The 430,850-nt window shown below is 42.9% G+C and overlaps 4 protein-coding genes and 2 pseudogenes across 9 annotated transcripts; 2 read left to right on the forward strand and 4 right to left on the reverse strand.

Moving 5' to 3' along the window:
• Nucleotides 1-38,677: 38,677 nt before the first annotated feature.
• Nucleotides 38,678-57,938, reverse strand: NOL11 (nucleolar protein 11). 2 transcript variants are annotated; one of them, XM_067716602.1, is made up of 18 exons: nucleotides 57,751-57,938; nucleotides 55,372-55,485; nucleotides 55,199-55,255; nucleotides 53,516-53,664; nucleotides 52,315-52,372; nucleotides 51,854-51,998; nucleotides 50,290-50,478; nucleotides 46,775-46,851; nucleotides 45,486-45,609; nucleotides 44,904-44,992; nucleotides 44,010-44,084; nucleotides 43,372-43,556; nucleotides 43,077-43,202; nucleotides 42,692-42,922; nucleotides 42,168-42,246; nucleotides 41,555-41,647; nucleotides 39,299-39,406; nucleotides 38,678-39,139 (listed from the first exon to the last, which is right to left on the reverse strand). In XM_067716602.1, exons 1-18 carry the CDS (start codon nucleotides 57,889-57,891, stop codon nucleotides 39,023-39,025), a joined length of 2,157 nt encoding a protein of 718 aa, XP_067572703.1. In that variant the 5' UTR covers nucleotides 57,892-57,938; the 3' UTR covers nucleotides 38,678-39,022. The 2 variants fall into 2 exon arrangements, with proteins under 2 accessions (XP_067572703.1, XP_067572705.1); XM_067716604.1 differs by lacking the exon at nucleotides 41,555-41,647.
• Nucleotides 57,939-74,460: 16,522 nt separating this feature from the next.
• Nucleotides 74,461-339,915, reverse strand: PITPNC1 (phosphatidylinositol transfer protein cytoplasmic 1). Of its 5 annotated transcripts, XM_067715277.1 has the most exons (10): nucleotides 329,600-330,506; nucleotides 203,174-203,322; nucleotides 189,459-189,547; nucleotides 188,422-188,429; nucleotides 166,635-166,706; nucleotides 119,362-119,457; nucleotides 95,123-95,278; nucleotides 92,268-92,331; nucleotides 83,074-83,192; nucleotides 78,935-79,078 (listed from the first exon to the last, which is right to left on the reverse strand). In XM_067715277.1, the coding sequence occupies exons 1-10, from the start codon at nucleotides 329,645-329,647 to the stop codon at nucleotides 79,073-79,075; spliced, it is 807 nt and encodes a 268-aa protein (XP_067571378.1). In that variant the 5' UTR covers nucleotides 329,648-330,506; the 3' UTR covers nucleotides 78,935-79,072. The 5 variants fall into 5 exon arrangements, with proteins under 5 accessions (XP_067571376.1, XP_067571377.1, XP_067571374.1 ...); XM_067715275.1 differs by lacking the exons at nucleotides 83,074-83,192; nucleotides 188,422-188,429; nucleotides 329,600-330,506 and adding an exon at nucleotides 339,834-339,915 and having other exon boundaries at nucleotides 74,461-79,078; XM_067715276.1 differs by lacking the exons at nucleotides 83,074-83,192; nucleotides 188,422-188,429; nucleotides 329,600-330,506 and adding an exon at nucleotides 339,199-339,222 and having other exon boundaries at nucleotides 74,461-79,078.
• Nucleotides 278,233-280,072, reverse strand: LOC137212544 (RNA-binding protein 4B-like; annotated as a pseudogene).
• LOC137213667 (5S ribosomal RNA) lies at nucleotides 307,911-308,028 on the forward strand (annotated as a pseudogene).
• On the forward strand, nucleotides 339,352-366,205 carry PSMD12 (proteasome 26S subunit, non-ATPase 12). The gene is made up of 11 exons (XM_067715272.1): nucleotides 339,352-339,559; nucleotides 348,368-348,427; nucleotides 348,516-348,644; nucleotides 352,490-352,597; nucleotides 354,159-354,263; nucleotides 358,160-358,309; nucleotides 358,397-358,531; nucleotides 359,544-359,656; nucleotides 360,667-360,841; nucleotides 362,670-362,747; nucleotides 363,735-366,205. Exons 1-11 carry the CDS (start codon nucleotides 339,452-339,454, stop codon nucleotides 363,942-363,944), a joined length of 1,371 nt encoding a protein of 456 aa, XP_067571373.1. The 5' UTR covers nucleotides 339,352-339,451; the 3' UTR covers nucleotides 363,945-366,205.
• Nucleotides 366,206-392,389: 26,184 nt separating this feature from the next.
• On the reverse strand, nucleotides 392,390-430,539 carry LOC137212545 (zinc finger protein 135-like; the record flags this gene model as incomplete). The annotated part of the gene is given in 4 exon segments (XM_067716043.1): nucleotides 392,390-399,366; nucleotides 400,992-401,296; nucleotides 429,166-430,173; nucleotides 430,175-430,539. Coding segments are annotated over 2 exon segments (822 nt in total), but the record flags the coding sequence as incomplete, so codon positions are not given.
• Nucleotides 430,540-430,850: the final 311 nt, after the last annotated feature.

Below are 430,850 nucleotides of genomic sequence, written 5' to 3' on the forward strand. Positions count from 1 at the left end.
CAGGGAAGCCCCCAAATTCGTCTCCCTCCTGCCTCCTTGGGGAAACTGATGCTGAAAGAGCCAGAGAGGGTGTCGGGCAGGGGGGGGAAGACTCCAGCGACCGAGGGGGCAGGGCAGCGCCAGCAACGGAGGGAAATTACCTGAGGGCGGGGAGACGAGCCCCCAGAAATGTGAAACTCCGAAGGCTGGGCTCTAGAGAGTCCTGAAATTGATCCCAGTGACAACTACTCGGGGGCTGTGCCAGAAGCCACGCCCAAAGCTGCCAGAACCCGAGCGAGGGTCGCTCTGAGACTCTTCGGATAAAATTCCCACCCAAAAAGCCTTCGATAAACTTCAGAGTGCAACTGCATTCCAGTCTCCTCCACCTTTTCCAGGGTCCCAGCTAGAAACTTGACCACCTCTGAAAGAACTTTTTTATTTGCTGTGGAAAGGGTAACTTCCCACCTCATACCTACTTTAAAATGTTGTATGTTTGTGTTATCGGGAAATAATTTTAATCTCTTTACCTGACAAGTAACCAAGTCTCGGCTAAACCCAGGGAACGAATCATAACGATGAAATTTTAGGCATCCCCAGACCAACGCAGGGAGACTCAACTCGCAGTGGTCTGGGGCTAAGAGCAAGGTTTTATAAACATATTAATATTTATTGAAGCACGTGACCACCAAAAAGTTATTTAAGGAAAAATAGTTAACAGGATTCTGTCCACCAAGTGGCTTATTATAATGGAGTTAGAAGGATAGAACGCGTATGTGAAATGAAAATGAACGTACAAGCATTAACTGCCAAATTCATTTATTCAATATAGTTCCATTGAGCAGCAAGCGTGGCAAACTTACATGCCTTCAGGGACCAGGTGACTAGTGAAAGTAAATCAAGTGAGCAAGGTGAGGACTTTGGCGGATGGAAATGCCTGTTTTGTTTAAAGAGCGCAACTTTGGGAATGTGGGCCTAAAATGGCCAGACCTTCGAATTTTTCAAGAGAAGGTGGAAATGTGCATTTCACATGAAATCTCTTGATTTTTAAATGTTGGCAACTGTCAGTTTAAAAAAAAAAAACACTTCAGATTGATCAAAATGAATGCAGTTCAGATATAGCTGAGAATCTACAAGTGTGCAACCTGTATCCTGCACTATATAAAGTACAACCCTATGTACTTAAATAGAAAGATATTAAAAATGGTGACAGCCTTCAGAGTTTACAATCTCATAACGGAAGAAACCTACTTTAAAATAGGTTCTCGGGACTTCCCTGGTGGTGCAGTGGTTAAGAATCTGCCTGCCAATGCAGGGGACACCGGTTTGATCCCTGGCCCGGGAAGATCCCACATGCCACGGAGCAGCTAAGCCCGTGCGCCACAACTACTGAGCCTGCCCTCTAGGGTCCGCGAGTCACAAATCCTGAGCCCACGCGCCTAGAGCCCGTGCTCTACAACAAGAGAAGCCACCGTAATGAGAAGCCCGCGCACCGCAACGAAGAGTAGACCCCGCTCGCAGCAACTAGAGAAAGCCCACACGCAGCAATGAAGACCCAGTGCAGCCAAAAAATATAAAATAAATTAAAAATAAACAAATAAAATAGGTTCTCATTAGGTATTATAAGTGATCTAGAGATGATTTAAAGTATATGGGAGAATGTGTGTAGGTTATGTGCAAATACTATGCCATTTTATATAAGGGACTTGAGCAAGCTTGGATTTTGGTATCTGGGGGTGGGAGGGTATAGGAAGAGCTGTCCTGGACCAATTCCCCGAGGATACCCAGGGACCATTGTAAATAGAATCCAAGCTCTCAAGCTCTTGTCTTCCAGCTGGCTCAGTAGGCGTGAATTCCCTGGGTCATTCCACTATTCCTTAAAGCCAGCTGCTTCTGGTTGTCGGGGTCCACAACACAGGGCTAGTGAATCTGATAGGACAGCCAGTTTCTTTACTTATTTCACTGTAAAGTTAGTTCCTTGGTCAGATGCTGTTATGGACTAAATGTTTCTGTTGCTACAAAATTCGTAAGATGAAATCCTCCCCCCAATGTGATGTATTAGGAGATGGGGCCTTTGAGAGTTAATTAGGATTAGGTGAGATCATGAGGGTAGAGCCCGCATGAATGAGATACGTGCCTTTATAAGATTATGAGAGAGACTGCTTCCCATCTCTGCTCTCTGGGTGAGGATATAATAAGTCGGCAGTCTGCAACCCGGAAGAGGGCTCTCACTAGAACCCAACCACACTGGCATCCTGATCTCAGACTTCCAGCTTGTGAGAAATAAATTTCTGTTGTTTATAAGCCCCACAGGCTATGGTAATTTGTGATAACAGCCTGAACTAAGACATACACCATGATGTATAAGATACCATGATGGTGAATAAGGTATTTGGTAAACCCATTTAGGATAAGGATGGTAAAGGCGTGGCTGGTAGGAAAGGAAATCCAAATTCAGTATAAACCTCCTCCCAATGAAGTTGACTCACTTAACCACCATGACAGAAATAATACATGATAATGATTCCTTCTAAAACGGGCATTCTGCAGTGGCAACAGATTAGCCTTGCTGAGGAGAATCCTGTGAGGAGCTCATGACCCCAGTGAGCAGGCACTGGGTTGACTAGGAAAAGGGCTTCACCCACCTGTCCAGTCATCTTGTTCACTAATTTTTTTTTTTTTTTTTTGCGGTACACGGGCCTCTCACTGTTGTGGCCTCTCCCGTTGTGGAGCATAGGCTCCGGAAGTGCAGGCTCAGCGGCCATGGCTCACGGGCCCAGCCACTCCGCAGCATGTGGGATCTTCCCGGACCGGGTCACGAACCCACGTCCCCTGCATCGGCAGGCGGACTCTCTGCGCCACCAGGGAAGCCCTTGTTCACTAATTTATTAAAGCTTCTTTAGCAGTGGGGACTTTTTTTTTTTTTTTTTTTATGTTTGCCTGCGTCGGGTCTTCATTGTGGCATGCAGGGTCTTCGTTGCAGTGTGCAGGCTTCCCTCTAGTTGTGGCCTTTGTGCTCAGTAGTCGTGGTGCACGGGCTCAGTTGCCCCGCAGCATGTGGGATCTTAATTCCCCGACCAGGGATTGAACCTGCATCCCCTGTATTGGAAAGCAGATTCTTAACCACTGGGCCACCAGGGAAGTCCCAGCAGTGGGGACATTTTGATAAATATTCATATAGGATACAAGTACTCTCACTTTCTAGGTCTGTTCTGAGGTTCATCTACAGCTACATCCTCTCTCCCAAACCTCCTTGTCACCAGCCTAAGTCCTTACCCAGCTGGCCCATGAATTGGTGTAGAGTCTTTCTCAAGGCAAAGAGAACCACAAAAGTACAACTCAAAGCTCTGCCCACTGGGAAGACTTCCTTTTGCCACTTCCAAGACCATTTTCAAGACCATCTCCAAGTGTAGCTAGAACACCTTAGCAGTCCACTGCCAGCTGATACCATCTGTTAAACCAAGCTCAAATGTCTTCCTTAGTCACCTAGTCACAGGAGTTTTCCATGAGACCAAGGTGTGAATTGAGGGAGGAGTGGCAGCAAAATGGAAATAAACATACAGGCATACCTCATTTTATCATGCTTCACTTTACTGCGCTTTGCAGATACTGTGTTTTTTTACAAATTGGAGGCCAACGTGGCAAGCAGCTGGCTGTCAGCTCCCATAAAGTGGAGTATTCCTTCAATGTGAGAGGGAATGTAGGTTGGGTGAGATACGACAGAGAGGGAAGTGAACATGAGTTGACTTGGATGTGGGTAACTTGGAGAATGATGTATCACAGACCTACAGGTAAGACTCAGAAAGTCAGCACAGGAGCTGGTTTAGGAAGGAAGTGATTAGCTCTGTGACCTTAGATGAGTCACCCTGATTGGGCCCCAGTTTCCTCATAAATAAGTTAAGGTGCTGGGTTAGATCTGTACTTTCCAACTGTTTCACATTATAGCATCCAATGAAAACTAGAGGAGCTTATTGAATGTGATAAAATGTTTTCTTTATAGAATATGATTATAATAAAAATTAAATATATAGCATTAGAGAAGATATTAAATTGTGAATTTGTTAACACTTTTCAAAAAGTCATTTTTATTACATGAGAAACTTGAACTTGAATCCTAGTACCTAATTTTATATTCTCAGCTTTGTGTTTTAAATAGCTCGTTCCTGACTGAGACTCTTGAACAGTGATCTCTTTAAATGACAAGAAACTGTATAGCAGTAGGTGACCCAAAGAAATTTAAACCATCTTTGATAACCGTTCAAACATTTACAACAGTAGAAATTATATTTAAGTTATATTTAAGGCTCTTCCTCTTCTTTCATTGACAAATGTGCTTATAAAATTTCTTGTGGATTTTTGATCCAATCAGACTTTATCATAGCTAGTATTTCAAAACAATGATTGAAGCCCTAGTTTACAGAACACAGACACTATTAGAATAGTCAGTTCACAGTTTAGACATCTTTGTGGCACATCTGCCACAAACAGACAAAATTATCCAACATCAAAGTTTGTGAAGATGGAGTTTCTGAGCTGCCTGCACAGAACCCCCGCCACACATATGCACTCATTCACAACTTCCTGCCCACTGGTTGCTCCTTGCATTCCTTGGGCACCTGGGACACAAACTCCTCCAGCATCTCTACGTAGGCAACGATGTGCCGTGCATCTGGCTGCCAGTGGTGGCCTCTTGCTCACTCTCAGACCCCGCCCCCCTTTCTGAAGGTCATCAGAGGATGAGGCTGTAGTGAACAGAGGTGACTGGTCCAGAGGCTCCAGCCACGCTGGGGGCTGGGAGGATGAACATCTCCGCCCGCCCATACCTCATTCACTGTGCACTAGTGCGTGTCATAGCTCCCTGGTTCGGCAGGTCTAGATTAGATCATCTCTATGGTTCCTTCCAATGTGCTTATGATCCTGCGATGCTTCTTATCTAGGTAGGCTGGATTTGGCTTACTGATGGGAAAATGAGGTGGAAATGTCTAGGAGACAGTTTGAAATGTGGACCGAAGCTCTAGCGAGATTAAAACTAGAGGTATGATTTGGGAGCCAGCCTCATTGAGATGAAAGCGGCAGCCACGTGGATAAGTTAAACTACTATGAGCGGAAGTGCAGAGAGAGAAGAGCACCTCATATAGACCTTGGAGAATCATTTACATTTCAGAGATGAAAGAACAGGAAGAGAAGTCTATTCCATGATGTAGAGAATGATCAGTCAGGGAATTCCCTGGCGGTCCAGTGGTTAGGACTCCGCACTTCCACTGCAGGGGGCACGACTTCGATCCCTGGTGGGGGAACTAAGATCCCACATGGGGAACTAAGATCCCACATGCCGCACTGCATGGCCAAAAAAAAAAAAACCAGAGAGAGAGAGAATGATTAGTCAGTATCAACACTAGCTTTGGGGGCCTTCCCTGGTGGCACAGTGGGTAAGAGTCTGCCTGCCAATGCAGGGGACACGGGTTTGAGCCCTGGTCCGGGAAGATCCCACATGCGGCAGAGTAACTAAGCCCGAGAGCGCCACAACTACTGAAGCCTGCGCACCTAGAGCCCGTGCTCCGCAACAAGAGAAGCCACCGCAATGAGAAGCCCACGCACTGCAATGAAGAGTAGCCCCGCTCGCCGCAACTAGAAAAAGCCCACACACAGCAACAAACACCCAATGCAGCCAAAAATAAATAAATAATTTTAAAAAACAAAACAACAACAATAACAAAAACACTGGCTTTGGGGTAAGGCATAACCAAATGGAAAACAAGGGCTGATTGAGGAAACTGTACCCCAGACCTGTGAACCTCTAATCCTACTTTTCCTCTGATCTCTTTGACAACTCCCCTCAGTTTCTTTTGTGGACTCATCTCCCTCCACCTACTGGCTCCAATGTCATCATAGTCACACTTCTGTCCTACTTACACATTGCCTGGACCCTCTCGCCCACACCCGTGACTTCTGTTGCCACCCAATGAGCTCATGTTTCCCAAACGAGCATCTCTTGTCCAGACCTGTGCTCTGATCACCTGTTTCTCAAGCAATCATTTGATTAGTTTTCTCACTTCCCTGGTACCAGAAGTAAAAGCCCTCTGAATTTAAACACAAATATTCTGCTCACCCATCAGTCCTTATTTAGGGAGGAACACAGCCTGGCTCCAGCTGAGAAAACAAACACCATCTGGGGACCTAAATTGTTTGCATCTTTGGAAGTATTCCGTGCAGTGAAATAGGGTCACCAACTTAACCTGATCTGCCAAGGACTTTCCCAGTTTTAGCCTGAGTCTTGCATCCCAGGAAACCTCTTGGTTCCAGGTGAACCCGGTGGTTGGTCACCTTCCACGGAGGTGTCCACTGTGAAGTACTAGCAAGGGCAAAGTTCTGGAAAGAGTGGCTGTGTCTGTAAGTACAGCCATTTTATGAATATTGGGGTGGCAGGGGAAAGCAGATATGCTCTAGCTATTCCCTAGGGCACCCAGAACATTTGCAAAAGTCTGCAGGAGCAGGTGGGGGCAATGAAGCAGAGAAATTTGGGTACAAGGTAAATATGGCCTCATTTAAACCCACAGGCTGGAGAGGCCCGGGGACTTTTGGAATATAATTACATAGCCAAGATGACACCACACACACAGTTTTGTCTAGGGCTTTTGTATCTGTAATTCTACAATACAGACTTACAATTTAATGGCTGTGTAATACTCCAGGAGGATTTTGAGTTTGTTTCAATGTTTTTCCTATTACAAATAACACTTCATGAATATCTTTGTGCTAAAAGGTTTTTTCTGTATTAAAATGTTTTTCAGTAGTAATTTACAATTATCATTGATGGCACGTATACATTTTGAGATATTATCTCATTTAATCCTCTATATTAAAGCACCACTCTGGAGCAGGTATTATCTTCCTTAGATAGAAACTGGAGCCCCGAGGCCATGTCATTTGCCCATAAGCTGGAGCATGATGGAGCCAGGACTCGAAACCAGCACCACTATACACCTTTTAAAATATGCTGATGAATTTTGATTAGTTCAGGGCCGCATTGTCACTTGCCTGGGTTTGCTCTACTGATCCTCCCTGAGCCTTGCATATGCATCTCTTTATTTCTGGCTATATGTGTTGCCCAATTCATCACATGTATTTATCTTTTGCATTTCTCCCACTGTGTTGTATTTGCTTGTTTACACATCTGTTCCACCTGCAGGTGGGGAGAGCCCACCGAGGGTAGAAATGCATCTTATTCATCTCCTCCCAACATACCTAGCAGAATGGAGTAGAGACAAGCGGTTTGTTGTTGCATGTGCAAAAGGAGAACCAACTGGTAACTTAAGAGTGAAGGATGATGGGACTTCCCTGGCGGTCCAGTGGTTAAGACTTCGCCTTCCAATGCAGGGGGTGTGAGTTTGATCCCTGGTCTGGGAGCTAAGATCTCACATGCTTTGCAGCCAAAAAACCAAAACATAAAACAGAAGCAATATTGTAACAAATTCAATGAAGACTTTAAAAATGGTATGCATTAAAAAAAAATTCTTAAAAAAATAAAGAGCAAAGGATTATTACAGGATTGAAGGGACTGGAACAACTTGATGGCTGAGGCCTGATGGTCTTGTATGTGCCCAGAGAAAGTGACATCATCAGGGACCAGTGGGGAGGGGAGGAAGGTCTTGATCCAGGCAGACAAGCTATTCTGGACTGTGGGAATGGAGGAAGCAAATTTAGGGCGGTGGGAATGTCCATGGATGCCTTCACTTACTCACTCACTGGACCCAGCATGTTTGGGCAACAGTAAGAAGCCTAAATGGGGATTTCCCTGGCTGTCCAGTGGTTAAGACTCTGTGCTTCCACTGCAAGGGGCATGGGTTTGATCCCTGGTCGGGTAACTAAGATCCCACATGCCACGCAGTATGGCAAAAAAAAAAAAAAGACTAAATGTGTTGGGGCAACTCTGTAATCCGGGGCAGGTTTCTTGACCTCTATTTTGTCATATGTAAAACGGGGATGATGACCACTGTACCCATCTCATAGGGTTGTTATGCATATTAAATAAAAGAATGCACATGAGGAGCCCAGTACAGTGCCTGAAACTCAGCAAACACTGAATAAAGTTAGGGATAATAGGGGCTTCCCTGGTGGTGCAGTGGTTAAGAATCCGCCTGCCAATGCAGGGAACACAGGTTCGAGACCTGGTCCAGGAAGATCCCACATGCCACGGAGCAACTAAGCCCGTGCATCACAACTACTGAGCCTGCTCTCTAGAGCCCGCGAGCCATAACTACTGAGCCCGTACGCCACAACTACTGAAGCCCACGTGCCTAGAGCCCATGCTCCCAACAAGAGAAGCCACCACAATGAGAAGCCTGCGCACCACAATGAAGAGCAGCCCCGCTCACTACAACCAGAGAGAGATAAGCCCGTGTGCAGCAAAGAAGACCCAATGCAGCCAAAAATAAAATAAATAAAATAAAATAAATAAATTTATTTTTAAAAAGTTAGGAATAATAATAATTATTATGATTCTATAATTATTATTTTATTAATAGGAGAACACTGAGAAGTGTGTGTACAGTGACATGGAATTGTCCAATGTTAATACTCAGGAATCAGGTCTGGATTCAGCCCTGGGGCTACCACATAATAGCATGATTTGCATAATTCTATAACCTCTCTAAGTCCTAGTTTTCCCAGCTGTTAAAAATAAAGAATAGTACTTATTGCTTAGGATTGTTTTAAGGACTAACTGAAAAAAATTCACATAAAGCATTTAACACAGAGCCTGGTAACGTGGGAAGTTCTCAAAAAGTTTGTGTTTTGATTATTATCTTTTAAGTTAAATCTCTTAACTTAAGAGATTTAAATGGAGGTTAAATCTGGAGGTTAAATCTCTACCATCCCATCGTCTCCCTGGGAAGAACACTGCAGTTCACAACAGCCCTGAGCCCTTCTCTGACTTACCCTTAAACTCTGTTAGCTAAGTGAATAATTTATTTGCAGTGACAGCACCTTAGATATGTTTTGTCCTTTACATTTGATGCACTTCTTTTGTAAAATAATTATTTTACTAGTTATACAAGAAAAGAATTAATATATTCTCCTGATTTAAACAATTAAAATATTATAAATTCAAACCTAAGCCAAAATGAGATCCACTAGGATGGCTGTAATTTTTTTAAAAAGGAAAATAACAAGTGTTGGTGGATGTGGAGAAATTAGAACCCTTATATGTTGTTGGTGAGAGTGTAAAATGGGGCAGCACTGTGGAAAATACGTTGGCAGCTCCTCAAAAGGTTAAACATGAGTTGCCATATGACCCAGCAATGCTACTCCTAGGTATACAGCCAAGAGAATTGAAAACATGTTCATGCAAAAACTTGTACACAGATGTTTATAGTAGCATCATTCGTAATTGCCAAAAAGTGAAAACCCAATGTCCATCAACTGATGAATGGATATATCCATACAGTGGAACATTATTCAATCTTTTATTTATTTATTGGCCGCACCCCGCAGCATGTGGGATCTTAATTCCCCAACCAGGGATCCAATCTGGGCTCCCTGCAGTGAAAGCATGGAGTATTAACCGCTGGACGGCCAGGGAAGTCCCCTATTCAATCTTTTAAAGGAAGGAAATTCTGACATATGCTTCGACAAGGTTGAACCTTGAAGACGTGCCAAGTGAAATAAGCCAGACACAAAAGGATAAATACTATACAATTCCACTTATATGAGGTCCCTAGAATAGTTAAATTCATAGAGACAGAAAGCAGGATGTAGTGGCCAGGGGCTGTGAGAGGAGGGAAATGGGGAGTTACTGTTTAATGGGTACAGAGTTTCAGTTTGGGATGTTGATAAAGTTCTGGAGAGGGATAGGGATGATGACTGCACAACAGTGTGAATGTACTTAATGCCACTGAACTAGACAGTTTAAAATGGTTAAAATGGTAAATGGATTTTATGCTTATTTTTCCACAATTAAAAAAATATGGGTAGAGCAGAAACTAACACACCATTGTGGAGCAATTATACCCCAATAAAGATGTTTATATATATAGGGCTTCGCTGGTGGCGCAGTGGTTGAGAGTCCGCCTGCCAATGCAGGGGACGCGGGTTCGTGCCCCGGTCCGGGAAGATCCCACATGCCGCGGAGCGGCTGGGCCCGTGAGCCATGGCCGCTGAGCCTGCGCGTCCAGAGCCTGTGTTTCGCAACGGGAGAGGCCACGACACTGAGAGGCCCGCGTACCGCAAACAAACAAAAAAAAGATCTAACAAGCTTTATGTCGATCATAGTTAAAAAATTCTTTTTTTATTTTTGGATAATGCAATCACAAAAATGTTACTTGACCAGTAAAAGAAAACGCTTCTGAATAAAAATATATGCCAGCAGGCTTACCTGATGATAAAGATAAAGATGATTGCAGCTGAAAGCTTCATCTGCCAGACAATGGTTTTAGATTTTCTGTGCTCCCTGAAAGCCGGCGAAAATGTATCGCCCGGCATCTTGATAAAGAAATCAATTACCTACCTCGTTCTGAATGAAGAGAATGAGAGGATTAAAAAAAGTAATAACAACAAAAACGGCAAGAATAAAACAAACTGGGAAGAGACATACGTTTCAAGCTAGTATTGCATTGCCTGAAAATAGCCTTTATTCGTTCAAATATTCAGGGTGATTTTTTATTCCTTCATTCCTGAGTCCTCCAAACTCATGGGGAACATTTATCCTAGAAGCAGCCAGCCGCCAGCTTTCAACCACGCCCGATGTCATTTTTCTTAGCTTGTCAGGACAGTTACCCAGAGTGGCCTCTGCCTCTCCCTACCACAGGCATCTCATTCAAGAATTCACAGCCCCTGCTGGTCTGGCTGTAGAAAATGAATTTAGTTTGCAGGAGGAAGCTACACATGATCTTTTTTCCTAAACTGGGTTTCCATCGTGATGGAGTTACTTCTTTTGCCCTTCACTTCTCTCTTAACAGCCCTGGCAAATAGGAAGTGAAGGAGGTACAGGTTTTTCAAAGCCCCATTTAGTCTTCCTACCATGTCATTTTCACTGAGCAACACAGGGATGGAATAGTTTTCTTTCCTGATCAATTACAAGCTACCCTCAGTAACTTCAGCCACTTCATTATCTTCTCGCCCTCACAAATGCCGTCTTCTCAGCCAGGAAGCTATAAAGCCAACGTCTTAGGAGGTTTAGAATTTTATTAAACATTTATTTGCTTTACTCAAAAGTGAATGTATGTTAGCTTGATCATAAAACGAATGACCTTTTTTTTTAGGGGAAGGAACGTGGCAAATGAAACATGGGACTCATCTGCCAGCTGATGCTGAGGGGATAATATAAATAAGAGGCTGGGCGTGGGGAAGCTTCCCACACCTTGGCTGGGATAGCGTATCCATGGATTGAGGCTGGAAGGAAAGGATCTGCTGCTCTGGGACCACACACACGCGTGCGCGCGCGCGCGCGCACACACACACACACAGTGGATTGACCTCGAGAGCCACCATGGCCAGGCTGAACCTAATTTCAGAGGCTCTGCCCTCAGCCAGGGCTACTGTAGTCTTAAAGCTGTCACTACCCAGGACTGCACCTTGCTTTGCTGATTCTCTACCTTCTATCATGTTTAGAAAACTAGACCCAGATCACAGAGGCACGGAATGAAAGGTAGTCTTGCAGACGTGCCTCAGCCTGTTTGTATAGACGGAATCCCCTGGCCAGAGCTGTGGCCCAGAAATGAATGAACAGAGTCCCAAATCTAGCAAGGGGCCTCAGACCTCCTGCAGCTCGGTCTTCTACCTGATCCCTCCACTAGGGGACCTGGGGCTCAACATCACTGAGGGGGGCTAGCCAGGAGGCAGGGCATGGGGTGACAAAAGTATTACTGGCTCCTTCATCTAGCCCCACTTGCATTACTTTCCTTAAAGAGGTCAGATGTATCTTTGCCCTGTAAACCCTCGGAGTGCATTTTGATCAGAAGAATGTTTAAGTTGTGTCATGGAAGGATTCGTGGTAAGGCTAGATTCGAAACGGTTTACCAAGAAACTGGGGTATAGTACTTAAAATCTGGATCACTCTGGATTTGAGGGAATGGGAGTTAGAAACAGATTTCAATATAAGTCTTGAGAAGCTGGAAGACACGGCAGTGCTCTTAGGCTTGGGCAATGCTCCCGCTCTCTCCAGGGGCTGATGAAAAGGTCCAGCCAAGCCTTCCGGGGCATCGTCTTCCACAGGTGACATCCTAATCCTTCTGCCAGACCTGGCTAAGCCTTGGTCCAGCAGTTCCAGATCAACGACAGGCACGCCACCTCCAGGCCAATCCCCAGAACTGTAATTTTGTGAGCTAGACTGACATTCTGGGTCTCGTTCATTCTGGGCAGTGTATCCTTGAGACGCAGGGCAAAGAATCCAGTCTTCTGGGATGGGGACACCCTCCCCTATGCAATTCTGGAATATCGGGTTTCTTGGGGCTCAAGAATCTGGGTGGTCCATCCCCTAATTTGCCAACCTGTTTCCCCTGAGTGACCTCAAAAAGAAATGGGATTCCTCTGGTACCAGCCTCGCTGTGTGTTTTGTGTCAGGGATAAACAACTCTTTCTTTTTAACTTGACCTTGGCCTCCCCCAAATCAGCCCGGCCTGACATCCTCAAAGCCAGCCCTTCCGGCCTGTTTCAAGAAGTCCCCAGCCTAAGTGACTTCCTCCCCTGCGACTCCATGTCAAGAAACCTAAGATGGCTAAAGTTGACCTTGTGGGGAAGACAGACTTGCTAGGGAACAAGGTGGCCTTCAAGAAGGGGTGTCCTTCACCTGACAGCCAGGCGTGCCCGTGACACACTCAGCTCATCTCATGCCTCATCACAGTCTTCAAAGACTGGGATTCTCACATTTGCCAGCTGAGCAAAACTGTTTAGCAGATATCGTGTCACAAAAGCTGGGGATGGCAGGGAAGTCCCACCTCCAAAGCCCCATGGCCTGAGAACTTTGCAGCCATGCTAGGTTTGTTGCTGCTGGTCTAAACAACTCTGCAAGACTATCATCCAGTTAGCTGAAATCCAAGCTTCCCCAAAGGTAAGGTAAGGAATGCACAGGATCCTCTTCCACCTGAAGCATCAATGCCTGGGCAGCTGGAACCTGCACAGCAGTGCAGGGATAAGATAAGACACTACTTGGCATGTCACTAACGATCAATCATTCAAAACCCTTAAAAGAACTTTTGGTGGCCCTGCGGCCACCAAACTGTCCCTAAAATCCATGAGTCCTTGAATCACAGGTACTCTGGCTAAGAATAGACCGCAACGGTCCTAAGGGCTCATATACCCTCTCCAGGCCCTCATGATGCCCACAGGCATCACATCATTATGGTTGGGGAAGGGATACCCTGACTAAGCGGGTGACTCTACCCTCTATACTGGACCTTTCTTCTGGGTTCCTGATGGAATACATCAAACTATAGAGAACTCTCTCTGCTCCCTGCCCACCAGGAAACATGGCTTCACCACCCACCTTAACTGTAAAATCTGCTAACACAGATTTTACAGCACATTCCCATGTCCAAAATACACTGACACACACTTACCATGGCTTCCATTTCTTTTTTTTGTTTTTTTTTGCGGTACGCGGGCCTCTCACTGTTGTGGCCTCTCCCGTTGCGGATCACAGGCTCCGGACGCGCAGGCTCAGCGGCCATGGCTCACGGGCCCAGCCGCTCCGTGGTATGTAGGATCTTCCCGGACCAGGGCACAAACCCGTGTCCCCTGCATTGGCAGGTGGACTCTAAACCACTGCACCACCAGGGAAGTCCAGCTTCCATTTCTTGAACGTTCTAAATCACCAACCACCTTACCAGCAAATGGTTAGGACCTCAAGGGCTTGCACCTAGGGGTGTACATCAGAGTCACCGGAAGAGCTTTTAAAAAACAGAATTCCTGCCATAAATAGATATTTATGAGGTCATTTGATTTTCAACAAAAGTATCAAAGAAATCCTGTGGGGAAAGGAAAATGTTTCCAACAAAGGTTGCTGGAAAACTGGATACCCATACCAGGTGAAAAAACAAATGAACCCTGACCCCTTACCTGGCACCATACACAAAAATTAATTCAAGAAGAACCCTAGACTTAAATATGAAAGCTGAAACTATAAAGCTTCTAGAAGGAAACAGGAGAATATCTTCATCACTTGGGTGTAGACTAAGGTTTCTTAGGACACAGAAGGCAATAACCATAAAAGAAACATTGATACATTAGACATCACAATTTAAAACTTTTGCTCATTAAAAGACATCATTAAGAAAAGGAATAGATGAGGCACAGACTGAGTGAAAATATTCTTTTCTTTTATAATTTTTAAAAATAAATTTTATTTTTTGGCTGCATTGGGTCTTTGTTGCAGTGCGTGGGCTTCTCACTGCGGTGGCTTCTCTTGTTGCGGAGCACGGGCCTTGTTGCAGAGCACGGGCTCTAGAGTGCAGGCTCAGTAGTTGTGGCGCACGGGCTTAGTTGCTCTGCGTCATGTGGGATCTTCCCCGGACCAGGGCTTGAACCCATATCCCCTGCATTGGCAGGCGGACTCTTACCCACTGTGCCACCAGGGAAGTCCCAAGTATTCTCAAAATATATATTTCACAAAGGAGAGATATCCTGGACATAAAAAGAACTCTTAAAACTCAATAATAAAAGCAATTCAATCTTTAAGATAGGCAAAGGATTTAAAAAGGCATTCCACAAGGGAAAACATATGAATGGCCAATATATACATGAAAAAGTGCTCTCCAGCATTTAGTCATCTGAGAAATGCAAGCTAAAATCACAATGAGATACTTCTATACTCCCACCGAAATGGCTAAAATTCAAGACTGAAAATAGCAAATGTTGAAGAGGGTAGTAGAGTAACCAGAGCTCCCGTATATTTTTGGTGGGAGTTAAACATAGCACAACAACATTGGGAAAATGTGTGACAGTTCCCCATAAAATTAAACATACACCCTACCTTATAACCCAGCAAACCTATTCCTATGTATTTACCCAAGAGAAATAAAAACACGTGACCACACGCAGACTCACAGTTGTACAAAAACGTTTATGGAAGCTTTAATTGTAATAGCCCCAAACTGAAAATAGTTCAAGTGTCCAGGAGAATGGCTTAAAAAAAAACCCTGGTATTTCATACAATGGATTACTATTTACAGTAAAAAGGGACAACTACTGATACATGTAACAACATAAACAAATCCCCAAAACATTACGTTAAGTAAAGGAAGCCAGACACAAAAGAAGATATACCATTTCACTCTATTTTTGTAAAGTTCTAGAACAGGTAAATCTATGGTGGAAAAGAAATCACAATAGATTGTTACGTCTGGGGAGGTGGAGGAGGGATTGAATGGAAAAGAGTACGGGGTGATATTCTGCATCTCCAGAGGGGTTTGGGTTATACGGATGCATGCATTTGTTAAATACATCAAAGGGTATATTTAATATCCGTGCATTCCCTTGTATATAAGTCTGACCTAAACAAAAAAAATTTTTTTTTGGCTGCGTTGTGTCTTCGTTGCTGCACACAAGGCTTTCTCTAGATGCGTTGAGCGGGGGCTATTCTTCGTTGCGGTGCACAGGCTTCTCATCGCAGTGGCTTCTCTTGTTGGGGAGCACAGGCTCTAGGCGTGCAGGCTTCAGTAGTTGCAGCACATGGGCTCTAGGGGGCTTCAGTAGTTGTGGTGCACGGGCTTAGTTGCTCCGTGCGGCATGTGGGATCTTCCCGGACCAGGGCTCGAACCCTTGTCCCCTGAACTGGCAGGCGGATTCTTAACCACTGTGCCACAAGGGAAGTCCTCTAAACAAAATTTAAAACTCATAAACAAACACATGATATGTATGATGAAGTATACTGATGTTTGTAACTTACTTTGACATGCATAAAAATTAAGACGGGTTGAGCTTCCCCGGTGGCGCAGTGGTTGAGAGTCCGCCTGCCGATGCAGGGGACGCGGGTTCGTGCCCCGGTCTGGGAAGGTCCCACATGCCGCGGAGCGGCTGGGCCCGTGAGCCATGGCCGCTGAGCCTGCGCGTCCGGAGTCTGTGCTCCGCGACGGGAGAGGCCACAGCAGTGAGAGGTCCACGTATCGCAAAAATAAATAAATAAATAAATAAGATGGGTTGATGGATGACTAGACAGGTGGGAAATGGATAGATGTATGATCAAACAAATAGTAAAATATAAATTATAGAATCTTATCTTGGGTATATTGGTAATTATTGCACAATTTTTTTCAGTTTTTTGGGGGGGTGGTAGGAACGCTAAGCTGTATTGGTGATTTTTGTTTCTTAAGTGGTAAATATACAGGGATGTTTGTTCGACTTTTGTCATATTTTTGTTCTCAAAATAGTCCATAATAAATTAATTAATTAACAAACACATAAATAAGAGTTACCAGGTGATTCTGACACCCACTCCTGGGTGGGAAAAAACCCACTGTTGGGCTCTGAGAGCTCAGAGATCTCCTTGTGCAGCATGCTGAGGAGCTACATGACGCTTATCCTGGGGGGAAAGAGATGAGTTTCCTATTGCTGCTGCAACACCACAAATTTAATGGTTTAAAACAACACAAATTGGGCTTCCCTGGTGGCGCAGTGGTTAAGAATCTGCCTGCCAATGCAGGGAACACGGGTTCGAGCCCTGGTCTGGGAAGACCCCACATGCCACAGAGCAACTAAGCCCGTACGCCACAACTACTGAGCCTGTGCTCTAGAGCCCGTGAGCCACAACTACTGAAGCCCGTGTGCCTAGAGCCCGTGCTCCACAACAAGAGAAACCACCGCAATGAGAAGCCCGCGCACCGCGACGAAGAGTAGCCCCCACTTGCTGCAACTAGAGAAAGCCCATGCGCAGCAACGAAGACCCAACGCAGCCAAAAATAAATAAATAAATAATTTTTTTAAAAAAACAACACAAATTTACTGGGAATTCCCTGGTGGTCCAGTGGTTAGGACTCCACGCTTTCACTGCCCTGGTCGGGAAACTAAGATCCCAGCACAAGCTGCGTGGCCAAACCAAACCAAACCACAAAACAAATTATTTATTTATTTGTTTGTTTGTTTGTTTGTTTGCAGTACGTGGGCCTCTCACTGTTGTGGCCTCTCCTGTTGCGGAGCACAGGCTCCGGACGCGCATGCTCAGCGGCCATGGCTCACGGGCCCAGCCACTCTGCGGCATGTGGGATCTTCCCGGACCGGGGCACGAACCCGTGTCCCCTACATCGGCAGGCGGACTCTCAACCACTGCGCCACCAGGGAAGCCCCAACACAAATTATTATCTTATAGTCCTGGAGATCAGAGGTTGGAAATGGGTCTCAAGGTGCTGGCAGAACTGTGTTCCCTCTGGAGGCTCTAGAGCAGAATCCATTTCCTTGTCTTTTCCAGCTTTTAGAGGCCAGCTTCTGCATTCCTGGGCTCACAGCCACTTCCTCTATCTTCAAGGTCGTCAGCATAGCATCTTAAATTTCTCTCCCTGACTCTGACTTTTCTGCCCACCTTTTCCACATTTAAAGGACCCTTGTGATTCCACGGAGCCCACCCAGATAACCCAGTATAATTTCTCTTGTTTTAAGGTTACCTCTTTAGCAACCTTAATTCCATTTGCAACCTTAATACCCCCTTGCCATGTAACAAACATATTTACAGGACATGGACATCTTTGGGGAGTCATTATTCTGCCTACCACAGGGCTCTGCCCACCTGATTCCTGCCATATACGTGCCACCTGGCCTTGAAGATGGAAATGCCACTTCTTGCAGAGCCGTGGCATTGCTCTCCATCCATGCAGATCCATTCTGTCCTCAACTACTCTCTTCTACCCCAGACCACCCTCCATACCCACACTAGCAGTCCAGACAAGTCAAGAGGGGCAAGTGTGACATGTGGTGCAGGAAATACTGACCCCCAACTGCCTCAGGACCAGCTCCAACGTTTGGTGCTAACGAAAGGGTATGAGCTGGCAGAAGGATTATGGCCCCCATCTCCCCTTCAAGCACTGCTCTGGAAAGACTAAGACATTCTGCTGGGTGAGTGAAGGGATGCCCTGCCCTGCCCTATCAAGGGGACTTAGAAGACTGGGCAAGCCCAGCCACCCCCAAAAGTCAGCCCTAAACACCATCTGACAGCACGGCACCCCTGATGCCCTCAGGATGCTTGCTTCCCCTCCTTCCCCAGTTTGATCCTCATCTGCTCAAACTTTTCTCTCCTCTCTCTGGTTCTGAACCTTGATCCCATGTCCCTTCTGGAGGCTCTTCCCATGAATGTGAGCCCCAGGGCTCCTGTACAATTTCTGGCTCAGCCTCCTCCTTCAGATTCAGGGAGGACTCCCTGATTTAGACCCCTGGTTCTGAGGATTCAATTCCTCCATTCAGCTGCCAGGGGAGTCTGAGCCGCAGCACCCTTGCAAGGAATAAGGAGAGAACTCAATCCTTTTGTTCTTGGCTTTGTTTAACATTATTTCCTATAACGGTTCCATGTATCAATGGGATCCAGTATACTGACAGACCACATTTTGCTTTGTTGCTTCCAGGTTTTTAGCTCTGGGGACATGGCCAATCTGATGCTATTATAAATAGCTCCGCAGGGAATTCCCTGGTGGTCCAGTGGTTAGGACTCAGTACTTTCACTGCCAGGGTCTGGGTTCAATCCCTAGTTGGGGAACTAAGATCTCGCAAGTCGCGTGGCCAAAAAAAAAAAAAAAAAAGCTCTGCAATAAACATTTTCTTTTTCCAAAATTACTTTAGTTTCCTCTTGGATTATTTCCTTGGGATGAATCCTCAAACTTGAGATAATTGGGTTGAGGTGTTCATCTATTCCTTTTTTGTCTGACACGCATCCCTTTCCATTGGGAACACCCTCTCCTCCACTTTATGGTTCTTATGTGCTTTTAAGTAGAAGTCCCCACCTGTCCTGTCTCAGGGGTGGGCGTTTGAGCCAACTTGTTCATAGTAGATTGGTAACAAGAAGCCACAAATTTCAGTGGTTTAACACAGTCTGAGTTTTTTTCTTGGTGATATCATAGCTTGATGAGGGTTTTGGAAGGCAGAGGGGGTGGAACATGGGAGGCTCTTCTATAAGCAGAAATTCAGAAATACAAGTGCCTTCCTTTTAGTGTCTTCAATGTTCTGTAGGGCTTCTTTGGAGCCCTTGGTTAGCCCTGTGCATGCATCCACCATTGATGAGCACGGGAAGGGGGTACATTTTAGGAGTTAACTCATAAGTTGTATGTCTCTCTTCAGCCACATTTCATTGGCTAGAATTGGTACATGCTTCCTGTAGTTATGAGGGCACCTGGGAAATGTAGTCTCCTCCTGTGTCTGGGAAGAAACAAACCAGTCTGGTCACCACATAGATTGTCTTTGCCAGTTAGAGTACCCCATATCTGAACATGAGGCTTCTCAGTGATGGGCATAGGACCTAGGCAGATCTATCAGAGTCCTTCTGGGGAACTGTTGTGGATTCTGAGAGTCCATCTAAGGACTAGAGTTCTGCAGCTCTTGTTAGCATGGCACTGGCAGGGCTTCTTCCCCAGCAGAGCGAGGGAGGAAGGCTGCCAGAGAACAAAGCCAGAGTCAGGGATTGCTGAGGAGCTCAGACCCCTGGGGTCCTGCTTTGAGCTCCTGGATCCAGAATCAGCTCGTTTGGATAAACTCCTTTTGTTTGAGCCAGTCTGTATTGGATTTCCGTCACTTGCAACCAAAGGAGTCCTGACCAATAATGCATAGGCCAAGGGATAAAAAGATTTACTAGTGTTTGAAACATTTTTCTAGATTACTCTCTAAAATAACTTAGACATCGTGTAAGGCATTTTTGTTTTCCCAATTTTTGTTTTCATAACTTATATGTATTTCTTTCTTCCCAGTTCTTATGTATCTTACTTTTCCTTCTTAGAATATTATGGCAAGCACTTCTACTATGGTATGCACCAAATTAAATTGTTAATTAAATTAATCAAACCACACTATGTTAGGGCATCTTGGTTTTACACTTTACAAAAATTCAATATACAAAAAGAATCTAAAAAAGAGTGGATATATGTATAACAGATTCATTTTGCTGGACACCTGAAACTAACGCAACATTGTAAACCAACTATACTCCAATAAAAAAAAATTCAGTATATGTACAGGTTTTAAAATTCAAAGGTTACAGATAAAAGCTAAGTGAAAAGTAAAATCTTTCTTCCCTACCACCTATCCCTCTCCCTAAAGGCAAACAGCTTCTTGGGCTTTCTTCCAGAAAAAAACAATAATTGTATATGCAAGAATGTGATTAATGTGCGTGTTTTTTGTGTGTGTGTTTTCACAAGCTCTTAATTATACATCTTTTTATACCTGTTTTTAGGTGTAATGATTCTAATGCTTCTCCATTAAGTGAAGATTCCAGGTGTGAGAGGCACTCCTTAACCCCTTAAGCCACGAAGCAGATGGGAGAGAATGCATTCACCTTACCTGGAGAGAGGCAGGGTGCACAGGGTGGGGCTGGGGCACCTCCCAGGAGGAGCCCTGCCTGAGAGTTGGGCAGGAGGACATTTTAACGGGTCAAACCATTGATTCATTGTTATTTTGCAAGAATTCTGCTCTTTCTTTGCAGCCGCTGTGTTGGTTTTAGGTCCTCTTTAGCATTTGCCATTTTGTCACGAAATTCTGTCAACAAATTCTGGATTGTTGCATAGCCCTTCTTATTGTCATTATTATTTCTTTTCTGATTAAAAATACTCATTGGCTAATGCTTTTTCACAAGTCTTCCTTTTTCTGTGATATTTTCATTTGGAGTTCCTTTTCAGCTTCCCCTCCCCTTTGGGGTGGGCGCCCCTGGGGTCCTGGAATGCAGGCACGCCAGGGCGTGCAGCCCTGGAGTCTAGTCGCCTGCAGAACGAGTTATTTCCTGGGAAAGAATGCATCCTAGGGGAAGATGGCTTCAGGCAGGCAAACCTGGCACCTGAATGAGCTTCAGGTGATAGAGTGTAGAGGTGGTTCTTGTCACTCTTACCTGTGTGGTCCCTGACCCAGCCACCTGGAACCCAGCGTCCTCGGTCTGAACTGTCTCAGTTTCTAGGCTATATATGAACAAAATCTGGAAGAGCTGTTTCCAGCACGAAGTCTATAAGACATAGGACCAGGAGCAATCATGTTCCCTTTCACTTTGTCCATGTGACAAAGTATTTTGGTAAAGTAGGGAGAGTGGCCTCGCTCCCCACGTCTACATGGATTTATCATGGCAGACAGCACGCTTCAGCCTGCTGAGTTTGCCAGAGAACACTAATGCAACTTTGGCCTCCTGCGCACTGACGTGGGTGGTATTCACGCGTGACAGTTTCACATATCAACCTGGCTAAGCTATCGGACCCAGTTATTCAGTCTAACACTCACCTAAGTGTTGCTGGTGTTTTGTAGATGTGATTATTGACACCTACCATCAACTGAGTTTAACTAAAGGAGATTATCCTTGATAATCTGGGTGGGCCTCATTTAATCGGTTGAAAGGCCTTAATAACTGAGATTTCCCTGAGGAAGAAGAAATGTGGCTGTGGACTGTAGCATCAGCTCCTGCCCAGGAGTTTCCAGCCTGGCTTGCCCTACAGATTTCAGACTTGTCAGCCCCCACGACCACGTGAGCCAATTCCTTGCAACAGATTTCTTTATATAGACACCTTTTCTACTGGTTGTGCTTCTCTGGTAGAAACCCGATGGATATACCATGGGAGCGACCGCATCCAAGGGAGGCCGCAGCGGAGCATCTTGTGAAGACGGCAGGGCCTGTGTGACACTTTCTTGACTGTGGGTATCAGACAAAATGGCAAGAGGAGATCCCACACCTTCTTCACAGGCAGCAGGTATCACTGAAAGCAGCCAAGGTGGAGGAAACAGCAGACGCCTCGAGAAGAAGGCAGAGCTTGCTGGCGAGCATGTGTGCACACTGTCTGGGGGATGCTCGGAAAGATCCCACTGAAACTTTGAGGCAGCTGGAGGTCCTTTCCCAACAGCAGGCATAAGTGGGAACCCACACAATACAGTTAATCTTCACGTGACCCTGTCTGCAGCTTGAGAACGGTGTGGTGGTAAAAAACACGGTGCTTGAGTTCTAGCTGGAAACAGGTGGCATGCTTAAACTAGGACCAGGCAAGGAGGTTTGAAAAATGGACTATCTACCCAAGGCTGGGCATGGCGTCGGGATACCTCGAGGGGCAGCCCAGTACTCCTGGGGCTGGTAACAGTCCAACTGTTACTTCCTCCGGGCTGAAGGGACAGGAGGAGGGAAAGATTCCCAGAAGCTGGAAGCAGAGCTGTGTGCAGAAAGTTGTCTTGTAAGGCACCTTCCATGGAGGGACAGCCAAAGCAAGGTAAGCTCTTAGGGAGGAAGCCGAGGGAATAAGTGACTCTGATCTTACTCTTTTTCTTCCCCGATCTCTATTTTTAAATTATTATTATTTTTATTTTAAAAATTTTTGACTGCATTGGGTCTTCATTGCTGCATACAGGCTTTCTTTAGTTATGGCAAGTGGGGGCTACTCTTCGTTGCAGTGCACGGGCTTCTCATTGCGGTGGCTTCTCTTGTTGCGGAGCACAGGCTCTAGGCACACAGGCTTCAGTAGTTGTGGCTCACGGGGTCTAGAGCGCAGGCTCAGTAGTTGTGGTGCACGGGCTTAGTTGCTCCACGGCATGTGGACCAGGACTCAAACCTGTGTCCCGTGTTGGCAAGCAGATTCTTAACCACTGCGTCACCAGGGAAGTCCAACAAAGTGATTTTAATGGCTGCATAGAATGTCTTTTTATGAATTATTACTGCTCTATAGCTGGCTATTTAGCTTGTTTATGCTTTTTTGCTACTGTAAAGTCACACTATGATGAACATCCTCTTCACATACATCTTTGTACCCATCTCTGATAAATTCCTAGAAATACAATTGTTGTATTAAAAGATATGCAAATTTTAAGGTTTTTGATGCATATTGATAAACTATCCTCCAGAAAGACTATACAACAACAGCGTATGAAAATGCCAACACTAAATCACATAGGGTCTCCCTGAAGAAATCTGTCCATTATATTCTGAGAGTCTTGTTAAAAATGCAGATTCTGAGCCTGTACACAGATCAGGAGTGAAGCAGTTCTCGATTTCCAGCTCCCTAGGGGATACTGCCACTGCTGATCTGCTGCCATGCTTTGAGCAGTAAGGATTTTGAGGACTTCCAAATCACACAAGAAGATTAAATGAAAAGTGGTCTCTTAATACTAGCAGATTCCAATCAACAGGCACTTGAATGGCTTATCCAGCTGAATAGAAGACAGGTAAGGCCCCAAGGAGACTATCGCCAGGTGAAGATGGTGGAGAAATCCTGGATCCATTTGTGCTTTTGATGTAATTTACCTTCTACGATTCCTTCTTTCTTGCATCTGACTCCACTTTGGTCCTGACCTCTACACCTAGGCCAGTTCCCTGGTTTTCAACCACAAGCTCCAATGAACACAAAATTGTGTCTTCCTTATGGAATCGCAATGGTCTTAACCTCATTCCTGTCCCAGCCCTTGGCCCAGCTCAGCACCCTCACATTGGGTGTCCTCTGAGCATCTATCCTGGACCTGCCCTAAGTCCTTACTTGCATCAGCAACACCTGTAGGTTCTCTCTCCTGGCCCAACCTCCAGCTTTTCCAAACTCAGTGAGAGTCAGAAGGAAAACTGTTGGCAATGAGGGGGAAACGTATTCCTATGAGAAGCGCAATTCCAGAAAAGATATTTACAGCCTGAAGCCTCTCAGAGATTCCTCTATATGTGTTCTATGACTCCTTCCAGACTAAGGGTCTGGGGATGAATGCCCTCTGGGAGAGTCCTCCATGCAGAACACTTTGGGACCATTTGACCCTCAGTCCCTCCAGCAGTTCACTCCTTGGTGAATTCAGAGAGGGCCTGTAGCATGAAGGTGGGCACCCCTAGGGCACCGCAGCACAGATGACCCCTTTGTGACAAAGTTGACACCATTTTTGACATTGCCAATCACCCTCTGCATCCCGCCAACAGCAGGAATGACACCCAGCATAATTCCAAGGACAATCCTATTCCAATGATGTTCCAAGGACATCCTGAGGACAGTGGTTCAAGGGACCAGTGCTCTCTCTTAACCCTGGAAACCTCTGAGATGTGGCTATCTTGTATTTTACTTCTAACCTGCCCACTATCCACATGGGGGGAGGGAGCCTGTTTTCAAGATGAAGGATTCTTCTCAAACCAAGTCCCTTCCAAATATTGGAACTAGGGGTATCCATCAGTCTGCCTAATGTGGCCCTGCCCCCATGCAACTTCCTTTGCCCTGATTCTGACACCCTCTACTTGTCCCAACTCTTTCATGGAGCTCCCTGGCCATCTCACCTTCCCAGGAGCCAACAGGTAGCCCTCTGCAGTGCAGGGTGAGGTGAGATGTGCTCTCCCATCACTGAAGTAGGAATGGGGCCTGCATTTTCCCACAGAACTGTGAAGACGAAGACAAGCTGATAGTCCTATACTATCAACACTCTATTTCAGGTGCTCTTGTGGGCTAATCTCTAGTCTGTAAGCTCTGTGGGAGCCACGACCCATGTTTATTTAATTCAATCGTTGTATCCCGAACACCCAGAATTATGCCTAGCACGAGTAGGCACTCACTTAATATGTGCTAAAGGAGAAATAGCCTGGGATCAAAACCACTTGTTTGAAACACTGGCTGTAAAACAGTCTGAATCCCAAACACCTAATCACATTCAGATGCCAGCCAGCAATCACACAGAGCCTACAGCGCCCCAGGCGCTTATTCACTGCAGAGAGCATCAAAGCAACCTGCAAGGCAAATCTTGTTATCCCATTTCCAGATGTGGAAACTGAGTCTTAGAGTTTAAGTGACTTGCCTCAAGTTCCATAACGACTAAGAACTGGGGTTTGCAAAGAAGGGCTAAGGCATCCCATAATACCTTTCTGTTAACACATGCTGCCCTGGAAGACAACTTGGTCCAGTTCCTACAGATACATCCTTTTTTTTCCCCCTTGTGATGAGAACTCTTAGGATTTGCTCCCTTAACAGCTTTCATAGATAACACACAGCAGTGTTCATTATGTTAATCATGGTGTACATTACAGACACAGTACTTATTTATCTTATAACAGGAAGTTTGTACCTTCTGACCACCTTCATCTAACACCTCCCCACCCCAGCCCCTGCCCGCCTCTGGTAACCACAAATCTGATCTCTTTTTCTGTATGTTTTTGAAGTATAATTGGCCTATAACACTATGTTAGTTCCTTGCACACAACATAGCGATTCAACGTTTCTACTAGCGATTATGTTTCTACTAGCGATTCAATGTTTCTACCCTGCCCGCCTCTGGTAACCACAAATCTGATCTCTTTTTCTGTTTGTTTTTGAAGTATAATTGGCCTACAACACTATGTTAGTTCCTTGGGCACAACACAGCAATTCAATGTTTCTACACATTACAAAACAATCATCGCCCTACAGATACATTCTTTTACCAATGGTTTACTCCATTCTCTCAGTCCCCTCTCACTGGGTGGGCCCCATGGAGGCAGCCAGGCCCAGTGCACCCCTGGAGTTGGGTTGGTTACCCTGCACAGGTCACTCAGTTCATCCTGTTTGCTTCTTCGTTGAATTTTTAGTGTCCACATTCCTCAAAGGGTTATGGTGAACAAAAAGGGGGGGGGGGAGAAAAGATTAAATTAAAGCACTATTTATAGTGAAGTTTTATATACTCATAAAAATTAGAAATTCAGGTGTGATTCATTCACTTAAAAATACAAAATAAATAGCTCTCAAGACTTGACCTCTAATCAGGATTTCATTAGGTCCCAACCTCTCTGCTGTGGGCAGGACCAATTGGCCATTTCAACACAGTTTTTACAAACAGACTAGAATAAGCCAGAAAAACCCTATCTTTAGAAAGTATTTTGTATTGACTGAATGTGTGTGTATATTTAATTTCTTCTTTAAATCATTATGGGAAATTAATTTCAAATGTAGAGAGACTAGTATAACGAATTCCCACGAACCCATCTGTAGCTTCAACAATCATCAAACTCATGGCCAAGTATGTTTCATCCAACACCCCCCACTTTCCCCTCTCCCATATTATTTTGAGACAAATACTAGAAATCATATAATTTCTTACATAAATATTTTAGTATATATAGCTCTAAAAGACAGGAACTTCCCTTCTGAAAACATAAAGCACCTAAAACAAAATCAAGAATAAGTCCTTTTATCATCAAGTATCTCTAATCAGAGACCAACCTTCTCTTTGTTTTATATATGTCATACGTTGTCTAGGTTTGTTTAAATTGACATATCTTTTATGTCTCTAAGTTTATAGGTTACCCTTCCCCCTCTCTATTACACCCTTGCAATGTATTTTGTAGTGAAAGCCTAAATTATATTTTAAAATTCTAAATTAAAATTATCTTGAGATCATACGTTGGTCTTAAAGCAAAACAGTATCAATTTGGAGGGGGCAATCATCCATACTTTCCACCCACTTTTGTAGTTAAACACTGATTCATTTACAAGGGAATAATCAATAAGAAGATAGCACTACATTTTAATATTAAGGTGCACAGGAGTACCTCTTTAAAACACTTTTTAAATTTTATAAACCAGTTTTTAAGCAATCAAAACGCTACAGAATTACTCCCTTCATTGGAGATTTCTAAAGGTAAAAATAAAATTGCTGAGCTCAGGCTTCCCTGGTGGCACAGTGGTTAAGAATCCGCCTGCCAATGCAGGGGATATGGATTCGAGCCCTGCTCCGGGAAGTTCCCACATGCCGCACAGCAACTAAGCCCATGAGCCACAACTACTGAGCCTGCGCTCTAGAGCCCGCGAGCCACAACTACTTAGCCTGTGTGCTACAACTACTGAAGCCCGCGCACCTAGAGCCTGTGCGGCACAAGAGAAGCCACCGCAATAAGAAGCCCGCGCACAGCAACGAAGAGTAGCCCCTGCTCGCCGCAACTAGAGAAAGCCCGCGCGCAGCAACAAAGACCCAATGCAGCCAAAAATAAATTAAAAAAAAAACCCAAAAAACTGCTGAGTTCATTTTATGTGAAACAACAGGGTATATGGTCACCGCAAAGGGCAACACCCAGGGCATAGGGCGGAGAGTGCTCTGCATGGGTAAGAGCGTGAACGTGCATAAAGCTTAGCTGCTCTTTATTAAGGGGCTCAAGGCTTCAAAAAACATGAAAGTTTAAAGATACCTGGTTGCCATGGCTGCACAAAGTAGAGAACAGAGACAACCCTCATTCACCTAAAATGTGAAGGAGGGTTTGAAGAACTACTTTTATCTCCAGAATTGCTTTAATTTTCCATTATCCATTGCGGGGATGGGGTGAGCAGAGCTTCTGCCTCCTAACAGCCTTGGCTAAAGTGTTGTGGTCCCAGAGGATCGGCCTGAGGGAGGTTGTGGTGGAGGGGAGAGGGCCTTCTTTCCTTCTCTCTTCTCTGGGCCCTTTCACCCCCTGCCCTCTGAGTCTTGCTAATATACACTCTGCCCCGAGAGAGGATGGTTCTGGGAGAAGAGCCAAGCGGCTGGAGGGTTGGTCAGAGGTGACTGGGTGTGGACTCTGGTCTGGATGACACCAGGGATGCCTGGCCCTGGGAATGGAGCCAGGCTGAATTAGTTTTCTGCCTATTGCAGGTCTCAGTATACATTCCTTTCTCCTGTCCAATCTGGAAATTCCATCGCACTGAGCATCTGTGTGTGTGAGCACGTGTGTGGTATGAAGAGCACGTAAGGAGAGGCTGGAAGGACCCATGTTTGTGGCTTTCTTGGCCCTTGGATCCCAGTGCTCAGCTCCAGTGGCCAGGTCTCTGGTCTTTCAGGAAACCTGGATGTAGAGCAGACAGAAGGGGACCTCAGTCCCCTCCAGGCCACCTTGGAAGGGCAGTGTCAACCTGACATTAAATGGAGAAAAATCATAATAATAGCAAACCTGATTAAAGGCTTATGACCATAGCCAGGCATTTTCTATGCATTAATTATTTCATTTAATTTGCACTGCAATCCCCCAGGTAGATAGGATAAGATTGGAGCAAAGCAAGAAAAGGGAGCTTAGTAAGGCTGAGTAACTCGCTCAAAGTTAAACAGAGTGTGAAGACATTTGGCTCTAGTGCTTCAGCTAAGCCGCGACTCTAGGCCAAGTCATCTGGTCTCTCTGAGCCTTAGCTTCCTCATCTGCAAAGTGGAAATAATGGGAATACTCACCTGGAGAAGTTAATTAAAAGAAAAAATGAGCTAGTGCATGGAAGGTCATAGGATGAACTAAAGCCAATCCAAAAATAAGGTAAGAAGGTTAGAAAGCTGCTTGCTCAGTGCAGACCCAATTGCTTTCCTGGTAACAGGGCACAATTTTCTTTGATTAGATTCTTCTAGTCAATAAACTAGGTTATCTCATTGTAAGAATATCTGGTCTCTTTTCATAGCATTCAGTAAAGCTCATGTCATCTTGACTGAGAGGAAAAAAAAATGAAGCCTGTAAACACTTGTATTTTTCCTGAATTAGCATTTGTGCTAAAAGAGGGCTCGCTGTTGAAGAAGTTGTGCATTCCTCAGAGGCAGGCCAAGTTTTACATTCTGTCACCAGCAGCTTTTAGCCAAGTCCTGAGCACCAATTAGTCTCCTGAGAAACACCTGCTTGACATACAAACACTTTCTCCAATTCCTGCCCATAAGACCTCATGTAGGTAGTATGTGTGTTTTTCCCTATTACAAAGTTCAAAGAAAGGGTCCTGTATTCTTAACATTCGAAGCTTCATTCATTCATTTACTCCACACTCAAAAAATAGGTTTTTTTCCCATTCATTCTGTGAATTTCTAGACTGCAGTAACCAGGCGCTGTCTAGATTCTGGAAATACAGGACAGACTTGGTCCTGCCCTCATGAACTCATGTAGTTTAATGGGGGGTAACAGAAAACCCAAGCAAACAAGTAGGTAACATGATCAGTGCAAGGAGGAAGCAAAGAGCTGATGCAGAGGTAGAATGGGCAGGAAAGGCTTCTCAAACGTAGAGACCCAAAGGCTAAGAAGGAGCCTGCCCTGTGGTGGGGCTGGAGACACAACAGCAGGTGGGGGGCCAGCATGAACAGAGGGCTGGAGGCAGGCGGGGCAGGGCTGCTCAGAGCAGGCCTGTGGGCCAGGCTCACAGTGTAAGGAATGGGCCAGGGGCCACCGTGCTGGGCTTTGCGGATTATGGTAAGGAGTCCGAGTTTAAAGGCTGCAATAAGAAGCCATTGGAGCTTTTTTTTTAAAAAAAAAACTGGGTAGAATTCACATAACATAGAATTCACCGTTGTAATGTGAATTCCTATTCCTCCCTCCTCCCTCCACCCGCCCACCCACAGCCTCTGGCCGCCACTAATCTGCTTTCTGTCTCCATGGATTTGACTATTCTGGACATTTCATATAAATGGAATCATACATTAAATAACCTTTTGTGACTGGCTTCTTTCACTTAGCATAACGTTTTCTAGGTTCATCCACAGTGTAGCATTTATCAGTACATCAGTAAAAGCTTTTTAAAGGGCAGTGTGCAGCAATCTGACTTACGTTTTGGGATCACTTTCACTGCCCTGGAGAGAACGGATAGGAGAAAAGGCAGAGGGCAAGTGAGCAGATGAGTCAGGGGCTGCTGCAGTGGGGAGGGTGAGAGATGACGGAGATGCGGAAAGACGGCTGCAGTGGACACGGAGGCAAGGCGCGCTGACATATTTTATAGGGAAGGTTGAGGGCACTTGCTGACGGATGGGAAGTGTGGTTCCAAGTCCCCAGAAGCCCAGGCAGGAGGAAACAGATGTGGGGGGAAATGAAGAGTTCCATTTTGGCTATGTTAAACTTGAGATATCTAATCTGAGATGTTAATTAGGCGATGGAAATGCGAATCTGGGAATTAGTGGGAAAGTCAGAGCTGGAGATAAAAATTTGAGGGTCGTCAGCCAGAAGACTGAGGCTAAATCCAGGGGAATATGTGTTAAATTATGTGCATTATAACAGAGTGATTTCCGCCCCCAAGGGTGACCAAGAATAAGAGGTCTGTAAATCTAATACTTCTCAGCTCCTAGCTAAAGTGGAATATTCTGCATTTGAATGAGTGCTCAGCATTTACAAAGACAGAAGCTGGCGTCCTCTGGTCTGTATTCAGAGTCACCAGCCTCACTGAGCGGACCTGTTTGCATTTCTATCACCACTGCACCCAGTCAGCACCAACAACTGGTAACTCCCACTAAGGGTGTTAAGTGAAAGGATGCTTGCCTTTCAATGAGAACCCCAGCCAAGTGTGATCAGGGTCTTAGCTCAGGTTAAAAATGAATGCTTTGAGCATTGAGGTCACTTAAATTGAAGAAACCAAACTTATTCTTAACCTTCTCTGGACAACCTGTACTCCTAGGTGGGTGATTCTCCTAACTGCTAACAAAAACTCTGGGAGAAGTCCTGGAACCAAACCAAGGACTGGGCCACTTTTGCTCAAATAGCAGTGACTGGGCCCCATTCCCGCCTTTGGGTGGTCAGCAGTGGGGAGGGATGGAAGATGTAAACTTCCAACAATTGCCCTTCCTTTGTTGCCCACACCTGTTTATTTTCATGACTGTAAAACACAGATGCCCTATGACTGTTGGCACAGGTTTGAAGTGAACTGAGAAAAATTAGGACAACATACGAGTACTTCTTATAAGTTAATTAGCAGAAAAACTTGGCAACCTTATGTCAGATCCCAAAATCTTCTGGACATTTTACTGATTCATGAAGCCTAAAGCTTGGGAAGCACTGCTGTAGATTTCTTGAATAGAACTCCAGAAGCACTGCTCCTTGGTGACACTCACGTGGCGTGCAAAGGGGAACTTGTATTGCTATTTGCTTTTGCTTTGAGGTCTCCTCTGCCAGATAGTAAGCACATAAAAGGCAGAAATTTTTCTCCCACTTTTTGTACTCCCCTTAGCAGGTGCTCAATAAATATTTATGGAGACAATAAAAGCAATACCTCTCCCCACTTTTCTGACTAAAAAACCCCCCCAAAACAAAAAACCTTCTGCTTTTTATGTTTACTAATTCCCTAATAGTGTTATGAGTTGCGGGTTTGCAATACAGTCCATTTGCTGATGACGCCTGTGGGGAAAGGAGATGGGCTGAGCATCTCCTTTGGATGGAAGTTCGTTTTCTCACTGGCAGAGGGGTCAGGTGAGGAATCTCCTCTCTTAGGTGAAGTTCCTTATCTTTCCCCCCCTGACTTTATGCTTGTGTCTAACCAATACCTTGGTTCCTTACTTAGCTTCTGGTTTGTGGGAACTTTTCTTTCATCATGTAGTTATTTCCCACTCAAGCTGTCTTCTCCAATCACTCAGTAATTATTTAATGAACATGTCCTCTGTGTCATCTTCCTATTCATCTGCTAACAGCTCCTAACACAGGTTGATCCCTTGCCTCTTCCTGAACATAATCCAATTTGCCCTGGCACGGGGGGCTCAGCAAGAAAGGCCTAAGCCTTTTAACCAAACACCTAAGGTCCTAATTGATGTTTCCCTCAGGGTCTCAGTATATTTGCACAAAACCTAAAATATTAATATTGATTCTTTAAAAGATCTAAAAGTTCCCCGTGGCCTTCTCTGTCATACTATATAAAGGAAAACTACAGAATTAGAAGAAAAAAAGGCAGACGTTTGAAGCAGAAGTGGCTATAAAATCTATAATAGAGACCAGGTAAGAAAACTGACCCTTCAGACATTTCCAGAGACATTCCACCCTATAGCAAATGCAGTCAGGCATTGCCAACAGAAGTATGTCAGAGAAATACACAGCATCACGACTACAACAGGGGGCTTCCCTGGTGGTGCAGTGGTTAAGAATCTGCCAGCAAATGCAGGGGACACGGGTTCGAGCCTGGGTCCGGGAAGATCCCACATGCCGCGGAGCAACTAAGCCCGTGTGCCACAACTACTGAGCCTGTGCTCTGGAGCCCTCGAGCCACAACTACTGAAGCCCACGAGCCTAGAGCCGCGCACCGCAACAAAGAGTAGCCCCCGCTTGCTGCAACTAGAGAAAGCCCGCGCACAGCAATGAAGACCCAACGCAGCCAAAAATAAATAAATAAAATAAATAAATTAAAAAAAAAAAGACTACAACAGCAAACAGTACGACCTATTAAAGGTGTAGGTATAGACAAAACTTCCTTTGAAATCCTAGGGAATAAACATATAGTTTTTGAAACATGATCAATTTAAACACACACTTACCCATCATATAAGTAAACATTAATTTATACTTACTTACGGTATCGTGAAATGGTTCAGTAGCTTATTTAAAATTGTACTCTGCAGTCCAAAGGAACCAGCATCTCATAAAATTTGTACATCCAAATATCAATTTAGAGGAAATATGAACTCAGAAGAATGTGAAAAATGATACTATGAGGAAATAACCAGCATAACCCAGACAGGAAATTCTACAGGACAAATGACCTAATTTCACAAAAAAGAAAAAAACAAGAGATGGGAAGAAAACCTATAGACTGAAAGTCATGAGACTTATCAGTCACAAATACGTGAACTTCACTTTCTTGATTCAAATAACTTGTAAAAATATATGACTGACTGAAATATTCAGGGATGAAAATATCTGATGTCTGGGAAGTAAGTGGAGGTATAGATGAAACAGGATTGGGAAAATACTGATAAATGTTGAATCTGGGTGATCAATGCATGGGATTCATTATACTCAGAATCTGTCTACTGTATGTTTGAAATTCTCCACAATACAAAGAAAAAAAAGAAAAAAAGAGGAGGAACCTATAAAATAAAAGTTTAAAATATATAATCAGGTAGAGTCTTTGTGAACTTAAATTAAAAGTTTCTTGACTTTTGCAGTTGCCATATGTTGTAGCCACCTTTCCTGGGCCTAATTTTCCATTTCTATTATATCCTCTTAATGGTACATTTCTCTTTGAGAGGCAACGTATAAATAAATTAAAAGCTTTACACCAAAGGTTACAGAAGACTTAAGCTTCCTAATTTTCTTAAGGGAATCATGCACCAATCAAACTGATGAAAATGGTACAAATTTCATTTTGTGGAGTGTATGCTATTGCACATTACATGCTACTGTCCAACCTAGTAATGATACAGGATAGTGCATGTGTTCTGTGCAAATCCAAGAGCCTTTCTTCAAGTATGTACCTGAAGTACTCGGTATCCAAGTTCACTGTAAAGTAAAATGAAACATCTAACTACACCTTATCTGATGTACAATGTAAAATATAAGACATTTAACAATGAGGCAATAAAATATCCAAATAAACCAGAATAAATAAATGTTGTAAGCCCTGTGGTCTGAATATATCATAATAATGAATAACAAATTTGGCACTGACAACCCAAATCAAACAAATTCATCCAGAAATGAAAAGTAGCCAAGGATAATTAGGTTAACGTGAAATTACAGTTTTAGAGAAGAATTTCAATTTGTTAATTTATAAGGATTATAGGAAACTATAATTACCTCATCACCTCTCATACCAAGGTATTTATGTTTCTGGGAAAACAAATCAGTGTGAATTCCTCGGTGAGTACAGAATTAAAGAGGAAAAATAATTTAAAAATTTCTTTTTGGCAACAATGTGCACCTCTCACAGACTCCCATCTGTCCCTCCAGAGCAGCATAGTTTTTGGTTTCCCACTTAACAAGTTGTCCATGTTCTCTAACTTTTGCTGCATAAACACCACTACATTTTTTTCTCTCTCTGATTCAAAGCATTCTTTCATCCTCAGACTAATGGAAGGTTACCATTAGTCTAAACTGAGGTCTGTGTGTCAATTTCCTCAACAGTAAATCTTACTTTACAGGATTGATAAGCAGACTTAAGAGTATTAAATCAATTAATATTTCTAAAGCATTTAGAACAATGGTTGGCACAGAGTAAGTGCTATGTAATCAACTATATAGTAGCTTATATATCATAAACATATTATGAGCTTAAATGGTAAGTATACAAATGTACACGTTTTACTAGTTAAAATACAATTAAAAAACTATTTGATATTCTAAGTCTAAAAATGAGCTAGAATATCACAGCAACTGGGATCTGACATGTACTATACATTAAACATCTAACACACAAAAAGCACAATTCCACCTAATTACTGGCTATGTTAATCTAGGTAATAGTATGTGATCTAAAACTAAAAGTGGAACCTTGAGAGACATCTATTTAAAACCCCTTTAATAACAGTACACTGCTTTCTTAGAGATGAAAAGGCTCTGGGGAAGTTATTTTAAATAATGCCAGTCTCTTCAAAAAAGTTGTCCAGAATTTTGAGTAGTTTTTTCCTTGAGAAATTTGTCTGAAGCAAACAAAAGCACTCCAAAAATTCCACTGATGTGGGTATGTTTTCAAAAGCATCCCCAAATTATAATGATGATGATTAAAGGAAGTGGAAGAGTATAATCTAAAATCACATTTCAGCTTTGCTAAAATAAAGCTGTGGGAACAGGATAAGACACTTGACATTTATGAATAAATTATTGGTAAGCCTTCTCAGCATTGTTTTCTGAGTCTGAAACTTTTAAGAACCAAAACATGTTAACTATGTAAAAACATGGTTTTATGAAAATATTAAGTGAAAAAAGTAGACCACACATTGTATGCTCAGTGTGATTATAACTGTTCAAATCTGTGAAATACCTCCATCCATTTATCTGCTCATCCATCTATAGATTAGAAAGCAGACTTAAGAGATGAGAATGGCGGCTACATGGCACACAGCATTCCATTTTAAAGTGAGATTTGGGGGCTTCCCTGGTGGCGCAGTGGTTAAGAATCTGCCTGCCAATGCAGTGGACATGGGTTCGAGCCCTGGTCCGGGAAGATCCCACATGCCGCGGAGCAACTAAGCCCATGCACCACAACTACTGAGCCTGCGCTCTAGAGCCTGTGAGCCACAAATGCTGAAGCCTGTGCACCTAGAGCCCATGCTCCGCAACAAGAGAAGCCACCGCAATGAGAAGCTCACGCACCGCAACAAAGAGTAGCCCCTGCTCGCCGCAACTAGAGAAAGCCGGCGCACAGCAACGAAGACCCAACACAGCCAAAAATAAATAAATAAAATAAATAAATTTATAAAAAAATAAAAAATAGAGATTTATACCAAAACAATTTTTACATTTGCAACCATAACTGTCACCAAAGCAATAACCGATTCATGCAAAAATTACCAATGGGTTCACTGTTAGGGAAGAATAATATTCCAGAATAGGATATTCACACAGTCTCAAAGATAAATAATAAATACATAGGTTACTTATGAAGTACAAAGGGAAAAAGGTACCTTTAGAGTGAGGCAATCTGGTAAATCCTACCTTAACTAAGTGATCCAATTTAGCATCACCAATGATAGGACAACTCACAGCAATGCCTCCTGATGCTGTGCCTTCTCTGTAGTATTCTCGTCAGAAATGTTTAATCTGAATCTAATCATGTGGAAACGAGACAAATGCAAACTGAGGGACATTCTGCAAAATAACTGGCCTAGATTCTTCAGAAATGCAATTTTCTAGGGAACTGTTCTACATTAAAGGAAATTAAAGAAACATGAAACCTAAATGCAATGCATGATGCTTGAATGGATTTTAGGAAGGAGGAAGTCCAATTATAACAGACATTACTGGGACAACTGTGGAAATCTGAATAAGGACTGTAATCATTCTAAATAGCACTGTATTAACATTAATTTCCTGAATTTGATAATTGCATTGTGATCATGTGAAATTAATGCCCTTGTTTTACAGGATTAAACGTAAGTATTTATTGGATTAAACTGAATTATGAGATTAATCTGAATGTTTGTAAATAACTCTCTAATGATTCAGGAAAAAAGAAAAAATATATAGTGTAAAACTAACATGGCAAGATGTTAGGAACAGATAAATTTAGGCTAAGGATACAGGGGTATTCATTGTTTTTTCTTGCAATTACTTTAGGATTAAAATATTTTTAAAAGAGCTAGGGCAAAAAATCCATCTTTGTTTTAAAATTCTACATGATCCAGAATGGACTCCACTATAGTTAGAGTCACCAAATATTTACAAATAAGACTAAAGAGGCAAAAAGAAAACATCTACTTTTAAGTAGCAATGATAACCTGTTAGTCCACATTTCCCTCAAAAACCATTTAAGGTCACAGCAAGAAACCATTTCCTAGATGGAGAACTTAAGAAGTTTAAAGAATTCTTGGGAATTCCCTGGTAGTCCAGTGGTTAGGACTCAGTGCTTTCACTGCCAGGGCAGGGGCTCAATCCCTTGTCAGAGAACTAAGATCCTACAAGCCATGAGGTGTGGCAAAGAAAAAGAAAAGAATTCTTTTATTATTATATAGATGTAGTATATATAATCAGAAACAAACCTGAGTTATAATTAAGTTATAAAAAATAAAAGTCCAGAGGCAGAAGATACACTGCCTATATGTGGTGAACAGAGGATTTACTTGCCAGAAAAAGTAACTGTTGCAAACCCTCAGAATTATTGCTCTATAATTGGGCAGATAAGATCTACTATTCAGTAACTTTATTCAATAACCATTACTGAACACTGATTATGTGCCAGTGGTCCTGTACTTAGAGTGCATAAAGGGTAAGACAAAGTCCTTGCCTTGAAGAACTCAGCCTATAAAAGTCTCTTATCAATTATAACTTAATTAAAAAATAATCCTCTATATGTCCTTATAAAATCCTTATTTAATTTCTAAATTTAGTCTAACTTAGTCTGTAGGCAACCTAGAGATCATTTGCAACTAGTATTTAAAAGCAATTACACTTTTCTACTTATTTTAAAAATCAGTAATTTGCTTCCATAATATTTACAGGACGAATTATTAAACTTTATAATAAAGACTTTATTAGGACCCTACACAGAAGTTCCTTCCAAACAGACAAAAGTTGGAGGGAACAGGGAATCTTCCTCTGGCCTCTCCTCAGTCAAAGGCCTCTGCTAGTTTGAACCCTGACCGGGCAAGTTTCACTGAAGAAGCTGTCTTCAAGTACAATTAAATCAGGAGTCGTGAAGAGCTTATTGTCAATCTATGAATTTCGTCTGCTTGTTTGCTCTGGCTGAAAGAATTCATCAATCAATCTGAGATTCGTCTCTTATTATGGGTTCTTATAAATTAAATCATAAATAACTCAGAATCTAAAAACTGTGACAATCCTGAATAATCTTAACCCCCGTAAAAGGATCTGTAAATCATAAAGGATATGCTAAAGTTCGAAGTTTTTTTGTTTGGTTTGTTGTTAATTAATTAATTTATTTATTTTTGGCTGCGTTGGGTCTTCGCTGCTGTGCACTGGCTTTCTCTAGTTGTGGCGAGTGGGGGCTACTCTTCGTTGTGGTGCGTGGGCTTCTCATTGCAGTGGCTTCTCTTGTTGCGGAGCACGGGCTCTAGGTGCACAGGCTTCAGTAGCTGTGGCACGTGGGCTCAGCAGTCGTGGCTCACAGGCTCTAGAGCACAGGCTCAGTAGTTATGGCACACAGGCTTAGATGCTCCCTGGCATGTGGGATCTTCCTGGACCAGGGCTCAAACCTGTGTCCCCTGCTTTGGCAGGCGGATTCTCAACCACTGTACCACCAGGGAAGCCCCATAACGTTCAAAGTTTTAAGAAAAGCTTAGGAACACACAATTTTATGTCTGGGTGCCTGTAAGTAATTCTTAAATGGTTCACAAAAAAGATAAAAAGACGATAAACATCGTGGAGACTCCTATTTTTCATTTCTGCTGAGAAGTACTGTATCACTTAGTTTAAATTGTCTGAGCAAAAGGTCCCACTTAAAGTGAGCATAACTGTTAATATATGCCGATATCTTTGGTATTTCTTTTCTCTCAGATTAAAGAGAGATTAAGAATGACTAAGGAATTAACACAACATTGTAAATCAACTATACTTCAATTAAAAAAAAAAAAAAAAGAATAACAAGGGAGAACCTCTTTGTTAACTGCAACAGTTGTAACTAAACTTTACAGAGTGCCTGACCTAAATGAAGCCCTTCTCTAACGCAAATTAAGTTGAGCCATCAGGATTCTGTATAACATGGGCTCTAGAACCACACTTGAACTTATATTATGCGCTAGAATTTACTGGAATTTAAAAAATATATATATTGTGACCTTTCAGGTTAAAAGAGGTTTCAAAATGATTTATTCAACAGAGACTTTCACAGCTCATAAATGTTTCAAGTTACTCTTGGGAAACTTAGTTCATCACCTGAAAAAGTGATTTCACTTTTAACAAAAATAAATTTGAGTTTATTTTTAAGAAACAAAAGCATCCATTTCTTCTACATAAAGCCTTTCGTTTGTCCTAAACCCGAGTTAAAACAGGAAATTCTACGGTCAAAAGAGACTTTTTTTTTTTTACTATCTAGAAATATATTTCTGTAACTGAAATTAACATCCTAATCACAGAGGTAATCTGAGGGATAATGTTCAAGCCCTGGGTATGTAAGAAGGTAGTGCAAGGAGGTAAAGAACCGGAGAGGATGGCAGGAGATAAGCACAGGCGTGTACAAGGCCCCTTCCCACCCTGCCTGTGGAAACGCCCTCTTCTGTTCCCCATGAACACAGATGAGCTGGGACAGCTTCCGACTGTGATAAAACCATGTTTTTCCTAGAATCACTGTTTCTTCAATGGTGGTTTTTTATTAAAAGAAGAACTATTCAAATGGATGGTAAGAAATTCAGCTTGTATCAATACACAAATAAGTTTACTTAAAAACACCTCCGTTACATATTTTTAAAAGTTTCAGAATCTCTCCCCACCAGTGTCCATAAGCTAGAATAGCTTCACGTGAAACCTGCAGTCTGACCTAGGAGAATCAATAAGTGATGGTCTAGGTACTTGCTCAGACATTTCTCTTGTCACCGAAGAGACAGTCACAAACAAAACACATCTCTTGCCTGGTTGAGTAGGAAGAATCCACATAAAAGAGCTTCATAAAACGTCTATGAAGGAGAACTGGTAGTATCAGAAGAGTTCCAGCACTTCAATTGAATATAATTCTCTATTAGTCTTTTCTTGATTTAATTTCTGTAGCTCACGAAAACTTACTTCAATCTTGTTGAGCTCAGAACAAATGCTTATCTAAAGAAAAAAGTTCCAAAATAACTTTTACCATAACTTGTACATATGGATAAATCCTCCACAATTACTTAGGGCTATTCCAAGAAAAATTTTAATAAATTATAATTTTGGTGCTTCTTGGTTACAAACAGAATTCAGTATAATCAAATAATTACATACCTGGGATTTCACAAACTTGTAAAGACTTAACAGTAGCCTTTTTGCTTCTGGTATCATTACCACAACAGTAAAATTAGCATCTAGAAGTAGACATATCCAATCCATAATCTGAAGATAAACAGGAAAAGGAGTTAAGATTTTAAATTTAATTTTAGGTTAATTCACTTTACAAAGTCCATAATAGTATCAAACAGTTATAAGAAAAAATAAGTCTTCTTTACAGAAGTCTGAACATTTTAGAGATGAAGGAATTTCTAAGCAATCGAAAAAGCCTCTTTTCTGCTTTTCTACTTGTCATTTTACAAGCATAATTGGATCTTTTCCATCAGATTAATCAGTAAAAAGAAAGCCACAGTGATATTTAATCCAAGGGAGAGCTAGCACTTTTTATTTTAAAAAATTCTTGATAACTACTCGCAGCTACAAAAAAAAGAACCCACTCATCTCCTATTCTGAAATATACACTATGACCCAAGAATAAGGTGTCATGTATTATAGATAAGGTACCAAGAACTAAAATAAAATTATTACTATACATTTATTAAAGTATCCTATGTAGTATACACCTTCAAATGGTGTTAACATGCAAATATCAGTGTCATGAAAAAGCATTAAGGAAACCAACTATCCATTTGCAGGGAGGGGGGAAAGCTGATACCTATGTAACTCTCTACACCAAAATAAACTTTATATGTATCAAAGAGTTAAACAAAGAAAAGGAAAAGAAATGTACTAGGGGAAGACAGGATGGCTATTTTTACACTCTTAGAGTGGGAAGGGCCTTAAGCATGGCGTACCCAAAAAGAAGCAGTAAAGGAAAAGCCTAATAATTTTGACAGCATGAAAATTAAAAACCCATCTATGGCAAAAATTACACTAAAGCAAGTAAAAAAGAGTGATGGGAAAAAAGTATTTGTAATACACTTCATAGAAACAGACTAATTTCTCTTAATATATGAAGAATAATTTATAAGGCAAAATGATAAAGACAGGAAATGCAATAGAAAAATTGGACAAAGAACCTGATTAAGCAGTACACAAAAAGGAATATAAATTGGCAAGAAATGATGGTCCACCTTTCTTATTATCAAAGAAATGCAAATTAAAATAAAACACTTACTTGTTACCTACTTGACTAGCAGAGAGTAAGGTCTCAGATCTTGGTGGCCATAGTACCTCTTGTCACAACCCTTTGGAAAGGTAGCCTGGCATTTTTTTTTTTTTTTTTTTTTTTAGCCTGGCATTTTTGAAACTAAAAATGCATGCACCCTTTATCCAGTAATTTCACTAATGGGAATTTACCCAAGAGGTGTTCTCTCATAATATGCAAGAATATTTCTATAAAGATGCTCACTGAAAGTTTGTTTACAATAGCAAAAAACTGTAAGCAATTTAAATGCCAATCAATAGGGGACTAACAAATTAAGATTTTCTATAAAATCAAATAGTATGCAGTGGTTAAAAAGAATGTGGCAGATGTATATAGCCTGATTCAGAAAATGTGTAAAGGGCTTCCCTGGTGGCGCAGCGGTTGAGAGTCCGCCTGCCAATGCAGGGGACACAGGTTCGTGCCCCGGTCTGGGAAGATCCCACATGCTGCGGAGCGGCTGGGCCCATGAGCCATGGCCGCTGAGCCTGCGCGTCCGGAGCCTGTGCTCTGTAACGGGAGAGGCCACAACAGTGAGAGGCCCGCGTACCGCAAAAAAAAAAAAAAAGAAAATGTGTAAAATGTAGCAATGAGTGAAAAAAAGACAAGCTGCAGAATAGCATGCACGTGATCTAATTTGCATTATGAAGACAAGAGAAAGATAAGTTAAGGTACAGAAAGCAAATTTCTAGACATAAATGCAACTCTTAGTATTGGTTATCTCTAAGAGGGACTTGGGATTATTAGGTTATTAGGAGGACACTTATTATCACTCTCTCCCAATGAAGCTGAGGAAATTCTTGAAAAGGGTCACAATAAAGAATCAGGAATTTAAGATGAATTTAAGTTCCTTAGTATAGAATTATGGCTCTAAAAAATCCATCTACCAAATTGAGTGATCCACTCCAGTGGTTTGTGTACTGGTGAGGGAGGAGGGTCGTAGGAACCATGAGACAGCGAGAAATCAGTTCCTGGATTCCAGATTCTGATACTATATATACATACATACATACATACATATATATATATATATATATATAAATAAAACACCTTTTTTTAATTTAACATATTTTTCCCAGCATCAGATCAAAATAAAAAGATTACCTCACCTGGTTCAGGGTTGGAGGGTGTATTCCAGGAAGAGTCATAGTAGCATTTTCACTACACTTCAGATAAAGGAAATACAAATACTGGAGAAATAGCTAGGTGTTGGGGGGGAAAAAGAACAATCACTTTGATAGGAAAATTTTCTCTATGTGAAGCTAACAAAGAGACTGGAAAGAATTTTAAGAGGCTACTGAATTTAACTGTACATCAAACAGATATGCTAGATATCAGGGGACACATGAATCAAGTGCACTCCCTGCCATCAAAGGAGAGTTCATTTGGTTTGGGAGGGGTGGGTGAGGAGTTTATTTTGTTTGTAAATAATAAGTAGAGAAGAGAGAATCCTTCTCTGGGCAATTCTTTTTTAGTTCCTACTCGTTTCTAACTTAGATGGATGAACCCGGCCTTCGGGTCTGGCACCAGGAACACGTCAAGCTCTGCCTCCTCCAGGTCACTCTAGTCTCCCAGGCACGATTTTTCACCTTGAGGGCTGGGAAATCTCTTACTCAGATGAAAGAACTTTATAACCTTTCGAATGCCCTAGAAGCTGCGTAGAGATAAGGAGCAACACTTAACCCAGAAATAAAATCCTGTAGGATTCGTAAGAACACTCACAGTGATGTGTTGTGCTGGGATGTCCTTCAAATGAGGCAGAAGAAACGTCTCGCTATATGCTGAATGAAGAATTGCATTTCTACTTGGGAATAAAGGAAAATCTCATTTCAACCAATAAAGACTTTTCTTCTGAAATAATGAGTAATTCCCTTCCCCAGTAACATTTTTCTAAATTTATACAAAAGTTCTACTTTTCTAGAAGAGTGTTATCACTGAACATTCTCCTCGTCACTAGAGATCATATGGAATATTTTGCTATTATAGATAATTGGTGTTTATTCAGTATACTAATTTTTAGAAGTGACAGAGCTTCTATCTTAGTACAGCTTCTTAAATAAGGTTTAAGTAAGTTGTTTGAACACAGCATTGAATGTAATCCATTTTCAAGCAGAAACTGAAAAAAATTGAAAAAAAGAAAAGGAAAAAACCACCTTAAATTATCTAATTACCCCTTAGTTTTTGCTTGGCATTGGACTACATCCCTGGGAAAGAGACAATACAAGGGAAATGGTTTCAAAGGATACAGTAGCGCTGCTCTTTTCCCTGTAACAGGGCATGAAGTGCTCTCCTCTGTTGCAGCCTGAGGCTTCTCAATCAACTCCTGAGCACAATTCTCACAGTTATCTTCTTCAGGATTGAAACCATTTTGAAGAATTTCAGTTTGTTGTTCTATTTCCCCATCTTGTATAGCAGCAGTATAGTCAGAAACTGACTCCATATTGATATCTGTTTCTTGAAGACTGTCATCACCAATGCTATCATGTTAATTGAAAGCAGGAAATAATTCTTACAAGTAGTTGAACTTACTGGAAAATTTTTCATTTTCTAAGACTTTAAAGTTTTAGAAATAAAATAAAACAATAGATTAAAAATGCAGTGAAAGTAAAGTACCATCAGCTTCTAACTTACCTCAAGAAAATTTTTAAGCAAGCGCAGGTGACTGACTCAGGGATGTCAGGGAACTGCTGTAGGCAGATCTGTAGGATCTGCACATCCGTCTTTTCTAAGGCAGACTCCATTAAGCCAGGGCACAAGCTAAGACCAAAAACATGAATCATTTATACATATTAAGAAACTCTCAATTGCAAATAATTCATAAGGCTTTTACAGAGTATAAAAATCAGAACTGCAAAAAACAAGGTCAAAAGAGTTATGTGTATAAAGTTTGGTGTACAGAAACATTTACCTGTATAGAAACATTTACCTGTAAGAAAGCACACGCGTTTGGATAAGCTGCATCAGACAGTTCCGAGGATAAAACGATGGTTCTGCTTTATATCTTCCCAGAATTCCTATTACTACATCCCCAATAATAGTATGAAAGTCCGGGGTCCGCTTAACAGCCAAAAATTTACGTAGTTCTACTTCAATATGTTTTTCTGAATCTTTCTGAAAGGGCAGAAGTAAAGAGTTCAGTGTGGTACATTAATAAATGTCGCTCTGCACTTAAAAGTTCCTAGCTTAACATTGTCTTAAATCACTAACAGCATTCATGCATTCCTGTGAAACTGGAGTTGATACTACAATTTACTGGACAAAGACAAAATACAAAGAAGAAAAAAAAAACTCAAGGATTTAGAAATCAAAATTTCTAAGAAGCTAAATTACAAACATTCAATGCAAAGGTGAATGAGATATGAGGCCACCACCATCACACTGATCTCACAAAATGCTTAGTGAGAGTCAAATAAGCCAAAGCATCACTCTGACAACCTCAATATACTATACAAATGTTAGCCATAGCTCTAAAAATGATCACAAGAGGAAGACAGAATAAAAAGTACATAGGATTTCTTTTAACCATGAGTTGATTTTTCGTATTTCTAATATTTTAAACTTTACCTGTACGGCTGCTAAGAGTTGTGTGGATGGTGGGACCTCCGGCTGTACACTCACTTCAATTTTCCTTCTCCTTAACTGGAATTCAGTAAATTGATTAGGATCTCAAAACAACACAAAAGATGCAATAGACATTTAGAAGAATATAAAATGTCCCAAAGAGACTGGCACACTTTTGCTCTAATCACAAACTTTTTTTTTTTTAATTTATTTATTTTTGGCTGCTTTAGGTCTTCGTTGCTGCATGTGGGCTTTCTCTAGTTGTGGCGAGTGGGGGCTACTCTTCATTGCGGTGCGCGGGCTTCTCATTGCAGTGGCTTCTCTTGTTGCGGAGCACGGGCTCTAGGAATGTGGGCTTCAGTAGTTGTGGCACGTGGGCTCAGTAGCTGTGGCTTGCGGGCTCTAGAGCACAGGCTCAGTAGTTGTGGCACAGGGGCTTAGCTGCTCCGGGGCATGTGGGAACAGACCAGGACTCGAACCCGTGTCCCCTGCATTGGCAGGTGGGGAATCTTAACCACTGCGCCACCAGGGAAGTCCATTCACAAGCTTTTTTAGGGTTTGGTTTTCTTATAGTGAAAAGTGGGTCTATTTCAACTTTTAACTTAAATATCTTTAAGGTTTTCATTTTTCATAAATAAAATCTCTATACTCTATTATTACTAATTGCAAACTGGTCCATTTTTACACCTGGGTCTTACACACATGCCCATAAAAACTACTAGACGACATGTATCACTTTCGGATAAGGGCTGTCAGGTTACTGGGTTCAAGCTTCAAATCACCCCATCATTAAGAGCAAGTTGTAAGAGTCGTACAAATATGAATTATTAAAATAATTCAGCCTTTTCTGTTTTTTAACATCTGTAGTAACATTTCTATTTCAACTACCAAACTTACGATTCTCTTTGACTGCTCTGAGTTCTGAGATCCAAGTCCATATCCCTGTGATGTTTCCCAGTTTACAAAATGAGTCATGGCATGAATGTCTAAGAAAACACAGAACACACAATTTCTGGAATTTTTTGACCTATTGGTATTTACCCAGCCAATCAATCAAACAAAGAACAATAAAACAACAACCACTCACGCACAATTCAAAAGCGGCTTTAAAGTCCATTTCATTCTACCAATAACCTCAGATCAGTAAATCATAATATCCTAAAAGGCTATGTGCCCAACAGATGAGGCCACTGGTAAACCAAGGAGGGAAAAAGCATTTCTGATTTTGTCTGCAGGACTTTCCCGTTGCCCCTAAAGTCAGAACACTGGCGTTCAAAATGCAGCGTAGCTCTTTAAGCTGCAGCAGTATCTGCAATGTGGACTGTTCCCAAGGTAGCTTCCTGACCAATAAAATCTGAATGAACACTGGCAAATTTCAACACTAAGAACAGGTTATGCAAACCAATAGCTGTGAAAATCTACATATCAAACTAGAAGTTTATAAATTGGTTTTTAGTAATAAAACATTTAAGTTCCTACCTGGATCTTGACCATGCTTGAGTTTTCCAAGAGCACCTGCTAATGATGACACCTCACACTTGTATGGGATTACAGTTAGAAATTTTCCATGTAGCATAAACAAATTTTCCCCATGATACCAGAGCTACAAAAAAGTTATCAAAAATGTAAGCAATCCTTTTTCTCTTCTAATATCTGATTCAACAAAGCCATATAACTTATAACAATAACTTGTGGTGGAAGTAATCTTAATATAACAGAAAAGGATAAGGTGAAGTTAAGCAACTTTCCAGAATAATCTCATATGTTCAATTTATTAATTGAGGTAGGTTTACAAAGCTCTTATTTTTGCCCATGTCTGAATAAAGCATAATTTAAAGATAATTTCTTTTGACTCATAAAAATTTGATCAACACATATATTTAAAATAAATGAATTGTTTAAAATAAATATTGTCAGTATTACACATCTATTAACGTGATACTCACAAAGGCTACTGTAACACAGGCAAACTGTTTTGATGTACGAAATGAAAAAAGCAGAATTTAACAGTTTCTGTCTCATGATCTCAATTATAAAATTGTAAAACTGAGACAGGTATATGAACAAAAAGCTCAAAGGAACACGGAAATCAAAAGTGAAGTTTGTTAGAGCAGTGGAATTGTGAACGGCTAATCTTGTGAAAATTACTTGTTTAAATATAAATTAGAATTCTATGCTAAGAAACATAGTCTCCTTATCCTCTAAAGTACAATGATCAACAACATCCCATATCTTGATTTATTTATATCTTATATTCACTAAACAACCAGTACTTACTGAGTACCTTTGTTAAGCACTGAAGATATGATGGAGAACAAAAAAGACAAGGTCCCTTGCCTCAGGAAGTTTACAGTCTGGTCACCTTAAATTTTAATTCTTTAAGTATTCTTATGTAATTCCATGATAACATTTAACATATAACCTAAAAGACTAATTTATTAGGCAAAGTAACAGCCCTTGGATATAGTTCAAAATACAAAAGTAAAAAGATAAAACCAAAGTGAGATTAAAAAGTTTTGTTAACTAGCTAACTGTTCTCTCCTGATCTATAATTAGCTTATAATTTAGTCTTTTGAAAGTGACAAACATAAAGAAACTATAAAAATAACCAAATTAAATATAATCTCGCAGGTAGAAAATATTTCTTAATTTATTTTAATCAAAACTGATAAAATATTTAGATCCGAAGAGGTCTCTTCCCTTACAGTCTATTCGTCAGACACAAAAATAAGTACATTTGAAAAAAACCCCAAAGTGCAAAAACTTACTTGACCGCTGGTCCCTTGTGGTAACTCTTTTGAAGTCTGTAGTGTTTGAAATTTTGTATTCCATATGGAGAGGCATTCTATAAAATAAGACATACAAATTCAGAAGTTGGGACTTCCCTGGAGGTCCAGTGGTTAAGACTCCGCGCTTCCACTGCAGGGGGTGCGGGTCTGACCCCTGGTGGGGGAACTAAAGATCCCGCATGCCTCGTGGTGCAGCCAAAAAATTAAAAAAAAAAAAAAAAAAAGTCCCAAGTTCAGAAGTCAGCCAAATATAAATATATGGTGCTGGGGGTGAGGAGAAGGGAGGGAGGGAGGAGGGAAGTCATAGTTAAACACATAGGTCTTGCTTTATTAAGAAGAAAAATGAGTAATGAAGACAGAAATTCACAGATATGCGATATCATGACAAGAAGTGGACACATATGCAGGCAGGGGGCATATGGGAATCTGTGTACCTTCCCCTCGATTTTGCTGTGAACCTCAAACTTCTCTAAAAAAATAAAGCATTTTTTTAAAAAATTAATGAATTTTCTATTGAAGTACAGTTGCTGCACAATATTACATAAATTACAGTTGTACAATATAGTGATTCACAATTTATAGTTATTATAAAATACTGGCTTATTCTCCATGTTGTACACATATGCTTGTAGCTTATTTTATACATAATAGTTTGTACCTCTTACTCCACTACCCCTATCTTGCCCCTCCTCCCTTCCCTCTCCCCACTGGTAACTAGTTTGTCCTCTGTATCTCTGAGTCTGCTCCTTTTGTTTTATTCACTAGTTTGTTGTACTTTTTAGAGTCCACATATAAGTGATGTCATACAGTATTTGCCTTTCTCTGTCTGACTTATTTCACTTCGCATGTCCTCCAAGTTCATCCATGTTGCTGCAATGGCAAAATTTCATTCTTTTTAATGGCTGTGTAGCAGTCCATTATATATATATATATATGTACACACACACACACACAAATATATATACACACATACATATCTACACACCCACACCACTTCTTTACCCACTCATCTGTTGATGGACACTTAGGATGCTTTCCTATCTTGGCAACTGTAAATAATGCTGCTATGAACATTGGGGTCCAGGTATCTTTCTGAATTAGTTTGTTTTTTCAGATATATACCCAGGAGTGAAACTGCTGGGTCATACGGTAGTTCTACTTTTAGTTTTTTGAGAAACCTCCATACTGTTTTCCACAGTGGCTGCACCAATTTACATTCCCAGCAACAGAGTACGAGGCTTCCCTTTTCTCCACATCCTCGCCAACACCTATTATTTGTGTTCTTTGTGATGACAGCCACTCTGAGAGGTGTGAGGTGATAGCTCATTGTGGTTTTGGTTTGCATTCCCCTGATGATTAGCGATGTTGAGCATCTCTTCATGTGTGTGTTGGCCATCTGCATTTCCTCTTTGAAAAAATGTCTATCCAGTTCTTCTGCCCATTTTTCAATTGGGTTGTTTTTTTGACTTTGAGTTGTATGAGCTGTTTATATATGTTGGATATTAATCCCTTATCAGTCATATCATTTGCAAATATTTTCTCCCATTCAGTAGGCTGTCTGTTCGATTTGTCAATGTTTCTTTTGCTGTGCAAAAGCTTTTAAAATTTAATTAGGCCCCAATTGTTTATTTTTGTTTTTATTTCCCTTCTGTTAGCAGACAGATGCAAAAAACTATTGCTGTGATTTATGTCGGAATGTTCTGCCTATATTTTCCTCTTAAAAAAATAAAGTCGGGCTTCCCTGGTGGCACAGTGGTTGAGAATCCGCCGGCCAATGCAGTGGACACGGGTTCGATCCCTGGTCTGGGAAGATCCCACATGCCGCGGAGCAACTAAGCTTGTGTGCCACAACTACTGAGCCCACGTGCTGCAACTACTGAAGTCCGCACGCCTGGAGTCTGTGCTCCACAATGAGAGAAGCCACTGCAATGAAAAGCCCACACACCGCAACGAAGAGTAGCCCCCGCTCGCCGCAACTAGAGAAAGCCCGCGTGCAGCAATGAAGACCCAACACAGCCAAAAATAAATAAATAAAATTTTAAAAAGAAAAAAGAAGTCAATACAGATGCTGCTATGGAAGGCTCTCTATGATATCTCAGGTAAGTGGATAAATTAAGGTATACAACAGAGGATAAGGTATGCTACCATTTGTGTAAAAAGAGGAAGAAAAATAAGTAGTAGTATTTGCATATATTTTAAAAAACTCTGGAAAGAGACATGGGAAACTTTACTGAGGTTACTGAGTTTTTTTGGGGTTAGACCAGGAACTAGAGAGGGAGGATGGGGGTTGAGAGAGGAGAAGCACAGCTTGGTAAAGTGGCTAAAAGCCAGGACTTAAGAATGGTAAGATATATGGCGTAAGAGTCAACCTACTTGGGTTGAACCCTAGTTCCACTACTTAGTTACCTAACATCTCAGTTTCTCATTTGTAAAATAAGGGTGATAATAACTAGACTTTCTCTCATAGGGTTGTTGGAGGATTAAATGACACAGATAATGAAATAATACAAGTAAAACACCTGGCACAGGACAGTATACCATAAGTGGTAGCTCCTATCTTAAAAAGAAGAAACAAAACAAAATACACAAGGATGGCCATATCAAGTTTGTAGTCAATAGGGAGCCTGGCCTGAACAAAGCAGAGAGTTCTTGCTTTGAAATTGGGAGAAGAGACTGGAAAACGTGGACAGGGTCTAGACTGTGGCGAGAGTTGAATGCTAAACCATAGATTTGGAGTTTTATAGTGTAGGCTGGGAGACCCCAATCTTGCACTAGCCAGGAACAACTGTGTCCTTCATGATAGACTACAATTGTCTGTGTGGAGGGGTGTTTGGGGGTGAGGAGGTGAGGTGATGATGAAAATCCTGCTCTGAAGTCACAGAGACAAAAGGCACACTAGGGCTTCCCTGGTGGCGCAGTGGTTGAGAGTCCCCCTGCCGATGCAGGGGACACGGGTTTGTGCCCCAGTCGGGGAAGATCCCACATACCGCGGAGCGGCTAGGCCCGTGAGCCATGGCCACTGAGCCTGCGCATCCGGAGCCTGTGCTCCGCAACGGGAGAGGCCACAACAGTGAGAGGCCCGCGTACCGCAAAAAAAAAAAAAAAAAAAAAAAAAGGCACACTAGTAGTCCCCAAATTTCAAGCTGTCTAAGACTAATGAATTTATATTCTGCTAAAATGTCACCAAGGTATGAATTCAATCCTCTACTGCAAGTCTTACCAATGTTTCCAATGCCTACAGGCTGGCACAGATATTTGCAGTTTTTATTTAAGACACTGGTGACAAGCAAGGTAGTGAGTGATATAGGAAATGTTTTAGAGAAACTGATCAAGGCAAGATGAAATCAAAGACCTATTCAAGAATTAGGAAGCTACAGTGAAAAAGAGAATGAATTAGGGTGGTAATAAATAAATGAAAAAGAAAGAGGAGACTTAAAAGTACACTTTGATGGAAAAAATCCAAAGGACTTCTTAACTGATTGGATTTTAGTTACCCTTAGAAGCTGATAGTGGTGGTCCCAGGACTGCTACGTGATCTTGATCCAGGATGGTGAGTGCAACACCACTTCGAGCATTGCCAGACACCACGGACTTGAGCAACAGTGATGGAACTACCCTCTGATTTTTTTCTGGGTCACTTGGATGTACTGGTATCAAGGTTTCATATACACATCCATCAGAGCCTGTTGGAAACAAGTATTTATTGTTCCTTATTGGATAAATGATAGTTCTATATCGGTTATAATTAAATGTACTAAGTTGTTAATAAGATTTTACCAATTTGATAGAGAATCCAACCAGAAAAATAAACAAATGTAATAATCACATCACTCTATGCTTTCCCATAAAGAATATACTACAAACCTAAAGTTGATGGAGGAAAAATATTAATAAAAATCTCAGTAAGAAATGTCATGATAACCATGAAATAAAAATTGTAAATATCTGTAATAACTTAAAATATGAGGGGACTGCCAGGAATACAGACAATTCAATCAGTGAAAGGCTGTATCTCTTATTAGAAATTAATTAGCATTCTGGTCTAAATATTACATTTCTTGTTACTCCAGCACCCTAAAACCTTATTAAATTGCTGGGTTTTGTAGGTCAATTGTATTTTTGGCAATTTCATGTGGTTCTAGCTATGTTACATGAAGATTTTATGACCCTTTGGTTCAGATTCCCTTACTTCAATGTTCAAAAGCTAAAACATAACTCACAAACTTCTGTGTAACAATTAATATGTCCTATAGGTTAAACTTTAAGAAAACCAGTCCCTCTTAAGCAAAGATATTAAGCGGATTCCAATGACACTCTAGACATGATGAACGAAGGGAGCCTTTTTCTTAACAGCCACTGCAAACGTTTGCACACTGAAAAACTTCACAAAGATTTTAAACTGTGATAACATGAAAATGTTTCCTAAATACTGCTCTGTTTCTTCCTCCCTTAACCTTCCCAAAACAACTTCAAAAGAAGCCATAAAGGGCTGGGGGGAGAGAAGACCACAAAGGCATTTTTTCCCCCAGATGCATAAGACTGGGATTAAACCTCAGAACATTAAGTAGAGGTAAACTCCAAGGAATTAAAAAATAATCTGTAAAATGGTGGCTAGTAAGAGTCCAAGACTGCTCTGTTAGTGTCCTTTTACCCACCTGTCTCTGTCACTGCTCAAAAGAATGGCAAACTATAGGTTGGAAAAGAGGAATGGGGAGGCCATGCAGTACCAACCTTAGGTATTTCATGGTTCACTAATACAATATCAAAAAAACTGGACTTATCATAATAAAGAGTGATTTTTCCTTTTTTACTGGTATTATATTATTTACTGCTTATGATAAAATTTTAAGACATAAAATTTACCTGCAGAGAATTACTGACCTGTTGCGTGACTAGACATGGCAAAATGCAAAAAGTGAAGGTATAAATGCTTGTAAGGAAGCATGGAAAGGGAAATACTACAACAGAAAACTGTAAAAACTGAAGACTCGAACTTAAAACACTATCCTGTAATACCCCTTTATTTATAAACTCTGAAAGTTTAAAAAAAATACTTACTTAATGACATCAGAGAGATGAATTTCCGATGCACAGATGTACTAAAACTCTGTGTAACCGATTTTTCTTCTTGTCCAAGTAAAAGTGTGTATTTGCTTAGGATACGTGAGTTAAACTTTTGTACATAAGCAAAGTAATTTCCATGCTGGAAAATAAAAAGTTATTTTATTTTAAAAATATTCCCATTTCCACCAACTATATTTAAATGTTGAGACCAGCTGTTGCCCCACTGTAATTACTTTAATGAGTGCTTAAAAACCTCTTGTCCAATTAAATTTAAAAAGTTATAAAATATATTTAATTCAGGCATAGAAATAATTATAACTAATAGATTTTTCAGTATTTTAAAAATATATTAAAATTTTCTGAAAGAAATACCAAAGTCCAATTTTAGTTTTAAAAATCATACAGATGACTCTGAAATGTCACAAAATGGGCCAGGAATTAAAGATATCGCTTACTTTTTCAGTAATAAAAATCAGCACAGGATGCCTAAATACCATAAAAAACTTTGTCCACCTAAAAAAAGAAAAAGGAAAATTATAAAATGCAAAATCACTAGTTGAAACACACCATCAATCTAAATTTAAGAGATTACCTTTTATTAAATATTTTTTAGAGCCAGAGAGGTAGCAGAGAACACTTAATTCAATGTTTCAAAATATCTACCACAGGGACCTAGAAGGCATTCCTCCGTCAAATGCATCTCTGGATTAAATGCAAGTTGCTGAGCTTCCCAGAACTTTAAAGACAATAACGTGAACTATAAAGTACCAAGGGCATGTAAGACAAGATGCGGTGTTCCCCAAACTTAATTGACCCACCCCTCCTTTTTTCAGAGTCATTTTGGGGCCTAGTGTTCTCAGGAAAACATTAGCGTCTCACCTGCCTTCTTCAAGTGACAGCGGGAACTGAGGCATAGGGAGGGTAAAGGGCCTGTAACCAAGGCTGCACAGCCATTTTCTGGCAAAGTGGGGATTAGAACCCAGATTCTCTACCTATATCTTTTTGCGTAAAGATTTCCTCCAAATACAGTTGCTCACACTTTAGAGGCATTCATTGGGTCTAAGATATAACTGGTCACTGTCCACATTGTTGAGTGACTACGTACAAGTCTTTGCTTGGACCTTTAAAGATTTAGTTTACACCAGGTGGGCCGGGAGGGGCAGCAAGTTAACCAAACAGGAAATGGGATGAAAGAATAGGGATTGGATAGATGTAAAACTGTGAGATTTCCTTCTATCATTTGTGCGAGTCATTTCCCAAGTTTTATTCCAGAATCTGGGAAAGAAGGGGTCTCAAAGCATTATCCTGATTCCACTAACAAGCTGCATATTTCTTCAGGCGAAAGGGTTCTGATCTTGGCAGTCAGGGCTATATGACAGAAGATTCCGGTCTTGTGGGATTACTCACTTAATTTTCAAATAACTGACTATCCAGTTCTGTTATTAGGACAGGACTCATTTGGCCCCAGTTTCCTCAATCACTTATCACGCCAGAGGCTTTTGAGGGATGTGATTTTGGCTACTTGTCTTTTAGATGGTTTTCAATCAGCTTACTTTTATCATGTTTATAATCAAAATACTTTTGAACAAGGCAAAGAATATAAAAAACACAGAGTGCATTTTCTTTTTGGTAAAAATTACAAGTATTAGAACTTACTTAATCACTTCTTCATCAGAGATAACAGTTTCAATTTTCTGCTGGGGCTCTGCAAGCAAGGCCTCTAAACCACGAATGGCACCTTCCTTGAACAGCACCAAGGGTTCTGTTCCCTGTATTGAATGTATCCTATATACCTCAGCGGACAACTAGAAGAATATAAAAACATTTAAATTTTTATTCTAAAGGAACTGCCACCTAATAGAATCAGGACATTTATAGAAGGCTTATCTTTTTTTTTTTTTTTAAATAAACTTATTTGTTTATTTTTGGCTGTATTGGGTCTTCATTGCCGCGCGCGGGCTCTCTCTAGCTGCAGCCAGCAGGGGATACTCCTCGCTGCAGTGCGCGGGCCTCTCATTGCGGTGGCCTCTCTTGCTGCGGAGCACGGGCTCTAGAGCGCAGGCTCAGTAGTTGTGGCTCACGGGCTTAGCTGCTCCACGGCATGTGGGATCTTCCCGGACCAGGGCTCGAACCCGTGTCCCCTGCATTGGCAGGCGGATTCCCAACCACTGCACCACCAGGGAAGTCCCGGAGAAGGCTTATCTTTAAGGGACTGATTTGCTTTCATTTTTACTCAATTTTGTTTCATAATTATGTATGGTTCCAAAGTTAAATCTAACATAAAATACATTCAGAAGTCTAACTTTTGATCCTATTCTCTATCCTCTCCCCTGCTCACCCCCATATGTAATCACTTTTATTCATTTTTGGTTTATCTTTCCACTGTAAATACTGGAGGTTAGGCTATAACCTGGGTCTCTCAAAACTGGAGGTGAGGAGAGGTACAAACAAAGGCACTAATGCAGAGTTATAAGCGGTTCTGGTATTAGAAAAAGAAAGATGCCATATATGAATACATGAGCCACACACACATATATATATGTTTGTGTGTGTGTGTATTTATGTATGTATGTATACATAGCCTGCAAGCCCAGAAAAAGAAGTTAACACCATATGTAGGATTAAAAAAACAACAAAAAAAAACCATTGTGTAAAATTCAGGATCGTGTTACTTCAGGGTAAACAAAATGACTGGAGCCAGGTGGCAGCACAGGTAGCTGGCTAGAGGTTTCAAGGGTCCGGGTGACAACTGCGGTTGTATGTGAATCAGCTCTGTTGTGAACCAATTCTAAAATATGCCAATTGTATTTAGAGTTAGACATTTAGAGCCATAAAGAACTTTCAAGATTAACCTAGTTAGAGATCTTCATTTTATAAGACAAAGTTAATTAACATACTTTAGGTCATTAGGAGAAAAGGCACAGTTAGTCATGGTTCTTTTTCACTGCAGTATGTGCCACTTTTAAAATGTATAATGCATAAAACTTGCAGGGTCTGTTCTACCTATTTTAAGAAAGAGAACAATGAAGTTCATTTGCTCTTGCAAGGGACACACCACAAACATTTAAACTCATGGAAATAACTATCAATGTATCATTCATGAATTATTTAAATCCTCAACCTCATATGAAAATAACATATCGTGTAACATTTTATAACATATTAACTCATAAGTTGAGACATTTTACCAAGACATACTGTAGGATAGCTAGAATGAAAAACTGGTTATAACCTTTATGTCATGTTCACAGACACTTTAAGATAAATAACTGCTACATTACAAATTATTCCATCTCACCAACAAACTAAATAAATGTGTTGGAAAATCCAAAGACTTACTGTCGCTTTAAATACTTTATCCAGGTTTACGTCTTCATTATTCCATATTCTCAAGACCTGAAATAAAAACATACAAGTTAAAAAAGCATTCCAATTTCCATTTACATACAACATGAACAGTTAATAAAATTTGATTTGTTTTGTATATATTATATAAAAGTTTTAAAACTCACCTTATTATCATGTACAACAATATACTCTCCAGTTTGAAAGTTGCACACAGCTGGACATGTTATAATTTGACCTTGTTTCACTGACCAGCTCCCCAAGGGTTTCTGATCAGAAACCTAATGAAATGAACATACAATATTCAAAAAGTCAGTTTCAGACATTAAAGCGATTAAATTTACATTCGGAAGAAATCATTAAAACGATAGCATTTAACAAATCTCCTAAATTAAAACAATAGCTAGTCACAAAAAGACAAATACTATGTGGATTCCACTGAAGACAGAAAGTAGAATGGTGGTTGCCTGGGGTTGGGGAAATTGGGAGTTATTATTTAATGAGTACAGAGTTTCAGTTTTACCAGATGAAAAGAGTTCTGGAGATGGATGGTGGTGATGACTGCACAACAATGTGAATATATGTACTTAATACCCTGAACTGTACACTTATAGTCATTAAGATAGTAAATTTTGTTATGTGTACTTTACTACAATTAAAAAAAAAACTTTAAAAGAGTAGTTAAAATGAAAATATAAGTTCCTAAAGTGAAAATAAGTAAATTAGTATCGGCACTTTGATAATGAACAATATTAGTATATTTAAAAAACTGATGCAGTTGTGCCCTTGAACAGGGGCATGAGAAACAGAATAAGGATAGCCGGCATCATGCCAATTCTAATCAGCCACTCTATTCCTATGCAGGAACTGCAAAAAGTCCACTTGACAGCCAGGTAAAAACCAATGGTGTCTTCAGAAGCATCAAAACAAGCAAACAGTATAGTGTACTGTTGGCAACCTGTTCCCCAAACTTCAAAGCAGACAGCTAGCTTTTTTTTTAATTGAAGTATAGTTGTTGCACAATATTATATAAGTTACAGGTGTACCATCTAGTGATTCAGTTTTAAAGGCTATACTCCACTTATAGTTATTATAAAATATTGGCTATATTCCCCCTGTTGTACAATATATCCTCGTAGCTTATTTTATACATAACTGTTTATACCTCTTACTCCTGTATCCCTATTTTGCCCCTCCCCCCTTCCCTGTCACCACTGGTAACCACTAGTTTGTTCTCTATATCTGTGAGTCTGCTTCTTTTTTTGTTATAATCACTAGTTTGTTGTAGTTTTTAGATTCCATACATAAGTGCTATCACAGTATTCGTCTTTCTCTGACTCTCTTCACTTAGCATAATGCCCTCCATGTTGCTGCAAACGGCAAAATTTCATTATTTTTTTAATGGCTGAGTAGTATTCCATTGTATAGATGTACACCACTTCTTCATCCATTCATCTATTGATGCACGCTTAGGTTGCTTCCATATCTTGGAATGGAAGATAATAAATAATAATAAATCATGCTGCTATGAACACTGGGTGCATGTATCTTTTCGAATTAGTGTTTTTGTTTTTTGGGGTTTTTTTTGGATATATACCCAGGAGTGAAACTGCTGGGTCACATGGTTGCTCTATTTTTAGTTTTTTGAGAAATCACCATACTGTCTTCCATAGTGACTGCACCACTTTACATTCCCACCAACAGGGTACAAGGCTTCTCTTTTCTCCATGTCCTCACCAACATTTTTTTGTGTTCTTTTTGATGACAGCCATTCTGACAGGTGTGAGGTGATAATGTGGTTTTGGTTTTCATTTCCCTGATGATTACCGACGTTGAGATACCCAACTTCTTAAAGACACAGAAAACTGTTCAGCAGCTCACATAGAAAGAATTACTTTCTATGGAACCACTAAAAGCAAAGTTTAGAAAATGTGCTAAAGCAGTCCTTAGGCTAAATGGGGGGCGGGGTGTGTAGAGTTCAAGGGACGCAAATCCAGGATTCACAGGGTGAACCATAGCTGGAAACAGGTCACTCGGAATCAAGATGCCTACTAAACTGCCAAGAAAGCAAAAAGCCAAAACAAAACACCGACAAAACTTTCCCTCCTAATGAGTGAGTAAGAAGCGTACGGACACAAGGTTAAAGCACTGTTTCTGGCAGTGACACCTTCTCCCACCCCACCAATCTCCGTTCAACCCTTCTGCGGGCAGCTGGGGTGACAGAGACCCCAGAAGGGGATCTTAGCAAGGATATCTCCGGGAGATATGAAGCGAAAGCACAGGTTTCCTCTCCTTTCCTTTCCTTTCCGAATCTAGCCCACGTGCACTTTGACGCTCTGCCACCTGCAATTCGGAAATATGCCTCTCCGGGAAAACAACCGAGTCAGATTCTAGACCTCATTCAGCGTCCCCAAAAGGCCACAACGGCTCTCCGCTAAGCCCGCTGCAAGACCTCTTTCCAAAGCTGTGAGAAACCTGAGGTTCCGGCTCCGAACTCAGAAAGGGGCGAGACAGCAGCGGGGGCGCTCCGATCCTATTGCTCTCACCTTATAGAGAATGACGGTCCTGCCGCTGTCCGTCACTAGAAACTGGTCTGTTTTGTCGCTCTGCTCCACTCCAAGGGGTCCGTCAGGCCCGGAACCCAGCGGTACCGCAGTCAACGTGAAGCCTTCCTCCAAGGCTGCCATTTTGGTCCAACTTACGGAAAGCCGCGCGTCCGTCCCGGCAGGCTTCGCGCTTTCTCTCGTGAGAACTGGATTAGTTCTCGTCGACTGGATTAGTCACTCGCTAACTGAGATACCTGCTCGTTGAGCCTGCGACCTCTGGCGGGTAGAGATAGCTAGCGGCGCCGCGGACGGCGTCGGGTAGGCGGGGCCTGGAGTTTGCGTCTAGACTCCGCTTCCCAGGCCACACCGCCGAGTCCCGGTGTACTGCTCTAGACGGGAAAGAATGGGCGGGCGGGGGAGATCTTACCTGTTAGGTACTGCATCCGCTGCCCCTTATTCAGCTACGGACTTGAGAGGCTGAAGGATGAGCGTGGCAAGTGGCCCAATATAAATAAACTAGATTTTTTAATTTGAAGCGAACTCTGGGAATTACTAACATGGCTTCATAGAACAGTGTCCCAAAGGAAAAATATTTCTCTCTTCAGATTAACTCTTCATAACGTGCTGTACCTAACTGAAATGCCTAATACCCCCTGCTTCTCAGAACCCGCCACAAAGGTCTAGTCTGCAGCCTTTTGGGCCTCCCAGGTTGTCTGTCCCCCCTGGCTCTCCGAGCACCCGCGGGGAAATATCTCCAGGTTACAGGAAATTCAGACTTGTCTGATGAAGCAGGTGACGTTCAAGATCCCTCTGGACAATTTTTGGCAAGACCATTTCTGGGAGAGATTTTTAAGATAAACATGACTGATTCCATCAATAATAGAAAAACTAAAAAAAGATAAATTATGCATGTTCTTAGGGCGAAACCACGTAAACAGGCAATTGTTAACAGATATGTACTATGTGCTACATCACAAAGCAAAATGCCTCCACATCAGTTTAGATTAAGCATCCACACGGATCACCTTGTGTGTGTTTGCTCGTGGCCACAGCATTATAACACAGGAGATAGGAGATTATGCAGCTATTATGAAAGAATCAAATGCCTACAGTAAATTCTTTTTTTTTTTGGCCTCACCATGCAGCATGTGGGATCTTAATTCCCCGAACAGGGATGGAACCTGTACCCCCTGCAGTGGAGGCATGGAGTGCTAAACACTGGACCGCCAGGGAATTCCCTACTGTAAATTCTTAATAAGGCTAATAGGTTTTTTTTTTTTTTTAATTTTTTTTTTGGCTGCGTTGGGTCTTTGTTGCTGTGCGCGGGTTTTTCTCTAGTTGCGGCGAGCGGGGGCTACTCTTCGTCACGGTTTGCGGTCTTCTCATTGCGGTGGCTTCTCTTGTTGCAGAGAGTGGGCTCTAGGCACACGGGCTTCAGCAGTTGTGGCTCACAGGCTCTAGAGCGCAGGCTTAGTAGTTGTGGTGCACGGGCTTAGTTGCTCCGTGGCATGTGGGATCTTCCTGGACCAGGGCTCGAACCCGTATGCCCTGCAATGGCAGGCAGATTCTTAACCACTACGCCACCAAGGAAGCCCTAATAGGTCTTTTTTTTTCAAAGTGCCTAAGGAGGTTGACTTTGAATTTGTGGCCCCTTTGTTATTTGGAAAAGAAATTCAGCCTAGACATCCTGGCCTCTGTGAAACCTTTCTTCTTCTCTCAGCACAGTCTCTACTGAACCGTGTTTTGCACCTACTGCCCATGTTTGAGATGCCGGGCTAGGCACCTCCTCCTCCAGGAAGTCTTCCCTGACTGAGACTGAATTAAATGTCTGATTCAGGGCACCTGTGTTATTGGTACATCCAGTACTGGAATAGCCCAGTTACTCATGTATTTCCCCCATTACGTTTATTTCTTTGAAGGGACTGGATTTATCACTAGTATCTCGCATAGTGCCTGTCCCATTAATATTTGGGGGACTAATGAATAAAGAGTGAAAGTTCACTCATAATTCTGCACGTGTGCTTTCACTCTTCTTCAGCTTGAAGATTTTAAAACAGGGGTTCTCAAACTTTGTGATTTTAGGATTCCTTTACACTCTTAAAAATTATTGATGACTGCAAAAAGCTTCTGTTTTTATGAGGTATATCTATTGGTATTAGCTGTATTAGAAATTAAAAGTGGGGAGTTGAGAAATATGTATTTATTCATTTGAAAATAATAAATGTAAACACGTTAACATAAGTAATAGGACTTCCCTGGTGGCGCAGTGGTTAAGAATCCGCCTGCCAATGTAGGGGACACAGGTTCAAGCCCTGGTCCAGGAAGATCACACATGCCGTGAAGCAACTAAGCCCATGTACCATAATTACTGAGTCTGAGGTCTAGAGCCCCTGCTCCGCAACAAGAGAAGCCACTGCAATGACAAGCCCACACACCGCAACAAAGACCGAACACAGTCAAAAAAATAAATAAATAACTTCATATAAACATAAATAACATTTTTATAAAAAATAATTTGAGAAACAATTTAGTGAGAAGAGTGGCATTGTTTTACATTTTTGCAAATCTCTTTAATGTCTGGCTTAATAAAAGGTAACCAGATTCTCATATCTGCTTCTGCAATCAGTCCATTGTGGTATCACATGTCATACCATACCAAAAGAGCTCCGTAGTACTCCCCAAAAGGAAAATAACATCTGAAGAGTTTGTCTTCATGGACTCTCTGAAAGGGCCTCAGGACTGCCAAGGGTTGTACTCAGACTTGCACTTGAAGAGCAAGTATAGGGATCAAGTTTACCTGCCTGGGAAGGGTGAGATCAAAGTTCCTTTTTCCAGAAAAGAGAGATGGAGCAACCTTTCCTGAGTTCTGGAGTCTGGACTAGGTGTAAAGACCCTGAGGGAGTCAAAATAGGAAGAAAACGTGGGAGGGCTTTCACCTTGGAAGTGAAAACTAAGCCCCACCTTCCTGGTACCCAAGAGACCTTAGGGCAAGGAAAAGAACAGCTGTTCTAGGAAGGCTACTGAACTTCTTACAGACGCTAATTGGAACAATCCTGACTCTTATTTTTAGCCCTAGAAAAGATTATGCGACTGGAGATAGATCTTTACATTTTCTTTGTTTCTTTCTCTTTTTGGATTAGTGTTATGAACTAAATTGTGTCCATCCTCCCACCCCACCCCCCAACTCAATTTACCTGTTTCCTTTTCATCACAGTTTTAAACTATTTTATCTATTTATTTGCTCATTACCTAGGCTCCCCCACTGTATCATAAGCTTCTTGAGGGTAGCCGGTCCCTATCTGTCCTACTTGCCTATGCATCCTCATTTCCAAGCACTTCGTAGGCACTCAGTAAAAAATGTGCCATTTGATTGAACGAATCACTTTACATCTTTGTATTCATGGCACCAGCAGTTGTATCTGATCCATATAGAGTTTAATACATGCTTGTTGAATAAATCACCCTTATATGGCAAGCCATTGTAATAAACGGGAAGCGCACTTGACCCATTAGGATAAAGTAAGACTTAACAGATTGAGAAACCCAGAACTGCACTGGCATGTTTGTCCATAAATTTGAGTCTAAGAAGATCGCAGTCCTTTTTGGAAGGACACCAGTTGTAATGAGGGCACTAGGAGTCTTCTGCAACCTAGCCTAAGATAAGAACGGGTCAAAGTGTTCCACTTCCAAGATGAATCGATGCAAGAGCAAGGCCTGGCTATCCATCACTGGTTAGAGACGTTTAAGGGCTGGTCTTCAAAGGCAGCTGTGACCCTGTACATTTTAATGTGAGCTGTGGATGTTCATTCTATCTGGATTGTTTGTCATGTTTATGCCACTTGGCTGCCTAGCTATGAAGGCTGGGGGAAGATACTGCCTCTCACATTCAATTCCTAGAATAGAATCAGGTGATAAATATACAATGAATAAGCCTAATTATATAGTAGGGATGCCTGCCCATATTCAAAAGGGAGAATGTTACCCATTATAGATTCTTCATGGAAGGTTGCCAGTTGATGACTTGTGCATTGCTTGAATGGGATATAGTAAATTCTTTGCCAAAGGAACATTTCTAGAAGCACCATTCTGAGAACAGGATGGATGGTAGATATAAATATTCTGCCAAATCTGCACATTATACGGAAGTTTTCTTTTCTTTTTTTTTTTTTTTTTGCGGTACGCGGGCCTCTTACTGTTGTGGCCTCTCCCGTTGCGGAGCACAGGCTCCGGATGCGCAGGCTCAGCGGCCACGGCTCACGGTCCCAGCCGCTCCGCGGCATGTGGGATCTTCCCAGACCGGGGCACGAACCCGCGTCCCCTGCATCGGCAGGTGGACTCTCAACCACTGCGCCACCAGGGAAGCCCTGTATGGAAGTTTTAATGGTGCTTAAATAAAGGTTTAAGTTACTCTGAGTTATGTTTTCCAGTTTTAGAATCTCAAAATGCCTTTGAGGCCACAGAAATGAACTGGACAATATTACTGGCACTCAGGCAGACACCTCTGAAGATGTTTCCCACAGCAAATATCAGAGATAAAGGAAGAATCTAAGCTCTTTTTTCATAATCTGTATACATTTCAGTCTAATGCTAGTGCCCTCCCACTGAATGCCAAAACCCAATGGCTGTGTTTGGAATTTGAGGTCAAGCAAGCATTTGTAGTTTAATTGTAATAGGATGATAGGGAAATGGGAGAAAAGACCTGGGTTGAGGGGTTTTAGATGGGTGGGCAGAGTCAAATGCTCACAGAACCCAACAATCTTCAGGAAGAGTTTGGGCTGGGCAACTTGTCATCACCAGGGGTCCAAGTTGAAGTCAGAGGAGCCCTGAACAGTGACCAGAGCTCTGGAAAAGGGAGTGCTGGCAGGTGAATGAATAAACACCCTGAGAAAGGTCTGGCCACCGGAAGTAGTTTCCAGTCACTGGACTGAGGATCAGGGTGAAGCAAGAGCAGGACAGGGCTTCAGATCTGGTTGGAAAACCCTGAAACTTCTCCCTTGTCTCCCAGAGCCAAACTGTACCAATGCATTTGTTCATTTCCCAAATACTGAAAAGGGCCTAGGAGCTGTGAACTCCGCAGCGAAGGAGACAGGGGAAGCTCCTCATCTCAGAGAGCTCGCAATCCAGTGGTGGGAGACAATCTGCTCAAGAAAAGTCTCCCTAAAGATGAGACCTTTCCACTGAGATTTGATGGACAAGAAGGGGTCAGGTGAGGGGGAGATTAGATGATGATGAGACTGAGGCAGGCAGGGACCTTAATTTTGTAGGGCTCTCTGTAAGCTGGCTGAGGAGTTGGCATATTCTAAATGCAATAAGAAGTCATTGAAGGGTTTTAAGCTAAGGTCTGACTTCTGTTTCGAAAAGATCATCCTTTCTCCCAAGTGGAGAATGGTTCAGAGGTGAATAAAAGTAGAAATAGATATACCAGTCTCGAGGCTCTGGCATTCTTCTAGATGCAACAGATGGTGGTTTGTGGTAGGTGCTAATAGTGGAGATAGAAAAAAAAATGCACCAATTCAGGGTGGGCAGGGTCAACAGGATGGCGGATGGATTGATTGTGGCAGTGAGAGGAAGAGAGGAATTAAGGGCATGTTTTGCCTTGAGGGACCAGGTGGGTTGGGATGTTCTTTACTGACACGGGGAAGGAGATGATTTCTCAGGGAGTGGTTTGAGGAGGTAGACCCAGAGTTCTATTTTGACTGTGTTCAGTTTGAGATGCCAAATAAGTGGGTAGCTCATCGGATCCTGGCATTCCTGGCAGAGGCTCAGGTTGGAGATGTAGGTTTGGGCCTCATCGGCACATGGAAGGTGTCTAAAGCAATGGGACCCGAGTAGATCCCAAGTGCTGTTGATTTTATCTTTTAAAATTCGCTCCAGTGGCTCACCTCTCTCCTTCTCTACTGCCACCCCTCAAGTTCAAGCCCCTCTTACTTGGCCACTGTAATTGCTTCCCCGTCTCCCTGCTTCTCCACTTGCCCCCTTCCAATCTGTAGCCAGTATGATCTATTTAGAGTTCTAATCAGATTATGCCACCTCTGCTTAAAATACTTTAATACCTTGGTCTCAGGAGGAACAAGATCAAATCCTTACCTGACCCACAAGTAGGGCTGACAAACAAAACACAGGATGCCCAGTTGAATCTGAATTTCAGATAACACATAATTGTTTAGTATAAATATATCCTATGCAATTATTCATTGCATATCCGAAATTAAATTCAACCTGGCATCCTGTTTTTTTGGCCATGCCATGCGGTACTCAGGATCTTAGTTCCCCGAACAGGGATCGAACACACGCCCCCTGCAGTGGAAATGCAGTCTTAACCACTGGACCACCAAGGAAGTCCCCATCCTGTATTTTTATTTGGTAAATCTGGCAACCTTTTCCACAAGGGCTTTGCAAGATCGACCCCTATTACTCTTTCCTGCCTCATCTCTCATCAAATATCCCTTGTTTCCTGACTCAAGCTATATTGTTTTGGAATAGGCTATGCCCTCTCCCACCTCAGGGCCTTTGTACACGCTATTTCCTTTGCTGGGAATGCTTTTAGCTTCTCCTAAATCAACTAACTGCCGCATACTTTTCACATCTCAGTCTCCACTGAATAGCCCTCTTTTCCTTGTGTTCTATGCTCTCCTAGTATGATGTAACTTTCCTTCACTGACCCTGTATCAAGTAGCAGTTACACATTTATTTGTGTGATTATGTAAGTATTATATATCTTTTCCATTAAACAATAAGGTGAGAGACCAGATTTATTTTTGCTCACTTCTCTGTCCCCTGTGCTCTCCTAGTGTCTGCTACATAACAGGCACCATGAAAGGAAAAAAGGAAGGAAGGAAGGAAAGGAAAAAGAAAAAAAGGATGAAAGACTGTACTAGATTATAGAATAAACTATATCAGGACCAGAATGAGGAATGAGGACCAAAGCAGAGATTGGCCCTGTGACCCAGTTCACAAGGAGGGCCAAGAGGGGATGCAGGCTGAAGATAAAGCACCCAGGTCAGCCTAGGAGGAGGTTAACTTAATAGTTTTTCTCAGTGTTTTGGGGATGGGGCTAAAGAAGAGGTTTGAGGCTGATTAAACTCTTTCTACCCCTAAACTCTATTTGGTCTGGCAAATGGGGCAGCCTGAGGGTGGGGTACTGATGGGCTTATTTGTGGAATTGCTGCTAAGGGAAAGGTCAAGTGGGTCTGGGCTAGGCCCCTGTTCAACTCTCTGGGAACTGTTTCCCACCACTCCCATGTCCCATGAGTCAGTATGAGGGTGTGTATGGATTAAAGACAAGCAATGCAACTAAGCCCCTCCTTCTCAACCAGCCCTCCAAAATAATTTCATTCTATTCTTAGCCTAAACTTTTAGTTGACTACCTTTTTTTGTATAAATACAGATTTATAAATTGCTTACGTTTTCTCTTAGTAATGAAGTCAGTAGGAAAGGAGCAAGAGGGTTGGTGCTTTTGACACAAACATTTCCACTTTTCTGCTAAACATTTTTTTGGGAGGCTGTCTTCATGGCAAATGTTAGCTATACCTAGTTTTTTTTCTCATCTAAAGTTTAATGTTTGGAAATAGAGTGGCCACTTATGCTTAGAATTTTGCAGTTTATGTAGTTTTCGTATCAATAAATTATTTTTTATGGAACTAAATTAGATTTAATTCCAGTAAAATTAAATTCATTATCTCAAAAAACAGATGACTTCTTCCCTGAATTACATTTAATTAGTATCTATAAGTGTTATTAAAAATATGCACACACACAAGGAATCCCCAAACTCTAGAAGAGCTATGTTCCCAAAGCTAGTTTGAGAGTCAGTTGTTTTGAACTCAGTCCAAATTTCCTCACGCTCTTTAGGGAAACCAGGCAAACCTCAGTGCAGCTGAAGGACCATGAGTATCACCTTTATGTTAGCGTTCAAAACCCCAGAGAGCATGGTTCAATAGCAAAATGTTTTCTAGAGTTTGGGATGTCAGAAAGACATCTTTTCTTTCTTTCTTTTTTTTTTTTGGCACGTGGGCTCAGTAGTTGTGGCTCTCAGGCTCTAGAGCACAGGCTCAGTAGTTGTGGCACATGGGCTTAGTTGCTCCACAGCATGTGGGATCCTCCCGGACCAGGGCTCAAACCCATGTCCCCTGCATTGGCAGGCAGACTCCCAACCACTGGGCCACCAGGGAAGTCCCAGAAAGACATCTTTATCTGCTAGAATCTAGACAAGGGTGGTGGCTTCCATTGTCTCAGTGGGGGTAGGCGATGGGGTGGTGGATTTGAGGGAAGGTCTTGGAGACCCAGTGGCAGGCATTACGGAGGCTGGGACTAGGGTTAGAGAGCCATTATGTATACAGCCATTTTGAATAACCCAGATGTTTGAGCTGGAGACCACCTTTTAGAGGAAAGTAAAATAGCAAATACCTCCAAATAGGAGGGAAGAGAATACCACGTGACATCTTAGGGGTCCCCTTTATAGGTTCCAACGGCCCCTCTGAGAAGAAAGACTCTCAGATTGTCCCCTCGGAAGATTTTGAGGTATTCTACTTTTTAATCCACCTTTCCTTGGTTTTCACTTGAAGAATCAAGGAAGATGCAGTGAGGAGGGGAAGGAAAGGAACTCACCCAAAACAATGAAAATAACTGATTCATATTTGGATCCAGATTTGAAGTGGCTAATGTTCAAGCTATGGATGCTTCTTTGGGTACATTTGGTTTAATTTTATTTAAAAGGAATCAATGAAGAGTTTCAGCTGAGGTGCTGGTATTACTTAGCAAAACAAATTAACAAAGTTTTGGCCTTTCTCTTAAACTTTTCTATGTATTAATCAGATCTGATTCAAAAGCTATTCATCAGGTTGGGGAGGGTACCTTATTATGCTAAAAAGCTTTTTCATCTAGATGTAAATTAGACCTAGCATATCAGAAAAAAGGGAACTTTTTGACATCTTTATATTCTGACAATAACATCATATTTCTCAAGAATATAACACACTATTGACCCACCAGATAAACTGAATTAGTCAGTTTGTTGTTGTTGTTTTAAAAATCGAAGCACCCTCATTTAATTCTCTTTACTGGAGTAAAACATAATTATTTTACAACTTGCATGCATGGAAACGAAGCAGGTTTTGCATGTCTGGATTCATCTGTACCATTCTTTTCGAGCAGAAACGTCTTTCACCTTATTCTTGAAACACCATTCGTTTTACTTGAGGTGTTGTTAATGTTTGTTTAAGTCCTAGAAAAGGAATACAAATTTGCACTTCTTACGTATGTTTCCTTTGGAAAACTTTTTTCTAGAAATGACATTTCAACCTACTTCCCAACTGCTTTTAGCTACCTCGTGTGGTTAAAAGGAAGAGACTCACTCAAAATAGACTCAAGATGAAAGGAGCTTCACATAATGATGGAGCTCTAGGGAGCAGCCATCCTCTCTTCCTCATGAGCTACCTGCTCTTTCTTTTTTTAAGTTCTTAAATTTTATTTATTTATTTATTTTTGGCTGCATTGGGTCTTCCTTGCAGTGCGTGGGCTTCTCATTGCGATGGCTTTTGTTGCGGAGCACGGGCTCTTTGTGCGCAGGCTTCAGTAGCTGCAGCACATGGGCTCAGTGGTTGTGGTGCACGGGCTCAGTAGTTGCGGTACACAGGCTCTAGGCACACGGGCTTCAGTAGTTGTTGAGCGTGGGCTTAGTTGCTCCACGGCATGTGGGATCTTCCTGGACTAGGGCTTGAACCCGTGTCTCCTGCATTGGCAGGTGGATTCTTAACCACTGCACCACCAGGGAAGTCCCTACCTGCTCTTTATCATGGAGCTTTTGTCTGAATTTGCCTGTACCCTCTCTTCTTCTCATGATTCTTCAGCAGCAGCTTCTGCTACCAAGTGGCAATCTTATTTTTACATACCTGCCATTAAGATATAAAATATGCCACTTACTGTTACACTTGAAGAAATGAACGCTCAGAAAGATGAAGTGATTTGCCAACATCACACAGCTTTAGAACACTTCTGTTAAAAAATGCAATACACAGGAAAGTATGTTTACCGGCTTATCAGATATTTTTCCCCCACAAAACAATCCTTTAAAATGTTTGATACAGGCTATAAAATGAACGAAACTTGAAAACATTATGCAAAGTGACATAAGCTAGATACACAAGGACAAATATTGTATGACTCCATTTATAGAAAATATCCATAACAGGCAAATTTATAGAGACAGAAAGTAGAACAGAGGCTATTGGGGGCTAGAGGGAGGGAAGGATAGGGAGTTATTGTTTATTGGGTAGTTTCTGTTTGGGATGATGAAAAATTTATGGAAATGAGTGGTGATGATTGCACAGCATTGTGAATATACTTAATGCCACTGAATTGTACACTTACAGTTAAAATGGTAAATTTTATGCTTTGTATATTTTACTGCAATTTAAAAATAGCCAATAAAAAATGTTTGAGAGCTGTAGTATGTTTTAGTAGACAGAAAAACGGATACGGCCTCAATGATATATTTTCTTTGTTTTTATTTATTTAATAAATTTATTTATTTTTGGCTGTGTTGGATCTTCGTCACTGCACGCGGGCTTTCTTTAGTTGAGGCGAGCGGGGGCTACTCTTCGCTGTGGTGCTCAGGCTTCTCATTGCAGTGGCTTCTCTTGTTGTGGAGCACAGGCTCTAGGCGCGCGGGCTTTAGTAGTCAGTAGTTGTGGCACATGGGCTTAGTTGCTCTGCAGCATGTGGGATCTTCTCAGACCAGGGCTCGAACCCGTGTACCCCTGCATTGGCAGACGGGTTCTTAACCACTGTGCCAACAGGGAAGCCCTTTGTTTGTTTTTAAAAGTAAAGGTTTTGTGGGGCAAGGTGAGGGGGGTGGGGTGAGGGGGCTTGGCTATAAAGGGACAGTATTCGAGAGTTCTGCAGTGATAGAATAGTTCCGTGTATTGAATGTGGCAGTAGTTACATGAAGCTAAACAGGTGATAAAATTGCATAGAACCAAACACATATACACTTGCACACACACAAATGGGTGCATGTAAAACTGGTGAAATCTGAATAAGCTTTATGGATTGTACCCATGTCAGTTTCTTGGTTGTGATATTGTATGGTAGTTATACAAGCTGTTATCATTGGGGGAGGCTGGGTTAAGGGTGTATAGGACATCCATGTACATTTCTTTGTAACTTCCTTTGCAGCTATAATTATTTCAAAATAGAAAGTTGACATCAGCACACAAACTGGGACTTCCCTGGTGGTCCAGTGGTAAAGAATCTGCCTTCCAATGCAGGGGACGCAGGTTTGATCCCTGGTCGGGGAAATAAGATCCCACACACTGCGGGGCAACTAAGCCCGCTCTCCACAACTACTGAGCCCACGTGCCTCAACTACAGAGCCCACGAGCTCTGGACCCTGCGTGCCACAATTAGAGAGAGAAAATCCGCACGCCACAACTAGAGAGAAGCCCGCGCCACAGTGAGAGATCTCACATGCCTCAATGAAGATCCCGCATGCTGCAACTAAGACCCGACACAGCCAAAAAAATAAATAAAATAAATAAACATTAAACACACACACACAACACTGACAACAAAAAAGTAAAGACTGCAGTCAGATTCTGAACTAACTTGCAGGTAAATCTGATACCTTGTCCTTATTATGAGTGAGAAACGGCCATTCTCCCTGAGAAAAATTCTCTATTCCCCAGGAATGACTCTCATGTGGCTCAGGAGGGGATGACACACAGACTGTTACCTTCCTTTTTCGGAGCATGTGTGCAATCCATCATCGCATTCTTTCCAAGAAGTTAAATGGAAAGACTTTGAAAGGACTCTGCTCTGTTCTTACCAAGGTTCTATTAGAACCAGGAAATCACTGATTCTAAACTAAAATTCTCGAGTTTTTACTTTGATTCTCTCTTGGTTAAAAAAAACAAGCAAAAAAACCAACCAAACAAAACTTGTTGGCACATATATGGTAGTTTTCAGGAAATACTCAAGTAAAAATGCATTAAATGTTTGTTATCAATGAAAGCTTGAAAACAAAATCACTTAAAATTGATATTTGTTCAGAAACAGACTCTGGAAACAAACTTATGGTTACCAAAGGGGAAAGGCTGTGGGGAGGGATAAATTAGGAGGTTGGGATTAACATATACACACTAGAATATGTAAAATAGATAATCAACAAGGACCTACTGTATAGCATAGGGAACTCTACTTAATGTTCTGTAATAACCTGTATGGGAAAAGAACCTGAAAAAGAATGGATATATGCATATGTATAACTGAACCACTTTGCTGTACACCTGAAACTAACACAACATTGTAAATCAACTATACCCCTACATAAAATAAAAATTAAATTTAAAAAATTGATGTTTGTTTATTCAATAAAATGCAATTCCTTATGCTTTTCTTTCTGTAGTAGCCAGTCAACATTTCTAAGCTAGGGAAGGCATGGAACATTTAAATAAATCAGAGAACTTCTTTGTCTAGACTTGCCCTTCATCATATGAACACCCCAAAAGAGAATATTAAGACATTAAACAAACAAAGGACTTAACGTGGGAAGTGGATGCTAGCCATTGCTTAATAACTTGAGAATAGTGAACTTTTAAAACTACAAATACTTGTTTAAAAAGACAAATGTTCTAGGGGCTTCCCTGGTGGCGCAGTGGTTGAGAGTCCGCCTGCCGATGCAGGGGACACAGATTCGTGCCCCGGTCCGGGAAGATCCCACATGCCGCGGAGCAGCTGGGCCTGTGAGCCATGGCCGCTGAGCCTGCGCGTCCGGAGCCTGTGCTCTGCAACGGGAGAGGCCACAACAGTGAGAGTCCCGCGTACCGCAAAAAAAAAAAAAAAAGACAAATGTTCTTATTCATACACTCTCAGTGGAATTGTAAATTGGTACAATTTTCTATGGAAGAGATATTGTCAGTAAACACTCAAAGTCATAAAAATATTTATATCCTTTCCACCTTAATGAGAGGCCTGCGCACCGCAACGAAGAGTAGCCCCTGCTCACTGCAACTAAAAAGAAAACCTGAGCACAGCAACTAAGACCTAATGAAGCCAAAAATAAATAAATTTATATATATAAAATATATATATATATATATATTTATATCCTTTGACCTAGTAATTCAATTTCTGGGAATTTATCCAAAACAAATAATTAGAAAGAAGACATAGGGACTTCCCTGGTGGTCCAGTGGTTAAGACATTGCCTTCCAATGCAGGGGGTGCGAGTTCGATCCCTGGTCGGGGAGCTAAGATCCCACATGCCATGTGGCCAGAAAACCAAAACATAAAACAGAAGCAACATTGTAACAAATTCAATAAAGACTTTAAAAAATGGTCCACATCAAAAAAATCTTAAAAAAAGACATAAACTATATTACAAAGATGTTCCTAACAACCCTATATATGATAACAAAATCCAGAAAATAACCTATATGCCAAATACTAAAGCAATGTTTAAGTAAATGATAGATTTCCAACCCAATGGAATATTACACAGCTATGAAAATGATGGCCATGTTATGTACCAAATGTAAAGGTGTATATAAAATAATTCAAGATCCTTGAAGTGTTTTGTAGAAAGGTATGCATCTATGAGTTACCTTCCACAGAAGAAAGAGCAAATTCCAAAGTACTTAATGAAGGTGAAAAGAAAATTCACGATCTTGGGTCCGTATAATAGATTTTAACAAGATGCAAAGAAATGCAATAACCCTAAGATAAGAGTGGGAAAATTCAAACTCGTAGACATGTTTCTAAATTTCCAAGTTGTGTTCTGGGAAGAGGTATAGCACACGTTAATACTGATGACTGTCTTTAACAGCAGACTGCACATGGAGAGCAGCAAGCTATCTTTGGACTGCTCTGAATATAATCACTTGTGTGCTGAAGATCACAGAGTGAGTCCCAAGTGTTGCTAAACAGCAGTAAACTGTCAGCATCTTGCATGCATGCAGAATCCCTTGGGAGCAGGAAAGTTGTTTTGGAATACGATTTTTTAAAAAAAATCACAAAGGTCCAGATTTGTCTGCCCTCAAACACCCTTGAGTAACAGACGGCCAAATCTCCTTTCTATAAGTTAAAGGAGGGGGAAATGATGATTCCCAGTCCTTAGTGTCTGCCTTTAGTGAAGACAGCTGGTACTTCTAGTTAAACATAATTATCCCCTAAATTCCAGGTGTTTAATTCAGCTGTTTAATGTTGCTGTACCGAATGGCTGGATTCAGAAGGACCTGAGGCCATATCCAGTTTCTTTGGCTACTTATTAGCTCAAGTCCTCCATGCTGGGACCGGGCAAGAATATTAAGGCAAAGTTAGTTCCAGGCCATTTCCAATTTTCCCAAGTGAAGGAGAAGTAGTTAAATGTTTGGACTTGAATGAGATATCCTACTAGATTAGATGCTGTAGAAAAGGGAGAATTTATGGAGGTGTGGAATACTAGAGGGCTAAAAATTAAGCAGAGAAGGTCAATAAACTGGTAAACAGGGCTTGTCTGGATCAGCCACACAAGTTACAGGCTCACACACACACACCACACACACACACACATGCACGCACATGCACATGAATGTACACGTACACATAGGTTGATAGTTGTTCCAAAGCCATCAAAGCTTCAGGCTTGAGACTAACATTTTCATTTAGGGATATTTCAGAGCAGGGCTAGGAGAAATGATACATGACTGATCTTAAACCTGAGAGGCCAAGGTACAGTTGGAAGCTGGAGGCAAAAAATCCCAAGTGAGGGGCTTCCCTGGTGGTGCAGTGGTTGAGAGTCCGCCTGCCGATGCAGGGGACATGGGTCATGCCCCAGTCCGGGAAGATCCCACATGCCGCGGAGCGGTTGGGCCCGTGAGCCATGGCTGCTGAGCCTGTGCGTCCGGAGTGAGGGGCCGCGTACCGCAAAAAAAAAAAAAAAAAAAAAAAAATCCCAAGTGAATATAGTGAAGGAAACAGGAAGTTTTAGAAAAGAACGTGGGTGTGCAGAAATCTAAGAGTAACACTCAAATGAGATAACATCATGATTAAAAGCTGTACAGGGAAACTGGTGATGTGATAAATATCTATACATTTAACATCAGGCAACCTATATAGTTTGGCCCCAGGAAGAAACAGCCAGCCTGGCTGTACCGAGTTCGCTTTCAGTCAGCAACTACGTGTGGGAAGTTCGTGTGTTTTGAAGAACAAATGAAAAGGTACACGTGCCACAACTGCTGAAGCCTGCGCCACAGCAACGAAGACCCAATGCAGCCATAAATGAATAAATAAATATTTTTAAAAATGGCAGGGCAGGAGTGGTAATGGTGAATTTGCAGCTCGAAACTCAAGCATGTTTTGATTAACTGAATTAGTGTACGTAATCTGGCGACCATCTTCAGTGTGTTATGGTGCACTGTCAGAGGAAGCTGTGGCCTGGCGCAATCAGAGATTGAGGCACACAATGTGGATGCTCCTCGGCGTATACCTGGACAAAACTCTAATTCGAAAAGATACACGCACCCCTATGTTCACAGCAGCACTATTCACAACAGCCAAGACATGGAAGCAACCTAAATGTCCATCGACAGAGGAATGGATAAAGAAGATGTGGTACATATATACAACAGAATATTACTCGGCCATCAGAAAGAATGAAATAATGCCATTTGCAGCAACATGGATGGGCCTAGAGTTGATCATACTAAGTAAGTCGTACAGAGAAAGACAAATACCGTATGATATCACTTATATGTGGAATCTAAAAAATAATACAAATGCACGTATCTACAAATCAGAAACAGACTCACAGACATAGAGAATAGACTTGTGGTTGCCAAGGGGGATGGGGGGTGGGGGAGGGAGGATTGGGAGTTGGGGATTAGCAGATGCAAACTATTATATATAGAATGGATAAACAACAAAGTCATATTGCATAGCACAGGGAACTATGTTCAGTATCCTGTGATAAACCATAAGGGAAAAGAATATGAAAAAGAATGTACAGATGTATAACTGAATCACTTTGCTGTACAGCAGAAAGTAACACAACATTGTAAATCAACTGTACTTCAATAAAAAGAATAATAATATGGATACTGACACGCGTTACAGGATTGAATAGGAGGGAGAGGTGTGTCTCTGCTTAAGCTCCGAGGAGACTATTGAAAGATGGGTGCTAAAGCATTTCTGTGCTCCTCCTCCCGTCCCCAGAGGACGCTTTTGTGAACAACAGGAGCTACTTGAGATGGAGAAACCACCGTCAGGTCAGAGCCATTTCAGCGCAGCTTACCTGGCTTGCCCTGCGGTGGAGAGGATCTGGTGTCCCCCCTAAGGTGGTGTTCCTACAGATTCCCTGGGGGATGCTTTACCTTGGTTACCACTCAAGACTCTTGCCTCACATTTGATGAGGGGTAACCAAGCACCTGATGGGTGGATGGATGAGTCTGCATGTGTATCCCACCGGGTTATATTCACTTTGGGTATTTTTTGGCTGGAGAGTTAGAGCTGGCACCCAGGCATTTCTTACCAAGGGCCCAGCCCTGAAGACACCATACGCCTATTAGCAGACCAGGCTTCTTTGCACACAAGTCCCCTAGAACTGGGTCTAAGTTCTGGCCTTTGGCTTGTTCTTTCTCCCTTGATAGCTTCTTTCCCATCAACCCCCAAGTTCCCAATAGTTAACATTCCCTTGGGAAGATCTGAGAAAGACAGAGAGGAAGCTACACTTGGAAAGAAGATTGCTTTGTACTTTATTTACAACAGAATGTAAGAAAAAGTAAGTTATTATCAATAATAAATAACTGGGAAAAAAACCACAAAACAGCCATAAAATGACACAGGAGGATGGCGTGTGTGAGGATCAATTTTGTTTGCTTTGCTTGCTGTCTATAACACTGTGCAGCCCAAAACTTGGTCCCTCAGCTGTGGCAGTGGTATATTGACTCATTTAATCAAGATCTCAGCTCGAAATGTAAACGCTAAAAATTACACTTGAAGCTACATACAAGTGGCACAGGTATAACATCAACTCAAAGAACCTCTCCTTGGTGACACACACAAACTGAAGGGAGACTTGCAATTCAACAGACAGGCTTTCGATTTTAAGCAAAAACATTGAGAGGCTTACCCTAAGGCATCTGTTAACTTAACGACAAAATAACAATAACAGCATCTGGAAAGGTCTCAACATATTCACATTCTCTTATTGCACTAACTCCTAAAAAGCTTAAACACTTACATTTCAAATGAAACAGATTGTTTTGAAGGTAGAACACAGAAGAATCTGGTATGTGTTGCCTCTGTATGCCATTGCCATGCTCTTGTGTAACACTCGGTTTCGGCAGGAAAGAATAGTTTTAAATGATTTATGATCAAGTGCAGTCACTGGTTTTTTTTTTAATTTCAAGAATTATGGCTTAGATGGCATATCGTCACCCAGCCTACTGAATCAGATGATCAGAAAGGGACTAAAACTATTTAAACAATCTTTCCCATTGGATTATCTGAGTACGTATTACACGTGGAGTAAATTATTCTCTGGCCCTTCTGAAAAGTAAAATTGTTGTTGACCTATGCCAGCCAGTGACGTGTCGTCTCTGAGCCATTGAAAAGATGCTAAGGCGAGTAGAATTTTAAAATACGCATAAATCCATTAGCCTTGAAATTTTCATGGAAAAATGATTTCTTGAGTAGTGTCAGAATCTATTCTCTTAGGTCACTGTTTATTACAGTGTCTTGGAAGAAAACCACATAACTTTTGGGGGTCTTTTTGTGTTTTTTGAGTGTCTACATTAGACACACACAATTGTGCTATTTAGATTTATTTTCACAACCAAAAACATGGCTAATAAATACCTCCAAATAACTTAAAGCCATTTTCCCTCACACAAATGCAAGACCAAAACAGAAGGGTTTATAAATTCGTTCACCAGTGAACTCATACTGTTTTGGTTATCATGTAGTAACAAAAATGTCACGGACTCCTTTGTCGTTATGCTTCCTCTTTGCTTTGTCTTATTCCAGCCCAAAAGTAGGAAAATGAAATGGTCTTCAGAGCTGACTTCTGACAAAGTTTATGCAGTAAAAACACCAAGGGCTTCTTATCCTGGGAAAGCACAGCTAAAGCAACAGTGCTGTACTATGGCCAACGAAAAGCACAAGGGCATTTCGTAATTTGAAGTCCATTCAAAGTAATGAAATCTATGGTCATTTTGATGGTCTCCACTAACATGAGAGACAAAGATCGGGTGAACATACGTGTTATTCTGTGGATTATTTATTTTAATTTGGCTACCAAAGACTTAAAACTGGTGGTGTCAGATTCACTATATTTATATATATACAGGTATAGTACAATTTTGGTGAACAAGGTTGAAGGTTTCCACATTGCAGACAGAGGCACTGAGTTAAGATTCTATTCTTCCCCTAAACATGCTTAATGAATTCAAGTTTCTGCTTTTCTTTTCTTCTAAATTTCCATCATGCAGCCACTTAGTTTCCAGCCTTATAGGAATTAATAATGTTCTATATACACATTCATCGCAGGCTTGTACCCCACAATAAACAAATTCATGTATGGAGACTGTGAAATGACACTTGACAATCAAGACAAATAAAATACTGAAGTCATTTATGCCCTGTGATGACTGGACTAAATATTCAAAGCAGCTAAAGGAATATCTGCACCCGTCTCCCCCCCCCCATTAAAATGCACACAAACCACATGTAGACAGAAAAACTGAACATACTTTAAGAGCACACATATTTGTTGGCTAAGAATTACACTATCAGTGGTAGTTTTGCAAGTAATGTCTGTGGTATTGTACTGGCTATAAGAGAAAGAAAACTCACAGTAGGAAACCAGAAATTAGCTTTCTAAAGCATATAGAATTGCTGACCTGGATAGCAGAAGCTACTTTACAAAAATGGAAAATTAGCAATGGCATCAACAGAAAAACTAGGTCTAGATGTGTGAACAGCACGCACAAAATAAATTCATTCCATGCAAAAATCACGATCCCACCCCATCCTGATTTCAGCTTGCAAATGGTAAGCAAATATACACACCATGTCACTGTCTTCTGAAAGGAGAATTTTACTTCCAAAGGGAAACATTCTTGTTAAGTGCTACTGTGTCGAAAGAGAGCCATTGAGAAGTCCAAGGGGTCTTGATAAAAGATTGAGTTTTCCCACAAGCAAAAATCATGCTACCATACCATGCAAAGGCGGTGTCTTACTATGGTGCTATCATTCTTAGGGAAGAGATGCACTGTTGATCTAAGCTATTTGCAATGGGTTCCCTTTGAGTTCTGGGTTTATTTATTTATTAAGCTAAATGTCAACCTATAGATAAAGAAATGATCTTGACAATCTGACATATGACTTAGAACACTTGGTGCTGGGCTCATGGGGCCAGCACCTGCACCTTGGGAGAGTCTGTTAACTGGAAGGACACTAGGCAGAGTGCTGTGCTCTGAGAAAGAGAAGCAGGCAGGGTCCACTGGCTGAGAGGCTGTGTAAGAGGAGGAGGATACCCTCCTTGGTCTATGTAGTGTCCTTTGGAATCTGTGTTTGGGGAAGGTCCCTTTCCTGAGGTTGGAGGTTATGGTCAGGAAGGCTAGCTGGGGCCTTGGAGTTGCCCAATTACCTTGTTCTCTTCCTCTCTTGGAGGACAAAAGGAAATGCCAGATTCTGTTTGCTCTTCTTCCTGTGTTTAAAGGCAGTGAGGTGCGAAGGTGGCAGTCTTCTCTTTAGATCAAAGGAGAGTTCTCTCTCTGCCACTTTGGTGAGTGATCTTGTCTCCCATCAACCTTGAGTCTAATCTTGCATTACCAATACTCTCAGAAAAGAAAGCTAGACAGAGGGGCATCTTTTATCACTTTTCCTTGTTACTCTACAGATAGGAGTCAGCCATTCTGCTCATTTTCTCCTCCCACTCGACTGTATTCACTCGACTTTTGTGACATTCCCAATATTTGGATTTCAAGTAAGGAGCAAGAGAATGACAATCTTTTCTAAGGTCTAGTGATGGGCAATCCATTCAGGGAGGTCTAGATGTTATTAAGAGTAAAATGAGGAAGGGGATGGGAGACAACTCTGACAGTGTTAAAGTCCAGGTAGTTTACTCTATCCTTGAACTTCTTTGAATGGGTAAAGAGTCAATGAATTCTACTCAATTAATTGCAAATTCTGAGAATCTTAAAGGATGACGGAAGGTGATAGGTCAAGGTTCGTTGGTACCTGTAGAAAAAAAAAGACGTTTGCCTCACCTGGGCCTCTTGGTTCCTAAACCAAACCATCCCCAAATCAGACAGTTATGGTCACATTCATCCATGTAATTCTTAAAAGATTTCTGAGGCCACAAGGGCACGAAGGGGAAAGTTATTAAAAGACAGAAACAAGTGGAATCTTTATTAAATTCTGTGAAAGGTATAAATAAGTTACTGTTAATTGCACTTGGAGCCTCTACATGTTGATAATTAAAATTTCCAAAAAATTTAAAGAGTTAATTAGGCCCCAAATCCTGAGTCAGACTAACGCAAATAGGAATCTCAGTAACTACTGGTATTCAAGTATTGGTAAGGAGCAGTTCAAAATTTAACAATTAGGTATATTATGCCTGAGAATATTTTTGAGAATTTCAGGTTTGATGGGAGGAAACTGACTTCACTATTTCACTACACCTTGTAACACAGTGGTGCAAAGTTTTCATTTATTTACCCTTGAAGTCCATGCCAACCTCATCAAATGCCCAATAAACAAGGCTTCCTCCCTGGCATCCAGCTGTGGCTACAGAAGACCCCTTCTGTCCTTTGCAAGTCTTACATCTTACATCTAATATGACGCTGTGTGGCATACTTAAGGAATCATATGTGAAATTACTTAACTACATGCACACTCAAAAGATCAAAGGGACATGTTTGAGTGACAAAGCAGTCTTTTTCTATACCAGATTTTTAAAAAAAAAACAACAAACAAAAAAAAACAAGACCCCAAACCGAAAATATAAAACCCCATGAAATATTCTTATGAAGTTACTCTGCTTTAGGCCGACATGGCTTATCTGAAGAATGTATGCCAGGTAAATTCAGGGTGGCTTTTTTCTCAGGGTCTGGAAGCGTGAGAGTTTCTGGGGCAGACTTTTTCCGGGGCCGATCTTTGGGAACCGACAGAAATTCTGGCGCATCTGTGGAGAGAGGAGTGGATGGAGCGCTGGAAGGGGCGCTGCGGACTGAGGACGGCAGCAGGGGAATGCTGGAGATAGAAACGGCAGGGGGGAAAACGCCAATTTTCTTGTTGGTGGCTTCCTGAGTGGCTCGTTCAAATTCTCGGACTTCATCCATTGTCATGTCTTAAAGGAAAAAAACAGAAAGAAGAAAAAAATGAGCAGGTATTTAGAAGAGATGCAAATGGATTCATCTCTCTGCCTGTTTTTAAAGGACCCATCAGAACTCTATGATAAGGGGATCTCTCCAGATTATAAACCCAAATTATCATCGAAATGCTAAGCCCTGAATTTTTTTCTTTTTACTGAGGCAGACCTCTGAAAAAAAAAAATTCCTTTATGAGTAACCATCCAAGGTTGTCCAAAGCACTTTTCAGTGAGTACTTTAAGTATTCTGAAAAAAGAACTTATCAGGAGAGTACAGAAGCACACCGGAGCTGTGTGTGTCTGTGTGTTGTGCGTATGGTATGGTATGCAGAGCTATTATTAGACCTGGCCATCTTTTCTATAAAGGGAAGATTATTAAAGCAATCAATGGCCCCAAAATGATACATACTATTATCCACTTTAGATCGTGAAAATATAAGTTCACCTTTATAGGGTAAATAGGCAGATCATCAGAATTTTTCAACATGCTATCCTCTTATTCAATGAATATACTTTATGTATTCTAGGGGTTACTTGTTTCCTGACTGTGTATCCACCCTGAGATTTTTCAGACGCTGTGTTTTAATTATTTCTTCTTAAAAAATAAGTAAGATATGACAACAACAACAACAAACTCTGCTAACTATCCCCAAACCAAAAAAACGAAACCATTTCTCAAGGAAACATAAAAAGAAAAAGAGCAGAGAACAAAAGGATAGTATCACATAATGGGTGAGAATTTTATTTAAAAGAAAAAAGAGCATTATTTGGCATTCAAGAAATAAATTCAGCGACGCCTCATTTAACAGGCATTGTCAGATGGTGTAGACTTTCCAAATACCTGAAATGTTATTACGTGAGAAAGTAAAAAAGAAAAATTCCTTTAAATGTAAATCCTTCCCTAATGTAACTACAGTGAATAACGTATTATATACACTTACTACATTTTAGACATAATACACTGAAGGAATATCACTGTGTTACAATACAGTGATGCCTTCTTTCTTAGGGCCGGTTTGCTTTATATAGTTTAGTATCTCTTCTCTCATTCTTAGAAACTCTATTATTATTACTACTACTATTATGGTTATTATTAATTACTCTCAGTCTGGCTATCCCTGGTATCTTTTGCCAATTTTATTACTGGTAACAGGGAAAACAGATAACTGGGCATATTAGAAAAAGCTCAGTGAAGGCCTAAAAGCTTGTAAAATGTGAAATCTGCTGCCCATGGATTTCTACATCTGTTTTAGCTTCCAGAGACCCATTTTTCATTTGTGGCCTCTCCCATGAACTTAGTAGGTGATACCACATTAGATGATACCACATAAAATAGTATGAAACATAGAGCCCCTTTGGAAATACTAACTATGGAGTTAATATAGTATTAATCATTAGGATATATATATAGAGAGAGAGAGAGAGAAAGAGAGAGAGACGAGAGACAGAGAGACAGAGAGAGACAGAGAGACAGAGAGTCATATAACATATGAGCAAACCAGGAATATTGCGCAAAAAACAAAATCCTTAAGAGGATTTCCTAGGAACAATTATTAAAATTTTCTGAAAGGAAAAAGTTCTTACAAAGGAAATAAAAAATTATGCCTGTGTTGACAGAATATGAAATTCAGAATATAGCAAGAACTGTACCTGTAAACTTACCACTTTAAAAAAATACTAAGACTATTAAACAAGCTCAGAAATAAGATTAAGTTCTTTAAAAGGAGGTATTTCAAAACAAAATTGAGAAGCAGTCGCATAGCACAGGGAGATCAGCTCGTGCTTTGTGACCACCAGAGGGGTGGGATAGGGAGGGTGGGAGGGAGGGAGACGCAAGAGGGAAGAGATATGGGGATATATGTATATGTATATGTATATCTGATTCACTTTGTTATAAAGCAGAAACTAACACACCATTGTAAAGCAATTATACTCCAATAAATATGTTTAAAAAAAGTATAAGAAAAATAAAAACAAATTGAGACTCAGAAAAATTTCAGTGAACGTCAGCAAAATCTCAGCAGTATGTTTCTGCTATAATAAATGATATCATCTTTGAAAAATCAGGTTTTCTATACAAGTGGCTGAATATAGTGCTCCACTCCACACATCCAGCAGGGGGCAGAAATCATCCAAAGTACAGAAGTTTGATTTTACACTCCCGTTCAGAGTCTCTTAGAAGTTCTCTTCCTTGAAAGTATTGAACCTACTCAATTGAATAGGAGACTGTTATTTTCCTTTTTGCCCGTGGCCATGGATGTTCATTTTGCCTAATTTCAATCTAGTTTGTCTCTACTCAGGTCAATGATTTAAATTTACTGAGCACCCATGCAGTTTTTATTCCTGATGGACAGCAGCCCCTTGATTTCAACTTTTTCATTATGATAGAGAAGAAAAATATAGAAAAATAAATGACCCCCAATTTGATGGAATTCAAAGAATAAGGGAAATGGTGGTAAGCATTTAAAGGTAACCACGTTGGGACTTCCCTGGTGGTCCAGTGGTTAAGACTTCGCCTTCCAATGCAGGGGGTGAGGGTTCCATCCCTGGCCGGGGAACTAAGATCTCACATGCCTCCAGGCCAAAAAACCAAAACATAAAACAGAAGCAATATTGTAACAAATTCAATAAGGTGTAAGAACTTAGAATGAGGAAAGCACTGTTTAGTATCCTTTGGCTACCTGGCATCTTCCCCTTTCCTCTGGCTTCCTTTGTCTTGTGGTGCTTATATATAGTGAGTGGCTTTCAGAGAGCAGCTGAGAGGGAACAGGTGTCTAACGTTCCTAAAGAAAAGGTAATTGAAAGTGATAGAAATTCAAGGACAGTTTCCTTAATGAGCACTTCTAACTTTAGAACAGGGAGAGAGGAAAGGGGAAGTCCTATAGGAACTGGTCGGTGCCTACAGAGGAACACCTCCTGATCCAAAGAGCTTTCTGCAAATCCAATCACTGCATCCAAAATGGGGAGGAAGTCCATTTCAACCTCAAGGGCAGTCACATGCATCCAATAGCAGCACATAGGTTTTACAGGGCACATTCCAAAGACATGCCCTCAAAAGTTCACTAGAAATTTCCAAAGTGCAACCAAAGGTCTTTGCATATCTAAAGCATTTACAACAATAGCCATCTGTCAATTTTCTGTAACTACGCTGTCAATTTCTTAAATATCTAACGTGTATTACTGTGGGGCTAACAGACATGTGGGCTCAAGCTGGCACCCAAAGAGATCACAGCTCTGGCCAAAGATACATTTAAATGACTTGGCGATTACATTTTTCTTTGTTATCTGTCACGCCTCTTCATTAGCACGAATGATTGAGATAGAACTATATTTAAGATGCTGGCATACACCGTACGGTCAGCTCTCAATCACCAATGTGCCATTAAATAACCTCAGGTTCTCTGATGCTTAAGTCCCGGGCTAGATCTAGCTTACCACACCTTCGCTGCTCAGCCAGTATGTATGCACAGATGGCAGCCCCATCTGGACATGAACCTAAGTAAAAAGGAAGTGATTGGGTCAGATAGCCATAAAGAGCCCTAGAAAGCATTTCAAAGCAAATGTAAAGAAACCTAAAATACTAGATGAGCCAGAATGAACGACTTAAATGAATGAGTGTTAACTATGTCTTTAAAAGTTACTGGCATTGATGGTCTAGCTTTCTTAGGACGTCTGTTTTCACCCCTCTGTTCTTTTGTGGTGCAGGCCACACAATGTTTCCACTCTACATGCTCTTGGTTTTATGACCGAAATAACCCCCCCGAGTCAAGCAGCGTTAAAAGAATGGAAATGTCTGGAAGCAAGAGGTAACACTGTCCAATTAAGACCCAGCTCAGGTTCTTCACCAACAGCCTCTGGGTGATGACGCTTTTTTGTGGAAGTTTGAGAACTGATGCATTTGAAGTCTTTTCAAAGATCAGTTTATGTGTATGTTTGGTAAAGGGTGGGCAACATGTTTTAAAAATTCTACATACACTTGTTTGGGCCTGGCTCTCTATGTCATCCACAGTGGAGGAATGCTGATTGCAAACTTTTATGTTGGTTTGTTCATGCATGTTTTTCTCGTATTCCCGAACATCATCCATTGTCATATCTGAAAGAAGGTCAAGATGTTGGCAACTTCCGTTATTAAATCCAAACTTTCAATGGGGGAGACTTCAGGGGAAGATGGCAGCTTAGCAGAAGCCAGAGAGAGGAGTAAAAAGCAGGGAACTCACTAACTTTATGAAGAGTCAATCATAAAGTTAGGCAAACCAGCCAAAGGGAGAGTGAATACAAGGAAGTTAAGTCAAAATAGTCTTAGAACTGAAAAGAGTGGAAATTATTTAGGGGTGATTCTTGTAAAATGAGCTAGGTGGGTAGAAAGTATTAGCTCGTGGATAGGGCTGTAGCCTGAGATCTCCTAAAAGCATGGTTAGAAGATCCCTTTAAGGGACAGGGTCAGGTCTGTGTGGTCTAATACTTACCTTCCATATACCTTTCAAAATAGATTTGGAGATTCTTTACAACAATGCATTCAACAGAAAGAACACTTTCATTGCTATTGTAAGAGACATGACGTAGAGGGCAGAGAAATGATGCTCACTGCTACCAGTGAGATTTGGTGCAATGCTCACACAGAGAGGTATTTTTGCACAGAATACATGGTGTCAGAGAGTACAGGTCTGCACTGAACTTCAAGTCTAGCATAATAGCACAAAGATGGGTGGCACTACTTCCACCCACACTGATCTCTAAATAAAATGGCACATGACATGATGATGTTTGGCCTGAGTCTTCACTTTTTCAGTATTTCAGAATGCTAATTTCTTAATCCAGTGGTTCTCAACAGGGGACAGTTTTGTGACATTTTTGGTTGTCACAACTGGGGTGGAGGTGCTACTGGCATGTAGTGGGTAGAGGCCAGGGATGCTGTGGCACATCCTACAGTGCACAGTCCTCCCCGCCTCCCCAGCAAAGAATGATTTGGTCCAAAATGTCAGTGGTGCCAAGGTTGAGAAGCCTTGTCTAAATCCAACTGATAAAAAACTTCAACAAAGAACCTGTTATCTTCAATAGGTGAAACATAAAAATAACAATTAGTCTCACATTAAATACTTCTGTTGCTTTATCCTCCACTCCCCACTCCACTCCTTGGTTGCTTTACAACATTTTATTTGCAATTTCCCCAGATGGGCATTCTTCTGAGACTCTCACAGCAGAATTTAACTTCATGACTCTTTACAATGAATGGTACATGCACAACAATTGGTTAATCAAGCTACTGCCTTGGTCACTAGTTAGCTTGGTGGGGACGTAGAGCGGGTTATGTGCAGCTGGAATTTTTCCTTAAGTCGTTTCTGCATGATGTGGTCCGGTGTCTTTTTATATCAATCCATGTGTGTCATGTGAGAGTCTCTTCAATTCTAAAGGGTAGACTTGCCAGAAGTTGATGAATTAATTCAGGGTAGTCTTGCGGCCAAGATGGAGGGCAGCTCTAAATCCACACCTGGGCTATTTTATTTAGCTGATGGTCCCCCTCCACACCCCGAAACCGTTAATCAAAAATGCTGTCCATAAGCAATGTAAGTATCAAGAAAGCCAAGCAACAGTCTGGCCAAGCAAAGAGCATGCTTTTCTTTTAGAAAATCAAGGCAAATGGAAAGCAGTAAAGAGATGCTGCTTTGTGATTAGAACAAATGCGTCTTAGTTAACAATAATAACATCCTTTCAATACAATCACTTTAATTTCAATGGCTGGTGATCAAAATTCTTAAACACAAATACACCTGGAATGAATACTTAGGTCATTTTAAGTTAAAAGTTTAAAATTTCTTCATACATATGTTCATTAGACACTTTATTTCCCCCCTCGCTGGCATGCCAGTAATTTTGAAAACAAAAACAAAGGCGGTTTCATTTCTTTGTTCTAGTGAATCTCAAAGGAAATCATTCTTTATTTTTAATTAGCTCAATGTTAAGAGAGGGGCTTAAACTGTGTGACTATGGGCTTTCAAAGATATCTCAATTTTTATGGATGTGAAGAAAGATTTAATAACAAAGATACTCATTATTATCTTGTTCATAATGGTGAAAAATTAAAAACAACTCAGGGGCCTGATGGTATTACGCAGTGGTTAAAAATGATGCAGAAGGATATTTAACACTATAGAGAAATGTCCTTGGTATATTGTTAAATAAAAAATTGGAGGTAAAAGAAATCATTTTTTTTTTTTACCAGAAAAGCATTATATACACTTAAAAAAGACTTTTGAAAGGGTACACTTCAAAATGTTAAAAGAGTGATTGTTTTGAGGAGTTGGAATTACAGGTAATTTTCATTTTCTCCTTTTTGTTTATCTATATTTTCTAAGTTTTCTATATCAAATATGCATTACTTCTGTAAGAAAGAAAAAGAGAACATTATTTTAAAATCGATTATTTGAGGTCATTAGAAGATGGATACCATCAATTTGCAAATAGGTAAGATATATTTTTTCTAGAATTTTTGCCTATTCTAGAAACATGATTCCTTTTTTCTTAAAATGAAGAGTTAAGAAACCAAGTTGCAGAAAATTTCGTCTAAAAGAAAAAAAAATCTCTCAATTAGACCACATAAGAATGAACATTTCTAGGGAGTTCCCCTGTGGCCTAGTGGTTAGGATTCAGTGCTTTCACTGCCGTGGCCTGGGTTCAATCCCTGGTCAGGAAACAGATCCTGCAAGCCGAGCAGCATGGCCAAAAAACAAAAACAAAAAAACCCAAAGAACATTTCTAGCAGTTCTCTAAAAGCTGATGATAACTTGGTCCCAGCCAATGCTGAAGGAAAATATTGGGCTGGCCTAAAAGTTCATTTGGGTTTTTCCATAAGATGTTATGGAAAAACCCAAATGAACTTTTAGGCCAACCCAGTACTTTTGTCTAAATCCTGAACTATCCCCGCATACCATACACGCTTATGGAAATGATGTCAACATTTTCAATATTCCTCAATAATTTATGGAAAGCCTAATTAAGTGAAAATGTTCCTATTCAGGTTATCTGGTAGAATGCATTATGTCTTGCTTCAGCAAAGTATATTACCTCAAAATCTACACATGAATCAATTTTTTAGTAAAGTCAATTACACACACACAATGACAGATTACACTTTTGGAGATGATTCATCTTCATTACTGATTGATTTTCAATGATCAGAGTGACTTCTCACAGTTTAGGTTCAGATCTCTTTGCTCCCAGCAAACAAATGCTTATGTGTATCAGGGAAACTCAAAGGAATCGTATGTCAATTATTTTGCACATAAACTGATCAATAATCACCCCTTACTTTATAGATTTGAAAGGTCATAATTTACTTTTCTTAAGTAAAGTTTCTTAAATGAAGTGTTCTTAAATAACACTGGCCTAACTCCCTGATTTAAGAGACTATTGGAACTAGTACCAAATTTCTTCTGATAAGGAAGGCATGTCCTAGTATCTTTGACACTTGGCTATCCGAGTGTGACTGATAATCTGGGGGTATAAATGCCCTCTTCATCGCAAGATTTTCTGTCTTTGCCCTCTTGCAAGACCATTTCTGTCCTTCTCTTTCTCGTCCTCCTTCAGGTGAGGAGAGTAAGCAGACCCCAGACTTCTGTCCCAGCATGTAGAGGTCACACTGAATTGGCCTGGGTAGAAAGAACCCTTTTCTCTACCACCAGCTCAGCTTCGTCAAAGAAGCTCTGGATTCAGGGGATTCGTTAATTGAGAAGCTTCTTCAATTTCTTAAACCATGTACTAAGCAAGATATACCTCTGTATGAGTCTTGGTCTGCTTCAACTATTTTCTGCTTTGTTATAAAATGCGGATTTCACTTATTATTTACTCATTGAATCACTCAAGTAATGCATGAATTATTTTCCATAGAAATAATTCAAGTAGCACTGGATTACATAGAGAAAACAGAGTAATTCCTTTTAACTTCCCTTATCAACACTGTTCCTTCTGGAGATAACTGCCAGATTTTTTCCTATGAATTCACGTGTATGTTACTATTACACACAGTCTCACTTAATTTCACATTTATGGAATCATACTATAGTATACCATACGATACATATTATTCTGGCTGACTTTTTCCACTAATGGGAAAAACATATTTCCATACCAGTATGTAGAGAACTACCTTATTCTTTTTAACTGTTACACACAATATTCATAGTATGAGTCTACCGTAGTTTACTTGACCATATTTCTGCTAATGGACATTTACATGGAGACTAGATTTTAGCTCTTATAAACAACACTACACTGAACAGCTTCGTATTTATATTCACGAACATGTGTATTCCTCAAGAACAAATATCTAGAAGTGGAATTACTGGGTCACAGGTTATTTGTACTTATCACTATCACTTTTTATACAGAAACTGTTAGTGTGTTCTCCCACCTATCCAAAACTGGATTATTATCGCTCTTTAAAACTCTGGCTATCAGATGGGCCAATGTCATATCTTCTTGTTGTTCTCATTACGTTTCTTGTGATTGGTAGTGAGGTTATTGGTCATTTGCATTTCTTCTTCCATGGTTTACCTATTTATGTTCTTAACCTTTTTTTTTATTGAGTTGTTGGATTTTTGATTTATATACTGTAGATATTAGTCCTCTGTTGGCTACTCATGTTGCCGATAGCTTCTGTTAGTCTTTCAACTTTGTTTCTGGTGGCAATTTTCATTTTATTAAGGAAGGCAGGTTTATTTCACTGGAAGTGAAGGCAAGACTGTGTATTTGAAAAGTCTTCAGGATAGAAGTCATTTGAACGAACAGAGAAACTGCAAATGACATGGAGCAAAATGTCTGCAAGCAGGGATTCTCCTCCATTGTATTGCACAGCTGCAGTGGCGACAATTTTAATGAAGCATCATATACCCTGATTCAGTGGCCTGTCCAATGGCACATTATAGTTTATTTCCTTCTGCAAATGTTTTCTCTCTATTTCCAGGCTCCTCAGCCTACTGAAGTAATTTTTTTTTTTCTCTGAGTCAAAATGGAAGTCTTAAACAAGTGGTTGGTCAGAGGAAGCTCCAGCAATCATGAATTAGGTTTGATACACCTTTGACTCCAGCAGAATGGTGGCCATGCTTTGGGAAGTGCTTTTTTTCTTTTTTTTAAACCCTTTAAAATGGTTATAAATTCAACAGATGCTTGTTATAAATAGTTTACTTTTTTGTAGTGAAAGTAGCCAATCCTCAAGCCTTGGTGCATACCCTTTCCATGTAATTCAGACCACTAAGATCTAGAATTGTAATCTATAGTTGTGATTTTTTCCCCACAGCTCTTAATTTGGGGAGGTGGAGGCGGGCGCATCACAGATCCCTTTGAAAATGTGATGGAGAGCAATGGGTTCTCTCCCCGGAAAAATGAAGGTAAGCACACTCACATAAAATGTTGCATAAGGGCCACAGCACTCAAGTTCATGTTTCAGGAAACCTGAGGCCATTGGAAAATGCTGGCTTGGTGAACTCAGTCAGCTAATGCCAGTCCCTAAGTTGGCTTCTTTCTCCACCTTGAGCTTGCTTCTCTCGTTGTTAGGCTGCTCTAAAGACTCCAGAATGATTTCTATGTCACTTTCATGAGGGAGTTTCATCTATACTAGCCAGAGCGACCACCTCTACTTTGTTAGAAGGGTCAGGATTCACGAGGTTCCACTCAATCACAACCTCCCTTGGGAAACCCTCTGTGTTCCTCTCTCAAAATACTGTCAGATTTGTGAAGCAAAACCATGCTTTGGTGAAGCAGGGCTGCCTATTTTTATCCACCTCCCCTTTCACCCCACCTTCTGAAATGTGCAGTTGTTTCTTCTGATTAGTGTTGCAGTCATGCAGGAGACACCCAAGGCTCATGGATAAAGACCAATCAAGGCTTTGAAAGACAAACTCAATTCCTCCAGCAGTGGAAATGGTTATATTTTACAATGTACAAGAGCAGAATAATATCTGTTTTAGGAAATAGTTATGTGACAGTCAAATGCTGAAATTCAGAAAAGATACAAAATTAATCCTTGGGCAAGAAATGATCACCATCATCTACAGTGTCTTTTTTTTTTTTTTTTTTTTTACTCTTAATTAAGCACTGGAGGTGGTGAGTCTAATCAGGGAGAAAGAGATCATCCTGGGCTGCCAGTGCATAAGGGTGTCCAGTTTGGGCACTGTAGGAACACACAGCCCAGGAGGTCAATGGAGCTAAAATTCAGCCCTAAGCTGACAGCACCTGCTGAAACTGCCCAGAAGGGGCGCCTTTTTCCTAATGCTTACAAGTCATCAGAGTTTAGCAGTTGGCCCTGAAGACATCTACCACTCTCTAGTATAATTACATTTGGATTGAATTAATTAAACTGTCCCTTCAATCTAATCTGATTTAAAGTCATTCTTAAAATTTTAGCGAGCATCGGATTCATCTGGAGGGCTTGTTAAAACACAGATTGCTGGGCTGTACCCCTTGAGTATCTGATTCAGCAGGTTGGGGTGGGGTCTGAGAATCTGAACTTGTAACAAGTACCCCAAGGACGCTGATGTGGCAGGCCCACTTGCAGAATAAGTGCCATAAGCTACAGGAAAGGATTTCTTTACTTTGAACCTTTTCCATGTTTACTATGAGCGCCTCACTGAGCCTGTAGAGACCAAAGAGAAATAAGCAACTTCAGGTACCCAAAACTGAAGGTCTGTTCTGGTGGGCGGTGACACAGCCATTTACCTGAAAGGCCCGCACTCTGCAGCATTACCTTGAATAAGGGGCTTTGAGCAGGGCTATTTTCATTTATTTGACTGAGTGTCTGCATCTGTGTAACGAAGGAGCTACTGTTTGCCTGGCAAGCAGCTCAGCTGGGGGCAATGATGCCAGTAATTTAAATGAAATTGATGGGGTGGGTCTCAGACCCCTTGCTGAGTGAAAACGCTGCTTGTTTTGGTTGGGGCTAGGATTGTATATATAATGGATGGATGCCTTCTCTGGGGAGTACAAGGTGCCCTGACCATCTATATCTGCTAAACCACACGCTTTTTTTCTGCACTCAGATACAGAAAGGGCTTTTTGTCAGTAGACTCTCTGAGTTAATTCCTGTCTCCACCTCACCCATCTTAAGTAGATGTTCTCATCTTAAAGGTCTTCCTTTGATGCATTATTCTAACTTTGGGCCCCTGTAATAGTCTGAGTTTTGTTTTGTTTTGTTTTGGACTAAAAGTCTTTTAAGTCTCTTCTTGCTTCAGGCTCAGGTGAGATGGAAAAGAATCGGCCCCCATCCTCTGCACTCCAGCCATTCCCTTACTAGACTCCCGCCCACATTTTCTTTTTCTATATCTTGCCTCTACTCAAATACTCTTTTCTGATCAACAGGCTTGCAGTGTTTTGTCCTCTTAATCAGGGTACGGCTACCCTTTTTTTTTTTTTTTTTTGCGGTACGCGGACCTCTCACTGCTGTGGCCTCTCCTGTTGCGCAGCACAGGCTCCGGACGCGCAGGCCCAGCAGCCATGGCTCACGGGCCCAGCTGCTCCACGGTATCCTCCCGGACCGGGGCACGAACCCGTGTCCCTTGCATTGGCAGGCGGACTCTCAACCCCTGCGCCACCAGGGAAGCCCACGGCTACCCTTTTTGATGCTGCCTTTTCCGAAAAGTCCTCTAAGGCATCCTGGCACTCAAGAGAAATCTACTGAAGTGCCCTGTCTCTTGGTCTTCAGTGTGGCAGAGTTTTGGCCCTTCAGGCCTCCGTTCACTTGCCAAACTTCTCAACAGTTTTGAGCCTCTTATTTGAACAACCTTTTGAAATTCCCTTAGTGTCGGTGGCAAGGATGCCAGGAGCGTGGTGGAGTGCAAGTTGGGGGAGACCAGCAGTTCTTAACCTTTGGGGTGTCTGTACTCCCCTTAAGAATCTGAGAAAAGTTCTCCAGAAAAAAAACAACCAGAAAGATTTGTTTAATGATCTGGGGAATTAATCACAGGAGACTCTCCCTCCCTCTGTCTCTCAATAGACAACCACAGATATGTGTTCAGGAGGCGTGACAATATGGCTGCCTGTGAGCAGCGTCCTCGGGGTATGTGATAAGAGAAAGCAAATGATGATCTTTCCAAAGAGTCTCTTCCAGAGGTCTGCATTTGAGCAAACCCAGGAAGATGCAAAGATGCATTTGCTTTTCAAAAGATGTGGATCTGGGAAAATTGTGCAAAAAAAAAAAAAAAAAAAGCACTCCCATAGCCTACAGAACCCTGTCTTTTGAAATGTGGTCAGAAACAGCTAACAACATTAATAACAATCACTGTCTTTGCCCATTCAGTCCAATGTAACTTTTCACTTCAAATTTGATACCTTCTGCTAAGAGGAGGGAAGGGATTGGTGGAACAATGACAGAAAGGCACCCAAATGCAATCTAGGTTACACTGAGAACAAATTCAATGTGACTTAGGAAAAGGCCAAGGAGAAGGGCATTTCATTAGGCAATCAGATATGACCCAAGTCACATTTGTTTCTTTTTATAGTTTGTTTCTTTTTATAGTCAAGGACACTAGCCTCCGATGACTGATTCTGGGAATGTCAAGGATTCATGTGGACAAAATGATAGCACTGGGGATATGGGAAGGGTCCTCCATCCATCATGGGATGAAACAAACCTTGTTTCTTTCCATTTACTGAAAATATACAGAACTTGTTTAATTCTTCCCAAAGCATTTTAAAACAAGTCAGAACAATAGTCTCAGTTAGAAATAAGGTGGTACCAATGTCTTTGTCCTTGAATTCTTACAGAGTCCTTATGTTTTTGGTGAGGGAGTGTTTCCAATAGTCTCTAAATCAAAGGACTGCTTTCACTTGATATGATGCTTCACACGGCACTGATCTTGAAGTTTGGGATAAATCAGGATGGGTTTGAAGCCCATCCAACAGAGAATTATGGAGCCCTGCATTATCAAGTATGTAAGCATCAAACATGCTGAGGTCCTACTTAGTCAATAACTAAGTGTTGTGGTTATTTTAGACCAAGCTTCTATCACTACATTCTTCTTCATTATGTCCCATGGACAGTGCTGTTTCCAATACAGGAAGCAATAGCCCTGCCTTTGTTGTTGTCTTTCTAGGTAGCAGTTGAAGCCAGATGGACTGAAAGCCCAAGCCAACATGTTATGAAGTTGTTCTATGAGTCATTTTGGGGAAGTTGACTTACCATACCACTCATCAACCCATGCAAAAGCCTGTCTATGTCCAATCAGAAGAATATCTCGGACCACCTAAAAAAGCAAAAGAAGGATGTTTGACAGAATACGAGGTTTGATGAAAACTATCTGGAAAAGGGATGGTTCCCAATTCTTGGAATCCTGGCAATTACAAATTTCTCCATCCCTCTGGCCATATGTGATGACAATTAGGGGCTGACATACTTACTCTCAGCCCTTTCCATGGTGTCCATACACTTGCTGTAAATTAATCTCTTTATCTTATTTGAAAGTTGGGCTGGAGGTTGTTCACACTAATGACAACGACTTGGCAGTCACACAGCAGTGACTGGACTGAATCTCTAGGACTGATCACCTTAAGATTTTTCTCTTCATTTATTTTTACCTAAAACAGGTTCTACTTTTCTTTTGTGGAAGGGTGCGTCTCAGTGGTGCCAGGAGGTCATAAATGTTGGAAATCAAGAACATTTGTCCGGGTAGCAAGTCACTTCTAAGCCAAAAGCACTTAAAACTCTCTCTTTTCTAATGAAGTATCCTAAATATTGCTAAATTTTTTTAAAAAATAATTGAAGGTGTGGGATTCAAGAGAAGTAAATATCTTTCTAGGCTTGATTTTCATGTAATAAAAGCGGGGGGGGGAGCAGTTTAGTCAACTATTCTTGAAAGAGATGAAATAAGAGACCTGAACCAGAGTAGAAAGTAATGGGAATAATGAACTTAACTGGAGACAAAAGGAATGAAATTGTTTCTTACGGTGACATATAACGGCAATAGAAGACGAAGAAAAATAATTCTAGAGGGTTTGTGTGTTATATACCATTTATGTGGTTTTATTTCACGGTATTCTTTTTCTCTCTTCTGTAAATATGCCTTTTTACATTTCTTAGATACTCAACGCTCTCCCTCCAACATTCCTTTCTTCCTGCCAAACAAATCTAGCAATTGTCAAAAACCTCTTGCAGAAGGTTCAGGCATGTTTCAATAAATGAAGGATTTTAATTCAGTGAATTTGCAGGAACAAGGGAAGCTTTCATAATGAAGTGTTTATTACTCCAGGCCTCTGGATATCTAGTGAGGCTTTTGTAATTCGGAAGGAGGAAACATGTAATGAAAATAAGAAACAACATGAAGCCATACACACTTGAGTGCTGAGTGTGTCAAATTCATGGAAATCAAAAGAACTGCATTGAGGCATCAGTAAATACACCCTATTGCATTAAGCACAACACAGCTGTCTACTGGAAACAAGAATTCAATAATGTGCTAATGGCTCCCTTTCTAACATTTTTCCCCCTTAACTGTGAATAGATTCTTCAAACACAAAGGTGTTCAGAGAAAGGCATCCCTGGCACTTAAAACCCATGCAAATGCTAGCCTCAGATACTCATTAGTGGCTCATGTGCCACAGCAGGTGTGTTTTGGGGGTGTTGATAACACTTCATTATATTTGGAAATGGGCAATGGGAATGCCTATTACTAGAGCGTAATTCTTGCAAGTATTTTAAAGAAATGGATTCTCAAAACTAGAAAAGAAACGCAGTGAGCCCTGTGGCAATCTAAATATGGCTTTGTGAGAAGAGGAGATAATAAAACATACTATGGTAGTGGCCCTGATAAGAGGAGATCATTTGGGGTTTAAAAAAAAGGTGGGATGTTGTAGGAAGTCAAGAATATATAGCTGGAGCTCGACCCAGAGCTGAGGCTGGAAAATATTTACTCTGAGAGCCCGGACTGTCTTCCTGCTTAATACCTGGGACACAGCAGGTCCCAGAACTTGATTTCTCTGTGTGCCACTTGGCTCCCACCCCGGGCTGGGCAGAATGGATTCTGGAGCTCAGCAGATCAGTACACTTCTCTGCTTCAAATTTGCTCCAGGGTCTGCTATTATCAGGAGCCCAAGTTCAATCTCTTTCTTGGACCCAAATTCAAGATTTACATATTTTATTGTCAACTGCCCCCAAGATCAGTAGATAAATCCATCTAAGTAACAAAAAGCTCAGTGCATTAAGGTTAAATTCCAGTGCCCCCAAAAGAATTTCAGAAAGCTATTCTTTATCAGTTTTTAAGTGGAAAAATAAACAGATATCCAGCCTATCTGGAATGTAGAGACAACTTGGATAGTATTTATTTTCATGAAAATAGGAGTTACAAAGGGCAATGCTCAACATTGTATTTCCCATTAATTTCCATAAGGATAAGAGTTATGTTAGAAGCCCCTAACAAACTTAAATCATCACCCCAAATGGGTTCCTGCTACAACATTAACATGTTTAGTCAAAGTAGGCATACAACTGAAATCTGTGTTTTGAGGTTGTTAATAATTCTTTGGTAGCAGAATTATTAAAAGGGCAGAAATGCTGGGGTACACCATCTAATGGGACCACTGGGATTTCCTGTTCTGTCTCTTGGGGCAACTTCTACCTCAGGTGTCTACATTTGCAGGATCTTTTGAGTGAGATCTGTCCTTGGGGGGACTCTGCACATACAGATAAACCCTGTGCTTCTGTCTGAACCTGAGTACCCAAGGACCAAGTACAAGTACCTCTCTCTGGAACTAGATTAGCCTGATGCCAAAGAGAGAAGTATATTTTGAAAGCCCAACTTCCTGAACATACTCACCCAATAGACATGGAGGTCACAGAATGAGAGATAAAGTGTAAGATATCTATTAGTGGAAGAAAATTAAACAGTAGACAAAATGCATTTTCATGAAAACCGGGTTTTCTAGATGCAGGTACCTCGTGTTGGCTCAGCGCTTATACATCTGTTGGGCATTGGGCACTCCAGCTCACAACAAAGACAATTACTTTGTCCATAGCCCAGGAACTGCTGTCCATTTACTTACCTTGTGTACAAATTGTTCCACTCTGGTCTGAAGCCCCCAGACCTCGAACTTCACGGTCACCAGCTTGTAGGAACACATGATGGGCTGATGACTATCTCTCCAGCCTTCCCTTAACTGGCCCCGTCCTGTCTTCTCTGACTTGAAGTGTTTAGGATCCTGGAGAAAAAAAAAAAAAAATCAAAGAAATGATAACTTAAAAGTTCAACCATCTTTTTACACGAAATAAGTGAATAAGGGAAGCCAAGTGAAAGAAACCAGTCACCCAAAGACACAGTGTCTAATTCCATGTATGTAAAATATCTAGAATAGGCAAATGTACGGAAAACGTAGATAAGTGGCCTAAGGCCGGGGGAGGGAGATAGTATGGGGATCACTGCTATGGGAACGAAGTTATTTTTGAGGTGATGAAAATGCCCTAAAATTACATTTAAGGTGATGGCTCACAACTCTGTAAATATGCTAAAAACCAATGAGCTGAACGCTTTAAATGGATGAACTTTATGGTATATAAATTAGATGCCAATAAAGCTATGAAAATACATAAATGAAATATAAAAAATGCTATCTACTACCTCAGTAGGGTTTTTCAGGGTGTGCACTGGCTCTGGGTTTGCTGATATTCTTTTTTTTTTTGGCCATATCACGCTGCTTGCGGGATCCTACTTTCTCGACCAGGGATTGAACCCGTGCCCTCGGCAGTGAAATTGCAGAGTCCTAACCACTGGACCGCCAGGGAGTTTCCCTGCTGATATTCTTGCATAAAGTAATACTATAATAATCATTATCCTGGGGCTTCCCTGGTGGCGCAGTGGTTGAGAATCCGCCTGCTGATGCAGGGGACACGGGTTCGGGCCCTGGTCTGGGAAGACCCCACGTGCCACGGAGCAACTAAGCCCATGCGCCACAACTACTGAGCCTGTGCTCTAGAGCCCGTGAGCCACAACTACTGAGCCCGCATGCCACAACTACTGAAGCCCACGTGCCTAGAGCCCGTGCTCCGCAACAAGAGAAGCCACTACAATGAGAAGCCCACTCACTGCAATGAAGAGTAGCCCCACTCGCTGCAACTAGAGAAAGCCCACGCGCAGCAACAAAGATCCAATGCAGCCCCCCCAAAAAAAAAATCATTGTCCTAACTGTGTTTACTGAATGCACCCTGTGGGCAGGCACAGAACCAGGTATTACATTATGCTTCCCCTCAACCAGATTTCTTTGCCCTGGGGGTTGTGCGAGGGCACCAGGTGCATGTGTGGTCTGAAAGGTATGGCCTATGTGTGATTGCAGGGCACTTCCCTCCACTCAGAGAATGGACTCAATTCTACCTGGATGATCTCTGTTCCCTGACTTTCCTCCAGGGTCCTTCCTTACTTGTATCAGTGGCAGGAAGATGGTGGGTCTGGGGGTAGACAGGGACCAGAGTGGGACACATATATAATTAATGGAATACAGAATTGACAAAAGGGTTTCTGGAAGGGAGTAAGGAAAGAAGGATGCATAATAACTACCCCAAGGAAATAAGTACTTCTGGGGAGGGAGGGACTTGAGTGTGGGCAGCATTTTTGAATCTTTAGTACCAACTTTGCCAAGCTATATTTTTATCACCTGGACCAACCCAGAAACTGCTACTGAAATTATGTGCATAGGCCTAGAAAGATTATGATAATAACATGATATATGAGAAAGGCATAAGCACAGAGTTTGGCCCATAGCAAGTGCCCAACTGATGTTGGCCATTATTGTACTTCCCAAGGCAGTCAGTGAAGCCTCTGATGCTCAGCCCTAGAGTCCAGGGCAGAGATAGCAATGCCTTTCCAAAGCACCCTGGAATTGCTGGTAAAAGATGTGATGTTTAAGACCATGGGACTAATTCCTGCCTGACCTGTATTCCTACACCACAAAATGTGCAGTGGTTAAGAATCCACCTGCCAATGCAGGGGACACAGGTTTGAGCCCTGGTCCGGGAAGACCCCACATGCTGCGGAGCAACTAGGCCCGTGCGCCACAACTACTGAGGCTGCGCTCTTGAGTCTGCGAGCCACAACTACTGAAGCCCACGTGGCACAACTACTGAAGCCTGCACGCCTAGAGCCTGTGCTCCATAATGAGAGAAGCCACCGCAATGAGAAGCCCGCACACTGCAGCAAAGAGTAGCCCCTGCTCGCCACAACTAGAGAAAGCCCACGTGCAGCAACGAAGACCCAACAGAGACAAAAAAATTAAAAAAAAAGAACAAAGACAGAAGGCCAGTAAATGAAGAGATATATCACCAGGGAGACTATGGGAGATAATCTCCAAAGATGGCCCCCATCAATTCCCTCCCTCACTATGCCTGTAAGAGGTGGAGGCTACTTCCCCTCCCCTTGAATCTAGACTGGTCTGTGACTTGCTTTGACCAAAAGAATGTGGCAGAAGAGACACTGTGTCAGTTCAGGTCTTTAAGAGAAGCTGAAAATGGAAAGTCTGCCACAATGTAAAAAATCTAGCTTGATCACCCTGAGACCACCATGCTGTGAGGAAGCCCAAGCCTGCCATGTGGAGGGCCATGTGGAGAGATGCTCACTCATTCCATCTGAGAAGCCAGCACATGAGCGAAAGAGCCGTCTTTGATGTTTCAGTCCAAGCATATACCACGAGGAACAGAAGATCCTGCCCAGCTAAGCCCAATCGAGATGGCAGAATTGTGAGAACTAATACATTGTTGTTTTAAGCCACTAAATTCTTGGATGCATTGTTACTCAGCAAGAGATAACAAAACAGGAGCATCAAATGGATGCCAAAACAGATGCAATAACTGGATCTCCAAAGATGAAGAGAAGGAATGCTGCTTGCTTTTTTCCCAGAGCTCACCGAGAGTTCATACAATTAGCTACACCCTTGAAAACTATACACAAGGAAATGTACGGCTGCCAAGCAGTTCCGGAAACTTAAAATACAAGAGCTGGAGTTAAACAGGGGAAGCTGGTTTCTTTTCCCACCTGCCCTTTGACTTACCCGCAAGAGGCAAGTGACGAGTATGATTATCAGCACATGGACAACTATCTTGAGGCTCAAAAGACACGACCTCCAGGCTGTGGCCGACCAGAATACACACAGGCAAACCCTCGTGAACCTGAGTGGAGGTTATCCTACTCTGGTTAGCAACTGGGTAAATAAAGGACAGTTGCAGTGCCAGCGAGCAGTTGAAAGCGAGAGGGCAAAGTTCCTGGCAACCCAGACATTTAAGAGACAAAGGACCCAGTCAACAAAGGAAGTGTGGCCGTGGCCCGAGCTGCTTTCACTTGTCTCAGGTCCTGTGCACTGGGCCTGAGAGAAGCCTGAAGATGGAGGCCCCTGGGTCAGCTGGCTGCACCCCACGCTCCCCTCCCCAATGTGAGTCCCTGATTCATGGACTAGCCTCGGCTTGTTCCTTCAGCCAGCCACTGTGGATCTTGACGTGATACCTATCCTAGAATCTTCGTGTAGATTCCAGACATCTCAAGAATGACGTTAAGACCCTGTAATATTAAACGTGGAACACCGGCAGATTGCATTTCCAAAGCAATTAAGAGTTGTGGGGCCTCACAGCAAACTTCACTTCTGAATAAGACCTGAAAAGTACTGCCTGCAAAGTGAAAACTATGCAGACACTTAAATTCACATGTGGCTCCCGATCGAACCACAAAATTATAGAATGATATCAGGCATTCGTGAAACAGAGCTTTGGGAAAAGGCTAGATGGGTATGAGAAGTGTGCTGTATTTTCAAGATGCGGAAAGGGATTTTTAAACTGGAAGTGGTAATTTGACTTCATACCCTCGGTTTTATGGATAAGGATACTGAGGCCTGAGAAAATGAAATGTTTTGTCCCCAAACCATGGGCACTTGGTAACAGAGCTGGGATAAGAATCCCCGCCTCCCCTAATTCTAGCCCAATGTTCTTTCCAGTACATTTACTTTGAATATTAAACAGCGAAAGGGTGTTTTTGTTATAGCCAGATGCCAAAGAAGCAATTAACAATTGGGCTTTTTATGGCAACAGTGTGTTGATTTTTTGCGAGTCTGGTGTCATATCCACAGCTGCTGATTTCATCTAGTAAATCTCATCCATGGCCTATAATTAGGGATTCACTTTCAGAGAGCTGGAGGGAAGTACGGGAGAGGGATTTACCAAAGGACTCCTTTAATCAAAACTCAAGATCAGAAACGAACATCCAGCTGAATACCTTTGAATGACAATGAGCAAAATAAATAGATAAACTAATACAATTTAAAAAATCAAACCACTGGGTCTTATCTGAAGTATTCTGGTCACTACAAACTTTCTGCCTTTTCCCCTCCCCCTCTATTTCTCCTCCCCACCTTCCCCCCAAATACTCATTCTTCTGGAAATTATTATCTTCAACTCTCATTCTCTCACTTGAGTTTATGAACATAAATATCTAAATTGCCCCATTCATACAGCACTCGATCTTTCTTACAACTTTTTTTAAAATTTTTTAATTTTCTAGTTTGTATTTCTTTCTATAGCTGCTATAGTATTTTTTTTATTTTTAATAAATTTATTTATTTATTTTTGGCTGCATTGGGTCTTTGTTGCTGCGTGCGGGCTTTCTCTAGTTGCGGTGAGCGGGGGCTACTCTTTGTTGCGGTGCGCAGTCTTCTCATTGCATTGGTTTCTCTTGTTGCAGAGCACGGGCTCTAGGCGCGTGGGCTTCAGTAGTTGTGGCACACAGGCTCAGTAGTTGTGGCTCGAGGGCTCTAGAGCGCAGGCTTCAGTAGTTGTGGTGCACAGGCTTAGTTGCTCCGCAGCATGTGGGATCTTCCCGGACCAGGGCTCGAACCCGTGTGCCCTGCATTGGCAGGCGGATTCTTAACCACTTGCGCCACCAGGGAAGCCCTGGCCTATTTTAAAAGGACATAAAATTTGACTTTAGTGTGACTGAGAGATTATGCATCTCCAAACTCTTGCTGGATCCCAACCCGGTGCAATCAGAAAACACAGTGAAAGTTCTCTGTAGTGGGTTGGTGACCCCCCCACACCAAAAGATATGTCCAAGTCTTCATCCCTAGTACCTATGAATGAGATCTTCTTTGGGAAAAAAGGTCTTTGCAGATGTAATGAAACTAAGGCTCTAGAGACGAGCTCATCCTAGATTAAGAGGGTGGGCCCTAAATCCAATAACAAGTGTCCTGATAAGGGACAGAAAAGAAGACACAGAAAGGAGGCCATGTGAAGTTGGAGGCAGAGGTTGGAGATATGCAGCCACAAACCACAGAACTCCTGGAGCCGCCAGAAGCCAGAAGAGGCAAGAAAGGATTCTTCCCTAGAGCCTCACCGTCACTAAGAACTTCTGTCCTCCAGAACTGTGAAAGAAACCTCTGGGGGTGAGGAGTACGGTTAAATCCCCAATGCTTCTGATCAAATCAGTCTTGGGTGGGGTCCATGCATCCAGGATTTCAAAAGCGCCCCAGGTGATCCAAACATACAGCCAAGGTTTAACCACTACCGTAAGGTGCAAATGTCATCTCTGTGCTCCACACGAGGAGCCTGAAGCTCAGAGGCGATTGCTGACTTACCCACAGTTCTCCAGGCCTCAAGCTCAGGTCAACCTGACTCCCAGACCTGGGCTCCCTGCTCCTAGACCATGTGGATTCTCATCTGAAATTCTGGCACAATCTGTCAGAAGGGGCTTCAGTCTCCTCATCTGCAGGATGGTGTTAATACTAATTCCCTTGTGGGACTGTTGCAAGGCTTAACTTGCATAATGTCGGTGAAGTCCCCAGCCCAACACCCAACAGGCGATGCATGATATACAGGAGATATCCCAGGGCTTTAAGAAGCACATGATACTGAAACATCCTTAAGAGATTTCAATTTCCTCAAATCTCAGCTCCTCAGAAGAAAGGCAGCAGGAATATCTTAAGTGCTGCAGGATTATCTTTACTTTATTGTTATCCTGTGGTTGAGTGTATAGAAAAATAAGTGCCAAAAAATATGGCTGCCCACCATAATGCTGGTGTTCTTGTGTCAGTGAGAGGCAGGGTGGGCATTTCCATTTTCTGGAAGCTGTCACCTGTCAGTGTCCATTAAGTATGGTGGTGGAAGAAATCCCAAGAAAAGGGTTTTTGCTTATTGGACTCTCATGACTAGGTTCTGGGCCAAGGACAAATGATAGTCTTCAATCTTAGAATCAATTCCTTTCCCTCTTTCTCTTATGTTTCAGGAACACTGTTCCAAGTTGACAAAGCAGAGAGCAAAGCAGATTGCCCTACTGTAGGCTGATCCCTTAAAGGAAGGGATTTTACTGATTTCACCAAGGTTCTGGAACCACATAGGGGCACACAAAGGAGCTGGTCCATCCAAGCTGGGAGCTTCCCTGGCAGGTGGACACACTGGGCAGCTATCTCCCCATGTCAGGATGGGCCAGCCTTGAAACCAGATAACTTCGAGCATCTCAGGCATTATATAAAAGCCTTCCTCCTGAAGAGTTGAGAACGACACAGAGATAAATGCAATCCTTTCCTTCCAGTAATCATCCAAGCTAGGGTGGAGCTTGTTTCCCTAACGGGGAGCCTAGCTGTATAAGTCTGCTAGAGCTATCATAACAAAGTACCACCCACTTAACAGCCACTTTGTGGTAAGCCACCCACAAACTGGGTGGCTTAACAGAAATTTATTGTCTCACGGTTCTGGAGGCTAGAAGTCTCAGATCAAGGTGTCAGCAGAGCAGGTCCCTTCTGGGGCTTGTAAAGGAGAATCTGTTCCATGCCTCTTTGCTAATTCTGGTGGTTTGGTTTGCTGGGAATTCTGGTGTTCCTTGACTTGTAGATGTACACCCCGGTCACATGGCGTCCTCCCCGTGTGTCTTCACGTCGTCTTCCTTCTGTGCATGTCTGTCTCTGTCTCTAAATTTCCCCCTTTCGTAAGGACACAGTCATATTGGATTAGAGAGCACTGAACCTCATTTTCATTTGATTACCTCCGTAAAGACCATATTTCCAAGTAAGGTCACACTCTCAGGTACTGGGGGTCAGGACGTCAACATATCTTTTTGTGGGGAACCAGGCCAACCTCTAACACCAAGTCAGAGAGGTTTTCACAAGGGAAGTCTTCTAGATTACCCTGTAACTCTTCCACAGCTTGTTCACCTACTCGGTCAATGCTCTTGCCTTGAGGGCTCTGCCCAGCAGCTGGCTAGCTGGGAACGCACCAGGCTGCAAGTTCCTCCAGCTGGGGGGCTTCTAAATTCACCCCCAGTGAGAGCTCTGGCTCTGGATCCTATCGGTGCTCCCCAGGCTTGGCAGATGGCAACTTGGACCCTTGTCATTAAAGCCCATCTTTACGGAGGGAGCCGCACTGGTGCCAGGGCTTCTCCCCGGGGCCAGATGGACCTCGCTGGTCACACTTCCTTCCGCGCGGGCGCATCTTCTTTAGAAGGCTTCCTCTTTCCTCTCCCCGGGGTCAGTCACACCTTCAAATTTCATCCATCTCGCACTTGGACAAAGCAGAACAAAGGTGATGCTAAGGGCTTTGATTAGTGCAGCCCATGTGAAACTGTGTCCCTGGGTTTGTCAGGATCAGTCTCACACCTGGGAGGTGCCAGGAGAAACCCGCAGGAGATCTCAACCTGGCTGGAGCGCAGCTTGCATCTCAGAGGCAATATTATTAGCCAACGTTCACTGAGATATAAAGTCTCCGTGATTAATTACGCTTTCAATTTGAACCACAAAGGACTATAGCCAACAGGGGCGTGCCCTGTTAACTGAAATTAGAAGTCTTTGATAAATGTTAAATGAAAAGGGGCTAAGCAGTAACTGGCTAGGAATTACTATATTATGTAACCATAATGCTCAGCCCTCAAATAGAGATGAACTAACCAATCTGAAAAATATCAGATTTTTTCCTGCATTCAGGAACTTTTCCTGATGACTCCAAGGTGGTATTATTCTCATTCCCCTTCAATGAATGGCCGTTTCAACCAGCTAAAATTTAGCCGCAAATTTGGACCAACATTTCTTAAACCTGAATCCTAAAAGGGATACGCATAAAAATTAAAGTGCTTTCAAAGAAGCTAGTCCCAACAGACCACATATTAAAGGATCCCATTCATATGAAGCGTCTAGAACAGGGAAATCTACAGAGATAGGAAGATTAGTGATTGCCTAGGGCTGGGGTGGGATTGAGGATAAAAGAATAGGGGGTGTGATAGCTAAAGCATACAGGGTCTCTGGGACTTCCCTGGTGGCGCAGAGGTTAAGAATCCACCTGCCAATGCAGGGGACACGGGTTTGAGCCCTGGTCCGGGAAGATCCCACATGCCTGTGGAGCAACTAAGCCAGTGCGCCAAAACTACTGAGCCTGCGCTCCAGAGCCCATGAGCCACAACTACTGAGCCCGCTCACTTAGTGCCCGTGATCCGTAACAAGAGAAGCCACTGCAATGAGAAGCCCACGCACCACAACCCTGCTCTCAGCAACTAGAGAAAGCCCGCGCGCAGCAACGGAGACCCAACACAGCCAAAAATAAAAAAAAAAAAAAAAAAAATTCATACAGGGTTTCTTTACTGGGTTGATGAACATGTTTTAAATTTGACTGTGGTGATGGTTACCCACATCTGTGAAAGTACTAAAATCCACTGAATTCTACACTTTAAGTGGGTGAACTGTATGGTATGTGAGGTAGGTCTCATAAAGGTGTTAAAAAAAAAAAAAGCCAACAGCACTAAGGAGCTTTCATCACAGTGCACTTGAGAACTGGCCAAAAACTTTACTTAAAAGGTCACCTGCTATGCATCAGCTTAAAAAAAAAAAAAAAAATCCCAAATGCAAATTGTAGCCAGAAGCAGCCAATTCTTGCTTTGTTAGCAGTTAATACCTAAAGTGCTATTTTTAAAGCATTTGCTCTTGGCACTAGCGTGTACTGCAAACACGGAGTGATCTGTTAGTCCTCTGCAAAGCAACTCTTAAAGGAGCTTGACTCAGAAGGTGTGTGTGACATGTAGAAAGGCAGAGAGAAAGGTGGCTGGGCAGGGGGAGTGTTTTGGTGGGTGTTCTGAGCCCTTCTCGGTTCTAATTCAGGGCCGGGAGAACTCAAAACTCTCTACCTGAAGAAGAGGAAGATTAAAATGGAAAATTTGAGTACAAACCACAAAACCATTGACTAGTCAGCAGCCTCTAGCCCTGAGGGTGACCACTGGTGATGCCTTTTAGGGGGGGGCGGGGAGGAGACGAAGGCAAAAGAGAACCCTGAGAGAGGTGGTCAGGAGAAAGTGGAGGATGGAAGGAGGGGGAAGTCGCCACACTAGCTAATGTTCATCAAATGCTTGCTGGGTACCAGAGCCCGGGTCAAGCACTTCAGATATGCTCTCTCATTTAATCTTTGTGGTATGAGAAATATACGTGAGGTGATTTAGGGTGCAGCCCTTAGATAGCCTCACGATGGGGCCGGTTCCCAGAAAGATCAAGGGCTTAGACCGCTGACCTCTGGGGAAGGGAGAAGAGGGAGGCTGGCGATTGAAATATACAAATTCTTGACAGTGAGATCTGGAGAGCTTCCAGGTTGGTGAACACATCACTGTGCGGGGGCGGGGTGGTGGTGGGTGGTGTGGTGCAGTGGGCATGCCTGGAGAGGACGTGCAACCTTGTACCTCCCTCCCTCATCCTTTGCCCTGTGCATCGTTTCCTTTTGGCTGTTCCTGAATTGCACTCTTTCTAAAAAAACTAGTAAATGTTCGTTTGTTAAACATAAGTCAAGTGGTTTCCTGATTTCTGTGAGCCTTCCCAGCAAATTCTCGAACGTGAGGTTGACTTTGTGGGAAGGAGTTAATACTAGTTAATACTGGTTAATGTGGTGGCCCTGGACTTGTGACTGGCATCTGAAGTGGGAGTGGTCTTGTGGGACTGAGTCCTTGAACTTGTGCTATGTGATGCTAAAGACAGGTAGTGTCAGAACTGAAGTGAATTGTTGACACCGGGTTGGTATCAGAGAACTGGAGAATTTGTGGGTTTCAGGGCAAACACCCTGGAATTCTCCTGACTACAAACCTCTAAAGTAGTACATTATCTTCATTTCGTATAATGTCCAAAGGAACGTCCCCATCCTGTTCCCAGACTCACTCTCCACAGCTCCATCTGAGCCCTTGCCATGGGCTCCTTCCACAAGCCTCCTCCTTCAGAAACCTCCAGATGGGCAGCAGGCATCAATCAATCTCTATGTTCCCCTACGAACTCCTGGGGCCACTTTGCAGCCTCGCCCCAGTCTCCCTGGATGGCGGAGCTGCGTGTGGACCTGCAGGTTCCCAGCTCAGCAAATAGTCAGCCTTTTTTTTTTCTTTTGCAGATGCTCCAGTTTCTGTAATTAATTCTCTTGGAATTCTCCCGTCACATGGCTTTGGGGTTAGGCAATAAGTGTACCCCCAATGATTCTGAGAACTCCCCTCCCCCATCTTCAAATACAGACTAGGAATGGAGGGGAGATGGATGATGGGTGCCATGGCGAAAGGGCCAGCTGGGCCGTCTGGGCCAGCCCTGGGGAGTCCCTGGCCTCAGTGATGAGCAGCTGCCCAGGGAATGTGGCGTTGTAACTCCTCTTTGTCCTCAGCTTTGGGTCTGGTTCCCAATTTCAGAGCAACAAGAGGCGGCTCCCTAATATCCTGTTACATGAAGCTACTCTGTTCCTTTTGGCACAGATATGACTATATTTTCAAGATCACCTCTAATCAAAACCAATAAAGTTATTCAAGGACCCACTGGAGAGAACCCCGCCTTATGTTGTGTGACAGTGAGAGGCTAGGCACCAGCATCCTAATAGCCAGGGAGCCAATCTCTTCCCAGAAAGGAGGGCGGTTAGGACCTGGCTCCGTTGGCAGACTCTGAGCTGGGACTTCGTGTTGTGGACTGTCCCTGCTCACTCTGATCTTAGCTGTGCTGTTTGGACACAGGCTATGAAGCATTAATAACCGTATCATATATCCATACTGAGGATATACAATTTTGCCCACAGATAGTGTAAGTTTCTGAAATCAAAAGCTGATAACAGGGGCTTCCCTGGTGGCGCAGTGGTTAAGAATCCACCTGCCAATGCAGGGGATATGGATTCGAGACCTGTTCCGGGAAGGTCCCACATGCTGCGCAGCAACTAAGCCTGTGCGCCACAACTACTGAGCCTGCGCTCTAGAGCCTGCGAGCCACAACTACGGAAGCCCATGTGCCACAACTACTGAAGCCTGCGCGCCTAGAGCCCATGCTCCGCAACAAGAGAAGCCACTGCAATGAGAAGCCCTTGCATCGCAAAGAAGAGTAGCTCCCCCCCCTCGCGGCAACTAGAGAAAGCCCGTGTGCAGCAACGAAGACCCAATGCAGCCAATCCATCAATCCATCAATCAATTAAAAAAATTTTTTTTAAAAAGCTGATAACAGACTAAGAAATATTCTCGATGAGTTGCAACATGGCAACAGTGATCGGCACTGGATTAACTGTCCCTGAATCTAGTTTGCCCCTCATGTATGGTATTGTTTTGGGAAACTTGGACCTCCAACTTGTTGAACAGAAACTGGGACAGAGATAGTCAATAAGCCAATCACTCTGTATTTGAAGGCAATAAAGGATTTCCATTTTTAAAGCTGGAATAGATTTCAAACTGATCTTAGCTTTAGAACTCATTTTGTTTTCCCAGATATAATTATTATTTGGAATCCCAACATATAAAGAAGGTAAAAATGATGAGTGGATTCCTTGGACTGTTTCAATCTTCATTGTTTGACACAATATATGTCACTGTTTACTGGGCTCAGAAGCACCTCTGTGGGGCCCGAGGTTCTGTGGAGCAGAACTGAGTGGGGGACCAAAAAAGCTTTGCAATGAGACACGCGTGGGTTTGAATTTCTGCTCCAGCGACTACTACCTGTGTGAACCTAGGCAAGTTATTTAACTCCAAGACTGCTGAGGGGATGATAAAAATGAGAAAAGGAATGTTTCCTAAACTGGTGTCTGTGGGTGTATTCTTTGGGGGCTATGACTTTTATTTTTTCTTTAACGGGTTCCTGTATTACTCTGCTGTGGGATGGCCACGTTTTGTTTTTTCCAGACCAGGTTTGTTTTGGCCAACCCACTATTTTCTAGAATGTTCACAAGGAGGAAAACTTTCCTAAAAGATGGGGAGTCGACTTCCATCAGATCATTAAACCTAAGGAGGGTAACCAAGGGACTGGAAAGGCCCTTCCTCTTACTTACTCTGTCTTTCCCTAAGATCCTCCATTCATATGGTCAGTGAGACTCCGGGTTAACGAATTACATTTTAGGAGGAAACAAATTTCCTAGAGTGCTTTATAAAGACAGACAACAGTGTTTGTAACTTCAGCTTTGCCTGAAGGGGCCAGCTTGGTGGGGGAGGAGAAGCACAATCTTTGGGGTTTGAATCAAGGCTTCCTGAAACGTCAGCAAGCTACTTAGACTCTCTGAGCCTCAGTTTCCCTATCTATAAAATGGAAACAATATCTATTCTACTGAATGGTTAGCATTAAATGATATAACTGAATAAAATAACTTAGCAATGACCTTTCTTTTTCTCAAAAGTTAGTTCCTGTCCCTCTAAAGTCAGGTTTAGCAATTCTGTGAGAAATATGTTGAAACGTATAAGGCCCAAGTTAATGAGCTGATAATTCTATGTCTTTCTTTCGGTCCCTTAACAATTAAAAAAAAGATGAAGACAAGCCACTAAATAGCACCTATTCTTTCCTGGATATTTTTGGAGCAGAAGCTGAACAGTTGTACTTGGAGTCTGAAACAATGGAAGTGGAGGAGAGAATCACTAGGTCAGGTCTTATTTCTCAAGAGAAAAAAATATCACTTCCATCATCCCAGAGTCACAGCCCTAGATTCTTAGAGCTAGTTGGGAAAGGGCTTGGGCAAGATCTAGCCAGAGGATCTGACTGACACTGATTACGGTCTTCAATGAAAGAAAATAAATTTGGATGAGGGTCGATCCTAAGTCAGCCCCCAACTCAGCAGCAACTTAGGAGAAAACTGCACAAATGTATATTATAAAAATACTGTTAGTTGGCAAGGAAGGCATTGAGTATGACTCTACAGATGACTCTACAGATGACTCTACAGATGACAGATGACAGTATGACTCTACAGATGACAGATGGCATCAGATTCTCAACAGATGGAATGAAAATCAAAGGTATTGACCCCTCCCTCGGTAGGGGATTGGGCAGTCTTCCAGGCTTACATTGCTGTTTCCTTTCGCCTCTACAAAATTAAGTAACAATAAAATGGTTTTAGAATGTGAACACTGTAAATCGACCTTGCTTAGGCAGAGCTTCCCTACCTTGAATGGATAAACAGGTGTGACAAGGTCCGGGTCCCCTTTGCCCCTGGGTGAGCAGACTGGGCCTCCTGACCCTGGGGGGTGGTCCTCTGTGACCAGGAGCTCCCTGACATGCCAATCAAAACCGATCATTTTCTATGTGCATATCATGGCATGAAAAATGTTGGGAAGCTCTCCTCTGAGGTTTTCCCCCAAACGTGATGCATTCATACACAGATCCTTGGGTCCCACCTTACTGCATCTGGTTTGGTAGGTCCAGAGAGGGTCCCAGGCATCTGCACTTTTTTAAGCTCCTAAGGTGATTCTAATCTGATTTGGGAACTCTGCTCTAAGGGACAGGAAGTCCTGGTGTTTTAATAAGGCAAAAAATAGCAGGGGCTGATGTAGGTGGCAAGCTGTGGATTTAATGCCTGTTTTCTTGAACGTACAGATGGAGGTTCTCCATGAGATGGGACTGAAGAAGAGCTTGGTTATATCTGTTCACTTCTGGCTGAAAGCCTTTCCTTTGGATCCCGCTTCCTTCTTTTAAAGTCTTAACTATTATTCTTCTAAAATACACCTGGTAAAAGGCTTGTGGTAGACAGCTGATAAAATGCCCAAACTGCCTTGGGTAGCATCCTGGGACTCCAGTGCTACAGACTGCCCCAGGTTGGCACAACAAACAGTAAATGCAACCTCTAAGGTTTCTTAGGGGTGAAGTATAAGAGGCACATGCCAGTCTGAATTCAGGTTAAGCAATAACAGAAGTAATACGAACACATTTTTTAAAAGGTCTCAGCAGTACAAATGGCTCCATTTTCTGAAGGATCTTGCAGTACCTGCAGCAAATTCTGTCATCTTGTGGACTGGAGTGATTGAAACCAACCCTGTGCTTCTCTTCTGCATTCATGCCAACAAGTAAAAAGCAATATGCAAACAAACTCCCAGAGCCCCACTCATGGCAGCCACTTTCCAAAGACACTTGGGGGACTTCCCTGGCTTTGGCTTCCAATGCAGGGGATGCAGGTTCGATCCCTGGTCGGGGAGCTAAGATCCCACATGCCTCGTGGCCAAAAAACCAAAACATAAAAAACAGAAGAAATATTGTAACAAATTCAATAAAGACTTAAAAAAAATGGTCCACATCAAAAAAAAAAAAATCTTAAGAAACAAAGACACTTGGTTTCTACTGAGCAACCATCCCAGCGACACATCTGCAGATCTCAATGCCAGTGTCAAAGCAGGGAGAAGGGAACATTTATTAAATGCTAACTGTGTGCCAGTACTGTGCATTTTAATGCTTTGCCTTTCATCACATCATCTCATTGCATCTCATCTCATCTCTCCATATCCATCCACTCATTTGAACGGAGGAAGAGATTCAAGATGGTGAATCATCATTGGTGCTGATGAAGTGCAATGGCTGTGATCACCTGGGAGGCCTCCCAAAGCCTGAGACCCTTAGTACATTAGGGTTGGGCTCCATCTACTCAAGGAAAGCATGGGCTGGGAATCCCCATCCGTGAGTTCTAGAGGTTATCTTTCGCACAGATCCCTCTGCAACAAGCCCAATTGTTTCTCCCTTCAATGGATGTTTTGCTTGGTTGAATCCTCCCTTTTGGGACATGGGGCCATTTCCCCAAAGGCTCTTTCTATTGACTCAATGACCCAGCACCACAATCAGCAACTCCACTCCTGGCAGAGACTTAGAATCTCTGGTTTTGATCTGATATTTAGGAATTCATTTGCCTCAGTTTTGTTTGATTCACATGGTTTGGCATTTCACTACCCAATCCAATTGGTAAGATTTGGAACTGCTATTCTGGGCACCGAGCTCTGGGGAACCTCATTCATGAAAATTATTGCAGCAGTTTAAGTTGGTTATTTTTCCCCTTGAAAAATTAAAAAAACAAAAATCCTTTCTCTAGGGTGGAGTTGGGCACTAACGTTTTCCTAGTACTCCCAATAAAAATTGGCTTTGCTCACACATTGCAGTAGCTCCACGTGATTAGGCCAAAAGAACAGTAGTGGTTTTAAACACCAGCACTAGGTGTGGTATTTCAGTAAGACTTGGGGACCCAGCTTTCTTTTACTTGGAAGAAATGAGAACTGAAAGAGAGTACCTATTTGTTATTGGTCTAAAAATGACGCAGCCAGGGTTGTTGAAGACTGGACTACTGTTTAGTGCCCTGTTATTTCCAAAAGTTTCTTTTCATTAACAAAGTTTTATTGCTGCCAATATGGCTGAAGGTGATTTGTTCACGAAAAGAGGTAGCAGAAGAAGGAGACAAGTAAGTTGATGAGTTACAGGGTTCTAAATCTCTTGGTGTCCAGCGGTCTGCCCTCACCACCGCCCCCCCTCGCCCCCCGAGAAAGTCAGTTTCTCTGGTGTGGTCACAAATTGAGACGCCTTGCAAGGTGGCTGGTGACCCTGCTTTGAAAGTTCTCAGCTACTTGCAGAATAAAAGCCAAATTCCTTGGCTTGACATTGGAGGCTCTTCTTTTCTGCCCCGGTTACTCACTGACCCTTGAACGTGCAGCGGAATTCCCTACCTTTTCACCGCCTTTGCTCTCACTCAGTACACTGCCTTTCCAATCTCACTTCTTCAAAATTCAGTGTGTTCCCACACAAGTGTGGATCAGAGAGTCATTTAATATAGCTTTGGAGTGGGGGGCAATTTGGCTATATCTAAAAAGATTTAAACCCACATGCCCACTGACACAACAATTTCACTTTTAGAACTTATTCTACAGAAATATTAAAACTATGCCAAAAAAATATATAGCATGAGGGTGTTGCCTGAAGTACTATAATAGCAAAAGAATGGAAACACTCTAAATGTCCACCAAATGGAGAATGGCATAATCATACACTGGCACATCATACAGTCATTACGAAGTCTGCTAGAGAGACGTGTACTGCCCCAGAAAGACGGCAAGCTTATATCGTTATTGAGAAAATGCATGTTGCAAAGTTGCATCGTGTGAGCTCATTTTTATAAAATAATGTCATGTATGCGTTATGTTTAATTATAAGCCCCATAAACACCAACTTTAACAACGCCTAAATTGGGACTTCCCTGGTGGTGCAGTGGTTAAGAATCCGCCTGCTGGGCTTCCCTGGTGGCACAGTGGTTGAGAGTCCGCCTGCCGATGCAGGGGACACGGGTTCGTGCCCTGGTCCGGGAAGATCTCACATGCCACAGAGCAACTAAACCCATGTGCCACAACTACTGAGCCCGCGAGCCACAACTACTGAGCCCGCGAGCCACAACTACTGAAGCCCACGCGCCTAGAGCCCATGCTCCTCAACAAAGAGAAGCCACCGCAATGAGAAGCCCGTGCACCACAAAGAAAAGTAGCCCCCCACTCACCGCAACTAGAGAAAGCCCGTGTGCAGCAATGAAGACCCGATGCAGCCAAGAAAAAAAAAAGTTCTTCTTCCAATGGCTTTCCTTCTCATCTATTGCTCCGGCCACTTCCAGAGGCCACCACGTGCTTCCCTCTCTAATAGCACTGGCCTCATGGAGACCCTGTGAAGGGAGAGGCGCAGGGCCCTGCGATGCAGCAGCTACTGGAGACCCTTCCACTGACTATCTCCTTGCAGGCTTTCTGTGCCAGCTTTGGAGGCTATCACTGGGGAGCACTTTGGTGGTGGAGGCTTCGCCCCACACTAGTGGGCGCAGACAGTTCTTATTATCCCAGAGGTGCCCAGCGCCGCCAAATTGGAACCCATCACCAAACAGCTGCGTTATTCTCAGAAAGAAGCAGATGGACGGAGGGAAAAGGGAAAAAAAATGACAATAACAGCACAACAACAAACTGAACTCCACAGTGGACCCCAGCAGGAGGCAGCTGTGTTAAATCTGGCCATTTGGAGATAACTGAAAATTTTTTTTTTTTGATAACTGAAAAATTTGACCACCCTCAACCATCAAGATATAGACCGACATGAAAATATTCTTAATTTGAGGGAACAGAGTGGTTTGGATGAAGCACTTTGTACTGAAGGGTACAGCTGAGTATGACAATATTTACTCATTTCATCTCTCTGTTCCCTTTCTGGGGCCTGTTGTACTTAGCAAACAGCATTTAATCTCTTACCCTTGACAGTTACTGGAAAAGTTAGATGTATCTCTTTGTTCGCTTCTCTCTCCCTTAAGAGAGAATTCAGCAGATATTTAGATCGGGTGTGACCAATGAACTGGCTTGTAAGGATTCCTTAGTTCAGGAAAACTCTATAATCCAGGGGGCCTGGAGGCTGAGTTCCAAAAGAGTCCCCTCGTCACCCAACTCAAAGGGAAAGCTCTAAATCAAATCCTGCCTAAAAACTTGCCTGGTACTCTCCTACCTTCAATCATACCACTTCAGGGGTACTTGCTTCTGAGACAGTCTCACATTCTCCTTCATTGCTACCCAAGTTCAAAACGTTGTAAATTTCCCTGATTTCTCCATTAGAATTATTATGCTTTATTTAACACTGGTAAAATGGAGACCTCTTTTACATCTTGCAAAATGAAGAGAAAGAGGAATTTCCTTTTTTTCTTAAAAAAAAAAGAAAGGATCCAGTTCAAAGGGTAGTGGAGACTAGACACGATTATGGCCTTTGTAGCCCCAGTGCCTAGCACAGAGCCTGGTACACAGTAAGCACTTAATAAATGCAAACGAAAGAAATTAATGAGTCTTGCTTCTAATAGGTTTTCCTGCATTTCCTGTCCTTGGATTGGCCTACAGCAGAGTTTCTCGACTTTGCCGCAGTTGGCATTTCGGGCTGGGTAATTCTCTGCTGTGGGGCTGTCCTGGGCATCGCAGGATGTTTATAGCAGCATTCCTGGTCTCTGCGTACTAGATGCCGTAGCAAACAACCCCTTGCCAGTGGTGACAATCGAAAATACCTCCAGACGTTGCCAGATGACCCCTGGGGAGCAAAACTGGCTTTAGTTGGAAACCACTGGTCTATAAACTCCCCTTTGCTTTATATAAATCAATGAAGATTTTTAAAAAACAAAGCACAACACATCCTCTACTTCTAAACTTCCTCTCCCAGAAAATGACATTTCTTTTTTCTTTTTCCCCCTTTCTACTCAAGGCTGAACATTTAGAAACTGCGTATGACTCCACATTCGTGTCTCTGGGGGGGAGCTGCGGGGACAGATCCCTGGAAGGCCACTAGAGATGCCACTTTTTCTGGTCCCTCTTGATCTTGTAATGGAAGCTGAACCTTAAAAACGACTGCAGTGAATCCAGGAGGAAGAGCACTGGACTTGGGCCAACACCAAAGGCCTCTGAGTTAGAGCTCCCTAAGCCTGACTTTTGGAGACTGTCCAGGCTGGACCAGTCCTGGAGGCTGGGTGTTGAGATTTGTTCCTGCATCGCAAATGGCCAACTCAGCTTTGCAGGTGTGGGCTCACTGCCCGTGTCCTCTGAGGGCATGCTACAACTGATCGGCCTGAGTTCCTCCTTCCTGGGTTGGGATTTTCACCTTGAAATTCTGGCAGAGCATCAGAGGGATGGGCACCTTGGCAGAAGAAAGAACGCACGTATCGACCACATAACAAGTACAACCTGCTCAGACACTGGCTTCTCTTCGTCTTTGCTGCTTGGGTGGTGCTGATGTGACTTGATGCAAAGAGCTTCATGATTCTAATGGGGGCAGGGCCTTGGTGGGGCCCTGTGGAGGTGCACCTGGAGGTGCTCTCTGGGCCCGAGAAATCACACTGTTTTCTTTTTTTTTAAACAATACAGTGCTGCCCTGTGGAGTCCTGCCACAGATAGGAGAGAAAAACTTGAGATTAAGAGGTTCTTGGGAGCTGCAGCTTAGGCCCCTGATGTGGCTGGGAAACAACGGCACCACAAAATGAGAATAAAGAGAGCGCTGGGCTGAGCTACCGGCCGATGCTGAGTCTCCGGAGTCCTTCTGAAACTCTGCTTAGTGGGGGCCCTTGTGCCACCAGGCAGAGGGCACCCAGCGGAAAACTTCCAGCTCTGGTCACCTTAGTGAGAGAGGCATTCTTGCCTCATGTGGCTCGGAGGTTTCCAGGGACAAATGGAAAAAGAAAAGAAATTACTTCAATCCCCTGCTTCGGCCTGGATGGAGGGTGTGTGTGTGTGTGTGTGTGTGTGTGTGTGTGTGTGTGTGTGTGTGTGTGTGTGTGTGTGTGTGTGTGTGTGTGTGTGTGTGTGTGTGTGTGTGTGTGTGTGTGTGTGTGTGTGTGTGTGTGTGTGTGATGGGAGCTGACTGGTGACCCAGATAACCCTGGTCTGCATGCATAAGCCTCAAAGTCTCAGAATAGACTGAGCCCACCAGCATTTCAGCTTTCTCTGCAGAAAATGCGTTCCTATTTACGACGCTGACATAGTCAACTTACAAAGATGGACTGGAAGAAAAAGCTCGTAAAGCTGTAGGCCTCAGATTAAAGGAAAAAAAAAAAATATATATATATATAAGGAACTCTGATTCACTACTGTTAGCTTAATGGCCACAAATGCATTTTCATTGATAGCGCTCGCTCCGAAATTGTCACTGCTAGAAGGAAAAAATAAAGCCCGTGGCTTTCACTCATTCATTCAACAACCGTTTTGTGAGTGGCTGCTATGTGCTGGTTCTGTCCTAGCTGCTGGGGAATGGTGATGAAGACGACAACCCTTGTCTTCGTGGAGCTCAGGGTATAACTGTGAGCTAGCACGAGCCAGCATGATCTAGAAGCCACAGACCAGAATCCTTGCTGCCAGTGGGTAGGGAGTGGGGTGCCCAGGAGAGTCCAAAGAGGAGAAGTCACATTTGAGCTGAACTCTAAAGAGTAATAACTAGAAGCTTCCAAATTGAGAGGAACAGAGGTGGGGAGGGCTGGAGGGGAGAAGGCAGAGGACCATGCTAAGGGGACCAGGCTTTTAAGCAGAAAATGACAAGGTCAGATTTCATTTTAGAAGGAAATTCTTGTGGCAGGGAGGAGGATGTTAATTATTTACAGTGTGCAGAGGAGAAATGTATTTGGAAGTGGTTTGCCTTCTGAATCGGTTGTTTGCCTTATTCTCTGTCCCTGGCTACTGACACACAACCTAAACAGCCTAGGACACTCACTTCTCTCCCTTCTGGTAGGCTCATACTGCAGTGTGGATTCTGGAAGTCCAATGATGGTGGGTTTAGGTCATAAGGGAGTCCCACGGAACATACTTTTCCTATTATTTTATTGCAGGCTCCCAAGTCTGCCTTTTCCTCTGTGGTCTAACTGCCAGGGCGAGTGAGAAAAAATTCTACCTGTAATGTAGGCTGGCGATCGTTTGGGAAGCAGGGCTTGACAGAGTGTGCAGGGCTGAGCCCTCTGGGGCCCCCTTCCTCCACATCCATTAAGTAAGACTCCAGGACAGGCAGGGGTGGCTCTGAGTGTGAGAGCTGAGTCCAGACCTCCATTCATCTCCAACGACCTTTACTTTCAGGGCAGGATTTCCCAGCCTTGGCATACTGACATTTGAGGGTCCATCACTCTTGTTGTGGCGGGCTGTCCTGTTCATTATAGGATGTGGTTAGTGGCTGGTAGCACTCCCAAGTTGTGACAACCAAAAATGTCTCCAAGGACTTCCCTGGTGGTCCAGTGGTAAAGAATCCACCTTACAATGCCGGGGTCGATCCCTGGTCAGGGAACTAAGATCCTACATGCCGCGGGGCAACTAAGCCCGAGCGCCACAACTCCTGAGCTCTACGCCTCAACTAGAGAGCCTGCATGCCACAAACTACAGAGCCCATGTGCTCTGGAACCCGTGCACCACAAGTACAGAGCCCTCACGCCCTGGAGCCTGTGCACCACAACTAGAGAGGAGCCCACACGCCACAACAAAAGATCCCGCGTGCCTCAATGAAGATCCCGCGTGCCACAACTAAGATCTGACACAGCCAAAAATAAATAAATAAATAAATAAAAATCTTAAAAAAAAATGTCTCCAGACATTGTAAGCATCCTTGTGGGGCAAGATCGCCCCCAGTGGAAAACCACTGCTCTTAGAGACAGTTTTCCATTCTCATCTTATTTGATCTCTCACCAGCATTAAGCATAACCAATCCCTCTCCTCTCTTGAAACTTGCATTCCTTGGTGCTCTCTCCTTGTTTTCCTTCTAATTCTCTGGCCAATTCTTTGTAGATCCCTGGGGCCTCCTCATCCTCTTCCTGATCTCCAAATATTGCTGTCCTAAATTTAATGCTCGGACCCGAACCCCTTTCCCATTATACTGTACGCTTGCTCACTCTCATCCATCCTCAGGACTTTAAATTCTTCTATTTCCCAAATACTCTCCAATTTGTCTCCAGCCCAGATCTCTCATTTAAGCTCCAGACCCACTTCTATTTGTTCTAGATGTCTCACTGTCATCACAAAATCCATCCATCTTTCTCCAAAATCCACTCCTCTTCTCACCCCCATCTATCTGTTGCCCAAGCTGTAAACCTTCAGGTCATCCTGACTCTTCCTCTTCTCTCACCTTCACACCCAGTCCACGACCAATCCCTGTCAAGTCTCTCTTTAAAATATACCTCCAAGCCATCTGCTCCCAGCCCTCCACTTCAAGTTGCCATATAACTTCAATAATCAACAAGGTAGACAACTCCGATGACCTCAGTGGTTTCCTGACTTCCACTCTGCTCCCGGCCGGTCCCGTCTCCATCCAGAGCAATCTTTTAAAAGCACAAATCGGATCATATGATGTCCCAGCTTTAATTTCTTCGAAGGCATCCTACTGCATGTAAATAAAATCTAAGCGTCTTAACATGATCCCACCCTCTTTTCCAACCTCCCTTTGTGCCATTCTTCCTTCTGTTTCTGCTGCTGCAACCACACTGGCCTTCTTTTGTTTCCTTATAGGTAACACCTTGGGACTCCCATGCATGCTGTCACCTCCCCCTGGAGCACTGTCCCCCAGCTCTTTTCATCCTGCGGGTCCCAGCAGGCCATTTCTCCCTGAGCATCATTCCTGATCCCATCCTCTTAAATTCAGTTTCCCTATCGTGGTCTCTCCCTGCAAGCTTCCTTATGGCACCTGTGACTTTTACTCCATATGTGCTCATGTAGTTATTTCTTTGTTGTTTGGCTCCCCTGCTAGACACCCTCAGTGTCTCTTCTGTTCATTGCCACGTCCCCATCTAAATATTGTCTGTGACACTCAGTGAGTACTCAGTACATATTTACTGGATGAATGACTATTCCCCTCTCATTTCCTTGGTCAAACTGCATCTAGAAAAGAATATTTTATGACCCAGGAAAATGAATGACTGTGAAACATGAAAAAATGGTCCTTGAACATCTGTGTCAATGAGAAAAAGCTTTCCAGTGGTGGTTCTTGGGAGCACAATGCACAGGGAGATGAGTCAGGTACACGATGACTAGAAATGAGACGTGTTGATTTTGTCATTAGTGTTCCATATCTGTCCTAAGACTTTCCTCCGAATCAGAAGGGAACTCCCTGAGTGCCAGGCAGGACCACACCAAAGCTATCTAAGAGGAAGAGCTGAAATCAGTTCAGAGTTTTCTGGCAACGCTGCCTTTCTAGAAGGCTTGAGCTACCAAAGAGGCCAGGACGTCCAGGTAGGACAGCAGCCCCCCAGGCCCAAGGAGCCACAGAAGCGACGGGGCAACAGCTTCACCCAATGCACTGCATGATGCTTTGCACATCACTGAAGCCCCATAAGTACTGGTGGCCTTGAGATGAAACCACAGAAGTACCTCCTCTAAGACAAGGGGAGGCCAAGCTTCTCCTCTTGAGCAGGTCCACAGTTATACAGAGAGCATTTCATTTTGTTCTTCTGAAAATTCACAAGTGTGGTTGGCTGCAGAGTGTAATGTAAATGGATGACGTTCAAAAGCTCATCCTTGAGTCCCACCAAGAGTAATTCACATCAGCCTCTCCCCGACTTTAAAGAGACAGCAGCTGCAGAGCCCATGCCTGCAATTAAGCAGCTAAGCATTTGCTAACATTGGGTTAGACTCTGATATCCAAACGAATCCCAAAAGGTGGAAGCAAAAAAAATCTGAACCACATTGGGAGCCCAGTGTGTGTCACGGTAGAATTCATTTTTACCGGGTTTATTTATTATGTCTTAAATCAGCCCTAACCAAGCTGAGGGAAGAGTTTCAAGGTCCATGTGTTACAGCTCAAGGACGAGACTGGGGCCCCAACTCCAAACATATTGTGATTGGCTGAATGTTGCTAAACAACAAAAATAGCCCAGCATCTGTTGTCATTGCAGGGCTGGGACGTTATTTCCAAGGGGGTCACCCAAGTTCCGTCAGCAGCCATTAATAAAATACTAACAGGATACAAATGGGGACTTGCACTAACAGTAAAATAGCAAGTTCGCACTGAGGCACACAATGGATTCTGGTAGGTGGGAGTCATACAGACACATATTCTCTTAAATTTATTCTTAGTCAAGATGAAAAAAAGAGAGGGCTGCATGAAGGCACTTCTGGTTTTGAGAGAAAGGTTCTGTGCAGAGATGAGCTGTCCAAGTTTCAATATGCACTCAGGGAGGATTGATGGAGCATTTTCTTTGTGTTAGACCCCAAAGGTACAAATAAAACACAGCTCCTGCAGAGCGGGGGAGACAGGCTGGGCCCAGGCCTGGCCAAACAGGAAGCCAGAGGTGGCTGCTGCATTTTATAGGCCAGTTATCGTTGGGTGGTTCAGCCTTGTGAGTATTTTGCTGCCCAGATTGATGGCAGAGCTGGGGAGATAGGAGACTACATTGAAATTGAGTGGCAGCCGGGGTTAACCACGGGCCCCAAGCAGTAGGGACTTCATTTTGAGACCCGCAGTAAAGAGTCCAGCAAGATGTGAAAGCAAATTGAATCAACACAAAGACAGATGGAAGTGTCCCAGGTCAGTGTGGACTTAATAAATGTTTGTTGAATGAATGATTGAATGACTCTCTTCCACATGTCACCCCATCTATTGCTCACCTCAGATTCTTTGTAGTAACGTTCTGGAATTTCATCGCAGGCAATATCGATAAAGCACACTTCTCTCTCCAGATCTTTGGCTTCATTGTCAAAAATCTGAAAGAGCACAGCAACAGTATCAAAGGTTAGTGACAGTGGGTGAGATCCTCAAGGTGCCTGCAAATTGGCCCAACGGTGCCTGAGGCGGAATAACTCCCCACAGAGCATCTTCACATGGCTCAGTGCCCCCGGGGAGAGCTCTACGCTGCTCCCGAATGTGCAAGAATCACAAAAAGGTTTTATTCATCGCTTACATTTTGTCACATCAGAGGCAGGTGTAGCATCAATCACCACTTGGTTAGGGGAAGAAGAAAAACAGGCTGCTTTTAGTAGTTCAAGAGTGAAGAAATAAATCTCTTCCAAAAAGGAAGTCTGCTGATTTTTGGTAGTTAATCTAAACAGGGGGAGGGAAGAGGCTAAAAAGGTTCTGGGTAGATAGGAGACAAAAAGCAGTAATACAGCCTGAGATTTAGAGAAGAAAAATGTGGGTTTTTTTTTTTCATTACAATGTTTACATATATTTAATATCAGAAATAACACACACTCATTGAAGAAAATACAGATAAACGAAAAAGAAGAAAATAAAGATTGTCCATAATCCCATTACCCACTGTCTTATTCTTGATCATTTAAGAGCATGATTTCCTTGGTACACACAGTGGTAAGAAGATGGAGCTTGAAAAAGTACTGAGATGGCTTCCTGCCAAGCTACGCTTGATTCCACTGGCCCAGAATGTCCAACACTTGCAAAGAAATATGTAAGACAGTGTTTCCCTGGTGGCGCAGTGGTTGAGAGTCTGCCTGCTGATGCAGGGGACGCGGGTTTGTGCCCCGGTCCGGGAAGATCCCACATGCTGCGGAGCGGCTGGGCCCGTGAGCCATGGCCGCTGAGCCTGCGCGTCCGGAGCCTGTGCTCTGCAATGGGAGAGGCCACAACAGTGAGAGGCCCGCGTACCGCAAAAAAAAAAAAAAAAAAAAAAAAAGAAATATGTCAGACAGCCACATATATAGATGTACACTCTAGTGGAAAGATTAAGTTCCTCTACTTTTTCCCATTGCCACTTTTTCTGATCTAAAGGGATACACTTCTGAAGGATAGTAAACAGATTAAGTCTGCAAATCACTTGATCCTTGGAGAAAGTCTTAACTGTAGCCCTACCTCTCTGTTTAGCTAATTCCTACAAGGGAATCATCCACTAACACTAGTTAAATCTGACTCTCTAGAAGAGAATGAAATATTTTGAAAGAACAGAGTGGTTGACGCCGAAGAACATTGTCTTGACACAAATTTGGAGCCTATTAATAACACACTCTCCCGCAGGAGAGCATCTGGAGGGCTCTTTACAAGTTGAAACTCCTAGTCCTTTCCAAATGCTTTCTGAATAATATCTGTGCTGATTATTATCTGCCCAGTCTGCTGTTTGCTCTGTCACCAATTTTCTTCTATAATGATTAGATACTGGACTCTTCAGATTTATTCAAGATTAACTCCCCAGTCTGACTTGAGGAGGCCACTGCATTTTCCATAAAGGCAGAGAAAGACTGGTTCCTGGATCAGCTCTGACTCCTTCCATGGCCAGTTGAAGTCAAGAGCTTGGGGACACTCTCAATGTGTTTGGGAGGGACAGGTTGATTGCTTTGAAATGGAATGGAGAGACGGAAGGAAAGTAAGTTCAAGGTTGAGTGGAGAAATAAGTTGTGAAATGAAACACTGGGTCTCAGGGTGTTTGTGTGTTTCTCTCTCTTCCCATGAATCTCTTTTAAAGTGTGTGCAAGAGAAGACATGTGCCTCATTAAGAAAACAAAACAGAAGGGAACACCCCAGAGGCAAATGAGCTGCTAGAGAGTAAATTACAAGAGAAGTTAGAGAGCTTTGACATTTATTGGTGGTAAAATTTATGGGACTGAAAGAAGGGAAAATGAACAGGGGTTAAGGGAGTTATTGACAGATTAGGTGGCTTTTCCTAATTTAATTCAAATACTTTTGGATCATCCATTATCACATTATTACATTATTGCCCTTCTGCTCCAAGTTCACCCTTAAGTCTCTGCTCTGAGATAACAGACTGGACCCTGTAAGAAGTTCTCCTTGACAGCGAGTAGGACACTAAGTCATTTATTAGGGGGACCCTGCAGGAAGAAGGGTGCTTCTCTTCCTGGTTTGAATCTTATTCCTGCTGCAGAATCTGTTGGGGTGGGGGTGGGGGGGAGGACGGGGGACATGCGGTGCTGCTCTGTCCCAGCTGCATGCCCGGAGTACACAGTTGCCTGGTGACCTCGGAGTCCTGGCCTTCAACATGGCCCTCCTGATTTAGGCACCATGTGTGCCAGGCCTCGCACTGCCAGTGGTGCCCTGACCCCTATACACCTGCCCACCAGTCTCATCTCACCTGAACCCAGAGGGCTGTTTTCTGCTGCCCAGCAACTGTGGACAAGCTCTGGTCCAGGAAACCCAGCAAACTTCTCTGCCATCCAGTGGGCTACAACCACAACTCCTGCAAGGAGGTCTGAACTCCAGCCATGGAGGTGGACCCCTTTCAAGTTTGTTCTTGCTTGCGTCTACTCCCTTAGCCTTTGACTTCTCTTTACATCTTTACGGTTACTCCAATCAAAGTTTAATAATTCCTTATATTACTTACATACTCTTCCTGTTCAAATTACTGTGTGGTTTATGCCTCCCAATTGGGCCCCAACTAATACCTCCACTGCATACAAAACGGCGCCCTTGGCTTTGGGGGCTGCAAAGATAAGAAGGGCTGAGTTCTCTTACCACCAAACCCACCACTTTGCACCAGAAAATATCTCAGATGTAATATGGCAGCCATGACACCATCGCAGATAGGCAGGAATGGTGACACAGATGAAGGCCCACGGAGGTTACACAGTTTGCCCAATGTCACAGAGCAAATCAGCCATGGAAAATCAAATCAAATCCATATCTCCTTCATGTACTCTCTCCATTATATTGCTTTACCTTTCTACTCTGAGTTTTGGGCCCCAAAGCCAATAATTTATGGCATACATTGTCACTGGATACACTGAAAAATGTAGACACACCACATAGAGAGTGGAGTGTTGGAGAGAAACTCAATCTAAAGCCAAAATTAACTGAAGTGTCTCAGAATTTGACATTGCTAGAAGAAACACTGTAAAAAAAAAGAAAGGCTGAGTTCCTGCCCTTAATGAGTTACCATCTAGTGGGAGAGAAAGACTGGGAAGCTACTCCCCAAAATACAAGATGGAAGAAAATATTTGCTACAAAAGAAAGAATATACTGTCAAGCTAGGGAGAGGAGTCATTTATGTTGACTCAACAACTACAAGGTCAGGATAGTATTATTATTTCCAGTTTTCAAATGAGAAAACCAAGGCTCAGAGAAGTAAAAGAGCTGCCTGCAGTCACACAGCCCGTCGGTAGAGAAGCTCTGATTCAGGGCAAGTCTCCAGGCTTCACAACCAGACTCCTCCAGGGATAAAAGGCTGCCTCTTGGCACCCAACCGAGAAGATAAATATCAATCAAGAGTACTTCCTATTTCTTTCCAGAAAGATGAAACTGGACTCTGATTCTCTTCCTGCTACCGAAAAATGTATGTCCTGAGTAGCTATTATTGGGAACTCCCCAACGACTTGGAGCTTTTCTGCTGAGGCTGCAGTAGAATCTACCTAGGTAGCTTTCAGTTCCAACTCTGGACTCCTTCTTCAATATGACACTTAATTCTTGCATCCAAGTCCATGAAATACCAAGCACCTTCACAGTCAACGTTTCAGGGTGAGGACCTGAAAAAAAAGCTACAAAAAAATCAGTTTGAGGACCTCAACATCTTCTTCAGGCTGGAGATGACAAAGAGTCTTAATTTCCAATAAATAATAAATCTCCCAATGATTAAGAGCCTTTAGGAGATGCTCGTAGGTGCTCAACACATGACTGCTGAATTACCGGAAGACATCAGCTTCTACTTTCCAAAGAAGAACCTATGGCACGAATATTGCTTACTGATTGATCTCAGATTCCTTTCATGAACCCAAGTTCTATTTCTTTGCTGGTAAGCACCCTAACTTTCTATAATCCCCAATATAGGGCTCAACATAGAGTGGAAACCTCGTAGTATTGGCTGATGGATCCCACAATGGGAATCAGGACAGCTGAGTTTGAATTCAGTTATCACCTCTGTGTAACCTTGGGCAGGACCCAGCACCTCTTTTGGGTCTCCATATCCTTATCTGCAGAATAAAAGGCGTCATCTAGATGGATGGGTAGCAGGGAGCTGTGAAATATCCTGGAATTGTACCCAACGTTTGAGGAGATGCTTTCTTTCCGGAGAGAGGGTTTGACCACTTTCATCTGATTATCAGGGAGATCTATGGCCCCAGTGTGGCTGAGATCAAGTGACCCACATGACCACTAGAATTCTTTCCAGTTAAAATGTCGGTGATGGTGAGTGACTTGCGGGTCATGTTAGGCTCCTACATCCTGTTCTTTGCCCCTTCACCCACATGCAGCTGACGTGGGTGGTGCACAGAGGGGCTGCAGCAGGGAAACAGGAAGTGGCAGTGGTCACGACGTAGCGTAATCAGAGGCCACAGCGGGGGTAAAACAGCCTCATCTTCATCCTTAGTTTAGGGCATGATCCAGAATTAAGCCAACACTATTACAAACAGAGGATTAGCCAGGCCCCAAAGGAAAACAGCAAGATTAACTATTCATTGGGGCTTCCCCAGTGGCAGCGGCAGCGGCAGCGGCTGCCGGAACTCTGGTCCAACCACCAGCTCTTTGAGGTGGAATGAGATCTGCTGAGATAGTTTAGGATGAGACACATCTTAATGTTGATACATTAAGCCAAAGCTCCACCAGGATCTCACCTGACACAGGTGCTGTGTACCTTCATGCTCTTGGGAGCTTCTTGGGCGGCATTTGTCCCTTTTTGAGATGGGAGTTGGGTTTGGGAGTCAAATATGGTACTTCCCCTATATCCCTTATAATAATGTTCCCATCTGTGGTTATTTATCAGAGACATACCCACCCACGAATCATCTGTAATGGATTTCAGTGCCAATCTGGTTGACTCTTCTGAACTCTACCCCCCAACTACACAATGAACACTCAATAAACAAACTCCTTTTAATATGAACTAAGCAATATTATAATGAGAAGGCAAATCTCCTGAGTAAAAACTATCTTAAAGATTCCAAAATGAAAAGGGAGTAATTTTCCCTTTTTTGTAAAGCACTATGAACATTAAGTATCAAGCATCTTTAAAATCTCCATATACTTTGATCTGGTAAATTTAAGCTTTGAGAATTCATCTTAAGAATATTAAATAAACAAAAAGCTTTATGTACAAAGATTTTCACTGTAACATTAATGTAACAGCAAGAAAAAACAGAGAGAGAGGGGGAAAAAAAAAAAAGCAAACAGTCAAAATATCCCAGTATGGGAGAATGGCCAAGGAAATTATGATAAATCCATTCGATGAACTATTATGTAGCCATTAATAACTCCATTCTTAAAAAAGATTTTCCCAGGAGGGTAAACATGGGCGTGGGTAGGATGGAGAAGGGGACATGCCCCATATTTAATACAGACAGATGCTGAGTCATGTGGTTGTAACTCAGAAGGGAAAGGTACATTGATAAATATGGAATGTGTTTTAATGACGCACTAGATTTCTTCCTTGAACAGGGGTGCCTTTCTAGATTTTATTTAATCTCTCGTTTTGCTTTTAGACGTTTCTGGATTTTGTGATAGCCCAGCCAGGGAGAGCACTGTGTACAGCAGCTTTTCAGAAATCCACAATCCTGGGAATCATGGCTTCTGCAACCCCTTTCTCTATAACAGTAAGTTTGTGGTTTAAGATCCAAGTTTAGATGGGAACTGTCTGTACTTTCTGCGCGATTTTTCCATAAACTCAAAACTGCTCTAAAAAATAAACTCTATTATTAAAAAAAAAAAATGGGGGGGGGGAGGAAGATCCAAGCTTAGTAGCTGTGTGGATTTTATCTTCCTGCCATCTGTCCAAACTACCAAGGATGCAAGGTAGAGGTGGCTGATTAGTAGGGATTTTGAGAAAAGTCTATTAGTCGTCTCATTTTATGCTTCACATATGATTAAGGGGACAAAGAATCCCAGCTAAGCTGCCGTTCTGCTCTAACTTTTTTTCACTGTACTTGGGACGTTTCAGGGGGAGGCAACTGACTAACAAAGAATAGGTTCAGCAAGAAGGAACACTGGAAGCAGAATTATTGTTTTAACAATGCTTTCATTTCAGCGCTCTGGATTTGCAAGGTGGACAACTGATTTGGTGCAGGGCAGGGGATACGGGTCCCTGGTTCATACATTCAGCATATGGGGCTAGAGTCGGTTCATGGTTCTATTGATTATTCTCTAACAGTACCATACCTGGTAGGAGAGCCTGAAAAGCACTTATGGCTGGGAAAAAAAATAGTCCAAGTTATTGACAAAGACAACCATCATTTAATTACCCCATCTCTACTGGTATTCCCACCGAGAACATTTTCACGCCTACACAATACAATCGTGACTGTTTCACAAATATGTAAGCTATATGATCCAATCCAAGAATATGCGACTTGTCTTCTCCATCGCCATTATGATAGAGATAAAAAAGGATGGTCTTCTTTGGTCTCTTGAAAAACATTTCTGCTTCTTTCCCACCCCCATCCGCAGAATAGAGTTGGGTAACTTATTTGTTCTGAAGGTGGACCTACTCAACGACAGTGCTCTGAAGAGAAGACACTAGGCTTACAGCAATCAATAAATCAGCAAATACTTATTAAGCATCTGCTATGTGGTCAACACTGTGCCTCTTAAAATGTGTGAGATAAGCTCCATTTTCAAGGGGCCTTAGGATTTTGTAGAAGACTTGATTCAATGCAAGATTTAATTAACAGCACCATATAAGATATAATCTGTTACTAAAGTAATAAGTACTAGGGCTTCCCTGGTGGCGCAGTGGTTGAGAGTCCGCCTGCCAATGCAGGGGATACGGGTTCGTGCCCCCGTCCGGGAAGATCCCACATGCCGCGGAGCGGCTGGGCCCCTGAGCCATGGTTGCTGAGCCTGCGCGTCCGGAGCCTGTGCTCCGCAACAGGAGAGGCCACAACAGTGAGAGGCCCGCGTACCACAAAAAATAATAATAATAATAATAAAAATAAAAAATAAAATAAAGTAATAAGTACTAAAAGGGATGTATCAGACAAGAAGTACTCCAGTCCAAATTCAGCAAGGAGGAATTACATATATATATATATTCTTTTTCAGATTCTTTTCTATTATAGGTTATTATAAGATAGTGAATACAGTTCCCTGTGCTATATAGTAGGTCCTTGTTGATTATTTTATATATAGTAGTACGTGTATGTTAATCCCAAACTTCTAATTTATCCCTCTCTCCCCTTCCCCTTTGGTAACCATATGTTTGTTTTCTATGAGGAGAGACAAAAGTTTAGAAGTTAACTTTAGGGGCTTCCCTGGTGGTGCACTGGTTAAGAATCCACCTGCCAATGCAGGGGACACGGGTTCAAGCCCTGGTCTGGGAAGATCTCACATGCCACGGAGCAACTAAGCCCGTGCGCCACAACTACTGAGCCTGCACTCTGGAGCCCGCAAGCTACAACTGCTGAGCCTGCGTGCCTAGAGCCCGTGCTCCGCAACAAGAGAAGCCATCACAATGTGAAGCCCGCGCACCGCAATGAAAAGAAGCCCCCTGCTCACTGCAACTAGAGAAAGCTGCGTGCAGCAACGAAGACCCAACGCAGACAAAAAAATAAGTTAAAAAAAAATTAACTTTACACGAAAGCTAGTGCCATCTCGTCATTCACAAAAAATAAAATAACTCAGCACCTTTAGAAAGGTGTTGATCCTTGTTTTTTATTTTGGACTCCCTGCCCCTGAAACAATCTTTTTTAAAATTGATTTTGGGGGGAGTATACAGTTCTATGAATTTTAACACATGTATAGATTCTTGCAACCACAACTACAATTAAGATTCAGAACAGTTTCACCACCCCAAGAAACTAATTTATCATCACAATTTCCCCACACCCCAACCCCTGGCAACCACTCATGCGTCCTCCATTCCTACAGTTTTCGTCTTTTCAAGAACGTCTTACAAATGGAATCATACAGATTTTAACACTTTGAGACTGGCTCTTTTCACTCAGGACCACGCCTTTGAGATTTATCCTGTGGTTGTGCAAATCGAAGCTCATTCCTTTTGCTTACTAAGTAGTATTCCGTTGTATGAATGTACAGCAATTTGTTTATTCCCCCATTAAAGTCTAGGGCAATTACGAAGAGAGCTGCTAAAAGCATTTGTGTGTACACAAATTTTCACTTCTTTAGGGTTCATACCCAGGAGTGGGATGGCTGAGTTATAGGGTATTATGTTGATTCTTCTTTATGAGAAGAGAAATCAATACTCCCATAGTGAATTGACTAGTGCCTCCCCCAAATTCATGCCCACCGGGAACCTCAGAATATGACCTTATTTGGAAATAGGGCCTTTGCATATATAATTAGTTAAGGATTGCTATGGACTGAATGTTTGTATCCCCTGCCCCTGGCCCCCAAATTCGTATGTTGAAAACAAATGCCCAGTGCAACAGTATTAGGAGATGGGGCCTTTGGAAGGTGATTAGGTCATGAGGGTGGAGCCCCCAAGAGTGGGATTAGTACCCTATAAAAAAGACCCCCCCCAAAAAAAGACCCCATAGAGCTCCCTAGACCCTTCTACCATGTGAGGACACAGGGAGAAGTTGGCAGTCTGCAACTCAGAACCCAACCATGCCAGCACCTTGAAGTCAGCCTGTCTTCACCAAGTGTCACGAACAACTTTTTCTTTAACATCAGCCAGTGTTGGAGATTTGTCCTTTTCCTTTCTCCACCCACCTTAAAGCTTGCAGAAAATTCAAAAACAGGCAGGAACCTGATGGTAACAGTAGAGACAGAAGGACAGGAATAATGCAGGGCACTGCTCATCAGTGAAGTTTAAAATAAAAAGCTGCTGATAAACATACCTGGGGCTGAGAACACAGAGAGATATAAGAGGAAAGGATGCCTGGGGAAGGGGCAGGGAGGAGACCTAAGGGTCAAAGGGCATACATAACACAGTAGATATGAATTCACAGTGTGCTCCCTGTGAGGGAAAGAATACTTCTTTCAATTCCCGGATTTGTGTCTAGAAAGAGCGCTGGCAAAAACAGTGGAGGGTTGACAACCATTTCGTGCTGTGACCTGAAGTCCCATGCAGGAAAACAAAGATGAACCCTGATTCATTTGGGTAATCAAAGTGACATGGTGACTGAGGAGAAAAAGATTCGGACTGGCAAAACAGTGTTCTTGTAAGGTGCTCTGATCATGGTAACTAATTAAGAAAGGAACAGAAAAGTACATTAAAACAACCCAGTAGGGTCACAAATGCTATGACTCAATTCATTTACTGAAAAGGCTTTCATGGCACAAAAATGCTTCTAAGTTACGGTTCCCAGGGCAGCTGTAACAAGGCTCTTTTCATAAGCTTGATCTGATTTCAGCACAGAACAGCCTCGATTCAAATTCTTCCTGTGGCCGCAGCCCCCTTTGGACCCATGGGCTGTGTCATGAGATCAAGCCAACATGTCACATGGGTACATGTGGGTACTGGCTCCTTACACCCAAGAATGTGTATAGTTTCCCTGCAGTATGATCAATAATGCTTCCTAAAGTAAGTCTCAGAAGCCGAGCTTAAAATAGTTTCAATTTCTCCTTGTTCCTTCTGATTTCAATTCACAAGGTGGCCTCTGGGAACTAGAACTGCTGGTTTTCCTGCAAGTTGACGAATGGCTATTTCACCTGGAAATGCTCACGGGCTTGCGACGGGCCAGCCCTCAATAGCCTCAGTGTGTGAGGTTTGCTACGTCAAGGCGACGTTGATTCTGTCCTTCTCGAAAACTTCTTTGAGTCCAAACAATGAATCCTTTGCACAAGAAGTAATGTGCCTGACACCTGTCCTTTTCTTTTCCCTGAGAAGCTACTGACTCAGCCTTAAGGGAAGGGACTAAAATGCTGACGTAGGTGGCTTGCTGAGGCCTGTGCCTGGTGGGGCGGCCACACTGGGAAGTCAAAAAACAACGCGGAGAGTCCTGGAAGAAGGCTGCCAGTAGCCTTACTCTCAGAGGCCACAGAGGTTCCTCCTCTGGTTCACCAAACAAGCGGCCTGAGGTGCTTTAGGGCCTTGTGTCTCCTTCTAGCTCATTCCTGGCGTGCCTCTCTGGGCAACACAATGGAATGGACACCGGCCCAAACCCACTTAGGATTCGTGATAGATTGCATCTACTGTCAGAAAAAACAAAATCAAGGAACAAATGGTTACATTTTCCTGGTAGGTTGTGTTTTGTTTGGTTTTTCCTTTTGTGTGGACTGGTTCTAAATACCTCCCAAGGCAAAGTCGGGGAACTAGGCAAGGCTTCTGGCTGAGCTCCATAGACCTGCCCCAGGCAGCCGACCGGAAGGCTCCAGAAGGAGCTCTCCAGGCGTGGGTAAGACAGACATGGGCCAGGAGATGGGAGGGGGCTGCTTCCTGAGTGCTACCCAAGGTCATGGTGTAATTAGGCCCCCGTTTCTGTTTACTTCTTTATTATGTAAAACAGAGTCAGAAAATTGTAGAGAGAGGAAATATAGTGCAGTGGTGATGAGCCCAGACTGCAGAGTCAGCAGACCTGGGCTCTGCTGCTCGGCTGGGTGACCTGGGGTTGCTACTGAGGACAAGTAGACCTCACTTTTCCTCATCTGTAAAGAGCAGTATTAGTTCCTCCCTCATCCGGTAGCAGCGAGGACACGATGACATAAAGCAGTGATGACAAATGGAAATGAAAATGGAGTAATCACAGTTCAGGCGCACAAAAATGAGTCGGGTGGCCATTGAGAATCTGGTCTCAGACACGTCTCTGCACCCTGAAAACTTGAACTTTCTTTGAACTGTACCTGACCCAAGGACACCTCCAGCCATATTCAAAACACCACCTGCCAGCTGCAACCTTATGGTCTCAAGGTCTCCCTTTGTCCCCATGCAACCATTTCAGACCCCAACCAATCCTTACTTAACAAACACCCTTAGTCCTTGCCAGCTCCAATTATAATTCTTGAGGAACAATTCATGTAGCTGACCGTAACCTTGTGTCTTTTTGCCTTCATAAGCCTCCCCCATTTTGTAGTCCAGTGGAACACAATTCAAATGCTTCTTTGAATCTGTGCCTCCCAGGCCACAGTGTTAACAAATATCCAATAAACACCTTTTTATTTCACCTAGGTCTCTGTTTCTGGAATTTTGGTTAATGGAAGGTAAAGCCCACTTCATTTGGACCTGGTTAAAAACTTATGGTTACCAAAGGGAAAACGTTGGGGGGAGGGATAAATCAGGAGCTTGGGATGAACATACACACACTACTATATATGATATTGGTAACCAACAAGGACCTACTGTACAGCACAGGGAACTCTACTCAATATTCTGGGATAACCTATATCAGAAAAGAATCTTAAAAAGAATGGATATATTTATATGTATAACTGAATCACTTTGCTGTACACCTGAAACTAACACAACATTGTAAATCAACTGTATTCCAATGAAATTAAAATTTTTAAAAATCAATGTATTCAAAATTACATTCATCGTCTTCATCGCTACCCCTTTGGGCTCTAAGGTTTGAGCCTACCCTTCCTCTTGTGGTCCAAGGTAGAAACTTGGGTGTCACCCTAGGCTCTTCTTTCTTTTGTATTCTTACATCGGGGCAGGCAGTAAGTCCTATGAATCCCTCTATGTCTACCTCCATACCTCACCAATCCATCTCCCTGACAGACCTTCTATTCTCTATCTCACCTGGACAACTGCAGAATCCTTAATACCCTTTCTCTTGAGATTCTGGTTTCCATCATGCATCCATCTGTCTATCCATCCACCCATTCATCCATCCACCTATATACACCCACCCGTGAGTTTTCTTCCCAATATGCTAGCATGGTTTCTTCACTGCCCCTGGAACATAGTTTATGGTGGAATGGGCCTAGGAGTCAGAATATCTGGGTCTAGGGCTTCCCTGGTGGCGCAGTGGTTGAGAGTCTGCCTGCCGATGCAGGGGACACGGGTTCGTGCCCCGGTCCAGGAAGATCCCACATGCCGCGGAGCAGCGGGGCCCGTGAGCCATGGCCACTGAGCCTGCGCGTCCGGATCCTGTGCTCCGCAATGGAAGAGGCCACAGTGGTGAGAGGCCCGTGTACCTCAAAAAAAAATAAATAAAAATAAAAATAAAAATCTGGGTCTAATCCTGGTTTCATGAGTTGTGTGTGCCTAGAAACTCCTCCATGCCTCCATTTCATCATCCAGAAGTAAGCAGGACCAGTCAGGGCCAGGTGAGATAACCAGGTGTGAAGGGGCTTTGCAAACTCCAAAATGCTACACAAATGCATGGAATTAGTATACCTGCTTCTACCTGTCAACTCACACTGCCTAGAATTCCTCCTTTCTCTCTTCCTTGCTCCAGGCAGGCCCCACTCACCCCTCTGAGCATCAAGCTTCCTAACAACTCACCCTTTCAACTTTCCACACCCTGGCTCTTGCTCATCCCTTTGCCTTAAAGGCTCTTCCCCACCCTATCTGCCTGGCTCACACCAACTCATCTTTCAAGGTCATGCCAAGCTGTGCCAAGCCCTTCTTGATCACCTTTTAGTAAAGCAACAATGTGTATAATTCATTATGTTGGGTAACATTTGGTTATGGTTAAATCCCTGGCCTCCCAGAAATCCCAATGCATATCTCCCTGATGGACTTGCCAGGGGAAACACTACCTATAGTAAGTGGTTTGTCTCAGCTGTTGCTACGTTGGTTAAATTAGAGGCTTATAAGTCATTAACACTCAAGGAAAGGTTGAACAATTATCTTTCAGCTCCAGGCTTTTGAAATCTCTCCAAGTAAAGCCAAATCAAGCAAGTGGCAACAGACTCATTGTGATTTTTGTTTTAAAAACTATCAAACTGGGGAATCCAGAGGAAATGTTCTGGTTTGGATAGCCGTCTGGACATGGAAGATGAAATAAACTTGACAGGTGACAGCAAAAGTCTTTTATTTCACTGAATTCTGCAAATCAGGACTGGTAGCACCCCAAGGGCTCTAGTAAGAGGATGGCCACTGCTTGGGTCCCATTAAGTGCCCCAGTACTATGAGCCCATGTGGTCCCCAAGGTAGTGGGCAAAAGGCTGTAACAAATGTTATCTCATTCATCTGTGTGTTCTTCAATCTTTTAATGTCTCATATATAATCAAAGCTCAACAGTTAATTTTTTTGTTTTCTTATATTTTGCTGTTTTGGAACTGAACTGTTGCACTAAATACCACCAACTTTGAGTTTTGTTTTGTTTATTTTTTTGCGGTACGTGGGCTCTCATTGTTGTGGCCTCTCCCGTTACAGAGCACAGGCTCCGGACGCGCAGGCTTAGCGGCCATGGCCCACGGGCCCAGCCGCTTCGCGGCACGTGGGATCTTCCTGGATCGGGGCACGAACCCGTGTCCCCTGCATCGGCAGGCGGACTCTCAACCACTGCGCCACCAGGGAAGCCCCCAACTTTGAGTTTTAACATTAGCATTTGTTTGCTGGTAGTTGGTTCATTTTGTTGACCGCCAGCAGATGACATCTTGTTAGCCAACAAGTAGTAACAGATGTCAAAGTTTAGAAAAAAAATTGTGCGAGGAAAAAGAAAAATTGAGAAAAATCCCATCCGTGAAATTTCCTTCTTCCTGCAAATTAGGAAAAATAACTGCAAAACTTTAGACGCTGAATCCCTAGGTCAAAGAATAGTTAGAGACTCATGCCTCAAAACCAACGACAGCAAGAGCCTGAGGGGCAACTTAAGAACTTTCCAGCATGTTCTAAATAGCACTTCCTATACTTTAATGTGCACACAAATCACCTGGGGAAACTTGCTAAAATGCAGGTCTGGTTCAGTGGGTCTAGGGTAGGGCCTGAGGTTCTAATAAACCTCCAGGTGATGCTTAAGATTCTATAAACATGTGGTATTTGGGGAATATGTTTGAGGCAGGGAGTATGAAATCAAGAAACTGTAGAGGGAAGTAGTGGTCAGATGGATTCCACCCTGGCAATGGAAGCCACTGTGAAATAATCAAATTTGGGGTCTAAATGGATCCCCTCAGGCAGCTTTGTGGGAGATGGGTTTAGTGAGAGATGGTTCTAGAAAAGAGATAAGCAGTTGAAAAGAAGAAGATAGGATGGACGTGATATTTAGGAGGAAAACCGTCCAAATGGAATTCTCTAGCTCAGCAACTTGGGTACAAAAGGTAAATGGATGGAGGGAATTTGGCCTCTTTTCCCTCAAATCCCATCAGACCCACTTCTGCTCTAAGTGAGTCTGTTAGGGCTCCATCAGCAGTTTGCAGAAGTTAGAGGCCACCTTAGAAGTCCTGCCACTCCTGCTTCGGGATTTTCCCTGTGCTCTCTCCCAGGGGGACTTCAGATCAGGGAGCCACTATTCCTTCTTCAGTCCTAGAACACGTCAGCCTGAACCCTCAGCCCACACAGAGCCCTCACACTGGGCCGCCAACTCCAGCTCTGTGATAAACACAGCTGGGAAAACCAAAGGAGGCCACAGTCTTCTCAAAGGCCAGAAAATAAAACACAGGGAAGACACACATGTTGGGGAAGGGCATTTTGAAAGTCCACCAAGACCCAGTGTCACTTCTATAGAATTTCTACCAAAGATGCCAGTCCGAATCTAATCATGAGAACACAGTTAGGAAATCACAAGAAAAAGGGACATCCCCCAAAATGGCCTGTGCTTTTCAAGATGTCAGTGTCATGAAAGACAGAAAAGTTGAGAAATTGCTTCAGATTAAAGAAGTCCAAAGAAAGTAACAACTAAATGTAACGTATGTGCCTGGATGAAAACACAAATCATGAAGGTTTTTATGGTTGTTCACTATAAAAGACAATTGGCAAAATGTAAATATGACTCTATATCAGATAATAGTATTGTATCAATGTTAAATTTCCAGAATTTAATCACTGCACTGTGGTTACATAAGAGAAGTCCCTGTTCTTAGGACATGCACACTGAAGTCTTTAAGAGTGAAGGGTCATGACGTCTGCAACTTACTCTCAAAGAGTTCTGGAAAAAATAATAATGTGTTAATATTTAGGGAGAGAGACAAAGCAGATGTAGAAAAATGTTAACCATGGGTGAATCTAGAATCGCTGTGTTATTCTTGCAACTTCTCTGTAGGTCTGACATTTTTTTAAGTTAAAAGTTTAAAAAAAAGTCACAACCAATCAATAGTTTCGCTGCTTTGGAGAAAGCAGCTAAAATGCCAGAAGAAACTGTTAACGGGAAAACCGGGTATGGTGTCCAGTCTCAAGAATTACCTGCAACAAAAAACCTCCACCTGTCTGCAGTGGTCCAGCTCTGAGCAGTGCTTGGTGCGTGCCCTGGAATGGGGCTGGCCGGTCCCATGGCTCTCTTAGAAAATGCTACCTCGGCTCTGCGGCATCATGAAATCCCGGGGCTGGCTCCCTCTCCCGAAATCTCAAAAGGCTGCATCCCACAGGGAGCACCTTGTGAGAAAAAAGCTGTCTTGAAAGAGGTCCTACTGGGCCCTATGACTGACGCTCACCCTTCCGGGGAGCCGCTTCCACAAGCTTCCACCCCCTGCACGTTTCTTTCCTAGAGCTCCTAGAGCTCCGTAGGGCAAGAAGGTAGCAAACCCAATTTTTGCTCAAATGGAGCTTCCTCCAACTCCAAGTGAAAAATGGACCTTGCTGGCCACTATTTCCCTGATGCAGATAACATACCCCATTCTGCACAGGGGCCAACCAAGGACAGCCGAGGGGGTGCCGGTTGCAAGGGTTTCTGCCAAGACCATTTTAAGGTCAAACAACTGCCGAATTTTCAGACAGACAGCAGTTTGTTTCTATGCTTATCTGTATTCGCAGGAGAACCACCTGAAAAAGGGTTGCTAAATAAGTTCTCTTGCACCTTTCCTTTTTTTTTTTTTGGTTCTTTCTTTCTTTTTATTCTTTTTTTTTAATGAAAAGAAAAGAAAAGAAAACGTCTCCTGGCTCAGAGCCTAAAATCTCTTACTTGTGATGCTAATCTCTCCTCCCTGGCTCCAAGCCACTTCTGCTGGCTCCGTGCCTGTTTAATATCGTGGCTGCTGAGAGCAGGTTGTGTCAGCGTTTCCATTATGAAGCTCAGCTTCAAAGATGTTTCTGAGATGGATGTACAGTCTTCCAGGCAAAGGGTCCTTATTCTACACCTGGTCATTCAAGCGTGGGCCAGGGGCCCCCAGCCTGCGTTTACATACCTTTCCTCTTCAGGGCCACTTGGCTGAATATAAGGGTGTTCCTTTGAGCTTTTTAGAAAAGGTGGTTGTCAATGCAATGCTTCATTCTCCAAACATCTCTTTGAAGGCATCCGAATTTGGGTTTGGGTAAAAAAAGGGTCACTTGTCTTAGTAATAAAAAAAAAAAGAGAGAGAGAGAGAGAAATACCATGTTGGGTGTTTGAGGAAAGAGTGTTTTCCCCCAAGGCTTGATAAAGAAAACATTTTTATCTGTTACTCTCTTCTCTCATTTCTCTCCATCCCATTTTTCATGACTTATGTAAGACTTGTTTACACATTGAAGACTTGTTCAACCAAACTACTGAATAATTCCCTCATTTATCCCCCACCACCCACTGTTCCATTAATTCAGATAGCCAGTTTAGGCAGAAAGCTTCCATCTGATGCCTTCCCACTGAGGTCCACTCTGGCCACAGGATCTGCTTCTTGGCAGCTGAGGTGGAGTGTGGAAAGAACAAAGAACACACAATCAAAAGACTGAGGACCTCAGTTTTGTCTGTTATTAATTGTGTGGCCTTGGGCAATTTATTTAAACATCTCTCAGCAGCAGTGCCCTCATCTGCAAACTGATTATAACCATATCTACCTTGAGATGTTGTGAATGTTGACTGAGATTAATACACAGCACAATGCTCTCAAGTTGAAATGTTAGGTGTCAGGCTTGAGTGCTGGTACCTAACAGGAGCCCTGTGAATGCCAGCTGAATTCACTAGATTTCCTGGTAACTGCAGGAGCCATTTTCCTGTCTGGCGCTGGAGGGGTTTTCCGACCTGGTTTTAAGAGCTGTCGTCCTGCCCATTACTTATTATTTTATTGTCCATTATGACTCCCAGGCACAGCCCATAACAAATACAGGAGTTTACTGTACTACCTTCACTTACCACTAACATAATTGGGAAGGAATGACAGAAATACATGAGGCCACTAATGCAATTTCTCCTAACTAAAATCTTCATTAAGAAAAGTCTGGGAGGTTTTCAGGATGAATGTGCAAAACAGAGGAAAGTCACAACAAACCCAGTGAAGACTCCCCAGTCTCGAGGACAAGGTCTGTCCCCAGGCTGGAAGGCGGCTGCCAGTTGGTAGGTGGCATATATCCAAGGTCTCGCCCAGACTATGGAAAATCCATAAACAGTTCAGGACAAAGGCTTTTGCAGAGCTCTCTCTCTGCGTGGCGAGATATGCTGAGTAGTTTTGGCTGTGGGTATTTTGAGATGTCCTTTGGCACTGGATCTCAGCTGAGAAAGGCACGTGGGGACTTAAAAGGTAGGGAAAATAAACTGTTCAGACATTGGGCTCTAGGAATAGAGTTCTCGGTTCAACTCTGTTCCTTCAAGGAGCCCTTTGGTTTATCATTGGCCTCAATTTATTTTTAACTTATTTCCTTTGCCTTTATCTCTGAGGACATTCTCTCTTTCCCACCTAGATCTTCTTTTTCTCAGAATCTGATCATTTTTATCCCCTTCTCCGTGTGCCACCAGCATCCCGCTACTGGCTGAACATCCTCACCTTCTAATCCCAAGGTATCTGATTGGAGCCAGACTCAAGATGACCCAGCTCTGTCCCACCACTCATACTGGCAGATATACAAAAACTGAACACATGGTTGGAAAGCAATTTCCCTGACTCTTCCAGTTGATAAACTTTCCTTATAAGGCTCTAAACCTCTGAGAAAATTCCTACTAATAGAGTTTTTTAACAAGCCAAGAGGACAAAGGATATCATTACCATGACAATTCCTTTTAGGAATATTTGCTGCCCTGCAAAACTTCGAAGGAGAAAAGAAAAGTGTTTTTGGACATTGCTTCTATAACATGGGAGGAACTATTTCCCTTTCCTCACTATGAAAATTTAAACCTTCAACCAGGCTTAAAAAACCCAGGCAGCAGATTCCACATACAGTCTTATAACTCTATTTTTAGAGCCAAAGAGAACATATTCGTTATATGAGAGTTGGTGCTTTGAGGCTAAACTAACCCAGAATCAAGTTCCAGGTCTGACACTTGCTAGTTCTGATCATGGGCAGACCACTTGCTCTCGTGAAGCCTAAGTTCTCAGCTGTAAAATGGGGATGATGATAGTTGTGAGAATTTAATACGACCATAGCTACAACAGGTTAGCAGGATGCTGGGCTCATGCTCAGTAAATATTCCGGCAAATAGCCACAGAACTATCATCATCATCGCTAGCCATTATCCACATCACTTTCATGATGATGATGGTGGTGGTGATGATGATTACTATTATCACTATGACCCTCCACTCTTGAAGAAGTTACTTTTGACTCTGATTCTGGACTTTGGAGCCTGGGGAAAAGGTGTGAGAGGACTACTGAATTCTGTGATTACTGCTCAGATTACTGGCTCTGGTTAAGAGGTGGCCCAGGGTCTGTCACGTAGCAAACACCACAGCCCCCGTGGGTTGGCACACATCTGTGATAAGCTGGGCATGAAGCACAAGAGATGTCCTCTCTTAGGATACAGAGCTCAGTATTGAAGAGGCAGCATATTCAGAATCACTAATCAATCCACTTCCAGACAATGCTTGGGAGAAAAGTCAAAAGCCCATTAAAATTCCTAGACGTTAGTGGTCACTTGTAGAATCATTGGCACTTTGGGGGACCCTCTTCCTTTCAGGCTCATGCTTTCTAGCCACATGGTCATGCTGACTGGTGTTAGTTACAGACCAGTGATCTGGACACCCCTGGTGCTTCACTTCCCGGAACACCGTGGACCGCATTCCAGGTTCTGCTTTATCCCAACTCATGTCCACGTCTCTGTGATCTCAGTGTCCATACGGACAGCCCAGGCAATGCCACAGACTCAGCCTCCTAACTCCTTTTTTACTTCTCCTCCAATGACCTTTACCTCCATTTCACCTCCTCCCCACTTCCTCTCCCTCCCCAAACCCCACCCTGGTCTTGAATCTCCTGGAATTAGTCCACTTTTGAAATCTGAAAACTCTAGGTACTTTTTTTCCAACGTCCAACTCAATCCTCTCACTCCTGGTACCGCTTCTCCTTGACCTGGTTGAGCTCTCTGATCCCTGAGAGCCTCCACTGGACTCAAGGCTCACGATGACCTTCACTTTCTCACTCCACTTTTCCATACCCTGCTGAACCCACACTGAAAGCGAATCCTGAATCAATTCCACCGTTTCCTCTTCTGCTCCGACAGGCAGGCTGCAGAGCACAGCTGGGAAAATGACACCAACACATGGTAAGGCTGGTGGCACAACTTATTCAAAATTTCCCAAATCACCAGACTGCCAAAGCTTTCAAGTAACCCTTTTCCCCTTCTGGAGTTGGTTCCTTCATCCATTTCCCATTCAGGTTATCTTTGACCTTGATCCTCTTCTTTAAGCCCTCTTCCCTGTCTCCTTCCCTTTCAGTAGATGACCTTTCTTCTCACATTACTGGAAACTAGAGGCCATCAGGTGTGAGGCCGGTGACTTTCCCTTCCCCATAGACATATCCTTACCTGCCCAGCTCTCTGCCCTCTCTTTTTTTTTTTTTTTTTTTTTTTAAGGGGCTCATGAAGACCACTCACCCCCTGACTTCTGGGAACAGGCCCTTGCTCTTCTACTTCTAAACTCTCACTTGCCTGCTGGCTCCTTCCTCTCGGTACTTCAGTCAAGAGCTGATTTACAATGTTTTATCAATCAGTGGGCCCATGTTTGTTTCTTGTATCGCATGCCTTTCCCTGGGTTCACTTTTTAAATATAGCCCTTCATTAACTTCTTTTTAAAATTTTTTTTAATTTAATTTTTATTTTATACTGGGGTATAGTCACTTTATAATGTTGTGTTAGTTTCAGGTGTACAGCACAGTGATTCCGTTATAGATACACATATATATCCATTCTTTTTCAGATGCTTTTCCCATATAAGTTGTTGCAGAATATTGAGTAGAGTCCCCTGCGCTATATGGTAGGTCCTTGTTGATTACCTACATTTTTACATATAGTAGTGTGTACCTGTTCATTTCAAACTCCTAATTTATTCCCCACCCCCGTTGCGTCTTTGGTAACCATAAGTTTGTTTTCTATGTCTGTGAGTTGTTTCTGTTGTGTAAATAAGTTCATTTGTATCATTTTTAAAGATTCCACATAGAAGTGATATCATATGATAATTTATCTTTTCTGTCTGACTTACTTCATTAGTATAATAATCTCTAAATCCATCCATGTTGCTGCAAATGGAAATACTTCATTTTTCTATGGCTGAATAATATACCATTGTATATATATACCACATCTTCTTTATCCATTCATCTACTGATGGACATTTAGGCTGCTTCCATGTCTTGGCTATTGTAAATAGGGCTGCCAGGAACACTGGGGTGCGTGTATCTCTTCGAATTAGAGTTTTTGTCTTTTATGTATATATGCCCAGGAGTGGGATTGCTGGGTCATATGGTAACTCTATTTTTTGGTTTTTGGGTTTTTTTTGAATTTTATTTTATTTTTTTTATACAGCAGGTTCTTATTAGTTATCTATTTTATACATATTAGTGTATATATGTCAATCCCAATCTCCCAATTCATCCCACCACCACCCCCTTCCCCCCTTGGTGTCCATACATTTGTTCTCTACATCTGTGTCTCTATTTCTGCCTTGCAAACCGGTTCATCTGTACCATTTTTCTAGATTTCCCATATATGCGTTAATATACGATATTTGTTTTTCTCTTTCTGACTTACTTCACTCTGTATGACAGTCTCTAGATCCATCCACGTCTCTACAAATGACCCAATTTTGTTCCTTTTTATGGCTGAGTAATATTCCACTGTATATATGTACCACATCTTCTTTATCCATTCATCTGCTGATGGGCATTTAGGTTGCTTCCATGACCTGGATATTGTAAATAGTGCTGCAATGAACATTGGGGTGCATGTGTCTTTTTAAATTATGGTTTTCTATGGGTATATGCCCAGTAGCTGCGATTGCTGGGTCATATGGTAATTCTATTTTTAGTTTTTTTGGTTTTTTTTTGCGGTACGCGGGCCTCTCACTGTTGTGGCCTCTCCCGTTGCAGAGCACAGGCTCCGGACGTGCAGACTCAGCGGCCATGGCTCATGGGCCCAGCCGCTCCACGGCATGCGGGATCTTCCCGGACCAGGGCACGAACCCATGTCCCCTGCATCGGCAGGCGGACTCTCAACCACTGTGCCACCAGGGAAGCCCTATTTTTAGTTTTTTAAGGAACCTCCATACTGTTCTCCATAGTGGCTGTACTGTTAGCTATTTATTTTTTAAAATTCTTTATGCTTCTGTGCTATAAACTGGGTTGTATTCCTCAATACTGTCTTCCAATTTACTAATTATCTCTTTAGCTGCGTCTAGAGTTTGTCTTATCTATGGAGTCTTTCATTTCAGCAACTGGGTTCCCAAATTTCCAATCGCTTCTTTTTCAAATCCTCAGTCACTTCTTTTTGTTTGTTTTGTTTCTTAATTTCTCATTCTTTTATTTTTATTTTTAACTTTTTTGCCTGTGCCATGTGCAGCTTGCAGGATCTTAGTTCCCCAACCAGGATTGAACTGGGGCTCTTGGTAGTGAAAGTGTGGAGTCCTAACCAAAGGACTGCCAGGGAATTCCTTCATTCTTTTAAAATGGATATTATTTCCTTATTTCCCCCTTCAAGCAGCACAAACATACTATTTAAATCAGATCCATCTATAAATTTTTTAATTTGCATTCAATTTGTGTTTTGATTGTTGATCATACTGGTTGTCTCTTAACAATTGGTTTGGGGGTATTTTTGAGTAGTAAGCTTCTCTTTCTTATTCTTTTTTTTGGTTGGTGCTCTGTTTCTCCGTCTCCAACCCATCCCCCACTCCTTGCATCAGTCTTTAGGTTTTACAGTTGCCTCCAAGAGCAAAACCAGTTCTTTTATGCCGTGGCCCAGGCAACGGTCATAGAAGATGCTTTCAGTTTCCTTTTACCAATGGAGATGCTTTCAGCCTCTTCAAACACTGAACCTGGCTCTGGTCCTTTGTTTTTTTGTGTGTGTGTGTGTGTGGTATGCGGGCCTCTCACTGTTGTGGCCTCTCCCGTTGTGGAGCACAGGCTCCAGATGCGCAGGCTCAGCAGCCATGGCTCACGGGCCCAGCTGCTCCGCGGCATGTGGGATCTTCCCGGACCGGGGCATGAACCTGCGTCCCCTGCATCGGCAGGCGGACTCTCAACCACTGCGCCACCAGGGAAGCCCTGGTCCCTTGTTTTGCATGAAACACTTTTAGTTCCATTGCCTCATAAGACCCACAAACACCTGCCCCCAGACTCACAGACCAGCCACTCCATGCATCCCAATCCTCCTGAGTTTCTGTCCTGTTTCCACAACTCTAGCTATATCATTTTGTTTTCTCTTTTTGTATTTTATCTGTTATTGCTAACTGTTTGGAACAGAGGAGAGGCATTTGAACATGAACTTGTTTTCCACCAAGATGGGAAGTCTTCCATAGGCTTCTCACCTCAACCCTGAGTCCCATTCTGATTCAATTTCTTTTCTTCCTTTCAGAGCCAACCATCTCAAAATTCTTCTTTGGTACAATGCAAGCTGGGTTCCACCACTATCATTTCACTCGTTTTCATAAAGGTCACCAATGACCTCCTTATTGCTCAATCTCACATGACCTTTAAGTTCTATCTTCTTGAACTCTGTTGCTACTGTCACTGGTGACACTTTCTTTCTTGGCATTCTCTCTTTCCTGAGCTTTTGTAACCTCCTAGCTTCCCAATTCTCCTCCTAACCTCTGAAGGATCCCTTTTCTCATCCATCTTTATGGGATGCTCTTCCATTTCCTTCCCCTTAAATGTCAAAACTCCCACAAGCTCCATTCTTACCCCTCTTCTCTCTTTACTCCTCACATATCCTTTGGGTAATATCCTCTATTCCTATGCCTTCAAACTACCTTTGCTTTATGACTTTCAAATCTATATCTCTAGGTCTCAGCTTTGGATTTATAGGTCCAATTTCTTACTGGTTATTTTCACTAAAATTTCCATAAGCACTTCAAACTCAGTTGGACCAAAACTGAACTCATCAACCTCTCCTAAACTACTTAAAACAATTCCTTGTCTTAGTTGGTGGCACTACCACCAATCCATGACAAAACTCTGAATCATCCCAGACCCCTGAGCCAGTCGTCCCAACCCATTCCCAAATCCAATTAGGCACCGATGCTCCTCTCTCTTCCTAATTAATCCTCTCCCATTTCTTCTGTCAGTGCTTTAAATTTTGGGCTGCATTCTCTCTCATCTGATCTACCGCAAGTCTCCTGTTTCCTCAGCTAGTCCCTCCTTGCATGATCACCCTGCCTTTCTTTTCAGTCTTGTCCTCCACCCTGTGTTCTCTGGAATACCTATCACATCGTGCTGCAATGACAGTACTTGCCTCCCCAAACTGACAACTCCTGGTACAAAACAGATGCTCGACAAACATTTCCTGTATAATGAATTAATGCATTATTGAGATCATCCTCTCCTTTCAATGCAAAATAAAGGACTTCTCAGATTCCCACTGGGAAGTTACGACAAAGGGATCAATGAAGAAAATTGGTATTTACTAAACCTCTATTACTGGTAGGAACTGGGATAGGTGGTTTATATCAATTATTTGGTTCAGAACATTATCATTCTAAAACTGATCCAAGGGGGTAAGGAAAATCCAGGGGGAAGAATCTTTAAAACATAAGAATTTACTGCAGCTCTAGGGAATAAGGAACACCCAAGGGAACAGTCTTTAAACCAGAAGACTTTACAGCCTTGTCGGTTTAGAATAATGATTGGGAACAACATGAGTAAATCTAGGTCTGTTGAAAATGGTTACAACTCCATCTCTCAACGCTAGTGCTCACTGCCCTTGAGACACTGTCGGACTCTTCCGACAACTTGGCAGCAGGAGAAACCTGTTAAAGTCCCTGAATCTTTTGACCAAAGAACCACTTTTTGACTTTGTCCAGTGTAACAAACACCTGTTATCTGTAGGGGCACTGGCTTGGTACAAGATAAAGCAAACAGAGTTGGAAAAGTCCTTTACATTGGACATTCCTGTTTGTACATTGAGTAACGATAAGTGTCACCCATTGTACATTCTGTTCCTCAACACCCCATGGTGTAAACTTACAAAGGTGTGCTAGAAGGCAGTTTTCAGGGCAGCTAGACAACAAATCTGGCACAAAAACATAACTCTCAAAAATCTCTACCCAGAGGGAGTAACTAATTTTTATCCTTAATTGTATAAGAAAGAATGTTTTTCCCAATAGTAAGATTTTTTGAATAAAATCTTAGAAATCTTGGGAATTCCCTGGCAGTCCAGTGGTTAGGACTCTGCGCTTTCACTGCTGAGGGCGCGGGTTCAGGCCCTGGTCAGGGAACTAAGATCCCACAAGCCTCGCAGTGCGCCCCCCAAAATATCTCTGTGTGTGTGTGTGTGTGTGTGTGTGTGTGTGTGTGTGTATATATATACATATTTTTATATATATGTATCTTAGAAATCTTAGAAAGAAGAAGCAATGCAATGATACGAACTCTTAGCCAAAGCAGAATATTAAGTCACCCTGGGTATCACATGAAACTACTTTTTATTTTAAAGTAATTTTTTCTATTTCAAACTGTTACAAAAAGTCTCAACAAAGGCATACCATGTGTGCAACTGGTGTAGCTGGTTTAACATCATCTATTTCAAGAGACCCAGATGGTTCTAAGCAAATTTAGCTGGGTGCTGAAAACAAGGCTTCACCCATAGATCAAAATTAAGTTACTAGGGCTTCCCTGGTGGCGCAGTGGTTGAGAGTCCGCCTGCCGATGCAGGGGACAAGGGTTCGTGACCCGGTCCGGGAAGATCCCACATGCCGCGGAGCGGCTGGGCCCGTGAACTATGGCTGCTGGGCCTGTGCCTCCGGAGCCTGTGCTCTGCAACAGGAGAGGCCACAACAGTGGGAGGCCCGCGTACCGCAAAAAAAAAAAAATTAAGTTACTAGAAAAATCATTCTTTCTAGTGTCCTTCATTGCTGAGGTTCTTCCCTAATACGCTTCATATTTTATTTCAATACTTCACTCTGGTTTTGACAAGCCAACCAAGGTGAAGTTGAGTTAATAACAAACTCAAACTCATGACAGATTTCTGATTTCCTTTGAACTTAGGTATGAGTGATAATAAAACTCTTCAGCACCAAAAAGCCAATTATTCGGTTTCACCCCTGAGTATCTACTCCATGACGGCATTTAGCTGATGCTTTTCAACATCTATTTATTAATAATCTGATTGGCATAGCCAAAGAAAATTATTACTCCACATAATGGTCTGCATATTCCAAAGGTATCTATGACTGTCTCCTTAAAGGGCTGGAAACAAGATGAAAGATTTTCAGATGCAGCTCCATGAAGTTTGTATTTACTAAGTTTATGTACCGAAAGGCTGTAAAGCCTGATGGACTAGAAACAGGTTTTCAATAGGTATTAGTGGGGAAATGTGATTTAAATTTGATTTAATAGCTTAGTATCATTCAGACAGAATTACTATCCGTCTCAGAAGATCAAGTACAGAATTTGGTGGGCAACAGCTGACACGCTGCTTGGTTCAAATACAGAGTCTGTGTACAAGCAGAGGAGCAGATGGAAGCAATGCTTTCAGTGCATCAAAAGGAAAAAATTGCTTTGAAACCATGTCCATTGGAAATCATTAACTTCTTTTCTGTAAGGTCAGCTATCATCATCCCCTTGCCTCTCTTTTTTTTTTTTAAAGACTAAAATACTAGTGGAGACTTTTGTCCTTGGAGGTGTTAATCAGATAGATAACACCCAGGGATTTTAGAGAGAAATTCATTTTATAAAGATGAAGGCTCTGAATCTAAGAGTGGGAAGATTCAAGTGATCCTTTTTCGGACCTCTATCAAGTCCTTTGCGTCATTAGGAAGCGGATCAGTGCCCTGGAAAAAGTTAAGCAACCTTCCAGGCCTGGATGACTGAAGAGCTTATTTATTCAATGCCTTTTCTTCAACAGAATCCGGAACAGTGTTCACACTTCATATGCACACAATCTTCTGGGCTTAAGTTCACTATTCAGACGTCTCAACATCCTGTGCAGAAGGAGGTCTCATGCTCAATTCATTGAACCCAAGACACTACCAGTTATACCACCAAAAAAGAAAAATGTTGCCACTGATCACTGCACGATGCCATCGACTAACACACGTTTCATTTTTAGGGCTGTTAAAGATTGAAAACAATGGCCACCTTGGACTTGATGAAATATGGGAACACCAATAACAATAACACGTTGAGTACGACGGGGTGGACCACGCACTGTTCTTAGTGCTTTTCATGATTAACACATTTAATCTTCACAAGTACCTGATAAGTAGGGACTATTATTATATCCATTTACAGGGGTACAAAGAGGTGAATAACATGCTTAACTAGCTGCTAAGTGGCTGACCCAGGAATCAAACCCAATTGGTCTGACTCCAGTGCCTGCAGCCTTCACCTCTTCACCATTCAGCCTCTATGCTGTTGATGACTACTTTGGAGCAGTAGGACAGGTGGCTTGTCACCTCCTGGGGTCAAGATGTGCCAATCAGGATCCCCTCCAGGTGACTGAGAGCTGAGGAAGGATGGGTTCTGAAACCAGAACTTCCAGGCAGGAGGCCAACAGGTCGCAGGTCCAGGGCTCTGGCCAGTGACCACTCCCCTCCTTCACCTTGGAAAAGTGAACTCAAAAACTCCCAGAAACATGTGACTTCCCAACTTATGTCTGAGGATGCCCCTTCCTGGATGGTAGAAAAGGAGTAGGGACTACAGGCTTTGGAAATGTGAGAACTCAGCACCTTAACTCCAAAAGAACTAACCTGATTAATTTCCCCACTTGCAGATCTCGTACTTGCCAAGGGTCTAACTCTGAAGTGGTTTCCACAAAGCATAACTGAAGTTAGAGAGAAGAAAAGAACAATTGTTCTGGAGTATATGACATGCATCCTCTCACTGAATCCTCCCAATCATCCTCTGAGGTGGGCATTGTTTTCCCCTTTTCACTGCTGGGGAAGTTCAGGACAATGAAGTCCCATTATCACTGAGCTCCAGAGCTCTGCTTTGGATCCTGTTTGGTTCAAGGCCAGTGAGTTCTCTGAATCTAGTACATTATCTGCTAAATGGGCCTGGCCAGCTGCGAGCTTTTGGCAGGTTCCTAAAGTGTCCTCATTCAAATGGCTCCAAGACCCAAAGGTTGTCGGTCACCATCTGTTTTAAGCAATCCATTCACTGAGCTACCAACAACTGGGCTCAACAAACATAAACACAAAGCTCTAGGTAAATAAACAGGAAAGCTGTGCCTTTTTTTTTTTTAAGTGAAGTGCACTGTTTTCCCACAGTAATTAGGTCTCTTCTGAGGGGGAAAGAAAAAGCCAAATATTTGGGAAGCAACTGCAAAGTGACAGGAACTGAGGATGGATTTTACAGAAAATAGAAGAGGTTTGAGTCTCATGGAACAGAAGAGTTGGATGAGTATCTTTTTCAAACCTCAAAAGACCGACATCCAGGGAACTATATTCAATACCCTATGATAGAGGTTGGTTCAAGATGGAGGAGTAGAAGGACGTGTGCTCACTCCCTCTTGCAAGAGCACCGGAATCACAACTAACTGCTGAATAATCATCGACAGGAAGACACTGGAACTCACCAAAAAAGATAACCCACATCCAAAGACAGAGAAAAGAGAAGCCACAATGAGATGGTAGGAGGGGTGCAATCACAATAAAGTCAAATACCATAACTGGTGGGTGGGTGACTCACAAACTGGAGAACATTTATACCACAGAAGTCCACCCACTGGAGTGAAGGTTCTGAGCCCCACGTCAGGCTTCCCAACCTGGGGTCCGGCAACGGGAGGAGAAATTCCTAGAGAATCAGATTTTGAAGCTAGTGGGATTTGACTGTAGGACTTCGACAGGACTGGGGGAAACAGAGACTCCACTCTTGGAGGGCACACACAAAGTAGTGTGTGCATCGGGACCCAGGGGAAGGAGCAGTGACCCCATAGGAGACTGAACCGGACCTACCTGCTAGTGTTGGAGGGTCTCCTGCAGAGGCGGGGTGTGGCTGTGGCTCACTGTGGGGACAAGGACACTGGCAGCAGAAGTTCTGGGAAGTACTCCTTGGCTGAGCCCTCCTAGAGTCTGCCATTAGCCCCACCAAAGAGCTTGTAGGCTCCAGTGCTGGGTTGCCTCAGGCCAAACAACCAACAGGGAGGGAACCCAGCCCCACCCATCAGCAGACAAGCAGATTAAAGTGTTACTGAGCTCTGCCCACCAGAGCAACACCCAGCTCTACCCACCACCAGTCCCTCCCATCAGGAAGCTTGCACAAGCCTCTAAGATAGCCTCATCCACCAGAGGGCAGGCAGCAGAAGCATGAAGAATTACAATTCTACAGCCTGTGGAAGGAAAACCACATTCACAGAAAGACAGACAAAATGAAAACGCACAGGACTTTGTACCAGATGAAGGAACAAGATAAAACCCCAGAAAAACAACTAAATGAAGTGGAGATAGGCAATCTTCCAGAAAAAGAATTCAGAATAATGATAGTGAAGATGATCCAGGAACTCGGAAAAAAAATGGAGGCAAAGATCAAGAAGATGCAAGAAATGTATAACAAAGACCTAGAAGAATTAAAGAACAAAGACCTAGAAGAATTAAAGAACAAACAAACAGAGATGAACAATACAATAACTGAAAGAAAAATACACTGGAAGGAATCAATAGCAGAATAACTGAGGCAGAAGAACAGATAAGTGACCTGGAAGACAGAATGGTGGAATTCACTGCTGCAGAACAGAATAAAGAGAAAAGAAGGAAAAGAAATGAAGACAGCCTAAGAGACTTCTGGGACATTAAACACAACAACATTCGCATTACAGGGGTCCCAGAAGGCGAAGCGAGAGAGAAAGGACCAGAGAAAATATTTAAAGAGATTATAGTCGAAAACTTCCCTAACGTGGGAAAGGAAATAGCCACCCAAGTCCAGGAAGCACAGAGAGTCCCAGGTAGGATAAAACCAAGGAGAAACACGCCAAGACACACAGTAATCAAACTGACAAAAATTAAACACAAAGAAAAATTACTGAAAGCAACAAGGGAAAAACAACAAATAACACACAAGGGAACTCCTATAAGGTTAACAGCTGATTTCTCAGCAAAAACTGTGTAAGCCAGAAGGGAGTGGCATGATATTTTTAAAGTGATGAAAGGGAATAAACTACAACCAAGATTACTCTACCTGGCAAGGATCTCATTCAGATTCGACGGAGAAACCAAAAGCTTTACAGACAAGCAAAAGCTAAAAGAAGTCAGCACCACCAAACCAGCTCCACAACAAATGCTAAAGGAACTTCTCTACGTGGGAAACACAAGAGAAGAAAAGGACCTACAAAAACAAACCCCTAACAATTGAGAAAATGGTAATAGGAACATACATATCGATAATTACCTTAAATGTGAATGGATTAAATGCTCTAACCAAAAGACACAGGCTTGCTGAATGGATACAAAAACAAGACCCATATATATGCTATCTACAAGAGACCCACTTCAGACCTAGGGACACATACAGACTGAAAGTGAGGGGATGGAAAAAGATATTCCACGCAAATGGAAATCAAAAGAAAGCTGGATAGCAATACTCATATCAGATAAAATAGACTTTAAAATAAAGAATGTTACAAGAGACAAGGAAAGACACTACATAATGATCAAGGGATCAATCCAAGAAGAAGATATAACAGTTATAAATAATTATGCACCCAACATAGGAGCACCTCAATACATAAGGCGACTGCTAACAGCTATAAAAGAGGAAATCGACAGTAACACAATAATAGTGGGGGACTTTTAACACCTCACTTACACCAATGGACAGATTACCCAAACAAAATTAATAGGGAAACACAAGCTTTAAATGACACAATAGACCAGATAGATTTAATTGATATATATAGGACATTCCATCCAAAAACAGCAGATTACACTTTCTTCTCAAGTGCACATGGAACATTCTCCAAGATAGATCACATCTTGGGTCACAAATCAAGCCTCGGTAAATTTAAGAAAATTGAAATCATATCTAGCATCTTTTCCGACCACAACCTTATGAGATTAGAAATCGATTACAGGGAAAACAAACCCGTAAAAAACACAAACACATGGAGGTTAAACAATAGGTTACTAAATAACCAAGAGATCACTGAAGAAATCAAAGAGGAAATCAAACAATACCTAGAGACAAATTACTACAAAAACACGATGATCCAAAACCTATGGGATGCAGAAAAGCAGTTCTAAGAGGGAAGTTTACAGCACTACAAGCCTACCTCAGGAAATAAGAAAAATCTCAAATAAACCATCTAACCTTACACCTAGAGGAAAAAGAGAAAGAAGAACAAACAAAACCCAAAGTTAGTAAAAGGAAAGAAATCATAAAGGTCAAGAGCAGAAATAAATGAAATAGAAACAAAGAAAAAAATAGCAAAGATCAATAAAACTAAAAGCTGGTTCTTTGAGAAGATAAACAAAATTGATAAACCTTTAGTCAGTCTCAGCAAGAAAAAGAGGGAGAGGACTCAAATCAATAAAATTAGAAATGAAAAAGGGGAAGTTACAACAGACACAGAAGAAATACAAAGCATCCTAAGAGACTACTACAAGCAACTCTATGCCAATAAAATGGACAACCTGGAAGAAATGGACAAATTCTTAGAAAGGTATAACCTTCCAAGACTGAACCAAGAAGAAATAGAAAATATGAACAGACCAATCACAAGTAAGGAAATTGAAACTGTGATTAAAAATCTTCCAACAGGGCTTCCCTGGTGGCGCAGAGGTTGAGAGTCTGCCTGCCAATGCAGGGGACACGGGTTCGTGACCCGGTCTGGGAGGATCCCACATGCCGCAGAGCAGCTGGGCCCGTGAGCCGTGGCCGCTGAGCCTGTGCGTCCGGAGCCTGTGCTCCGCAACGGGAGAGGCCACAGCGGTGAGAGGCCCGCGTACCGCAAAAAAAAAAAAAAAAAAAAAAAATCTTCCAACAAACAAAAGTCCAGGACCAGATGGCTTCACAGGTGAATTCTATCAAACACTTAGAGAAGAGCTAACACCCATCCTTCTCAAACTCTTCCAAAAAATTGCAGAGGAAGGAACACTCCCAAACTCATTCTATGAGGCCATCATCACCCTGATACCAAAACCAGACAAAGGTACTACAAAGAAAGAAAATTACACCAATATCACTGATGAATATAGATGCAAAAATCCTCAACAAATACTAGCAAACAGCATCCAACAACACATTAAAAGGATCATACACCATGATCAAGTGGGATTTATCCCAGGGGTGCAAGTATTCTTCAATATCTGCAAATCAATCAATGTGATACACCATATTAACAAATTGAAGAATAAAAACCATATGATCATCTCAATAGATGCAGAAAAACCTTCTGACAAAATTCAACACCCATTTATGATAAAAACTCTCCAGAAAGTGGGCATAGAGGGAACCTACCTGAACATAATAAAGGCCATATACAACAAACTCACAGCCAACATCATTCTCAATGGTGAAAAACTGAGAACATTTCCTCTAAGATCAGAAACACAGCAAGGATGTCCACTCTTGCCACTATTATTCAACACAAGTTTTGGAAGTCCTAGCCACGGCAATCAGAGAAGAAAAAGAAATAAAAGGAATACAAATCAGAAAAAAAGAAGGAAAACTGTCACTGTTTGCAGACAACATGATACTATACATAGAGAATCCTAAAGATGCCACCAGAAAACTACTAGAGGTCATCAATGAATTTGGTAAGGTTGCAGGATAGAAAATTAATGCATAGAAATCTCTTGCATTCCTACACACTAACAACGAAAGATCAGAAAGAGAAATTAAGGAAACAATCCCATTCACCATTGCAACAAAAAGAATAAAATACCTAGGAATAAATCTACCTAAGGAGGTAAAAGACCTGTACTCCGAAAACTATAAGACACATGAAAGAAATCAAAGGTGACACAAACAGATGGAGAGATATACCATGTTCTTGGATTGGAAGAATAAATAGTGAAAACAACTATACTACTCAAAGCAATCTACAGATTCAATGCAATCCCTATCAAATTACCAGTGGCATTTTTTACAGAACTAGAATAAAAAATCTTAAAATTTGTATGGAGACACAAAAAAACCCAAATAGCCAATGCAGTCTTTTTTTTTTTAATTTTTTATTTATTTTATTTATTTATTTTTGTCTGCATTAGGTCTTCGTTGCTGTGCGTGGGCTTTCTCTAGTTGCAGTGAGTGGGGGCTACTCTTCGTTGCGGTGCACGGGCTTCTCATTGCAGTGTCTTCTCTTGTTGCGGAGCACAGGCTCTAGGTGCGTGGGCTTCCATAGTTGTGGCACGTGGGCTCAGTAGTTGTGGCTCGCAGGCTCTAGAGCTCAGGCTCAGTAGTTGTGGCGTACAGGCTTAGCTGCTCTGCGGCATATCGGATCTTCCCGGACCAGGGCTTGAACCCATGTCCCCTGCATTGGCAGGCAGATTCTTAACCACTGCACCATCAGGGAAGTCCCGCCAAAGCAGTCTTTGGGAAGAAAAAGACTGAGGGAAAAAAATGGAGCTGGAGGAATCAGACTCCCTGACTTCAGACTATACTACAAAGCTACAGTAATCACGACAATATGGTACTGGCACAAAAACAGAAATATAGATCAATGGAACAGGATAGAAAGCCTAGAGATAAACCCATGCACCTATTGTCAACTAATCTATGGCAAAGGAGGCAAGGATACTCAATAGAGACAAGACAGCCCCTTCAATAAGTGGTGCTGGGAAAACTGGACAGCTACATGTGAAAGAATGAAATTAGAACACTCCCTAACACAATACACAAAAATAAACTCAAAATGGATTAGAGACCTAAATGTAAGACCGGACACTACAAAACTCTTAGAGGAAAATATAGGAAGAACACTCTTTGACATAAATCACAGTAAGATCTTTTTTGATCCACCTCCTAGAGTAATGGAAATAAAAACAAAAATAAACAACTGGGACCTGACAAAACTTGAAAGCTTTTGCAAAGCAAAGGAAACTACAAAGAAGACGAAAAGACAACCCTCAGAATGGGAGAAAATATCTGCAAACAAATCAACGGACAAAGGATTAATCTCCAAAATATATAAACAGTTCATGCAGTTCAATATTAAAAAACCAAACAACCCAATCCAAAAATGGGCATAAGACCTAAATAGACATTTCTCCAAAGAAGACATACAATGGCCAAGAAACACATGAAAAGCTGCTCAACATCACTAATTATTAGAGAAATGCAAATCAAAACTACAGTGAGGTATCACCTCACACCAGTTAGAATGGGCATCATCAGAAAATCTACAAACAACAAATGCTGGAGAGGGTGTGGAGAAAAGGGAGCCCTCTTGCACTGTTGGTGGGAATGTAAATTGATACAGCCACTATGGAGAACAGTATGGAGGGCCCTTAAAAAACTAAAAATAGAAGTACCATATGACCCAGAAATCCCACTACTGGGCATATACGCAGAGAAAACCATAATTCAAAAAGACACATGCACCCCAATGTTCATTGCAGCACTATTTACAATAGCCAGGTCATGGAAGCAACCTAAATGCCCATCGACAGATGAATGGATAAACATGTGGTACATATATACAGTGGAATATTACTCAGCCATAAAAAGGAACAAAATTGGGTCATTTGTAGAGACGTGGATGGATCTAGAGACTGTCACACAGAGTGAGGTAAATCAGAAAGAGAAAAACAAATATCGTATATTAACGCATATATGTGGAACCTAGAAGAATGGCACAGATGAACCGGTTTGCAGGGCAGAAATAGAGACACAGATGTAGAGAACATATGGACACCAAAGGGGGAAAGTGGCGGGTGGGGGGGTGGTGGTGTGATGAATTGGGAGATTGGGATCGACATATATACACTAATATGTATAAAATAGATAACTAATAAGAACCTACTGTATAAACAAATAAATAAAATAAAATTCAAAAAAAATTTTAAAAATCCTCTGATAAACCATAATGGAAAAGAACATGAAAAAGAATATATATGTGTATAACTGAATCAATCTGCTCTACAGCAGAAATTAACACAACATTGTAAATCAACTATATTTCAATAAAATTAAAAAAAAAAAAGACCAATGGCCAGAAGAATACCAAGGATCATATAATAAAGAGTCACTACTCACCGCTCAAAATGAACCCATGTAAATGGTTTGCCATATTTGATTCTGCCCCTCCTTTTCTTTCTTTCTTTATTCAAAGAAAGTTTCACATTTATAGTTAAAGTCCCTTTCCTTTCTATTCCATGCTGACAGCTATCATAAATTTGTTGTGAATCTGGTCCATATTTTCATAAACTTTATATTTTGTACAATATGTAAATGTATCCATAAACAATATATTTTTTAAAATTAATTAATTAATTAATATTCGGCTGTGTTGGGTCTTTGTTGCTGTACGCGGGCTTTCTCTAGTTGTGACGAGCGGGGATTATTCTTCATTGCAGTGTGCAGGCTTCTCACTGCGGTGGTTTCTGTTGTTGTGGACCACAGGCCCTAGGTGGGTGGGCTTCAGTAGTCGTGGCTCACGGGCTCTAAAGCACAGGCTCAGCAGTTGTGGCACACAGGCTTAGCTGCACCACGGTATGTGGGATCGTCCCGGACCAGGGCTCGAACCCATGTCCCCTGCATTGGCAGGCGGATTCTTAACCACTGCGCCACCAGGGAAGTCCCAACTATATATATATATATATATATATATATATATATATATATATATATATATATATATATATATATATTTAGCGTTTTATTTATTTATTAACATCTTTATTGGAGTATAATTGTTTTACAATGGTGTGTTAGTTTCTGCTTTATAACAAAGTGAATCAGCTATACATATACATATATCCCCATATCTCTTCCCTCTTACATGTCCCTCCCACCCTCCCTATCTCACCCCTCTAGGTGGTCACAAAGCACCGAGCTGATTTCCCTGTGCTATGTGGCTGCTTCCCACTAGCTATTTTACATTTGGTAGTGTATATATGTCCATGCCACTCTCTCACTTCGTCCCAGCTTACCCTTCCCCCTCCCCGTGTCCTCAAGTCCATTCTCTATTTCCCAACAGTATATTCTTAAATGACTTCCCTCACTCAAGTTTATAAATTCCTTTAGGAGTTTTTTGTTTTTGTTTTTGTTTTTAACATGGCGAGAGGTATGGATCCAATATTTTATTTTTTCCATATGAAATGTCAATTGACCCAATGTCATTTCCTGAGAAATTTATCTTTCCAAGCTGCCTTAATTACTATGTATCAAACTCTCATTACCAGCTTGGGTCTATTTCTATCTTTGTGCCAATACCACACTTAACTATGGTTATGCTATCTGGTATGATGAATCTCCCTCCTTGTTCTTTATTCAAAAATTATACTGGCTGTTTTTGGACTTTTATTCCTCCATATGAATTTTACATTCAATTTTATGACAATCCTGTTGGGGTTTTGATTGGAATTACATTTAATTTGGAGATTCATTTAGGAAATAATTTACTTCTTTATTGTATTTAGTCTTTCCATCCATGAACATGGAGTATTTATCATGTATTCAGGTCTCTGTTATGCCCTTCAACAAAATTTTGTCTATAAAAATTAGATTGTTCCTAGGTGCCTTAAGGCTGTGTTGGTATTAATCATGGTGTCTGCCTTCAGAGAGCTTTGAATGGGTTAGAGAGGCAGTTAAATGAGCAAGGGCTGTACTTGGAGGGATGCAAATAGGGTAGTATACAAATATTTGTAGTATACAAATATCTATGGTGGTACATATCCTGGGCTCTAACCCTTAGGAGGGTTGTACACTTAGAAGTCTAGTCTGAATCATCTCCATCTGCCTTTTCAAAACTTCAAGACACAGCCCAGAGTGTGAAATTACAAGAGAGAACCTAGGGCTTCTGCAATTCAAAAAATCTCCTCTTTGTAAACATCTTTTGGGTGAATAGAATCAGTGTTGATGCTGACAATATTTATGATTAGGCTAATTATTTTGCTGTTTCATTAATGAAATCAGGATATCACCAAAAAGAGAGAGAAGACTGAAAGCTTCTGCTTCGTGACTACAAAAAAAGAAAAACTCACTGTGTAACTTTAAGTTATTTGACATCTCATTGCAACATGTGAATAGTTCCTCTATCTTTATAAGACTTCTTTTTTTTTTTTTCGCGGTATGCGGGCCTCTCACTGTTGTGGCCTCTCCCGTTGCGGAGCACAGGCTCCGGACGCGCAGGCTCAGCGGCCATGGCTCACGGGCCCAGCCGCTCCGTGGAACGTGGGATCTTCCCAGACCCGGGCATGAACCCGTGTCCCCTGCATCGGCAGGCGGACTCTCAGCCACTGCGCCACCAGGGAAGCCCCCAAGACTTTTTTAAAGAAGGAAAAACACACACACATAAATTTTTTTGGCTGAACCATATGAGAGTAAAAGTATGTTGCATGGTACTTCCTTCCTAAATATGTCAGCATGTATTTCTAAGAACAAGGACATTCTGCTATATATCTACAATATAATAATCACAGGCAAGAAATTTAATATTGACTCAATACTATACCACACTATTAGGTAATATAGGGTCCAGATTCATTTCCCAATTGTCTTATAATATCTTTTCTGTGTCCTGCACAAGTCCACCCCTTTTGTTAATCCAGAATCTAATCAAGGATTAGGTGTTAAATTCACTTGTCGAATTCCTTTAGACTCCTTTAATCTAGGGCAGTCCCCCAGGCTTTTGTTTTGTTTTGGTCTTTGGTCTTTGATGACACATTGTGTTTTGAGGATTTTGGGCTAGTTGCTTTGTGGAGTGTCCCTCAGTTTGGATTTGTCTGATTGCTTCCTCCTGATTGGATTCAGGTTAAATATTTTTGGCAAGGATAATCCATATTATGATTTGTGACGTTGTGTCCTCAGTGTGTCACAATGGGAGGCACAGTATGTCATTCTGTCCTATTATTGGCAATGTAAAATTTGCTTACTTGATGGCATCCACTAGATTTCTCCACTGTTCATAATTAATAAATCATCTCTGGGATGATACTTTGAGGCGGTGTAAATTCCTGTTCCCAAATACTGTTTCACTCAATGGTTTTAGCATCCATTGGTGGCTCGTGCTTGAATCAATTAGTACGATGGTAACTGTAAAATGGTCACCTAGACCTTGACACTTGGTATTGCTTCTCTGGCTCTGTCCACTGGTTTCCTAACCATGAATTCAGGCTCGTCCCTTTGATGTTGCTGCTTTTGACCAGTTTGGTTAACTGTCTTCTTAACCCTTAGTACTAACTGGTCAGCACAGTCAGGTCTTTGTTAGATTTACCAGAGCACCAGTGAGCCAGGCCTACACAGAAAGCGAATACTACTTTGAGCTGTATCTATTAACAATAATGATTACTACCAATAATCTCTAGCTTCCCTGAAGGCAGAGATAACCTGCATCGTGATTCTCCTCAATTAGAGAGCTAGTCCTCATGCTGGATAGATGCACTTTTGGCCCACATGTTTGTTTGTTTTTTTAACATCTAGCTCTCAGATGGCAAACTGTACCACAAAGAGCAAAGGCAACATCTTAAGGAATGAAATATAATGTTTTCCATTGTCCTCAAAATGATACTATTAGACACAGACTGAGTAAGGACACTGACTTTTCCACTTCATGTACCAAAATGGATAATAATCCTTCAAAACTGCAAATGGGGGTGTTTTGTGCAAACTTCTTTTCAGCATGTTCTGATGACTTATTAGAGAAAACTGCAGATTTTGTAGGTGGCTGGTTATAATAATCTAAGGTTAAGTTGAAGACATCATGTCTAAAAATAAAGCAAATGCTTTTTCCTTTCTCTAATCCTCAATTAGAAGCCATTTAAGGAAGGCTTGTAAATATGGATTCTACGGTTCTCACGGGCTCCCCTGCTTCACAAATTAATTTTAGTACATTTTGAAATGGGTAAATAAATTATTTTACCCTACATCCATCCACACTGCCCTCTTGATTTTAACATCAATACAAATACTAATACTAATGAAATGAACTTCATGACGACTATTGCAATAACAAATCCTCAATAAATAGAGCTCTCCTTAGATGGTGAAATTCCCTCTTTGTCGGTTGGTAACTTCCAGTGGGAACTATTTGTGGTCAGGAGGAGAACTCTTTTGGCCATCTCTCCAAGGCAATGCAAATTGAGCCAAGTCAAAATATTGAAATGTTTCCTCAATTCATCCAAAGAAGACACCCATCCAGGGGAAGAAACTAGATTTCTCAGGTGGATCTATGTAGTTGACTAAATGAGATAATCTAGCTCCCTAAAATCAAGCACAACTCAGTGACTGAAAATGACTTGGTCTTAACCACGGAGAAAAGAAAATAGTCAGAAGCTGGATTGAAAGCCATGGGAAAGTCCTTCTCAGGGCCAGGGTGCTCTCCACCCTGGAGCAACCAGAACTTTCCTTTTTCTGTCACTCCTCTTCCTAAATAACCTCACTTATTTCTATCTCTGAATCATGACCTTACACCTCCCTCTGAACTCCAGACTCATATATCCAACTCCTTACCTACCATTTCCACTTGGAAGTCTCATTGGTATCTCAAACTGATTGTGTCCCTGCTGGGGCACTTGACTTCCTGCTTCTCCTGCACTGTTCCCTACCACCCACTCAGGGTCCAAAGACAAAGCTAGAAATCCTGAGGTCATCCTTACTTTGCCCCCATCTGATGCATCAACCCCCAAAGAAAGTCAGTCTGTTTCCAAAATACACCTATCTTTATCCACTGCTGTCTCTCCAGCCCAAGCCACCATCATCTTTGGTCTGGATTCTTGCACTTGCTGCCAACTGGAATCCCTGCTTCTATTCCTGTCGTCCTCCCACCACCCTCCACAGAGTGGCCAGAACAAACGTTGAAAGACATAAATCACACACTGTAATTGGGCATCCTAAACTGGATGCTGGAACAGAAAAAGGACATTAGTGGGAAAACTGGTGAAATCTGAATCAAGTCTGCAGTTCTGAAAAATGATTCATGGTTATATAAGATGTTAACATTTAGGGGAAGCTGGGTAAAGGGTATATGAGAACTCTCTGCACCATCTTTGCAACATTAGTGTAAATTTAAGACAATTCCAAACTAAAAAATTTATTAAAAAAAAAAAACCCTAAATATCATGTCTCTCCTTTGTTTAAAATCCCCGCATAACTTCCCACTGCGCTAAAATCCAACCTCTAGCTACGGCCTCATAGGTTTTACACGATCTGGCTTCTGTTACTTCCTCCATCTCATTTCCTACCAGTCTGCTCTCATTCCTAGTGCTCTGGCTGCTGGTTTTCTGACAGTTCCTGGATTATGCCAGGCTGCATCAGGGGCTTGGGCCTTTGCCCTTCTTGTCCCTGTATTAGTGTGCTAGGGTTGCTATAACAAAATACCACAGATGGAGTGGCTTAAACAACGCAATTCCATTTTCTCAGAGTTCTGGAGGCTGGAAGTCCAAGATCAAGGTGTTGGCAGGTTTGGTTTCTTCTGAGACCTCTCTCCTTGGTCTAGTATGGCCAGCTTTCTGCTGTGTCCTCACATGGTCATCCTCATGTGGTCTTTCCTCTGTGCTTGCACTTCCCTGGTTTCGTGTACCCAAGTTTCCTCTTCTTTGAAGGATAACAGTCAGATTGGATTAGGGCCCACCCTAACGGCCTCCTTTTAACTTAATCACCTCTTTAAAAGCCTTATCTTCAAACACAGTTATAGTCTCAGGTACTCCAACATGAATTCTGGGGGGACACAAACTCAGCTTACAACAGTCCCCTTGCCTGGACAACCCTTCAGAGGGTCGGCTCCTTCCCAGCCTCAGGTCTCACATGGATTTGTCACCTCTTCTGAGAGGCGTTTCCTGACCACATGGCTTCTAGCTGAGCTCCCCTCCAACCTATTTATCGCCTTCTTAGCACTTCCTACAACTGGAATCCTTTGTTTACTTGCTTATTATGTGCTTTCCCCCATTCCATGAGTAGTGGAGACCTTGTGTGTCTTATTGCTGTATCCTCATTGCCTCTTACAATGCCTGGCACATAGTAGGTACTCAAAATTTGTTGACAAGAAATGGTCAATTGACAATTCAGACAAAAGCAGAGTCTCATTAGAAAATCATCTGTAACGTAGTTAATCCCAAGGTAGGACCATAACTGAAGCAATACTTAATATTTGTATAGCACTTTACAGTTTATGAAGTGCTTCCAGGTAAATTAACCTGGACGAATCCTCCACACTGTGATGCAAGCATTATTTATTCTATTTTCTCGATGAAGAAGCCAAGACTCCATTGCTTAAGTCATAGAGCTGGGGTTTCAATACATATCTTTTTGTTTCACAAAGAACAACTTTGTGTTTTTTCATTATGACATAGCTGAACTAGAAACTAAATAAATTCCCCAAACTTGGGGACTTCCCTGGTGACGAAGTGGTTAAGAATCTGCCTGCCAATGCAGGGGACACGGGTTCGAGCCCTGGTCCGGGAGGATCCCACATGCCGCGGAGCAACTAAGCCCGTGCGCCACAACTCCTGAAGCCTGCGCACCTAGAGCCCATGCTCCGCAACGAGAGAGGCCACCGCGATGAGAAGCCTGTGCACCGCAACGAAGAGTAGCCCCACTCACCGCAACTAGAGAAAGCCTGCGCGCAGCAAAAAAGACCCAACACAGCCAAAAATAAATAAATAAAATAAATACATTTATATAAAAAAAAAATCCAAAAACTTTTTCTAGGCAATTTCCAAGGACAGCTCTGTGAAGGACAGAGCCTCATGCTTCCAGGAACTAAACTGGACATGCTTTCCATCTGGTCAGAGAAGTTTCACTGCTGAGGAATAATGGCTAATGAGAAGAAATATAGTGCCCCCCGGCCCCTTTATTGTGTGTGTGGGGTGGTGGTGGTTATAAATATGCTTTTTGTAAACTGTTCTGTTTGCAAGGGTATGAAGAAGTGAAGAAATTTGGAGAACCTGATTTCCTAAGTATTCACTGTTGGTTTTAAATAGCACTTAATATTTCGTTTAAATCTGTAGTTCTCAGCCTTGATGGCTCTTAGGTTCCCCTGCGGGAGCTCTACAAATCCCAGTGACTGGACCCCAATCCCAGACAAATGAAATCAGAATCCTGCGGAGTGGGACGGTGGCATCAGCGAGTCTAAAGCTTCCCGCGTCACTTTAATATGCAGCCATGATTGAGAATCATTGGTCTAGATCCTCAGATGGGGTGGGGATGGCATATCCTACGCCCTCCAAAAAGAACATATCAGGTTTGACTGCAGGGTAGACTCTAAAAGGCCATACACACTTCTATGTGGAATCTAGAAAAATGGTACAGATGAACTTCTTGACAAAGCAGAAATAGAGTCACAGATGTAGAGAACAAACTTACGGTTACCAAGGGGGGAAGGAGGAGGTGGGACAAGTTGGGAGATTGGGATTGACATACATACACTACTAAGTATAAGATAGATAACTAATGAGAACCTACTGTTTAGCACAGGGAACCCTACTCAGTGATCTGTGGTGACCTAAATGGGAAGGAAATCCAAAAAAGAGCAGATATATGTATACATATAACTGAATCACTTTGCTGTACAGCAAGAAACAAATACAACATTGTAAAGCAACTATACTCCAATAAAAATTTAAAAAAAAGAATAACCATAAGAGCTTGTTAAATATGCTCATTCCCAATTACTCTGCAGATTACTTATTAATTTCAAAGGAAAAATGTACCTTTGCAATGAAGAGTTCTAAAAGACACCACCTTAAATAAGTGATCAAATTTAGCATCACCAATAACAGGGCAATGGCATATGAACCTCCTGATGTGACGCAATGGGAAGTAAACAACATTACTTCTGTAGTATTCTTGCCAAAGATGTTTATTATGAATCTAATCGCGAGGAAACAATCAGACAAATCCAGAGTGTAAACAAGACAACTGACCTGGACTCTTCAAAAATGTCATTATCATTAAGGAAAAAAAGCCAAAGGTACTATTCTAGAATTTAGATTAAAAGAGACTAAAAAGAAGAGATAATCAAATGAAATCCATGATTCTTGATTGAATCCTGTATCAACACAAATAGCTAGGATGTTTTGGAGATAATTTGAGAAATTTTGATATGGACTCATATTGAATAATATTATTCTATCAATATTACATTTCTTGGATGTGATATGGTATTATTATTATGCAAGAGAACGAGAGAACGCTTTTGTTCATAGGGGATAACGTGCTGAAGTATTTAGGTGCAAAGTGTTATGATACCTGCAATTTAACTTCAAATGTTGTAGCTAAATGCATACGTTTTCACTAAAAAAAAAAAAAAAAAAGTCCACACACTTCCGATTGGAAAATTCTGTGTTCCTAGAGGGACAGCGTCAGAAGCACTGCCCTAGACCAGTCTGCACCCCAGACCAATTAAATCAGGACCCCAGGATGGGTGGAACCCAAGCAGGAGCCATGGTTAAAGCTTCTCAGATGAGTCCAACGTGCAGCCAAGGCTGAGAACCACTGCTTTTAAGTGGTACCTGCTTTGTTTGGAAGAGGAAGTGGACGCAAGGCTGCCCCCCATTAACCACAATGAACAACAGTAACCTGGCAGCAGCTGACACTCGAATGATAAGCACTGACTCTCCCAGATCTAGATTTATGGCCTTGGACAAACAACAGAGCCTTACTTTTTGGCATGGTGCCATCCTCCTCAGCACTAATTAAGGCCTAAAGAATTCTCATCAGTATGTGCATAAAACAAATGGGTCTCGATTTAAGACAACTTCCCCATTGTGTCCTGGTTAATGTAATCACAGTTTACAGGTTTTCTCAATCATAAATATACTAGTTTTATTTTAACAAGGAGGAGAAGATATGTAAATCTAGATATCCCAATTTTTACACTAGATATTGGGTCATGTAAAAAGATGACTTAGGTGGTAATTGATAATAGGATAACAGCATGTACTCTATTCGATCAGTAATCAATATGATTATCACTAGCGTCTTTCAATTTAATTACTGCTTCTTATCGTCATCCATTTCATTAAAGTTTTGGCAGGTAGGGAAGGAAATAGGGTGCAGATAGCAGTATGAAGGAAGGTAGCTGAATGATAAGACTATATACCCAGAAAATGCAAAGAAGTGGCCTGAGTTTATTAAATAATTTGGCAAAGCAGTGAGACGAGAGAAACACCCACCACTGCACTGCTTTCTTTAGCAATTCTGCCTCCCACCAGAAACTCCATACTCATCCCTGGACAGAAAAAGAGCATGCCAGCACACACCATCTGCTTAAGGCTCCAGTTTTGAACCCCTGGACAAAGCTATCTTTTAATGAAGTATTATTACATAAATATATATTTCTCAAGTTCTGATTTGGAAACATTAACAAGTGTGAATGAAAACCAATGGAGTCTTCCTTTTCTGCCTCCAGGGACCAAGCTTGAACCAGCTGGGTAACCAACAGCTGCTGCTGAATATGGAAATTAGAGGAAGACGAATTGGCAAAGAAGAAGTCTAATCAAGCTGGGGCTGGCCTGTCTGGTCCAATAGCTCAGAAGCAAGACCTGGGGATTTATGGATCAGAGCCAGGCAGAGGCTGGACAAACACATGCAGGGCCTCTTCAGTGAACTCGGACTTGGGCAAGTTGGGTGCCATGACAGAGAGATAAGGAGCTGGCTCCCCCGGGCAGCCTCAGAGCCAGCCAGTTGTGGAGGTGGAGGCCACACAGGGTACACTAGCTGGCATTTCTCCCAGAGGAAGCAAATTGTGTTGACATGGACTGCCCACAGGTGCCCTGGGGTTCAGTGCTTCTCCTGCAGGCCAGCCTAAGTCTCAGAGAGAACTGGCCTTTGGCGTGGGTAGAGGGTGCTGACTGTAAGCACGGATCCTGACTTTAGGGTGACTAACCTGGTATTTTAAATTCCTAAGAGAGTAGTGACAAAGCTAAATTCCTAGGAGAGTAGTGAAAAGACCCTAGCACTTGCCAAAAAAGGGGATACAAGACAGTAAATGATAACCATGTGATTTGTTTTTTTTTAGATTAGACCTGAGCTGAGGATAAACCAGAAGATTACGCTGGTCCTGTAAGGATCAAGGCGAGGCCGCACATCCATTCCATACCTCTACAAACGGAGCGGGTTTTAACTATTCATGAAGACAGGACAGAGCGACAGAGGAAAAGAGAAAGCAAGGCGATTTGTCTAGAAAGATTAAAAGATGTTTTAAACCCCTTTGCCTCCCCCGCACCCCGTATTTTTTAAATTGTGACAGGAAAAGCAATTCAGGCATCTCTGATCTCTATCACCCTTTTCCTGATGGTCTACAGCTACATCAAAATGGTCAAGACCACTTCAAGATCCAGTGACTGTCAACTGTTCAAAGAAGTACATTTAAGTAGGGAATGCAGCACAGCTATTAAATATTACTGGGAAGGATACTTCATGACATGGTAAAAACAGGATGTTGTATGAGTTAATTTTAGGGAAATTGGCTGAAAAGTAAATTCATTAACACTTTGCAGGATGAACCAAAATGCTAACAGCAGTTATCTCTGAAGTATGGGATTACTACTGGGTTTGCTTTCTTTGTGTGTGTTTTCCAAGTTTTAAGAACCATGTTAATTTTCCAATCAGAAAAGAAGGGTTCAAGGTACACTGTGCAACACTATTTTAGACAATGAGGCTTTGACGCAGTTGGCCAGCAAAGTACCTCTGATTTCAGGCTGTTGACAAGGACACGGGACTAAACGGCTCTGTTAGGTCACCCACCACCAGGGGACGCTAACCATTGAGGATCCTGAACTTACTGGGGGAAGAGCACCCTTGCAGGTTGCATTCTTCTCTGGAAAGTTTCAGGAACTCTAGAGAAGGCATTCAGCTGGGATGGATCTATCAAGGGGTCAAATTTGGAGATGTGGTGCATGCCATTCTGATCTGAGTCCCTCTGACCAGGGGTTAGCAAACTCTTTTTTCTGTAAAGGGCCATGTAGTAAATATTCTAGGCTTTGCAGACCACATGAGCTCTGTTGTAAGTACTCATTCTGCTGGTGTAGCATGAAAGCAGCTTAGATATCCACAGATGAGTGAATGTAGCTGTGTTCCAAAATAACTTTATTTACAAATAAAGTAGTTTGTCAACCACTGATAATCTTCAGGTTTCCTAACTTAGTTCAAGAAGCTGAAGTGACCGGGCACAAGCCATGGCAGTCCCTGTGAATAGATGGGTCATTATGGAATGTCACTCCTCAAGCGCTTTCCATTCCAAGGGTTGACTAGTGGTGACTCTTCACACCGAAGGAAGGGACGCCCATTAACGCGCTAATGTTTTTAGTCATTTAATATGTTGGTTTGCCCCCAACCTAAACCATGAGTCCCTGGAATTTGAGAAACAGGTCTGAATTTTTAACACCATCCATGCAGCTCACACAGTGACATCTAAATAGAGAGTGCTGGATGTGCTCTTATTGAATACTGAGTGAATGAACCAGTGTCCTCCCTTACCATGCTGGTATGAAATGTAGTTCTTGGGTGACTCCTCTTGGGAACCACTCAAGCTCTGTCCAGGCAGACTCCACCTTGAATGGGACACCCTGAGTTCTGCACAAACACACCCATACTTTCTAGAAGTATTTGTTCTTGCCAAGGGCAGGAAATTTCTAGAAGATGTCAACATGAAGAAACAGAGTCAGCCTGGCCAAAGCTGTCCCTTCTAGAGAGTTTCTTAGTTTATCTCAGTGACTGTTTTCACAAAAAAAGGTTTTCAAATTGACAACGTTTATGACCTTAGATAGTTCTTCTGGGCACTTAGGTATCTCCTTGGCCTCCTGCATCTTGTTTTGCATCTCCTTGGCTCAATGACGGCACCAAAGGGGTCACCTTGTCAGAACTCTCTTACTCATTTTGCCACAGCCTCAATTTTCATCTTTCTCCACAAATGCAAAACATGAAAATGAAGTAGAAATCAATAAGTGAAGCCCTGCAGCTTCTAGATACAGGTTCTTCCCTCAATGCGTCCTGATGGAACCCACAACCCAATGTCAGGGTGAGGTTCTTGTAGGTCAAACCATCCACTCCCAAGGGGATGGGGATTTAGAAATGTATCACCCCGACAGAAAGAGGTGGGGCAAAAGCCAGGTCAGAAGTGAATTTTAAGCAATACTAATAAACAAAGTTCTTGGCTAAAATTTAGCGAGAGTCAGAATGCCTCACGAGGTAAACATCTGCTGGAGGGTTACGCTGATTTTTTAAGGTGGGATTTGTGTGCGTGTGTGTGTGAATACGTGAACATATGCACAGCCCAGAAAATATGTGTATCCATGTATGTGTGCACACATACACCTGATTGCATTCATTCTTCTAAGCAAATGTCATTGAGAAGATTTGTGTTCAATCCAATGATCTAGAGTTCCAAGGTCCCCATCAACCTTCTTGATCCCCAGAGACAATCACTCCAGATGATAGAGATTTCTGCACAGAGGCCATGGAAAGTACAGAATGATGAGAAGAAAAGCCAGAGCTTCTCTGAGGTCCCAGGCACAGATCGTGCTGCTGGCCCTGGCCACACAGGAGCTGTGAGGGGCTCTCAGAGTGCGTGAGGGGAGAGCGCGGTATGGATTGGGGCGGGGCATGGGGTGGGGTGGCAAGGGGGCTACTCACGCTGTTGTTGCTTCCTTTGTTGTCCTCATACTTGGTTTCTATATGAATGGAGAATTTTGGCAGAAAGGAACACTACGGAAAAAAAGAAAAGTTTCATCAACACACCGTCCTTTCTCTCTTCACATCTTCAGTTTAGCCTCCGGCTGCTCTCCTGACCGTTTGGTTGCGAGCACTGTCCACGATCAGAAATGTTAAGATACTAGTTCCATGTCCGTATGCAAGGAAAGCCACCTTTTTGGCAACGTGAACACGATTTCATCCAGGAGTCAGGCCGGAGAGAATAATTAAGCAATCAGGCAAGTCGCCGAAGAGGACATTTCCCAAAAGAATATGCTTTATGAGTCCGACCACAGGCTTTAGAAGAGCAACCCCCTGGAACAGAGACAATTCCAGTTCCAGGGTGCTTCACTTCAGGGAGTAGCTGCCACTGCTGGATGCCTGGGAACCAGCCTTAACCATGATGTACATATTCATGTAAAGCTAGAGGCGGTAGCGTAGAGCTTTAAGATTATAAGTTACTTAGGCCTACCCAGGTGACCCACGATAATCTTTCCAAGGTAAAGTCAGTTAATTAGCAACCCTCATTCCATGTGCAATCTTAATTCAGGTTCCAGCAATTTGAACATATACATCTTTAGGGAGCCATTATCCTGCCTAACACAGGGTGGAATGTGTGTGTGTTTGTGTTCTGTCTTTTTACTCTTGAATAAAATATCTAGAATTTGGTGTAAAAAAAAAAAGATTATAAATTACTGAAGTCAGACAGACTTGTTTTAGTTTTGGATTTATCACTTGATAGCCATGTGACTTTGGACAAGTCATTGAACTTGTCCGAACCCCAGCAATATTGAAACAGGTAAAATAACGATTACTTAACAGTGACATTGTGAGGGTTAAATAAAATCATGTGCATAAAACGTAACAGTGCTGGGCATCAAGCCAACTTTGCACAGAGGGCAGCAAATCAGTATGAGGCTGCAGCTGAACTTGACATGAAATGCGGCCTCTCTTTCTGTCGGCACAGGGGAGAAAAACCCCAAATGCACACCATCCTGGAGTCCCCGTCTCCTTGAGCCCATTCTATGTATTCAGTAGACTATAAGGGTTAGCGTAGCTTGAGAAGAGGATTTTTTTGGTTTGTTTGTTTTTTGTGGTACGCGGGCCTCTCACTGTTGTGTCCTCTCCCGTTGCGGAGCACAGGCTCCGGACGCGCAGGCTCAGCGGCCATGGCTCACGGGCCCAGCCGCTCCGCGGCATGTGGGATCTTCCCGGACCGGGGCACGAACCCGTGTCCCCTGCATCGGCAGGCGGACTCTCAACCACTGCGCCACCAGGGAAGCCCGAGAAGAGGATATTGATGGATGTCGATGTAGCCTTCCTCCTGCTGGCACTGAGCAGGGCATTCACCTTCTCTACCACCAGAGATGGGATTGAAGACTACCGGCTAAAATGACCTAGCAACTCCACTGGGAGCTGCTGGTGTTGGAGGAGTGAGGCTTGGGCCAACACGCTCACAGTCCAAGAGGTTGGCTCCTTTATTTATTTATCCAACGTACACAGAGCACATATTCTACACCTGGCACTGGTCTAAGAGCTTCCAAGTTCTAATTCCTTTATTCCTTGTCACCACCCTATGAAGTAGGAACTATTATCATCAGCCGTGTGTTAAAGATGAGGAAACGGAGGCACAGAGAGGGTAAGTAAATGGCCCATGATCACATAGGTAGTGAACAGTAGAGTTGGGATTGAAAGTCTTGTGGCCTGGTCCCCGAGTCCATGCTCTTGATGACTACCCCACTGGTTCTCAGCATGGGATCTCTGAGCCAGTAGCAGCAGGATCCTGGAACTTCTCAGAAAGGCAAATTCTTGGGGCCAATGCCAGACCCAGTGAATCAGAAACTCTGGGGATGGAGCCCAGGCATCTGTGTTTAACAAGCCCTCCAGGGATGCTGATGCAGGCTTAAGTTGGAAAACCACCTCACTATACCATGCATGGGAAGGAAAGAGAGAGAATGCATTATCTAAAACCCCGAGGTCCACAACATGCACCCTTGCCCCATACGGTCACCCCACCGTGACCGTGATCCCCTTTCAGCCCAGCTGAGACCCCCCCCCCAATGGCATCTGTGCAAGAAGGCAGAGGCCTTCGATGTGCCATTGATAATTCTGCTGACATCACATGCCTGTGTGCATTCGGTGTTCATCTGTCTTAATCTGAGTGAAACAAGCAAGCTGAACGTGACTAAGGAAACATGGAAACAATCAATCCCAGTAATTGCTTTTATGGAGAATGAAGCCCTGCGATCATTCATTAACACTTTCTTTGCTGTCTCCTCTCAAACCTCTCACTGCACAACTGCTGCCCTCACACCCAGACCCAGGGAGTTCTCCAAGGAGGGGCCTCCCATAGTGAATCGAGATGGAGCGGCTCAGAGCCCCACGGCAGAGCTCTCAATCAACACGTGAACTTGAGGACACACACCTGCAGAGACCCTTTTAAAAATAACAAGCTTCAGGTGAACCGATTTGTCCTTTTTAACCCATAATTCATGAGGCTAAATCCAACGTGTGCACAGTACAAGGTGGCGAGAGAACAGAGCTGTTCAGGGTGGGGAGGTGGGTCTGGGTGCGTCAGAGTGGAACCCCGCAAGGAGTTTTTATCGGTTGAATCTCTAAACCACTTAACTAAGGTCAAACAAATGAATTTTAGCATTTGGGTATTAAACCCAAATACAAAATGCAAAACTCTTATGCAAGGTAACAGATGTTGTTATTTTTGAGTCAAGGACTTAGGTTATTTTCATGTCAGAATGGTAACCCTGCCAGAGGCTAGAAGTGCACCTGGTTTCCGCAAGGCAGTGGGCAGACCTGGGTCAGCCAGGCCAGCTCCAGGCTGGTCAGTGCTGTGGGATCTTCCCGGACCGGGGCACGAACCCGTGTTCCCTGCATCGGCAGGCGGACTCTCAACCACTGCGCCACCAGGGAAGCCCTCCTTTATTTTTTTTTAAATTTATTTATTTAATTTATTTTATTTTTGGCTGTGTTGGGTCTTCGTTGCTGTACACGGACTTTCTCTAGTTGTGGCGAACGGGTGCTACTCTGTTGCGGTGCACGAGCTTCTCAGTGTGGTGGCTTCTCTTGTTGCGAAGCACAGGCTCTACGCACGCGGGCTCAGTAGTTGTGACTTGCGGGCTCTAGAGCTCAGGCTCAGTAGTTGTGGCGCACGGGCTTAGTTGCTCTGTGGCACGTGGGATCTTCCCGGACCAGGGCTCGAACCCGTGTCCCCTGCACTGGCAGGCGGATTCTTAACCACTGTGCCACCAGGGAAGTCCTGCTTATTCCTTTATGATGCTTCTTATTCTTCATGAATCAGAGAAAGATGCTGCCTTCTTTATCCCAATGGAAAAATAATATAATGATCAGAACTGAGACATAGGAGTCATCAGACCTGAGATGTATCAACTGGGGCAAATTATTTTCCCATCCCCAGCCTGTTTCCTCATTTACAGAATGGGGACTCTCCTTCTCTACTCTGTAGGCGTGCTGAGAAGATCAATGAGATCATTCAGGTAAACCCAGCACAATGCCTGGCACAGAATAGGTGCAGGGTTAAAAATATATGTAAGTCTCTTCTCCAGAAACTTGTTTCATTGATTATTTGCATCTTCTCCCTGCTTCCTTTCTACCATCTAAAAATATAATGAAAAGTATCACATTCTTTCTTTCTTCCTTTCTTCCTTCCTTCTCTCCTCCCTCCCTCCCTCCCTCTCTCTCTCTCTCTCTTTCTTTGGCTGTGCCGGGTCTTAGATGCAGCGTGTGGGATCTTTTTAGTTGCGGCACACGTGACCTAGTTCCCTGACCAGGGATCAAACCCGGGCCCCCTGCATTGGGAGCGTGGAGTCTTAACCATTGGACCACCAGGGAAGTCCCCAAAGTGTCATATTCTTAAAAAAACAAACAAGCATCAAGTTCCCTCAGTTATGTTTCTTCCTCAAGCTACAACCAATCCCATTCCTCCTCGTCTTCACAATCAAACTCTATTAAAAGAACAGTCGATGCTTGCTGGCTCTACTTTTTCATCTCCTACCATTTTTTTCTCAACCAGTGCAATATGGTATGGAAATGACTGATGATCAAAGAATTTCCAAAGCAGCAATTGATTCTGCATCCACACCCTGTAGGGCTCTCTACACTGTTCTATGTGATGAAGCAATTCCTCCTATGATAGCAGCTCCTTCCCAGCCTTCTCTTCCCTCCTCCATTCCTTCAATGAAGGCGGTCCCTTAGGTTCTGCCCTCCACCCTATTTTCTTGCACCAAGTGATCTCATCTGCTCCTGACTTTTCCATGACCCTTTTTTATGAATCCTCCCAAATTGACATCTTTCACCCCAACTGCCCTTGTCACATGTCCAGTTGCCCACTGGCTGTCCCCAACAAGGGTCCTCTAGGCCCACCAAACTTGAATGGTCCATACTGAACTCGAATGTTCTTCTGCACTGCACGAGTTTCCCAGGGCTGTCAAATTACCACGAATGTGGCTTAAAACAACAGAAATGTAACCTCTCACAGTCCTGGAGGCTATAAGTCTGAAATCAAGGTGTTGGCAATGTCGTGCTCCCTCTGAAGGCTCTAGGGAAGCATCCTTCCTTGCCTCTTCTGGCTTCTGGTGGTCCCAGGCGCTCCTTGGTCTGTGGCTCAACTCCAATCTCTGCTTCTGTCTCCATTCACCTTCTCCCCTCCGTGTGTCTCTGTGTCCTCTTCTTGTAAGACATAAGTTATTGGATTTAGCTCACCTTAAATCCAGTGTGATTTCATCTCTCATCTCAAGGTCCTTAAGTAATTACACCTGCAAAGACCCTACTTCCAAATAAGGTCACACTTGAGGTTCCGGTGGACATGAATATTTAGGGGGACATTATTCCATCCACTACACTCACCCGTCACATCCAGTGAACCCCCAAGTTCTGCTGACTCAGTTTCTCTCCTTCAGGGGAAGACCTGGAGTCTTCTGTATCTGACCCGAATCTTCTTTCCGGCTTTGCCCTGTATTCATCCCATGGCCAGTCACAGAAGACCGCTTTCCATTCCCTGGAACACTTCTGGCTACCACGCTTTTATGCCTACAGTTCCCCCAGCCTGACATTGCCTTCCTAAATTTTACCCATCAGCCATCTCAAACCACTTCAGAATGATTATCCCTTGTACGCACATAGCATTCTCTTTGTTCCTTTGTCACAGCACTGTCTCCTTTTCCATCATCACAATGAGTTGTCTATGTGTTTGGCTCACCAAAGAGATGATAAGCTCCAATACTATTCCAACACCAGGATCCCTCCCCTACTCCCCACTGCCATCAGGAATGGCTTAAGTCACTTTCCCTCCAGTTATTCAGGCATCAGAGCATCTACTTTAATTTCAATTTGCTTAAATCTGCTTTCTGTGACAAAGGGCTTTGCTCCAGCTGGGAAGATACCACCTAACCTAGTCATTCTCAAATATCCAGGGGGTGGAGAAGGGAGCACCCCACCTTCCAACCCTGGACTTTCTCAAAATATATGCCAGCCCCTAAAGATTCTGACACATTTCCTAGGGTGAGGGGGATTCCATATCACTGAAGGAACTGTCAGAGTGTAGGAGCAGAAAAAAAGTTGGGAATCCTGACACAACCAAACTGTTACATGATGCAAGAAGAGAGACATCAGGAGTGCCACCAACTGGCTAAAACTGTAAGCTGTCCAAGGGATTCAGGGGATTCTTATGCTCTCCATGTCATTTGGGAACACTGAATGCTTAAAGTTCCATTTGGCCCATAGCAACATGGAGGAAAGACTAAAATACCTAAGGTAGGGACCTCCCTGGTGGCTCAGTGGTTAAGAATCTGCCAGCCAATGCAGGGGGTCACGGGTTTGATCCCTGGTCTGGGAAGATCCCACATGCCACGGAGCAACTAAGCCCGTGCACCACAACTACTGAGCCTGCGCTCTAGAGGCCAAGAGCCACAACCACTGAGCCCGTGCGCCACAACTACTGAAGCTCACGTGCCTAGAGCCCGTGCTCTGCAACAAGAGAAGCCACCACAATGAGAAGGCTGCGCACCGCAACAAAGAGTAGCCCCCGCTCGCCGCAACTAGAGAAAGCTCGCGCAGCAACAAAGACCCAATGCAGCCAAAAATAAATAAATAAATTTAAAATACCCAAGGTAGACAGACTTCTAAGATGGTCTCCAAGATTCCCAGCCCCTGGTATAATCTTGCACACTTTGTATAATCCCTCCCCTTAAGTGTAGACAAGACCTGTGAATATGATGGGATAGTTGCTCTTCTGATTAGATTACAAAGGTGATCAGATTATGTTACATTATATAAGACTTCTTTTTAGAAGAAGCAGGTTGATTTTGAGGAAGTAAGCTGCCATATCCTGAGAGGGCCACGTGGCTAGAACCTGAGGGAGCCTCTAGGAGCAAAGAGCGACCCCTGGAGGCCAGCGAACTAGAAAACCAGACTTCAGTCCTACAACCGCAAGGAACAGAATCCTGCAAACAACCAGAGAGCTTGGAAGAGGACCCTGAGCCTCAGATGAGATTGGAACTGTGGCTGAGACCTTGATTTCAATCTGACTGAGACTCTGAACCAAGGACCCAGCTAACCTGAGCCCCAGTGGAAACTCTGAGAAAATGTATGTGTGATGTTTTAAGTAACTAAGTTTGTGGGAAATTTATTATATAGCAATAGAAAACCAATATAACACCAAACCTCAAGAATCCAACCATTGCTTCCCTGCCAAATCACCCATTTGGTTCTTATGTGAGGAAAGTATCACTGACTTTGAGGTTTGAACATATCTAGGGAAATGGGACGGGAAATCTGTACTCTTTCTTAGTTGTTCCACCTGTGATGTCATCCACTTTGTCAATGGCCACTACTTATTGCCCAGGGCGATATTTACTAGGAACTGATGCCACAAAACTTGCCATTGACTGGTGTCCAGACGCAGCAGTGTGCACCTAGCCCACAGGGAGCGAGTAGGGTTGCTCAGTAGAAAGAATGCAGGTTTTGGAGTGAGACAGCCTTTAATTCAAACGCCAGCGTCTTTTCACACAAACTGAGACTTTGGGCAAATTCCTTAATCACCCTGAGCTTCAGTTTTCTCATCTGTAAAATGGATACAATACCAACCTCACAGCTGTGGGGTGAGATAACAAATGTCCAAGGCCAGGCAGTATCTGGCTGAACAGACACTAGAGAAATGTTGGCCCACCCTGTTGTACCCCTCCCCATGGAATCCCACAGACTATATGGAGAGTAAATAGAGCTGGTATGCCTGTAGGGGGACCCTTCCACTGTGTATGTGCAAGGATGTCTTGGGAGGTTGTGGGTTTGCTGAAGTGGTAGCAACACAACACCTGATTGGTCCTTCCCATGACATGGATGGTGGCCAAGCCACAGAGCAGGCTTGGGTTCCTCCAGCATTGCTGTGACCCCTGACCTGCTGTGTTTTGAGGACATGTCATCACATCTTCCAGGTCCATCCTCTTACTGTCCTCCTTTACCTAAAGGCCTAGCAGCTCCTCTTTCTGCACAGGGGTCCTCTCCCCTCACCTCTTCTCAGATTTCCTTGATCCCCTGCCAACTACATGTAGGGAAACAAGAATACTACCAGAATCTCAGTGAACTTTCTTCTTTCCTAGATCTAAAGGCTTTGTGCCTGTTGGTTCACTCAGCCTTATTTTAAAAACCGAGGCTCAGAAAAGTTAAGAAATAGCATCAAAAAACAACATTTGGGAACCCCAGGGGGTCCCATGAGATGAGCCTGCTTACAGGCAGAGGGTTGGGCCAGTGACTCCCCCGGAGCCTGGGGGACGTCATGAGTCATTTCGGCCCCTCCCTGCCCTCCTTCCTCCCCTGGGCCCATTCAAGATCTGGAACCTTCTCTCTCATGAAAAATCTTTTTCTCTCTCTTGTTAACTAGAAAAGCAGCTTGGCCAGGAGAAACATAACAAATATTCACTTTATTAGACCCAGGGTTTATTTTGTCCCTAACCCTCTAAAAATAACACTGGTATCATGGAGAAATCAGATAAAAAAGGCAAAAGATCTCCTATCATCCTCTTTGATTTTCTAGCTTAGATCTTCCCAAGCCAGAAGAGTCTCACTAGTACTGCTTTCATCTGCTCCCTACCAGGACCAACTTCCTTTGTAGCCAGTATCTGAGCATCTTTAATTTGCCTTTCAAACATAATGTTATCCACTGGAATGAACCTCTTATTGCAAAGTGATCATCGGGTACCTGTGAAATCTCCAGCACCTAAAACCGATGTGCAGAAAAGCAATGTTCTCTGTTGAAGATTAAACACGTGTACTGGTATGTATTGGAAGTGATGGGAGAATCTGCAGTCGGGAAGAAGAATGCCAGGAAAGACGAGTGAAGTACCTGGGCCCCTGCAAGACTAATTTCCAGACACAGGCACACCCAGGTTCCGTGTTGGGAAAGGAAAGTAGCATATGCAAAATACATGGCAGAGCTGAATTTTCAATTCACTACAGCCATGCTTTGGAAAAGTGAAAGAGATATTTTTAGTCCAGTGATTGATTAGGGTTGCCATGGCAATAAGAAACACTTAAGAGAAGGAAACTGAATGTAAGCAAGTCTTAAAGAGAAAGGTGCAAGTGCACTGGGAATTTCACAGTCAGTTTCTGGGTGGTGCTGGCTGCAGTTTCCACACCTGCCTAGGGCGAGAGGGGATGGTGGCTGCAGAGAACGGGCCAGGGAGACAAGTCTGAGGCTCTCCGGGGGCTCTGCACTTCAAAGACACGCAGTGGCGAAACTCCTGGAAGAACTGCACCATGCACTTTGATGATCATCATTATTGTCACACTATACCCGCCATCGCACCTAGCGCATGGTGAAAACTGTAAGCTAAAGGGTACTAATCCCTCCCCATACCAGTAAAGTAGCAATCATATTCTAACAGTGTGTTTCAAAAACTTACTTAATGATGCTTCATCTGGTAGGCTTGTTAACAACAGATCCCAGGCTCCTCTCCTAATGACTTGCTTTCAGAAAGTTGGTGGAGTCCCAGAGCCCACACCTGAACCTAGAACTTGATTTTTCTTTTCTTTTTAAAATAACGTTATTCACATCCCATATTATTCACCCATTTCAAGTGTATAGATCACTGTTTCTTAGTCTGTTCACAGAGTTGTGCAACCATCACCATGATCTGAGTTTAAAACATTTCATCACCCTAAACAGAAGCCCTGTGCCCGTTAGCAGTCACTCCCACCTCCCCCTTACCCCATGCCTGAAGAAACCACTAAGCTACTTTCTGTCTCTGACTTGTCTACTCTGGACATTACATACAAATGGAATCATATAATATGTGGTCTTTTGTGTTTGGATTCTCTCACTTATCATCCTTTTTTATGGAAGAATAATATTCCATTGTATGGATATACCATATTTAACTTACCCATTCATCAACTGATGGACATTTGCTTCCAGTTTTTGGCTATTATGAATAATGCTGCCATGGACATTCTTGTACATGTTTTTGTGTGAACATATGTTTTTATTTCTCTTGGGTATACACTTAGAGTGGAATTGCTAGTCATATGGTACCTCTACATTTAACTTTTTGAGGAACTGCCAGATGGTTTTCCAAAATGGCTGTACCATTTTGCATCCCCACCAGTAGTGTCTGAGGGTGCCAGGTTCTCCACATCCTTGCAGCACTTATAAGTGCCCAGTGTTTCTTAATCCCAGAAAGTTCTGAAATACCTTTGGGTCAAAATGATGATCCCAGGTAACCATTCCTCATGTCCAACTGAGACACACAGACATGACTCAGTACCGAGGTAAAAATGACAACAGTATGGATACTATACTAACTATCATCAGGCACTCTTCCAAGTACGTGGTATATAATAATTAATCTATTAACTCCATAACCCTCATATAACTCTATGAGGGATATACTACTGTTACCCCCATTTTACAGATAAGGAAACCAAGGCAGGGAAAGGTTGCGTAGCATGCCCCAAATCATAACACTTACATGATAGAGCTGGGATGGATTCAACTCAGGCTGTCTGGCTCTGAGTTCAAGCTCATGACTCCACATCCTGCTGCCTGTTGAGTATTAGGAAAGCACACGAGTGTTTCCAGTGGAGTTGAGTGCTCAGTTGGGGGTGATGGTGGCTAAGGCCCCTCAGCATGCCCTGTGGCCACTGAGAGCAAAGAAAATATGTCCATGTGCATCCATTCAATGAGAGATGTGCCTCTTTTAAACAAGCCCAAAGAAGGAAAAACAGGAGGTACCCGAAAGATAAATTGGGGAAATATTCATTTAGGAAATTCACGGGACTTCCCTGGTGGCGCAGAGGATAAGACTCTGCACTCCCAATGCAGGGGGCCCGGGTGTTTGATCCCTGGTCACGGAACTAGATCTCACATACATGCCGCAACTAAGAGTTCTCATGCCACAACTGAGGAGTCTGAGTGCCGCAACTGGGGAGCCCGTGTGCCGCAACTAAGGAGCCCACGTGCCGCAACTACTGAAGCCCGCGCACCTAGAGCCCATACTCCGCAACAAGAGAAGCCACCACAATGAGAAGCCCGCACACTGCAACGAAGAGTAGCTCCCGTTCTCCGCAACCAGAGAAAGCCTGCGCACAGCAACAAAGACCCAACGCAGCCAAAAATAAATGAATAAATAAATTTATAAAATAAATAAATAAAATAAAATGTTTTGTTTTTAAAAAAACAAAACAAAAAAAACAAATAAAATGTTATGCAGGGTCGCGGTGGCCAGTGAGGCGTGTCCGTGGAACTTCCTGGACCAAAGAAGAAAAGTTTGAAAACCGCTGATTGAGCCCAATAATTCAATGCCTTGTTTCTGTTTAGCAGCCGGAATCCTTCCATGTCTGAGAGCAACACTTTACAAGGAGGCTTGGAGTCAAGAAAATTAAATGGAAGAGTTGAGAAGCTGGCTTGGGGTACATGAAGTATTTATAGGCTTTTAAAAGATCATTTCCTTTTAGGACTTCCCTGATGGTACAGTGATTAAGACTCCATGCTCCCAATGCAGGGGGGCCGGGTTCCATCCCTAGTTAGGGAACTAGATCCCGCAGGCCGCAACTAAGAGCCCACATGCGGCAACGAAGATCCCGCGTGCCACAATTAAGACCCAGCATGGCCAAATAAATAAATAAACATTAAAAAAAACATTTCCTTTTAGCTTTTATCTGGAATTCAATGCATTCTTCTCTGACCATCTTGTTCTGACTGCAAGCAACATGTGTTCCCTCCTATCAATGAACATAAAACTCTATATAGACTTGACCTTCTCTCTAATGGAACCCCACTGAAGACATCGATTCCCTGGTACTATATTCTATATTATCATATTAAATGCACTCCAAAGCCATACAGGGAATTTCAGCTTGAGATGGGATACTTAATAAAACTGGATTTGCAAATGCTTCGTCCTGTCACTAACAGAAGACTTACATCCAGAATGTTCCAGTGAACCTGGTGAAATAGGTGTAGAGTTTAGGATTTATTACCTTCTAGGAATCTGGGGCTGGAGCCTCTGCTGTTTGTAAAACAGGAGACTGTGGGTGGTGAATCTGTATGTAGAGGCAGTAGACAACCTAGATTTTAAAGTACCTTTCGACTTTCTTTATTCTTCATCAGAAAAATTTTATCCTTCCATTTGGACAGAAAATTTGCCCCATAGTTGGAAGGTAATATATATATACTCTTTTGTGCATAGAAAATCTTCAATAGACACAACAATTTCAAGAAGGTGTATGTCTGGTGGTCCCACATCTACTCAGAATCTCAGTCATCCTGCAGGGAAAGATGCAAAGGAAAGAAGGGGAGATATTTGGGCTTCCTTGGCTGTTCTGGGTTCCGAGGGTCACATATCATTTTATACATCTGGGTGGGTGGTCTTAGAGACAGGATAGTTGGAAAAAAATTGCAAAGAAGATCGGTCCGGAAAAATGAGATGAGGAACCCAAGTGGAGAAAAAAAGTGGAAGAATTTTAAAGCAAAGAGAAGGCAAAAAGGAATCACATGTAAATAATAAAGATGAGGATGAATCAGAGAGTGATTTCCCAAATATAGGCTGCATCGGAAGAAAAATGGGGCCAAGAGGAGCGGTGGGGCCTGAAAGAGAAGTTGGGGAGGGTGAGAGGAAGGCAGTGTGTAGAAGGCAGAGCATGGAAATACAGCAGGAAACAGCTGTTTGTATTCCAGCCCACAGTGAGGAAATGAATGACAGCCTCTCCGCTGCTTCTCACCAGCCTGCACCCTACACTGAGGCTTCTGTTCATTCATTAGTTCCTCCATTGATGAAGCCTCGTCCCTCTTCTGGCATGCTGAGTAACAGCCACTCACTGGAGAAGCAAGGCCAGGAGGGAGAAGGAGCAAATGCATGAATGAAAGTATGTTTTCTCAACGGGGCAATGTTTGCTACTGGCGCTTCTATGAAAATTGAGGAGGGAAACTAAATTCAGGCTCATCCAATCTAGAGCTGGACCTGCCAAGGCAGGAATAAGCCCAGGATGCTTGTGAATACCAATAGCTACACATGACAGAGGCAGGACGAGTGAAGGAGCAGGCGGAATACATCAAATGAAAAGGAACTGCATGTAAGTAAGAGAGCTTGGAACGAATCAGTGACTCCCCAAATATAGGTTGGCATATGGCCAGGGAGGAAACTTCCAGATTACAAGCCTTCTCAGTTAAAAATGGTAAGAATCACCCCTCTTAACCAACTGGGCAAATTCCTCACTTAAACACATACTATCATGTAGTTCTGAGTATCTTAGTGACTAGAAAAGTTGAAAGACATGGGGGCAACTTGCATTCACTTTATTTAATCACTGAAATGTACTATTTCAGTATATCCATATTTATATGTGTTTTATTTTATTTTTGCAGAAAGAAAGCTGTCCCACAAAATCTTCCAGGTTGTATTACTTTGATCTCACCAACTTGAACTGAACACAAATTCATAGGTATCAATAAATTGTAGAAGAGAAATCTAATTTTCAGTACAAGTAGAAAATAGAAAAGAAGGAAAGGAGTACTTCTTAGGGAAATCTTCTATTGAAAATACCTTTAAACAAATATTTTTTTCTTTGGTGATTATCCTCTGCAAAGTCATTCTTAGCGGTGTTTAAAAAGATGCAAACATGGACCCAGAGATTATCATACTAAGTGAAGTAAGTCAGAGAAAGACAAATATCATATGATATCGCTTATATGTGGAATGTAAAAAAGATACAAATGAACTTATTTACAAAGCAGAAACAGACTCACGGACATAGAAAACAAACTTAAGGTTACCAAAAGGGAAAGGCGGGGCGGGGGAGGATAAATTAGGAGTTTGGGATTAACAGATACACAATAGTATATATAAAATAGATAGGGCTTCCCTGGTGGCGCAGTGGTTGAGAGTCCGCCTGCCGATGCAGGGGACACGGGTTCGTGCCCCGATCCGGGAAGATCCCACATGCCGCGGAGCGGCTGGGCCCGTGAGCCATGGCCGCTGAGCCTGCGCGTCCGGAGCCTGTGCTCCGCAACGGGAGAGGCCGCGACAGTGAGAGGCCCGTGTATTGCAAAAAAAAAAAAAAAAAAAGATAAACAACAAGGTCCTACTGTATAGCACAGGGACCTACATTCCATATCCTGTAATAACCTATAATGGAAAAGAATCTGAAAACAAATATACACATGTGTGTATAACTGAATCATTTTGCTGTACACCTGAAACTAACACAACATTGTAAATCAACTATGTTTCAATTCTTAAAAAATGCAAATAACTTTAAAAGCTACATTATGGTAGAGAAGCATAGTTTAGCTTCTGCTCTCCCCCCCACCAAAATGGCTGAATGAATTTTCTTTGATGTACAAAGAAGAGCTTGGGAACAGCTAGAGCAAATGGAACTGGGATAAATGGGACAAACAACACTGTCTGTTCCAAAGTCTTCCCCAGGCAGCAATCAATTGGGTTGCTGAGATGTGGAGACAAGTCCTAGCCCTGCATAAGGACAAAGGCACTTCGGCGAATAAGCTTGTTTGTAACTGGTTCACCCGTGCAACCAAGTTCATTTTCTAAAGTGAAATAAATCAGAATGCATAAGCTCACTGTCATCCCCATGTACTACTGCCTTGGCTGTTTGGTCTAACAGAATTGACTTTGCTTGAAAAGAACTTGCAGGTTCTGTGTCACCTGATTCTTAAAAAAAAAAATCATTACAGTTGGGAGTTCTTCAAAAAAAACTCTGGTATTTGAGTCATAGTAATCTTCAGGCAACACATTAGCCCACTAAAATTTAGGGAAAAAGTAACATTTACTGAAATAGAATTGGTCCACTGGCCTATTTAGTGGGCACGTAATAGCTCTGACCCTGAGAGAAGCTTCTGGAGCATCCCTAAGTTTTAGAAGACTGGCTTTGCAAAATCCGAGGTCTCACGGACAAACAGTGTGGGAAGTGTTGCACACTACAGCCTCCTTTTGGAGATTCACAACGATACTGTTATTCTACAATAACAAAATGTGGTAAAATCAGTATAACCCGGTGTTTCCTTTACTTAACTGGCTATGAACCATCTTAGTGATAATTATAAACGGTTCCAGACTGTTTCTGTCTAAGTTTTCTTGAACCTGGAAGACTTCTGAACTTGGCTGCTCTGACTCTATGACACCAGCCTCATGCCATGACCCATGACTCACCTGACTTCACCACCCTCTCTGGGAGGATGGCCTGTGCCTGGCTCATCCAGCATCCCCAGCTGGAAGACTGTTTCTATGGCCTGGTCCCTAACAGGTCCCAGCTCATACGGCCCCATTTCTAAGAAGGGATACTTCCGTTGCCCCCTCCACCCCCAAATTACATACTGCCCCGGATACTCAGGGTTAACTGTGATGCAGAGACTTAACTCCCATCATTACCCCATCTCCATGATGCCAAAAAAGGAATATTTAGGGACCTCCATTCTATCTTAGCTCACATAGTAGCTGAGATGGCCAGATTGTCTTCTAATTTCCTTCCAGACAAGACCACTCCTAGAGTTCAGGTGTAATAATGTATTTGCCCTAGACTTGTAACTATTTCCTGGTTATGCAATTTAGGGGTTTCTACTGCCCTTGGCTGGGAGTCAGTGGAAGGTGGGGGAGGGGGAGCTTAAGAAGGACGAGAGGCCTGAGAGGAATGGAGGTCGGTCTGTACACACAGCACCCATCAGCTCTTTCTATTATCGGGGAAGCTGATGAGGTCAAGATTGAAAGTGAAATTCCTATCCAGGACAGTTAGCTGCTTTCAGAAAAATACCTCTATCTCCCTAGTGCCACTCCTGGGAAGATAACCCGAGTTCACCTTGGGTTACTGACGACTCAATTGTGAGCATCCTGACTTTCTTCCCCAGCAGGACTAACCCAACACTGAACAAACGCATCTCTCACTGTGGCTCAGTACCATTTGAGGTTCTCATGCAAGAGTCATTTCCTACCCCCTGGTTTCTTACAGTTGACTTTTTCTACCTCTTTCAACTAAATAATTAAAATGTTGGGTAGCACTGGACAGCCCACTACTATCTTTGGGGAACGGCTAGCCCTTCCAACTAACAGAAGGGTGCTCTCCATTTGTCATCACCTCTTCTGCGGATTCGAATTAAAAGATGTTTTGCTGGAGTGGGTGCTCATGGCAGCAAAATACATACAGCAACTGTATATTCTAGGTCACTGCTATCGACTTATAATAGCTTGAGTTTTCAATTTCTTACAAATGAGAAGAAAAGCCTTTTCTTCCCCCCTTCATTACTACTGAGGTTGAATTGATGCTGCTGAGCTATGTTCATACTCCAGTGAGGCCTTTTTTTAGCCCTAGAAAAACAAAATCGGCGACTTTGGAAAGCAGCCAGTCTCTTTGGGCACCTTCCTCTGTGACTTTATAAACTTCAGAAGAACCGGCAGGTTTTGAAGAACTGGTTAGATGGTCTGTCCTCTGGAAAATAGCTGTTGTGTTGTTCTTTGTTTACTGTACAATTAAGATTTTTTTTCCTATAACCGAGCTAAAGATATTTTTTTTCACTTCCTGGGCAAATGGCATTTCCACATAATCCTAAACACACACGGTCACTCACGGTGATGAAAAAGCTTTTACGTCTTAATAACTGTGATAACACCGAAGCCCTAGATGACCCTGAAGAGAAAGTTCCCTTAGCTGGATTTTCTCACAAATGAGGGCAGCGTGAGGTCTCAGTAATAAGCTGGGCAGTCAGAAATAAGACCCAGGGGATCCTAGGAATAGACATACAATGCTCTGGACTAATCATATGAGAAAAGACACCTGTCCGGAGTATTACTGAGCCCCTCTGCCTCCCTGAGGGAGGGTGGAGTATGGTGACCCCAGTTGGGAATTTGGCTTTGGGGAAGTTTTGCTTTGGGGCACAGATAGGAAATATGGGGCTTGGAATGACATCAAGAAGAGGTATTTAGGATTAAAGGATCAGTGGATAAAGAGCCCAGTGAAAAAGCATTCAAAAGAGGGGAAAAGATGAAGACAATTGAAAGCCTCTGTCCTAAATCCTGGGAGCAGACCCTGTAGTCAGAGAGAAGAGTGGGCTCTTCCTCCCGGGTAGAGAGCATGAGAACACGGCTGAGTCCTAGTCAGGAGGAGGCAGGCAGCTTCAAAATGAACAGTGCAGGCCTGAAAGTGTGCACCTGCAGCCAGAGAGAAAAAAACGCAGAGGTCCTCACTGGGGAGATGGAAAGAAAAGCTGTGCTATATTTGGGATGGAAAATAAAAGTGGACTAGCCGGGAACAATGTTGCTTCCCTATGGAGAATTAAATGCAGACCTTGCCCTGAAACTCAAAGCTACCATCACCTGGCCTCCACATGTCTGGGCAGCCAGGATCCAGCAACATCACATGCCCACTGAGCCTGGAATGACCACATGGCGGACTAAATGTTTGTTCCCCTCCATTCATATGCTGAAGCCCCAACCCCCAAATGTGATGGTATTTGGAGATGGGGCCTTTGGGAGGTCATGAGGTTTAGATGAGGTCATGAGGGTGGGGCCCTCATGATGGGATTAGTGCCCTTATAAGAAGAGACCAGAGACCTTGCTTTTCTTCTCTCTCTGCCATGTGAGGACACAGCAAGAGGACTGTCAGCAAACCAGGAAGAGAGCTTTCATCAGGAAATGAACCAGCTGATACCGTGATTGCGAACTTCCCAGACTCCAAAACTGTGAAAACTAAATGTCTATTGTTTAAGCCACCCAGTTTATGGTGTTTTGTGACGCAGCCCAAGCAGACTAAGATAGAACAGGTATCTACAGGTGGGAGTTCTACTCTCCCCAAGGTCCAGCTCAAACCCCACCTGCTCCAAGAAATCTTCCCACAATTCTCCCAGGCAGAATTTCTCTCTCCTTTGCACAATCCTCTGTTTGCACTTTGACTGTAACACATAGCACTGGTCTTCCTTGAATTACTGACAGCTATGTATTCACCTGCTCTCACTTTATTTTCCCCTACTCTGTCCCATTCATTCCATTTCACTTCCTGAGTTAATCCTAACTGAGGCAGGAAGTACTTACGTTGTTATGACATATCACGTGATTGGCCCCACCATTAATGTGGCATGTCAACTGCAGGACAGTTTCCTGAGTTATACAATTCTCTCTCCTCCGTTTCCCTTGGCCTGCCAATATGCCCCTGTTCTTATAACCTGATTTTTGTTCATTAGTCTCTGAGACCAGTTCTGCCCCACTGTCACCCCTCCCCCTAACAGGCTTGCCAGATAAAATATGAGATGAGGTGACTTCCCTGTGCCACAACTGCTGAGCCTGCATGCTACAACTACTGAAGCCTGTGTGCCTAGAGCCTGTGCTCCGGAACAAAAGAAGCCACCATAATGAGAAGCACGTGCACTGCAACAAAGAGTAGTCCCTGCTCACCGTAACTAGAGAAAGCCTGCATGCAGCAACAAGACCCAGTGCAGCCAAAAATAAATAAGTAAAAAATAAATTGAAAAAAACATGAGATGAGCCCTCTTTTAGTATAAGTATAGCCCATGTAATTTTTGAGACATACTTATACTAAAAATTACTTGCTGTTAATCTGAAAATTCAAACTTAACTGGACATTCTGTATTTTTACTTGCTAAAGCTGGCAACTTTATCAGCCCAGCATCTCATGACCAAGTAACCTATGTAAGAGGGCTGTGTCCTATTCTCACCTGTACAGCTTTTTGAGGACTCTAGTCCTGTCTCTGAAGCTCACGGCCCCAGTGCAGGGGCCAGGGCCTTCCCTCTCGCATTGCAATCGTTTTTCTGGCTGGATGCCCAGTGCCATTCATTCTGCCCAGATTCCCAGTGCCGTTCATTCTGCCCTCTGGTCTGAACCTCTGCTGTTAGCCCAGCTCAGAGCTCATCCAGGTCTGAGTGCCAGCCTGTCCCCTGAGCTGTGTGATGGCCTGTCCCACCTTGCCTCCAGAAAACTCCAGGACTTGCAGATGACTCCCAGGTTTTGACTGGAATGTCTAACTATTTCCCACCAGACTGTGACTTCCTAAAGGGCAGGGGTTATTGCTTAATGAAGCCTAGCATCTAGCAGGATGCTTTACACATTGTTGGTGCTCAGTAATAAATTACTGTTAACCTAAAATTGAAAGATGATGTTATGGGTTGAATTGGGTCCCCACTAAATATATGTTGAATTCCTAAACCCAGTTCCTCAGAATGTGATCTTACTGGGAATTAGGGTCATCACAGATGTAATTAGTTAAGATGAGGTCAAACTGGCATAAGGCAGGTCCTTAATCCAATATGACTGATGTCCTTATAAGAAGAAGAGAGAGACACAGTGAAGAGGATGCCATGTGAAGATACAGACACACACAGAGGGAAGACAGCTATGTGAAAACGGAGGCAGAGATTGCAGTGGTGCTCCCACAAGCCAAGGAATGCCAGAGGCCACCAGAAGCTAGAAAGAGGCAAAGAGGGATTCCTTCCCTACAGGTTGCAGAGAAAGCATTACCCTGCCGACAACTTGATTTAGACTTTTAGCTTCCAGAACTGTAAGACAATAAATTTCTGTTGTTTTAAGCCACCCAATTTGTGACACTTTGTTACGGCAGCTCTGGGGAACTATCCCAAGGATTACATTAGGGAGGAATTGACCAAAAACATGAGGGCCTAGAAGAAATCAAGTAATACTTAAAGAGTCAGAAGGGGCTGAGTATAAGACTATACAACTCTAACTTCTTCATGTTTTGTCTCCAAATTTCCTCAAGCAGAAATAATTTGTGTCCCTTTAAAAGTTTGAACTGTATGATTAGAACTGCAGCAGTACTGTGGGGCAGAGACTGGGCAGAAGTAAAGGCTATGAGCCCCTCAGAAATCCTCCATGGCCTGCACAGAGGTGGGCACAAGAGACCAGGGTTCATGGTGATGGAGACTGGCGGGAAAGGCTTCCATGGGAGGTGCGTCCCTGTGGGGAAGGCTTTGTCAGGAACCATGGTTTCCATTCTGTTGCCTTCTGTTTTCAGTACTTTAATACATAGCCTTAAAAAATGAGCACAATACCACTAAACATTTTTCAGACTTCATTTCTCTGTTAATCACCCCCATATTTCACAGCAGTGTCATGAATTTATGGAGAATAAGTACTGTCAGTTTTGGGTCAAGTCAAGGTGACCCAATTCTAAAGCAGCAAATAACTGCCTTTGCAAAGTTATAGGGACAAGCATTCTCTTGGCCTTGCAACTACGGATTATGTTTCAAATGAAAAGTCCACATACAAGCTTAGGGAGACTGTGGGAAATGGGGTCACATCAGCTATCAATAAAATCAAATTAAATCCTAGAAAATTAGTACCGTCCAGTCTAACGAGCCCAGTCTGCCTTGAGGGGCACCAAGATATAGTCCCATTTATTTGTCCATAGAACTTCCATTTTAATGATGGCAGCTTCCAGCACTGTATGATATATAATAATAACGGAGGATTTACCATGTACCAAGGACTAGGCTGAGATTTCATGTGGATTATTTGATATAATCTTCATATCACCCTCACGGGAAAGTTATCATATTTTCCCCTCTTACAGATGAGGAAATGGAGGCTTAAAAGGAATTAATCTGCATGACTGTTAATGGAGGCGGGATTCAAAAGATCCCGAGAAGTCTTCCTCTTGAAGACGGTGCAATTGATGGGGCTGGGGAGTGCTGTCCGGGAACCACTTAATTGCCTGCTATTTATAGGCAACTTGCTAACAGTTTTCCATAAGTTAGATCAGGGGTTGATAAACTATAGCCTGGGGGCCAAATGCAGCCTACTGCCTGGGTAAACAGGACCAAGCCCATATCTCTACATATCATCTCTGGCTGCTTTCTCAGAGACAGAGACTGGCCCACAGAGCAGAAAATATTTACTAGATGACCCTTTACAGAAAAAGTCTCCTAACCCCTGTGTTAGATCATTGAATCTTACTACTAGTAGCTCTATGAAAAAGGGATTATCCCAATTTTAGAGAGGAAGAAATTTAGGTTCACAGAAGTTAAGTTCCTTGTTCTAGAACAGTGTTTCTCTGACCTCTAAATTGTAAAGATTGTATTTTGCCACAGAACTGCCTTTTTTTCCCCAAAGATAGGGACATCGGGGAGGGTGCTATATATATTCCTTCATTTCATAAAAGAAAAGACATTTTAATACCCAAGAATGATGGTTCTAATTATCAACAGTCCTTTAAGTGGAATAAATTTAATTTTATGAAAAACTTTTTTTTTTCTTTCATTTTGCAAAGGATGGGTGAGAACACAGTAATGGACCAGCATGAGTTCAAGAACTGGCAGTTGTGGGTCATTTACTTAAGAACTTTAGCTAGTAAGAACCAGAGGATATTCAGGCCTACCTGACTCCAAAGCAGGTGACACTCTTGTATCTGTTGGGACTACCCATCTACCTTTGACCCATGCATTCCTTCTGTCATTCAATAACTATTCATTGAGAATCTACTATGTGCCATGTATGTACCATGCTCATACCGAGGACATGAGGAATCATTTTTCTCCATGTAGTTCTCACCATCTCTCTCCCCTTTGGCTGTTTTGATTAAGACTAAAAACTCAACTCCATCACAGCTCAGTTAACCATTTTCTTCTTATGACAGTTTGACCTGTTTGTCATTGGGGGAAATGATCCAAATGAAAATACCACAACACAATGACCTTACAGACATTTTTTTTTTAAGTGTAAGTAATGACTCTACAGGCTCTTAGGACAGGTAGAAATTAAACGACTTTATCAAGCCACCGAGACTGTCCAATCTGAGTAAAATAGTTTGAACGTACCTCAATAGTTTGACCTTTTGTTTCAAGGTCTTTCTATGAGGGATCAGGTCACAGACTATAAGGAAAAGCCTCACCTTCCATTGATAACTACCACCATCTCTTTAATACCACATTGCTAGAAACTGTTCTATTACAGTGAACTATCACAAGTAGAGCAGTCAAGCTATTTAAAAATACAAGCCAAAGTTAATTATGTAAAGGCATTTTAAATTAACATTCATACTCTTGAACAAATGAGAACATTCAAATTATTGCATTATATATAACTATGTAATAGCCTACATTTAAATATTTCTGATTCTGAATTATTCCTCTATTTTTTTTTATTACATCGATAAGATGAGAAGCACAAGGGAAGTTCCAATTACTCCACTGATCTTAGGCTGAATATTTTTAAATGATTAAGTGAAACTTACTGTGTATTCTGGTCCCAGATGTTCATTTGGATAAGAGGGAAAAGAAAAAAGAGAGAAAAGGATGATTTAGACCACACTTACATGCAATATAAAACCACAGAACTAATAAATATTGCTGAATTATAATTATTAAAATTGTGGTAAAGAAACCTTCCGAGGATTAAACCTTCATAAATACTAAGTGTCTCCATGTTTGCTCTCGAAACTCTTTCACATACTTCTGTGGCTAGGTAGATAAGGAGTGTAAGATAAGATTCAATTAGCCTATAGGTTTGTGGCTAATTAAAAACCAAAGAGTTGGCCTTAGAAAAGCAGAATTAAAGACTAATAATTCCAGTAGAGCATTTCATTAACCACAAAGGAAATCTTTTAAGTGGAAAAGCAGCTTTTAAAACCAATAAGACCCTGTCAGGATGACATTCAAATAGGATCTTGAATTTTCATGTGTTCGAGGGCAGGAACCAAACCTTCTAAATTTTTGGCCACAGTGTCTAGTTCAGTACCAACACTGAGTGTTATTATCACTCCACTACAAGTGAGGAAGAAAGTGATTTTCATATTATCCTATTGCAAAGGAAGTGCTTTGGAGCAGAGAGACCCAACAGAACCTTTTATATAAATTACAGTCAGGTTTTGTTTTGTGTGTGGGGGGGGCATTTGCAAAGCAAACAAGTCAAAATAAACAACTTGTTTATGAACAAACCCCAACTCAACATTATTTGGGGATTACTGAGAAAAGAGGGAGAAATAAGACTCATGAAATCTCTAGAAATGTCACTAAAAAGAGTTTCCCATTTCTTCTCCATATGTTATTTACTACAATCACTTTAAGAAGGAAGATGAAATAGTTTAGCTTAAGCCCCCCAACCCCCTGCTAGGAAGAGTGCTGACCTAAAAGTATGGAGCAAAGGGTCAGGGAGATATCACAGCGTTCCCACCAGTCCCTGCTTGGATAATCCACCCTCAGTCAGTGAAATCTGAATCCTCCTATGTCCTTGCATGGATACATGCAACATACTGGGTGTACAAGGACTTACCTGTAATCGTGTAGGGATAATAGTTCCACGCCTTCTCTGTAACATAAAATATCTTGGGAACAACAGCTCTAGCCCAACTAGGCAGTTTGCTAAGACGAAAGAAAGAAAGAAAGAAAAAAAGACAATTAGAGTCTGTCCAGGGCCTCACCCTGCTACCACATTTTTCCAGAGAAACTGACTGCTAGAGAAATCAGAGGACTTCTATTTCCGCTCTTCTCTCTGTAGCCACTCGGTCCCCACCTCCCTGGTCTTTACCATAGTTAAATCGTCCTCAGTTCATATTTAGGACACATAGGATGGCCACAGACACTAGAAGGCAGGAGAGAGGCAGAGAACGGATTGGTTCCCCAGAAAGAACCAACACTGCCAATACCCTGATTTCAGGCCTCCACCCTGGGAGGAGATAAATGTGTGTTGTCTAAAGCCACCCAGTTCACAGCCATTTGTTGCTGCAGCCCCAGGAAACTAATGCAAAGACAGAGTCATTCCTCTGGAACAGGCACCCGGGCAGCCATTTGCAGAAAACATTCTCAAAACAAGGAAAACCCAAGGGCACAGGTCCCAAGACCCTTGGTAAACCAAGGACGAATTAAGTTTTGCTTTACTTTGTTCTGTTTTCCTTCTGAGGCAAACTCTACAGCTTACTGCAGGCCCAGAGAATTCCTTTAAATATTATATTTAAATATATAGAATGATATACTACTGAAGTATGGCTGCATGATTTTATTCCCCACCCAGCACTCTACTGTGGCGTTTTCTGTCTTTCCAGATGCTACCATTTTGTTTCTTTCCTATGCTGGTGCCTACAGCTAAGTGTCTGGGACACCAACGTCTAGCAGTACCTCACACCCAGAGCGATGACGCAGACTCCCAGCTCCTGAGGGTTGCGTGTTGGCAATAAAGAACATCAAGAAGTGGTTGTGAGTTGCAAGCTGATCTAGCTAAGAGAGGGGGGACATCAAGGTAAAAGAACCCCAAACCCCCAACCCCTCTTGGACATGGGGTTTAAATGACAACCAGAGCCAGTGAAATACTGTGCACCTTGCATGTCTTCCCAAATTGTTTCTCTTATTTCTGACAGTATCCAGTCCCTGCTTTCTAAAAGGCAAATACGTATTTTCGATGGCTGGTCAGACCTAACCCAAAGAAAGCTCCAGGCCGATACTCAGCGCTAAAACAAATGGGGAAATCAGAGCTGCGTCCCCCGCCCCGCCCCGCCCCCCCGAAGCCGGGTGAGTGTCAGATGGAGGCCACTGCTCTCAGGTGTGCGATGAGGGGCGCACGGAGCAGTTTTATGATTCACAGGACAATTCTTCTTGCTGATCTAACGCAGAATGTCTCACTCCCATAAAATCAGCTCTGCAGTAACTGCTCATTTACCTTAGAAGGAAGGGGCTGCTTCCCAACAGGGGTTTTTACAGCTTTCGCCTAGGATTTATTCTTTCAGTCACTGAAGCTGGAGGGTAACTGGGGTCAACACTGAGTGGGAAAGTCGCGTTGGGCTGGCTTGTGGGAAGTGGTCACGAGCATACCGTCCCCCAGGTGCCCTCCTGTTTGCCACCACACCCCAGAGTGATATGCCAAAGTGTCATACAGGGAGGTGTGGAGCTACTCACAGGCAAGTGGTTTTCTTGTGCTTTTAACGGGACCGAAACAGGATTGTGGAATTTCCCCAAGGTAAGTTAGGCATTGTTCAGTTTAGACAAAGTACTTATGTCTCCTTACGAGCATTAGAGCCCTTTCTCCACTGTTCTCTAGTGCGGGGGGGTGTTCCGTCTACACTGCACCCCTCCCCAGATTCACCAGCCTCCTCTTGATACCACTTTGGGACCCAAGTCTTCCTCCCTCCATAACTCAATCCCTCTGTCATTTAAAAAGTCTCCCAGCAGAACCACATCCCTAAGCAACAATCATTTTCTGGAAGGAAGATGACAAACACTGGCCATTTTCCACTCATGTTGAAACTTGTCCTATTTGTAAGTGGTCACGACTCCAGGCTCTAGAATCTTTATCTTAGTTGCTTCATCCACCAATGTATGCAGAACTATAATCAAATACCTTTTCCAACAAAACGCCCGAAAACACATAACATTTAGCCAAGATGGCTGATACAATTTTATGTGACTTCTAAACAGTCTGGAAAGGAGGCCCTTCTGGTATAATCCATTTACCAGGCCAGGCACAGGAGGTGTTGGAACAAATTCTGTGATATGCCATTTAAATATTTTTAAGTCCACTAGAGACCTTCTCCTAGCCCCTGACTTCCCCAGAGCACATTCAACATTCAAATCATTTTTGTCTGAGAAAGTAAAATTCGTTTTTCCATGCAGCAATAATTTATCAGGTCTGCAAAGGAAAATGGAATTAAATTAGACCCCACTGCTGCTGTCCCTTTTGTGATGTATACTGCCTACAATTCCAAGGAGAAGCCTGTCATTCAAACTCACTACCTGGCATCAAACAAGAACCTCTCTTCTGGAAAGGTGGCATGACTTGAATCACGTCCTCTTGGTCCAGTGGCCGAGACTAAACCTCCCAAGACCATCTCACCATGGCTCAGGCTTTAGGGACACTGAGGAAAAAGACAAAATTCTAAAACCTTTAAGGAATTAGGAAATGTGCTGACGTGGAATGCTACCACATTTCCCCAAAACCTTTGTCCATGCCTACCAAAGATAAACTTTTCAAATTGTTTTGTTTCTTACTTCTTTACTTCACATGGAACAGAACATACATCAGTGACAGCTGGTCAACTTGTCTCAGGTTAAATGGGACTGTCCTGGTTCTGAAACAGGAGAGAAGGGGGCAGGGTACAACCTTTGAAAGAATGACACAGCCCGAGGACATGACATAAACTGATTAGAACCAAATGGGTCCAAGATGGTGGACAAGTCGACTGCACTAGACCTTGAGCCTTAGTATACGCTCACATCAGTAAGCTAAATGACACACCCACAGGCACCGTGACAGTTCCAAGACCGACCATAAGGATCAAAAAGTGGGCGGTGACCCAATTACTGGAAATCCCCGCCCCTTCCTGAAATAGCTGGAATACTCCTCCCACTCATTAGCCTATGAAATTACCCACCCCTATAAAAACTGACGACCCCATACCCTGGTGCCTTTCTCACCTTCTGAGGTGGCCCACACTCTGTCTGTGGAGTGTGTTTCTCTCTAAATAAATCCATTTCTTACCTATCACTTTGTCTCTCACTGAATTCTTTCTGCAATGAGATGTCAAGAATCTGAGCTTCATTAAGTCCTGAAACCAGGTGTGTGATCTCAGTTGGAAGACTGGGTGTTGGCCAGGTCTGAGTCCCAGCCACGAGGGTTGGAGTCCCAATCAGGGTTTTGGCTGGGTTTGAGTCCCAGTCTGGGTTTTGGCCAGGTTCGAGCCCCAGCCACGTGGGTTCGAGTCCCAGTCAGGGTTTTGACCGGGTCTGAGTCCCGGCCACGTGGGTTCAAGTCTGTATTTGACGTGCACAGTTTCAGCTGGTGTCCACAAAGAGACAGTGATAAGGTAAGAAAATGTTGAGAGTCAGCTCTTGGTCCTAAAGAGGCCCGTGGGATGCCACAAGCCATGCATACTGGGGAAGATGCTCTGCCAATGTCTGCTCATTTTTTTTTTTTTTTTTGCGGTATGCGGGCCTCTCACTGTTGTGGCCTCTCCCGTTGCAAAGCACAGGCTCCGGACGCGCAGGCTCAGCGGCCATGGCTCACGGGCCCAGCTGCTCCACGGCATGTGGGATCTTCCCGGACCGGGGCTTGAACCCGTGTTCCCTGCATCAGCAGGCGGACTCTCAACCACTGCGCCACCAGGGAAGCCCTGTCTGCTCATTTTTGACTGGCGGGTCAACCCCGTATACTTATGTACATCCAACAGCAGGTCCAGGACAGAATTATTAATCTCTATACTCTTCTCCTTGACCCTGAGGTTTTTCTCCTACATTCTTGTATTCTTGTTCATTCCTGCTCTATTTCTTTCTTTCTTCTGTTAACCCCAGAAGACCTGTGTGACCACCAAGGTGTACTTTTTATTGTTTTTACTCCCCTCCCTCTGACACTCACAAGTGCTGACCCTTTATTCCCAGCTTATAGCTAGACCAACTCCTGTTCATCATCAACACCATTGGGGACGTCTTCTGTGCCATCTCTTTGCGACTTCTGGGGAACTAACACCTGGTTGGGAGACTACCTTGGAAGGGATAGCATCTAAAACTAAGTGCAAATCTTGACTAAATTGCGTGGTGGATTTTGACTTAAGAGTGGAATATTGGATAGCTCAGGAGTTAGAGACGTCACCTCAGGCTTGTCTGAAATGGGTCAGGGCTGCATCAATCCCAACCAATACTCCTCTGGGCCATATACTCTGGGGTCGGGAAAGATTTGGACAACAGGAATTAAAAGGAAAAAAACTTAGTGCGTTATGTAATCAAGTTTGGTCACAATATGAGTTAGGAAATTTAAAATGGAGTGAAGTACCCTATTTTCATCAAATTTTCATGGCCTTGTATCTAGGCAATGGAACCCAAAATGAATTTAAGGCATGTGTAGCTCGGGAGGGATAACTCTAGGAAGGACACAAAGGACTTAATAAATGTGATTAGGGCTTCCCTGGTGGCGCAGTGGTTGAGAGTCCGCCTGCCGATGCAGGGGACACAGGTTCGTGCCCTGTTCCGGGAAGATCCCACATGCCGCGGAGCAGCTGGGCCCGTGAGCCATGGTCGCTGAGCCTGTGCGTCCGGAGCCTGTGCTCTGCAGAGGGGGAGGCCACAGCAGTGAGAGGCCCTCGTACCGCAAGGAGGAAAAAAAAAAAAAGGACAGTTTGTGCTGTGATTCTGGGAAAAGAAGCCTGCCTCGTGTCAGTTCTTGGAAGGCTCTGCATGTGGCGAGTGTTAGGGTAATGGGGCAGGGGTGTGGGGAGCACCCAGGGGAGCCAGCCACATGTGTCAACATCATCAGGCAGGAGCAAGGCACAACCAAGGTGGAAATCACTTGACGAGATGCCCTGTAAGATCCCAACCAGGCCAAAACATTCTGTTTCTGTGATGTTCCATGGGAGTAGCTGAGGGGGCAGAAGGCAGGGGACCCGGCAGCATGAGACGCCTTGGCGTGTTCTTAAGGATTGAGATGGGGACCAAATAGAAGAGCATGGACTGAAAGGTATGTTGGGAAGAAGGCTCTACGTGCTCTATTTTCTCCAGTATATATATATATATATATTTTTTAAATAAATTTCTTTCTTTCTTTCTTTATTTTTGGCTGCCTTGGGTCTTCATTGCTGTGCACAGCCTTTCTCTAGTTGCGGAGAGCGGGGGCTACTTTTCATTGTGGTGCGCGGGCTTCTCATTGCAGAGCATGGGCTCTAGGCACGCGGGCTTCAGTAGTTGTGGCTCACAGGCTCTAGAGCGCAGGCTCAGTAGTTGTGGCCCACGGGTTTAGCTGCTCCGTGGCACGTAGTATCTTCCCGGACCAGGGCTTGAACCCGTGTCCCCTGCCTTGGCAGGCAGATTCTTAACCACTGCACCACCAGGGAAGTAACATCCAGTATATATTTAAAATACTATTAATTTATTTAATATTATATTCTATACATATAGAATATATATATAGAATATATGACTGAATATTCTAAAATATATAATGTTCTTATATACATGGCTATTGTTTCACTCCTGTCACTCATAACTAGAACGCGTTCCCATCAGGGCAGGGATCTTTGTCCTGTCCACTGCTGCTCACCCAGCCAGCACCTAGAATGATGCCTGGCACACAGCAGGTGCTCAATAAATATTTTCTGAATGAATGAAGATCGTCTCTGGATATTCAGAAGTCAATAATAACCATGAAGAGTCTTTCAAAATAGTGAGGAAATAAGCTCTTAGGTCAGAGTCTCTGGCCCCAACACTTCCTCTTTGACTTGTTGCCTGGGTAGTGGGCTCTCCCTCTGCCACATGAGCTGTGGGCAGTTAGCTCATAGTGTGGGGAAGATCTGGGAGAACAGGAAGAAGAAATGTGAAAGAAAGACCCAAGCCACAGCAACAAGCCTCTACCAATGAGCTGAGGTAAGGTAAAGTGACCAGCTGGTGGCTTTGCTTATCCAGTTAAACAGGATTCATGGCTTAGGGAAGCTGTACCCTCTCCTACCCAGAGCCACGAGAAGCCAGGAGAGGTTGCCCTGCAAGGCAAGAGCCATGTAGTGGGAGAAATGTTCACGTTGTGCAAATCGATTCACGCATTAGGCGGAATCACCGTTAGAAGCTGGCAACCCTCCCTGACTGGCAGCTGCCAGCACAGCCTAATTAATCCAGCAGCAGTAGTGGAGAAGAACATGACACTTCATGACTGATAAACAAGCCTAAAAATAGGCTCCATCTTTTCTCCAATGCCCCTCCCCCCAATCAGATTCCCTCTCCTCATGAGCTTCAGTGGGAGGGGATTGGAGTGATGCTAGGGATGAAGTGAAAATGAAAGGGAACAAAAGAAAAGCCCCACCCTCACATGATTCTGGACAACAGGTTTTATTTAGAATCGCTGTTCCAGAGTTTGATTAGTATCTTGCCTCCTTTCCCTGGATGCCGGTTGAAACCAGGATTTTTGAAGACAAGCCAAGAAATACCACTTATTTGGTTAACTGAACTGGATCAAAGGCCCAAGGACAACCACCAAATGTACTAATGTATTAGAACTAATGTAATGTTCTAAATGCATTAGGCAGCCACCCAAATGTACTGCACATAACTGTATCAGACGCTACAGGAAGGGCCAGAGAGTGGAGTAACCCCACAGTACTGGGAGATAAGAGGCAAGTACTAGAAGGATAAATGGCATTTGAAAAAGACATTATGCTCAATTCAAAAATGGGCAAGGGATTTCAATAGACATGTCTCCGAAGAAGACATATAAATGGCCCATGGGCACATGAAAAGATGCTCAATGTCATTAGTCATTAGGGAAATGCCAATCAAAAACCCAAGCAAGATACCACTTCACACCCACTAGGATGGCTGTAATCAAAAAGACGAACAATAACAAGTGTCGGTGATTATGTAGAGAAATTGGAACCCTCATACATTGCTGGAGGGAGTGTAAAATGGTGCAGCCGCTTTGGAAAACAGTCTGGAAGTCCCTCTCCCCACCCACTAGTAGCCTGGCTTGGCCTGGGAACTCAATGGGAAGCTTATGTTTGGAATTTTATTTTATTCTATTTACTTATTTTTTGGGCCATGCCATGCAGCTGGCGGGATCTCAGTTCCCCAGCCAGGGATTGAACCCAGGCCACAGCAGTGCAAGTCTGTAACCGTAACCACTGGGCCACCAGGGAACTCCCCATGTTTGAAATTTTAGAACAAATGATAGAAAGAAAAAATGGACAATTCAGACCCACCCACAGCAGCCACGATGGTAATGGCAGAATGAAAAGGTCAGTTTCACTTAAAGATGGTTGTCATCATTGCTGCTCTTGGCCTCTTGGAGCTGCCCTGAGAGCTGTCCATTCTCAAGCCTCCAGATAATTGTGTGGACCACTAACATCCTTACACAAAATGTCCTTTCTGGTCAAGACAGACTCAGAGAGGAGGCCCTGATGACACAGGGACTGAGTACTTCCAATACCCCAAATAGCTGCTTTGGGTAATAAATCAATAAAGCAGTTTCTGAATGTGATTTGTCTTCCCATACAGATTGACATAAGGAAGAGCATGCATTCCCTTTGCCAGCTCGTGAATTCAGGTCCACAGGACATTGATATTTCTTTGCGTTGTTATTTATTTATTTGGCCACACTGTGTGGCATGTGGGATCTTAGTTCCCCGACCAGGGATTAAACCCACGCCCCCTGCATTGGAAGCGTGGAGTCTTAACCACTGGACCACCAGGGAAGTCCCTCTGTGTAAATTATTAAGTGGGCACTGGAACATCTTGGCTACTTCCAGTCCAACTCTCAGGACCCACTTCCCTGTGGTCAGTGAAGGGGTCCACAACATGCTACAGTGACATCAGGATTATTTTGAGCTGAAGACATTTGAGAATCCAACAGTCGCAGAAAGACACTTTTTCTGAACTCCCCTTATCTGCATAAAAACAGAACCTCCCAAAAGAATTCAACTGTCATAAATCCCCTCTCCGTGAGTTTCACAACCAGAGAAGATTGACTCCGATCACCAGAGACAAGAAGTAAGCACCAGGATAAGAAATCACCTAAATAGACTTTGTCACAATGTCCATCTTGTCTCCCATCCATTCTCCTAAGGCCTCATTTATTTTTCATACATTTCTTTTCCCATAAATCTCTTTTCTCTCCCTCATTAAAAATTGTATATAAGGGCTTCCCTGGTGGCACAGAGGTGAAGAATCCGCCTGCCATTGCAGGTGACACGGGTTCGTGCCCTGGTCCGGGGAGATCCCACATGCTGCGGAGCAACTAAGCCCGTGAGTCACAACTACTGAAGCCCGCGTGCCACAACTACTGAGGCCCGCGCACCTAGAGCCCGTGCTCTGCAACAAGAGAAGCCACCGCAGTGAGAAGCCTGCACACCGCAACAGGAGTAGCTCCTGCTTGCCGCAACTAGAGAAAGCCAGCGCTCAGCAACGAAGACCCAACGCAGCCATAAATAAATAAATTAAAATTTATTTTTAAAAAATGGTATATAAGCCCCAAATTCTAACCACCCCTTTGAGTCACATTTTTCTGTATGCTCTTGCCTATGTACATGAATAAAAACTTGTCTTTTCTCCTGTTTATCTGTCAGTTTCAATTTAATTCTCGGGACCCGAATCACCAATAACTAAGTAGACTGAAGAAAAGTTTTTCCTCCTTGACACCACTCATAAGGTGGACAGATGAACTTACAAATAATGGAATCGGTTGACCTACGGCCCTACTTTGATCAGAATACAAGAACCATGTCTTAATTATTAAGAGATTCTCTCCAACACCAGAGCAATTTGTTACACACTGTCAATTTCAATACACACTCATTTAATGAATCACAATTACAAAGGAGCCTCACCAACATGGCAGTCCCATGACCTGTGCATGCAGGACATGGGTTAACTCGAGGTGGGTTAACTCTAGTTTGTAACTACAAAGTAGTAGGTTTGGTTTACTTTTATGATTACGAAAATACTTATTATTTTATAGCTATGTCACATACCAATTTTTTCTTTCTTTCTCTCTTACTAAACCATAATCTCCCTGGTTCTGAGATAAAATAATGGACCTACTTTAGATTTGTGCAAAAGGAGCTAAAGGTATATTTTTTTCCTGTGCCTCACTGGTTATTCATTTATGTATGCTGGAGAGGAGATGAGACAATATCTGAAACAGACTTTAAGTATAGAAAATTAGGGTTGAAAAGGATCTGAAAGGTTGTCCATTTTAACCACCTACTTGATGTTTGAATCTACTCAAGGACAGCCTGACAAGGGTGTGTTCTGCTTATGCTCAAACACCCCCAGCAGCAGCATAATTGACTATAAGTCACCTTACTTTGTTCTCTGATGGCTCAAATACTTAGATTTCTTCCTTAAACTGAGCCTAAATTTTTCTCCTGGCATTCTCACCCATTGGTCTTAGTCTAATTGGTCCTCTTGAGGTCATCTAGAATACATACGCCTAATCCTTCTCCCACCTGATCAAACCATTATACACCCAAGTCTAGCTTTTCTAGGTTAAATGTCCTTGGTTTCTTCCGGTATTCTTCATATCACTTGGGTTTCTAATCCTAAGATTCATATGAACAATTCTGGAAAAGTTCAGTAAGTAGGAGAGACTCACCCTACCAGACATCAAGACTCCTTATAAAGCTTTAGTAATTAGGAATTTTAGGATTATATTCTCAAATTCTGTTTAAAAACAACCTGGTTGGCATTTTAATTAGTTTTGCCTTAAATTTATAATTGATTTGGGAATTGATGGCAACTTTATTACATAGCTTTTCCCATCCATGAATATTCTCATTTGTCTAGGTTTTTTAAAATGTCCTCTGCTAATGTTTTATATTTTCCTCCGAAAAGATTTTGTATATCTTGTGGATTCTTTACTGGCTACCTTTAGGTTTCCTTTCTCTTATAAATGGAATTTTTTAAAATTATTTTTTCCATTTATTGCTCCTGCACTATAATAGTGTTACTGATTTTTGTATTATGAATTTTATACCCAGCAATCTTGTCAAATTCTCAAATCGATGTTAACAATCAGTCATAAATCTGATCAGGTCATGAATTACTATTATTATACTCTGAGGTATTTGATTTGCTAAAGTTTCATATAGGATTTTCCTGTCTATGTTCTTAACTGAAATCAGTCTATAAGCTTCCCTTTTATACTGTTACTGTTCAGTTTTGTTATCAAGATTCATGTGGTAGGCACTATTAGTTGCCTTCCCAGCCATCACCATGTATTTCCCACCTCCTTTCTTAGAAGCAGATCATGCCTCTCTTGAACATCTTTCCTTTTTTAATCAGGGAGGAAAATCTCACATCTCATTGGCTGGAACTAGGTCACTTGCCATCCCTAGTTGCAAAGGTGGCTGGGAAAATAAGTATCTGACATTTTCAACCCGTGAAATACTTAGAAATTTTTACATTTCTAAATGATGAGGGAGTTCATTTATTGTTGCTACCAATTTCTTATTGTCATGCTCTTTAATCAGCCAACAGGATCTACACAATATTGATTTTCTGGTATTTGAGACTGGTTTCTGGCCTACTTTGTATAATCAATTTTTTTCATGTGTGTTTGAAAGGCATGTTGGTTCCAGGGTCTATTAATGTCCACTATATCAAGCTTGTAATTCTGTCATTTACATCTTCTCTATGTTTCTTCAATTGTTTGTCTATTCGATCTATCAGTTTATTAAACAAGTAGGTTAAAATCTCCCATTATAACTTTAGGCCACTTGTGATTTTGTCAGTGTTGCCATATCTTTGTTGAGCTAGGTTCAGGTTTAGGGTGTAACACACATTATTATTGTGATCACTGACACATTTCAATTTATCATCTGACAAACAAAATTTGTTTTCTATTTACTGTGCTTTTTGTAGGCTTCTCTTTGTTCTTCCTCTGCCTTCCATTGGATTGGTCAAGTTTTCTCTTGGAAGTTACATATTATTTTACTATTCTTTTAGAGGTTACCTTTACATTTTGAATACACATATTTGCCTTAAATTTTTAAAAAATATTTATTTGGCTGAGACAGGTCTTAGTTGCAGCATGTGGGATCTTTTAGTTGTGGCATGCAGGCTCTTAGCTATGGCACGCAGTATCGAACCCAGGCCCCCTGCATTGGGAGCACAGAGTCTTAACCACTGGACCACCAGGGAAGTCCCTGCCTTAAATTTTTTTTAATTAATAAACATCTCTTTTTTCTTCCTAGATGATATTAGCAACTTAGAGTACTTTTTTTTTAACTATACTTACTACCCTTTCATCTTCTGTTATTATTGTCTGTTATTTAAATTCCACAAATATTTCCAATTACTAACTATTCATACATTTGAAACATTCTATGCTCATTCAGATTTGTCCAGATGTTTACCAATTTCTTTCTTTACTATTATTTTTAGATTCCCTCCTCCTATTTCTTGGTTTCAATTTCCTTTTACTTCAAGTACAACCTTTAGTAGTTCTTTCAATCTGTGTCTCTGAGTAGTAACCTTTCTCAGCCCTTGATTGTCAGACATGATTTTTTTTGCACCATTCTCAGTCCCAACACCCCATTTACATGCACCGAGGCTACACTTCCTGTCCCCTTATGGGAATGACATCCACAGCCCCTAGGTGTCAGGGCCCACACTCAGTTCTGACATCCCCCAGCTTACTTAGCATTAACTCATCTGCTTTCCACTCCAGTTAGTTTCCTCTTTATTTCTAGTACCTGAGGATTTCCCTTTCTTTGCTTTCAACTCAGCTTTATATTGTTATATTTCATCCTGTGTCTGTCATATGAGGTGGGGGGAGGGTCTGTATTAATCCTTTTAGTTATTATTACTGGAAGTCCAGATATTCTATTTATAACAAATTTCCCTCTTACTAATGTTTAGTATTCTCCTTTAAAATAAATGTCATATATTTTGATAGAGAAAACAGACATGACAGAGACAGCTGGACACTTCTTGTTCTGTTTCAGGAAAAGTTATAAAGTTTTCTAATTTCTTGAATTTGGTACACAGGGAACATTCCCCAGGCAATAACTTTGGAAAATGCAATCATCTGCTGAGAAATGGAATTTTGTGTAGGTTTGTATCTATTTTCTTGCACCACCCCCCTGCCCCACTTCTCTTTGCTCTACAGAGGTGATCGATGCTCCATATTTGATTTTGAGTACACCCTTTGCACTAAGAATGCCAAAGCAGCATATTGAGAAACCTCTCTCTGCAAGGAAGCCATCCTCAGGCTAGACCCAGAGCTCAGCTACTCCTGCAAATCAACAGCTGGCTGCAGGCTGCACGGGTTCCAAATCCTGGGAATTCACAGCTACTGATAGATGAACAGGATCAATCTCATTTGCATTTCATCGTGACTCAGGAATTCCCTGGTACTGCTTCCCTGGGAAGATTAAATCAGCCAGGGTCAGGATATTGGTCTGAGAGATTTCCAAACACGCTGACAGAACACAAACCCTCCCATCAAGAAGAAATAGTCCCCTTCAGCCTGTCGAAGGGTAGAGGTCATACAAGAATGAGGGAATCCAAATATGGCTCCTCTCAGAAACACCTGACCGTGGCACTGAGCATGGAGAAATATTCACAAGCGTCAGTGTTTAAACTGGGGACACAGTCTAGCTACTATGCTGGAAGTGCTTTCTGGATGAGAAAAGGCCAATAGGAGAGGCCATAGATGGTGGTAAAGAGTATTCATGGAGATGCTAGCAATGACCACAATGGTCATATGCTGGTTCACTGACATAGACAGTTACTTTTGAGAAAATATGGCACGTGACTACAAATGTTCTGACCCAGAAAACTGAAAGGAAGAAAATGACCTGGAAGGGGGGTGTAAGGTCGGGAGAAGATCAGACAAGCCCCAACAATCAATTATGTCATTAGTGATAAGAAAACAGAAGAGATTAAAGAATGTATTTTGCAAAACAGAAATGGCAGTCCTGATCAGTGCTGGCTGATCATCCGTGAATCTTTACCCTTTCAGAGGAGAGATGACAACCTCTACCTTGGGAAGGATGGCTCTACTTGAGAAACAGAAACCACCCGAGTACTCCATATCACTTTGGTCACAGGTGACCGGTGGTTGTGTCATCTCCCTTTGTGGACACCCGAGTGGTCACTCGGCAGGAAGTGGAAATCTTACTGAGTCAAGACCCCAACAGCACACGGCCACATTCAGCACTTACTTTTGTACAACTTACAGGCAAAGCTGCCTCTTTCCTTCTGCTAACCCGGGACCACGGGTGAAGACAAAGCCCTTTCATTCTTAAGATCAGATTTCATCTTAACATGTCGTGGAAGGGTTGGGAGAGGTAAGAGGAAAGCTCCTCCTGATGAAAACGCGCTTGAGGACTATTTTGCAGAACGCAGGGGTTTCTGTTTTTGGCAGCAACTAGACTGGCAGTTTTGGAGGGCGGATGTAAAGACTTTCCAAGTCACCTTTTTATCCCAGACAGTCACAGCCTCTACCTCAGTCTTGCGGTGGGGCTGGGTGGGAGCCCCTGGGCAGGGTGGGCGCCCGGAGGCGGAGCACCCGCTGCCAGGACTTACCTGTTGAGATACACGCGTTTCTCCGTGAACTGCCCGTTCCCATGGTGAGGGTCCTCGAAGGGCTCGTTCTGGACGACCTCCACCCCTTCTCCTCGGTCGCTCTGTTCGTGGCTGTGCTTGCTGATCATGTACAGCTGTCCAATTTTGTACTACAAAACACACAGACACAGAGGGGTCAGACCCATCGCTCGCCTCCGAAAACTGCCCCCGCGCCACCGCCGCCGCTGCGCCGCAAGCAACTCAGAGCATCAGCACTTCCTGTTGAGAAAAGAAAGCAGGCACGTGGGCCTGCTGGTACTCTTCCCCAGGAAGAAGGTGGAGAACGAGCTGTGAGTAGAATGCAGAAACGGCCTGTTCCTGTGAACACTCTGCATCACCTTGGCAGATACTTGCCGGTGTGGCCGATGGCCTTCAAGGTTTGGCAGCCGATCAACCAACCCATGGGTAGCAGCTGGGAGGTGGGCACGCTGGAGTCTCCCTTTCCACTCTGGCTCTACAGGGTTAAGTGACGCTGAAGTCCTATCCTGCTTGGCTCAAGACAGGCTCAGACAGGCTAAGGTTTGTGATTTCTGTCCCTTCTTTCTGCCTGATTAACTGCATTGCTGGGCACAAGAGAATTAGATGTCACCTGTCTCTTCCATCGCCTCTCTCAAAGTGTTCAACTCTCCTGGAGGCCTCTGTCCCATAGAATGGTGGTTCTCAAAGGTGGCTGGACGTTAGAGTCACCTGGAAGCTTTAAAAAAAAAAAACCCTCCAGATGCCCAGGCCCCACTATGAGTGGAAACTGGACCCACCTTTAGGCTGGTCCACAAGGAGGAAAATCTACAGTATCTTTAAGTCCTGGGGCTTTAGTGCGGGGCCTTCCAGGCTGAGATGCCAGAAGTTACATGTGCTTACACGAAAATGATAAAATGGAATAACATGTAATGTGAACACTGTCCGTGACACCTGTATCTTTGAGCTGTTCCATTCTCTTTCTTGCCTCTCTGAAAACCCTGGGGCCAGCAGGCATCTCTTCACCCAGTGAACTTCCAAAGTGACAAAACTAATTTGACGGAGGGGAAAAGAAGAGAGAGAGGAAGGAGGGAGTCAAATGACTTTTGCACCGAGGAAGTCTGCTCAGAATCAGCAGGCAGGGCGATGAGACACTGCTGTGGTCCTTCCACAGATTCGGTGTGAAACAACACACAGCGTCAGCATCATCAAGGCCCGAGGGATGGGGGCAAGGGGCCTGAGTCTGCAGCAGGCTAATCACGGCTCCGGGTTATTCCCAAAGAGCCCAGGCCAGCAGGTATGTAGGTCCCCTGTCTATGTGCATAAGAGAGAGAAATAGATTTTAAATTTAGGGGGCATGTATAATGTACAAGTCAACAGTGCAGTCAGTTCCAAAGCTGAGAGGACACACACGTCCAAAGGTCCCTCTTCCATTCTGAGGCAGGTGCCGGGAAGGGAGTGTGAACAGAATGGGAAAGGCTCTGGTGTGAGGCCAGCCTGAGGGACCAGGCCCAGTAACCATGACAATGGGAACTGCAGCCTTCTGGCTCTTCTCAAAGGGCAGTGCTTCCTGTCTGTGCCACGCCTCTCCCCCAGAAGGGTCTGCATTTAAAATGCGTTTAATGTAACTGTGTGTGTGTGCTGAGGATAAGAGCAGGGAGAGGAGAGAGGAAAATCAAAGATAAAATTTATTTTTAAACAAATTTTGGGATTAGAAACTTGCCTTGGCTTCCCCTCTTCCCTTTGCTCACAAAAACTGACTAATACTGTTTCAAGGAGGAAGACAGTGAGAAAAAGTTTACAGATTGGAGATATGTGAGATCAACACTCTACCTTATACGGATGGGCACACAAGCCTGGAACAGCATGTCCAGCTGCCCAGGGGGTGGAGATTTCACTGGCAGTTGCTTTGTACTTGGAGTTCAAAAAAATACGTGTTTACTTACAATGGAATATTACTGTGCCATAAAAAGGAAGGAAGTACTGATACTGATACTGCTTAATGTGTGTTACCAGTTGAATTGTGTTTTCCCAAAATTCATATGTTGAAGTCCCAGTACCTCAGAATGTGACCTTATTTGGAGATACGGTCCTTACAGAGGTAATCAAATTAAAATGAGGTCATTAGGATGGGTACTAGTCCAATAGGACTGGTTTCCTTACACAAAGGGGCAAGTTGGACATAGAGACACTCATAGGAAGAATAGGAGATGAAGCGATGCACGAAGATGGCCATCTACCAGCCAAGGACGGACCTGGAACAGATCCTTCCCTCCCAGCCTTCAGAAGGAACCAGCCCTGCCTGCTGACACTTGATCTTTGACTTCCACCATTCACAACTGTGAGCCCTCACAACTCTGGTTGGTTAAGCCACCCATTCTGTGGTGCTTTGCTATGGCAGCCCGAGCAAACCCATACAATGGGTACGGGGCTTCCTTTTGGGGTGATGAAAGTGTTCTGGATCTGGATAGAGGTGGTGGTTGCACAATATTGTGAGTGTACTAGATGCTGCTGAATTGACTTTAAAATGGTTAATTTTGTGTTATGTGATTTCCACCTTGTGGAAAGGGAATGCTGCCACCATTCCAGTAAACAATGAATGTTTGCCGGCCATCAAGCCATTAGCCACTGTAGCCACACAACGTCCCCCCACCCCACCCAGCCCCAATGGCATGCCCTGAGGGGAATTCAGGATGGAGACAAAAATGTAACATTCTGTGCTTTGGATACTGGCCCTAGATAGTTAAGATGTATATCTAAGGAATCATTTCAATGAGCCCAGACTCTTGCATCTTCCCACACATAAAAAAACCTCCAGGCCTTCCCTGGTGGCACAGTGGTTAAGAATCCGCCTGCCAATGCAGGGGACACGGGTTTGAGCCCTCGTCCAGGAAGATCCCACATGCCGCGGAGCAACTAAGCCCGTGCGCCACAACTACTGAGCCCATGCGCCGCATCTACTGAAGCCCACGTGCTCTAGAGCCTGTGCTCTGCAACAAGAGAAGCCACCGCAGTGAGAAGCCCGCGCACTGCAATGAAGAGTAGCCCCCACTCACCACAACTAGAGAAAGCCCGCGCGCAGCAACAAAGACCCTACACAGCCAAAAATAATAAATAAATAAATTTATAAAGAAAGACAAAAAAAACTCCTATATATTCTGGCTCCTCCTTTACCTCTTGGAGCAGTTTCTCAGAGCTCTAGGACTCAGTAAGCTCCCCAAATACAACTTAACTTGCATCTTTTAGGTTGTGCATTTTTCTTTAGTTGAAAACCTCAATTGTTTTAAAAAAAGTGTTGACCCCACTTCTGAAGCAGATACCCCTAAGCCAAAATGCTGTCAAGGGCTTTAGTCGGGGGTGGGGGGACTTGACAGAAGGGATGCCTATCCCTGGACCATCTCCAGGAGCTCCAACTCACTCACGCATGAAAATGTATGGGACCAAGGGCGATGCATGACACAGAAAAGCCATTAGCCAGACGCGAGTCAGCCTGGCTGCGCTCAGCTCGATTGCTTCCTGCCCTGTTGAAAGGAAAGGGCCGAGGCAGCCAGAGGCTGATTCACCGTCAGCCAGAGGAGGGCCTGGCTGCCCAGCCTCATTGATCATTCTGGTGGCTCCTGAAAGAGCCATTGCAGGGCAGACACCAGCATTAGCTCACTAAGATCGCGTCAGGCCGTGGGCGACTGACAGACGCTGGAGGCAGTAACGTGGGTGACATTGTTGGGAGGTGGCGGGACACTCAAGTCCAGACACTGAGGTGGTCAAGGGCCCTGCGGCTGTCACTTTATTCACGCTCAAGCAAATCAGGCCTGTTCTCCTGGTTGTGGCCATCTGAGCTGGGCCATCCAGAAGCAGAGGTTTTAAAACACAAACTGACTCAAAGACACATGCATCGAGAAGCTTCTCAATTAGAGCGGACAGGGCAGGACAGAGAGTCCTTCAACCGTGTCTCAAAATCACCAGAGATACTCCTAAAAATGCTGAATCCTGGGCCATTCCAGCCCTTTTACATTCACACTCTGAGGTAGATGGAAGTTGGGGATCTTACCCAAATACAACGCTAAAAGCTGAGAACCACTGCGGCAGAGAGTGGGGAAGGCCTTCATTAGTACTTGCTCAGTACCAGACGGTGCCAAGACCAAAAGGTTCCGTCTTTAGGGGACCTGTTTCTTCTTTCCTCTTTTAACACTGAATTCTTGCAAAGCTCTATCACTAATTCAGTGAGAATACTACATCACAGATCACCAACTCCAAACAAACTTGTATGTGAAATGAAGGCTGCGAAATCCATAGACTCAGAAGGATTCGGAAGACACTGAAGCCAGAGAGTCGATAACAGAATTGATAATGATGATGGTGGTGGTGATAGAGTAAAGCTTAACTGATTGCCTATCAGTGAGAGGCACCAATTAAGTGCTTTATATTCATTTCTAAGACTCACAATGATTCAGGTACATATTTACAGATGAGGAAGCTGAGTCTCCGAGAGGCTAGAGACTTCCTCCTGCCACGTGGCTTCTAGGTGGCAGAGCTGGTTTGAAGACCATGGGTCTGTACTCTTTCTTCTCCACTCAGCTTCAGCCCTTATTTCTCTAACAGGTGAACTGCTTTAACAAACCTAGATCTCATTATGATGAACAAAGAGGGATGGTTCAGAGCCACTGCCTTTGAACTTTGCTATTTCAGAAGATGAAGAACAAAAGTCTGATATCATTTGAAAGATCAAAGTTGTTTAAACTGTGCGCACATATGGAATGGTGGAGCAATTATGCTCTAACTTTGTAAAATCTACTGTTATAATTCCAGAGTTTGGGGAAATCATCATTACAGGCAATCACGATTAGAGACAGCTCTGCGCTGCAGGGCTGAGCCTCCATGAGAGCCATCATCAGAACAGCTACCCCAAATAATTCTCTCTGTAGTCAAAAAAAAACCCATGGGGACGCAGATCTTTCCCATTTGCATGCAGCGCTGCATGTTTGATAAAGCTGCAGAACTTGAGGGAAGGCAGAGTTGCATAACATGCCTGGAAAAGCCAAGGGGGTTTCATCACTTTGTACTTTTGCAAACTCTGTGACTGGGCACGACCAAGGTACTTAATACAGTTCACCTCAAACCCTGATTTTTAGAAAAGGTGACCCCAAGTCAAAACTCCTGATTATGGTAAGGGATTATTAACTGACCATCACCAACACCTAAATAGCATCCTTGCCATTAGAAGTACTAGGCCCAAAGTTTTAGGTTCAGTAGAACCCTAAGCTTTCACTTAACTGCCCCTTCCCCCAATTGCTGAGCTTCAGAGATCTCTGCAAGGCCAGGCTCCCATATTCCCCTCCATAAAGAACCAAAGGGGTGTCATCTTTCTTCCAATCCCTCCCTTCCTGCCCCCTTTCTCATCCTTCATTAGTCCCAATACCTTTTTCAAACATCACGATGTGAAAGGTGGGAACCACTGTTTTGCAATAAACATTATTCAGCCTGGATGGAGTTATTCCCTGATGTCATGACTCAGGTCTTCAAGGCCCCAGATTGGGAATCAGAATTTACAACTATTTCCGCTTCTACCATCAAAGCAGACGGATACCACACAATATGACAACCATGGAGAAATACCTGTCCCTCTGACTTAACCTGATATCATGTATGTTTCCATCTTTGAAATGTGCATGATTCCTGCCTCTCTCACTCTGGCTGTGTGGAGAGAGGAAAGAGCAGAGGGTGATACAAGGTGGCATTGCTGGGAGTTTGCCACATTATTCACATCACCCTTAATGCTTTTCTTGGCTTTTTTCCCCCAGTCTTCTCTACTCTCAATAAACGGACCTCAAAGCACAGTGGAGCAATTGCCTCACGATGCCCAAGGAGCCCCCTGCAGAGAGTGCCTGAAAGATAAAACATCACCCAGGACTCCAGTGCATTGCAGTCTTCACGCCAAGTGGTGCCAAAATTGTAATTCCACTCGGGGAAGGGGATGTGATGAGGCCAGATTTTAACAACCTCATATCAGAAAACTAGAGGCTAGAGCCAGCTGTTTTCTAGAATCTCACAGCACAGCTGAGGCAGTGGGACAAATGCTCTGGTCCAGCAGTCAGCAAACTATGTGGCCTGGTGCCTGTGTTTTTAAAATAAAGTTTCATTGGAACACAGCCGTACTTATTCATTCTGTGACTGCTCTCACGATACCACAGCAGATACTGTGTGGTTCAAAGAGCTGAAAATATTTACTATCAGGCCTTTTACAGAAAAAGGTTGCTGACCCCTGTCTAGTGCAGTGCTACTGGGTCCAGCACTAACCAGCGCTGTCCGGGATGGTGGCCACGCGCCATATGTAGCTTATGAGCATTGGAAATGGGGCCTGTGCGATGGAGGGACTGAATTTAAAATTTTCTTTCCTTTTAATTAACTTAAACTTTAAAACTGATACTCGATTCAGCTGTAAGAAAACTTTTACATACGTCTGAGACATACCATTCAGTAGACATAAATCTACTGTTTAAACTGAAAACTTTTATGAAATCTCAATTCACATCAGGTACCTCTGATGAAATTTTAGCATCTGGCTTGAGACTGCTCATAAGTGTAAAACGCACACTTAGTAACAACAGCAAAAAACTGAGTAACAACAACAAAAAAAGTAAAGCTCATTAATAATTTTTAAATTGACTGCATATGGAAATGATAGTATTTTAGAGATACAGGGTTAACTAAAATATATTCTTAAAAATAACTTCACCTGTTTCTTTACATATGTGGTTGGCATTTGTGGCTCACATATTTCTATTGGATGGTGCTGGTCTAAGCCCTAAACTTGACCATCAGGGATGGAGAGTCAGGCCATCAATCCATACCAAGACTTCAGAGGCTGGCTGGTCAGGTCAAGGGTTTCCATGTGTTTCCAAGCTAGCGAGGTAGGGCACTGGTAATAAGGCATACATTTGGAGAAGCTCTCCCTTTCTGAGGACTGGCATTACCTGGACCTCCAGAGAGGTGATAATTGTTCACTGTGTGCTATGGTGGAAAGCACTGCAGTTTTAAAATTGAAAACCTGCAGCCAAAGTCCTGATTCTGCCTTTGATGAGTTTTGTAACCCTAGACAATTTGCTTAACTGAGCCACAGTTTCTTATCATTAAAATGGGACTAAGGAAACACCTCATGGGACATGGTGACAATCAAGTGAGAAAAAAACTTACAAATTAATATGCTTTATAAAATGTAAAACTGTACGCTGTAGCTATGGCTCCTTCTGTTTGGCAACACATCTGACTGGGAGGTGAAGATCTGTTTCATTTGTTTCCATTTTGCTACAGTTCTTTTTTTAAAAGGTCAAATCTTTATTTATTTTTGGCTGCATTGGGTCTTCGTTGCTGCGCCTGGGCTTCCTCTAGTTGCAGTGAGCGGGGGCAACTCTTTGTTGCAGCACACGCGCTTCTCATTGCGGTGGCTTCTCTTGTTGCAGAGCACGGGCTCTAGGCACGCAGGCTTCAGTAGTTGTGGCTCACTGGCTCTAGAGCGCAGGCTCAGTAGTTGTAGCGCACGGGCTTAGTTGCTCCACGGCATGTGGGATCTTCCCGGACCAGGGCTCGAACCCGTGTCCCCTGCATTGGCAGGTGGATTCTTAACTACTGCGCCACCAGAGAAGTCCCTTGCTACAGTTCTATACAGGCTAAGAGAACAAGGCATCTGCCATACACACCCCTACAATGCAAAAATCGGGGAAAACCTGAGCATCAGCCCAAGATCGTCATTTCCTTCTGCAAAAATTGTATTAGATGGTAGTCAGATCAAACACTTCGCAAAACGTTATAAAAAAACTTGGGAACATCCATTTATATGACGTCCCTAGGGCAGTCAAATTCACAGAGACAGAAAGTAGAATGGTGGTTGCCAGCAGGGGTGGGGAGTTAACGCTTAATAGGACAGAGTTTCTGTGTGGGATGATGAAAAAGTTCTGGGGATGGATGGATGGTGTTGATGTTTGCATAACAATGTGAATGCACTCAATGCCACTGAACTGTACACTTAAAAATGTACACTTAAAAAAAAGCTGATAAAAAGATTTAAGAAGGAGCTGGGTTATTGACATTTAATTCAAAAATCCACCTTCTGTGGTAAACTTTATGTGATGTATATTTCATCACATTTCTTTAAAAAACCTGGAACATGTCGTTTTCCCCTGTCGCTTACTTACTTCACGCCTCAAGGTGGCCATCTATCAGTGATTCTATTTTTATGATTATGAAAAAACTTTTTTTAGGACAGGGACTTCTATATTTGGATGGACCTTTGGTTTGGAAGCTTATTTGAAGGTGTTGAGCCAAGGGGACAGAACTATAAAATGACTTCCCCCAGAGACAATGTTGCATGAGATGCCCGATTCCTGCCATGCCGGGGGAGATGCCTGGCTCGCTCTGCCCTAAACTTAAATGTCTTTGACATTAGCAATCTGGAGGATTCCTGTTGCTGATGTTCCCAAGCAACATGGTGCTGACTGTGACAGTGTTACGGACAAACAGCCTGACAGAAGGGAAAGAGTGATTAACCGAATACAAATGCATTCTGACCCCGCCAACCTTAACTAGGGTCACTGAGAACCCCAGCTCACAGTTCACAGCCCAGCTCCTCCATCTGCCTGGGAGCAACTCTACAACAAGCCCAATTCCATTTCCTTTATTCCATTGGGAAGGTATGGTGTGTATTTTTACCTCTAAGGGCTGGATCTGATTTGGGTTCTGCAACGACATGACTGGCTAGCCCCATCAGTCCTTCTGGCTCTGCGACTCAAATGTCCAGATTTCTCCATGTAGACAAGTGAGGTTTAAAAAAAAAAAGAAGGTGTAAAGTTCCTTGGTGTTTCGTCAGCTCTCTCCCTGCCAGGTCAATAAAGCACGAAAACCAATATCCGATCCCACAAAGTAAATACAAACCTGCAGCTCATATTTCAGGATATCAGTGCTTCATCACATATTTATCTTTTCTCCCGGATCTTTATAAGCAGCTATCAGAGGTGCCTTGTTTATTACGTAATACTGGGTCATAATGCCAGGGTGCAGGAATGAAAAAGCTGATAAAAAGATTTAAGAAGGAGCTGGGTTATTGACATTTAATTCAAAAATCCACCTTCTGTGACAAACTAATATAAACAGCATTGTAGGCTGGTGCTTAACCCATTCTAAGTTTTGGACTAAACTGAATAGAAATAGAGCAACTCAATGCCAAGGAAAGGGCTCAGGGTATGCTTCGTGCTGGTGCAAGCAGAACTCTACACGCCTGTGACTGTACAAAACCGTAAATTGTTTCTAGTACACTCAGCCGTCCAGCAGCATAATCCACTTGACCGAGTACAGGAGGGTATAGTATATGAAAAGTAAGAGTGCACATTAAAAAAAAATAAGTTTATTTATTCTTTTTGGCTGCATTGGGTCTTCGTTGCTGCACATGGGCTTTCTCTAGTTGCGGCGAGCGGGAGCTGCTCTTCGTTGCAGTGTGTGGGCTTCTCATTGCGGTGGCTTCTCTTGTTGCGGAGCACGGGCTCAGCTGCTCCGCGGCATGTGGGATCTTCCCGGACCACGGCTCGAACCCGTGTCCCCTGCATTGGCAGGCGGATTCTTAACCACTGTGCCACCAGGGAAGTCCCAAGGGAGCACATTTTAACTGCTCCTTCCAACACTGACTCATCCTTGGGGGTGGTATTCTAGCCCTGAGAACTCATTTGATACACATATTGAAAAGCCAAAATGATAACACAGAGTGAGTAGAGCCTACTTTATAAGCATCGGCTCAGGCAAGAGGTGTCATCCCCTGGTATTGCTAAATGAGAATCTGAACACGTTAGCCATTAGAGAGCAGCATGAAAAACCACAGAGAGCAAAGACAGGAACTGCCAGAACTCAGTTCAAAACCACAAGGGTAGTTGGCCCTTGAGGCAGAACATAGGATTTCTCCAGACTTTGGTTGGGGGACACTCTTGGTCCCTTCTCGTTCGTGCACTGAACAAACAGAGTACATCAGGCTCTGTAGATACTGGAGGCAGAGCGATGAACAAGGTCGACCTGGTCTCTGGAGAAGAGGAGGGTTTCCTGAGTTCCACCTCGAAGACACAAGGCTGTGAGCTGAAGGAACTTGAGGCTGACGTAAAAGCCATGGGACCATTTGCCAAGAAATGTGAAACCAACTGCAACTCAAGTAAATGGAGAGGTTTGGTAACAGGGCTGACTTTTAGAAAGCAATCAAGGCTCTTGTGTTTACTACAAAGCAGAAACCCACAGCCAATCACAAGACCAAAAAGGGAGAAAACTAAGATAGAACCTTCCCAGAAATATATCCTGCACCGTCTCCTTGCCACACCCTGCTGTGTCGATGCTCATCTCCTTAACCTTGGCCTCATAACCAGAGGTGTTTCTAGGAGAGAGTTCTAGATTTATGGGGGTAACAGGCTCTTTCCAGAATTAGAAAAGCCCCTGTTTGTGAAGCCTATTGTACCTACCAATCCTTCAGGAAAATGATGGGTGACATCAAGAGATGCTGTTGTTCTGGTTAAAGCTAGAAATATCCTCGTAGGAATGACAGCAATTAGTTTTAGTGTCTTTGAGAACTTCTGAGAGCAGAAGAGCACACTGAATGCAAAGAGAAGCACTTGCTGCTTCATGTACAATTGAACAATGGGAGTTCTTAATGTTTTGAAAGAATTATTCAAGACACTTCATGCCTAGAACAAGAAGATCTCAGTAATATTTGAAGGTCACTGAACCCCTTTGCTTGCTTAAGTGCTAGTTGACACGGCAAGTGGTTTCAGGGCTCTGCTAACTCTAGAGCAATGATGAGAGTTATGACCAAGTTATATCTGTGGTTCAAAGTCTGGAAAACTCCAGCATCTGTTTTCACCTCACTTTGGAGGAGTGGCCCCAGGTTTCACATGCCTGCAGTGGTACCTGTAGCCCATAGGTAGCCGTAGGGTATGTGGCTGGGAAGGCGCCATTCTCCTAAGCAATAGCAGCCTATGGGTGTTTCTTCCTTGGTAAAAAGAAGCAGATAACTGATGGAGAAAAGTATACAGTTGTCAACTCCTGCTCTCCTGAGACAGTTAATGAAGACAGGCAAAATAGAGTAAACTGGGTACATTTCCAGAAATTGCTACATTTAAAAATCTATCTTTGGGGCTTCCCTGGTGGCCCAGTGGTTAGAGTCCGCCTGCCGATGCAGGGGACAGGGGTTTGTGCCCCGGTCCGGGAGAATCCCACATGCCGCGGAGCGGCTGGGCCCGTGAGCCATGGCCGCTGAGCCTGCGCGTCTGGAGCCTGTGCTCCGCAACGGGAGAGGCCACAACAGTGAGAGGCCCGCATACCGCAAAAAAACCCCACAAAAAACAAAAAATTCTATCTTTTTCAGATACATGCACCCCAATGTTCACAGCAACACTATTTACAATAGCCAAGACATGGAAGCAACCTAAATGTCCATCGACAGATGAATGGATAAAGAATATGTGTTATATATATATACACACACATGATGGACTGCTACTCAGCCATAAAAAAGAATGAAATAATGCCATCTGCAGCAACATGGATGGACCCAGAGATGATCATACTAAGTGAAGTAAGTCAGAAAGACAAGTATCATATGATATCACTTATATGTGGAATCTAAAGTATGACACAAATGAACTTATCTACAAAACAGAAACGGACTCACAGACATAGACAACAGACCTGTGGTTGCTAAAGGGGGAGTAGAGGAGGGATGGAGTGGGAGTTTGGGATTAGCAGATGCAAACTATTGTATAGGATGGATAAATGACAAGGCCCTACTGTACAGCACAGGGGACTATATTCAATATCCTATAATAAACCGTATGGAAAAGAATATGAAAAAGAATATGTATAATATATGTGTGTGCGTGTAATTGAATCACTTTGTTATACATCAGAAACTAATACAACATTATAAATCAACTATACTTCAATAAAAATACAAATAAATAAATAACTTTCTGATGCATCTCAGACTTATTCTAATGACCAAGAGAGAGATTCCATCAAATGGTACTTTTAAGGCCGAGTGGTGACCCTGTTCTTGCTCCGTCAACAGTCAGTAATCCTCCATCTCTGTGCATTCTCCTAGGGGAGGCAACGCCGTGATGAAATAAATACAATTCACCGTGTTTTCAAAGAGTGGGGAGAAAAAAGAACACAGAGACAAAATGATGAATCGGAATGCTGTTCCTCACAGGATTCTTTTTTTATTTTTTAATTGTGGTAAAATATAGCTAACAAAATTTACCATTTTAGCCTTTTTTTTTTTTTTTTTTTTTGCGGTACGCGGGCCTCTCACTGCTGTCGCCTCTCCCGTTGCAGAGCACAGGCTCCAGACGCGCAGGCTCAGCGGCCATGGCTCACGGGCCCAGCCGCTCCGCGGCACGTGGGATCTTCCCGGACCGGGGCACAAACCCGTGTCCCCTGCTTCGGCAGGCAGACTCTCAACCACTGCGCCACCAGGGAAGCCCGTTTTAGCCATTTTTAAATGTAGAATTCAGTTGCATTAAGTTCATTCATAATTGTTGTGCAACCAACACCACCTTCCATTTCTGAACTTTTTCATCATTTCAGAAAGAAACTCCGTCCCCATTAGATAGCAATTCCATTCCTCCTCCCTAGTAACCTCTAATCTACTTCCTGTCTATGAACGTGTCTATTCTAGATACCTCATGTAAGTGAAATCACACAATGTGCGTCCTTTCTTGATGGGCTTTTTCACTTTAGCATAACGTTTTCAAGGTTCATCCATGTTGTAGTATGTGTCAGAATTTCATTCCTTTTTAAGGCTGAAAAACATTCCATTGTATGTGTATACCATGGATACTTATTCATGCATCTGCTGATGGGTATTTGGGTGGCTTCCACCCTCTGGCTATTATTGTGACTAATGCTGCTATGAACGTTGGTATACAAGTATCTGTTTGAGTTCACACCTAGATGTGGATTTGCTGGATCATATGATAATTCTATGTTTAACTTTTTAAGGAACCACCAAACTGTTTTCCACAGCAGCTGCACCATTTTATTCCCAGCAACAATGCACAAGGATTCCAGTTGCTCCACATCCTTGCCAACACTGGTTACTTTCCATTTTTTGTTTGTTTTTCAATAATAGCCATCCTAATGGGTGGGATGTGGTCACATGATGTTGTAAAGTCAACGCTAATTTCTTTCTTGGATCTCACTGTTGTAAGGCTCTCTTTAGGTGGTGCTTGGGCATGTCAAATCTGTCTTCCAAATAAGTACTTGCGACTGCCCTGGGAGAGATTTCAACTCTACCATTTATTTAAATCAGAAGACCTTTCTGATAAAGCACTGATGAACTGAGGTGGTTATTTTTCAGGGAATTGGAGGGTGTCCCTTTGAAATGCTCTGCCTGCAAACAGAAGATGAAAATGCAATAAATCCCTTTACGTAAAAAGGCCCCAACATATTCATAATAGTTAAGTCACTATGGTGTAGGGCACCACAAAGAGACAGCCATGAATTATTACCTTAGGGAGTCCAGGGGTGGTGGTGGGCATGACCTGAAAAGGCACTTCTATTTCTCTTATAGAAGCTGCTTTCAGGATTATTTTGATGGCCCAGCCAGGAATGTAGTAAATTATAGAATCACAATGTAGAAGGCAGCAAACAGTCTTGCAGAATTTACTTATGAATCAAACGTGTATGACTTATATTCAAAGATTTGAGGTAAAAAAAGCCACTCTGGGTAATTTGCCTTTTTCATGTTTTTCTTATGGTTTAAGTCACTCTTTATTCTATTTTAGGTGAAGCTACTCTTGAAAAAGTAATCTTGGAAATAACTTTAGACTCTGCAGTGGATTTAAGTAGTTTCTCATGCTTGCTAGTTGTGTGTGTTTTTTTTTAAGTATACAATTCAGTAGTTTTTAGTATATTCACAAGGCTATGCAACTGTCTCCACTATCTAATTCCAGAATATTTTGATCATCCCCAAAAGAAACTCCACACCCATTAGCGGTAACTCCCCGTTCTCCCCTCCTCCCAGCCCCTGGCAACCACTAATCTACCTTCAGTCACTATGGATATGGTCATTCTGGACATTTCATATAAATGGAATCATACAGTATGTGGCCTTTTGTGACTGACTGCTTTCACTTAGCATAGTGTGTTTTTTTTTAATTGAAATATAGTTGATTTACAATGTTGTGTTAATTTCTGGTGTACAGAAAAGTGATTCAGTTATACATATATATTCTTTATCATATTCTTCCATTATGGTTTATCACAGGATATTGAATATAGCTCCCTGTGCTATACAATAGGACCTTATTGTTTATCCATTCTGTATATAATAGTTTGCACCTGCTAATCCCAAACTCCCACTCCATCTCTCCTCCACCCCCACCCACCCCTGCAACCACAAGTCTGTTCTCTATGTCTGTCGGTCTGTTTCTGTTTTGTAGATAAGTTCATTTGTGTCATATTTTAGATTCCACATATAAGTGATATCATATGATATTTGCCTTTCTCTTTCTGACTTACTTCACTTAGCATGATCATCTCTAGGTCCATCCATGTTGCTGCAAATGGCATTATTTCATTCTTTTTTATGGCTGAATAGTATTCCATTGTATATGCATACCACCTCTTATTTACCCATTCATCTGTCAACCTAAATGGACATTTAGGTTGTTTCCATGTCTTGGCTATGGTGAATAGTGCTAGCATAAAGTTTTTAAGATTCATCCATGTTGTAGCATGTATCAGTATTTCCTTCCTTTTTTACTGCCAAATAATATTCCGTTATATGGCTATCCCATGTCTGTTCATTTATCACTTGATAAATATTTGGGTTATTTCCACTTTTTGGCTATTACAAGTAATACCACAATGAACATATATGTATGAATCTTTGTGTGGACTTGTGTCCATGTCTCTTGGGTAGATATCTAGGGGTGAATTGCTGGGTCATATGATAACTATGTTTAACCTTTTGAGGAACTGCCAGACCGTTTTCCACATCTGGTACACCATTTGACATTCCCACCAATAATGTCTCATACTTACTTTTGATAATTTTAAGTGACTTGTAGAAAGTCAAACAAGTGACATCAAAAACCAAGAATAAATTATGGGACAAGTGTGGCCTTGCTTGCTCATGTCACCATATTTGAAACTTGGGCACGTCTGATGAACAGACATCCTGGGCAACTGTCCAGGCTCATGGTGTCTTTTCATTAACCTGCGGGGACAACAAAGAGCTAAGTATGACACTACAGACAATTAGGAGCTAAGATAGCAGATCCAAAGGTACTAATTATACGACACAAACGGAAAGTGTGCGAGGGTTAGAAAGGGAGCGGCACAGACTACAGTTGTCCAGGAGGGCATCACACAGAAAATGAGGCTTGACCTGTGTGTGGACAGGCACTAGCCTGTTAAGAAGGAAGCGGGAAGTCACAGCCTGCAAATAAATTCTGGACATTTACTTGCTCACAGCAAAACGTCACTACTTCCTAGGGCCTCTGAAGATGCACACAGAAATAATAATAAAAGCTGCCACACAAAAGGGTGTGGAGAAAAGGGAACACTCCTGCACTGTTGGTGGGAAAGTAAATCGGTGCTGCAACTATGGAGGACAGTACGGAGGTTCCTTAAAAAACTAAAAATAGAGTTACCATGGGATCCAGCAATCCCACTCCTGGGCATATATCTGGAAAAGACAAAAATGCTAATTCAGAAAGATACATGCACCCTATGTTCATAGCAGCACTATTTACAATAGCCAAGACATGGAAGCAACCTAAATATTCACCAACAGAGGAATGGATTAAGAAGATGTGGTGTATATATATATATACACACACAATGGAATACTACTCAGACATAAAAAAGAATGAAATAATGCCATTTGCAGCAACATGAACGGACCTAGAGATTATCTTACTACTAAGTAAAGTAAGTCAGACAAAGACAAATATATGAAATCACTTATGTGTGAAATCTAAAAAAACGATACAAATGAACTTATTTACAAAACTTATTTACAAAACAGAAATAAACTCACATAGAAAACACACTTGTGGTTACCAAAGGGGAAAGGTGGGGGGATAAATTAGGAGTTTGGGATTAACAAATACACAACTACTACGTATAAAATAGCTAAGCAACAAGGATTTATTGTGTAGCAGAGGGAATTATATTCAGTATCTTGTAATAACCTATAATGGAAAAGAATCTGAAAAAACTGAATCATTTTGCTGTACACCAGAAACAAACACAACATTGTAAATCAACTATACTTCAATAAAAAGTTGTTTGTTTTGGAAAAAAAGCAAAGAAGAATAATGCTGCTACACGGTGCTAACTTTTCTGGGGTCAGCATGGTCCTAAAGCATTCATACGTATTTAATCCTCACAGCAACTCTATGAGATAGTAGTATTTTTATCCCTGTTTTACAAATGAAGAAACTGGTGCACACAGAGGTTGAGTAACTTGCCCAACTTCACCCAGCTAGAAAGTAGCAGAGCTGGGATTTGAAACCAGGCAGTCGAGCTCCGGGATTTACCATCCCTTGTCTCTGGCATTCATCTCCTCAGCCACTTGCTTGACATGAAAAGCTATTTATTAATAAGGCTGGGTGAAAGTACCCTGGGAAATAAAGTGACCTTCCTCACTCTTTCATGCTGCTGACAGTTTTAGGTGGATATTAGGAGTTTTTTAAAGAGGTGGGAGATGGCAGTGCCAACGAGAGCAAGCAGAGAAGGAGGTCACGGGAAGTTACCAGGGGGGACAAAATTAGAAGCTAAGAGCCCAAGGTTCTTGGCCCTGCTCCTGGAAACTCTTCCTCCTACACAAATTCTGACACACGGCAATTAAAGGAAGCATACCCACCCATACAAGTCCTTGAGATGTTAAAGTAAAAATTAAAATTAATGAGTCCATCTAATTTGGACTCACAAAACACGTGGGTAGAAGAAACTCCTGCAGCTGACAGCTGATGTGACAGTTATTTCATGAAAAGGAATAGAACTTCCCTGCCTGCCTTCAGATTTGAATGTTTCCAAATGTGATTGTAAACCTTAGCCTGAAACAATGTGCAGGACCGGAGCTGAATACAGATATTCTGGGGAGAAAATCCCTTCAGCTTCCCCAGTCAAGCTGATGTGAGGGAAAGTGAGATGAAATATCCACTTCTCTTCACCCTTCTTGAGAGCCCAAGGCAGTGGGCTCAGACGCTCTTAACAATTGAAATTAGATTCCTAAAGGCATTGTGGAAAACAAGAATTGCATACTCAAAGGCTTCATTAAACTTCTGCAGTCATCTGAATCTAAATACACTGAAGTGATAGATGCTACCCTTTTGATTCCCTCCCCCCCTCCCCAAGAAATGTAAAATCTGACTTACATGCATATCCCTAGTGATCAACCTTACAGGACAGTCCGTAAGGCAAACCACAAACTCCTGTCCTCACTCCTAGAGTGAGGAAAAGACTCTAACCTTGAAAAATCACATCATTCCTGGTTTTCCTCCTCTTTGGCAAGCCTCCTCCCCATTCCCAGAGGAAGACATTTCCAGAACTTCTGACAACCCTCAGAGGAGGAAGGCCTTCCTTCCTCCTCTTGGGCAGATGGTATTTGCATACTGACATATTGTAAATCTAGTCACCCAGGTAACAGGCTCCCGTTGGCAACAGCTCAACGAAGGTCAGCTTGATTCCGTCTAAAATTAGAAGTCAGACCAATCGGATTTTTAATTGTTCAAGGTAGGAGGCCCAGTTAGATGGCAAATCCAATTCTGAAAGTGAATTTTTCAATTGGGAGATTCAGCACAAATTAATAAGGGCAAGTTGGCGGGGGGAGGGCAGGGTTGGTAAAAAAGGCAAGTTGGAGCATTTCAACATGATAATAATAATAGGTTTTGACATGTGGAAGATTTTGGCTCTGTGACTTTCCTGTTTCTATGAATAATCCTTCTATGACTCCAGTGTCCATTAGTAGATGTGTTCTCGACCTTGCATCTCCCATAACCTTCACAGGCAATTGGTCATTAACGACTGGTAATTCCATGCCAGCTATCTCAGGCCTTCCACAGTTGACCATCTCCAACTCCACCATGGTCCCCTGTATCTCTGCCCCATCTCTCCCTCCCTCACAGTCAAACTGCTTGGCACTAAGACCCATCTTTTCCATCCTCTTTTGTCTTGGCCCACACAGATCCCTCCTACCTGGGATTTGCTCCCTTCTTTTCTTTCCCTGACCATGGACAAGGGTCTCAGATGGGCTTCAAGGAATGCATGAATTGTGCACAATTCCCCCCACTGTTAACTTCTCAAAAGATCCACCTCCCCGCAAAATGTTAAGAGCCACCAGCTATCTAATTACAGATGGTATCTACACTGGCATTTCCTAAAATGACTTTAAGGAATGTCAGTTCCATAGGATGTTAGTTAAATAGTGGGGAGAAAAGAGCATCACGCTCACATAAGCTTGGGAAACACTAGGTCAAGCAGGTCGGACGGGTGTTTTTTTGTTTTTTTTGCGGTACGCGGGCCTCTCACTGTTGTGGCCTCTCCCGTTGCGGAGCACAGGCTCCGGATGTGCAGGCTCAGTGGCCATGGCTCATGGGCCCAGCCGCTCCGTGGCATGTGGGATCTTCCTGGACCGGGGCACGAACCCGTGTCCCCTGCATCGGCAGGCGGACTCTCAACCACTGCGCCACCAGGGAAGCCCAGGACGGGTGTTTTCAAGGTGGGCCTTTGCTGCACCTTAGCTGTACGGAGGGGCACTGTGCACCACTGATTTCATGGGAGACGCTTTCTCAGCAGACACTTCTCAATATCCCCTCGGTGGCCCCTAGGAAAGCTGGGCTTTACTTCTAATCACAACTACCAAGTCATGCACTGCTTTGTGTTAGTTCCTCCATTACTCTTTTGAGCTATTTATTTTTTACTCCATATTTTTAACAATTGTTAGGAATCCTATCATTGCACTTATCACCTTACGTTGTGCTCATTTTATATCATTTTATATCTATCTCTCCTACTAACTGGAAGCCACTTGAGAGTGGAGTACACACCTTGATATCATATCCCCAACGCCAAACTGACCAGAGCTTAGACGCTCAGTATATGTTCAAATGAATGACTGAAGGTATGAATGATTGAGCTTATCTCCCCAACTGGATGACAAGTTCCTTCAGAACACAAACTACATTTTAAACCTCCTATGTTCCCATAGCACCTAGAAAACAGCTTTTCATATGGCAAAAGAGTCAATAAAATTATGAAAATGTAAATCCATTAGAGAATATTTATCAAACACCAATTATGCCCTGGGCACCAAGGTTATTAAAATGATAAAGTACAGTCCCTGCCGTCAAGGAGCTTAGGTTCTAGTAAGGGAAACAGACATATAAACAAAAAATGATGATAAAATATAAATACTTGAAAAGGAAGAACAGGCTGCCTGCGAACACAAGATAGAGCCCTCGTGTATGCTTGTGGAAGCTGGGAGGCGTCAGTGCTCTATGATGCTGAGATTTGATGAGGGATCTGCCACTGGGGCCTGACCACCCAGGTCCTCAACCGGCCATGCTAAGCCACACTTTGGGGGGAAACTGGACAAGATGCTGCTCAAGCTGAGGCATTATTCACACTTGCTCTGTCCTCAGCCCCAACAGGGGTTCCAAGCCTAGTGAGCGGCCCTCCCCGCCTGCAACTGGCAGGGCCTGCTGCCCAGGGAGAGCTGTCCTGGGGGTGACAGCCAGGCAGGCAGCCTGGCCTCACTGTCTTCAAGTCCACAGCCAAAGCTCGACCCTCTAAGTCTCACCACTTTGAGAGTGAAGGACGGGCAGTCCAAAGAAAGGAACACACCAAGGGAAAAGAATGGAAGCACATCTCTCCTCCCTGAGAAGGAGGGCATGGCTGGTCTCATTAGCCCTCTTGGCCTTTCAGCCCACGAATGCCAGGACTCATAACCCTCAGTTTTATGGGGAAAGCTGGGGATCCTAAGAGGCAGCATGCCAAGAAAGACAGATCATGTCCCTAGACACAAATCCAGTAAACTTTCCTCCCCTTGATCCATCCAAAAAGGCTCTCCTGCTCTTTGCAGGAGGAGGGGCGGGGGGGTGGGGGGTAGAACAACCCAACACCCAGGCCTCGGTATCTTTTCAAACTTCCAAGTTAAGGTTGAGAACCACTGGGGAAAAGGAGCAGAGAGGGCCCTTAAACGCCCAGTAGAGGCAGGTTGTTAGGACTGATTCATATAGAATTCACATCTCTATTGTCTCCAGGGGCAGGTTAGGTCAATGAATGAAGCTCATGGCTAAAATGAACAAACTGGGGTTTCCCTGGTGGCACAGTGGTTAAGAATCCACCTGCCAATGCAGGGGACAGGGGCTCGAGCCCTGGTCCGGGAAGATCCCACATGCTGCAGAGCAACTAAGCCCGTGTGCCACCACTACTGAGCCTGCGCTCTAGAGCCCACAAGCCACAACTACTGAGCCTGCGTGCCACAACTACTGAAGCCCGTGTGCCTAGAGTCCGTGCTCTGCAACAAAAGAGGCCACCGCAATGAGATGCCCGTGCACTGCAAGGAAGAGTAGACCCCGCTCGCTGCAACTAGAGAAAGCCTGCACGCAGCAACGAAGACCCAACTCAGCCAAAAATAAATAAATAAATTTAAAAATAAAATAAAATGAACAGATTCACTTTCTCGGCAAATTAAACACATGGGGCAATCCTTCACTTATACATAGAAATATGTTCAATATACAATTTTTGTCTTAGTTTCCCACTTTTAGTAGAGACACGGGTACCAGGATATATTCCTCTACCTTAAGGAAAACAACAAGGCAAGTATGATGATGAATTATAAATGATAACCAGCTGCATGGGAGAGGGAAAGGGGAAGAACCGGCGTGGGGGCGGGGCGGGCAATAGGAACCTGGAGAACCCACGCCCCGTCTAAAGGGGGCGCAGCGACCCAGCTCTAGTGGAGGCTAGTCAACATTTCCTATTACTCAAGAAAAGCTGGAAATGTAGATTTTTATATGAACATCCTACTTCTAAATGTTGGCCAAAATTAAAAAACAACTCATAACACTCTATAAACATGAGAAACTGATGAGCTACATTTAGCCACATTAGTTTGTAACCTCTGATTACATGTAACTCGGTTACAATAAAGAGAGAAAACAGATGTGCACAAGCAGAATAATACTGGAAAGTGTTATATTCGGAGCCAAGCTGCCTTATTAATGTTTGAGCCCCAAGACAATTATAGGAATGCAGAAGATATAAGAACACTGTAAATGTTTTAGCATTGTTCCATTTTCAGAGGCTTTCTCCATATCCTCACCATCTCAATACTGACACTGGCCAGGAAGCATAATTTAGAAAACAAAGAGTACACTTTATTACAGCAATAATAACAATAGTTAGTGTTTCCCAAACGTTTACACTGTATGAAGCAAGGACTAAGTGCTTTACATAACAATTATCCCATTTAATCCTGAAGGCAACCCTTTGTTGTAGGCAAAATTACCATCTCAGTTTTCAGATGAGGAAACTGGGGCATAGAGAAGTTAGGAAAATTATCAAAAGTCACACAGATATGTGGAGCAGCTGGGACTCACCCCAGGTCTCTCCCACCAAAAGTCCTGGGCTGGACATCACTCCTTCCAGCTCTGAGGCAGGAAGTGGTAGTCAGCACAGGGGTCTGAAGAGAGGGAACAGATTTCCCATCCTGGCAGGTAGAGCACAGAAATGAGGAATTGAAGTGTACAGCCAAGTAGAAGCCGGGGAAGGACTCAAAGAAATACAAATGGCCGATAAACAAATGAAAAATATTCAACCTCAAGTATTCAGTATCACTACAGAATTTTACAATGGGAAGACATGTAAAAAAAATCTTTTTAACACAAACTAAAACTTCTCACCTATCAGATTAGTAAAGATGAAAAAGGTTTGCCAGTGTTGGTGAGGTGGAGGGAATAGACCCTTGATCACACTGGTGGGAGAGTGAAGTGATTAAATCCTTTAGGAAGATGATTTTATCTATTAAAATTTAAGATGTTTATATCATTTGACCTAGTTACTCTACCTAGGAATTTTTCCTAGAGAAACTGTTTTGCAATTGTGCAAAGATTTATATGCTTCAGATTACTCATTATATGCAATAGCACAAAGCTGGAAAAACTCCAATTGTCTATCAATGGGACCAGCTAGATAAATCAAGGTACATCCAAATAATGAAATACAATACAGCTATTAAATCATGAAATAGATCTCTACTTGCCAAAATGGAGAGAGGCCCCAGATGCATAGTTAAGTGGAAAAAAAAAAAAAAGTACACTGCAAACAGTAGGTATAGCAGGAGTTTCAGTAAAGTGCACACACATGTACTAGTATATGAATGGGGGAAAAAACTAAAAAAAATTATATAGTCAATTGTTAACGATAATTACCTAAGAGAGGATTGTGGGAAATGTACTTCTGTAAGGTTTGAAGCTTTTATAAAAAGCATGTGTTTTTCAATTAAAGAAATAAGTTGGGGGCTTCCCTGGTGGCGCAGTGGTTGAGAGTTCGCCTGCCGATGCAGGGGACACGGGTTTATGCCCCGGTCCGGGAAGATCCCACATGCCGCGGAGCGGCTGGGCCCGTGGGCCATGGCCGCTGAGTCCGCGCGTCCGGAGCCTGTGCTCCACAACGGGAGAGGCCACAACAGTGAGAGGCCTGTGTACCGCAAAAAAAAAAAAAAGAAAAGAAAATAAATAAGTTGGTATGGAAAAGGTGACCCTATGCTGAAATTGCAAGGCAGGATTCCTATTCCTGGGGTGTACGGTACACAGAATAAGAAAGGGACCTGAGGGTGTTTATTGACATGGGCAGTTGCACAGGTTGTGTACTGCACAAGAGCACCCTCTTGAGTTGTACAGGGCTTGGGGCATTAGATAGGCTCTTGAAACAAGAACTCAGAAAGGTAACCAAAGCAAGAGTCTTGGCATCCATGCAGGACAAGAGGTTATCAAAATGTGGCCCAGAGAAGAGAGGTAGAAGTTACCCAAAATAGGGAGAAACTCCTATCTTTTCAAAGTAATTTGCAAAGCTCTGCATAAAGTGAGACTATGTACTTAGAACTGTTGAAGTAAATCTGCCTCCAATTTGAGTGGATTGTGTCCTAGAATTTCCTTTTCAGGCTAAAGTGTTTTGAAGCTCCCATAGAAATAATATCATTAGGTCAGCCTGAGGAAGGCTAACTGACCCACAATTTTCCTAAATAAAAGCCCAACCACCATTTCTAATAATGTTTCTTAAAAAGAAATGCATTGAGTTCCAGCAGTGTGTGAGGAAATGAGGAACTTAATTCCTCTTCCTTGCCCTCAAATAGTGGAATGTTCCCCAAAGTATGTTCCTCTTACATCTAAAGGATGTGAATATTATGTTCCACTTTAAAACATTTTTTTCCCCTTTTGATCAGAGAGCTCCATAATCAAATAAGTCTGAAAGAAACTGGTTCAAACCAAGTTGAACAGGTTTTATTTTATCTTATTTTAGTTTTTAACTGTGGTAAAATATACATCACAGAAAATTTACCATTTTAACCATTTTAAAGTATACCATTCAGTGGCATTAATTACTGCCACAGAATGGTGCAACCATCACCAGAACTTTTTCACCATCCCAAACAGAAACTCTTTACCCATGAAACACTAACTCGGCATCCCCCTCCCATCCCCCCACCCCTGGCAACCACCATTCTACTTCCTATCTCTATGAATTTGCCTATTCTAAGTACTTCATATAAGTGGAATCATACAATAGTTGTCCCTTTGTATGTTTTGTAAGGACACTGAAGTTTCTGTCTCGGTTAACTGGTAGGATGGGGAAAACGGACTATGTTCCGGGGCTCGAGAGAGGAGGAGGAGAAGCAGACTTCAGAAGGAAGACAGAAGTTTCTGTGAAGTTGAGGAGTCAGGAAACAACTAGATGAAGGTGACCTGGACATAATTAAACACATACTGGTTTGGAGTCTATAAAAAAGACCTAGGCTGGACCACTGAAATGGACAGCATCCTGAAGGTGGTACAGCCAAGGCAGAATAGGGATGGGAGGCAGGACCCAGTAGCATCCAGCAATTAGTGGGAGAGGAAGGAAGAAAGCCTGGGGAACACAACTGAGAAGGCTGAGCCAGAGACACAGAAGGAACCAGGAGCATGCCTCCTAAGGGTTCCCCTGCCTCTGGTCTCCGGCCTTGCATTCAACCTATTCGTTTTGGAATCACCTGTCTAGAGCACAGATTTACTCTTGATCTGATTCTCTCACCCCAAATTTAAAACCTTCAATGTTTTCCCCCAATAGGCAGAGCAAAATCTGGCCTCCTTACCAAAGTTTCAAGATCCTCTCAGCCCTGCCTCTCTCACCACCCACCCCACTTCATTTGCTGTGCTCCCGCTCAATACTGCACATTTTTTCAATGGGCTCTTCTGCTTGGTGTACGCATCATTCTTTCTGCGTATTTGCCTATTAATATTTGGCCCTCATTTCAAGGCCCAGCTTCCATCTCACCTTTTCTGAGAGGTCAAAGTGGATTCCTGAAATGGGGATGATTGTGCCTATTCCCTATAATCCTACAGAGCTGCACTATATCCTTAAAAAACAACAAAATCATACTATTATCTGGTTATTAAATTGATTTGTTTTCCTTATAGAAAAATTAGAATATGGTAAAGAGTTTTCTTACTCATCCAGAAATAAACAATAGTAACATTTAGGTACGTATTCTTTTTAGTCTTTCAAAATGCTTTTAAGCTAAATTAGAAATTATACTAAATATATCACTTCGTAAAGTGCTTTTCCTAACTGAATATATTATTATCAGCATTTCCCATATCTTTAAATATTCTTCAAAAATTATTAATGGCTGCACAAGATATCCCTTGTATGGACATAATTTAATGAACACCCAATTACCAAATAAGAATTTAAAAATTTTTTGTTTACCCCAGTGCATTACACATAGTAAGTATTGAGAAGATGTTTGTTGAATTGAATTTTTATCATTGATAGAAGACAATAGCAATTGCCAATTCCTGTTCTGAATTTACTCTAGCATTCAAATAGCAAATAATTTGTTTGTTTATTTATTTAATTTCGGTCTCGCCACGTGGCTTGCGGGATCTTAGTTCCCCAACCAGGGACTGAACCTGGGCCCTCGGCAGTGAAACGTGGAGTCCTAACCACTGGACTGCCAGGGACTTCCCACAAATAAAGTATTAAATGGAAAAAAGTTTTTTTCAGCTTGTATGATAACATGGACTTGCAGAATTTATAAACTTTTGCCAGAAAAGCCAATTAAAACTGAAGAAACTACTACTTTCCCCAGCCCATGAGGGCCACCACATCTTCTTCCAAAGACTGAAATCCATGATTAAGGCAGTGATGTGGACAAAACAAACAAAATCGTAAATCTATAGAGAGATTGTATATTCAGAAAACTTCTAGAGATCTTTAGCATCATCTAATCTGGAAGTTTGTGTAAAATCTTACTTCATCTTTTTTTGTTTCTCCTTTCTTCAGTATTTCTCTTCACATTAAAATATATTGGCACTTTTTCAGTTGGTAAAAGCCAGTTAAATAGGATTTATGCACTTGCCCACGATCAAGTGAACTTTCATTGTCACTAACTGGTCTACCTGGCACACAGTTGTGTCTCCCCAGCATGACGACTTAAGCAAGGAAGGAGAGAAAATGGAAAGGAACTGAATGGGACTGATACCAGCCCAGTGCCCATGAGGGCAGGCAAGGGGTTTCAAGGATGGGGTAACAACAGAGGGCCAACAACTGGAAAAAGCATACAGCCAAAAAGCCATGATGGAAGCCCCAGTGCAAACTAGGTAAAGAGGTAGAGCTGCTGGCCAGAATAGAAAGAAACATCGGCAAACAAATTTGGGAAGAAAAGAGAGTTACGCCACAATTTTATGTATGGCCCAGCTGGCATCTGTGTGAATAGGTACACACGCAAGTGGCTTCCCTGGTGGCGCAGTGGTTAAGAATCCGCCTGCCAATGCAGGAGACACAGGTTCGAGCCCTGGTCCGGGAAGATCCCACATGCCGCAGAGCAACTAAGCCCATGCACCACAATTACTGAGCCTGTGCTCTAGAGCCCGCGAGCCACAACTACTGAAGCCCACGCACCTAGAGCCCATGCTCCCAACAAGAGAAGCCACCACAATGAGAAGCCCACACACCACAACGAAGGGTAGCCCCCGCTTGCCACAACTAGAGAAAGCCCGCCTGCAGCAAGAAAGACCCAACACAGCCAAAAATAAAAAAATAAAATAAAATAAATAAAGTTGTATTAAAAAAGAAGCAATATTGTAACAAATTCAATAAAGACTTAAAAAATAAAAGGTACACATGCAGAGGTTCAAACACATCCCTTTCTCTGAAACTACTATTTGAAGATCTCCTCTAGATGTCTAAGAAGTATCAAAATTAAGAGCTCAAGACAGAAAAGGTCTAGTAGTGTACAGTGAAACCAGCAAAATAGTATGTCTAAATAATCACTATAAATATGAAATACTGACTGAAAATTAAAATTTTAAAATATAATAGTCAATGCAAAAAAAGTATTAATAACATTCTGAGAGCTACATGTTTTATTGTAGGTGGAGGTGGCTTGAAGGAACATAAATGAAGAAGGGGAGGGAAGACAAAAAATATTGTTCCACGTATTGATTACTTTGACCTCGATAATCAGAAAAAGTAAAGGTTGAGAATGCTTTTTGCAAAGTTTAAAGGAAGGATTAAAACAGGATGTGATGCTGCGGAGCGGCTGGGCCCGTGAGCCATGGCCGCTAAGCCTGAGCGACCGGAGCCTGTGCTCCGCAACGGGAGAGGCCACAACAGTGAGAGGCCCGTATATTGCAAAAAAAAAAAAAACAAAAAAAAAACCAGGATGTGAATTTTCAAATCACTAGAGAAGATATAATGCATATAGCAAATAGCAAATGTTAAAGGAAAAATAAAATAAGATGAAACAAGATCATACTATTAGTTATAATTTTAAAAGATACACACTTCCATATTAAAAGGAAATAACTTTCATATTGAGTGGAAAAAAATAAAACCCAGTGACATTTTTTCTTACAAGAGACAAGTCTTAAACTAAACGAGACTGAAACGTTACAATAAAAGGATGATCAAAGATTTAGCAGACAACAGGGCTTCCCTGGTGGCGCAGTGGTTGAGAGTCTGCCTGCCAATGCAGGGGACATGGGTTCGAGCCCTGGTCTGGGAGGATCCCACATGCCGCGGAGCAACTAGGCCCGTGAGCCACAGCTACTGAGCCTGCGCTCCGCAACAAGAGAGGCCATGATGGTGAGAGGCCCGCGCACGGCGATGAAGAGTGGCCCCTGCTTGCCGCAACTAGAGAAAGCCCTCGCACAGAAACAGAGACCCAACACAGCCAAAAATAAATAAATAAATAAATTTATTAAAAAAAAAAAAGATTTAGCAGAAAACAAACAAAAAGAAGTGATCTTGATTCATGATAACAAGGGCTATAATTTCTTTTTATGTGTTCATGGAACATTTATAAAAACTAATCATATAGTAAACCACAATAAAAACCTAAATAAATTCCAAATGAAACTATACAGGACTCACTGTCACACCTTCCCTCACCCCTCAAAAAAACCTCACTTAAAATAGCATAAGTCTAGATCAAAACCCCAACAGTTGGAATTTTTTTTTTTTGCCATGCTGCGCAGCTTGTGGGATCTTAGTTCCCCAACCAGGAATTGAACCCAGCAGTGAAAGCACTGAGTCCTAACCACTGGACCACCAGGAAATTCCCCCACACTTGGAAATTTAAAAGAACTTTTTGATAAACTTTTGGTTATGGTATAAACAGAAACTACAGCTATAAACAATTAAAAAATAGAAAATAACAATAGGAACACTATATATTAAATATTAGGTGATATAGGCAAAGTGGCTATCAGAAACAAGATAAACAGATAGGAACATGACTATTATATAAGTCTTAGGCTTAAAGGAAACTAAGTCCAAATTTAGATGCCATTTAAATATTATATGTACATATAAACATATACACATTAGAGAGAGAGGAAGGAAGGGAGGGAGGGAGGAAGGAAGGGAGAAAAGACTCTCCAAAATATTAAGAGTAAGAAAAAAATATTGAGTAGTTATCTCTGGGTTGTGAATTTCTTTTTCTTTTTTTTTTGAATTTCCTAAATATTCTCAATGAGAACGTACCACTTTTATAATCAGAACAAAATTAAACAAAAGCTCAACAGAACATAATTTACAGTCATCAGAGGGCAGGAACAACACAAAACACCATCTTGCCAAAGTAATCAAGGCAATTAAAATTCTCTCCTTTTAAGACTTTTAAGCTCTAGCCTGTTGACGGCTGTTACAAGCCTGTTTTTACTGTTTCAGCACAGTTCCATCCTCTGGTCTTGTGCCTGGATGTCAGGTATGGTGTGCAGAGGCTGCCAACTCCTAATCATCATCACCTCTTTTTAGGGAAAATCAAGCATTCAGACACGTGGGGAACCACGGACAGTATGGTGACTGCTATTTTAGAGTTAACAGTGTCATATATAGCAGCATTTGCATTACAGAATTGATGGGGAAAAAACAGAATGGCTGAAGAGAATTTCCTCTTTTGTTGTGTGTTATTTTGGTTTCTTGTTTTTTTAAAAACAAATAAGTGGGAGTTAATATAAATGGCATTTCAAATATCACAAACCACCCCAGACAGCAACTTGAATCCACATGAAAAAAAGAGTGCCAATAAAGGTAATTATGTAACTAAAAAAATTGTATAAGCACATATTTATCCTTTCTTGTCTTAACTGATTTAAAAAGCAATAGTATAAAACAGTATGTCTAGAATTGTACTGTTGGGCCTACAATGGATAGAAATGTAGTATATTTGACGATAACTGCACAGAGGAGATGTGTGTGAAGAAAGCTATATTAGAGGAAGGGAATGGTACCAGATGGTAACTCATATCCGCCGACACCAATGAAGAGAGCCAGAAACGGTAAATAAATAGGTTAATATAACAAACTCTATAAATACATACTCTCCATTTCTTCTCTCAGCTTCTTCAAATGACTTAAAATTATATAAAGTAATAATTATAACAATGTACTGTGGGCTTTGTAACACACACAGCTGTAATACATATAATAATAATAGAACAAAAAGAGGGAGGAGGACTAAAGTTTCCATGTCTCATTGGAATTAAGTCACTATAGTATAAATCTGAAATAAATTCTGATACATTATGATGTATATGGTAAGCCTAAGAGTAAATACTAAGAAAATAACTTTTTAAATAGTTTTAAAAAACTCATTAAAATAATGTAAGTGCTACACTAAAAAATATTCACTCAATGCAAAAGAAAGCAGTGAAGGGAGATAGAGGAACATAAAAAGACGTAAGACATGAGATATAGAAAGCAAAAGGTACAACAGCAGATACAAATCCAACTATATCAATAATACTAAATGTGAGCTGATTAAGCAATCCAAAGCAGAGATAATCAGGCTTGATTAAAAAACAACAACAACAAGAGGGACTTCCCTGGTGGTCCAGTGGGTAAGAATCCACACTCCCAATGCAGGGGGCCAGGGTTCGATCTCTGGTCAGGGAACTAGATCCCACATGCATGCTGCAACTACAAGTTTTCATGCCTCAACTAAGAGTCCACATGCCACAACTAAAACATGCTGCAATGAAGATCTCGCATGCCACAACTAAGACCTGGTGCAGCCTAAATAAATAAACATTTTTTTTAAAAAAAGATCTATCTATAAGCTGTCTACAAGAGAATTTAGATGCAAAGTTACAAATTGGTTGAAAGTATAGATAGGAAAAAATCATGCAAACAGTAGCTATAAGAAAGATGGAATAGCTGCATTAATATCAGACAAAGTAGAATTTAAAACAAAAACACTACCAGAAATAAAGGGGACATTTTTTTTATTATGAAGCAGAGAATTAAAAAAAAAATTTTTACTGGAGTATAGTTGATTTACAACGTTGTGTTAGTTTCTGCTGTACAGCAAAGTGAATCAGTTATACATATACATATATCCACTCTTTTTTAGATTCTTTTCCCATATAGGTCATTACAGAGTACTGAGTAGAGTTCCCTGTGCTCTACAGTAGGTCCTTATTAGTTATGTATTTTATATATAGTAGTGTGTATATGTCAATCCCAATCTCCCAATTTATCCCTCCTCTCCTTTCCCCCCACCCCCAGTAACCATAATTTTGTTTTCCGCATCTGTGACTCTATTTCTGTTTTGTAAATAAGTCATTTGTATCATTTTTTTAGATTGTACATATAAGCATTATCATTTGATATTTGTCTTTCTCTGTCTGACTTACTTCATTTACTATGATAATCTCTGGGTCCATCCATGTGGATGCAAATGGCATTATTTCATTTTTTTTGAATTTTATTTTATTTATTTTTTTATACAGCAGGTTCTTATTAGCTATCCATTTTATACATATTAGTGTATATATGTCAATCCCATTCTTTTTTATGGCTGAGTAATATTCCACCTTTTCTTTATCCTTTCATCTGTCAATGGACATTTAGGTTGCTTTCATGTCTTGGCTATTGTAAATAGTGCTGCTATGAACAATGGAGTGCATGTATCTTTTCGAATTAGAGTTTTCTCCAGATATATGTCCAGGAGTGGGATTGCTGGATCATACAGTAGTTCTATTTTTAGTTTTTTAAGGAACCTCCATACTATTTTCCATAATGGTTGTACCAATTTACATCCCAACCAACAGTGTAGGAGGGTTCCCTGTTCTCCACATGAAGAGGGACAATTTATAATGACAAAAAGGTCAACCCATCAGGAAGATACAATTATAAACACGTATGCTCCTAAGAGAGCCCTGAAGTACATAAAGCAAAAATTAATGGGAGAAATAGATTATTAAACTATAACAGTTGGAGACTTCAAAACCCCACTCTCAATAATGGATAGCACAGTTAGGCAGAAGATCAACAAGGAGACAAAAGACATGAACACCATAAACCAACCAGACCTAACATAACAGAACACTCCACCCAACAGAGCAGAATACATTCTTTTCAGTGCAGAAGAACAGTCTCCAGGATAGACCAATTGCTAGACCATAAAACAAACTTCAATAAATTTAAAAGGACTGAATTCACTCAAAGCATGTTCTCTGACAACAATGGAATGAAATTAGAAATTTGAGGGCTTCCCTGGTGGCCCAGTGGTTAAGAATCTGCCTGCCAAAGCAGGGGACATGGGTTCGAGCCCTGGTCCCGGAAGATCCCATATGCCACGGAGCAACTAAGCCTGTGCACCACAACTACTGAGCCTGTGCTCTAGAGCCCGCAAGCCACAACTACTGGGCCTGCGTGCCAAAACTACTGAAGCCCACATGCCTAGAGTCTGTGCTCCGCACCAAGAGAAGCCACTGCAACGAAGAGTAGCCCCTGCTCACCACAACTAGAGAAAGCCCGCGCGCAGCAACGAAGACCCAATGCAGCCAAAAATAAAAATAAAAAAAATAAATTTATTTAAAGAAAAAGAAATTTGAGAAATTCACAAATAGGTGTAAATAAAACAACTCACTCTTAAATAACCAATGGGTCAAAGAAGAAATCACAAGAGAAATTAGTAAATACTTTTAAAGGAATAAAAATTAAGACACAACATATCAAAACTTGTGAGATGCAGCTAAAACAGAGAAAAGTAACAGAGAAAAATCAATGAATCCAAAAGCTGGTGCTTTGAAAAGATCAACAAAATTGACAAACTTTTAGCTAGACTGACCAAGAAAAAAAGACAGATGACTCAAATTACGAATATCGTTAAACACTGTTTTGTTAAAATATGTTTTCCAGGTCCTTTTGCCCCAGCGAGGAATGGGTTCTAGAGAGATTTTAGCCATTTCCTTATAACTTTTCAGCAGAAGTTTGAAATTGTGCTCTTTAATAGTTTTGCACATGTGGCTGCCAGTTCCTGGAATAGCAAAGCAATTATTGCCTCTGTGCCTTTTTAGCTGCTTTGCTTTTTAGATAAGACCTGTTTGGCACCAACCTGAGAAAATGGGAAGATCTGAGTGACTGTTTTGTTTATACAATGTTGGCGTGTTTTCATTTCTCTAAACTTCCAGACAGATACAAAAGAAAATGAAAACGACTTATGTTCAATAGAGTGGTCAAGTGGTCCTTTGGGGAAGGATGCTCCACAGACTCCTGGAAGGTTGGAGAAAATACCAGGGCTGCAAAGAACTTACCCAGAAAGCCTTTTCCTTTCAAATCTGAGTCCCTTCCATACACTCATTTGTGAGAGGAAGCGGTTCTATATGTGAGAATTTCTCCCACCTTCTGCCCAGTTCTACAAGTGGGAAATCCAAAGTATCATCCTGGATGCCTCCCTACCCCACCCCCCAGCACATCCCGGAGATTTATTTCCCAATAACTCTCACCTCCACTGATTCTCTCCATCCCACAGCTGTTGCCCTGGTCAAAGATACAACCGCTGCTGGACCCCATAATAGCTTCCAAAGAGGAGTGCTCTAATCTACTCTTGTCCCTATCCATTTCCTTCTCCTCACTATAAATCTGTTTTTGTTGCTTCCCAAGACAAAGCCCTTCGACTGCTCTTGGAATAAAGCCCCAGGCTTCAGCATGGCCCATGATGGACGCCCTGACTGGGTACCTCGTCTAACTGGAGCATGTACCCGCCTCTCCTTTCTAGTTCTGTGTTACAGATACACTGGCCTGCTCCCCTCCTCCTCGGATCTTTTGAACGCACAGTTCTCTCAACCTCTATCGCTTTACCTAATTAGCATCACCCGACTGAGCTCACTCAAACTTCCCCAGGCACATTCCTGAGTACCTGAGACCAGACCCAGTCTCCCTGTCAGAGCCTGCTCATAACCCCTTGTCCCTTCCTTCTTGAGAAAGGGTTACGGTGAGGCCAGGACTGACAAATGCACCGACTATCCCCTGGCAGACATCACTTAGTGTCAATGGTCTAAATGCCCCGAGAAACCTCTTGAACAGCTCCTACAGATTGATCAGCCTGATAGTTTTACGTTTTAGCGCTTTGGTGCTGGAGCCAAACTACTCCTTAAATCTTCAATATCCTAAATTTTCCAAACTCCTTAAGTAGCTTGCATTGTTACCCTCCCAAGCTGCTTTCATACATCTAAATCAAATTTGCATTACAATTTAAAGCCATTTCCTGGAATAGACTGTGCTTTACTAAAAATCCAGAGAGCTGAGAACAGCCTAGTGACCTAAAAAAAAAAAAAAGCACAAGTAAATCCTACAACACTGATTATGACTTCATGAAATAAGAGAAGAAAAACACTAAGGAATAATTCATAAGCCTACGGTGCAACTACGGTAATAGGATTATTTACTTAATCACACAAACTTTCATCTTATTACTTTACTGTTAGTCCATATAACGTTTTCAGAGTGCTGAACGCTATGGTACATCTAATGGGCTTCAATTACAACATTAAGGTCTAACGTTTACTGAACAAATTTACTATGTGCCAAAGATTGTCTAACAGCTTTTCGCACACTAACACATTTAATCCTCATTAACAACGCTGAGGTAGGTGCAATTTATGATCACCCCCATCGCACAGATGAGAAAACTGAGGCACAGGCAAAGTAGAACAAAATTAAGATATTTTCAGACATGCTAGGATTCAGAAAGTTTATCTCTCCTGTACTTTTTCTTATTCGGAATTTCCAAGAGGGTATACCCATTCAAGAGGCTTCAAAATAAGGGGATAGAACATGAAAAGAAGACGACAAGAAATTCAATAAAATGTTGAGCCAAGGCAGTGAAACTGAGGACAGTGGCTGGTGGGCTGGGACAAGATGATGGTGGCTCTGAGAAGTAAGGGGCTGTCTTGTAACCGAGAGCATGGTAATCACACTAGATGATGAAAGAACATTATTTTTTGTCCACATGAAAAAGAAAGATAAGTAGGAACTCCAGGAAAACAAAACAGCTGTAGCTGATAGTACAAAACAGAGAATTCATTTGGACCTTGATGCATGAAATACTGTTTTTTAGGTGGTCTGTGATGTTAATCCTGTAGAGAAGATAATATAACCCTAGTGCCTGGGCCTGCAGTGAAAATGTTTACACAGCAACAATCACATAAATGTTGTTCCTTGGTGTTCAACTTTTAGAAACAACCTAAAGACATTAAGAATAGAGAATGGCAATTAAGAGTTTTTTAATTGAGATAGAATTCATAGATCATAAAACTCTTTTTTTCCCCCACCACATGGCTTGTGGGATCTTAGTTCCCCGACCAGGGATTGAATTGCACCCTCAGCAGTGAAAGCTCGGAGTCTTAACCACTGGACCACCAGGGAATTCCCCAAACTAACTCTTTAAAATATAATATTCACTAGTTTTTAATATATACACACAACGTTCTATAACCATGCCCACTACTGTATCTAATTTCAGAACATTCTCATTACTCCCAAAAGAAGTCCCATACCCATGAGCACTTAATTCCCATTCTCCCTAGCCTATGGCAACCAGTAATCAGTTTTCTGTCTCTATGGATGTGTCTGTTCTAGACATTTCATATAAATGGAATCACACAATATGTGGCTTTTTTTTTTTAATATGTGGCCTTTTGTGTCTGGATTCTTTCACTTAGCATGATATTTTCAAGGTTTATCCATCTTGTAGCATGTATCAGTACTTCACACCTTTTTTTTTTTTAATTTAATTTTATTTTGGCTGCGTTGGGTCTTTGTTGCTGCACGCGGGCTTTCTCTATTTGTGGTGAGTGGGGGCTATTCTTCGTTGCGGTGCACAGGCTTCTCATTGCGGAGGCTTCTCTTGTTGCAGAGCACAGGCTCTAGGCACTCGGGCTTCAGTAGTTGTGGCACGTGGGCTCAGTATTAGTGGCTTGCAGGCTCTAGGGCACGCGGGCTTCAGGAGTTGTGGCACGTGGGCTCAGCAGGTATGGCGCACAGGCTTAGTTGCTCTGCAGCATGTGGGATCTTCCCGGACCAGTGACCGAACCCATGTCCCCTGCATTGGCAGGTGGATTCTTAACTACTGCTCCACCAGGGAAAGCCCACTCCATACCTTTTTATGCCAAATAATATTCCATTATATGGATATGCCATATTTATTTATCTAGAATGTTGACAGGTAAAAGTGGGAGAAAAGGTACTCAACATCACTAATCATCAGGGAAATGCAAATCAAAACCACAATGAGGGCTTCCCTGGTGGTGCAGTGGTTGAGAGTCCGCTTGCCGATGCAGGGGACACGGGTTCGTGCCCCGGTCCGGGAAGATCCCACATGCCGCAGAGCGGCTGGGCCCATGGGCCATGGCCGCTGAGCCTGAGCGTCCAGAGCCTGTGAGAGGCCCATGTACCGCAAAAAAAAAAAAACAAAAACCTACAATGAGACATCCCCTCACATACTTTAGGATAGCTACTATCAGAAAAACAGAAGATGACAAGTGTTGACGAGGATGTGGAGAAATTGGAACACTTGTGGTGGGAATGTAAAACAGTGCAGCTGCTATGGGAAACAGTATGGAGGAGAGGTTCCTCAAAAAATTAAAACTACCATATCCAGAAGCAATCTCGCTTCTGGGTATATATCCAAAAGAACTGAAAATACAATCTCAAAGAAATATTTGACACCCATGTTCACTGCAGCATTATTCACAATAGTCAAGACACGGAAGCATCTGTCCATCAATGGATGGATAAAGAAAATGTGGTGTAAACATACAATGGAATATTATTCAGCCTTAAAAAAAGAAATCCTGCCATATGCTACAACATGGATGAACCTGAGGACATTATGCTAAGTGAAATAAGCCAATCACAAACTAGATAAACATTGCATAATTCCACTTAAATAAGGTATCTGAAGTAATCAAACCCATAGAAACGAAACTAGAATAGTGGTCACCAGGGTTACCAGAGAATGAGTACAGAGTTTTAGTCACGTGAGATGAAAAAGCTCTAGATTTGTTGTACAACAATGTGCATAAAGTTCATAATACTGTACTATATATTTAAAAACTTTTAAGAGGGTAAATTCATGTCATGTGTTTTTTACCACAAATGAAAACAAACAAACAAAAGAAGTGCTGAGAGTGGAGAGGATGTATAGGGCTGAAGAGGGCATGGCTGTTAGTGGTGGGGAAAATGAGCCTAGCGCCCAGCAGGGGGGCAGACCTGAAAGGAAAAGGCTCATCTTTATAAGGAGAGATTGTGATCTTGTCAGAAAGATCCCTCTGGCAGCAGTAAGGAAAACAGCGTTTTGCAGTAGTCTTTCTCCACCACTAGAAGGTAAGTTCCTTGAGGAGCGAATGCGGTCTTGTCTCTGGTATTGGGTAAGCTAGAGTTGCCAGGTTCAACGAAGAAAAATACAGGACACCCAATTATATCTGAATTTCAGATAAACAACAAATAATTTTTTTAGTATTAATATCTCCCATGCAATACTTGGGACATACTTATACTAAAAAAATTTTTTGTTTCTCTGTAACTCAAATTTAACTGGGCATCCTATATTTTATCTGACAACTCTATAGACAGCCAGTAAATATGGTGAAAGAGAAGGAAACAGAAATAACTGACAAAAAAGAGATCATGGAACACTGCTGGTAGGATTATGAAGTGATATGGCTTTTGGGAAGGCATGATGGCAACGTCTGCCAAAATTGAAGATGTGCATATTTTTATTTTATTTTTATTTTTTTGGCCATGCCAAACAGCATGTGGGATCTTAGGCCCCTGACTAGGGATCGAACCCGTGCCCCCCCTGCATTGGAAGAGCAGAGTCTTAACCACTGGACTGCCAGAGAAGTCCTGAAGATGTGCATATTTTGGACCAGTAATTCCACCTTAAGAATCCATCCTGGGAAAATACACATCTGTGTGAAAACATAAAGAAACACACAAATGAGTTTATGGAAATAGAGATTTATCTTATTTGCAACAGCAAGAAATTGAAACTTCCTGAATGTTGATCATTAAGGGAATAGTTACATTTTTGTTCATCTACTTGATGAGCTGCTGCTAAAAAGAATGTGGTAGATATAAGTGTACCTGCAGAGAGAGACTTCCATTATATATAAAGTTTTTAAAAGGTGAGTTTATCACAACATGTCTTGTGTGGACATTTATGTTAAAAAAAAAAAACAACCTAGGTAAGTCTTATTTTCATGTTTGTAAAATGCACAGAATAAAGTCTGAAAGGATAAACAGCACATTTTTGATGGTGGTAAGCTCTGCAGAGAAGGACAGAATTGGGAAGGTTGAAAGAGTACCTCTTACTGTAAATATACATGGGTTATTTGTATATCACTTTTTTTTTAATGAATTTATTTATTTTTGGCTGTGTTGGGTCTTCGTTGCTGCGTGAGAGCTTTCTCCAGTTGGAACGAGCAGGGAGCGGGGGCTACTCTTCGTTGCGGTGCACGGGCTTCTCATTGCGGTGGCTTCTCTTGTCACAGAGCAGGGGCTCTAGGCGAGCGGGCTTCAGTAGTCATGGTGCGTGGGCTCAGTAGTTGTGGCGCTTGGGCTTAGTTGCTCTGTGGAATGTGGGATCTTCCCGGACCAGGGCTTGAACCCGTGTCCCCTGCATTGGCAGGCGGATTCTTAACCACTGCGTCACCAGGGAAGCCCCTGTGTATCACTTCTGAATTAAAAAATACCCACTTATCCACTTTTGACAGTATCACCCTCAACCTTCTCTTCTCTGGTCTAAATAGAAATAATTCTGCTAATCTGTGATAATACTAACTCTTTCAATCACCATGTATGAGTCTGGGTTAAAATCGCTTGAGAAGTCTGACAGAAATGAAAACATTTTTTGTAGAATGAACTGCACCTAATGCTCTCAGGTGGGCTCAACCAGAGGGGAACAGTAAGTGCTTTCCATGTGTCTCAGTGGACTGGAATTCAAAGGCTGACACAGTAATTCCATAGTAAACAAGGGGAGATTAAGGCTCAAGTTTAGCGTAATACTTGTCACAAAGGAACCCAACCTAACTTGGTTTAGGAAAGACAAGCACTAACCTTTGTATGACTCAACTCAAAGAAAGCCAGGAATGAGACTTAGATGCCTCACGGAACTAGTTAAAAACCTGCATATTTGGTTATGCTCAGAAGACTGAAAATATTTTTCATATAATTTTCATGGGGAAATTACCGCATGCAAGAATCTATATAGTTCAACAGTAGGAGGAGATGGAGAAGAAAATTATGGGGAAGGGGAAATGTCTCCCTCACGAAAGTGTTTGTTAGAGGGGCGGTATTTTGAAAATGTGTTCTTTCCACTCCCCAGTTCAAGTTGTGCTCTCTCGCATTTTTTTCTCTAAGGACAAGTATTACACTTGTCACTACTCCAAAAATGCTCTCTGTAATTCCTGCAACGTTTTCTCCTCAGAATTCAATTCTCAGCAACACCAAAAATTCATTTGTGTTTCAGAATTTCCAAATTCTAAGCATAAGGAGTGGAAAATAATCAAATGAAAGATGGTCAATACACCAACAGGCATATGAAAAGATGCTCAACATCGCTGATTATTAGAGAAATACAAATCAAAACTACAGTGAGATACCACCTCACACCAGTCAGAATGAGCATCATTAAAAAGTCTAGGGACTGGGCTTCCCTGGTGGCGCAGTGGTTAAGAATCCACCTGCCAAAAAAAAAAAAAAAAGAATCCGCCTGCCAATGCAGGGGACACGGGTTCGAGCCCTGGTCCAGGAAGATCCCACAGACCACAGAACAACTAAGCCCGTGTGCCACAACTACTGAGTCTGTGCTCTAGAGCCTACAAGCCACAACTACTGAAGCCCATGCGCCTAGAGCCTGTGCTCTGCAACAAGAGAAGCCACCGCAATGAGAAGCCCGCGCACCGCAATGAAAAGTAGCCTCCACTCGCCGCAACTAGAGAAAGCCCACGCACAGCAATGAAGACCCAACGCAGCCAAAAATAAATTGAAGAAAAAAAAAAAGTCTACAAATAACAAATGCTGGAGAGGATGTGGAGAAAAGGGAACCCTCCTACACTGTTGGTGGGAATGTAAATCGGTGCAGTCACTATGGAGAACAGTACGGAGGTTCCTCAAAAAACTAAAAATAGAACTGCCATATGATTCAGCAATCCCACTCCTGGACATATATCTGGAAAAGACAAAAGCTCTAATTCGAAAAGATACATGCACCCCAATGTTCACAGCAGCACTATTTACAACAGCCAAGACATGGAATCCGCAGACAGATGAATGGATAAAGAAGATGTGGTATATACACTCAATGGACACTACCCAGCCATAAGAAAGAATAAAATAATGCCTTTTGCAGCAACACGGATGGACCTAGAGATTCTCATACTAAGTGAAGTCAGTCAGAGAGAGACAAATACCATATGTATCACACATGTGGAATCTAAATATGATGCAAATGAACTTATTGATGAAACAGAAACAGACTCACAAACACAGAAAACAAACTTATGGTTACCAAAGGTGAAAGGGGGTGGGGGAGGGATAAAGCAGGAGTTTAGGATTAGCAGATACAAACTACTATATATAAAACAGATAAACAACAAGGTACTACTGTATAGCAGGGGAACTACATTCAATATCCTGTAATAAATCATAATTGAAAAGAGTATGTATATACATGTATAACTGGATCACTTTGCTGTATAGCAGAAATTAACACAACATTGTCAATCAACTATACTTCCACACACACAAAAAAAGATGGCCAATACATATAAACTGTCCCATATCCAAAGACATTTATTTCTAGGGACTTCCCTGGTGGTCCAGTGGGTAAGACTCCATGCTCCCAATGCAGGGGGCCTGGGTTTGATTCCTGGTTGGGGAACTGGATCCCGCAAGCACGCCACAACTAAGAGTCCACATGCTGCAACTAAGAGTCTGCATGCTGCAACTAAGAAGTCTGCATGCTGCAACAAGGTTCCTGTGTACCGCAACTAAGACCCAGTCCAGCCAAAATAAATAAATTTTTTTTTTTAAAAAAAACGAAGACAGGGACTTTCCTGGTGGCACAGTGGTTAGGACTCCGCGCTGCCAATGCAGGGGGCCCGGGGTCGATCCCTGGCCAGGGAACTAGATCCCACATGTGTGTGGCAACTAAGAGTTCGCATGCCACAACTAAGGAGGCGGCCTGCTGCAATTAAAGAGCCCACGAACCACAACTAAGACACAGCGCAACCAAATAAATAAATAAATATATTTTTTAAATAAAATAAAAAACAAAGACATTTATTTCTCAATGCTGATTATATGTGTTCAGTTTTTTATAATCAACAACAAAAACTCTCTAGCAATGTCACCATGACAACATAATAGAATCAGCTAGAAGTGCTCTCCCTGTAAGCCGCTGTATGTTATGCCCATAGCTGTATCAGTCAGGGTTGGTCTGTCATGTTGTGGTAACAAAGAACTACAAGATCTCCATGGCTCAGAACAGCCAAAGTTTACTCCTTGCTCAAGCAGGTCAACAGGACTGCTCTGATCCTCCTCATCACTCAGACACCCAGGTTGACAGAGCAGTCACCACCTTGAACTTTGCTGGTCACCACACAAAAGGGGAAGGGAGAACTCTTGGAGGGCCCACACTAGCAAGAAAATGCTGAATGTGGCACTATGTCACTCGCGTTACAGGTCATTAGCCAGAACTAGTCATGTGGCCTCATCCAGCTACAGAAGACCAGGAAACAATTCTCTTGTATGTCCAGAATGAGAGATTAATAGAAATATTTGAGAAACAAGAAGAAACAATAACTGATAGCTTTTCAAAAACACTAGAAATGAGACTATAAAATAGGCTGGATTTTTTTGTTAATTTTTTAGGCTGTTTTTTTTTAATGTAATTTTGTTGTCAAAATGGATGTAATATTCTGGAATTCTATCTGTGTGACGATACTAAGATGTCAGCCTCTAGGTTGAGAAACCTTTATCCATCAAGGTTGTCTTAACAAGTTCAAGTTTGCAGCCCAAATCCGTAAACCATTCTATCTTTGTAAGCATTTCTTGAGAACTAAGAAGTAAAAAATAAACTTTCACTATTTGATTTTTGATAGATGTTTGCTTTTCAGGAAAGGAAATGTAACTAATTATTAGGATCTGCTGCATTAGCAATAGCGCCAAACTTCTTCTATTTTATCTCATTATTTTGGCATAACAGGATGCCAAGCAAGAGGAATGTCTAGCTTTTCAGGTTCTCTAAAACAACCTGAGCTAAAATCGAGATGTACTTAGCCATTAATTTTTTTAAAATAAGAAATGTGATTTGCCAGTTCAATCAAATGACTAAAAGGAAAGTAGGCAGCTGTTAACGAAGACATCATTCCAACTTTCTTAAAGCAGAGTTTATGTTGGCTAATACATAGTTACAAACTGCTAACTCACATTTAATTACATGTCAATGTATGCAATGTACAGTTGCCCAAGTCATTGGTCAAGACAGCCACTGAAAACAGGCCACATCATTCTAGAGTTGAGTGTGTTTTCCCCTCACGTTCCCCTCATGTAATTCTGTAGACAGATGTCATTAGATTGTCTTCTCTTTTTTCATTTGTCATGATCAGCTAAATCACATGACCAGTCATCTATGTGACTAATCACTGTGAGTGGAATTCAAGGTCATAGATTTGATTCTGACATGGGCTAGCGCTTAACGTGGATTCCCCCAGCAGAAAAGAACTGAGAAAAGGGAACAGGAGAGAAATCAGGAGTGAGAAGTGACAGCATGGATACGCAGGGGGCCCTGAGTCTTCTTAAAAAAAAAAGAAAGAAAAGAACTCAAGTGCAAGCAATTTATTTGGGAGGTAAAAGGAATGAGGAAGTGATATAGAGAAGGGAAGATATGAAATAAATGGTGTGTTTCAAGCCAATTACCACCCTGCACAACTGAGCTGAACCCCACTGGTAGAACCTGCAAAAACCATGTAGACACACCCCTTAGAATTACCCACCCCGAAGGGTGAGGGAGCTGGGGTATGTCAGTCATTGGTTGGGCTGCTCCCAGGAAGCATTGCTTCATAGGCAGCAAAGTGACCTATAGGCCAGAAAAATCTTCAAGCAAAGAAATGCAGGTGCTGTAAGTCAGAAGTCAGGCCAATGTGCATTGAAGTGGTAAAGATGAAGGAATATGGGCAGGGTACCAACTGCATCTGTTATAGCTATTAACACATCTGGTAATGGCCACCAGCTCTAACTCCAGCCAAATGCCTGTCATTGGTCACTAGGAGCATCAGTATCGTGTCATACATGACTGCATTTCCAATAGTCAACTAGTAGCATTAAAACAGCGGCAGACCAAGATGCAGATTTTTAAAATATACTTAGTAATAATAAAACTAATGGTAAACCAGAAAGAAAAGTTTAAAATGCACAAAGCTACAGTTTCACATCAAAAGCAACATTTCCCAAAGTGAAAACACTCTATCCCCACTCTATAATGTCATCTTGTTTTACTGTCTTTTCAGCTTTTATCACTATCAGAAGTTACTTATTCATTTATTTCACGTATGGATTTACGTGTTTGCGGCTGTTTCAACCACTTAGCATGTGAAAAGAGAGACCTTGGGACTTCCATGGTGGTCCAGTGGTTAAGACTGCATGCTCCCAATGCAGGGGGCCCAGGTTCCATCCCTGGTCAGGGAACTAGATCCTGCATGCCGTAACTAAGAGCCCGCATGCCACAACTAAAGATCCCGCACTCTGCAACGAAGATCCCACACGATGAAACTAAGACCCAGCACAGCCAAATAAAAATAAAATAAATTTTAAAAAAACACAAAAAACAAAGAGAGACCTTGTCTGTCCTGTTTACTAGTGTAACCCCAGCATCTGGCTCATGGATGCTCAATAAATAGTAGTTAAATGAATAAAAGATCGCCTTTCCAGAGAGACCAAAGCCAATGGGCATAGAATAGGCTCTGAAAAGTCCTTTATCATAGGACATAGTGACTTTATTTACCCTAGCATGTCTCAAGTTTATGGAACCCTTGTGTGTGTGGGGTTTTTTTGTTTGTTTGTTTTCTGGCCTTGAACCCATGGGATTGAACCCATGGCCTCGGCAGTGAAAGCGTGGAGTCCTAACCACTAGACCGCCAAGGAATTCCCAACCATGGAACCCTTTTATCCTGGAAATTAATTTTCCCTGGAAACAAAGTTTGAGAAATGCTAGTCCAGAGATGAAAAAGCCAGCAAGATTGAGAATAACTTTAGTGAGTATGACATGGTTAATGAACTGTAGGAGAGACGGGAAATATTCACTCCTAGAAATTCAAGAGACTGAAGGAGGTAAACACCACTCCTTAAGAAACAGAAAGAATTCACAATATATGTAAGTCAAATCACTGTACTACTCACCTTAAATTTATACAGTGTTGTATGTCAATTATAACTCAATAAACCTGGAAAAAATAAATAAACAAACAAGAGTCTGGTCTTCCACCAAAAAAAAAAGAAAGAAAGAAAGAAAATATCTCACGTGGCTACCAATGGCTGGCCCATTTCTAGATGATGCCAAAGTACAAGTTCCATAATAAAAGGTGCTCAGGCAAATTTCATCCAATGGTAACTTTTGCTCTGACAAAGGCTCTTTTATTTTCCAAATTTTGATTTACTACAATTTGATTTGTTACAAAGCAAATCGTGCCCAGGGATAGGGCAGGCTGGCTGACTCCTGATAATGGCAGTCTTCTTAAGGGCAGAGGTTTAGTTCAGGTTTTGTTCACTGATAAATCTACAAAAGTTATATCAGAATATCTGTTTCCATGGAAAGACGTTAAAAGTATTGTTCAGTAGAAGAAAGCAGTTGATAATAAATGTGTGCCGTATGATCTCATTTTGGTAGTAGTATTTTATACATAATCTCCCTGGAATGTCAGCTCCATGCAGACAGGGGTTTTGTCTGTTTATTCATGCTTTATCCCTAGGGACTGGCACATGGCAGGCATTCAATAAATATTTGTAAACTGCAGAAACAGATGTCTGCATTGAAAGGAAGGTTTATACATGCAGTGTATATGCAAATATATTCAACAGTGGTTAACTCTGGGAGTCAGATTCGTGGGTATTATCTGGCAGACCTGTATTTTTCTCATTCTTAAAAGGAAGATGCATTGCTACTGAAGTAAGAAAAAAAGACATCTTTTACAATGATTGCTAGGTTGCTGCCACCACACCTTCTTCCCCTTTCCAAGCCCCATTTCAGTACTTCAAGGTCAAACCCACTCTCCCCTATTCCCACAAGGGTCCAGAGGCATCAGGCAACTGAGAAGCAGCCTCCACTTTAGACGGGTGGGGCCTTGAATTTTAATCTAGTTTACTCCACTACACCAGTACTTTTTCCACAGGCCTATCAAAGCAGGATATTTAGAAACGCTGCACATCATTTGATCGCTTTCTCAGGTATAGAGTGTAGAACTAAACCTGAAAGCTGGAAAGGAGAGTTAAAACTGGAGCTCTTACGAGACTGCAAATTTGTTGCTGACGCTCAAGGTGGAGGATACTGCAGCTGTGCCATTCATCTTTCCAGTGATGGGTTAAGAATATTTAGAATTCACAGTCAGTAGCTCAGCAGCCTCTCTGTTAGGGCTCTAACAATTGCCCGGCCCTGTGACGGGTTCTTCTGACACATGGAGTACTCCTCACTGAGAATGCAGAGTTCCCACCTAAGGAAGAGGGTCCTTGCTCCTAGAAAACCCTGTGTCCAACACTTGGGTCTTACAAAATATCCACATTAAAGAACAGCTACTGAATTCACCATTCGATTCTCCTTTTAACAAAAGGATTCCAAATATGACTGGATATTTTAAAAATTAACTAGAAAACTGTTTGGCACTATCTACTAAAGCTGAACATATTAACAATTCAACTCCTGAGAATATCGCCAACAAAATATACAATATGTTCCCTAAAAGCACGATTTGTAATAACTCCAAACAGGAAGCTACTCAAATGTCCCCAGAAGGAGAAGAATAAATAAATTGTGGCATCTTCACACCATGGAACACTACACAGCAATGGGAATGATCAAACACGCAACAATAGGACACATCTCACACACAGTGCTGAGTGGAAGAAGCATGCCACAGAAGACCACATACCATATGATTCCATTTAAATAAGTTCCAAGGGCATAAATTCTATCTATGGTGTTGGAAGTCAGGACAGTGGTTATCCTGGGGTGATGAGAAGACAGGAATGAGGCATGAGGATCCTATTTCTTGAGCTGGGTGTTGGTTATTGTTTTAGTTTTCAGAGCAAATTACTACAGACTTGGTGGCTTAACCCAACACAAATTTATTCTCTCACAGTTCTGGAAGCCGAAGTCAGAAATCAAGGTGTCGGCAAGGCCAGGCTCCCTCTGAAGGCTCTAAGGGACAATCCGTTCCTTGCCTTTTTCAGCTTCTGGTGTCTCCAACTGTTCCTTGTGGCCGTATCTCTCCAATCTGTCTCTATCTTCACGTGGGCTTCTCTCCCATGGTCTCTTCTCCTCTTCTGTCTCTTGTAAGGATACCTGTCATTGGATTTAGGGACCACCCAGGATGATCTTATCTCAAGAGCCCTAATTTAATCTCAAAGACCCCTTTCCAAAAAAGATCACATTCACAGGTTCTGGAGGACATCTCTTTCTGGGAGCCACCATTCAACTCACTACAGTTACCTGGGTGTGAAATTTTACACAGTGGTGCATGAATGCACTTTTCTGATTGTATGTATATATCCACAAGGATTAAAAAAAAAGTACAACTTCTCAGAAATACATTTGTTATTCACCATGACACATTCTGCACGCATCTAACAAAAAAGAAGAACACAATCTCTGGTATTTCACTGGCCGTAATGCCTGCAGAGTTTTTGGCTTTTCACAACCTCCCATCCCACTTCTGTTCTTAGTAGAATGTACAGAAACCTCACAGCAACTTCCATGTATGTTTTTATTAACTGATTTACCCCCATCCTCCACTACCCAAAGTGTTGAAATTCTTTAACAAATTACAAGCCAGGGGCCATCAGAGAGTCTGGGCTCTGCACTGTGTCAGCTCAGAGAATCTGGCTGTAATTTTAGACAGATGTTCGTAAACTTGGGGATTCCTGGTATGTGGACTTGGGTGCCTCCAACCCCAGATGGCAGGGGAAGCAGCCAGTGTTCCCTGCCCAGATGACCAGAAAATGTTTCTTAATGAATTGTCCAGCGGGACTCACACTGGCTCCCACATCTGGCAGATCTGGGTTATATCACTCTCGGTCCTCAGTGTCCTGCGGGTTCCTGGGAACGCCCTGCCCAGAGTCAAGTGCACCAGCTGCAGCAGCCGGCTGCATTCACATGCCTCTCTGCGTCATCCTGACCGTCACACACTATGGGGCTGGCTCCGGCTCCCAGTTCCAGAGGCTGAGTCGGCCGCCCCCCAGGAGGCCACCGCCTCTCACTTTCCCATGGGCCTAAGAAGTCACCATGGAAGTAAAATTCCATGCCTGGAGGTATCCAGGGGAGGACTGCATTCTCTGCTTTTCTACACTAATAGCTCCTGGCACCATAATTCAACATTAGCTGTGTTAATCTAGAGAGAGGAAAAAACAAACATAAAAAACCTGAGCCATTCACATTCCTCAAATAGGATCCGAGGAGAGAAAGAAGTATAAACTTTGAAAGAATTTCCAAGAAGAAATATAGATTTAAACAGCATGTGGCACAAGGTGGATGGTGGTAAAGAGGTGACAATTTTCATGGAGATGGGGAGGCCTCTGACGCTCTGCTCTGTTGGACCAGAGTCCTGCTATGTTCTCTCCATCACATAAAAAGCCCGAACACTCTTACAGTCTACCTGGCACTACATTCCTGCTTTCTGATTAACTACAGAGCTTTGGAGATCTTTATTTTGTATCCTTTTAGTAACTGATCAGAACTGCCCGAGGCTGCTTCTGGGACAGAACTCCCCGCAGCACCCTGTGGGAAGGTTCTTTATCTTCCTGCTCATTATCGCTAGAACATGATGTAATTCACACTCATGGAACTACAATACAGGCCTGCCTCACTCCCCATCAATTCCACCTGTTCATTCAGAGTCATGGCATGTTAAAGGCAGAGAGGACTTTTTTTTTTTGAAACAAAATCTTTAATCTCGGGCTTCTTCACAGTGGTTAAGAATCCGCCTGCCAATGTAGGGGACACAGGTTCGAGCCCTGGTCCGGGAACATCCCACATGCCGTGCAGCAACTAAGCCCATGCACCACAACTACTGAGCCTGCGCGCCACAACTACTGAAGCCCGTGCACCTGGAGCCCATGCTCCGCAACAAGAGAAGCCACCGTAGTGAAAAGCCTGCACACCGCAACGAAGAGTAGCCCCCGCTCGCCGCAACTAGAGAATACCTGTGGGCAGCAACGAAGACCCAACGCAGCCAAAAATAAATAAATAAAAATTAAGGGGCTTCCCTGGTGGCGCAGTGGTTGAGAGTCCGCCTGCCGATGCAGGGGACACGGGTTCGTGCCCCGGTCCGGGAAGATCCCACATGCTGCGGAGCGGCTGGGCCCATGAGCCATGGCCACTGAGCCTGCGCATCCGGAGCCTGTGCTCCACAACGGGAGAGGCCACAACAGTGAGAGGCCCGCATACCGCAAAAAAAAAAAAAATTAAGAAAAATAATCTTTAATCTCATTCTTCTAACTGGTTTGCCAATCCTCATTCTAATTTTAAAGCCAAGATTGTTTTAAAGCCAAAGCACAAGAAACCTGCGATCCTGACAAGTAATTCATCATTCCCCAGTTAGATAATGATGTACACAAGCATACAACCCAGGTCTCCTCATTCTTTGTTTCAAAATTACATCATGCAGCTCATTAATTTAAAAAGAAAAGCCTATTAAAAGTCTTTAAAGTGTGGGCTGAGATTTACGAATCTGCAGATGTGTTCTACAGAAATAACCAAGAAGCAGACAGAAAGAAAGGGATGGAGAAAATATTCATTTATATTTAGCCGTTTACCTGGTGCTTCAGGACGCTGGCTGCCCAGCAGACTCACTCAGCTTTCCCAAACCCCCATGCCCAGGTCAGACCTCAAACCAATTAAATCACAATCTCTGGAGGTGGGTTTTGGATGGCAGTAAGCAACCAGGTAACTCCAATGTGTAGCCAACCTGGAGTGTCATTGGTTTACTGGAGTTTAGGCCAAAACAGCTGCGTAGAGACCAAAATCATAGTTTTCGAAAGAAGAAAGAGGAAAGAAAAGAAAAAGAAAAGGAGGAGGGAGGGGTCATTTATATGACGTGATCTTCAATTTGTCATCCTCTGTGCTTCAGTGGGCTAAATGAATGTGTGGTCAAACTGAGAAGATCTACATGGGTGATCTCAGCCTGGGACAAGGTCACCTTTCCCCACCATGCCTGTGACCACAGAGGCATGTGGACTAGAGTTGGAGAAAGGAGGAACAGAGCAAGCATTCAGGTCCTGTACTCTTAAAGTACTCACAGGTTCTTAGGATACTTTTCCTCTTTAAAAGAGGAGCCCCTTACCATATGATCCAGCAATTCCACATTTTGATATATATCCAAAAGACTAAAACGCAGGGACTCAAACAAATATCTGTATACCTGTGTTCACAGCAACATTATTCACAATAGCCAAAAAGTCGAAGCAATCCATCCATCCATCGACTGAGGAATGGATAAACAAAATGTGGTCTATACACACAGAGGAATATTATTCAGCCTGAAAAAGGAAGGGGCATTCTGACATAGGCTACAACATGGATGAACCTTGAGGATGTTGGTGCAAACGAAATAAGCCAGTCACAGTACAAATACTGGATGATCCCACTTATATGAGGTCCCTGGAATAGTCAAAAAATAGAGACAGAAAGTCGATTGGTGGTTGCTGGGGGCTGGGGGGAGGGAGGACACAGAGAATTATTGTTTAATGGGTACAGAGTTTCAGTTTTGCAAGAAGAAAACTTGCATGGACAGTGATGACAGTAGCACAAACAATGTGAATGTACTGAATGGGACACAAAAATGGTTAGGATGGTAAATTTTTTAACAAGTAGGGGGGTACCCAATGAGTGCCTCTCACTTACTTCTCTCTGGTGTTGGCAGAGGTTACTGAGGGCAAAATCACAAAGGTAGATGTGTCATCTGTAAAATTCTGACGTCTGAGGCCTGCGCACGACATACCCCAGGCCACTGAAATCTGTTTGGCAGGACTGGCTGACTCAAGAAAGAGTTATAGAGCTTTGCAACTCCCCAGGGGGCACATGAGGGCCGGCTGGCAGGCCTTGTGTTTCACGTTATATAACCACCAAGCTGCCAGTTTCCAAACAAGATGAGGTGAATTCCAATGTGCTCCACGCCTACGAGGAGCCAACTGATGATTAATTCCCAAATAACTTTATCAAGGAGCCTTTTTCTAATTCCCAAATGCAGTAATGCCACTTATTTGTTAGTTGAGAAATCTCTGGTTTCCTTTTTGATGGGTTGACTCAAACGTATTGTGAAAGAGGGGCTTATTTTTCATCTTTTCCTTCCTTTTGGCTTAGTATTCTAGGGGCAAAGAACAACTTCAACAAGAAGAAAATTCCGTTGGCAGCAGCTCTTTTTTAGCTGCTCTGTAATCCAAAGCTTTCAAGTGAGTAAGCTTTCTTCTTGACTAACACCTCTGCGACAGACAGAGAAGGAAAAAACCTGCAGCTCTTCTCTGATCAATGGTCCTAACCCTTTCCTTCAGTCTGTGATGATCCTATTCAGGGGATGACTTGTGAAGATGTTTTCTAGGGGAAGTCACCTGGGCCCTAGAGGCTAGTCCCCAAGCCCACGTGTTTGAGCTCTGGCCAGGCATCTAAAACAACTTGTCATGCTTCCCCAGCCTCGGACCAGCAGCCCCAGGGCACCACTCACACTTGACCAAGAAAGTCTGTCCCAGTGATTCACCAGGAAGCCCAAAGTTTGGCAGCTGGAAAAATGTAAACCTTCTGCTTTAAGAGATTGCATATTAACACTTCTGCCAGAAGCCAATCACTCAACAGGAGTTGCATTAAGTACTCAAACATCCTTCTACTGAGCTCAGACACAGTGAAACAGTTGTTTCTTTGGCATAAGGTTCTGCAAGATAAAAGAAATTTCTCTAAATCTAAGCAATAACAGAAAAGGGGAGAGGTTCTTGTCCACAGAGGGAAAAGGAAACATAAACGGTATGACTCATTTGTGATAAGTTCTAACCAATGTCCATATTTTATGGGTTTTTTTCATATAGATACTTACAAATAAATTCCACAATACTCTTTAATACAGGACGTGCCACTTTTGGGACTCCAGGAGACAGCCTGAAGAGCAAGAAGAGATCTGGTTTCCTGGGTGCTTCTAATCGCTACCCCCTGCTCCAAATGCATAGATACTTTTCAACTATATTCCTCATTATGTTTCTGAATTCAGACACATAAACGTAACCTCCTTGCCTCCCCGCCCCCCTGTCTGAAGTTTGCCCCATGGATGGAAAGGAAAAGATCCCCCCCTTGTTTGGATGGAAAGGAAAATACTCCCTGCTTATAACTGCCATGGAAGCTTCATGATTTCCACAAGGCTCTCTGGAGTCCATGGAACTCTGGAACATGAAGTGGTCCATGGAGTATGTATGTGCACAGCAGCATCCCAGCTATACATTGGTACCACCCCAGATCAAGGCCATCTTCTCAGAAGGTCTTTGTGTGCAGACATAAGGCTAGCAAAACTACATACTGCCACGGGAGGAGGAAGAAAAGGTGTATTTTCCACCATTACTCCTTAAAAGCACCCAAAGCACCATATGTAGCTTAATAGCCTATTGCTTTCTTTGCCCATAAGAGAGAATTCAGCTCACGAAATACCACCATCAATAAATATTGAGTGTTCGTTATATAAACAGCCCAACAATAAGATAATATACTGTGTTCCAAAACACCGTTAAGGCTCTGAGAACATTTTCTGGCACACTGAAATAGTGGAATGACCATAAATTATGTAAAGGGAGAAATTTCTTACATTTCAGAAAAAAATAAAATAAAAACCTCTAGCAACAGAATTTAGTGCTTAATAACTCTCACATGCTGAAGTTTCAGCTTAATCAACTGTGACTTTTGATATTTTATTTAATATATCTAGGAAGCATCACCAAGAGTAATTTTAATATTGCCTCTAAATTCAATTAGAGTGGTTACGTTTTTATGGCAGAGTAACATTCGCAGGGCCATTCTTTAATACATCAGTTATTAAATCCCACAGTCCCTTAATCCACATTGCAGACTAATCTAACGCGTTTAAGCCGCCCTTGAAAAGCCATCTCTCAGCGCAGGGCTCACAGAGTATGATAGCTTTTGCTTTTCTGGCCTAAGAAGTCATTTTTTTTCCTCTTGACATCTTAAGAGTCATCTTCAATAATTTTTTTTCTGTAGTTCCAATGTCTCTCAAATCCTGATATGCCAGACTGACTTGGCAAGTCTGTTCTTCTCCCACAGAAACACCCATCAGCTGCTGCTATTGCTGACTCCCAGGCACATGGTCTGGCAGATACCCTATTACAAAATAAATCCACAAATCCAGATGAAAAGCCAGACGCTTCCCAGCATGCTCCACATAATTCCCACTGTGCCTGTGACAGATGCTCCCAGTAGCCTGAGCACCAGGAAACCAGCAAACTCACACACACACAGACACACACACACACACACACACACACACACACACACACACACACAGACACACACACACACACACACATACACACACACACACAGAGTCTGGTCAAGTGGTTGGGAGTGAGAACCCAGTGGCTACGTTCTACCAACCTTAGGTAAGTCACTGGGTCTCTCTCTGCTTCCCTATTTGTAAGATGGTAATACTCAGCGTAACCACCTTCATTGACACAATGAGCAAGAATCAAAAGAAGTTCTAGTTCTTAGGGTGGCATCTGAAATTTTTATTAAAGCCTTCAGTCTGATTTCTTAGGGAAATGGACTCGTTTGTACAGGTCCAGACGAATAGGCAAAGCAAGCACCAGCAAGTTCTAAATTAGGGTTCCACTGCTTTAAATATTCTTTTCAGAACAAGGTCAGATGTAAATTAACAATGACAGCAGCCCCTAGAGGATTAAGCCGGCTTATGTGGTAACTGAACTAAAGATGAATTCTTTGATATAAAGTCAAGATGGTTCCAATTTAAAATGACGAGATAGTTCAACAAAGGCTTATGTTTTTAATCTGGAAAAAGTTGGCTATAAATGATCTCAAGCTTAACACAAATCTAATTAGGCGAAGCTAGACAGTGGAAACCAACACAAGCATCTATCACACAGGCACTTTCAGAGCTGGGTACCATGCCCATGTTACAAGCAAGGAAACTGAATAAAGAAATGGGTTAATAGGGGTGAAGGGAGAATGGCTATTCCATGACAGTCAACAGTCTTGGCTACATTTTACTTCTCTTCCATTATAAACAGAGCTATATTTTGAAAATTAAGATCTACGTGCTTTTCAAGTAGAAAAATCAAAGTATAAAGTACTAAGTCTGCCCAGGCTACCCACCAATCCAAGCAGTTGGTACTTCCCTGGGAACTTCCCATCCTCCCATTCTGCCCTCAGATGGGTAGGTAGGTGATGGATAGATGGGCAGATGGATTTATAGTCTTTGAAATCAATAAACCTATAGGTCATGAAACATTTTCCAAAACATTTGGACCGATTAAACCAGAATCACACCCCCAAAGAGACAATTCATCTTAATGTTGATCAAAAAAGGAGAATAAAATTATTTTTTAAAAATGGGGGACTTCCCTGGTGGTCCAGTGTCTAAGACTCCGTGCTCCCAATGCAGGGATGCAGGGGGCCTGGGTTCAATCCCTGGTCAGGGAACTAGATCCCACATGCCGCAACTAAAAAGATCCTGCATTCTGCAACGGAGACCTGGCGCAGCCAAGTAAATAAATATTTTAAAAAATGGTATGGCTTGGGCTTCCCTGGTGGCGCAGTGGTTGAGAGTCCGCCTGCCGATGCAGGGGACACGGGTTCGTGCCCCAATCCGGGAAGATCCCACGTGCCGCGGAGCAGCTGGGCCCGTGGGCCATGGCCGCTGAGCCTGCACATCCGGAGCCTGTGCTCCGCAACGGGAGAGGCCGCAACAGTGAGAGGCCTGCGTACCACACACACATACAAAAAATGGTATGGCTTTTCAGCTCTTTGACCACTTTTACAATAAGAAGAAAATATTATATTTTTGTTGTCACTGTGAGATTTCAACTCTCAGCGCTCTTAAATAATGGTAAAAAAAATAAAGAGAGAAACTGAAATTCTGTATCTTGAGATGTGTTGGCAATGAAACTTCCTACAAAATTGGCTGCAGGTCCAATTTCTGCCCCCTAACGTGTTTATTATTACTATGAATCAAGAACATCTCTGCAAATGTTCAGTAGACAAAGCATCAAGAAAGGGGCAGGCAAAAAAAAAAAAAGAAAGAAAGGGGCAGGAAGAGCTGGGTTATAAAGATGGTGCCCTCACTCCCACTTCATCCCGATGCCAACCCATCACTCCCACAGGTCAGGAGCTGTGAAAGTACTGCCCTCTCCTCATCAGAGTTTCTAACTGAGGTTCCTGTCACTGGTGGAAAGTAAGCTGGCAATCCCCAGAGGCCTAAGATAAAGGGAGGCATGGGGTGGTATAGTGACCTGAGGACAGAAAGTCAAAGCATGGTTCTGAATTTTGCCACGAATGAATGTGACCTCAGCAAGTGACTTGACCTGTCTGCATCTCGGTTCCTCATCTGCAAAATAAGGCAACTGGATCACCCAATTTTTAAAGTTCTTTCCAGCTGTAGAAATCTTTATTATGAGAATAAGCACAATTTACAAAACAGCAATGTTCAAATCTGGGCCTCATTTGCAATGATTCTTGCCCTATGGGGCTTCTGCAACCTGAATTTCCTGAAAATGAAACAAAACAAAAAAAACCTAAAGCACCAAACAGTTCTTACTGTCTTCCTTCAAACATTTTTGTTGCACCTCATGAACTATCAGGGAAATACCAAATCACAGGGCAATTGGATTCCAGCATGTCTTAAGGGATATTTGTGGTGGATTAAAGAAGGGATTAACAACAAGGACCTACTGTATGGCACAAGGAACTACATTCAATCTTTTAATAACCTATAATGGAAAAGAATCTGAAAAAGGTACACTTGAAACTAACACAACATTGTAAATCAACTATACTTTAAAAAAGAAAAAAAAAAGAGAGAAAAACCCACCATTTGACTTTACAAAGTTTTATATATAAAACCAGAACATTTTTCGGTTTTAACAGCCTAAACTCTACAGACTTGAAAAATCTGACGCTAGGCAAAAGATATGCAAAATCTGATCCTATTGTGAAGGAGGTAATATATCGTATGGTTACTAAAAATATCAAAGATAGAAAAATTTCTATCCAAAGGAGAAAAAAAACCCTTTATCTATATTATACTTCTGGTTTGCCTTCCAAACAGGTCTAGAAATACCTCTAGATAATCATATTTTAAAACTTTAAAACTGTATTTTTTTAAGTTTATTCTTTAAGTAACTGATACATTATTGTTAAGAGCTTTATTCAAATTGTAGCCCTTCTGAAATATTTTATGATAAGATCACTACACTGGTGGTGCAGTGGTTAAGAATACGCCTGCCAATGCAGGGGACACGGATTCGAGCCCTGGTCCAGGAAGATCCCACATGTCGCGGAGCAACTAAGCCAGTGTGCCACAAGTACTGAGCCTGCACTCTAGAGCCCGCGAGCCACAACTACTGAGCCTGTGTGCTACAACTACTGAAGCCCACACGCCTAGAGCCCGTGCTCCACAACAAGAGAAGCCACTGCAAGGAGAAGCCCGCGCACCGCAACGAAGAGTAGCCCCATTCACCACAACTAGAGAAAGCCCGTGCGCAGCAACAAAGACCCAACGCAGCCAAAAATAAATAAATAAAATAAATAAATTTATTTTAAAAAATAGATCAATACAGATTTAACAAGGAATTACAATGAACAACAGCTAACTGAAGGTCAATCAGAGTCTTACTGTTAGGTCAGTAGGAAATTATGATTCGGTTCCTCGATGATGTAAAAGGAGATCATACTACTGTAAAATATCACAAAACATAAATAGTTTTTCTTCTTCCAAAGATACAAGTAATCCTCGTAGCTCAACAAAGCAGAATTGCAAACTTTTCAAATCACCTAAGCCTTATTCCACGATCCTAGCCAATTTTCTCTTCTGTATTGATCTGGCTCCTCTTTTGGCCCTTTGCATATAAGACTTTGAATTATTATTGGTCTAGTTACTATATCAAACTGTAAATCCCTTGAAGGCGGTATCCAAATTTTATACTTCCTCTGTACGCTTAATTTCTAAAGGAAGTGCCCTCGGAAGGCATCTAATCCAAAGTTCTATCCCTTTAGAAAAAATTTATATTATTTTTTCTTATACAGGTAATACATTTAGCACAGACTGAAAGCTTTCCAGCAAAATTCATTTTCTCCTTCCTCTGTAGCATAGCGTTGTCGCAGGCCACAATAGATGCCTATCAGGATTTTGTTCCCTGCCTGCCTTGTAGTTGGCAGTTGAGTTTAGTCATGTGACTGTGTCCCTGGAAAGGCATGTGAGCTGAAGTGATGTGTGCCACTTTGGGAACAGAGTCTCTTCCATGCCCCCTCTTCTTCCTTGTGACAGCACCCAGCCTTGACCATGTACAAGACGACAAGGCCCTGGGACTTCCCTGGTGGTCCAGTCACTAAGACTCCACGCTCCCAATGCAGGCGGCCCGGGTTCAATCCCTGGTCAGAGAACTAGATCCCACATGCCGCAACTAAGAGATCACATGCCGGAATTAAAGATCCCGCATGCAGCCACGAAGATCCTTGTGTGTCGCAACTAAGACCTGGCACAGCCAAATAGATAAATAAACATTAAAAAAAAAAAAAAAGATGACAAGGCCCTGGGGAAGAGGGGAGCCACAGGATGGAAGGAACCCGGGATTGTGAATATCTGAACGGAACAGAGCCCCCTGCATATCTGGAACAGCTACCTCAAATTGTTAAATGAGAGACAAATTCATTAAGCCTCAATACTGTGGATTTCTTAGCAGCTTGGCTTTTTACTCTAACTAATGCATGAATATTTATAGTGGAAAGGATGAGAAAATACAAGAAGCAGAAGAAAAGTCACCTGGACCCTACACCAGGGGTCCCCAACCCCTGGTCCGCAGACCAGTACAGCAGAAGGTGAGCAGTCCGCAAGCGAGCGGAGCTAGCGAAGCTTCATCTGCCACTCCCCATCGCTCCCCATTGGTCACATTACTGCCTGAACCATATTCCCCCCTCCTCCCTGCCCCATCTGTGGGAAAAACTGTCTTCCACAAAACCGGTCCCTGGTGCCAAAAAGGCTGAGGACCACTGCCCTACACCACCTAAATAATTATTAACATTTTGGGGTAGTTCCTTCTCGACTTTTCTCTATGTCTATAGAAAAACCACATACACATAGTTTTCTACAGAAATATAGCCTCTCTCACTTAATATCATCGTCTATCTAATATATTAATGTATTTTTTCTTTTTTTTGGCCGTGCCACACATTTTGCAGGGTCTTAGTTCCCCAACCAGAGATCGAACCCAGGGCCCTGGCAGTGAAAACACTGAGCCCTAACCACTGGATGCAAGGGAACTCTCTAATATTTTTCTGTATCAAAAATACATATAATTAATTTTAATGGCTATATAATATTCTACTGCTTGGATTTATCAAAATTTATTCAACTAATTTTTCATTGTTGGCCACTTGCATTCTTTCTTTCTTTTTTTTTTTTTTTGTGGTACGTGGGCTCTCATTGTTGTGGCCTTTCCCATTGCAGAGCACAGGCTCTGGACGCGCAGGCTCAGCGGCCATGGCTCACGGGCCTAGCTGCTCCGCGGCATACGGGATCTTCCTGGACTGGGGCACGAACCCATGTCCCCTGCATCGGCAAGCAGACTCTCAACCACTGTGCCACCAAGGAAGCCCGCATTTTTTCCTTTTAAAAATTCTGTTATAAACAACCCTGCAGAGAACATTTTTATATACAAACCTTTACACATCCATCAGGTTTTTCTCCCCCCAGGTCTCTATTCTCGGCATATCTTTGCAGACAAAGATGTTCCCTCTTTCTGGGGACCTGCATTAAGTCATTATGTCTGATAGGTGTTTGCAAGGCTGCCTTCATTCATTATATTTTTGAACGAACTCCTATTTATGTTTTGTCAACCGGAAAAACCAAACAAGGTCCAGCTCCCCACTCAGCACCCGGAATAAGTAACTGACTCCCTATGCAGTGTCAGGCAAACTCCCCCTGTACAATGCAGTCCTGGCTAGTAACATGCACAAAAGGGAAAGCAGTAGTAGACCTTGTTTCCTGCTGACAAACCTTGATCTACATCTGTGTTGCCAATTACTTGTTCAACAAACCTGTTACTTTTTTGGAAATAATAAATAATTCAGAGAAAGTCATTTTGAATCCTCTGACATCTGTTGCTTGTAATGACTCTGAATTATTCATCAGTGAGCATAAACAGCATTAATTAAAGAAAAGGACTGAGGCAAACCATGGAAATAGAAACGAACACTGCAGAAGAAAATGCCTTTACTCAACCCATACTCACTTGTCATTGACAAATATCCAAAGAGCCTGCCCGTCCTTGGAATTTAAAGGAACTGGTACGCTTAGATACCAGAAGGCATGATCCAAATGAGGATCACTATTTCATGTTTCCAAACTTGCTTTGTTTTTTCTCCTTCAGAAAACTCCTTCAACGTTCTACCTGCTAGGTTCTCTGAGTTTCAGAGAGTGTTGTGGTATTCAAAGGGAAAGGAAATTTACTAATTGAGCTGCAAAAGAATTGCAAGAGGTATCCCAGATCAAGTCGTCCTATGCTCATTTGTACACTGAATTTTAGATATATTAATGGTAGAGGTCTCCGAAATCAAGGACGGCTCAATTCATCTGGCTGCTACCGTCTGATCATTTATTTCCATGACGACACTGGCACTTCCTCCTGACAAAGCGCTTTCCTGTGGTAAAGAGCAAAAGAGAAAAAACCTTACAGCCTGGCTGACTATTCTACACCACTGGCCGTGGGCTGATTCTTCCCCCAGTCTGTCTCTCTGCACAGGGAGAGTGATACTATATTCTGTAACACCCTCCACTGTAAAAGAGCCTACGGACTCTGTCTGTGTGGAGGGAAAGTGTGAGCTGAAAAGAAACGCGTTAGAGAGTTTACGCAGCACTGTTTGTAAACAGATGCCTCCAGAGGTGGGGCCCGGGTGTCTCAGTAACCGGCTTCTCGGGGACCAGAAGAAACAAGCCTCTCTGGAAAGGCAAGGTGGGGGGGAGCTGTGGAGGGTGGTTTGAATCGGGAGATTTTCCGGAAAACCTATTCCTGTGTATGACTCTGGTGACTTGATCAGTTAAGGATTTCTCGACTCCGAGGTAACCTGGCCTCCAGCTCCCCCTACTCCGGTACCAACTGCTGGGGTTGCTGTGGGCAACAGAGGAGAAACGCTGGACAGAGAAAAGAGTGGCTGGAAGAGGAAGGGGAAAAAAATGAAACCCAACAAGACTGAAGAAAGCCACAAGCCCCATTTGGGGTCTTTTCAAAACCTCTGAATTCAGAGGCATGACAAGCACCTGGCAAGGTCTTCTTGTTGGTAGCCACTAATGAGTGGCTTCCGTGCAGAAATGATCATTCCAGTCTCTCCAGATCGGGTGCACAGAGACCTCCCAACGCTTCCAGAAAAAGAGACACAGAAACCCTCCATGCACTTCTGAATCCTCTTTCAGTAACATCCTTTCAAAGGATTTCAGAAATGGGGACAAACCTCCCTTGTTTTTTCCCAGTTTCGTTTGTTATTGTTTTGTTCCTGCGGGGAGGAAGGTTGGAAGAGGGAGAGGAGATGGTGGAGGGGAGCTTGGAAGTGAGGAGAAATGGTTGGCTCTGCCCAGCTCAGACTGGCCCTTCATCAAAGGGGGTTTGTTGTTAAAAACAGCAGAGGACGGGTGGAAAAGAAGCCAAGGCTCTCAGTTTCCCAAAAAGAGGCTGAACAGGGACTTCTGTGTCTCTTTCAGGCACTACCCAACGTGCAGCTACAGACTTAGAAAAGATCACTCGTAGAGCACTGGATTTGAAGAAATGAACTAAAAAAGATCTCTTTGAGAAAGACAATGGATGCGTTTGCTGGGTAAGAGGTCCCTCCACCGAAACCCAGCTGGGGTTGCATGAAGCCTGTCTGTAACGTCAAAAAGTTTCCCAGATGCCCTCACAGGCTTCATTTCATTCAAATATTCAAAAAACAAACACTGACCCAGAGTACTTTCTCTTTAGGGAGAAAGAAAAAGGCATAGTACCTCCTTCCTTTCCAATCCAAGCGGTCTCTAAGCTAGAGGTAAAGTGAGAGTCTTAGGGGCTGAACACAAGGTGACCCTTTCATCACCGACTGATCAGGGTGCCAACAGGCAGAGCCTGGAGGCACCTAGACTGGAGTCTTGGTTTGGTGACAATGCTACGATGCACCCGGAAACTGGGGCCTGTGAAAACACATTCTACCTGCGAGCACTGAACAAGACTTTTAGGGGGAGGAGGGGAGCACCTGTGTTCTCAGTCTAGGAGAACTCATAGGGCAGGGGGAAGCTGGAACCCTCAGTGGAGGCCACCCAACCCTCGAATGCTGTCTGAATGGTAAAAAAAAAAAGCTGGAGTGCCCAGTGGAGATACCAATGGACAGCTCAGAAAATCTTGCCTCAGAGGCAACACCCAGTATTTCCAAACTTCACCTGGGAATCTTGTTACAGTGCCGATTCTGACTCAGAAGTTCTGGGATGGGGCCTGAGATTCTGCATTTCTAACAAGTTTCCAAATGATGCTCTGCTGCTGGCCTATAGACCATACTCTGAGTTGTAGCAGTTCAATCCAGGCAACACATTAGAATCACTATAGTTCTGAAAGGGAACCCCCTGACCCAGTCCTTCCCCTGCTCAATTAAATCAGTATATGTGGCAGTGATGCCAATCACTGGGCTTTTTCTTAAGTACCCCAGGTGAGTCTTATGTGCAACCAGGGTTGAGGATCCACTGGCTGGACTAATTCTGGCTCTCACTATCAACTAGATATGTGGACCCAGGAAACTTAATCTCTAGGAATCTCAGTTTGGTATCAGAAAAAGGGGATATGCTGGCCGAAATGGATTGGTATAGAAACAAATGTGCAGTATTTGAAAGCACTTTGAAAGAAGATAAAATACAATAGTTATTTTACTCATCGAGTCTTAGTTTCCTTGGTTAGAATGAGTTCATAGTGTCCCCGACTAATCAAATTTCACAAATACCAGCTCCGTGTTAATTCTATGGAAGAGACTGTTTTTAGCTGAGATCTCCTGGCTGTTCTGTTAACACCCCAAAGCCCAATGCACTGGGATTCTTTCTTAAATGACAACTGACTCATCAATGGATTTTAGGTCCCAGTGGCATCCTAGCCAGTACCTTGAAAAATCCTCCTAAAATTACTTTAAATGTGGATTCCCGGCACCCACCGATGACTGGTGCTGATCTACGAAGCAAACCCACATTACCGCCCCCCCCCCCCCCACTCTTCCCCTATCCTGCCAATCCCAAGCTCCCTGGGTGCAAGGAAGGTTCTCTGCTGCCAATTTTCAACTTTCTGTGCAATGAACAAAGCTTCGAAGGGCATCAGTTCTGCCAACCACCAATAGATGGCATCAGCGGTCGTGCAAGGTCGTTTCAGCCTCCCCCTCGTTCCTCAATCTCTGTCATGTTTGCTATGTTTGAAATGCAGTGTCTCGTTAAAAACTAACTGAAGGTAAAAAAGGTTTAAAAAAAAAAGTCAAAATGCAGAAGTGTCTCTGGATAATAAAACGAGAGTTGTAAAGGACTAGGAGTCCCCGCCATCCCCGGCTCGCTCAGGAAACAACTTTACCAGCAACCGACGTGCACCCAAGCTAGGTTAGTGTCATGTTGCAGTTAGAACAAATGGGCTTTCAGAAACTCATCGGTGAGAAGAGCTTCTTGTCCCCAGCTGACATCACATTGAAGCTGATTCTCAAACGCACACAGAAACCACAGAGAAAGCAAAACAACCCACCACCAGAAGGCAAGGCTATAACCACAGCAACACTCGCCAGAACAAAGACCCTCTGAGAACCAGAGCTCCATTTCCTCTTGTGTGCTGAGAACATCATCAGCTGTTCCCCAGAACCCCCCCACCCACTTATCAACTGCGGCCACACTGATGTTCACGCCAGGGCAGCAGAGTTCTCTGTGCAGGAGCTCAGGTAAATGCCATCGTCTTAGTCTTTCAAAAGTAACACTCAGGAGTTCTGTGCATGGCCAGCATGGTGTATGCTATTTCAGATCACTGGTTCTCAGCCAAAAGCCATTTTATTCTCCAGGGGACATTTGGTGGCACTGCCTCCAACTTGGTGGCACAGGATACATTCTGGTGATCACACTGGGGAAGCAGGGGAGGATGCCACTGGCATCCGGTGAGTGGAGGCCAGGGATGCCACTAAACACCCTACAGTGCACAGGACAGCCCCTCACAACAAAGAATGAGCCAGTCCAGATGTCAATAGTGCTGTGGTTCAAGAAAGCCTCCTCCAGAGGCCAGGAATTTCCGCCAAGAAAATTTAAATTCCAAAAGCCAATTTCCTACTGTCGTCACCAAAAAACATCCTGACCGAGAAGACAAAAGATAATTAATGGGAACTCCTTCCTGAGAAAAAAAGCAACCTTCCCAAGCTTTCTTTGTCCCTGTTTTTGAGAACAGAGTGTCCCTCATTTTTGCCAAGGCCCCCCCTCTTTTGGACCTCATTCTCACCGGCCTTCTCAGGAACTTGTCTTCCTCCACCACGTCCTCCTCCTCAGCATCCACACCCTCCCTCACCACCTCCCTCTACCTGGTTCAGAGAGGCTGTTTTCCCCTTTTAAAAACATCTCTCACCTAGAGAATACACAAATACCTGTTGAGTCTATACTGATATAAAAAATAAGTGGATAAATAAATAAATGGAAGAGAAGGGACAAAACAACCTCACAGAAGAATTCCAAGAAATAAACATAGAAGGAATGAAAGAAATGGAAAACCATTAACAGAACATGATGGTAATAATGGCTGCCGGTGAGATCCGCTGGTAAATGTTGAAAGTTTTTAAAGGAGAAACAAGTTTCTGGCATAGCCTCAAAGCATCTCTCCAAAAGCATTTATTAATCACTGTGGTGGTTTTAGCACCCCTAAACAACCTTTTTTTCATGCTCCTCCCTCTACTAGGTAGAGCTTAATCCCCCCCACCTTGAATGTGGGCTGGATTTAGTGACTCACTTCTAATGGATGGAGTAGGTCCCAGGGACAGCTTTCTAGAATATCAGGCTGACCTATGGCAGTTCTATTCTTAGAGGTCATGGAGATATTTTAACACAATATCCAAATGCACTACACACCTGGCTGTGGCTGGCAGGTGGCTTTGATGCAGAGATAGTGTAGCGTTTACCCTGAGTGACATTAACTTGTAGAGCAAATCTGGTTGGGGTGTGGGCAAAGCAAACCTTATAACATGCCTAAAGCGACAGGTTGGTGTAGCGAAAGAACAATACCTGGTTCCCAAATTCAAAATTGTGTAACTGCCATTCAGGCACCGACTACGGCCACTTCAAAAGCCTTGGTGACAACATCCATTAAATTAATACCCCAGTCACTCTGGGTCAGAGTAAATATGAAACAGGTACACCTGAAACCTTTCTCACTCGTCCACAGCTCCCTCTCCCCATCTTGTATCTGGAAAGAAATCTGAGGTCAGGAAAAAAAATCTGGATGCCTCAAAGCCCTTTTCAGCTAAAATGGGAACAAAAGCAGGCTCAAGAAGGAATCAAGCGGACCTCAGCACAAGAACGCCAGCTTGTTATTTTGCAAACAGTAGGGTCAAAGCCCTGTATATAGGAGGAAAATAGTTTGGGGCAGAAAATTAATATTCACTGCTGAGACCTATTTGCCATGGGTTGACTCTGGAAGCAAATGGTTGAACGATGGATCAGGATGAAAGCCTTCATCATCTCCCATCCTACCTCCCACCAACACCAGGGACCACCACTCCTCCCAGAGCCAGCGAACCCCCAGTGGGGTCCAGCTCAGCCAGAAGGCAGGGGCATCTGATTCTCCCCTCCTGTGTCCAGGAGTAAGTTTTTCAAGAGAGGGGGCCGAGGACACTGAATTTGGAAGGGCAAAGGACTGCTGTGAAGAGGGACACTTGGAGGAGCGGTGAATTGTGTTAAAGGGAATGAGTAAGAAAAGGTGAATGCCTGGCCCTATTCTCTGCTGGGTAAGGCCAGAGTGCCCTGCCTGTACCCCTTTATACCACGTAAGGTTTGCTGTAAGTGTTGACTGCTAATGGGTCCCATCTGGCCCCCTAGTCTGTAAAATTGCCTTTGGCCTATGGGAGCATCTCCACCTAGAAGGTTATACCTGCCCTGAGGGAGGCCCATAACCAATCAATGGCTGACATGGGAGAGGGAAACAAAAGGCTGACCCCTGGGCAAGGGGAGACAGAGCTCCCCAGAAACCCAGCTAAAACTCCCCTTTCCCCCACTGCCCTGCCACTCTCCTCACCTCCACCTCCTAGGCCCATACATCATCTCCATGAGAATCCCTCAACTTCTAAACAATCTGACCCAAGACATTGGGAATTAAGCTTCCTTGAAGTTTTAGAGGTTTCTGGTAGATCCTGGGAAGAGAACTTCCAGTTCAAGGACTCCAGTGCTCCCTTGAGGACAACTAGGCAGAGAAGGTTCAGACCCAAGCCCACCGACGCCCCAAGCACCAGAGAGAAAGCTCATGTCCTGGTTCTCCCTTACTCAGATTGGAGAAAGGACGTCAGAAGGAGGTGCCCCCCTCATACCTGGGTGACAGAGCCATGTCCTAAAAAGATCCTACTACAAAAGGCTGATTTTGCTAGTTCCTGGGCACTGTGTACTCAAGTTGGGAAAAACTCAACACTGGCAAATCCAATCTCACAGATCACTTATAAGGCAAAAAAAGAGTTATGTCAGCTATCAAGTCTTTTTCAACAAGGTATTTAAAATGGGATTTCACACTGGTGCTAGAATTGAGGCACAGATGATCTTCCTTGGTGTTTTTCAAGGCCTTTTCCTCTATACCGGATCAGTAGGAAACTCTCTCCTTTACACTCTACTGCCTTCCCTCCTTCCCCTTTCTCACTGCCCTGTGCTCCTCTTTGGGCTTCCTAGGATCACCTCCCCCATTTCTCATCTTAGGGTTGATCTCTGGGGACCACTCTAAGACAGGTATACATCCAATAATGTAAAATCTTAAAATCATAGTTCCAGAGGGCATACTCCCAGTGAATAGCCCAAGAACGCAAAGCATGTGTCTATGACCTAACTAGTTATAATTTGCTAAAGTACTTGATTCTTGGGCAAAGTAGGTTAAAAGCCAGAGAGTTGTAAAAGAGTGGTCTGAAACAGCCTAAGAACTTTATACAACTCATAACAATGTCCTTCTTTGGTGCAATTTTACGTTAGCTTTTAAAATTAGCTTTCATAGATCTTTGCCTGGCCCATTATATTTCAGATGTTGAATTTAGGACAGTGTTCAAAGATTTTTATGGGGCCAGTTCACGGTTTCAGTTCCAATTTACCATTTTTCCTTTACTGACTTCCTTTTGGAGTTCACCAGCATATGGGTCCTTAAGGACTAAAAAAACCAATGAATTAATCAAAGGGAAAATGTTCTGTTTCTCCCGTTTAGAAATTCATTGAAATATAGATGAAGTCCATCCTGAACAGCAGGACGTTCTGAGAAAGCCATCAGCCTAAACGCCTTTATGAATAACTATTATGTTATAAGCTCAAAAGATCTTACATCTCAGCCAGATGAATAATCAGGCCACTAGGGAACACAGGGAAGAAAATGAATATAATGCAGGTCTATATATTTTTTTCCTCTGCTTGTCTGGACACATAAAATATCTTTTTACTTTTACCACCAAATACACATTCAGGTAGCTTCTCCTGGTATCAGTGATGCTTCTCGACTCTAAGTTAAGGACTTCTGGGGGCTGAATTTGCTTCCTCCAGCCTCCAAAGCACTATGTGAAGTACCAAATCATTACACCATGAAGGCAACATCCTGCCTAACTTGTAAGAACTATTAGTAAGGGCTCAGGGAAAGCTGATGCTGCCACAAATGCATACTGTGGAAATACATGCCACATATTCAATTAAGAAAGTGATTCATCAGTATTGTAACTAAGTATTGAAAAAAATCAAAACTGGGCTTCCCTGGTGGCGCAGTGGTTGGGAATCTGAGTGCCGGTGCGGGGGACACGGGTTCGATCCCTGGTCCGGGAGGATCCCACATGCCACAGAGCAGCTGAGCCCATGCGCCACAACTACTGAGCCTGCTCTCTGGAGCCCACAAGCCACAACTACTGAAGCCCACACGCCTAGAGCCCGTGCTCTGCAACAAGAGAAGCCACTGCGATGAGAAGCCCGAGCACCACAACGAAGAGTAGCCCCCGCTCGCCGCTACTAGAGAAAGCCCGCCTGCAGCAATGAAGACCCAACGCAGCGATAAATAAATAAATAAATAGATAGATAAATAAATAAACAAAAAAGTAACCCAAATCAAGCTTTCAATTCCCCCTACCTGCCAATCAGAGATACAAAAAGAAAAATACTATCAGTGTTCATCTCTCCTTAGCTATTATAAACTGTTACTTGCTATGCAAAGGCATTTACAAGTCCAAATTACTACAGGATGCTTATGGTTTTAAAAAATACAAATGCTATATACGATTAGTATATTACTATATATACGTGTGTATATATAAATACAATCTATGTATTTGCCTATAATTATTTAGTGATCCAACTAGTCTTTTTCCTTGAAATATGCCATTTAGAAAATACCATTACATCATGTAAATAATTTCCCTGGCTCCACCCCAACTGCATAAAAGCAGTCTTTTTTCCAGTGCAACGTGTATTTGGAAAGTGCCTGCTTTGTGGTGTTCTTGTCCAGGTCACCATACTTAAGCACACGATAGAAAAAAAGGAAAAATCAAAATTGTAGCTAAGCTCCCTCCTCCCAACTCAGAATCAGCAGAACTCTCCTTATCAAAGGACCAAACACATGAACTTCAATGATGCGAGCCGTTGACAACAGTCATCTTTAAATTCAAGCAGTACATTGTGAAAGCAAATGGAACTGCTACCCAGGTGAGAAGTGGAAGAGAAGTTCCCCAGGGAACAGTGATGGGCAGGAAGTCCAAGGACCAGGTTGAGTGCTGGCTGTGTGACTGATTCTGTGATGATGAGCAAGTTATAACATACTTTGAAGCTTCAGATTCCTCATCTACAGTTAAAACACTGGATTAAATGGTCTAAGGTTCATGCCAGGTCAAAATTCTCAGATTTTTAAGACCACCTCAACACCTGGTCATTGCTGAGACTCCACAACACTGATCCTGACTCCCAAGGCTGCACTGTGGTTGCTGAAAAGATTTTGCTTGTCACTCTCCAACACAATGGGATGGGTTTGGAGCAAAACAGGAAAGACATGTCCTATATGGTATGCATGTGGTCCCCTTAAGTGAAAGAAAATTACCTATTTCATTAGTTCCCAAAGGATATGGAGTATCTTTATTCTAAGACAGACCAGACTGACTCAGGCACTGCCCTGACAGCTATATATTATCCTGTGCTGTTGTATTGGGACCTATTATCTATTTGACTCATGTAGGAAGATTCTAGAAGCTTTTTCAAAATGGGAATACAGAATATGTTTTACTTCTAACTTGAGTAATTTGAGAAACCAGTGGCATTTGCTCTTCTCATATACACAGTTTAAAGCAAGAGAATCAAAGAGTTCTGAGCCCTAGAACAGAAATAAAGGCTAACCCCTGCAGCACGGTGCGGAGGCTGCGAGAATACGCTGGCATCTTATCCACGTGTAATGAACAATGGCTATCCAGAGGCTGACAGAGAAAGTATGGAAAATCAATGAGCATTCACTTTGACAGACAATTCTGGGGGCAGAATACCTGTCACCAGGTAATAAATCACTTCATTTAAGTTTATCTTTTTAGCAGTGCACAGTGGATTATACCCATACATCACTTCAGCCCTTCTTTTCTGCCCTGTTGACAAAGGACAAATTGAGAAGGATGGTGGGAAAGCTGGGAGAAAGAAGGGAGGTAAACAGAAGAGCTCTGTTCCTAGGCCGTATCGTAAAAGAAATGATGATGATGATGATGATGATTCAATTTCATTGTTTTCTAAGCATCAGTTCCATCTGTAAAATCTTACGGCACTTCCTGGATTTACCAATGAAGTGACCATGGGTTGGAAAACAAAGGTAGCTTTTTTTCCAGATCCCTTAGGACATACTATATATCTACAGTCTCAACAGGATCTCAAGCACTTGGCTTTTCTAACAATGGGTGAGTTTATGGGTTTCACTAATGATACTGCTTAGAAACTGGTACCCTGAGAAGCCTTGCAGCACAGAACTGAATATGGTAAATGGGACTTCAGGTGCAGCAAGAGGGTGGCAGATTAAGACAATGTGGAAAAAACCCTCCTACTACAAATACTTAAGAATGCTGGGTAAAATATGACCTGAAAAAGAGAGGGAAAAACTGAGTGAAAGCACGTGGATTCTGAGACTGCTTTTGTAACTTACAGACTTGCATTTTAAAACCCAAGTGGACAAAGGAGGTGGAACCATGGGCTGCCATGAGGCACAGAGTTGGAACTAAAACACTTGAGGAGAGGCAGGATCCTCAAAGAGGGGCTTCCTCAGTGAAGACTGGGGGCGGGGGAGAACTCATACCCTAGAAAAGGGGTCCAAAAGGGGTCCAAGAGGACAATTTTGCGTGAAAAAAAGAAACCTCTCCTCTGAAATATGGATATCCAGATCTGAGCCTTGAGCAGAGTAATCCAGGAAGTTCCAACCTAAGAAATTAGCAGAAACACTGGCCCCAAGCCAGTGATACTCCTGAGATCTCTAGAAGAAGCAATGCAAATTGTTCTGGAGGGGGCCTGTTATCAGGTCACAGAAAAAGTAATCCCCACTCAAGATCAGCTTATAAGAAAATTTAAAATTACAACATATCATGAGAAGAAAACAGCAAACACAACAAACAAGATTGTTAGAATTCCAGGAACTTGGGTACTTTCCTGGTAGTCCAGTGGTTAAGAATCCACCTGCCAATGCAGGGGACACAGGTTCAATCCTTGGTCCGGGAAGATCCCACATGCCACGGAGCAACTAAGCCTGTGTACCACAACTACTGAGCCCGTGCTCTAGAGTCCATGAGCCACAACTACTGAGCGCACATGCTGCAACTACTGAATCCTGTGTGCCTAGAGCCCATGCTCCACAAGAGAAGCCACTGCAATGAGAAGCCCATGCACCTCAACAAAGAGTAGCCCCCGCTCTCCACAACTAGAGAAAGCCCCCATGCAGCAATGAAGACCCAGAGCAGCAAAAAAATAAATTAATTAAAAAAAAAAGAATTCCAGGAACTTGGGATAATAAAATTAAAATTTGAAAAAGAGAATAATAAATATGCTTAAAACTATGAAAGACATAAAAGTAGGAAATAAAACCCTGAGGGAAAAAATACCAAAAACAGCCAGGTATGAAAATAAGCCAAATAGAACTTCTAGAAATAAATATTATAATCACTGAAATTAAAAAGTCAACAGATACGTTAAATAGATTAGACACAAGTAAAGAGAGAATTAAGTAAAATGGAAGACAGATTTGAAGAAATTACCAAGGGGCATCACAGAGATAAAAGGGGCATGAAAGAATAGCTCCTGGAATAGGGAGTACAATGAGACTATTCCGACGCATTTAATGCAAGATCCAGATGATGCAAATAGAGAGACTGTGTTAGTTTGGGTCCTCCAATAAGCAGATGCCAAGAAAGGATGTTGGGAAGAGAAGGAGTGGGCAAGGAGAAACCTCAGACCAGAAAGTCATGGCTCAAGGACTCCCCATTAGAAGAGTCCTATATCCTACAGGATGGGCTAGCACTAGTAGCCACATCTTACTAAGCCAGCAACCAGTAACAGCCCAGGGGAAGTGTGGCTTTTGAGTGAATCCTGAGACATGGCATCTGGGGTCAGTCAACTAGGCTTCCCACAGCAGGAGATCTGAGAGGCACATTTTCATGGCTGCTGACATGAAGGGGAGCAATATTTTTAAAGATAATAGTTAAGGATTTTCCAGAATTGTAAAAGCCATAAATCTCCCATGTAGAGAATAACAGCAAGTTCTGAGCAGAATAAACCAAAACAAATCTACACATGCTATAGTTAAATGGCAGAATATCAAAGGCTATAAAATACCAAAAACAAGGAGAAATTTAAGTTAAATGAAAAGAAAATAAACTGGTAGGGGGGAATGACTGGAGTTAATTTCAGACTGCTTTCTAAGAACACACATTTAAGGATAATAAAGCCAGTAGAGGAAAAAAAGGGAGGAACCAATAAAACTCAATTCAGTAAGAGACAGGAAATGAGAAAAAGAAAGCAAAGGAAAAGTATGGAAAATAGAAAACATGAAATAAGAGAAATAATTTAAAATATCAACTGTTACTATAAATGCAAACAGATTAAAATAGCTGGTGAAAAAACTCAGACTGAAAAAAAAAAAAAAAACTCAGACTGGATTTTTTTTTTAAATTTAGCCATATGCTATTTACAAGAGGTTCTTGTAAATAAGAACCTCTTACTTACTTTACCAGTAAGTAAAACCACTTACCTGTTCTTACCACTTACACAATTTCTTAACCTTTTGCAGATTGATTGCTCTCATCAATGATATGAGATTCCCATTCTCATCTGTAGAATGGGATGATAATGACAGACTTTTTTTTTTTTTTGCGGTACGCGGGCCTCTCACTGTCGTGGCCTCCCCCATTGCGGAGCACAGGCTCCGGACGCGCAGGCCCAGCGGCCATGCCTCACGGGCCTAGCCGCTCCGCGGAATGCGGGATCCTCCCAGACTGGGGCACGAACCCGTGTCCCCTGCATCGGCAGGCAGACTCTCAACCACTGCGCCACCAGGGAAGCCCCGACAGACTTAGTTTTTAATCTGTAACATGTTTTTCTTAAAATAACACAAGCAAGTACAGCAAAATGTTAACACTTGCGTAATCTTTCTGGTGTGTACGTGGGTGCGAGTTTCATTACTGTCTGTACATTTTAATCTATTTGAATTGTTTCAAAAATAAAAATGTTTTCACTGTTTAAATCCATAAGCCCAATAACCAAGTAAAAATATAAGACCACAGTAAATGACAATGTTCTTATTGTCACTTGGGAGGGTATAGAACTATACACCTTCCCTAGGGAACAATTTTGCAAGATACACCAAAACTTAAAAGATATAGATACTCTTGGGACTTCCCTGGCAGTCCAGTGGTTAAGACTTCGTCTTCCTATGCAGGGGGTGCAGGTTCTATCCCTGATCAAGGAGCTAAGATCCCACATGCCTCTGGGCCAAAATACCGAAACATAAAACAGAAGCAATATTGTAACAAATTCAATAAAGACTTCAAAAATGGTCCACATCAAAAAATCTTTTTAAAAAACTGTAGATACTCTTTAACCCAGGGACTGAATTCTTGTAATTTATCCCAAGGAACTAATCAGAAATGTGTACAAACATTTGTGTATTAGTTTACACCTCAGTTATGTCAAACGGTGAAAAGTTCAAAACAACTTTAATGTTGTTGGGAACTGTTTTAGTAAACTGTAATGCATCTGTATAACAGAACAGTATGCAGTCATTAAAATTCAGGTTAAGGTTATAGAAGATTATTAGTGACAAGTATATATTAGTAAGTGAAAAAAGATACAAAGCAGTATGCATAGTATGAGTTTGTTTTAATTTAAAAAAATATGTGTGTATATATATATATATATATATATATATATATATATATATATACAAAGACAAGGGACCACCAGTGAAGCACTTCTGGATGGTAAAGATTCTGAATGACTTTTTTTTATTGTGCTTTTCTCTGTTTTCCAAGTTTTCTGCAGTGAGCATATGGTGCTCTGCAATTAGGGGGGAAAAGCAATCATTACTTCTAAAGTAAGTGGCAATAATTCCAGTTTATACTCTAATGCAGGGGTCCACAAATTATATCCCGCAGGCCAAATCCAGCCTGCCACCCTGCCTGTGAGTTAGGAATGGTTTTACATTTTTAAAGCGCTGAAAAAAAAAATCAAAAGAAGAATAGTATTTATAAACTGCCATTCTAATCTAATCTTTGTATTTAATCTTTACAACAACCCTGTGAAGTAGGTACTATGACCCATTTTACAGATGAAGGAACAGAAGCTCCTAGATTGGTCAGGTAAGTAGTCAAAGATCTCCTAGTTACTGAGTCTTTGCTGAAATTCACACCCAAGGAGTCTTACCCCAGACCTTATCCTCTTAAGCTGCTTCCTCCATGTGAAAAGTTCTCCACCACTATAAGGGCAAATGCAGACAGCACAGTCTGGTGAATTCTCAGGATGGAAGACCACAATGTTTCAGTGAAGCCTCATTGGAGAATGAGGCCCTGTTTCTACCATGATGATAGGAAACACTAATTCTGAACTCCAATTAACCAAAGTATTATCCTCCTCAAAAGAATTCCATTCTTGGGCTTCCCTGATGGCACAGTGGTTAAGAATCCACCTGCCAACGCAAGGGACATGGGTTCAATCCCTAGCCCAGGAAGATGCCACATGCCACGGAGCAACTAAGCCCGTGCACCACAACTACTGAGCCTGCGCTCTAGAGCCCGCGTGCCTACAGCCCGTGCTCCGCAACAAGAGAAGCCACCGCAATGAGAAGCCCGCACACCGCAACAAAGAGTAGCCCCCGCTCGCCGTGACTAGAGAAAGCCCACGCACAGCAACAAAGACCCAACGCAGCCAAAAATGAAAACAAATAAATTAATTAAAAAAAAAAAAGAATTCCATTCTTTTTATTAGTAGACCTGTATAATAGAAAATTGTACCCTTTTATTATTATTATTCTGTTTTGAATTTCATCAATAAAATTTGTGGAAATTTGTTTAGTCTCTCATTATATAAGCACCTACATAATGTCCTTGATGTTGTGTATTGGCCCAAAAAGCCTAAAATATTTACTATGTGACCCTTTACTGAAAATGTCTGCAGACTCCTGTTTGAATTGACAGAGAAAAGCAAGTGGGGAGAAGCAGAGGTCACAGTATTAATGGAGTCCCCACACCTGGAACCATGGAGTAACCAAGAACCCAAATGGTTCTCTCTCCCAAGCTATTCCACAAGCTCTTAATCGTTTAGAGACTGTTTCTTTTCTCCGTCTCCTGCTATGTCTATATTTCTTATCCATTACCTCCCACCAAGGGGTGAGCAAAAAAAAGAAAGTAAAACTTAGTTCAGTCAAGGTTATTGCTTCTTAGAAACTCTGGCAAAAATTTGTTCAGGGAAAGAGACTTGACTTTTATATCATTTCTGAAGTTAACTTATCAGTGTTTTCTGTTCCAAAAATAACTGAGAATTTGGCCACTCATCCTAAGTATGGGATTGTTCATTCATCCACTTACCAAACCCTAGCATAGCGCACAGATCAGAAGATATATATCAATACAACAAAACATTCTATAATAGAAAGCAGTTTTAAATGACTACAGAAAATGCAAATTAAAACCACAATGAGATACCACCACACCCAGTAAAATATCTAAAATCAAAAGGACAGATAATACCAAATATTGGCAAGGATGTGGAGAAAGCAGAACGTAAAATATAAAATGCAACAGCCACTTTGGAAAACAGCCTGGTGGTTTCTGTTAAAGTTAAACATATGACCCAGACATTCAACTCTTAAGTATCTACCTGAGAGGAATGGAAACATGCATCCATACCAAGACTTGTATACAGATGATCATAGCAGTATTTTCATAATAGCCCCAAACTGGAAACAACCCAAACGTCCATCAACTGGTAACTGGATAAACAAAATGTGGTATATCCACACAATGGAATACTACTCAGCAATAAAAAAGAACCAACTATGATACACTCAACAACATGCATGAACTCAAAAACTGCATGCTGAGGGAGGCCAGTCTCAAAAGACTGCATATTGTATGATTTTATATGACATTTCTAGAAAAGACAAACTATAGATGCAGAAGCGGATCAGTGGTTGCCTGAGATTGGGGTGAGAGCAAGGACTGTCTACAAACAGGCAAGAGAGAACTTTGTGGGGTGACAGAAAGTACTAAAACTGAATTGCACAAATACATGGATTTACTAAAACTCATCAGTATACTTACGTGTGAATTTATGGTATGCAAATTAGACCTCAATAAAGCTGTTTTAAAACAAAACTACAGGAGCGAAGGGGCAGATATCTGCTCGAGGTAGAAGAAAGGGTAGGGAAGCCTTTAGAAGAGAGAAATTTTGAGATAATATCCTGATAACGGACATTTAGCTGAGGCAGGGATTTAACAGTGTGCAGAGGCAGGAAGGCATGAAAACTCAAGCAGGATTTGGGGAGGGAAAAGAAATAGGTGATACTAAAGGGCAAGCTGCACTTAGAGACGGGGTAAGTGAGAAAACAAGAAGTTGGTAAGAAGTTGGTACTTCATCTCATAGGTCATGGGAAGTCACTACAGAATCTGAAGGGGGCTGAGTGACTTTCACATTTGAGTTTTAGAAAGCTAACTCTGGAGGCAGTGTAAAAAGAAGATGACTTAGAGATGAGGGGAAAAAAGCAAGAGGCCGTGTCCAGGTAAAAGACACAGAACCAACTATTTAGTTTCTAATGAGGTGGTGGGAAAGAAGACAGTTTCTAATCTTAGCAGCTAAGATGCTGGTGTCACTAAAACAAATAAGGATGACAGGAGCAGAAGCAGTTTTGGGGGAAGGTGGTGTCATAAATACTGTTTTAGGTTGATTGTGAGGTGCTGTCAAGATATTCAGGTACAAATATCCAGCAAAGAGCTGCAAAACTGGAAAGAGTCTGGGGTTGACGCTGTGGCTTGGGGAATTCTTAGCAAAGAAATAGTCACTGAAACCACTGAACTGTTAAGATTGCTATGGACTCACATAAACAGCAAGAACTTAGGGCTCAAGATCAAAAAGGTTAATTATAGGGAACTCCCTGGCAGTCCAGTGGTTAGGACTCCTCGCTTCCGCTGCTGGGGGCCTGGGTTTGAACCCTGGTCAGGGAACTAAGATACCTGCAAGCGTGCGGCCAAAAAAAAAAAAAAAGGCTAATTACAGAGTCTACCCTGTCATCCACGCAACGACATTAAGAAAGTGCTTTTCCTTCAGTTGCTGTTCTTTTTTTTTTTAAGCGTTAGAAATGTTTATTTGTCAAAATATTTTATTAAAAAACAAGTGAGAGAAGTGGAGTAAAGCAAGGCTAAATTTCAGTTAATGTTGTACCACGATCAGCCATAAAAAGACAAAACAAAACAACAACAAACAAAATCCCAATGGTCCTAGCAATTTCAGAAGATTAGCTTCAGTGTCAAAGTCCAGAGCTAACTGGACTTTGAAGAGTAGAAGGTTGCCTGTCACTACATATGGTCATTTTAAAGGGAAAGGAGGGGAATTCCCTGGTGGTCCAGTGGTCATGACCCAGAGCTTTGGGGGTGGGCGGGAGAAGGTTCATCCCCTGGTCAGGGAACTAAGATCCCGCATGCCACGAGGTGCAGCCAATTGAAAAAAAATTTTAAAGAAAATTAAATTTGAAAATAAATAAAAATAAAGGGAAAGGAGATGTTGCAGGTAGACAGGGAGAGGGGTCAACTCCTAAGGAAAACAAGGTAGGAGGGATTCCACTGTACAGGAAAGAGAAGCTACTAGCATAATCCTCACCTGGGGCTGTGCTGTGGTCTTGAAGCAGATGGGACAAGTAATAGTTGTAGGTAGTTGGACACGGAAGCTGCTGCTGCCACTGCCTCCTACGAGCGGACTCGGTAAGGCTGGTGGTGGAGTGCGCCCTATGCATCATTGTTACACACGGATTCCCCGTAGCCAAAGGTGTCAGGTGTGCACGCTGCTCCATACCGTTTGTTACGGTGCTCGGTAAAGTCCACCACACTACCCGTACAATCTACGGGGCACTCTTCTGACCAGTGCCCCTCTTTCCCACACTGACAGCTGCCACTCTGGTCTCCCATCCCAGGGGCAGTCCGAAGCTGGCTGGTGGACAACTGCACGTATGTTCGTGTGCCTTGAAACTCTGTGCTGTCAAGGCCTCTGACAGCCCTACTGCATCCTCTGCCCGCTCCACGTGTACGAAGGCATAATCTTTCATAATGTCACATTCGATGACTGAACCATGCTCCTCCAACCTGGCCCAAAGCTCCCGGTTGGTACAAGTAGGACTGATGTTGCCTATGTGCAACTTGGCTGAAGCTTTGCTCTTTTTCTTTTTTAAATAAATTTATTTATTTATGGCTGCATTGGGTCTTCATTGCTGCGCGCAGGCTTTCTCTAGTTGCGTCTCTAGTTGCATTGAGCGGGGGTTACTCTTCGTTGTGGTGCGCAGGCTTCTTATTGCGGTGGCTTCTCTTGTTGCAGAGCACGGGCTCCAGGCACACGGGCTTCAATAGTTGTGGCGCACAGGCTTATAGGCTTAGTTGCTCCGCAGCATGTGGACCAGGGCTTGAACCCGTCTCCCCTGCATGGGCAGGCGGATTCTTAACCACTACGCCAACAGGGAAGTCCCTGAAGCTCTGCTCTTATCCCTGCTGCTTCCACGGTGATGTTCACCCTGTGCGGCCTGTAGTGGATGGCATCCTCGGCCGCCACCTGGTCCTCTATGTGCACAAAGCCGTAGTTTTGTGGCTTCTGTTGTTGTTGTTTGTTTTTCGGTGCAGCTTGCGGGATCTTAGTGCCCCGACCAGGGATCAAACCAGAGCCCTCCCTGGTGAAAGCAAGGAGTCCTAACCACTGGAGCGCCAGGGAATTCCCAAAGCTGTAGTTCTTAATGATGTCACATTCCCGCACCTTCCCACACTGCTCAAGGAGTCAGCGGATCGCCTGCTCTGTGCCCTCCTGGGGCAGCTGTCCGATGAACGGCGTCACCGTCCTGACAAGAGCCGCCGCATCGCGGCGGCGGCGGCGGCGGCTCTGGCGTCTCAGAGAACCCTACAAAATGGCGGCGGGCGCCCGAGCGCCGGCGGCGCGACCGGGCACTGCTCGCGCGTCAGCTCACGCACGCGCCACTGCGCGCTGCCTCAGGCTCGCGGGCGCCATGTTGCTTTTCTTGTCAGTTTGTTCCTAGCAGACCGCCAATAGATTTTATAAAGAGATACAGATTACAAAACAAACATGCCAAAGATGATGATCAAACTGGGGACAAATACATAGATGGGAGAGCAGAATGCAGAACATAACAGAGGCAACTGAGACTATATAGAATCTGCTATCTAGAAAGCAAGGCGCATGCTTTCGCTGCCTTTGAAACTCTCATATTGTGAATGTGGGTACTAGTCTGCTCTTTGAAGTTAAGGGTACATGGGTCAGAGTCCATCTATTGCCCTCAGCTCATCCACAACCATCCAAATGCACATCAGTTCTACCATCTTGTCAATAATATACTGTGCAAATTGGCACCCTAGAGATCTACCTTCTTGGACCTTCCCAAAGCCCCCATATGGCTAACACATGGACAGGACAAAAAAATTTCACAGATTGTTATATACAGGATACTAGGAAATATAGACAAAAGAACAGTAGGCTAAATACCAGAAGATCCAGATTCTATATTCTTCCACCATGGACAAGTTAATTATATTCTTTGTATGTACAAATGGGAATAGAATGCACGGATCAGATTTTGAAAATTTAAGGTGTTGCACAGTGTATGGTAATACTGCTTGAAAGTTTGTCATCCCACACAACCTCCTGTATATAGGGGCCAAATGAGTTAAAGTTGTGCTCTATTATTTTAGGGGAGAGAAGTGTCTTTGACGGTAAAACGTGAATATAATTTACAAGAAATCATGCCTACAGGTGGAGTACTGCAGTATATCAGATCCTCCTTCTATACATGACCTTTAATTCTGCTGACATCTATTTCTAGCCTTTGAGTAGGAGAACTTAGAACATGACCTAGAGGCCTTCATTCATCAGGCCCCCACACTCCCACCCACAATGGATGTAGCCCTTCTCCAACAGTGAGTCACCCACCTTCCCCTCTGCTTTCTGCTTGGATGGCCACCACCAAGCCTTGGACCCTATTTCCTGGTCTGTCTACCCAACCAGAAAAGAAGTTCCCTGCATGCAGGGTAGAGCTCATTCATTTCTGTGTTCTCAACACCTGTCAGCACGTAAGGCTCAAAAAATGACCCCCAAGTGAAAGAATGCCAGGAAATTAGGGGGAAAGATGCCAAATGGCACATATTAAAAGTAAAATTTTTATACTATTCTATTTTTTTAAATAAAAATTATAGGTACTTAAGGCATTTGAGATGATGATTTCAGATACATATACACAATGAAATGATTACTACAGCCAAGCTAATTAACATATTTCTTCTCGTGGTTACCTTTTTGTGTATGTGTGTGATGAGAGCAAAAATTAAATTTAAAAGTCTCCTGTGCATTGACTGACAGATGAGTGGATAAACAGAATGTGGTACCTACATACAATGGAATATTATCCAGCCTTGTAAAGGAAGGAGATTCTGACAGATGCTACCACATGGATGAACCTACAAAGCATTATGCTCAGTGAAATAATCCAGACGCATGATGCCACTTATATGAGGTACCTTGAATAGTCAAATTCATAGAAACAGAAAGTACAATAGAATGGTGGCTGCCAGGGGCTGGGGAAAGGGGGCACAAGGAGTTAGTGTTTAATGGGTTTAACAAGGAGTTAGTGTTTAATGGGTTAGTGTTTAATGTATATAACAATCTGTTTAAAGGGGGCACAAGGAGTTAGTGTTTAATGAGTTTCTGTTTGGGTTGACGAAAAAGTTCTGGAGATGCGTAGTGTTGATGGTTGCACAGCATTATGAATGTACTTAATGCCACTGAACTGTACACTTAAAAAAGTTTAAAATGTAGATTTTATGACACATATAACCGCAATTTTTTTAAGTCTCCCTTGCAGTATTCCGTCTGAGGAAGGATACAGGACTGTGGCCTTTGGCGTATTTTTAGGTGGCTATTTCTTCATAAGATGCATTCTTAAATACCTAATTGATAGCAAAGGGAAGAAAACACATTCAGCATTCACACAGCTCAGTGTCCAAATGTCCAAAGTCATTAATTTGGAAAAATACCACAAGAATCATGAAACTGATTCAGAATTTACTTCTAAACCATAAAAGCAAAAAACGAAGTGTGATTTTAATTGGGTTTTCTGGGTGTGTGTTGTCTTAGATGACTTGTTTTTTTTAATTGTTGGTAATCACTGGCTACCAGTACTAACCTCACTGCCAGAAAAATAAACAGTTAAGTAATTAAAACATTCAAAACCTGAACTAGCAGAGAAAAAAAGTTTGTTTCTAACACTTTCCTTTTAGCATCAATTGTGATTCATATATCAAAAGACTAACCTTTTAAAAGGAGATGAAATAGCTTTCATATTTGACTATTTTGGTAACCAGCTGCATAGAAAACTATTTTATCACCCCTTTTCCCCATCCCCAGACAGAGAAAGTTGTTGAGCTTGAAATTTCTAGATTATAATGTTGAAGTTCTCATGCAAGCAAAGCCTCCCAGCGACGTTAGATGTCTTGGCAAGGTAAAAACAGGAAGATTTTTTTTTCTTTGATATCTGTCAAGAAAATATAGAGGTATGCTTATTACTTTCTTTAAAAAGTCCTTTTCCCTTTCAAGAAAAGTGTTGTGTTTATTCCAGTGGCAGTTTAACACATAATCTCAGGTTCTCAGCAAGCCCTCAAAACGGGTGGTCAGAATGCAACAAGCTGACAGAATCCAAATTAAATTGACACTCCCCAGGCTAAGGCTTCAAAAGATGTGTGTATCAGCATCGTCCAAAGCAAGTCACTGGGTCACTTTTAACTTCTTCCAAATACCAAGCCTTTAAGCCAAGCTCAAACATGGCGGAGGAGAAAAGGCAAGAGAAGGGACTTTGCTGTGTCAACATGGACACCCCTTAGAAGGGCAGTGCAAATCGAAGAATTACAACCAAATGGTTTTAATCGCTTGGGTGACAACGCACAGGTGGCAGGGGGAAGAGCAAAGAGATAAAAGTGTTAGTGATTGAAGGAGATGATGCACCCACCTTTGCAGTTCAGTAAACATGGCTTAATGGTGATTTTGTCTGTGGATGGTGAGAAAGGACTTTGCAGCAGAAGATCTTAGCCATTGGGAAGGACTAGATTCTAGTCTTAGATTCACAGAGTCACAAAAGAGGAGAGAATGGCCCGGTGGCTCTAAACAGATCCAGTGGAGGGGAGAAACGGAGGTAACATTATGAAGACGGAGTCGTGAATAAAGCAAGTGTGAAGCACCTACAAAGGGCAGCTTCCTGGGTCCTGGAGAAGCCTGGTACCCCCTCCCACAAGTCGAGGAAGCCGCCCCGATTCTGGAAGCATCTGGTTCCAGATGAGAAAATCACTTCACTCTGGGTGGAAGAACCTCAGACAGCCATACAATTAGGGACACATGCAGACCGAGGTGATCAAAAGAAAACACCCAGATTAAACCCACAAATCATTTTCAATAAGCCTTTCCAGAAAAGCAGTGTGGTGAGAGAAGTCCTGGGGATGTGATGTATTGCTGTGGAGACCGTGGGTAACAGTACTCGATTGTACATTTGAAAGCTGCTGAGAGAGTAGATCTTAAAATTTCTCATTGCAAGAAAAAAATTAAAAAACCAAAAAACAGCCATGTGTGTTAGCTGGGATCCCAGGTAAAAACTTCAGAAAATAAACACCTTCAAAGAAAGGAGACTTCTCTCTGCGGTTTTGAAGACGAAGTTTCACATCCGCTGCTCCAAAGGCCCAGAAAGGCTTATTGTGCTGGGGAACTGGGGTGTGCGAGCTTCGAAGACTTAAACAAATGATCAGTTCTCTCCTTCAGAGATCCTAAAGTCTCCTAAGAGATTCCAGGTGGCAATAAATTAATAGGCTCACTCTTTACTATGCTTCTATTTCTCCTAGCTTAAAAAAAAAATCTTAATCAGAAACAAAATTATTTCTTTACCAAAGGCTCCATTTCTGTGTGATATCCTAGTTAAACTTGCACATTTTTTTCTCCATTCTGTTTTTTGGACTCAGAACAATTTCCTCCTCCTCTAAGCAGAAAAGCCTACAGAAAAAGTGTTGGTTGTGCCCTAGTTTCAGGAGGTGATGAAGAGGCAAGTCGCTAAAGCCATATGGAGAAAACTACTACTTGTGGCCCCAGGGAGAAAAAAAAAAGAATCAGCCAAACAAAGATACCTAGAGTCAGACTGGAACTTCTGGAGCAATCTAAGCCTTACCTCCGAAGGCCTAAACAATAGCCTCTATTTATGCACACTTCAAAAGACCTCATTGCATCAGAAGGCACCTTGCGAATAAGATTGCAGCTAATTCTCCCAGCAGCAGAAATGCAACTCCTGTGAATAACAAAGCTTCGCTCTGTTATTCATAATAAGGATTAAACCCAGTGGGATAAAATACACAGTTGCCAGGTCATCTTAGTGTAGGGCTCAGCATGGAAAACTGAGTTCTCATTTCTCCTCCACTAAAGCCTGGTGGTTGGCAGAGGAGTCAGTTCTTTAAATGTCCAGTGACGATTGCTTTTGCTGTTAAAGGAGAAATCAGTAAACAAGGAAAATGCTCTGAGAGACAGTTGAAGGGCACTGAATCAATATTACTACTGTCCTCAGCCCCCTGTCACAATTGAGTGCAGACCTTCAAAGGAACACATTGTTACCTAAAACTAAAAGATTCCCCCAGCCCCCCCCACACCTAAAAGGCTGCCCCTAAAGCATCAAGGGCCTGGCCCCCCATCTGTTCCACACCTAGGTTTTCCTTCCCATTCCCTCTCCCTGCCCTGACCCCTGTTCCAGCAAAAACAATCTGTTGACCCCTTGCGCACACATGACTTACAGCTTCCGACTTACAACCTTTCTTTGCCAAAATCCGTATTCATCCTTCAAGACTTGCTTTAAAAGGGCCTCCCCATGACCCAAACCCCCTGACAGCTCTTTTTTGCACGTGGTTCATATTGAGTTTGCAATCAATTAAAAGTTTAATGTTCTTATTGAAATAATTCTATTTGGAATAATATGTTGTCTGGAATTTGCTTCAAAAACAATCCAAGGATAGGAGTGGAGGGTGGGGCATTCGGGGTGGGCCCCATGTGGGTTCATCAGAGGGGTCTCTCTCCTTTTTTTAAAAAGTCTTTATTGGGCTTCCCTGGTGGCTCAGTGGTTAAGAATCCGTCTGCCAATGCAGGGGACACGGGTTTGAGCCCTGGTCCAGGAAGATCCCACATGCCGCGGAGCAACTAAGCCTGTGCACCACAACTACTGAGCCTGCGCTCTAGAGCCCACGAGCCACAACTACTGAGCCTGCGTGCCACAACTACTGAGCCCGCATGCCACAACTACTGAGCCCATGTGCCGCAACTACTGAGCCCGCGCGCCTAGAGCCTGTACTCCGCAACAAGACAAGCCACCACAATGAGAAGCCCGTACACCGCAAAGAAGAGTAGCCCCCCGCTCGCTGCAACAAGAGAAAGTCCGCGTGCAGCAACAAAGACCCAACGCCTCCAAAAAACAAACAAATAAATAAATAAATCTCAAAAAAAATAAGTCTTGGGCTTCCCTGGTTGCGCAGTGGTTGAGGGTCCGCCTGCTGATGCAGGGGACACGGGTTCGTGCCCCAGTCCGGGAGGATCCCACATGCCGCGGAGCGGCTGAGCCCGTGAGCCATGGCCGCTGAGCCTGCGCGTCCGGAGCCTGTGCTCTGCAACGGGAGAGGCCACAGCAGTGGGAGGCCCGCGTACCGCAAAAAAAAAAAAAAAAAAGAAGTCTTTATTGAATTTGTTACAATATTGCTTGTGTTTTATGTTTTGGTTTTTTGGCATGTGGGATCTTAGCTCCCTGACCAGGTACTGAACCTGCACCCGCTGCATTAGAAAGCAAAGTCTTAAGCACTGGCCCACCAGGGAAGTCCTGGGTCTCTCTACTTTTGCTTATGTTTGAAAGTTTCCATAGTAAAAATCTGAAAATTTTAGTGTCACAAAGCTAGCTAAGGACAACCAACATTTGAACTCAGAATTGCCTGACATTAAGAGCAGAGCCCGCTAGGCTGTTCTATTGTTTTCCATGAATTATTTCATAGTTGCTGTTACTGCTTTTTTTCACTGTATCCAGCTGTATTCATTATTCATTTGACATGAAAAGCCCGGTTGCTCTCCTCAAGGAGAGCAGGCAGTGTAACTGGGGACACAGGTAAACAGATAAATCACAGTGGAATCGTGAGTGTAACAGCCAGGATAGGAATCGAGTGGAAACAAATAAATTTCTATGGGAAAACAGCAATTAAGCCTACTTGGGGAACTCAAAAAGGCAGCCCAGCCGGGAGCTGTTATCCCAGGTAGAACTCAAGAGCTAAGCAGGGACGTCCAAGGTGAAGGAGTTTGGGGACAGGAGCGAAACTCGGGCAGAAGTTGTGGTGTGGGCAAAGACGCAGTCCTGAAGAGGCGTGATGAGGAAGGAACAGGGCCAGGTGGGGCAGATGCCCTGTTGAGGTAAGTGGAGGCCCAGACTGTGAAGAGGCTTGCAGCCAGGCCAACAGGGCTGGATTTTACCTCTTAGACAATCAGGAGCAAATGCGGAAGTGACATGATCACTGTTGGTCTGTTAGCAAGGTCACTGTCAGCTGTGCACCTAACAGCCTGGAATGGGCTTTTGCAGCAGGTCATAGCCAGGATTAGGTACGGAGAGAGGGAGGTACAAAATTTACGGGGACGCCAAAGAACTCAGCGATTCAGATGAATATTATTTTAATGCAATATTTTTTTAGAAATCAAAATTAAAGCCAAGAAAGTCCACGATGGAAAAAAAAAATTATGTAAGTAAAGACAGAATGTTACCCTTTGGTTTACCACCCTGCTTTATTATGAAACTGCAAGCACCACCCCACCTGTCCACCCCCCAGCCCTCACCATGCTGGGTGGGTTTACAAGGGTGGGCAATGATATAGGAACAGATTGGACAACATGAGGCTTTACATAGAGTTGTATTTTTTTGTTGTAGAGCTTTTATTAACTTTTCCCACCTGGTTGTCAACATGGGAGGATATTTTGATAAGTGGACACAGGGGTGCACAGTTTTCTTTGCCTCAAGGCTCCCACAGAGCTTGGTAGGGCCCTGCCCTAGCCCGGGCAGTAAGTGAGGGCCGACAGCCCTAAAACAAGAGTGTGAAAGAGGAAGAGGCCAAACTTGAGCAACATTTCTAGGGCAGAAATGAGAGAATATATAAATGCAGTAGGAGTATCAGCCTAAAGGCTCAGCTCGAGCACAATTTATTCTCCCCAACTACGTCATAAACCTTCAGGGTCAAAAATCCCGTTCTCCTAATCTTTTGTATCATTTTGCGCCTAGCTTGATACATTCCTATTAACTAATTAAGTGGAAAATAAGAGCTTAAGTCCAAAGCACACACAACTGAAGCCAGAAGTATGTCGTTCCTATTTTACAAACTGTCTCTCGCTGAAGAGCAGGACGCAGTGATGAATGTTCAAAACGTACGACCCATTCATGATAACTAAGACCTCCCTCCCCAAAATCTAATAAGTTGTTTGAGTGACACTCTCCTGTCATTCTCCCATCTCATTTTGCATCCTTAGAACTAAGGAGGAGAATATCTGAAGTGAGGGCTCTGCTTTGTCATCTCTGAAGCTATGATCAGATTAGAAGAAAGGCTGAAAAAACGGTTGGTCCCACCAGCCTTGGACAATAGGAGAAAATGGGTGGGGGGCTTTGCAGTTTTCTGTATCAAATAGTAACCGGATTCCCACTCGACCCTCCTGCCCATGTGATTTCCACTCGGCCCCCAGCTTCAGTCCTGTGTCATGGAATATGGCCCCATCTCTGCGGAGCAAATCAGAGGCCAGTTCAGGATTGTGGACAGTTTAAGTGACAATAAGGGTGAGGCGTCATCCTGATGAACCATCAGGTGTGGAAATGCACTCAAGAGAGACTCACAATGATGGAGGAGGCCTTAATAAATAAAAGCTGCTACCAAACCTAACTTTTGGATGGCTTCGGAAGGCCGAGTTGCTCTGAGAGGGAGGTACAGAGATATCAACTTGCCATCCGTGGCCCGGCCCAGGCAAGGAGCTACGACTAAACAGGAAATCGGTTACTGAGCAGTTGAACGGATGTATGAGTGTTCAAAGCGCAGGCACCAGGCTATACTCTGAGACATTCTATAAAGTGAAAGCAGAGCTGTGTTAACCCTGACAGATGTGTAAGAGACTCGTGTAAGAGGCAGGACCTGCTTGGGTCTCCTGAAGAACTGAATTCTCTGTGAGTAACTATGAATTATTCAATGCTATGGTTTATTGGGCATCTACTATGTGCCCAGTATATCACAGGCATATTTTTTAAACCACCCCAGAGCCCTGCAACGGAAAGCGCTATCTTTATTTTACAAAAGGAAGCTCAGAAAGGTTGAGTCGTGAGCCTGAGTTCATAGAGCTGGTCCTAAAGGAGCTAGAATTCAAACCCAGAGCAAAGCCAGGCTTAGAGTAAGGAGAAACTTTTCCTTTTGAGAGCTCAGTGACGTTCTGGTTAGAGAGAGGTGAATGAGTTTGAGTTTGCCAGTGCAGTGTCAGATCCTGCACTCGACATTTTGATACGTTATTCAGCATGGGAATATTTTGCATTAATGATGATTTTTAAAATACAATGGATTAAAAATATTATTCATTGTGATTATTGAGTTTGGGGGATGCCCCTTCAATTTGGGTCCCCAGGGGCGTGTCTCACTAGCCTCACCCTAGTTTTGGCTGTGTTCCAGCCTGCAGGTGACCTGTGATAACCTGAATGCAGCCTACAGACAGCTCTCATTTTAGGCAGACTTTTCACTCTCCTCCTGCCTGCCTGATAAGTTTTACATCCAAAGTTATTACCTACTGGGAAAGAGGTTTTGGGTTTTGTGGGGATTTTGGGTTTTTTTTGTCTGAGTTGGGTCTTCATTGCTGCACGCGGGTTTTCTGTAGTTGCGGTGACCGGCGGCTACTCTTCATTGCGGTGTGAGGGCTTCTCTTGTTGTGAACACGGGCTCTAGGCGCACGGGCTTCAGTAAGTAGTTGTGGCTCGCGGGCTCTAGAGTGAAGGCTCAGTAGTTGTGGCTCATGGGCTTAGTTGCTCCACGGCATGTTGACCAGGGATGGAACCCGTGTCCCCTGCATTGGCAGGTGGATTCTCAACCACTGTGCCACCAGGGAAGATCCCCCCCCCCTTTTTTTTTGACTTGCTTGTTTGCTTCTTTTGTTTTCCTGCTCATTTTATTTTTTTCCTTTATCTTCTTTCTCTATTCATCACTGGCTGGGATACTTATAAACAAGAAATGTGTCAAAAGGTGATACATTGGATAACGGGATGCAAAAAATTCTACACAACCCATGAACATATTCAAACGCACTCAAAAAGGAAGCGTCTTAGAATAATTTCATGCCCCTTCCCAGGGCTGCAGAATATATTTATTTCTATAAGAAATTAGCTTCCAGGGCTTCCCTGGTGGCGCAGTGGTTAAGAATCCGCCTGCCAATGCAGCGGACATGGGTTTGAGCCCCGGTCCAGGAAGATCCCACATGCCACGGAGCAACTAAACCCATGCGCCACAACTACTGAGCCTACGCTCTAGAGCCCGCAAGCAACAATTACTGAGCCCGTGTGCCACAACTACTGAAGCCTGCGCACCTAGAACCTATGCTCCGCAACAAGAGAAGCGCACTGCAACAAAAGAGTAGCCCTAGCTCACTGCAACTAAAGAAAGCCCGCACACAGGAACAAAGACCCAATGCAGCCAAAAATAAATAAAAATAAATTAAAAAAACAAAAAAAGTTAGCTTCCATAAGGATCAGCCCTTCACACATCTGCTTCACAGAATTATCTCTGAGAAAAACAAATACCGTATGCTAACACATATATATGGAATCTAAATTAAAAAAAAAGGTTCTGATGAACCTAGGGGCAGGACAGGAATAAAGGCACAGACGTAGAGAATGGACTTGAGGACACAGGGAGGGGGAAGGGTAAGCTGGGAAGAAGTGAAAGAGTAGCATTGACATATATACACTACTAAATGTAAGATAGCTAGTGGGAAGCAGCCGCATAGCACAGGGAGATCAGCTCGGTGCTTTGTGACCATCTAGAGGGGTGGGAAAAAGAGGGTGGAAGGGAGGCACAAGAGGGAGGGGATGTGGGGATGTGCATATGCAGAGCTGATTCACTTTGTTATACAGCAGAAACTAACACAATATTGTAAAGCAATTATACTCCAATAAAGATGTTAAAAAAAAAAAAAAAAAGAATTGTCTCTGCGCCCTATTACCAGATACAAAATTAAGTACTGTGAGCTGAGGCTGCAGGTTGTACTGGTAGCTGGAGGATGAAAAGTCATCCTTTTTCCTTTTTTTTTCCTTGAATTTTATTTTATTTATTTATTTTTCATACAGCAGGTTCTTATTATTATCTATTTTATACATATTAGTGTATATATGTCAATCCCAATCTCCCAATTCATCCCACCCCCTCCTTCCGCCCCTCTTTCTAAACTTTTGTTTCTACAATGTGGTACTGTTGTGACAAAACACCAGCATGAGGAGGATAACAGCCATGCCAACAGCAAACACAGCTGTTCTGAATCCTAGTCTGCATTTTTTTAAATTAACTAAATACAGTTCTTGGTTCTTTTAAAAATCAACATTAGGAAGCTCATCAACTACACAGGAGAGAAACTGACATAGAAATGGACACTGTCCAGGTACACATGCCCAACCAGTTTTGCATTTCAGCCCTGATTTCAATTAAAGAAGCATTCATTCAGTACCTACTGTGTGTCCAGACGTGACCAGGAATTTGTATCACTAAGACAAAGGGCCAGGCTTCCTGGGAGAGACCGATGCTCAGCAGGGCATCACCACCTGGACCCGTGTTTTATGGAGGAGAGTGCAGTCCATTAGTTTAATTAAAAAAAAAAAAAAAAGCTTGATCTCAGGCCATGTACACTTTCTACAGGACAGGCCAAGAGAAATTTATAGTAGCAGAGGGGGTGGGCCCCTGGCAGGATTACGATAAAATAAAGTTTTTGTGGCCTGGAGTTTCCTCTCACTGTTCAGCAGTTTCAACCTCTAAACAAAACAAAACAAAAAAATTAGTAGCAATAAACCATCAGCAGGACTGCTTTTTGTTGCTGAGGCAGAGGATTATATGTCTGGATTGCTTCTCCAGTTCTCCTAATTTGACCCAGCTAAATGAACATGTAAAAGGAAGGAAGAAAAAAATTACCTCTGAGCTCAGAAAATCAGTGTTAAAAGTCCAGATTCTAAAATCCACACATTCTATGCATTCGAAAGTCACTTAGGCTCTCACTCAGGAACTCCATCCTTCTCATCCAAATTCTACCAAAGATCTTAATTAATCTGGTTTCTCAACCTGCAGGAGCTTAGAAGGCACATGGCAGAAGGGGCATCCATGCCACTGTAGATGGCAGCTTATAATTATCACAATTGGGGCTATTTAATGATGGTCAGGGCAGATCACGGCCCTATTCATTCACAGACAGGCCTATTCATTCACTCACTCACTCATTCATGCATTCATTCATTCATTCAACCAACATTCATCAGACGCCTCCTCTGGGCTACTAATGCTCCTTCAAGTTCCTGGTTAAGACCACCCTCCCTGATGTTAAGGGAGGTCTAAAGAGATGTCAAAGCTCCTGAAAAGACTCCCACCCTCCACCCCAGTGCAATCTCCTAAGAGACCAAAGACCCTTAGGAACTGCATTAGTTTCCTGTGGCTGCAATAACAGAGTAATAATACCACCTGAGTCACTTAAAGCAACAGAAATGTTATTCTCTCACAGCTCTGGAAGATAGAAGTCCAAAATCAAGGTGTCAGCAGGGCCACACTCCCCCTGAAGGCCCTAGGGAAGAATCCTTCCTGCCTCTTCCAGCTTCCGGTGGCCCCAGACATTCCTTGACTTACAGCTGCATGTCCCCAACCTCTGCCTCTGCCTTCACAAGGCCATCTTCTCTGTGTCTGTGTCCTCTCTTCATGTAAGGATCCCAGTCACCCTATATCCAGGATGATTTCATCTCGAGGTTCTTAAGTGACTACATCTGCAAAAACCCTATTTCCAATTAAGGTCACATTCTGAGGTTCTGGGTGGACATGAATTTTGAGGGGACACTATCAGACCTACCACAGAAGGCTATCATCAAACTAACTGAGCACCCCACCTCCCCCGAAAGGCCACCAGAACAAATCCCTGAACCTCAACATCCCTGAAGTCCAAGAATCCCTGGTGCCCTTCTATCCCTACTCTTCCTCTTGCCTCAACTTTCCATACAGCAAAGAGACATAAATCAAATCATGTCACTCGGCCTTTCTAACCTTCTGAGGTGGCCCACACTCTGTCTGTGGAGTGTGTTTCTCTCTAAATAAGTCCACTTCTTACCTATCACTTTGTCTCTCACTGAATTCTTTCCGCGATGAGACGTCAAGAACCTGAGCTTCATTAAGTCCTGAAACCAGCTGTGATCTCAGCTGGAAGACTGTGGGGTTTGGCCGGGTTCAAGTCCTGGACGCATGGGTTCAAGTCCCAATCTGAGGTGCACGGTTTGACTACATGTCAAGATTCATAATCTTGCAGGTCTATCAGTGGATGTCCAGAGTGAAAACCTTCCCACCTCCAAAACAAGCATATCAAAAACAACCACTGTGGGCTTCCCTGGTGGTGCAGTGGTTAAGAATCCACCTGCCAATGCAGGGGACACAGGTTTGAGCCCTGGTCCGGGAAGATCCCACATGCCGTGGAACAACTAAGCCCGTGAGTCACAGCTACTGAGCCCGCGTGCTGCAACTACTGAAGCCTGCGCGCCTACAGCCCATACTCCACAACAAGAGAAGCCACTGCAATGAGAAGCCCGCGCACCGCAAGGAAGAGTAGCCCCCGCTCGCTGCAACTAGAGAAAGTCTGCGCGCAGCAACGAAGACCCAACGCAGCCAAAAATAAATAAATAAATAATAAATAAATTTATATATAAAAAAAAAAATCATGTCACTCCCCTGCTTATAACTCTCAGTGGCTCCTGCTGTAAGAAGGCCACACCCCAAACTCCTGGCCAGACCCCTGAAGCCCTTCACAGTCTGCCCTCTTCATCCCTCCGTCCCCTCTCCTCCCCCTGCCCTCGCTTCACCCTGTCTGTGCTCCTCCTGTTCACCCAGCTCTACCCTTACTCTCCTCCTCGTTCAAACACACCAAGGTCACTCCAGCACTTGCTGACCCCTCTGTCTCCCTCTACCTGGACAGCTGTCCTCCAGATTGTCACTTGGATCCTACCATTGTTCAAATGTCAAATCCTCAGAAAAGCCTTCTCCATCCATCTTATTCAAAACAGCACCCATAGGGACTTCCCTGGTGGCACAGTGTTAAGAATGCAGGGGACATGGGTTCAAGCCCTGGTCCGGGAAGATCCCACATGCCGTGGAGCAACTAAGCCCGTGCACCACAACTACTGAGCCTGTGCTCTAGAGCACATGAGCCACAACTACTGAGCCCATACACCACAACTACTGAAGCCTGCACGCCTAGAGCCTGTGCTCCACAACAAGAGAAGCCACCGCAATGAGAAGCCCACGCACTGCAACAAAGAGTAGCCTCCGCTCGCCACAACTGGAGAAAGCCCGCGTGCAGCAACGAAGACCAAACGCAGCAAAATAAATAAATAAACTAATTAATCAATTAATTTTAAAAATAAAATAGCACCCATATTAAATGAAGTGTAGGTTTATTCTAATATATCATTACTGGTTTGCAGGATTCCAGACAGCACTGGAAAAGACATAGAAAAGGCTTGTCAATCTATTTGTCTGCTCCATGATGTCTTTGTTAGAAAAGTAAAAAGCTGAAGAAGCCCAAGTTTGAATTGGGAAAACTCATGGAGCTACATGGTAACGGTAGTAGTTCTAGAAAAGCTACTGGGGATGAGACAGGTGCTAAAGTTGAACAAGCTGATGGATATGAGCCACCAGTCCAAGAATCTGTTTAAAATTCAGACTTTTAATGGTGACAAAGATCTTATTTATGAAAATAAAATAAAATAAAATAGCACCCATACGCACACCCACAGGTACCTTAGGTCACTTGATTATATTACCCTAATTTGATTTTTCTTTATTACACTCAATACCATCTGAAATTATATTATTTATTTCTGTGTTCGCTTACTTATGGTCTGTCTCCACCAGTAGAATGTCAGCCCCATGAGGACAGGGACGTGCCTGGAGGGCTTCCCAGTTTAGTGAGGGCACAAAGACATGTAAAAAGCAGTGACACTCATGGGTCCAGACACTGTGGGGGGATCTCATCTTCACAAAAATCCTACAGGGTAGGTGCTATTATTATTCCCATTTTACAGATGAGGTAACTGAGGTTGAGTCACTTGCCAAGGGGAGCCAGGGCTCAAAGCAGGTGGTCTGAGTCTAGATCTTGTGCTTTTGGCTTCTAGCCTACCTCCCCAAAAAAGATGACAGCATTTTGCCAAGGGGAATGTAAAGGTTATGTTATAGGCCTGTGAGAGCCGGAAGAGGAAACTGTCTGAACAGGGTTGAGAGCATCCCTTTGCTGGTAAGCTAATGAGTTCCTGGGCAGAGGAGGCAATCAACATGTGTAAATGGACAGGCAGTATAACAGAGAGCGGCAGACAGCCGACGGCATTCAAAGGGATGCAAAGAAGTTTCTGGTCATCCTATATGAGCAGGAGGAGGGGACACAGGACCCTGGCTCCATAGCTGAAGTGTCAGTATTAAGTCAGTTGCTGCAAGACTCATTCCCAAGCTGCAGCCCTGGTTCTAAGCACTAAACGCTTGACCTCCTTAACATATGTAATCAAGGTGCTCTCTTAAACCAGAGTTTCTGCTTCTGTGCTCCAGCCTTGCTCTGCTCCATGCCCTTGGAGAGCCAGGTTCTGTTCTGAGCCCGAGTAGCAGTGCCACCTGTGGTCTCTGCTGACAACACCCCCATTCAGCCCGTACTGCACTTCTGCTGGCCTGCTGGCCGCCGGACTATTCTTTGGATGCCTCTTCTCCCCCGGCTGGGTGGTCCTCTGATGCAACTGCCTGCAAGCTTGGCTGACCATAGCAGCCACCGCACTCGCCCTATGCGGCGTCACCCACGTGTCCAGACCTGCCCCTGCAGCTGCAGCTAAGCCCTTTGCCTTCCCTAAGGCACACTTGTAGCTCTGTCTCCTCTCTAGATCTGGCTTCCGTTGGTCTGGCTCAAGCAAGGAGAAGACAGGAAAACTATAAAAAGCAGAAGAGGGAGAGCCATTTAGCGCAGAAGCAATTGGCTCTTTTGCCAAATATCTGCAAGGCTTGTTCCCATGATTCATGCAGGTCTCAGCTCAAATGTCATTTCATCAAAGGCCTTCCCCATTGCTTCTCCCATCCCTACTCCCTTCTCCTTTATCCTGCCTTTTTTAAATCTCTACCTGACATTACATTATATTTTTATGTTTATACGTTATTGTCTGGGTCCTCCCATGCAGAAAGCAGGAAGTTTCTGGTGGCCCCAGGCGTTCCTTGACATGTGGCTGCACATCCCTAGTGCCCAGAGCAGTGTCTGGCATATAATAATCACTCAATAAATAGTGATAGGCTAAATGAGAACAATAGTCCCACAGAGCCGAAATCCATAGGTAGGATACACTATACTGGCTGATATTTACAAAGATCTCTCAAGAGATCAAGGCAGAGGAGTATTTATTTTTTTCTTAGAGTTAAATTTTTTTCTTTGATGTTCAGAAAGCCTGTAACAAAGTTTCTAGAACATAGCAAGCCCAGCAAAATGTTAGCTATTATGACAGAAAACATCCTAGAAAAATTTACATGATTTTGTTCAACCTTCCTTATCAGGCACACCCAGCTTGTTTCCTGAGAGTTTCAGATGGCTGGAACTTTCCTGGAGGGTTAATCCACTGGGGAAATACAGGGGTGTGGCTGGTGCCATCTGAAACTGAAAATATCAGACCGAGCCAAAGAGAGGACATTGTAAATACAGGTGTTGCTGATGAAATAGACATACAACCCGTTGTCCAAAAAAGTCACCACTTCGAAGATAAACGAAGAAAAGGTTTTCAGACTGATGCACGTGGAGCCCTTGGAGATCTAAAATGTGTGGAAATGTGTGAGTTATGCATTCCTCCGGCTTTATGCTTTTAAGTAAGGACAAATCTACATTAGCATTCAAGGGCCACAGAATCCGGTCTGTTTTACAAATTACCGTGTAATTAAACAGAAGCACATTTTTCCCCTATTCTTAGTATTCCGCTCACCCTCTCTAGCCAAAACCACAACTTAAAAACTGCAAACTCATGGCACTGTCAAGGAATATTTTCTAACTGTCCCCTAAAACTGCCAAACAAGCTGTGTTCCCGTCATGAATAAAGGTATAAAGAGGCTGACAGGAGGTTAAAAGATGGGAGAAAATGTAAGAAGGGTAAATCTCCAGGGTGAGACAATACAGAAAGTTTTTTTAGAAGAAGCATTGTTTATGTCAATGATCCTTAAAGGGACAGTTCATCAAAAGTAGAAACACCTAATAAAGGTCTTTCAACGTTCCAAGTTTTTTATGGCACAGAGCAGCAGCAGAGAGTTAATCTTACATCAAGTGCCAAAATTTCTTTTGAAATTTTACTGACCCATGAAATACAAGACTGGCACCATTGCACAATAGTCAGTATTTTTCAATTTACGCATCAGGGGTTCATGAGGTCATTTTAGTTGGTAAATACCTTCATTCTCTTCTTCCTTTCTCTCTTTTTCTTCAATAAAATAGAATAGAAAAATAGAAAACATCAGGAGATAAGGACAGGTAGCACAAAGGTTAACTAATACTTCATGAAACGCTTGTTTTAATTGTATAAATACATAAATGCATGTTTGTACTGGGTCGGGATGTAAATTGTACAATATTTCTTACTGTGGGTCACAGACAAAAAAAAACTTCGAAAGCTTTTGTACTGTTTTTCTTAGAGTAATACATATTCATAATTGAGCATTTGTAAAACAAATTATAAGAAAGTTTAAAATCATCTATAATTCTGTCACAAATGACTATATTAATATTTTTATCTCCTAAGCATAGTATGTTTTTATATTACACAGACACTAGCTGGACACACAAACACTAAATATTCCTAAGTCCTCTCATGTAGCACCATGATTTAAATAGAAGACTGATCCTCAATGGCTGTGTGCCACAACTGGGGGGGAACCCTCTTATTTTTTTTGTTTTTCTTTTGGCCGCGTGGCTTGTGGGATCATAGTACTAACCACTGAGTCCTAACCACTGGAAGGCCCAGGAATTCCCAGGGGGTGGCGGGGGACAACTCTCTCTCTCTCTCTTCTTTTTTAAATTAATTTATTTATTTTTGGCTGCGTTGGGTCTTCATTGCTGCACGCAGGCTTTCTCTAGTTGCAGCGAGTGGAGACTACTCTTCGTTACTGTGCGCGTGCTTTTCATTGCGGTGGCTTCTCTTGCGGAGTACCGGCTCTAGGCGCGCAGGCTTCAGTAGCTGTGGCACGCGGGCTCTAGACAACAGGCTCAGTAGTTGTGGCGCATGGGCCTAGCTGCTCCGCGGCATGTGGGATCTTCCCGGACCAGGGCTTGAACCCGTGTCCCCGCATTGGCAGGCGGATTCTTAACCGCTGTGCCACCAAGGAAGCCCCTAAGGGGGAACACTCTTAAACAAGATGAAATAGTGCCATTTCAGATGCTGAGGCATCCATCAATCTCTGTGATTACATCAGTTGATAGATGGAATTGATTTCTATCTACCTGTTCACAGAAGGAATGCCATCTTCCACCTTAAAAGTAAGCATTTGATTCCACCATGAACATTTTCAACAAAGATTCAATCAAATCAGATTATATATTTGCTTGGAATTTTGCTTCCAAGTGCTAAATACGGTTTATTTTTAGCCTTGGGAGTGATGGAATTTGTGTTAACAGGTCCTGGTGAGAATAATCAGTTCGCAGCCAAGCTCCGGGTGCAGCCAATGTTCACGTGCAATGAAGGAAGACTTTGAAAATCCGACAAATCCGGATCACACGCTCCTGTGAGAGGAGTCGGAGGAGGTTTTAATAGTGAGAAATTGTAAATGGTGGGAAAGGAGTAAAGTAGCCAGCATCTCACAGTGCCACAAAGCCCTGCGTATTAATGTGAACTCATTCCAGACAACCAGGAGAACTTCTCCCGGGGGGAATTGGGACTAGGAGAGAGTGGCCTGGAATGGCACCTCCATGGTATTAAGGAGTCAAAGGGACCTCACAGTTGCATTTGCTACAAAGGAGAGAAGCACGGAACACGGTGCTGAGAACGTCGTTGGCAAGTGAAAGTGAACTTCAACGTGCATAGGAATTCCAACATTATCAATTAATTTGTTTCATATCAAACATGGGTGCCCTTACCAAACAATGCAAATGAGAAATCCAATTTTCAGGAAATAAATGTGGAACATTTATATAAAAATTAAATAAGTTGTAAGAAAACATTGTGATACTTCAATATAGAAACTCTAAACATATATTTATATTCAAATGAGTTTCTTACTCCAAAGTATAATTTTCATACTTCGAAGAGTACAGGAAGTTTATGATGATCTATGCAGGTGTCAGCAAACCAGAGGTTGAGGACCAATGGCCTATTTGGTAAATAGAGTTTTATTGAAATGCAGTCTCATACTCATCCCTCTAACCTATTGTCTATGGCTGTTTTTGAGCTTCAGTGGCAGCATTGAATGATTGTGCCAGAGACCTTGTAGCCTGCCAAGCCAAAAACAGTCACTAGCTGGCCCTTTAAGAAAAATTTTGCCTAAAGTAAACTGGATTTCTGGTGAAGCAATGCACCTTCTGAACGGGTGGCAGGTCTTGAAGAAGCTGTAGCTATTTCTGAGGGCCCCATCTTCCTGCACAATGAACTAGTGATTCTTCTTTCTCTGCAGAGGTCATTTATACAGGGGCATATGAATAGCTGTAAAATGTAACAGGAACACCAGTGGGGTTTGGATTGGTGTTAAAACCAGTTTCACAGAAGTGTGACTTTCAGATCTGCAAGGAATCTACTCAAAACCTCTTCTGTGAAACTGATCCGGATGTTTCAGCACTGAATCCAAATAAGGACCAAGACAGTCAAGAAGGAACACTGCGACTCTCTTCATGTGAGACTCAGACCACATATTCCTTCCAGGCTGGAGAATACAAATCTGGAGGCTGCTTTTGAAGGAGCTACAGAAACTCTCTTCTTTTCTTTAGCAACCTTCTCCTATTTGCCCTTGACCCCAGAACCCAGGATGGAAACCCACATAGATACAGTTGGGAGCACACCCATTTCTTTCAACGCAGGTAAACCACGTAACCCTGTAGGTTGAAAGTACTAGTGACCATATTTCACCAGCTCTCCCCAGCAGGCCTGCTGGTGGGGGTGAGGGTGCTCCAGGCAAATATTACCTCCCCCAGGCAAAGCCCTGCAAGATGATGGAGAGTATTTCCCCAGTCCATCAAGATTCTTCTGTCTGTTAGGGAAAAGACCTTTATTCAACTTGTATTGCTTGATTTGAAAGCCACACCCAAATCTCAATGCCATCCTGACAATATTTCTATTAAATAAAATCCTCCCATCTTGTTGGGAGGTTTTTAAATCAATCTGCCACAAAAAGCTTCTGAACGAGTTAACGCAGACGCCTGACTCACTCTCCAGCAAGCACTCCTCCACGAAGAATCAATGGACTTTTTTCAATCTATCAAAACAATCAGCAGTTAAGCAGTAATACAATTAAAATGCAGCTCTTCCTTGTACTCTTTCCCATCTTTAAAAAGAAAAAAAAAAAGGCAAGGATGCTGAAGTCTTGGGAGTAACAGAATTAAGACCTAGCTGCTGGGTTCAAATCTGAGCTTCATCCCTTAGGGAAGAGCCACATTTGCTAAGTGCACAGGCCACAGAAGGCACTGAGGCACGACCACACGACCACTCTTTCTCAGCCCACTTTTATTTATTTTTTTATTGCAGTATAGTTGATTTACAATGTTGTGTTAGTTTCTGGTGTACAGCAAAGTGATTCAGTTATACATGTATATATATCTCTATTCTTTTTCAGATTCTTTTCCATTATAGGTTACTACAAGATATTGAATATAGTTCCCTGTCTCGGCACACTTTAAAAGATGAGCACACTGAAGCTCAGAGGGTTAACGTGACTTGTCCAAGGTCAAGCACCTAGTAAGAAGTGGCAAAACTGGGATTCAAATTCATTCTATCCCCAAAACCCTATTTTGTTTTGTTTTCTCCCCCCAACTCTATGTAATGATAGCTGGACAATGTCAAAGGTCTATGACCTCCTCACTTCCTGGGACAGCCCTGGGGACGTGCTGTTTTGTTTTGCTCTCTCCCTCTCCTTTTATTTTTATTTTATTTTTCCTTGCCTCTCCTTTCAGTCTTTCGAAGTATATATAGGTACTTCAGATGATTAGGTTTAAGCCTTCTTCGTTACAGTCACAAGTGAGTCATACTTCCTGCAAGTTATACCAGCTCACCTTGCTGGGTTCCAAGCGTTCACAGATATTAAGCTCTCATACTGTGAATCTTAACTTCAATTTGAGGTCATTTCCTGTGGGCCTCATGTATCATCTACATGTGGAATTCGCCTCTCGTTATTATCTCTGGAAGGTCTCTAATTGCCTTGGCCCTTCTAGACTGTAGGCCCCATCAAGGAAGGATTTGCTGGCTCACTCACCACTGTATTCCCAGAACCTGATAAATACTGACTAGACCAATGGACACTGTACTTTTGCCACATTTCAAGGAGGTAGGGAAACTAAGCCACAGGAAGATTTAAGATAACTTCTCTAAGACCACAAAAAGAGTGGGACTTCACATAAAGCCATTTAAGAACAGCCATAACCTGGATAAGGTGTCATCTGATAGAGCAACCTGGTTCTTTCCCTAATGCCATGCTATACAAAGGGGTTAGGAACAACATAAATGGGTTTTGAAATTTACCATCTGCTTTTCCCAAGTCTTTGGCACCAAGATAAAAGACATTGATCCTATGCTGTACGTGTGAATGAATCCAACACAGGGTGAAAAACTAGCAGTTCTTTTTCCACCTACCAAGTTCTCACAAGCACCATAAAGAAGAAAGCCTAGGCTCAGCCTACCTGGAAGGGAAGAAGCCAGGGAGAGGTGTGCAGAGGTCTCCCAAAGTACCACCTTCCCCCGTGCACCCAGAAGGACCCTAAAAGAGCCCCCTCCCCACAAATGGACTGGAGCTGAGTATGTTCTAGTTAACTTCATGGACAATGCATTATTCATGGATGGTGAGATTCTTAGTAGGCTCTTTATGAATTAGGACCCACATTAGGCATTTCTGATTTTCCTTCCACTGCATACAGACTATGTAAGTAGAGGACTACTGATTTGATCAGAAGAAATACTGGAAAATAAGCCTGAGTACCAAGGCACTATAAGTGCTTCTATGAGGAGAAAATACATAAATGTCAGGAAATGCACTGGAAATAAAAACACAAGCAGAAAATTGAACGGATTCACGTCATGTGCCTCCAAGAATTTGGAGATCTTGCTACACACTGAGATTTTTGCTCCCCTGCTTCTGGCTGCATTCGGAGGCATGCCGACAGGCCGTGACTTAGTAATTCCTGCGCATCTTCCTTTGAAGGTTTTCAAATCGCATTTAATACAAAGCATGTCATAAAAAAGACTCACTAATCATGGATCAATAAAATATATTCCCTTCCATGGAGTACCTTTTTATACCTCCAATCTGAAAAGCAGTGCTTTCCTGACACCCCCTTGGGAATCAAAGGCAGACTCATGTCAGGCCCACAGAGCACAAAGGAAAATGTCTCTGATAACTTTGTGCTTTATGTACAGCCAGAGGTGGATCATTCTGGAATAAAAGGATTTTTTAACATGAGTCCATTTACTCTGTAATTCAGAGAAAAAGAGGGACTTCCCTTTCTCAGAATTTTCCTGATCCCATTTTAAAGTCAAAACTAGAAAGTATCCCAAACAAGCATGAAAGCCTGGCTAGCTCTGAGATCTAAAGCACGTACCGAATCCACAAAACTTGAGACAAAGACACAGAGAAGGATGCATGAGTCTGGCACAGCAACTTGAGATAATGTTTGCTGGATATAAATCTGGCTTCGTAGGAAATACACCCTATCTATGCTCTACCCAAGAATTAGGAAACTTCTAGAATCTGTGCCAATGAAACAGAGCTGATTGAACAATTCGGAGAGAGCTTCTACTTCTCCGCCACATGTACCACAAGTACCCCTCCATCCCCTGCACCTGCTGCCAGCCTTTTCCAACCTCCTATTGCCATCTTTCTTGCTTCCACATTTTTCCTCTCCTTTTCTCCTTCTCCCTCTAAGCAAGCTTTTAGTTGTGGTTGCAAGCCACCATCTCCGCTTAAATTCACTGAATTCTCAACCCAGTGTTAATCTGGGCAAAGAAGGTGTGGTCCTCTGTCCCTTACAGATCAGCTGGCATAAAAAGAGCTAGTTACTTTGCAATGCCAAGCTAGACCCAAGTAACATGAAGTTCTCACAGGCTGAGAGATCTCTGAACACAACCCAAGGCATCAGTACTGTATGTTTTCTCTGGTCGAGGGCATTCATTTTCATCATGATTATATTAAGCAGAAAACCTAAAATGACTGTCATCCTTGGTCGCTAATGCCTTTCTTTTTCGTTTCCTCCCCCTCTAACAAGACTGTTTCACGGAACAGGTAGAAATCTGCCTACCTATCCAAAAAATGAAAAACATGATGCTCTTCTGATAGGAACTTTTTTCATGAAACACTGAAATCCCATTTCCCTGCACTGTAATTTCTAGGTCATTACTTACTAAGCAAAGTTAGAATATTCCATTTAAATGTAAAATTGTCTTCTCCTAGGACTGGCAGAGCAGCGCTGCCATAAACAAACAAATTGAGCAAGTTAGAAATTTAGTCTCTAATAAAAATAGGTATGGGGGGCTTCCCTGGTGGCGCAGTGGTTGAGAGTCCGCCTGCCGATGCAGGGGACACAGGTTCGTGCCCCGGTCCGGGAAGATCCCACGTGCCGCGGAGCAGCTAGGCCCATGAGCCATGGCCGCTAAGCCTGCACGTCCGGAGCCTGTGCTCCGCAATGGGAGAGGCCACAACAGTGAGAGGCCCGCATACCACAAAAAAAAAAAAAAAAAAAGGTATTGGGGGGTGCTTTATAATAATCTGCAAGGCTATAAGCAGATCTTAGTCTACTACACAATCATCTCCTGATAATGAGGTTATGTGCTTAGGAGCCTTAAGACCTGAATCATCTGTCAGTGAGATTTATGACATGCACTTCCCAAGGGAAGGATACCCCTAATACATTGTCGTATTCCATTGACTAAGCAGTCAGGGCCCCCATGTCTGCGGGAAACTAGAGAGACCTTTTCCACGGTGCCAAGTACAAAAGTATGCTCTCAGGGGGACAACTGATGAGAAATTATTTTAAAAGTGTGCAAAGATATATGACCTACCTCAAAAGACACGCAGAATTTTATAGAAAATAGAAGAGATTCAACCCAGGCCTTTCAGTACTCTAGATTTGTGGAGCAACGGGCCTTTTAGAAGATCAGGAAGGCTGGCAACCAAGAGACTATACGCAGATCCTGTTAACTCTGCCTCTGCTTTCGTTGCCGACACCACTTTGAGCTTAGGAACCAGGAGGGGTCCTGGATGTTGGGACTATTTATAAATCCTTACTTCTCAAATATGGCAGGACCCTATCAAGGTACATCAGCATCCCTGTACCCTGAGAACCTCAACAAGAGGCTGGGGGCCAAAGAATCTAGGCAGAAATACACTGCATCTGTCCCAGCTCCCCATGACCGTCTCGTTTTCGCTAGGTTTATGCATCTGTAGCTGAAAATATAGGATCTTAACCTAATTTGACAGTGGGTGAAATTATGCAAAACTCCACTGTAAATAAAATAGCAACACATATGAATAATGAAAAGGGGTGCACATCTACATACAAAGAAGGACAAAGCGTCATTTGGAAAATTAAGTGAGTTTTTCAGAGTTCGTACCTGTGTTCATAAAGAGTCCAGTCGTTGCCATGCTATTTTCCATATTAAACACACATGACACTGAAGTTGGTGTACCTTCAATTTTGCAATCGTTTTTCAACATACAAATGAGGGCAAAGAATGGCAGCACATTTTTACACATAAATATAAAAAACACTCAGGTTTGTTTTTCAGGCAAGCATGATTTTTAAAAGTCAATGTTTTCCTTCCGAAAGACGTGACTCTTGCATATTTATCCTATCTAAGTCGGGACTTCATCATTTTCAACCAAAGTTCCTTGCATAACATCCAGAAGAAGGAAGAGGACAACATGATCTTCAGAAAATGTTATAATTCTTCAGAGAGAAAAAAGTCAGAATGAGTTTCTGGGTTCAAAAAGATGTAACATTTTAGATTTCATTTATTAAGGGCATTGTGAAGCCATTATATAACCATGTCCATGTAACTCTAATAGCCAACAATCTCGTTAGCTCTATTTTCAAGAGAGCCAAGGCAATAAAAAGAAGAGATATTAAAAGTTAACTACATAATACATTGGGGGAATGCAATTAACTTCATTTGGCCAAGCATGGGATACAAGGGAGGGGCAGAAGATGAGGCTGGGGGAATTCTGCCCTGGAGGACTTTAAATGTCACACAAGGGACTTCCCTAGTGGCACAGTGGTAAGAATCCACCTGCCAATGCAGGGGACACGGGTTCGAGCCCTAGTCCGGGCAGATCCCACATGCCGCGGAGCAACTAAGCCCATGTGCCACAACTACTGAGCCTGCACTCTAGAGACCGCAAGCCACAACTACTGAGCCCATGTGCCACAACTACTGAAGCCCGCGCACCTACAGCCCATGCTCCACAACAAGAGAAGCCACCGCAATGAGAAGCCTGCACACCGCAACTAGAGAAAGCCCGTGCGCAGCAACGAAGACCCAACGCAGTCAAAAATAAATAAATAAATAAATTTATTATTTTTTTTAAATGTCACACTGAAAGGCTTAGACTCACTGTAAAAGAGGGTGCGCTGACCCTAGGGATTCGGAGAAGAATGCGACATGGGTCTTGTTATTAAGAAACTTACAATCTATGGGCTTCCCTGGTGGCGCAGTGGTTGAGAGTCCGACTACCGATGCAGGGGACATGGTTACGCGCCCCAGTCCGGGAATATCCCACATACCTCGGAGCGGCTGGGCCCGTGAGCCATGGCCGCTGGGCCTGCGCGTCCGGAGCCTGTGCTCCGCAACGGGAGAGGCCACAAGAGTGAGAGGCCCGTGTACCGCAAAAATAAATGAATAAATAAATAAATAAATAAATAAATTTAAGCACTTTATAAAGTGTTTTTCTCTGTCAATACTAAAAATATTCAGTAATTCTATAGTCGAACTAATGGGTCCAACTTGGGTGCTTTATTTTAAAAAGGTTTAAGTGTGATTCCCATATTTGGTTTATTATAGTCATGGGGAGTGTTTGCTAAAAAAACAAATTCTTGGGTTTCCCTGGTGGCGCAGTGGTTGAGAGTCCGCCTGCCGATGCAGGGGACACGGGTTCGTGCCCCGGTCCGGGAAGATCCCACATGCCGCGGAGCGGCTGGGCCCGTGAGCCATGGCCACTGAGCCTGCGCGTCCGGAGCCTGTGCTCCGCAACGGGAGAGGCCACAACAGTGAGAGGCCCGCGTATCGCAAAAAACAAACAAACAAACAAAAAATAAATTCTTTATCCTCTCCTCAGAAGTACTGAATCAGGTCACGCCACCAAGTCATTCTTATATGCAGGTAGTTTAGAAAACACTGAATTCTCTTTCTGAATGATCTAGCCTCCAGCTTTGGCTTCACATTGGACAAAAGGAACAATAAATTTCATTCCCCCACTGTCATCTCTTTCTGTACCTACACTTTCAATTTCTCCTCCATCATTCTCGACTTCTCAAATACTCTGAAATTACATCCAGGAACCAACTAACTGCAGAGGAAAACTATAATGGAGAAACAATAGATAGGAACCAAAAAGAAATATGTAAACGGGAAACAATACAATAAAAGGGAAAAGAAATTTAAGTGAAAAGATAAATATTTGAGGAAATGGAATACCAGTACTTATTATCTTCCAATTTCTTCTCTTTCCCCAGGTCACGAGAGATCAGGAGCATAATTACAGGGATGCAAATGAGTGAGGAGTCATCAAGACTTTAGTATCTAGTTGAGTTGGAGGACTTGGTTAATTCCAGGCATCCTGGGGCTAACGTCAAGGTGAGGGGTGGGGGAGACCATAAACATTCAGTCTATATACCACTAGTCATAACATCAATTTGTTCCTGAGACTGAGTTGCCATTTCTCTTGGATGTGAGTTTCAGTTTCTTGAATACAGCAACTGATGAGCTACTCAAGTGCCCCTAGGGCTGGGGCATCTTGCCCATCTCTTCTTCCCCCAACCCTCACTCCTGCTTTGTAACTGACATCCTGTCCCTGAGTCCCACTCTGAGCTGGAGCACTTCCCCACATGCTTTTCTGATGCTGCTAGGCAGGCTTCCTTCACCCCCCAGCCACCTGCCTTCTAGAGGTCTTTCTTCACCTTCTCATGGCCATCCCTGTTGACACCCACCTACCTGGACCACACTGGTGGTCCAGCATAGAGCTGTTGTGTTTTCCAGGTGTAACTCCCTGTAATCACAAGCAGAGAGCATTTCCATCTCCTTCAATGTTCTGAGTACCATCTACCCAACTTTGTGTCAGCCAACCCTTCCACATGATGCTATAGGATGTGATAGGGTATGTTTCTCATCATCATGGACACAATTTCGTCTTAGCATAACTATAATATGCGGGTTCCAAGAAAGTGAAGCAGCTCTCCTCACCCCTTGATACCCTGATTCTGCCAACTGCTACACTATACTAGTCCCAGACCCTATGTAAGAGAGTAATAATAGGCTGGTGTGATGTTGCTTTAATGAACACACACCCTTATTCACTATTAGCAAAAGCTTCACCACCTCAATGAGCCAAAGATCTGTTTAAGCCTCACACTGATATTTACAAATTTAAAGAGATACTAACTGGATACTGGGTTCTCCGACTACTGGCCTTTTGCTTGCTTACAATAATTCTTGCTGGACTTCCCTGGTGGTGCAGTGGTTAAGAATCTGCCTGCCAATGCAGGGGACACGGGTTCAAGCCCTGGTCCAGGAAGATCCCACTTGTCGCAAAGCAACTAAGCCTTTGTGCCACAACTACTGAGCCTGTGCTCTAGAGCCCGCGAGCCACAATTACTGAGCCCGTGCGCCTAGAGCCCGTGCTCCACAACAAGAGAAGCCACCGCAATGAGAAGCCCGCGCACCTCAAGGAAGCGTAGCCCCCACTAGACAAACTAGAGAGAAGCCCGCGCGCAGCAACGAAGACCCAACTCAGCCATAAATAAATAAATAAAAACTTTTAAAATAATAATAATTCTTGCTAATAAAATAGTAGAAGCCTAAGAGGCAAATTTCACTTGCAAATACTACTTCTTTCCTTTCGGTAGTAACTATTCAAGGAGACACTAACAAAGAGAACGTTTAAAAGCTGAGTTTTCCTGGATATAAACTCTTATACATTGCTGATAGGAGCATAAATATTACAATCACTTTGGGAAACATGTGCATAACTCTACACCCCTAGTCATATTCCCTAGAAAGACACTCTCACATGTGGGTAATAAAAAACATGTTTAAGTATGTTCCCAGCAACAGTGTGTAGAAAAGCAAAACTCTGGGAACAACCCACTATGGGTCAAAGAATGAATTAAATACATTACGGCAGATTCATATAAAGCATACTCTACAGCCATAAAAGTGAATGAATTATATGCATCAATCTCAAGATCAAAATGTTCAGTAAAAAAGATGAAGCTCGGGCTTCCCTGGTGGCGCAGTGGTTGAGAGTCTGCCTGCCGATGCAGGGGACAGGGGTTCGTGCCCCGATCTGGGAAGATCCCACATGCCGCGGAGCAGCTGGGCCCGTGAGCCATGGCCGCTGAGCCTGCGCGTCCGGAGCCTGTGCTCCACAACGGGAGAAGCCATAACAGTGAGAGGCCCGCGTACCGCAAAAAAAATAAATAAATAAAAAGATCAAGCTCTGCAATACAATGGGGAAACACAGTCTTTTCAGAAATGATGTGGAATCTATGGCCATACCGCCCTTAATGTACCTGATCTCGTCTGATCTCGGAAGCTAAGCAGGGTCAGCCTGGTTAGTACTTGGATGGGAGACCAAATGTGAATACAAGGTGCTGTAGGCTTTAAAAAAAAAAAAAGTGGTGCTGGGAATTCCCTGGCGGTCAAGTAGTTAGGACTTGGCGCTTTCACTGCTGGGGCCTGGGTTCAGTCCCTGGTCGGGGAACTAAGATCTGCAAGCTGTGCAGCACAGCTAAAAAAAAAAAAAATGGTGCTAGGACAAAGTGGATATCCACATGCAAAAGAATAAATTTGGACCACTACCCGATACCATACTCAAAAATCTACTCAAAATGGACCAAAGACGTGAATGTAAGAGCTTAAGTGGTAAAACTCTTAGAAGAAAACATAAGTATAAATCTTTGTGGCACTGGATCATTGGCTTAGGGAACGATTTCTTAGATATTACACCAAAAGCAAAAGAAAAAGTACCTTGGACTTAATAAAAATTTAAAACTGTTGTGCTTCAAAGGACACTATCAAGAAAGTGAAACAAGAGCCCACAGAATGTGAGAAAATTTGTGCAAATCATGTTATCTGATAAGGGTCTAACATCCAGAATACAGAAAGAACTCTTAGAACCCAACAATAAAAAGACACATAACTTGAATAGAAATTTCTCCAAAGATAGAGAAATAGCTAATAAGCACATGAAAAGATGTCCAACATTATGATTGTCATTAAGGAAATGCAAATCAAAACCATGCTGAGATCCTACTGCACACCCACTAAGGATGACTAGAATCAAAAAGACAGAAAGTAACAAGTATTGGCTAGGATGCAGAGAATCTAGAACACTAATACACAGCTAGTAGGAATATAAAACAGTGCATCAACTGTGGAAAACATTCTGGCAGTTCCTCAATAAGTTAAACAGAATTTCCATACAACCCAGTAATTCCACCTTTAGGTATATATCCAACAGAAGTGAAAGTTGTTCAAACAAAAGCCCAGACACGAATATTCATAGCAGCATTATTCATAATAGCCCAACAGTGGAAACAATTGATAACAACTGATAACTGTATGAACACAATGTGATATATCCATACAATGAAATATTATTCGGCCATAAAAAAGAATGAAGTACTGATTCATGCTACATGGATGAATCTTGAAAACACTATGCTAAGGGAAAGAAGCTGACACAGAAAACCATATATTGTATGATTCCATCTATATGAAATATCTGGAATACGGAAACCCATAAATATAGAAAGTAGATCAATGGTTGCCAAGGGCTAGGCAAAGTGGGGAGTGAGGGGCGACTGACAATGGGGACAGGATTTCTTTCCGAGTGATAGAAATGTTCTAGAATAAGAAAGCGGTGATGGTTGCACAATCTTGTGAATATACTAAAACCAGTGATCTGTATACTTATTTAAAAGAATGAACTTTATGTTATGTGAATTATATCTCAATACAAAAAGTTAATAGAAAAGAACCCAGCAAGCTGTTGAAGACTACCTCCTCTGGGATGCCACATGTATAGAGAGCCTGGGATCACTGGGGGCATGTACAGTGTTCAATGAACTTGTATCATTCTACTTATTAAGCTGGGCAATAGGTTCGTGGGTGTATTGCTTCATATCTATTCAATATTCAATAAAAAAACAAAACATTTACAAGAGCAATAAATATACTTTTTTTTCTGTTTTTCAAACCACAATCAACACAAAAATTGGATTTGAATTTAAATGACCATAAGTTGGTAGTCAATCTTAACTAAGCAACCTCAGTGTGCAAAATACCATTACAGAAAATTATGGGGAGTTAAAATAGAGGCAATGACAATCACAACCCTCCAAGGAACTTATAAACTAAAGCATGAGCGGCCACCAGCTCCAGAAAGCCATAAACCAGCTTCCTCATGGAATAATTTCAGCAAAGGTTTTGACAGTCCCAGCACCAGCTATTATTAAAGAATCCATTTCATACAATTTCATACATAACAATTTCATACAATTAAAATATCAATATATTTTACTTTGAGAGCTTCAAATTTTTATTCTGAAAAGTTGTTTCCTCTCCCTTTTATAAATCTGCTTTTAAGGACTTGGGATAAGGTGGAATTAGACCATAGGAAATTGTAAGGAACTTGTTTATGAGGCTTGTTCTTCACTTGAAGTTATATATATATATATATATATATTTTTTATGGTACGTGGGCCTCTCACTGTTGTGGCCTCTCCCGTTGCGGAGCACAGGCTCCAGACGCGCAGGCTCAGCGGCCATGGCTCACGGGCCCAGCCGCTCCGCGGCATGTGGGATCTTCCCGGACGGGGGCACGAACCCGTATCCCCTGCATCGGCAGGCGGACTCTCAACCACTGCGCCACCAGGGAAGCCCGAAGTAATATATTTTTAAAGCCCCGACTTAAATGGTATCTTTAGATTATCACACATTCTCATCTAGACTCTATTAGTTTCTGAATATTCATATAATGACATCTTGAAGTGCCTTTTTTGCAAGATACGGTCTAGATAAACAGACAAGCTTTCTAAAAACAATTAAGGTTACCCTCAAGATTTATAATCGCTGTAGGTCATCGAAAATTGTATCTATGTTTCCAGTTTTACCAAAGATCGGCAAAAGCAAATAGTTTTAACTTGAACACTCTTTTTCCACTAAGGAAATCAATATTTTTATTTTATATCACAGTTTCTGGGATATATACTCTAGAAATGTATCATTCCAGTAATTAATTCAGGAACATATATCCATTTTAGAATCAACTGTCTAAACTAATACAAGTAACTTGATGATGAATGAATGTCAACTTCTCTTTGGCTGTGGAAAGCAATGGTGTTGGAGAAAGCAAATGGAAATTTGTAGCCAAAGAGCCCTGGATTGGAATCCAAATCTGCCACTGATTCTCTGACATCTGTAAAATGAAGATATTAGGATCCACCTTGGAGGATGACTGCAAAGATGAAATGAGATAATTAACACAGTGATCCTGCCACACTAGAATGTTCCACAAACATTGGCCCTCTGTGTTTTCCCCTTTCTTGTGAAAAAGCAAAGCCTTCTTAAGTAAATGTCCACATAGAGAAATATATAATTTTAATTAAACATTTAGGCACTAAAAAAAAAATCGGCTTCGCCATTTACTGAATTTTCTCCTCTGCATGGTAAATTATAATCTTGGTTAAACTGTTTCAAAAAAATTTCATGAGAACCTTATTTTTAAAATTAAAACTAATGAGGAAGTGGAGAATCATCCATTCTTAAGCTTATTAATATAACTGAAGGCTTCATCTCTCTACCCAAGTGCTTACTGGTTTCTGCAACCAAGGTGAGCAGCTATGACCTATATTTTAGGATTTGGATTGGACTGAAAAGTCGCTGTGTTGTTGGATGAAGACAGAAAGGCATGCTTATCACACCTAGCACTAAATTAAGAGGAGTAGCTAATACGGTAAATAACAAAAGCAAGAACCAAAACCGTTTTGTCAAACTTGAAATCAGCAGATGCCATTCATCACATTTACATTTCAAAGTCCTACGGTAATGGTTGTTATCACTCTAAGGCTGCTTGTTGTTGTAGGCCTCAGACACACCGGATGGAGACACTTAGCTTTGCCCGAAGAATCACGTGGATAAGACGAAGGTGAACTGATAACCGTGTCAGCCAGCAGTCTGATGCAGCTTCCAAAAATGACAATGCTAATACTAAAGCATCAACATAGCATAAGGTGCTGAAGTAACAGTTCCCATATTTTCAGTACTGGTCCTCCAATAATATCTTGAGCCCAACCTGGCCCACACCTCTTTTTGTACGGCCCACGAGCTAGCTATGCGTGGGTTGAAAAAAGGCAAAAGGATAATATTTCATGACATTTGAAAATTATATGAAATTCAAATTTCAGGGTCCATAAATAAAATTTTACCAGACACAGCCATGCCCATTCATTTACGTATTGTCTCCTCCTGATTTCATGTCGCAAGGTCAGAGTTGAGTTGTTGCAATCTTATAGCCTGCAATTCTAAAATATTTCTATCTGGCCTTTTTACAGAAAAATCTTACTGACCCTTGCTCTAGAGCACCGCATTCAATATTTTTGAAAGGGCAATAACAGAGGAGGTCCAACAGATTGGGGAGGGAGTCTGAAACCATTTCCTAAGGCGAATTGTTGAGAGAATTGTGGATATTAAGCCAGAAAAAGAGAAAACCAAAGGACAACATTATAGTTTTCTCTAAATATTTAAAGAGCCAGCATGTGGAAGTAGCTTGTGTTTGTGTCACCATAGACAGGAAAATGAAAGTTCTAGGGAGGCAGACATCAATTAAACATAAGAGAGCATCTTCTGGGAATCCCCTGGTGGTTCAGTGGTTAGGACTCCCCAGTTCCTCTGCTGGTGGCCTGGGTTTGATCCCTGGTCAGGGAACTAAGATCCCACAAGCCGCTCAGCCAAAAAAAAAAGCATCTTCTAACACATCAAAGTGGACAATCATAGATGTTATATCACAGAAGAGCAAGCACCCTGCCATGCTGGTATTTAAGCTAAAAGGCAAGATGATTGCCATGCGAGATTATTATAGAAGATTCTTACAGTGGGTAGGAAGCTGAACTGGTTTAACACTCAGGTTCTCTCTAAATTTTATCTCAAAAGAAAATGATCATAAATAACAGGTGACAGCTTAATGACAGGTCAATGGAAACAATTTCTATTACCACATTCACTAAGGATTATACCTTACAGGGAAATATATATACCTATATGTATGTGTATACATATATGTGTGTAGGTACATATATATGTAAATGGCATATTAAAAAGAGGTTTATTTAAATAAAGAGCACAGGAGCTACAAAAAGAAGCACAGGAAAAAAAGAAGGGTTATTTTTAGGAGGAGGGTTCCAACTACAGAAAATAAGGAAAGGACGTCCACTGCTAAATAAAATGAGCTGGAATCTTGCCTTGTGTTACTACAGGAAATCAGCTTGGTGCTGCTTGAAAAAGGGGAATAGTCTATATATATTTAAAATGGAAAGGGGAAGAATGCGTTAAGAAAAAAAAAAGAATGTGCTCAAATACAAAATACAGTAAAGGGCACAGTCGGGTGATTTACTTGCACTGGACTTCATAAAATAGTTTTACAAACAACTTCACAAAGCACAGCCACCTGTTAAGCTGTTATTTTGGCCTATCTATTTCCAATGGCAACCTTGACACCCAAGCAAGAGACATACCACCATAGCAACATAAACATCACGGTGTTGGAGAATAAAATTTTAGGAAGCAATTTATAGCTTCTGCAGGGCTGGAAATAAACTAATCCTTAAGCATGTGTTACTATGACATAACGTTCCCACAGGACAAACTCAGATCCTCTGGACACCTCAGGATTCCTTCCCACAGGCCATTTGGAAAGTACAGACTCCAAAAATGAATATTGTACTAGCTGGACTTCTAAAATAAAGGTATTTAAAGGTGTGAGACCGTGTGATTTCATGCACAGCTCAGGGAATGCATGATTACCAGGTATTCACACAGCATCCACACTTGGACAATTATCACTGTCCCTTACATTTGCTGAATGGGCTTGTATGTCATGTGATCAGCCCCTCATGGAGGCAAAAAGAATGGTACTGGAATACTACTCAGCCATAAAAAAGAATGAAATTTTGACATTTGCAGCAACATGGATGGACTTGGAGGGCATTATGCTAAGTGAAATAAGTCAGACAGAGAAAGACAAATACTGTATGATATCACTTATATGTGGAATCTAAAAATACAACAAACTAGTGAATATAACAAAAAAGAAGCAGACTCACAGATATAGAGAACAAACTAGTGGTTACCAGTGGGGAGAGGGAAGCGGGGAGGGGAAATATAGGGGTGGGGGAGTGGGAGGTACAAACCACTGGATATAAGATAGGCTCAAGGATGTATTGTACGACACGGGGAATATAGCCAGTATTTTGTAATAACTATAAATAACTGTAACCTTTAAACTTGTATGAGAAATAAAAAATTAAAAAAGAGCGGTATTGAAAGTTGAGGAAACTGAGGCACAAGAAAATCCAGTCTTCCTAAATCAATTCATGGCTATCAATCAGCAAGGCCTCACCATACTGCACCACCCTAAGCCAGAAACCCCAAGTTAGGGCAATATAGGTACTTTAGCTCCAGGAGATGAAATGCCAAGGAAAGGGTAGAGGAAAATGAAAGGAAAATCATGTTTGAAAGTGATGAGCCCTCTTTTCAGGCATGATACTCCCCGTGAGAGGTGGGGTGATTACCAGGACTTAAAAGATGAACTTTGTAAGGTACAGCTGATTTGCCATTCAAAAAGACCCAACCAATGGGAAAGAAAGCTGATCACCCAGCTTTAAGATGAGACACACCCAAAAGGTGTGTCGTGGGGTGGCATGTGGCAGGGCCGAGTGAGTCTGCATCTGGGTGAACAGGTTCTACCTCATCTGGGGATCTGAGAGACACCAAGGCAAATCCTGAGCCCAGTGGTCACAAACATAGGCCTGGGCTCCATCCCAGAACCACAGTCCATTAGCCCTGGCCACCATTTCTAACTGCTTCTTTTTCCTTTGCTCTTGAGTATTCTCAAAGATAGAGGCCTGCAAGGCCCGTGCGCAGTTCCTTCTCCAGATCCACAGAAGAGACTGTTCAAAGGCCAGGACAACACTGAATGCAGCCGTTCTGCAGATGAAAAACAGATGCATCTATGATGAAGCTTCCTGTGACGCCAGGGATTTGGCTGCTTTTGATATGAGAACCATTCCTGAACCCCTTTAAAAAATAAGATGGTTGGGCTTCCCTGGTGGCGCAGTGGCTGAGAGCCCGCCTACCGATGCAGGAGACACGGGTTCGTGCCCCGGTCCGCGAAGATCCCACATGCCGCGAAGCGGCTGGGCCCGTGAGCCATGGCCGCTGAGCCTGCGCGTCCGGAGCCCGTGCTCCGCAACGGGAGAGGCCACAACAGTGAGAGGCCCGCGTACGGCAAAAAAAAAAAAAAAAAGATGGTTTCTGACAGGTATAACCAACATTAAAACAAACAAACAAACAAACAAACAAAAACCTCCTAAAAGAGCTAAGGCAGAAGGCTGAACACTATGTAAATAATGGCTAATTTTAAATATACTTGACCCTTTTGGAAGTGTGTTTCTTGAAAAGGCTTTAGGGGGTTATTCCATTTGGACAACTAATAGCCTAATTACTATTTTTTAAGAAAACAATAACCAAACTCCTTTTCAGCCAGTCTTGGCAAGAGATTTCTAAGAACACCCATCTCTGCAGCACTATATGTCATACTGCTGAAAAAAACATAATTACAGTCAGCTGCATCTAAGTTTCCATCAGACACAATCCCAAAGAGGTGAACTATTGAAGCCTGAATCTAAAGGTTTTTCATTTTGAGCACGATGCCTCTTTATGAGCAACAAAAACACAACATCCAAAAAAGAAGCATTCGTCATAGCCTTCAATAGTCCAGGATTCGGGTCTCCAGTGTACACAGTACAGTCTGTACCCCAATGATTAAAGACAATTCTAGTTACCAAACTCTTTGCACTTGGGGGGGGATTAAATAACTCTATTTCGTATCTTTAAACCTGTCTCATTGAGCAAAAGAACCATCTATTTTCACAGCATTTTTCAAGCATTGAGAAAACCACTTTTATCCACCATGTCACTTTAATGGAGGCTGAAATAGCCCAAAATGATGATAAATGTTAGGTGACATGAATGGCTTTATTTGTCTTTTCATCGGCTCCAGCATCTTCATCATCATTATTTCAGGTCAGGGTAAACTCAGCAAAATTTTCCTGATGAAGGCCCATGTCAAGAGGGTACAAACCACAGGGAACTCACACATCTCAGAAGACATGTCCAGGGATTCAAATTCAAACTTTAGTGATAACCCCTGTCTTCAGAACTACCTGTCCATACAAGGAGGTGATTACAAGTCTTGTTTTCTTAAACATCTATCCAGTGTTGTTTTTCTATTTGGTTAAACTGCTAATTACTACTTTAACAAGAGTGTTGTTTTCTGTGACTTTGTTTTGCAGATGTCTACTATTTCGGGTGCATTAGAGATTAAACAGACATCTGTAAGGTGGCCCAGGCACACTGGAAAGTTCTCAGACTGGAGACCAACATTTTTCTACAACCCACTACTTTCTTGGACAGTGCAGGACACAAACTGCTCCTTGAGAGCGGCAGGACTATAATCCTAAAAAATCTAATGAAATCCAGGTTGTTGGCTAGTGAGTTGAAAACTCTACCTACAGACATCACTAAGAGAATTGACAACAATGAAAATGTTGCAAAGTTAACTTGTTAATAAGCCGTCATAATAATAAATTAGTTTTTTTCTCCTGAGTTAAATATTTATCAAATCCTAAAAAAAAAAAAAAAAAAAGCTAACATTTTAACTGTACTTCTTTATTTAGAAAAAGAGTCCAATTGATGTCTGTTTCCACCTGGTACAGGAATAAAGCATTATCATTAATCAAATATTCTGTCTTCTACTTTAATTGAAGAACACTTGTCAGTGACAACGTTGTTGGAAATACTTCTAAAATGCACTGGTACTTCTTCCTGTCTTAGTAAGTATTCCAAGCAAAAATGCACTTTTTGTGTTAAATGACAATATAGTAGGACTCCTGAATTAAAACTGTCAGGCACTCCAGCTGTTGCTACAAAGGTATAGGTCACTAAATTGAGTCATTAATGCCACCCAAAATATGGATACAGGTCCATCTTGTCATTTTCCTCCTTTGAAAGAAGGCAGAATTCAGAAAATATTTCTAGTTACCTTCTGTTAATTCAAGTTTTATTAAGTTTGCTTCCGGAAATGATGTATGAGTTTAATGATAAAGTAATATAACCAATGCTTTAAAGGAAAGAAAAAAATGCTGACCAGATACCTAGAACAGTAAACTCATAGAATGTAGAATGGTGGTTGCCATGGGCTGCAGGGAGGTGGATAGGGAGTTATTGTTTATGGGTACAGAGTTTCAGTTTTACAAGATGAAAAGAGTTCTGAAGATGGATGGTGGTGATGGCTGGCCAAAAATGTGAATGCCCTTCATGCCACCGAATTCTACACTTAAAAAATAGTTAAGAACTTCCTTGGTGGCTCAGTAGTTAAGAACCCGCCTGCCAATTCAGGGGACACGGATTCGATCCCTGGTCTGGGAAGATCCCACATGCCGCGGGGCAACTAAGCCCGTGTGCCACAACTACTGAGCCCTCGTGCCACAACTACTGAAGACCGTGCACCTAGAGCCTGTGCTCCACAACAAGAGAAGCCACCGCAATGAGAAGCCCGTGCACCGCACAAAAAGTAGCAACTAGAGAAAGCCCACGTGCAGCAACGAAGACCCAACACAGCCAAAACTAACTAACTAAATAAATAAAATAAAATAAAAATTAAAAATAATAAGTTTAAGAAAAATAGTTACGGGGACTTCCCTGGCGGTCCAGACTCTACACTTCCCCTGCAGGGGGCGAGGGTTCGATCCCTGGTCAGGGAACTAAGATCCCGCGTGCCGCGCAGTGTGGGAAGAAAACCAAAAAGTTAAGATGGCAATTTTATGTAATATGTTTTACCATAATTTTTTAAAAATTATTTTAAAAAACTGACCTGAATTACACATCCAATTAAGTGTTCTCCCCTTCAAATAGTTCATTTTAGGGCATTACATGTTTATTTCCATAGTGTTGACACAGAGCAAAACATCTCTGAATCTCTGCCGTAAAATTTAAGACAGGTTTGTTTGGATTTTTTTCATTGTTTTGAACATTCCTGATAACGGTAAATGTCTTTGGAGGACAATTTTTAATTTTAAAAAAGCCTTTTATAGCTCCATTTTCAGAATAATAATCTTATCAAGTTAAAAATTTTATTTTAGCCCACATGAGGTGTGACTCTACAGGAGCAATATGAATTTGTGCATGTGGTTTGTAAACTGCCTGTGAGGCAATGCTAGTAAAGGTGAGACACAAGTTTGCAAGGAGCCGCCTTCTCAGCAGGAAGGGAAAGTACACAGTGCTGACTAATACATTTTGATCGTTTTTCATACCCTCCAGTTTGCTTACCTCCATGTGAAAGAGGTTTAAGTTTTCAACGAAATGTGCCAGAAACATGGTGTCACTTGTCTGTTCCCATTGTTATTTCCAGATACTAATTTTCAGAAACCTACAGGTGCTTATCAGTGAACATCTCGGCTAAAGATGTCTATGAAAGCCAAAGGCTGTCACTGCCATTAAAAGGAATAATTTCTCAAAGTGTAGGGGTGGTTCTCTTTTTAGAGCATGAACTACAAAACTTCTTTTCAAAGAGGAGTATGATTCATTTATCAAAGTTAAACTGAGGAACGTCACTTGGTTTAATACTTGAATAAAACTGATTCTTCAGTAGGAGATAAAGCTTATGGACCACTCTCTTAGCTTAACTGGAACAGAAGAACTACCTCCCCCCAACTATTTCCTTTGATAATCCTGAACAAGTTATTTAATCTTTAAGGGGTGTGTGTGTGTGTGTGTGTGTGTGTGTGTGTGTGTGTGTATTGGGATAGAACTAAATAATCTCTAATGCTCCTTCCAGCTTTGGGATTCTAGGGAAGGCAGAACTGGGAAAGCAAAGAGCCTGGGCTCGGAAGTCTGACCAGCATGGGCATGAATCCAGGTCTACCATTGAATAGCCATGCAAGCACCTGTGATCCACATCTGTAAAATGGGATGCTAATATGCAACTCACAGGACCATTACAAGGATTAAATAAACAAGAAAGCGCTGGACAAATGTAATTTCTCTTTGCCTCCTTTGCATGCGGAATGTGACTGCTTGCAATCCAAGCATACAAAACAGAAACTGAATTTTTAAAACTCTTACTTTCCAAGTAGGTTTCACGGGATGCGTCGCTGAGGCACATAGTGCTATTTTATTATGTACAGAAAAGCAAAGTGAGGACTTCCCTGGTGGCGCAGTGGTTAAGAATCCACCTGCCAATGCAGGGGACATGGGTTCAAGCCCTGATCTGGGAAGATCCCACATGCCGTGGAACAACTAAGCCCGTGCGCCACAACTACTGAGCCTGTGCTCTAGAGCCCGTGAGCCACAACTACTGAGCCCATGTGCCACAATTACTGAAGCCCGCGCACCTAGAGCCGGTGCTCTGCAGCAAGAGAAGCCACCGCAGTGAGAAGCCCGTGCACCGCAGCCCCTGCTCGCTGCAACTAGAGAAAGCCTGCGCACAGCAAAAAAGACCCAAAGCAGCCAAAAAAAAATAATAAATAAATTTATTGTTTAAAAAAGAGAGAATCAGGGCAAGCAACTTTCACAATCTGTGTAAGACACGAAGACAGAGATGGCTCAGGTAAGCATAATGAACAGTGTAACCCTGCACTTCCTAGGGACTATTCAGTCCTCCACGATACCTTTCAGGAAGCGTGGGCACAGTAATTATTAAAAGGTCCTACACCATTTCTATAAACGGTCAATGCCAGTTGGAAACACTCTTGCCAGAGAGCCAAGAGATAAGTGAAACTTGGTCGTTTTAAGAATAAATAAATAAATAAATAAATAAATAAATAAATCCCACCATGACGGTTAAAACTAGAAAATATTGGAGAGTTTTGGGGAACTCCTAATCCAGCAAATAAGACCTAATGCATTTGAAGGCTTCAATCACTTAATTATATTAGCATCCAAGTTCATGGTGACTTCTCTAACCCCAGCTGACAAATTTTCTTCTGAATAAATACACAGATCAGTTAATTGGGGTATAAAAATACACAAACTAATGCTCAGAAACATCTGGATCTGACCTTAATACGGCAAATATAATCAGACCTAAATGGTGTGTGTGTGTAGCTGACATGGGACAGGGCGCAGTCTTTGGAGATTAGTTGCTTAGATTAGGTGCTTAAGCAACATTATTACAGGTTGTCATCAAATTACATTTGTTTGGCCAATCTCACTTCTCTAGGTGATTCATCCTGGGAAAGAAACAACACCCTAAAGATTGTCAGATTAATTCTAAAGAAATTAAAGGATGATGATGTTTTTTCTTTGCTTGGGAACAATAGGAATTCTAGAAGGCCGTGCTTCACCCAAACTTAAAAGAAGCAAAAAAAAAAAAGAAAGATTAAAAAAAAGTGAAGAACCACTGGATAAATCTGATCAAGAACTTACATTAGCTACTTGTTTAGGTGGATAAGTCGACTTCCACTAAAGTCTAAAAAGGAGTTTTAAGAGCTGGCCCCTTTGTCAGAGTGCTGGGAAATGAAAGAATGACTCACTTTATACTTGATGTCAAAATCTTGGTGAGCACTGGCTTTCGTGTTTCTAAATCAACAAACAGCATGGTATAATGTTGCTCAGGCCATAAGCCAGGAAGTGGCCAGTGACCCTATACTCCTTTCTCTGTCACGGGTAAAGCTAGTGGCCAAGACAGTGTGTCCTGGGCACAGAGGGGGGGTTCCTTCTAACTCTGTGTCATCCTGGGAGACTTGCCCAGCCTAATGCGGCGTGATTTTGCCATCCTAGACAGAGACTATTGACACACAGTTTAAATAGTCATTTAGTCTATTTTATAATGAAGCCTGTGATAGAAAGTCTCAAGGACATCTGCCAGAGATGAATAAAGCAGAGGACTCAACTCCCATGTAGAATCATCTCCTCCAGAACACATATTCCAGGATTCATTCTGCCAACACATCATTTCCCACTCAATGTGCAGAGAAAGCAGAGGACTGCACCTGGAACCACAGCCAGAAAGGTCACCAGGTACTTACTGTTCCTTCCATTAATGATGGCTGGTGCCAGCCTCTGTCCCCGATTAGGGGTGGGGAGGGGGGCTGTTCCTGAAGATTGTGAAATCTGTCAATGAATGTCCGTCCCCCCGCTCCACCGCCTGGTACCCTAAAGCCCTGTAGCTGTTCCAAGTTGTGATTATGTTTTTTCTGCTAAGTATCAAATTCTGACCTAAACTGTGGTCATTCTAGTCCAAATCTGGCAGATTTTTTTTTTCCCACACTGCTGCAGAAGAGAACAACCTCCTTTGGAAAGCTGTCTAAATTCAGGACAATCAGAGTCATCTTCTTGAGAACAGGGACCATAACTTTTCAGTGTTCGTACTCATAATTCAATTTCCGTGCTTTCTGTCAATGGCTCTCTCTCTGAACATAGATGTCTATTCTGCTGGAAAAATCCATAGATACCTCTTAAAAAAAAAAAAACACAACTTTATTAAGATGTATTTTACATACCAACTCAATGGTTTTTAATATATTTACACAGAGTTGTGCAACCATCACCATAATCTATTTTAAGATGGCAAGGAAACTTCTCCAATGTTCTCTGGACTGTAAGCTCTAAGAGGGTAGGGATCATGTCTGCCTTGTTTGCTGCTCCATCCCTGGCACCAGGTCTAGCACCTGGCCTAGCACCTGGCACAGAGTAAGAGTTCAGTAAGTATTTGTGATAAACACTTTCATGCTGCCCCAGGGCCAGCCTGAACCTTCCAGATCCCTAAGTTTCCTAGATACGAGAAATAACTACTTCTTTCCTCCAACAGAAACTTTCAATTCAGCTCATCTCCCTACGGTAGGCAGAATGATCCCTGAGGTTCCCAGTGTGCACACCCTGTATATGTACAATTCCTTCACCTTGAATGGGGGTGGGCCTAATCAGACCATTCTTTTTGAAAAAGAGTAGAGGTCAGAGACAAGTCAGAGGTTCAAAGTTGGAGCAAATGCTTTCCTGTTGGCCAAGGGGCAAACGGCCACATTGTGGCGAGGGCCACATGGCAGGAAATAGCAGGTGGCTTCTAAGAGCTGGCCCCTAAGAGCTGGCCCCTAGCTGATGGCCAGCAAGAAAGGGGAGACTTAGTCCTACAGCCACAAGGAATTGAATTCTGCCAACATCCACGTGAACTTGGAAGAGTACTCCAAGCTCCAGAAGAACATGGAGCTGCTAAGTTTGTGAAAATTTGTTATATAACAATAGATATTGAATATACTCTTCCAGGAATCTGGAGGAAGGCAGACTGATTACATTAACTCCCAGGAGTGAATGGCCTCAAACTTCTCAGAGGTACTGCTGTGGAATTTTAAAATGAGGAGGTTTTTAATAAAAAAGAATCTCTAGTTTGCAAAATTTCAAGAGGTATAAAGCTTAAGTGAAAAACTTAAACAGTGTGAAGGAAAACATCTAGGGACAGCTTTCCTAAAAGGTTCCTATTTTTCTCAGCTTCTTCTCATCCATTCATTCAGCAAGCATTTACTGTGTGCCAGACCCAAGGTTTAAGCACTAGAGCTGCCCTATCCAATATGGCAGCCACCAGCCACATGTGACCCTTGAACCCTGCAAAGTGGCCAATGGGAATTGAAATGTGCTAGCACAGGGAACTCTGCTCCATATTCTGTAATAACCTAAAAGAAAACAATTTGAAAAAGAAAAGATACATGTATATGTATAACTGAATCACTTTGCTATATACCTGAAACTAACACAACATTGTTAATCAACTATGCTCCAATATAAAAAAAAATTTAATAAAAAAAAAAGAAATGTGCTGCAAATGGAAAATACACACTGGATTTCAAAGACTTCGTATGAAAGAAAAAATAAGTTAAAAGATCTTGTTAGTGTTTTCTTATGTGGATTACACGTTGAAAAGATAGTGATGGAGATGGATGACAAACAAGTAAATAAGTACAGATTAAGATAAATGCAAAAGGAGGGGAGGGATAAATTGGGAGACTGGGATTGACATATACACACTACTGTGTATAAAATAGATAGCTAATAAGAACCTACTGTATAGCACAGGGAACTCTACTCAGTACTCTGTAATGACCTATATGGGGATAGAATCTTAAAAAGAGAGTATATATGTATATGTATAACTGATTCACTTTGCTGTACAGCAGAAACTAACACACCATTGGAAATCAACTATACGCCAATAAAAATTTTTTAAAAAGATAAATGCTATGAAGGAAATAAGTGCAAAGATACAGAATAATAGGGGAAAACTATTTTATATGGAGTGGTCAGGAAAGATGTCTCTGAGGAGTTAACATATCCACTTATAAACCTGCAAGACTGCTATTAACTCTCAAGTTTTAACACATGACAGCACCAGGGGCTGGGGAGCTTGAGAGGACTGACAAAGGCAGTTGGTCAGCTGCAGGGCTATCACGTTGCACCGTTCCGTTTGGGTTCCATGTAAATGGCGCCCCCTGGAGGTGTGCACCCCGAGATCCTGTTTGTATGAATTGCTTCTAAGTTTTCATAAGATACTTTTTTCAAACTTTACATTTTCCAGATACAATTTGTTTTCCAGTTTTAATAGTTATAACACACTTCAACTTCATCTGCCATGTAGCCTACAAAAAATCTCTACTTGGGAATACAACAAAATTCCTGATTTCAAGCATGAGACACAGAGGGCAGGCAGTTGGCAGTCTGCAATCTGAAATTCTTTTTTCCGTCTCCCAGCGATTTGCTAAATTTTGTCTCCCAGCGATTTGCTAAAGATTTGTAAAACCTTCCTGACTTCTTGCTACAAATCAGCTGGTTTCTGTATTTGTCTTCTTCTCTGAACAGAGGCAGACACGTTTGCTAGTTTTCAAAAAAGTTTTCAGTTACTTGACCATACAGACCTCCAGGCAACAGAAAGCAGGCCAGAATCCACAGAGGCCAGCCAGGGCACCTGCGCCCTCACTCAGGCGGCCAAAGCAATGAACCTCGACGTACTTTTCCAGTAATCGCTGCCCCTGAAAAACACACTTACTGCCTTTCACTGTGCACACACTTTTATATTTAAAAAAACAAAACAAAACATCTTTGTGAACCCTCTGCCCTACACACACACACACACACACACACACACACACACACACACGCACACTTCCCTGATTGACACTGGGGCAAGGAAGAGATCTTAAAGAGGTTAAGTGTTGAAAATAGATTATTTTTTTAAAAAAAACTACCTATAAAAAATAGTATTCTCCATTCACCAAAATGAGAGCCTTTCTGAAAGGAAGATGCCTCACTTTCCCTGAATATCAGTTATAGTCAATCAGATACAGTGTTTTGAAGTTGATTTTTAAGGGCCTTGGGAATTCACCCCCTGCCTTTGTAATGAAAAGCAAAAGTTAATTACTACCCACTTTTAACTAGGGTTTTGTTAACAATAGTGTTTTTGTTTTTTTTTTCTCCCAAGGCCTAGAATCTGTTTCATGTGACAGGCATTCACACCCAAATCACAGGGAAAATGCAGTGTCCTTTCTCCACAAAGTCACTTTCACTGACCAGCCAGGAAGACAGCATCTGCTCCTCGTTGTCTGTTCTATTAGTGGTGAAAGGTTTGCACTGATCCATTAACCCACCCCCCACTTCCCGGGTGCCCCTCACGACCAAGAAGGGAGCTTTGGGAGACAGCTGGGCAGCAATGAGCAACACTGTTCCCTGATGACTGTGAAACAGGCCAGAGAAGCTAACGGGATCACCCAGAGATCACTCACAACCCCAGCCTTCGTCCCTCCCAACTAAGCTAACAATTAGGAAAAACAAAAGTCAAATAGTTCTCATTCTTAAAAAAAAAAAAATTCCAAAATTATGTTTATGAGGAACCCTGGAGAAGGTCTATGAGATTAATCCAAGGAGTCTTTTCTCCTTTACATTCAAGGATATCACTTTGTACAGAAAACAAAGTGTTGATGAAAATATCAAATTTAAAACCTCTTTCCTGGCCTTCCCTGGTGGCACAGTGGTTAAGAATCCGCCTGCCAATGCAGGGGACACACAGGTTGGAGTCCTGGTCCGGGAATATCCCACATGCCTCAGAGCAACTAGCCTGTGCGTCACAACTACTGAGCCTGCACTCTAGAGCCCGTGAGCCACAACTACTGAGCCCACACGTCACAACTACTGAAGCCCACGCACCTAGAGCCCATGCTCTGCAACAAGAGAAGCCATCGCAATGAAAAGCCCGCGCACCGCAACGAAGAGTAGGCCCCGCTCGCCGCAACTAGAGAAAGCCTGCGCGCAGCAGCAAAGACCCAACGCAGCCAAAAAATAAATAAATAAATTTATATATGAAAAAAACCCTCTTTCCTTAAAGAATTTCTGTCCCGATAGGTTTGCAGATGCATTTCATGAAAATGCTTTAAAACGGAGCAAAAAGGAACACTGTTGGGCATTTTGGCATCTTCATTTATGTCATTCCAGAGACGGCATCACCCCTATCCCAAATCTGTTCTCAGAAATGTGCGCAAGAAAATTCTCTGGGGACTCAGGGGAGCCTGGATAAAGTGCGCTGGCTCCCTGCCAGGACAAAGAATAAAATAATATTCTGTTAAAAAGTTGGGTTTTTTTTTTTTCTTTTCTCTCTCTTTCTTCTTTTCTTGGAGGGGAGTGTTTCTGTTTTCCATCGTGCATCAAATCCCTGAAGATCGGGCTTCCCTGGTGGCACAGCGGTTCAGAGTCCACTTGCCGATGCAGGGGACACGGGTTCGTGCCCCGGTCCGGGAAGACCCCACGTGCCGCAGAGCGGCTGGGCCCGTGAGCCATGGCCGCTGAGCCTGCGTGTCCGGAGCCTGTGCTCCACAACAGAAGAGGGCACAACAGTGAGAGGCCCGCATACCGCAAAAAAAAAAATCCCTGAAGATCACAAGTAAATCCCTGACATTAATGTTGATGCAGTCAGAAAAGGAAGTATTAAACACCAAAGCAAGCAATGAAGTTGAAAAGATTCCCACCTTAGATCATACTGGGCTGTGCTCAGCTCTTGGAAGATGCTTATCTTACCGATAAGGACCTGCCAGGGAGGAGTGATCAGACTGTGCTCCACGGAGCCCTGAAGATGCAGTTTGGGACCAGGATGCTGGGACCAGTGGCAGCACCAAGGAGTGGCTTAGGAGGGAAGGGCCTTGAACTCCACCATAATCTGCATTGAGCCACACATCCAAAAGCTACCCCCCCAAAAAACTACAATCTAAGGAAAACCAGTGGACTTGTTATACAAAAGCAGCTTCAAAGAGAGGCCCCTGGCCACCTTTAGGGGCAGTTGACAACCCCTAAAATTCCCCTAAGAAGACAACGTCAGAGTCTCCAACCCACCTTCCAACTAGAGAGTGATTTAGTCTCCTGCTTTGCACATTCGGCTTAGGGATATTTCCTTCCAACAAGGAATCCCAGCAAAAGAGCTTTGCTCCGGGTTCTGGCCTAGACCTTGCCCTTGGCTATGAGATGGGCAACTAACTGCACCTTCTATAGCTCTAGTCTTCTCCTCCACAAAATGAAATGCTTCAACTCTAGACCATCTCTAATGGTCCTTCCAAGTCTAAAATTCTAGAATCTATATCACCAAATGTTTCAAATGAAGACAATGACAACTGTCTCTTCATAGGCAACTATTGGCTCCCAGGGACCTTTGTTGTTTAGAACTTTCCAATGGGCTTATATTTAGTTCAGAGACAACAACATTGAAAATAAATGAGGAGACTATTCCAATGAAGTGGGGTTTTTTTAAATTAAAATAAATCCATGGGGGCTTCCCTGGTGGCACAGTGGTTGAGAGTCCACCTGCCGATGCAGGGGACATGGGTTCGTGCCCCAGTCCGGGAGGATCCCACATGCTGCGGAGCGGCTGGGCCCGTGAGCCGTGGCCGCTGAGCCTGTGCATCTGGAGCCTGTGCTCCGCAACGGGAAAGGCCACAGCAGTGAGAGGCCCGCGTACCGCAAAAAATAATAATAATAAAAAAAATAAATCCATGGGATGTTACTTATAATTCTTTACTCTGATATGAATGTCTGAAAAACAAAACACCAACACTGATCTAGACTGTAGTTCAGCTTTACTTGCTTTATCTCCCAGAGCTGTTCTTCTTTCCTGGAACTAAGGAATATTTTATGAGTTAAAATAAGGCGAGAGAAATAGTAGAAACTAGCACACTCTATACCAATTCAAAAGGTCTTTGATTTTTCATTTAGTTGATAGTGCTGACTTTTTCTGTTTTCAAGAATTTTTTTTTTTTCTAGATTAAACATGAGTAACGGGCAAGCAGAGTAAGGAGAAACAAATACTAATGGTTTTACCATGGTTCTGGCTTGGCTATTAACTAGTTGTGTGGCCTGGCGCACATTACTTAACCTTTCTGAATCTCTGTTCACTCATCTGAAAAATGTGGATAACACACCAGTCTCCCTTACACTCCCCTCCAAGAAGAGTTAAACTAGATAAGACCAGGGAAAAAGAATGGACATACAGTGTTGGTCCTTTTGATGACTCTCCAAAACAAGGGCATTTGTCTCGTTTTTAAAAGTATGGACATTGCTACTAATTAACTGTGGTTGTCAGAACAGGGACAAATCCTAGAAGTTTCATGTAGGCTGAATCAGGCCCAAAGCAAATCAAGAGTTGTAGCAAAAGTGAGGTTTCTAAAAGTCTACTAAAGTGGATGGTAGTTGTCTTCTTTGAAGATAATGCCTTCCCAGTTTTCAGAGTTAAGGTTGGGAGGACACAGTGCTAAGGTGGATGGTGGATTGTGGGGTTCACTACCAGTCAGACCCTAGGGGTCTAACCTCTGGCAAGCTGGGCCTCGCGTCCTCATCCATCATCTGACTTGGTTAATCTGAATCCTTCCGCTTTGAAACCCTGCTCAATCTAAACTGCCCCTCTGCTTCACTAACAAAGAAGAAAACTACTTCCGAATATGACCTTACAGACACTGAATCATGCTTTGGTCCAAATGAATTACACATTAATTAAGTTATAATTATACATTATATTACAGGCCGAGTCTCATTTCATTTGCCAATCAAGAAAGGAAGGGTCTCCACCGATACCACTCAACTATGATTACTTCTCCCCAAAGTTGTAGTTATTTCAGTACAAAAATAAATGTGGAGAAAGAGCAGTGTCTGAGGGTTCAAGAAAGCCTGAGAAGGGAAAAAAACAGAATAAAGAGATTTTGTAGGTAGTACAGAAGATTCTAGAGCTGGTTACTTTCTTGACTATCACCTGCAATGGGGGGCATTTCATGCAGTACCAGCATTGCCCCTAGATCCCAAACTCCTCTCAATAAATAAAGGCATTAGGAGGAGATGGAGTGGAAGCAGACACACCTCCAAGCTGAACTACTCCAGCTCATCTGCTCAGGGGTGAGATCTCGATAACCTTTTCTAGAAAAACTCCGGTTAACCAGTTTCATTCATTTGCCTCTCCCATCGTCCACATAGCATTGTGTGCTGCTTTTCCACGTGATTTACACGGTCTGCCTACCCACATGGCATCCCTCCTTCAAGAACTTGCTCAAATGTTATCTCCTCCAAAGCCAACGAACTGCACCGCTCGGTTGATCATTGGGGTGGGGGCTGATCTCTTTGGCAGCCAGCGTCCCTAGAATACATTTTGTAAACTCGGAGCTATACTTTGATCTTGCCTTGGATTGTACTTGGCTCTTCCTTAACACTTGCTCCAGGCAACAAATGTAGACAAGTCCCCACCTTTTTCTCTCCCAAAGCACCTCGCCCCTTCCCCAAGTAGTGGCTCAGTAACATGTCTGACAGATAAAGTGCACTGTATTTAAACATAAACACGGTTTGGGTCGCCGGTGTCATGTGTGTTGCCACACCAAACCACACTGGTAAGTTTCAAATTGCCTTGATTGGCTTCAAGCTCCCACGATGTCCCTGGACAAGCGCTAAGCAATTGTGAAATCACCAAAGATAAGGAGGCAGAGCGGGAATAAAGGAAAGCCGGGGCCTGAATAATCCTCACTGAGTCATCGTTTCCTGAAAGATCGAGCTTGAGGCTTGGGGTGGGGGAAGGGGGTGGGGAGGGAGAGGTTCGGGAGAAAGGAACCTGAGCAGCGCGCGGAGAACGAGCCCAGGACAAGCACCCTCCCCTCGCCCTGAAGCTGCGGGACCCGGGAACCCGGACCGGGCCCGCACCCACGTGCTGGAGCGCCCCCCTGTGGCCGCTCCGCAGACCCCGCCGTTCCCCGCTCGCCCGCAGAGAGCTCTCCCCGCGGCCCAAGAAACAAGACAAGCAGAAAGTTTCCGACCCAGGCGGTTAGAGAAAGGTCGAAGCCAGGTCCGGGGGCCTCGAAGCGCGGGCGTGGCGGGAGAGGCGCCCAGTTTGGCGGCGACGGCAAGGGGTCCGAGCCCAAACGGACCCCCCGACGGTTCCGAGGTGCCCCGAGGCGGGGCCCGGGCCTTCCAAATCCCGAGGGCGAAGGGCTTCTCCCTTACCCCAACCTTCCAGCGAAGGGCGGGAGGGGAACCTGGGCCCACGCCAGGTCGGATTGCCCCCCCAGCTACCAGGGCATGCTTGGGGCTCTTGGGTTTGCTTTATTCATTTTCTTAATCCCTTTGGCGCATTCTGATCCCCAGCAATCTGGATTCTGGTAGCCCCCCCCCCCAAAACCCACCTGCAGTCCACCGCCCCACCCAACGCCGCCCTCCTTGCTGGGGTGACAAGTGGAAGCAGTAATTCCACTTCCTCCTCCCCCTCCAGCCTCCCGGTTTGGAAGGCAGTTTTCCACCAGGGTTTCCCCGCCGCCCGCAGTGGACCCGCCGGCCGGGAGGCGCGGCGCCCCGGAGCCGGGGACGGGGAGTGGGCGAGGCCGGGCCCGGCGCGGCGCTTACCTCGGCTACGGTGAGCGGCATGCAGATCCGGTACTCCTTCAGCAGCATGGTCCTGCCGGCCGCGGACCCCCGAGGCGGGAAGAGGGGGGCTCCCCCAGACCAACAAGGCTGCCGCCCAGGCTCAGGGCAAAGCGCCCGGAGCCCCGTGCTCGGACCCGGGCGGCGAATTAGCCCCGGCGGTGCGCTCAGGTCCTGGCTTCCTCCTCTCCGCCCGAGAGCATGTCAAGGCTTGGGTCCTGGTGTTCGCGGCTCCCCCGCCTCCTTCCTCGCCGAGGTCGATCCGCCTGGAACGCGGTGTTGCAAAGTCAGCCAGGGAGGGAGGGAGACCCACTGGAAACCGCTCTGATCGGCAGCCCGGGGCAGTAGTAGCGGGCGCCAGATCAGGACATGCCCGGCAGCGGGCGAGGGAGGAAAAATAAGAGAGATTTCCAAAAATTAAAACGAATGCACAAAAGTCACCCGCTCGATCCGCCTCTGAAACCAGATCTGAACCTGGCGACCCCCCTTTTCCGGCCGGTCTGCCCAAGGCTAATGTCACCAGGCACACATTGCTGACGGAGCCAGAGATGCTGACTTTCCAGACAAAGGCTTGATCGGCTGTGCTCCTTGGGCGGTAAACAAGATTTCCTGCTCTTTTTAGGGCCGGTCCCCGAGGCGCTTCAGGGCTCGCTGGGGGAGAAAAGGGAAGCCGCCGCCGCCGCTCAGCTCTGCCGGGCTGGGGCTCCGGGTTCCTCCGACCTCGGCTCGCGGCTGCGAGGGGCGGGCGGGAGGAAGCTGGCGCCTTCCGTGCGCGTCCCCTCCCCCGAGTCCGGATCCCCGAGCGCCGTGCGTGCCCGAGAGTTTGCAGCCACCTCGCCGGGGCCGGAGAGTCGGCGCCGAGCTGCAGTGTGCCTCGGGCCGGGGAGGTGGGTGCGGGAGGAGCGAGCGCGAGCGAAGCTGACATCAGCAGCCGCCTCGGCGGGGAGGGTAGCCCCATCCGGCCAATGGGGAAATGGCAAAGAATGTGGAGGATTTAAACAAAACAGCATGTCTCTCCCCGGCTGCTGCCAGACGGCAGGGCTGCCGCGGAGAGCCGAGGCCGGCCGGCGATGGGGAGGATCGGAAAAGGGGGCTCCCTTCGGCTCCTTTACCCTTTGAATCTGTTCTCAAATGTACCCCGGGTGCCACAGTGCTCTGTCCAGCCACTCTGGGTAGTTTCTGGGTCCAAGGTACAGAAGTGCCCCTTGACCTTTAGAGAAGGTTTTTACAAATGCCCACCGAGAGCGTTTTCACTTTGGTCCAGTAAGCAAGTCCAGCGCTGGAGAGGCGATGGGATTTGGGAGCAGGAGAGCAAACCCTTGCCTGGTTTCCTAACTGGTTTCAGAGCAGGAATCCAGAAACTGAAAAGTCCAACAATGTGAATGAAAATGAAATCCAAACAGAAAGACACACAAACCAGGGGGAACATGAACCAGGCATAGCCTTTTACCTCTCCTGGCCCTGCTCTGCAGTCTGACTGCAGGCTTCGCAGAGCAGCAAGAATAGGTTTTCCTGTCAGCATTCCCAAGTTCAAAAAGTCACAGTGAAATGTCAGTGAAAATGCCTGGAGTGTTGGTATTTCATCCATATTAAACAGATCCCTCATTTTAACCACAAGAGGCACATTCTTCAGTTACTCAGGAAGCTGCATGTAACTGCTGAAGTCTGTTTTTCATTTGTCTGGTGTTTTTAAGCTTGTTTTTCTGAAAAGTTGCTGGATGAAAAATGCATCAGTTGCCTCTCTGCAGAATAACCTGCAAGCATCATCTTTCCTCAGAAAAAATATTCGTGCTCTAAGATCCTGCAGCTCCTCACAGAGCTGTGGATGGCGATACTGATGGCCTCAATCTTATAGTATTTAAAATTGTAAGTAATAAGTAATTAACCAATATAACTATGGTGGGCTGTGGCTAAAATCATCCAGATGGCTGGAGAGAAATTATAACTGTGTGAATATAATACAAAGGCTGATAGAAAAATGACACCCTCTATCCAGCTTATATTCTAGGGAAAAAACTATTTTCTAGATAAATGCTTCCCAGAGTTGGCTCAGAAAGATTCACAGCAACTAATTGAAGCTAAACCAAATTCCTCGAGGTGGAAAATCTAAATCTGACACTGTACTGCTGAATAATAACACATGAAAGCCTGTGATACGCAGAGGATGCTCAAGCTGTTTTTCTTTTTCCTGCTTCTCACTAAAACACGGCGTAGTGGCTTCACTTCTGGCACTTAAAACTCTTCCCAGAGGCAGCTAGGGGATGTATTGGCTAGCCACACATGCATATGCACACACGACATCAGGGTAGGTGGACAAATTCCTGGCTTTCCTAGATGTTTCCTGACATTGATTCTGTATAATGAAGTATTTTACTGATGAATATTACGGTTAAGGAACTACTTCTCCGAATCTCGCAAACTGCAAATTACCACATATATGCTTCTGTCCTTTCCCCTCTGCTAAGCTGACTTCTTTCCTGAACTTTTCCTTTTCAGTCAGTCCGCACGCCTGGTCACATGACCCTTGTTCAGGCACAGCTCTAATCCTTCTGCCTTCAACGCCTCTTAGTGATTCTCTGTGGTCTAACTGAGCAAGTTAAAATTCCCTGGCGGGAGGATCGAGGCTCTGAATCTACCTTTCCCACAGAGCCCCATCACCCTTCCCCGGCCCTGCTCCAGCCAAATGAAGAAACTCTGTTGTCCAGAGAAGGGCTCCACTTACTTCGATCCTTCTGCTCTTGCCACTGCCTTCACAGAGAATCCTCTCCCACTCCCTCCCTCAGGACACAATTAAGCAGCAGGGCACTGACAATCTGTGTTGTTGGAAAGTGATTCTGATGGTAGTGTGTTGGATGGGTTGGGACAGAAGGATACCAGAGGCCAGAGGTTTATATGACTGTAATTCTAAAGGAGACAACGGGGAGGGTCTGAATTAGACAGCGAATGAAGAAAAGACAATGAATTTAAAAGATATGGATAGGACTTGGGAACCGATGGGTTTTCTCCACAACAGTGCTTGGGAGAGGGGAGGGCAAAGAGAGAGCGTATTCATTCATAACTCATTCACACAAGGGAGGAGGGCGCCATCTACTGGTCAGACACCTTGCTTTAAAATGTTTTAAGTCACCTCGTCAGCAAGAGTCTGGCGAGAACTGTATCTTTGTTTTCTTTTCAACCGACGGAGTTTGCAATATCCATTTCCAAAGAGCCTTGAAGGTGTTGCTATCATCACTATGGATGGTAGCGATGTTCCATTAACAACGTACACTCTACAGTTACGGATCATCACATATTAAAAAGTGTGGATGGGGAGCAGAGGGCAAAGAGAAGAACCAAGAGTAAAGTTACCAGTGAGGAATGATGCGACCAAAAGGAAGAGAGTATTAGCCTACTCATGTCTATGACAGCATATATTCTCAGATGGGTGACACCCTCTGAAGGCAGGGGGTGTCAGAACGCGAGATGGGGGAGGTGTGCATCTCAATCAATCATCTGGGGAGCTGTTCAACCCATTGTGTTCACCCGAATTCTGTTGATTCACCTCCTCCCCCACATTGAAACCTCTTCCCAGTTTGTGTGGGAAAAAAAAACTGTAGGGCTCTAGTTCTAGTTCTGTAACTAGGATCTGAAAGAAGAGTGTATCAACAGACTTTGTGACTCTTCCTATTTTATTCCAAGAATATCCCCTGGTACTTGTAAAGTAAGCTATTGTGGTTCTTTCCATCTTCCTATTTCCTCCTCACTAAAGTCTCTGGGTTAATCAAGGCCCAATGAGAATCCTATCTCTTACGTGGAGCCATTCTAGATAACTCTTTACCTTTCTAGACAACCCAGATCACTGATCTGGACTATTCATTTTGGTTCTGGTTTGTATGCCAGTGTGGCCTTCATATATATAATGTCATATCCTTTACTTGAAGTGTTTCACTTGTTCTCCAATTCCCCAACATGATGGTAACCTTCCTGAGGAGATGGGCCATGTCCTATTGTGTCATCTGTAAAGTGTAGCCTGGTTTGAGGGATATTGTGGGTACCCAATCAAGGTCTATTAGGTGTATGCATATGAGTTCAGGATTCTCGACCTTGGCACTATTGACATTTGATAACAGATAATTCTTTGCTGGGGGAATCACTGTAGGATTCAGCAGCATCCCTGGTCTCTACACACTGAGTATCAGTAGCAATCCCACCCACACACCCACCCGTACATTGCCAAATATGGGGATGGGTGTGGAGGGGGGGAACTGCTGCAGTGGAGAATCACTGCATTATGTAACATTCATTAATCTTATCTAAATGTGTAGCTACTCCAAAGAAGCTTTTGAAGAGACTGAACTTCAACTTGGTTTAGAGCTAAGGAGAGAAGGAACAGAACAAAACTGTTATATCACAGTTCTATAAAGATGTCCCCTTCTCATTCCCATGCTCTGCTTTCTATTAGCCAAGCAGCCCTTGATAAAGGACTTAACTTTAACCTTGATCATTTGGTTACGGTAATGTCTACCAAGTTTTTCTATTGTAAAGTGACTAGTTTTCCCTTTCCATACTCTATTCTTTGGAAGGCAGTCTTGAAGTGCAGCCCACACTCAAGGGAGCAGAGCTAAGCCCCACCCCCTCAAGGGGAGGGTATCTACACACACAATATGGTATCCTGCGAGATGTGTCCTTTCTCCCTCATTTGTGTGTTCATTCAATTATTTACTTATATCAGTGTGGACTCAGGCATATTTCTTCTCTACCTTGAGTTATAATTCAATACGACGTTATTTTTGTTGTTCACACTGGTCCAGCTTTGGCCATTGGTAGCTCTTCCAGGTCGGTTCCTGCGTCCTTTTGACATGCCCCTCCCCCTCTTTAAGGGCGATTTTTGAAAACCAAAGTTATACTTTGCAATTAATTTTTGTTTTATTAAACATTATTTAATTCCAGAGGAGGCTATGTCTATATATTCCTCTGTGTGTGTGTGTGTGTGTGTGTTTTAAACACTTGTATGTCTAACCTTGTTAGGTCCTATGCAAATGTTAAATTCATTCTTAATAAAACTACACAAAGCAAGTCCCAAAGCAATTCTTATGTGTAGACCCATTTATCAGTCCTCTATTAAATACGGAGAATGACTTTGATGTGGAATTGCTTACAGCTGTGCAGTAAATGCTCATAAAATAAAGATTAATTGACAATGATGTGGTACAAATTGCTTCACATGGGAAAAAACCCTGGAGGATCCGTGGCCAAACGTATGGTTTTGTCTTCTTTTTTTTTAATAAATAAGCTAGTAATAAATTTTATGAAGGTTTCACTTTTTATTGCATTACCTGTTTTTACAGAAGTTGGCAAACACTGGAATATTTTGAGATGAATTATGAGAGGATCTGTAACCTATACTCACTGGAGAGAAATTTTAGTGATGAAAGAAGACGTTGTCCTTGACCCTGAGTATCCTTTAAGAGGAAGTAACTGTGCAACCATAACTTACGGTAACTCTTTAATGCCAAATTATATTTGACCTAGTATCATCAAATGATGTCAACACAGATCCAGAAATAGTATTTCTTAGCTATGTAGTGCCATAGAGACGTCATGGAATTTGACTTTTTGTGGAACATTTTAAATGTCCCCAGAGAGAAGAAGGAATTATGTTTGCTATTAAGAGTATGTAACCATTTATATCAAAACCCCAGTTTAGAAATTGCGTAGGTGACTACAGTGCAGCTGAATAATGGCCCCCCAAAGACATCAGGCCCTAAGCCCTGGAAACTGAAAATGTTACCGTATTGGAAAAAGGGTCTTGGCAGATGTGGTTACGTTAAAGACTTTGAGATGAGACTACCGTGGATTATCTGGATGTCCCTAAATATAGTCACAAGTATCTGTGTAAGAGAAAGGCAGGTGGACATCTGACACACACACACACAGAAGAGGAGAAGGCACTGTGACCATGAAAGCAGAGACTGGAGTGATGAGATCCCCGCAAGCCAAGGGATGCCCACAGCCACCAGAAGCTGGAAGAGGCAAGGAACAGACTGTCCCCTAGAGCCTCCAGAGAGAACATGGCCCTGCCATACCTCGATTTCAGCCCACTGACACTGACTTCAGACTTCTGGATTCCAGACTGTGAGAACATCAGTTGCCTTTGTTTCAAGCCACCAAATTCATGGTTATTTGTTACAGCAGCAAGAGTAAATGGATACAATGACTTAGGTATGCCTTTACTCACCTGACATTTACCCAAAAGATAAAATATTTTTCTTTACAAAATGATTCATAACAGACTTGAAAATATCAAGTTCTCCCATTGCCTTTAAAATAAGCAATTTATAAAAACAAATATTTTGGAAATTCCCTGGTGGTCCAGTGGTTAGGACTCGGCGCTTTCACTGCCCGGGTTCAATCCCTGGTCAGGGAACTAAGATCCCGCAAGCGGTGCGGCCAAAAAAATATATAAGTAAATAAATAAAAACAAATATTTTACAAACAAATATTTTACACACATTTCAGGAAGTGTTCTGTAATGTAAGCCCCGCGACTTTCAATACCATCAGTATGTTAATGCCTCCTAACTTCAAACCTCTAGCCCAAATTACTCCCTTTAATTTGACATTTGTATATCCACTTGCCTTCTCAGCATTGTCACTTGGATACCCAATAGGCACCTCAAATTAACATATCCAAAACTGACTCCTGTCCTTTTCCTTCTGACTTTCTTGTCCCTAGTCTGCTCCATCTTGGCAAATGGCAACTCCATCTTTTCAGAGATTAAGCTCAAAAATCTTGCAGACATGTTTGACCCCTTTCCTCTCATAACCACAAGTCCTATCTTGGCTCTATTTTCAGATTATATCCAGGATCTAGCCACTTCTTACCACTTCTACTGCCTGCACCCTCGTCCAAGACACCATCATTTTCCCCCTGCATTATTGCAAAAACTTTCTAACTAGTCTCCCAGCTTCTGCCCAGCAGAAAACAGCTTCTGTCTCTTAGGAAATAGAGTGATTCTTTTACTATGTAAATCAGGTCCTGCCACTCCTTTGCCCCAAACTCCCATTGGCTCTCCATCTCACTCAGATTAAAAACCAAGTCCTTCTAATGGTCAAATTGCCTTAAATCTCATCTCCTACAACTCTCGCCCTTACTCATTCTGTTTTTCAAACAAGCCAGGCATGATCTGATTGCTCTCAGCTCAGGGTTCTTGCTCCTGCCTCTGCCTGGAATCTTCATCCCCCAGCAACCTGCAAGACTCCCTTACTTCAGGTCTTAGCTCACTGGCGATGCCCTCTTCGACCACCTCCCAAGCACTATCATCCCTGGCACATATTTACATGTTGATTTTCTGTCTTCCTCCCCATTAGAATGTTTACTTCACAAAGGCAGGAACTTTGGGTCAGATATGTGCACAGCCAATAAGCTGAAAGTGCCAGAAATGCCAAATATGAAAAAATATATATACCAATGTAGCAATTAATATATAGGCACACTATTTTCAATAATTAGTATCATAATATATATTACCATGGTTCTTTCTGAATAAACTTTTTCCAATCAGTACTTCTCCCTTCATTTTAGATTCCTTATTCTTTTTTTTTTTTTTTTTGGCCATGCGGTGTGGCACGCAGGTTCCCTAACCAGGGATGGAACCTGTGCCCCCTGCAGTGGAAGCTTGGAGCCCTAACCACTGGGCAGCCAGGGAATTCCTAGATTCCTTATTCTTCCACTGCCAATTTTTCTCTTCTGAAACCAATTTCTTTCTTACAAAGCCACATATTTAATCTCAGACTCACTCAAATAATAGATTTATAAAGAATCTGTCTATAATACAGGAATTTTACCTATTTTCTCTGCCCATTGCTCGGACTTTTACTGGTTTCCTTCTTTATTTACTTCACTTTAAATTTTTGTTTCCTTTGCAAGCACTTTCTTAGATTTCAGTTGGCTTTCATTATTGTTACCTCCAAGCCTAGAGAGGAAGGGCTTCAGTTTGCTGTGGAGCTGACTTTTCTCCACCTATTTGCCTTCTTTACACTCTTATTTTTTGAGTTCCGTAAACCATAAATCTGTTTAGTCCATCACACCTTTGTTACTTTTTGTTTTTTCAAACTTTTCGCACAAAGTGTAGAACTCCACATCCTTTCGTCTACTCTAGTCAAAGCAACTGCCCACCAAATGTAGAGCCAGAAAACATCTTACCCTAGTGTGTCTCAACGAGCTGTTAGAGTGTGTTTTCGAAATTTGTAAGGGAATTTGGGGTTGTCACAGTCACGGTGGATGAGGAAGGTATCAATATGTAATTGGGATGCCGAACAACTGCAATGCAACAAACCTACACAATAAAATATCGTCTCACATTCCATCAGACTTTTCAATGTCCTGCCAGACACCTCCTTATGTGTCTGAGGCCTAACTCCATTAAACATATGCCAAGCTTTTTTTTTTTGAAGTTTTAATACGCACTAAATTTTCTAAGACTTCTTCTATGTGAAAAACAATGGAAAATTATACTTCAATATAGTCAGAACTTTACCAAGAAGTTGTACACCATATTGGAAAAATCATGCCACCCTTATGCTTGAGGAACCAAAAGAACACACCTGTGGCAGCTGTAATGTTTGCATTTATAGTTATTGTATTGTATATGTGTACAAGCAAATGGCTACTTCTTTGTATTTCTACTGTAGACATGTTTTAGCCTTTATATTTTGAAATATATTATTATTTTGCTATTTTGCAATGTTTCTCCTTTACAGCTAGGATGTTTTCTTGTTTCGTGTTTGTTTTTTAGTTATGTGTGTAGATGGGTTATATTATCCATGATTTTCATTCCAGAATAGTTTGTTTGTTTTTTCTTTTTAATTTTTTTGTCCAAGCCATGCAGCATGTGGAATATTAGTTCCCAGACCAGGGATTGAACCCACACACCCTGCATGGGAAGCAGAGTCTTAACCACTGGACGGCCAGGGAAGTCCCCAGAACAGTTTTTTTTTTTAAAAAAAGGTCTATTCAGCATATATAAAGGGAGGTTGGTGCTGATTAAACTGAGAATCACTAACATAACAGTAGACCGCTCCAAGATTTCCCATTTGCTTCCCAGGCTACTGTTGACACTTGGACCACACCACACACAGCCTCATTCTCACGTTCAAGGATCTTAAGCTTTTTTTAAAAAAAGGGACCCAGATGGTGTGGATGATAATAAAGAAAACTTGTATGGTCCCTAACTGGAAAATCGGCTCGGATATACGTGATCTCTTTTGATGCTCATAAGAGTTTGGAAAGGGAAAGCAAATAAAACTTCTAAAGATTCTTCTTAGCAACATAATATTTACCTATTATACTACTCAGCCACTGCCATACCTTCTCTTATTAACTTTAAGAGATCCCACAGATTATGCCAAGATTCTCAACCAGATGAAACCTGAGAACTCTTTTCTTCGGCGTTTATTTCAGCCTGCTCCTATAGACAGGAGAAAACCGAGATCTAAGAAAAGTTAAGCGACTTGCCCACGGCTCTGAGAAATCATAATATTTCAAAGCAGAGGTGTAAGAATATGTATCATAGCCTATTCGATTACACTAGCTTTTCTCACCGCAAACTGTAGATGAGAAGTCTGTCAGCAAAGACAAAACCGGACGTAGGGTGCACGAGCGAGCCTCGCGCCCCAGCTCCGCCCCCAGGGCTGTCCGCGGCGCTGCCTGCCTGGCGGCCAGCGCAAGGGGCCTCGTGGGGTCCTTCGCGCGGGCCGCCGACGCACTGCCTGAGGGGGTGCGCCGGCAGCTTCCGGTGTGGGTGACTAGTGGTGCCGAATTAGGGGGACATCAACGGACGCTCAGGTAGGGACCATGGCGGACGGCGACTTGGAGCGGGCAGATGGGCGCATCGTCAAGATGGAGGTGGACTACAGCGCCACGGTGGATCAGCGATTGCCGGAGTGCGAGAAGCTGGCCAAGGTGAGGGGAGGCCGGCTGGGTGTTGGCGGGAGCCAGGGGCTGAGTCACGGCGCCGAGCTTGCTTAGGCCTCAGGGGGCCTGCGGGCTGGAGCGCGCATCCCGCTGTTGCCTGCCCGGCCCGAGCTAGGCCTGCAGAAGTAGGAGATCCCAGGTCGGCCTGACCAGGGAGACCCCGCAGCCGGAGTACGCTAGTGCATACAGCTTCCCAGAACCTCCCCAGGACAGATGGTCACTTCATTCCCTTAGGAGTTGGGGCTCCATTAGTACTTTTTACCTTTTCTTGGATACTGTTTCACGTTTACTTGAGTAGTTTCTCAGGGATTAAGGCCGCGTCAGCATTCACGCTAGATCAGAGAGTTTAGTTCTCTTGCTCTTGTCGAATCAGTTTCTCTGGTTAAGTTGCGTACGCATCGTGGCGATGTGCTTGGCCTTTGGCCAGAAGAAGGGACAGGAAAGGGATAGGGACGAAGGTGATTAACACAGGACCCCTGTCCCTAAGGAGTCCGTGTACACAACAAATTACACAAGTTACGCGTGGTAGTGAGTGCCATACAAGTATGAAAGTCTTACTGGAACACAGAAGGAAGCCGTTCGTTTTTACTGGTCGGTTAAGGGAGGGTTTTACAGAGAAGCTGACGTTTGTATCAGGCCTTGCAGAGTAAGATTGGGCTGGGGAGGAGTCATCCCTGGGAGCGGGAACTGCACGAGTAAAGACAAACAGGCACAGAAGTACAAAGTAACATAATTAATGGAGGTCGTTAACAGTAGTTTAGCCCAGCTGCATATCTTCCATGAAATAGAAATTTTACTTGATCTGAACATTTATCGTGCAACATGGGATGCTGTGTGTCAGGCAACTTTGTGTATCATTTTACATGTAAAGGAACCAAGGCTTAGAGTTGTCTGTCCATCCTAACATTAGCAATAGGTAGAACCAGGGATTTAAACCTAGGTGCCTGACTAGGGTTTGGATAGTTGTTGCATCACCTTCATCAGGGAACGTTGTTAAGGGTTGTGCTCAGGCCTCTTTAAATTCCTTGATCAATCCAGCCACAAACATGTATTGCTATTCATCTGGGATGCATTCACTAATAGGGTTGTTTTTGTCTCTTAAGGAGCTTACTACCTAAGTACATTAAAACATACTAAATTCAGGGGCAGGAGGAGTGTCAAGTAATACTTCACATTTAATTCTCAGAAGGAACCCTTTCAATGCTTCCCTTTTTTTCCAAAAAAGAATTTAGTGGGGCTTTACAAAAGACAAGGTTAGGGAAAGATGATGAAGTTGATACACTTGTATTTCTTAGGTTCAGTACCCTAAGTGGAGGGTAGCCATCAATTCATCTCTGAGCTTTCTAGCTGCTACTATAAAGAAACATCACCAGTTACATAAAAGAAACATCACCAGTTACATAGAGGTTGGAAAACTCAAACACCTCCAGCGCAGGGCAGATAAACAATCTCTGACATTTATTGAGTGCTTTCTGCAGTGCCAGGCACTCATGTATTAACTCATTTGATCCTCACCTTAGCCCTGTGAGGTAGGTATTATTATCATTCTTATTTTATGATAGGAAAACAGTCTAAGAGAAGTTGAGTCACATGCTCCAAAGTCATACAGCTAGTAAAGTGGTGGAGCCAGGATGCAAACCCAGGCATACTGATTCTAGAGCTTCTGCTCTCACCAAGTGTCCTGCCCAGTGAGCAAAGTGTAATGAAACCTGAACTTCTGAGCACCTGCTCAAGGAAAGAGAGTAGGAACTCTGCACCTTAGGTTAATCTTTGCCAATTGCGAATGAAGGCCACACTTTATGAACTCCTCTAATTTGAGGGAGAGACCAGGAATATGGATTTTTATATGAATTGCCTTTATATTTAGAAACTGGACACTAATCTGTTTTAAAGCACTGTTTGAGCCAATACCATGTAGATCAGACAAAACATATGTACAGGTCAAAGTCAGCCCCAAACCACCTCTTTGGAATTAATAGATTGATAGTTGCCATAAGGAAGAAACTAATTGCTTTAAAGGAGTACAGTTGTTCCAAGAACTGAGACTAGGGTGAAAAAAAATCTTCCCCTTACCAATTTCTTCTGATAGCCTACTGTGTGTAAGACCCAGTCAGTGCTAGACTTTATGGGGGTATAAAATTAGTGGACAGAGCTCTTGCTTTCAAATAGCTTATAGGCCAGTAAGAAAAAAATATTTCGCTGCTACAATTGTTCTAGCAGTCAATGTATGGCATTTATTTAGAACATCGCTGTTACGTTCAAGACAGTTGAGAAGATTTGCAAACTCAAATGCCAAATGATTTTTTGGGTGTCAAGTGGGTGATGGAAATGTTTGAAGCAGGGAATGTTGGGGCCTGTTAAACTATGTAAAATTAAAGCCATTTGATTTTTCTTTTTTTTAATTTATTTAATTTATTTATTTTTGGCTGCGTTGGGTCTTCGTTGCTGCGCATGGGCTTTTCTCTAGTTGTGGCGAGCGGGGGCTACTCTTCCTTGCGGTGCGCAGGCTTCTCATTGCCGTGGCTTCTCTTGTTGTGGAGCACGGGCTCTAGGTGCGCGGACTTCAGTAGTTGTGGCTTGCGGGCCCTAGAGCACAGGCTCAGTAGTTGTGGCGCACGGGCTTAGTTGCTTCACGGCATGTGGGATCTTCCTGGACCAGGGCTCGAACCCGTGTCCCCTGCATTGGCAGGCGGATTCTTAACCACTGCGCCACCAGGGAAGCCCTGATTTTTCTCTTAAGCCACTGTGCCTGTCGAACAAAACAAGGTGTAGATATGGATTGTCTTTGTGGGGAGGCGGGGCAGGGGGAAGAGGACTGGGGCATGGGAAGGTAGAAGGATTTTTTAATACAGACCCACAGTTTTCAACTTCTGGATTAGATAGCTGTCTTAGGGTTTTTTAGGGTATGTTTCCCTGTTTTGCTTTCTGTCCCTCATTTTATATTATTTTATAGCCATTCTGCCAATCATAAAAATATATTTAAAGCATTGCATTTCTACATTGGAATGCATGGAACACTTTAGCATACATTCTTTAGTTTTTTATTTTGAGCCCATCAATAAAACTGAAGGAAGTTTTGTTACCTTCACTTTGCTTGTGAGAAAACTAAGGTTCAGGCAGCTTCAGTAGTTATCCAAGGTCTATAGAAGAATCAGATCAAGCTGAGGTCTCCTGGCAATAGGTATAGTGTTCTTTTTGCTACATCCCATGGCTTCTTTAAGAGACTATCACTTCTGTGCTTACTTTCCTTAAGACATTTTTTATTTTTAATGTGAAAGACATTCGAAGATAAAAATTATATGTATAGAGAATTAATAAGAATGTATCAGGTGAGAATACCACATATAGCAGAAGCCTTCAAAAGTCAGACCGAAGTCTAACCCCACGTGGTATACTTGCCAAATCTAGGCCATTTGAATCTCCTACAGTTGTGACCTAGTACAGTTCTATCTATCTATCTATCTATTTATTTATTTATGCATGCATGCATGCATGCTGCTCCTGGTCTTAGTTGCAGCATGCGGGATCTTTTCATTGCAGCATGCGAACTTCTTAGTTGTGGCGTGCAATCGGGATCTAGTTCCCCTACCAGGGATCAAACCTGGGCCTCCCACATTGGGAGCGCAGAGCCCTACCCACTGGACCACCAGGGAAGTCCCTGACCTAGTACAATTCTGTTTCTGTGTCCTAACACTCACCTAGCAAATAACAACAGTGACTAATAATGTTAGCCATCATTGCCTTAATCCTAACACCAACTCTATGCAGCAGGAACTATAGATATTATTATGCCCATATCACTAAAGAGAAAATTGAGGGTCAGAGAGGGTAAGTGTCTTTCTTAAAGTAACACAGTGGTAGATCTGGAATTTAGACTCAAGCATTCTGGCTGCAGAGCCTGTTTTTAACCATTACATTCTACTGCCTCTGTGATTGGTATTTGAGGACCCTGTATCAGATTGGTGAGATAATAAAAGTGATACTAGTTCTAGATAATAGTTGTTATTTCACCCTGGCATTAGGGAGTTAAAAATTAATCTAATGAGGGCCTTTTCTGAACTGTAAAGATGTAGTATTTAACAGTTCTAATGCACAGAAGGTTCCCCTCCAACCCCTACCCCCACCGCCTGCTTTTGGATTACCGTGTATATTTGGCATATGGTTATTTAGGGACTACTTGCATTCCTTTTTTTTTTTTTTTTTTTTTTGCGGTACGCGGGCCTCACTGTTGTGGCCTCTCCCGTTGCGGAGCACAGGCTCCGGACGTGCAGACTCAGTGGCCATGGCTCACAGGCCCAGCCGCTCCGCAGCACATGGGATCTTCCCAGACCGGGGCACGAACCCGTGTCCCCTGCATCGGCAGGCGGACTCTCAACCACTGCACCACCAGGGAAGCCCTACTTGCATTCTTAAATCGAATATATCCTTCGTTTCTCCCTTCTCTTATTTTTTTAAATTTATTTCATTTATTTATCTTTGGCTGCGTTGGGTCTTCATTGCTGCACGCGGGCTCTCTCTAGTTATGGCGAGTGGGGGCTACTCTTTGTTGCGGTGCGCGGCCTTCTCATTGTGGTGGCTTCTCTTGTTGCAGAACATGGGCTCTAGGCGCGCGGGCTTCAGTAGTTGTGGCGCACGGGCTTAATTGCCCCGCGGCATGTGGGATCTTCCTGGACCAGGGCTCGAACCCGTGTTCCCTGCATTGGCAGGAGGATTCTTAACCACTGCGCCACAGGGAAGTCCCTCTCCCTCCTCTTAATGTCTTTTCATTTCATTTGGTCACCTGCAACCTCTTCTCATGGTTAACACTAAAAATAAAGAGGAGGTGAAATGTAAAACAGTTTACTGATTGTTAGTAGCTTGGACAAAAGACCCCTTCAAGAAATAGGTCATTTAAAAGTATTGGATTGGCATTACATTTCAACTGTTTGTGGTTAACTTTTTATGGGCCTTTTCTTACTTGTTGAGGTTGTTTAAGAAATCATTAAAAGATTGGATCATTTAGGAGTTAAAGGACACAAACATACAGAATATACAGATACCCAACATGTATTGATGTTGAATAAACTCCTTAGTCAGTTACCTCATTGACAAGGATTTTTTTTCCCCCCCCCCGGTACACAGGCCTCTCACTGTTGTGGCGTCTCCCGTTGCGGAGCACAGGCTCCGGACGCGCAGGCTCAGCGGCCATGGCTCACGGGCCCAGCCGCTCTGCGGCATGTGGGATCCTCCCGGACCGGGGCACGAACCCATGTCCCCTGCATTGGCAGGCGGACTCTCAACCACTGCGCCACCAGGGAAGCCCCGACAAGGATTATTTTAATGAGAAAAAGGAGTCACAAAAGTCACATGTTCTAACAACTTGGTTTTGATAGCTCTGACCACCTTGTTCCTCTGAATTGAAAGGCAGCATTGAGGAGGTAGAATTTCAAGGAAGATATGTGAATAGATAGGAAAGGAACGAGGAAGATGTTTAGCCATGAGCTTGTACATGGAAGATTGGGTGGAAAAGTGGGATGATTAGAGAATTGGGAGTTGTATTTAATGAAATTGATGGTAACGTTTTTCAGATAGCACTGAATTGTCAGCCATATAATTTGTCACATCCTACTTACTGTAAAAGTAAGAATCAGGAATTGTAAGCCAAGATCAAGTGAATAGTTCAGGTCAATGTCAATCCATTGAACACATACTGTGTGCAGGTTGGTGTAAGGGAAACAATCAAACAATGTCCAGCCCTAAAGAACTTATAGACCACTTAGGAGGCAAGACATGCACATTAATAACTGTGGTACAAGGTATAAAGGTATAAAGATACTGGTACACAGTATCTACAAAACACCATTATATGCTTGGGCAGGTGCAGAGCACTGAACTACAGTGATGAACAGTATAGACATGGCCCCAGCTCTTACAGAGTACATTCTAGTGAGATTAGAAAGACAGTGAACATTAAAATGGAAAAGAGTTTGGGGTTGTCGACTGAAAAAAAATACACAACCTAAAAGTGGAGAATTATGTCTTATTTGGGGCATTACTGAGAACTATAGCCCAAAAAGGCAGCCACTCAGATAGCTCTGAGGGACTGTTCCAAAGAGGTGATGGAGGAGCCAGAATACATAGGAGTTTTGGCTGAAAAAAAACAAACATGTAGTTGAACATCAAAAGATTACTGCTAATCACAAAAACAGACATCTCAAGTTAATGATTTTAGTGTTTTTCTCTGTAGGGGAAGATGCAGGAGCCTGGGCTTACTGAAATCATTTCTTTGACATGCATCGTAACTATCTAGGACCAGTATCCTGTTTTACAGCCGCAACGTCCTTTGTTTACTGAAATGGCAGGTGACATTCTTTGTCCACAGGGTCATTGCAAAGCAGAAAGTCAGTGGGCTGGAGTGTTAAAGGAGGTGCTGAGTGACTACTGACTTTAGAGAGCATTTTCCAAGAACGCCTTTCTGAGAAGGTGATGGTGACATTTAATGTTTTGTTGATACTGGTAGACCCCAGCTCTAGAGTGGTATGTGATTCCTTCATTGGAGGGTGCAATTCTTTAAAATGCATATTTCTGAATTAAAATACCATACAGTAAACTACATGCTGTTGATCACAATCATGTGACTAATAGTAATTACAAAAGTGACAAGAGGGGACCATCAGTAAACAGTATTTTGCATTTTAGCAATTTTTGCACTATATTTTGTTGCCAAGTAGTAACCATTTCCCTATGGAAATTACAGTTGACCTTTGAACAACACAGGTTTTGATTCTTTGATTTTTATGATTTATTAACCTTTAACTTTGGAGAATTTATAGATTTGTTCTTTGTTCTTCTGCTCTGATGGACATTTAGCCAACATTTATTGTACACGTAAACCTATACAGCTTTCAGAACTGGTGCTCCCCTTTGCATGGGAAACATTGTTAAAATGTTAGTAATTGTATGTTTTAGATTTAATTAAAATAAATTCAAACAATGCCTATACAGTGCATTTTCTGTGCTGCCTAGAAAATTCATAGCTTAAAAGTTATCTTGGAAAATATGGGAACAGTATTTTGAAAAGTCTAAACATTATTTGTGCCCTTAATTCAAAAGCTGTTTAGTTTCTCTCATCAGTAAAAGAGTAGTACTCATGTACCATCTATGAATGTCATTAAAATAAAAATAAATTTCCTTTAGGGTTAGAAAAGCGATTTATAAATGAAACCCTCCTCATCACTTCCAATTCATTCAATGTTAGTAATATCAATATCTTAAATTAATGCAATCTTTGTGCTGTGGGGTGGTTTTGTTTTTATCAAAATGTGTGGTTCCTAATATGGCTTATTTTAGTCCTGGTGTATTATCATCTAGGTTTATATTATTTGAATTTTGTTATTCCCATTTCTTAATGTATGCCCCAGGGAGAATGTTTTGTTTTTACGTACGAGATGGAGATTATTGTCAATTGATGACTTGGTATAGCATGCGTGGGTAATCTCAGGTAGGCTTTGTTTTCTTTAAGCACAATTATAATTTATTTCTAAAGTCATTGAGAAATTAAACCAGGGTTTCCTATCTTTTTACCACCAAATATCCTTTTTATTTCTCCTCAGAACTTCATGTTTTAAAATACTTTTGGTGAATTTATAAAGAAATCATTATTTTCCCATTTTTATTCTTCAAAGACACGGGTGACAGCCAGTTAAGAGTCTCTTCAGAACAAGATAAACAGGTGTTCCCACACTGAGGTGATGAATTAGAATCCAAAACAAAGACTTGATGTTTTTCTTGAGTGTTAAATCATTGTTGTTCTAGAGTCAGTTTCTCCTAGGCATTTTGAAATGTTAAAAATAGCTTGTGGGGCTTCCCTGGTGGAGCAGTGGTTGAGAGTCTGCCTGCCAATGCAGGGGACACGGGTTCATGCCCCGGTCCGGGAAGATCCCACATGCCGCGGAGTGGCTGGGCCTGTGAGCCATGGCCATTGAGCCTGCATGTCCGGAGCTCCGTACCGGGACAGGCCACAACAGTGAGAGGCCCGCGTACCGCAAAAAAAAACAAAAACAAAAACAAAAAAACCTTGTGGTATTTGTTTTTCTCTTTCTGACTTACTTCACTCTGTATGACAGACTCTAGGTTCACACACCTCACTACAAATAACTCAATTTCATTTCCTTTTATGGCTGAGTAATATTCCATTGTATATATGTGCCACATCTTTACCCATTCATCTGTTGATGGACACTTAGGTTGGGTCCATGTCCTGCCTATTGTAAATAGTGCTGCAATGAACATTGTGGGTACATGTCTCTTTTTGAATTATGGTTTTCTCAGGGTATATGCCCAGTAGTGGGTTAGGGCATTGACATATATACACTACTGAATGTAAAATAGCTAATGGGAAGCAGCAACATAGCACAGGGAGATCAGCTCAGTGCTTTGCGATGACGTAGAGGGGTGGGATAGGGAGGGTGGGAGGGATGCTCAAGAGGGAGGGGATATGGGGATAAATGTATGCATATGGCTGATTCACTTTGTTGTACAACAGAAACTAACACAGCATTGTGAAGCAATTATACTCCAATAAAGATCTATTAAAAAAAAAAAGTAGCTTGTGGGCCCCAAGTTGGGAACCACTGACTTCTGGAATCCTCTGGAGAAGCAGGCAGTATCATGAAAAGGAGAAAAAGACAACAGTAGTCTCTTTCCTCTAAAATAGGCTATTGATTTTGTCTTTCTGTGTCAGAAACATCTCATGTTAGACTGTTATTTGGTTTTGTGTTGTTGGTGTTTTCATTGTTCATTTACCTTTTGTTTTAGGAAGGAAGACTTCAAGAAGTCATTGAAACCCTTCTCTCTTTGGAAAAACAGACCCGAACTGTGAGTAGATTATAATGAAAACCTCAATTGCCATTAATTTCATTTGACACTGTTTCCATTAACTTTCAATATATTTTCATTCTTACAGGCTTCTGATATGGTGTCTACATCCCGTATCTTAGTTGCAGTAGTGAAGATGTGCTATGAGGCTAAAGAATGGGATTTACTTAATGAAAATATTATGCTTTTGTCAAAAAGACGGAGTCAGTTAAAACAAGTGAGTTCATGATTGATCAAAAACAAATACATTCAAATTTAAATAAGGACTTTCAGAAAAAAAAACCTTTCTATGAATCTGTTTTAAATCTACTGTTAAATCAACATCACAACATTTAGAGAGTTTTAAAAAATTCTATCCATATTCTCATGACAACTGCTTTTATTTTTGTCTTCTAATCTTTATATATTTGCATATTTTTACAAAATTGTTCTGAGAGTGTTGATGCAGCTTCTATTTCCATGTCGCTCCTTCATATTTATTATTTTAAATGGTTGTGTTATAATCTGTCAAGTCGATAATCTGTAATTTACTTAATCATGCCTTTATTAAACACTTAATATTTAACTTTTTTTTTTTTGGCTGCGTTGGGTCTTAGTTGCTGCGCGTGGGCTTTCTATAGTTGTGGTGAGCGGGGGCTACTCTCTCTTATTGATAGATTGATTGATTGATTGATTGCTGCCTTGGGTCTTCGTTGCCGCCCGTGGGCTTTCTAGTGCGGTGACTTCTCTTGTTGCGGAGCAGAGGCTATAGGCGCACGCGCTTCAGTAGTTGTGGCACGTGGGCTCAGTAGTTGTGGTGCACGGGCTTAGTTGCTCCACGGCATGTTGGATCTTCCCGGACCAGGGATCGAACCCATGTCCCCTGCATTGACAGGCAGATTCTCAACCACTGAGCCACCAGGGAAGCCCCTATTTAACTTATTTTTGAGGCCATTTTCAGACATCATTTTGTTAAAAATTTCAGACTACTCATTTTGTTTAAAGATTATATATGTTCTCTTTTGGTGTTTTTGTGAAGCTGGATTTTCTTTACTGCTTTCCTGTTCTGCTTGAGATGTATTTAAATGATCCTCTTTAGAAATAGACTCCACTTTTTACATTTATATTTCATCTTTAAAATGCTGTTCCGAGTAGCTTATGGGTTTTTATTTTTTGCTTTCAAATGGTAAAGGTAATGACATTGTTAAACAAGGTAGTAGTAGAACCAAAAAATAGAAGTACAGGGTTCTTGTCCAAAGCCCTTATTTTATTAATTAGTCTGCTGTGAGAGTGAGCTTGATATTAGAGTGGGTTAAATTATTTTTTGCAAAAAGCAAAGTTACTGTGATTGGTTTTTTTCCTTTTTCTTAGATAAGTTTACATGCATATAAAATTCACTGTTAAGAATTAACATAGATTTAATTGAGGCTCTCTAGTACATGTGGATGTGAAATTCATTTAAATATGATTTTTGCTGCTCATTTCTGTGGTTTGAGAGACTAACATGGATAAACCATCATCCTCCTCTGATTTTCTAAGAGACTTGCTTTCTATGGGACAGTTTTGAAAGGGCTACTTAATTAGAAGTCTTGGGGCAACCTGGGTTAAAATAAACAAAAATATGTGTTTTATATAGTATTAATATAAAGTTCAAAGCACATATCCTAAAATACAGATTTAATTTCATAGAGTCATAACATTTTAGAACTAGTCGAGGGACTGTTTACTCTGTTACTTTTCTAATAGAGAAACTGAATTTTATATGTAAGCCTTTTGGAATGTGAAGAAATGTGTAAGTAACCTATAGCTTAGTACAGAACATAAATCGCAAGTAATCATAGCAATCTTTAACATGTCCCAAGATTGATTTTTAAATTTTTTAAAAATTACTTGCATACATGGCAACATATAGTAAGTGACATTAGAATAGTAAAAATGCTAAGATGTATGAAAAGAGGAAGAGAAAGGTTTTAATTAAGTTTATTAGGGAAGGCTTCTTGGGGAAAGAGTTGGAGTCAGTGTTACAGCTGGCTAGTGACATCCCCAGAACTGGAACCAGAGCTGCTCTTTGTGCCTTAATATGTTATGTCTTCACAGCTGGAAAGTACTTAGGGACTCCAAATATCTCTTTCCTTTTCTCATAATTATGTTTTACCTCAAACTTTTCATTTTTGCTTCATCAGGGTTAGAAATTAGTAATCTTCTTAAAATAACCTTTTCTAGATTGCTTAAGATTAACGTTTTCTAACTCACTATCACTTCAGTGCAGAGGGTCAGCATCACGCCAACTGTAACTTCACTAATGACTTCCCTACAGTTTTTTCAGGGAGCAGGAGGATGTTCACTTATCATTAGAATATTGATTTGTTTCCTTTTCTTTTCCCCATCTGGTTTCTGTTAATGTATTTTTTGCACAGCTTTTAGAATGATCAAGTTGTATGCCCTTCTAGAAATCATTATTATAATTAGTTTTAGAGGGATCATCTGTTTTGTGAGAGACTAGGTGTTCCAGAGCTTTGCACTTACTGAAGGAGTTATATTTTACAATAAAACCTTCGCCTTCTGGGACTCCTGGGAGTCTCTAAACAGCTAATTTTCAGATAATTAAGTCTGATCTGAGCTATGTGAACATTAAATGTTTTTCAAGGAAATCTTTGCAAGATATACCATGGGATTTATTTTTAAAGCTTTACTGAGATATAATTGACAGCAAGATATTCTGTTTACTTTTCTGCTATCTTAAAATATGCTTAATGTAATTTAACATTTTCCTGATGACAGAGTCCTAATTATTATTATCAATGATTATGATATGCTGTTTAGAATCTAGATTAGGGGTTGGTGAACTATGGGCCAAGGACCAAATCCTACCTGCCACCTTTGTAAATAAAATTTTGGGGGGACAGAGCCACACCCATTTGTCATGTATGGCATATCTGTGGAGTTACAAAGGCAGAGCCGGATAGTTGCCACAGGTCTTCCCTAGTGGCGCAGTGGTTAAGAATCCACCTGCCAATGCAGGGGACACGGGTTCAAGCCCTGGTCTGGGAAGATCCCACATGCCACGGAGCAACTAAGCCCGTGCGTCACAACTACTGAGCCTGCACTCTAGAGCCCGTGAGCCACAAGTAGGGAAGCCCACGCATCTAGAGCCCATGCTCTGCAACAAGAGAAGCCACCGCAATGAGAAGCCCGTGCACCGCAATGAGAAGCCCACGCACCACAATGAAGAGCAGCCCCCGCTCGCAGCAATTAGAGAAAGTCTGCGTGCAGCAACAAAGACCCAAAGCAGACAAAAATAAATAAATAAATTTATTTATAAAATAAAAATGAGTAGTTGCCACAGAGGATCCTATGGCTCACAAACTCTAAAATACTTACTGTGTAAATATTTATAAACATATATAGAAAAGGTCAGCTGACCCCTGACCTAGATCATAGACTGTTAGTGCTGGAAGAAATGTAGTACAAGCTGCTTGTGCTACCTGTCAGGGAACTGTGGGCAAGAGATGCTGAGCTTTTCAGTGTCGCATTTTATTGAGGTGGGCATGGCTGGCTGTGGCTCCTGCTCCCCGCCCAGATGGTGGAACTGTCTTACCTTCTGCTTCTGCCACCGACTCTTTTTTATGGCTTCACCACTGTCACAGCCACTGTTAAACTCTGCTTTTCTCTCCCCCACCTTTCCCTGCCCTTAATCTGTTGCCACTTCTTCCATACTTTCCTTCTTGACTGTAAAAAAGCTAGCCAGCCAGCCTTCTAACAGACATTGCCAGACATGCCTCTTCCACCTTTCGTGTTGTGTAATCAGCTCACCCACCAGTTGTAGTGGAGAGGGGTAAGGTCTTTACACCTGAGGTTTTCCTAACCTTTACTGCTTTGTCACTGAGTATTCAGTACTTCTTAGCTAAGGGTTGCAGGGGTGGGGCTGGGGGAATTGATTTCTTATATTTTTTTTAATCGGCAATTCAGTATCTAGAGTTGCTTGGGAAGACCAGATTTGACCACAGCACTTCCATCAATAAAATAGTTCCTTTTCCTGTATGAGGAATGAATTTAACTTATGAATGGTTTTTATTATTTTAGGCTGTTGCAAAAATGGTTCAACAGTGCTGTACTTACGTTGAGGAAATCACAGACCTTCCAATCAAACTTCGATTAATTGATACTCTACGAATGGTTACAGAAGGAAAGGTAAGTTTTCTATTAGCAGAACTCACAGTAAGTACTCAGAGATACTTATGTGTTTAAACATTTTATATAGGTGCATACGTATGTGTTTATAAGATGGAATACACAGAATGTCGTCATCTTAATTTAACCCATATCTTTGTAAATACATCTCCTTCTAGTGTCTTCCCATATGCCAGTGAATATACTGAAATAGTGACAGTCTTAGTATATCCAGATTTTTCTAGAAATTAGTGATCTTATCCCAAATTTACATCTGGTAATAATTAAACATAAGGTTATTTCTTCACGTGGCCTAGACCTGCTCAAGAAGTCTATGTTTGGGATAGCTAAGGTTTCTTAGAGCGTTTACAGTGTGAGGTTAGCTTTCAAACTTTGACTGTCTTGCCAGAAACGATCTGTATTTCTTTTGATGCCTGTGCCCCATCCCCACCCCCAATCTAGTGTTTCTCTAAACACGGCAAGTATGAAATGGTGGCTATGGTAGATACGTTTCTTTCTAGGTAGATTTTTGTGGTTTGAAGACAAAAACTTCGTTTATATATAACTTACTGCCTCTTTTGATAGTTTAGTTCATTAAACGTTTATTGAGCACCTACCTGTGTTGTGCGAGGTCCAAAATGGGCAGGACGCTATTTTTAACCTCAAAAGAGATCAATCATGGAAATAGTTACTGTGCTGGTCATGACAGTAGCAATGTGCTTGCTGTTCCCTGCAGCACAGAGGTAGGGGTTGACTGGCTGAGGACCCCAGGAAAGCCTCAGAGAGTTTATGGTGGCTCAGCTGGCTTTTTAAGAATGAATAGAAATTCTACTGGGCCAGAGCATAGGGAGAAGGGCATTTAAGACATAGGGGAAATTATATGCAGAGATATCAGAGTGAGAAACACTTAGTACATTTAGGAAAGTGTAAGCAGTTTGTTATCATTGGAGATTAAGGATTTGGGACTGGAGTGGGGAAAAGGGGTTGCTGCAGAGCAAAGGCTAAATGGGTCAGCAAGCCCAAGCATGAAAATTAGTTCCCTAGACTTTGTTAGGCTATAGTTATATTTTTAATGTTTAATTTGTTGGAAATTATAAATCTACTAGCATTACAAATGGCTACAAAAATGCTAGTAACTTTAACTTAGCAAGATGAGATGTCTTTAGAGAAAGTAGCCTTGCATTTAAAGAGAAATCAGAATGAGAGTATTGGTTGAATTATAGATAATAGACTGCATACGCTCTTTGCAAAGTGTTATTTTTCAAATAATCAGTTCTTTTAAAGGCACTTTCTGTGCCGTTTATTTAGTTTTTGGTCCTGTTAGTTGTTAAGCACAGTGATTTCATACTGAAGTTCTCAAAGCAAAGTGCAAAATATGGATAACATTTTATAGAGATATTTTCTTTAAAAATTATGTGATTGTGAAATGTAAAATGTCACACAATGCTGTTGGTATGTGGAGGATAAAGTGCATGACAGCTGCAAGAGAAATACCTTGTTTGAATAATAGTTCAGTTCTACCTTTTCAATTTTAACACGTTTCTGTAGGAATTTAGATAATATAAACCTCTTGTATTTGTAGATTTATGTTGAAATTGAGCGTGCTCGGCTGACTAAAACATTAGCAACTATAAAAGAGCAAAACGGTGACGTCAAAGAGGCAGCTTCCATTTTACAAGAGTTACAGGTAAGGTGCTGCATTTTAGAGTATGTAAAATTTTACATTCAGTCAGCAGTATTTTGGGAATTTCCTGGCAGTCCAGTGGTTAGGTATTGTCGCTTTCACTGCCGAAGGCTCAGGTTCAGTCCCTGGTTGGGGAACTAAGATCCCACAAGCCGTGTGGCGCAGCAAAGAAAAAAAAAACAGTCAGCAATATTTTCTTGTAATTGCTTATTTTGGCACCTTATCACTTTCTTCTGAACCACCAGGATTAAGAGTGAGTACTGTAGAGTGTGAGGTTGTTTAAGTAGCTGGAAGTTGTGTAATTATGGTCCCAACCAAATTTAACTGCTAAAAACGTTTTGAAGAAAAGTAGGTTCAACAAATTAGTCTTAACTTTGTGCCCTTATTTGAACATTTTAATTCTCTTTAGAATTTAAATAAAACCAGTAATTCACGTTCATTTACTTATGCCTTAGGAATTTACTGTTCATCGTTGGCTTCATTCTTAATGAATATTTGATTGGTGGTCAACTTCTAGTCTATATTGGTTTAACAAAGAAAAACTCCTTCATAGTTTGCTGTGTTTCAGGACAGTTTTTAAGAGAGGCCTTAAAATGAGATAGCAGAGTGCTAAGAAATCTGAGAAAAGCCATTTCTCCTATCAGAAAAATGTACGTAAACTATGCTCAAAATTTTTTTTTAAATAAATTTATTTATTTATTTATTTTTGGCTGTGTTGGGTCTTCATTGCTGCGCGGGCTTTCTCTAGTTGTGGTGAGCCAGGGTTACTCTTCGTTGTGGTGTGCTGGCTTCTCCTTGTGGTGGCTTCTTTTGTTGCGGAGCACGGGCTCTAGGCGCGCAGGCTTCAGTATTTGTGGCACGTGGGCTCACTAGTTGTGGCTCACAGGCTCTAGAGCGCAGGCTCAGTAGTTGTGGCTCGTGGGCTTAGTTGCTGTACGTCATGTGGGATCTTCCCGGACCAGGGCTTGAACCTGTGTCCCCTGCGTTGGCAGACGGATTCTTAACCACTGTGCCACCAGGAAAGCCCTATGCTCAAATTTTTGCTTATAATTTTAGTTCATCAAAGGCTCCCCATTAAGTTAAATCGATTATTTTAACTTTTCAATTATGTACCTTATCCATTTTAGATAAAGGAAAGGAAAAAAATAATACTGGAAGGAACTTGTATGGCATGCATTGTGTTTGTTGTCATTTTTTAAAACATATTCTCTATATACTTGATCTCATTTAATGTTCACATGCAACACTGTTTTTATCCCCACTTTTCAGCCAAGGAAATTGTGACTCAAAGGAGTTAAGTAACTTGTTGGATTACCACTAGTTCTGTTTGGCTTCAGGCTCCCCACCCCGCCAAACACACACCTTTTTTTTTTTCTTTTCAATTAAAAGACTTTTTAAAAAAAATATTTTTAGGTTCACAGCAAATTGAGTGGGAAGTACTACCCACTGCTGCCACAACACACAACCTCCCCTACTATCAGCATCCCGAACCAGCGTGGTGCGTTAGTTACAGTCAGTGAGCCTGCACTGACACATCGTTATCACCCAAAGTACAGTTTTACATTAGGGTTCACTCGCGGTGTTGTACACTCTACGGATTTTGACAAACATATAATGACGTGTCTCCAGCACTGTAGTATCATAAAGAATAGTTTCACTGCTTATGAAAACCCTTTGGGCTCTGCCTATTTATCCCGTCTTCTCCCTAACCCTTGGCAACCACTGATCTTTTTATTTGCTCCACAGTTTTGCCTCCCAACTCTATTTGCCAACCAGGAGGACTATATGCCTCATGATTCAACATCCCCTGTGAAGTATTCTTGCCAAAAAATTAATCTCAGTTATATAACGCCTCTAGGTTTAACTGCCAGTTTTTAAGGTATACCAGGGACAGAGGAGCCTGTTAAATGATACCACAGGGACGCAGTCTGCAAACTTCAGACTCTAGAAAACTATAGGATGATTGACTTGATTTCTTCAATGAATAAATGGCAAGGAAAAAAGAGACATAAGAAACATAGCTACAAATTGCAGAATATGAACCTTATTTGGATTCTGAGTTGATTAAAAAAATAAATGAGACTATTGAGGAGTGAGTAGATATTTCGTGATATAAAGAACTTTTAGGTATGATATTTTTTTCAGTTTATCTTTTAGAGATACATATTGAAATATTTATAATATCTTGTCTGAGATTTGCTTCAAAGTAATTGACACATGGAGAGTGAGTGAACATGTCAAAATGAAACATTGATGGTTCATTGTGTGTGTTTTTATTTTCCTTAAGAAATTACAAAGGAGAATTAGTGTACATAGAGTGCTTAGCACAGTGCCTGGCACGCAATATGTTGACTAACTATTAAAAAAAATAACGAAGGACAAGACAGTGAAATAAAAACATTTCAGACCAAATTGTAGTAATAATAGCCTTACTTCATTCTACTTTGTAAAAGTGTCATTCTAGATGTTATAAATCATTTATAACATATGTATGCCAAATATTATATTAGAAACTTTTTCATAGTGTTTGATATAATTGATTCTCTGTTATATTTGTGGGTATCTACTGTAACTCTACATTCTGCACCCATGAAGGGTCATATCAGCCTTGTCATCTGAATTTTCAAAAGACCTGTGCCTCTTTTTTGTATAACGGTTTCAACTATTATATAGTTAGCATTGCAACTGATATCTTTTTTCATTTTTAGAATTGTCATTTCCTTATTAGCCATTAGGAAAATGCAAATTAAAACCATGATGAGATACTACTACATGCCTATTAGAATACCTAAAATTTTTTTAAAATACTGACAATACCAAGAGCTGGCAGGGATGCAAAGCAGCTGGAACTCTCATAGATTGCTGATCGGTATGCAAAATGGTGCAGCCACTCTGGAAAACAGGTTGGCAGTTTCTTATAAAGTTAAACATACGCTTACTGTATAACCCAGCAATCCCATCCCTGGGTACCCAAGAGACAGGAAAATTTATGTGCACACAAAACTTGTCCACTAATGTTCAGAGTAGCTTTATTTGTGATAGGCAAAAGATTGAATCAACCCAGTTGTTCTTCAGCAGGTGAATGGATAAACTGGGGTTCATCCATGCATGGAATACTACTTAGCCATAAAAAGGAACGAACTGTTTGATTTATACAACAACTTGAATGAATCTTATTCAAAGCATTATGCTGAGTAAACACAGTCTCAAAAGGTTGCATGTTATATTTGACATTCTTGAAAAGACAGTTCTGGGGGACTTCCCCAGTGGTCCAGTGGTTAAGAATTCACCTTCCAATGCAGGGGATGTGGGTTTGACCCCTGGTCGGGGAACTAAGATCCCACATGCTGTGGGGCAACTAAGCCTGTGTGCTGCAACTACAGAGCCCACACACTCTGGAGCCTGTGCGTCACAACCAGAGAGAAGCCCGCGTGCCGCAATGGAAGGTCCAGCGTGCTGCAACTAAGACCCGATGCAGCCAAAAATGAATGAATGAATGAATGAATAATAATAAAGAAAACACAGTTCTGTGGTATTAGAGGACAGATCATTGGTTTTCAGGGGTTATGAGTGTGACTGTAAAGGGGGCATGTGAGGGAGTTATGCGGGTGATGGAACTGTTCTGTGTCTTGATTGTGATGGTGGTTGCAGAAATCTGTGCATGTGTTACAATTCATAGAACTTTACACCAAAAGAAAAATATCCGTTTTACTATATAATAATTTTTTTAAATTGTAATTTCCCGGAGGAAACTAGCTTTTTATATCACCATCAACACTCAATATGCGTGAAGGTTCATATTATTTATCAAGTGTGAATTTTTAATGTCTATTTAATTTTGTTGCAATTTAAAAATATTACTAAAGATTATAATCTTGGTTGGGGGCTTACTCTGCTAGGTAGAAACGTATGGGTCAATGGAAAAGAAAGAGCGAGTGGAGTTTATTTTGGAGCAAATGCGGCTCTGCCTAGCTGTGAAGGATTACATTCGTACACAAATCATCAGCAAGAAAATTAACACCAAATTTTTCCAGGAAGAAAATACAGAGGTAAGCCTATCTCTTACTATAAGTTTACTTTGAAAATGTTGGGGGGAAACCCTGTAAACCCCGATTTATTTTGTCAACTTTTTTCAGAAATTAAAGTTGAAATACTATAACTTAATGATTCAGCTGGATCAACATGAAGGATCTTATTTGTCTATTTGTAAGCACTACAGAGCAATCTATGATACTCCCTGTATACAGGCAGAAAGTGAAAAGTGGCAACAGGTAAGAATATAGTCTTAAACTTGACATTGATACTTATTAGGAAGAATTTGCATTTTTTGAAATAATTTTAACTTCAATAATTACACGCAATTGTGTGGTACTGCTTTCTGTTCAGTCTGTTGATAGTTCACTTTATCCTTACTGATTCAGATGAATTATTTATGGCCTTTGAAGAAATGTAGGCTTACTATTTAAGACATGTACAGCAGGTTACCTTCTAACAAAGGTCACAGATAAAGACCTAGCATTACTTTGGAAAATTATTTTGCAAAGTTTGTGAATAGATTATATGTGGATTCCACATTTTTGCTGCTAACTTGTTATAAGAACCTTTTTTTATACATTTATTAAAAAAAAAAGTTTGGGGGAGGAATAAATTAGGAGTATGGGATTAACAGATACATACCACTATGTATTATATAAAATAAACAGCAAGGAGTTACCCTATAGCACAGGGAACTATAGTCAATATCTTGTAATAACCTGTAATGGAAAGGAATCTGAAAAAGAATATATATATATATATATATATATATATGTATATATATATATAAGAAACTGAGTCACTTTGCTGTACACCTGAAGCTAACACTAAGTAAATCAACTATACTTCAGTTTAAAAAAAAAAGCCAACCCAGGTAGTAATTCAAATTAGCAAAGATTCAGGAATTCCCTGGTGGTCCAGTGGTTAGAACTTCGTTTTTTCACTGCCGAGGGTGCAGGTTCGATCCCTGGTCGGGGAACTGAGATTTCCACAAGCCGTGCAGCACAGCCAGAAAGGAAAAAAAATTTTTTTTTTTTTCGCTGCATTTGTTTTATAATAGTTTTATGAAAAGTCAACATTAAAGAAAAGCACTATGAAGAGCAATCTGATAAGGTTTTTCCCCTGACTTTTGAATACAGTATTAAAAATGAGTATATACAATTATGCCATGAATTTTCACTTTCTGCCAAAGTTTCCATTTTGTTTCTAGTCTTGTATGTAAACTGTTGCATTGTACAACCTTTTTAGGCCCTGAAAAGTGTTGTCCTTTATGTTATCTTGGCTCCTTTTGACAATGAACAGTCAGATTTGGTTCACCGAATAAGTGGTGACAAGAAGTTAGAAGAAATTCCTAAATACAAGTAAGTACTTTTATAATTAGTATAGTATGTCTCAGTAGAAGCACCGTTTTGAAAGAAAATTGGTTAACCTAAGTATATACTTCTTAATTGGTTACTGATAGATTGTATTAGAGAATAAAACTAGAGAAAATAAAGTGTTTTTTTAGGACTACATTTGAAATTAATGCAGTGAGGTTATAACACTCCATTCTAAGCCACTTATCAAGTAGAAGTCTTATTTCAAACTCACTTTTGTTTAATTAATCATCTGATAAATTTTATCATTTGTAAATGTTTGGGACTTTGTGATTTTCAGAAGTAGATGCTTCTGAAAATCCATTATATACAACATGGGCTTCGCTGGTGGCACAGTGGTTAAGAATCCATCTGCCAGTGCAGGGGACACAGTTTCGAGCCCTGGTCCGGGAAGATCCCACATGACACAGAGCAACTAAGCCCATGTGCCACAACTACTGAGCCTGTGCTCTAGAGCCCGCGAGCCACAGCTCCTGAGCCCGCGTGTCACAACTACTGATGCCCACGCACCTAAAGCCTGTGCTCCACAACAAAAGAAGCCACCGCAATGAGAAGCCCGCACACCGCAACAAAGAGTAGCCCCCGCTCGCCACAACTAGAGAAAGCCCGCGCGCGCGCGTGCAGCGAAGACTCAATGCAGCCATAAATAAATAAATAAATAAATAATAAAACAGGCATAGGCTTTATCATAAGCCCATTGTGCTTTTTTTTTAAGCTATTTTTCTTTTATCTGTTTCATTAGTAAGTTTACAGTCAATTAGTCCAGAGATTGGCAAATACAATAGAGGAGATAGCAGAATGATAAGTAGGGGAATGTGCTTTTCACAATTACTGTGGAAAAAATGGTAGTAAAGTTGGTAAAATAAGTAATAACTTGTATCTTGTTCTACAAACAAAACTGTAAAAATCCTCTTTGTTGATATTTTAAAATTTGCTATTAGATGCAACTTAATTTTTACAGATTTGGAATATATTAAGTTTTATTTAATTTACAGGGATCTTTTAAAGCTTTTTACCACAATGGAGTTGATGCGTTGGTCCACACTTGTTGAAGACTATGGAATGGAATTAAGAAAAGGTTCTCTGGAGAGTCCTGCAACTGATGTTTTTGGTTATACAGAGGAAGGTGAAAAAAGGTGGAAAGACTTGAAAAACAGAGTTGTTGAACATGTAAGGATCTGGCATGATGGAGATGACAATTTAGAAGTAAACTTTGGCAAATCTGAGCATAAACTTTTATTCCTCAAATGTTTCTTTTGGATGTTATGTCTTTAATTCTTCATTTTAGGATTTTTTTTTCTATGCCCAATGTAGTAGTGATGTAAATTTGTTGTTCAGATGTTTATTGTCTTATTTCCCAAAGCATATCAGAATTTATCTTACCCCTCTTGTCTTTTTTTCCCCACCTCTTTTTAGCTTTTCAGAAAAGATAACTGTGTTAGCATGCTGCATTTTGAGAGGACCTCTCAAGAATCCAAAGTTTTATAGCATATAAATCAGAAGGAATTTCTTAAGAATGTGAGGGATGGGTGGGGGTGGAGGGAGTGTTTTCTTTCTGGTACTCGCTGGGTAGTTTTGGAAATGGGTAGCATGTCTTAAACCTGACCTTTGATCTTCTTGGTGTCACTACAAATTGAATTATGTCAACATTCATTCATTAACAAACATTTATTGTGAGCCTTCTATATGCCACACACTGTACAAAGTGCTGGGACACATGGGAGAATAAGACATGGTCCCTACCTTCAAAATGCTTAAAAATTAATCACAGTGGAAGATGCATTTATAAATTATGTATTATGGTACAAGTATACATGTACTAGAGGGGAGCACAAGGAGAGAGTTGATTGGTTCCACCATGAAGAATGGTCAGGCTGGATACATAGGAATCGATGTGGGAGGTAAGATTTGTGAGAAGAGTATGTAGTCAGCAGGCAGACAAGGGAGGGCAGTCCTGGTAGGCAGATGGGATGGTCTGCGCTGGGGCATGGAGGCAGCAAACCAGCAGGGGAACTTGAGGACCTCCAAGGAAAGGGCTCAGTGAGAAAGGAAGTTGGAGGTACGGAAAAGGGCTGGGTCGTAACAAAGCTGAGAGGATAATGACCAGGCTTGTATTTTATAAAGATTCCTCTGGGAGGAAGTGTGAAGAGTGGATTTGGAGAGAGAAAAGACTGGAGATGAGACTAGCTAAGTGGCTTTATGGGCTTGAATTAAGGCAGTAGCCAAGGTATTGAGGAGGAGTGGGTGGAATGGAATTAACTGTTTTAAAGAAGAAAAGTAATAGAATTTGGTCATTGGTTAAATTTAAAGGATGAAGGAAAAGCGGGGAGTCTTGAGTGATTCTATGCTTTCTGAGAGGTTGGAGTTGCCCTCAGCCCTGATTAGAGATGGGAGGAGGTGCAGCTTCTTCAGAGATGAGCTCATTTTTCTCCCCACCATCCCCCTTTTTCCTTGTGAGTGCTGCTGCTTTGTTAATAACATTAACATTGAGAAGAACAAAGGGGCGCCTCTCTAACTTTAGCACCACTTCCAGTGAAAATTAAGAGTTTAATTTTGAGTTATCTTTACATAGTTATAATGATGATAAGGTAGCATTTTGAGATGATTTTGATCTTTTAAAAATTTTAGCCTTTTAAACATTTGTGTCATAATTAGAAAAACTTAACTTTAGATTCTTGCATTTAGCAAACATATTTTAGTACGGTTACAACTTTTAACAACTAATTTAGTTAAGCCTATATTTTGACTATATATATTTTAGAAGAGTTGTAGAGTGTACTCAGAATAACTAAAAATAACTGCAGAAGCCAAAATATCTAAATATTTAGTTTCGTTATTGACATTTAGAACCAGCTTCATTCCAGTGGTGGACTATAGCAAAATAAAAGCTCTGAGCATTTGACATTTTAACTAAACCTATTTGGATATGAAAACAAATGGGTTGGGCTTTTGGCCTTACTGACAGCTGTGTCCTCTGTGCCCTATATTCTCTCCTCAGAATATTAGAATAATGGCCAAGTATTACACGAGGATAACGATGAAGAGGATGGCACAACTTCTGGATCTGTCTGTTGATGTAAGTAGTAAACGTTGTTTGTAACCGTTCATTTTGAAAATCAACTGACTTGTAAAAATTGAGCAAGAAAATCAATTTTGTTTTATTACTTAATTTTAAGTTTAGGTGATAGAAAGTTTCCCCAAGCTATCTTGAATACCAAAGAGTAGCCTAAATAACAAGTTTATAGCTACATTAATATTATTTATACTAGTTAAAATCTTCACTTAAATATGGTAGTTTTACAGTGATTAATTTGAAGATAAAGTATATATTTCTGTAATAAATATGTCTAGGTTCCCAAAAGTGAACTGTAGAAATAAAACATATGAGGGAGACGTGACTGCAGTTCACCTGAAAAGGACCCAGGACATGTTAGAGGGATATCATCTTCAGGTCTGGTTTTCATGTTGGTAAAATGTACAATAACAAAGAGATAGGAGTTAAGCAAAGTGTATAGTGATGGTCTGAAAAACCATTTCTGTCACCAGAAGGAGTCTGACAGTTTAGCTGAAAAGGAGGAATTATGGAATGTTGGGGTTAGAGGGCTTGATCCTCGGTTAGTTCATTAACTCTTCTCGTTTCTGGACGAGGGTGCCTGGGTCCTTAGAAGTAAAGTGCCTTCTCTTTGGCTACAGAGTTGGCAAGTGGCAGAGCATATATTCTAACCCACCATTTCTAACTGAAACTAACTGTATAATACTGCCTTTTAGGGGGAAACGTAGAAGGTAGACCAAATTGCTGGTGGCAACAGGTTCTTGGGCAGTACCCACAGCATTAAGTTTGCCGGGAGGTTCAAACTGAATGCTGACTTTGAGTGTACTCATTCTAATCATTCCCTAGACTCTTAGTAAAATAAGTACATCATTGCAGGAAATCAGCAGTTTCTAACTATTAATGAATTTTAGCATATTCTTGAGTGAAGAGTGTAGAGAATGCTTTCCTTAAATTTTGTTTATTGATAATTAAAATTATCTTGTCTTAATCCAGTTTGTCTCTCTCTTGCAGGAGTCAGAGGCTTTTCTCTCGAATCTAGTAGTTAACAAGACCATCTTTGCTAAAGTAGACAGGTTGGCAGGAATTATCAACTTCCAGAGACCCAAGGATCCAAATAATTTATTAAATGACTGGTCTCAGAAACTGAACTCATTGATGTCTCTAGTTAACAAAACCACACACCTCATAGCCAAAGAGGAGATGATACATAATCTACAATAAGCGTCTCCATGCCCTTAGTGCTTTTAGAAAAGAGTTAAAATTGCAAGTCATTAAAAAAGAAAAAGACTTTTATGGGGTATATGTTGGGTTTTTTTTTTTTTTTCCTATTCTCAGCTCTTTTGTCTAAAATTTAAAAGCTAGTGAACATATTTGAGGCCCCTTTTGATCTTCAGTTCCTCGATTTCATTGTTAACTTTGCATGTGCAGTTGGTGCAAAAATATATAATACATTTCTATTGTCTGAGTACTCAAAAAATTGTCATAACTTACCTAAATACGTTATTCTATCATTTGAAACCTTTTTAGCTACTATTTGTTTTCATTCAGCTAACAACCATAACTATAATAATAAAAGCAGTATATGCACGTTTACCTTCCATGGTTACCTGTGTTTCTAAACATTTTGTGGGATAGTGATTTAAGTGTTTTTTAAATAAAATTAATTTTGTTGTAAAGCTATTGATTATTTAGTAGAATTTAAAAAGCAGCATAGAACCTATAAGAACATTTGGGATAAAGTTGTGACTTGTGAAGAATTTGTATTTTAGTATTGTGGTAGAAAGTCTCTAGATTGAGTGTGTACAGAGCTATCTGGTAGGCTATAGACTTTTTTTTTTTTGTTGAGTCAAGCTAGTTTCAGTCACAGTAGCTTATTGTTACCCCCTTTCCCTGACTTGACCAGGTGTTGAACTAATTGTGTTGACAGAGGTTAATACACAAGGTCATTTTTATAACTCCTTTGTGGCTTTAACTTCCATGTGTAATTGCATCATTAATGCTCCAACTTCATTCTCTCCTATAGGAACTTTAATTCCATTATATGCGTGCTAGATAACAACCTAAAATGCATTAAAAATGACCAAAAAAAAGAGACTTCAGGCCACCCTCTTGGCAAATGGTATAGTGTTGACACTTTTTTTTAAACAGAATTAAAGTAGTTTTACTGTTAAAAGAAACATCTGAGATCACTTACTATGAGCAAATTTTAGAAGTTTTAAAATTTGATTTCAGAGAAAATGGAAAAAGGAAACAATGTTAGGTTATTTAAAATAGGTTTAAATGAAGAAAGTATAAGATCTTTTTTTAAAAATACAAATAGAGAGGGAAAGGCATTCTGGAAACAACAGTTTTCACAATTCATTTTCCATTTAATGATCACTAAATCGTCCTACTTCGTGATCCCAGGGCTGGGGACAGTTGTAGAACCTCTATTGTGAATAATAACGTAGTATTTTTTTTTTTGGGGGGGGGAATAACGTAGTATTAATCTAATTTTATTCTTTGGAAATTTAATGTATTGGTCACATTAATAACAATATCTGCTATCACTTATCTTTAAAAACTAACGAAAAATATGGCAAGGTAAGAAACATCAGAAGTTTACATTAGCAGTAAGAATATAGTTTTTAATTTTCTATTGAATGAAAAGGATGGAAAATAAAATCATTTTGCATTGTTAATTTGTAAATTGAGTTGGAACTAATTTGAATCTAGCTTCTCATTAACTTCATCTTTCTAGGGACTCATTCCCCTTGTACTTGCCAAACCTAGACTGTTTGGCCAAATATGTTTCTGTAAAGATCTCAAATGCTCCTCTTCTTTGTTTTTTATTTTAACATGCTCACCCTCAAACTAAGCTTTTTGTGTGTTCTGATTTGGTGCCATTTGTAACTGTGTCCCAGTGACCAAATCCCATTTGACTTGATTAACTGCTCATCCATTGTTTTTTCTGTCCAAGCAAACTTAAGATTTATTACCAATTTCTCGTGTTACAAAGAAGAATCCATTAGCTTAAGGCAGTAAAATATTTGAGATGTTCTGAACCTAAAATCCTGGCTCGCATTTCTGACCTAAAGCTGGCATGCATGAAAAGGTTAGAACCACTTCGTTTTAATATGGAGAAGTGAATACTTGACTCATTGTTTTCATTAGGTTACTAACCAGCAGGAGAGGTGATGAGCCACTGTTTTTTTTTTGTTTGTTTTTAATGAAACACCTTTTACCCTTTCATTTCTATATAATTTATGTTTTTATATTAGAGTTCAATCATTATTTCTGTAATTATCAATTTCCATATGCTTTTTGTTGAATCACTGAAAAACATCTCTAAAATTCATACTGTTCCATTCTATCTCTTAAGTTAAATGTATGATAAAAGAACATATTTTAAATTGTTTCCAGCTTCTGGATATAGCTGCAATAAAAGCACTAATTTGTGGATATTTAAGAAAACCTGGAGAATAAACTCATATTTTAAAAGATCACTTTTTTCAGTTCTTTTACTGTTTATAACAAAAAGCCACAGATACTTTTCATTTTTCTTTCTAAGTCATGTTACCTCTCTAATCCTGGTTGTTTTGTTTTTTTTTTTTTTCGGTACGCGGGCCTCTCATTGTTGTGGCCTCTTCCGTTGCGGAGCACAGGCTCCAGACGCGCAGGCTCAACGGCCGTGGCTCACGGGCCCAGCCGCTCCGCGGCGTGTGGGATCTTCCCGGACCGGGGCGCGAACCCGTGTCCCCTACATCGGCAGGCAGACTCTCAACCACTGCAACACCAGGGAAGCCCTCTAATCCTGGTTTTAAGCAGTGAGAAAACATTTTGTACATTGCAACAGGTTGGCTTTTTCCCCTGGATTCTTTCTGATTTGGGGTTGGTGACAGGCTGTGCCTTATTGTGCTTTGACCAATGGTTCTCTCACTTAGCACACATGCGAATCACCTGCAGGGCTTGTTCCAACGCGGATTACTGGCCCCACCCCCAGAGTTTCTGATTCAATAATTTTAATTTCTAACAAGTTCTCAGGTGACACGGATGCTGCTGATCCATGCACCACACTTTGAGAACCACTCCTTGAGGATACTTGCAGTAAATGCAAGAAAAGAACCATGTTAAGTTTGTAAAAGCTATTTTGGTGAGAAAAAAATATTGAGTGAACATGAATATCAGTAAAGTTAGGATTGTGCTACAGGGTGATGCTTATCCATTTTCATTTGTTTTTGAGCCTAGCGATTGGAAAGTCTAGTTTTATCCTGCCCCCTGAGATGTAATGTTCTCACTTTTTGAGTGGATATAAAAGTGTCCCTAATTTGGAGCTTAATATTTCCTATGTTGAAAGAATTGAATGACATCTCTTTGAAGATTGCAAAAGTTTCATCATCTTGCTATTTTCTCTCTGTAAGATTGGGAACCATGTTTATCGTTGTATCCATCATTTTGTTACATAATAGAAACCTAAACACTTGTTGAGTTAAATTGTTTTAACCAATTAATCTTTTTTTTCTTTTCTTTTTTTTTTTGCGGTACGCAGGCCTCTCACTGCTGTGGCCTCTCCCGCCGCGGAGCACAGGCTCCCGACACGCAGGCTCAGCGGCCATGGCCCACGGGCCCAGCCGCTCTGCGGCATGTGGGATCCTCCCGGACCGGGGCACGAACCCGTGTCCCCTGCTTCGGCAGGCGGACTCCCAACCACTGCGCCACCAGGGAAGCTCCCAATTAATCTTTTTTAACCCTTCACTAGCATATCACTGGAATTTTGATCCTCAGCTTCCAACTTCTAATTACCCTGTAAGTGTGCAATTCAGTGGTATTAATTACATGCACAGTATTGTACAACCATCACCACTATTTCCAAAACTTCGTTATCCCAAACAGAAGCTCTGTAACCATTAGCAGTAGTTCCCCACCTGCCCCCTCCCCCAGCCCCTGGTAACTTATGGTCTCCTTTCTGTTTGTATGACTTTGCCTACTCCAGATATTTCGTGTAAGTGGGATCATACAATATTTTTCCATTTCGTCACTGGATTATTTTGCTTAGCATAATGTTTTCAAGGTTCATCCATGTTGTAGCATGTTTCAGGACTTCATTCCATTTTATGGCTGAATAGATTTCCATTGTATGGATAGACCACTTCTGTGTCTTCATCTTTTGATGGTCACTTGGATTTTTTCTACCTTTTGGCTATTGTGACTAGTGCTGCTGTGAACATGGGTATACAACTATCTGAAGTCCTGTTTTCAGTTCTTTTAGGTATATTGGCTTAAAAACAACAACAAAAAATTATTCAGAGGCAATTGTAAAGATAGTGCAGAGAGGTCCTTTGTACCCTTCACTCAATTTGCACATTGGCTTTTAAAACCAAAAGAATATTTATGTACAAGGGAATGATGTGGTAGACCAGAGGGACCAATTCCCGCTGAAGCTGTTACTATTTTCTCACTAACCATAAAGACAAATTCCAAAAGAACTGTGTTGTTGGACCTACTCTCAAGGGGGTCAATGGAATAGGAACCACATCAGAGTTATAAGACCAAGTGTCAGCCATGTTGGTTGTGTATCATGTGCATAAGTCCCAGTAGAGCGATTAGCATCAAATAGGGCCCTCCTGTCTTTATAATAGGTGGTCTTGTATCTGAAACCCATTAAGAATGTTTTAGGGTTTTAGTACCAAAAAGTCTAAAGCATATTTGGCATCTCTGGGAGAAATAAAAGTATTATTTAATATGAATAATAAAAGTTGCTAAATATTATTTACACATTCACACAGACACGAAAAATCTGGGCCAAGTTTTCAGAAACTTCAGGCTGTAGAAATAATGTTCTCAACGCAAGAAGCTTTTTCTACAAGGAAAAAAGTGGGTGTCACAGATAACACCTTTTCTTAATTTTTCTATATTCCCATACATACAGCCTCATTATTTAATACGTAATGAGTACCAACCCTGCAGTAAAAAATCTTCATCTTTAATATTTCTAAATTTAGTGCCCTGTTTAATTTCATATCTTAATTTGAACTTTGGACATTTTCCTTGAAATGTGAAAGAAAACTTTCTGGTTTCATAATGCCTTTTTTTTTTTTTTTTTAATGCTTAAATGTCACTTGAAAGCACAGAAAGTAAAAAGGTTAAATATGATGTCAACTAATTTTACTTGATCAAGATTTTCATATTCATTTAAGGATTTTGAAGAATTAGATGAGTTTAAAAGAGCTAACGAACCTTCAAGAAATAGCAAAGAGAATGCTGGGAAAGAATAGATGTTTCTTAAAATGCGTATCTTGTCTGCTGCTGCCAAATGTACGATGTGATGCCTCGCTACAGAATACTAAACAACTGGCTTCCTGGTGCTTCCACATCGATTTCCATTGTGTGTAGAATGCAGGGCCGTTATTTTATTCCAAGTGTTCCCACTTAAGGGAAATGCTATACAAGACCGCATCCCCTTCACCTTTTAGCATGCAAATCTTGAAAGAAAGGATAATGTAATTTTCTTCTGCCATCAGTACTTAGGGATTGTAGTAAGAGTTTGGAAGTAAACTCTTCCTCTAAGATTTAGATGATAATAGCAACATATTCTGGACCAAAGCAGAGAAGCAGATACGTAATGGCTCCCTGGCTGACAAAATCTGACTCTAAGGAGGTAAGCTTCTAGAGACCAACTTTCACAACTAGTTGACAACTAAATTCTCAACATCCAGAATAGTGCCTAGCTCATAGTTGCAAAATGCATGGACTTTGAAGAATAACCAGATAACTCTAACTTTACTATAAGATTTATATCTAAAATGTCAATCAAGGAGGTGGCCATTGCAAGCTAGAAAAATTAGTCATAGAAGTACATGGGGGTGTGTGTGGGGGAGAGACATCCTTAGCTCACCAAATCCAAGTGTTCTGGACTTTTAGGTTGGGCCATCCTAACTATGGAAATGGGGACAGGAATTACAGCCTAAAGCCCATAGTCCCATTTTTGGAAACAGTTCTCAAGAAATTTAGGTAGCATGCAAAAATAGCCTAAAGTTGTATAATAAGCTCACCTGATCTGACTTAATACTCAATAAGCAAACTTAAGGTAATGATTTAACTTAAGTTCATGATAACTTACGAAGTATTATTTGACAACTTACCAAGTATTATTTTTCAAAAAGATAAAACCTGTAAAATGATTCAGTCATGTGGAAAACATGTTCAGTGGATTCTCAGAAACATAAACTTAGAATTACCATATGATCCAGCAATTCCACTCCTAGGTATATACCAAAGAGAACTGAAAACAGTATTCAAACAAATACTTGTACATAAATGTTCATAACAGCACTTTTCAAAATAACCAAAAGACAGAAACTATACAACTGGTCATCAGAGGATGAATGGATACATTGTGGTATGTCCATACAATAGAATATTATTTAGCCAGGAAAAGGAAAGTCAGGAATGCTGATATATGCTATGGTGATGATGAATCCTGAAACATGCCAAATATAAAGAAGTCAGACACAAAAGACCACATATTGTGTGATTCCATTTCTATAAAACATCCAGAATAGGTAAATCCAAGAGAAAAAAGCAGATTGGTACTTGTCAGGGACTTGGGGGAAGAGGGAGTGAAAGTTACTGTTGAATGAATCAGGCATTTTATTTTGCGGTGATAAAAATGTTATGGAGGGACTTCCCTGGTGGTGCAGTGGTTAAGAATCTGCCTGCCAATGCAGGGGACAATGCAGGGGTTTGAGCCCTGGTCTGGGAAGATCCCACATGCTGCGGAGAAACTAAACCCGTGTGCCACAACTACTGAGCCTGGGCTCTAGAGCCTGGGAGCCACAGCTACTGGGCCCACGTGCCACAACTACTGAAGCCCGCGTGCCTAGAGCCCGTGCTCCCCAACAAGAGAAGTCACCGCAACGAAGAGTAGCCCCCGCTTGCTGCAACTAGAGAAAGCCCACGTGCAGCAATGAAGACCCAAGGCAGCCAAATTAAAAAGAAAAAAAATTATGGAACTAGATCCATGTGATGGTTGTACAACATTGTGAATATACTATTTTCCACTGAGTTTTTCACTTTAAAATGGTTAATTTTATGTGAATTTCACCTTAGGTTTTTTTTTTTTTATAACAAGGTAAGATCATGACTCATGTAAATATAAAATATGCTTATCAAAGATTTTATTCAATGGAATATTACTCAGCCATATAAAGGAACGAAACTGAGTTATCTGTAGTGAGGTGGATGGACCTAGAGACTGTCATACATAGAGACTGTCATACAGAGTGAAGTAAGTCAGAAAGAGAAAAACAAATACCGTATGCTAATACATATATATGGAATCTTAAAAAAAAAAAAAAAGGTCAGAAGAACCTAGGGGCAAGACGGGACTAAAGACGCAGACCTACTAGAGAATGGACTTGAGGATATGGGGAGGGGGAAGGGTAAGCTGGGACAAAGTGAGAGAGTGGCATGGACATATGTATACACTACCAAACGTAAAATAGATAGCTAGTGGGAAGCAGTCACATAGCACAGGGAGATCAGCTCGGTGCTTTGTGACCACCTAGAGGGGTGGGATAGGGAGGGTGGGAGGGAGACGCAAGAGGGAGGAGATATGGGGACATATGTATATGTATAACTGATTCACTTTGTTATAAAGCAGAAACTGACACACCATTGTAAAGCAATTATACTCTAATAAAGATGTTTAAAAAAAGATTTTATTCAACTTACAATTAATAAGGGAAACAGTAAGATGTTAAAACCAGTTCAAAGGGATATTTATATAAGAATAAAACTGCTAGATACAAAATTGGTTAATGTCCAACAGGGCCATGCATTGTAATGTTTTGAGGTTTCCTATTTTGCCAGACACTTTGCATCACTAATGGACAGAAATCTGTAAATTAATCTCTGCTCCTACAGAATTTTAAAATAGCCCAAAGTCAAGATCAACACTGCACTGAAAGAAAACCCAGCAATCTCTTTTACCTATTTCCAAGTTTTAAATACTTTTTCTATACTTACAAGTGGTTTAAATGGTACATTTTATGGTATTATATTTTACTATAATAAAAATCAAACGAGAAATAATACATACTTTTTATTATTTTTAATTTTTTTTTTACATACATACTTTTTCTGATAACATATATGTTTGCCTAGCAGGAGAGGAAGAGTTGATCATGAGGATGACAGTTAAATTCTCATTAGTGATAAGTAAGTGATCATTCTGGTGTTATATGCCGGAATGCAATGGATAGATGGTGTATATTTTCCTCTGAAAGATGGATCTGCTCTTTGAGCTGGAAACACTAGGTTTCTGTGTCTACAAGTTCAGAGGTCAGACCTGGCCTGTAGAAAATTCACCAAGGTAATAAATGTGATACAGTGAAGTCTTTCTTGAGAGACAGTTTTTGTACTCTCCCTGGTCAAAGAGAGAAGAGTGTCCTTTTCTTATCTTGAACTTCAACAACTTCATTTTGGGCCTGAAGCTTTTTTTTTTTTTTAAATCTTGAATGTTGAACCATTTATATACTTCCCTGGCTTTTGAGATGTACCATATTGTTGAAATAGCTAAACTCCAATTATTATGGAATGCTTGCTGAGATAGGCAAATTGCTCACTACTTGAAGTCATTCAAAGTAAACTCAGTTGTCAGGTAAAAGTTGGATGGGATACAAGTGCCTATAGAACACTTATGCCTTTGCAAGGAATTTATGCTCCTTCCCATGAGATACCTATCACTCATTTCCTTTCTGGTTTTTCAATTCCCATGCTCTTTGTGAATGTTTATGGCAGCGTTTTATGTTCAGGAAAACATTGGCCGATATTACATTCAAGTGCTCTTTCTGCCAAAGCATTTTCAAACTCTTTACTGGTCACAGGAGTTACACTACAGCTTGGTAGAGCCGCATTAGATGCTATGTCTTTTGAGATGGTATCATCATGACGTGTGTATGTTTATGAATTACCAGCTTCTCCTATAAATGGTAAACTGACTGTCAAAACAGTTTCCTTGGAATCCTGGGGTTAGGATCAAAATCATCCAGTTCTGCTACTCAAAATGAATTAAACTAGGAGAATTGCTGAGAGCTGTTTTCATTTTCTTCTTTTAGATGCATCTGGAAGCACTGAGTCTCAAGGTTGTTTTCAAAATTTATGTAGTTATCTTGTGCGTGTGTGCGTGTGTGTGTGTGTATGGTGAGAACATTTAATAACTATTCTCAGGAAATTTCAACTATATAACACATTATTATATATTATTAACTGCAGTCACCATGCTGTACCTTAGCTCCCCAGAACTTATTCATGTTATAACTGAAAATTTGTACCTTTTGACCAACATCTTTCCATTTCCCCCACCCCACTCTCAGTTTTTATTATTTTTAACAGCTTTATTGACATACAATAAACTTCACTTTTTTTTTTTTTTTTTTTTTTTGTCCATGCGACATGCGGGATGTTAATTCCCCGACCAGGGATTGAACCCGTGCCCCCTGCAGTGGAAGCGTGGAGTCCTAACCCCTGGACTGCCAGGGAATTCCTTAAACCTCACATATTTGAAGGGTACATTTCGATCAGGTTTTTTTAAAATTTATTTATTTGGTTGCGTGGGGTCTTAGTTGTGGCAGGCGGGCTCCTTAGTTGCGGCTTGCCAGCTCCTTAGTTGCGGCATGCGAACTCTTAGCTGCGGCATGCATGTGGGATCTGGTTCCCGGACCAGGGATTGAACCCGGGCCCCCTGCATTGGGAGCATGGAGTCTTAACCATGCGCCACCAGAGAAGTCCCTTGATCAGTTTTTTTGTTTTGTTTTTTAATAAATTTATTTATTTATTTTTGGCTGTGTTGGGTCTTCATTGCTGCACGTGGGCTTTCTCTAGTTGCGGCAAGCAGGAGCTACTCTTTGTTGTGGTGCGCGGGCTTCTCATTGTGGTGGCTTCTCTTTGCAGAGCATGGGCTCTAGGTGTGCTGGCTTCAGTAGTTGTGGCACGCAGGCTCAGTAGTTGTGGCACAGGGGCTTAGTTGCTCCGTGGCATGTGGGATCTTCCCGGACCAGGGCTCGAACACACGTCCCCTGCATTGGCAGGCAGATTCTTAACCACTGCGCCACCAGGGAAGTCCCCTTGATCAGTTTTTAGATCTGTATTCATCCTGCCAACTCTCACCAATAGCAAATAGTGAACATATGTGTCACCAACCTCCAAAACTTTCCTGCTGTCCCTCTGTAATCCCTTCTTCCTGTCTTCCCCCACTATCCCCCGTCATCATTCTTTTTAATAAGCCATAGATTTTTATTGTCTTAGATATCATCATTTATTAACCAGTCTCCATTTTGTTTGAATGGTTTTTCCTAGTTTTTGTTCTTTTTTTTTTTTTAAGAATTTTTTTTGGGAATGCGGACCATTTTTTAAAGTCTTTATTGAATTTGTTACAATATTGCTTCCGTTTTATGTTTTGGTTTTTTGGCCCCAAGGCATGTGGGATCTTAGCTCCCCGACCAGGGATCAAACCCTCATCCTCCGCATTGGAAGGTGAAGTCTTAACCACTGGACCGCCAGGGAATTCCCCTAGTTTTTGTTCTTGATTTTTATTTTTTCCCCTTTACAAACACTACTGTTGTAAATATCCTTGAACACATTCTGGATGGGCTGTTGTCTTGAGGCTCTAAGGCATCACTGACATTTTGCTTCTTATATTCTTTAGGGTCGCAGTTTGGATTAGTATTCAGATGGCCTATCAGATACCACTCATGCACCACTTGAGAATTTCTGGGTTTCATCTGTCACTTTCCAGCCACAAACTCACTGATCATCTCTGTGTAGATGCAAATGATTTCAAGCTGATGTGGCCACACCAGGTCCCGCCCTGGGTCTGCTTCACCAGTTCCCTCCTCCTACCCTTAGGCTTCCCTGTTGACACAGCAGGACCCCCAGCTTGGCACGCAGGTGAGCCTGTGCTGCCAAAAGGGAGGAAGGTGCTGGTTATATGACTTCTTGGAGGACAGTCCCCCAGGACTGAGCAGCCAGCCACACTGAGCGGCAGCAGGTTTAATGATGCATCGTCCTCCGGTAGTGCCTCTCTCTCCTTCCTGGCCTCCCTCCCCTGGTACCTCATTCCTGCCCCCCGAAATCACACTCCTTAATACTTTAGTAGCCCATAAGCTTTTGCCTCAGGCTGTGTTTTCTGGGGAATCCAGGCTAAGACAGTTGGCATTTTCCACATGATTACACAGAATTTAAGCCATCTGTAAATCTTCCCAGTGATCGATGTTGTAATCAACGTACGGGCCCTTGAGGACTTGTCTAAAAATACAGGGGATGCTTTACAAGGACTCTGTACCTCTCTGGACTCACTAGCAAATGTTGTTCTTAACAATAGGCAAGCCCTTGACGACCTCCTGGCTGAGCAAGGGGGAGTCTGTGCAGTTATGAATGAAACTTGCTGCATGTATCTCAATAACTCTGGTCAGATTGAGGTCAACATAAGAGAGAGATATGAGCAAGCTCAGTGGTAACACAGATAAACACACAAAGTCCAGATCCAAGCTCCATCTGGAATACGGTCAAACAGAGCCTCCCCAGCTTAACCTGGTTTCCTTCATTTCCTGGCCCACTAATTGCTATCATCCTCCTGTTCATCTTCGGGCCTTGCCTCCTTAACTGCCTTGTCAACTTCGTTAGCAAAGGGCTTGAAGCCAGCAAACTTCAGATGACACAAACACAAGGGTACAAGCAACTGGGACTACAGCCTGGTGACCACCAGACATATTTTAGGCAACACAGGGAACAGTTCTGCTCCTCTAATCCAGGGGAAAACTATGCCCATGTTCAGCAGGAAGCAGCTTCAGAAGGCAGAGCATTGCCCTTCAGCACCCCTCAAGAATGAGGAGCAGTAACAGAAAAGGGGGGATTTTGTTGTCAGAGCTGTGCCAGTTCTTTGCTCAAAACCCACCAACCCCCGCTTGAACAGGAATTAACATGTATCTTTAAGTCACAGGGTCTGGAGACAGAAGAAGGAAGCTATAGGAAGAGATAAACACCAGATAGAACCAGCTGGAACAAAGGTGGCAACGAATCTGACCTCCAACAGACCCTCAGTCTCATTCTGCTGAGTTTACTACATTGGCTACTAGATGACACACCTACTGGTGGCCCTAACTGGAAGATATGGACCAAGAAAGGATAAACAGGGTGTGGCTCCCCTTTCCAGGGAAGTGCTGCCCCTTCCCCAGACTAATGCATGTGCCTCCCCATCATTAGCCTCACTCCTCCTGCCTTTGTCTTTACTCTTTAAAATCAAATCCCTCTCACCACATGGGCAAGATGATCTGTGAACTAAGTTCCCACTTCTCCATTCCTTGGCCACAGAATAAAACTTGGCCTGCATCAATCTGAGCTTCAGTTTCATTTTTTGGCTGCACAAACCCGAACTAGCATCTATTCTATAGCTTCTATTAATTCTTTTAATTCTTGCCCTTATACCAATAACAAGCATTATTGAAAATAACCTCCTAAAAAGAAGACTGTTTTTTTTTTTTTGCAGTACGCGGGCCTCTCACCGTTGTGGCCTCTCCCGTCGCGGAGCACAGGCTCCGGACGCGCAGGCTCAGCGGCCATGGCTCACGGGCCTAGCCTCTCTGTGGCATGTGTGATCTTCCCGGACCGGGGCACGAACCCGTTTCCCCTTCATCGGCAGGTGGACTCTCAACCACTGCACCACCAGGGAAGCCCAAGAAGACTCTTTGTAGTCTGTTTATTACCCTGGTTTTGTAAATCAGAAAAGGAGAACAACATATCTCCCTAAGACTCAAGGAAGAGGCTCCAGCTCCACCTTCAGCTCTCAAAGTTGAAATTCTACTGAAACTATTCCCTGAACAATTTGCTTATGGGACATTAACACTATCTTTAAGTACTATGTAAGTGTTAAAAATGACATTATAAAAACAGATATTATACTGTACTTTGTGCATTACATGCCCTTCCACATATATAAGTACAATACCTATGCTTTATCATAATACATGATCATGTAATCATGTATTAATTATCTACCTCATGTGTATAAGCATGTACTTCAGCCTATCGATATTACAGGACACATTAAACAGTTTAATCCATATTAGATTCCAGTCCCTATGGAATATTCACAGGGCTAATTGAAGTAATTGAAGTGATTGATATAAGATGTATGCTTATTTTTTAATTTAAATTAAATTAAATTTTATATATTTATTTTTAAATAAATTTATTTATTTGTTTTTATTTTTGGCTGTGTTGGGTCTTTGTTGCTGTGAGTGGGCTTTCTCTAGTTGCGGCAAGCAGGGGTTGCTCTTTGCTGCGGTGAGCAGGCTTCTCATTGCGGTGGCTTCTCTTGTTGTGGAGCACAGGCTCTAGGCGTGTGGGTTTCAGTAGTTGTGGCACGCAGGCTCAGTAGTTGTGGCTCACGGGCTCTAGAGCGCAGGCTCAGTAGTTGTAGCACACGGGCTTAGTTGCTCCACGGCATGTGGGATCTTCCCAGGCCAGGGGTCGAACCTGTATCCCCTGCATTGGCAGGCGGATTCTTAACCACTGTGCCACCAGGGAAGCCCCTATTTTAAAAATTATTATTATTATTAGTTTTTGGCGCGCTGTGCAGCTTGTGGGATCTTACTTCCCCAACCAGGGCTTGAACCCTGCCCCTCAGCAGTGAAAACGCGGAGTCCTAACCCCTGGACTGACAGGGAATTCCCAACATATATCTATTAATTGTACATACCACAATTCGTCCAAACATTTCCAGTCTACATGCTTATCATAACCGATAACCAGAGAGCTTAATCAGAAAACTTTGATAAACCATCAACTCGTCCACAAACGTGCCTCTCCCCTTTTCTGGGCCCAAGAACCATGGGGATTTCTATAAATGAATGATATCTGGCATCTGGTTCTTACTTCTGGGCCATCTCACCTAAAATTGCCCACTCTTTCCCCCTAAATAAGACATCTGGATGGACTATCAGATCAGCTTATGCTCATACATAACTGGTTTCATGCATTTGGTATTTTTTAATTCTGGGGGATGCTGTATGTCAGCTATGGCCATCAGAGGCCTGAACACAAGTCAAGCAACTTGTAGCTGAGCTTAAATTGAATATTATTTACCAACATAATCAACTATAATCTTGGGAACATTCCATTGGACCCCGAGGTCACACCCAGGACGTCCTCACATGCCGCCATCTGACTACTGGATGCCATGGTCACACTCAGAAAGCGCTCACGTCCCTTGTGAGGGTCTGGTCCCTCCATACTGTCTGGCGTGAGAATCTGGGGACCCCCCCCACCAGCTGGGGGCAGCGCTGTTCCCACAGCGGGTCCCCTCCAGAGTTGGGGGGGTGTTGCTGCCCGCGCTGGGGTTGGGATAGGTCAGCTGCGGGAGGCAGCCCCGCCCACGCCCTCACAGGAGTGGGTGTTTCACATCCAATCACGGCCCAGAGCGTTTGCGGAAGCGCCGGAGGCTCCAGCGGTGAGAGACGGAGCGAGGAGGCAGCAGCTGCTGCTGGACCGCGCTGTGGGTACCGCCTGCACGGCTGAACTGAGTCTCGAGGTGGGGCGGGGGTCGAGGGTGGTCCGCGCTCCCCTCAGGCCTCGGCTCCTCCTTCTTTCCTGGGACGCCGGGGCTGGAGGGGCAGCAGGAGGGGCTGGAGGGCTGGGGCCCCCAGGGGGGAGGCGTCCACTCGCCGGCTCCGTTGTTGCCAGCGCCGGGGTGGCGGGGGAGTCGGGGCTGGGGTGGGGTGGGCAGGTGGGCACCCTGCTGGGTCAGAGCCGCTAAGCCCGCAGGAGCCCCGGGGCTGCGGCTCACTGGGGCTGCGACAAGTCCACCGTCTCCTGTGCCGCCAACCGAGTCGGTAGGTCAGGTCGGGGTCGGGGAAGAACTTCTTGGCTGAGGTCTCCTGCCCTGTCCTTATGCTGCGGGGACAGGGCCATCGGGCAGGTCGGTGTGGGTGAGCATTTGGGGAGCCCGCTGAGCGTTTGGGGAGACTGGCGAGCAGTTGGGGTCCCCGGTGAGCGGTCAGGAGGCCCCGTGAGCATTTGGGGAGCCTAGCAAGCGTTTGAGGAGCCCGCTGAGCATTCGCGGGGAGGCCAGGTGAGGAAGAGGACGGGAACGTCGGGCGGGTTTGCCGGCTGTGTGCACGTCCATGCGTTCCTTCGCCTGAGAACATCCAGGCGGGTCACTGGGGCTGGAACCTTAACTCATCTTGCAGCTGCTGCATTTTGTGAAATCCTCTCCTGGTGCTCATCTGAGTCCCATGTTGACTGAGAAGGCAAAGAATGGAGTGGATGCAGCTGAGGAAGCGCTGGGTGGGGAAGGCGTCAGGGTGCACAGGTGCACCCAGCTTACTCCCAGGGGTACTGGCCCAGGGCTGGAGGTTGAGCTGCAGCTGGGGAGTGGGGATTGCCTGGGCGGTTCTGGGTTTACACTAGTGCTGAGCACACCTGAATCTGTATTTGGAAACCAGAGAGCTGGGGTCTGCAGTCAAGGGAGTGGACGGGTGACCCACATCTGTGTACCTGGGAGGTGGTGAGTGCCTGGCAAGTGCAGGACTGGTGTCCCCGGGGATGGGATGATTTTCCTCCCACCATGGATAAACCCATGACCTCAGGAGGGAGCAAATGGGAGGATGAGGGACTTGTTACGAAGTGACCCAGATTCTGATGAAACAGAGGTCTGGGGGATGTGGGACAGGACGGGACAGGAGACTCAGTGGTCAGGTGACCTGAGTTATGGGGAGAGGCCTGGGGACATGGGGACAGGAGTGGACAGGACACGCTTAGTGTCATGTGACTTGTGTTTGGGGAGAGGTCTCCTCTGTGATGGGGATGCAGACACACACCCACAGGTGTCCCCACAATGGTGACAGACACACACACAGGTGCCCCCGCGATGGTGACACAGGCATACCAACAGGTGCCCTACATGATGGGGGACATACATCCACAGGTGCCTGTACACCACTCACGCCTGGACACTGCAATAAGTGTCTTGCTGTATGTCACCCTTGCAGTCCCTTGAGGCCTATGAAATAAAATCAAATCTGGGTTAGAAAGGAGACTTTTATTTCAAAAGGATTATTGTGAGGAGGAGGGGGGACCATTACAAGGGGGTGAGAGTGGGGGAGGGACTATTCCAATAGAGGGGGTGACTCTTACTGCAGAGGAAGGACTATATCTGTACAAGGGGCAATATTACTGTAAAAAGATGACTAATATGATAGAGGGGGGAATATGACAATCAATGGGGGCTATGACCACGTGGGGGGATATTACTGTGAAGAGGGGACTCTTACAATAAGGGAAGACTACTACTGTAGTGGGGGGACTCTTACTGTAGAGGGGGAATCTTACAATGGGGGGGACTATGATAATGTGGGGAGCTGTTAAAATAGAGGAGGGACTGTGACAATAGAGGGGGGACTTATAATAAAGGGAACTATTAAATAGAGGGGGACTATTACAGTAGAGGCAACACTGTTTCTGTAGAGAGTGGACTTTTACCAGAGGGGGGACTATTACAATAGTGGAGAACTATTCCTGTTGAGAGGGGACTAGTGTAGTATAGGTGAGACTGTTACAATAGATGGAGGTCTATTGCTGTAGAGGGGGGACTATTACTGTACAGAAGGGACTATTACAAAAGAAGCAGGACTTTTACAATAGAGGACTGTTACTGCAGAGGGGGAACTATGACAATACAGAGGGGACTATTACTGTAGAGTGAGGTCTGTGACACTAGAGTGGAGCTACTAGTGTAGGGGGGGACTATGGCAATAGAGGGGGACTATTACAGTAGAGGAAGACTATTACTCTAGAGGGGGGACTGTTAGTCTAGAGGGGGGACTGTTACTGTAGAGGGGGGACTATGACAATAGAGGAGGATTATTACTCTCTGGGGAGGGGTTGTTACCATAGAGGTGGGATATAACAATAGAGGAGGATTATTACTGTAGAGGGGGAATATAAAACTAGAGAAGGACTGTTGCTGTCGAGCAGGGACTGTGACAACAGGGATAACTCCCAACAAGGATTGCAAGCATCTGGATAGTTGGGACAAAGGAGGTTTCTCCATGGAGGGGTGCAAACACAGCTGTAAAGGCCCGGGTGTGAGGTTGGCTTGAAAGGTAGCCTGATGGCACGTGGATCAGAGACCCCGACGCAGGAGGTGCTCTGAGAAGGGCTTCTGCAGGCAGAGGACGGTGGTTGGCTGCAGGCTGGGATGGGGAGGATGGGATCGTGTGTGTAACCAGCCCTTGTTCTGACTGACCCTTGGAAGGAGTGGGTCAGTTCCTGGCTGATGAGCCCAGGGAGGGACTGGGTCTGTGTGGCTGGTCAGAAAAGGGGGGATCCTGAGTCTCAGCTGAGCCTTTGTGGGGAAGGGTCTTTGCGGAAAGCTGTTTCCCGGACACAGAGGGTGAGGGGATTTCTGGACCTCAGGTCAGCTTCAACATTGTCGAAAGGCAATGGGCTGTGACAGGAGGAAGGGGACACTCAGATCCTAGGCTGTGACAGGAGTGGGGGGGCCACTCAGACCCTGACCTGTGCCAGGAGGGAGAGGACATTCCACAAACACAGGAGAGAAGACCCTGTTTATTCTGGAACCAGCATGAAACCACAGTGGGGTGCGCCTCACAGGTGGCATCAGGGGCAGACCCGCTGAGAGGCTGCAGAGAAGGAAGAGTCTTACCGGAGACCACCTGCTCCATCCATGTTCCCAGATAAAACAATCCCTGATTTCTTCATGATGGAGGCGAGTTTGTGTTTGGAGCCAGGCCCCGCTGGAATCAGGTTCTCCTTCCAGGAGCTGGGAGTCAGGGTTTTTTCCTCCATTACATTTCTGAGACACGCCCAGTTCTGCAGGAAACATTCTGAGATGTGAGAGTGTCAGAGGCATGTCCGTCTTTAAAAGATGTGCACACACTTCAAAGAGACGGAGAAGGAATTCCCATGTTTTCTAAAATAAATGTCCTAAGGAAAGGAAAGGGGGAAGTCGCCCTTTATTCTCGGAGAATTAAGGCCGGAGGTTTGAATTTAGATTTGCTCTTATGCTGCCCAGTGTGAGTCCCAGGTGGGCTGTGTAGAAACCGAGTTCTCCTGCCTACTTTGCAAATCTGTCTGCACTGTGGATGGATGTTTTCTGTTCTGTCTCAAGGTAGATGAGGCCCCAGGAATTATTTCACTCAGTCGAGGATTAAAATTGCAAAGCAACGTGCTAGTGATAGAGCAGTCACCACCGCCCCCGCTTCTATTAGTCACAGGCAAATCAATCCGGTGTGTGCACTTGAGGATGCCGAGCAGGTGGGCAGGCCTGAGGGAGGTACAAGACAGGTACAGGGAAGGGGTGACCTTTCCACTTTCAAGTTCACATTTTAGCTGGATTCTCCTGGAGGAACACTGGACCCTGTAGATAGAAATGTCTGTGTGCCTCTAAGGTGCAGGGGCAGTCTTAAAACGTAGGGGCTCTAGTGACTGTATGTGGGGGTGACGTTTGTTCATTCACTCAACAAACCTGTGTTTGGGGTCAAGGAGTGTGTGGAGGGCCTGCAATGCAGGTGTCAGGCAAGCTCCCTGTTGGGAGGGACTCTGGAATTTCTCTGGGGGAGGGGCTTGGGTCCCTGGGGACACCCTGCTGGGTCACCACCCATTCCTTCCTTCCTTCCTTTATTCCTTCCTTTACTCAGGCATGAGTGAGGCTGAGGTCTGTTGGGGTGACCCTTTCTCCCGTGGTGACGGTGCCCGGATGCAGACATCCTGGAGCAGCAGCATCCTTGTCTTGTTCTCACGTGAGGGTGCCCAGCTTCACCGTGGTCGTAACTGTGGACCTGCTGGTCGGACACACTGTGTTCCTCTTCCTCCGTCTCACAGGAGCTCTGCCCACTGCCCTCGCTGACATCTTGAGTGTGCAAAGTGGCCGTGTTTATCCAATTTGGCAAGTTGTGAAATCGAGGTAAAAGTCTGGAAAATCCAAACCCCTGAACACCTGGGTTTTGGGTGTGAGTCCAGCAGATGTTTGAGGGTCCGGGTTCTGCCAGGGGCTGGTGATGGGGTCGGGGGCAGGAGTGTGCTGGCCAATGTTCAGGACCCCGCTCTCCAAGGAAAGAAGAGGCAGCATGCGTGCGCGGTTTATGAAATAAGATGATGTGAAGGAGAGTGGTACACAGACAACAAAGATGATAATATGCGGTATCATGTAATAACAGGTAACTCACAATTATTATTGATGGTCTTCCCCAAAAAGGTGCATGTATGGGCACATACGTTTATTAGGTAAACTGATATACAGGATGCGTAGCACACAATTCACAACAAATGCTAATGGACGGGACTCTGGTATAGATTCCAGAGAGCCCAGGGCCTCATGGGATGCTTCTGTGGATGTTTGCCTGGCTCCTGTTTCCCCATCACCCATGGTCCCCTAGTCGATACACAAGAGCGGTTCTGACATTGCCTGGTATTTTCTTGTAATTAAGGAGTCAGACTATGAACTCCACGTGTGTAGAACCTCCCTCCTTCCTCCTTGACGTCAGCAGCCTCTGCTGAATTGCATCCTGGGTTTCAGATGCGGAAGAGTGTTCTGTCTTTACAGTGCAGCACCGCAGACACATACCTGTGCACCTGGTCTGCACGAGTCACACTTTCCCCATCACTTTCTAAGTCTAGACCATCAACAAAACAATCAACCAAGGCTGGGTTGTGGCATTGCCGTTTCTGTGGTGTAGATGTTCCCAGGTATTTCCACAGTGGCCAGTTTCAGGTTTCCAATATGATGTTCCTGAACTTGGAGTCAGGAAGAACCCCAGAGAGCGTTTCCACCACATGCACTATGGGTGGGAGGGGTAAGAGCAAGCAGGGACGGTGGTACATGCAGTACGATAACCAGTGAGGTCTACAGTAGTAGTGGTGAGTTTTGAGAATTTGCTGCCTTTATTGTGAATATAGTTTATGCAGTGTAAGGTTGTAAGTTAACTTCTAACAGTAGCCGTGGTTACCAATGGCTCACGCCATTCCTGAAGATGCCAATATGGCTTTCACAATGGATGGCAGCCATCTCTGGTGCCCTCTCCCCTTCCAGGTCCAGTATCTGGAACCCAGAAGTTAAAATGAGAAAAGACAGACTAACAAGAGAAAAAAAATTTTTTTTTTTTTTTTTTGTGGTACGCAGGCCTCTCACTGTTGTGGCCTCTCCCGTTGCGGAGCACAGGCTCCGGACGCGCAGGCTCAGCGGCCATGGCTTACGGGCCCAGCCGCTCCGCGGCATGTGGGATCTTCCCGGACCAGGGCGCAAACCCGTGTCCCCTGCATTGGCAGGCGGACTCTCAACCACTGCGCCACCAGGGAAGACCCAAGAGAAAAAAAAAATTTTTTTTTGAATGACGTATGTAGGTGTGGGAGTTTATAAAGCAGTGTTACTCAAGGAGGCAGTGAGAACCGGGGAGTTAAATACTATCATGGGCTGGACAGAAGGAAGGGATTCGGGGGGAGTATTTAATGGGAAGGCGGCCAGGAAAGCACAGTGAACAAGGGTGTTTAGTGGGGTTTGTGATGCAGATTCAAGTTGGTGACTTTTATTGATGAGAGTTGTTAAGCGGCCTCCTCGTCTAGGTGTGGGAGAAGGAGAGGGCCCTACAAATGGGCATTTTCTTTTTCTTTTCTTTTCTTTCTTTCTTTATTTTTGGCTGCGTTGGGTCTTTGTTGCTACGCATGGGCTTTCTCTAGTTGTGGCGAGCAGGGGCCACTCTTCGTTGTGGTGTGTGGGCTTCTCATTGCGGTGGCTTCTCTTGTGGAGCACGGGCTCTAGGTGCGCAGGCTTCAGTAGTTGTGGTGCGCGGGCTCAGTAGTTGTGGCTCACAGGCTTAGTTGCTCCGTAGCATGTGGGATCTTCCTGGACCAGGGCTCAAACCCGAGTCCCCTGCGTTGGCAGGCAGATTCTTAACCACTGCGCCACCAGCGAATCCCGAGCATTTTCTTTATCAATGTGAATTTCCTTTACATACACAATGCTTGTGCCCTGTTCTTAGAGCGTTTCCTGAGTCTCCTGGTTCTCAGTGGCCTTCCCCTCAGAATAATGCTTATGCCAAACGGGCACTTTTTGGGTTGGTGAATTCTGGTTCCCTTCATTTGAAACCTAGTGGTTTTCCCTTAAAAGCAAATGGGGAATCCCCATGAGATCCCGGGAGTTACCTGAGCCCCTGCGTCTGGGATCACTGAGACCTGGCCCAACTCAGGATACAGAAGGACACAGATGCCAGTCAGTACTCCAGTTGGCTGTGAAGGGGGCCCAGTGGGGTGGGTGGTCTAGAGGGGTGCAGACCTCCCCTGTTCTCCTAATATGGACAGCAGAGGTGTGTGTCCCTGCATCGGGGCTGACCACACTCCTACTTGGGGTCCCTAGGATGCAGCCATCCCACACTGCAGAGTCCTGAGGGTGGGGTTTTGGGGTCTGAGCCCTGGCCCTGATCCACAAGCATTTCAGAAATCTGCATGGGGGATGGGCGGGCCATTGTAGCTGATGGCACAGGGATGGAATCACTCCCGTGTGTGCTGCGTGGCAGAGTCCAGCTCCAGCCACCTGGACACTTGCTGCCTGAATGTCACATGCCCCCCAGGTGGCCTGTGGTCCCACGCTCACACCTGGGGGGACATTTATAAGACAAGGCATGAGCTGAGAGAGCCTCGGGACAGGCTGTGAGAGAAGATGTAGGCAGGGGTGCTAGCTGAGTGTCTCATAGATGGGTAGAGGGTTGGTCTCTGTTGCTGCTGAGGCAGAACAAGAACATTGGGGGGTTGGCTCTTGGTGTACCTGATGTGTAGGACATGAAAAACTTTTCCTCTACCCTCTTATGTTCTGTACCTGGGATCTGCAAATTAAACTGACGAACAACAGGTTAACAGGAGCAAAAGGTTTATTATGTCTGTTTACAGAGCCCTTCATAAAAAGGAAGCAGAGACACAAAAAGACAGACTTAGGGACTTGTGTGCCTGTTAACAAAGGGTGATAAGTTTCTGGAGAACTGATGAGACAAAGGCAAACAGGTTTCAGTTTCTAGGGACAGGAAGTTTTGGGAAGGTAAATAAACAGGGGAAAATCATGGAAGACAGAGCTCATTTAGTGAGGTCATGCAGACTGAAGCCAGTACCTTCTCAGATGGTAAGATTCTTTCTCCCCTTCCTGCTACAGGAAAGGGAGGGGCACATCCTCACAAAGGGATCAGGCATATGGAGGAGGGCAGACTTTTTCTTTTTGCTGCTTTTCAATCATCTCAACTCAAAGTAACCCTTATGCCAAAGTGGCATATTTGGGGTGGCAAGTTCTGATCCCCCACAGCTGTAAACAAAGAGTTTCTAACAGCTGGAAATGGTACCGGTGGGTGGGCCTCCCCCAGACTAGAGGGAACACTTCCTCACCAGAGGAGAGGGTCCAAAATGTTGGGGTGATGGCCAACACGCTGCATGGTTATTGTGGGCCCCAGTTCTGAGTACCTCATACACTTTAGCTCACGGAATCCACCCTACAACGCTCTGAGATGGGCACTATTACCAATCCTATTTTACAGATGAGAAACCAAGGCATGGATGATGGGGTAACTGGTCCAAGGGTGGCTTGCTGGTGGTGGAGCTCAGGTGCAAAACCAGCTCTTCACCACTTCTCTCAGAGGATGGTGTCTGTTTCCTGGGGCTGCTGTAACAAACACCACATACTGGGTGGTTAAACGACAGACATTTATTGTCTCATGGGTTCCAGAGGCTGGAGCTCCGAGTTCAAGGTGTTGGCAGGGTTGGTTTCTCCTGCGGCTCCCTCTCTGGTGTGTAGACCGCTGTCTTCTCTTCCGGCTGTGTCCTCTCTCAGAGAGAACTAGAGCCAGATGGTGATGAAGACAGCAAGAGCAGATTTTATTCAGGAGCTACTGCAATGGGGGAAAAGAAGCCTCTGTATAGAACCAGGCTCCATTCTGAATTCAGCATGGGCAAGGGGTTTACAGCCAATGAGCAGAATGAGGGGGCAGAGATGGACTCTTGCTAAGAGTATACATTGGGGGTCAGCGGGGATTCTGGCTAAACTGATCTACCGGGATCCTTGCAATCAGACATCACCTGGGGGGGCGGGGTGGAGGATGAGGAACCAATCAGATATCCAGGGTGACCAGGTTTCTGGGGTGACCACATATCGAGGGAGGGTCTCGCTGCAGAGGAGGAGAGAACATCTTTTTCTCTGCCCATCTTGGGTTCTCTGGCGGGGGCCCCATACACAAGACGGGCCAAGGACAGATCAACAAGAGAAAGGCACACACAAGTTCATTAGGATCATGTTAGTTCACAGACGCATTCATGATGTCACACATATGCAGGGGGGCACCCACTGATGGTCACCCCAAGAGTGAATAGAATTCCGGCTTGTCACCCATCTGGGGCTGTACAAAGCAAAGGGTTTTGGGTTTCTTTTGAGGGGAGTAAGTTATGGGAAGGCAGCTGGAAAACAGTGGTGAACACGAGCATGCTTCGTAGGAGTGTGCATAGTTCATTTCTACATCTGCTTGTGATGTCCTTCAGGTTGGTTTTGGCTCCTGGGGCTGCAGAGTCCATGACAGTGTGTCCTGGTGCAGTGCTTATGGGTTTGTGTTTAACTGGGAGCAGCAGTGTGGGTCTGTGTGTAGGGACTTCGCTGAGGCCAGATTGTTTTAGCAGTGGTTGCATGCCCACCACTGGTTGCATGTACCAGGCTTTCCATTGCTCCACATCCCGCTGATATTTGATACCGTGTTTTTAATGTCTGCCAGTCTGGTAGGTCTACGCATAATTTTTTCTTATGGTTTTAATTCCCTGGGTTATTAGTAAAGTGTGCATCTTGTTGCATTCATGGACTATTTACTGTTTTTTTTAAAATATAAATTTTATTTATTTATTTTTGTCTGAGTTAGGTCTTCGTTGCTGCGCCCGGGCTCTCTCTAGTTGCGGCGAGCGGGGGCTACTCTTCGCTTTGCATTACGTGGGCTTCTCATTGCAGTGGCCTCTCTTGTTGCGGAGCACGGGCTTTTGGCATGCGGGCTTCAGTAGTTGTGGCACGTGGGCTCAGTAGTTGTGGCTCGCAGGCTCTAGAGTGCAGGTGTCAGTAGCCATGGCGCATGGGCTTAGTTGCTCCACGGCATGTGGGATCTTCCCGGACCAGGGCTCGAACCCGTGTCCCCTGCATTGGCAGGTGGATTCCCAACGACTGCGCCACCAGGGAAGCCCTGTTTTTTTATTTTTTTAAGTTTTAAAAATTGTGGTCAAATGCACATAACATAGAATTTACCATCTTAACCATTTTTAAATGCACATTTCAGGGAAGTAATTCACACTGCTGTGCAACCACGACTGCCATCTACCTCCAGAACTTTTTAATCTTGCAAAACTGAAACTGTCCCCATTAAACACTGACTCCCCATTCCCCCTCCCTCAGCCCCTGGCACCCACCATCCTACTTTCTGTCTCTATGGATCTGACTGTTCTAGGGGCCTTGTGTGAGTGGATCAAACATTATTTGTTCTTTTGTGTCTGGCTTATGTCACTGAGAATAATGCTGTCAAGGTTCATCCATGCTGTAGCCCGTGTCAGAATTGCCTTCCTTTTTAGGCTGAATAACATTCCATGGAATGGATGGACCGTGTTTTGCTTCTCCATTCATCCCTCAAAGGACACATGTAATACCTACATTTAATTTCTCATGTCTTATAATATTTGTGGAATAACTTCAGAAAGTCCTATGAATCAAAAATCATTTACCGTTAACTTTTTTTTTTTTTTTTTTTGCGGTACGCGGGCCTCTCACTGTTTTGGCCTCTCCCGTTGCGGAGCACAGGCTCTGGGCGCGCAGGCTCAGCGGCCATGGCTCACGGGCCCAGCGGCTCCACGGCATGTGGGATCCTCCTGGACCGGGGCACGAATCCATGTCCCCTGCATCGGCAGGCGGACTCTCAACCACTGCGCCACCAGGGAAGCCCAGCATGAAAGTTTGAAAAACAAAATAGCACAGGACAGAAGTTAAAACAGGAGGGGACTGACTTCTTGGGACAAGTGTCGGGAGAGGAGACGGACCCTACACTTCTTTCTACAGCCCTAGTAGGTCCTGCGGACCCGGCTTGTTCACACATTGGGGGTCCACCCAACACAGCCATGGTGTCCTGACCGAGGTGGATGTGTGACCCTGGGTGCGGGGTCTGGGAAGGTGGGGTCACTCTCGTGTGTGGATGTGTGACCCCAGGTGTGGGGTCTTGGATGGTGGGGTCACTCTCGTGTGTGGACGTGTGACCCCAGGTGAGGGTCTGGGGATTGTGTGGGTCTCACCCCATCTACATGGGTCAGGTTCACATGTAGGGGGAGACGCCATATCTGCTCTTTGCCTGCAGTGTGTCTTGTCCCCTCTGAGATTTCCAACATCTGAATTGAGGGTGTTGCCCTGATTAACCTGTGGTCCCTTTTCTTCTCTTAATCTTGTCATGTTCATATGAGGACAGGCACCTGTGAGCCGGTTGCTGCTCTGTTCTGCTGAGTGATCAGTAACCCTTGGTGGTATCATATTAATATCACAGCATATCACATAGCATATCTAATCCATGGGGGTCACACTGTCTGGGTTCCTCTGGACAGAGCTCAGGTAGCACAGATGAGCCCCCCTAAGAATGGTCCGTCACGTGCCATGGGAGGGTACCATGATGGCCCCCGAGGTGGGGGATGGTGCTTGGGCCTCACACATTTGTGATAGGGGAGTTGAATTGGAATCTCAATTAACAAGACATCATTTAAAAAATTTATTTTATTTTTAAGTGAACTAAAATACACATCAGGGACTTCCCTGGTGGCACAGTGGTTGAGACTCCATGCTCCCAATGCAGGGGGCCCGGATTTGATCCCTGGTCAGGGAACTAGATCCCATAAGCATGCTGCAACTAAGGAGCCACAAGCCACAACTAAGGAGCCCGCCTGCCACAACTAAGACCCAGCACAACCTAATTAATTAATTAATTTTAAAAAACATACAAAGAACTTTTAAAGGTCAAGAATCAGGAAAAAATAAAACACATCACATACCCTTTACCATCGTCACCATTTTAAGGGCACGTTTCTGAGGCATCAGGTGCATTCACCTTGTCGTGGGGCCATCACACCATCCCTAGAACTTTTCATCTTGTAAAACCAAAATCCCATAACCACGAAAGTCTCACCCCGCACCCCCACCCACAGCCCTGGCACTGACGTCCACTTTGGTCCATGAGTTGTCGACTCCAAGGCACCTGTTTGAGTGCAGTCCTGCAGTTTGCTGTGAAGAGGTCAGTTTGGAAGAGCTGACTGTCAGTCTGAAGCTCTGCCTGTTTGCATCTGAAGAACCTGCATTTCGGGAGAGGGTGTACAAGGGACAGCGCACCTGGGGGTGCAGATGAGCCAGGACCTCACCAGCTGCCTGTGGTGCCTTCCGGTCCCAGGCTGCCCTTCTGTGTCATCCTTGTCCCTGCTGGCGCCCCTAGGATGCTGGTGTCTGAGTGAGATTCTTCTGGTGCCCCTGCTCCCCTCCCCTCTTCCTGCCGGTTGGGGAGGGGGCTGCTTGTTAGGTGGTCTCTGCTCCTGCGGCAAGAGGGACCCTGCAGGGCCGACCCGCAGAGTGTGGGGTGTGATCCCAAGAGCATGGGGCCCTCACAGAACACAGCGTCGAGGTCGTGACAGGTGCTCAGGCTGCCTCATCACTGACATGGGGTGTTCCCGAGACCCCGCTCAGGAGGGAGTAGTGGGTGGTCTGGGACCCCAGAGGCCCAGTTCCTATTCTGGAGCTCAGAGAGTACGTCCACCTTAGGCTCCAGATTTACCCCGCGCCTCAGCCATCTCCCTATGTCCTGCCTTTGAATGCAGGAAAATGACTTCTACTGATCATTTTCCACAACATAGGCCTGGTCCTGTCAATATTAGCGTTCTTTAATTTAGGCGTCCTGGGATAGCTTTATAGGCCTAAAGAAGGAACAACTCATGAGTGTAAAACATTTTCAGATGAAACTAATATTCGATGACTATCTCTTAGTCATCTTAGTTGAGATGACTCAGCTCTTAGTTGAGTTCTCTTAGTCATAATTCTGGTTTTAGATCTGATGTGGGGATTATAGAGGAGTCAAAAAATATTTATTTATTTATTTTTTGCCGTACGCGGGCCTCTCACTGCTGTGGCATCCCCCGCCGCGGAGCACAGGCTCCGGACGTGCAGGCCCAGCGGCCATGGCTCATGGGCCCAGTCGCTCCGCAGCATGTGGGATCCTCCTGGACCGGGGCACGAACCCGCGTCCCCTGCATGGGCAAGCGGACTCTCAACCGCTGCGCCACCAGGGAAGCCCTAACTTTTTAAAATTTTATTTTTATGGCTGCGTTGGGTCTTTGTTGCTGTGCGCGGGCTTTCTCTAGTTGTGGAGAGCGGGAGCTACTCTTCGTTGCGGTGCACAGGCTTCTCATTGTGGTGGCTTCTCGTTGCAGAGCATGAGCTCTAGGCATGGGGGCTTCAGTAGTTGCAGCATGTGGGCTCAGTAGTTGTGGTGCACAGGCTTAGCTGCTCTGCAGCTTGTGGGATCTTCCCAGACCAGGGATCAAATCCGCGTCCCCTGAATTGGCAGGTGGATTCTTAACCACTGCGCCACCAGGGAAGTCCTGAGGAGTCTAAATTTAAATCTTCATAATCTGTGTATTTGTAGCTTCAGTATCATTCATGACTTGTAGATTTTATGTTAGGGAAGAGTTATTGATTTCACGTATCACGTAAAGGATTCGTAATGATGATAAGGCAGTTAAGATTAGAATGGTGGCTGGTAAATGGTTATCTCTACTTGTGCATCTAGTGTACGTGTATGAGTCAGTTTAGTTGTCAATATTAGTAAAATCATATAGAGGACTAGAGAACTTATCCAAAAACTGATTATTAACATGTGATCATGAAGATGTAAAAGTTCTTCCATAATAGGTGATGTTGCATCCTGAGAGCCTAGATGAAATGGATATGCCATAGTGTTACACAGGATTTTTGCCTATGACTTAACTTTTACAACGTTATGTAATTTATTTTAATGGTATTTCACTTATTGAGAAAGACATAATGGTTGTGGTATTGGCTTGACACCAGTTGACAAGGATTCAATTCCTTCCTTCCTTATTGTATTTTATTTTTAAAAACTTTGTTTCTAAAAAAAAAAAGCAAAAAAAACCCTTTCTTCCTTCCTTCCTTCCTTTCTTTCCCACACTGCACGACTTGCAGGATCTTAGTTCCCCAACCAGGGATTGAACCTGGGCCCCAGCAGTGAAAGCACTGAGTCCTAACCACTGCACTGCCAGGGAATTCCCTCTCCTTCTCTGATTTACAAAACCAGGGTAATAAATAGACTGCAAAGAGTCTTTTTTTTCTTTTGGCTGCACCATGTGGCTTGCGGGATCTCAGCTCCCTGACCAGGGATTGAACCCTGGGCCACAGCAGTGAAAGCTGGGACTCCTAACCACTAGGCCACGAGGAAACTCCCCAGAGAGTCTTCTTTTTAGGAGACTGTTTTCAATAATGCTTGTTATTGGTGTAAGGACAAGAATTAAAAGAAAGTATAGAATAGATGCTAGTTCGGGTTTGTATACCCAAAGAACGAAACCGAAGCTGAGACTGACGCAGCTCAAGTTTTATTCTGTGGCCAAGGAATGGAGAAGTGGGAACTTAGTTCACAGATCACCTTGCCCATGTGGTGAGAGGGATTTGATTTTAAAGAGTAAAGACAAAGGCGGGAGGAGTGAGGCTAATGATGGGGAGCACATGCATTAGTCTAGGGAAGGGGCAGCACTTCCCTGGAAAGGGGAGCCACACCCTTTTTATCCTTTCTTGGTCCATATCTTCCAGTTAGGGCCACCAGTAGGTGTGTCATCTAGTAGCCAATGCAGTAAACTCAGCAGAATGAGACTGAGGGTCTGTTGGAGGTCAGATTCGTTGCCACCTTTGTTCCAGCTGGTTCTATCTGGTGTTTATCTCTTCCTATAGCTTCCTTCTTCTGTCTCCAGACCCTGTGACTTAAAGATACATGTTAATTCCTGTTCAAGCGGGGGTTGGTGGGTTTTGAGCAAAGAACTGGCACAGCTCTGACAACAAAATCCCCCCTTTTCTGTTACTGCTCCTCATTCTTGAGGGGTGCTGAAGGGCAATGCTCTGCCTTCTGAAGCTGCTTCCTGCTGAACATGGGCATAGTTTTCCCCTGGATTAGAGGAGCAGAACTGTTCCCTGTGTTGCCTAAAATATGTCTGGTGGTCACCAGGCTGTAGTCCCAGTTGCTTGTACCCTTGTGTTTGTGTCATCTGAAGTTTGCTGGCTTCAAGCCCTTTGCTAACGAAGTTGACAAGGCAGTTAAGGAGGCAAGGCCCGAAGATGAACGGGAGGATGATAGCAGTTAGTGGGCCAGGAAATGAAGGAAACCAGGTTAAGCTGGGGAGGCTCTGTTTGACCGTATTCCAGATGGAGCTTGGATCTGGACTTTGTGTGTTTATGTGTGTTACCACTGAGCTTGCTCATCTCCCTCTCATGTTGACCTCAATCTGACCAGAGTTGTTGAGATACATGCAGCAGGTTTCATTCGTAACTGCACAGACCCCCCTTGCTCAGCCAGGAGGTCGTCAAGGGCTTGCCTATTGTCGAGAACAACATTTGCTAGTGAGTCCAGAGAGGTACAGAGCCCTTGTAAGGCACCCCTGTAGTTTTAGACAAGTCCTCAAGGGCCCGTGTCAGATTTTGTAGCGTGATTTCATGGCATGCGAAACCTCCTCAGGAGGCCGCCAGTCCAAGAGCAATCCCTACTCCTGCCAGAGTGAGTTCTATTGCCCTTGTATCTGGGGGCTGGGTGACATTATGAATGGTTATACCTAGGTTCCTCGAACTTAGCTGGCCTAGCATGCATTGTGCACAAATTGGGCATTATCTAAGCAAGGGCAGGCTAGAGCCCACCCTGGAAAAGGGAAGGTGCTGGGGTTGTTCTGATGCGGCAGCTGGTTTACTCTCGGGCCACAATGGAACAGGTACCCAGGGGGCGTGCATGCCTGGTGCACCTCTGAGGAACTGAACCACCTCTGTAAGTGGGTAGCCCAAGAGGGGGTGCCCTTGCAGTGTGGGGAGAGAAGCCCACCTGCATAGCAGGGGTCACTGGGGGATTCTGGACCTAATGGCTTTTCCTCAGACCTCAGGAGGGCCACTAACTAAACCCCAGACAACTGGTGTCTTCCCTCCCCAGTAAATACATCTCCCATCTGGTCCCTGTGTGTATTCATTGAGTCAGTGCAGAGGGCACCAATGGGTGAGATTTCCATAGGAGTCAGTCCCGGGGCACTTAAATTGTGGGGTAATGGAAGAAGCAGTGATCAGAGTCCAGAGCAGCCCCCGGTGTTATCGCAAGTCCCTCCCTTTGGTAAGGGCTGCTGACGGGCAGTGGCAGCGAGACAGAGACTGGTTAGAGTGATGGCACTTTAGAGTGAGGGCTTTGTATTTGTTAGAGATGTTAGTGCAAGGGGTGAGGTCCAAGCAGGGAAGCTGCATTATGGATGGGATACGAACTTCAAGTGGGGAAGGTTCAGCAGACTCGTTAGCCAAGGTGAGAGTGAGGCTGTCATTCTTAGGGGTAAAATGTAATACCTTTAATCCATAGGCATCACTTTGTGGTTGGGGGTGACAGACCAGCACTGGGATAGACTTTGTCCACGGGCTATAATCCGTGAGAAATTTACTATTGCACTGAGTTCCCATTCCATGTGGACAGTTGTAAGAGAGCAGAGAAGATAAGAAAGAATAGACAATAATGGCTACTCATCCTGCTTCCAACGTTAATGTCCCTGATATCCAGCATGGACAGAGGAGATTTCTGCCAGAGGGAGGGAGTTTGGCAGAACAGCAGGAGCCAAGTAAGGCAATAGCAATGACAAGGCCAACTACTAAGCCTGCCCACCGCATTACTTATCTATTGGTAAGTTAGGCCTTTTGAAAAGTAACTTAAGGTCTGTGACAGGTTCATAGGCGCTTTGAGTGGATGGCTCAGTAACTTCTTCCTTCGGTGTAGGTGCTGTTTTCACTCTGGTATGGTGGGCCCATGGAGTTATACCCTATAACTGTAAAGCAGAATAAGTAGTCCAGATTACTAGATAAGGTCCTGTCCACTTGGGGTCTAACTGGTCTTGTGGATTTCCAGCCTTCCAGGTTTTCAAATAAATCAATTTTCAGGGGAGAAAGGATGTAAAACCCTGTCTAAAGGGGAAGGCAGTTCCGGATTCTCGTAGGCATGTAAAGCTTTGATTATTTCCCCTGTCTGTAAGGTATATTTCTGCCGGTCCATATCCTTAAGATTGGTCTTGGAGCCGGGTCCTTCAGGAATGGGCCTCATGTACATGGGCTCATATGGACTTAACCTGAGCTTTCCTTTAGGGGCTATTCGCAGTCTCAAAAGTGCTGTGGGGAGAAGGGAGATCCAGGGTTGATGACTGTCTTGACATGGTTTGGCTAAGTTTCTTTTGAGGGTTTGATTTATTCTGCTTTTCTTTTTTTTTTTTTTTTAAGATGCTGGGGGTAGGAGTTTATTAATTTATTATTTTTGCTGTGTTGGGTCTTTGTCTCTGTGCGAGGGCCCTCCCAAGTTGTGGCAAGTGGGGGCCACTCTTCATCGTGGTGCGCAGGCCTCTCACTATCGCAGCCTCACCCATTGAAGACGCGCAGGCTCAGTAGCTGTGGCCCACGGGCCCAGCCGCTCTGTGGCATGTGGGACCCTCCCAGACCAGGGCTCGAACCCGTGTCCCTTGCATTAGCAGGCAGACTCCCAACCACTGTGCCACCAGGGAAGACCTATTCTGCTTTTCTTGAGGATTGTCATCTCCAAGTGGAGTGTAAACCCCATTTAATTCCTAGAGCTCTAGCGACTCCCTTAGTCATTTGGGAAACAAAGGCAGGCCCACTGTCATTCTGGATGGACTTAGGGAGCCCAAACTGAGGGATTATTTCCTTGAACAGGGCCTTAGAGACCTCCCAGGCAATCTCAGTTCAGGTGGGGAATGCTTCCATCCAGCCGGAGAAGGTGTCAGTCAAAACCAGCAAGTATCTAAAACTTCCTTGTGTCCAGGGCATTACTGTAAAATCAGGTTGCCAGTCTTGACCTGGATATGTGCCTCTATGCTGGGTGGGGGTCACTCCCTTGACCTTGGTTGGGGGTTTGTGTTGGCCTTATTCTGGAGGCAGATAGGGCAAGCTTCAACCACCTGTTTAAGGAGACTACGGAAATTGGGGGCAGTCATGGATTTGATGAGCCATTAAAAAATATATATATTTATTTGGCTGTGCTGGGACTTAGTTGTGGCACGTGGGATCTTCTTTGCAACGTGCAGGATCTTTAGCTGCAGCATGAGAACTCTTAGTTGCAGCATGTGGGATCTAGTTCCCTGACAGGGATCAAACCCAGGCCCCCTGCACTGGGAGCACAGAGTCTTAGCCAGTGGCCCACCAGGGAAATCCCTGATGAGCCGTTGATATAGGGCCTCCTGCTCATAATGTGTCCTCTGGTGAGCTTCCAGGATGGCCTGCAGTGCAGTGGCTGATGAGGAACAGCTGCCCATGACTGTTAATCATCCACCTTGGGTATTCTGGGCTTTTCAGTGGTAAGGTTTTTGTCTCAGAGATAAATTGTAGCTCCCAATTTGTATAGTAAGTCTTTTCCTATTAGGGGAATTGGGCATTCTGGTACATATAAGAGTGAGATAACATTCTCCCTTTCAAATCGCACTCAAGGGGCTCTATAAAATTATGTTCCTGTGGCTTCCCTTCCACTCCCATTATCTTACATTTATCCTTGGTCATTCTGCCTTGTCGGGTGTTCAAGACTGAGTAGATGGCCCCTGTGTCGACTAGAAAGTGAACTAGAAAGTGTGTTTTACCCCCACAGTCAGGGTCAGCCAAGGCTTCTCCAAGGAGCCCCTGGGCCCCTTCAGTCCTCTTCTTCTTTCACGTGTGAGACCGGCAAGGATGAGCCTGGACACAGTGGTCCCTTTAGCTTCCTTCTGAGACGTCTGGGGCATCCCCCTCCCCGTGGCCCTCCTCCCTACGGACTGGCTTTGAGCCCTTCTCTCCACTGTGGGTGTGGTCTTCAATACCTGGGGTGACTCACTGATGTCACAGGGTCCCTCTGGGGGAGGCCCCATCATCACTGGGAGGTTGACTGACCCTGAATTACTGAAGCCAGAATACTGGCAGTTGGGTTCCGCTGGTCTAGTTTCCTTGGCATCTGCCTCCAGATCCTGGTTGTTGAACACCCGAAATGCTGACTCCACCCCAGGAAGAAGGTGTAGTGCGCCCTATCTCCAACTTCTGTAATTTTCTCCTAATGTCTGGGGCGCTCTGGGAAGTGAAATGGGACTTAAGAATGGCCTACCCTTCCACTGACTCCAGGTTCACCTTCGTGTACCCACAAAGGGACTCCCTTAGGCATTCCAAGAAAGCCAAGGGGGTTTCCTTCAGTCCCTGGATGACTCCCTGAACCCTACTCCAATTTAAGGGTTTCTTCCCAGCCAATTGAATGCTCTTAAGAATCAAATCCCTGAAATGTGTGAGGTGCTGCTGACCATTTTCCACTTACTGGTCCCACCAAGGGTCCATATAGGGAATGGCCTGGATTCAAGGCTGGTATAGAACCTGTCCTGCGTTATCTTGCTTGGTCTTATCAGCTTCTTCAGTTGCATTAGTTATAATCAGTGTCTTTTCTTCCACAGAGAATACGATGTTCAGGAGGGTTTGGACATCCACCCAAGTGTGGAAAGGAGTGTGGAATATTCCCCAGACTAAATTAAGGACCCCCTTGGTATCTTCTTTCAAACCCTTGGATTGATCCTTCCAGTTACACAGATCTGAGGAAGATAAGGGTACATGCAGTGGTCAGTCTGCCCTCTCCATTAAGGACCTTGGAAAGGGGGAATAGCCTATTGCTTCCAGGGGGCTGGTACTGAATGCCGCTATGGGTGTGAACTGGACTAGTCCCCAAGGGAGGCATGCTGAGAGATGGAGGTGGGAGAGTCGGGGAGGTGGCAAGGGCACCAGGTAGGGTGGCTGTGAATTAGAGGGCGTAGAAGGTGTCAGGGAACCAGGTCAGGTAGGGGTAGATGACTCAGGAGTCTCGGGTGAACTGTCAGAAGGGGGAGAAGCTACCCTTGGCAGAGAGAGGAAGTCAAGAGAATATTCAGGGGCTTCCCTGGCGGCGCAGTGGTTGAGAGTCCGCCTGCCCATGCAGGGGACACGGGTTCGTGCCCCGGTCCAGGAGGATCCCACATGCCGCGGAGCGGCTGGGCCCGCGAGGCATGGCTGCTGAGCCTGCGCATCCGGAGCCTGTGCTCCGCAATGGGAGAGGCCACGGCAGTGAGAGGCCCGCGTACCGCAAAAAAAAAAAAAAAAAGAATCTTCAGGCTGAGATTCCAGTACCAGGAGAGAGAGACATTAGAGATAATGTTGCATTTCTCACGGAGGCCCTTGTTTTTGCAAAGCACCATGAAAAATTGGACATAGGGGATCTCATCCCATATTTTTCAAATGCTGGCAACAGAGGTCCAACTGAAAAATGGTATTATAATTTAGAAAGCCATTAGTTGGCCAACTTTCTCCATCCACCAGTTTATACTGGGGCCATGTGTTGCAAAAGAAAAGAAGCTGTTAGTGGGCGGTAATTTCTAGTTATGGAGGATGCACCCTAGTGGCGATTTCGCTGGGATAGAGGCTTGGTTACCCCTACTGGGGAGTCCTTATTTCTAGTCTGTTTCCAACTTCCCAGTGGCCTCCTTCTAGGGTTGGTGGCGATGCAGATCCCACAAGATTAGCCCACACCAGGTGATCTAGGTGCTCTGAAACGTGAACCAATCTTTGTGGGGTATGGGAGGGGAGATGCTGTCTAAGAGGGCCTTAGTTATAAGGTCCCCCCTCTCTGTCTCTCTTTTTTTTTTGGGCTGCATTGGGTCTTCGTTGCTGCCCGCGGGCTTTCTCTAGTTGTGGCGAGTGGGGGCTTCGTTACAGTGCACGAGCTTCTCATTGTGGTGGCTTCTCTTGTGGAGCATGGGCTGTAGGTGCACGGGCTTCAGTAGTTGTGGCTTGTGGGCTCTAGAGTGCAGGCTCAGTAGTTGTGGCACATGGGCTTAGTTGCTCTGCGGCATGTGGGATCTTCCCAGACCAGGGCTTGAACCCGTGTCCCCTGCACTGGCAGGCAGATTCTTAACCACTGTGCCACCAGGGAAGTCCCAGATCCCCTCTTAAGTCAGCAATGAGACATTCCCAGACCCATTGTGGGGCTGTAGGAGATACCTGATATAGGTGGGTGCTTTCAGCAAGCAGTCCCTGGAGATAGGGTGAAGGTGGAGTGGGAAATAAGGGTTCTCTAGCCAAATAAATTACCCAGAGAGCCTCTCCAGCATTCCAGGAGACTGTTCAAAGAGGGCTTGTCCATGCTTGGTTACAGGTGATCGAGCAGGGAGGCCAAATACTCATTTGGCATGTGTCCAGTTCTCTATACAACCAGCTACAAGGACCCAAGGACTTCGGATGATTTGGGGGTCCTCTTCTTTCCCCAGCCAGGCAAAGCGATTTTCCTGAAACCTGACAAAAATAATATTTTTAAAGGGTTCACGTCTGAGGAGGGATCCCAAGAGATCTGTGATGGACAGTAGTGGGGAGAGATCTACCTGACAGAGACAGGTACCCTGCCCTGGGATGGCAAATTGGGGTAAGACAGACCAACACAAAAGATGTGCTCTTGGATATTTTACTATATCCTAAAGGATATAGGGAACACAGCAGGGACTGGGTGGCTTGGGCGTTTTACAGTGTGGCTACTTACACGGACATTTGTTTCCAGTCAGCAGGGTGCCCAGTGCTCATCTAACCTGGTCTGTGACTGACTTATCCTTTCACAGGAGTGTTCCAGTGGTGAGTGCCCTAGTGGCTTTTATGTGCTCGATCCGTGCCCACAGTTGCAGCAAGGATTTCCAAGAGCATTAGGACAGATAAGACCACACAGAACAGAGACTGAAGCTTCACTTGTATAAAGAACAGAGACTAGGACTTACGATACAGACAGAAAACAAGGCGATGTTCTTACCATGTGGTGGCCTCCAGAGGGCTTCTCGTCCAGTCCAGTCCCCTTGCTTGGAACCAGTCCAACTAGACAGCCTATTGTCCAATCTCACCCACTACTAGAGGATCGGCTATATTTAGATAACCAGTTGCCCAGTCCAGTCCTCTAGACAGAGGTCTGGCTCTAGCCAGGCCAGGATCCTTTCCTTCAACCAGCCAACCCCTACAACCAATCTTGGCTTTATTGGCTGAAGTAGGGTCAGGGCCCCCTGTGCCAGCTGTCCCCTGGATACTACCCCAATGTGTAGCAAGCATCCTTGCTATAGATACGCAAGGGTGGGGAACCGGTCTTTACCTAGGGAGAACTCTACCTAACCCTTGGCTGCTTTTTGATCTCAGACTGGATTCAGTAGCCCTCACTGGCCCAGAGGTCAAGGATTGGGGCAAACTACCCAGTTATTTAGCCAGCTTTGTCAATCCTAGGTCAGCAAGCAAGTCCTGGCTGAATTACTGGATAGAATGGCAGATCCAAAGCCACCCTCTGGCTGGCTCACTAAAATTTGTTACAGAATCAAGTCATATGGACCTCCAAGGAGGGGGGTCCATACAACTTAATTCAGCAACAGAAGCAGTGTACATGTTCAATGCAATCCCTCCAATGTTCAAATGGTATTTTTCATGGAAACAGAACAAACAATGCTACCACATGTATGGAACAACAAAGAACTCTGAATAGCCTAAGCCATCCTGAGAAAGATGAGCACTGCTGGAATCATCTCCCTCCCTGACTTCACACTACATTACGAAGCTACAGTAACCAAAACAGTATGGTACTGGCACAAAAACAAACAAACACATGGGCCAGAGGAACAGAATAGAGAGCACAGAAAGAAACCCATTTGTATGTTGTCTGTAAATTCACGAACAAGGAGTTAAGAACACAAAACGGGGAAAAGACAGTCCCCTCAATAAATGTTGCCAAGAAAACTGGACACCATCAACAACACATACAAAACTAACTAAAATCCACAATTTTCCACATCAAGTCCTTCCTCTGCTGGGTCCTCTGAAAACAGACACCCAACCCCCCACCCCCGCCCTTAGCAGTAAGGCACACACAGGAAGCTTCTCCTCCCATTTTTCCTCACCTTTTACTCCCAAGGTGGTGCCTCCTGGTGGTTCCTGAAGACACTGGGTTCAGATCTGTCTGCATGGACTCAGCCAAGTGTTGTCCCAAAGCTGAAACCATGGTGGATCCTGAAGAGACCGAGCTTCTATCAGTGGCACAAGTAGCCAAGTTCCTTCATGAGCCAAGTCCACCAGTGGAACACACATGCACCTCAAGTATCAGAGAGGTGGGCTTGGTGCCGCCTGCTGGCCAGCTGGGAAGTGCAGACCTCAACCTCTCAGTTCCCTGGAGCCCACGCTCACAACTGGCGAGCCTGCAGAACCACTAAATTTGGAAATTCAAACTGAGATGGAGCCAAATATCCCATGACTTCTCCAAAAATAGTTATAGAATAATAAATTGGAAACCATATGCAATCAAAAGACTGTAGACACAAACTTTACAACTTACACCAAAATTCACTCAAAATTGTCCATAGACATTTAAAATGTAAAACTATAAAAATTATAGGTGAAAACATAGAAGGAAATCTACATAACCTTGGGTTTGGTGATGAATTTTAACACAGAGTCTCAAAAGCCTAAGAAATAATATATATATATATTTTTGTGTGTGTGGCACGCGGGCCTCTCACTGCCGTGGCCCCTCCCATTGCAGAGCACAGGCTCCGGATGCGCAGGCCCAGCGGCCATGGCCCACGGGCCCAGCCGCTCCGCGCCATGTGGGACCCTCCCGGACTGGGGCACGAACCTGTGTCCCCTTCATAGGCAGGCGGACCCTCAACCACTGCGCCACCAGGGAAGCCCAGAAATAAAATTTTGAACATGGATTTAAAAAATTTTAAACTCTATGAAATATCTTATTCAGAAAACCAAAAGACAAGCTACAAACTGAAAGAAAAATATTTTCAAAATACATAACTGATAAAAGATATGTACTCAAATTACACCAAGGATTCTAGAACAAACCCCATTAAAAATGGGTAAAGACTGGAACAGACACCTGGCCAAAGAAGATATACAGATAGTAAATAACATCATATACCATTAGGGAATTGCAAATTAAAACAACAATGAGATAGCACTGCACACCTATTAGAACTAATAAACTCAGAAAAAAAAAAAAAAACTACTACTGATTGATGGAGGGTGAGGAAAAACAAGAGCTCTCCTTCACTGCTGGTGAAATGCATATACAGCTACTTTAAAAGACATTTTAGAAGTTTTTTCCAAAGCTCAATAAGGCTCACGTGAGGATCCAACATCGTGCGTCCAGTATTTAGACAACTGCTTTTAAGAACTATGTCCAAATGCAAACAAGGATGTAATTAAGCACAGCAACTCTATTCATAATGGCTATAAACTTAAAGAAACCAGGATGTCCTTCAGTAGAAGAATGCATAAGCAAATTGGGGTACATTCATTTCAAGGGGAGCAGAATATGCCACCCCAAAATATGCCTGTTGGCATAAGGATTACTTTGAGCTGATTTCTTTTTTTTAAAAAAGAAGACACATAAGAATCTCTGAAAATCAAGTCAAGATTGCCCTTTTGTGAAGGAAGTTGACATTTATAAAGGAAGTCTCCATTTGAAAGCTCTCTCTCTCCATACCAAGAATGGAAGGATGAATAAATCTCAAGAAACTCTTATCAGTGGAGAAGGTAAGACTTAAATCTGCACAACAACCATACCCTTCCTTCATTTTTTTATCTTTAGATGAAGATGGTATTTAAGGTGATGGCTTGGGCCATTTCAGGGCGTTACTCAGTTTTCCTGAATATCTCTTATGCATATAGGAGGTACACACGTTATTAAACTTCTGAATGTTTTTCTCCAGTTCATCTGCCTTTCATTTTCATTACTACATGGGGGATCTCAATGAAGAACAAAGAAAGATAGAGGGAAAATTATTTTCCCTCCCATATACATGCAGTGGAATAGCATTCAGAAATATAAAGGAATGAACCATCAACCCATGCAAAAAACATGAGTCTTACACATATATTGCTAAGTGAAAAAATCCAGTCTGAAGTGCTATACACTGTATGGCCCCATTTATGACATTCTGCAACAAGTAAAACAGAGAGATGGTAGACGGGTTATGGGTGGGAGACTGAGATATTCCATATGATACTTTAGTGATGAATACCTGCCACTATGCATTTGTCTAAACCCATAAATTTTTACAGCCCAACAAATAAATCATAATATATTTAATTTTAGTTATTTAGGATATGGGAGTGCCACAGGATGCATTACAGAATTTAACAAAAACTGATTTAGAAATGTATTAAAAAATAACCTCACTGTTGGTGGTGGGACAAAAAGTGCTGACCTCGGTAACTTTGGAAATAAATGGAATCTGTAGAATAAAGGTAACAGTGGACTCTACCTTAACAGTGGACTCTATTTTATGTTTTTGTTTCTTTTTAAAAAAATTTTATTTATTTTTGGCTGTGTTGGGTCTTCGTTGCTGTGCACGGGCTTTCTCTAGTTGCGGCGAGCAAGGGCTACTCTTTGTTGCAGTGCACGGGCTTCTCATTGCAGTGGCTTCTCTTGTTGCAGAGCATGGCCTCTAGGTGCGCGGGCCTCCGTAGTTGCAGCACGCAGGCTCAGCAGTTGTGGCGCACGGGCTTAGTTGCTCCGCGGCATATGGGATCTTCCCCGACCAGGGATCGAACACGTGTCTCCTGCATTGGCAGGCAGATTCTTAACCACTGCACTACTAGGGAAGTCCCTAGACTCTATTTTATAAAGTTATTTCCCTGGGGGTAGGAGCTAAGAATGCTGAGACCACTGTATTTGTAATCTGGAATGGAGCAAGCGATGAATTCAAAAAATGACAGATGGTGGAAGCCAGGTTTCTCACCATTGGAGTAGGAAGTTACAGATAAGCAAAGGGAGAAGGTTACAATATCCATGTAATAATGGATCAGGTTGGTGGCATTTATGTAAACTCATCTTTAGCTTAACATGGATACAAACAGTTCCATATAGAAATGTTTATAGATCTTCCCTGATGGCGCAGTGGTTAAGAATCTGCCTGCCAATGCAGGGGACACAGGTTCGAGCCCTGGTCCAGGAAGATCCCACATGCTGTGGAGCAGCTAAGCCCATGCACCACAACTACTGAGCCTACGCTCTAGAGCCCATGAGCCATAACTACTGAGCCCGTGTGTCGCAACTACTGAAGCCCACGTGCTCTAGAGCTCGTGCTCTGCAACAAGAGAAGCCACCGCAATGAGAAGCCTGTGCACCGCAATGAAGAGTAGCCCCCGCTCGCCGCAACTAGAGAAAGCCCGCGTGCAGCAATGAAGACCCAATGCAGCCAAAAATAAATTTAAAAAAAATGTTTATAATTAGGTGTATACGCATAAGTTGGAATACATATTTCAGTGCATTATCAGCTGGGTACATTTAGCTTCCAAATGTAAGTTTTTTTTTTTTTTTTTAATGGGAGATCTTTTGTTGTTGTTAAATATTTACTTATTTTGGCTGTGCCGGGTCTTAGTTGCGGCACATGGGGTTGAGGACTTCCTAGTTGTGGCACGCATGTGGGATCTAGTTCCCCGACCAGGGATCGAACCCGGGCCCCCTGCATTGGGAGTGCAGAGTCTTACCCACTGGACCACCAGGGAAGTCCCCAAAGGTAAGTTTTTTAATACCATCCTCTAATAAAAGGAATCAGGGCTCTTTGAAGAAATGGCTGCTACTAGGACTGAGAGACTAAATATATGAGCCAGGATAATGTTGAATTATCAGAAAGTAAAGAAGTACCAAGAAAAAAAAAACCTACAAGATGTTTTCATTTGACATAATTCCACAAGACAATGAAAAAAGCTCTCAATATCCAAAGCAAGAATGAATTAAGCACCCAAATACTGTAATGATGAATTATAACCACAAGTATAAAATAACTATTCAGGTGCCCACACTAGTAAAATAAATGATTACAAACATTCTTATGAATTGGGTTGAATAGAAATGTCCTATGCAGAAGAATTCCAAATAACTGATGTAGACACACAGCCATCCATCAAGGAGGTAACCCAACCCTCTTCTGAAGTGTGGGTTCTTCCTAAATAAGACATACAGTATGGACACGGGAAAAATAACTTCACAGGGAAAACTGATAAACACGACCTCAGCCATGTGACCAAAGTTAACATGAACGGTGATCAGTTGCCTTGAGAGCCTGCTCCTTTGACATAAAATGATGAGAATGCACTTGACCTCTCTGACCTAACTTCCTCAAAACGCATAAACCCAATCTAATCATGAGAAAAACACCAAGTAAATCCCAATGCGGAACAGTCTACAAAATACCTGACTAGTCCTCCTCAACCCTGTCGAGGTCATAGAAACAAGGATAGTCTGAGAAACTGTCAAAACCCAGAAGAGCCTGAACAGACATGATGACTATATGTCATGTGGTGCCCTGGATGGGATCTGGAACAGAAAAAGGTAGAACAAAGGGAACCAGAATAAAATATGGACTTCAGTTAATAAAAAAGTATTAATATGTGTTCATTAATTGTGACAGGTCTGTAGGAAGCTAAAAGGGAGGGAAAATTAAAAGTCAAATAAGAAAAAAACCTATTGTATCAAACTGGAAATATAGAGGAAATGGGTGATTTTGTAATAAAAACACATTAACAAAATGATTCTAAAATTAGGAAAATACAAACATACCAATTAGCCACCCAGGGACCTCTTTCCCCTGCTGTTTCTCCTCTCATTATGCTGGGGTTTCCCTCTCCTGGACAGGGAAGGAACAGGAACAGAGATGTCCAGCAGCTCCCCTACGATCTGACCCCACCCAGTGTCTTCACCTCCACCCACCATGACGCCCTGAATGAGAACACCCTGCGAGAAGGAGTCTCAGGGATTACTGATTCTAATGTGTAAGCTAGGACTTTTTTGATTCCAAGGGACTGGACACACTTACTGATGTAAAAATAATAAATTTCTTAATGATAGAAATATGTATTTCTACTTGCAAGAGGCAGTTATGGCAGTGGTTTTGGGCCTGGTGGGACAGGGGCTCACACTCTCATAGTGTGACCTGGTCCCTTTGTCCTACTAAGTGACTTTGTGGTGGCCCCATCCACAGCTACAGTGTCTATCTCTGCATCAGGGGCCTCCAGCAACTCCAAGCTGACACCCACTCATGTCCATTCTACTGGGAAGGGTCTCTCCTTCTTTAGGTTCCATGAAAAGTCACAGCTTTAAAGACCTTTGCTCAGCTTGGGTCACATTCTCATCCTTGAACAAGAGGATGGAACATGGGACTGGCTAGACATGGACCATATACCCATTTTTGAGGTGAGTGGAACATGGGATCAACCCTCTGCAAAAGTGTGGACTGGAAGCAGGTGGGATGTAACTCCCAAAAGCTGAGATGCTGAGAATAGATGCTGGGTTGGGGGAAGCAGCAGATTCCACATCACCGACAGCCCACTGCACAGCACAGAATCTGAAGTCCAAGGAGGGAAACGGTTCACTTAGGGTCAGGGGCTGTGGCCACCCTTCCAGTGCTCTTGCTGTCCTCCCAGGATGGCAAGAAGCTCTCCCACTTGCTGAAAAAGCAACTTTGTTGTTGTTGGGAAACTCAGGGCTCCTGCCTTGGGCATCGGGTCCACACATCTCAGAGATTGGTCAAGAATAGCCTGTGTGTCCTCGGAAGGTGCAGAGATCTCATTCCTGTCCCTGGGAGGTGGGAGCCCAGGCATCATGCCCCATGTTCACGTTAATCACCCACCCATGAAGAACAAATTTGCTCATTTTCCAGTCTCTTCTCTCTATAAAAAGTAGAGAAATTATTACTCAATGAAACAGTGGGAGTCTCAAGGATTATTTTATACCACGCTAACACAGTTGGTGGCTTTCCAGAGACCACAGGGTATGGGACAGGGATGCACATATCTCCCCAACAATATGGCCTCAATGTGAAACTGTCTGGCTCCCAGATGCTTCAATACCTTTTTTTTTTTTTTAACACTTTTACTGGAGTATAATTGCTTTACAATGGTGTGTTAGTTTCTGCTGTATAACAAAGTGAATCAGCTATACATATATCCCCATATCTCCTCCCTCTTGCGTCTCCTTCCAACCCTCCCTATCCCACCCCTCTAGGTGGTGCTTCAATACCTTTGATTCTCAATGGATATGAATATCAATCTTGGTTACAACCAGAAGGTTGAAGGATTGCAGGGCCACAGTCTGTGTATGGTTGTCATGACCAGGGCCACACTCAATGTTTGGAGGGTTATTACCTCTCTTGGCAGGCTAAGAGGCAATGAGGGAGGAGGCATTTGTTTCAACCACATGGATACTGGGAACTGAAACATCCCAAGGAACTGTCTAGGATAACCAGGTAGCTGTTCAATTACCCAGCAGCACAACTGGCTCAGTAATTGGCCACAGGGGCTTGAGGGGCAAAGGCTGACCTGAGCTGGAGGACCACGGATGCCTCCCTGGATGCTCAGAGGCCAAGGGCTGTTCTGAGACTTGACTGTTTTTACACTCATGCAGATGGAACAGAGGGTCCATCCAGTCCCAGGAGGGCCCCACCAGCCCTCAACAAGGTAGCACCGATGGGCCGGCAGCTTGATGCACCCAGTCCTGTATAAATCCACACATGTCTAGAGAGTACCTTGCATGTCAGGGCTGCGCTGGACTGTGGCTGCTCAGACAGAGTGGGGCCAGCATCCCTTCCCAGGTGGGAGGGTAGAGGGAAACCCTGCATGACCTCTGAGACCCTAAGTACCCTTGACTGAGCTGAGTTCAATTTGAATCAGTTGAGTGACCAGAGCAGACATTACATTCATCTATCAGGGCCCAGGGCTGGAGGGGCAGAAAAACAATGGCCTAGCTCAACCTTGATCCTCACCCTGACACTGATCCCAATCCTAAACTCGGACCCTGACCCTAAACCCTGACCTAACCTTAACCCTAGCCCATACCCTAAACCTAACCCATACCCATACCCGTATCCCACCTGTATCCCAATCCTAACCCATACCCTAACACAATGAGACCAAAACCATAAACCTTAATAAAGAAAACTACAACCGTGACCAAAACCATAAAATAGTCATTAACCATACATATGTCATAACCGTAAACCATAACCCAGCCCCAGCCCCCGCAAGTCTCAGCCCTAACACTAACCCTCCAAACCACTAACACCAAGCTGAATCTAACCACATCATACAAATACATCAAAAAAAAAGAAAACTACATCAGTATAACTTAGGAATGTAAGAATCCTCCACAAAATAAGAGCAACATGAAAGCAAAACAATATTAAACGGATGATGCCATAAGCGTCTCTACACCAGAAATTTCAGCTTGTTCAACATATTAAAGCTAAGCAACGTATTTAAACCACAATAAAGGTGTGAAGTAAAAACACATGATCAGGGCTTCCCTGGTGGCGCAGTGGTTGAGAGTCCGCCTGCCGATGCAGGGGACACAGGTTCGTGCCCCAGTCTGGGGAGATCCCACATGCCGCGGAGCGGCTGGGCCCGTGAGTCATGGCCGCTGAGCCTGCGCGTCCAGAGCCTGTGCTCCGCAATGGGAGAGGCCACAACAGAGAGGCCCGCGTACCGCAAAAACAAACAAAAAAACAAAAAACCCCCCACATGATCCTATCAATTATTGCAGAAAAAGCTATAATCAAAATCCAGTGCTATTTCATGATACAAACACTCAAAAGTAGGAATAACAACCTAAATGTCCATTGATAGAGGAATGGATAAAGAAGATGTGTACATATAAACAATGGGATATTACCCACCTGTAAAAGAGAATGAAATAATGCCATTTGCAGCCACGTGGATGGACCAAGAGATTGTTATACTGAGTGAAGTAAGTCAGAGAAGGACAAACATTGTATGATATCGCTTATATGTGGAATCCAAAAAAATGGTACAAATGAACTTATTTACAAAACAGAAATAGAGTCACAGATGTATTGGTATATAGATAACAATCTTATGGTTACCAGAGGGGAAAAGAGGGGGAAGGATAAATTGGGAGATTGGGATTGACATATACACACTACTATATATAAAACAGATAACTAATAAGGACCTACTGTAGAGCACAGGGAACTCTACTCAATACTCAGTAATGACCTACATGTGAAAAGAATCTAAAAAAGAGTGAATATATGTATATGTATAACTGATTCACTTTGCTGTACAGCAGAAAGTAACAACATTGAAAATCAACTATACTCCAATAAAGTTTTTTTTAAAAAGTAGTAATAAAAGGATATTTGTTCAGTATGGAAAAGAGTAGTACACAAAGCCACAGAAAACATCATACTCAATGTTAAAGCCTGAAAGATTTACTCCTGAAATCAGGAACAAGGCCAGGAAGCTGGCCTTCACTGCTGTTACTCAATAGTGTACTGGAAGTTCTAACCAGAGTCTTGAGGTAAGAAATAAAAGGCATCCACGTGTGAATGGAAAAATTAAAGCTGTGTCTATTCACAGAACACAGATCACATCTTGTATATAGAACTTCCTATATCAACAAAAAATTATTTGAGCTATCAACTAATTCAGCAAAATTATAGGACAAATTATCAATTCACGAAAATCTATCTTATATGTGTACACTAGCAATAAGTAATCTGAAAAACAATTTATGAAAACAATTCCATTTTAAATAATGTCAATGTTAATATTTAGGAATATACGTGATCAAGCTATGACTTGTTTTTATGTATGTAAAGTTGTTTGTATGTTCGAAATTACTGGGAAGTAAGTTACTTTTCAAAACGCCCTGTCATTACCATGCCAGAAAAGCAGAGAAAACATCAAACTTCCATATAGAGGCCAAGCCTTACCCAGATCCAGTTCACCCAAAGTCCACATGGAATTTACAGGCACTGTGGGAAGATTAGATTAGGAGCCACTCTGTCTTTGGTGTTGTGGATGATCTGGATGCAATAGAAGCAGTGGGATTTTCAAGTTCCAATTTTCTACATCATCACACCAAAAAAACTATTAGAACTAATACATGAATTCAGTAAAGTTACAAAATCAATACACACACGTCAATTGCATTTCTAAACACTAGTAATGAACCATCAGAAAGAGAAAGAAAACAACCCTATTACAATTGCATCAAAAAGAACAAAATACCTAAGAATAAATTTAACCAAGGACTTGAAAGACCTACACACTGAAAACTTTAAGACATCGATGAAGAAATTGAAAAAGACATAAATAAATGGAAAGATAGCCCCTTCTCAAGGAATGGAAGAATTAATATTGTTAAAATTTCCATTCTGCCCAAAGCAACGTACACAGTGAATGCCATCCCTACCAAATTTCCAATGGTATTTTTCACAGAAATAAAACAAATCATCCTAACAGGGCTTCCCTGGTGGCACAGTGGTTGAGAGTCCGCCTGCCGATGCAGGGGACACGGGTTCGTGCCCCGGTCCGGGAAGATCCCACATGCTGCGGAGCGGCTGGGCCCGTGAGCCATGGCCGCTGAGCCTGCGCGTCCGGAGCCTGTGCTCCGCAACGGGAGAGGCCACAACAGTGAGAGGCCCGCGTACCGCAAAAAACAAACAAAAAAAAAAAAACAAAAAAAAATCATCCTAACATTTGTGTGGAACCATAAAGGACCCCAAATAGCCAAAGCGACCCTGAGAAAGGAGAACAGGCTGCAGGCATCTTGCTCCCTGACTTCACACTATATTGTGAAGCTACAGTGGCCAAAAATGTGTGGAACTGGCACAAAAACAGGCGCAGGGACCAGAGGAACAGAACAGAACCCAGAATTAACCCCACACAGATGGGGTCAGTTACTTTGCGACAAAGGGGCCAAGGACACACCAAGGGGAACGACAGTCCCCACAATAAGCAGTGCTGGGAAAAATGGACACCACATAACTCATGCCGGTTACACTGCACACAAAACTGACTAAAGGGGCTTCCCTGGTGGCGCAGTGGTTGGGAGTCCGCCTGCCGACGCAGGGGACACGGGTTCGTGCCCCGGTCCGGGAGGATCCCACATGCCGCGGAGCAGCTGCGCCCGTGAGCCATGGCCGCTGAGCCTGCGCGTCCGGAGCCTGTGCTCCGCAACGGGAGAGGCCACAACGGTGAGAGGCCCGCATACCGCAAAAAAACCCCAAAACCAACCAAACAAAAACAAACAAAAAACCTGACATAAAACGCAGTTTTCCACGTTAAGCCCTTCCTGGGGGGCGTGAAGACGGACACCTCTCCCTCAGCAGTCAGTCACACACACAGGAAGCTTCTCCTCACTTCTCCTCACCTTTTCCTCCTGGCGTCTCCTGGGTCGTCAGGAAACGCAGCTCCTGTCAGCATGGACACAGCCCCGTGTTGTCCTGAAGCCCAAGCCCCGGCGAGTCTAAAGGAGACTCAGCTCCTGGCAGCAGAGACGCTGACCCGGCCACCCCTGCACAAGCTCTGGCGGCGCCTGAGACAAACTTCTGTCAGCTGCGCGCAGAGCCAAAACCGGTGATAGGCGCGTGCGCCGTGAGTCAGAGAGGCGGGCTCAGTCTCCTCTGTGGTCAGTGCGGGACAGGCAGGCTGCACCTGACTCACAGTTCACTGGAGACAGCGCACCCTGCTGGTAGAACGGCTGAACCCACTAAACTGCAGAAATTCAAACTGAAATGGAGACAGTGTCCTAAAACTTTTCTAAAAATAGTTAAGGAACAATTCATTGGACACCATATGGCATGAAATGACGCAAACTTCACAACTTACACCAAATTCATTCAAAATTATTCACAGACAAACTTAAAATGCAAAACTATTCAAAATTATAGAAGAAAACAGAAGAAAATCAATAGGAGCTTGGGTTTGGTCATGTAGATCATGAGCTTTGAGTTTTAACACACAACACAAAAAGGCAATCCACAAAGAAAAATAAGGACCTCTGTCATCACAAAGCTACCTCACACCTCAGGAATCACAACAGACGATTCCCAGAATGAACTGATTTGCAGGAGGCAGCATGCCTGCAGCCCTCAGCCCTCAGCCCCCAGGTGGTGCACCTTTCATAGGAGAGATTTATTTCCTGCTTTCCAGGAGACACAGAGAATATGCAAAGTGTCTCTCTTGCATGGGTCTTTTCTTAAGTAACATTAATTCAAAAGAATTAATATGTCATTAAGACATATTTAGAAGTGACCTGCTCTGAGCCCTAACAATATATACATACATACATACATATAAGAAAGAGAGAGACAGAGAAACAGAGAGAGAGAGAGGCACTGACAGACAGAGAAAGAGAATGAACGCAAGGGAGAGGGATTGAGTAGAAGTCACAGACTTTTCATAAATCAGTCTTCATGTTAGAACCCAGTCACAATGTCCATGCACCCTGGAGGGGTGGGGATTACACAAGGACGTTTGACCAGGAGGCACCACAGAGGCTGAGATGAGACACTGGTTCCTGAATCTAAACATAACAGGAGGGCTTCCCTGGTGGTGCAGTGGTTAAGAATCCTCCTGCCAATGCAGGGGACGCCGGTTTGATCCCTGGTCCGGGAAGATCCCACATGCCGTGAAGCAACTAAGCCCGTGTGCCACAACTACTGAACCTGCACTCTAGAGCCCATGAGCCACAACTACTGAGCCTGCATGCTGCAATTACTGAAGCCCACACGCCTAGAGCCTGTGCTCCGCAACGAGAAGCCACCACGATGAGAAGCCCGCGCACCACAATGAAGAGTAGCCTCTGCTCACCACAACTAGAGAAAGCTGGCGCACAGCAACGAAGACCCAACGCAGACAAAAATAATAAATTAATTAATTAAAAAAAAACAGGAGAACCTGGAAGGTTGTATGCCAAAGGGGACGATGTCTGAATTTTATTTAATTTCAACCCTCCCACGGTGGAGGAGGGATGGGAAACAGGCAGGAAGGGGAGTGACCTTCCCTAGATCCCAGAGCAGACCCAGGCCTGTTTCAGTTGTATTCTGTGCTACGCCAGCCCTTTACGTAATCCTTCCTTTGCTAAGTCTCTGCATGAGCTACATGTGATACCAGCCCAGGGGTTTTACAGGCACTGTAGGTGTTTATAGTTCTATACACGTGATGGACTCCCTAGGAAGTAGCTGCTAGAATGACCTCCACTGTGCAGGTGGGAGATTGGGGAGTTCCTGAGAGGCACATGGCTTGTCAGGGCCACATCACTGGGGAGGAGGAGGAGCCAGGTCTGAAAGCAGCTGTGTCCTCAGCTGGGGTCCTGGCTGCACACTGGCCTCCCCAGGGCTGTGGAGTGGGCTGTGTTGGTGTCACTGTGCATGGACATGGCATGGGGGGCCGGTGAGCACTCAGCAGCCCAGAGGTGCCCTTGGGGAGCTCTGTGTAAGGAAGAAATCTGGGTAAAGGGACCCTAGGAAGCGACCTCACTTCCCTGGCAATAGAGCCCAACACAACTTGGAACCTGAGTAACTAGGCACCCACATTCTAGAGAAGCCCCTACCCGGTTCACTTGGTTGGAGATGCTCAAACGGATATGTTCTGCTGCGTCCCAATATCCTGAGGACATGGTCTCAGGAAAGTCCACAGTGAGAGCCTTTACTGACGCTCCAGACATTAGGTCAGGTCTCACCCCAGATGCCTTTGGCCATTTGCCCAGAGGGACCCAAAGGTAACAAACAGAGGCCCAGGGCAGGCCAGCCTAGGCCAGGCCACCACTCTGATCCCACCCAGGTAGCCCTGTGTCCCCTCCCTGTATGTGTGGAGGTGGGGGATTTACGTGGGGTAGGTCTGCCTCAGCAAGAGCAGGCTGATGAGGGGTCAGAAGCCTGGTGGGCCGGTCATGTCCACACCCCAGGTTAAAGCTGGCTGGGTAGGATGTGGAGAGCTGGGGCAGCGCCCTTCTGCCCAAAATTTACCCCAAGCCCTCCAAATGTATCTCTTTCCTCCTGGGTGGATATCTGAGCGGACACATGTCTGTGCCTGATCGGGGAGCAGAGGTCAAGTGGGCAGAAGAATCAGTGATTATGGCTGGACAGGGCTCTGATACCTCTGGGCTGGGCCGGGCCGGGCCGGCTGCTGGTCACTGTCATTGCAGAGCCCCACTCTGGAGATAAGCGAGGACTGGTCGACGGGGACTCCCAATCCATCTCCCCAAGAGAGGGGGCCGTGTGCCACACTGCCAACGAGGGCCAACACAGGCTCCCATTGAGTGTGGCCATGGAGGGTTCTCCAGAACCAGGACCCAGAGATGAAGGCCTCCTGCCCAGACACCACCCAGGCCACTCCCCCGGGTCCTGTCCCCGGCTTACATGCAGCTCAGCATATCTGGCTCTGACCTGGAGCACCGTGTCAACCTTCGCCTGAGTCAGCTGGAGGCCCTAGAGCCTCTCACTGTGGCAGAGCGCAAAGCAGAGAAGGGGTGGGTGCGTGTGAGTGTGTGGGGAGGGGTGAGTGCTGGGCCACACAGGGAGGAGTCCCTAGAGGCTGGTGTTGGGCCAGGAGCAAAGACTGGCATCAGACCACCCATCTGGTGGACTGCAGTCAAAGAAGACATCCTGCTATGGGTTCCTGGGCTGGGACTTCTCTGGAAGGCTCTGGGAAGATTTCTGTCCTTGGAAAGGCTCGTGAAAAGGCAGGCCTGTGGGTAATCTTTTCTTTTCTCACAGCTCCAGCAGGAGACCCAGAGCCAGATGAGGATCCACCACCTGGGCAGGGAGAACCTGCAGCTGCTTTTGCAGGAGTCCCAGATCCAGATGTTAATTTACCACCCCTGCAGGGAGAACCTGCAGGAGACCCAGCGCCATTTCCGAAATCACCAGCCCCATGGGCAGAGCCAGATCTGCAACCACCATCACTGTCAGCTCCAGATTTATACCATCAACCCTCCCCCGACCTGAAATTTACTTTACTTCCCCTGTCGTTGTTTGTGTTTGGGTGTTTTGTAATTTTATTGTTTTCTTTCACATTATTTATGACACCCTGTACTTTAAGTGTTTTAAGTGTAAAATAATAAAATTTAAACTTTTTTAATTTTAAACTGTGCGATTCAGGGGCATTAAGTACATTCACAATCCTGTGCAACCACCACCACTGTCTAGTTCCAGACTGTTTCATTCCCCAAAATAAAATCCTGTATCCAACGCATGCACTCCCCATTCTTCCCTCCTCCACCTTCTCACAATCCCTAATCCTCTTTATTTCTCTGTTTCTTTACCTATTCTGGATGGTTCCTATACATGAAATCATACAAAAGGTGGCTTTTGGTGTCTGCCCACATATTTTAAGAGGGGACTGGTGAATTTTTGTTTTTATTTGAAATAGCATTTTTGTTATTTGAAAGGGAAATCTAGATGGATTAAAGATGAGATGTACAAGATTTTAGTACATATGTGCATAATTTCGGGGTAGACACTGCTGTTCTAAGTGTGACACCGGAGCCAGAAGACAGAAGGGAAATGCTCAGCTTCTCATGTGGCAAAAGCAAACCAACCAACCGACCAAGAAAGACGGCTGGAAAGACAAATCACAAACTGGAAAAGCATCCCCATGATCCAAGCCCAGAGAAAGGTTGGACATCCCTGTAGTCCAAAAATCTCTCAAAAATCAATGCTCGAAAAAGAAACAGAGCAAACACAGGTAATTTCAACAAGAGGCCATGCATACGGCCAATATATCTTAGAGATGCTTGACCACGCAGGTCGGGACACACGCAAACATAAATTCTATGGAGAGAGTGTTGGTCACCATCACACTGGCAGGTTTTTAGTCTGGTGACCACCAGCCCTGGTGACAACGTGGGGAAGCAAAGGCCCCAGCAGATCCCCTAGAGGGAAGAGTGAATGCACAGTCCTCTAGGGGAGAACAGTGTGCAAGACCCATCAAAGTTTCACAGGTATATCCCTTTACTACCAGTGCTAATCCTTAGAGTTGATCCCACTGAAATTCCTGCACAACTTTTCAAAGATGTCTTTTCAAGAGTATTCATCACAGCACTGGTTGAAATAGTAGGGAATTGTAAGCAACACTAATGTTCATGGAGGGGGAAATGATCTATCAGTTCTGGTCCACATAGATGAATGAATGCTGTGCAGTTGGGGAAAGTGGGTGCAGGGTCTCTACCTGATGACAGGGGAGAGAGGGGACTTCAGGGTTCTTTATGTGGGATGCACGTGGACCAACCGTCTGCATCCAGGATCCCATCTGTAAGACTACATACATCTGAAATCAACGTAGATGTAAATGAATCTGCTTTTGTGAGAGTGAGAGAGACAGAGATAGAGACAGAATGAGACAGAGCCTGAGAGATATGCACCAAACCACTCATGACAGTCACCTCTGGGGGTGGGATTTGCAAATATCTTCTCCTTAGGTGATATTTCAATTTCTTATAATGTGTGTGTATTACCTTTATAATTCCAAAAAGATTATAATCATATGTGCTCCATTCATCACTCATCTATGGAGTAATTAAATTACATTATTTCATTTTTATTTTTAAAAGATTTACTACAAGGATAATAAACATTTATGAGAGTGAAATAATGAATTCTAAAGGAATTAAGGATCAAGTAAAGAACAAAATCTTTTGGTGACTCAGTTTCAGGCCAGCTAGGTGGCAGGACATGGCAGGAGGTTATGTATGTTCTGAATCAGCATCCACTGGAGGTGAGGAAGGAAGTACAAGACCTGTACACTGAAAACTACAATAGCTTGTTGAAAGAAATTAAGAAAGACCTAGGGACTTCCCTGGTGCCGCAGAGGTTAAGAATCCACCTGCCAATGCAGGCGACACAGGTTCGAGCCCTGGTCCGGGAAGATCCCACATGCTGCGGAGCAACGAAGCCCGTGCGCCACAACTGCTGAGCCTGCACTCTAGAGCCCACGAGCCACAACTACTGAGCCCGCCTAGGGCCCGTGCTCTGCAACAGGAGAAGCCTCCGCAATGAGAAGCCCGCACACTGCAACGAAGAGTAGCCCCCGCTCACCACAACTCAAGAAAGCCCGCATGCAGAAACAAAGACCCAACACAACCAAAAATAAATAAATTTTTAAAAAAAGACCTAAATTAATGCAAAAGAATCCCATATTCATGGATCAGTAGGCTTAAGTCTATTAAGATGGCAATACTCCGTAAATAGACCAAAAGATTCAAAGAATCCCTACCAAATTCCCAGGTGGTGTTTTGCAGAAACTGACAATCTAAAATTCATGTGGAAAATGTAACGGACTCAGAATAGATCAAGGAATCTTGAAAAAGAAGAACAAAGTTGGAGGTATGGAGAGCCAGGCGGAACCCTATGGTTGGTATAAAAACAGTTTAAGCTGAAGATACGTGAGATTCAACACATGCAAGAAAAAAGCCTTCTTGGAGCTCCCCTTATCGGAATAAAAGCTGAAACTTCTTAGAATGACCATGGCCATAAGTTCCCTCTTCAGAGTGGTTTCTCTTCCCAAAAGAGAGACCAAGAGTAAACCTACCATAAATCCTTCTGCAGGGTGTTTTATGACCCTGAAGAAGATGCAAAGATCACGCATCCTTGTACAGACAAACACTGTCACAAACTTTCTCGTTGTTTTCCAAAATACCCATTTGTATTCCTGGAGAAACCTATCTGTTCTTCCCATAGAAGCCAATTCTACCCTCTCTGTTTCCCCTATTAAGTTAGGTTTATAAGCCTTTAACTGTCACCATTTATCACGTTAGTTACTTTTTTGGTTGGCTGTCTTCTGTAAGTTTAATTTACAAGCCCCAGCCACTAATCCTGAGAAGGTGGAGGAAAATTTTCTGCTCCCTCACAGTTTTGGCGAAAACAAAGGGAAGGCTAGGACACACCACTCACTCCAGAGGCTGTGACGGGATCTCAGGATGTCTGAAAGAACTAAGAAAAGGTAAAAATTCTGACCAAGTCAGCCTCCCAGATATCTGCTCTGAACGGGTCAACTTAGGGCAGTAACAGTCTCTCCTTGTCTCCTTTCCAAATTTAGACTGGTAGGAGGAAACACTTGGAGGGACTACTTCTCTGGGTGTTGTAATCTTGCATGACCCTCAGTTTTGGGGTCCCTTCCCTCCAGGCACAGCACTGCTTTCCCTTTTGCTCTATTTGGTGTCCTGGGAGCTTGGCTTGGATCCAGTGAGTATGTTCTCTCTATGGCTTTCCTCCTGCGGGGAACACCGCTTGTGTACCCTGCATCCATAGACAGCCAATTGTCACATTTGGGGCCTCAGAATTTGTAGCTGGCTGACCAGAAATGTGGGCTGCATCCCACTTGAGGCTGATGTCCTACCTATGGAGGCTGCCAGCTCTTAGGGGTTCATCTAGTCTATTTCTTTTGGCTGTCTTTGGGAGTGACTCACTAGATCATGGGGGATGCCTTTTTTACCCTCTTTAGTGACAACTTTTTGTCCATGGTTAAGCAATAAAATGGCTTACTGGATTTGTGTCATGTTTGGAATATACATTTGGAGACTCCCTGGGAGGAAAAAGAGAGTTCAATACTGCCAGGAGAATTTACTGGTTGCTTTGGCCAAATACCTGATAAGACGATATTTGCAAGCATTTTTTTGAAAGGTTCTCACCCTAAAACAAATATCCTATTGAAACCTCTCAGATGATCAAATTAAAAGAAAGACAAAGGAAGATCATGGTGAGCCTAAGAACACTTCTTTAACAAAACAAAAGAACAGGGCTTCCCTGGTGGCGCAGTGGTTGAGAGTCCGCCTGCCGACTCAGGGTACACGGGTTTGTGCCCCGGTCCGGGAGGATCCCGCATGCCGTGGAGCGGCTGGGCCCGTGAGCGATGGCCGCTGAGCCTGCGCGTCCGGAGCCTGTGCTCCGCAACGGGAGAGGCCACAGCAGTGAGAGGCCCGCGTACCGCAAAAAAAAAAAAAAGAAGTTGAATGGGCACGTCAGCCTCTTGATGTTATCATTGAGTGGGATATGCAATTCTTTGAAGAATTAAAAGCAGCCATCCTTGCTTTACTAATCTCATCAATACAGAAACAGAACTGTGGTTCTAGGAGGAATTCAAAGCCCACCCACCCATCTCACCGATATCAAAGCCTCTACTTCCTTCTCATGTCAGGTCGTTAGAAAATGAACTGTCCTACACTCAAGAAAGAAGAAAAACTTAAATAGTAATTGCCCTACACCTCTGATAATAAGAAATATGCCCCCAGAATTCCTTCTTTAAAATGCTTACATCCCTCCTCAGGCCCTTCTACCAGCAAGAGCTGTGTTCTCCAGGTCCTGCGAACCATGTCTTTATTATTTCTTTTTTTAAATTAAATTTATTTTTTTATACAGCAGGTTCTTATTAGTCAACAATTTTATACATATCAGTGTATACATGTCAATCCCAATCACCCAATTCATCACACCCCCACACCCACCCCCTGCCACTTTCCCCTCTTGGTGTCCATACGTTTGTTCTTTACATCTGTGTCTCAATTTCTGCCCTGCAAACCGGTTCATCTGTATCATTTTTCTAGGTTCCACATATATGCGTTAATATACGATATTTGTTTTTCTCTTTCTGACTTAACTTCACTCTGTATGACAGGCTCTAGATCCATCCACGTCTCAACAAATGACCCAATTTCATTCCTTTTTATGGCCGAGTAATATTCCATTGTATATATGTACCATATCTTCTTTATCCATTCATCTGTCGATGGGCATTTAGGTTGCTTCCATGACCTGGCTATTGTAAATAGTGCTGCAATGAACACTGGGGTGCACGTGTCTTTTTGAATTATAGTTTTCTCTGGGTATATGCCCAGTAGTGGGATTGCTGGATCAAAAGGTAATTCTATTTTTAGTTTTTTAAGGAAACTCCATACTGTTCTCCATAGTGGCTGTATCAATTTACATTCCCACCAACGGTGCAAGAGGGTTCCCTTTTCTCCACACCCTCTCCAGCATTTGTTGTTTGTAGATTTTCTGATGATGCCCATTCTAACTGGTGTGAGGTGATACCTCATTGTAGTTTTTTTTTTTTTTTCATTGTAGTTTTGATTTGCATTTCTCTACTTATTAGTGATGTTGAGCAGCTTTTTCAAGTGCTTCTTGGCCATCTGTATGTCTTCTTTGGAGAAATGTCTATTTAGGTCTTCTGCCCATTTTTGGATTGGGTTGTTTGTTTTTTTAATATTGAGCTGCATGAGCTGTTTATATATTTTGGAGATTAATCCTTTGTCCGTTGATTCATTTGCAAATATTTTCTCCTATTCTGAGGGTTGTCTTTTCATCTTGTTTATGGTTTCCTTTGCTGTGCAAAAGCTTTGAAGTTTCATTAGGTCCCATTTGTTTATTTTTGGTTTTATTTCCCTTACTCTAGGAGATGGATCAAAAAAGATCTTGCTGTGATTTATGTCAAAGAGTGTTCTTCCTATGTTTTCCTCTAAGAGTTTTATAGTGTCCAGTCTTACATTTAGGTCTCCAATCCATTTTATTTTTGTGTATGGTGTTAGGGAGTGTTCTAATTTCATTCTTTTACATGTAGCTGTCCAGTTTTCCCAGCACCACTTATTGAAGAGATTGTCTTTTCTCCATTGTATATCCTTGCTTCCTTTGTCATAGATTAGTTGACCATAGGTGTGTGGGTTTATCTCTGGGCTTTCTATCTTGTTCCATTGATCTTCTGTTTTTGTGCCAGTACCATATTGTGTTGATTACTGTAGCTTTGTAGTATAGTCTGAAGTCAGGGAGTCTGATTCCTCCCGCTCCGTTTTTTTCCCTCAAGACTGCTTTGGCTATTTGAGGTCTTTTGTGTCTCCATACAAATTTTAAGATTTTTTGGTTCTAATTGCGTAAAAAATACCATTGGTAATTTGATAGGGATTGCACTGAATCTGTAGATTGCTTTGGGTAGTATAGTCATTTTCACACTATTGATTCTTCCAATCCAAGAACATGGTATATCTCTCTATCTGTTGGTATCATCTTTAATTTCTTTCATCAGTGTCTTATAGTTTTCTGCATACAGGTCTTTTGTCTCCCTAGGTAGGTTTATTCCTAGGTATTTTATTCTTTTTGCTGCAATGGTAAATGGGAGTGTTTTCTTAATTTCTCTTTCAGATTTTTCATCATTAGTGTCTAGGAATGCAAGAGATTTCTGTGCATTGATTTTGTATCCTGCAACTTTACCAAATTCATTGATTAGCTCTAGTAGTTTTCTGGTGGCATCTTTAGGATTATCTATGTATAGTATCATGTCATTTGCAAACAGTGACAGTTTTACTTCTTCTTTTCCAATTTGTATTCCTTTTATTTCTTTTTCTTCTCTAATTGCCGTGGCTAGGACTTCCAAAACTATGTTGAATAACAGTGGTGAGAGTGGACATCCTTGACTTGTTCCTGATCTTAGAGGAAATGCTTTCAGTTTTTCACCATTGAGAACGATGTTTGCTGTGGGTTTGTCGTATATGGCCTTTATTATGTTGAGGTAGGAGAACCATGTCTTTAAATGCGAACATCCAAGGATATAAGTCTAACTTGAGGGTGCCTTTCTTTTAATTGTGCTTCTTGCTTCCTGTCATAAAGTATGAGCCATTTATTTCTTCAACTGAAGTGCAATTAACACTCTCCCCCCCCCCAAAAAAGTGCAATGCTTTCTTCCTTTGCATGCCCAAAAGTAACCTAGTTGGAAAGTAACCTAGTTCACTAAAAGCACTATCTGAGACTGAAAAGGAAAAGGCTAACTGTAGACAAACTGGATATTTTATCCACTCAGATTGGCTTTAAAAAACACCAAGATGGACACATGGTATTTCCAGAAGTTGCTTTGTTACAGACTTTGGTCCACAGCCTCCATAAGGTTACATATCAGGGCAAATCCAAATCTTAAAAGTCTTCTCCACAAATATTAGTAAAAAGCTTTAGTTCTCACTAAGCAAGTAATCTTTCTTGTTTCATCTGTCAGAAACACAATTCAGAGCCTATTATTTTATATAAACTGATGATTATATTACTCAGTTTTACTGACTCATGGCTAAAATTTTGCAAAAAAAAAAGATACTACATCTATTTGCATTTGTCTGTATGATTATGGACGACTTTTATCACAGCAGGGGGTGCTCCTCAACCAAGAACCCAGGAGGGTAAAGGGAAAGTTATTTTTCCTCCCATACACGTTTTCGAATACTATTCAGAAATAGGAGGAAATAAACTATCAATCCATGCAAAAAACATGGATGAATCTTACATGTATATTGCTAAGTGAAAGAATTCAGTCTAAGGAGGCTACACCCTGTATGACTCCATTTATATGACATTCTGGAACAGGTAAAACAGAGAAGGTAAACAGGTTATGGGGTGGGGGGTTGAAATATTACATATGATACTTTAGTGATGGACACCTGCCACTATGCATTAGTCTTTTCTAATGGATTTTTACAACCTAACAAGTAAATCATAATATATTTAAATTTAGCTTTTTTATGATATTGGAGTGTCACAGGATGGAATAGAGAATATGACAAAGAATCTAACTGATTTAGAAATGTAGAAAAAAAAAACTCACTGTCGGTGGTGGGGCAAAAGGTACTGACCTAAGTAACTATGGAAAAGAACGGAATCCATGGAACAAAGGCAAAATGTAGCATACACAAATACTGGACTCTGTAAGTTCTTTCCCATGGGGGTATTAGCTAATAGTGAAACTACTATATCTGTAATCTGGAATGGAACAAGAAATGAATTCAATGAATGACAAAAAGCCAGGTTTCTTATCATTGGAGTGGGAAGTTACAGATAAACAAAGGCAGAAAGTTATAACATCCATGTAATAATGGATAGATTAGATTTCCTCAATTTTAAACACTTTTCTGCATCAAAAGGTGCTATCCAGAAAGTGAAAACACAGCTCACAGAATAGAAGAAAGTATTTCACATGATATATCTGATAAGAGTCTGTTCTTCAGAATATATCAAGAACTTTTACAAATCATCAACAAAAAGACAACTCAAGTTTTAAAATGGAAAAGAACTTGAACAGACTCGTCTCCAGACAAGAAAGACAAATGGTCAACAAGCACATAAAAGATGTCAAACATCAATAGTCATGGTGGAAATGCAAATTAATACCATAATGTGATCCCCCTTCACAAACACTAGAATGGTTATAATCAAGAAAAATGAAAGTATCAAATGTTAGCAACAATGTAGAGAAATCAGAACCCTCAAATATTGCTTGTGGAAATGGAAAATACTGCAGCATATGTGTACACTAGTTTGGCATTTCCTCAAAAAGATAAAAAAAATACAATTACCATAAGCTTCAACAAACCCACTCCTACATATAGACCCTGAAGAATTGAAAACAGGTGTTCAAACAAAAACCTGTACATTAATATTCATAGCAGCACCGTTCACAATAGCCAGAAGATAGAAATGACTGAAACGTCTATCAAAGGGTGAATGGATAAACAAAATGGGTAGATTCATAAACTACCCTATTATTCTGCCATATAAAGGAAAAAGTAAAATGGTGCTCCCACTATGGAAAATAATATGGCATGTCCTCAAACACTTAAACAGTTAGTGTATGATCTGTCAATTCCACTTCAGGGTATATACTCAAAATATTTGAAAGGAGGAAGTGGAACAGATATTTGTACAACCATACACATAGCAGCATTATTCACAATAGCCAAAAGGTGGAAGCAACCCAAGTATCCATCAATGGATGAACATATAAACAAAGTGTAGTATATACACAACGGGACATGATTCAGCCTTTAAAACTAAGGTAATTCTCACACACGGTACATGTGGATGAACCTTGAAGTCACCATGCTAAGTGAAATAAGTTGGTTACAGAAGGACAAGTATTGTACAATTCTACTCATATAAGGTATCCAGAGATGTCAAATTCAGTGACAAAAAGAATGTGGTTGTCAGGGGCTGAGGGCAGTTAGTTGATGGATACTTGGGGGAAATGAAAAAGTTCTAGAGATGGATGGTGAGAATATTTTTACATTATGAAGGTAGTTAATGCCACAGACCTATACACTTAAAATGTTTACATGGTAAATGTCATGTTATGAATTTTAATCACAATGAAAAAACTGAAGTACTGATACATGTTACAACACAAATGGACATTGAAAACATCCTTAGTTTAAAAAGCCATACGGAAAAGGCCATCCAGATCATACTCATCTTGTGTGCTTTAAATCCATCAAGGTTGCAAAAATAAGTAAAAAACTCAGTAACGGTTCCAGAAAAAGAAAACTGGATCACAATGGAAAAAGATGCTTTCAAACAGTTGGGACAGCTGGTACAAGTTGAAGTGGGCCTGTGGATTAAATTATAATGTCTTCTCATGCTCTATGTCAACAGCAGAGCCTAACAGGAGGAAGAAAGACTTCCTCTTCTTTTCTAGCAAGAGCTTAGCCAATGAGAGACCATCACAACTCAGCCAAAGAAAAGCCATGACTCTTTGTTTACTATGGTCCTCTCAACTTCCTTTCCCCCCCGCTATAAGATTTCCCCTCTCCATTTTGCTTGGGACCTTCACGTGGCTCACCATGGTTGCAGACCCTTGAAGTGGTTGTAATTCTTTGCTGATTGTGAATAAACCCATTTTTGCTGGACAAATAACTGATAGGTCAACAGTGGTCATGTGCAAGCTCTGGAGTGCCACCCTGCTCCAGGGGCAGCAGGCACGAGGGTTTGCCCCCTGCCCATATTAGTGTTCAGAGCAGCCAACTCCGGATGGACTTGGCTCCCAACAGGAAGGTATCATGCCTGTTCCAGGCAGAAGGTAGATGTCTGGGCAGTAACTGTTCAAGGGGAAGTGGGACAGGGTACCTGAGGTCTCCTAGGGCTGCCATTCCCTGGGGAAGAGCCAACTCTCCATCTGTTGTGGGTCTGAGGTCACAGGTCCTTAGCTGTGAGCAGTGTTGTCACTTCAGTCTGATCTCTGCACAAACTTTGCCCATTTGATTTTTTAAGAGTTCCATGCTGGTAGCTCCTCCCCAACTGTCTGTAGGCTAATTGGGCAGTAAAGGCACAAGTGAATCCAAAAGGTCCTGTGCCATCCGCCTCTAAAGCGCAGTCGCAGGTACTTGTCAACAGAGCTGAAGACTGGCAGAAGGCCCCCAAAGGGAGGAGGAGATCCTTGTCAGCATTTCTGTCCCCCCTTGCTCCCCAGGCACACCCAGCAAGGCAGCATTCACAGTCCTGTTGAGTGACTCTGGAAGGGCGTGAAGTGTAACGGTCATGCTTAGTAAGCCCTGGAACCTCCTCTTGTTCCCGTGCGCCTTTCCCTGGGCGACCTGAGCAAGGCGGCAAATCTCTGCTGCAACCCAGCAATCACATTACAATTTGGCAGCTCTCCAAACTCTGCTTAAATTTTAAAAGCTAGCACAGCTGGGTTTAGTTTTACCTCTCTGCATGTGGGAGACAAGAAAAGTATTTATCTTTTGAAACTCAGATTTTTTAAAAAAAAATTTATTTATTTATTTATTTTTTGGCTGCATTGGGTCTTCGTTGCTGCATGTGGGCTTTCTCTAGTTGCGGTGAGTAGGGGCTACTCTTCGTTGCGACATACAGGTTTCTCATTGCAGTGGACTCTCTTGTTGCAGAGCACAGGCTCTAGGCATGAGGGCTTCAGTAGTTGTGTGTCACAGACTCTAGAGCGCAGGCTCAGTAGTTGAGGCGCATGGGCTTAGTTGCTCTGTGGCATGTGGATCTTCCCAGACCAGGGCTCGAACCCATGTCCCCGGCATTGGCAGGCGGATTCTTAACCACGGCGCCACCAGGGAAGCCCCAAAACCTCAGATGTTAATTTAAATTGTATTACCAGGGTTTTGAGTTGGCAAGTAAGATGACCAGCAGAACGACAGTGGGTCGGGAGGGTGAGGGTTTTGTTCATGGGATGTATCCATCACCTTAAAGTCCAGACATCTCACAGGACTCCTTTGCAAGACATGACCTAAACAAGACATTATTATCAGACTGAAGAGAATCGGACTCCCTGCAGCTACAGGGAGAAGACAGAATCTTTTCTCCTCTTGCTGAGATTTCTTTCAGCTGCAAGGCCAAGTGCTGGAACGCTTCAGTCTACCTAAAGTAAAAGCTCCCAAATTTATAATACAGAAGGGAAAAGGCAGGCTAGAATTACCAAGAAATGAAATATATTGTAGACATATTAATGACTTGCATTTGTATCTGCTAATATCTCTGGCCCCTCCCCCCGCCCCACAGTTGAGGTTTGGGGAATTTAAGGGATGTGGGTGGGGGTAGATGAAGCTGAACACTCCCTGGGCCTCAGTCTTCCATCTGTAGCTTGAAGGGGGAGGGAGTGGCCAGGCTGCTCTCCTGGGTGCTGCTACTCCCCCACTCATGTACACACACACACACACACACACACACACACACCCCAGTCTGAGCTAGCTCAGGACTCTGAGACCTTCTCCCTCCTCTCTGAGCCCCCACCGCTGCCCTGCCACACAGTGACGGTTTAGAAGGTGGACAAGGGGAGGGGAAGAAGAAACCAGATGTTGTTGTTTAAGCCCTAGTTTTGGAAGGTAGGGGGGAAAAATGCTAAGAAATTCTTCTGAAATTCAAAGCCCAGGGACTCAGACTCACTATAAACAACTGAGATTTAATTATTAGATTACAGAATGCTTTCCCTACCCAATGGCTTACCACCACATCAACAGGCTCCAGTATACGAACAATGGATTACAACGGGGAGAGTGCCAGGACTCAGACTCTATGTAAGAAAAGTTTCTAGAGAAACCTAAAGACAACAAGAGGCAAAAATAAGGACACCAGAGGACACTGAAGCCTCCAACACTTACGGCTACAGCAAACATTAAACACAGCCCAACTCCTAGTAGAGTAAATGAAACCTCACACTGAAGACCCATTTACCTCAGTTCCTATTACCCAACACAACATGTCCAGCTTTCAACAAAAAAATTACAAGGCACGCCAAAGGCAAGAGCACACTGTGGAGAGACCAAGCCAGCATCAGAACCAGACTAAGATAGGGTACAGATACTGGCATTTTCAGACAGAGAATTTAAAGTAAGTATGATTAATACATTAAGAGCACTAGTGGAAAAATGAGACAATGTGCAAGAACAGACAGGTAATGTTAGCAGAGATGGAGCCTCTGGAAAATATCAAAAAGAAATGCTAGGAAAAAAATGCAGTGACAGAAATGAAGAAATCTTTCAATGAGCTCATCAGTACACTCAACTTGGCCACGGAAAGAATCAATGTCAATAGGTCAATAGAAATCTCCAGGCTGAGATGCAAAAAGAAATAAAGAAGGAAAAAACCCAGAACATCCAAGAACTGTGGGCCAAAATTAAAGACGAAATACATATGTACTGAAACACAAAGACAAAATCTTGAAAACAGCAAGAGAAGTATGACCTGTCAGATACAAAGAAACCCCAATAAGACTAACATCTGACTTCTCATCACAAACAATGGAGGCCATAAGAGGGATGACAGATTCAAAGAACAAATCGTTTTTATGAGGAAATTTCTCGCTTTGTACCTGTGCAGCACTAGAACATACCTAATCCTTGTGTCGTTAAAAGTTCAGTCTCCATCACTCTGGTCTAGAGCTGATATGGCACCCCATGGGAAATCATAGTATTGTGGTTATTGGTACCACCTTTCCCCCTTACAGCTGTGACTTTGAGTTTTTTCTTATTTTCTGGCACCTAGGGATGACTCTTTGGTTCTTTAGAACTTGGCTCTGTGTGTATGTACTGCTTAGCATTTATAGGAATATTTAATTGAAAAAGAATAAAAAGGAGATTTTTTTTTTTTGCGGTACACGGGCCTCTCACTGCTGTGACCTCTCCCGTTGCAGAGCACAGGCTCCGGATGCGCAGGCTCAGCGGCCACGGCTCACGGGCCCAGCCGCTCTGCGGCACGTGGGATCTTCCTGGACCGGGGCACAAACCCGTGTCCCCTGCATCGGCAGGCGGACTCTCAACCACTGCACCACCAGGGAAGCCCTAAAAAGGAGATTTTTATATATATAAAAAAAGAAATACATATGTACTTGGAATACCAGGAGAAGAAAGGGAAAACTGAGCAGAACAAATATTTGAAGTAATAATGACTGAGAACTTTCCAAAATGAATGACAAGTACCAACTCTTATATACAAGAAACTCAGAGAATACCAAGCAGGATAAAACACAAACAAACTACTCCTAGGCATATATTCAACCTTTAAAAAAAAAAAAAAAAGACAAAGAGAAAATCTTGAAAGAAGCCAGAGAAATACAATACACCTATAGAGGAACAAGGATAAGAATCACAATGGACCTCACATCAGAAAACCTGCAAGCAAGCAAGAAGTGGAATGAAATATTCAAAGTGCTGAAAGAAAAACCCTCACCAGCTTAGAATTCTACATACAGTGAAATTATCCTTCAAAGGTAATGGAGAAATACTTTCTCAAACAAAAACCAATGGAATTAATTGCTAGCAGACCCGTCCTTAAAAATGTTAAAAGAAGTTCTTCAGGCAGAAGAAAATTTATTTATTCAGAAACTTAGATCTATATTAAGACATGAAGGGCTTCGCTGGTGGTGCAGTGGTTGAGAGTCCGCCTGCTGATGCAGGGGACACGGGTTTGTGCCCTGGTCCGGGAAGATCCCACATGCCGCGGAGCGGCTGGGCCCGTGAGCCATGGCCACTGAGCCTGCCCATCTGGAGCCTGTGCTCCGCAACGGGAGAGGCCACAGCAGTGAGAGGCCCGTGTACCGCAAAAAAAAAAAAAAAGACATGAAGAGCGTCAGTGAGGAAATTTTAGGAAGGTAAAATAAACATATTTTCTTATTCTTAAATCTCAAAGATAATTGTTTATTTAAAGCTATAATAATGACAACATATTGGGTGATTGGGTGATAGCATATGCACAAGTAAAGCAAATGACAGCAATGCCACAAAGGATGGGAATACTTCTGATATAAGGTACCTGCATTACATGTGAGGCAGTGTCATTTTACTTAAAGGTGCACTTAGTTTAAAATACATATTGCAAGCTCTAAGGCAACCAATAAAATGTTTTTAAAAGACATATAATTAATGTACCACAAGAGATACAATGGAATCATAAAATGCTCAATTATGTATTTGTTTATAATTAATAGCAAAATATCCTGCCACAGGACAGCCACTGTGAAAAGAGTCTACACTTCAAATGTGAGGTTTGGAGGTACTCTTACCTTCAGGTGCCTTCTGACCCCCACACCCCACCGCATGCAGCATCCGATGGTCCTCGTGCTTTGGGATGTCATAGCCTACTTTTGATGAAAATTGTGGAGGGAGAAGGCAGAAAAAGATGGAAGAAAGGAAACAAAAACACAAAGAATAGAAAACAGTAACAAACATTATGTTAAAAGTAAAGAGATGGAGAAAGATATGTCATGCTAACACTAATCAAAAGTAAGCTGACGTAACTTTTATTAATTTCAGACAGAGCAGACTTCAGAACAGGGAGGATACTACGGGATAAGAAGGGGCATTAAAGTATGAAAAAAGGGCCAATTCTCCAAGAACACATAACAATCTAAATCTCTATGCACCTAACAAAACAGCGTCAGTATGGGAAACTTAAATTTAAAATATTATGTAATGTTTTACTTTACCCCAGGAATACAACATTCCTAGAAATTCTAATTGTAAGCAAGAGTGGGTGGCATGGGTAAGAGACATATGACCAAAAAGTAAGAGTGGCTCATGAAAGGATGAAGTAGTCCACAAAACTGTAGTATCATTAGGATGACTCTAAAGTGTGAAACTGCTGATGTCTGATCAGGATTGAACTGTTACCAAACGCTTTTCCACATTTATCACATTTAAAGTGTTTCTCTCCAGTATGACGTCTCTGATGTTGAATAAGATGAGTGCTCTGGCTAAAAGCTTTACCACATTCACAACATTCATAAGGTTTCTCTCCAGTATGAATTCGATGATGTTTAATAAGGGATGAGTTTTCAGGGAAGCCCTTCCCACATTCACTGCATGTATAGGGTTTTTCTCCAGTGTGAATCCTTTGGTGTTGTGTAAAGGTTGAGTGGGCACTGAATGCTTTTCCACATTCATTACAGTTATAAGGCTTTTCCCCAGTATGAGTCCTCTGGTGTTGGGTAAGGTGTGTACTTCGTCTAAATGCCTTCCCACAATCATTACACTTATAGGGTTTCACTCCAGTGTGAATTCTCTGATGTTGTGTAAGAGTTATCAGTGAAGGACTTCCAACAGTTAATACATTCATAGGGTTTCTCTCCACTGTGAATTCTTTGATGTTGAATAAAGGATGAGTAGTCACTGAAGGCTTTCCCACATTCATTACATTTATAAGGTTTCTCCCCAGTATGAATTCTCAGATGTTGAACAAGTGATGAATTTACAGTGAATGCTTTTCCACAAACTTTACATTTATAGGGTTTTTCTCCAGTATGAGTTCTCTGATGTTCAGTAAGAGATGAACTTTGGATAAATGCTTTTCCACAGTCATCACACTTATAAGGTTTCTCACCAGTATGAATTCTCTCATGACGAAAAAAGTTTGAACGGTCACTGAAATTTTTCCACAGTCACTACAATTATAAGTTTTCTTTTTAGAAGCTCTTTGACTTTTAATTGGAGATAAGTTCCATTTGACACTTTCCCCAAATGGATCAAATATATGTCGTTTCTTTTCTGAATGAGTAACATTCCATGGGATAAGTTTAGATCTTAGATCAAAACCTCTCTCAAACTCATTAAAAGTATGCCCATTTTCCTCACAAGATATTTCTTCATGGCCAACTATTATTTGCTGAAAACCAGTGCTTTGGGCAACAGATTTTTTTGAAATTTTGTCTATAGAGTACTCCTTTTGCTTTTCTACCTTGGCCTCATATTC

The sequence above is a fragment of the Pseudorca crassidens genome, chromosome 19 (assembly GCF_039906515.1).
Source record: "Pseudorca crassidens isolate mPseCra1 chromosome 19, mPseCra1.hap1, whole genome shotgun sequence".
Lineage (NCBI taxonomy): Eukaryota > Metazoa > Chordata > Mammalia > Artiodactyla > Delphinidae > Pseudorca > Pseudorca crassidens.

Bases quoted from the DNA above. Each gene is read 5' to 3' on its own strand.
- NOL11 (XM_067716602.1), bottom strand. From the start codon at position 57,891: ATGGCAGCCTTGGAGGAAGGCTTCACGTTGACTGCGGTACCGCTGGGT. The intron at 53,665-55,198 runs GTAAGTCTTTGG...ATATTCTTCTAG, and splicing joins ATAAAGTATTTAAAGCGACA to TTGTCCGCTGAGGTATATAG. The intron at 39,407-41,554 runs GTGAGGTAATCT...GTTTATCTTCAG, and splicing joins ACCCTCCAACCCTGAACCAG to ATTATGGATTGGATATGTCT.
- PITPNC1 (XM_067715275.1), bottom strand. From the start codon at position 203,216: ATGGGAACGGGCAGTTCACGGAGAAACGCGTGTATCTCAACAG. The intron at 189,548-203,173 runs GTAAGTCCTGGC...CTTTCGTCTTAG, and splicing joins AAACGCGTGTATCTCAACAG to CAAACTGCCTAGTTGGGCTA. The intron at 119,458-166,634 runs GTGAGTAGCCCC...GTGCTCTTTCAG, and splicing joins ACAAAGGAAGCAACAACAGC to ATTTTTGACAATGAAGCCAA.
- PSMD12 (XM_067715272.1), top strand. From the start codon at position 339,452: ATGGCGGACGGCGACTTGGAGCGGGCAGATGGGCGCATCGTCAAGATG. The intron at 352,598-354,158 runs GTAAGTTTTCTA...TTGTATTTGTAG, and splicing joins GAATGGTTACAGAAGGAAAG to ATTTATGTTGAAATTGAGCG. The intron at 362,748-363,734 runs GTAAGTAGTAAA...TCTCTCTTGCAG, and splicing joins TTCTGGATCTGTCTGTTGAT to GAGTCAGAGGCTTTTCTCTC.